This window comes from Filicampus tigris, chromosome 8 (assembly GCF_054856515.1).
Source record: "Filicampus tigris isolate MCC_2025a chromosome 8, RoL_Ftig_1.0, whole genome shotgun sequence".
Lineage (NCBI taxonomy): Eukaryota > Metazoa > Chordata > Actinopteri > Syngnathiformes > Syngnathidae > Filicampus > Filicampus tigris.
This window is the reverse complement of record NC_141224.1, coordinates 11,930,186-12,341,984: the sequence shown is the minus strand read 5'-3', so window position 1 is coordinate 12,341,984 and position 411,799 is coordinate 11,930,186. Positions and strand designations below refer to the sequence as shown.

Genomic DNA, 411,799 nt, shown 5'->3' with positions numbered 1-411,799 from the left:
TATGGCATTTATCAGTTAAGAATGACAGCCATTTTGTGCAGTGGACTTCCATTTTCAGGACGCAACAGTATTTGGGCAAAGTGATATTTGTAAATATACTGTAATCCAACTCCAGACTTTTGTGAAGAGAAAGAAATGGAATATTCTTGATCTCAAACCAAATCGACCAGGCTTATCATATCCTGACAACAAAAGAGAGGCTTACAAGAGTCATTAACAAGCACCAAGTGAAGGCTGCTTCAGTGAAGGCCTGAAAATGAGTCTCCAGGGACCAGGTGACAATTTGATGATTTCCACTGATTCTGGACCTTCTTTGATGATAAAGGGTTTTGATTCAAGTGTTAAAACTTTTGTCAAAATAGTATTGTGTCTGAAAATGGAGGTAAGAAATCACTGAAATTCCTAAATGTCATCTGTGAAAGCTTATCAATTAAAGCGGAAATCAAACCAAACATATTTGTTCAAGAATATGTTCTATGCTAGCCCACCAGTTGAAACAAGGCATTCTGATAAATATTGCGTTTCTGGAATAAGAGTTAGTCCACTCGTTTTTAGCCATCTCTGGGGGCGGCCATTTTGTCACTTCTGTCGACTGAAAATGACATCACAGCTACCCACGGCTCAGGTAACGACCAATCATGGCTGACCTGTTTTCTGAAGCTGAGCCATGATTGGTCGTTATCTGAGCCCTGAGCAGTTGTGATGTCATTTTCAGTCGACAGAAGTGACAAAATGGTCGTCATTATTTTGAGACTTCACCATTTCATCCCCCAAAAAGCCGATATGTTCCACTTTTCTATTCATTGTGATCGGCAGAGCCTTACACTGTTAGAAATGCATATGGTAATGCAAATTGTCACGCTCTCACTACTCTTTCATAAATCAACTGCACACAGATAACGTATATGCAAACAGTGAAATGCTGTTTGTCAGGATGCTGACAGAGTGGACATTTTTGGCTAATGTTAGCATTTAATAAGTGTAATGGTAGCCCTTCATCTTAGCAACATGTTTCAGTAAGCAAGCTGATCGCGGACTGTTAAACAAATGCCAATGTGGACTTGTAAACTTGACAACATCCAACTGTATGATAATGAAAACTGTGTTAAGTATTTACTCTGTAAGTAGCTGCTGTTTCAGCCTCGACTGAAGAAAGGCAAAATGCAGGTCATAATGTCACTGAAAACATCAGACCATTTTTTTTTTAAAGGAGCATCCACCCATCCATTATCTGAACCGCTTAGCCTCACTAGCAGTTACCCATAATGACAAGGTGGACAACAAATTCAGACATGGCATAAACAAATTTTAGAATGGTATGAAATGAAGCAAACACATTTTAGGAGGCATTTTATTGTATTGGTATGTCTGCAAATGTTTGTGTGAAAATAAGACCACAGAGTTTTATTATTCTGCTACATTTTCATGATGACTGATTGATTCTGACAAGGACAACAGAGGCACTTCATAGTGACTACTATTATTGTCCAAATACTTTTGTACCTCACTGTATCCACTATGCAATACAAAATTGTGGCCGCGTAAGTGCATTAGAGTGCATGGAGTCCACATGTGCACCAAAGGATCAATACCTTTTGAATTACATCCCAGCAAATGTTGTGTTTTACAACATGATTAGCTCCTAAGCAGCCAGCGTCCATTAAGACATTAAACTTAAATGAATTGCACAAACACTCACAGGCTGGCGTACAAATTGATTTCAATTTGCAGCCTTTGAATATTAAATAAGAAAATAAATGGGTCGACTCATTCATTATGTGTAATGTTGGCAAAAAGTAGAGAGAGGATTTTTTTTTTCCCCAACCATGAGAATGTCGAGCTTATCATCATGGCAGATGATGATATGTATTCACATTAAGTAGAAATGTGATCACTTTCTGCTCTATTGACGAAAGCGCAGAGTCTGTGCGAAGAAACAAATTACACAATTAATCGGAGGTAATAGCTCAACGAAAGAAACGTTATATAAATTGAACAACGCCATGTGTGTAAATAGACTTTGCCAAGGCATCAGTGAGATTTAAATGTATTGTAAACAGTGGCACTGCCACCCACACAGACAACAACCTAAAACAGTAACTCAACCCTTTTGTTGGCAAAAAAAAAAAAAAAGAGTGCACATTGCTCCGAAATCATATAAAAATGGTCAGTGCTCAAATGTTTGAGGTGTAGGTAATGGAGGTCTCAAAAGCTTTCAGGCCCTAAATGACGGGACCACTTTAACACAACTACTTTGTGAGAATGAGAAGAGCATTCTGATGGATTGGTGGAACAAAGTCCTAGCAGGAAATGTGCAAAAGCAACTTTACGCCATTTCTGGATTTTACAAGAAAACAAGCACGATAGAGTTACACATTTGCATTCTCGTATGCTGTTGGAATAATACCATTGAAATAAGTTGAAAATGATATTAGCCCGTAGGAAATACGAGCATAAGCTGCAAATGCAACACCAGGGCAATAGAAAGGTTTTGTGAGTAATGTGATTTATGCAAAAGTATGCAAATGATTAGGAAACTGTTGTGTCAAAGTGCAAAATACATCCGAATTTGACCATGTCCTGAATGCTTGATTATTTTTGTTTTTAAATCATAAAATATTAACCAGCGGCCTACTCCAAGAGTAGCTACATTTGCCCTTTACAAAGAAAAGAATGCTCCGTAATTCGATACACTGTCAGAGATGTATACATTTAACAATGGAATGTGGTTGTAGTTGGCAGGGCTGTAAAACTGTAATATTGTGATGTTGTTCTATTGTTAAAATCCCTGTAGGATGAACTGGTTGGTTTCTAAACTATGTATCGTCAACTCTAAAAGAACTTGAGTGCCTTTGTTCGCATCAGTGGTTACGACGAGCAGTTAGCTAGCTAATTATGCCTAAACCCCCAAACTGCATCTTTCCTTCGGATAGGCCTCTTTGGAGCACCTCGCTGTCCGCCAGGAGTGTATGTGCACGTTGGGATGCGTAGGTATAAGCAAGCTGCTAGAAGCATCCTCCGTTTTTCCAGGTCATAGTCGTGGTATTTGATTGGCAGTTGACGGGTGAGCGGGGCGTGGTTCAAGCACATTCAGCAGACACACCCACAGCATTTGAGAACGGCGATAATCGCATGATTTTTCAGAAATTTTGAAGCCCCATTTTATATCGGCTACTTAATGAAATTTGCCAGGGTTTTGAACAACACTCTCTGCGGCGTGTCTAATTCACAAGACATTTATTTTCATTTTACATGTACTTTAAATAAGCTAAGCAAACTGTTAGAAGTATACTATGCACCATGACACCGACTATAAAACTAGATTATTTAATGCTGACAATGTCAATTAGAGTGAGAATTATTACTATTGTGATGACTATTTTTATGATCTGTAAATGTATTTGTTTTGCTGCAGCTTGTATTAGATCTCATTTGACTGTGCCTAATGTTGTGCGCCTTGTGGCAGTATAATAAAGAATGCATAGTAGTTAGTTACATCCATCCATCACTTTTCTCTCGTGCTTGCCCTGTTCGGGGTCACGGGGATCTTAAGCCTATCTCAGCTGACTTTGGATAGTCCTTCGCATCCTGTCCTTGTTGTCAGTCTATCACTTATAGTATAGACGCAAATGACTTTTCACACTCATGTTCGCACGTCACTTAGTGGTAACTGAGCCCACACTGGCTGAACCAAAGTCAAGCAAGTGCACCACTACTCATTAGTGACGCACTAATAGTAACAGTGTGAGCAAAAAGTTTGGCCAACATTTCTGCTTTAAAATCAATCGGCTGTCTTTGAAAAAGTAATGAGCTGTGGTGTCATAAGTGAAGAAAGCTCCTTTTTCTTTCACAGTATGTACGTAAACGCAATGGCCATTAATGGGGATGACTAGAGTTGGTAGAATGACTGTGCAGCAGCTAATGACAACATGAGCGACAGTAGCGCAGAGGTTGAACTAGTAAAACCAACATTCGTTTGAGGAATGTTTTACCTGTTAGTCCATTCTTTATTCACATCTTCAGTTATGTTGAGCATTCGTGGAAGTCATTCATCTTTACATCATCCTGTGTGAAGAAATACAGAAGAAGAGAAGGCACAAAGTGGGGTCCTAATCACTAAATTCATTATTTGGACATTTTGCTAATGTTCGGATCCAGCGTGACTCACAGGGGGTCAATGAAACAGAACGGTCACTTGCTAGGCCACAGATCTTTTATGTTCTCCAGTCTTGATGACAAAAATAAAGTATTACTTGTATTTTTGGGGTAAGTAAAACCTTACCAAATGCAGTAAGTATAATAAAACATGAATACATGTCCTCACTACATAAATAATCCATCGATGTGTGAATAAGGCTGTTGTCTGTCGATTGTTGGTGGTATTGGCTTGTCTGCTGAATGCAGTGAAACCACGCCCTGCTCAACTGTTGACTGTCGATCAAATACCACAACTGTTGATAGCAGTGTGTACATCCAGGATGGGCGACAAAATGATGGAGGGGGACACAATTTTTCATCAGTGCTACTGGGAGGCCTCCAAGGACCACATATTTCCTGACTAAATGTTTTGACACAAATTGACACAATACGTGCAATATGTGCTCTTTAATATAAGTAAAAACAAATCAACTCACACAAAATTGTAATACTGTATTATTCAAGTTCTATGTTTGTCCCGCATGTCATTCCAATTCTGGAAAAAATGATTAGGCTTGCCTACTCACGTTGCAGTATAGGGCAGGGCACCAAAACCGAAAAGCTAATTTACTTTAAACCGTCAAAACTATTGGACAAGCAATTTCTCAAAAAAACAAAAAAAACAAATGCATGCTTGCAATTTGCAAATGACAAATTATACAATAACACAATCTAATGTGTGAGTCATCCAGAAAGCATCAATTTGAAAATGTGTTTTATCATTTAGTGTCTTCTAGGTCATATATGAAGTCTTCTGGCAGCTTCTCATCAGGGATTCTGCTTAGCTGCTCGTCGTAGGAGCGCAGAGTCCACAGTTTATCCAGTTCATACACTTCTCTCACCTCTGGAAGCATGAAGTGAACAACTATATTGCCTGAAGCACACAAAAGACAGGGGAAATACACACCTACAAGTACAGCCCTCAAAATAACGTACGTTGCTTCAGAAAAATGTTATACATACCGAAGTCAATACACATCCAGTCGTCTGCAGCCTTTCCTTCAATCTTAACATGAGCATCGTGATCTTTCCTCAGGAATTTGTACTAAAGGACGTAGTAGTGATTGTTTAAAAAAAAAAAAAAAAAAAGACCTCTTCCTGCAGGTGTCAGAATTAAATTGAGAAATTGCAGGCCACTTACTACTTTAATGGCATAAAGTGCCATTGCGCGCAGGTGTCTCGGTGATACGCCGCTGACAAAGATGAAGTACTCTGTGTATTTGATGTGCTCAGGTACTTTAATCACACAGATGTCAGCTGCATTTTCCTGACGCAGGAGCGCCACAAGCACGTCGAGGTTGAACGTCTCAGCGGGCCCTGCATATTAAAACAGTCATGAAAACAAAACAGCTATTAACCAGCAAACCAAGAGACCTTTCACTTGATATGTGAGCTACAACTGCATGGTCAGAGACCAACAACATGTATTTCACCAGACACTTGCTGGGCATCTAATGCAAGTGAATGAAAGCATACTTGAGGTAGCTAAGTACTACATGATTAAATTAAGAGTATCTATGCGATCAAGTGGAGGAACGCAGATTTTCTTGTCTCGCAAGACATGAATAAATAAGTCATAATTTCATATCAAGTTAAATACCTTATTTACCGGCAAGTTACAACTTGTTACAAATACTGAAAAAAAAAAAGAAACATACTTACCGGTAAATTCAATGTAGGTTTTAGAGTTTTTTTTCTCAACTCCAATGTATTAATGGCACAATAATTTCAAAATGCGGTTTTGAGCTGTAACAATACTTCACTACAAAATTATGAAAGCAGAACTATGCGATTTGTGGAAATAGGAGAAACTCAGAAATTGACACCATCCAAATTGCAGCCACTTTAATGTGAATACTGTAATTACTTTTTCAAAGCTACTCCAATTTCACCAATCTTTGCCATGAAGGAAATTAACATAATTTAAAACGCCTAACGGGATCAAATTACACCCCTCGGTGGATATAATGAAATCAAATGGAAGGTTTTAACTCACTTTGGCTTGAGTGACGCTTGTCATTAGATTCGCCATCCATTTCGTGTGATTCATCCTGAATAACGTCAGTCCTCGTCAGTAAATGACTGCGGCCATTTTCCATTTCCGAAAAGCATCTTTTTGTGTAAAAGTGACATGACGATTGACGGTGCATGTGCCAGCATGAGGTTAAATATGTAGTCAAATGTCGAGGAATGAAGAGGCTACGACAAGGAATTTTAGCGACCAAGCAGAGTCTTGTGAAGACACGACTCTGTTCTAATATTCTACTTGTGCATACTAGTGGGTTAATGCACTTAAAAATATTCATTCTTTGAAATGTGCACAATACGACATTGACAACCTTCTGTCTATCAGATAAACAAGGAAGTAAATTACGTGCTTGGATTTTGATTGGTTCGCTAGTGCTCTTCGCTTGTTGTGATACAACGGGTATATGTACATATCGCCCCCTAGCGATTACAACCGAATTGCGCTGCTGGTATTTGCTCTAAGGAGCTGAATGGCACAATTCGCAAAGGCTGTTTGCTTTCCAAGAATGTTCACTTTATGTCCTGCTGTGACTCTTCCAGTCCGTCTATGGCAACCTGCGAATGGCATTGACACTCAGCTCAGTGGCCACTTCTCTCTTGAAAAAACAACCCTATTTGAAGCCTTGCAATGGCATGGTATGGTTGATCAATTGTTAGGTGTCATCTTGATTTTGTGATGTCAAAATGTGACCAGCATAATGAAGAGTGTTTAAATACTAATTCTAACTGAACCAGAAAACGTATTGGTCCATTCATGGATCAGACACCCATTGTGAGTTTTGCTGATGAGCTCCTTGTTAGAAAACAGAAGGTTATACAACCAACACAAGTACAAAACAACGAAAAATTAAGAAATGCATTCAAGTAGAGGTAGGGTCAAATTAAGTTCACCTCTCAAGGTTATAGAGCGTTTTAGGTTTATCCTGCAATTTCATCCGTAAGCTGAATATGACTAACTCTTTGTGTGTAGTGTAATTCATTCAAACAATCTGTTTGCTTTCACTTCTGAACAAAGTCTCAACATGCGGTGATGTTGAAAAGTAACAAGTAGAAACCAAATTTTCTGGTCATGCCGACTCATTGGGCTGTCACAGAAATTGTCTTTTAATGAGATATGAGAAAGAAGTCAATAGGAGAAGAGCAAAATGAATAGGCACTGTTGAACAGCAATTACTGTTTATTTCTGTAGGGAATTATTGTAATGAAATAAGTACCGTATACAAAAATCCAGCCTAAATGCATAACATTGAATACTTTAAGTATTCAGAAAAACCCATACTAACACCACCTGAGATATTTTACAGAGATTTCTAGTGCATCAGCATTACATCTCCAAATCAAAATACATTATGTAAACATAAGATTATTATGGCTATCCAGCAATGTACTTTCAGTACATTTTGTTCCCTTTCTCTGAAAATGGAATTGTTTGTATTAGTTCTAAGTTCTGACTTAAAGTCAAGAGTCCATTTTGACATTCAGTCTCAAGCCCACAGGAATATGGTCCGTCAGGCCAGCCAGCTGGGTTATAAAGGATACCTCTTCCACTTCCTAAAAGAAGAGGAGAAAATGTAGTTGTCATTTTACAAACAAACAAACGAGTGTGATCTGTGTCAACACGTCATACAAATGGCTCATTAATAGCGTTTACAAAGTATTTTGTTACTTCCACAGATTGGTGGGATTGGTCAAACAAGGAGAGAAGCGGAGAACGAGAAATGTTAAGTGCAGCCACATACGGTTTGGCAGTGCTTGGAAATGGACTTTTCTCGGAATAGAATATAATCAATCCTTCGCCCGATCCACGGCTGGTCAGTTTCGGGGTAAACCAATGGCGAGCCTGCGGTGGGAACGGGCGGGCAGATGTACCACTTTCTCAGCATGTCATTCTCCAACGTTCTGCATACACACGCACACAAAAATGTTTTCTTTGCCTCATTCTAGTTATGTTGATATTCAGAGGATCTATACATTACCTTTGTAGGTTTTCCGGAGTGTTTACAGCATTGTCATACAACGTTGGCTGCTCTAGCAGGGTTCCTGGAATGCAAAAATGACAATTTTCATCATTATATGTTCAAATGGGACCTCGTGTGTTTGTCCACACGTAACATGTACGCACCAATGACCCAGGGCTTCTCTTTCCCTGGCCCTGCTCTGCAAGGGTCTTTGTATTCCTCAAAGAGACCGTGATTCTGTTCCAAGGTGTCATCTAGACAAAGAGGAGAGCAGGTGGATATTAAAGTGGATGAATTGGGGGCAAATGGCAATTGCAGGAGAGAAAAACACACCCGGTGAGCAGTTGTCAAAGTTAAAATCTCCACAGAGCACATCAAAAACCACTTCCTCATCAGGCTGTCTGGTGACTGTTTGGAAATCGCCAATCCACTTGGTGACCATGTTCAGCTGCTCACAGCGGATCGCTCCTTCGCCTTGTTCAAAAAAGACATGTCATTCATGTTTGCTTTTCCATTACCTCAAGCTTAGTCTGAAAACGTCTCTTACCCTCTGGTGCATGAAGGTGGATACAGTTGAAATAACCAACCAGTTTCCTCTGCTTCGAATTTTTCCCGATCAAGACCTGAGATTATGACAAATAAGGAAACTATGATGCCCACGAAGTCATCATTCCGGAATTCAACCATACGTTTCATAAAAATATGCCTCTGAAACCATCGTCAAGCATGAGACCACAAACCTGAATTGCTCAGGGTGGAACGGTACGCCACAGATTAAGGTTTGGTTCAAATTGGGTAGGGTAAGGGGGAAAAAAAATGCTTATCTTTATTGCAAACAGCTACAGGTTTGATGACATTTAAAATGACACGTGACCTCAGCAGACAGGCATGTGGCTAGAACGCAACAATGTCTGCGTTATCAAAGTTAAGGGGTGTTGGTCAATACATGGAGTCCACAATCTCTTTACACATTAGTTAACTGCTGTTTGTTATTTATATTATTACGCAGTTGGTGACGAGTGTGCTTCCCCAAACAAGAGAATATACTTTACACAGTATGTTACATATTTATCATTTTTTTGTCTCTTGAAATGAAACAATTGTTTGTGAATAATAAAGCTTTGTTAGCATCAACTTATGGCGCCCTCCACTGATGTTTAGTTGAATTGCAACGAGATGTGAATTTATGGACACCCCTGAACAGTAGATTGATTTTTCCCGTTTTACTTAAACAGCAGCTAACTTCTTTTATACACTAGCATGACAGTTAAGATTGTGAAAACATGACTTACTGTTACTTAAATCATTGCCCACAGAGTAATAAAGATTTTGGGGATGAAGGCTGTTGGATTCTGAAATGAATAAATGCCCTGGAAAAGAAAATCTGAATAAGAAGAATCTGGAGGTCAATGAGCAAAAACAGTCGCCAGGTGTAACGATGTGAGACGCTGATAGTAATTTGTCATCAATTGTCCTGTTCAGTCACATTCGGCTACGTTGTCTGGTGTGCGGGGGGCCCTTACAGAGCCACTTTAACAATCAACAGAAAACAAGTACCTTAGCGGAAAGAAGGCCCTTGGCAGCGAGCGCGTCTTCACCTCTGCTGTTGGGAAAGCAGTGGTACTCGGCCTCCACGATAGGGAATCGGCTGGCCAAGAAGAGGCCGCTGTTGAAGAACTTAAAAGAGGAACAGCTGCACGGGGGTTGGCAGGCGTAGCCCCCAATGTCGTAGAGTATGTGTGCAAACAAAGGACTTAGCGCACGGGTGAGCTTCTGTGCAGCCCTCTTATCAAACACCTCCTCTAAACAGAGAATGTCGACATGGGCGGGGAACATGGTGGACACTTCCCACGGCACGTCGCCCGGTTGGCCGAGGCCCTGAGAGAGCAAAGCGCGGGGGGCGCTGCGCTGGCCCGTTCGGTCCTGCTGGTTGGAGTTCTGGTTCGAGTTGTGCTGGGTGGAAGCAGAGGGTTCTTTTGTATCCTCGGGTAGATAAACCACCTCGCTGCTGGAATTTGGGATCGCAGCCTGTCTGTCTGTAGCGCCATATGTAAAGGAGTTCGATGCGGGGAGTATACTGTTGGAGGGGCTTAGAGTACCGCAGCTGCTGGGAGAGTCGATAAATATACGGATATTGGGTCGGCCCACACCCTGAGCGATGCACTCGCCGATAGCAACAGCCCTTTGCTGGGTGTGTCCCAGGTTGTTGAAGCGAGCCAAACTGTCGGGCAAAAGACACAAGTTGGCCGAGGCAAAGACGAACGACGCTTTTCCCTCCAGCTCCAAGCCCCTGTGCGTCTCATTCTGGAGTGACGCCGACTCTCGGTGGTAGCAGAAGGGTCTGCGGCACGCCTGCAGCGGGGCCCACAACAGGAAGCCCAGCAAGGCTACGGGCGCGGTCACCACAAACAGAAGAAAGAAGGCGATGGAGCCGAAGAAGACCTTGAGGGGGTAGAGGTAGCAGGCATCCTGTCGTCCCCGTTCGAGGGTAGTCAACTTGCACACGGCGATGAGGCGGTCGAGAAACCAGAAACATGGCAGAATCAAAGCCCATCCCACCGCATGGGCGACTGCAGCGCACCGGTTGGGGAATGGGGACGTGTGCAGGGCCATAGCGCAGGGCCCTTCGCTAAAAACCCCAGCGGACCAAAATCGGGTGTCGCCTCATTTCTTCTCTCGACACTGGACACTAAAGCAAGGAGAAAGAAAGAAGCCACATGTTATGACACTGCATTACAATAGAATGTGGTTTTCCAAGATGAGCGAAGTAGCTTGAATAGTTCACTGGCCTTTTAGATAAAAACGGTGATACGATAACTGTCAGAGGAAGCCAAATGAAAAATGAGGTATTAATGAGCCTATAATCCACCTGCTGTGTTGCACAGCAGGAAACAAAACCTACACGCCTTTAGTATGAGAAAAGATCCCTCCAGTAGGGATATCCCAATCACATTTTGCACTCGAGTCCAAGTCCGAGTCACCTGAATCTGAGGAGCTGCGATACTGAGTCCCCATCTGATACCTCTGCAACGTATTAAAGTGGATGGCAAGTCAAACATTTTCATTAAAAGATGTTCTACGCGGCCCCACTAGTCTAAACATGGTATTATGATTAATATTGTATTTGCGGAATATTAATTAAGCAGCAAAGTCCACCTGTTTTGATCCATCTGAGGGTGCGGCCATTTTGCCACCTGTCAAGTGAAAAGTACATCACTGATGCTCAGTAAACGACCAATCACGGCTCACCTGTTTTCTGAGTTTGATCATGTGACGATTACAAGCTGACACCATCGCTTTGTCTGCAATTTCTACATGACTATTCAATTAAAAAAACAACAACAACAACAAAAAACTCACTCACATTAATGGATAATCTAGACTTGACTCGTGCATGTTTTTGGAATGTACCATGTAAGAGAGAACAAAGGAGACTACATGCAAGGGGGTTGAGATTCAAAACCAGAACCACAGAACTGTGAGGCAGTCTTGCTAACCACTAGGAGACCGTGCTGCCCAACAATATTTCATTGGTTGTTATTTTAATACAGTATCTATATGTATTTTGGAATGCAGGAGAAACCCCACAGAGGCAGGTGGTAAGAACAATGCGAATCCACATAGAGACAAGATTGAGCAGATTCGAACTCCGAAATTCAGAAGGGTGAGGCAGACGTACAAAGTACGAACAAACCACTCCCAAACGTGCAAGATAAGACAAAAAAAAGTAGGCACCATGAAACTAAACACACGAAATTAACATGCGTGTTTTGACGTTGCAATTTCCATGCGTCACTAAAAAACATGCCGGGAAAAGATAAAGTTTACGTTTACAGCACTCTAATGCAACCGTAATGGATTTAGCCTTTTCAAATGAGTCATCTGGACACAGGGCGGAACATTCAAACAACCAGGAAGTTGCATATTTACGGTCATTGATTCAAACTTAGCAAAATGAAATGATGAATGATTCAGCCTGTCTTAATGGTTTGCACTGTTTTGCATTCTCATTCTGCTTGATGGTTGACGTCTCAAACTTGCCGTGTGTGCTGGCTGTGCTCCCGGTGCAACTCACCGTTTCTTCCTTCTTCAGGTGTGGACTCGAGTCATCGTTCCTGTGTAGGTATGCTAAGCTAACAAGGGTTGTAAACACAATCAAAAGACGCGGGCACTGTCGTATACTGAACGTGACCGTGTGCTCAACCTTCCCGACACAGCCGACTTTGTCATCGTACGTCTACAATGTGCCAAGTAATGTAAAGGCGGCGTTGACTAGCCTCAGACGGCTAACTCAAGACATTCCTACCTTTTGGCAAGGAAACTGGGCGGACCGTCTCGACAGCACATGTTGTAGCAAAACTGTACAACATATTGGTGTAACTGTTCAAGTCAGGTATCCGCGTAATAATAAACTCCCCGTTTTAAAAAACACGAATGCCTGAATTACTGAAGTGAAGTGGTCCAAATTAAATGAACACTTACCACGTCCTCGGCCTCTCATTAGTTAAGGACCGAGCCGTTATGACGTCACACGGGTGGTTCAACCCGCGTCATGTGACCTCACCTGTGGCCACGTGACAAACATACCTGACCCAGGCACAGTCGACACTTGAGCAACGCAAAACCTCACTCACAAATAAGGTCTAATTTCTTCACTTAAGTTTCCGAGGAAGAGCACTGTAGTTAGTTAGCATAATACCATGTCAACAAAACACAATTTAGGCTTGATAAAATAACCCTTGTTAGTTATTAAATTCATTATAATGAACGAAACGATTTTAAATTAATCATTAAATGTTAAATGCATTTATTTATTTTTCAAATTTAAAAAAATAATAATTTACAATAAATTGAATGGATTTTTGTTTTAAAGGAATGTACTGTATTGACTCAATGTTTAACAAACGTTTTACGCCAGGTAGTACTGTACCACCACAAAAAAAAACTTGGTTCTCCAAGTACTGTGCCACCACAATGCCCAACATAAAAGGTAAATACAACTGCACTGTACTTAAAGAAAATACTGCAATTGATATGTAAAACTGTACTGCACAGAAAAAGTCTAAAATATATTTCCACTGTACATGAAAAGCAAAATGAATATTGCTTATTTAAAAAAAAAAGTAAAAAATGTACTGTACTGGATTTTAAAAAAAGTTTATAAACATTCTCTACTGTAGATAAAACCCTCATTGTAATCTGTACGATTGTATTTCATGTTTTAAATGTCAATTTTGTGTTTAATTTTGTGATTTTTTTCCACTTACCACTCAACGAGCCCACATAGAACTAGTAAGTCTTGTACCATACTTTGACAAACACTGCCAGATAAAACATCTGAGCGACTTTTTGTGGGCTGCGGGCCATACTTGGCCCACCGCTGCATTAATTGCTCATTTTGTAAAAGTTGTGTATTAATATGGCTTCAGAATTACTGTGTTTAAGCACAAACAAAGGCTGTGGGATGCAATATGGTTTTGTTTCACACTCGTCAATAAAAGTGTGGACAAATTGCAATAAGAAATGAGTTGTGGTCAAAGTACAAGCTGATATCTGAACCAACACCACAATTTAAACAAAGTTTTTTTAGGAACACTGGATTAGTTGGTTAGAAATTTTCACACAGTGAATAATATATTAGAATGGGAGGTCCATATCAAATTTGTGTTTGTAGTGATCATACTGGAATACTTGTGTTTGCACTCCATCTAATTTCTGATTTTTAAAGAAAATTAGAAACAATAAAACGACTAATGGGTTTGCAATTAATTCATGATGCATACACATCATTAGCCATTAGCATTGGTTTGCTTGAAGTGGGGTAATAGAGTTGAAACATTGTATTTGATAAGATATCACTTTTAAAGTGCATTCATAGTTTCTGGGTTTGCAATTAAACCATCAGGTTTTAAGTTTTAAGTGCACACGTTTGAAACACACATGCGAATATTAGTAAATGGTCCAATGTATAATACATTTCAATGGAACACATTTTTTAACAGACTATGATGTACTTAATAAAAGTTTAATGAGGCAAAATATTACAAACAACCAATCTAGATGTTCCGTCATAATAGTACCACCACAGAATAGCATTTTGAGTTTGGAAAAGGCCGGGTGAAGAAAAGACAATTTACCAGAGTACTTTGATCAGTGAAAGCAAACAAGTGGGAAAAAAAACTACAAGATCTCATTTCCATGCAAATCAGCAAAAACAGTATTCCGACATGATTTTCTCTCACTTTCTTGAGCTCAGCTGCTCCTGGCCCTTCCCAGAAAACCAAGAATGTAGATAAAGACGTTGATGATGTCCATATACAGGTTAAGTGCAGCAAAGACATATTCTTCAGGATGCAGGGACAGTTCCTTGTTGCCAAGCAGCAGCTGGGTGTCCACTGCCAAGAACTGTAACAAATGAAAGAAGTCTCTAAAGGCATCTACAGGGGGATGCAGAAATTGTCACATATATATTGTATATGTATTGTGCATTTTTTGTGTAAAAAGCTCATCTGCATTTTTGATTGGCTGTTATATCTGCGACATTGCAACGTCTTTTAACGGAGATTAAAATATTGAATCAAAGTGAATTTGTGTGGCCTAATATGTATAAATAACACTGACATTTTGGTATAAACTTGAGACTTTAGGGACATTGGTAATCAATATAATATCAAGAAAAAGAATACTGTCACAAACATCTGACATCCGCCACCCATCAGGATGCAAATATGTGTGTGTGTTTGCGCGAGGACTTACACAGGTGAAGAACAAGGCTCCCAGTCCAGCATAGAAAATGTGCAGGATTCTGTTACGCATGATGATGCACAGCAGGCTGAAGAGGATGAGGACAACCAAGCAGACGAACATCACACCATAACAGGAAGTGAAGTCATATTTGGTCTGTGCAGGGATGACAAGCATGACATTTAACTTCAACTGCTCCTTAAACGAGCAGTGCTGCAGGGAAGTGGCAGATATCAACCTGGAGAGAGAAGATGACCACTGTGAAGCAGACCACAGCTGTGATGCCCAACGCTATGACCACTGTGTCGGTTTCATGGAAGCTGGCAATCATTCCCACCATAAACGACATACTGAGGGTCAGGATGGACTGAAATTAAGAAAAAATACTTTTTAGGAGAACTTGGAACCTACAGACCATCTAGAACCATGAAACAGAAAAAAAATGCTTTTAAGCAAGATGAAACCTTTTATGAACCTTTTACACACAATTAATGCGACCTGTAAACTGTAAAACTAGGTCATTTGTTTCGTAATATTTTCGTAATCTTTGAGGGATAAAGTAAAAATAAACAACAGAAATAATGTTGTTGCACAGGTGTGTACACCCTCTTCTAATTGGGACGTTGCTGTGTTCAGAATTGACTAATCGCGTTCAACTCATGTCTCCCAAACCTCCCAATCCCATGTGGGGAAAAGTGTTATGGTCTGATGAAACCAATATTGAACCTTTTGGCCATAATTTAAAAAAGGACCCAAATGCAAACCCAAAATTACTCAGCACCATAACAACACTACTGTGTATACCTAACGTGGAGCATGGTTAGGGCACCATCATTTTTTGGGGCTGTCTCTTCAGCTGTAACTGGGTGGATGGAATTATGAACAGTTTCAAGTAGCAGTCAGTGTTAGCACAAAACCTTCAGGGTAGAAAGCAAATCAAAAAATATCAGGAAAAACCTTCAGGGTAGAAAGCAAATCAAAAAATATCAGGAAAAGCCTACTTAAACATCTGAAATTTACTTAGTGATAATCAGAGGCACATTAAATGGTGACAGGTGTCTGGGGACTCCCATTTAACACGGGTTTGAATGTGACTGATTAATTCTGAACACAGACACACAGAACACAGACATGGTTTTAAGAGGTTGTGCACACTTGTGCAACCACATTATTTCAGTTGTTTATTTTTACTTTCTCAATTGAGTTTTACAGGTTATAGGTTCCATTAAAAGTGGAAAAAGTTTGGAAAAGACTTAAAGTATCTTGGTGATCTTATTCTTTTTTTATATCACACTACCTTGGCATTTGAACAGGGGTGTGTAGACTTTTTATATCCACTGTACATAGCTTAACTGTCAGTGAAATAACTTTTCTTAAATCACTGTTACAACTAGATGTATGTAATGTACTGTCTGTACAGTATGTCAATATGACATTTAAAAGATGTATACAGTGTTACCCCCTAGTATGTTTGTTTTTGTTTTATTTAGTACAAAACATTTTTTAAGGGGACATCTAAAAAAAATGTTTTTACAATAATATATATACATAAAAATTTTTTCATCCATCTCATGAGGTGGACATTGCAACTTCCTGCTGACTGATAATGACATCATAGTTGCTCAGGGCTAAGGTACGGACCAATCACGAACGTGATCTTGCCAACGTCACATGCCCAAAATATAACAGGTGAACAGGATGGATGAAATAAGATTGCGGCATTCCGTCAAGTACACTAAAGCACAACCTTTACATAATTTTCATTCAAGAATCCAGATCAAACAAACAAAAAAAAAAACTCCTCCCAATAGTGTTCACCATTTACAACAAACCAGGACAATCAAAAATGGCTTACTAATGCAATCAGGTTCCATGGATGTTTCCTACGGAGGTTTCCAGAGCAGCTGATGGCGCACATGCACACAAAGAATGTGATGTAGGACACAATATAGGGCCAGAGGTTTTCCTGCGCAAACACCTTGATTTCATCCACAAAGGTGAAAAACATCACTAAGGAGAATGTCACCACCAGTTGAGCAGTTAGCAGCAAGAACACCTGCAGGGTGAAAGGAGCGAGTGGAGTTTTCTTTTTATTTTATTGTACACATTGAGACATTACACCATAAGACAAAGATAACGACAGTCAAGCACCCCCCCCCCAAAATCTGCCAATTTATGTGAATTTTTTTCTGCTGTCAAGTAAAACTAGAGGACAAAGTATTGTAAAACAGGGAAATAGTCTGCCTGTTATTCGTATCTTCAATGCTATTAGCGTCAAGGGGCCAAAAACGTCTGATTAATTTGTTATCTAAATTTTTTTCTGCCAAATATTGGAATCTAAAAAAAAAATCCAGTTGGCTCTTATGACTCATATAAATAGATGTGATATCAGTACATTTAGTTTGTATACATATTACTACACACATACAGTAAGTGGTGCCTTGTCTCAAAATACTTATACGGTATATAATAATCTTTGTTTCCTGATTATTTTGACATTACACTTCAAGTGAGTCCAACTGAGTTTACTACCATCATTTTGTGCATTTTTTTGCTGGAAAGAAGTTAAAAAAAAAAATAAATAAAAATGTCTGAACATATGCCCTTGCTCACAAAAGGTTGGGAAACACTGCATTAGCCCACCGTGATGCCCATAGTGTGTCTATTCATTAATCATTTTAATAATTTCTTGTTTGGCCGGAATATTTTCCCACATGGTCTTTTTCACCGTAGTAGACTGCCCCCTACCTTCCGAATGAAAGCTCTTCTTAAGGTTTTGTTATCCAATCCATAACCGAAGTCGTGGTTATCATCAAATGGTGGCGGGTCCTCCACAATGTAGTTAGTATCACCTGTAGTGTCAAACCCCAACCATAAGGGACAACAAATACATGAACGTACTTTATTTGGAAGTACGGGGGGGCTTTACACTGTTACTTACCGCAAATGTCGTCGTGAAAGCCGTATGCAGGTGGACAATAATGCGAGGATGCTTTGTTGCTCATACTGAAGGCTCCAGGTACACCAGGCCCCAAAGCAGCAGCCGGAGGTAGAGGGAGACCCCCGGGAGAGTCCACAAACATGTTCTGGCCTGACGCGGACGCGAACGACGTCTGCTGCGGTGGGGGTTGCTCGTCCAGTAGAGTGTATGCAGTTTTATCCGTGGCCATTTCCGGCTGCAACCGATAGAAGACGTCCTTTGTGTTTAGTAATTACAATAGTATATGCGGACGGTCGAGACAAACACCATCAACAACAGTGGAGTGACGTCACTATCACGTGATTCGCTCATTTCCGGGTGTCGTAATTATTAATGAATCATTCATTCATTTTCAGAAACTTTCCAACGTTTTATTTTTACTCCTTACATTTGAAAACAGAGAGGAGCTAGTTACAAAAGCAAGTAGCCATAATAAAATGTAATGAGTAGTATAATGTATCATTGTAGTAAAAATGTTGCTGCTGTTGAGTGCACTTCTGGAGCACGCACAGGCACCACCTAACTACATGTATCGGTGAAAGGGAAAAAAAACCAAATGTAGTTGCAATGTTATTGTCTTTGACCCAGGAAGCTGAGGCACCTTATGTGGGGGATGAGGGGATGGGAGCGGAGGTGGTGGAGTAGGAAGATGTTTTAGTGACAACGACAATTTGAACTAAAAGTCATCATGTTAGCGAAAATCACTCGTTGTAAGCTGCCCGAAATGTGTGTACAGTATATCAAATGACCCAGTTAAATGTTATGTAAACACTAATACAGGTACCAAACGTCAAGTGAAGAGAAAACATAAAACTTCGGTCTTAAAAGGTCCTACATGGGCGTGGTTGAACACGTCAAATTAATGATAAGACTATAAATAGCCTCCTACTGCAGTAAAACAACTCATACTTCCTCATTGGACACATTTTATTTTGCTTCATACAAAATATTGACATGCATTCGTAGCCTGTTAGCAAAAATACACAGAATAAGTACCATTTTGTTGGTAGTTTTCCCTTTATTTGACATACAAACATCCAACTATACTTTTTTTTTTTTTACAAAATATCTATGTATTGTAAAATGCAAGGTAAAAGACATTTGCACTTCACATTCATTGACAGACGACAGCAAACGGTTCAAGTTCATAAGCTTCCTTATCAAAGTGGTCAAGTAGATGTATAAAACGGGCAACATTTAAGAGTCTACAAGACATTACAAATCTACAGAAGTTATTGCTTATGTTCCACTCATATTTTGTTCTTTATACAAATTGTAGCACTGTTTTAAACATCCACGGCATGCTCTTGATGAACGTTGCAGTGGACCTAACTAAACACCAAACACAAAAAATGGTTTATTGTACGCTTTCATAATAAATACATAAATAGCATAATTTAAAAGGCACATTAGGAAACAAAATGAAAGATTCACATTCAATTTTTTTTTTGCTGAGCTTGCTTAATGTGCAATTGATGAGTGAGGAAGGTTAGTGCTTTTTTTTCCCAGCTTCAGTATTTAGCTAATCCGCTATGGAAAACACATGTACACTACTCACAAAGTTATAAGCATAATGGGCTTTTTGGTGAAATTTCAGGATGAACCTAAAGTGCACAACAACTTTCACAGGTGAACTCAATTCAACCTTCTCTAATATTTGGAATGCACACATCCAACATTTCAATTTTGCAGTACTTTTTGCATAACGCGCTGTTCTCTAACAAGAAGCTGAATGGCAAAATTCACAACGGGTGATTGAGCCATGACAATTTCCAAAGATATCCACTTCAGTGCCTTCCTTTAACTCTTCCAGTTTGTGACTCATTTGCAACTTAACACTGACAAGCTAAGCTCATTGCCTGACAATGGCAAGGTACTTTTGATCAATTATTAGGTGTCATCTTGGTATGATGGCAGGAAATGTATTGGTCAAATGAAGTTGCACAAAGGTTTAGGCACGGTCAAATTAAGGTGCCATGTCAATGTTATAGTGCATTTCAGGATTACCTTGAAATTTCAACTGCGAGCCCAATATCCCTAACTTTTTGGTTAGTATACATACTTAAGGGGAAACTAGACGGAGCTGTCTGCATAGATTCAGCTGATACAAATCCTGAAAAATGCACCATGAGCGACTCACTCATATTCATACACGTTTTGGTATTTAAAGTAGTGGGGAAGACACTTGATCATAAGACATGAATGCGCTTGGGAACACTTACAGAATATATACAAAAAAAATCAGTAATGAGGTTGAGTTAGTCTGCTTTTGTTAACATTCAATCTTTTTGCTGATGTATAAATATTAAATAATGAAAAAATACTGATCTAATTTGAATAAAATACAGCATTTGTTTGCACATCCTGTCATTTTCTTCACTTTTCAAGTTAAAAGCTTGTGCGGACAACCCTCATCGTACAGTAACTTAACCCCGGTTGCACGGGGTGGTGACCTCTCAACCGCGCCATTTTCTTTTCACTGCATGCGATCCGTCTGCAGCTGCTGAGGCTGGTACTGGCTGAAGGCGGCGGCTGCCGCCGCGGCCCCCGGGGTGGCTGCGGAGGCGAGCGGCTGCTGGACCGTGTAGCCGTAGCCGGCTGTGGTCATGTAGCCCGTCGGGGCCGGGGAGGCCGCGTATGGATACTGCTCATAGGCGGCGGCAGCTGCTGCGGCAGCGGTGGCAGCTGCAGCTGAGTACTGAGCATAAGCGGCTCCAGTGTAGTCAAGGTATGGCGAGGTGGCGGCGGCGGCGGCAGCTGTTGCCGTGGCAGTTGTGGGTTGTACATGAGGGATCACCATACTGGGCTGGACAAAGGCCTGAGGGTAGACATAGTGAGCCGGGATCCTGTAGGACACAAACACACGCTGGTGTCAAAGGTAAGCCGCAGCGGGTAATCCTGCAGGCGCCACAAATACGTCAATCCAGTCCTCAGAACACAGCAAATCCATTCATTAACAACTTGGGGGAAAAAAAACCCTACCTAGATAAGGAAAGTTAAAAAAGCAGCAAAAACCACAAGCGCAATAAAAGCACCTGAATCTTAAATGTCAACCCAGCGCCGCACCCCACAACCTGGCGACAAAATGCGAGCCGACCGCACGACACCACAACGTCAAAAAAGGAAGTGGGCATCAATGTGCCCACACTGTCACACCAACAGCACACATACAGGCATGCCCACACATGTTAGGTCCTTAAACACAAACAAAAACAATGAACTGCAAACAAGTCCACTTCACTGCTACGGAAACTGAAAAATGGAGGGGCGAGGCTATCTTCTGGAGAGATGGAACAGTTTTATGGATTGAGCTGGATACAGTGGAACCCTGAAGGTCCCCTGCTAGTGGTGCAACGGATCATCTTTGACCCATGATCCGTATGTCATGCGCCACGGTTCGGCAAGCACATGGTCCGCGGATTGGTTGGTGGAAAAAAAAAAAAAAAAAAAAAAATCAATTGTATTTCAATTGCTCACGTGAAGGCGCCATGTTCAATCCACATTCACTATAGTCAAACACAGCAGTAGTCATGTATAGCGGGTTTGATCCATTGCACCCGTATCCCCTGCTATGTCGTGGTCCATCCTTTACACCTCCTCTATATCAGATTTAAAAGTACTTAGAAACATTAACATTATGAACATTTCAGACATACAAAGACTTCACGTGTTAAAGTATTTTTTTGGTGTAATTAAGAGTAAGAACAGGCAGAGAAAGTATGCTGTTTATACGCGTTGCTCTGCCCTGCGAGTACCAGTCCCACCCAAGAAAGGAGAAAATAGAACACCATTTTTTCATAGTTTAAAGGTAAAATCAATCCAAACATATTTTTTTCAAGAATATGTTCCCAGCAGGCCCACTAGTTGAAACACGGCATTCTGATTAATTTTGCGTTTGTGGAATATGAGTTAAGCAGCAAAATCCATCCCTTTTTAGCCATCTCAGGGGGCAGCCATTTTGTCACTTCTGTCGACTGGAAATGACATCACAACTGCTCAGGGGTCAGGTAAGGACTAATCGCGGCTCAGCTTCAGAAAACAAATCAGCCGTGATGTCATTTTCAGTCGACAGAAGTGACAAAATGGCCGCCACCAGAGAGTGCTAAAAACATGTGGATTTACTCTTATTCCACAAACGCAATATTTATCCAAATGCCTTGTTTCAACTATTAGGCTTGCATAGAACATATTCTTGAAAAAAATATGTTTGGGTTGACTTCCCCCCCTTTAAACCTGATTACTGTATACCCTCCTACACTTTCAAAACCTTAAAATGTACTAATACAAACTTTTTGGACACATTTTAAACATTCAAACACGCACACAAAAGAATTTTCAAGCATGAAATGTATTGAAAATATGTAATAATGGAATAAAAACTAAAAGCATTGGTTTTATAAATAAAATCTTAAAAGACCCCTCTAAAATGATATAATCACACCCAAACTTACAGTATTTCAGCTTTTTTAAACCTACTAAATGTATTTCAACACAACAGCAAAATCAAGGATATAGCGCAAGTACTAAAGGTGAACCAGGATATAGCGGAGGATTACTGGTGATGTAAAACAAAATCATCCACACCCCCACAGTATGGTAGATCTCAAGCACTGTAAATCGTACGTCACCATTAACGATGGTGTGTGAAGGACTTCGGAGGAGTGTCTGTTCGGCGAGTCTCTTTACGTTATGACCGAACAGCTGACTTGGCAGTTTTCATTCCTGTCTTTTCTTTTATTATTGATGCTGACCAGAAGAAAAACTTGCACCACTTTGGCCACTACGATCTGATTCTAATTCTAATGTTACATGTCATGCTATCACTAGTCAACTTCTGTGGCGGCATCATAAAAATGATGGGATGGGCGGTTGGAAGCCAAAGAAAAGCTTGCTTGCCTTACTTCGAATGTTGCTCACTGAGCTGAAGTGTCGCAAGATTAGACGACGTATGACATCACGTATGGTGAAGGTTCTATTTGTTTTTGGTCCACTAAAAAGCGTATCTTCCTGAAAACTGATAACTTGTGTGTGGTTCCACTGTACTCCACTGATACCAGTAGAAGGGGACCAAGATGACATTTGGCTTTACTAGAAGGTTTTTGACACACACAAAATATATTGAAGAGCAGGTGTGAAGAGGTTATATCTGTCCCTCTTCTTGACATACAAGAACCCCCACACACACAAGCGTACACATGCCAACTTGATTGACAAGGGAGGCTGGAGGCAAGGCTATTTTTGCCGCCCTTGTCATGTCCAAAGGACGTGCTGATCTCTTTCAGTAACACATGGCAGGGCACTCGTCAACTGGAGCGACTCATCTACGCCACTCTGATCTCGTGGCTAGTGCAAAATATCAGATTCGCAAATAATCGTCTAGCTCTTCTTAGTATCGATAAAAAAACGTCAAATGTAGATGGTTTCAAAATTGGCGGTTATTCAAAAGGAATTAATGGCCATTGATTTATTTGCTATGTATGTGCTAACAACAAACTTGATCTTAGGTAACCTCAACCGCACCCCTCACCCCCAGCAGAGGCTGTCATATAGCCAATAAACACAATTTGGATCTTTTTTTTTTCTTTCATTTCACAAAGTTGATTATGTGAAAGGGACCCCGAGCATTCATTGTCAAAGGCCAGAAAGTATCATTTGTCTGTTTTCTGGAATGCAGCATAAGCCCAAGCGCAAAACCAAAAACGTAATCATTTTATATGATTGTGATTGTAGTTTAGTTATTGTATCTGTAATGACATTTTTAATTTTTTTTTTACATATTTTCATATCATCGCTGTCCTGTGAAAAACAACTTAACAAGTATGTCCGATTTTGGAAATTTTTAAAACGTTCACATAAATGCGACGTGTAACACGGAAAATTTTAAAAGATGAAAAAAAAAAGGACATAAGTGTTTTTCAAGGGTAGCAACGATGTTTACACAGTAGTTAGTTTTGTTGCCAGACATACTGATTGAAATAATTCTTGTGTGTTTTCTACATATGGATTGATATATATTAGAGTATCACGCAATTCCTGTATTGTCAGACTACTGTTGATGTGAAAATAATTTTTTTTAGGGTGGTAATCAGATTGCATTGAGTGTTACTTTGTGATTACCACCTTTACCAGAAACTATTTTACGTAAACATTTCAACTTTTTTCACCTTACTTTCTCCTGACCTGGCCTATCCGTCCCTTTTAAAAATGGCATGTGGCCCTTGACCACAAACTTTTTTTAATAAGAGAGCTTTTAAGGAGGAGCTGGTCCTTGCTTTGATCCATTTTTTGCAGTTCTTCCAATGGAGGGCTAAATAAAGGTGCTTTGTAAGTCACCAGGACACATGGGTAATCTGCAGCATGGGACCAAAAGGCTTCCACCTGTTGTCCACAGCTGAGCGGCGATGCCTGTGCCATGCATTATTAACAGCGCTGCTCTATTTTCCATCCGAATTTGAGAGGCCACAGAGATCATTGTAGCAGACAGCTGCTGCCTGTGAGGCACGCTCGGATCTCGTGTCTGCAGCCCGGAACATTTGTCTGTTGACCTGCAGAGGTCTACAGTTGCTGCAGTTATTTTCTGCTCAGTATTGTAGGTGTACAACTGAACTCAAAAGCAGTGGGTTAATTGAAAGGAAACAAAACTCCCACATGCAGGCCAAGTGTTTGTTTTGTTGCAGGGAATCCAATTGTGAGCTCTTATCAAAATCCTTTTTTGTCCATTCACAACAAAACATGATCATCTTAAGGTTAACGAAAAAAACTGAAGGGAGGCAGAATGAACAGCAGGCTACAGCACAAAGAATTAAAGAGTCAACACCCCATTGCAGAGTTACACCGTCCTAGCAAAACTCACTCAAATCGTGAACGAAAATGAACTCCCCAGCCCCAAACAGTTGTAGAAATGAGCACACAAGTTAAGCTGAACACCACATCATACTGAAAACAAGGCACACACCAATCTATGTGCTATGAAAACCAAAAAGAACATCAAAAAAAAAAAAAAAAGACACCCATGCATCTAGTCACCATTTCAGCTCGTTTGTGTATGTTTACAGGTAACACTTTAGCGCTCTGCCCAATAGTAGACTCAGTTATTCCTCAAACCATCATCTGCTATTTTAACCGTTACCGAGCCTGTCAGATCAGAGAGAGACACAGACAACATGAAGTCAATCCGGCAGTTGGCTAAGGAAAAGGAGGGGGGGGGGAGGGGGTCGGGGGACACATGTTCAATTCCGTCACAGTCAACGCTGAGAGGAGCACTCATCATCGCTCACATGTCCTCATTCAGCGGGGTTTAAACAGGTGATAGACACAATAAAAATGTCATGATAAAGTGACTGTCCTGTTTTTTAGGGGGACAGATTGTGCAACATACCCATAAGGCCTTTGGATGAATGCTGGGTGGATCTGAGGCATACCAAATGCAAAGCCTAGAAAAGACACAGCAAGTTAAAAAAAAAAGGAGAAAAAAAAAGATCAATCTGAGATCTGAGGTCAGTCTATAAACACTAACAACAAATTGCCAGACAGTTAGGAAAGCAGGGGATTTTCTCTTTGGGAGATCTGTAACAACATTCTACAGCAGAGTGGACATTGAATTTCACCTTGAGGGGCAATGAGTAGAAAATACAACATACACTCCTCTTGAAAAGTGGTTTCTATGAAAACACACCGTTGCAGATAAACACTACAGTTCAAACGTTTTGGGGTCTTTATTTATAAAGAAAAACAGATCTTAAATTTTACCATATTAACAATGCCTAGACAGCGACTCCGTTTATTTATATAACAATTATTTTTACTGGGGGGTTAAAATGCTTTTTAAAAAAAACAACCAAAAAACACAAGGACATTTTTAAGTGACCCAAAACTTTTGAACAGCTGTGTATTAGTAAATTGATTTTTATATTGTCATTTTACAAACTGTAAACACAAAACTGTATTCAGCTCTTTATACACAGGAGGACAACAGTTCTAGTTTACAGGCTGAATGTTATGTTGGTGTACATTGTAATTTTCTTTGTTGACTTTCCCTACAACTTTAGGACAAAATTGTCAAGTGTGAGATCCTCGGGGGTGCAAGCAAATACAAATGAGGATCCGAATAAATAAATATTCCTCCTGGAGTGATCAATGAGCACCTCTCACCTGGCTGTATGACCCGAGGCTTAGCTCCTAGGTAGGCCAGGTTAACATTGGCCTTCCTGCCATCTATAATGGGGTTTGGATCCTTGCAGGCTCGGTCAGCAGAGGCTCGGTCTGCCATGGTCACCTGTAGGAAGACAAAAATGATACTTGATAAAGCAACAACATGCATTTTTTATAACTAAAGCTTAAATTAGTGTTTCCCAAACTTAGGGATGGGTCTTTGGGTCTTTTTGATGCATGTTTATTCGACACTGTACTTCATTACATTTTCGAGGTATCTATACTTGCGTTTTATTTTTCTCATGACTGTAGTTACTTCCGACTCCTTAAAAAATATATATGTAGGATGTAAGTAGAAAAAATATATATGTAAGTAGAATGAAATCAGGTCAACCACGGTTGACATATTGATAATTGAGCTCTTGGCAACCTGACTTGAACCAGGGAGCAAGATATTCCCCATCCAAAGACTCATTTAAGATTTTTTGTGACTTGTGCCTGCTTAAACACCGGCTTCTGGCATTTAAAAGCCATCTGATCTCAAAAAATATATTAGGGAGTGTTTTTTTTGTGTGCTTGTTATCATTAGTTAATTTAGCTTCTTACAAGGTTACACTTAGAGGGTAGCTATGAAAACTATTGTGCGTGTTTTTTTACAGTTGTGCCGAGATAACATACATTGACAGTGCTATATTTTGACCAATTTAATTTTTTTGCAAATAAATGCGCTAAAGGACAATAATTATATTTGTAATTTGGGAGTTATCCTGTCAGTAGTTTAAAGAATTTTAAACCTGTTCATTTTACTCATCCTATTAATAGCAAAATCAGACGAAATTGATTATCAGTGGTCTCAATATTTTCCAACGCTGTAGTTGACAATAAAAAATACTGATAGCCTGTACATTTTTTCCTTACCTTTACTGAAAAAAAATTTAATACACAAGTATCTGCAAGTACTGTACAGTGTGAATAATTTTGCCACCTCTGCTTTTAAGCACGGTGCTCCCATTAACTTGACACATGTCAACATGTCACATTTTCATACTGGCAGCAAATCAGCCGGTTGCACGTGCTCCAGGAACGTTACAGAACGCCAACTTTTTCCGTTTTTTTTTTTGAGTGAACACTTACAAATCCATAACCTCTGGACTTCCCCGTCTGGCGGTCTGTGATAACCACAGCCTCTTCGATGTCCCCGAACACCTCGAAGTACTTCCTAAGACTCGAGTCGGTGGTGTGGTAGGGGAGACCTCCCACGAAGATCTTGGTGAAAGTGGTGTCTTTCTGGGCCGAATGCATATTTTATGTAGTTAATTGATTTAGATGAGTTAAAAATAAAACGGGGGGAGGAAAGCACTGGGCAGCTAAGACAAACGTCTGGATAGAGGGAGAGTTCGTGAGTGTGTGGAGTGTGGCTCAGACAGGACAAGTCCCCCGGTCGCTAGCGAGGGGGAGGGAGAGGAGGAGGAGGAAAAGGACACCTGTTAGTTTGTTGCCCACTTGTCAGAGTGTGTGACACGTATGTAACTTAAGTGGCGACCATCTCGCTAGAACTGCCCCACAGCAGGACAAAGTGCGAAAACGTGTCCAAAAAAATGAATGTAAAATGTGCTGATGTTGTTTATTACATTGTGGGATTTTTAGGAGTTGAAGTGAGGTGGTACTTGTACGCTGAGCGCCCCCTGTTGGCTGGAGGAGGTCAGACGCAGGTTTCCCCTCTGGATAGGAGCAAAACAAGTGTACGTGTGCGTGTGTTCGTGTGGTTGGGGGTGACGTCGACACAACTTCGTACGTTCTCTTACTTTAAATTACAGGTAGTACAGACGTACGTACGATTTATGAAGTTTATTAGAGTCAGCTACAGAGGATACACACAGCCATGTTGTCCATCAGGCAATAAACCTGCACACAGTAGGCAAGAACGCCATGTAAGTCTAAATTCAAATGTTAGTAACATGATCCCCAAGTGATATAGTGAAATGGCTCACTTATTCTAAAATGAAGAAATAAACATATAAAAAAAGAAAGGGATACACAAAATACAAGCCCAAATATAAGGCTGAGCGAGAATTGGCTTTGTTAGATATTATGTGGGATGATGGAAATTAATTGAAAATGTATGTTCCACTTTTTTTTTCTATATACTGCATCTCTTATCTTTTAAGTTACATTCATCGTCATTTTTTGGGGGGGTGGGTGAAATTTGAATTTTCTATTAATTTTGATCTGATAGAAATTATTGATGATTGAAAGCTAATCAAATAAACACTGCTTCTGTGTCAATCAAATCCACCCTGCTCTTGTTTTGGATGTTGCAGTGATGAGCAGTCAGGGCCAACACCAACACTATGGAGAAACTGTCCTACATTTACAATCTAAAGTCAAGTATCCACGAGAGATAATTGTATTAGTTTATTCCCCAAAGCCTTTTCTCTTCATTTCGTAGTGTATCTTTTGTCTGCATTCCTTCCAGTAGTGTAATATATGTGGAACTTTAATTTGTATATAATTTTTTGGTCCAATCAGATTTTAGTCTCGTATTTTAGTCTCTTTGCGCGGTTATGTCAATATAATCTGCCCAGGGCCTTCAGAATCAGTACTTCTGGCTGATGTAACTTAAACTATATTAGCAATGGGACTGTTTCAAAATCGTCCTCACAAGTCCAGTGAGCCGGCCCTTGATGACATCAGCATTTCTTGATCAGCAAATGACATGTACTGTATTTAATAATCAAGATCTCTGGTGAGTCTAATGTTTAATTTAACTGTTTCATGTTTTGGTCATCGTGGCACAGCTCTGCATTATATTGCATTTTTTGCATAGTATTGCAATGTGAGAGTTATGGCATCAAAAACTGAATTAGTTTTATTAGTTGGGTGAGTCACTCCTGAAGGCCCAGGTCCAAAATGTACGACCCACTGCTGCTGGCCGAAATATCAGGTGGAACCGCAGTGTATGAGACGTATTTAAAAAACAGAATTAGTACCTATATAACTAGAGCAATAACAGTATGATACGGTAAATTAATAACCATCCCAAAGCCAATCAAATATGGGCATAGTTCATATTTTTCCTCTCAGCTTTTACTTTTGGATGTCATTAGTGGAAGTGTACCTAATGTGGTCAATGAGTGCAATCACAGCACCCACCCACGCACGCACATGGGAATGTAACATCCTCTGTGCCAAACTCATTCCTCATATATACTGTGAACAACTGTCACACATTGGCTACCGTGTATACACACACTCAACTTGTTCTCATTTAATATATAGTATGGTCTCACTTTTTAAATTTAGATTGTGTTGATAAATTAACATGAATGCATCAAGTTACAAAGACTTTATTCTTTTTTTTAAAGAAGTGTTATACGTATATGCAAAACTGAAGCATTCTGTCCTCACTTTAACATTTCTTATAATGCCATGTTGTGCATATTATTGTCCTGTACAATAGACTGCAATGCACTGCATCCTTTTTAAATCAGGTTGATATGATGCATTGTTTTATGTATGAAGTAGACTATACATAAATTTGCCCTTCCCTACTTAAGAATTTGAAATAGTTTGGAATTACAGAACAAATGGCTCGGATAATGGATGGATGGATGGATGGGATTTAAACTTTCGACATTTTTATAATGTTAGGGTTTAAGGTTTTAAGGTGAAATGGGTTTATCAAATAATTTTGGCAATACATTAAAAAAATGCCCAATTTATTTAGATCTATTGTTAGACTACTTCCACTGTTTCATGTGAATGCCATTTTTAAACCTGCAGCCAAAACTCCAGTGAAGGGATTCAACTTCAATAATAGCCAAATTTAGATTTATACAGGCTACAAATACCAGCTGTATCATGTTTTATACGTGTAATGTGTGTCTCTGTGTTAGTGCATGAGGACATATGGAAAGGTCACACAGGCAAAAGCACAGGTGTGCACACTAAAAAGGCACCACTGCTGTCACAGTGTCATAGCACACTGCAGGGACACCCAAATAGAATAGTCATTGTTAATGTTAGGCACCACACCTGTGCTTTCCCTATATGACAACTTAAATTATGTCTTGTTTAAAAAAAAAAAATCACCACACATGACCTGTGTGCCCTCTGTGGCAATAGTTGCGCTTTTGTACAAATGTATTCACTGTTATGCTTGTTTGCACAGCGTGACGTTTAAAAGTAAGGTTTGGATTGTGCCTTGTTTAGATGCTAGCTTGAGAGAAAATACACAGCAACATGCGAAAGAACAAAACAGACCTTTCAACAAGACAGGTAAGAAAATAGAAAAATATAAATGTAGCTTTTTAAGTTAGAATTTTCATTAATGGGAAAATGCAGGCAGTCAAGATGGCGCTGCAATGCAGTACAAAAAGTGTCACATTATTCATCATCACTGTCACTGTTTCATGAAAAGCGCGCTTTTATCTAAAAAGTGTTTATTAAATTGATACATTGTTTTGTTTATGTTTGGTATTTAAAACATATTTGGAGGTGCATGCTGTTCATTGGACAGAGACATAAGCAAATGTTACTTTTAAAGTTTTAAATTTCAGCAAAACAAAAATGTGCAGGGAAGATGGAGTTACTGTCCAATTGTCTAATAATAACAGCGTGCATCAACAAATATTGGTACTTTTTATCTAACAAAACAAAACAAAAACAAAAAAACTATTTGTTCACAAATTATTTTATGTTTCATATTAAAAAACAATTTGGAGGTACAGTACATGCTTTTCATTTGACAGCGACTATATGAATCTGAAATACTAATGCTCAAAAGCACAAATGTTAGTCAATTCAACAGAAAAGTCAACACAGTGGTTTGATTGTAAATGTTCTATTCTAGAACATTCTTGTACCAATTAAAACACTTTTAGCGATACATCATAAATACAAATCTGTACATTATAATAGCGTAAATACTATTGGGAAAAAGAACAACTTGTATTTACATCCCCGCAAAGGAGAGCAGCTGAAGGGAAAGATCGTCGATTTACAACTTGAACATATACATTATATATAGATGCATCACAACTTTCTTGTCTGCAGTTCGCCACGTTCATACAGAACATCCTTTCTGTAATGTGACACCGTTTATCACACTGTTATTCGATCCTAAATAGGACATAATGCATTATTGAGTACCTGCTAATAATGTGGTATTATGTATCAGTCAGTCAGCATATACATTTCACATGGACACACAAGTAAAAAAAAAAAAAAAAAAAGTAATAAAATGCACATCAGTCGAGCCAATTGGGCGTCATCATAATAGACACACATTGTCACAGGTACACACACTTTTTTTTAAGGTTAGGTGTCCACCTTTATGGAGGCAGGGACATAAGGCATCGTATCCAAATTCTGGATAAAGCCTATAAAATCCACATATCCAAGTGCTGAACAGAGTCGATAAAGTCTTCATACAGAGGAGACAGCATCCGGCTTAAGCGTCCTCTCAGTTGAAAGTGTGAGAACTCGCACGCTCAGTTCGGTAGGGAAGACCGTCCTGACCGCCTCTGAGGATCCTTTCCAGTGCAAGCGTTCAAACAGCACGATTCTCATGCTGGATGGGGATTGTTCGATCCACAGTGTTACAGTACTTCAACAGGATAATTCAAGAGTCACAAAGTGAAGGCAATGCAGGTTTTCTTGTTGATCTTGAGGATATGTGGAATTAATCCGTATATAGAGTCATGGCACTAAACTTTACACATATACACACAAATATACTGTATATTCTGTGTTCTTCTAAATACAGTATTGTTAGAAAACATGACATAGAACTTGGTATGGAAAATACGGGTTATTTCTTAAGATGGAAACTTTCCAGGGGAAATAAGTGGAATTCATAGGAAGGAATACAGAATTTAAATGCCGTTGGATAAAACCATAGTCTAGGTTAAAAAAAAAAAAAAAAAGGCAATTTTTTTACAGTTAGATGAAAAAGTAAAAAAAAAAGGTTAGAAAAATTTACATTAATTTACCTGTATACCTACTTCAGAATGTTCACTTTTATGCTTGTTAATTAAGACAAAATTTCCAGTTAACTGCCATTAGTTCTCATAAAATATTTCCAAAATTCCTTAGTTGAAGTTCCCATGGAAAGTTTCCACACTTTTGCAACGGAACTAACAGCAGATATGAAATTCTTTGGTTGCCCCTGACAACACATCAATGAAAATATCAAGGCCTATTATTGACAGTAGTACATTCTTAATCTTCATATCCCAGATTAATCATCATATGATCTTCAGGGGATTATGACAACATACAAAAATATGCTTTCTTAAGAAAATTGAAGTGGCTAATATTTCCATATGGACTCCCAGTTATGCATTTCCCCTTAAAAATAGACCCATATGGAAAAATATGTGCATAATGAGCATGTGCATATTCAGTGATTAGCTTCAAGAACAAGTAAAAGCCAAAAAAAAGTCCACATCAGAATCTTGGCCAAAAAAGTCAAGCAGTGGCCCAGTCTGTGTCTTTGTCTTATCTGAAGAGAGTGGTTGGTTCTGTGTCCATGGAGGGCGGACCTCTGGTCAGACGAGACGGCTTCACGAACACGCCGTGGCCTGGAGGACATCGGAAGTACACTCTACCCTGGACTGTACCATTGTGCTTACCTGAATGAGGGTACAAAATATTGAGCAATATTAAAAACATTGAAACGTCATAACTGTCTTAACTCAGTAATCCAAATGAAGATTTTATTTACAATATATGGCCAAACGTATGAGGACAAACTTCTTAATCAGGCATAACCTAATCTGATTAATTTCCCCATAATCTTTATTCTGAAGATAACTGTTCAGTTAACCTAACATGGACGTTTTTGGTACATGAGAGGAAGCCGGAGTAAACCCACACAAGCAAAATTATTATAATTGTATGACTTTAATTACATATAATATTGAAATTATTCAGAGATATTTTTCTTATTAAAAAGCACTTTTAAAAAATGTTTTTGGGAAGCAGAAACAGATTCATGGCATTTCTTCTAAAGGGGAAAGATGATTTTAAAAGTGTGTGTTTTGAGTAACTAGCGTGGTCGAAGAATGAATTAAACTTTTAGCTCAAGGCACCCCTGCCCTTGTAGTCAAAACAAACAGCTCCCTCTAGTGGATAAAATCTTCATATATGTAAATCGATGAAACTATTGTGCAGTATTTCCTTAGTTACATTTCCAATGAACTCACCCACTGCCAGGTCCAGTTTGACACCAACCCAAATGCCTTTGGCGAACTCCACCCCTCCAACGTAGTGGACCATTCCTCGCCTCTTCCCCACCCACACCAGCTCCCCGGGCGCCATCCAATCGGGGAGCTGGGCGACTGGGGTGCTCTCATCCCCGCTGGAGTCACCCGAGGGCTCCGTGCTGCTGGCGTTGGGGCTGGGACAGGGGCTCCCGAGGGGCACGTCTCCCTGCGCTGGCTCGCGGATGGGAGGGTCTCCTCCTCTGAGAGGCGGGGCTTTGGACAGGGCTCTAACAGCGGACGGTGACGTAGAGGTGATAACTGAGTTTGGAGATGGGGCGATGGTGCAAATTACAGTGTCAGTCGAAACAGAATATTTGTGTAAAGCGGCCGAAGCGTTGTCGGAATTGTTCATCATACAAGTAACAACAGAAGAGTCACACGTTTCTGTCTTGTTAGTCGTCTTCAGTGGCGTGGCGATCTCAACACCGCCTTGCTTCCATCCCTCTGTAAAATCATCATCCAAATCCTTTTCTGCAATAGTGTCATCCGCCCCTTTGAAGTCAGTGAACTCCTGACTGCAACTGAGATTGCAGTTTTGAGGCAGAGGAAACGTTCTCTGCTTTCCACAAGGAACGCTGACAGGTAAAGAAGTAGTGGGGGTGAGCAGCTGCTGGTCTTCACTTCCAGCGGGAACACCTTTAATTTGTGTGTAACCCCTCCCGGCATGACAACCGAGGGCGTCTGGGGAATCTCTGGAGGTGCAGCTGAGATGATCAGAACTCTCACTGGAACTGAAAGGCAGGTCGGACAGCGTGGCGTTGGAAGCGCTGTGGGAAAAGTAACCGCTGGTGCAGCTACTTGTGGTGGGGCTACGAGACACCTCCTTCGGCTCCTTCAAATCGGCGCGGCTCTCCAAGGCGGCGTTGTAGGTGTCAAAGTTTGCAAAGTTCTCCGGGATGTATGCCTGGAAGTCGCCGCCGTGGTCCTGAAGGACTTGGTCCAGATTGAGAGACATGTCCACTGCAGTCTCCTCCTCATCAGACTCCTGCTGTTCAACACCAGCAGACATTAGCTGTGTGAAGCAAACCTCCCCTTTTATTACAACACTACTCCAACAGTTAATGAGGGCAGAATGCGATCATGCAACATGAAAGTTGATGGCTTGTGTCTGTTGCGGTGATATTGCACATTTTTCTTCACGTTCAAAATTGCATGATATATTTCTCCCTCGGCTGCATTGACACTGTATGGTCTGATTTTTTTTCTTCTCTCAGATGTGGGTCAGTTTGGATTGGGGTTTGAAAATTAATTGAATACAAATTGACCTCACAATGTGGGAGAAATCAATATTCAAATCGCCAAGGCTGCAATCTGGGGATCTATTTATTTATATATTTATATAGCATATGTTGTTTCATGAAAATTTAGATGATTTATGTTTATGCCACACTTGCTTGGTAGAATTGTGTGAAGTTGTCATAGTGAACGCTTAAAAGACTGAAAGGCAGTGTTTAGGAAGTTAACAACTAATTGAAGCATATAAAAAAAACAACTTTTCTTTCATATTAATTAGTGGTTCATTGCCTTGCTTGTGTTTGTTAAAAGATACACAGGAACAGGACCTTGAAAAAAATAATTGCTTATCAAATCACAATTCCCCGCCCCCCCAGCCCAAAAAATTTGCAATTAGATTATTTTGCTAAATCTTTGGATATCATCCGAAATGCATGAAATTGGTTATCCTCATGTTGTAATCAGGCCTCAATCATTAACGGTAAATGTCAGATCTCAATCTGTCAGTGTGATTGCTGTGGAAACAGACAGATTGGATGGATCCGGTCGTACGTCATCAATGACGCAAACGTGGAATTGCTAGTGGAGTGGTTTGAAGAGCTGACACTGAAAATGGATGAATGAATGAATGGATACACTCACACAAATATCCATGCTAAATCAAATCTACTCCATATTGTCCATTAAATAAGGAAGAGGATCGCTGTTGTCTGTATAGTAGTTGTAATCGTAGTAATGTCTGTGTTGGATTGTAAAAAAATTAAAATAATACAAACACAGTTATTTTGCATTATTTTGTAGATCCCTTGGGAAGATGTAAATACACATCCATTTATTTTCTATATCACTTGTCCTACTTAGGGCTGCGGGTCAGCTGGAGCCTATGCCAGCTGACTTTGGAAGAGGGGCGTTGAACACCCTAGACTGGTCGCCAACCACAAGGCATGAAATAAACGGGAGAAGAAAAAAAAAATCAGAAGCCGGCTCTAATTCGGAATTGGGTACAACCTGTTCATGTTTCCCCAGATTCCAATTGATCATTGATGAGGTAATCAACACTTTTTTTCTTTGCGTACTCTTGAAATTGAATCACACAAATAGTTTTCAGCTTTTGGAATACAACGGGAGTTGGTTCGATTCCTCCCTCATTGAAGTGTAAGCCTTTCAAAGCAATCTGATGGCTCTTGCCGTACCGTGACCGTGTGACTTTTCCTTCCAATAAGAGCGGCGTGTGTAGCACTTACAGCACCGTGTGGCAGTGTGTGGCTGAGCTGTCTGCAGGTGGGGGTGGAGGTGGGGGTGGAAGGCTTGCAGTGGCCCTCGCTGCCTGCCCTAGGTCTGCGCCAGGGGCAGGGAGGGGGGAGCAGTGCAGGGCTGTCCACACATGAGCGCATGCTCTGCGGATGGGTCAGAACAACAGCACAGACTTCACGCACATACACATAGACAAACACATTGCATGCATGCCAGCATGCATGGAGCTGGGCAAGGTCAGTTACATAGTTAGTGGCATGCATTTCAATAAACGGCTTGCAGTGTAGCTAGCTATGATGGTTGGAATATAGATATGTGATTATTCAAAAAGTGTGGGCAACCGACATGTAGTTTTAATGTGGTCGCAGTCAAGCTGTTGGAAAATTATAGAAAACCTGAGTGTTTTGCATTGGGCACAAGGGGCTAAAAAAATGCTGATGAAGTGCAGTGTCATTAATGCATGCACAACCTTTGAGGAATGTCTGTTGATATGAGTGACACAAACATTCATGCACGGCGTGAGGATCACATTCAATGGGCATCTAATATGATGAACTCATTCGCTCTTGCCTCTTGTTCCAGCAGTGGGCGGGCCTCCAGGACTTTCTTCACCTTGTTCTCCTCCTTGACAGGCAGCAGAGACTTGAGGAACTTGGATGGCTGAGGGGATAGAAGCTTGAAGGGACTGGAGTTAAAGAATGTAGGACTCTCTGGAACGGACCCTGTGCAGAGACGGGAGGTGACATAGTGTTGAGCGCAGTATAATAATAAGTGCAAAACAGATTATTTAGCCCATTTGAATTTGAGGTGAGAGACGTACAATCTGGTTGCCAGCGACTCGCAGGGCACATATAGACAACTATTCATACTCACATCTGCACTTGTGGACAATTAACATCTTCACTCAAAGAGGGAAATCAACCCAAACATATTTTTTTCAAGAATATGTTCTCAGCAGGCCCACTAGTTGAAAGACGGCATTCTGATCAATATTGCGTTTGTGGAATATGAGTTAAGCAGCAAAAAACTTTTGTCAAAATAGTATTGTGTCTGAAAATGGAGGTAAGAAATCACTGAAATTCCTAAATGTCATCTGTGAAAGCTTATCAATTAAAGCGGAAATCAAACCAAACATATTTTTTCAAGAATATGTTCTATGCTAGCCCACCAGTTGAAACAAGGCATTCTGATAAATATTGCGTTTCTGGAATAAGAGTTAGTCCACTCGTTTTTAGATATCTCTGGGGGCGGCCATTTTGTCACTTCTGTCGACTGAAAATGACATCATAACTGCTCAGGGCTCAGGTAACGACCAATCACAGCTCGCCTGTTTTCTAAAGCTGAGCCGTGATTGGTCGTTACCTGAGCCCTGAGCAGGTGTGATGTCATTTTCAGTCCACAGAAGTGACAAAATGGCCACACCCTGAGATGGCTAAAAACATGTGGATTATCTCATATTCCGCAAACGCAATATTTATCAAAATGCTTTGTTACAAATAGTGGGCCTGCATAGAACATATTCTTGAAAAAAATAGTTTGGGTTGACTTCCCCTTTAACCTAACATGAATGTTTTGGGAATGTTTACAACATGCAAACAAGAAATAGCTATCACATTGTCAAATTCTCTCATGGTGATTACCTGGCCCTTCCTTGTTTTTCACTGGTGTGCTGCAGAGCGAAATATCCTGAGGATTGCAGCTGTCGACATGATCACAGTGGTCCTAGAAACCAATATATAGATCAAATTAGCTCAGAAAATTAGCCCCCCCCCCAAAAAAAAAGCGAGAACGACTCCACAGCTTTGTACTCTGTTTACATCCACTGCCACTCATGCATTTTATTTCCCGAGAGCGGTACGTGGCCATTTTAAACAAAGCGCATTCTCAGACTACAGCTATAAAACATGTGATCAACACAGTGTTAAAGCATACCTCACATACTTTGCGGTCTTCATCCTCACAGCCAGTCAGGTCTGTTTTACTGCAGGAAGACTGGAGAGCAGGAAAATTTTTTATCCACAAGTCAACACTATTATTTCCATGTGATCCACATTGCGTGAAAGAGTGAGAGTAATGTGCTCATTACATGCTGTACATTTGGTGTGCTGAGGCTTCTTCTGAGATGTCTTCCCTTAGTGGTCAGTGCCTCCTTCACTGTCACAGCCTGTGGAAAAATATATATTTATACTTTGAGCTGAATGTTGGAGACTTTGAACTGGGGTAAGAGGGGTAGTTCTCCACCATATCCAGCCATCCGGTTTGGGTCTGGCTGTGTTCTGCTTGTTGAATTGGGCAAGTGGTTTAAATAATGGATGGGGGGGGGATATACAATAGTCACAATATCGGCATATCATGATATCGCGATGTTAAAATTGCCACAATATATCGTCTCGCATGTCATGACATTTATAGCAGCAAATCTGTTTAAAAGCCCAAGTTGTCTTCCATTTGTGCAGTTCCAGCACCCTCTGGTGGTGAGTTTATTAGTGCAGTTTAATTTGATCCCACCTAGTCCCACGCTAATCGCCAATTGGAGCGCATGACTGGTCAAGCCTATTTCTTTGTGAATGCTGTTATGTACATAAACTGAAATATTGTGATGTTGTTTTTTAATATGAGCTTCTTTTTTACAGTATCGTGAGCTAGCTTTTTATATCTCGCCACCCCCCGCAATATCGTGATAAGTATCATATCGCGAGGTTCATAACGTGATATCATATCGTGATACCGTGGCATCCCTAAAATGCAGTTTATATGATTTCATTGTATTATTTTCATTACATCATTATAACTGAGATATTGTGCTAATTATTATGAAATACATTGTATTTGTCCGAATGCATCAGAATGAATGAGAAAAGATTTCAACCATCACTGGTTTAGCTGGTAATTAGCTGGCTCTACTGTACCTGTCGCAGCCTCTCCAAGCTGAGGATATTCTCCACTTGCAGGACTCCTCGAGTGTATTTCTCAATGTAGGTTTCTCCATCCTGAGTCTCCTCGCTGTCCGCACGAGCAGCCATGAGGGCCAACGTCTCTCTCTCCTCTGGCTCCTCTGAGGCCTGACATGGCAAAGTGAGAAAAAGGGGTTCATTTCAAAAGACTTTCAGTGCAATTATTAGAATACATAGAGAATATGTTGCACCTTTGGTATGTTGGAAACAATCTCATAGGTCACACCACAGGAGTAAAGCATATTCTTAAGCGACATTCTCCTTTTGAGACTCTGCGTGAAACTCTGCACAAGAAGAGTTAAATTAGGTCAGCCAATTGAATGGTGTAGCCCGCAATAAATCGTCATAACGTCATTTCTCGCTCACCAACCTGCTTGTTGTAGATGTTGACGGCGACCCTCTTGCGGAGCACCAGTTCCATTGAGGCAGGGTGACTAAGCTGTACTGTGGTTTTGAGGATCAGGTAGATACGTTCGTGAGGAGACGTGACTCGATTGAGATGTACGGAATCATGGATGGATGAGTCCCAGGAGCACACCGCTGACACCTGAAAAAAAGAAAAACGCATGAAATGTGTTTTAAAAATTCAAAGGTGCACATGGGATCTGTAAAAGTAGATGCACGCTGCCCCCATAAAGTTAGCTGCACAGTTCTATGTTTGAACACAGGAGGGCAGTAAATGCAAATTAGTGACTCACCTCCTCCTCGCTGTGCTTGATGATGGGGAGATAGAAGAACTGGCTTCCATGCTCCTTGGGTAGGATAGAGTTAACGCCTGCAGCATGTGGGCCCGTCAGCTGCTCATTCACTGTCAGATTATCAGCTGGTGGAACAAAACACATCTATATTAAGATTCTAAAATATACACTCATTAAGTATATCTGCACAGTCTAACCAGAGATAATACAAGAGCTGAATGAAAAATGGTCTTCACAAAGACACTAATGCTCAGTTCCTCATACTTATTTCCCATTGAACCAGACCCATCTATGCAGTGCTAATCACTCATTCATCCATCAACTAGTCAGATTTAGTCAACTTTTAAATTAACCAAGGATCAATGTGTTATATTATCTCTATTAGCTTGTGTTTGTTTCACAAGTTATGTTAATGTGGTGGCTCCTGATTGTAACTTCATTTCAAGAATGTGATTGACTCACCATTCAAATCAAGGAAGAGGACTGGGGTATGAGCTTCCATTCCGGCAGGCGCGTTCCTACAGGCAGAAATTTGAAGCCAAAGCAACAAATGAAATGAATCGGCCACAAATACGGTAGAACAAACTACGGATTGTATACCAGTCAGCAGGAGCTCCAGGGATGCCACTTCCAGGTGCGGGTACGAGCACAGCGTTTCTCTCCTCGGTCAGGCCGACCCATTGTTCAACCAGGCGGGCTTCACGCTCAACGTCTTCCTCTGACTTCTCTGGATGGATGGAGAGAGAAGGAGAAACTCACCATCACAAACTATGAGACCAAAAGCAAGAGAGTGCAGAGTGTGTCAAAAACATGCAGTAGTCCTTTGGTCTGCAATGCTCTCCTTCCACTAGTTGCATTTCGAAAAAGCAACTTTCCATTTGGGTACCCACTGATGTGGTGCTTAAAGGCCTGATTTGACCAAGTACTGAGGTTTGGTTGAGTTCTGTACAAAAAGTACCATACGGTTTTGCTTGTGGGGTGGAGCTAGACGTGATCGCTGCTTGGTCACTCAATTGTCACTTCTGTGTCACAATGGAATGAAGGAGTGAAAGGAGAAGAAAACAAAAAGCAGCATTTCAAAAATACCAGGAATTTAGATAGAAAGTTGCGTTTAGGCTGCTATGTGGCCCAAGTCGGGGTTTTTTTTTTCAGAAAACCCCCCAAAATCTGATTAGATTCTATTTATTAAACATTTCATTTCAGTGGTAGAAATGAATGACTTGTTTAACTAAGGATGTAGCTGGTTTTAGCAGAGATGGCCACTGGCCAGCATACTGAGGAGAGGGGAAAAAAATTGTTTTTGTCAAAATATGACTTAGGTAATCATTTTAAGAGACTGACGAAATGCAAGCATGATCAGGATTTACAGCTCCAAACTGTACTGTGGCCAACTAAAATGTAAGACAATGGAGGGAAGAAACACAAAAAAACCTTTTTACAAACAAACAACACTTGTTTTGTTCTAGGTAAAAGCCACAACTAATGCTGGATGTCTCCAGTTTTTGGCTTTTTACTGTGTTGTGCTCCTCTTTTTTCTTGAATTTATTGTTATATTACACTATGCTGCGCTCACACTATTTATGTAGCTTTCTCACGGGTCTCCCCACTTTTAGAGGTGGGAAGGTTAAGCGGGGACATTGGGGAAGTTGAGGGTTCAAAACCAGCTTCAGACAATCGAAGTACCAGGGGAAAAAGGCATTCTGTAGGGAAGCAAGGCACCAACTTGCAATTACTAAAAAGTACAACATGTTAGTTTAACTCCTCCCTGTGGTGGAAACCCAAATCATGTGCTCAGTCTTGTATAAAGCACCTGAAAGTAAGGCTTGAGTTGAAGTTGCGTAACAAGGAATAACTTGAAGTGAAGGCCACCTTGTAGAATATTACTCGAGTAAATGTCAATTTGATTTTTTTGTTGAATTTTACTGTTATTTATCTCGTTTACAACAGAAAATTGATGGCTGGATAATTTACTTCAGTGGTGCACAGTAGTAAAGATTTGTGTGGTGGCTAACGAGTGAAGTGCAGTGACATGCGCCAATATTACGATTTCCTGATTTACCGCCCCCCTACAGGATTCCCTGCCTGAGCCACTTCAGGCATGACTAAGTTCCGCATTGTGCAGTGCGGTTCAGGCATTAAGTCAACAAATGCGTCTGATTTTATTTTGTAATAACGAGTGATGAAGATTATTAGGGGAAATGTATCAGAGTGGAAGTATACATTTTATTTTGAGAAATGTAGTAGAGTAAAAGTGAAAGTTGCCAGAAATATGAAAATAAAACAAAGTACAGATATGTGAACACTATTAAAGTGGGGATCAACCCAAACATATTTTTTCCCAGAATATGTTCTATGCAGGTCCACTAGTCGAAACACGGCATTCTGATTAATATTGCGTTCGTGGAATATGAGAAATCCATCCGTTTGTAAGGGGCGGCCATTTTGTCAATTCTGTTGCTTGAAGATGACATAGAAGTTGCTCAGGGCTCAGATAACGACCAATCATGGCTCAGCTTCAGAATACAGGTGAGCTGTGATTGGTCGTTATCTGATCCCTGAGCAACTTCGATGTCATCTTCAGTCGACAGAAGTGACAAAATGGCCGCCCCCTGAGATGGCTTAAAGTGGGGGCATTTTGCTTCTTAAATTATATTCCACAAACGCAATATTAGTCAGAAGGCCGTACTTCAACTGGGCCTGCATAGAACATATTTTGGAAAAAATATGTTTGGGCTGCCTTCAAGAACAGTAACAAAGTAATTGTACTGTTACATCACAGGATTGAATGTGGTTTACCTTTTCAAACCATACTGTGACAAAGTGTTCTTAACTGTCCTACTGAGTAAAAAAGGTGGCTTTTTTTTTATGCGGTTTTCGACTCACCGTGCTTGTTTATAATCTTCTTGATTTGTTCATCGAGGTACTCCCGTCGTTTGATTAAGGCCTCAGACCATCGTTCTCTTACACAGCTGAGATCTTCCTCCTAGAAGCAGACAGCAACCACAATCAATGCACGTTGGGCTTTGTGAAGGAGGCTGCATGTAGCTAAGGGTTGCCATATGAGGACAAAGATGCACCTGATGGTGGCCATATATGCTCTTTTAGACCCCCATTGTTAATACTGTATCTCATACAGGCCAAAAGACAATGCTGGAAAAGAGCTCCCACACCAAAGATTTGCGTCTAGCTAAAAATGATTAAGGTCAGATTAAAAAAAACAAAAAAAAAACACTATACAACCCTTTTCTCACACTGATTCACGCACACACACTCACACACATGCAGCAGCCACTCAGAATGCCACCTGAGCACCTTGTGGCAAATTCTCCATTACAAACTTGAGAGAATGCAAAAAAAAAACCCAACTCAAAACCGAAGCACATCACACCTCTGACATCAGTGCTCATCCCCCATGCAAAGTAGTGTCCGCCATGCAACACAAGCGTTTAGATAGCGTGTATTGTTCTTGCAACTCTTCAGTAATGGCAAGCAAATAGTAGCATTAGTGTGCATATCGACTGGCCATGTCAGCGTCGGGTGGAGCTGTGTTTGGCTGCCAAAGAATGGTCGTTATGATATGTTATTACAGCGTTGTGTGTGTTTGGTTTAATAAAGCAACGGTGTTGGTTTTTTCTTTTTTAGTCGGGAGAGGCACAGCCCTCGTCCTCCTCCCTCTTAGGCCCTCAAGCAAGGGGCCCTGTCACAAACACGTGATCCTTCATGCTGCGGGGTAAGTTACAGCAGGATGAGGGTACCTGATAACTATCCATATCGTCTTGCACCTCTCTCTGGCAGGAGAGAAGACACTCTGTCAGATGTGTGCTTAGGTATGTGTGTGCGTGGGTGTGTGTGTGTGTGTGTGTGTGTGTATAGAGGGGGGCAGCTGACAGCTCAAAACAATTTATAGCTCATGCAAATTTCCTTACAAAAATACATTTATTCAAGTGTACTGCACTGCTTGCATATTTATTTTCAACTATTATTAGAAATTGTATTAGCTCACCCATTAAAAATTAAATAATCAGAAAACTTTTTTTCAAATTCTAGGTAAGTATATTTGCTTCTCGTGCCAAGTATACAAACATTCAAGTATATCTGGCCTATGCTTGTCAGGATTATACTTGATTTGTATCAATAGATTAATCATACGTACAAAAACAATCTTTTTAGCATGCTGTTTTTAACTGGTCAGATTTAGGATACATATTGGAAATATCAGCACCTTAACCTAAAAATGACAGCAGAATCACAGTCTGTTAAGGTCTCAACTTTACAAACTCAGTTTACAATGTAAAAACTAACAAATACCAAACTAAAGCTTAACTTGTGGCACTCCTTGTTCGAGTTTATAGAGAGTTTGTGTCTCTTTGTTCAAACCAAAGCTTTCAAGGGAATTTCTCTCTCACCGAAACAAATGAACTGCCCTCAATACTCAAGTTTGGTTAGCAGCTTAGCATATGAACTGAAATGTTTCTTTTGAATACAAAATTGATATCCTACTTTGCCAGCATCTCAGTGTCATATGCGTGTCCAGTAAAAATATGTCTCACAGACCTGATAGGTGTCGAGGGGTCTCTGCAATTTGGAGGAGCGCAGCGTCACACAGCCGATAGAGACAGACAGCATCGCCTCCACCAGCAGAGGCAGAGTGCCTGACTTTTGGACCGGCTTCACGCTGACATGCAGCCTCCTAGAGTGGCCCTGCTTGGACAGATCAACCTCAGTGTGGTGCTTCTGGCACTTACTTTTTAAATGTGTTCTTTTTTTTTTACATAATTACATGAGTCACAATGTTTTCTGTTTTTCTCCGACCTGCCGCAGTTGGAAAACCCCTCCCGTGCTGATGTCTTTTCCAGGCTGCAGCTCCACAGCGGCATATTCTCCCTGTTCATTGAGCTCCTGGATGGAGACCCACAGCTCGATCCTGCGAGACACCTCGCTCCACCTTCATGGAACATGCACCAAAGTTAGAGACGCGTACAAATTCTTCCATGTTTATCCATCGGCGTTAACTCATCTTGTACGTACCTGTCTCGGAGTGTCTGAGTCTTGGCTTCCAGCGCGTCTAACTCCCACGGAGAGCGTCCATTCCCAGCACAGCAATGGCCCCATACCTCTATTGCCAACGCGCCATCTGATATGAACTCCAGAAAGTCATCTGTAACATGTACAACATAGTCCTGCAAAAAAAAAAAAAAAAAAACAAGACCGAGGCTTTAGTTGATTTCATAAACAGCGCTTGTGTCACTATAGCACACTTGGAGACCTCTGCCAAAGCTTAAAATGGCTATAAGCCGAAGTGGAGGTAAAAAGCAGCAAGCAGGTCATTCTCACCTTGCAGTGGTCAAACTGGACAGTGAACTGTGCATCTGGGCTCCGAGGGGAAGGTCTGTCCGGGCTCACCATTGGGGGGGCCACTGTGGGTTCACCATGTTCCCAAAAGGTGTACTGACAGAAGACAAAGTTGGACAGGTTGAGGGGCAGCCCCGTCGCCTCCCTGATGCGAACCTGTAATGTCACAATAGTATGCATGAAGCCAACACACTGGAGAACAGTGGTACCTTGATTCACAAGTTGAAGTTTACTGTCAAACTAAACATCAAACAAAGAGAACTATACTTTGTGTATTCAAATCAATCACAAAACTTTGCCTTTAGGTCTGTTAGCTTAATGCTAACCCACAATGTAAAACGCCATCGACAGGCTAATAAATGGCATCACCACTGTATATTAAATAAATTTACATTTAAATGAATTAAAGTCCATTAATGTGTTTCAGCCGATCCAAAAGCATCATTTTTGACACCTATTATTGCAATTAATTTTTATTTATTTTCTTTCAAAGAACAAAACAAACAAAACAACAAACTACTGCATAGTTATTATGTGCAATACTCACAGCCTGTTAGTTAATATTTATTATTAAGTTTTAACCAGGTATAAAAAACCCCCAATGAGATTAAAAATAATAAGAAAAGAAAATGTAAAAGTAATAAACGGGTTTTATTTTGTGTAATTACTGCATCTTTATAAGAACTGTACTTTTTTTTCCGAATTAAGCAGCAGTGTATCTGAACCTCATTCGTAACTGAATGCTTGACTCGCAGAAAATGATCGACCATACTAAAGGCCCTGATACACCAAACCGACCTCGGAGGTCGTTAAGCGTCTTTAAGCGGCGTCTGATTGGTGTAGTGGCCACCGTCGTAGTGTTGTAACCTGTCTGTAAGCGTCTTGGGAGCGTTTAGCTAGCAAATCAGCACGCGGAGCACCAACGTGAAGTGACAAAGCACGCCTCCGCTGCCTTAATCTTCTTACAAGTACAAGAGTGAGGGTTGACAATGTAAGTATTTCACAATACCGTGTCAAGAACGTGATGGTTTTCTTCGTGTGGGAGTTCATCGTGAGCGAAGAATATAGCTGAATGCATTGTTTACGTTTTTATAATCCGCCCCCGGCCAACAGCTTTCCGGTTGGAGTTTTCTAACCATGAGAAATGGTGACTACCGCCGCCGATGGTATGGTAGGGTATTACATCTTCTGCATGCGCAGAAGGTACTTTAATGGTCAGCGTCGCTGTCTGTTTGCAAGCGTGACGTGCCGACAGCCGGCCGGACGCCACAGGGGGTAAGCGTCTGTCACTGTTGGTGAACGTCGTTTTGGTGCATCAGGGCCTTAAGGCTTATAACTCGTAAATTAGGTCACTCGTAAGTTGTGACACTATAGAAGTCATGCGGCTGGTTCTCAAAAGATGTGGCTTTTACCCTGATAATGAGCCTCTTGGCCATGTGGACAATTTCTCCGTTGGTGTCCAAGACTTCGTAGCAGCTACTCTCACTGGAATTTTCGGAGGAGTCGTCTCCACCGCAAAGGCGTTCGGGCGCGTAACCGCTGACCCGCATCAGCTCCACGTGCAGCCTTCCTGCTAACTGTGCACACAAAAACACAAACAAATATCCAGTGTAAAAACAAAAAAAAAAACATCAAGTGGATGTTATTCTTGTTTATTAGGCTATTAATGCTGCTGTACTACCTCCCCCTGTTGGCTGATGATGGGAACGGCATATTGCAGTTTGACATCATGGAAAAGGCACTCCAGAAAAATGTTAGCCACTCCTATTAGGTTGTGGTTCTCTTGTGCGTCGTAAAATGGGTCGCAGTGTTTGCCATTTGCCTTGCTGTACTGTAAATACACACACAAAAAAAACACAATTTCATGAACAAAACTTGTTTTTTTTACTCTCCTGCTTTCAGTCTTCTGCTTCTTACCACTTCCTCTGAGCCTTCCCTCCAGTCCCTGTAGTGGTCTCTCATGTCCACCAGCTTGTTCTCCAGCTTCTCAATGGTCCACACCTGAGTTCCCCTCCCCTTCCTGCGCACCTGGATGGCTGGCTCACTCACTATGGCTCCACGCTGAATGAAAACAAAACACCTTAGATAGGCCTGAGCACGTGAAAGAGAGTGATTGATTGGCGGCGGTTCAATTGACTGACCTTGCGGTTCGCACTAAGGTTGGCTGCAGGAATTTGAAGTGTGACCTGATAGTCAGTCAGTTTGCTCATCTCCTCTGCCAAAAAGTTGGCCTCTCGCACCAGGGTGTTGGCTTTTAGAACCTGTTCCCTGAGCCGAGAAAGACTCTGTCGGAAAAGTTCATCCCTGACGCACACAAACAGACGAAGACGAAACATCATTTACTCAAGAAGAAACAAGGAAGGGATTAACTCTGTGTATGTTTTCTTAGCATAATAAAGCTTCATCCAATGTTGCACTCCAAAAGTAAAGGAACTTTTTGTTTTCATTTTCAGGGCACCCTGAAATGGCGGTCCAAGTACAAATGCAGTACAACTCAAATCATTTCTTACTATTGAGTTACAATTCCCATCTTTTTACTGTAACTTATAAAATCAATTATAATGATAAAGGACCATAAAAGAATGCTCATCATTACATGTTAAGTACTAAAATGACACCCAGACATCAAAAAAGCGGGAAGTCAACACCAAATTATTATTTGCAATAATATGTTCTATGCGCCATCACGAGTCTAAACATGGCAGTCAGTCGACAGAAAGTAACAAAATAGCCGCCCCCTGAGATGGCTAGAAATGTTTGGCTTTTGCTGCTTAACTCATATTCCACAAACGCATTATAAATGGGAGTGCCTGTTTCAAATAGTGGGGTTGCATAGAACATTTCTTGTAAAGAAAATGTTTGGGTTGACATCCCCTTTAAAGTCAGTGGTGCATCAATATGCACAGATTTTGCTCTTTGGAAGACGAAAACATCTGATTTCTGTGCTGAGATGGAGAAAATTGACAGTGACATTACTCACTGAGATGCAATAAAACACTATTGTAACTACTGTAACTGTCTTTTTGGTACTATTGTATCAGAAACCATTTAACACAACTCTCTGTGTATGAAAACTGTTGTGTGGACTGGCAGCGCGACCTCTATAAGAGATCTTATCCACAATAGCTGACCAACAATAATGAGCCAAAAAAAAACTAAAACAAAACAAAAACTCAAAAGAGAATCAAAACGAGTCAGTGGTGAAGTGTGCAGGATTGGAATTTTCCCTTGGTGCACAAGGAGGCTTTGCGACTGAATCCAGGACACATGCAGTAGAATGCTGCTTGTGGCAATGTTTCATTTCATGGTTTGACCTGACCAGAACCTTGAATGTGACCCAGAGCTTCACTTCACTGAAGCCTTTCCAGTGGCAACTTTTAAGAGGCGGTTATCTTCACTTCATGAGGACAGCCGTAATTTTGCATTACTCACTACCCTAAACACTGTGTTGCAGTATCTCACGCTTTAAGATGGGATGGAACCTCGAATTATGGGATAAGAGCATGGGAAAAACTAGCTGAGCGGTAATGGACTGTCCTACTTAGAAATGCAATATATAGTACTCTGTATTAAATAACAAGTCATGAAAAGACAGATATTATACAAACTATTGTACTAGCTCATGTAGTATATCTTGTATGTTTGTGTACGACCAACCGTTCTTCTGTCCACAGTTGCAGCTTGCCGTGCGCTGTGTGCGTCTGGAACGTGAGGCGGTCACTGCTGCTGCGGTGGTGCTGTTGTGTTTTCTCGGGAGAAAGTTGTTGCCGAAGAGATTCCAGCTCCCGCTCGTACATCATCCTTTGCTCCTCCAGAGCCGTGCGCTTCTCTTCCAGGTACTGCTTCTCCAGAACCTGGACCACATTTTGCATGGGGTCTAGAAAACCACATGCAGGTGCGTTAAAATGCAATGCACGAGTGTTGTTTACAACTTACAAAATAAGATAAAGAAATATATTTGAAGAACTAAAATCAATTGTTGTTGCTGTCATTTGAAAAGTGGTATTATTGCATTATGCAGTGGATATATAAAGTGTAATTTTTTTCAAGAATATGTTCCCAGCAGGCACACTGGTTGAAACATTCTGATTAATTTACCGTTTGTGGATTGTAAATTACCAGCTAAATGACCTCATTTTTAGCCATCTCTGGGGGCGGCCATTTTGTCTTCTGTCGACTGAAAATGACATCACAACTGCTCACGATGACCAATCACAGCTGACCTGTTTTCTGAATCTGAGCCGTGATTGGTCGTTGTGAGCAGTTGTGATGTCATTTTCAGTCAACAGAAGTGACAAAATGGCCGCCCCCAGCGATGGCTAAAAACGAGTGGATTAACACTTATTCCACAAATGCAATATTTATCAGAATGCCCTGTTTCAACTAGTGGGCTTGCATAGAACATATTATTGGAAAAAAATGTTTGCGTTGACTTTCATTTTAATAAGCTAGGTTGTTATGATATTAAAAAAAATGAGACCAAGACCAAACATTTGCAAACTTTCTCCACAATTAAAGTGACCAGTAACCTGTACAATTCAATTGATTTTTTAAAAATCTTTTTGAAAGGGGGAGTAAAAATGACTGAGAAAATGTGATTGCGCAATTGTTATGCCCTCTTATAAATGGGGTGTGGCTGTGTTCAGAATAAAACAATCACATTCAAACTCAAACACTGGGAGTCAGCCCACATAGACAGCAGCTGAAAAAAAGGTGTTGTTTTATGATGGACAGTGTTGTGTTTGAACCAAATACAGGTTATGGAGCAAAGAATTAGGGCCAAAAAGATCTACCTTGATTTCACTGTAACTAACAAAATCTTTTAAATGCAACTTTTTCACCTTAATTCCAAAAGGAATGTATGATGCAAACACAACACTTCTGATCAAATACAGAAGAGCATGGCATCAGTAAAGCATAGTGGTAGTAGCCTCATTGGGGCTTTTTTTTGTTCATTGAGTATGGAAGAATGAAAGAATAATGAACAGTTTGAAACAGTAGTCAGTGTTAGCAGCACTTAAAGCCCCCAGGCTTCTGCTAGAAAGCAATCATGTCAAGAAAATCGTACCAGAACATCTGAAATTAATTTGGGGTTAATCAGGGGCACTTTTAAATAGTGGTAGATGTGTGCTGACTCCCATTTAACATAAGTTTGAATGTGATTAATTCTGAGCCAAGCCAAATCCCAGTGCGCACATTGCGCAACTACATTATTTCAGTTATTTATTTTGACTTCCGTTCTTAAAAAGCTTTAAAAAAAAACAATCACTAGAGTCAGGGCATAGGTCATATTACTGCTTGAAGTAGTTTTGAAACGATTTATCTCTGTTATCACAAAAACCTGGCAAATGAATAAGGGTGTATAGACTATTTATACCCACTGTAGATTAGACGGTACTTTGTGAAAAACAGAATTTGTTACTCATTTCTCCAGCATTCATATTCAATTAAGAGTGATGAATTAATACAATCATGAATGTGTTTTAAATGTGAAGTCAACATGTCGCGCGATAATCCTTTACGGTGAATTTGTTTAATTGTGTTCCTGCCAAATCGCCCTGTCAATTTCTCTGTTTTGTTGCCAAGGAAATAACATATGTATACAAATGCATAACACTCTGGCTGTAGTCTATAGACACAACATGAATTATCTGCTACAACAGTTAGCCAGACAGTATTTGAGTGAAATTTAATGGCCCTTCGTATTCTGGGCTAGCAAAAATGTGCTCCACAAATTCCACCTTGATCAGAGTTGATCACCACAGCTTTTAAATGTATGGCTGCAAATAACTTTAATGAAATATTAATGACTAAAATGTTAAATGAAATTGAGTCATTACAATGTTAGGCTGTTTTAGGGTAATATCTTTGTATCTTTTCTAAGTGGCAGAAGAGGCCACTTTCCCAAGTTGGAAAGAAGGCAACAACTAATCTAAGCAATTCTGTCGATTTACGTTACGTTTTGTGGCCATTGTTTTTTGTTAGTTTTTTTTATTTTATTTTTTTTACACATGGTGGTTAACTATAACTCTAAAAGTTAAACTAGCAAACCTTTAATTGGGTGGCTACAAATCACAGTCAAGATAACACAGAGGACCCAAAGTTGGCGCATGCCTGATGAGAAATACTTTACAGGCATTAAAAAAATGCTATGATATGGTGGGAGTAAATAGAAAAAATGAAGAGTCTCAGGCATGGAATTTTTGGCCTCTATTTGTTGGCTACAGAAATGTACTGTAGCCTGAGAGCTGAAACAGAATTGTCCTAATTACCATTGTTTCCCAGAGTCTTCATTATGACCTCCATTTGGGCAAACTCATAGCTGTAGTCCTGCTCAGACGATGCCTCACTGGCGGTTTCCACATCCGCCTCCACAAAGCTGTCCCGAGGAGAAGCCCTCTCCAGCTCCTTCAAACGGTCCCGCCGCTTTCGTTTTGGCAAATTGATCCTGTGACAGATTTTATTTTTAGCTTCCCAACTCATCATATTAGGTTTGAAGTCAAAGTGTGGCGCACCTAAAAAAGTGGTTGTTGCCCCATAAGATGCGGTCCCCGTGCCAGAGATGAACCAAAGAATCGATCATTGTTCCATTCACACAGGTCCTGCAGAGAAAATGTCAAGTAGGATTATTATCTGCATCCTTTCAGGAGACAAACTAACGGAGGTTGAACAATTCATTTGCCGTTGGAGGGGAAACATGCTTGATATCAAAGCAGAGAATTCCTCGACAATGAGCTCATGTGAAGCGTCAACAGACAAAGTAGTAGTAGTTTTACTGCAGCTCACCGGGCGTTCCCTATGGGCATCAAGGTGACATCACCATCGGGGCACAGTTCCAGTATAGAGTGCAGGGGCTGGATACCAATCCCAAACAGCTGGATGTCCTGAGAAGTGTCAGCACCGACATGCGTGCGCTCCTACACACAGGTGGAAGACATATTAAGGAAACGATAACAGCAGGCCCGAAAGGAATTATGTCCATCTCCCCCATGTTTGGCCTAATTTGTCGTGACAAAATGAGAAAACAAGACGGTGCCTGCAAGAATAAAACTGGGGCAACATCAGGCCAAAGTAAAAGAAGAAAAAGGAAACGAGCGGCGCTCTCACTGCGCGAGTGGGCGTTGTTTGACAAACATCTTCTTTTTCAAAGGACGTCCAAGCCTGTACAAACTACCGCATTTCACATTAGCGTGGTCATTCCACATTGAAATGGCAGGCCCGGCCTCCAGAACCCAGACAAAGGCCTGTTGTTCTGTACGCTGCGCAGGGCGCTTCCTCACACGCCTACAGGTCTGTCTTGCGAGTTGCTTTCATCTTTCTGAGCCACACAGGATCATTGAAATATCTGGGTTGTTTAAAATACTCAAATCACATTGAAAATAAGACTCCCTGGCTTATGAGGTGTTTCTGACTTTGGCAGCTGCTATTGGAAAAAAAATATTTTGCCTTCACTCAAGAACTTAACTAGCCAACATTTTCAACTGAACACATAAAATAGAATGCATGAAAAATAAACACCTAAACCCAGTATGTGAAGCAGATAAGTGAAAGTAATTGTAGACAAAATCTTTGTTAATTTCTAAGATATATCTATCTTCAGAAGTGCCATTTTAAGGTATGTTAAATTCATCCATCTATTTTCTATTTTCAACCAACCGGGTTGCAGAGTCAGAGCCAATTCTAGATGATTTTGGGCACGACGTGGTGTACTGTAGACCCTGGGCTGATGGCCAGCCAATCACAGGACAAATATGGACTACCAAGCATTCACTGTACACTCACATACACATCCACAGGCAATTCAGACTTCAATTAACCTAAAAAAAACATGTTCTTTTGAATTGGAAGGAAGCCAAAGTACCCGGAGAAAAATCACACAATCAAAAGGAAAACATGCAAATTACGCAGGCAGGCCTGAATCGAGATTCAAAATCTCAAACCTTAGAGCTGTGAGGCACACGAGCTCCACCACTTGTGCTGCCGACATGTTAAAGCTTTTCACCTTAAAGATGAGGTCAACCCAAACATATTTTTTTCCAGAATATGTTCTATGTAGGCCCACTAGTTGAGACAAGGCATTCAGATTAATATTGCGTTTGTGGAATACGAGTTAAGCAGCAAAATCAACCCACTTTTAGCCATCTCAGGGGGGCGGACATTTTGTCACTTCTGTCGACTAAAAATGACATCACAGACTAGGGCTCAGACCAATCATGGCTCAGCTTTAGAAATTAGGTGAGCTGTGATTGGTGGTTACCAAATTAGCACTTAGACACTGTGATGTCATTTTCAATTGACAGAAGTGACAAAATGGCCGTCCCGGGTAAGGATTAACCCTTATTCCACACACGCAATATTTATTAGAATGCCTTGTTTCAACTAGTGGGCCTGCATAGAACATATTTTTGAAAAAAATATGTTTCGGTTGACTTCCCCTTTAAATGAAAGCTTCTAACACATTCCACCCGAGTTACTCAGGTCTTATAAAAACAAGGAAGGAAGGAAGGAAGGAAACTCCAACTAGAAATCAGACCGCCAACAAACACTTAAGGTGCTTCTGACTTTCAATGATGCAATGGATGATGATGGATGATCAAAACAAGCCTCTGCTTTCCAGCATTTAACACGTCCTCTCCTCTGAATTTCACAAGAATATTCCAGTTTGGACACCTTGCATGTGACCAATGGAAAGCAAATCACACAGGTTAGCCAAGTTTACAGGTGTAACTGTGTGTTTTTTACACATACAAATCGATCTGCTAGCACCTTTGCGGTGACATTACTCAGTTGACCTGACCACCTGAAACCTCTATCAGTAAAATGAGTACCTTTAGATAGTAAACGAGCAGCTCATTTAAGGCAGGATCCGCATTCAGATTGACCAGGAAACACTTGTCTTCGCCTACTTTAATCCCGGATGTTTCCAGAGAGATGCCCATGCTCTCTAGTTGCTTTTGGCGCTCCTGTAAAAACAGTATGACTTCCCTGTGAGCACAGTGGGATTATTTAATGAATATTATATGTCATATACATATATATATACACACCGTGGCAATCTCCTCAGTTTTCCTTAGCTTCTCCTCCCAAGTGACGGTCATTTCCATGATGAGTTTCTCTGATTCATGCAGCTTCTCCTTCAGCTCGGGAGCCTTCAAGGACTTGACAGCAGATCCGGATCACGTCAGGGCAAAGTGTTCCAGGCAAGCTTCTGTCGGGTACAAAATCTCACCTCAGCCTGAGACAGTTGAACCTTAAGCTTCTCCACCTCCTCTCGAAGCTCTCGGATGATGCGGGCGTTGGGGTCTTCGTTCACGACCGCGTGGTTGACGATCCTCTTGGCTCGATCGGCGTAGCGCAGAGTGGAAAGAGTTTCTTCGTAGTTGTCTGCCGCTGGACTCACTGTGGCTATCATAGCCGTCTTACTGTTCCCACCAAGGTTGTCCTGAAGAGAAAGAGTGTCAAAATGACAACATCTAACATCAAAGGCAGCTTTACGTGGGGTACAAACCTTGAGCAACCAGGTGAGGACTGAGTCTCTGTAAGGCACAAATTTGGCCTTCCCCTTTCCTGCAGACTGATCAGCCAGTGCAGAAATCACACAACCTAAAGTGGTCAGGGACCTACAACCACACGCGAAGTTCCACTTAAAGCCACAAGTTCACCAATCAAGAGATTTCAAACAACCACCACAATATTAAATATGTTACTAATATTTAAAGCGGAGGTCAACTCAAACATATTTTTTTCAAGAGTATGTTCTATGCAGGCCCACTAGTGGAAACAAGGCATCCTGCGTTTGTGGAATATGAGTTAAGAAGCAAAATACACCCATTTTAACCATCTCAGGGGGCGGCCATTTTGTCACTTCTGTCGACTGATAATGACATCACAGCTGCTCAGGGCTCATGTAACGACCAATCACAGCTCACCTGTTTCCTGAAGCTGAGCCATGATTGGTTGTTATATGAGCCCTGAGCAACTCTGATGTCATTTTCAGTCGACAGAAGAGACAAAATGGCCGCCCCCTGAAATGACTAGATTTTGCTGCTTAATTTATATTCCACAAACGTAATATTCATCAGAATGCCTTGTTTCAACTAGTGGGCCTGCATAGAACATATTCTTGAAAAAAATATGTTTGGGTTGACTTCATTCTTTAATCAAAAGTGGTCCTTTCTGTCTTGTTGAGTCAGAATTTGTGAAAAAGTTCTCTATAGTTCTAGTGACATTTGTACTGTGCAGTTGTACCTAATGATGTGTCCAATGCCCGTGTTATCTTTTAATCTCAGAATATACTCACTTGTTGATGTTGCTTCCTTCTTTTAGTCGCTCCCCAGCAGCTCCCGTCTTGGAGACCCGTTCGCTTCCCGCCAGGTCAACCAGACTCATCTTGCTCACCTTCTCCCCAGAATTCTGGTAATGAACCCAGTCAATTGTAAGGTCAATACATTCGCGAATCACTTTGTGTCCTCATGACAGAGTCAAAAAGACCCACCCCAGATTGTAGATCGTATAGTGTTTGTGTGACAATAATACTGAAGACGGCGTGAGATCGGCTGCTCTCCTCATTCATGTTGGTAGCTGCCACAGTGCGAGATTTGTTCCCCTCCGACATGAGCACCTCAATGTCCTAAAGTCAAGAAATAAAAACAACAGATGCAAATGGTAAATGGGCTGCACTTATGAATTCAAATGTATTATATCATATTTATTTGCTTCATCAGTAAATATTGTTTATTTTCATTTTTTTAATCAAATGAATTTAACTTAATTTATCAGTTACTTCACAGGAATAAATTAAGCATCTATCTATCTGTCTATCGGATGATTATGTTGACATATGACACCAACCCCAGAGGACAAATGTCTTTACTGTTCATACCAGAGGCGTTAATCATTTGAAACTCATAGGGTTGAGCTGCTGTATGTTATAAATTGTGCACCCTAGTTGCTGGTTATTGGAGCAATACTGGCAACATTGGTACATTTCATAAGTTTTACAGTTGAAATGCTTAGAGCAGATTTCAGTGGATTTCGGAAAAATGTGCAAGCAGATCCTTTTAAGAACAATAAAAGGCAGCCAATGTTCACATGCAGTTTAGCTGGGTCACGACAGGCAGCGAGACCGAGCTCTGGGAAATCCACTGCATTAATACCAGGCAAACATAGCGTACAGAAATAGGGTGGAGATGTTTAAACTTAATTAAGGAAAGCCCCGCCAATGCTTGGCATACAATCCACCCAAAACCACGCGAGTGCATTCCACACACACATAATATGTGTCATTAGGAGCTCATGAAGATTAAAACCAGATTGTTAAAATCAGTGCTATTTGGCTGCAACGACTAGTGTTTGACGCTAGAAATGATTTCTTTGCATTTGTGAAATTTGAGTGAATTTTATTCAGTAATTCAATGGAAAGTCAGAGAAGCCAAAGGACAAAGGTGAAATACCTCATACCTCAAAGTTGGTCACGGCCAGCTGAGACAAACCATCCACGTACGGACCCAGGACTTTGTGTTCACGAACCTTCAGAGACTGTCGGCTCCTTAAAAGAAGGCCAAGAAAAGGTCTAGTGAGTGAAAGAAGTGTGAATGCCTCTCATGGCACCAAACACATTTCATTTTCTCATTCTCTCATTAGTCTAAACATGGCCTTCTGACTAATATTGCGTTTGTGGAATATGAACTAAGCAGCAAAATCCAGCTGTTTTTAGCCATCTCAGGGGGCGGCCATTTTGTCACTTGCTGTCGACTGAAAATGGCATCACAGTTACTCAGGGCTCTGCTAATGACCAATCATGGCTCAACTTTCAAAAACTGTGATGTCATTTTCAGTCAACCGAAAGTGACAAAATGGCCGCCCCCTGAGATGGCTAAAAACAGCTGGATTTTGCTGCTTAGTTCATATTCCACAAATGCAATATTAATCAGAATGCCATGTTTGGACTAATGAAGGTGCATAGAACATATTATTGCAAAGAATTTTTGGGGGTTGAGTTCTACTTTAAATCCTTGTATGGTGTGTTTGCCCACCCATCAAGTGCAAAATTACACAACCAAATACATTTTTTGTACCCAGCATATTTCTGAAAACGTGTCTATGAGTGAGGCCTTCTGAATTGTGCAAAAGTTGTGACGTGAGAAGGAGTTGGGGTATGTGTTGTGCTTGGCGCCGTGACCGCTGCATGGGCCACATACACGGAGCAGCACACAAATTAACAAAGTGTAATTAGTCAACTTGGTGATGAAGTATTGCCTCCATGAGTGAAAATACAATCCATTATACGACCTTATGTGCGCTTCGCAGTTCACACACATTTTAAAAAAACTATTTCTCAACAAGTGGCCAGCCCATAGCTCCACGCCTAGTCCTCATCATAACAGAAGCCATTTGCCTCTTGGCATACCATCAGCACATTGTATATTTAGATAAAACCGTACCAGAGAGCACACCTGGGAATTGTTTTAAATGTTGTCTTAAAATCAACACCAAGTGCTGAAGGAGGAAAGGAGGAAAGTTCCATCCAGATTCAGGATCTCATCTGGATCCAATAAAATAACATCACGCATAACAACAATAAAATGTATATATTGATATGATGAGATATGACAAGAGATGTAAGTGTCTGAAAATTCAGTATATATGGGATTTTAAATGTTGAAATTGTTGCCAGATGCACAGTCTGCAGCAGATCCGGAGGAAACATGATTTAACACTTACCACCTGATATTAAAAACACATTTCTCTCTTAACTGACAAGATTCGGCCGATATAAATGTTTTCTTCCGTCGTTGAAAGAATCATCATTTTAAACGTAAATTGACATGTCAAAAACTGTAGGCAGGAAATTGCGCACACAAGCACACACACACACACACACACATTGAACAGAAACCTTGTGAAGGATAGAGTTAAAAACAGGAATAGTTTCGAGGTCAAAATGTTTTTCATCTTAGTGCAGTTCTTCACTTGTTTCTAATTTAGTTCGTTTTTGGGATCATAGTATTAAGTTAAAGCTAGCTATTGCCCAATGAAGATTGCTTTTGGCTCTTTGAAACTATAAACAATAGTTCTGTTTGCCAATACACTAGATTAGGTTGAAATAAAGATTTCCCCACTGGACATTAGTACAGTACATTCTTCCCCCAGGAGTGCCTCGTTTTTCAGTTTATAATTATAATCTCATCAGTACAGTGGCTTGTATGAAATATCTCTTTTTAAAAAATATGTGTATAATCCCTTAAGGCTGCCTGCTAGTTGTTGAGGAGAAATCCAATAGCTTAGTAAGAGTCACCCTATCCAACTCAGTAGATCTACATCTACTCAGGTTAACAGTTACCAGGTTTCCTCTTTCCATTCTAGTAACCTACCACCAGCTACAGGCGTTTTTTTTTTGTTGTTCTTTTTTTTTAAAAAAACAGCTAAAGTGAGTCAGCTTTGGCCGAATTCTCTAGTGATGCACTTCCACTACATTTTCAACAGCTATTCCATCTGCAGTCCAGTTGTTGGGGAGGATCTTAGGCAACGCACAATACAATGTTTATATTCTTTGCAAAGCCTCATGTGTTTGGAATGATGATGGAGCTTATTTTACCCTTCTAAGACCAAAAATGTATATTTTTCTATGCATTTTGGCTTAGTGTCTACACGTAAACAGAATTTCAGGTATATGAAAACAAACTTTTTGGGTAATAGTGAAGACGCCTCTTTCAATGTATGTAGATGGAAGAACACATTTTTACTGGCTTAGTTGTCTCACAAATGTACAAACAGAGTTTGTAAATGAATTTAATCGTTGAAGCTATTGCTACATTGTGGGCTACAATTAATATTTAGGTCTGATATTCAGGAAACACATCCGCACATGGGAGATCTCTTTTTTGATATGCATTTTTTTTATCGAGCTGTTTCTATATACTTTCTGCAGCCTTCTGATTGGCTGACCTTATAATTAGGGTTATTGCACCAAATGTTGTTTTGGTGTGGCAGTTGTGAGCCTGCCATTGTGTTTTCTTGTGGACATTTTTTTTTCTAAATGCCAATGGAGTGGCTCTGTAATGGATATTTATGCATTTTGAAATATGTTCTCAAGGGCATAAACTAGTTGAGACAGACTCAGCAGCACTCTATTCTGCCTCAAATTCTTCAACACAATCATGAACCATCAGAATTCGCAGCAGTTAATTAATCGATTATTCTGCCAATTTATCGCCGATTCATCCGAGTGGGAATGAATAGTATTGGAAACCGAAGTCATTTTAAAAAGTGGATACGGTGCCGCAAAGTATTAACAAAGTAATAACTAGCTCAACTTCCATCATCCATCACTTATATTTTTCTTTTGTCTTATTTGAGGTGCCGTGGAAAACACCTGCTCTTGCTATGATCTCCGATTTCAAAAAGGACAATGCCACTCAAACGCCATCATTCAAACTTAGGGAAAATCAATTTATCCATCCTGAATGGAGACACATTTGTGAGACAAGTCACAACAATGGCAGCAGCCTGAAGACCCGCAGTGTAAACAGTAAACCAATCAACTGTGGGAAGTGGCCGAGGCTTCCTATTTGGCTCTGTTGCAGCCCTGAGTCAGGCAGAGCCACGGACAGCCAAAGTGGGAGCACCCAGCGAGGTCACCGCTCACGCTGGAGTCGGAATGAATCAGGAAAAATGACACACCACAGTTAGCGCAAGCAGCTTTGTGTGTGTGTGTGTGTGTGTGTGTGTCACTGCAAGTCCAAAGCATGAGCTCATTGGCTTCACCGAGCAAATTCAGGTCACTTGTGTGTTTACTACGAGAGAAAAGCACAGGACCACCCATCAAACTCACCCTTTGGGATCCAGTAGGTCGCGGACCTTCTCGTTGTAGATTTCCATGTAAGACACTTCCACTTTAAAAGTATGGCCCTCGTTGGTCTCTTGGTTGACCCTCTCGAACAACGAGCAGCACAGTCGAGGGATCAAACCTGGCTGCTCCCCGTTCCCCATCATGGAAAATGACTTGCCAGAACCTACGAAGATAACAGAATTACTTTGAAATTGTTTTCATCTGATATGAAGTTAGTACTGAGAGATATGAGGATAAAAGGAAATATCAGATTTTTTTCGAGAAGAAGTCAGATTTTGCATTTCCCCCCCCCCAAAGCATATGACAATTTCAAAACAAGGTTTGCTTTCTGTTTCTTCCACTAAAGCGACTAGCTTTATTTCTCGTGATACAAAATGAGCTTTGAAACTAGTTTTTTTCCCGCAACAATTTTTGGGGGGGATAATCATAGAAATAATAATAGAAATATTTGTTTTTCTTATGATAAGAAAATAACTGCTCGGTCTTGGAAAAATGCCCCAGTTGTCAAAACATGTTTGGTATTCAAACACGATGCTTATTCAGTTAACATGCCTATTTGTTTCTTGTTGTGTATCTAAAATTTTAAAGTTTATAATAAATAAAACATTACCGGTACCAAGAAAAAAATTGGACGCCAAACTTTATGGCTCACTGAGATACTACAAATTTTTCAGCTCTCTGAAACTCTTTTCTCTCAGGTTGTTGTACAAGTTAAAAAAAATGGCCACCTTGGCAATATATATTTTTCCTGAAGCACACCTCAGGTCAAAAGTTTCCAACATGTCAATAAATACACATAACATGTAAACAACATAAAAATGGGCACTGCATCTCTGTTCAGTGTGAGTGACTCTGTGAAAACCCAGGAAAATAAGCTCAAATTTAGCAATAAAATCAATTAATTGCCCGGCCACACTTTAAGGTGAAAATTCCAATGGTTCTTGTCTAGTTCCCCCAAACAATTTGTTAAAGAAACCATAATGGAAGTACAATTACTACATACATATATATTTATATATTTTCTATAGCACTTATACTCATTAAGGCCATGTAGTTAATTCCAAAACCCTGAACTGGTCCTTAGTTGTACATGTATTAACAAAATAACCAATCACACTCACATTCACATCTACGGACAAGTTTTTAATAAGCCCGCATGTTTTTGTTATGGGGAAAACCATCCAAAACCCACACAAGCACGGGAAGAACATGCAAATTCCACACAGGAGTGGAGTGAGTCTGAGGCGCAAACCACTACTCCTTCATGCAGCTAAACTTAATATAATTCTTTATAGTTATACAAATCTTTATAATTCCACCATTTCAGAATTACCTGTTTGTCCATAGGCAAATATGCAGGCATTATATCCCTGGAATGCATTTTCAAGTATTCCCTCTCCTAGGCACTTGAACACCATCTCTTGACCTTTTAGACAAAGAATCAGTTACTATGGAGATTAGGGTAAACAGATAATCATTGTGTCGAACACATGCTTTAGTTTGCATCGCTAAGTCAGTGCGGCAAACGAGAATTGACAACAAGAAATATAAACAGAAATATAGTGACCAATTGCTGCCTGGTCATGTTGAAAGTATTTGGCTGTGCCGTACAGTCTCTTGTGTCGTGCTACTTCTAAATAGAACAGCTGTTTAATAAGCTAAATAAAGCCTTGGCTCTGCGGCTTCAGGCGGTGCCCTGAGCGGTCAGATTGTCTTCTCCATGTATTACATCTCCATCACAAAACAGAGTGGCAAGCAACACGCCTAATTATGAAAATTTGCATTCTGCTTGCACAAATAAACCAATTTTCTTGTGTGATTACAATCATTACATCATTGGAAATGTTGCATAAAGCATTCATCAGCGATATGAATAGTAGCTAAAGATATCTGATTAAATATGCGAAAGCGCATGAATAATAACACCGGAAGAATAATACACGAGCAAACGTGTAAATGTAAACACTTTTACATTGTTCCCTCTGATACGGAGGTTGTCTTCATCGTGGGTGAGGCATTTAATTCGTTGCAAATCTGGATAAAGACATAGCTATTTTCACTTCTCTTAAAATTGCAAGAATTTTTTGATTAACTCCTTTTAACAGGCAATGGACAATTTAGGAAAATACACACTTTTAAAATGATTATTATATATATATATATATATATATATATATATATATATATATATATATATATATATATATATATATATATATATATATGTATAATAGTTTAATTGTTATTATCATTAACCTTGGCAGGGAGAAATAACATGCTCATATACTATAATGTGGAACTTAGGGTGATTGCCTGTTCATATTTAAGTTTGCGCATTCAGTCAGAGCATTTGAGTTGTATGATCCAAAGCACTTCTTCACTGGAGCAAAAGCAGCCAAATTCCTCATGTTTGAAGCTCCTAGGGAGGACTGAAGACTTATCACGTCTGACTCACCGGCATATTTGGGAACGTTGGACTCATCCATGGACCAGAAACAGTGGTCAAAGGCGAACACCTGCAGGGAAGACAGCAAAGGGATCGTCAACACACTTTCCACACCCGTCCGAGCATGTACAGTCCAACACAACCTGATCCTGCTTCCTCAAAAGGCACAGAATCGGGCTTATTGTGCCTTGTCATGCAAGTAAATCAGCAGGATACAGCATGTCTGCAAGAGTAAGATGCAGACTAACTGAGGGTATTGTTAAGTAAGTAAGTAATGCTCATTAAGAAAGTCTGTACAAATCCGCTGTTAGCGGTTTTGTCATAGTGGCTGCGGCTAAATGAATTCATAAATCAGGGTCAGCGCTCCCCCAAGAAATTCCAGCACTCAGTGACCCTTGTCTCCAAGGAAACGGGGCCGGAGCGCTTCCCGGCGGTGCATGCTGGCTCACAGCCCTCAGTGCAGGGTTTCAACACAGAATTGAGTAGAAGAGACCCCTTGCTTTGTATCCTAGAGGCACCTGCATGAGCTCTGGACCAGTGACACAGAGAGATGCTCTCTGAGGGAAAAAAAAAGGGAGTCTCTTTTAGCACATGCCTCACAAGGAAAACAGTGCCTGTTACTGTATACAGTATTTCTGTTTATAAGCATGTTTACCTAATTTAACTTTACTCAATTTAAACATCCCTAAAGACAATTGTGTCAACTTAACTTGCTTTTATTTTAGAAATTGTTCTTAAAATTGTTCTTTTAGAAGGTATTATTTATCTTTGTAGTTAGTTTTTTTTTTGCATGTAACAAAAAAAGCAACAATGTGTTGATTTCATCGTATTATTTATGAAATCTCTACCGGCTCGGTCGGGCCAGCATCTGTAAAGTACATGGTGGCCCGACACAGTGCCATACTGGCCCAGGGCCATCGGGCCACCATTAATGTCGGACCCTGTACAACCACTATAATAAACTCTGGTCTCTTTCAGTGACAGTGAAAAGTGATCATTTTCGTCTTTGTAAGTAAAGAATCTTTCATACAGCTCTTGTATTGCATTTGATTGTATACCTAATATTATGACTGATTGGTGCAAACATAATAATAAGAATAAACTAAATAAAAGGACTGTAATAAAACTTTTCAATAAAAAGATTCAATTAGACAGAACTAAGCACACTATAATCTAATATCCCTGTGAATTTCCAGTATAGTTTTACTATAAAACAATACAGTACACTTGTTTTACAGATTGACTATCAAACACAGTTGACACAACATTCAAATAGCTAGTCGATGTCTTAATAAAATCAAATAAAAAGATTGTGCCGCTGTGCAAGCACACAATACGGACGCTACTGTTTGAAATCTCAGCATTGTTGAAAATTGCTGCCAAAGCATAATCGTTACGCAACTCCTTACTAATCATGATAGGGGTTATTGGCTGGGAAGCTTCTGCTTTTGCACAGTCAGCATGAGAAGCTTAGACAGCAGTGAATGCTTTGAAAACAAAACCTCTTCTTGTGACTTCAGTCAAGTGATTGTTGCCTTTGAAAAGAACAAAAAGTGCCATCATTCTCAATTAGAGCTGCTTTGCTAGCTATGGCCGAGCAGTCTCCTCTGGACTGTCTTGCGCCACCAGTCTGAGTGAGTGTGTTGTGATGACATAAAAAAAAATAAAAATCTTGATTGGACAACAGACCCTTTTCAAGTCTCACCCAGGGGTTAACTTCACTTCCGCTACATGTTTTTGCAATTGCAATCTGACGTAATCAAAGTGGCACAGTGTGTGGTGAAATACAGTTCAGCCCAACTCTCACAACTGAGAGATCCTACAATAACATTTCAATCGGGAGTAAAGTCAGACAAACGCAGACTGAAGAAATTAAACAGAGCAAGAAAACCACCCGCTGACGGTTTGGAAGATGCTAACCAAGGCAGAAGAGCTAGCAGACAGTCTTGCTAACTAGCCGAATGCTAACCATTTCTTCTCTTGTCCATTTGACAACAAAATTAATATGATGCAACTCTGTAAAAGTAATTCCACTGAATAACTGTTCTATCTGAAAATATTAACCTTGGCTGTTCATAGATGACGGTGCTTAGGCTAGTAATGGTCTCATCATGGAGATCCATATTCTGCCTTGGTTTGACTGGATCTAAAAACAAGCAAAAAAATTGCTGTTTGCTTTGGAGAATGGGCCATAACAGTTTGATAAGCATTTTAGTTTGGCTAAAATCCTGCTTGGCTAAAGTCCGTGTGCATCAGTATTATCGGTGTGCCGGGTGTTACCAGGTGTTGCTCAAGACTTCAGACCATAGTCGTAAAACACAGGGGAGCTCTGTCTGCTACTCCAGTCAGAAGTCAGGGATACCTGGGTTTCTGGACTAATTGCCCATTTTCCTCCTCTGCAAGGATGAGTGGAAACAGACCATAGCTGTGGTTTAATTTGATTCATAACATATCCAGTGATAGGCTTGTCAACTGATGTTTTTGCTCACAGTTATCATACCATCAGAATCTGATACCCGATTATGCCTAATTACAAGTAATTAGCATATAGAATAATGATGTCGATGTTGACTTCTAGCGATAAAAACTTTATAATGGACTACAACCTGTGTTTTGAAATGCTATGAGTGAAGTTAGCAGACGCGTGCTGGTCTAGCGACAGGGTAAATTCAGGTTACAGGCCCAAGAGAGTCAGACTCCCAGGACCCCGTCAACGAGTGTACTCGACACAAAAGATGGTCCCCAGTGCATGAACTATCCCCGAGCCGGTCACCAGTGTGTCGTCAAGGGGAAGAGGTGGGGGTGCGCTCGCAACAATGCAGCTTTGAATGTGCGCACACACACTGGCCCAGTGTCCACGCTCATCCTGCTCTTGTTGTAGAGCCTTTGTGGGTGCTCAGCACATCTTAGAGCGCTGACACATTCACACGGACATCTATCCAGCTCCTGCTGACCAACCCAAAGACTAAAACGCCCTCAATCACTGCCATTGTGCACAGAGATGTGCAGGATGCTTCTCACATCTTCAAGGAAACCATCTTCGGCATCCGCGACTGCAAGATTTTCAAATGCTTACACTAAAATGGTCTGTTGATTGCTCGTGGTCTTTATGAACAACACAGACAGTTGAGACGGAGGGTACATACCTTAGATTGCTTCCTGCTGAATGGCGTTGCAATTCATCATACAGAGGATTCCAAGGTGGGGAACCAGCGGAAGAGAGACAAAAAGAGCAGTTAGGAATTCTGAGATTTAATGAGAAAATGCTAAACACTAGTTAAATATTGTTGGATTTCTCCCTGAAGCACACATGTACATGTACATGTATACACTGAATTACACTTTCTTTTTAGTCTACTTGTAAGCAGCATTTCCTGGTGCTGGCCACTGCTATGATAGGGTTCATGATTGGGCCAGTGGAGCGCAAGTAAGGGAAGAGATTTAGCATTCAATGTCCCACTGACTGTTGAGTAAATAGATCTTCTGCCTGTGGACTTAACAAAGAGGCCAGGTTGGGGCTAGCTGCACTCAGCATTCCCAGATGCCGGAAACAATGACAAAAGGTTTGTGCAGTATACACAGCCTCAAGTTATGTAGGATTACACACTCTTAACTGGAGAGGGAATTCCCCAAAGCTGAAAAACAGGCCCAAATGTCCACCACAACCATATATACAAGTATTCTGCAGCATGAGGAAATTAATCAAAATAACTCTATTCAGACAACAGGCCATTAAAGCTACATTAAGTATAACAGCTTCCACTCTTTTGGGACACATTCGACAAGATTGCAAGAGTAATTCTGTGGGAATTTTGTGTCCATTCATCCAGAGGAACATTTGTGTGGTAAGATGTCACTGATGGCAGGACCTCTTCTGATCACAATCTCCGTTCTAGTTCATCTTAGATGCACTTTTTTTTTTTTTTAACGAGGATAAGGTCAGGGCTGTACAGTTCTTCCAAACGTCCAAATACATTGTACATGTTTGCTGAAAAGACTTAAAACTACGTAGCACTCAATTGCGGGTATAAAATGTTTAAGTGTTTTTCACCATTTGGGTTTTGCTAATTTTTTTGGGTGTGGCTGAAACGGGGCACCAGTCAAGAACTCGGCCCCCGGCATGACTCACTCTTCCCCCTATTTAAGAACTTCAGTGTCTTATTCGCCGCAGTGATTATCTGGCAAACTGCAATGTGCATTTAACTGGTTAACTATTCCTACACCCCAAAAATGCATGATCCTTTCAGGATGGTATGCTGGTGTGGCTACTTTAGAGCGCCTCGTTATCACCGTTGTAGTGGTATTTGATTGTCAGTTGAGCGGGCCGTAGTTTCAGTACATTCAGAGTACACGCCCACAATGTTTGAGAGTGATGAAAATGGCTTGATTTTTTACAAGTTTGAAGCCCCATTTCGTGTATACTTGATTTTTCTTTTAATCATTCCAATTTGGCAAGGTTGTTAACAACCCTCTTCTCTGTGGCATGTGAAATTTACAAGAATTTACCAGATTTGTACTTTACAGGGTCCTGTAAAGTGACTGATTTATATGGATATGGCGTAGAAGTGTGTCTCAATACTTCTGTCACTTTACTTTTACATTTGCAGTTCAGTCCTACACTGATCATTAGATCCCTCCAGCAAGTGTCTAGTCTAGTGGCATAAAGGTTGTGGCAGAGGAGGTTTTGACCTTCACACAGTAACTAATACATACTTTATTAGCCCGGCTGCTTCAACAATACTGGAAACACTACACCTGAGGGGCACTCAGATCTCTGGGAAGCATCACTAACATTTTAGACACTAGAAAACACTGCCACATAAAAAACTATGCCACCATACTTTTTTTTTTATAGCTAGATAGTTTAAATTGCAATGTTAGATGGCTAGCTAGGTAGATAGCTAGTTAGGCCTCCAAAATATTCAAATTCTTTGATTCAAAATGTCATTGACTATTTTTTTGGGCAATGTTAAAGAGGGAATCAACCCAAACATATTTTTTTCAAGAATATGTTCCCAGCAGGGCCACTAGTTGAAACGCGGCATATGAGTTAAGCAGCAAAATCCACACGTTTTTAGCCATCTCAGGGGGCGGCCATTTTGTCATTTCTGTCGACTGAAAATTACATCACAACTACTCAGGGCTCAGGTAACAACGAATCACGGCTCAGCTTCAGAAAACAGGTCAGCAGTGATTGGTCGTTACCTGAGCCCTGGGTAGTTGTGATGTCATTTTCAGTCGACAGAAGTGACAGAATGGCCGCCCGCCCCCAGAGATGGCTAAAAACGAGTGGATTAACTCTTATTCCACAAACGCAATATTTATCAGAATGCTTTCTTTCAACTAGTGGGCTTACATAGAACATATTCTTGAAAAAAAATATGTTTGGGTTGACTTCCACACAAGTACAGTGGTACCATTTAATACACACAATGTGGACAAAAGTGTAAAAAAAAAAAAAAGACGTGCCCTATGCTCTGCACACAAGAAATCTCCATGGTAGACAATGCCAGTAAACAAACCCACAGCGATGAGAAACTAACACAGATCCAGTAGCGGTACAGATATACAGTATGACCAGAGATGGAGCGACATGTGCTACAATGTACAGTGTAACTCCCCGCAATGATTCCCTGGCTCGCTTTTGTCCGTACAGTACACACAGCCACGTACATCTGGTATGTCGGGAATGCCGAGCTAGACAATGGAGAGAATTGTATCCAAATGGCTATATATAGATCTTGATATTGTAATTACTTCCTCACACAACACAAATGCAGACTTCATTCATGACTTGTACGTTTTATGTGACGTTGTTCTTCCCAACTGCCTATATCACTTTAATAGCACCCAACAGAATCCAGCACGAGAGGCAGGCACCAGTACTCCCACTCAGCCTCCCGATATAATCTTTTAATCTCACCAGAAATCTGCCTGCTTCTTAACAATGTCATACCTTCATGCTAAAAATCCATTTTCAATGTGTAATGGTTTCACTTATTGAATAATACAACTTTTATAAGGACTTTCTGCATGTAAATTAAACCATGTGATCATTTTTATTACTCTTAAAAATAGTGCAAATGCAGCAACACCCCGACTGATTTTAATTTGGCATGAAATCCGTCAGCCTAAATGCTAAGTGAAGTGTATTCACGGCGTTCCAGTGCCAGCCGTGGCGACTCGGTCACAAAGCTCGGATGGTGCAACCAGCCTGAAGGCAATTTGATGAAAATTTTGCATGTATGACATGTTGAGGTTGGAGGGCTTATGTTGCGGTTCAGCACACACGGGCCAAAGCTGCTGGTTTTGTTCATTGTGCATCGTGCGCAGTGTGTCGCCATGGCCGTACGCTGGCTCCCAGCCTCACAGTCATTCGATGATAGGACATCCGGAAAATATAGCAACACAGCCGAAAGACAAATGCAGTTATGATTCACCCATCACCCAAGCCCCAAAGCTCATTTGTCAAGGTGATCTTACTGGCCATATCTTTAGATCTCAAGTAGAAAATACCTCTCTTGAGACTGAGATTTAAAATTTCTTTCACCAAGCACCAGTGTGCACGGTTGGTTGAGGTCTTTCTGTAGCATCCAGTTTCATATACTGTATGCTCCCCAAAGGGAAGTTATGAAGGGTGGGAGAGCCAGCAGCAGAATTCCCCCTCCCCGTGCATATGGAACAGGATTAAGGCCACTGGGTCATTATGTTGTCAAAAAATGTCCTCTTCTAACCCAGCAGGAAACTAACACACAAGATTACAGTATGTATCATCAAGCAACACCGCATCTAGCGTACAATAGGAAAAAGGGCCTGTTCATGTAGAACAACTGTTCCAAAATAGCAAATCATGGTCAAAGACAAGCACAATATACTGTATCTCACTGACCATTTTCCAGTTGTTTATGGTACTGTATATGTAATAATGTATTGATGTATCCATCAATCCATTTTTTTATAGCACATGTCCACTTTAGGGACACAGGTGAGCTGAAGGCTATCCTGGCTGACTGAGAAAAAGTTGGGGTATATATACCCTGCACTAGTGACAAGCCAGTCACACAAACATTTGTACCTTAATATAGTCTTTACTTAACGAAACGTACTTGTATTCTTTTGAAATGTGGGAGGGAGCCAGTTTACACTGAGAAATTCTAAGCATGGGGGAAACACTCCACACACACACACAATACCAAAACTTCACTTTTGGGACATTTCCGGCCGAAAGACTCCTGAAACAAGCTCGGGAGGGGTAAGGTTAGACTTGAAAGAAAAAGGGGGATAGGGGAGGTGGGTGATTAGCATCAGGCTATAGTAGCTTCCCACGGTGCACCTTGGTCGGCCACACATGACGGACCACTGAACTGAGTGGATTGGGATGACTTCTGGTCAGCATGTAAAAGCATAGCAATAACATTTGAAACATATTCAAACTCAAAACACTGATGCTGAACATATCAGCACACCACAGTGATGGCGAGTGGAGCTATCTCCTCATCTTTGGTTATTTTGACCAAACCTATAACACAACTCCAGGTTTCACGCATTTAAAATGAGGGTTAGGTGGCGTCCCAGTAGCTTGACCCCACTCCTACCCATTGACATCTGAAACTTGTTATGCCATCTGACCTGTCCACCGGAAATTGTTAATGTAATGCCAAGGGAAGAGTTCATTGTTTTAAAAAAGTTATAAAATACATTTTCCATACAAATGATTATTTCAATAGCCTTTATCTGACTGTTATTGTACATGTATTAGGTAGTTGTGGCTGAATGTTATTTTCTTTCCCAAAACCTATGTTGAAAATAGAGTGCCTACACCCACATGAGCAGATGTGTTAGCTCCAAATTTGCAAATGAAGTAATTTCAGATTAACAGTTTAACAGTCTGGTGACATAATCCTGCTGCTCAAATGGACCACGTACAGTCACAGACACAGAAACAGCATCACACACACATACACACACACACCCCGGGGATTCAAATTCCGCCTGATTGCTAAAACTCGAGCCCTCCAAACCATTTAACCTCAATTTAACCACACATAAGACTCTTTCCCCTGCTCGCCTGTCAACATGTTTCAGACAATTACAATTCATACAAGTTTCAGAGCCAAACACAACGTTGGGATCCCTCGCCCTCTGTGTGTATCAGTTTTGGGTTACAGCACACTGCGCTCCTCCGGAGTGCAGGCTAACATTTCAAATATTCCCCTAGTATGTTTAGAATGAATCAAGCCGGTTGCCCCCACCCACTCGAAGCAAGAGGTCACCCTGCTGCAGACACACAGGAAAACACTGAGCCGTCTTGTGAGGGTTTGTGCAAGAATATTCCATGAAGTAGACAAATACTGTCTTGGGCTACCATTTAATTTTAGCGTCAACATATTGACCATATTTAAGTATAAGGCCACTCAGTACACACCTCAGCTATGACCCCCCCTTGGGCAGCATTCATTTATTCAGTATGACACTGGCATTCAAATAGGAGTTCAGAGGTTCCAAAGAGAATTTTTTCCATCCCATTTTGTGTAGAAAAACAGTAAGATGTTTTAAAAGTAACAATGACTCAATTAACAGATAATTCACTGCATAGTCAATCAGGCTTTAGAAAGCTACTTCCTGGTACGTGGAGGGTCATCAACAGATAGGGCTGAACTGTTCCATTGGAAAGAAATACCTTTATCCCCACCTGTATCCCAACATATTTTTTTATGTAATCCTTCAAACTGTCCTACTACTTACTAAGTATGAATAACTTCTGGCAAAAGGGTCACCATCAAAAACAAAAGGCTAAATTTTTGCATAATACTGTAGTCTTGCCATGGCCATTGGGATGTCCAAATGTCCTTGACTGACTATGAGGAAAATTAATGATCAGGTAATGGTGGGGCAACATGGCTCAGGAGGTAAGACGGTCAACTCCCAGTTCTGAGCCACTGTGACCATGTCAAAGTGTCGTCGAGCAAGATACTGAACTCAAAGTTGCTCTTGATGCTGTGTCATCAGTAGGTGAATGAAGACAGTATTAAAGTGCTTTGAGTGTACTAGTCTAGGGTGTAACCCGCCTAGGCATGGGTCGATTACCGGTTTGGCGGTTTACCGTGGTTTTAAAAAGCCAAGTTTTCCATAACCGCTAATGTCAGGTAATGAGCTCTTCTCTTCTTTTTTGAAGGGGCAGCCAAGCAGGGCACAATATGACTGGCTGTTTGCAGAGTTGAGTAAATGAGATGCCTCAGAACTTAGCCGCCTCAAGTTAACTATTTTCTCCTTCTCGGCAAGCAGTTACACACTGAGGAGGAAACACGGATGCTTTTCTGCTCTATGCATTGTCCTTAAAAAAAAAAAAAAAATGGTGCCAGCCCCAAGGACAACATGAGAAGCCCACTGGTCTGATCTAAAAATGCTGTCGCTCACCAGTGATGGGACACTGTGACATACTAAAGTGAATTAAAACAGAAGAAGGATGCTAACATTTATTTATTCATTTAAACTTAACATGGTACACGCTTCTGTACTAAATATTCTATATAGTTTAAAAACAAAATTGATTGTGTTCAGTGGGGGTAAAAATGCTGTTTTTATTTTCCCAAATATTTCAAAAAAGGTCATTTTCAAGCTGTAATTTCAATGAATGAGAATCTAATATGGGTGCATTCTTAACCCGGCGTAAGTCAACTGGCCTAGGCTCCAGCTCACCCGTGACCCTAATGAGGCCAAGAAGTATAGCAGATGGATGGATGGATGAATGTTCTGAAAACGTGTTTCCGTGCCAGTGTCACGTCTGACTAACGCTGCCTGGACTTGACTGTAGCGTAACACCTTTAGACACCCAGCTGACTGCACTCCATTTTGCCACAATTGCTTCAAGATGCAATCAATCAACACTCAATTCTAAGCGATAAACTGAATTTTTAAAGGGAAGTCAAGCCAAAGTTTTTTTTTTTTCAAGAATATGTTCCCAGCAGGCCCACTAGTTGAAACACGGCATTCTGATTAATTTTGCGTATGTGGAATATGAGTTAAGCAGCAAAATGCACTCGTTTTTAGCCATCTCTGGCGGCGGCCATTTTGACTTCTGTCGACTGAAAATGACATCACAACTGCTCACAACGACCAATCGCGGCTGACCTGTTTTCTGAATCTGAGCCGTGATTGGTCGTTGTGAGCAGTAGTGATGTCATTTTCAGTTGATGGAAGACAAAATGGCTGCACCCAGAGATAGCTAAAAACGAGTGGATTAACACTTATTCCACAAACGCAATATTTATCAGAACGCCTTGTTTCAACTAGTGGGCTTGCATAGAACATATTCTTAAAAAAAACATGTTTGCATTGACTTTGTCTTTAACAATCAATTAATTGATGCCTTCATTATATAACCCTAACCTTACGCTGTACTTCTCAAGTGCCTTCTCAGCAAGCATAAAACGTAGTAGCGGGCCGATGATTACGAACACCTTGAACTATGAATTGTGTAGGAATTATGTAACGGCACCATTTTTGCACTTAAAGGAAACCGTGCGTAAATAATGTTTGACATGTTCAACGATTTGGGTGGCTGTGAAATATTTCTCATATGGTCATCACCCGAACTCCTCTGTGTCTCGGCAACGGTTGTTGCTCAGCAACCGCCCCGCAAACACAGAGCCAAGACAAACGACCGGCCCTTGTGAGTCAAAGTTCCGACATGAAAGCCAAGCTCAGACTGTCAAAAACAGCCTTAATGAGGAGCAATGCGCCGGATGCTCCTGTACGCGGCGGCTGTTGGGGAATTTTCCTGCGCACATGCCAAGAGCACAACAGATGACTGCAGTGACAAGGTGGGTCTGCGGGCCATGCATGCTGAATGATGCACCGCCCCAGAAGCATTAAATCTGTTTCACAGGCAGCGCTTCAAAGGGAAGCCAAGTTCATCATTCTATTTATTTCGATGCGACTCTCTCCCGCAAGGGAAATCAAGTGACATTTACTACTGGGACACACCTCTTTTGACCCTTACCACTTGCGGATGTCACATGTTTGAATAGGTTTGGGGTGTGGCCCCTACGGAGAAGAGGTCACAAAAGCAACAGGATGGCCGAGAAACACACATCACAAACGTCACTGAAGACGTTATTGATGTCAAATTGATCCACTCGCCGCTAAAGACTGGAAGCTCACTCCGTTCATTTGAGAGAAAACCAAAATTGCTGTGTGAATTCCTAAAAACAAAGAGAGCAAATTCTTAGTTCTCACTGCAAGAGAAACCACATCTGAGGCTGATGAGCCACAGACGCAACGAAAATGGACAATGCCATCATTTCTCCATTCTGAGCAGAAAGATGAAAACAATGGGCCAGCCTCTAAACGAACAGCTCTTCTGCGATAAGGACTATAGTCAATTGATGTGAATAGCATGTTTGATAGAATGTATTATTATGGCAGGAAGATCTCAGAACATCTTACTACATGGAAATGTTGATTAGCGACACAGGCTGAATAATAAAAAGACAAAGGGAACATTCCTGAGGGTAGTCACCGGACAAGGCAGCATTGTCATTTTGGAAAAGTGTGCTAGACAGCTGCTCATATGATCATTATGGTTATTAAAAAGACGAGGAAGTTTAAAGTAGTTAGAATTAAACAGCTTTAAGGTTACTAGCCTTTAACTTTTTAAAAGTACTTAAGTGCTTCAAGATACAGTAGTTAGCCTAAAGCTATTTAAACGTAGCTAGACTTAAAGTGCTAAGTCAAATTGTTTAAAAGGTAGCACCATTGGCATTTGACATGGAAATTGTTATTAAAAAACCAATGTCTGCATTTTCATTGCAACCAACACTGATAATTAAATCAGCATAAAAGTTGGTGCATTGTATTCACTACTAAGAAAGTACAGAATGATAGGTTTTTGCGGGTTAATGACCATGCTGCTTTGGAAGGAAATTGCTGTCAATTTATGATTTATGTTTGTAACTCTTGACACTTTATTAAAAACAATGGTGAACACCACTTTCACAAGTGTATTCTTTCTGAAAATTTCCCCACTGTGGGATCAATAAAGGCCTTCTTATCTTATCTTTCTGCATGAACTAAATCAAATAAATCATTTAGCAACTGCTATTGGTAGTAACTTGTTAGATAGTTGCCTTAATGCAGTCGAACACAGCCACCGCATCATGAACGTATACAAATAGTTGGGTTTCCATATCAATCAATCAAAACTTTTTTATAGAGCGTTTTTCATACAGAAATTGTAGCATGCAAAGTGCTTTGTAGATACGATTCAATCTTTATGGCTTTATAGGGGTAATGTTTAAATTAGCCAATGGTAGCTTTTGAGGGTAAGGGTGAACATCTTTGGGGAAAAAAATTCCCCTCAAAACCAAGTGATTTCAACCAGAGAGTTAAAAGTGGATATTAAATAGAGCGCTGTAATTCTTTATCCCTTGTGTATTTTGACAAAGTCATCAGAGACCTTTTATCAAGACACCTGGGAATGGTTTACAGTGAAAACAATGCATGTCTACTTTAAGACTTAAAAGTTTTACCTGTCAAGCTAACTAACAACTCACATGCCACATAGACATCTGCTCTCTGGTATCATTATTAATGAAGGGAATACACACAAGTTTGATCATATCTTCCCCTCCAAAGGCATTTGTAGGTCTTGACGGCTTGGTATTCTGTTATGTTGGCAGGCATGTCGGAACATGACAGATTGTAATACGGGCCCCCCCCCCCCTCTCGAGGGGGTATTTCCTTGTCATGATGCCCCTCCACTCATCTCCATCGCAGACAGCAGCCTCAGGTGTTTCTCTGCCTCTCCACCCCAACTAAACCATTGTGTCCACAGAACACAAAACTTGCATTCCCATGTCAAAATGTGCTGTGTGTGCGCCAGCATAACGTGCAGATGAAACCTGACAAAGACGATTAGGAACTATGGTAATTTGACCTGCCGCCCTGGAGTCCCTTCACAAGCTGCATGGCATTGGCCGGCAGCTTAGGGATCACGAGTGCTGCTGTAATGCTTGTGAAGTGCAAAGAATGAAGTTCAACCATCAAAGTTAATCCCTCATATGCCTCCAAATTCTCAGCCGACGCACATATTTGCTTATGCTGTGTGGTCTGTCTGTGGAAAACATCATTTCAAATTTTTGACGCGTCGTGAGATCATCTGCATTCCGAACCGAATTCGACTTCCATATTTTTAGAAACACAAGTATCGGTACAACGTCTCTCTCACTGTTCCCACGAGACAGGAAAAATTCCCATGACTATGTCCCCTGCAGCCATATATGGCACTTTAATGTCCACTAAATCTGAGACGTCTCCAGCACACAGCAACAGGTGTCCTCAAAACATGGCTGCAAAATGACAAAAAAAAAAGCCTCTCTCGCAGCTCCACCACCAGCGAGAGAGTAAAATTATATGCTTTCACAAAACCACTGTAGTCTAAACACAAGGAGCCAAATCACCAGCAGCAAGTACTGTGTGTCAAGTCATAATATATGCAAGCGTGGCCGGACAACGCAATTTAAGATGATTTGTCACATTGAACATCAGATCTAAAGCTATTAAGGTCGCATTCCAAAATTGATAAAAATCACAAGAAATCGGACTAACTCTGACCTCAAACCATCCAGTTATTGCCACCAAAAACATGTTGCTAGTGCTAAGTTAGCTGTTGATGTTTGCTGACTGTTGTGATCTTGAGCTGGTGATTGTTGTGTGAAATTTGTAAAAAGTGTCTGTTGGACATCTTGGATGGCTGGCAGGAACTTCCATTTGGGCTACTACTACTTGTGACGCTACTACTACAAAATGAAGATGAGCATAGAAAAAATATTGAAACAATTTTCACTCAGTAGGGATACAACAAATGTAGACAAATATAATGTAACAGTGAACTACTGTACATTACTCTTGAGTGTTGCTCACAGCTGATCACCATAATCAACCTTGAATTGAAAACGTAGACTTTCATCATCATTTCATTTTTTGCCATGTAACTAAAGGTTTTATAAAGAGATAGGCATTCCGTCAGCCTGACGGAGCGGCCTGTCAGTCCGTCACTGATGGCCGCCTGTTTTGCAGACGATTGGGGCACCTTTTTAAAATGACGGACTGATGAATGACGGACGGGTATCCTGGCCGCTGACAGATGACGAATGACGGACCAGCAAAATTTTGTAAAATGCCTACCTATGGTTTTATGACAGTTTGCGCTTATCATATTCATGGTCACGGGGAGCTAGGGCCAAACCCAGCTGATTTTGGAAGAAAAGCCGACTAAAGCCTGGACTGGTCGCCAGTCAATCACAGGGCACACAGAGACCAACCATTTATACTCACATCAGTGGGAACTGGACTTAAGCTGTCTGCGCTGAAGTCAGGTTCAACTACTAATAAACTGCCAGGGACCCGATTATTTCTATTTCCGTTATTTCCCATGTGGAAAATTCCACTACATTGCACCAATGGTCAATCAAGACGACTGTCTAACTCTAATAATTTATGACACCTACAATGACACATTAAATTTTGAGTAATCAAGCAAGTAAAGAAGCATTATCATGATGTCCCACTTTGTTTGCTTACATACAATCTGAGAGTGATCCATAAAATTTTAGAGCTTCCATTCCTGACATTAAGTGCCCGTCCTCTGCTCCAGTGTGAAGCAGTGTGTTACCCGGCACCCTTGGCTCAAATTAGCTCAGCAGCAAAACCCTGAGACATTTATCGGCTAGGTTCAAATGCGTCACGATTGTAATGCTGAGCTGATGTGGTATTGGAAACTTAACATCAATGAGACAACATATCGAGTTGTACGTAAATGGGAGTCACATATCACTTCCTTAGCAACTTTTCAAACTGCATTTCATGTTCCAATTGCAATGCACAATTGACAAGTTGTTACAACTTGGTTTGGTGGCATATTAGCAAGGTCAGGGTTACCCAAACTGTCAGCCAGGACCCAAAATGCAAGTCCATCTTTATCAGGTCACCCGTTGTCAATGAGGAAAATGATCTATTTATTTTTATTAATATTTTACTCATATTTGTTGTAGTAAAAATAAGTCACACTATTGATGGAATTACAGAAACAGGCTTGACTCAAAAATACAACCATGTTAAAGTTTGAACCAATTTGTACATCAAGCAAACTCCACATTGGAAAGCCAAGATTCGAACCCAGAACCAAAGAACTGCAGGCAGGTGTGCTAAATACTATAGAGCACCATTCTGTCCTTATGTCATGCAATACAGAACACCATACAGTAAATGCGTATGTTATGTTATTGCATACTGCACAACAACAAGCTGTGCGAAAGTTATTTATTTGTGCACTTGCACTTGGGGTCAGACGTTTACATAACACCCCCGGAGCCCCACGGGTGCTCCAAATATTTGGTGACACTCTAACCAAGCACAGTAATCCAAACTATACAACTAAAACAATTTGCAGAATGGGCCACCACAATTCAAACAAAATTGAATTGGAATGATGCCATCATGCTTCTGCATAGAAACAGCCGTAAGGAATAGTTGTTTTTGTTTTTACCTGTTGTCTCCTTTTGCATTGGAGGGTGGCGCGTGCAGAACCGTCTGGTTGTCCTCCATATCCACCACGCATTTTGTATTCAGCTCAATTTCTGCACCAAGACGTTTGTTTTGCAAAACAAAGCAGACGGCGGGGTGTGAAAATGCGACTTCATTTGATTCCGTTAAACCTCCACAAGAAGTGGCGCTCTTTGAAAGCGATGGGATGGAAAGTTCGTGGATTTAACAACACACACACAACACGCATTAAAAGACTTACCTCTTCGGTTCATGGGCCGAACTCTCACTGCAACTTTTACCTTTGTATCCGACATTTTTGTCCACTTTTCGCCTGTCTGCTCTCAGCGGGGGAAAGTCTCCGGCCAACAAGTCCGGATTTGTACCGAGTCAAAAGGCGACAGGCTGTGACTTAAATCGCCCCTAAAGCGTCCGCGCGACAAAAAGAAACGTCAGGCAAGCGTCCATGGTTGTCCTTTATATCCAGCGGGCTTTGGTTTTTAGCTGCAAATCCAGAGCTCGACTCCACTTCCAGACAGCATCCCCACCGCCATCTTCCTCCACGGACCGTCCGGGAGCTCGACTGCTCTGCTCTGCTCTCCTCTGGCAGGCTGTGGAGGCTGCACCAAAGCACCGAAAGAAGAGGGCCAAACCATTTTTGCACTGCGCACCAAACGGACGACCTGCGTAACATCAAGCCCACCATTGGTGGGGAAACAGACAAGCAGACATTTGATGGAGAACGGATATTAACACGCAGCTGTGCACTTTCATTTTCAAACAATAAATGCGTTTTACTCACCAGCCACAACATTAGGTACAGTTACAACAAACTACGGACCGTGGGCTGTTTGTGGGCCTGCTGTCCATCTTTAGTGGCCCGCAGCATATAGTGAAAACAACATTTTACACAATGCATAATACTATTAGGTGAAAAAATGGTCGGGGCCTAGTCTGAAAAGTGGAGGTCTGTGAGACTGTGACACCTCCATCCACTATGGATGCAACTACAACTGACAACTACAATGAATAATAAATTGATTTTCTAAAAAGCTTTAGTAGATATGTAAAGATGCAAGAAACTATTTATAAATAAAACAGTGACAAAAATTGCCTTCTGCGGTGGGGGGAGGAAAAAAAAATCACTGGACACAGCTAAAACATTTTGGATGATGACAATCTTAATTTAGGACAGATTAATTTTACTTAAATAGATTCTAATAGTGAAAAAAAATCTAGGTTGACCTTGTTTGACGTTAGAGGTCCCTTTGCGATGTTTTGAGTAGTCCCACTCCATTGACAAACTGTGCAAAAGACACAGTGTAATGCTATATTTACTGAGGGTGGGACAAAATATAGATACTGTCACGTATCATTACACTATCTCTTCTCAACCTAAACCAACATCAAATATTGATAATGCTACCGTGTGTGTGACGCAACTCCATGTCACCAAACTGAAACAAACAGGAGAAACTGTTTCATTAAGTCATGTGTTTTAACAAGCATCTCCTTTTATTAAATGTCCACCGAACATACATGGTGCATCCCAATAAATAAATAAATGGTTACAAGTCAAAATGTCAAAGACATATTGTACTGACTCATTAAGACACATACAAAATACATTTGAGAACAGCAATTCCTACCTGATTTCTAAATTAAGAATTAAATTATTTCTAGCGTCAAATCTGCAAATTCCTTTAGAGGGTGATTTGTTTTTCATTTGGTGTAAGCTATATTCGTCATAATTATTAAAAATAAATGAATAAATAAATCTACTATTTCAATCTGTGTGTCATCCAATTCAGGAGTGCTGGCTGATGTAACTTAAATCTCAATGGAACTGTTTCTTTGACCAATCAGATTTCAAATTCATCCGCACAGGCCAGGAGGGCGAGCCCTTAATGACCGCAGTATTCTTCCGTCCTCTGATTGGTCAGCTAGAGCAAACTTTTTACAGACAATTTCAATGAGGGAAAAATCTGTGTAGTGATCGTCACAAATTGATGCATGGGAGTAAGATGTATTTTATTAAAATAGTTTGTTTTTGTCATGCTATTAGATAAATATTGATTCTGAACTGCTTCAGATGATGTACGGGGCACAGTTGCATTTGTATATTTTTTTCTGTTTTTATTATTGTATTGATGGTTTATGGTATTAATAAGAGGTGGAAAGTCCCCTACATCTATCTATCTATCTATCTATCTATCTAGCAAGCTATCGAGCTAGCTAGCTAGGTTGTCTGTCAAGCTAGCCTACTATCTATCTATCTATCTATCTATCTATCAAGCCTACTATCTAGCTAGCTAGCTAGCCTACTACCTATCTGGCTTTTTATCCGACTATCTATCCATCTATGGAAGAATAACATAAGATTGCAATTTAACAACACAATCCAGCTTCTCAAGAGTAGATCTTGACTGTGTGGTCTCCACCGTCCACAACGATGAGAGCGTTGTTAAGTGGCACCAGTCCAACAGGTCTAATGAGGTGCTCTGCCACAAGAGGAGTGAGTACAGCGCCGCTTTGCACACCCCCAAAAGTCCAAATCATCCCTTGAAGTGAGTCGACCACAAGCACGTGTCCGTTTCTGTCAAATGTGACAGCAGACATGTTTATCGTGACTGAGGCCTTCAGGCTCAGACTTAAATTGTCTGTCTGATAGAGGATGTGGAAGTCTGGAGTGAACACTGTCAGTCGGGAGTAACTTTGCTTCCTTGCGGAGTGAATGTCCTCAGTCACATGCTCCATCACCGCCGTGTGACCGCTAATCATGCAGCAGGCCACGGCTTTGGGATTCTCCAGGTGTGAAGCCACCACTCCCTCCTCCAGTGTGACACCATGTTTATAGTCCACCTTAATGCGGGACAGGGTTCCCGCCTGCACGTCGGACACCAGGATGCGCCCGCCGCTGTCCGTATCCACCCCCCATGGCACGGAGAAGCCGGCTTTGACCGAGATCACGTGGTTTCCCCTGGACGTGAACACCTTGACGGCTTTATCTCCCGCGTCGGTCACCACCACGTGACCGCAGGACGTCACCGCCACATCCACTGGGTAACAAACCTCCTCGTCGGCGTGTCCCCTTTGCCCAAAAGCATGCCGCTTCTTTCCCTGACGGGTGAACACCATCACCCTCTTCTCACCGTCATGGACCACAAACACAGTCCCCGAGGACTGCATCACGGCCAATCCAGAAGGATTGATAAGCGTCCCCCAGCCGCCAAAAGTCAAACACAGGTGTAAGGCTTTGGCACTCACACCTGAGGCCTCTCCTTCATGTTGTTTCTCCATGCAAGGAGAAGCTTGACTGGACAAGAGCAGCTCCTGCAGGTCACAAAGAGGCTGGCAGTGAGAGGTAGCGTCAACAGGGCACAGCTGTCGACAGAAGGGGCACTCCAGCTTCCTCAGTAGAGGGTGGGACAAGGCCCCCACACATTCCACACACAGGACGTGACCGCACGACAGGTTCTGTGGCCTGCGCTCGGCCCGCTGAGCGTTGAACTTCTCGAAGCAGACTTTACACTCAAGCAAGTTGACCCGGATCTCTCGCAACGTGCCCTCGGGTATCGGAAGGCCGCCACGCCTCGGGCAGCTGTGCTCCATGGCTGCAGACTGATGTTCCTTACCCTTCACTTGAGGTGCATGGAAGATAAAAACTGGTTAAGGTGCTTCTCATTGAGCAGAGGAGAAAAGAAACGGAGAGATATGAGAAGAGCATTGCAACGTTGTTGTGCTGTGCGGTGTGCAGTAGGCCCAAGTCACGTGACGAAAGGCTACATCTTGGTATTCTCTGCTGCCCTCTTCTGGAAACAAACTACATCACATGCTGCTGGGGAGCTTTTATAATAGGGCAGGGTGGGCAAACTTTTTTATTCACGTTAGATTTTTGAAACAAATGCGCCAGATCATTTGGAGATGAGGTTAAAAAACTGTTAAAATAAAGAAATATTTTTAAACATCATCCGACCATCCATTCCCAATACACATTTTCCTCATTAGGGTCATAGGTGAGTCAGCTGACTTCGTGCAAGAGGCAGGATATACCCTGGTCTAGTCAACAACCAATCAACTTTTTTTTTTTTAAGATAATTCACTAAGAATTGTTTGAATATATTAAAAAAAAAAAAAAAAAAAAACAGAATTGCAACAAACATTACGGGGCTCTTCGTGATGATATAAAATCTCGGTGGGTCTAATTAAGGTAGTGACCACGTGACTTTGGGTAAAAGTTTTCCCACCACTATTTTACATCAATCAAATACTGTGGCCTCCCTGTAGAGCACAAAACATGATTTGCGCTTGAAGTTACAGGCATTTTCATGAGTTGACACGCTACATGGCTAGTTAGATACTTACCACGCCTCTCAGGAGACTCCAAATTCCAACGTCTCCGTGTGAATCAACTTCACAGTCCCACAAGAGTTTGCCCTTCGCCGCAAAGTCACATTTCCTTGCAATGCAGTCGTGACGCCAATAGACATGAGGAAGCTATTTTAGTTTCATGATGTGCAGTGAAATTGGATCTCAACAAGTTAGTACAGTACTCGAGTCAGCCAATGTCATTCTTCTTTGCTGAAGCAGGGCACCCCTCAGAGGTCATCCAAGGTCATTTGTGAAGTCCTTTTGTCAAGAACACAACCTACTATTGTGACATTTATCTATTGTGAAGTATTTTTGCATGGTGGATAAGTGTTAGCACGTCCACCTCACAGTTCTGAGGTTCAGAGTTCAACTCTCAGCTGCGGCCTTCCTGTGTGGAGTTGTGTGTTCTCTACATGCTTGTGAGGATTTCTTTTGGTACTCGAGCTTCCTCCGAAATTCCCAAAACATTCATGTTAGAGTAGTTGAAGACTGTAAATTGTCCACTGGTGACTGTGACACGGTTATTATAGTTAACGAAATAATTCAAATTAAAATTGAAAAAAAACAAAAACAAAACATGAAATAAAATGAAAATGCTTAAAAAAAACTGATTACGGTTACCCTAATTATATAAAAGAGGCTCCTTGTTTTCATCTTTGTCAATTATTATACATGAGCTTTCTGAGTTTATTTTAAATGTTTACTTTGGTATTACCGAACGTCTGTACAGAAGGTAGGTTAATTGTGTTTTGATAATTAAAAATAACTGAATTGAAAAAGCTGAATTCTAAACAAAATACAAACTAATTAAAAATCCAAAACTAATTTATAACCCTGGACTGTTGAGTGTGATTGGTTGTCTAAAACAGCGTTTACCAGCCTTTGAACCAATGCAAACATTTTACATTAAAAAAAAATCATGGCTAGTGACAAAATGTATTTACTTTATACCATTATGCCTAATTTTCTGGACTAACAAGTCAAAAGGTGGCCACTACGACTGTGCCTGAGAAATGATTGTCTCTAGTTGTTTTTCCTCAGACGTGGTAGTTTCTTGGCTTGAGACGAGTCCAGAGCGATGGATGACATTTTGCAGATTTTACTCTGACAAAATGAACAATTAGGATATATTTTTATTGTAGACTCTCGCTTTAAATAATGATTGATACACAACTTTATACCTTCGGTCATATACCTTATATGCTAGTATGTCATAATAAGGACTGGCGGCATAGAAAATGGATGGGTGAGTTATTTAGGCCGGAAGCAAAGAATGAGTCTTTAAGAACATGTAAAACATTTTAATGTGGTTCAGTATTATTTCACAGTGATATAGAACGGCACAAGTAATTTCCCATGTAAGTGTTTTGGCAAATTACGTATACATCCTGGATAAATCATGTACCATAGACAGGAACCTTTGTCTCATACCAGTTGCTGGTCTCAAAAATCTTGATTTGTCAGGAATTTTTAATTAGAGGTGCATCATCACTTGATTATCACGTCATTCCAAAAAAAAAAGTAAGTACAGGCGTCAAAAGTACAAATGCAACAAGTGTAAAAGCGCAATCTGCATCACGGCTGCGTGGAAGGGCTTTATAAAAACAACTGCTGTATTCTTCTCGGATCACCTTTGTTGACACACAAACGTCAAGACAAATGTGCTTGTATACTTTGACAAAACTGCAAGACTATGATAATAAAAGTGAACTTGACATGAAAATGCTAGTACAAACATGAGAAAGCAAAACTTGGTGGCAAATTAAGTTCTGAACGATCCAATTTTGACGTGATATTGCACACGGGTCACGTACTGCATGAGCTGATACCGATGGCACGAAGTCCAAATTAGTCTAAATACACACTTGAAAGAACTGAGACAAAAGGAACACGCAGGCAGGCACAGAAGGTGAATTTGAACATTAAAAAAACTGTGGAAAAAAATATGCTGCCATCATGGAGTGTTGCTTAAATGTGTGTAACATTATAACCATGCACATGCAACAAGCTCATCAGCAATCCTGTACTCTGGTGAACAATTCAAACATTTGCCTTTCATCACCATCACGGTAAAACAAAAAAAAAAATTAGCAGCCATTAATAAACAAGGTGTACAAACTAACAACAAATCCCAAGATACTCAAACATTATAAATATTCAGTTCTTCAGCGCAAACCTTCTGGAAAGTGCGTTAGACGTGTGCTTAGTTTTGTTCCAGGTCAAAAACGCTATTGTGTTGAAGCCCCGCCCACATTCAAGTTATGGTCACCAAACGGTGTCAACGTACATTTTTAAACCGACAACAGATAATGCATTATTAAAGAAAAATTATTTTTTTTGAACATTTCTGTGCCCTAAACACAGAGGTCCAAATGATTATGACCAATCCTACACGGTGGCTTTAATTCTAGTGAAATGTCTGGAGCAGTAATCAATGATATAGTGCGTCATAGCAGTTATGTCTGTAAATTATCAACCACACAGATCATGCAGTTAAAACTAAAGTTGGCAGTTATTTATTACCATCTCTCTTTTTGACGCACACACCTACTGTGTATTTACACAAACACACACCTGTCAGCAGTGGTAAAGGAGCTTTTATGAGCATTACACGCTATGGGTGCGCCGTTCGAAACACACTGCATGGACCAGTAGTCTGTGCTGGAGGTCGGGGGGGGGGGGCGGCGGCTCCTAAACTCATCCGATAACTTAATGCCCCCATTAGAACCTTTTTTTGGGTGAGTTTAGGAACCTTTTCCTGTGATCCCTACTGGCTCTCCAGGCCATTGGCGGAGTTGAGCTTTCCCGAGCCCTTTCTTCTCAGTCTGATTTTTGGGCAGTCGCCTCCCGCGTCAGTCTCTGCCGGAATAAACAAAGCTCTCACCATGAATGCTATAAGACTGAAGACGATAAATGCAAAAGCATGCAGTTTAAGGACAAACTTGGGAGGAGTCTTTTTCAAGTTGAGTGAAGCCCCGCTTCGCGGCACCATTGGATTTTTTTCACAATATAATTTAGAGTAACACGCCTTCAGTGTAGTGGCATCTTGTGCTGCAACATGGCTGTGAGTACTGTTGTATGATCTGTTTGTAAGTGTTGCTGCTCGGTGTGTATACGGTACAGCAGTTGTTTGAAGGCTTATAATTACCTTCACATTTATGTGAATTTTCTATGTTGTTTCACATTACGTTAACATCAAGGAAGTGGATTTAAAATGAATGAAATAACTGGTTTGGTTCAACATGTTGTTGTTTAAATATACAATTAATGTAAAATTCTCATTTGATTTATGTGTCGGTTTTACGGTAAACATCAGCCTGGAGCGACAAATAGCCCGAAGCAAGCCTGTCTTGCCTCTCAATTGCTGCGAGAGCAAGAAAGTCTTCTTTTAATTCCTTCAAAGTGACATTATATGGCTCCCATTTCTTTACAGCGAGAGAGATGGAGCAGCAGGCACTTTGGAATACTTTTCAAAGTGTTTTAATAAGTTTATGTGTGTTTTCATCAATTTAAATGTGTTCAACTGGGAAATCAAGTAAAAAAAAAAAAAAAATCTTTACAATAATGTTCCATGCACCCTTACTAGTCTAAACACAGAAATCTGATGAATAATTGCGTTTTTGGAATTAACCCTGCGAAATCCCCCCATTTTTAGTCACTGTGATGTCATTTTCAGTGCACAGCAAGTAGCAAAATGGCTGCCCCGAGATGGATAAAAATGGGGGGGTTTTGCTTAAGACGCCGCAAGATGGTACCAAAGCCCTCACTAATAGGAAAGTAGTAATTGGTGTCATGGGAGAATGTTGATGTGATGGATGTTGACTGCGAGAATACCATCTTTGTATTCTGGAAAGGAGCTCAGTTTAGCCTGAGTTGTTACAGACAGTCATTGACGCATATTTATTTACACAAGCACTTTACTTTTTTTTTTTTTTAATCAAATATCTGTAGCCCATTTCGTTTAAAGGATATATTGTAAGGTGATTTTGAAATTATATTTAAATATTTAGGGGAAAATTTGTGGTTCACTATATTTACAGTTTAAACTACTAACATGGGCATTTATAAACATGGTGTCAATTACTTAATTGTTTGTGGTATTTGCTGCAGGGCTCCATCCCTATCCCCCTTGAATAGTGGTGGTTAACTCTGCATAAAACAATTCATTGTACCTTTAAGCTCTTCTGGCACATCGTCAGCAAACTCTGTGTAATTGCCATCCTCGCACTCAGACAAGCTCTGCGGGACGAGACACACACGGCACACACAATGTCACAAAACATTTGCTCTTCAACCGCTTGTTTAGCATACCAAAAGATCATCTCTGCAGCTTAATTGTCCCAGGGGTCACTTTGCACTACATTGCATTTCTTAATCATTCAGACATTGGAAGATGTTATTTGCCACAACATTTGTTATTCAGTCACTGGTGTTATAGATTGCGACACGGCGACTTTTTTAAGTAATTAGTTAAGATTAGCCTACGACTGGCTAGCAACCAATCCAGGGTGTACTTCACCTCTTGCACAATGTCAGCTAGGGTATGCTCCAGCTCACCCGTGAGGATAAGTGGTACACAAAATGGATGAATTCGTTTTTTTGGGGGGGGGCGTCAGTAACAACACTGGATACATTGACTCAACATATAGAAGACCAAGAAAATGACAAATAACAACAGCAAATAGTGAAAGCTCCTGTATTTCTTTTCTTTTCTTTTTGGGGGCTGATGATAAATTTACACAGCCAAACATAGGGTGGGGAATATTCAACAGCGATGTGTACTCTATGGCCGCACAATTACTGAATACAAGTGTGAGCACGAGGAATTCGCCCCATCCTGGCCCCTTGATTCACGGTGACCACACAATTTATTTACTCATCAAGCTTTTGTTGTACTGAAGATGTGAAATCAGGACAAAAGAATGTAAGTAATTGCAAGCGTGACTGCACTCATGTATATGTTTAAAACCAAAATGCTGTTATTGTTGTTTTTCCACCTTTTCGGGCCCCTCAACTCAATGGGGAAATAATGAAATGAAATCTACAATGTCACTTTCATGTAAAAAAAAAATTTTTTTTTTTTATATACCGGCACATCTTTGTATTTCTCCTGAGCACCATTATGTCTTTTACAATGAGGCTTTTACAAAAACTAACAAACCAAAATAAAGCATACCTTTTCTCTTGGACCATAGTTCTCCGCGCACGACACCATTCCAAACAAACAAAGGAATGTAATGAAGGCCTAAAACAGAAAAGAGGGAGAAGAAAATAAGTCATGAACAAGACACTTTACTTTCAAAGGGTGAAAAATGATTTCTAATGTCACAACACATCAAAGAAATAATATGGGAACGGTTGCTTGATGCGTGCTTTGACGTGATGGCATGACATACATTTCTTTTCTGACCATTATAGACGAAAAGGGACTACGCTGAAAGTCAAACAACAAGTTAATTATTTGAACATTTTTACTCAACCCCTCTATTTGGGCTGATGAAAGTAATAAATTCAAATTGCTCATTCCGCGCACATTAGTGAGAATGCATGCATTCCAGCATTCACACAAGAACAGGTTTTGCCACAACAAAATTAAACGAAGGCTACGCAGCGATGGTCACTGGATACTGTCAGCAGTAGACCGCGCTAGTTTATTTACTGTTGACACACAAAACAAAAGAGTGCTGTGGATGCTGATCTTACCAGACACAGCAGCCAGAGGATCACATACAGGATCTGGGTTTTGGAGAACAAGTCCTGCCCGAATTTGATGCACGCCAGCGCCTCTAGAAAGGCTATGGCCCTGGGCGAGGTGAGAGGAACAAAACAGACACAACGCGTCAAACCCCCAACTGCCTGCAGTTGATTTTTAACATACACAAAAAGCAGTGTGCCGTTTTACGGACCAGAATATTTGTGAGATTCGTGTATATAGATAATAATGTGGGTAAACGGGCTTGCGGCTCTGTTTATAAATCATGCTGGATCAATTCATCATGGTTAACATCACTACATTTTGAAGCCTCAAAAAGCCTGCAGCAGATCTTGATGACATTTCGCATTTATTTCAATGTATGAAAGGATCTTTGTGGCGGGAGGCTCACTTACCCAAACACCCAACACTGGGTGCCAACTCTCTTACATTGGGTGTCGGTGAGGTAGGCGTAATACTGCCTGAAGCAAACGCAAAAACAAAATATCAGGTTAGAGGGAAGGATTGGATATACGGTCGCTGTCATGTGAAAAAAACACTTATCTCCATTTTTTTTTTTTGCATTTTCATATTTTTACATGAATCGTGTTTCCGCATTAAAGTGAAAATTGAAAAAGTTGCCAAAATTGGTGATAAGTGTTTTTCACAGGACAGCGACGATATGTTAGTCATCATACCATTTAAAAAAAATTATTCAGTCTTCGGGTACTCATGGATACAGAATATCGATACGTCTAGTACTTTCAATATACTGTATGAAGTTTCATTGAACACGATTACAAAAAAAATTGTGAACAAATATCTTTCTTTCAGACGCATATGCCGATTCGCCAAAGTGCCAAACTGCCGCAGTGACAGAGTAAATATTGCAGAGCAGGATTTACTTAATGTATTTTTGCCCCCCAAAAATATCGACCGGTGGGTATCGGCAGCCTCCGTAAAGATCCGATACCTTAAAATAAGGCCAGTATCAGCCCGATACGATACCTGGTATCGGTACTCGCCCATCCCAAATAGTAACGATGCAAATGTATTCCCCTATCGACAGAATAATATTTCACCTGACTGTTGGCGCTGTGATGATGCCAATGAACAGGATCCGACACCAGCTGAGGGCGTGGCTTGCCGGAAAGACAAAGATGTGCTTGAGGAAAAACGTGTTTAACTCGGTCAGCTGGGAAGCAGACAATAAATGATTGTTAATACAATGGCAAGCTGCAAAGTGGCCATACTTTCAAAGCTGAGTCATTATTTCACAATCAATCCCGAGTCGTTATTTACAATCACCGATTACCGACCATTACGTCGCAGCGCTCATCAGGTGTGCTGCGGGAAAGGTTATGTCAGCGACAGGCAGAATGAAATGCCCTTCCACTAGATGGCAAAAGGTACAATCAACCACCTGTGAATCCACCTGTTGCCATTCATACAACAGACTACGGTAAGTCACGGCTTTCTTTGACTATATCAGCTTTCTGTTCAAGGAAAACACGGCCAAATTTCACACCAAGTGCATCTGTGAATACATTGACACAAATTCATTATTTCAGATGTACTTTTTCTAACTTTTTTGGGGGGTGAGTTTTATTTCTAAAGTAACATATTTGTACTTATGGTTATTTGAGAGGCCGTTGGCTTCATTTATTAACTGTACTTGTTCATTTAAATGACAGTGACTCTACTCTATACGCTTCACTTTTCGAGCACAACTGTTGCTGTGAAAGCTTGACATACAACAAGGCATTTTTGACTGAGCGTTAGATAAGAGAACAAAATAACATCTTTAGCAGGACAAACAATCAGACCAGATTACTGACTTGGGCTTGCCCAAAACATTCAGATTCCTGTTGTGTATTAGGATGTCTGTTTAAATTCTCTTTTACATCAAATGTGGCGATAAAACCTGCTATCTTACCATTTTCACTATTCATGCTGATATATTATGCAATAAAATACACTACATGGTAGAAATACCATAAATAATACTGTAATAAATTATAATGTCATGTTTTTTTTTACGTGTCATACCTTTGTATGACAGAAGCTATCATTATTAAAAGATTTACACAGTAAATGTGATCATTTTTGCCGACTAGCACATTTTCCATGGTTGGCTAGATACATACACATTTTAGTATCATATGAATATAAGACTGAGAAAAGAGAAGATCCTTTATAATGTATAATAGTTTACCCGTCTTCACTTGCTGTTGGCAACAAAGCCAACGAAACACACAAATATTATGCTATTGCGATGGCGGAACTGAGCAGAATGTTCCAAAACAGAGCTAGCTCCTCTCATGATTCCCACCCAAACATAATGAGAGTGAAGGCCTGCTGCCGCGCTATTCTCTTATTCGGCCTGGAGCCTGCGTGAGTGAAGCAGCTCAACTGTCCCCATGCTGGGCCGAGCGCAATCGCTCCCTCCCTGATCCATTCCTCAAGACTGGTAATTACTTTGTGGAGCCTCCAGAGCGAGGCGAGCTGTGCGGTCAAGTGCATGATGATATTGTTTCACGAGCGTGCAGAATAAAAGAGAACCCGCAGCGTGTTGCCATGACAGACAAACGCTAAAGAGAAGGCAGCCTTGGGCGTGACGCTGAGCAACAGCACTCAAAATCGCACCCTCCTTTATTAATTGCGCCAGAGTAATCCAGCCCGGCTTTGCCTCTTTATGGGATTAGCTGTTAATGCGCAGACAGCGGGACACCCGTGCATTAAATGGATCCGAGTGAGGCGGGTTTTAGATTTCATCCACGGAGGCGGCAATTAGATTAGCCCCGATTTAGTACGCCGAACACACAGGATGATCCCCGACTAGCCGCCGTTGAGACGTCGAGAAGGGGCCTGACCCACCTGCCAGATGATCATAAAGAGATAGACGCCCATCACTCGCTGCAGGGAAGACTTCGGATCCAGCCAGCGCACGTAGGTCCAGCTCGCTGGCGTGAACTGTAAAACCGCGCGCTTGATCTTCCCCGTGGTGGTGTGGATGTCCCTGGTGGGGGACAAAGATTACTGTAAGTAAGTGTTGAGTAAGGTAATCAATAATTAGAGATAGATCGATATGCTTTTTTTCAGGGCCGGTGCCGATTATTAGCAGTCAAGGAGGCCGATAACCGATATTTCGAGACGATATTCATTTTCAGTGAAAAGGAAAATATTGGCATCAAAATCTAAAGAAAAACTTACTCTTAACTTTTTTTGTAACGCCTTTTAAGCATGTTTATTGAACAATGTTTCAGGTTTGCATGATGGTGATTTAAAAAAAAAAATCATTATTGCAAGAAATTTTTGATAATATACATCTCTGTTATAAAATTCTAACAAAAAGTTGAGGGAGTACCCAGGATTGTCAGCAATCAGGAATGTTAAACTTTCACATATCTTTGTCTTGATTTCCACAGTTTTAAATTGATTTATTATCGGCCAGCAGAGTTTTAAAAAAGGACGATGCCGATATTCCTCAAAAAGCCAAATATCGGTGCCGATAATCGAACCGGCCGATAATTGGTCTATCCCTATTAATAATACTAGGCCCCCAACACACTTGTTCTGATCTTTCCAGTCCATGAAATAAGCATGTCAAATAAGTAAAATTTTGTTGTTATTTGGTTATTTTGCAAATAAAACAACGTTCCTTTTTAAACGCCGTACGTGTAAATATTTATCCACCCCTGGTCTAGTCACATTTGTGCCTTAAGAGGAATGACCCGATTTACAAGTTTTTCAAGATGCCAGCTATCATTCAGCCAATTATTTGGGCTTTGACTTGTGACTAAAAACTTGATAGTGCTGTGCGGTGGTAGTGAAATCAACTCGCATCCCAACAAGAAACATTTTGGCAGAAGAATCCTTAAAAAAAGAGGCTTCCAGATGTTTAATGCCACTCCCAGTTGAAGTTTACTGTCAAAGTAAACATCAAACAAGGACAACTACACGCTGTGTATTTCAAACAACCGCATTGCTTTGCTTTAGATAAGTCAGTTTTACTTGATGCTAACAATGTCAAATGCAATAGACAGGCTAACAAACAGCACAGCATCATATAGTTATAATCTACAAACAAGGGATATTTGAACACAAGCGGTGGACCAACAGGACTAACATTACTGCCCTCAGGTGGTCGTGAACAGAGCAGAAGGAGCAGCACGATGTCCACTGAACCGAAGCAAAAAACGTGGCAGAGTTTTATTCTTTGCCTTCTATTTGATTGTGTCATTTCGATGGTTTTATGAAGCACAATAGTATAAAATAGTATAGTATAGTATATTTAAAAAAAACTTTTTTTTTTTGGCTGGGGCTGATCAATGGCTTCTCCATTCATTTCAAAAAGGAACAATGGTTTGAGATTTGAGAGTGTGATGAGTTACGCGAGTGGTGATGGAACATATTAGCAACCTTGTATCTTATGCCACCACTGTACTTCGGACAAAACAAAAAAGCTACAAATGTGCCTGTTGCTTCTGTTGAAGCAGAAGGACACGGAATATAAAAGTTTGGAAAACAACACCATTCAGGTCAATTCTAACTTCCAGGACATACTTGATACTGGCCCAGTGGTACGTCCTCATCTCCAGAAAGCGGCATACCGTCATGCCCATCCAGATACCACCACCGTTACACAAAAGGATGTCCAGAATCACCTGGTCCCACCAGCACTCGGCAAAGTTGGGCAGCAGATGCATGAAGAAGAGCTGAAGGAAACACACACCAGACTCAACCTCACAGATGCAAAACCTGTGTAGAATATGAGACTACGCAGTACCTCCGTGAGCTCCCAAGTAATACTGATGGTCCAGCAGAGGCCATAGCTTCGGATCAGGAGGGCCTTCATTCCCCAACCCCAGAAATGGCTGAATGCAAAGATGTCAAAATGGCTGAGAATTCTCTCCCAGGTGATGACATGGCAGTTGACTGCGTATTCCTAAAAAGGCAGCAGCACACACACCCTCAGCGACTACTCACACATAGGGTAGAATTAACTCAGCCATTCCAGTGAAACCTCCAAAGTGGAACAGAATTCGATCTGTGACACTGGTTGACTTCACAGTCGTTCTAATTTCAAAAACGCATGAAAAATGAAAGCAAATAAAAATGAAGACAAAAAAAAAACGTTCCCCTGCATGTGTCCTGCGATTGATCTTTGCGGCATTCAAATTTAGAGGTTCTGCTGTTTTGTTATTACTACCCTACAATCCTCACCATTATGTCTGCCTCTCTCTTGGCGTAGCGCAGGTTCGGATCAAGCCAGTACATTAAATGTTTAACCTGCTGCCAGTTCAGGAAGATGATGAAAACCAGGAAGAGGAAGTACAGCACACTCAAACCTGAACAACAAAGGTGTATAAGATAACAGAGGAAGAGGGACTGCAAAAAAAAAAAAAAAAAAAAAAAAAAAAAAAACTGCTTTCATTCTTTCATTACTACTCACCGAAGACTATTCTCCATATCGCTGGATGTGGTCGAGTGAATGGACCTGCAGAGAAAGAATCATGTCACTGTGTTCACACATGCAGTTGACTAAACCATTGATTCTATTGGATACTTCAAGTGTCTGAAAAGTGTGTTTATAACTCCTCTTCCTCACGCTGTTGGAGACTCACAGCAAATAAAATGAATGAAAATAGTTTTGTCTATCAATAGCTGTAACGCCTTGTCGCAGCCACATAGTAAAGTTTTCGTGCGAGTATTTTCTTTTTTTTTTATTGCATCACCGATGGAGCTTTGAAATAAGAGTATGTGAAGATTTTGTAACAGTCGTTGCTTTTGGTCAAGTATTACAACAAAATAAGCTATAATACGATCTTGTACAAGCAGTGTTAGACAACTCAAGATCGTAGTTTCAATGGTAGTTTTACCTAAAAAGTAGTGATTTGGGAGATTCGAGGACTCCGCCTGGCAGCGACAATATCTAACGTCGTTATTTCAGTATAAAGTACTGTATATACCTTTTGTGACATATTTGTTTGGTGGTGTGCTGTGAGATTTTTCGACTATAAAATATGTGCCTTGGAATAAACACTGAACAAAACAAGATCTTTCATATGAACCTCACCGTTGGGAAATGCCAAAACGCTGATAACAAGGAAGAAAGAGATCACCAGAATCAAACCAACCCAGAGATTGCTGTCAGGATTTCCATCATCTCTGTTAAAAATAAAAAAAAAATAAAAAAATCACTAAATTTGTTCAACCTGCAGTTAAGACAGACGGTGTCAAGGCCTATTATGTACGCTACGAAGGTTTCTGAAGCATTTAGTGTGCATTATTCCATATTTTTGAAATGTCATATTTATTATACATAAATGTTTTAGTCTCATAAGGTTGTGCTAAGCACTAAAATAAAAGCTAATTTACCATGATTTAATATGATATGAAAGACAGTTTACTTATTGACTTCAATTAGAGTAGTTCAGTGATTCTCAACCAGTGTGCAGTGGCACATTAGAGTGCCGTGAGAGATCATCGGGTGTGCCGCGGGAAATGATCTAATGTCAATTATTATGACAAAAATATACATATTTCGTAATTAAAAAGTGTTTCATTTATTTATGTCAACCATTTATAGTAACAGGCAAAAACAATGAAATGTTGTTCCACTACATGACAGAAGGTACATAATGACCCCGTACAGCCACTTTCTGCGAATAGTTTTGTTAAGTGGTGTGCTGTGAGATTTTTTCCGATGTGAAATATATGCCTTGGCTCATTAAAGCTTGAAAAACACTGGAGTAGTTTGACTTGCAGCCTTGTAAGCACTTGCAACTTCACAAAATTCTACCAAAGGAGTGTAGAGCAAATTTATGTCAGTAAACCTTAAATCAGATTACAACAATTATGCGGAAGATCAGTGGCTTTATCACTTCAACTTTTCAAGCTTCAATGAAACAATGGTATGTATACATGTGGACTACACTGCTATTTAAATTATAAAAATAATTACATGATCAAATTAATAAACTTATATATACAGTGGATCAGCGCATACTTGGGAGTTCAGTACCCACCGATTCACCTAGTGACTGACTTAAAAAAACAAAACATTTTAAAGATGTTTTTTTAATCTTTTTTGGAGGGGGGGGACATATATTCTAGGTTTATCATCGGTATCCCCCAATGCATTTCAATGGCCGTCAATTTTTTATTTGAATATACAATGTGTTGGGACAGGAGGATTGTGCTCAGTGAGAGAAATATTCAAGTCCACATTGATTTTTCCAGGCCCACCCAATAGCCATGTTCTGACTCCGCCACTGTAATCTCTATCCCTGACTACTACTGTATCTAAAAAATAAAGACTACCAACCATCCTAAATGAAGCAGTTGGTTATTTGTTGTTTTGTTTTATTGCAGCCTTTGTGATTCAAAAATTGCACTGTGCTACATTGCAATGTCGATTTTAATTGGAATAATTGTTCTGCCTTAGTAAAACCCCACAAAACTATCACTATATAATGCAAATTTCCGCAAACGACAAGTACATAGAGTAAGTCCCACACAAAAAAATCGAGATGTGGCGGGCGGGGCCGCGTTAGCGCGGGGGAACACTGTACTGTTGTGGATGGTAGTTGCTAATGGACGCACAAGACTGACACGGCATCCTTTCATTTCCGCTAAACGTAACGTTTAGTGGTTTTCAAAGCTGGTTTACACGGGCCGCCGTGTAACACGTCGCCCGGATGGCAAGCATTTCGTGGACTTCGTTTGAGAGAATGTGAAGTGTAAACTGGATCCGTGACTCGGTCGGAGCATCACAGTCACTGTTAGCCACCTGCTAGCTCCCCGAGCTAACCTTTTTCCAGCTCGCTTACCTCGCGAAGGCGAAGTACATCAGACAGAGTACCGTGCACGTTAGCAACGTGATGGTGTGCGGCCGGTAGAAGAACTCAATGGTTATGTCCTCGACTTGCTGCTCGTTTATCATTCGGAAATGCATCCTGTAGTTCACGTCATCCTTACTCAGGGTATGGGACCCTCGGCTGTACAATGACGGCATAGCAGAGCAGCGGTGGGCGCTAGCCCCCTCACCCAAACGGCACCAGTGGCGGCTAACCAGCCATACGAACGCAAACGTAATGGGAGGAATAAATCCACATTACTACCGTAATAGACAGCGTACGAATGTCAAGTTTGACGTCTTAGAAAGAAAACGCCAAGGAGAAAAATTAAAACAGAAGGCGAGTGATGAGTTGTGATTGGCGCAAACGTAGCAGGGTGTGTCCCCAAGAAGCGGAAGAGCTCATTCGCTGTCCTCTGTCATGTGCTGGAACGGTAGTTTTGATCGTGGCCTCGAAATATAACTCACAGAAACATTACACACTACGTCTCCCGTCTAATAATCATAACGTGTGTGTGTGGCGGGGGTGTGCGCGTGTGTGCGCGTGTGTGTGTGTGTGCGTGTGTGTGTGTGGGAGGGGGAGTGTGGATAATAACACTTGAATGTGCAATTGAGTTTCACTGAAAGCACCCACATTCTGTTCAAGGGGAACCGCCTTGAACTTTGTTTGTGTTTGTCACTCTCTAGTGGTCGTTTATTGCTTTGCACGATAAACAAAACCAAAGTGGACCAATGTATGGCCCGCTAGCCACATTCGGCCCGATCCGTTCAACAATCTTGCCTACTAAGCATTTATGTCCTCTCAACAGTCTTGTAATATTTGTTGCATTAATTATTTTCTCAACTGAATGTGGTAGTTAAAATGTATGAATTCATTTTGTATTGGTTTATCTAGTTTGAAACCCTAGCTGGAAACCCTAACCCTAGTTTGAAACCCTAACCCTAGTTTGAAACCCTAGCTGGAAACCCTAACCCTAGTTTGAAACCCTAACTGAAAACCCTAGCTGGAAACCCTAACCCTAGTTTGAAACCCTAGCTGGAAACCCTAACCATAGTTTGAAACCCTAGCCCTAGTTTGAAACCCTAACCCTAGTTTGAAACCCTAGCTGGAAACCCTAACCCTAGTTTGAAACCCTAGCTGGAAACCCTAACCATAGTTTGAAACCCTATATGGAAACCCTAACCCTAGTTTGAAACCCTAGCTGGAAACCCTAACCCTAGTTTGAAACCCTAACCCTAGTTTGAAACCCTAGCTGGAAACCCTAACCCTAGTTTGAAACCCTAGCTGGAAACCCTAACCCTAGTTTGAAACCCTAACTGAAAACCCTAGCTGGAAACCCTAACCCTAGTTTGAAACCCTAACTGAAAACCCTAGCTGGAAACCCTAATCCTAGTTTGAAACCCAAACTGAAAACCCTAGCTGGAAACCCTAACCCTAGTTTGAAACCCTAACTGAAAACCCTAGCTGGAAACCCTAACCATAGTTTGAAACCCTATCCCTAGTTTGAAACCCTAACTGAAAACCCTAGCTGGAAACCCTAACCCTAGTTTGAAACCCTAACTGAAAACCCTAGCTGGAAACCCTAATCCTAGTTTGAAACCCTAACTGAAAACCCTAGCTGGAAACCCTAACCTTAGTTTGAAACCCAAACCCTAGTTTGAAACCCTAAACCTAGTTTGAAACCCTAGCTGGAACCCCTAACCCTAGTTTGAAACCCTAGCTGGAAACCCTAACCCTAGTTTGAAACCCTAACTGAAAACCCTAGCTGGAAACCCTAACCCTAGTTTGAAACCCTAACTGAAAACCCTAGCTGGAAACCCTAATCCTAGTTTGAAACCCTAACTGAAAACCCTAGCTGGAAACCCTAACCCTAGTTTGAAACCCAAACCCTAGTTTGAAACCCTAAACCTAGTTTGAAACCCTAGCTGGAACCCCTAACCCTAGTTTGAAACCCTAACCCTAGTTTGAAACCCTAGCTGGAAACCCTAACCCTAGTTTGAAACCCTAGCTGGAAACCCTAACCCTAGTTTGAAACCCTAACTGAAAACCCTAGCTGGAAACCCTAACCCTAGTTTGAAACCCTAGCTGCAAACCCTAACCCTAGTTTGAAACCCTAGCTGGAAACCCTAACCCTAGTTTGAAACCCTAACTGAAAACCCTAGCTGGAAACCCTAACCCTAGTTTGAAACCCTAACTGAAAACCCTAGCTGGAAACCCTAACCCTAGTTTGAAACCCTAACTGAAAACCCTAGCTGGAAACCCTAACCCTAGTTTGAAACCCTAACTGAAAACCCTAGCTGGAAGCCCTAACCCTAGTTTGAAACCCTATATGGAAACCCAAACCCTATTTTGAAACCCTAACTGAAAACCCTAGCTGGAAACCCTAACCCTAGTTTGAAACCCTAGCTGGAAACCCTAACCCTAGTTTGAAACCCTAACTGAAAACCCTAGCTGGAAACCCTAACCCTAGTTTGAAACCCTAACTGGAAACCCTAACCCTAGTTTGAAACCCTAACCCTAGTTTGAAACCCTAGCTGGAAACCCAAACTCTAGTTTGAAACCCTATATGGAAACCCTAACTGAAAACCCTAGCTGGAAACCCTAACCCTAGTTTGAAACCCTAACTGAAAGCCCTAGCTGGAAACCCTAACCCTAGTTTGAAACCCTAGCTGGAACCCCTAACCCTAGTTTGAAACCCTAGCTGGAAACCCTAACCCTAGTTTGAAACCCTAGCTGGAAACCCCAACCCTAGTTTGAAACCCTAACCCTAGTTTGAAACCCTAGCTGGAACCCCTAACCCTAGTTTGAAACCCTAACTGAAAACCCTAGCTGGAAACCCTAACCCTAGTTTGAAACCCTAGCTGGAAACCCTAACCCTAGTTTGAAACCCTAACTGAAAACCCTAGCTGGAAACCCTAACCCTAGTTTGAAACCCTAACTGAAAACCCTAGCTGGAAACCCTAACCCTAGTTTGAAGCCCTAGCTGGAAACCCTAACCCTAGTTTGAAACCCTAGCTGGAAACCCCAACCCTAGTTTGAAACCCTAACCCTAGTTTGAAACCCTAGCTGGAAACCCTAACCCTAGTTTGAAACCCTAACTGAAAACCTTAACTGTAAACCCTAGCTGGAAACCCTAACCCTAGTTTGAAACCCTAACTGAAAACCCTAGCTGGAAGCCCTAACCCTAGTTTGAAACCCTAACTGAAAACCCTAGCTGGAAACCCTAACCCTAGTTTGAAACCCTAACTGAAAACCCTAGCTGGAAACCCTAACCCTAGTTTGAAACCCTAACTGAAAACCCTAGCTGGAAGCCCTAACCCTAGTTTGAAACCCTAACTGAAAACCCTAGCTGGAAACCCTAACCCTAGTTTGAAACCCTAGCTGGAAACCCTTGCTGGAAACCCTAACCCTAGTTTGAAACCCTAACTGAAAACCCTAGCTGGAAACCCTAACCCTAGTTTGAAACCCTAACTGAAAACCCTAGCTGGAAACCCTAACCCTAGTTTGAAACCCTAACTGAAAACCCTAGCTGGAAGCCCTAACCCTAGTTTGAAACCCTAGCTGGAAACCCTAACCCTAGTTTGAAACCCTAACTGAAAACCCTAGCTGGAAACCCTAACCCTAGTTTGAAACCCTAACTGAAAACCCTAGCTGGAAACCCTAACCCTAGTTTGAAACCCTAACTGAAAACCCTAGCTGGAAACCCTAGCTGGAAACCCTAACCCTAGTTTGAAACCCTAACTGAAAACCCTAGCTGGAAGCCCTAACCCTAGTTTGAAACCCTAACTGAAAACCCTAGCTGGAAACCCTAACCCTAGTTTGAAACCCTAACTGAAAACCCTAGCTGGAAGCCCTAACCCTAGTTTGAAACCCTAACTGAAAACCCTAGCTGGAAACCCTAACCCTAGTTTGAAACCCTAACTGAAAACCCTAGCTGGAAGCCCTAACCCTAGTTTGAAACCCTAACTGAAAACCCTAGCTGGAAACCCTAACCCTAGTTTGAAACCCTAACTGAAAACCCTAGCTGGAAACCCTAACCCTAGTTTGAAACCCTAACTGAAAACCCTAGCTGGAAACCCTAACCCTAGTTTGAAACCCTAGCTGGAAACCCTAACCCTAGTTTGAAACCCTAGCTGGAAACCCCAACCCTAGTTTGAAACCCTAACCCTAGTTTGAAACCCTAGCTGGAAGCCCTAACCCTAGTTTGAAACCCTAACTGAAAACCCTAGCTGGAAACCCTAACCCTAGTTTGAAACCCTAACTGAAAACCCTAGCTGGAAGCCCTAACCCTAGTTTGAAACCCTAACTGAAAACCCTAGCTGGAAACCCTAACCCTAGTTTGAAACCCTAACTGAAAACCCTAGCTGGAAGCCCTAACCCTAGTTTGAAACCCTAACTGAAAACCCTAGCTGGAAACCCTAACCCTAGTTTGAAACCCTAACTGAAAACCCTAGCTGGAAACCCTAACCCTAGTTTGAAACCCTAACTGAAAACCCTAGCTGGAAACCCTAACCCTAGTTTGAAACCCTAGCTGGAAACCCTAACCCTAGTTTGAAACCCTAGCTGGAAACCCCAACCCTAGTTTGAAACCCTAACCCTAGTTTGAAACCCTAGCTGGAAGCCCTAACCCTAGTTTGAAACCCTAACTGAAAACCCTAGCTGGAAACCCTAACCCTAGTTTGAAACCCTAACTGAAAACCCTAGCTGGAAACCCTAACCCTAGTTTGAAACCCTAACTGAAAACCCTAGCTGGAAGCCCTAACCCTAGTTTGAAACCCTAGCTGGAAACCCTAACCCTAGTTTGAAACCCTAACTGAAAACCCTAGCTGGAAACCCTAACCCTAGTTTGAAACCCTAACTGTAAACCCTAGCTGGAAACCCTAACCCTAGTTTGAAACCCTAACTGAAAACCCTAGCTGGAAGCCCTAACCCTAGTTTGAAACCCTAACTGAAAACCCTAGCTGGAAACCCTAACCCTAGTTTGAAACCCTAACTGAAAACCCTAGCTGGAAACCCTAACCCTAGTTTGAAACCCTAACTGAAAACCCTAGCTGGAAGCCCTAACCCTAGTTTGAAACCCTAACTGAAAACCCTAGCTGGAAACCCTAACCCTAGTTTGAAACCCTAGCTGGAAACCCTTGCTGGAAACCCTAACCCTAGTTTGAAACCCTAACTGAAAACCCTAGCTGGAAACCCTAACCCTAGTTTGAAACCCTAACTGAAAACCCTAGCTGGAAACCCTAACCCTAGTTTGAAACCCTAGCTGGAAACCCTAGCTGGAAGCCCTAACCCTAGTTTGAAACCCTAACTGAAAACCCTAGCTGGAAACCCTAACCCTAGTTTGAAACCCTAACTGAAAACCCTAGCTGGAAGCCCTAACCCTAGTTTGAAACCCTAACTGAAAACCCTAGCTGGAAACCCTAACCCTAGTTTGAAACCCTAACTGAAAACCCTAGCTGGAAACCCTAACCCTAGTTTGAAACCCTAACTGAAAACCCTAGCTGGAAGCCCTAACCCTAGTTTGAAACCCTAACTGAAAACCCTAGCTGGAAACCCTAACCCTAGTTTGAAACCCTAGCTGGAAACCCTTGCTGGAAACCCTAACCCTAGTTTGAAACCCTAACTGAAAACCCTAGCTGGAAACCCTAACCCTAGTTTGAAACCCTAACTGAAAACCCTAGCTGGAAACCCTAACCCTAGTTTGAAACCCTAACTGAAAACCCTAGCTGGAAGCCCTAACCCTAGTTTGAAACCCTAGCTGGAAACCCTAACCCTAGTTTGAAACCCTAACTGAAAACCCTAGCTGGAAGCCCTAACCCTAGTTTGAAACCCTAACTGAAAACCCTAGCTGGAAACCCTAACCCTAGTTTGAAACCCTAGCTGGAAACCCTTGCTGGAAACCCTAACCCTAGTTTGAAACCCTAACTGAAAACCCTAGCTGGAAACCCTAACCCTAGTTTGAAACCCTAACTGAAAACCCTAGCTGGAAACCCTAACCCTAGTTTGAAACCCTAACTGAAAACCCTAGCTGGAAGCCCTAACCCTAGTTTGAAACCCTAACTGAAAACCCTAGCTGGAAACCCTAACCCTAGTTTGAAACCCTAACTGAAAACCCTAGCTGGAAACCCTAACCCTAGTTTGAAACCCTAACTGAAAACCCTAGCTGGAAACCCTAACCCTAGTTTGAAACCCTAGCTGGAAACCCTAACCCTAGTTTGAAACCCTAGCTGGAAACCCCAACCCTAGTTTGAAACCCTAACCCTAGTTTGAAACCCTAGCTGGAAGCCCTAACCCTAGTTTGAAACCCTAACTGAAAACCCTAGCTGGAAACCCTAACCCTAGTTTGAAACCCTAACTGAAAACCCTAGCTGGAAACCCTAACCCTAGTTTGAAACCCTAACTGAAAACCCTAGCTGGAAGCCCTAACCCTAGTTTGAAACCCTAGCTGGAAACCCTAACCCTAGTTTGAAACCCTAACTGAAAACCCTAGCTGGAAACCCTAACCCTAGTTTGAAACCCTAACTGAAAACCCTAGCTGGAAACCCTAACCCTAGTTTGAAACCCTAACTGAAAACCCTAGCTGGAAACCCTAGCTGGAAACCCTAACCCTAGTTTGAAACCCTAACTGAAAACCCTAGCTGGAAGCCCTAACCCTAGTTTGAAACCCTAACTGAAAACCCTAGCTGGAAACCCTAACCCTAGTTTGAAACCCTAGCTGGAAACCCTAACCCTAGTTTGAAACCCTAACTGAAAACCCTAACTGAAAACCCTAGCTGGAAACCCTAACCCTAGTTTGAAACCCTAACTGAAAACCCTAGCTGGAAGCCCTAACCCTAGTTTGAAACCCTAGCTGGAAACCCTAACCCTAGTTTGAAACCCTAACTGAAAACCCTCGCTGGAAACCCTAACCCTAGTTTGAAACCCTAACTGAAAACCCTAGCTGGAAACCCTAACCCTAGTTTGAAACCCTAGCTGGAAACCCTAGCTGGAAACCCTAGCTGGAAACCCTAACCCTAGTTTGAAACCCTAACTGAAAACCCTAGCTGGAAGCCCTAACCCTAGTTTGAAACCCTAACTGAAACCCCTAGCTGGAAACCCTAACCCTAGTTTGAAACCCTAGCTGGAAACCCTAACCCTAGTTTGAAACCCTAGCTGGAAACCCCAACCCTAGTTTGAAACCCTAACCCTAGTTTGAAACCCTAGCTGGAAGCCCTAACCCTAGTTTGAAACCCTAACTGAAAACCCTAGCTGGAAACCCTAACCCTAGTTTGAAACCCTAACTGAAAACCCTAGCTGGAAACCCTAACCCTAGTTTGAAACCCTAACTGAAAACACTAGCTGGAAGCCCTAATCCTAGTTTGAAACCCTAACTGAAAACCCTAGCTGGAAACCCTAACCCTAGTTTGAAACCCTAACCCTAGTTTGAAACCCTAGCTGGAAACCCTAACCCTAGTTTGAAACCCTAACTGAAAACCCTAGCTGGAAACCCTAACCCTAGTTTGAAACCCTAACTGAAAACCCTAGCTGGAAGCCCTAACCCTAGTTTGAAAACCTAGCTGGAAACCCTAACCCTAGTTTGAAACCCTAACTGAAAACCCTAGCTGGAAACCCTAACCCTAGTTTGAAACCCTAACCCTAGTTTGAAACCCTAGCTGGAAACCCTAACCCTAGTTTGAAACCCTAACTGAAAACCCTAGCTGGAAACCCTAACCCTAGTTTGAAACCCTAACTGAAAACCCTAGCTGGAAGCCCTAACCCTAGTTTGAAAACCTAGCTGGAAACCCTAACCCTAGTTTGAAACCCTAACTGAAAACCCTAGCTGGAAACCCTAACCCTAGTTTGAAACCCTAACTGAAAACCCTAGCTGGAAACCCTAACCCTAGTTTGAAACCCTAACTGAAAACCCTAGCTGGAAGCCCTAACCCTAGTTTGAAACCCTAACTGAAAACCCTAGCTGGAAACCCTAACCCTAGTTTGAAACCCTAGCTGGAAACCCTTGCTGGAAACCCTAACCCTAGTTTGAAACCCTAACTGAAAACCCTAGCTGGAAACCCTAACCCTAGTTTGAAACCCTAACTGAAAACCCTAGCTGGAAACCCTAACCCTAGTTTGAAACCCTAACTGAAAACCCTAGCTGGAAGCCCTAACCCTAGTTTGAAACCCTAGCTGGAAACCCTAACCCTAGTTTGAAACCCTAACTGAAAACCCTAGCTGGAAACCCTAACCCTAGTTTGAAACCCTAACTGAAAACCCTAGCTGGAAACCCTAACCCTAGTTTGAAACCCTAACTGAAAACCCTAGCTGGAAACCCTAACCCTAGTTTGAAACCCTAACTGAAAACCCTAGCTGGAAGCCCTAACCCTAGTTTGAAACCCTAGCTGGAAACCCTAACCCTAGTTTGAAACCCTAACTGAAAACCCTAGCTGGAAGCCCTAACCCTAGTTTGAAACCCTAACTGAAAACCCTAGCTGGAAACCCTAACCCTAGTTTGAAACCCTAACTGAAAACCCTAGCTGGAAGCCCTAACCCTAGTTTGAAACCCTAACTGAAAACCCTAGCTGGAAACCCTAACCCTAGTTTGAAACCCTAGCTGGAAACCCTAACCCTAGTTTGAAACCCTAGCTGGAAACCCCAACCCTAGTTTGAAACCCTAACCCTAGTTTAAAACCCTAGCTGGAAACCCTAACCCTAGTTTGAAACCCTAACTGAAAACCCTAACCCTAGTTTGAAACCCTAGCTGGAAACCCCAACCCTAGTTTGAAACCCTAACCCTAGTTTGAAACCCTAGCTGGAAACCCTAACCCTAGTTTGAAACCCTAACTGAAAACCCTAGCTGGAAGCCCTAACCCTAGTTTGAAACCCTAACTGAAAACCCTAGTTGGAAACCCTAACCCTAGTTTGAAACCCTAGCTGGAAACCCTAACCCTAGTTTGAAACCCTAGCTGGAAACCCCAACCCTAGTTTGAAACCCTAACCCTAGTTTAAAACCCTAGCTGGAAACCCTAACCCTAGTTTGAAACCCTAACTGAAAACCCTAACTGAAAACCCTAGCTGGAAACCCTAACCCTAGTTTGAAACCCTAACCCTAGTTTAAAACCCTAGCTGGAAACCCTAACCCTAGTTTGAAACCCTAACTGAAAACCCTAACTGAAAACCCTAGCTGGAAACCCTAACCCTAGTTTGAAACCCTAACTGAAAACCCTAGCTGGAAGCCCTAACCCTAGTTTGAAACCCTAGCTGGAAACCCTAACCCTAGTTTGAAACCCTAACTGAAAACCCTATCTGGAAACCCTAACCCTAGTTTGAAACCCTAACTGAAAACCCTAGCTGGAAACCCTAACCCTAGTTTGAAACCCTAACTGAAAACCCTAGCTGGAAACCCTAGCTGGAAACCCTAACCCTAGTTTGAAACCCTAACTGAAAACCCTAGCTGGAAGCCCTAACCCTAGTTTGAAACCCTAACTGAAAACCCTAGCTGGAAACCCTAACCCTAGTTTGAAACCCTAGCTGGAAACCCTAACCCTAGTTTGAAACCCTAGCTGGAAACCCCAACCCTAGTTTGAAACCCTAACCCTAGTTTGAAACCCTAGCTGGAAACCCTAACCCTAGTTTGAAACCCTAACTGAAAACCCTAACTGAAAACCCTAGCTGGAAACCCTAACCCTAGTTTGAAACCCTAACTGAAAACCCTAGCTGGAAGCCCTAACCCTAGTTTGAAACCCTAGCTGGAAACCCTAACCCTAGTTTGAAACCCTAACTGAAAACCCTAGCTGGAAACCCTAACCCTAGTTTGAAACCCTAACTGAAAACCCTAGCTGGAAACCCTAACCCTAGTTTGAAACCCTAACTGAAAACCCTAGCTGGAAACCCTAGCTGGAAACCCTAACCCTAGTTTGAAACCCTAACTGAAAACCCTAGCTGGAAACCCTAACCCTAGTTTGAAACCCTAACTGAAAACCCTAGCTGGAAGCCCTAACCCTAGTTGGAAACCCTAACTGAAAACCCTAGCTGGAAACCCTAACCCTAGTTTGAAACCTTAGCTGGAAACCCTAACCCTAGTTTGAAACCCTAGCTGGAAACCCCAACCCTAGTTTGAAACCCTAACCCTAGTTTGAAACCCTAGCTGGAAACCCTAACCCTAGTTTGAAACCCTAACTGAAAACCCTAACTGAAAACCCTAGCTGGAAACCCTAACCCTAGTTTGAAACCCTAACTGAAAACCCTAGCTGGAAGCCCTAACCCTAGTTTGAAACCCTAGCTGGAAACCCTAACCCTAGTTTGAAACCCTAACTGAAAACCCTAGCTGGAAACCCTAACCCTAGTTTGAAACCCTAACTGAAAACCCTAGCTGGAAACCCTAACCCTAGTTTGAAACCCTAACTGAAAACCCTAGCTGGAAACCCTAGCTGGAAACCCTAACCCTAGTTTGAAACCCTAACTGAAAACCCTAGCTGGAAGCCCTAACCCTAGTTTGAAACCCTAACTGAAAACCCTAGCTGGAAACCCTAACCCTAGTTTGAAACCCTAACTGAAAACCCTAGCTGGAAGCCCTAACCCTAGTTTGAAACCCTAACTGAAAACCCTAGCTGGAAACCCTAACCCTAGTTTGAAACCCTAACTGAAAACCCTAGCTGGAAGCCCTAACCCTAGTTTGAAACCCTAGCTGGAAACCCTAACCCTAGTTTGAAACCCTAACTGAAAACCCTAGCTGGAAACCCTAACCCTAGTTTGAAACCCTAACTGAAAACCCTAGCTGGAAACCCTAGCTGGAAACCCTAACCCTAGTTTGAAACCCTAACTGAAAACTCTAGCTGGAAGCCCTAACCCTAGTTTGAAACCCTAACTGAAAACCCTAGCTGGAAACCCTAACCCTAGTTTGAAACCCTAACTGAAAACCCTAGCTGGAAACCCTAACCCTAGTTTGAAACCCTAACTGAAAACCCTAGCTGGAAACCCTAACCCTAGTTTGAAACCCTAGCTGGAAACCCTAACCCTAGTTTGAAACCCTAACTGAAAACCCTAACTGAAAACCCTAGCTGGAAACCCTAACCCTAGTTTGAAACCCTAACTGAAAACCCTAGCTGGAAGCCCTAACCCTAGTTTGAAACCCTAGCTGGAAACCCTAACCCTAGTTTGAAACCCTAACTGAAAACCCTAGCTGGAAACCCTAACCCTAGTTTGAAACCCTAACTGAAAACCCTAGCTGGAAGCCCTAACCCTAGTTTGAAACCCTAACTGAAAACCCTAGCTGGAAACCCTAACCCTAGTTTGAAACCCTAGCTGGAAACCCTTGCAGGAAACCCTAACCCTAGTTTGAAACCCTAACTGAAAACCCTACCTGGAAACCCTAACCCTAGTTTGAAACCCTAACTGAAAACCCTAGCTGGAAGCCCTAACCCTAGTTTGAAACCCTAACTGAAAACCCTAGCTGGAAACCCTAACCCTAGTTTGAAACCCTAACTGAAAACCCTAGCTGGAAGCCCTAACCCTAGTTTGAAACCCTAACTGAAAACCCTAGCTGGAAACCCTAACCCTAGTTTGAAACCCTAGCTGGAAACCCTTGCTGGAAACCCTAACCCTAGTTTGAAACCCTAACCCTAGTTTGAAACCCTAGCTGGAAACCCTAACCCTAGTTTGAAACCCTAACTGAAAACCCTAGCTGGAAACCCTAACCCTAGTTTGAAACCCTAACTGAAAACCCTAGCTGGAAACCCTAACCCTAGTTATAAACCCTAACTGAAAACCCTAGCTGGAAACCCTAACCCTAGTTTGAAACCCTAACTGAAAACCCTAGCTGGAAGCCCTAACCCTAGTTTGAAACCCTAACTGAAAACCCTAGCTGGAAACCCTAACCCTAGTTTGAAACCCTAACTGAAAACCCTAGCTGGAAGCCCTAACCCTAGTTTGAAACCCTAGCTGGAAACCCTAACCCTAGTTTGAAACCCTAACTGAAAACCCTACCTGGAAACCCTAACCCTAGTTTGAAACCATAACTGAAAACCCTAGCTGGAAACCCTAACCCTAGTTTGAAACCCTAACTGAAAACCCTAGCTGGAAACCCTAGCTGGAAACCCTAACCCTAGTTTGAAACCCTAACTGAAAACCCTAGCTGGAAGCCCTAACCCTAGTTTGAAACCCTAACTGAAAACCCTAGCTGGAAACCCTAAACCTAGTTTGAAACCCTAACTGAAAACCCTAGCTGGAAACCCTAACCCTAGTTTGAAACCCTAACTGAAAACCCTAGCTGGAAGCCCTAATCCTAGTTTGAAACCCTAACTGAAAACCCTAGCTGGAAACCCTAACCCTAGTTTGAAACCCTAACCCTAGTTTGAAACCCTAGCTGGAAACCCTAACCCTAGTTTGAAACCCTAACTGAAAACCCTAGCTGGAAACCCTAACCCTAGTTTGAAACCCTAACTGAAAACCCTAGCTGGAAGCCCTAACCCTAGTTTGAAAACCTAGCTGGAAACCCTAACCCTAGTTTGAAACCCTAACTGAAAACCCTAGCTGGAAACCCTAACCCTAGTTTGAAACCCTAACTGAAAACCCTAGCTGGAAACCCTAACCCTAGTTTGAAACCCTAACTGAAAACCCTAGCTGGAAGCCCTAACCCTAGTTTGAAACCCTAACTGAAAACCCTAGCTGGAAACCCTAACCCTAGTTTGAAACCCTAGCTGGAAACCCTTGCTGGAAACCCTAACCCTAGTTTGAAACCCTAACTGAAAACCCTAGCTGGAAACCCTAACCCTAGTTTGAAACCCTAACTGAAAACCCTAGCTGGAAACCCTAACCCTAGTTTGAAACCCTAACTGAAAACCCTAGCTGGAAGCCCTAACCCTAGTTTGAAACCCTAGCTGGAAACCCTAACCCTAGTTTGAAACCCTAACTGGAAACCCTAACCCTAGTTTGAAACCCTAGCTGGAAACCCCAACCCTAGTTTGAAACCCTAACCCTAGTTTGAAACCCTAGCTGGAAGCCCTAACCCTAGTTTGAAACCCTAGCTGAAAACCCTAGCTGGAAACCCTAACCCTAGTTTGAAACCCTAACTGAAAACCCTAGCTGGAAACCCTAACCCTAGTTTGAAACCCTAACTGAAAACACTAGCTGGAAGCCCTAATCCTAGTTTGAACCCTAACTGAAAACCCTAGCTGGAAACCCTAACCCTAGTTTGAAACCCTAACCCTAGTTTGAAACCCTAGCTGGAAACTTTAACCCTAGTTTGAAACCCTAACTGAAAACCCTAGCTGGAAACCCTAACCCTAGTTTGAAACCCTAACTGAAAACCCTAGCTGGAAGCCCTAACCCTAGTTTGAAAACCTAGCTGGAAACCCTAACCCTAGTTTGAAACCCTAACTGAAAACCCTAGCTGGAAACCCTAACCCTAGTTTGAAACCCTAACTGAAAACCCTAGCTGGAAACCCTAACCCTAGTTTGAAACCCTAACTGAAAACCCTAGCTGGAAGCCCTAACCCTAGTTTGAAACCCTAACTGAAAACCCTAGCTGGAAACCCTAACCCTAGTTTGAAACCCTAGCTGGAAACCCTTGCTGGAAACCCTAACCCTAGTTTGAAACCCTAACCCTAGTTTGAAACCCTAGCTGGAAACCCTAACCCTAGTTTGAAACCCTAACTGAAAACCCTAGCTGGAAACCCTAACCCTAGTTTGAAACCCTAACTGAAAACCCTAGCTGGAAGCCCTAACCCTAGTTTGAAAACCTAGCTGGAAACCCTAACCCTAGTTTGAAACCCTAACTGAAAACCCTAGCTGGAAACCCTAACCCTAGTTTGAAACCCTAACTGAAAACCCTAGCTGGAAACCCTAACCCTAGTTTGAAACCCTAACTGAAAACCCTAGCTGGAAGCCCTAACCCTAGTTTGAAACCCTAACTGAAAACCCTAGCTGGAAACCCTAACCCTAGTTTGAAACCCTAGCTGGAAACCCTTGCTGGAAACCCTAACCCTAGTTTGAAACCCTAACTGAAAACCCTAGCTGGAAACCCTAACCCTAGTTTGAAACCCTAACTGAAAACCCTAGCTGGAAACCCTAACCCTAGTTTGAAACCCTAACTGAAAATCCTAGCTGGAAACCCTAACCCTAGTTTGAAACCCTAACTGAAAACCCTAGCTGGAAGCCCTAACCCTAGTTTGAAAACCTAGCTGGAAACCCTAACCCTAGTTTGAAACCCTAACTGAAAACCCTAGCTGGAAACCCTAACCCTAGTTTGAAACCCTAACTGAAAACCCTAGCTGGAAACCCTAACCCTAGTTATAAACCCTAACTGAAAACCCTAGCTGGAAACCCTAACCCTAGTTTGAAACCCTAACTGAAAACCCTAGCTGGAAGCCCTAACCCTAGTTTTAAACCCTAGCTGGAAACCCTAACCCTAGTTTGAAACCCTAACTGAAAACCCTAGCTGGAAGCCCTAACCCTAGTTTGAAACCCTAACTGAAAACCCTAGCTGGAAACCCTAACCCTAGTTTGAAACCCTAACTGAAAACCCTAGCTGGAAGCCCTAACCCTAGTTTGAAACCCTAACTGAAAACCCTAGCTGGAAACCCTAACCCTAGTTTGAAACCCTAGCTGGAAACCCTAACCATAGTTTGAAACCCTAGCTGGAAACCCCAACCCTAGTTTGAAACCCTAACCCTAGTTTAAAACCCTAGCTGGAAACCCTAACCCTAGTTTGAAACCCTAACTGAAAACCCTAACTGAAAACCCTAGCTGGAAACCCTAACCCTAGTTTGAAACCCTAACTGAAAACCCTAGCTGGAAACCCTAACCCTAGTTTGAAACCCTAGCTGGAAACCCTAACCCTAGTTTGAAACCCTAGCTGGAAACCCCAACCCTAGTTTGAAACCCTAACCCTAGTTTAAAACCCTAGCTGGAAACCCTAACCCTAGTTTGAAACCCTAACTGAAAACCCTAACTGAAAACCCTAGCTGGAAACCCTAACCCTAGTTTGAAACCCTAACTGAAAACCCTAGCTGGAAGCCCTAACCCTAGTTTGAAACCCTAGCTGGAAACCCTAACCCTAGTTTGAAACCCTAACTGAAAACCCTAGCTGGAAACCCTAACCCTAGTTTGAAACCCTAACTGAAAACCCTAGCTGGAAACCCTAGCTGGAAACCCTAACCCTAGTTTGAAACCCTAACTGAAAACCCTAGCTGGAAGCCCTAACCCTAGTTCGAAACCCTAACTGAAAACCCTAGCTGGAAACCCTAACCCTAGTTTGAAACCCTAACTGAAAACCCTAGCTGGAAGCCCTAACCCTAGTTTGAAACCCTAACTGAAAACCCTAGCTGGAAACCCTAACCCTAGTTTGAAACCCTAACTGAAAACCCTAGCTGGAAACCCTAACCCTAGTTTGAAACCCTAACTGAAAACCCTAGCTGGAAACCCTAACCCTAGTTTGAAACCCTAACTGAAAACCCTAGCTGGAAACCCTAACCCTAGTTTGAAACCCTAACTGAAAACCCTAGCTGGAAACCCTAACCCTAGTTTGAAACCCTAACTGAAAACCCTAGCTGGAAACCCTAACCCTAGTTTGATACCCTAGCTGGAAACCCTAATCCTAGTTTGAAACCCTAGCTGGAAACCCTAACCCTAGTTTGAAACCCTAACCCTAGTTTGAAACCCTAGCTGGAAGCCCTAACCCTAGTTTGAAACCCTAACTGAAAACCCTAGCTGGAAACCCTAACCCTAGTTTGAAACCCTAACTGAAAACCCTAGCTGGAAACCCTAACCCTAGTTTGAAACCCTAACTGAAAACCCTAGCTGGAAGCCCTAACCCTAGTTTGAAACCCTAACTGAAAACCCTAGCTGGAAACCCTAACCCTAGTTTGAAACCCTAACTGAAAACCCTAGCTGGAAACCCTAACCCTAGTTTGAAACCCTAACTGAAAACCCTAGCTGGAAGCCCTAACCCTAGTTTGAAACCCTAACTGAAATCCTTAGCTGGAAACCCTAACCCTAGTTTGAAACCCTAACTGAAAACCCTAGCTGGAAACCCTAACCCTAGTTTGAAACCCTAACTGAAAACCCTAGCTGGAAGCCCTAACCCTAGTTTGAAACCCTAACTGAAAACCCTAGCTGGAAACCCTAACCCTAGTTTGAAACCCTAGCTGGAAACCCTAACCCTAGTTTGAAACCCTAACTGAAAACCCTAGCTGGAAACCCTAACCCTAGTTTGAAACCCTAACTGAAAACCCTAGCTGGAAGCCCTAACCCTAGTTTGAAACCCTAACTGAAAACCCTAGCTGGAAACCCTAACCCTAGTTTGAAACCCTAGCTGGAAACCCTAACCCTAGTTTGAAACCCTAACTGAAAAACCTAGCTGGAAACCCTAACCCTAGTTTGAAACCCTAACTGAAAACCCTAATTTGAAACCCAAACCCTAGTTTGAAACCCTAGCTGGAAACCCTAACCCTAGTTTGAAACCCTAGCTGGAAACCCTAAACCTAGTTTGAAACCCTAACCCTAGTTTGAAACCCTAGCTGGAAACCCTAACCCTAGTTTGAAACCCTAGCTGGAAACCTTAACCCTAGTTTGAAACCCTAACCCTAGTTTGAAACCCTAGCTGGAAACCCTAACCCTAGTTTGAAACCCTAGCTGGAAACCCTAGCTGGAAACCCTAACCCTAGTTTGAAACCCTAACTGAAAACCCTAGCTGGAAACCCTAACCCTAGTTTGATACCCTAGCTGGAAACCCTAATCCTAGTTTGAAACCCTAGCTGGAAACCCCAACCCTAGTTTGAAACCCTAACCCTAGTTTGAAACCCTAGCTGGAAGCCCTAACCCTAGTTTGAAACCCTAACTGAAAACCCTAGCTGGAAACCCTAACCCTAGTTTGAAACCCTAACTGAAAACCCTAGCTGGAAACCCTAACCCTAGTTTGAAACCCTAACTGAAAACCCTAGCTGGAAGCCCTAACCCTAGTTTGAAACCCTAACTGAAAACCCTAGCTGGAAACCCTAACCCTAGTTTGAAACCCTAACTGAAAACCCTAGCTGGAAACCCTAACCCTAGTTTGAAACCCTAACTGAAAACCCTAGCTGGAAGCCCTAACCCTAGTTTGAAACCCTAACTGAAATCCTTAGCTGGAAACCCTAACCCTAGTTTGAAACCCTAACTGAAAACCCTAGCTGGAAACCCTAACCCTAGTTTGAAACCCTAACTGAAAACCCTAGCTGGAAGCCCTAACCCTAGTTTGAAACCCTAACTGAAAACCCTAGCTGGAAACCCTAACCCTAGTTTGAAACCCTAGCTGGAAACCCTAACCCTAGTTTGAAACCCTAACTGAAAACCCTAGCTGGAAACCCTAACCCTAGTTTGAAACCCTAACTGAAAACCCTAGCTGGAAGCCCTAACCCTAGTTTGAAACCCTAACTGAAAACCCTAGCTGGAAACCCTAACCCTAGTTTGAAACCCTAGCTGGAAACCCTAACCCTAGTTTGAAACCCTAACTGAAAAACCTAGCTGGAAACCCTAACCCTAGTTTGAAACCCTAACTGAAAACCCTAATTTGAAACCCAAACCCTAGTTTGAAACCCTAGCTGGAAACCCTAACCCTAGTTTGAAACCCCAGCTGGAAACCCTAAACCTAGTTTGAAACCCTAACCCTAGTTTGAAACCCTAGCTGGAAACCCTAACCCTAGTTTGAAACCCTAGCTGGAAACCCTAACCCTAGTTTGAAACCCTAACCCTAGTTTGAAACCCTAGCTGGAAACCCTAACCCTAGTTTGAAACCCTAGCTGGAAACCCTAGCTGGAAACCCTAACCCTAGTTTGAAACCCTAGCTGGAAACCCTAACCCTAGTTTGAAACCCTAACTGAAAACCCTAACAAAAAACCCTAGCTGGAAACCCTAACCCTAGTTTGAAACCCTAACTGAAAACCCTAGCTGGAAGCCCTAACCCTAGTTTGAAACCCTAGCTGGAAACCCTAACCCTAGTTTGAAACCCTAACCCTAGTTTGAAACCCTAGCTGGAAACCCTAACCCTAGTTTGAAACCCTAACTGAAAACCCTAGCTGGAAGCCCTAACCCTAGTTTGAAACCCTAACTGAAAACCCTAGCTGGAAACCCTAACCCTAGTTTGAAACCCTAGCTGGAAACCCTAACCCTAGTTTGAAACCCTAACTGAAAACCCTAGCTGGAAACCCTAACCCTAGTTTGAAACCCTAACTGAAAACCCTAGCTGGAAGCCCTAACCCTAGTTTGAAACCCTAGCTGGAAACCCTAACCGTAGTTTGAAACCCTAACTGAAAACCCTAGCTGGAAACCCTAACCCTAGTTTGAAACCCTGACTGAAAACCCTAGCTGGAAACCCTAACCCTAGTTTGAAACCCTAACTGAAAACCCTAGCTGGAAGCCCTAACCCTAGTTTGAAACCCTAACTGAAAACCCTAGCTGGAAACCCTAACCCTAGTTTGAAACCCTAGCTGGAAACCCTTGCTGGAAACCCTAACCCTAGTTTGAAACCCTAACTGAAAACCCTAGCTGGAAACCCTAACCCTAGTTTGAAACCCTAACTGAAAACCCTAGCTGGAAACCCTAACCCTAGTTTGAAACCCTAACTGAAAACCCTAGCTGGAAGCCCTAACCCTAGTTTGAAACCCTAGCTGGAAACCCTAACCCTAGTTTGAAACCCTAACTGAAAACCCTAGCTGGAAACCCTAACCCTAGTTTGAAACCCTAACTGAAAACTCTAGCTGGAAACCCTAACCCTAGTTTGACACCCTAACTGAAAACCCTAACTGGAAACCCTAACCCTAGTTTGAAACCCTAGCTGGAAACCCCAACCCTAGTTTGAAACACTAACCCTAGTTTGAAACCCTAGCTGGAAACCCTAACCCTAGTTTGAAACCCTAACTGAAAACCCTAACTGAAAACCCTAGCTGAAAACCCTAACCCTAGTTTGAAACCCTAACTGAAAACCCTAGCTGGAAGCCCTAACCCTAGTTTGAAACCCTAACTGAAAACCCTAGCTGGAAACCCTAACCCTAGTTTGAAACCCTAAGTGAAAACCCTAGCTGGAAGCCCTAACCCTAGTTTGAAACCCTAGCTGGAAACCCTAACCCTAGTTTGAAACCCTAACTGAAAACCCTAGCTGGAAGCCCTAACCCTAGTTTGAAACCCTAACTGAAAACCCTAGCTGGAAACCCTAACCCTAGTTTGAAACCCTAACTGAAAACCCTAGCTGGAAACCCTAACCCTAGTTTGAAACCCTAACTGAAAACCCTAGCTGGAAACCCTAACCCTAGTTTGAAACCCTAACTGAAAACCCTAGCTGGAAGCCCTAACCCTAGTTTGAAACCCTAACTGAAAACCCTAGCTGGAAACCCTAACCCTAGTTTGAAACCCTAGCTGGAAACCCTAACCCTAGTTTGAAACCCTAGCTGGAAGCCCCAACCCTAGTTTGAAACCCTAACCCTAGTTTGAAACCCTAGCTGAAAACCCTAACCCTAGTTTGAAACCCTAACTGAAAACCCTAGCTGGAAACCCTAGCTGGAAACCCTAACCCTAGTTTGAAACCCTAACTGAAAACCCTAGCTGAAAACCCTAACCCTAGTTTGAAACCCTAACTGAAAACCCTAGCTGGAAACCCTAACCCTAGTTTGAAACCCTAACTGAAAACCCTAGCTGGAAACCCTAACCCTAGTTTGAAACCCTAACTGAAAACCCTAGCTGGAAGCCCTAACCCTAGTTTGAAACCCTAGCTGGAAACCCTAACCCTAGTTTGAAACCCTAACTGAAAACCCTAGCTGGAAACCCTAACCCTAGTTTGAAACCCTAACTGAAAACCCTAGCTGGAAACCCTAACCCTAGTATGAAACCCTAACTGAAAACCCTAGCTGGAAACCCAAACCCTAGTTTGAAACCCTAACTGAAAACCCTAGCTGGAAACCCTAACCCTAGTTTGAAACCCTAACTGAAAACCCTAGCTGGAAGCCCTAACCCTTGTTTGAAACCCTAGCTGGAAACCCTAACCCTAGTTTGAAACCCTATATGGAAACCCTAACCCTAGTTTGAAACCATAACTGAAAACCCTAGCTCGAAACCCTAACCCTGGTTTGAAACCCTAACTGAAAACCCTAATTTGAAACCCTAACCCTAGTTTGAAACCCTAACTGAAAACCCTAGCTGGAAACCCTAACCCTAGTTTGAAACCCTAACTGAAAACCCTAGCTGGAAGCCCTAACCCTGGTTTGAAACCCTAACTGAAAACCCTAGCTGGAAACCCTAACCCTAGTTTGAAACCCTAGCTGGAAACCCTAACCCTAGTTTGAAACCCTAACTGAAAACCCTAGCTGGAAACCCTAACCCTAGTTTGAAACCCTAACTGAAAACCCTAGCTGGAAGCCCTAACCCTAGTTTGAAACCCTAGCTGGAAACCCTAACCCTAGTTTGAAACCCTAACTGAAAACCCTAGCTGGAAACCCTAGCTGGAAACCCTAACCCTAGTTTGAAACCCTAACTGAAAACCCTAGCTGGAAGCCCTAACCCTAGTTTGAAACCCTAACTGAAAACCCTAGCTGGAAACCCTAACCCTAGTTTGAAACCCTAACTGAAAACCCTAGCTGGAAGCCCTAACCCTAGTTTGAAACCCTAACTGAAAACCCTAGCTGGAAACCCTAACCCTAGTTTGTAACCCTAGCTGGAAACCCTAACCCTAGTTTGAAACCCTAGCTGGAAACCCCAACCCTAGTTTGAAACCCTAACCCTAGTTTGAAACCCTAGCTGGAAACCCTAACCCTAGTTTGAAACCATAACTGAAAACCCTAACTGAAAACCCTAGCTGAAAACCCTAACCCTAGTTTGAAACCCTAACTGAAAACCCTAGCTGGAAGCCCTAACCCTAGTTTGAAACCCTAACTGAAAACCCTAGCTGGAAACCCTAACCCTAGTTTGAAACCCTAACTGAAAACCCTAGCTGGAAGCCCTAACCCTAGTTTGAAACCCTAACTGAAAACCCTAGCTGGAAGCCCTAACCCTAGTTTGAAACCCTAGCTGGAAACCCTAACCCTAGTTTGTAAACCTAACTGAAAACCCTATCTGGAAGCCCTAACCCTAGTTTGAAACCCTAACTGAAAACCCTAGCTGGAAACCCTAACCCTAGTTTGAAACCCTAACTGAAAACCCTAGCTGGAAGCCCTAACCCTAGTTTGAAACCCTAGCTGGAAACCCTAACCCTAGTTTGAAACCCTAACTGAAAACCCTAGCTGGAAACCCTAACCCTAGTTTGAAACCCTAACTGAAAACCCTAGCTGGAAACCCTAACCCTAGTTTGAAACCCTAACTGAAAAGCCTAGCTGGAAACCCTAACCCTAGTTTGAAACCCTAACTGAAAACCCTAGCTGGAAACCCTAACCCTAGTTTGAAACCCTAACTGAAAACCCTAGCTGGAAGCCCTAACCCTAGTTTGAAACCCTAGCTGGAAACCCTAACCCTAGTTTGAAACCCTAACTGAAAACCCTAGCTGGAAACCCTAACCCTAGTTTGAAACCCTAACTGAAAACCCTAGCTGGAAACCCTAACCCTAGTTTGAAGCCCTAACTGAAAACCCTAGCTGGAAACCCTAACCCTAGTTTGAAACCCTAACTGAAAACCCTAGCTGGAAGCCCTAACCCTAGTTTGAAACCCTAACTGAAAACCCTAGCTGGAAACCCTAACCCTGGTTTGAAACCCTAGCTGGAAACCCTATATGGAAACCCTAACCCTAGTTTGAAACCCTAACTGAAAACCCTAGCTGGAAACCCTAACCCTAGTTTGAAACCCTAACTGAAAACCCTAGCTGGAAACCCTAACCCTAGTTTGAAACCCTAACTGAAAACCCTAGCTGGAAGCCCTAACCCTAGTTTGAAACCCTAGCTGGAAACCCTAACCCTAGTTTGAAACCCTAACTGAAAACCCTAGCTGGAAACCCTAACCCTAGTTTGGAACCCTAACTGAAAACCCTAGCTGGAAACCCTAACCCTAGTTTGAAACCCTAACTGAAAACCCTAGCTGGAAACCCTAACCCTAGTTTGAAACCCTAACTGAAAACCCTAGCTGGAAGCCCTAACCCTAGTTTGAAACCCTAGCTGGAAACCCTAACCCTAGTTTGAAACCCTAACTGAAAACCCTAGCTGGAAACCCTAACCCTAGTTTGAAACCCTAACTGAAAACCCTAGCTGGAAGCCCTAACCCTAGTTTGAAACCCTAACTGAAAACCCTAGCTGGAAACCCTAACCCTAGTTTGAAACCCTAACTGAAAACCCTAGCTGGAAACCCTAACCCTAGTTTGGAACCCTAACTGAAAACCCTAGCTGGAAACCCTAACCCTAGTTTGAAACCCTAACTGAAAACCCTAGCTGGAAACCCTAACCCTAGTTTGAAACCCTAACTGAAAACCCTAGCTGGAAGCCCTAACCCTAGTTTGAAACCCTAGCTGGAAACCCTAACCCTAGTTTGAAACCCTAACTGAAAACCCTAGCTGGAAACCCTAACCCTAGTTTGAAACCCTAACTGAAAACCCTAGCTGGAAGCCCTAACCCTAGTTTGAAACCCTAGCTGGAAACCCTAACCCTAGTTTGAAACCCTAACTGAAAACCCTAGCTGGAAACCCTAACCCTAGTTTGAAACCCTAACTGAAAACCCTAGCTGGAAACCCTAACCCTAGTTTGAAGCCCTAACTGAAAACCCTAGCTGGAAGCCCTAACCCTAGTTTGAAACCCTAGCTGGAAACCCTAACCCTAGTTTGAAACCCTAACTGAAAACCCTAGCTGGAAACCCTAACCCTAGTTTGAAACCCTAACTGAAAACCCTAGCTGGAAACCCTAACCCTAGTTTGAAACCCTAACTGAAAACCCTAGCTGGAAACCCTAACCCTAGTTTGAAGCCCTAACTGAAAACCCTAGCTGGAAACCCTAACCCTAGTTTGAAACCCTAACTGAAAACCCTAGCTGGAAACCCTAACCCTAGTTTGAAACCCTAACTGAAAACCCTAGCTGGAAACCCTAACCCTATTTTGAGACCCTAACTGAAAACCCTAACCCTAGTTTGAAACCCTAACTGAAAACCCTAGCTGGAAACCCTAACCCTAGTTTGAAGCCCTAACTGAAAACCCTAGCTGGAAGCCCTAACCCTAGTTTGAAACCCTAGCTGGAAACCCTAACCCTAGTTTGAAACCCTAACTGAAAACCCTAGCTGGAAGCCCTAACCCTAGTTTGAAACCCTAACTGAAAACCCTAGCTGGAAACCCTAACCCTAGTTTGAAACCCTAACTGAAAACCCTAGCTGGAAACCCTAACCCTAGTTTGAAACCCTAACTGAAAACCCTAGCTGGAAACCCTAACCCTAGTTTGAAACCCTAGCTGGAAACCCTAACCCTAGTTTGAAACCCTAACTGAAAACCCTAGCTGGAAACCCTAACCCTAGTTTGAAACCCTAACTGAAAACCCTAGCTGGAAGCCCTAACCCTAGTTTGAAACCCTAGCTGGAAACCCTAACCCTAGTTTGAAACCCTAACTGAAAACCCTAGCTGGAAACCCTAACCCTAGTTTGAAACCCTAACTGAAAACCCTAGCTGGAAACCCTAACCCTAGTTTGGAACCCTAACTGAAAACCCTAGCTGGAAACCCTAACCCTAGTTTGAAACCCTAACTGAAAACCCTAGCTGGAAACCCTAACCCTAGTTTGAAACCCTAACTGAAAACCCTAGCTGGAAACCCTAACCCTAGTTTGAAACCCTAACTGAAAACCCTAGCTGGAAACCCTAACCCTAGTTTGAAGCCCTAACTGAAAACCCTAGCTGGAAACCCTAACCCTAGTTTGAAACCCTAACTGAAAACCCTAGCTGGAAACCCTAACCCTAGTTTGAAACCCTAACTGAAAACCCTAGCTGGAAACCCTAACCCTATTTTGAGACCCTAACTGAAAACCCTAACCCTAGTTTGAAACCCTAACTGAAAACCCTAGCTGGAAACCCTAACCCTAGTTTGAAGCCCTAACTGAAAACCCTAGCTGGAAGCCCTAACCCTAGTTTGAAACCCTAGCTGGAAACCCTAACCCTAGTTTGAAACCCTAACTGAAAACCCTAGCTGGAAGCCCTAACCCTAGTTTGAAACCCTAACTGAAAACCCTAGCTGGAAACCCTAACCCTAGTTTGAAACCCTAACTGAAAACCCTAGCTGGAAACCCTAACCCTAGTTTGAAACCCTAACTGAAAACCCTAGCTGGAAACCCTAACCCTAGTTTGAAACCCTAGCTGGAAACCCTAACCCTAGTTTGAAACCCTAACTGAAAACCCTAGCTGGAAACCCTAACCCTAGTTTGAAACCCTAACTGAAAACCCTAGCTGGAAGCCCTAACCCTAGTTTGAAACCCTAGCTGGAAACCCTAACCCTAGTTTGAAACCCTAACTGAAAACCCTAGCTGGAAACCCTAACCCTAGTTTGAAACCCTAACTGAAAACCCTAGCTGGAAACCCTAACCCTAGTTTGGAACCCTAACTGAAAACCCTAGCTGGAAACCCTAACCCTAGTTTGAAACCCTAACTGAAAACCCTAACTGAAAACCCTAGCTGGAAACCCTAACCCTAGTTTGAAACCCTAACTGAAAACCCTACCTGGAAGCCCTAACCCTAGTTTGAAACCCTAGCTGGAAACCCTAACCCTAGTTTGAAACCCTAACCCTAGTTTGAAACCCTAGCTGGAAACCCTAACCCTAGTTTGAAACCCTAGCTGGAAACCCTAGCTGGAAACCCTAACCCTAGTTTGAAACCCTAGCAGGAAACCCTAACCCTAGTTTGAAACCCTAACTGAAAACCCTAACTGAAAACCCTAGCTGGAAGCCCTAACCCTAGTTTGAAACCCTAACTGAAAACCCTAGCTGGAAGCCCTAACCCTAGTTTGAAACCCTAGCTGGAAACCCTAACCCTAGTTTGAAACCCTAACCCTAGTTTGAAACCCTAGCTGGAAACCCTAACCCTAGTTTGAAACCCTAGCTGGAAACCCTAACCCTAGTTTGAAACCCTAGCTGGAAGCCCTAACCCTAGTTTGAAACCCTATATGGAAACCCTAACCCTAGTTTGAAACCCTAACTGAAAACCCTATATGGAAACCCTAACCCTATTTTGAAACCCCAACTGAAAACCCTAACTGGAAACCCTAGCTGGAAACCCTAACCCTAGTTTGAAACCCTAACTGAAAACCCTAGCTGGAAGCCCTAACCCTAGTTTGAAACCCTAGCTGGAAACCCTAACCCTAGTTTGAAACCCTAACTGAAAACCCTAGCTGGAAACCCTAACCCTAGTTTGAAACCCTAACTGAAAACCCTAGCTGGAAACCCTAACCCTAGTTTGGAACCCTAACTGAAAACCCTAGCTGGAAACCCTAACCCTAGTTTGAAACCCTAACTGAAAACCCTAACTGAAAACCCTAGCTGGAAACCCTAACCCTAGTTTGAAACCCTAACTGAAAACCCTAGCTGGAAGCCCTAACCCTAGTTTGAAACCCTAACTGAAAACCCTAGCTGGAAACCCTAACCCTAGTTTGAAACCCTAGCTGGAAACCCTATATGGAAACCCTAACCCTAGTTTGAAACCCTAACTGAAAACCCTAGCTGGAAACCCTAACCCTAGTTTGAAACCCTAACTGAAAACCCTAGCTGGAAGCCCTAACCCTAGTTTGAAACCCTAGCTGGAAACCCTAACCCTAGTTTGAAACCCTAACTGAAAACCCTAGCTGGAAACCCTAACCCTAGTTTGAAGCCCTAACTGAAAACCCTAGCTGGAAACCCTAACCCTAGTTTGAAACCCTAACTGAAAACCCTAGCTGGAAGCCCTAACCCTAGTTTGAAACCCTAACTGAAAACCCTAGCTGGAAACCCTAACCCTAGTTTGAAACCCTAACTGAAAACCCTAGCTGGAAACCCTAACCCTAGTTTGAAACCCTAGCTGGAAACCCTAACCCTATTTTGAAACCCTAACTGAAAACCCTAGCTGGAAACCCTAACCCTAGTTTGAAACCCTAACTGAAAACCCTAGCTGGAAGCCCTAACCCTAGTTTGAAACCCTAGCTGGAAACCCTAACCCTAGTTTGAAACCCTAACTGAAAACCCTAGCTCGAAACCCTAACCCTAGTTTGAAACCCTAACTGAAAACCCTAGCTGGAAACCCTAACCCTAGTTTGGAACCCTAACTGAAAACCCTAGCTGGAAACCCTAACCCTAGTTTGAAACCCTAACTGAAAACCCTAACTGAAAACCCTAGCTGGAAACCCTAACCCTAGTTTGAAACCCTAACTGAAAACCCTACCTGGAAGCCCTAACCCTAGTTTGAAACCCTAGCTGGAAACCCTAACCCTAGTTTGAAACCCTAACCCTAGTTTGAAACCCTAGCTGGAAACCCTAACCCTAGTTTGAAACCCTAGCTGGAAACCCTAGCTGGAAACCCTAACCCTAGTTTGAAACCCTAGCTGGAAACCCTAACCCTAGTTTGAAACCCTAACTGAAAACCCTAACTGAAAACCCTAGCTGGAAGCCCTAACCCTAGTTTGAAACCCTAACTGAAAACCCTAGCTGGAAGCCCTAACCCTAGTTTGAAACCCTAGCTGGAAACCCTAACCCTAGTTTGAAACCCTAACCCTAGTTTGAAACCCTAGCTGGAAACCCTAACCCTAGTTTGAAACCCTAGCTGGAAACCCTAACCCTAGTTTGAAACCCTAGCTGGAAGCCCTAACCCTAGTTTGAAACCCTATATGGAAACCCTAACCCTAGTTTGAAACCCTAACTGAAAACCCTATATGGAAACCCTAACCCTATTTTGAAACCCCAACTGAAAACCCTAGCTGGAAACCCTAACCCTAGTTTGAAACCCAAACCCTAGTTTGAAACCCTAACTGAAAACCCTAGCTGGAAACCCTAACCCTAGTTTGAAACCCTAGCTGGAAACCCCAACCCTAGTTTGAAACCCTAACCCTAGTTTGAAACCCAAACCCTAGTTTGAAACCCTAGCTGGAAACCCAAACCCTAGTTTGAAACCCTAACTGAAAACCCTAGCTGGAAACCGTAACCCTAGTTTGAAACCCTAGCTGGAAACCCCAACCCTAGTTTGAAACCCTAACCCTAGTTTGAAACCCTAGCTGGAAACCCTAACCCTAGTTTGAAACCCTAACTGAAAACCCTAACTGAAAACCCTAGCTGGAAACCCTAACCCTAGTTTGAAACCCTAACTGAAAACCCTAGCTGGAAGCCCTAACCCTAGTTTGAAACCCTAACTGAAAACCCTAGCTGGAAACCCTAACCCTAGTTTGAAACCCTAACTGAAAACCCTAGCTGGAAACCCTAACCCTAGTTTGAAACCCTAACTGAAAACCCTAGCTGGAAGCCCTAACCCTAGTTTGAAACCCTAGCTGGAAACCCTAACCCTAGTTTGAAACCCTATATGGAAACCCTAACCCTAGTTTGAAACCCTAACTGAAAACCCTAGCTGGAAACCCTAACCCTAGTTTGAAACCCTAACTGAAAACCCTAGCTGGAAGCCCTAACCCTAGTTTGAAACCCTAGCTGGAAACCCTAACCCTAGTTTGAAACCCTAACTGAAAACCCTAGCTGGAAACCCTAACCCTAGTTTGAAACCCTAACTGAAAACCCTAGCTGGAAACCCTAACCCTAGTTTGAAGCCCTAACTGAAAACCCTAGCTGGAAACCCTAACCCTAGTTTGAAACCCTAACTGAAAACCCTAGCTGGAAACCCTAACCCTAGTTTGAAACCCTAACTGAAAACCCTAGCTGGAAGCCCTAACCCTAGTTTGAAACCCTAACTGAAAACCCTAGCTGGAAACCCTAACCCTAGTTTGAAACCCTAGCTGGAAACCCTATATGGAAACCCTAACCCTAGTTTGAAACCCTAACTGAAAACCCTAGCTGGAAACCCTAACCCTAGTTTGAAACCCTAACTGAAAACCCTAGCTGGAAACCCTAACCCTAGTTTGAAACCCTAACTGAAAACCCTAGCTGGAAGCCCTAACCCTAGTTTGAAACCCTAGCTGGAAACCCTAACCCTAGTTTGAAACCCTAACTGAAAACCCTAGCTGGAAACCCTAACCCTAGTTTGGAACCCTAACTGAAAACCCTAGCTGGAAACCCTAACCCTAGTTTGAAACCCTAACTGAAAACCCTAGCTGGAAACCCTAACCCTAGTTTGAAACCCTAACTGAAAACCCTAGCTGGAAGCCCTAACCCTAGTTTGAAACCCTAGCTGGAAACCCTAACCCTAGTTTGAAACCCTAACTGAAAACCCTAGCTGGAAACCCTAACCCTAGTTTGAAACCCTAACTGAAAACCCTAGCTGGAAACCCTAACCCTAGTTTGAAGCCCTAACTGAAAACCCTAGCTGGAAACCCTAACCCTAATTTGAAACCCTAACTGAAAACCCTAGCTGGAAGCCCTAACCCTAGTTTGAAACCCTAACTGAAAACCCTAGCTGGAAACCCTAACCCTAGTTTGAAACCCTAACTGAAAACCCTAGCTGGAAACCCTAACCCTAGTTTGAAACCCTAACTGAAAACCCTAGCTGGAAGCCCTAACCCTAGTTTGAAACCCTAACTGAAAACCCTAGCTGGAAACCCTAACCCTAGTTTGAAACCCTAGCTGGAAACCCTAACCCTAGTTTGAAACCCTAACTGAAAACCCTAGCTGGAAACCCTAACCCTAGTTTGAAACCCTAACTGAAAACCCTAGCTGGAAGCCCTAACCCTAGTTTGAAACCCTAGCTGGAAACCCTAACCGTAGTTTGAAACCCTAACTGAAAACCCTAGCTGGAAACCCTAACCCTAGTTTGAAACCCTCACTGAAAACCCTAGCTGGAAACCCTAACCCTAGTTTGAAACCCTAACTGAAAACCCTAGCTGGAAGCCCTAACCCTAGTTTGAAACCCTAACTGAAAACCCTAGCTGGAAACCCTAACCCTAGTTTGAAACCCTAGCTGGAAACCCTAACCCTAGTTTGAAACCCTAACTGAAAACCCTAGCTGGAAACCCTAACCCTAGTTTGAAACCCTAACTGAAAACCCTAGCTGGAAACCCTAACCCTAGTTTGAAACCCTAACTGAAAACCCTAGCTGGAAGCCCTAACCCTAGTTTGAAACCCTAACTGAAAACCTTAGCTGGAAGCCCTAACCCTAGTTTGAAACCCTAGCTGGAAACCCTAGCTGGAAACCCTAACCCTAGTTTGAAACCCTAACTGAAAACCCTAACTGAAAACCCTAACCCTAGTTTGAAACCCTAGCTGGAAACCCTAACCCTAGTTTGTAACCCTAACTGAAAACCCTAGCTGGAAACCCTAACCATAGTTTGAAACCCTAACTGAAAACCCTAGCTGGAAGCCCTAACCCTAGTTTGAAACCCTAGCTGGAAACCCTAACCCTAGTTTGAAACCCTAACTGAAAACCCTAGCTGGAAACCCTAACCCTAGTTTGAAACCCTAACTGAAAACCCTAGCTGGAAGCCCTAACCCTAGTTTGAAACCCTAACTGAAAACCCTAGCTGGAAACCCTAGCTGGAAACCCTAACCCTAGTTTGAAACCCTAACTGAAAACCCTAGCTGGAAGCCCTAACCCTAGTTTGAAACCCTAACTGAAAACCCTAGCTGGAAACCCTAGCTGGAAACCCTAACCCTAGTTTGAAACCCTAACTGAAAACCCTAGCTGGAAGCCCTAACCCTAGTTTGAAACCCTAACTGAAAACCCTAGCTGGAAACCCTAACCCTAGTTTGTAACCCTAGCTGGAAACCCTAACCCTAGTTTGAAACCCTAGCTGGAAACCCCAACCCTAGTTTGAAACCCTAACCCTAGTTTGAAACCCTAGCTGGAAACCCTAACCCTAGTTTGAAACCCTAACTGAAAACCCTAACTGAAAACCCTAGCTGAAAACCCTAACCCTAGTTTGAAACCCTAACTGAAAACCCTAGCTGGAAGCCCTAACCCTAGTTTGAAACCCTAACTGAAAACCCTAGCTGGAAACCCTAACCCTAGTTTGAAACCCTAACTGAAAACCCTAGCTGGAAGCCCTAACAATAGTTTGAAACCCTAACTGAAAACCCTAGCTGGAAGCCCTAACCCTAGTTTGAACCCCTAGCTGGAAACCCTAACCCTAGTTTGAAACCCTAACTGAAAACCCTATCTGGAAGCCCTAACCCTAGTTTGAAACCCTAACTGAAAACCCTAGCTGGAAACCCTAACCCTAGTTTGAAACCCTAACTGAAAACCCTTGCTGGAAGCCCTAACCCTAGTTTGAAACCCTAGCTGGAAACCCTAACCCTAGTTTGAAACCCTAACTGAAAACCCTAGCTGGAAACCCTAACCCTAGTTTGAAACCCTAACTGAAAACCCTAGCTGGAAACCCTAACCCTAGTTTGAAACCCTAACTGAAAACCCTAGCTGGAAACCCTAACCCTAGTTTGAAACCCTAACTGAAAACCCTAGCTGGAAACCCTAACCCTAGTTTGAAACCCTAACTGAAAACCCTAGCTGGAAGCCCTAACCCTAGTTTGAAACCCTAGCTGGAAACCCTAACCCTAGTTTGAAACCCTAACTGAAAACCCTAGCTGGAAACCCTAACCCTAGTTTGAAACCCTAACTGAAAACCCTAGCTGGAAACCCTAACCCTAGTTTGAAGCCCTAACTGAAAACCCTAGCTGGAAACCCTAACCCTAGTTTTAAACCCTAACTGAAAACCCTAGCTGGAAGCCCTAACCCTAGTTTGAAACCCTAGCTGGAAACCCTAACCCTAGTTTGAAAACCTAACTGATAACCCTAGCTGGAAACCCAAACCCTAGTTTGAAACCCTAACTGAAAACCCTAGCTGGAAACCCTAACCCTAGTTTGAAACCCTAGCTGGAAACCCTAACCCTAGTTTGAAACCCTAGCTGGAAACCCCAACCCTTGTTTGAAACCCTAACCCTAGTTTGAAACCCTAGCTGGAAACCCTAACCCTAGTTTGAAACCCTAACTGAAAACCCTAACTGAAAACCCTAGCTGGAAACCCTAACCCTAGTTTGAAACCCTAACTGAAAACCCTAGCTGGAAGCCCTAACCCTAGTTTGAAACCCTAGCTGGAAACCCTAACCCTGGTTTGAAACCCTAACTGAAAACCCTAATTTGAAACCCTAACCCTAGTTTGAAACCCTAACTGAAAACCCTAGCTGGAAACCCTAACCCTAGTTTGAAACCCTAGCTGGAAGCCCTAACCCTAGTTTGAAACCCTAGCTGGAAACCCTAACCCTAGTTTGAAACCCTAACTGAAAACCCTAGCTGGAAACCCTAACCCTAGTTTGAAACCCTAACTGAAAACCCTAGCTGGAAACCCTAACCCTAGTTTGAAACCCTAACTGAAAACCCTAGCTGGAAGCCCTAACCCTAGTTTGAAACCCTAACTGAAAACCCTAGCTGGAAACCCTAACCCTAGTTTGAAACCCTAGCTGGAAACCCTAACCCTAGTTTGAAACCCTAACTGAAAACCCTAGCTGGAAACCCTAACCCTAGTTTGAAACCCTAACTGAAAACCCTAGCTGGAAGCCCTAACCCTAGTTTGAAACCCTAGCTGGAAACCCTAACCGTAGTTTGAAACCCTAACTGAAAACCCTAGCTGGAAGCCCTAACCCTAGTTTGAAACCCTAACTGAAAACCCTAGCTGGAAACCCTAACCCTAGTTTGAAACCCTAGCTGGAAACCCTAACCCTAGTTTGAAACCCTAACTGAAAACTCTAGCTGGAAACCCTAACCCTAGTTTGACACCCTAACTGAAAACCCTAGCTGGAAACCCTAACCCTAGTTTGAAACCCTAGCTGGAAACCCCAACCCTAGTTTGAAACCCTAACCCTAGTTTGAAACCCTAGCTGGAAACCCTAACCCTAGTTTGAAACCCTAACTGAAAACCCTAACTGAAAACCCTAGCTGAAAACCCTAACCCTAGTTTGAAACCCTAACTGAAAACCCTAGCTGGAAGCCCTAACCCTAGTTTGAAACCCTAACTGAAAACCCTAGCTGGAAACCCTAACCCTAGTTTGAAACCATAAGTGAAAACCCTAGCTGGAAGCCCTAACCCTAGTTTGAAACCCTAGCTGGAAACCCTAACCCTAGTTTGAAACCCTAACTGAAAACCCTAGCTGGAAACCCTAACCCTAGTTTGAAACCCTAACTGAAAACCCTAGCTGGAAACCCTAACCCTAGTTTGAAACCCTAGCTGGAAACCCTAACCCTAGTTTGTAACCCTAACTGAAAACCCTAGCTGGAAACCCTAACCATAGTTTGAAACCCTAACTGAAAACCCTAGCTGGAAGCCCTAACCCTAGTTTGAAACCCTAACTGAAAACCCTAGCTGGAAACCCTAACCCTAGTTTGAAACCCTAACTGAAAACCCTAGCTGGAAGCCCTAACCCTAGTTTGAAACCCTAACTGAAAACCCTAGCTGGAAACCCTAACCCTAGTTTGAAACCCTAGCTGGAAACCCTAACCCTAGTTTGAAACCCTAGCTGGAAGCCCCAACCCTAGTTTGAAACCCTAACCCTAGTTTGAAACCCTAGCTGGAAACCCTAACCCTAGTTTGAAACCCTAACTGAAAACCCTAACTGAAAACCCTAGCTGAAAACCCTAACCCTAGTTTGAAACCCTAACTGAAAACCCTAGCTGGAAGCCCTAACCCTAGTTTGAAACCCTAACTGAAAACCCTAGCTGGAAACCCTAACCCTAGTTTGAAACCCTAACTGAAAACCCTAGCTGGAAGCCCTAACCCTAGTTTGAAACCCTAGCTGGAAACCCTAACCCTAGTTTGAAATCCTAACTGAAAACCCTAGCTGGAAACCCTAACCCTAGTTTGAAACCCTAACTGAAAACCCTAGCTGGAAACCCTAACCCTAGTTTGAAACCCTAACTGAAAACCCTAGCTGGAAGCCCTAACCCTAGTTTGAAACCCTAACTGAAAACCCTAGCTGGAAACCCTAACCCTAGTTTGAAACCCTAGCTGGAAACCCTAACCCTAGTTTGAAACCCTAACTGAAAACCCTAGCTGGAAACCCTAACCCTAGTTTGAAACCCTAACTGAAAACCCTAGCTGGAAACCCTAACCCTAGTTTGAAACCCTAACTGAAAACCCTAGCTGGAAGCCCTAACCCTAGTTTGAAACCCTAACTGAAAACCCTAGCTGGAAGCCCTAACCCTAGTTTGAAACCCTAGCTGGAAACCCTAGCTGGAAACCCTAACCCTAGTTTGAAACCCTAACTGAAAACCCTAACTGAAAACCCTAACCCTAGTTTGAAACCCTAGCTGGAAACCCTAACCCTAGTTTGTAACCCTAACTGAAAACCCTAGCTGGAAACCCTAACCATAGTTTGAAACCCTAACTGAAAACCCTAGCTGGAAGCCCTAACCCTAGTTTGAAACCCTAGCTGGAAACCCTAACCCTAGTTTGAAACCCTAACTGAAAACCCTAGCTGGAAACCCTAACCCTAGTTTGAAACCCTAACTAAAAACCCTAGCTGGAAGCCCTAACCCTAGTTTGAAACCCTAGCTGGAAACCCTAACCCTAGTTTGAAACCCTAACTGAAAACCCTAGCTGGAAACCCTAACCCTAGTTTGAAACCCTAACTGAAAACCCTAGCTGGAAGCCCTAACCCTAGTTTGAAACCCTAACTGAAAACCCTAGCTGGAAACCCTAACCCTAGTTTGAAACCCTAACTGAAAACCCTAGCTGGAAGCCCTAACCCTAGTTTGAAACCCTAGCTTGAAACCCTAACCCTAGTTTGAAACCCTAACTGAAAACCCTAGCTGGAAACCCTAGCTGGAAACCCTAACCCTAGTTTGAAACCCTAACTGAAAACCCTTGCTGGAAGCCCTAACCCTAGTTTGAAACCCTAGCTGGAAACCCTAACCCTAGTTTGAAACCCTAACTGAAAACCCTAGCTGGAAACCCTAACCCTAGTTTGAAACCCTAACTGACAACCCTAGCTGGAAACCCTAACCCTAGTTTGAAACCCTAACTGAAAACCCTAGCTGGAAACCCTAACCCTAGTTTGAAACCCTAACTGAAAACCCTAGCTGGAAACCCTAACCCTAGTTTGAAACCCTAACTGAAAACCCTAGCTGGAAGCCCTAACCCTAGTTTGAAAACCTAGCTGGAAACCCTAACCCTAGTTTGAAACCCTAACTGAAAACCCTAGCTGGAAACCCTAACCCTAGTTTGAAACCCTAACTGAAAACCCTAGCTGGAAACCCTAACACTAGTTTGAAGCCCTAACTGAAAACCCTAGCTGGAAACCCTAACCCTAGTTTTAAACCCTAACTGAAAACCCTAGCTGGAAGCCCTAACCCTAGTTTGAAACCCTAACTGAAAACCCTAGCTGGAAACCCTAACCCTAGTTTGAAACCCTAGCTGGAAACCCTATATGGAAACCCTAACCCTAGTTTGAAACCCTAACTGAAAACCCTAGCTGGAAACCCTAACCCTAGTTTGAAACCCTAACTGAAAACCCTAGCTGGAAACCCTAACCCTAGTTTGAAACCCTAACTGAAAACCCTAGCTGGAAGCCCTAACCCTAGTTTGAAACCCTAGCTGGAAACCCTAACCCTAGTTTGAAAACCTAACTGAAAACCCTAGCTGGAAACCCAAACCCTAGTTTGAAACCCTAACTGAAAACCCTAGCTGGAAACCCTAACCCTAGTTTGAAACCCTAGCTGGAAACCCTAACCCTAGTTTGAAACCCTAGCTGGAAACCCCAACCCTGGTTTGAAACCCTAACCCTAGTTTGAAACCCTAGCTGGAAACCCTAACCCTAGTTTGAAACCCTAACTGAAAACCCTAACTGAAAACCCTAGCTGGAAACCCTAACCCTAGTTTGAAACCCTAACTGAAAACCCTAGCTGGAAGCCCTAACCCTAGTTTGAAACCCTAGCTGGAAACCCTAACCCTAGTTTGAAACCCTAACTGAAAACCCTAGCTGGAAACCCTAACCCTAGTTTGAAACCCTAACTGAAAACCCTAGCTGGAAACCCTAACCCTAGTTTGAAACCCTAACTGAAAACCCTAGCTGGAAACCCTAACCCTAGTTTGAAACCCTAACTGAAAACCCTAGCTGGAAGCCCTAACCCTAGTTTGAAACCCTAGCTGGAAACCCTAACCCTAGTTTGAAACCCTAACTGAAAACCCTAGCTGGAAGCCCTAACCCTAGTTTGAAACCCTAGCTGGAAACCCTAACCCTAGTTTGAAACCCTAACTGAAAACCCTAGCTGGAAGCCCTAACCCTAGTTTGAAACCCTAACTGAAAACCCTAGCTGGAAACCCTAACCCTAGTTTGAAACCCTAGCTGGAAACCCTAACCCTGGTTTGAAACCCTAACTGAAAACCCTAATTTGAAACCCTAACCCTAGTTTGAAACCCTAACTGAAAACCCTAGCTGGAAACCCTAACCCTAGTTTGAAACCCTAGCTGGAAGCCCTAACCCTATTTTGAAACCCTAGCTGGAAACCCTAACCCTAGTTTGAAACCCTAACTGAAAACCCTAGCTGGAAACCCTAACCCTAGTTTGAAACCCTAACTGAAAACCCTAGCTGGAAACCCTAACCCTAGTTTAAAACCCTAACTGAAAACCCTAGCTGGAAGCCCTAACCCTAGTTTGAAACCCTAACTGAAAACCCTAGCTGGAAACCCTAACCCTAGTTTGAAACCGTAGCTGGAAACCCTAACCCTAGTTTGAAACCCTAACTGAAAACCCTAGCTGGAAACCCTAACCCTAGTTTGAAACCCTAACTGAAAACCCTAGCTGGAAGCCCTAACCCTAGTTTGAAACCCTAGCTGGAAACCCTAACCGTAGTTTGAAACCCTAACTGAAAACCCTAGCTGGAAACCCTAACCCTAGTTTGAAACCCTAACTGAAAACCCTAGCTGGAAACCCTAACCCTAGTTTGAAACCCTAACTGAAAACCCTAGCTGGAAGCCCTAACCCTAGTTTGAAACCCTAGCTGGAAACCCTAACCCTAGTTTGAAACCCTAACTGAAAACCCTAGCTGGAAACCCTAACCCTAGTTTGAAACCCTAACTGAAAACTCTAGCTGGAAACCCTAACCCTAGTTTGACACCCTAACTGAAAACCCTAGCTGGAAACCTAACCCTAGTTTGAAACCCTAACTGAAAACCCTAACTGAAAACCCTAGCTGAAAACCCTAACCCTAGTTTGAAACCCTAACTGAAAACCCTAGCTGGAAGCCCTAACCCTAGTTTGAAACCCTAACTGAAAACCCTAGCTGGAAACCCTAACCCTAGTTTGAAACCCTAAGTGAAAACCCTAGCTGGAAGCCCTAACCCTAGTTTGAAACCCTAGCTGGAAACCCTAACCCTAGTTTGAAACCCTAACTGAAAACCCTAGCTGGAAACCCTAACCCTAGTTTGAAACCCTAACTGAAAACCCTAGCTGGAAACCCTAACCCTAGTTTGAAACCCTAACTGAAAACCCTAGCTGGAAACCCTAACCCTAGTTTGAAACCCTAACTGAAAACCCTAGCTGGAAACCCTAACCCTAGTTTGAAACCCTAACTGAAAACCCTAGCTGGAAGCCCTAACCCTAGTTTGAAACCCTAACTGAAAACCCTAGCTGGAAACCCTAACCCTAGTTTGAAACCCTAGCTGGAAACCCTAACCCTAGTTTGAAACCCTAGCTGGAATCCCTAACCCTAGTTTGAAACCCTAACTGAAAACCCTAACTGAAAACCCTAGCTGAAAACCCTAACCCTAGTTTGAAACCCTAACTGAAAACCCTAGCTGGAAGCCCTAACCCTAGTTTGAAACCCTAACTGAAAACCCTAGCTGGAAACCCTAACCCTAGTTTGAAACCCTAACTGAAAACCCTAGCTGGAAGCCCTAACCCTAGTTTGAAACCCTAGCTGGAAACCCTAACCCTAGTTTGAAACCCTAACTGAAAACCCTAGCTGGAAACCCAAACCCTAGTTTGAAACCCTAACTGAAAACCCTAGCTGGAAACCCTAACCCTAGTTTGAAACCCTAACTGAAAACCCTAGCTGGAAACCCAAACCCTAGTTTGAAACCCTAACTGAAAACCCTAGCTGGAAACCCTAACCCTAGTTTGAAACCCTAGCTGGAAACCCTAACCCTAGTTTGAAACCCTAGCTGGAAACCCCAACCCTAGTTTGAAACCCTAACCCTAGTTTGAAACCCTAGCTGGAAGCCCTAACCCTAGTTTGAAACCCTAGCTGGAAACCCTAACCCTAGTTTGAAACCCTAACTGAAAACCCTAGCTGGAAACCCTAACCCTAGTTTGAAACCCTAACTGAAAACCCTAGCTGGAAACCCTAACCCTAGTTTGAAACCCTAACTGAAAACCCTAGCTGGAAGCCCTAACCCTAGTTTGAAACCCTAACTGAAAACCCTAGCTGGAAGCCCTAACCCTAGTTTGAAACCCTAGCTGGAAACCCTAGCTGGAAACCCTAACCCTAGTTTGAAACCCTAACTGAAAACCCTAACTGAAAACCCTAACCCTAGTTTGAAACCCTAGCTGGAAACCCTAACCCTAGTTTGTAACCCTAACTGAAAACCCTAGCTGGAAACCCTAACCATAGTTTGAAACCCTAACTGAAAACCCTAGCTGGAAGCCCTAACCCTAGTTTGAAACCCTAGCTGGAAACCCTAACCCTAGTTTGAAACCCTATATGGAAACCCTAACCCTAGTTTGAAACCATAACTGAAAACCCTAGCTCGAAACCCTAACCCTGGTTTGAAACCCTAACTGAAAACCCTAATTTGAAACCCTAACCCTAGTTTGAAACCCTAACTGAAAACCCTAGCTGGAAACCCTAACCCTAGTTTGAAACCCTAACTGAAAACCCTAGCTGGAAGCCCTAACCCTAGTTTGAAACCCTAGCTGGAAACCCTAACCCTAGTTTGAAACCCTAACTGAAAACCCTAGCTGGAAACCCTAACCCTAGTTTGAAACCCTAACTGAAAACCCTAGCTGGAAGCCCTAACCCTAGTTTGAAACCCTAACTGAAAACCCTAGCTGGAAACCCTAACCCTAGTTTGAAACCCTAACTGAAAACCCTAGCTGGAAACCCTAACCCTAGTTTGAAATCCTAGCTTGAAACCCTAACCCTAGTTTGAAACCCTAACTGAAAACCCTAGCTGGAAACCCTAACCCTAGTTTGAAACCCTAACTGAAAACCCTAGCTGGAAACCCTAACCCTAGTTTGAAACCCTAACTGAAAACCCTAGCTGGAAACCCTAACCCTAGTTTGAAACCCTAACTGAAAACCCTAGCTGGAAACCCTAACCCTAGTTTGAAACCCTAACTGAAAACCCTAGCTGGAAACCCTAGCTGGAAACCCTAACCCTAGTTTGAAACCCTAACTGAAAACCCTAGCTGGAAACCCTAACCCTAGTTTGAAACCCTAACTGAAAACCCTAGCTGGAAGCCCTAACCCTAGTTTGAAACCCTAACTGAAAACCCTAGCTGGAAACCCTAACCCTAGTTTGAAACCCTAACTGAAAACCCTAGCTGGAAACCCTAGCTGGAAACCCTAACCCTAGTTTGAAACCCTAACTGAAAACCCTAGCTGGAAGCCCTAACCCTAGTTTGAAACCCTAACTGAAAACCCTAGCTGGAAACCCTAACCCTAGTTTGTAACCCTAGCTGGAAACCCTAACCCTAGTTTGAAACCCTAGCTGGAAACCCCAACCCTAGTTTGAAACCCTAACCCTAGTTTGAAACCCTAGCTGGAAACCCTAACCCTAGTTTGAAACCCTAACTGAAAACCCTAACTGAAAACCCTAGCTGAAAACCCTAACCCTAGTTTGAAACCCTAACTGAAAACCCTAGCTGGAAGCCCTAACCCTAGTTTGAAACCCTAACTGAAAACCCTAGCTGGAAACCCTAACCCTAGTTTGAAACCCTAACTGAAAACCCTAGCTGGAAGCCCTAACCCTAGTTTGAAACCCTAACTGAAAACCCTAGCTGGAAGCCCTAACCCTAGTTTGAAACCCTAGCTGGAAACCCTAACCCTAGTTTGAAACCCTAACTGAAAACCCTATCTGGAAGCCCTAACCCTAGTTTGAAACCCTAACTGAAAACCCTAGCTGGAAACCCTAACCCTAGTTTGAAACCCTAACTGAAAACCCTTGCTGGAAGCCCTAACCCTAGTTTGAAACCCTAGCTGGAAACCCTAACCCTAGTTTGAAACCCTAACTGAAAACCCTAGCTGGAAACCCTAACCCTAGTTTGAAACCCTAACTGAAAACCCTAGCTGGAAACCCTAACCCTAGTTTGAAACCCTAACTGAAAACCCTAGCTGGAAACCCTAACCCTAGTTTGAAACCCTAACTGAAAACCCTAGCTGGAAACCCTAACCCTAGTTTGAAACCCTAACTGAAAACCCTAGCTGGAAGCCCTAACCCTAGTTTGAAACCCTAGCTGGAAACCCTAACCCTAGTTTGAAACCCTAACTGAAAACCCTAGCTGGAAACCCTAACCCTAGTTTGAAACCCTAACTGAAAACCCTAGCTGGAAACCCTAACCCTAGTTTGAAACCCTAACTGAAAACCCTAGCTGGAAACCCTAACCCTAGTTTGAAGCCCTAACTGAAAACCCTAGCTGGAAACCCTAACCCTAGTTTGAAACCCTAACTGAAAACCCTAGCTGGAAACCCTAACCCTAGTTTGAAACCCTAGTTTGAAACCCTAGCTGGAAACCCTAACCCTAGTTTGAAACCCTAACTGAAAACCCTAGCTGGAAACCCTAACCCTAGTTTGGAACCCTAACTGAAAACCCTAGCTGGAAACCCTAACCCTAGTTTGAAACCCTAACTGAAAACCCTAACTGAAAACCCTAGCTGGAAACCCTAACCCTAGTTTGAAACCCTAACTGAAAACCCTACCTGGAAGCCCTAACCCTAGTTTGAAACCCTAGCTGGAAACCCTAACCCTAGTTTGAAACCCTAACCCTAGTTTGAAACCCTAGCTGGAAACCCTAACCCTAGTTTGAAACCCTAACCCTAGTTTGAAACCCTAGCTGGAAACCCAAACCCTAGTTTGAAACCCTATATGGAAACCCTAACCCTATTTTGAAACCCTAACTGAAAACCCTTGCTGGAAACCCTAACCCTAGTTTGAAACCCAAACCCTAGTTAGAAACCCTAGCTGGAAACCCAAACCCTAGTTTGAAACCCTAACTGAAAACCCTAGCTGGAAACCCTAACCCTAGTTTGAAACCCTAGCTGGAAACCCTAACCCTAGTTTGAAACCCTAGCTGGAAACCCCAACCCTAGTTTGAAACCCTAACCCTAGTTTGAAACCCTAGCTGGAAACCCTAACCCTAGTTTGAAACCCTAACTGAAAACCCTAGCTGGAAACCCTAACCCTAGTTTGAAACCCTAACTGAAAACCCTAACTGAAAACCCTAGCTGGAAACCCTAACCCTAGTTTGAAACCCTAACTGAAAACCCTAGCTGGAAGCCCTAACCCTAGTTTGAAACCCTAGCTGGAAACCCTAACCCTAGTTTGAAACCCTAACCCTAGTTTGAAACCCTAGCTGGAAACCCTAACCCTAGTTTGAAACCCTAACCCTAGTTTGAAACCCTAGCTGGAAACCCAAACCCTAGTTTGAAACCCTATATGGAAACCCTAGCTGGAAACCCTAACCCTAGTTTGAAACCCTAACTGAAAACCCTAGCTGGAAACCCTAACCCTAGTTTGAAACCCTAGCTGGAAACCCTAACCCTAGTTTGAAACCCTAACTGAAAACCCTAACTGAAAACCCTAGCTGGAAACCCTAACCCTAGTTTGAAACCCTAACTGAAAACCCTAGCTGGAAACCCTAATCCTAGTTTGAAACCCTAACTGAAAACCCTAGCTGGAAACCCTAACCCTAGTTTTAAACCCTAACTGAAAACCCTAGCTGGAAGCCCTAACCCTAGTTTGAAACCCTAGCTGGAAACCCTAACCCTAGTTTGAAACCCTATATGGAAACCCTAACCCTAGTTTGAAACCCTAACTGAAAACCCTAGCTGGAAACCCTAACCCTAGTTTGAAACCCTAACTGAAAACCCTAATTTGAAACCCAAACCCTAGTTTGAAACCCTAACTGAAAACCCTAGCTGGAAACCCTAACCCTAGTTTGAAACCCTAGCTGGAAACCCTAACCCTAGTTTGAAACCCTAACTGAAAACCCTAACTGAAAACCCTAGCTGGAAACCCTAACCCTAGTTTGAAACCCTAACTGAAAACCCTAGCTGGAAGCCCTAACCCTAGTTTGAAACCCTAGCTGGAAACCCTAACCCTAGTTTGAAACCGTATATGGAAACCCTAACCCTAGTTTGAAACCCTAACTGAAAACCCTAGCTGGAAACCCTAACCCTAGTTTGAAACCCTAACTGAAAACCCTAGCTGGAAACCCTAACCCTAGTTTGAAACCCTAACTGAAAACCCTAGCTGGAAGCCCTAACCCTAGTTTGAAACCCTAACTGAAAACCCTAGCTGGAAACCCTAACCCTAGTTTGAAACCCTAGCTGGAAACCCTAGCTGGAAACCCTAGCTGGAAACCCTAACCCTAGTTTGAAACCCTAACTGAAAACCCTAGCTGGAAACCCTAACCCTAGTTTGAAACCCTAACTGAAAACCCTAGCTGGAAACCCTAACCCTAGTTTGAAACCCTAACTGAAAACCCTAGCTGGAAGCCCTAACCCTAGTTTGAAACCCTAGCTGGAAACCCTAACCCTAGTTTGAAACCCTAACTGAAAACCCTAGCTGGAAACCCTAACCCTAGTTTGAAACCCTAACTGAAAACCCTAGCTGGAAACCCTAACCCTAGTTTGAAACCCTAACTGAAAACCCTAGCTGGAAGCCCTAACCCTAGTTTGAAACCCTAGCTGAAAATCCTAGCTGGAAACCCTAACCCTAGTTTGAAACCCTAACTGAAAACCCTAGCTGGAAACCCTAACCCTAGTTTGAAACCCTAACTGAAAACCCTAGCTGGAAGCCCTAACCCTAGTTTGAAACCCTAGCTGGAAACCCTAACCCTAGTTTGAAACCCTAACTGAAAACCCTAGCTGGAAACCCTAACCCTAGTTTGAAACCCTAACTGAAAACCCTAGCTGGAAACCCTAACCCTAGTTTGAAACCCTAACTGAAAACCCCAACTGAAAACCCTAGCTGGAAGCCCTAACCCTAGTTTGAAACCTTAGCTGGAAACCCTAACCCTAGTTTGAAACCCTAACCCTAGTTTGAAACCCTAGCTGGAAACCCAAACCCTAGTTTGAAACCCTATATGGAAACCCTAACCCTATTTTGAAACCCTAACTGAAAACCCTAGCTGGAAACCCTAACCCTAGTTTGAAACCCAAACCCTATTTTGAAACCCTAGCTGGAAACCCAAACCCTAGTTTGAAACCCTAACTGAAAACCCTAGCTGGAAACCCTAACCCTAGTTTGAAACCCTAGCTGGAAACCCTAACCCTAGTTTGAAACCCTAGCTGGAAACCCCAACCCTAGTTTGAAACCCTAACCCTAGTTTGAAACCCTAGCTGGAAACCCTAACCCTAGTTTGAAACCCTAACTGAAAACCCTAACTGAAAACCCTAGCTGGAAACCCTAACCCTAGTTTGAAACCCTAACTGAAAACCCTAGCTGGAAACCCTAACCCTAGTTTGAAACCCTAACTGAAAACCCTAACTGAAAACCCTAGCTGGAAACCCTAACCCTAGTTTGAAACCCTAGCTGGAAACCCTAACCCTAGTTTGAAACCCTAACTGAAAACCCTAGCTGGAAACCCTAACCCTAGTTTGAAACCCTAACCCTAGTTTGAAACCTTAACCCTAGTTTGAAACCCTAACTGAAAACCCTAGCTGGAAGCCCTAACCCTAGTTTGAAACCCTAGCTGGAAACCCTAACCCTAGTTTGAAACCCTAACTGAAAACCCTAGCTGGAAACCCTAACCCTAGTTTGAAACCCTAACTGAAAACCCTAGCTGGAAGCCCTAACCCTAGTTTGAAACCCTAACTGAAAACCCTAGCTGGAAACCCTAACCCTAGTTTGAAACCCTTGCTGGAAACCCTAACCCTAGTTTGAAACCCTAACTGAAAACCCTAACTGAAAACCCTAGCTGGAAACCCTAACCCTAGTTTGGAACCCTAGCTGGAAACCCTAACCCTAGTTTGAAACCCTAACTGAAAACCCTAGCTGGAAACCCTAACCCTAGTTTGAAACCCTAACCCTAGTTTGAAACCCTAACTGAAAACCCTAGCTGGAAACCCTAACCCTAGTTTGAAACCCTAACTGAAAACCCTAGCTGGAAGCCCTAACCCTTGTTTGAAACCCTAGCTGGAAACCCTAACCCTAGTTTGAAACCCTAACTGAAAACCCTAGCTGGAAACCCTAACCCTAGTTTGAAACCCTAACTGAAAACCCTAGCTGGAAACCCTAACCCTAGTTTGAAACCCTAACTGAAAACCCTAACTGAAAACCCTAGCTGGAAACCCTAACCCTAGTTTGAAACCCTAACTGAAAACCCTAGCTGGAAACCCTAACCCTAGTTTGAAACCCTAGCTGGAAACCCTAACCCTAGTTTGAAACCCTAGCTGGAAACCCTAACCCTAGTTTGAAACCCTAACTGAAAACCCTAACTGAAAACCCTAGCTGGAAACCCTAACCCTAGTTTGAAACCCTAACTGAAAACCCTAGCTGGAAACCCTAACCCTAGTTTGAAACCCTAACTGAAAACCCTAGCTGGAAACCCTAACCCTAGTTTGAAACCCTAACTGAAAACCCTAGCTGGAAGCCCTAACCCTAGTTTGAAACCCTAGCTGGAAACCCTAACCCTAGTTTGAAACCCTAACTGAAAACCTTAGCTGGAAACCCTAACCCTAGTTTGAAACCCAAACCCTAGTTTGAAACCCTAGCTGGAACCCCAAACCCTAGTTTGAAACCCTAGCTGGAAACCCTAACCCTAGTTTGAAACCCTAACCCTAGTTTGAAACCCTAACCCTAGTTTGAAACCCTAGCTGGAAACCCAAACCCTAGTTTGAAACCCTAACCCTAGTTTGAAACCCTAGCTGGAAACCCTAACCCTAGTTTGAAACCCTAGCTGGAAACCCTAACCCTAGTTTGAAACCCTAGCTGGAAACCCAAACCCTAGTTTGAAACCCTAGCTGGAAACCCTAACCCTAGTTTGAAACCCTAGCTGGAAACCCTAACCCTAGTTTGAAACCCTAACTGAAAACCCTAGCTGGAAACCCTAACCCTAGTTTGAAACCCTAGCTGGAAACCAAAACCCTAGTTTGAAACCCTAACCCTAGTTTGAAACCCTAGCTGGAACCCCTAACCCTAGTTTGAAACCCTAACCCTAGTTTGAAACCCTAGCTGGAAACCCTAACCCTAGTTTGAAACCCCAACCCTAGTTTGAAACCCTAGCTGGAAACCCTAACCCTAGTTTGAAACCCTAACTGAAAACCCTAGCTGGAAACCCTAACCCTAGTTTGAAACCCTAGCTGGAAACCCTAACCCTAGTTTGAAACCCTAGCTATCTTATATAGTTGAAATATTTGTTTGATAAAAAAAAGAATAAATACAATTAAAAAAAAAACACGTTTAACATTTTAAAGGAAAAAATTCAAGTGTAAAATTTTCTTTACAATAATGTGTTGACATTTTATCGAGAACCCCCCGTGTCGTGAGAATCCAGTGCGATTCACATAGAATGGGAGTCAACTTTAACTTTCATCACGGGATTGGGACAGTACAAGATAAAAAGTTCATGGGAACAGATGGGAGCGGGATTTTTTTATAATTTTTTTCAAACGAAATAGTGACAGTCCAGAAGGAGAAAGGCAATGACAAACTGTTCATACATTAGTAAAATGCAACTTTAGTTGCTTGTTTTCCTTTTTTATTTATGTATGTATGTATTTTTACATAGCTGACTTCCAAAATGGGAGTGGTATGGGAGTGGAAGTTATTCTGAACGGCAGCAGGACAGGCAGCAAAATCCACCTGTTTTTATCCATTTCAGGGTGTGCTGTCGACTGAAAATGACATGCAGTGCTTAAGGGCTCAGGTAACGACCGTCAAGGCTCGCCTGAGTTCTGTGTTTGGTCATCTGACATCCGCAAGCTGAGCCCTTAGGCACTGTGATGTCATTTTGAGTCGTCTGCATGTGTCAATACAAGGCAAAATGGCTGCCACCTGAGATGGATAAAAAAAACTGGTGGATTTTTTTGCTTAGCATAGAACATGTTCTTGTAAGAATTTTTTTTACTTGACCTCCCTTTAATATGTATTTAATTCAACTATACTAAAACTAAACTCGACTATTTCTCATCTTTATTTATAAGGAATACAACAAATGGGTTTTAAGGCTGAGTTGCTGCATTTTTAAAGTGGATGACACACCCAAAGATTAATTGGGACACGGCGTCAATCAGAGCAGAGGCTGCTAATTTGAGGAATGTGTAATGACATATAAATGAATAAAAAGCCAAACCAATTGCTTCTAAATTTGTACAGTACAAGGCAATGCTGGATTCTGTAACAACCATCAACATCATACATTTTTTAAAATTTTGAGTGATGAGACTGAATGTAAAATACTTACATTCATATACAGTACATACAAACAATAAGTGCACGAAGACAAAACAACATTTCACGTTATTAAACGACAAAATATGAATAAATGGTGTCATATACACTTATTTGTTGTAGGTAAACAGCATTGATGTGCTAATAATATTACTCAAAAGCAGTCAGTTGATCATGGTGTGGGTTGTTTAGTTGCGACAGCCTGTTAGTCCTCCTGTCTCAACTGAACAATGGGCTGCAGGGGAAAGTGCTCACCATTAGTTTGACTGGTTTGGAGGTGAAGTGTGTCAAATGGAAGGAAACATTACCAGTATGTTGAAATGTTGTCTGCACACCGCTTTACTCTGCCAGTAGATCAGAAATAAAGCAATCAAGCTTTCCACCACCAACAGGCTCGCAGCCATTGCCATGATTCCTGTTTGCATCTGTAGGAAAGAGATGAATCTCATTTTTCAGCCTTCCAGCCAGAATGAAAAATACTGAACTCACCTTGAGCTCGTGTGAAGTGACCGCCTGAAATAAGTGGTGGTCGAGCAGCAAGAGACAAAGTAACACAACAGACTCTAGGAAGCTGACGACGTTCAAACAGAACGACACCTTGGTCTGGCAAGTGCAACAAAAAATACTCAAATCCAGAGGGAAAAAAAAACATCTTTGCCAGTTAAAGCACATTTTTAACAGATTTAAAGACAGACCATTTTACCCAGAATCTACTTACCACACACATGTTTGGGACACGTCCTGCTGCATAGGTCAGCAGTCCACAGAGCACAAACTGACATTGGTAAAACATATAAACCAAGTAAAAGAATCACAAATTAGCATACATCATTTCAAACATAAATCAATCAGGGATTAGACTGAAAGAGTGTTTACCAGAACACTGAGAATGTGAAAGTATCTCTGATAGGTCATCAGACAAAGGCTGACAAGTGACACTCCAGCAAGACATTGTGCTGCCTACATATTTAAGAGAAGAAACATTAGCATCTTTTTACAGCAATGATTTCCAACTAAAGAATCAACATCCATTTATAGCAATGATTCCCAACCGCTGTGCTGTGCCCTGGAGAAATTATCCCATTTCACTGAATTGGTCAGGAAATTATCATTTATTTCCTACAAATAGCAGCGCGAACAAAGTTGTTTGTTGTCAGCCCCCCTCAGAGTGCTCGCCGATGGCCGCAAGGTCACCGGGCGTTAGTATGGAGTGAAACCTTTTTTTTTTTTTCAGGGGTACAAGGCCGTTGCTAGAATTGTGGCCAGCCACAGTGCACTATGACGCCGCCACGGCAGGACGACAGCTTGTGAACCGAGCCATTCCCCAGCTGCTTTTCAATGTACAATACAACAAACTTAGATTTAAAAAAAAAAATAAAAATCTTCCGAAAATCCCGATGGCCACCACGCCTCTGAAAACTATCTATAGTCCGTGTTTGTCCATCTAAATGCCAGTGAATCCTCTAAATTTGTATGTACACGTAAGCAGACGTCAACAGCTACCACAGGAATTAAACTGCAGGTTCGGATCATTACTTGATTTATTCGACACTTAATTTTTTTTTTTTAATTAATCTCCAAAGTTAATGCTTTAACTTTGAGAGCCCATACTCACACACACATATATACATAAAGTATATATATGTACATATAATGCATATTATGTATATTTTATATATATATATATATATATATATATATATATATATATATTTTTTTAATTATATATATTTTATTATATACATATATGATATATATACCCACATATCTATACACACACAAATACACAAACGTACACACTTACTCCGAGAGGTTTTGGGAATCCATTGTAAGCAAAAACCTTGAAAGCGTCTAGGAACACACAATGAATTTCTCGGGGCATCGCATGGCTGCGTCCTTCGCCGTCCTTCCCGATGGCAATATTGATGATCATGGAGTCGTCACACACAAACGTCCTCCTCATTGTCCTCCTGGAACACGAAAGATCGGCAAGCAACGTACTGGATATACCTCACCTGATGTTCATCCAAAGAGTTTAGCAAGGAAATGATGATGATGACTTTCACTCACTTGTAAAAGTAATACAGCTAGCTGAAACCTTTAAAATGGACACAAAAATAAACTTGATATTTAACTCCACCTCATGTTTTGAAGCGCGTACATACCATAAGACGCAGGCTTTAAAGTCACGGAGGATGATCTTGCAGCCAAGTGTCAAGTGAGGAAGTGACAAGTGTGACCTTCTTTTTTGCCACGTTTTCTCGCAAAGTATTCTACTTAAAAAGGCGGTTGTTGGAGAGACAAGCACATTGTGACACGGTAAGTGACAATCACACTTTAACAGCTTGCTTTCATTCAATCACATTCAGCCTATTGCTCAAATCTTTAAACTCTATGCTTCTTATTAAATGATGCATTAGTCATTTTAAGATGAAAAATTGAATTAGATTAAGTTGACTGTACACGTCACTGTACTGTATGTAATGCAGTTATTATGGGATATTAAAATACTACAACCTCAAAGTCTGTGCAATAAAGAATATGAAATGTCACTTCTAATCATTTTCTTGTCGATATTCAATTGCATTTTGTGAACTTAAGGTCCATGTATCTAAAGAAAGCCAATATTACATGGTAATTGAGTGTAGAGACTTTTACATTACATGTACTGTAGATAACAGATAGCATGTAAAAATTCATTTACAACAATAAACAATATTGGGTAATATATTATCAAATATATCAAGCACTAGTAGTGGTACAAAATCACAAGGAAAACAAAATGAAATGTAATTATTATGTGTACGTTACATGTGCATATAAAATGCAATTCATTTACACTTTGTGTTAAACAATATAATGCAACATACTAGCAAATGTACAATATCAAGTACATATCGTACATAACCATGCAGAAGGAAATTAAAAGTAAGATATCGAAACACAGATGTGTAACCAGTTGCCAAGAAAATATCAGTTAAACTCTTGATTTAAACAACAACAACAAAAAAGTTACTCGATCTCCTTTTTGGAGTACTTCATTTTTTTTTCTTTTGGGAAATTTTAGTTAGTGTTTGCTGAGTAGCAGACATGTTACTGCACATGTACACTGCAGAAAAGTTTTATTGTATTTACTCAATTTTATTTCGTCAAGTGGTTGCACAAAATAAAATCAATCCGATAAATTTTTAAGTTCTTGTATCGCCTACTTTAAAAATGTATCTGATCCAGATGATTTTATTTTTAAACCACTTGACGAAATACAATTCAACAAAAACGTTTTTCAGTGTAAAAGTGATCATTTGAAAGTGTAAGCACTTGCAGAGATATAATATTGCATTATTTTCTTTAAGGGAAGTAGGCGTGATATCCCCCAAATATTTATTTATTAAAAAAGGCAATAAGGTTCATTTAAAACTCAAAACAATGCTGTAAAAATCAAAGTAACAAAGAAACACATGACTGGGACAGCAACAACAAACTGGCATAGACTGAACAAAAGCAGGGAACTAAATGCAACGAAATTGACGAGACAACGTGGCACAACAGGATGGGATACGAGTGGCAGGAGGGAGATGATTGGTTGACACAAGGAACAGGGCTGACGAGAACAGGTGGTGACGGAAACCTAACGAGCAGTCAAGACATGAAGGTTGAATACAGGAAACACAATAGAACATGATCAAACAAACAAAGTCAACAAAATCACCGACCATGGCAGTTGTAATTGTATGAATTATGTATTTTTTTTTTACCATTATGTGAAGAGAATTCTGCTTTGTAATATTATCATTACATTGTGTAAATGTCATAGTTAATTGCAATTGAAATACTGCTGACCTTATTTATTATTAGCGAAACTGTGCCTTTAATTGTACAGCAGAACCATCTTCATACTGAGCAATTATTTTGACTTAGGTCTCAGTAAATATATTTTGGACAACTTTTTGAACATTATAATTAACACAAAACAAATGAAAACATTGATACGTTCACATTTAAGAATATATTTTGATCTTGTACTTGCAGGCGAGTGCAGCATGGCTTGTTCCGATGTTAAAATGGAGATCCAAGAAGATGAACAAGGCCTGTGCAAGGACGTTGAGCAATTGCCGAGGGTGGTACGATACCAAGCCACAAAGGTGGCAGAGGATGACCAGCTGCAGACTAAGACTGCTGTGTTCGGTGTAAGGACGACAATCACGTACAACAACATGCTTGAGGAATGTGACTGGATGTGTTTCCAACACACGGAGCTCTGCTAGTCAAATTGTCATGGAGGTGTTTTAGTACCAGTCCAGGATTTTAATATTTGGGGATTTTTTTCAGTATATTTAGTTTTTAATTTCGTTTTGACTTTTTTTTTTTTTAATTCAGTTTGTTCTAATTGATTTTTAGACATGGTTCGTTAGAGTTCATTAGTTTTTATTCTTTGGAAAATGCATAATTTTTTAAAAATTAGTTTTACTTTTAATACCGGTAATATATATGATGTATTTGTCAAGAGCAAGTTAAAAAAAAAAAGTCTCAATAAGTGTTGTGTAGTAAAGTAACAAAAATTAGCAAATGACTATTCGACCATCTTTTTTCGGTATGGCCGTACAGTAATACCAAAATAAATACATACATATAAAACTAACAGTGAAAGCTCATGTTTGAAATTAATTGACAAAGACAAAAACAGAGGACGTGTTCCCCTTAATTTTTGTTTTAGTTAGCTTTCTACAAGTAAAATAAAATTTCAGTTAGTTATTGGTTTTTTATCATTTTATCATTGTCATTTTAATTTCATCAGTGAAAAAATATGATAGTAAGGGCAATCACAGCCACCTGTTATTTTTATTTCCCAAGGAGAAACCAAGGACACATTTATTTGGGGTGCGGCATTCGTTTTGTTCATTTGAAGTGAACGATCAAACGGTGATTTATTGGAGCACAGCATTTAATAGATGAAAATGTTTTAAAACCTCGCCCTTGAGGAATCTGTGTGAATGTTCTATATAAAAGCAATTCTATATGGTTGATACAGAGAAAGATACTGTAGATAGAAGTTTTGCGGTGTGTTGTTAAAGGATGTCCAGCCTGTTTCAAAGTCAGCAACAGGAAACTCCGTTAGGTTCTTGTGGTCTTCCTCTTAAATGGTAAAAAAAAAAAAAAAGAAAAGAAAAAATAGGGTTGCATGCATTATAGACTGACCTACTTTTATCGCAACAAAAATGAGTGTATAAAAATCCTTTTTTTTTTTTTTTTAAATAAATGTAGTAATGTTATTATTAATTGAATGAATGACATGTTTGCCTTAACTTTTATTCTTTACTATTTGGGTACGCACTCAATTTTACATTGAATTTATTACACATATTTTGAATGATGTAATATACATATATAATTTTATTGATTTATTATAGAATATTTTGAATCAATATTTAACATAGATTGACATGAACCAATCAATGTAGTTCCTTCAGGTTATCAGCGGACTACCCAGTGTTGGAATTGGTTTTACGATGGCTGTAAGCCTGAGGATGAATGAGTCGCTAGTCACGCTCTTCAGAGTTGCTCACGGGACCGGGATGCTTGTAAGAAGACTATTTATTATTATTTCTGTAATCATATTTTTTTCACAATCATTTGAAAGTCTCCTGCTTTTCAGTTCATGATTGCAGGAGCTGTTTCCAGCATGCTGATGCGATATCCAGTATTAATAGATGTAAGTAAGCCTGTTTGTACTGCATGCTCAGCATTTCATTAAAATAACGGCTCTGTTTATTTCAGGTGTCCCATGTGATCAACAGAGCCTGTCTCGTTTTTGCGTTAGTTGCCGCTGGTTTGATAACCAATGACCTGATGCAACGGACTCAAGGAAGAATTTTTTGGATGGTGAGAGAGATTCTGAAAAAACAAAAAACAAATAAGAAATGAAATGATTTACGCCCCTCTTCCCCCATCCCCCAAATGTCTTTGTAGGTGGAGGTGATGGAACTTTGCATTTTGGGATTTCAGTTTTTGCTCAGTGTAATTCTCTGCGTAAGGATCTCCAAAGTGAAATGTGGCACGTTGAATAATTAAACCAATTTGCAAATAAATATTTGGATTTTGAGGACTGCTTGGTGGCATTTTTTTTTCTGATCTCAACCTTTAGGGAAGTTTGAAAAAATAGTTGCAGTAAATGTGTGCCGTTAAAGGAAAATGACACCCCCTACCACACACCCACACAGCTTTGTGAAATGCTATGTTGTGGTTGCTCACTGTGTATCTGTCGGTGTCGGACAAAATTACAGACTATTTGCACCATCTCTTAACTAAAAAGTGGTAAATCACAAATACAAACAATCTTTTCATACAAACTTTTTTTAATCATCTGTACAAGTCTCACAAGGCCGGACAGCAAACAAAAGTAATAACCTGCATTTTTTTTTCTGCATTGGTCTGCCAGTTACTTGTAAATTGCACAACAAAAATAATAACAATAACAACAACAAAAAACATCTACAATATAAACAGAGATGCATACTGTTAAGGAAATGTTACAAACCATATGAGTACCATCATGGAAGTGTTTATTTTTTATCTGACTCTCCAATTAATTTCAATTGAATGTTGTGTCACATCGTTGGAATTTTGCTCTTCGTCAGGACTTCACAGCTGCAAAGAAAAAAGAAAAAAAAGAACAGTGTTCAGGAAAAAAAAAAAACATCTATATGTACTTATTTAACCAGAGTCTATATAAAATAACTACACCTTTGTTCAAATGCAGTGTTTTGGGGATAGAAAAAAATAACGCCAAGATAAATCATTTCAAAAACCTTTGAAATGATCTATTTTTACCCTTGTAAGAACCTAGCATTTGAACGGGGGTGTGCAGACTTATGCTATCCACTGAACCTTCAAAAAGGAAATGACTGCGTGCGTTCAAGAGCATGCATGTGTTCACACACAGAAATCATTCCAAAATGACAACACTGGAGGGAGAAATGGCAGGCAAGTCAAACACCGGATTGGAGCAAAGCTTTCAAACCCACACGACCATGCATGATTTTCACACGCACTGTACAGTATTAGTAACAAGGCCATGTGTTGTCGTCACGGTTGTTCAACAGGCTGTTAACACGACCACAATGGATACGCCGAATACTTACTGAGCTAAGCTTAAAGTCACACCACTGTCGACAGGCCTACGGCTATATGAGAAGTCTGGCTCTGGCAAAAACAAGACGGCAAAAAGTGGAGTCTTTAAACTGAGCTACTACTTACCGCTTGTTCTTAAGGTCTCTCAATAGAGATTTTTCCACATTGATCGTACTAAAAGTCCAATTTAAGACACTAAATAAGGCAAGGGACCATATTTGGCAACTCAAACAGTCAAAATGTATGCCGAATAAATGTTATGATCATCTTCTTAATACATTACATTCTCCATACAATATACTGTAATTGAAATGCAATAGTCACATTTAATAGGGCTGCACTCATTTTATGGGGTTAAAATGTTGTTAAGGACTTTTTGCCCTTGTTTGTACAATAAGGCAATTACAAAAATGACAATGCGATGCAATGGGGTGCGAGTGAAAGTTTAGTCGGACTCGCCGAAGGACGGACGTTTAAAATTAGAGGCGGCCTATGGACAGGATTTTCCCCGGAAAAATAAGGCAGACGGATGACGAACAATGGACGTTCAATTTTTAGTAAAATGCCCAAATCTCCGTGTATATATTGTATATTCTATACTCTGTTATGTGTGGTGAATCTACCTTTGATCTGAGTTTCCCTTTTTCATAGCTCCCTCTGGTGGGACGAGTAAGAATAACTGACTAAAATGTTCCAACTGTGCATGTTATAGTGACTTAAACATTTTTTGAATACAATACAGTACATTTGCTAAGCATAGTTCGGATGTATTTAACTTTTAAGTACAATATAGATGCGTTTAATCATTTAGATGTGCTTGTTTTCTGACTTTTGTTTAGGTAGGATTACTAACTTATGTTTTAATTCATCATTAGTAGTACAGTAGGTGGATTTCCCCCCGTATATATTTAGGGCAGTGTTAATGTTCAAACAGTGCATAATTTTACAGTGGCGTACAATAATATTCCATACACCTTTTAGCAGAGCCGGGCATCGTCCCTCCGTCCCCGAGATCCCCTCCTGCATATTTAATCGACCCGGCCCGTCCTTCGTCCGCGACAGCCAATGAGCGTCAAGAATGTAATTTTCACGTCACACGCAGGCGCCGCCAAATAAATAATAAATATCAAACAAAAACAACTGACAAACAATATAAAACAATATGAGGCACACGTCATTGGGTCGGCGCAGTTTGGCTGTCTACGACCGACTGGAACCACATGGGTCGATTAAATACGCAGGACAGGAACTCGGGGACGGAGGGACGATGTCCAGCTTTACCTTTTATGAATAAAGCCTCTGTCTAGTTTTTGACAAACACTTAGGCTACTTACTAAGCTACCTTATTTTAACTGTCACGAGAGTGGCACTGACAGGGCTAAATATTCTTTTAGGTGGTGCTTTGTTTAAAAAAAACAAAAAAACAAGGACATAGAGCAAAGACTCACTGCTGTGATGAACTTGTTGCCCTGCGGTTGGAGGTCTTCACTTGTGGAGAAGAGGGAGGAAGCCTGCATGGAGGAAGGCGGCACGGAGGAGCACAGGAAGGAGGAGGATTCCTCGTTGTTGTTGTTGTTGTTGTTGTATGAGTCCAGGAGCCCGTCGGGGGGTCCGGGTAAGGTGAGGGTGCTCAGGCCGGTCACGCTGTCATTGGAAGTGCACTGGGACGACGTTTCGGAACTCTCCGTTACTGGCACACAACACACAACAGCATTTATTCCTAATGACAAATACAGTAGTGTGAGTCATCATTTGTACCGTCGAGACAAGTAAAGGCAGTGTGTTGTGGTTTTGTCATTTGGCATTGTGTAACATTGTGTTGTAAATATCATACTTCTAATGGTGGAAGCATTTTTGGAAGCAAAAAGAGTATATACTAATAAATGTCTCTGGTTGGGGCTTGGTTCCCAAAAAAAGTGTTGATTTTGTTAAGCTTGATTTCTTTTCTTTTATTTAGTTCTGTAAAAAAATCGGGAATCGGCGTCGTGAATTTTCAATTCAGAAAATTAGTCAAGAAAAAAAATAAAATAAAATCCCAACTCACGCATGGAGGGCTGGCTCCCAGAGTCGTGCTCCAGCTCGTCTTCCTCGATGCAGTCGTAAGGCCACTGGGTGAAGGAGGGAACGCTGGCCAGCGGGTAAAGGTGAGCGTGCGGGTGCGAGGGCGAAGAGTACAGGTGGAGGTTGAGCGATCCCAGCAGGGAAGAGGATGACTGGCTGCTGGAGGACGACGTGCTGCTGTTGGAGATGGTGGAATGCGGTCTCTTGATGGAAGCCGAGTATTCGTATGAGGGCACCGCTATGGAGGCCCTTGTCCTACATCCTGTTGGCAACATGGAAACAAAAAAAAAAACGTGTGAGATTCCAGGAGAGACCAGAACAACACTGATTTACAAAATCGCAAGGGCTGCTATTGGGGAAAAACAAAAAGCTCAGCTTTGTTTTGGTACCTCGTTAGGTAGGCTTTCATATCTGATGTGACTTATTGTAATACAGACTTGCTTGAGTTTGTTAAAAACAATACATGGGAAGAGGACCTTGTAAAAATAATCACTTACTAAATAATAATCACAATACTGAGGGAAAAAAAAAAATTAAAATTAGATTATTTTTCAAAATTGTTCGGCGCTAGCATAACGGGCAAATAAAAAGAAATGGGGGGCGGGACTAAAGGGGAAGAAAAAGAAGTCTCACCAGACCCCTTCATGATATAGTCGATGGCTCGGTCATTGATGGCTGCATCACTGGGCTTAATGTCCATGAACGGCTTGCTTCCAATGCCCATTGACACCATTTCTTGCATGCGTAACTCTGCAAACCAAAATACACAAAGGGAGCCCTAAATAAAAATGTTAAACAATCGCAATCAATGGCTGCATCTCAAGAGAGAAACACACCCCTGTTTCGTAACGCCTGCCTCCACAAGATCTTCCCTATAATGGAAGTCCATACTGCCTTGATCTCCACAGAGCTTGCTTGTAGAATGAACGTGTCTTGAGACTTCCTTCGCCGGAACCAAATCTCAAAGCGCAGACCGCTATTGCCAACATTTTCAGTCATACCTATCTCTGCTGTCTATCAAAAAATACCCACAAAAAAACAGCGTGTTAAGCAACCTAAAAATTACTGATAGCTCAGCTGACACTGACCAAAAAAAATCTTACTTTGTAGGATTGTTTGTAGATGTAAATGTCATATCCTCCTTCTATCTTTTTGGTCTTGCTGAAGAGAATGAGGTCTTCAAACAAGAAGACGTGGCGGAGGTACTTCCTGCGTCCACACCAGACGATGAACTCATCTTGGCAGCGAAGTTGACCCTGTTCCTTTAGGTTCACCTAGACAGGAAAAACTTCAGGTCACATGCGTCACACACAACAATGGAAGTTCTGGTGGGATGCTGACTTCACTCTACAGTATACAAAAGAAGATGACATCAAGTTCAAAAATACACTATGGATAAGAGCGTTGGGACACGAGCTTCCTTTGAAGCGGAAGTCAACCCAAATATATATTTTTTTCAAGAATATGTTCCCAACAGGCCCACTAGTTGAAACATGGCATTCTGATTAATTTTGCGTTTGTGGAATGTAAGTTAATCAGCAAAATGCACTCGTTTTTAGCCATCTCTTGGGGCGGCCATTTTGTCTTCTGTCGACTGAAAATGACATCACAACTGCTCACAACGACCAATCACGCCTCAGATTCAGAAAACGGGTCAGCCGTGATTTGTCGTTGTGAGCAGTTGTGATGTCATTTTCAGTCGACAGAAGACAAAATGGCCGCCCCCAGAGATGGCTAAAAACAAGTACATTTTGCTGCTTTTACACGTTTTGTATTTATTCAAAACACACAATTTATAAAAATCCACTAGCTTCATGCTAACACACAATGCAAAACACCATAGCTGGGATAATAAAAACTAGCATAAATAATGCGGTCGTTACAACCCTTTTAGCGATAGATATTTAAATAAAAACGATGCTGCATGTCGACTGATACAGGCATATATTCTTTATCCTTCGTAAAAAATGACAAATAATACTGCAGCTTACTGAGTCTATTCTATTGTTTTTTAAAGGCGTAAGATTGCTTTATGTTTTGAGTATGATCACAGAACTAGTTAAACTTGCAAGTCAAGTCACCACATTACAATTTAGACACAACTAAGCCCAACCCATGACTGATGCCTCAAATGATTACGAGTGTTGTCTCAATAATTGTGTCAATTCAGTGTACACTTTCTGCTTACATCACAGCCTCGAATGGCGTCCATCGCCAGCAGGTCGTTGCCATGGCGGAGCTGAAACTTGACCATCTCCTCGGCGGTGCGAAGGTCGCTCAGCTCTTGCGCTTGTGACTGGCCGCACTCCTTGATGAGGTCCTTCAGCAGCAGGGCATATTTACTCATCCTCTGGATGGGCTTCAGCAGGTAGGATGCCAGGTCCATCTTGTCCCCCAGATCTAGCTGCTTATTCTGGGATGTGAGAGGGCAGTTAAGTTAGTTTCAGCCACTGATGTGTATGTGTGCCATTGCCACGTTCTCCTGGTCAAGACACATCGGTTGATTGTTTGTAAACAACCTCAAATTCAAAGCAGGTTCTTAATGACTATATTTTGCCTTTTTTCCAGTTGAGATATGTAAGGTTTCTACACACCTGTCACAAGAAATAAGACATGTGTTATTAGAACAGCCAAAAATAAACTGTTTAATCTAAAGGTGCGCCGCAATAAATTTGAATTTTGTGTAAAACTTAATTTATTTCGCATAGTTCTGTTCAAATAGTGAATGTTGTATGTTATAATATTTATTATACAGACTATACAAATATTTCATAATTTCATTAAAAATAAATTGATGATTATATAAGAAACATTTTTTTTTACAGAAATTAGGTAATTAGAAAAGTATTTTCCTGTACTAAATGAATCTGTGCCACCTATACAAGAAAAACCTTTCCTGAATATTTCAATTTATTGAGATGTACCTATCTTAAATACATTTTGGGTGATTTTGTATTGTAAAGGTGTATTCATATTGAGCAACAAGCTTATAACAATACATAAGTCATTTTTCACATCATTTTATGTTGTACCATGGTGGATCAGTGCTGACCTTTTCACCCAGTGAAGAATGTTACCAGAGTTTCCAGACGCACCTTAAAGAATTCGTTCCCATGGCTGCTGAGCAGGGAGTCGGACCGGGGCTTATTCTTGCTGTACAGGGCATACATTCCAAACTGATCCTCCTGCACACACACACACACACACACACACACAATTAACAAGTTAGAACTCTCCAGAAAGTAAACTGGCATGTCAGCATGCTCTCCTAAACACTGTGTAAGTGATTTAAACCATATGAGCTGTATGTTATTAACAGCAAGGCTAAACTATGTGCAGTCCACACACTGCAACCGATGGCATACACATTTGGAAAAAAAATGTTGGTACCCCTCTGTTACTGAAAAAAACAAAAAAAACAAAAAACACAGCGGTCACAGAAATAACTTTAATCTGGCAAAAGCAATAATAAATACAAAAATAATGAAAACTAACTAATGAATAGTGGTGAATTATTACCCCCCCAAAAATGAACAGGCCAAGATAAAAATCATGGTACCCCTACAAAAGACGGGAAAAAAATGTGACCAAAACCATGTTCAACCAACGTGTGCCCTCTAATTGGCATCAGGTGCCTTCAAACTTGTAATCAGTCATTGTGCTGTTTTGTGACATGGTGTGTACCACACTAAACATGGACCAGAGAAAATGAAGAAGAGAGGTGTCTCAGGAAATTAGAATGAAAATTATAGACAAACATGTTAAAGTTAACGGCTAAAACATCGCCAAGCAGCTTGATGTTCCTGCGACTAAAGTTGCACATGTTATTATCAGCAATTTTGGACACATGTATACCCTGTCACATTGTTTTTACTATTTATACCAAATACCAATTATAAATTGAATAGAAAATTAGTGCATGTCATAATTTTCGATTCTGAATATAATGCTTGGAGCATGTAGTGTGACCTGGAAAAATAATATGTGCAATTCTGTTGATAGTTAAGAATTTGAATGTGTTGCATCTTACTACATAGAACACTAGTTTTCCTGGTGCCCCGTTAGAAAACGTCACTGGAGATAACAAAAGCATGACCCTGGAAACATTACATTTTAGTGTGTAACTACACGTCTAAAGGTCATGACTGTTGATGGAAGCTGAGAGCTTTTTGTAAGTTGTCAGTGCACCCCCTCGGGGCACGCCGACTTTGTCTGCACACACTCACATGTCGGAGAAAGCAGTTGCTGATGGACAGCGGGGAGTGGGCGCACGACTCCAGGTCCTTGAGGAAGTACTGGCTGTGAAAGTCCCACAGCTTCTCCACGTTCCCGAAAATAATGCTGCGTTTGCCGCGCAGGTCCTGGGGCAGATCGAGACGCTCCATCTCAGGGAAATAATGCTCAATGACGTAGCTGAGAGAGCGAACGTACTCCCTCTCTGTGGAGATCATCTCGTCCATGATGTGCTGCACTTTACTGGGAACAGAAAAACATCATGTTAAATACAGTATAGAGCACCGGGAGAACAATAGAACACATAAATACAATAAGCACACTCGCGCCACGGACTCATCAACATGAAATGTTCTTCTTCTTGCTATTCAGCACTAGACTGAGTAGATAATCAGTCTATTCAGGCTCCAGACTTACAGTATGCGCCCCTAAATTTTCTACTTGCCCCCCTGAATTTTCAGATTATGGGCCGCTGTGTTCCTAGCATAAAAATTAGACTGGAGCCCGGCAATCCGAAACATATGCTAAATATTTTTTTACCGCTCTAATCTTGCCTTGCGATTGACCGGTGGTCAGTCCAGGGTGGCCCAAAGTCATTTGGGACAGCTCATTCGTCAACCCTCGGGAACCTCTCTAACCTCTATAATTATTATTTATGTAGCTATGATCCCAATGCTTTTTACTGTACATAGCCAGCCTCAACAAAACGCGATAACTTTGTATGAAGGTTAGTTGCCTTTCTGAAAGTATTCTTACATTAACAATGCAAAGTGTCCTGACCTGCTGTGTTTCTTGCCATCTCCCTCATTGTGTCTGTTATGAATCCTGGAGGGCGTAGACATGCTGCGACTGCGTCCTAACACTGGGCTCATGACATCCGGTCTCTGCAGCTTCTTCTCAGCGGACACGTTGTTGGCCACCTCCAGACCCTTGATGTACACCCCCGTGTATCCGTGCACGTGGCTGGAGTCCGAATGGCCGCCGTCCCTTGGCGTCAGCTCGTGGCTCATGGTCTTCTTCATGATCTTCTTCATTGGCGACTTGCGGACTCGGGAAGCTGCAGAGAAGATGGGCTCCGAGTGGCATGAGATAGTGGAGTCGATAGTGCAGTCGCTGTCCGTGTCTTCAAACATCGATGGGCTCATCTTGCTGTCAGGCGGGAAAGTGAAGCGTGAGGAGGAGGCGATCGAACCGGAGGGGCTTTTGGAGAAAGGCTCATCGGAATGCGGCTTGGTGTCCTCGGCAGCCAGCGGCGTAGCGGTCCTGCTGGAGCAAGAAGAGCCTTCCGCTAGAAGCGCACATCCACTTGTCTCCGATACACTAATTTGGATGTCTGCAGGATTTAAAACGGCTGTGAGTTCGGAGGAAACGGAGTCTGAAGATGCCCTCGTGGCTCGGGCTAACGTGTCCTCCAGCTGCTGCTTGGTCTGCTGACATTTGTGCCACACTGCGTTCCACTGCTGCACTTGCTGAGGACATTCCAGGGAGAGCACCATATCATTCAGCGTGCTGAAGTTGTCCATGGAGAATTTGGAGGCCTCGGCGCAGTAATCCCGCAGGATCGGGACCGCGGCGGGTGAAAGCGCTTCACCTGAAGCGCTTTCATGACTGACGTAGGCCTGGCAGTGCTCCATCCATTGGTTTACCTGTGGATGTTTCAAAGAGAGTTTTTTTGCCATATATTAATCTGAATCTAGAGCCAGACTATCATAAAACAATGGGTAGCTCAATTTTGCATGGTCATACAGAATTAGACTGCTCAAGAGAGCTGGACTACAATGAATAGGTAAACAATAATATCACCACAGAAGCATCTAATCTGTGTTTATAAAGGAAGTCAAGCAGCAACTTTACATAGTGTCTGCCAAAATAAAAGAACTGCTATGCAATATCATTTTTTTTTTCACACTTACAGAGTCATAAAACTCGTAAAGGTTTCCCAGTATGTCCAAGTGTGCTTTCCTCTTCTCCACACTGCTCAGGATGGAGGCAAGATGTTGCTTGAATTCTGAGGAAACTGAGCCAGGAAGAGACTCTTTCACCATCTGCAGAGCATGTCTCTGCTGGTGCTGTCAACCAACAGAAGGACAACTGATTACGCTCCCAGATAATGCACATGACTTGGACAGAATTTGGGACACGCAGGGCCCTATTTTCACATCCATTTTAAGACAAGCGTAAAGCGCGGCCGAACTGTGTTTTCTTTCTTTTGTATTTTCGCAGATGTGCGCAATTAGAAACGGGCATTTGCGCCGTTGTGGGCGTGAACACAGCCGACTTGTTTCCCAGCAAATGGAAACGGACCACACATGTGCCTGGAGCAGCAGAATCTGTCTGCCTGCACCTCAATCAAATTCACCAAAATCATGTTACACCACCTGCGCCACAACTTAGACCTGCTTTCAGCAGGCACAAAATTGAATCTACTTTCAGCCACCAAATTGTCAGGTGCGCTGCGGGCCTGTTAAAGCAAACGCCCTTGGTCTGTCAGAACTTCCAGTGTGGGGCTGCCAAATTCGCCAAAACGCTAAAGTAGGCTTGCCCCTGCACAAAAATCAAGACAGTTTTTTTGCCTGAACGCATATGCGCTGTCTCCAAAAATAGAGCCCATAATGGTTGTCCAAATGAAGAATAAGAATGGATTCATTATAGAGGGGGAATCGACCTAAACACATTTTTTTTCAACAATATGTTCCCAGCAGGCCCACTGAAACACGGCATTCTGATTAATGTTGCGTTTGTGGAATATGAGTTAAGCAACAAAATCCACCACTTTTTAGCCATCTCAGGGGGCGGCCATTTTGTCACGTCTGTCGACTGAAAATGACATCACAACTGCTCGGGGCTCAGTTAACGACCAATCACGGCTCGGCTTCAGAAAACAGGTCAGCCTGAGCCCTGAGTAGTTGTGATGTCATTTTCAGTCGACAAAAGTGACAAAATGGCCACCCCCAGAGATGGCTAAAAACGAGTGGATTAACTCTTATTCCACAAACGCAATATTTATCAGAATGCCTTGTTTCAACTAGTGGGCTTGCATGGACCATATTCTTGAAAAAAAGATGTTTGAGTTGACTTCCCTTTAAGAGGTGTGCCTCAAATACATTCATGGCTGTCAAGATACTTACCACTGACTCTTCTAGAAATTGGTCCAAGCTCTCCTTCAGGTCTTTGATGTTGCTGACAGACAAAGGGAGTGATTCTAAAGGCGTTAGATGTTTATCTCCCTCTACATTGAACCACAGTTTGACCTGAAAAGAATGAATAAAATTGACCCGTTATCCCCATATCATGGTATAGAACAGGAGTCTTCGATCCTGTTCCTCGAGGGCCGATGTCCTGCCTGTTTTCCATCCCTCCCTGCTACAGATATTCACCAAAGGCCTGCAGAAGCTGGATAACGATCCTGATCATTTGAATCAGGTGTGTGTTGCAGCAGGGACAGATGGGAAACAGGTAGGACACCGGCCCTCGGGGAACAGGATTGAAGGCCCCTGGTACAGAGGAAAGAGCTACCAAAAGGGAAATACTGAAGGCTCACCTGTCTTGTCTGTTCCTCAAACCTGCGCACCTCCAGGAGACTTTCCAAGTCCTTCTGAGACTTGTTGGACAGAATGACAAGCTCATGGACCTCTTCGTCCACTTGGTTGTACAGTGCACTCAACACATCTACAGCATCCCTGAAGACAGGCAAAAATATTAAAGGCAAGGTCATTTTTGTATTAACAGGAAGTGAGAGGCCTCGTCTGCAGCATTACCTGTAGCTCTCGTTGTCGCAGGCCTCTTCCTTCCTGATGCGTGCGAGGGTAGTGCCTCCTTCCAGACGCAACCTATTTAGATGGGTGTCCTCCAGCACACACTTCATGAGATGCTTCCGCTGCTCCATCATCTGAGACACCTCCTAAACAAAAATGAGCATTTTTGAGCTGATTATTTGTTGTTGTTTTTTTTTTTTAAAAATATGACTATTTAGTTCAGTTCTACCTCAGATGTCTTCAGGTTGCCACTGTCGCTTAACGTGGCGATAGACTCCCGGAGAGAAGCGATGGCTTCGCTGCAGCTGCTGGCAAATGGTTCTATTTTCTGTAAGCATTAAAAAAAATAAAATAAAATAATAACATTTAGCAGGCTACTTCCTTGGGAGATGCCATGGTGATGCTTTTTCGGTTGGGCAACAGTTCATTGTGATTCAAATGGCAAACAGAAAAGATAAATCCATCTCATAAAAGTGATGAAGTGGCATATTGGTGTGTGTTTGTGTTTTTACATTGTTATGATTTGACATCAGGGCTGGCGGAAATCAACTTAACGTGATTAAAATGGTGAAAAGATCCAATAATTCCCGTTCATCCAGGTCATTTTATTTCTCAGGGCATTGAATCGATCCCAACCGGACTGTACTGGTTGTCTCAGAAGACGTTCGCCTCTCATCTGAGCAGGCTTGATAATTTGATGAAAAGGCTTAGTTAGGACAGCACAAGCCCCAGTTGGTGCGAAAAGAACCCTCGACTATTTACGCACACCTTGTCTTGAAACGCTGCTGAATAACCGTGTTAGTTGACAAACTCTTACTGATACACCACAAAGTTGGTTTCCGTCCATCCTTTGTCCTATTTACCCGTCTGAAGTGCATCCAGTGACTGTGGTCGTAATAGAAGGTGCCCTCCAGGTCGCGCGTGAGCTGATTCTGTTCAACGTGCTTCAGCAGGGCCTTCAATGATGACAATGTCTCAGTCTGCGGCAAGAAATACACAAATATATTGGTCGGTGCACACCTCTTGTCTTGATAATAAGCGTGAAGGGGGACAAGGAAGGCAATACCGGGAGTTACAGGAGATGAAGTAATCCGAAAAATGTTCGGAGAGCATTGAGAATAGGGATGTGCGTGGCAAGGACAACGGACAGGGAACAGCCACCACATGACTTATTCATGTGACAATAACTATATTTACTCACCTGTACGTTGACAATGTCTCTTTCAGGTTTGGCTGCTGCCTCCTTATCCACCAGGAAAAGAACTGAGTAAAGTGCATTTGGTACCAATGTCTGAAAAAACATGCCCATTTTCATGATTATGAATAAATAATAAATAATAAATAATTACAACTACCGGTACTCATAACGTCAAAAGGTGAAAGAATGAGACTATTTGCTGGAGTGCCCTTTAAATGCATTACATACGGCAGACCGGTGCTATTATTAAGTCCTTTTTTTTTTTTTTTTTTTTTTTTTTTTTACAATGTCTGCTTGGATTACCAGACAGAGCATCTCAGCATCAGTAAGCCAGACTCAAAACATAATCACATGGCTTCTGAAAGTCTTCTGAAACCAACTCACTCACTCACAGATGGTTAAAAACAGACATGTAAGCACAGGTTAGCCCCGAGGCCAGCCTTTTCTCAGAAGCAGCTCTTGGACGTGTAGTCATTACAACTTTAAGGTGTGTCTCTTCTGAAAACGTTGAACATTAGGTAAATGTATAGGGCATGCGATAGAATGTAAAAAGGAGTAATATGATTGGCATTGCTTGAACACGTGAGGTCAGAAAACATTCACGGCGTGTTGGAATTCAGGTCAGTGCACACTCACTGTCTGTGCTCACCTGAAATTCAGACAGCGATGACAAGAGAGCTGGAACAGGCTGCTGCCTCCTGCTGTCTATCACAACTGTCAGACCTTCATCACGTTTATCTTTCCTACAGTCGCAACAAACATAATCCGGTCATGTTGGCCACATATTTACATTGCTAAACTATCAGTGCCGTCAGTGAAATTGGCAACAATATTCACATGGCAGAAAAAGACATCATACAGATATGAAATTACATACAGTACAATACGAGTCTGAATGATACCAAGCACTGGTGGGGCTATGATTTTTTTTCTTTGCCGTACAAAAAAAAAAAAAAATTTTTTACAACCCCCCAAAATTCTTCAGAAAACCCTGATAAAAATGATTACATGTTCCTATGGGGGACGGGGAAAATGTAAAAAATTCCCAGACAAAAATCGGAAAATACCCAAAAGTCAATTATCTGGTCTGGCACCTGGGTGGTCCAAGCATATTCCAGAGGGCATGCACCTAACAGGTTGCCAGCAGTTGAGAGCCACTGCACTAAATGGCAGTAGCTGACTATGAAATACTGATTTAATGTACAGTTGAAATACTGATTTAATGTACAGTTTTTTTTTTGTAAAAGCATTTTTGCCTTTGAGCTGCAGATAATGGGCACTTGCAAAGAATAAAAGTTCTTGTTTGGTGAATAAAAATGAAAACAAATGGTGACTGTTCTCAACTTACCGCAGTGTGGAGTGGAAGTAGACCAGTAAATTACTGAGGTCATGCACCGTGCAACTTTCGCCCGCCCACACCTGAGCTCTGGTGCACACCTGCAGTACTGCCCTCCCACTGCGATCTCTGCTTCCTGGAAGACAAAAGACACCAGCAGCGTGAGAAAACACTACTTAGGAAAGACAACAACTACTTTTTCGCTACTGGTATTGTACAGTAGTGGTATAAAGATAAAAGGTGATTCTTTTCATACACATTTGTACATGCACAGTATTTGAGTGAAATGATGCCAAGGTGTTCCTGACCTGGCAAAATCACAGCGCCTGATGCGAGCAGTTCCTGATTGACTTCCGACATCCGTTTGGGGAGGGACAAATGACTATCGTTGGAGGAGCTCGATGACGACCCCAACCCAATGGCCGACCCGTGGGCGGTTTTGGGGCTGTTAGACTCCTCCTCTGCGAATCTGGACTTCCTGTCATCACCGGTGTCCTCCTGCTGCCCTGTAATAACAATACACCACCATTTCACAAGAGAGAAGCTTCCTTCCACCTCAGTGTGTTCTAATCATCATAGTAGATCAGACTGACTCGTACTGGAGAGCAGGTGTATCATCAGCATGACTCAAGAGTAATTTTGCCTTTATTAGAAACGTCAGCAACTTTGGTCCCCGGGGCCCAATTATAAGTCCGACTGACATTCTCTACTGGTTACGCAATTTCCACACTTGATCCGGAGTGTGGGTTTGTGAAAGTGCATCCGAGTAGGATTATTCATTGTGTATATCAATTAGCACTGATCTCCAATTACACTTCATTACAAAACGAGAAAGTTCTCACTATTACGTTTTGTATGACTCATTCCAAAACCTAAAAAAGAACAAGCATTTTCCCTTCTTCATGTAGTCGCAAAGTGAAACCAGAAACATGGGTGATGTCACTTCAACAAAAGCTTGACATTGCTTGTCTTATCCAAAACCATCCTTTATTGTTCTAAACCCCTGTTTTCATGACAGTATTGTAATAGGAAGAATAATGTTGTGCCACGTGTGACTATCAACTTTGCATAACTGACGTCATGTCAAATTAGTTAGGATTCGCGTTTCATAGACAGTGCATCCGCCCCTTTGTGCAAAAGCCGGCGGGTCCAGATTTGCCAATGTTTACCAATTTGGCAGACCGGTTTCCGCCAAGTTAGGCGGGCCCGCAGAAGGAGTGTCTTGGAGATGCGCCTGGCGGAGTGATAATTTGGTGTCAGAAAGTCGATTTTAACCTTATACCTGATCAGACCACGTTTAACACCGGTGCAGGGTAAACAGCTGGTCTAACGCGTCCATTTTTTTCATTCATAACAGCAGGCATTAAACCATCTGTATCACTGTATTATACTCTTTAAATCATCCCAGTTGTTGCTTTGATTCACCATGATCAATATCGGCTGCGATTACTCCCACAGTGACACAGCCCTGCCTCTCGCAGATCCACCAGTCTGATATACGGATAGTAATGCTCATGTACCCTTTAAAGGAGAAACCATCCAATTAGATGAGAGATGAGTTGACAACACCAACCCTAAAGTCATCTCAAGCTAATGAGACAATTTTCACATGTCTTTATGGCAGTTTGAAAACAAACCAAACTGCAAAAGTCCATGATTGCGTGTCTGACACAGTTGTGTTTTTCAGTAGTTGGAGGCCTCTTTTATAGCCCTACTCAGTTGTGTGGGAGTAAACCCAGCCAGCATAGCCTCTATTGTCTTCAAATAGTCAGTGCATTTCCTGTGCCACTGTGTGAGCAGGCCTGTGTTTGCCGCATGTTTCCTAAATTGCTTTGTTTTCCCAGGAAGTGACAAACGTCGAGTAAAGCCTCTGGAGTATTGTGAAAATCTGCTTTTTGTGTCCCCTGCTGGAAAAATTGCGCTGCCGAGGCTAAATCTGCATCGGTCCGTGGGGATGGGACCTTCTGCTCAATCGTAAAGGAAAATATCTGTTCGTTGAAATCTTCTGCTGAACTTTCTTGACTCTTTTGGTTTGGCTCTTTATTCTGCTTGATGGCTGATTGGTTCACAAAAGATACTTTTGTACACGAGGCAACTCGTGTGTGATCTGAGCATCCCCATACTTGAAAGCACCGTAGGGCCACCTCTGGAGTCCTTCTGCTTGGTTTACGGAATCTTTTGTTGTTTTTTTTAAACAGTGTTGTTCGGAAACCTGCTCTGCAACAGCTGAAATGCAATCCCCTCTGAGGTCATCTTGGGAATGCAATGGAGATCTGATATTTAATTACTTCTTCTAATGTATTGTGATTTGTGTGAGTGCTGGTGCTGGTGGGCTGATCTGATAATACCTAGATCAATGTTTTAATTCCATTGAAATCTATTAAAAATAATTCAATTTAAAGAGGTAATCAACCCAAACATAATTTTTTTCAGGAATATGTTCTATGCATGCCCTGCGACTGGCTGGCGACCAGTTCGGGGTGTAGTCTGCCTTCGCCCATTGATGGCTGGGATAGGCTCCAGCAACTCCCCGCGACCCTGTATAGGATAAGCGGTTTGGAAGATGACATGACATGACATGACATGTTCTATGCAAGCCCGCTAGTTGAAACAAAGCATTCTGATAAATATTGCCTTTGTGGAATAAGAGTTAATCCACCCCATTTTGTCATTTCCGTCGACTGAAAATGACATCACAACTACTCAGGGCTCAGGTAACGGCCAATCACGGCTCAGCTTCAGAAAACACGCCCCAGAGATGGCTAAATAAGATTAACTCTTATTCCACAAACGCAATATTTATCAGAATGCCTTGTTTCAACTAGTGGGCTTGCATAGAACATATTCTTAAAAAATATATTTGGGTTGACTTCTACTTTAAGGAAACATGTTTTAATTGCTATCCCTTTAACAAAAACCAGGAAATGATTTAAGATTAGCAGTGCAGAAAATGCAAAAACATAAATCATTCAGGATTCAGTTACTGGTTTGGTCCGTTGGAAAATAAGCAAAAATGTTGGTCAATGTTTTCCATAGTAAATGTTTTATCTTGATTCATTCATTCCTTTCATTGAGTGTTACATAAATCGGGAATAATTACAGTTGAGAAGCTGAAATATCAGAGGATTTTGGCAATTTCAAGATTAATTGATTCTCAAAAATAATTATCGATTAATTTGATAATGGATTAGTTGCCGATTAATCGTTGCACATCTACAATACTATTAATCATTTATTGGGCAACTTACTAACATTAAAATTATAAAAGGAAGTAAATTAAAATAACTTAATTTTAATTTTATTCTCAATTTTATTCTAATGACAGTATTACAATAATGATATCTTAGCAACATGATTGAAAAAAACATACACTTCTCAAAGTGAGCACTTATGAACACCCTTTTGAGTCACCAAATAAACAACATATACCAACAAAAGCTAAGTTCATATTCCAGCCCCATGAGAAATACTTTCTGCGTAACAAAAAAAAAAAGAAAAGCACCGTAGACGTCACCCTCACGTTACTTGTTACCTCAGTTACCCAGCATGAAACAACACAAAACAAAACAGACGCTGTTTGCACACACTGATATGACTTCACCTCAATTTCCAGGGTAGGTCCAAACCTGCACCCTATATGCGCTTGCACCCCCCACCCAAAGGTGCCAAAGAACACAGCAAGTCACCTCTGAAAAGCAATCTGTCAGCAGTGACGGCGTTAATGTTGCACAGTTGCGAGCCGTCTCACCCCTGCTGAGCTGTTGTAGCTAGTCCCGCTGCAGGCTATCATCACAAAACCTGCCCACATTAGCCTGTTACGTTTTCAAGCCTCAAATATTGTTTTCACACCCTCAGGTTGGGTTATTTGTGAAAAGATGAGCCATGGAACATCGCTGTGAATCATACACTGAACATATTTCAAAATCACTATTGTTTTTGATGAAAATAAACTTGTGGGATACTATCCAGATTTACGGTAATATTGGTATATTGGTGCTAACGCTCATGGTGTGTTTGCTGTGGTCACTCTGATAGGCAAAATAAAGATCATTTATAATGATGCTTTGAATACTGTGAAGTGTCCATCTTGAATGTTTATAAACAACCAGTACAATCATGATAAAGTGTGCTATGATACCGGTGAACAGTGGCACATACCTGGTCCTTCTTTGCTGCTCCTCCTTTCACAACCGGGAAGAGTAGCCTCCACCTCCAACTTCCCAAAGCGAAGAACATAGCCATTCATCAGCTTTTTGGGGGAAATGCTAGCCGAGCCCCCAGAAGAAGACCTCTCCCGGTGAGCTTTACCCTGGCCAGCCTTGTTAGTCCTCTCCAATGACTTTGTACGGCGTTCCGCCCGTCTCTCCGCACTCCGCAGCCCCTTCTGTAGATAATGCAGAGGTGTGCTGGGCCTGGAATCGTCACCGCTTAGCCAGCCTCGACTCCCCAACCTGCGGGATAAGTGTTCTCGAGAAGAAGTGCGAATGTCCGGGCTGCTGCCCGGCGTCACGGAGCCCTCTCTTAGGCCGCCGTGCTCGGGACTTTCTTCCAGGATGGACTCGGTGCTGGAGCCGAGGCTCATGGGGTTCTGCAGGGCTTCCATGTAGGATTTCCTGAAAAGTCTTCTGCTTTCAAAAGCCACAGAGTCTCTTGGGTGACGTCGACGAGGGCTCGGATTGCTGAGGTCCGTACTAAAAGAGAGCATCTTCGATGCCGGTCCCCTTTCTCTCCCACCAGCGTCCTCCCCTCTGTGCTCTGTCCCACGCTCTTCAGTGGGGCTGATCTTAATGATGGGAGTTGTTATGTCTACTCTACTCATGCTGTGGCTTTCGCTGCTGGTGTCCGTGCGGTTTCTGTTGGGTGAAGTGCGCTCCGAAAAAGTGGAGTCGGCTCCCTGGGAATGGAGGGACTCCCTGGAGCTGCGATGGCTGCCCAGGGTGCCCGTGGATCCGCTAGTACTGCAGGCGCTGAGTTGGCCGCGGAAGCCGACCCTGCTGCAATGCGCTTGCATGATGGCTTCCGCCGTGCTGCTGACAAACAGAGGGCTGACCACGTTCTTCCACGGGGTCCTGTACACAGATTTACCGGTTGTGAGCAGGCAGTTCTGTAGCGGGTGCAGGTTGCGTTCCGGTGTTACATTCTGCAGGAACTCAGCGGTGAAGACGCTGCCATACATGCTCTCCGCGATGGGGATCTCCACAATAGCCTGCCCGCTGGCCGACAAGCATTTTATCACGAGCTTGGCAGCCTTGCGGCCTAACGGTACAATTTGTAGGTAGAAGTCTCCTTGCTTTAGTCTCACTTTGTGCAAGGGCGACAGCTGCAAGACCACTTTGTCGTGAATGCAGAGAGGCCAGCCTTCATTATAGAGCAGCAGTCCTCGGAACCTTACCTGGGAGAGGAGAGCGGTACAGTTAACACTCGCCCCAGGGGAACATTTTGCATGTGAAGACAGCTTGCGATGCGACTTGCATCAGTGTCTGAAAAATCGTCACCATTGTTACAACATATATTTAACTTCAACTACGCACATGATGAATCACTCACGGTGATCATTTGTCTTAAGGGAAAGACCTGTCTGATCAGGCCTGGTTTCGAAACAACCAAAACACAAATCTTTGTTGTGACCGAATATGAAAAAAAAAATGTCTCTGAGAGACTTTGATTGCAAGCAGAAAGGCTTGGGAGAGGATCCTCTCAAGTTGCCCACAATACAAAGACTCCCGTGTAAAACAGGTTGTTCTCGGGGCCTTGGCTTCAGTGAAACTATCATCCTATGGCTAATCAGGAGATGAATTGAGTGGAATAATGTTTCATTGCTTTGGACGTGCAAGCAGCACCCACAAAGGCTGGATTGGAGAATATTAAGTTTCATGGATGGACCGTTTCTCAGCTCTTCTGCATCCTAGTGTTTCATGATCTCTTCCCTTCCCTTGCAGCCACGATAGTCAACAGCAACATTCTCAACAATGTTGCTTTGCATTTATTAGTCTTTCTCAACACCCCAGCCATGCGACTTCCGAGTTAAGTATTCCTCTAAGTTGAACATGCTAAAAAAAGGGGGGGGCATCATGACCAGGCATCATGACCAGAGCTGGGCAGTCCGTCCCTGGGCCGGACCGGTCCGACCCTCCGGCCCGGCCGGATGCCCATTTTTGGGGCAGAGGGGTGGGGCGTGACAAATTAAAAAAAATGGCTGGACTAAGCAATGCCGGAAGTGGATTTTAGTCCGGCCCACTAATCGGCCCTCATGCCAAATTTTATCTCAGCCGACTCAGTGAAAGGCTTCTTTTTAGGGTTTTTTCAAAACAAATTGTGTCCGGGAGGAAAATCAAGCTGCGCGCAGCACTCAAGTATGACACTGGCACATCATGCACTTCCCTACTTCCGGAAATACGCCGTAGCAAACCTGCTGTGTAGTGGTTTGCTGGTATGCTTTTATTTTGAAGGCAGGGAAGTGTGAAGGAGGGCGGGGTGGAAAATAAGTAACTTGTTGCTTGCAGACTTGTCGTCTGTTCGACCCAAATAATTATACAATATGACAAAACCATCATCATGGCTCGCAACGGAAGTAAGTACACACAGCTGGGTTGTTGTGTCTTTCACAACTTAATAACTTGGAGAAGTCTCGCAGCTCAGCTTCTTTTTATTGCGTAAACGGCAGGTGTAGGTGGGAATGGGGCGGGGGCCGACAATGGTTATTAATTTGGCCATGGGGTCGCGGCCGGAAGGGTACCCAGGTCAAGGGTGGAGAGTCGCGGCCGGACAGGCAAAAAAGGGTCAAATGCCCAGCTCTGATCATGACTAAGATGAAAACGTAGCGTCCATTCACAAAAATTAAACACTCACGCAAGTTTCTTGTTGGATGATCTGAAGAATCCTCTTAGCAGGAAGCAAGAAGTCGATGAAGCAGCGGAGGCCGTCTCCGCGGTACTGTCTTTCCACCACACTGAAAAGCTGCCAAAGGACGGTGGAGGCGGTAGCGCTGAAGGGCCGGTACAGGGCCGACAAGGTGCTTTGGATACAGCTGTCCAGAGATTCGGCGTCCTGTGAGAAACACCGAAATGTTGCGTCAGGTGTTTGACAAAGTTGCAGTTCGGTTCACTTTGGTTTTGTGCTTTTATTTTAAAGAGGAGGTCAACCCAAAAATGTTCTTTACAATAATATGTTCTATGCAGCCTCACTAGTCTAAACGTGATATTCTGATTAATATTGTATTTGTTGAATACGAATTAAGTAGCATAGCCCACCTGTTTCCGTCCATCTCAGGAGGCAGCCATTTTGTCACTTGCTGTCGACTAAAAATGACATCACAGTTGCTCAGGGCTTAGGTAACAACCAATCACGGCTCGAGCTACAGAAAACAGGTGAGCCGTGAGTGGTTTTTACCTGAACGCTGAGCAACTGTGATGTCATTTTCAGTCAACAGCAACAGACAAAATGTCTGCCCCCTAAGAAGGATAAAACGGGTGGATATTGCTTCTTAACTCATATTCCACAAAGGCAATTGTAACCAGAATGCCGCGTTTAGATGACTGCGGGTGCATACACCATATTATCGTCAATAACATTTTGGGACTGATTTCCTTCTTTAAAGATTTTAAAGATAATTAAATGAACTAATTTACACGATATCCATTTTTTGCTCTCCACAGCAGGGATACAAATTATATGAGTTGCTCAAGGCCAACAGAAAATTATCACTTCCATTCAGAAACGTTTACCATGTTGCATTATTTGGCAGATTACACTGGTATTCTGTCACACGGTCATACCGTCTACACACATTGCAGTAAAACCACAAGACAGATAAGTGTCCACCATCGTAGAACATAATGTGACAAGCTGACCTGAACTCTTGTAGATATGACTATTCAAGCAAGCGAAGACTTCTCATAAAATGTATACTATTTCACAATGAAACTGGATCCGAAAGAAATAATGTTTACATTTTTGTACCAGATTGATTGAGAGCTGAACATGAATGACCGCTATTATGACTGCAGATAAATAAGCTTATTTACAGACTGAACATGATCCCATGTATTCAGGAAGTTGTATCGTGATAGGAAACATGAGCCAGGGATGGTCTTTCCATCAGACAGAAGGGAAACACCTGGACCAAGTGACGTCACTGTGAGCGGACACAAAGAGCACAACTGGAAAGTCCGCCCAGTGCGATGTGACCTTTCAATTTTTTTCATTATCTGACCTATACATGATCTGACAGGTTAGTAAATACATTTGAACATTAGCAGAGCACATGTCCGACGCGGCGCATGGAGAGACTGATCTGAAGTGGCAGTCATGTTCACGACTCAGGCATGGCTGCCGTTTCAGGAGGGAGTCAAGGCCAAACATCCTTCTGCTATCTGTCCTTCCCGAACGGAACACAACAGCGGACGAGACATCTGCCTCGAGCGATAACCGCGCAGATAGACCGAAAAAGCCAGGGAAAGTCCCACCATTTGGCAGCTGTGTACAATGTCGATGAACATTTTGGTACTTTGACTTGGTCACATTTGCATGACAATGTGAACTCAATCAAAGCATCCCATGTGCTCCAGTGGTTTAAGTCAGACAGCGCCGTGTTTCACCCTTTGTGGGACCGTTGATCTAAGCAGCTCAGTGCTGTTTATTAGAGGAGATTGAGTACAGTTCACTGCGTTGGTACACATGCCACGACTTGGCTACAAGGCCCTCATTGTGATCGCCGCCTCCCTAAGTGGTGTGTGCAGTACAGTGTTGGTCTCCAGAAACAAAGCGCCCACCTCCATTAGTAGTCAGACAGCACTTAACGGGACCGAAATGTCTCTAGGCTTTAGTCAGTTGAAGAACAACGTGGTGTTTTATGAGGAGTATGCAAACAATGGGAGGAAAGCCTTCGTGACACAGTGAAGACGGGTCAGTAGGTTTCCTTTTTTAGGTTCCCAAGGTAGGAAAAAAGTGCAAGTAGCGACTTGAGGTTTTCAAGCTAGCGCATGTGAGAACAATCCAAGTCCTGTGTTAAAGAGCGACTGTAGCCATTGCCAACAAAGGTCACCCAGCATAACAATATTAACCACACGTGCACAACAGAATGACATCAGTTCTGATTGACAGTCAGCCACAACGAAACGAAAACAACAAAAATGTTGAAATATATTATTGTCTTAGTAGTTTGCAGTGGTGTGCGCCCAAGGAGTCGTCAATTGAAGAGTACAGAACTAGCATCAAATTTAAAACGACACTACTTGAATTTATTTTAACATTGGTGAACAGATTGACCTTGGCAGAGGTCAGTTCTCTTGATAGAAGTCTCGCACTAGATCGCCGACCGTGCGGGTGTAACTAATGTTGTGGCAGGTGAGCGCATGTGCATGTCTCAGCAGAATGAAGGAGCTCAGCTGAGCGCAGAGGAATGCAGAGGTTGTCTTGCTTTAGACCATCGGCCATGACATACAAACAGTGAGGGAAGTCCCGCCCTTTCATGATTCCAGGTCTCATTGGTAAATTGCTGCCTGTGTGATGGAGGTGAATGGTGGTAATTAGTGGCCTCTGGATCCAGGTGTGATTCTTGCGTCTGCCGCATCAGCAAAACAGCTGTTACCGCGGTGCTATAGAAAGAAATCCAAGGATTTACTATGTCACGCAACACAGCGTTTTCTTTCGAACATCAAATTTGCCTTCATCCAATAGTTTTTAAGTTGGGAAGAATATTTGAATAAAGAGATTTTACACAAAGGCTGCATCGCAGAGAAAGGTGGAGTGAGAGTGATCGAGAGGTGCTCACCAACTCATTTAATGGGTCACGGGCACAAAAGGCTGCCTACCAGGCGTCCAGTGGAGCATGAAGCCACCAGGGGGGTGTAACTGGAGAGCCTCCGGCTACCGACAGTCTCGCAGGCAGCAGGATGACGCCAAAAGGCCGCAGGTTGCCCGGACCTGCCAGCCCATTTAAAAGACCTGAACTCTCAGCATTGATGATGTTTTTTGGGGGTTTTTGGGGAACTGGTACAAATCAATGGTGAGTGTTGTTGTTGAGGTGTGTAACCTTTGCTTGAGAGCAATATGCAGCTGATGCTTACCACATATACTGCATGCTACATGAGTACAGTGCAAAAGGCTGTGCTAACATTGGAATTGCTTTTAGTTTCACCTACTTGAAAGTGAATTCATCTTTATACTGTATGTGTGTTACAGCCAAAGATGAGAGGACAACAGTGTTTTGCTAGAGTAAAAACAAGACTCTTTAATAAGGGCTATCACTTCATGATAAATGTTGAATTTTCTTTACAAGAAAATGTTCTATGCAGCCCCACTAGTCAAAACACAGCATTCTGATAACATTGTGTTTGTGGAATATGAGTTAAGCAGTAAAATCCACCTGTTTTTAGACATCTCAAGGGGCGGCCATTTTGTCACTTCTGTCGACTGAAAATGACATCACAGTTGCTCAGGGCTCAGCTAACGACCAATAAAGGCTCAGCTACAGAAAACAGGTGAGCCGTGATTGGCCGTTACCTGAGCCCTGAGCAACTGTGACGTCATTTTCAGTCGACAGCAAGTGGCAAAATGGCCGCCCCCTGAAATGGCTAAAAACAGGTGGATTTTGCTGCTTAATTCCTATTCCACAAATGCAATATTAATCAGAATGCCGTGTTTAGACTAGTGGAGGTGCATTGAACATATTATTGTAAAGAATTTTGAGGGGGTTGACTTCCGCACTGTTAGCTCAACATTTCAAGAAGCCTTGAGTGAAAAAACTGACCACCCAATTATTTACACACAACAGACACATTTAGGTCCAGAAATATTTGTACAATGACAGAGTTTCTATCCATCTATCTATCTATCTATCTATCTATCTATCTATCTATCTATCTATCTATCTATCTATCTATCTGTCGATTTTATATCCCACTAGAATGGATTTTAAAGACATGACTGAAGAGTGGACTTGGAGCATTAAAGTAAAAGTTTTTTCAAAAGTACAACAGTTCCCATTTAGCATAAATAAAATAATAACAACGACCCTGTTTTAGGTGTTCCACTACAGTAAATAAATGTCATCCAAGTTTCAAAAAGCTCATAACTGGGAACTTACATTTTAAGTATGACACCTACAATGCATTTAGGGAATCACAACTGTGCCGTGGTTCCTAGTAAGAGCTGCTTTAAAAACATTCTCACAATAGTTAAGAGAAAGACTTGATTTATGTTGTCGGCCGACTGATGTCTTTGTCTGACAGGATGTAAACAACACTTGCTGCAGGATATTGTTCTTGAGCAGCCCATGCTAACCTCTTTAACTCAATGCGTTGGTATTCCACGACATTCCTCAACACACACTTGCGCACGTTTCTTTGCATTAACGGTAAGAGTGAATACGAGTGATTCAATTGATCTGGGAAGTGAAGGCAGAGTGAAAGCAGATCAAGAAAAAAAAAATCGGTTGATTCCTGCGCAGGGCAAATATAGAACGGGAGCATACCAAAACAAGTCGGGAGTTGATCAAGGAAAGTTACTTATCAGTGAGGATAGAAAGTCGTGTACTTCACTGACCCCAGCAGTGATACGAAGCATGCACATTTTGTTTTCTATTGTTTGAGCATTATCACATGCGTCTTAAGACCAAGAGCATTTTAAAAGGGTTGTAGTAGTTCGGCCCACAAACCAAGTCGATTACCAAGAGCAGGAACCAAATTCACCCTCAAATTCAGGGGAGCCTAACTTTATCCAGTTGTTATTGTAATCCAATAGACTGAGGGACAATCAAATGTTCTTCTGAGTGAACACAGGGTGATTCTTTGCAGCAAGATAGCTGCAAATACTGTACATGTACGCTCATGTACACTACCCCGTACAAATTGTGGCACAAAATACAGGCAATCAAAAATGTCTACAGAAACAGCGTATGTTTTTTTCATTCTCTAATTGCAAACAAACAAATGTGGACAAACACGCTTTTCATTGGACAGCTAAAATATGCAACATCAGCGACCACATTGTTCCTCGAATTGTTTGTTGCAAATACAAACAGACAGCTGCTATGCTTTAGGGCTAAAGAATCTGTGAACAGCGACAGAAGTATGCACAATAACGCATGTGGAACAACTCCAAAAGCTCGATACCCAGTTCACGCCAGAACAAGTCACCAAGTGTCAAAGCACATGTCAAGCCCATACCTTAATACTCAGGTAGTTGTCACAACTCCTCGACTTGGCTCTGGAGTGCATTTTGCCCAGTGACAGCATTTAGGCACCTGATCAAAATCCCAGCCAGCCTTTTGACGCCAAAATAAGTCGTATCAAATCCAAGCTGTACAATCAGCCCTGCGCTGCCCTCTCACCGGGTCCATTTCCAGCTCTTGTGCTTTGCGGCAGCTGGAGCTGAATAAACTCCTGCCGGGGTGTGAGAGAGGCAGTGCATTGGAGTCCCCGTCACTGTCACACGCCCTCCCCCTATGCAGAATACTACCCCCCCCCCTCGCTCTGCCTCTCTATAGCCTCAGCTGGATAAATGCATTCTGCTGCAACTCATCATTCGAAACATACACACACACACACGCACACACACACTACCTGGTAGTGTCCCAAACTCTCCACCCAGCAGGGGTCGGACTCTGACTAACTCTTCGGTGGCCCACTGACCCCTTGCACCCCTACCTCCACAAGCAGCTCCCAACACCCCTCCTGGCCACAATGGGCCCTCTTTTGTCTCCACAATACAAATGGACTAGGGTTTCAGCTTATTCTGCTGCTTTTCAAAGGGGGAAAAAGAAAGGAAGACATCAGCACAGGATTGGTGGTTCAGGTCACTCACGACAATAGCATTCCCCTTCAATTTTGTCAGGGGAAAACCCAATACTTTAACTCGCTATTACAAGCCCGTGACATATGAGGGGACATACTTCTGCTGAGGGAGATAAATATGACATCTTTGAAGCAGAATGAACTTGGAAGATAAATTAGCCGCAACGGTGGGTGAAAGGTGCAACAATTTGTTCGAGAATTCGGTATGTGTGACTGACAAAATACTCAGCTCTCCTTTTGCATAAGTTGTCTGCAGTCAAATTAATTCAGCAATCCCTTCAATATCTGATATCAACTCTACAAAATGTATCTGCTCCAATTCTCATGATGTAACACGGGACTCTGAAAATTGCAGTGCTCTGCATAAAATGGCCCAAATTCCTGAATGGTTAAATGCCGTGTCTTTGAGAGCTCTTCTAAAATTAAATCTGAAAATTTGCAACTTGATTATATCTGTGTTAAAGAGAAGTCAACAATTTTTCCCCCATGTTTAAAGATGGCATTCTGATTAATATTGCGTTTATGGAACATGAGTTAAGCATTAAAATCCACCCGTTTTTGTCTGTCTCAGGGGGCGGCCATTTTGCCACTCGTTGACATCACAATTGCTCAGGGCTCAGGTAACGACCAATCATGGCTCAGCTTCAGAAAGCAGGTGATTGGTCATTACCTGAGCCCTGAGTAACTGTGATGTCACTTTCAGTCGACAGAAAGTGTGGCTAAAAACGGGTGGATTTTTCTGCTTAACTCATATTCCACAAACACAATTGTTATCAGAAGGGTGTGTTTAGACCAGGGGTGTCAAACTCATTTTTGTCACGGGCCACATCATAGTTATGGAGTCCCTCGGAGGGCCGTTACGATTGTGAACCCGTATAAATGCGCGATTGCCTTACCATATAGACACAACAAATGGATGGATAACCATTTGTGAAATTAGAAGCCAGGATTTGAAAGGAGGAATTGGTAACAAATGCTTGCAATATCTCATATGTTGTGTTAACCGTGAAGACTATTTCAAAGGAACATGTCAAATCAACACATGATTTGCCTTCGCGGGCCACATAAAATGATTTTGGGGGCCGGACATGGCCCCCGGGGCCTTGAGTTTGATAGCTGTGGTTTAGACTAATGAAGGTGCATACAATATCTTATTAATATTTTTGACTTCCCCTTTAGATATTACAAAAACTCTGACATTTTCCAAATACTTGAGGACTTCACTGTACACACACTCAGTAAGCAAAGCAGTTTAGATGCCTTGTAAAAAAAAAAAAAAAAAAAATCACATTAAGCCATGTTGCTTAGACAAAGAAGGTAGTGAGAAAAGGTAATCAAATTGATTTATATTTAGAGAGAGGCCCTGCCTCCTGCAGGGCCTTGTTAAAGCAAGACACACAATAAGTTAGACGACGACACACTGTCTCCTGCTGTGGTAACGCAGCACACATTGCATCACACTTTAAACTTTAAACTTCCATAGTAGGAAGGTATAAATAACTATTGTTATAGTGCATTTAGTCTCGTGTAAATGGTTGCTGTATAATCTACTGGATAAACAGAAGCAAACATACCTCACATACACATTCTACAAATACACACTCCTCCTCTGACAGAGTCAACCTGTAATTTGTGCTAGCCGGGCCATTTGCAGTGGCTACACTGTCAGCAAGGGCGGGCTTTTCTACTTTCATCCCCACTCGTTTTCTCTTTCGCCTTCTTTTTAATCCTCACTTATCTAATTACGTTGGAATTGCTGCACATGAGCAGCAAAAAAAAAAAAAAAAAAAAAAAAAGGAGGGAGGGGTTCAAGTGGAAGTCAGCATGCATTCTCGGTTTGGGCCTGAGCGAGAGATGCAATCGTGTCACGTCAAGGATGCCCTCTATGGTTGTGTTTAATCCCAATGTATAATTTGGTGCGAGCAAGCGAAAGTGCAGGCGTGTCTGCATGGTCTCATGGTGAGAAGTTATGTTTGTGACATTATGAAGCAGCTAGTCTGGAACAAGAAACAGAAAGTTGTCGGAGTGAGTGCAGTCGTTACTTTAATACTGGTGAATGTGATATTTATCAAGATTATATATTCCATATGCGGATTGGGAATTTTAGCAATTCAGATTCAATTATCTGTAATGGTTATTGAGCCAATTCCTTCTCAATTATCACTGGGTGAGGGAATGAAATACTATAAATGATGTGATGTCATTATCATTATATGACATCACAACTTGGCACTTTACCCTTTTTTGCCAGTCCGTCCTGCGTCCGTGAACTGGGTACCCTTCCGTCCTCGTCCCTCCGTCTTTATTCATAAAAATAATGGTCCTCCGACCCGTCAGTCCTCGTCCTTTTAAAGCGCTTCCGTCGATCAGACCCAACGAGAACATACGGTGGTCTTGCTTTCTAAAAGAACCCAACACAACACGTTCAACACGTACTTGAACCGGTTAGGGACGAATAGAGGGACGGACAAATCCCCCCTTCTGTCCATGCTTAGGCCGTCCTTTTTCAAAAACTTCTCATCCTCCGTCTGTCCACAAAATGAACCATTCGTCTGAACCATTGGGACGGAATGCCCAGCTCTGTACAGTGGTACATCTACCTACGAACGTCTCTAAATACGAAATTTTCAAGTTACGAAACGCCTCAACAGGAAAATATTGCCTCTTGTTACGAAAGAAATTTCAAGATATGAAAGGTAAAAATACAGTATGGGCTGCCACTCGCAGCTCCGGAGTTTCCTGAACGCAACATACTCATAGCTGCTCTGCCATTGGCTAGACTAGCATCTTCCTGGCATCCCATTGGCTAAGAGGGACCTCTACCGTATGTGTCTATGTGTGCAGATAGACAGGTAGATAGATAGATATGTGATAGATATGTCTATGCAGCGTCCTCGTCATTCGCCCCTTGGGCCATGAGGTGTTCCGATAGTTTGACGTGAATTAGAAACGAGGAAAAGAAAAAAAGGAGAAAATCTGTTTTTTTTGTCCATACAAACGAAGCAAGAGTTAATAGAAAAGTATGAAAAGGGGATGCGTTTGGTTGACCCCCGCCAAAGAATATGACAGTCCCCACGTTATTAAATCAGTTCTTTACAAAACGCCAGGCAAAAAACACTTCTGAGAGAGAACATGAACCAAAGAGGGCAAAAAGCGATGAGGACAGCAATTAAAAGGTAAACGACCATCATTTGTTTGTTTTTACATTATGCACAAGTCTCATTTATTGTGCAATAATCTAATTGTAACATGTATTTGTTACATGTTTTGATACATTTTTATGATTTATAAAACATTTATGTCTGAATATTGGGGGGGCTTGGAACGTATTAGGGCATTTATATGCAAAACAAAATTTTCTACTTAAGAAATTTCTTCCAGAACCAATTCATTTCATAAGTTGAGGTACCACTGTATAACATTACATGAAAGTGATGAAGTATTCCCCACCTTTAATGGAATTAAAGCTTTGCAAGTGAAAACCTTCTCTCTCTCATTCCCAAAAGCTAAACTCTCTTCATTCTAATACACAGTAAGTTATATGCAAACATGGACATACAAGTATTTTTGGATGTCTCCTGCGTGACTTTTGTCTCCCATGTGTCCACCAGACAGTCGACAACTTTAGCGTCTCAGGACTTAAAGCTGCATTTAAATTCAGGAAGATTTATCACTCCCAAAATAAAGGTTTCTGTAGGCTGTGGCACTGGACACCGTAATTACCAATATGTTTAGATTCAAAGACGTCGGTCACTTGAAGATCGGCTCTCTGTTAATATTGTTTGCGCAACGACAGAAATGAAACTTTTCCTGTTGTTTTTCCGCGCAGAGCCTCAAGATTTAAAAATAGCCACGTTTACGCAGGCTTCTGGTAAGGATTATTTATGTGATGTGAAGAAACGATATGCCCGTCTCTTGGGTGGCATGTCATCTGATAAAACTATCATGGGAACATATTGGCCAGATGTGACAAGAGCAGCAGCTTTCATCGTTTTTTTCATGCTCACATCTTACCCGACAAACACAAATTGATTGAACAAAGTAGCTTTTGGGGTTACAAATGTTGCTCCTGCTTTGCGTGTGAACACGCTCCCACATACTGTAATTGTATCCCGCTGTCATTCGAACGGCAAAAAGGTTCATTTCAGCTACACGGTTGCCTCAGTCAGTGTGATACGGCGCACTTCTACATCACTGCTAAGTACAATTATTATCTTTGTAAATGCAGACATTTCATTGAATCACTCTAGACAATTCAATGCAGTGCCGTGAGAATGAAATGGGGAGTTTGAAAATAAGAGCGTGAAATGAGTCACGAGTGGAACGTTTAGAATGAAGTTAAGGCAAATGCCCTCTTCGCTGTAAACGGGGTAGGTGGTCATTTGCAATTACGCGTACACATACGCACACCAAACTGTGGAATGTGACACTTTGGTCCTATCTCACTTCGAACCGACCTCATAGTGGCACGCAGGCCACCCATCAACAGTAGCCATGAAAACATCATCTTCTCTTAGCGCTCACTCCAGCACCCGCTTTTTTAAAACTCAAAACTCGCATCACACGCAAAACCACCTGGTGAAAGCACTTGAGGTACACACATTCCAAGTTACCGAGCCACTTTTTTTTTTAACCAAGAAGTAAAAATGAATAGAACCGCGTGAGACAGTTTTGTTCTATACTATCTATCTCTATTATCGATGCATCTCTACTTACAGGTCACATTTTTTGGAGGCTCTGACAGCATCGTTCATCGCTGCCTTCCATCCAGCCGTTTCATCTCATATCCCATCACCGTTGCAGACGTACTCGCTTGAAGATCCCATGCGAACTGTTCCTCCTCTGTCCCGAGCCACGGTGTCACCACACAAATGCAAACAGCTACGCAAACACACGCACACCCGTTCGGCTCCGGCGCACATGTGAGGATACTTTGAATCAAATTTGGGGTCTCTCGCGGAAATGATTGGGACGCAGCTGTTGCGTGAGCCACCCCGAGATCGTGCCACCTGTCACAGAAGCGACCCCCCCCCCCCCTCGTCACATAATGTACCTTAACCCCCCGCAGTGTGGACGTCTCACTCCAACACAAAAGCCTGTGTTTTCTCTGAGCGCGCGAGCACAGGTGGCCAGGTCGAGTTACAGAGGCGGCTCCCACACTCTTCAAAGTGCAAGCTTGGGCTGACAGAGTTCATATGCAGTTTACATAGTGCAGTGTGACTAGGGAGTTCCTAATTAACTATTCAACACAGAGTGTTCACACTTTAAAAATCACTTCAATAGCAATAGTTTCGCTCGTCCTTGCACAGACTTGCCTGAATGCCCCTGCTTGAATTAACAAGAATTTAGGATCAACCCCGACCAAAAAAAAAAAAAAAAAAAAAAGGAACTGACTTACTGCTGCTTATCCCATAAGGCCTGCTGTGAAGTATTGCTTTGATCCACAGTTTGCAAAACCAGTGCCACAAAATCTGTAAACAATGACTCATGTGACATGTCATTATATAATGCAGAAAGGTCAGGAATGGTTGACCATTTTTGGTATACGACGTAAAATCACGTACAATTCAAAGACTCCACCGGCTTCTATGCTGATTTTTCCCTATTACCGATTATACGGGCAGAATGTAACCAAATCAGCAGTCAAGGAAGTCACAGTTTTGAGGATAAAGCACTCACCTCCGGCCGCAGTGCAGTTCTGCACTCTCAGTGTTAGACTCTCTGGGCTGCGCGGGGCTGACAGCTGCCGAACCGGTGGAGAAGACCTGCCCCCGAGTCCTGCAGCAACCTGACGTGTTCCATCAAAGACACTGCCGAGAATGGCCTGAAAACAATCGCAAAATGAAAGCAAGGCCAGACAGAAGGAAAAAAGTTCTCCCAGCCCCCTCGCCAGCACCACATCCCCCCCCCCCTCCACCCCCTCCAGGCATCCCAATTCCTCGTTGGGGCGTAACCCAGGCGTTTTATCTGCGCCCATCTCCTCCTGTGTGTACACTGTGATTGGAGGCCAGAGAGGTGCAGCTCAACTGGGCTGCCATGTCAACACGCTTAACACCAAACTATATTCCATGTAGGGCAATGCAGTAGCCTTGTGCAAATATGAGAGATTCCATCATCCCTATGACTTTGCCATTCACAGGTGCCATATTGAAATCTGCTGAGAAAATAAAGGACAAATGTGGCAATAAATGAACAAAAAAGTTTGCAAATGAACCTCACAAACGCAGAAGCTGACAAGAGCGCAGTCCTTTTGAAAGTAGCAGACGTCCTGCACTGTCATATGGATTACTAGAGCTACTCAGCGAACACCTCCAGGTGTGCATTCCACACCGGTAAGGAAAGGTGGGAGCCACTCCTGAATCAATACAAATTGCTGACTTCTCTCCCTCCGTGTGAGGACACTTGCATACCTGAGCTGAGGTAAAGACTGCAGGAGCAGGGTTAAGTGCCACTTGCTTCAATTCACCGCAGTGTGGTTCGGATCAATCGATCAATGTGCTCTATGAGGGATGGAAATAGCTGAGTCGGCAAATGTAAATAGGGTGACATCATAACAATGCTTGTCAACACAAAACAGGAAAGTTTTACTGTTGATCAGTAAAAAAGAAAAAAAAACAATGTGCAAACCGGAAACATTGTTCAATAAACATGCTTAAAGAGGTTTCAACAAAGTTAAGAGTACATTTTTCTTCAGATTTTGATGCCAATATTTTCATTTTTACTGAAAATGAAAATCGGCTCCAAATATCGATTATCGGCCTCCTTGACTACTAATAATCGTATCGGTATTGGCCCTGAAAAAAGCATATCGGTCTATCTCCATCAAGAACGTCATTTTTTTCTTTTGATTCTTGTCATCCCATTACAATGGAACACACAAATGACAAATCTCTCCACCCTACACCAGCGTAGTCTACCATGACAACTGAGACCGGTGCGAAATGAGTAATATAACGAATTGATCCAACCTGTACCTATTTGGTTGAAACAAGGCTTTTAGGGTTATGTGTAGCCGACAACTTAAAAACAAAGGAAATGTTTTTCCTATGCAATTTTTAAAATTTTTTTCGTACACATGAAAGTGCCAAAAGGAAAAAGCTCGGACAGGCTTGCACAAAATGACTGCTCTATGCACGCCAGGCCAGTAGTTGGGTATCTCATGAAATGCACGCACAACACGTGTACACTTTTCTACAGAAGTATTTTAAGGACAAGCACTTGTACAACACCGTATTTTTCGGACAGTAAGTCACAACTTTTTTCATAGTTTGCCTGGTCCTGAGACGTGGACTCAGATGCAACTCGTAAATCGTATTTTTCGGGCTATAAGCCGCACCTTTATATAAGCCGCACCCACACTATTTTTAAAAAAATAATGAAAAAAAAAAAACCCCACATATAAGCCGCACCTTTAGATGTTGAAAAATTAGATATTTACTGCATATACAGAACGATTTTGAACTGTAAATATACAGATTATTTCCTAACAGTGCCTTTTAACACGGCAGCAACTTTGCTGAATAAAACGGAACGGAACCAAGAGAAAATAAAGTACTTATCTTCATTTCACTGCCCGCTGCCACTCCACTTTGTCAGCTAACGTCCACCTTTTATTGCTCTACTTCCGCATACCACCTAATTCATAACCTAGTGCATAGCGCCCTCGCCTGTGGAACTCCTCCACTTGCAGTCACATTCTGTTAATGGCAATTGTATTGTAATTCCGGTTGGAGCGCCCCTAGCGGTGGAAGAAAAATCCACAGAAGAGCCGCACCTTTATATAAGTCGCGTGGTTCAAAACATAGGAAAAAAGTAGCAGCATATAGACTGGAAAGCACGGAATATTAAAATTAGAGCTCGTACTGGTACCCAAAGTCACTGTTCCCTAATCGTGTTGACGGCAGCGAACATGTTCCAGTTGGATTCGAAACTTCTGCTTCAAACTACGGACGCTTTACTTTTTAGTTTAAAATGGCTAACCTGAACTAAAATCATGTGTCGCAAAGGTAGAAGCTTGGTGGGTTACTGCACCTTTTCGTCCTGTTACTAGTAAAACTTTGTTGTGGTGGAAGCTGTATGCTAAATTAACGATACTTGTATGTCACATATCAGTTACCGTGACGACTCCTTCTTCCATTTCTTCTTCGACTTTCTTTTGGCGGTTGGCAAATACGTTTGGTGCATTTATGCCACCTTCTTTAGGATGCTAAAGAGGTGGCCAACGGTGGATTTTGGGTGCCGGTCCGAGCTTTACTGGTCTTGGTCTCGGTTTCTGTCACATAAATTCCCACAAAAAATGCATTTTATACTCCAAAGCAACTATTGTTTTCATCTTCATTATGCATTTTTTGACTGGTGCGACATATACTCCACAACGACTTATAAGCCCAAAAATTTGCCACAAAATTATCATTTATTAATTACAAATATCTTTGTTCTTCTACCTAATTCAGTGAATTTTAGTGGCAGGTGGACCAATTAAATGCTCCTCTGTTAGATGGCAGAAGGCCCAGTACAATAAACCTGTGTAGACACCTGTTGCCATTCACACAATAGAATAAGTCATGGTTTCCTGTGGTTATATCAGATCAGTGTGTTCAATTAAACAGGCCCATATCTTGCAATGAGAAACTAAATGTGTGAGTACATTCAGATGACATATTTCTTTATCCATACCTTTTGTGACATTATAGTTCGGTTGTGTTCTGTCAATTTTTTTTTTTTTGTAAAATGGGTTCCTTGGCGCAATAAAGGTTGGGAAAAATTGGTTTTAGTTGTGATATTCCCATGTGTCCAGACTGCTGTGTGTACACTAGTCCGAAATGTAGAAAAGAAATAATATAATATATAAAGAAATAATATATATTTTTTTTTTTTTACTTGCTTACTGATAGTATTTTCAAATGTTTGCATTTTCAGACTTTAAAATGCCTTTGTCACTTAAAAGCTGCCAAAGCAAGACCCTTTCTATCGATTTTCACTTCCGAGCTACGTCATCTAAACGCCCCCATTTCCCTCTGTTGGCCAAATCTCAAGCAAAACCACCCAGCCAGCAGTAAAAACTGCACCTCGCACAGCTCTGTAAAGTTTGCAGGAGGCGGAGTGCCACGCAACAGCCGCGAATGGTAAAATGAGGGGAGGAAGAGATAGAAGGCTCATCTTTGGTCTGGACCGTACACCTGGTCCACTCTGGGTCTTTAATCTTGGTGAGGAGGGAGCAGAAATTAGAGGCTCGGCTCCCACATCCCTCATGCTGGACCGAGTTACCACGCTGGCGTTTAAACATTCACCACACATGAATCACTGGCAGGCTCAAGTCAAGGCACTGTGATACAAGAAGAGTGCTTACAAATTCCAACAGTGTAATAAAAGGAGCTTGGAATGGTTTAGTGTTTTTTTGTTTTTTTTTTTGCCTCTCACACCTGCTGTACTCATCTTGAATCAAAGTTTATTAATCTAACATATGAGAATATATTCTGTCATGGGCATTTTTGTTGTTGTTTGGATTTGTATTTGGTTTCAGCTCATGTTGCGTCTCGTTTATATCTTGTCCTGCTCGTTAGGTCTTGTGTTTCCACCTGTGCGTGTCATCCAATCAGCTCCCTCAGTCACAAGTGTCCCGTCCAGGTGTTTCTCGTTGTCTTGTCGGTTTTCTCCCTGGTTTCTTTTTGTCTTTGTTGGTTCATTGTGTTTGCTGTGCCAGTCACGTTTCGTTGATTCGTGTTGGCTCACTTTAGTGTTTTTTGTGTCTCATTTTTGGACTTTGGTCAATTTAGTACTTTTTAATGCCATGTGTCTTTCTTGCCCTTCTTTTATAAGTAAGTTTTTGTGAGCGCTCCTCCCTTGCCTCTGGGTCCAAACTTCCCCACGTGACTTCCAAAATGTAACGCTATTTCATTACAAATGATACCTTTATACGGGCACATGTCGTATAGGAGGTCGGGGGTAGACCAGAAAGAAAGGGGGGGGGGGGGCTGGAGGGATTCAGGAGGGAGAATGATAGGGAGGGCGAGGTGTTTCCTGTTTCCATTGCTCTAATTATACCACTCCCATGGGGCCACGGCCCATCACTTAGAGGAAATTTGTCATTGAGGATCTTCTCAATCCCAAAATGTCAGTTATGCGCACGTCCATCAATGATACATAAGGCACAACACACGCAAAAGGCCCGATATTGAATATTCAGCATGAGGTGATGTCGCCGATTTGTTAAGATCAGATGCAAACTCCCAACATCAACATCTACTATGTGGATCATCCTTAGGAACAAAAATGCTTCTCAATGCAGTTATCCGAGCCAGAAATGCACTGCAAACACGTGACGCATCGTGTACACGGTCATCATATCGCTGCAATTGAGAGGGCCTGTTTTTGTTTAAAGTAACCTTGTGCCACATCTGTTTTTGAGTCGTCACAATAATAATGGCATCCTGTTTGAAGATGCTAACAAGATAAATCGGCGAAATGATGTATGATGTGGCGGTTGATTGATGTTGAGGGCACAGACAAAGCGAGCACGGCTTGAAGCGCCTGTATCACGAAAACATTTTAAAAATAGAAAAACTATTTAGAAACTGCTGGAAGTATATTTTTTTTAGAGTAGAACAAGGATACTGCCCTCCTCTGGTAACAAACTCGCACAGCAAATATTGGCCCCCATGTGAACTGGCTGACCTTCTAGTCATATTCATGGATAACCACTTCCTGCTAAATTTGCCTGGATTTTGTCATTAAAATTGTACTGAAAAATTATTCAAAAAATGCTAAGCAACAAGAAATGGCAAACTTACAACTGACAAAAAAATACATCAAATTTACTTAGCGGTCCTGTCCTTATGTCTTCTCGCACGTTTTCTGTATGTCAGAGTATTATAAATACCTTTTTTTTTTTTAAACGGTGAATGATAACATGAATAAAACACATAATATTTAATCACTGTAAGATTCTCAATTTGAAATCCACTTTTTAGTATGCAGAACAGTTGCTGAGAGAAGAGGTTGGGGGTTGCTCGACTGAAAAGAAAGATGGAGAGAGAGAAGCCTGAAGTGGGGGGAAAGAATCAACTAAGCAGCCTTCATCCAGCAGCTCTCATTGCTTAGCAACCTCTACACCGCACTCACACTGTGTTACAGCGGTACTTGCTTACAATTATCACAATTACACCTACAACACCTGCTTTTCTAATACAAATTTGCAGGATGCAAACATGTCTGATGGCTTTTGCACCTCTGAGTAATCATTCTTTTGCACATGAATGCAGATGCATGCTTGACAATAAACATTTGATAATGTGGAGAAAAAAAGTATATCAGAGGTCACCTGCTACAGGAAGTAAATAAATCTGAGTTAACTGAGTTTTTTTTTTTTTTTTTAATTAATCTCCATAGTTAACGCTTCAAATTTGACAGCCTTAATAAGATATATATGTTTGTTTTCTTACATGTTTTTTCATAGAGTGATTGAAAGTGGGCCAGCCACCATTATTTCCTTATGGGAAATTTTTAAATTCACAAAAATATTGCACATTAAAAGATTGTTTGTTTTTTGTTTTATTCCAGAATTTTAACTCATATTCTTTAGGGCTGCAACTAACAATTATTTCACTAGTCGATTAATCCGTCAATTATTTTGTCCATTAATCGATGAATCGGATTTCAAAAACATGTTTTAATTTCCACGCTTTATTAAAAAACAGAACATTATTTCATATTGACAATGCAGAAAATGCGCAAACATAAATGAATTACAATTCACTTAATAGTTTGATCCTTAATATGTCAGAAAATAGGAAAAAATGTTGATCGATGTTTTCCAAATTAAACAAGGTCTTTAAAAATGTATAAATGATCCAAACTCAATTAATTTGATAATCGATTAGTTGCCGATTAATCAATTAATCATGGCACCTCTAACCAACATATATATATATTATTGTAATATACATAATATTAAACAGAGACTCAGCAACCTTAGTGAGGATAAGCGGTACAGAAAATGGATGGATGGGATGCTTTTGAAATAATTTGCATTTCAATAATCCCACAAGGGAATTTTTTGTTATCAGTTTCACTAATTAGTTATACTTTGCCCTGTTCTTACAATTCTATTAACTCTTTAATTTGTGGTTGTAAAATTGGTTCAATGCTGCGACAAAAAAGGTTTAATAATAAAGAAATAATAGATATTTGACCCCTTTCATCAACAGAGCAAACTCTTTCCAACTTATTGAACCGGTCCCAAATTAGAGCAGCGCAAACACTCTTCCTCTTTTGTTTTGCACTTGAGAGTCAGAATTAGGGAACCATTTTCCCTCCACATTCAAGCGGGGACGCTCAGCTCGGGGCTTAATCAAGTGGAAATGGGAATAGGGGGTTGGAGGGGGCGTCAGGATTGCGGGGTGCAGGGTAGAATAGCGCAATTGTTCACATAAAGGCCTCATGTAGAGCTCACTTTGAAGTTTCAGTTGGGGAGGGCGGGCAGCGTGTATGCAGTGGGGGGCGGTTGGGTGGCGGGGGGCTTCTGTGCTGGGATTTTTACAGTAGCAATACACCATTACTGCTTTTATGCATGGTGGGACACTGCAGGGATGCGAGAATGAGCCTAAGTGTGGCTCGTACTTTTGTGCTGAAAACAGAATAGCATGTAAACAACAGAGGCACAATATCCCATTATTAGGCTGGTAATATTTCCCAATATTGTTCCCTCACATGGACACCCAACAGCATTAACAGTCAAGGGAGATTCCCCTCCATTTGTCCCAGTCCCATACAAGTAGACAGGCTCCCACTGATCTATTATGTTGCAAAGCCTTTCTCATGCATGTCTTGAATGCTCAGAGGATAATCACGTTTCCCTGAGACAGGCTAAGCTGCGCTAAATAAGCCGCACATTGAGGGAGGGAAAAAAGTTGTGCGGGATACAACTATAATGCTGGAAATGTTGCATTGCTGACAAACGTAGAAGAAAGAATCAAGACATTCCACTGGAATATGATGAGTCAATTTTAAGATGTATTCTTACCTCTGTTCTTCCTGTTACAGCAGGTGTATTTCAATGATGCTGTATCCAGTCTCCAAATAGAAACTCACAGAAGACATTTCCACGAGTTGCAGCTTTACACATCTTGGCGGAACTTCTTCAGCAAACAACGGTGAAAAAGCTCTGTTAAAAATAAACAGCAAAACTCAGACTAAACTGCAATGCACACTTGTTGCTTGGTGGTGGATGTCAGAGTTGAGAGCAGCAGGTCCTCTGGGGGTGCACAAAGTGGATATTTGCATTAGATGGACCCTCCCCTCGCCTTTCATAGCTGCCATTGTTTGCCCCAGCCAGGGCTCGGATTCAGTCCTTCACTAAATCCCTCACCACTGGAGCAGGGAATGGTGATTTTTTTTTTTCTCTCTCTCTTGAGCTGCCGGCAATTAACAAAAGACACGTTGATACAATGCCCAACTAGACACCATGCTGCATTAAAAAAATAAAATGACATAGGAGAGAAAAAACAATTATGTAACATTCTTTTTTATGATGTATTAATGAGTATTATTTTTCCTTTTCTGGTGTTTGCACACTTTTGACCATGAGGTGAGTGGCCTATTAAAATAAAATAGTGAAATTTTACAGTAAAAATCCAAATGTATAAAATATACCCCTAAATCATTGTATATGTCACTTACATCACACACTGGATTTGCTGCTCAGCGTTTTTGTTCAAACAAAACAAAATGATACAACTGTGACTATGGGTCGAACAAAATAACGAGTGCCTTTGCTGCCATCTAGTGGTTGAAAGTTATTACTACAAAAATATAATTCGGCTGCAAAATTAGCAACAGTGCAATGACAATATCATATTGAATAAATAAACGCCAGTGGTTCTATCACGCTTTCTGCTGTAACTCAATCCGTTTCTGTTTCTTATTGGCGTTTATATCCTTAAAAAAAAAAATTAGGAACCAACAGTCAAGATACCAAATTAGCATTAACGGCGGCTATCAGCTAGTAAGAAGCTAGCTAATTAGCAGTATAGCGCTATCGTTCACAGATACAAGCGTAATATCACGATGAATCTGTTGATAGCGACTACATGTGAGAATTATTTTTCTTTAAAATTATAATTCTGGATTGTCTGAACAGATAACAGTAGACTTAGAACAGTCTAAGACAAACCACAAAACTAAATCCGTAAAGGAATGCTCACGCTTGATTTCAGACTTGAGTCACCACTGTAGCGGAATGGTCAAACGTTCTCTATTTCGATTTAGTTTACTTGTTAAAAAAAAGAGTTAACTTGTAATTGTAAAATGTCACAGGGTATTTTTTAGGTTGGCATGATGTCAAAACTTCCATTAACACTAAAAGAAGTGCCTTTCAGAAGCACATATCACTGTGTATAATTTTAAGAAAATTTTAATGAACTCCATTCGTTCATTTTTTTTACACCGACCAGTGGCTGGTCAAACCGAGGTGCCAGTTTGTAGCTTGGGGTCTGCAAAATAATTGCAAAGCAATTGTCATACTTTATTAAAGTAAATAAAAAAATACTCCTCCTTTGCTTTGGGTTAAAAAGTGTATTATCACATACATGACATCCGTGCATGAATCTTTTTTTTCCGTTTTTTTAAGAACATACGACGTATGTACGTAAAAGAGCAACTACCTTTTTTCCCGAGATCAGTGTATCTTTTGAGAATGTAGTCCTATTCTGTCAAATCCAAAGATTTGTTTTCCAGAATAGAAGGCGAATTAATACGTAAGAATAGTTCTCACGTTCACAAAATATTACTACACTTGTTAAATTTTGACCGAAGGTCATAGTTGTTTTTTTCTATTTAAAAAAAGAAAAAAAAACTATACATTTGTTACTGTGTATTTACTTTTCTTTTGAAAATAGCAAACTTTTACATTCCAATGGGTCACACAAATTGGTAGAGCTGGTTAACACGCTAGGCTAGGAGGTGTTGCTATGACTACAATGAAAAATAGGTTCATAGATGTCTTTCGGTCTGGACTCTCATCAAATAGGTGAAATTTCGAGAAGACAGGACCAAATGTGGTCAAGTTACTACAGTTGTTGTCACTGCGAATCATCAGTGCCGTGCCCAAAGTCACAATATTAGGTATAAAGCATGACCATGTTGAGGCTTTTGTAACAAAATTTCAGGTTGATTTGATCAGCCTGCTTGGTGCAGTACATTAAAATGTAAAAGATGACATGAATAGCTTAGGGGCCAAAAAAACCTGAGAGGGAACAGAAGCAGAATCTACGCTACCTGCATGGAAGCCAGGCAAGTGAACCACTATATGATCGATGACTAACATGAACTCCATAATGTTTATTATAATATATAAAAGACAAAATACACATATGCATAATTATATTCATGATGACATATGCATATACAATATCATAATTATACAGTAAAATGTGTTTATATTTATATATTTATATATATATTTTTTTTATACAGTACATATAGCAAGATATTTTTTGCATAAAAACTGGCAGTGGTGATTTCGTAACCCCCCCCCCCCCCCCCCCATATTTCAACTCCAAATCCCCCTCAGTCCACAGACGAAGAGGCCTCTGTGAAAAAGCAGCACCTTTTACACCTGAGATCCATGTTTTTTTTTTTGTTTGTTTGTTTTGTTTTGTTTTTGGAGATGTCTCCCACATGTCATTTTGCTTCCAGGAACGGCAACCATCAACAAACAGCATCAGGAGGGGACAAAAGGTGCCAAAGTTCTCCTGGTTTTTGACTTTTTGGTGTGTGTGCGTGCGCGCTGCCGTGACTGAAAATAGGTTCAGCAGTCCCAGCAAAGACGTTTAAAAAAAAAAAAAGTTAGCTGTGCCACACTGCATTTTAGGTGACAAGAACTTTCGAAAACCTTCAGGTCCACTATAGCTGGGGCATCACAATAGAAAAATACATGTGAGCATATTGTCTGTATAGCTTGCACGAGGCGAATACGAAGATCCTCGACTGGGAGTGGTGCTTGGTCCTGGACACTAGATGTGAGCGGAGGTGGTCATGTCTGGTGGTAATGGTGGTAGTGGTGGTGGTGGTGGTGTTCATGGTGATGGTGGTGCTCGTGGCGCTGCACTACAGGAACCACAAAGCCCGGGCTCCCGGGCGGGCCGGACATCTGCTCTCTCTCCTGGCCCGGCAACACCGAGGGCAGGGTGGGCGGCCCCTGGGGGTGAGGCTGCGGGGAAAGAGGCGTTTTGTTCGGGGAAAGCGCCTCACGGGCTTTGGCTCTGACACGTTTGCTGTGACTGTACTGTAGCGGGTGCTGATGGTGGCCGGATGCTTGGATATGGTGTGGTAAGTGGTAGACATCCTGACCTCCGTGGGTGGCTGTGCCGCCGCCATGCAGCATGCTTTGCATGGGAGGGTGGTAGCCGTGACATTTAGTGGATTTGCCCCCACCGCCGCCGTTACTTCCTCCTTTGTTGGTTCCCTTGGGAGATTTCACGAACTGTGCTCCTTTCCCCCGAAACTCTGCGGGGTTGTAACTGTCGCCGATGACCTGCGAGCGCCGCTGGTGAAGGAGCTGCGCTTCTGGCTCGTGGGAGCGAGAGCGGCTCTGGCTCTGGGAGCTCCGACCGTGACTCTCCTGGGGAGGGCTCGTTCCTGAAAGACATGTCAGAGCTTCAGGGGGCAAGATCGTTTTTCACCGCCGCTTAAACACAATGCATCATTGTGCTCATGCTGACAATAAAGCATTCAAGCATGTGTCAAAAAATGTATTGTGCGAATGCTGAAAGACAAGCATTGAATTCAGAATCGTATTTTCATTACCACTGCCAAGTTCAAAAGAGAAAGACAAGAAGTTCTATATTTTGATTGCTGAGTTTTGGTTGGTAGGATTACACAAAAACTATAATACCAGAGACGGACAAAATCAGAGACCATTTCATTAAAGTAGAAGTCAACCCAAAAATGTTCTTTAGAATATGTTCTATGCGCCTCCAATAGTGTAAACCTGGTTTTCTGATTGATGTTGTTTTTGCGGAATATAATTTAAGCAGCAAAATCCACTCCTTTTTAGCGATCTCAGGGGACAGCCATTTTGTCACTAGTGTCGACTGAAAATGACATCACAACTGCTCAGTGCTCAGGTAATGACCAGTCATGGCTCACCTGTTTTTTTTTAACCTAATCCATGATTGGTAGTTACCTGAGCCCTGAGCAACAGTGTCATGTCATTTTCAGTTGACAGCAAGTGGCAAAATGGCCGCCCCCTGAGATGGATTGACTTCTCTTTAATAGCAGTTCTACAGTGTTTAAACAAAACCCGATGCAATGATCAGGAGGAAGAAAGTCTTGATATTCTATGCAGCTAAAATTGAGGCTTCATTAAAGAACCAGCATCTTTGTGAAGTCTGTCAACATCTACAATACTGTATGTTTTTGTTAGTTGTCGGAATTTTGATCAATCTTTTATTACTTTACTCTTTAGGTTGAAAAAAAAAAACTAATCAGTGATATGCGGGGGGAACACTACAATGCAGCGAGCATGTCGAGTTCATCTTACCGTGGTCAAAAGTATGCTTGTGATGTAGCTTACCTTCAAATCTGGAAGTGTAGTTCTCTATGCCAGCCAAATCCAGGTAGTGATTCCTCCTCTCGGTGTTCTCGTCCACACAGTAGTGCTGGCCTTCCGTGGCTGGGGCCTCACTGCTTTGCCCTCTGCTGCTTCAAATACAAATTGCATTGCAGGAAGTGAATAAGAGCACGTGAAATGTGACTTTTGTATTTATCTGCTGACCGACCTGATGTAGGCAGACATGCGCTTGTCAGCTGAACGACCCTCCTCTTGGTGACAGCGATCTGAAAAAGGAAAGTGAAACAGGTCGGAACAAATCACATGAAAGTGAAAAAGGAGTCAGATGTGGAGCAAAACAACAATTCCGCCATTTTCTATATCGCTAATCCCGTTCATGGTCACGGGGAGCTAGCGCATAACATATATAGAAACAGACATCTAGGGCTGCAACTAATGATTATTTTGAGAATTGTTTAGCTGTCAGTTACTTTGTTGGTTATTTGATCGATCGGATAAAAAAACATGTTTTGATTTCCACCCCTTTAGTTAAAAATAAAACATTATTTCAAATTGACAGGGTAGAAAATGCACAAATATTGATTATGATTCAGTTACTGGTTCCAACTAGTAGGCCTGCATAGAACATAGTCTTAAAAAATATATGTCTAGGTTGACTTCCCTCTTGAAATTTTTTATTAAACTAGGTCTTTTAAACGACTATAAAAAAAAACCTATTGATTAATTTGATAATCAATTAGTTGTTGATTAATCAATTAATTGTGGCACCTCTACAGACAACCAATCACGCTCACACTTTCACACCGTAACTGAGTGGGAACTGTACCCATATTATTTGCACCAAAGTCAGTCAAGTGAAGTAGTACACCATTAGTGACTCCAAAACAACAAACAATAAGTAAGAATTCATACAATTTTATGCTCAGAGGCTTTGACAAGATACTATCAGTGTTAGAAATATTTCTCTGACCTGATTCTTTTTTGTGGCATTTAGGCTCCGGAGTGACAGTCAGCTTGACACGCAGCGTCTTGCTTTTATTATGGCAGGAGTGATTGACCGAGGCGTCCACTACGTCATAGATGGTGTGCATCAGGCTGGACATATCCTACAATAACAAGAAAAATACACACTTTGGCTCATGGTCCAAAATTGGTCAGAGTGAAAAATCCAGTAAATAACCACAAGTTGTCTTAAGCTGTTAACTGACTTGAAAACACACACCTCCTTTGTCACTTTGCCACTGTTGTCAAAGTCGTAAAGTGTGAATATCCACTCCTGGCGGTTGTCATCCTCCACAGAAACATCACACTCCAAATCCTGTACATACATCGGATTATGATGAATTACTTCTTAATATTAAGGAGCATACACACTGTTTGTGCTCATTGTTTTTCATTCTGCTGCCAGAGATTTATTTATAATTTATCATTTTATAATAATGCACTACATGCCACAAGGGGGCAGCAAAATTTCTACAACTAAAGGGGGAAAGCCACTGCCCTCAGCATGGTTAGCACACTTTCAACAAGTTTTGTATTGATTTTACCTTGGTGGCTTACAGAAAAAGATTCAACACACTTTTCCCAAATTAAATCTGGCTTGACAATTACAGAAGTGCATTCCAAAACCACATTTGTGTTTCCATTCTTGCATGGGACAAAGAAAACGATTCATGCAGCGCAGCAAGCTATGACCTCGTTTATCAATTTGCCATCATGAAAATTAGCGGTTAGCACGGTAGAGTAGTGGTGAGCACGTCTGCCACTCAGTTGTGGGTTCGGGGTTTCGATTTTGGGTCCGTGCCTGTGTGGGTTTTCTCTGATTTCCTCCCACATTCCAAAAACATTCATTGATTGAAGACTCTAGTTTATCCGTAGGTGTGAATGTGAGTGTGACTGGTTGTTTTTCTATATGTGACTTCTGATTGTCTGGTGACCAGCCCAAAGTGTACCCCGCCTCTTGTCCACAATAAGCTGAGATAGATCCAAGGTCTCATGAGTGCTATAGAAGATGGACGGAGGGGGAAAAATGTGAACAACGTCTTTCTTCAGCTACCAACTTGTGATAGTAGCTTGGCTTTAATAATAGAAAAAAAAAACCCATGAAAACATCTGGTTTACTGTAGGCCTGGTGGAGGAGCTGTGTGAAAAAGGCAGCATACATTTATGAGCGATGGGACTAAGGAGAAGCAGCCCTTTATGGCTCTATAATGTCTCTTTAGCACATGCGGTCAGGACTGATCACTAAAGCATTTTAAACATGGAAGCCAATCCTACATTGTGATTTGTTCTGGAGCAGCACTGTACAGACAGATGTCCAGGCACCCACAAGTCATTCCACTCTTCCTGTAAATAGTTTTAACTGGAGGAACACAGAAGTGGGGCTAAAAAAAAAAAACGCTGCAGTATTAGCCCATGTTGGTTTGATCTGAACCTTCTTCCCCTTGCCTTCCTATTGCTTTTCTCCTAATAAAATAATGACAATAAGATATACTACTGTCACAGTGTAGACTTACATCCAGACTGATTCGTTTCTTCCCGCTTGCTTTCATTTCTCGCTCCCCGTCGTCCGCGTGAATGTATTGAAGATAGTTCTCGCAGCCCTCCGCCTTCTCAGGAGGGAGAGCCACTGTCATAAGAGACACAGTTAGGAGACACACAATTACACACCTTTTTTTTTCTTTTTTTTTTTAACTCATTCAGTGCCAAGGAATTTATTTATATATTTTTAAATATTTTTCAAATGTTAGGGTAAAAGAAGGTCTGAAAATGTCTGGCACTGACTTAATGGAAGAAAGTAAAGGTTGCCAGAAAACACTGAAAATCAATTCATCCTGATCTCTACCTGATGTTCTTTTTCCAATATAGATCGCTTGCTAAAAGGCTGTACTTTTCACAACTCAAATACTAGTTAACATTTAATTTCAGTTGTGAAATGATTTGAATGAATCATGAATTATCCGTCCATCCCTTTTCTGTAGCGTCTTTATTAGTGTCATGGGTGTGCTGGAAGCTATCCCAGCAGATTTTGGGTGAGAGCAGAAATATGCTCATCACCAGCTCTACTCATTCTCATTCACACCATTTGAAGTTTTAGAGACTTTCGAGACTTCAGTGTACCTAACAAGTTTTTGGGGAATGTGGACGGGAGCCATAGTACTCGAAAAGCCGTAGTACTCGAAAAAAACCCGCACAGGCACGGGGAGAAAATGCAGAGATTCTAAACCTTGATCTCTTGACTGCAAGGCAGACATGCTGTCTAGTAGCTAACCGTGCTGACATATTATATTATATACTGTTGATCCACCACATTGCTCATCATTACACAGATTGCTCCTCTGATATTGTTCATTCAGTTCTCCTTGAAGTATGACTTACATTTCAAAAACATGAATATACAACATTATTCTCCTTAAAACTTTGAATTTTTTTTCTCAAAATGTGACTTTTTTTCTTTTGTAAAAATACACAACTCAATTATCGTAATATGACGATAATCTTGAAAATGACTCTCTTTCACCTATTCAACTTTATTGTTGTTATTTTACTACTTTAATACTAATTAAAATAATGCTAATAATTGTATCTCAAAAACATAGATTCGCTTCTTGAAAATATACAATTTTATTTTCATAATATTATGACTTATGGTGTATTTTTTGCCTTTATAGCATGGTCCGAATACCCCTACAATAGTACCCTGGAATTGTGAATTTTTTTTTTCATCAGATTTTATCAGCGAGACCTTTCCAACTTACCCTCAAGGGGGCAGTGTTGATCTGCGAGGTGTCCTGCTTTCATATGCCCATTTGGAAACTCCTGAGAGGAGAAGAGGAAGATCAGAGACGTAAGTAAATCTAGAGTTCAGACCTCAGACACAGAGAAAATAAACATTTCAGGCAAAAACATTTCCTCGTCAGATGTGTGGAGTGAAAAAAAAAAAAAACGGCCTACACGGACGGTGCTACGGTGCGGCCAAACTTTGAAACATGTGCACCACACTGATTGTGTTTCACTGTCTAGGATACAAGCAAGCGCAGCCAAGCATTTAAGATTCTTCCCAAGTCTTCAAACGGACCCTTGCATACATAAAAAAAAAAAAAAAAAAAAGATGAATATGAAACTGCAATTCATCTTGTGAGCGCTCGCTTGGCCAAGTTTGCTTCTCACAGGAAGTTCTCAGCGAGGAGAGTTTGATGAAAGAGGCTAAAAGTTAAAGGAAGTTTGGTTACATTGCCCATTCAAGGCTCTGAGCAATGCGTGTATTTATTTTGAACGGGGAACAATAGCCAGATGGACATTTCGTTATTCTGTCACTTCAATTAAGCGCAAAACAAAGTGGTGCAAGGGGCACAGCCGAGGAGTGCTGTCATATGGGAATAATCCACTTCCTACACAAAACAGAACTGCTCCACATGTGTTAATACACACAAGCACACACACTTTAATCACGCCAGGATTGTGGAAACAATGACAATTAAGTGCAGCACAAGCCTTAAACCGCAAGAATTCAAACAACAAATGATTCATCTTATTTACGTCATGTTCGCTCCTCTGAGCTGCCCCGCACTTTGAAATCAAATCTGCAGCTTGACTCAAGGAGGCCCACTGCAAGGAGGCAAATAAAAACCAGATAGATGCTCGAAAAACAAAAGAACTGCATGTACTGCATGCGATTTTCAACATCTGCATACGTTTAGGTGATCGCCCCCCGCCCGCCCGCACCCCACTACCACCACCACCACCCCTCCTCACATCTCCCTCCCTCCCCTTCCTCTCTTTCTCGGAGTAATGACAGCAGCAGGGCCTGCGGTTCTATTTAACAATCTCAGAGAGCGTGATTACTCCCCACTTCACAGGACGAGTCCTCCAGCTTCTAATCTAGCCCTGACCTTCACCACTGATGGGGGGGGGGGGGGGGGGGGGCGGCGGGGGGTTGCAGCGGAGCAATCTCGTTTCAGGGTCAAGGTTTGAACCGCCGCTGCAAATTGGCCACACGAGACTTTTGGGGAGAAAACGGCAAAAGATTGGGAATGAAGCCTTGGGGGATTGAGGGGGAAGGTAGAAGAGGGGCGAGAGAGAGAGGCAGGAAGTAAGGGAATAATAAAGACAGCGAAGGCATAAAGTAGGATAGGGATGATAAGAGGAACAAAGATGGGAGAGGACCAGATACCACAAGAGGATGTGGTTTGCCGAACAAGAGACAGATAGGGACTATCTACTGCTTAATGGGACCTCTGCCTAAGAACTGGAGGAGGTTTTTTTTTTTTTTTTCTCCACAGCCTGTAAGTCTTTTGTGTGATGTTGAGATGACTGGTGCTGCTCCCTCAGCCCCAAACAAGTCTTTAATCACCACACACTGTACACATCCTTCAAATTAAATAGTGAGTAAAAGGCACAGCAAACACATCTTGTCCCTCAGGGGCCGTTTTACACGACATCCTTTTCAGGCCTTGAAACGCAAAGGTTTGAAAATAGGTATAAAAGTACAGTTCTTGTGCAAAGTGTGCATTTAATACACTGTTAGAATGTCCAGCAGAGTTACTCACTTAATTATAAACAATTATAAAACCACATATAACTGACAAATGGGATTCAAAAGAAAGTTGGTGGGCATGTGTGCAGTATTTCATTGCAAAGTGACAGTTATATTACAGCATTTTGAGTTATTTTTGCAGGTCTGTGTATAGAGATTGTAGACTGTAAATGAAACACGCACCATTTCCAATTCCCGAATGACCCGAGTAGGAAAAGCCGTTAGAGTGCAAGCGAGTGGTGTTTTCTTAACAATTGCATACTGCAGCATTTTCAGCTCCGTGTTAATTTGTTACTATCTGGTGAAACTTATTTCAACTGTTTCTACTCTGTCTAGTGTACAACGCGGTTGTGATAAATATTGTTGTAGTGTGTGTAACGGGTCTTGAGCAAAATTTACATCAATTTACTACCCTGCTACAGTATGAAGAAAAGGTGCATTACGTACATGGCGTCCAATTAGAAAAAATCCACACAAACTGCAGGGGATTCTCAACATAATGGTGAAAAAAAATGGCGTCACGCTGCAAAAAGAAAAACTCTGGTAGCAGTCCTTTAAGGTCCCCCCGACGCCCCCCCTCAGGGCTTCAGCTCTATTCCACATTTTTAGAATTGCGTATTGTGTATTCTACCGATTAGTCCATCAATTAACTGAGAAATTGGATAAAAACTGAATTTTGCGTTATCAAACACAATAACATGCATGTGAGGTGCTAGTAATATGTTGTCCACTTGGAATTGCCATCCTGAAGTTCTACTGTAGTATCTGTGACTGAGTTTGTTTGGCTTTAAAAGGCGGGATCTGGCCTGGTGGGTGACGTGGGTGTCGGCAAATGAGTGTAGGGGTAGCTAGCTGTTAACTGGCTCACTCGTTAGCATGTCTATGTGTTGAGTGACTGCGTTAGTTGTGGCCATCGCCATCAACAGTGGCATTACAATATGTTCTAACTAGCGATGGTGGGCTACTGCATATTAAATTAGCTAACATCGGTACGTTACCTTCTGTTGGCGATTGTGGATGTACTGGTGTGGTATGCATTGCACTTTATCTTCCTTGTTAAGTGTGAAATGATATTGACTTTGGACATTTTCTTATACGGACTCTGTCCTCCTGGCTTGCTGCCATCGCACCAATTTATTCCTTGGAGTGGTGTGTGACTGCTGTAACATTACCCAAAGTGGAAAAATGCAAAGCTTCAAAGCAGATTTTGCATCAACCTTTTTTGTAATCGAATTGTTTGAGTTTATCAATGAATCATTGCGGCCCTATAAGAAAACTCTTTCTTGCGAATATTTACACTAATTATGACTTCATAACCGTGTTAGCATAGGTTAGCGATAGGCTACGGTGCATTTCAACTTATGTACAAATCACTGCCGACTTCTGAACAGAACTCCTTCCCAAACCACAACCCACTGTATGCCAAAAAGGGTGTGAAGTTGAAATTGGTGCACATGCATTTAATGTTATTTTAAAACGGTGACAACGTAAACAAATTGCCTGGCATTGATATTAAAGTGTTTCCCTGCATATTTGCGATCTGCTACTTGTGAATTCACCTGAAAAATGTATCTACAGGTATTTTGCGCTTGGGCCAAAGCCCTGTCTACTGTAAAAGTAGTGCTTGAACGCCACCTTTTAGCATTTTGGTGCCAAGGATTTATGTTGAATTGAATGAGGAGCTTCTTCTTGACAGGACTGTTGTGTTTTTATAGTGACATTAGTGGCATCATGTCATTGCAGTTTTAGTCCTTTTTACAGGTCCGTCTGCACAAGGATAATTTGAACAATGCCTTAACATTAAAAAAAAAGTTTCCGTTTTTACTATATCATTGTTGTGTAAATGAAAGCCCTAACGAAGGGTGGTGCGAGAGGGAAAGTGAGTTGTTCTGCACCTCTAAACAACATCAAAGAGTTGTCTCATGCCCTTGATAGAGGGGATTGTCATGAAACAAACAATAAAGCCAACGTGCTCCAATTAAAATCGAGGTTCGAGGAGATGTAACGTCTCGCTGATTGAGGCGGAACACATGGCTTCGCTGAGGACTGCTCCCCAGCACCTCCTCATTACATCCGCCGAGGGAGCTAATGAGAGAGCAGACCGTGTCTGACCGCAGTCTGCAGTTTAACATCTCAACACATGGCATCTCCATCTCCATCGCCCACGGTGTTGGCCTCCAAATCTGCCAGCCACATGTGTAATTAACCGCCTTCTGGCATCTCGCCGCTGCCATTCTTTCTCTATCAGATCACAAGATGCTCGGCGGGGCCGGGCAAACAAGTCTGGGGCTTTCTTGTTTTCCACCTGGAAGCTTTGATCCATGCATATTTTTGAGTAAGGCCAAGACAGATGACAAGCAGCATGTGCGCCAATGACGAGGAGAAATCAACGCACTGACAGGACCAACGTAAGCAAGTGCCTTCCGGGCGCTGTGGCGTAAGCGAGAGCCCGAGCAGCGTGCGATGTTTGTTTCGCGCTTACTGCGGCACCTCCGCCAAGCTTCCCTACAGCTTCAGCTTCGACTGGCAGACTTGAATATGGGTTAAGGTAACCTGGGGGGGGAGCTTTCAAAGCTCCCTACCAGGTGACATCAGGCATCGCCACTCTCTGCCGGCGTCCCACCCATCCTCCCGCTGGAAAACAGTATACATCTTTGTTCTCTATCCGGCTTAAAACACACACACATAGTCTTACTTCAAAACGTAAGATGTGCACGACACGTTTTGAAAATCTTCACAGACAAAAAAAAAAAACGGTCGATGCTAGCACAAAAGAGTGTCTAAACAGTTCCCCTGGCCTTAGGGTATGAATTACAACAGCGTGTATGTGTATCCAAGTCCAAACATACTGTACGCTGGAGAAAATAAAAAAACATTATATCTTCAAGAGCCTTCCTCATATTTTCCAGTCAATGCGGCTTTCTGAAATTGTGCAATTAGGATCCACACAACTTGTACAGTGCAGATCTTCTTCCCTTGTCCAAACAAGATCGCAGCCATTTCCTCAAAAGTGTCTAAGGTGACAAATACTCTTAGTCACCTGACACTTTGAGGAAGGCGCCAAGGGAAATCCTTGAAGCCCTTCCGCCGACTATTAATTGTGTGTGATTGGAGGGAGGCTAACAGCTAACGGAAACATGGCTCCAGTGGTGTCAGTGTAACGAAAGGAACACCGCTTTGTAAACATTCGGTGTAGCCGTCACCGCACGATGAAACTGGAGAGCGCGGGAGGCCAATGAGGAATAAAAGACCTCCATTCCAGGAGAAACCAACCTGGCCTTGACTCAAAACCAGATGTAAGTGTTTAAATTGAAGAGAGCCAGTGGAGGGGAAGATGAAGGGGGGGTGGAAGAATTGAGAGGGGTTGCAAAACGCTCTTGCAAGACAGTAAAAGAACAATGAATGGATGGCTGACATGCGGGGCCTCTTTCTCGGCGGTTCACCGAGGCCTCAGCCTAGAGCCCGAGTCAGGGTAATTACGGTGGTGAGCCAACACAGCCCACTGGCCTCAGCTAGTATTGAATGGCAATAGCGCTGAACCGCTAAGCTCAAACGCAATCCATTCCCGGATGCTTGTTTAGTTTTCAAGGATATTTTTTCTCATTGGAAATTGTACTTAAAGCAGCACTGGGCAAGAAATCGACCTTAATAAATTGTTTTCACAACTCTCTTGATGAAACATTGACCTACAAGTACAGTAGTGGAGCAGGACTTCATGCCCTAAGGGGGTCTGTATCGTTTTTACTGGCACAAAGCAACTTTGAGGAGGGTGGGATATACCCCCGGCACACAAAAAAATACAAATGTCCTGAATTGCTTTACGGCATACTCACTTCCTCCTTTCGCTATAAGGACGGCTCAGGATTTCACGACACTACGCACTGGCACACATCGGAAATTTGGTTTATTTTTTTCAAAACACTTCCGCTTTTGTCCACATGGCGCCGGCATAATCAACAAAAACTGACATATGACAGTGTTGATTTAACTTCCATACAAGTCTTAAAATAAGTTAATCACGAATGAGAATCTAATCGGTTCTTTTGAGAACTGTTTCCCTGTAATCCGATTTCTAGGAATCGGTTGTTTGCTCGCCCGACGATTCCGCTCATCATTTCTTCTTACGTCACAAATGAGTGATGTCACATGCAAGACGTGTAATGTGGTTCTGAATTTTTTCCAACATGGCACTTTAATTTGGTCAAAGGAGATGAATATTTCCAACAAGCAGAAAGTAGGAACATCATTTGTATTATCATATCATATAATGATGACTACTGACATCAATGATATATCATTTGTATTACTTCATTCCCCCTCACCCAATGAAAATCAATAAGAAAACAAAATGGCAAAATTATAAGCAAATGCCATTCCTATTTATTGCTAGTAATAATACCACATAAAAAATAAAGCCCTCAGTTCTTACCTTTAATGGCGAGGTACACTTCGGTTCTGTCTGACATCATACATGACAGCACTCTGAGCTTTGTTAAGTTCCGTGGGCATTAAACTTCACAGATTCCACCGCATTAAAATAAAAAGGAACGCATGGCCAGTGTGTGTCAGCCCCCTTTGAAGTGTCAGTCAACATGTACTGTACCATTGTCGGGTCAGTTATGGAATTTGAAACATACGGGTATTTAATGGGGAATTTTATCAATGCATCAGTTTGCCGTGACATGTCTTTCCCCGAATGGCACTGAGACGAGAACAGAACACCGTGCTGTCATCTGGACAAGCTCCATGTGGCCGAGATATGACTCTCACAGGCCAACGGGACTCTGTTTGAGGTCAAACAGGAGGCAGAACCTCTCCCTTGGCAGGACATGAATCACAGGGGGTGAAGCCTCATCGGTCCTTGTATAACAACAGCTGCGAGGGGGGGGGGGGGGGCGTGGGTTTGGGCGGGGGGAGCTTTTGATGAGAATGCTTAGCCATTGACATAAGCGCACCTAAACCACTAAAAGTCACCTGCTCCTCTACAATTGAGAGATCTTCTAATACCGCCGCCGCCCCTCCCTTTCCCGAAACTGATTATCCTCTCACTTTGATTTGACCTGCTGGACGGCATAAACAAAGATTATCACCGCTAGCTGGCCACTGGGCATCTGTCAACGATGCTGTAATCAGCTCTGCTTCATTAAAGCCAGCGTTGATAGCAACGTGATGTAATGGAGGACCTTTTCTCAGCTGTCACACAGGCGGCGGACGCTGCCGCTGCTCGGAAACCGCGCATCTCATTCCCCCTGAGCCGTGTTGGGTGTGAAATAGCAGATCACTATGTTATGTATTCGATTAACAAAAGGAAAATAGTTGCAGTTAAATTTAGCTGATATGTCCTCACTGCGACACGTGGGGTATGTCACTTAAGAGTCGTGTAGTACCGCAATGGTAGCAGATTTTTATACAGTATTGTCTTTGTAATATGTTACAGGCACTCAAATATTTAGTGGTGGATTGCATCTCAAGTGGAGTTAAATGGGTCAATTCAAAAGACACAATAAGTCTACAGTATTGCAGAAAATCCGATTCATTTGTGAGCAAAAATTCCAGAGAGTGTGAAAACTTGGATTAGGCCATTTTCAAATTTAGGACAATGGTATCCCTCAACATTTTACAGAACATATATATGTATACAAATATTCATATATCGTCGATGTCATGTGAAAAAACATTATGTCAATTTTGTGAATTTTCTTATTTTTACGTGAATGTTGTTTAGGCGTTACAGACATCACATTAATGTGAAAAGGATTTTTTTCCTCCAAAATTTGCATTAAGCGTTTTTCACAGGACAGCGACGATATACATATATAGTTATTTATTTTTTCCCAAACCCCCAAAATTCTTCAAAAAACACTGGCACTGGTAGACGTTCACTCTCCGTTTTCTATGAAAATGGGGGCAGGGGGGGACAATTCTGGAAAAACAACTACAACAAAATGTTTTTTAATATTTAAAAATAATGGGGGTGAAAAATGGAAAGATAAAAATAAAAAAAACTCAAGTATGTGACTCCGCGGGTACTGAACCACGTGGGAGTCGACTGGAATACAAATGTCAAACATTACATTCCATATATTTGGCCTGGGCTCTTTACCCCCATTGATTTAAATTACACATTACACAGCCGGCTGCATGTGCAATTATTTTTCTTCTTTAATGATGGACACACGGCTAATGCAGCACATTTACACTATATTTAACGGTCTATACAGTGACTTCAGTTGATTTGTGCTGTCTGTGCAGATGTGGGTGTGTTTATGTCACCGTATGAAATTTCATTGAAATTCAATGATCTCCCAATGACGGGGTGCATCCGATCTGTGCGTTTAGGCTTCACCCTACCCCCCTGTTCAACCAACCCCAGACCGTTTCCCCATCATAATTTCAATTCTTTGCTCAATTTGAGCGCAAATTTACTGTCTTTCTCTTCAAATAAGAAGACCTTTTATAGGTTGTGTGTGAAAATATTAAAAGAGCATGACATAAAAAAGGTTTAGCCTATGCCGTTCTCTGTCTATACATTCCTCTGTAGTACTTTTGATAAACGTGTTGTACAAGTCCACTAATCAAACAATGGTTTCAAACGTTTTCCGGAAGAATGTACAAAGAAACCATAGGGAAGGCACACAGGACACCCTTTGAGCAGACACACCTCGTGAAAGAAGGAGACGGCAGGCAACAAACAGGACAGCCACTTGGCCTCAAACAGGATGTGCCTCTGTTTGTGGCCTGCATGTGAAATTCTGTAAGCTCCCGCGCAGGCCCCTGGCTCTTAAGCCCAGCCAATGGGGAGCGCATCCAGGCCGATAAAGCTGAACAGATTTGTTCCACATTCCACAGGCCCTTTAAACAACACAGAAGACCTCAGACTGCCAGGTTGAGGCTGAGCTGGCATGGACACAAATCCCACGAGGGCCCGGAGGGACTCCGCCTCTTATAAAAGTCATGCGGAGACTCTCTTGTCTCGTTTTGAAGGGTTTAGTGGAAACTGCTCTTCAATCAACTTGTCAGCCACTCACAGTCAAAAGGTAAGGATTTGATGCACATTCCAGGGCTTTGAGGGTGAGACAGCTTGGAAAACAATCCTCAAAACGAGCAATCGCACCAAGAAGCACAGTTGGGAACTCTGATCTCTGAAACCCTGATATAAGGATGCTAAATAGTGTGATGACATCATAACAGCGCGACGCAGCATAACCAACTGCAAAGAATGACTTTTAAAGGGCAAAACAAAAACAAAAGATGTTCTTTCTGTACAATTCCCAGTGTAGCATGCAAATGACAATTCTATGGCGACCTACCGACTCTAGTATCTTTAGTACCAATCTATAGTACCCCAATATGGTTGAGATGAGTGAAAAAAAAAACAGATACTGTATAAGAGGTACAGATCAGTTGTGTTGTGACGTTTGACAATGAAAATGCAACTTATAATGTGGGGTGTCAAACTGAAACATGACTAAAAAAAATTCTCCATCTACAGCAGCGGGCCGCATCGGTGTCCCTCGGAGGGCCGTTATGACTGTGAACCTTATAAATGTATGATCGCCTTATATGATCAAGAGGGAGGGATAAAAAAAAAAAAGAAAGAACCCATTTTAGGGGTGAATGTAAGAGCACATATACACAACAAATTGATGGATAGCTAGTTTTGAAATTAGAAGCCAATAAGTAAGTGTTTGTTCGATTATTGTTCAATATATTTTGAAGGGGAAGAGTGGTAACAAATAACACATTGCAGTATCTCAGTGTTGTTAAAAGTGAAAACAAGTTGCAAGAAACATGAAGCTGACACACATGATTTGCCTTCGCGGGCCACATAAAATGAGGTTGCGGGCCTGATCTGGCCCCCGGGCCTTGAGTTTGACACCTGTGATCTGCAGGATGGTAGCACCTTAACATATGGCGCTGTTTTTGCTTTTTAAATTTTATATGTCATGCAGATTGCAGCCGATTTGTGCACCCTGGACAGGTCGCCAGCTAATCCCAGGGCACATACAGACAAACAACCGTTCACACTCACGGGCAATTCAGAGTGTTCAGTGAACCTAACATGCATGTTTTTGGAATGTGGGAGGAAGCCAGAGTGCACGCAGAAAACCCACGCAAGCACAGGGAGAACATGCAATCACCACAAAAGGAATTCCGGAGTAGAGATTCTAACCCCCAACCTCAGAACTAACCGCTACCGCGCTTCCCAGAGCTGTGATTCCATTGCAAAACGAATGTGCATAAATGATCTTATATTCTTTTACGCTGCTTTCCTTCGTCTTTTGAGCTCATTGCCATCCATACAGCCAAGAAGACATGCGTGGCATGTCTTATTTTTCCATTACGATAGATCCTTATAAACTCTCCCTGGAAACAAGTGAAAGGTGTGATATGGTGATGAAAAACAATCCCATGTTGGCCTACATGGCCGTGTCTGCTGGATAGCTTCAATTTTATTTGAGTTATAACGTTTTATAGTGACTGAATGACCGAATTACTTTTGTTGTATGACACTGTCGTTGAAAGAGAAACTGGATCTACATACGTACTTATTTTTAAAAAAGCACATTAGACAGTACTGTAAAGTGACCACTGGGTGTTATAAATGCCCCACCCAAAAAGTTTACAATTGCCAATAGTATTTTCTGATTACTATTGTGTTTGTGGAAAATGAATTAAGCAGCAAAATCCAACTGTTTTTAGCCACCACAGGGGGCGGCCATTTTGCTACTTTCTGTCGACTGAAAATGACATCACAGTTGCTCAGGGCTCAGGTAACAACCAACCACGGCTCACCTGTTTTCTGAGCTGAGCCGTGATTGGTCGCTATCTGAGCCCTGAGCAACTTCGGTGTCATCTTCAGTCGACAGAAGAGACAAAATGGCTGCCCCCTGAGCTAGCTAAAAACGAGTGGATTTTGCAGTTGAATTCATATTCCACAAATGCAATATTAATCACAATACCATGTTTAGACTGGTGGGGACACATAGAAAATATTGTAAACACATTTTTTTTTACTTGGAGCTCATTCCATCTTGCGTAGGTATACCTAATGAGATGGACAAAAAGGAGTGGATTTTACCACTAAAGTAATTTTCCACGACCACAATATCAATCAGAATGCCGTGTTTAGACTAGTGGAGCTATATAGGAAAAAATATTGTAAAGAAAAAAAAAAAACTAAATATAGCTCAAACTATGATACCAAAACATTTTTATAGCATTTCAACATTAATATTCAAAATATGATGATTTTGTTTAGAAAAAAGGCGCCGGAAGTGTAAGGATGCTGGTGCAAATATCGTCTTCACATCAAGTAAAAATTGCAGATTACTACTTTCCTATTAGCTATCACTTTGGTGGCATCTTCTACAAAAAGCACAAATATACGGCATAGGTTGTGAACGGGCGAGTTTTTCATCAAATCGATGCGGTTAGGTTCCACAGAGAGAAAAGCGAATGGGGAACCACAAGTAGGTGGGGGGGTTCATTGTATTGTAGTTTTCACCGCATTGAAGCGGTTGGTGTGCCACAAAATGTTTTCATATAAAAACACTGCATCTGAGGGACGCTCAGAGCGCTGTGTCTGTCAGCGGGAGTAACCAAGGATTTGTAAGCACCCTCATCAGCCTCTGCTACGTTTCAACACAATCACTCTCACCCGTAAGGACACTTGTGGTAGTACGTGTCAGGTTCCCAGCTGTCTGTCCAGCATGGAGATGTCAGTTGTAATTGCTCTCACCTGCGAGATAAGCGCCGGCACCACTGTTCTCCCCGCTTGTTTTGTTAAGCTGCGTGGGATTCCAGTCTCGGCTTTGAAACGCAGGACCAGCACTTCACAGGGGTGAGGCTCTGCGGTTTGGGGGGCAGCTGGGGCCACGGACGTTACAGTGCTCCTGCGGGTGACTGAGAAATGTAAACAAACCACGTCGGGAAGGACAGCTGCATGCAGAAGAGCGGCAACGGCGCACACACTCGAGGGATGCGTGTCCATGTAATCCACAATGACTTTTTTTGGCTGCGGCAGTCCCGCTGTTAACGGCTTGCGGGCTGCTGGATAAGCTTCCCGCTGGGTTTCCGGAACATGCCTTCCAGCGGGATAAGAGCGGCTTCACGGTCAGGACCGCAGCGCTACAGTCCACTTGTCACCGCTCCCAACGGGTAAGTTACAAAGAGAGGTGCAGATCCAAATGACCGCCGATGATGAGAGGCGCTCATGCAGCCGTGACCAATCAGCGAGTAATGTAGCATGAACACTCCACACTTGCATCTGGGAGGTACACTGGGCAAACGGACACGGTCGGATGTCCTGGAGCTTGGTGCCATGACCACGTTCGGCCGTCCGAAAAAACACAAGGCTCGGGTTGCAAGAAATAACCAAAGTGGACAACCAAAGTGAACTGAAAGTAACTGAAGAACAACAACTAATAATGTCCATTTGTAGCTTATCCCAGACCTCAACCTTACCGTTTCTAGAGAACGGGCTCTCGAATCGCTTCCCCAACTGTCCAGTACGGAGCCCCAGCTACTTCATAGCCACAAATTAGTATTTTGCTCATGTGCTATATTTACATTGTGGCCACAGTCTAAAAAAACAAATCTCCCATGTCATATCTGGGACAACGTACTCTTGAATGAATCCTGCCTACAATGTTTTGGGCAAAAATCGAATCAACTCACAAAACACAAAAAGCTCCGGCACCTGTTATGTCTCTCGTCTAACTTGGACTTGTTGAGTAACTCTCTGACTGTCAGCGACTACTGCCAGTTTAGGGAAGACCACAAGAATTCTTGACCCGGCAAGAACAGGCTTGATTCCAAGCTGCGAAGTTCCTCACAAGGCTGGAAGTAGACAAGGGGTCATATCAGGGTTAACGCCAAATGTGTTCTTGATGATTCGCCGGCGCAGGACGTAGAGGAGAGTCCGCCATGTTCATATGATGTGAAGGAATGCTTTAATTTTAAACATGACAATCTCCAAATGTCCCCAGACTGTAATTGTTTAGTGTTTCAAGGCATTCTCCCATGAATACAAGGCAGTGTTTCCTAACGTTCAGTGAGCCAAGGCAAATACTTTGCATTAGAAAAATCACACATCTCACCATCGAACAGAAATATACAAACAAAAGTACTTACTTAGGGCGAAATGTGGACTACTCCAAGCTAGGGCTGCTCGATTATGAAAAAAATATGAATTAAATATGTTTATTTTGGTAATAACTGAAATCAGGATTAGTCAAACGATCATTTATTTTTTGGTACAAAACAAAAACAAACAAAAAATTGTTTAAAAAATACAACAACAACAAAATTTATAAAATTTGAAAATTTAAAGAAGGCGCAAATGTATAAATTCAAGTATGATTTCCTTGTGTAAGCAAACAGTGTTTTGGATATAAATGGGTATTAATCATCTTTTTTTTTTTACGATTATGCCAATTTGTAATCGTGGAGTGTAATAATCGTAATTGAAATTCGATTAATTGCACAGCACTACTCTAAGCTACTACTACTCTGCTGTGTGAAAGAGAACAGGTGGATACACAAATTAATTGTATCTTCTGCCATCTAGTGGAAGAGGGAGTATTTGTTCTGACAGCCACTATACGTCGCTGGCATTGATCAACAAAGATAGATGTGTAATTAATAAATGATTTTACGTGGCACACCTGTCGATCTCTCACGAGCTTTTGTGGCACAGTGCTTGGGAATCACTGATACGGACACATGAGACGAAAAAAAGAAAAGTAGTGTGTATGTCAATTACTGATGCAACAAAGTCATGCAGCTCAACCAAATTCCTGATGAATTATTCTCAAAGGGAATTACTGGTGAGGGTGCGGGGGCGATGAGAGCACATGAGGATAAAAGTCTTTGAACTGGCAAGCCCATGTACAAAGTGCGAGTCTACATTTGAAACGTTTCACTTTTCACCAATTTTGTGTGCCTCTGCTGGCCGTGTGTGCACTTTTGTGACCTGACAGGCAAGCTGTGTGTGCACCAAACACGCTTCCCCAGTGTGAAATTCAGGAACGTAATTCATCCATGGCAAAAGCGGAGATGAAAAGGCAATGGTGCAGAGGGCAGCTCAGCGCGGCTCCGCCTCCTTCTCAGCTTTTGCAGCAGAGCGCACGGGGAGCTGCTGCTTTTCAAAGCCTCAATTATTGCAAACCAAGTCGACGCGGCTGTGCTTTGGATTGGCTAGCCAGTTTTGCTGGCCTTTTCTTATCTTATCTCTGATGCTCAATCCACAAAACCGACCGAGTCTGGTTGTGCAGAAAGTCTGGAGGCAGTCCACTTAAAAGCACAAAGTGAGACACTTTAAGTGTTGATAAAAGCTCTTGAAAGCCTGGAAAAGAAGCAGGAGGTGGTGATGTGCGAGAGGGGCTTAAAAGCTATGAGATAATCAGGTAGTACCATGATGGAGGAATCCTCAAAGCTAAGCACGTGACACTGGGGGGGGGGGAAGTTCAGATATTCTGATACACTGGCATTCTTGAAATGATAGGATCAGCCGAGCCCCCATCAACATGCAAAAGTAGGTGCTGGTTATAGGGAATAAAGAAAGCCCTTACTAAGACTACGTTCGCGGATAGTTTTGCCATAAACCTTCGCAACAGAGTTACGCAAGATGCTTCTAGAATCATTATTACTGGTTACACGTCATCTGAAGAGAAGGCGTCCAACATGTTAACTATCCCAGCTGACTTTGGATGAGAGGCGGGATGCAACCAGGACTGCTCGCCAGCCAATCACAGGCGATGTACAGTAGAGACAATCACTCATGTCGACATCTACGAACAGTTTCGATTCTTCTGAACCTGAATCGAATCTAAGGGCGGCCGCTTACCGCGTGGTGGTTCCGAATCCGACTAGGAGCTGACCATCACAAAAAAGTGACAGTTGGCCCCTCACTCCCACGGATTTATATTTGAACGGACTATCGAACTACCTCATTGGTGAAGCCAGAAGGGCGGCCATCTTACGTTGCCACTGTTACTGACAACTTGTGTTATTTATTCAATGAAAACACTTGTCATAAGTACGTTTTTTTACGTCAGGATCACTCAAAGAGCCTCTCAAAGAGTGAATGTCACTGTTTGCATTGACTATTCAATGTATATCATCTCTGTATCCTGAATTGTGACTTACACAGGACTCCACACTGGAAGGCTGGAGCTGACATTCAAACCCAGAAGCTCTCAACTCTAACGCAGACGTGCTAACAATGAAACCATCCGGTTGGCTTCCAGAAGACTACTTTTACCCAAATAATTGTAGGTAATTATTTCTATTCAGCATTTGCCCCCAAAAGCACGAATGACTGACATGTACAGTAGCCCTTCTAATAATTGGCCAAACAGTGCCTGAAAAGCCTGTCAATGTTAAAGTCAGACTATGCATGAAATGGAATTTATAGGGTACACTTACACAGTTACATTCAGACACCAATCAGTTGTTTTTTATTCCTACATGGAAAATGACTGTGTAAACAATACAGTTAAAATAAATCATTTTCAGTGAGGATGGCCTCCATGGCAAAAGCATTTTAACGCATATATCACAAGACTGTAAAAGGTACAACAGGACCGGCGTTTTATAAGTAATATTTTCCTTGAGGAATGCGTTACTGTTGTTTTTCACAAGTTATACAGTTTCTTTCTTTCTTATTTTTTGGAAGATTGCACTTTCTTTGTGGAGCAGCTCCTGTGAAGCAACTGGTGTCTGTGAAGGAATCTCAGTGAGGGGGCCAGGCAATCCTTTATGGAGAAATGTTTATTTGAAATGAGCCTTTAGGTAAACACGTTACACGGCGCACAGGCCTAGGTCAGCTTTTGAAGTGGACGGGCCTCAGGAAAGAAATGGGTGGGGGGAAGAAAAGAAGGCCGCCTTCAGAGGAAATGAGAACAGAGACTTCATTCAGCGCCGTTTCATCATCTCCATTTACATGCACTAGCAGAACACAGAGGTTTTTTTTTTTGCTATTTTAATGTATTACACTACTTTCTTCTGAAAGTTATTCTTTCCCAAATTCAAATCCCTTGCATGGGGCAAAAACAAAACCACTTCCTCTTAAGGTCGAGTATTGAGGGTTTGGATGACGGGAACCGGTTTGTGTAACAAAAGCAAGTTTGCCGTCTTCCCCCCCCCCCCACCCGACCGCCTCAAACACCCCCATTGGGAGAGACTCAATGTGATGTGCAGAAAGCCGGCCAGGTCTGCACTGTCTGCATCGCCCGTTTCCGCGCTTTGAAGCCGCTCGAGTGTTTCGACAGCTAACCACTTTCAGATGGGACTGTGGCATTTTATGAGCTGAGTAAAAGCGATACCTACACATGTGTAAGCTTGAGGTCCCAGAGAGGGGGGGGGGGGTCGGCTCCGAGTAGAGAGGTGGATAACTAACTCCTCCGGGGTTTCAAATGTGGGGACCTTTCATCAGTCTTACGGCATCAAAAATGAAAATAGAGGGCATGATGATGGATGTCGGTGTTAAAGGCTCACAATGAGAAAACAATGTCAGTAGCACTGTGCACGCTCCACTTGTCGTTTTAATTAATTTTTTTTTTTTTTTTGGGTTAAGTTGACAGGAAGTCGAGGGTTTTGTGGCGTGTGTGGTTTCATTCTTCATGCCGCCAACCTAGCAGGGTGTCAGCTTCAGGAATGTGGAGCAAAGATGAAGTTTCGAAGCATTCGGGGGACTGTCTGAGTTTTTTTCTTCTTTTTTTTTTTTTTTTTTTTTTTTAGAGAGGAAGAATAACAAAGTAAGTGGTTGTAACCTTCCAAAGGGACCAACTTGGATGCACATTGCATCACAATGTGAAGAGTTACATGACAAGCTGAAAATAAAAGTAATTGCAGACACTAAATACTGCTGTTATGGCACCGCAATTTCGGCTCTTGACAAGCAACAAAAAAAAATGTCGGATCCAAGATTCATGACTAACAATGTATGGTGTTGTTTTAGTGTTTAGTCCTCCTCCCCCCAGCCCCCCACAAGAATCCGTTGTGAAATATACTATATGTCAGGTCGCAGTCTGACCTCTGTGGAGACAATCTCAAGTTTCCACCACACTCATTCGTAGATTTTTTTTTTTTTATCCAATAAAGGGGTCGCAAGTCCTTCTAAAAATAAATAAGAAGCCTCCGTTTACAAATATTTAAACAGACAACATGTGGGAATGTTCCAAGCGGCCTTAGTCGTCAGTGAGCTCATCGCATGCACAGACATCACTGAAGATGGCGTGTGAGCAATTAGAAATGCCCATAAAAACATCTCCATCACCCATTAGTGAAAAAAAGAATATTCCCCTGGCTGATCCAAGGATTGCGAAATGAAGTCCACTTGGAAAAGAGCAGCAACTTTCTAAGGAAGGGGAGGGGGGACAGGGGTTTATGTGGAAACATACCTTACACACTAAAATGTAATAACCTTTGAGTCTCCCGGTGTTTTACTTGGCCGGGAGACGCAACAAGATCAAACACAGACTTGGATTCAGACACTTTTGCCAAAAATGTCAGCATTAAGCACCGGGCTCCAGCTTCAGGTATTTTCTTTCCTCCGGCAGCAAGCAAGAGCAGAGAGACAAACCGGCGTTAACCCTCGACGGGGCTGCCCCAGCATCCCGTCCCCTGCCCCGCCGCCACACAAAGCATGCTGGGAAAATGAGGGCTACCTGCTGCCGTCGACGTCCAGTCCAAACAGTCACACAGTATAGACACCATATGGTCCGAATATGTGTTCAGGATGAAACTCCCACACAAAGTGAGGACTATAAAGGCATGCTTGGATGAGTTTGGTGTGGAAGAACATGCAAACCCTGACCCCAACCCCATCAAACATATCTATAATAGAGATTTCCAACCTCTCAAACACCCTTTCAGGATAAAATTGTGCTTTCAACCACAAAAGCATGACCAAGAGACCGTCAGGTTTGTAAAGGAAACCATCCGATTACACTTAATTGGTCAGAAAATGATCATTTATTTACTACGAACTGTGTTCCGTTCATCTAGCTTTACCAGCAACCTATATTGGCAGTCAGAACGATTAACTCTTCCAGATCCTTCCCAGGACAATTAAGCTCATCTCCCACCTGTTGCTCGTTAAAGATACTCGGCACGGCGCTGGTTTTTAATGTCACCTGCATGGCGTGTCCCATCTCAAACTGTAGACGACTCCTCTTCTGCTGAAATGTTCCCTGCACACGTGCCATATGTTTTGTTTTAATGCTGCCATAAAAGTGAAACATTAATAAATAGGTATATTTTCAGCTCTAATGCGTTGCTCCAAGCTAAACTAGTTAAAGCGAAAGTCAACCCAAACATATTTTTTTCAAGAATATGTTCCCAGCAGGCCCACTATAGTTGAAATACGGCATTCTGATTCATTTTGCGTTAGTGGAATATAAGTTAAGAAGCAAAATGCACTCATTTTTAGCCATCTCTGCGGGCGGCCATTTTGTCTTCTGTCGACTGAAAATGACATCACAAGACAGAAGACAAAATGGCCGCCCCAAGAGATGGCTAAAAATGAGTGCATTTTGTTGCTTATCTTGTATTCCACAAAGGCAAAATTAATCAGAATGTCATGTTTCAACAAGTGGCTGGGAACATATTCTTGAAAAAAATATGTTTGGGTTGACTTTCGCTTTAAGTACTACCAATGAAGCCACACATGTAATAACAATATGCAATTAATAGTCTTCCTTCAAAGGGTTGTAACACCACTAAATAGGTGATACATGCTACTCGGTAGCTCAGTTATGGTGTTTCTCACGATGTGTTAGCATTTGCAATTAGCTAGTGGACTTGAAAATGCTAATGCTATGTGGTTGTTTTAAATACACAACATGTAATTCTCTCGCTTTAGTTTGACAGTCAACTGAGACTGTCAATAAACAGCTTGAAGCCTTTTTTGAAGAATTGTTCACTAATTCTATGTGCCAAACTATTGCTTGTTGTCAACCGAGTTGAGGCACGGCCACCATATAGCACTCGTATCTGAAGTTTGCACTTGCAAGTCAAAGCGACAATTTTACTGAACGACGGCTCCTATCTCGAAAAACTGATACGTAGGTCACTCGTGTCTCATGACACCACTCACTGTGAAGTGCAGAATACCCCCGGCAATGTGTAGCCTACATTTAAGTGAACAAAAAATTATTTCAGCTGAGCTGTTGTCTGTGTTTGCCCAAACTTGCGCCAACAAAAGCTCAACGTCAAACCTGAGAAAGCACATTGCGTTAAGTGGTAGATAATTCTATTGTGGTTTACTTGTTTTGGCTGTGCATATGATAACAGTTTTATGGTCATAGAGTATGTAGCCAAACTGTCAAATGTGCATCTTTTGGAGTACATGCTGTAGACTCTCTACCACACAGACCCATATACCAACTATTCTTGTAGTACAATTTTGGCCCTATAAAACACAGCTAACAAGAAGCTTCTTCATTCAGTCATTTTGGTGAATAAAGAAAATATTCCTTCTGCTAGACAATATCAATATATTGTTGTTTAAATACCTACCTGTAGGTCACAGAATATTCCACTATCCTGGTGTGGTGATGACTCTATTTTGAAGAAGGGCTACAATACTTCATTTCTTCGATTTATAGCTTCTTTAGGTGTCCCAACTTCATATAGTGTATGATCAAATGCTGACATTGTGCCATTCTGCGCCGTGAAGCTACACATGGATGCTTTCTAAAGTCCGGAAGCTGCAAACGGCGTAAACACCATGAAAAGAAGCGACAAGACGCGAGTGACTTCAAAGCGCCACTGACGGCACAGAGAGAAGGCGACAACTTCATTCCGTGAAGATAACAGTTCTGATAATAATGAAAGCGTGCCTCTTGTCTAAAAATATTCCCTTTGAGCTGTCTGAGAACTTGACGCTGATGAGATTCTTTTATGCTTTTCGCAAGGCACATCAATTTTTGTATTAGTATATATAGTACTATATATGCTGAGGAATGCTTTTTATTTACAGTATTTGTTTGTATGGCCACATAATGTCTGTGGGAAACTTACATACACTCTAAAACCAGTTGGGTAAAAAACAACCCAATTTTGATCAAAAAAAGGGACGAACCACTGATTGGGTCAATTTGACCCAACTTTTTTCAGAGTACCAAAATTCCATTTCGACTACAGATTCAAGACATGGATTTGTGAATAAATTGTAAATTAACAGCCAGAAATTCACAAGTGAAAATGAGTTGCTTTAATTAGAGATGGGCACCTGACAAAATGTCCCTTATCAGCAACCAATCAATGGATTAACAATGAATCCAATGATTAAATGTTGTTCTTCATGGAAACTAAAACCTATTTTTTTAAGAATACTGTACATTTTACTGTATATGCCAGGACTTGTCAAAACACGGTACTCTCATTAATATTGCAATCATGGGATATCCGTTAAACAGAATAATTCATCAATGTCTGGTGCTGCGATGTTCAACAAAATGGTCATCAGCCGAGGACTGGAAGTACCGTTGCGCTTTCCCTGCTCTAAGCCTGGTTGGTTAGAAAATGGACTATGACTATCGGCATCAACGGTAAATTTGCAAATTCATTTTTGCCTATAAAAATGCCTTTGGACAGTAGTCCGCCGGATGTCACAAGCCTACCAGGAACTCGCCACTCACAGCTAGCTGCTAGCCACTAGCCGCTAATGCCGGCGAGAGGTGCCCTATTACACAATTTATTGTGCATATCGAATTAGCAAGTGAACATGATTGTTGCGTTGACATTGGTAGCAACAGTATATGATGTGAATTTAAGATGGGATACCAACTTCAACAACTGTTGCGAGTCAGCCGAGCCACGCGTCTGCCATTAGCTAGCTAGATAAGTGATCAGAAACGATGTGCATCTTGTCGTTGTTGAATATTTACCAGCGCTGTCTGGTTTTGTTGGTGAATAAAACAGGCAGCAAGTGCTGTTACGCGACACATTCTCACAAATTTGCATTGTCATGCCTGTATGTTTTTGCAAAATAAAGTATTATAGAGTGCTACTTTTCCTTACAACAATACACATTTTTATTGTGTTTTTTTTGTTGTTTTTGGAGAAGGCTTGAAGGGATTGATGCCTTTCACCGCAGCTGTTCCCAATGTAAACATTGCACATTAGAGTGATGTGATGTGTGCTAAGCGCAAAGTTTCAGGATCGGCATAAAACAAAAACAAAACATTTTTTTCCATCAAACTCTACTTGTATTGGGGCCAAGTGGGGGCTGTGACCAAATTGATCCAACATATAGACCTGCACTGACTGGACTGAAACAGTATAACCTTGTGATTTCTCTACCAAACAAGTCAAACGGACATGTTAAGGATTGTTCGGCCTTGGCGGAGGTCATTGCTCTACTTAGAGCTATTCTAAGTGTCAGAGCACGATGTTTCTGTCTTCCGGAGTGTTACAATGGAGCTGTGTTGAAAGTATTCCAAAATACCCTCATGGACATGTAATGCTCCAGCACTGGCTCTTTCCATGGGTGAGACTCGCCCTCTGACTCAGAGGCGTCGCGGTGACGCTTATGTGAACGCCAGCGACATGAAAGAGCGGCTAAATAAGCAACTCGTGCTGGCGATGAGTGCGTAAGCCGCCTTGGTGATGTTTACACTGACGGCGAGGTTTGTATTCGGCAAATGGTAATCAGCTTTGAAAAAGTTAAACAGACGCAGAAGTGTGAAGTGATGCGCATATTGGTGGACTATGAAGGAAAGGGAAGGTGAGATGAAAAGACACGTTTGTCTCAAGAGGTTCAGTGAATTTCAGCTCAACACAGAATGGTTTGCACTGATTTGGGTTGGATTGGGTGAGTAGGCGGGATTACAATAACCAAATTAGTGCAACAAGCAGATGAATTCAACTTTGCCAAGTCTGTCTTTAAATGAAAAGTCATACTTTTCCACTCAAGTCCAGAAGATCATGCCAAGAATCAAACTGAGACCCTTTCGACTGCAAGGAACTGCTCACCACCAGGAATGCATTGATAATTTATGTCTGTAAAAATGTTTGCATAATAACACACCGATACCACTTTATCAGCCAAAGGAACGACAAACTCCACTGAGTGGCGCGGGAAGCCGCTGTCCCGTGAATTGAAGTGGCGGGCCGTTCGGCAAGCACCAAATACTTGTTTTTTTCTTCACAACGCATCATCCTATTTTCAAATCTTTGTACTCAGGTTGAAGTGGCCATTCCAACCATACTCATCATTTTGAGAGACTGTCATTTTTGGGAAATCTTGTCACATTGCTAGTTCAAGTTTATCCTGCTAATCAGAGGTGCAATGATTCATTGACAGCTAATCAATTATCAAATTAATCTATAATTACTTTTGAGAATTGATTAATCATTTAGAAACCCTGTTAAACTTAAATTTGTCCAAATCCTCAGAATTTCAGCCTCTCAACAGTAAATTCTCTCAGATTTGTGTATTCCCCAATCAAATCAGACTGATTATGTTTGTGTTTGTTCAAAATGAGGCACACGCAACCATTTGCAACATCTGCTTTCACGGGAAACGATAATCGTCAATTTTCTGACGTATGTTGCGGACAAAACCGTAACTGAATCATAATTAATTCACGTGTATATTTTATGCATTGCCGATTTGAAATAATGCCATTTTTTAATACATGGATGGAAATTAAAACATGTTTTCTTAATCCGATCAAATCGACAAATGATCAATTATTAAAATACCTGTTAGTTGTAGCCCTACTTCTTATCGATCATCTAACAAACTAAAAACAACAAATCAATCAACAGATCTACCCTTGTATCTCAGGTTTCACAATTCACAGAAGCAATAATGGAGGATGTCATCCAACAAGCCTCATTTGAGAAAATAAGCATTCCACCAATCAACGGGTGGCAAGTGTGTCGAGCTCCACCCCCTCTGCGGTTGGTACCACAGCAGAGGCGTGCCAAAAAGTGGTTTATTTTAGCACCATTGAGAGTTTGTGACAATGGGTTAAACTTACATATAGATCTCAGCTGAACTAAAGTGAACCGAACCGGTGGTGAAGAGAGCGTCTTGGTCCCAAAGTCAGGCAGATGTTGCCCCCCCCCACCTCTCCCCCGATAACTCTAAAACCCCTCAAATATCTCCCCAAAGAAGAAAAAAAACACCCTTAAATCCCTCCTCCTCCTCTTTTCCTCTTCCACGGCAACCTTCCACCCCCTTCCCACCACAACCCCTCTCCCCGCTCCAGGATTTTTCAGTACAAACCAGGAACAGATGTCTGCCGGGGCTGTGCTGAAAGACCCCGCTGTTCTGGATGCCAGCCACATGCTTTTCATTCAGAGATGAAGGCTCACAGCTCGCCTTCTTGTGAAGCCATTTTCGGGGGGGAAAAAAGAGAAGGGGTGGAAAAAAAACAGACCCTCCAAATGCCTTCAAGACTATTTAAAAAGAGCTACATATACCAGCGCACCTTTATGTCGCCTCTCTGCCATTTTCGCATCTCAGGTGGCGCTTTTTAGTTGTTGGTGTTTAGTCGCTCCAAATCAAGAGCAAAGCAGAGTACAAAGTCATAACACCTTGCTGATGAGAATATTTCTTGCATCCAGATGGGCAGGAGCAACATCTCTCGAATGATATTGTATTGATTACAACTTCAGATGAGGTGCTGACAAGGCAACAGCGACGGACTGATGGGAAACTTTTAATGATCTCAAAATATGTTCTATTTGTGCTTTCTTATAATACCTTTAAAACCAGCTGGGTGTTTTGCTTTTTCTTGGGCTTTTTGTGGCTTTTCATAGACAAATTTCAATAATAGAAAATTAAAAAAAATCCAATGAGGCTTTAAAAATCAAGCCATCGTCTTTGCTATCAAACGTTTAGCCATGGGCTAAATGTGCTAAAACCACACCCTCCGCTCAACTATCAACTATCAATAAAATACAACTTCTATGACTTGAAAAAAATATGCTACTTCATCGAGCAAATTTCGCATGCCTACACATCGCTGCATGTTTCAGCATCCGCTCAACTACATCACTGGGAGTTGTTTTAGCCACGCCCAAAATAAAAATCAGGAACGCCTTAATATTCGCAACGCTTATTTCTACACTTGCGTGACAGTTAGAAATGACAATATATTACCTAAATCCTTGCGTGTACATCGAGTATAGGTCTGATGGCAACTGTATTGAGGAAATTATTTCATATGGAAAAACATTGCTAAGAAATTTAAACAGCAGCATTTCAGATCAGGTTTCCACCATAAAGAATAGTAAAGGGGCTTAAAAAAATACATATTAATGCTGCTTTAAATCAGACTTTTGCCACTTAAATTTATGCCACTGAGCATTTACAATATGATCTCAACTGAACCCCTTTTTACTCCAAATGTAGTCATATTAATCTTTTTAAAGTGGAACACTGATTTTTTTCTTTTTTTTGTCATGGAATTTCAAGTGTTGACACAGTGGCTCCCCACAAGCAAGTCTGTGGCAAGACTTGAGACAAAAGGCGGTGCTGAAAGGCCAAATTAGCCTGTCATTATTGGGACATCCCATCGAAACAGGTTTGAAGCACTTTGCTTGTGCGCGACAGAGTTTGGACCTTGTTGATGTTTCCAGAGGTGAAACGCACAGTGAACCCTCACAGGGCTCTCGTGAACTCATGAACGCACTTCTCCAGACCGGGTTAGGAATTTTTAAGCATTCAGTAAGGGCAGACTTGCTGATTTTTGGTAACTAAAATACACGCATTGGTCTCACTTGAAGTGAAGGTGTTTCAGGCATGACCATGCTGCTGTCCACTTCTGCACTCGAAGTGGGATTACACGCCGACGGCAAGCAGCCAGCCGCCGACTGGAGTCGTGCTTTGCAGAAAAATCAATATTTAAACAAGTTTGATCTGCTGTTATTTCTTCCTAAAGCAAAGCCTCGGCAGATTGCCGGGTCAAAATTAAAGCTTTATCAAGAAGCTTTTCTAAGGTTTACACAGACTCGTGTTGGGCACAGGCCATGTTTGCGCTCCTTTTCCCGGCAGTACATCATCCCCTGCCCCCCGCCAGACCTACTCCCCAAGAGGCAGGGGGATTGAGGGGTGAGGGTTTGGAGGTTCCACTGATATCAGAGCTCTTTTATAACTCTCAGCACTGCGCTTTGAAGTCGCAGCCAGAGAGCTCAGGAATCCTACTCCCCCGCTTGACAATTGGGGAGGAAGGGGTGGGTGGGATGGTCGCAGCTAAAGAGCATGTTTGGCCAATCTGCTCGCCTCTATGAAGTCACAAGTTGTGCTATTTGTCCCCGCAGCTCATTAGGCAGGCCACTGCTAAGACAAAACCACTACGTGAGGGCCAAATGTTGAGACACTCTGCATACTAAAGATGAAACTTTTCCTTCCTTCAGTTGTTTCATCAAAATCTTCAAATTTGCAGCCTGCACTTACTCCACTTTTGATGCCGAGTCATGATAATCACATGAAACTCTAGATGTCCAATTTAAGACCAGTGTGTGTTCCATACATAAAAACACCACATGAGCCCTTTTTTTTCACAGTGGAACTTCTACAGTCGAATATCAGAGAGAGCATTTCATTCCAAATATGCCTCATGAGACTTTTCTTTGGCGTTTCGTTGTGCATTTTCCAGAAGAGGAGCTGCACACAACAGGTGTGAAGAGTGACTAAAAATATGTCAGAACCTATGTGAAGATAGCAAACTCATATTCAAAGCAGTTAATCATGTCCCAATACTTTTGTCCAGAGTCATGCATGTCGTCACTTGCTAGCAAAGTTCAAGTGATTGTTTCTACTTTTTACTATTAACTATTTACTATTGATTATAAAGAAGAAATCTACGCAAAATTGCTGCCTCAAAGTTTTAAAGTGATCATTTTTCCACACAGTCTAATATTACTGCAGACTTTCACACCACTTCGTGTAAAAATAAGATGGCAATGGCGGCGAGCCAGGAGGAAAGAGTATGTAAAAGTCAAAGTATTTGGGTATCGTTTCCCAGTTTAAAGAAAGGAGGAAAAGTGAAACGTGTCAATTGCAAAGAACTAACTACTTTACCACAACACATCTACGATCACCAACACGAGATATCCATGTTAGCTAATTTAATTTAGCCTACCACCGCTAGTTTTGTATTGTAAGGCCCCCACAAGTTCAAAGATAGAAACAACTACTGGGGCACTTTCAATCGATTTATTGAACAAACAAAAACTAAATAAAGAAGTAATAAGCTCATTCCACCACAAGCTGCTATGACCACAACTGATGCCCAAGCAATCAACAGTGCGCAATTTGGCTAACAGCCAGCTGCTTAACCTGAGCTCACAACACATAAGCGCTATTTTGCTGAGTCGCACATCACTCACTAGACTCTAGTGACTAGAGTCAGGCCGCACCTTTTAAAGCCACAAAATCTCAAAATCACATATATTATAGTTTGGAACGCGGGCATGGTTACCCCAAGTATAGACACCATTTTACATGCAGTACAAAAAACTTGACAAAAAACTCTAATATTACTGCTCCTTATGTTTGCTTTGAATTGAAACTAAAGCCACAGACGTCTAATCTAATAATTACATTCCAAAACACGACACCGTCAGATCCTGGTACAGACTTTAAAATTGAAAATATGTGGCATCGGATTTGCTGTGCTACAGTAGATAAAATTCTCACTGAGCAGCACTGGGACGTTAAAACACCCCCGAGGACTTCTTTACATCAATAAACTCCATCCGTAGCCTCATTTCAAACATGAATGTAACGTATGGGCAGGCAGACCCATTTTTCCTCTGCCATACCATATATTTCAGTCTGTATTTCATAGACAACACAATCATGTGAGAGTCTTTTTGATATGTCCCCCACCCCCCGAAAAAACTCGCCTTTTTGCCAGATCCAGGCGACAGCTGACATGCATAAAGATGGAAAAGGGGCTGAATATGCAGATGTGGTTGCAAGGAGGGAATGAAAACGCATGGAAAAAGGATAATTCTTAGTTTAACACTCACACTATAGTACATGTGGTCACATATATATGATGACAGACTCAGCTATGTTTTCTCACTTGTTCCTATTAAAGTTTATGTGTAATATGGATAGCTATTTAGTTTTGGGCGTAATGCAAGTGACTAATGATAGCAAATAAATCAGAGCCGTGAGCGTGATCGAGGTGCGGGTGGGAAGCACCTACTAATACAAGCCGTGTACCTTTGGTGGTTTCCCCCCAGGGCGAGTGTGAACTCCAGCGCCCCCGTTAATTTGCAACCAGGGGGCGGATAATAACCTGATTTAATCTTTAACTCTTGCACTGTTACAACCAGCCACCTCACCTACTGTACTTGCCCTATACATAAAACGTCACACAAATTGTTGCCATCTCTAAGGGAATTGAAGTGTTGTCATATGATGCTGCTGATTAGGAGCTACTCTATAAAATGGGAGGCATTGAAGAAGAGAGGCCAAAGTTATGATGCCAGCAGCCACAAGAGCAAACTTTACACACCTCACTTGGAAGACGCTACCTTTCCATCCACTATGTACAGTATGTGTGGCGTCCTATCCGGTGATGGTGGGGGCTGAGGGGTGCTATAATCGCAGCACTGTTGTGTCGGGAGCCGGACGTGTCAGAAAGAACAACAAGACACTTTGCGCGGGTCTTCGCGCATGCTCGTCAATACACTTTGCCTCCTCCTTAAAAGTCAAGAAGTGCTGATCTCCTCTTACAGGGTGTGTGAGGGTGAGAGGGTGTTACAGCTCCGAGCAGACAACTTTGAAGTGCCTGACACACTCATCCCATCAGCAAACACACACACACGCGATCAGTCGCGCACCCACACATGCACGCTCACGCACGCAGCTGCCATTCCTTAAAGCAGCATTTCCCAAATGTTCAGTTTTAGACCCAAAATAGACAAACGTTTTCATATACACGCCTTCATATTGACAAGCTAATAAAATAACATAGAGCACAGGGATTTACAACAAACAAACATGAATCAAAAATCTTTTTCCAAGGAATGTTGTGTCTTTTACTTTAGTACCTTTTACTCTAAGGATGGACTACCCAATAGAAACATAACCGGCCACCCAATTTAGACATCGACCCTAAATTTGGGAAAACCTGACAGATGGATAGATGGATATATGGATAGATGGATACATGGATAGATGGATAGATGGATAGATGGATAGATGGATAAAATGCAGTGATAAAATGCAATAGATCGATAAAATGCAGTGATAAAATAAAATGCAGTGTTTGGGGGCATTTGGATAGAGAGATAAAATGCAGTGTTTGGGGGCATTTAGATAGATAGATAAAATGCAGTGATAAAATGCAGTGTTTGGGGGCATTTAGATATATGGATAAAATGCAGTCTTTGGGGGCATTTATAGAATAAATATCAAACCAGATTTACCTGTGTGTATCTTGTTAAATATTTATAAGGAGTATTAATAAAGTGGGAAAGGTAAAGTATGTAAAGTTCATGTTTGCATGGAAAGACTATTTATTTCACGTTGTGAATTAAATGCACCCAGCGTGTATGAGACTACTGTACTACTACTACTGTACTTGCCCCTTTCATGGTGGGTAGAAGTGAAAATGCCTTACGTTATATGACCATTAAGACTGATGTGTAAGTTAAACATCCACTATACCTGCATGTTCTTCATCTTGTGATCCAGCCCTCCATAGCGCTCGGATTCGTCCATGCTCCTTCGGAGGAAAGCGTTCACAACAAAACTGTCCCCTGACACATAAAAAGAAAGGAGAAAAAAAGAAACAATGAGCATAAAGAAGATCATCACTGCAAAATAGTCTTCATGCACTTGTCCATTAGACTAACCTTCTGGGTTCTCTCTGCGCTTGCACGCTTTGGATCATGCAAAACAGACATCGTTTTTAGGTCATGTTTTTAAAGCTTCATGTTGAAATTATGCACCATTAAAACGTGTCTTACCGTGTTTCGATTGTAGTTTTCCCATTCTCTTCCAGCGTCTGTGGATCAATTAAACGGTAGCGAGTAAATCCGAAGTGCCTCAGCTCAGCGTGGTCACATTGTGCTGCGGCCGAACTCCAACTTTATCCAAAGTCCGACAATTAAATGTCTCATTCGTGGAGGAAGTACCGAGCGTCCACTAATAACACGGCGAAATCGTCCAAAGTGATGGTGGGAGAGCTTTTAGCGGTACGTCTCTACTCTCATCTCACCTCGGTCCGACTGGAAGTGCTGCGGCTGGGAAGTGGAACAAGCCCACCAGACATGCTTGGTGCGTGTCAAGTTGAACGTCACAACAGCTACGTGCATCCGGTTAAGTCTTTTAAAAACAAAAGCATTCAGTGGCGGACGCCAAATGGGCGCCGGAAATGTTGTAGCAAAATAATACAGATGGAGTTAGAACAAAACTTGTTTAATAAGAGCATGAATTCGCTTGAATGCATTTCCATATATTTAGGCCGCGTGAGTCAAATTTTACACACACGGGATGGGGGGAAATGGCATAAAATCCATCCATCCAGTAATTCTCAAACACTGTGCCAATTTCACTTCGTCCGAAATGTTTATTAATTTACTATAAATTGCGTTATTCATCTATCGTGATTCGAACTCAGAACGTCAGTGATGTAGACGTGCAAATCACAACTTCACCGCACTGCTCTGGCATATAATGCAGTATAACTACAAAAACTATGCGGGGGAACCCCCTATTCTAGAAGAACATTAATCCACTCATTCATTCGTTCACCAGTGGTAGTGAATTGCCGTATTACATATTAATTGTTCAAATAATTTAGCTAGAATAAAATAAGTTTTGTACACATTGGTTGTTGGGATAAATCATACTTTGAAAGGTATTTACTCAACTTCCGGTATATTTTAGTATTACTATCCAACAACTCCTCACGAACGCACGAACGAAAGTCATCAAAAGGTGACAAAAACACGCGACAAAATTACATAATTTCAAACTTTTTTTTCTCCATTAATCCGACATATAACATGTACAACTCAATTAAAAAAACAAATTAAATAGACAAATGAGACAATTATGTGGTTACACTTGTGCGCACAGCACACCCCCTTATAACTGGGAAAAGTAGAGTGTTGTTCAGCATTATCCAGTCACATTAAAACTCATTTTAAATGAGAGTCAGCAATGCTGACTCAGCACACACCTGCCACTATTTAAAGTGGGCTTTCATTGACATTTTTATAGTCACATCCTGCAGCCCAAGCCATGGTCTGCAAAGAGTTTCCACAGAATCAGAGGGATCTCATTAATCAAAGGTATCAGTCAGGAGAAGAGCACAAAAGAATTTCCAAGGGATTTCATATACCATGGAACGCAGTGAAGACAGTCATCATCAAGTGGAGAAAAAAAGACAGAACAGCGAGGCTGCCATGAGCAGCAACGTTAAACGAAATGCAGGAATTTATGGCAAGTACTGTCTGTTTAGTACGGCTGACACCAATCTCCCATCTTTCTCACATCTGGGCTACCGGCTAGTGTGGCCAGACCGAAGCTGTTAATTACCAATAAAAAACATCCAAGCTCGTGAAGCGTGGTGGCGGCGGAGTCATGCTTTTGGGCTGTTTTTCTTCAGCTGAAAAGTGGGGCTTTAGTCAAGGTAAAATTAATTGTAAACAGTTCCAAATAGCAGTCAGTGTTAGCACAAAACATTCAGGATTTAGCTGGAAAGAAAAAAAAGTCAGGAAAAACCTACTAGAACATCTGAACTTTATTTGGGGTTAATCAAACCAAACGGTGGCAGCTCCCAGTTCTCATGAGAATCTGGTTGGTTAATTCTAAAACACAGCTATGTCCCCTTTTAAGGGGATGTGCATACCACATTAGTGCTTTTTATTTTTTTTCCAGTTGAGTCGCACAGGTTATAGGTCACACTAATGGTGGAAATAGTTTTAAAATTATTTTACCCTGGTCTCATTTTTTTCAATAGATGGCATTTGAACAGGGGTGTGTAGACGTTTTATAGTCTGTCCACTGTATGTTCGTATTCATGATTTGTATTTATTAATGTCTTTTTCTCACTGTTATGCACTACATTAAATGGTCATTTAAACTGTAGAATTTGCACAACAAAACGGGCCTAAGATTAAATCCGATTTTTTTTTTCCCGCCCTGCGATCGATTTTTCTGCGCTAAAACAATTTTTGAGTTTAAGGAGCGTGCAGCACATGTGCTAAAGATAAACTGCTGTTTGTAGAAGAGAACCTGGAAGAACTCGCTGTACTTTGAACGTTCTTCACTTCAAAAGCTGCTCCACACTTTTATGGTTTGTTTCTGTTGGCGGGTGTTAAAATAGAGTCTGGCTGCAGAACACACGCGCCCTAATGTTATGACTATGTAAGGGCCATCGCTTTTTTTTCCCTCCCAACTCTGAACTCATTAATGTGTATTTTGTACACACCACACTCCTGCAGAGTATATTCCAAAGGAGTGGACATGGGTTGCAGGTGGTCCTCAGTGAAAAACATTTCTAGGTTACAAACACCAATAAACTAGTTTGCTCAGTCATGTGAGAATACATCATAGTCACGCGGCACAAGTAGGTGAACTACGAAATGCTATTTAAGTTCGGGATTTGCCAACTTTTTGGTTCCCGGGACCCCTTAGAGCAGGGGTGGGCAATTCCATCCCTGTATCCTGCATGTTTTATATGTCACCGTGGTGCAACACACCTGATTCAAATGATCAGGATCATTATCCAGTTTCCGCAGACCTTGCTGATTATATGACCATTTGAATCAGGTGTGTTGCAGCATGGACAGATGGAAATAGGCAGGATACCGGCTCTCAAGGGCCAGTTTTGGCCACCCCTGCCTTTGAGGGTAGCAGAGTTAACTCGTAGTCAAGAGGCCTCTCTGATGTATGCCCGGGATCGCTGCACCCTCAAATTATTTCTTTTGTTTGATATTTAAACATAAATATTCAGTTGGAACTTAACTAAATAAATAAAAAATACATTCAATATTTATCCATCTTAGCTAGCTGATGTGCACTGCTTTCACTAACAACATGGCTGCTTAAAAAAAAAAGGGAGAGCTTACAAGACTTTTGCTAACTTTGCAATTTGTTCGCAATATTTAACGGCATTTGTGACTGCTGAAGCACTGTCCTCCCGCCCACCAACTAAAAAAAACAGCGGCTAGTGTGTTTGACTTTCACAAAAAAAAAAAAATGACAATAGAGGAATATTTTTCATAGTATAGACATGTTAAAAACTATTGATCCGAGTTATGTACTTCCAAGCTGCAAATACTTTGCTGAGGGTGCCTTGCATCAACTATACGACTCTTTGAGGAAATAGTGTGGGACAGCTAGAAATGCTGCATGTTTTTTTGTTATTTTTCAAATGATACGAACTGTCATTTATTTTTACCGCAGTTTGAGAACCACTGATTTAAGTGTTTCCGCCCACTGTCTCATGAGTCATGACATTATGAGCCATGGACTGATGCGTGTCCTTCCTTTATTATTGTAACAGTGCAGCTCAATGTGCAGCCCCATTCCACTTCCCGTGCGTGAGAAAGTTACTGGATGGTGTCAATGGAAGCTCTCAAACAGAGGACCTTCACATCTTCACACGTGCTGCTGCTGCTCGGATGAGCGTAGGCATTTGCATATCTCATTGATGTCAGCCTTCACTCATCCTGCCTCGCCTAATTATTGCCTTCGCTTCACGTAGCCTGCCTCACAGGATGCAGGCTGCATCCTCCTCGCGTGCCTCTCTTCCCTCCGCTACATCAGACACTTTCCTTAAAGGGATCACAAAAATGCGGGAAAATGTCAGAATGCAAGGGGAGAGCAGCCTGGGAACGGAAGTAGGAAATTTGGATAAAATGTCAGAACCTATCAGAGATGTATCACGCACTTCAATGTCCAATATTTACACAATACCAACTAAAGCAAAGTACACACATACCGAGGGCCAACTTTGAGCATTCCCCGCCGATCAAAGTCAACTAAGGCCTGATTGGCCGATGTCTCTAAAAGATTATCCGGACCGATTATCCTGTGGTGTGTTAAGAATGATTTTTCGGACAATCGTAAATATTAAAACCTGTTTACAATCACAAATCAAGTTTAGCCAAGCCTTGGACTCCATGATTTTGGCATGAAACAGAACAATAGTCATTGGTTGTTTTGAGTGTTTATGTCGCATCTGTTCAGATATTTACAATAATAGGCATGACACAGAGAAGCGTGTAGTTAACAGATAAGCTAATGGTTAGCCTAGCTTCTTCTACTAGCATTTTCAGCACCACAAAAGTCATTTGAAAGTGCGTATCAAAGCGGGAATTTTTCAAAACAATACCATCACCGTTCCCATCTTTACGCAAAATACTGGCGTCTGTATTCGCAAGTACGTCAATTAAAAACAACGATACCACACTGCAGGCATTTTGGTTCGTGACACTCACTTGGGATTACTGTTCAAAGTGATTTTTTACAGGTCCAAGTGGTGCGACTCTGCTGTTCTTCGTTAACTTTCAACCTAAGACTCGTTTTCAGATGTTTGTATTTATGGGCTCCAAAAACACTGTCGTCATGCATACGAACACAACAACACATTTTTACCTGTATTCAGTTAAAAACTGTTGTGTAATCTGTTTTAGTATCCAAAACAAAACGAGTGGTGCTTTCCATTGTTTTTAACATGTACATTCCCGCCGGCATGCCTTATAATGTGTGTAAATGAATCACTATTGGCACATGCACTGGTATTCCATTGCTTTGAGCGACTTACCTGAAACATCAGACTGTTTGTTTTGTTTGGGTTTCTCAGTCATTGGAATAGTGAGTTTTTTTTTTTTTTTTTTTTTTAAGTTCGAAACAATAACGAGGCATTTGACTTATCTTCCTCCTCTCACTTGATTACCCTTTGACAGCTACTTTCAGAAGATCGAAATTATGTTTTTATTTACTGAAGCCATTCCAGTAGTATTTCTCCATCTCCTCCGCTTTTCTCACTAAAAAAAGCATGTGTCCTTGTGTCATGAGGGACTTTTGAGCGTGGATGGGAATTCAATCCAAGATTTCCTTCTAAAACCCAGCTTTGAGATGTATCTATGATTAGAGTACAAAACCCTGTTTGATCCTAATGACAGATTTAGGATTGCAAAGCACTGTGTCAATTGTTTTTAGTGTGGCAACCCGGGCAAAGTTGTTATAAGGCGACACTGGTGCGATTGTGTGGGGATTAAAGATGAACTTTCCTTTTACATTCCGCAGAAACCTTTGAAGTTGAGCGAAGAAAAAAAAAAAAAAAAAGCTGTTGGCCAACAAACAAAGGGGCCCATTGTCTGCACTCTGCAGCTGACATGCAAAGAAGCCGAGTATTCACAGAATGTGAGACATGCTCCTATGAACAATGCCACCACTGATCTCTTCATATAAACACTGCTTATGACTGATACGTATCAGGAGCCCTGTGACAGTTGTGCGTCAGGTCAAGGAGGCAGCCAGCGCCAGACAAGCCCGGAATGCCACTCAGGGTCACACTGTCTGAACTCAATCCGACAACTTGCACGAGCAAGTCTGGAAAAGTCCCTGATGCAAGGCAAACTTGGCAATTTTCAACAGTGCTTCATTAGATCAACCCCTAATCAGTAACAACCAGAATCCAATAGGAATCATTTCAAAAGGAGCTGAGAATACTTGCAAACAGTATCAGGGCGCCACCTGGTGACAAAAATATTTCACTGCCGCTGTTGTGCACAAAAACAACGTTTATTTCATTTATGTACAACAGCTTTGAAACGGTGCAAATATTTTTTTTGACATAAAAATAGATCAAATTTGCTTTTTAAAAAGTAACACAAATTAATTTATTTAAACTATCTTTTTGGGGGATGAGACAGTTTGGATTATCTTAAATTGTTGCTCAGGTCGGCATATGACTATATCCATAAATTGGGGGATCTATAAAAAAAATAAAAAAAATTACCCACATGTAGTCAAAATCGCAGTTGTAAGCTTGCATCGGAAAAACAGTTTAGGTGCCAACATACACGTTTCAAAATTATGAACTGCAGCAGCGTAAGATGTCATGTGGCACAAGAAGGCACACTGCTGTACTGATTTTGATTTATGGCTTTTGTACGTTTTTCATACAAATATTGACTTTACTACTATGGTAGCAATAGACAACAACAAGTTCCGACTCTTGGTATCAAGCATCTTAAACACTTCTATCTGGAAGAGTAACGGTTTGAGCTGTAGCACCAACAAACATACAGACAGCATTTCTTCCAACAATAACTTTCTGTGGTTGAAACAATTTGTGTACAGAATCATTCAGCACTAAATTACCTGATGATGCTTCATAAATAAACAACTGAAGCTTGTGGGCTATAAATGTGTCAGACACCGTTTACTAGGTTAGCTTTTTCCTCCTTCTGCTTATCCACTGCCTGGTCCATGGCCTTAAGAAACCTTCCCAGAGTTACTCTGGGTGTCTGTGAAGAAAACGGCAGGATTAAGAAGCAACACAACTCTTATTTGTATCGTTTCTTTTCGGTTTCAATCCAACGCTTACCTTCACAAAGAGTGCATGAGCTAGAAACGGTAATTTCCTCAGTGTTCTTCCACTCAGACCTTTGCTTTTTCTGGAAAGACCCAAACAAAATGTTGCCCAAAAAAAAAAAAAGACCACGGCTAGCTGCTGATGCATCATGGGAAAGTGTACTCACAGGGCGATGTTCCTCAGGGTCAGACTGTGTTCAGATACGTCGCTCTTCGCAAAGCCCATGGTCTCCAGCTCAAAGATGGTGAAGAGGGGCTGCCGCGGGTAAATGATTTGACACTGCACACATCGGGGGAATCATTATCATCACACACTTTCACATGCTTACTTTCATTTAGGAGTGATTCCTCTTGCCTTCATAAGCTCCTCCAGGCAGGAAAGAAAGATGTTGTAGATGCCCTTCTCAGACGGAGGTCCGATGTACTGCTTGATGTCCGCTCTGTCTACAAAGGCCAAGTCGATCTTTTCGGTCACATTGGAGGTAGTCAGGATCACCACGTTGGAATGTCTAAAATAAGAACCTGAGAGTTAACAACATACAGAACAAAATGGTTGCGGTGGTGGAGAGAGAGAGAAAAAAAAAAAAAAAAGAACACAAAAACTGTGAAATGGTGGGTAAATTTTTCCAACTGTTTAATTTGGTCCAGCTGAGTGAGGACAGCGTTGACCACGCGGATGGCGTCAGATGGTTCCGTTCCCGCCTGGCAGGCGTTCCTTGCTGCTGTCAGGCTCTCCACCTACCATCAGCGACACAAGACAAACAGCCACTTTGGATTTTCCAGAAAAATACAGTCTACCGTGACTTGTATATACTGTATAAAAAGGGTTATCTTTTTTTTTTTTATTCACAGTAAGATGATTAAGTACTGTACACCAAGTCCATTAGGATTTATTTTTAACAGGAGTCAGTTCACTTTCATAGTGGACAGTGGTTAGCATGTCTGCCACACATCCCAGAATTCCTAGATTTGAATCTTGGCTCATGCCATCCTTTGTGGAGTTTTTATGTTCTCCCAGCGTTTGCGCGTGTTTTCTCCAAACAGTCCAGCTTCCTCCTACATTCCCAAAACATTAATTGCAGATTCACTGTAGACGACCTTGTCTATAGGTGTGAATAGATCTTTGTGTGTATGTGCCATGACCTCCAAAGTCTAATGCAAAAGATTGGCTGAAATGCAAAATACTCAAATGAAGATCAAAAAGTCATTTCTTGGCCAATGGTTGGTGAATACCTTCTCCCGCTAAGAGTTCTAACAAACCAACGGGAATGGGTACAAAAATAGATAGTAGAAACCTACCAAAATAAAAACATCTTAATTCGCTAAAACTCAAAGGAAAAAGCGAAACACATATTGAGTTAATCATCCGATGTTGGCTAAATTAGTCTACTGAGGCGGGCTGATGGCTCACATGATTCTTTAGGCATATTTTACAGAAATCTTTAGTCAAACTTTAACTTTTAAACCTTAAGTCATCTAATTTCACGGAGTAACAATGTAAAAAAAAAAAAAATGAATTTGAAACAAAGCCAATTGAGTCATCCTCAAATGACCATAAATCCTTTGATGAGGACTTTCAAGCTCGAAACTGCAATTAGCATTTCCAAGCAAAAACAAACCATGTTTAAATTGCTTGATATTTTCACCAATCTACACTTGTAATTAAACTCATAAATCAGCGTGAAAACATTTTATACACTTCATGTTGTTGTTCCCAACTTTTGACAGCGAGCGACAGATTTGTGTTTTGTTTACCTCGTCAATGAGAACAAACACAAGAGCATTTTTGTCATCAATAAGCTGCTGAATCTTCTGAAACATCTTTGTGACCAGTTTGCCGCTCTGCAACAAAGAAATGGGGTCAGCAACCAACGAGGGTCCATTCCACAGAAACCTAAAAAGAGCTCATTTACCTCAGAGAACCACTTTGAGAACAAGCTGTGGCTGTTTATCTCGATAAACTGTCCATACGTGTACCTGCATGGAGAGGGCAGGAATAAAAACAGCAGGTGCGTTTCAAGCAGTATTAATTAAATGAAGGCCTTCTCACCGACTTGACAGCCTGATTGACAGCTTCTGGGCAAGAGCTTTGCACAAGGATGTTTTCCCGGTGCCTGGGGGCCCTGGATGTATGAACACAGAGAAGTCTTGGCATCTGCGATACAACAAATTGTGATGATTGGAGTATTGTTCTTGAAATTGTTACCGTGGAGCAGCACAACACGATTCCATGAAATCAGGTTGCTGTCGACGTTTTTGTCCGAGAAGTAAATTGTTGTTGTGACATAATCCAGTAGCTGGAGGAGAACCAGAGTAATTTGAAGTTTAGCACTTTGCTCTCGCGTGAATTTCCATGTAATGATGGCATAATAACTCCAGTGTGTTCACAGACTAGTGAGTTGACATCTGATTTCATTGGCAAACCAGATTACTTAATTGATTGAGGAAAACACATGTGGTTTACCTGAGTTTTGACCTCACTGTCATACACCAGACTCTCCCAAATACCGTGGAAATCAGCTGCAAGGAAATAATGAGAACATTACGATTAAAATGCATAGTTGGAAGCATTGAATATGGCTTCAAAGTTTGTAGTTCTAAAAAGTCAACCCAGGTAATCTCATAATTTTCCGCAGAGAATCGTGAAATCAAAACACGTGACTATTGTACTACCCTTTTCCATTGCTTGTAAAAGTTGTTTTGTATAAATTTTAACATGAAAGGATTGGTGGAGTCATTCAGGCAATATTCCACCTTTAGGGGCAGGACGGCGCTTGTGTGTTTGAGGGAATTCCAAAAAAGCTGCGACAGGAGTCAGAACACTCCACTTCTTCACATAATATACTCGTTTCATATGGTGCGCCCCCTGGTGTTCAGAACTGAGACACTACACAACTGAAATGGCTTGGCTTCCAGACTGTAAAGAACATGCATTTGAATATTAAAATGTGAGTCATGACAAGTTGTTATAAGTGTTATAATTGAGTAAAGCATACACTATGTTAAATTCAAGTTTGTGTTTTGTGCTTCTGAACAATATTTGATTCAAATTAACATATTTTCAACACAATTGCGACAAATAATGGCATTCTTAAGTATCTGTATTGGTGAGTACTTTTACTTGTCCCAAAAACAGGGTAATCAAACATCCTTACAATAATGCATTCATATACATTCAACAGACTGTAACTATTGGATGTATACAACTGCCATTAAGGATATGTCCCAATGGGCAACATTTTAATCTTTTATTTTCCTTTTTCAGATTTTAGATTTTAATCCCTCCACAATAGTGTGTTTTGTTTGGAAAAATAATTCACACTCACATTTCACATGTAGATCATACTACTGCAAAGAAAGAAATTTGCCTTGAGTTAACCCTTAACCATGCGTTTACACCCTGGTGAGTAGCTGACTACTGGTACTGGTTAAGAAAGTGCTGCAGAGCCCGGATTTTAAATGAATATCGCAAGCATATTTGATTAATTGCATCTATCTGTCTTTCAGCCCATCTATCCATCTCATACGATACACATCTAATTACAGTATTTGATCGCGGAATGCCATGTTGCTGATTGAAAGCGCACACAGTTGCAGCAAACCACTTCAGTAGGTTCTGTGTAAAAGATTACTCTTGTAATTACTATAATATTGTAGCATCCAATTCCGTGAAGATTATACTTTATGGCTACGTAATAGCAGTCATTTTACACTTGTAAACTGCCTTGTTTTCATTTTGCCTCTGTCCAAATGGAAATATAAATACACCGTATTAAGGTGAGCTATTAAACTGTTCTCTCCTGTATGTCCTACATCACCTGCTGGAAGCAACCAGTGATTAGCCGCTGAGAGCTCCTCATCCTCCTCCAAACTGAGTGTGCTAGGCCCATCCTCATTTAGTGTGAAGATATGGAAGGAAACCTTGCAGCTTGTCAAATCGACGGGCTGAACGTGGAGAAGCGTGAATGACAAAAGATCAACATAAATAACCACTAATAACCACCAAGCTCAAATAAACTACAGTACCTGTGATGGAATCTCCTCCCGATCAACTATAGCCACAGATTCCACATGAGTGTGCAGGAAGCCTTCATCAAACTCTGTCCATTTGTAGTTTCCAAACACCATGCTGTGACGACTTAGCAGACCCTGGACATGGATCCTCACGTCTGAGAGTTTAGCTGTGCTACAGGGGATTTAAACGGTGAACACTGAATTAATTATAGCAAATATAAACGTGTGGGCTCCACTTTTGGAAAAACAGGCAACTTGTACTGGTGAACGGGGGAAATGAACGATGAATATATTTAACCTAATTTATAACCCACCTTTGGGACTTAACGTGGACCTCTAAATCGATCGTTTTGGGGCATTTCGTATCCATATCGTCACTTGCCATTCCTGGTGACAGAAAAACATTATGAAAAAAAAAACCTCTCAGATTTCCCGATTACTCTTTTGATCCAATGTAACAAATGAAAAATTTAATAGAAAACATTCTCAACTTTCCAAACTCCTACGAGTTTGTCAAATGGTAGATTCCGGTTGCCGCTACAGTACAGTGGCTAGCTAGGTAAGTTACAACGACAGCCAAGTGTTGTTGTCGCTATGAAGCAAAACATAACCACACTTAATGTTAAAATGATACATACCAAGATGTACTTTCAAAGAAGCGACACTGACGCTTTATTGAGAAGACAGTCCGGTGATGTTCAAGGGCTCGAATTCAGCGCGCTACTTTTTAAACCGGAAATACTAAACGCGTTCGTAAGTCGTCATTTCCGCTTACCGATGTGTAAATGCTAACGCCAATGCTAACGAATACGTCTGCTACACAGCCTGAATAAACGTACGTTTTGAGTGTAAATATTGCGAAATGGGGAAGAAACACAAGAAACACAAACCGGAGTGGAGGACAGTTGATGGTAATTGAATGCATTTGAAGTATTATGCTATTTAACGATTGTTACTCTGTTGTTATTGTTGTTGCTATCTTTGTGCTAGATTCATGTGCTAGCAATGGCCGCAAATCTAGTTTGTTTTCACTCAGATGTTTATTGAGGCTTTTAACAGAACAAACTACTGCGCCTATTTTGTATGAATATGAACATGCTGTAGTCTGCCCATCATCATTTAGGTTATTACAAACTCATGGTTCATTTTCTCAACCTTAAGAAAAGCAATACAAATCTCAGAGGAACTAAAGAGCTGTGGAAGTGACTGTGGAACTATTGTACCAACCATTTTCAAATTACAAACTCCAAACTTTTCTCCTCCAATGTGAGCCAGACTATTAACCAGCACAAAGAGATCGTGCAGTGTTTGCTTAGTTCAGTGGGCGAGAAGAGGCGAGAGTTAAATATGGTATGACCACTCGCCGCTGCTTCCTCATGACAGCGTGCCTGCTCACAACACCCTGAACTCCTGACAGTTACAGGTAGAAAAAAAAAACCGAATAATTTTCAGGTCTGAAGATGTGGCAGGGATTCTGGGAAATGTGTTAGACTCCAGGAGAATTAATAAGAAGGGAAACAATTGTACTGGTAGTTTGGATTTTAAATATGTTTTGTTACACCAGTCTGGGAACTATCAATCACTATACAACTTATGACATTGTCTTTCAAATGTTGTTGCGTCTTGTGGATTGTCCCTTCTAAGGCAGCCACAGCAAGTAGCTTGTATGATTTGTTTGGCACAGTTTACATATAAAATAGCATGAAATGAAAAAATAATCACATTCGACAGACTGTTCTGAGAAGATTCCAATTTCCATGAAAAGGCATAAATGCTTTCACGTAATATTTCAAGATTAAGCATTATAAAATGCTCAGCAAGTGAAAGTTTCTTCCCAATTGTATCTTCTACTCTTCAATATCTACACTGTCATTTTTTTCAGACTATGAGGACAAGGCATTGGAGAAGCCGCTGAAACTTGTGCTCAAAGTCGGGGGTAGTGAAGTGACAGAACTCTCGGGTTCAGGCCATGACTCCAGCTACTATGACGACAGATCAGACCATGAGCGCCACAAAGAGAAAAAAAAGAAGAAAAAGAAAAAGTCTGAAAAGGACAAGGACAAATATTTGGACGATGAAGACAGAAAACGACGGAAGGTCAGTTTGATGAGATGACGCCTACATTTCAGTGTCAAATAGAAACATTTTTTGGTTTAAATAGTATCTTGTCAATCATCTGACAGGAGGAAAAGAGGAAGAAAAGAGAGCGAGAGCAGAATGAAACTGAGGCAGCACCCGCCACTGCGATCAACACTGGCGTGCCCGTCGAACCTTTCACGATATCAAAAACTATAAGTATCAAAATAGAGGTGAGGAATGCTAATTTAAGCCTATAAAGGTGACACGTCTCCTCTGAATTCCTGTTTTGAACGTGATATTCACAAAAATGATGTTATCGATCAGCCAGAAGAGAAGAAAAGGAAGAAGGAGAAGTTTGAGAGTGAGCCTGAATTTGAGGAATTTCACCCCAGTGTGAAGGTAGAAGTAGAGCACCAAGGAGAAAGGCCCGTGCGAGCATGTCGGACACAGCATGGCAAGGACCAACTTATGTTGTTGCCATTATCAAGATCAAAATGCGTCACGATATTGCTACATTTTCATTGTTTCCTCCAATACAGAGAGTGAGTCCACTCCTCGGCAGCTATTACTTGAGCACTTCCTGCGCCAGCTGCAGAGGTGAGTGCAACGAAGGAATTGCCTATTTTTGCGCTAAGTCTGTGGCGTAAACGCGGAAGTTCAAAAGTGTAGCCAATGTCAATCAAAAACTGGTCTCAGCAAGACTGCTCTAACGTTTGCGTCTTGTCCTCACAGAAAAGATGCCCATGGTTTCTTTGCCTTCCCGGTAACTGATGCGATTGCTCCCAATTACTCAATGATCATCAAGCATCCGATGGACTTCAGCACCATGAAAGACAAGATTACAAACAATGAGTACAACACAGTGACAGAATTCAAGGTGAGATAAGGCTTCACACAAGAGCCACTGGTCAAAATTGTCACGCAAATTGGAATGAAGTTTGACTTCTGCCTGTCTGAATCCGATGTGTTGTTTAGGCGGACTTTAAGCTGATGTGTGACAACGCTATGGTTTACAACCGCCCGGAGACGGTCTACTATAAGGCAGCCAAGAAACTTCTCCATACCGGGTTTAAGATGATGAGCAAGGTAGTGAGCTTCATGGTATAGTCTTCGTCAACCGACTTGGACAAAAGTATTGACACACACCTTTCAACTAATCAACAAGTGATCCCTTAGTACTCTCCTTGAATCTTGATTCTTCAACATACAAGACATTTTGGACAATTCTACCTTATTTCCTCACCCAAAACTCTTGGGACAATCTAGAACAGAGATTCAAGAATTTTATTATCGTACCAGTAGACATTGAAATTTCACACCTGGCCCATTAATTTCCAAAAAGAGACCCATGTGTGAAATCAAAAAGAATAGAATTAAAAAATAACAGTGTGATCCTATTGTGTAAATATTCCTTAACATAACAGGCGTTCGTCAAATAGAAACCAACAATTTAAACTAAAACAGAAACTTTAACCAAGCATAGTGGAGCATACTAAAACAGAAAATCTGACTGAAAAGAAATGACTAAACATGGCAGGTGAATGGAAATTTAACATGACAAGGCTAAGTAGCCTAATACACAAATCCCAGTTCAGCACTACTAAAAAGAATCAGGTATGTGTGCAAAAATGCAAATGGGGAGTAGTCTTGATTGAACATACTACTTTGATATTGCAGCTAGCCGGATCCTCAAGGAACTAAACGGCAAAATTCACAACACGTGCTGGTGGATCCATGAAAATTTCCTCGGATTTTTATGTCTTTCTGTTACTCCTTCCGACGTCTCTGTAGCAACCTTCCACTTCCCTCTGGGAACAGCCTGTTGAAGCCTCGCAATAGCGAGGCACTGTTGAGCAACGTTCGATGTCTCGGTCCGAGGATGACAGAACGTGAACAGCGTGATGACGAGGACTGTTTATACCAATTGTAATGAAACCAGGAAATGTACTGCATCAAACAACTGTTGTGAATTTGCCATTCAGCTCCTAGTTAGAACAGCGAGTTGTACATAAAGTACTGAAACACTGAACGGTTGGATGTGCATTTTAGATCATCCTGAAATTTCATCCGCAAAGGTTTTTTGGAGTAGTGGACGGTATGTACTATACATGAAAATGTCTATTTCAGATGGATATGGATGTGACGTTCAATGTTTCCAATTTTTGTCGTCAGGATCGCCTGTTGGTTTTGAAGCGCAGCATGTCTTTCATGCAGGACATGGCAGCCATTTTGGGAGACGAAGAACTTGCAGCTGATATACCTCCAACGGAGATCATTCCTATGCCAGTGGAATCAGCCAAAAAGTTAAAGAAACAACCCGTGAAAGACATGAAGTAAGTTACTTTTTTTTTTTTTTTTTCAAATTTTACATGTCTGATGGAGGAGGAATCAAATTCTGTAAACCAACAAACTTCTTTGATTTCAGCTACCTGTTTGAGCCAGAGGGAAATGCCTGCAGCCTGACTGACAGCACAGCAGAGGAACACGTTCTAGCCCTGGTGGAACATTCGGCTGATGAAGCCCGAGACCGCATCAACAGATACATGCCGAACTCTAAGGTGTTGTACTTTCCATGATCAATATGTGTGATCATGTTTCCAGTGTATCAGCGCTGTTTACACTGATATGGTGTGCTCATTGCTTTTAGATAGGCTACTTGCAGAAAGAATCTGAGACTTCTCTTGTGTACACTGTTGTCAATCAGCTCGATCCCGATGCAGAAGGTTTGACACCATTGCATGTTTTCTACCTCCAAATTCTTGTTATACAGCGTGATACCAAAAAGTTGACAATTTGAATCATGAATATCGGAATTACGACCGTATGTGCACGTTCTAGGCAAACATTATTGGCTTATGTTAAAAAAATAAAATATTTATTTAAAAAATCCAACAACAAATTCAAACGGCTAGTGCTTTTATGGAACAACACACATTTTTGTTTTCCCCTCATTTTTCAATCTTTTTTTTTTGCCACATCAAAATCTCCAGTTGGTGTATTTGTATTGAATTTCCTTGAAAATCCATTTCACACTTGTTTGACTATGTTAGCACAGATTTCAAACATACAAAACGCCTTTTCATTGCTAGTGAATAAAAGAAAAAGATAAAATTTTAACATTATGTTAGTATGAAATGATTTTTTGTAACACTGAATTTTCACAATTTGTTGAATTGAGGAAAATAATACCCCCACTTGTTTTCACGTTTGCAGAAGAGGAGACCCACAAAGTGGACTTGAGCTCACTGTCAAATAAGCTTCTTCCTGGATTAACAACGCTGGGCTTCAAAGACGACAGGAGACACAAAGGTTCATATTTAAATGCTCACTCTTGAATTTCTTTACAGCTGGGAAATCCTGTCCTTGCTTTTTTCAGTGACTTTCCTGAGTAGCGCGTACAACATTCAGAGCCTTCAAAAGAACTCAGTCTTTCCAGACCTGCTACCTGATGAGTCGGACTTGCTGTGCTCGGCGTATGGAGATGAAACGGGGGTACAATGTGCTCTGAGGTAGAGATGGCGAGTCTTCACTATTGGAGAATATTGACGTTTAGTGATAAAAGTGTCACCAATTTCAGTTTGTGTACTATTTCCCCCTTCCCCACTCCAAGCATACTGGACTTTGTGAAGGGCTGCGGAAATGTCACCAAGCATTGGGTCGATGGACTTCTGGATAAGATGACAGGAGGCGATCACACAAAAGCTGCCAATCAGATCCGGCTGGTATGTGGCTCGCTACAGTGTTACATCGAAATCGTTACATGTGCCTCAATTGTGACCCCTGATGCTTATTTCTCAGAAGAGGAACATGATGCTGAAACCTGACGAAACCAAGGCAGGCCTCTGTGACATGCAGGTGGGCTGCACGTGCGCTGCGTTTAAGTTCAACTACATCCATGCTTTGACTCAAGCTCTTGTTTTTATGTTGAGATGGTGGATGGCGCTGGTCTTGGAGAGAGCAGTTCAGTCTTGGACTTCATGTCACTGAAGAACTACCCAGACATGTCTCTTGATATATCCATGCTCAACACATTAGGTATATTGTCCACAATTTCAGCCGAAGCTTTTACTGTTGCTCTTTTTATCCAGCTCATGTAAATGTAGTGAGTCATTTTCAGTCAACATAAATGACAAAATGGCCGTCGCGTTTAGACAGGTCTTTGGCGGCATTTTGTGGCATCCCAGGGCGTTTTAGAAAGAGCACAAAAATATGTGAATAGATGAGTTTTTCAGCAAATAGCAGAGGATAGGTTCCACAGAATAAAACGCCAATAGGTAAATTAATGAACATTGAAACGCAAATTTGCAGGCAGTTACAGCACCATGTAAAGGAAGGGCAACACACACAATTATATAACAGTCACTGGATGCTGTATGGACAGAAACAATCCTAAAAGTCTGAAGTCATTCTCATCTGCAACACTATGGTACAACAGTGTGATCAGATTTGTCTAATATTTGATCAGAATAGCACTTCTTAGTTCATTTCCCACCCCCATTCATATGCCAGGTAAAAGTGTGAAGAAGGAGCCAGGAAACGAAGAGGGCCAGCAGCACTTTGATGACGCTGACAAGCTTCTGCAGGAGTTTCAGGAGACTCAAGTGGACAGAGTGGGCTCCAGGCCCTCCTCCAACCTGTCGTCCCTCTCCAACGCCTCCGAGAGGGATCAACATCACTTGGGTAGATATCTAATTTTAAGTCTTGACAATGCAATCAATTTATTATCACGACTCTTCACTAAACGGTTTTGTTTGATCAATAGGGAGCCCGTCACAGTCCGAAATGGTTCACGATCCCTATGAGTTTCTGCAGTCTCCGGAGTCAGAGAGCCCTGCCAATAATTGACCACACTATTCGCTCTTCACCCGCATCGACACCTGTCACTGTGACGTTGGACTGATCCAGTACTATGGCGACGACACAAGCCTGTGACCTCTTTGAAACAATGAATGTTACTTGTACAGACTGTTTTTTGTTTATTTGTATGTTTTTTTTATTAGTGCAACAGTAAAAATAAATGCTTGCACTTGTATTTATACATATGTGTAGTTTCATATGGTGTCTCCTAATCGTTATTATAAATGTAGGAAAATTCAACAGGCAAAACACAAAGGGAACGTGAGATCCGGGTAAAAAGGCTTTATTTTGGAAAGTAGACATCCATATATCATTCAAAAGGTAAACCTGAGTTGAACTTATTACTAACAGCTTTGTTGAACAACTACACAGGATCATAAACAATTCAAGAATCCCCTATGGTATGGTCTGAAATCATGCATTTCTCGTTTAATGTTTTTTATTGGTGTACTGTAGTTGTTTTTTTAAAGTATTGCACTGCATCATACTGAGAGTTTCTTTCTTTTTCTTTCTAGTTTCTTTCTATTAGTTAAATGAAAAGAGTCGAAATATTAGAAACATCTCTCAGTAAAATGCAATTCACCACCCCTGCGAACTACAGCCACAATAGCAAATGTTAAGAAAAACCTTTGACTCCGTTAATCAAAATGGATCATTATTGCCTTGATTAAAACAGTTTTTGTAGTGAGTACAATAAATTCTGTACTGTATATCACTATTAATACAGAGTAAAAGTTTCAAATTGGATTATTAAATTATTTCAGATTAGAGGTAGAATTTATATTACAGTGTTACATTTTATTCATTTATTTAAAAAAAAAAATTCAATGGTTTTACATAATATACCGGCATATACATATATATATATATATAGAGAGAGAGCAATTTTGTTGGCAAAAGGGGTTTGTACAAAGTATTAACATCATGGTTGCTAAAAGTGGCATATGATTTGATGTAAAATAATAATTATTTTTTAATGTGAAATAAGATAAAGAACTCACCTTAACCAGGGGTGTCAATAATTATGGTAATTATGGAGGTATTTACATAGTTCTGTATATCACTGTACTGTACTTGTAATACATAATTATTTCTATTAATTTCTAGTTTAACATTTTTTTTAATGAAAGTTTTGTCATTTGAAGTGTTGTGCTGTACAGTACATTACAGTGGAATACAGTATATTGCCGGCTGAATCGATAGTTGTGTCTCGTATTTGGGTGGCCTCGTTTAATTAAAAATTAAATACAGTATAGGAAACTTGAATTATCTCAAGTGTGTTGCAGTTATCCACCCCTGCAAACTACAACCTCAATAATGAACATATTAATCAATATCACTCGGACAGTGTCAATCAAAATGGATCATGATTACTTTCGTTAAATCCGATTTGTGGGAGAGTGCGTAACAATTGTGGCCAGTGATTGTGTAAAGGACATGAACGCAACACGAGCAGGTCGGCGACATGGGTGGAGTGCGCATGCGTACGTAGCAGTTGCCATGGCGTCGCCGAGCAAACTGTTTCTTCAACTTAAAAGTCAAGCAACATCTTCGCTTACGCTGAGACGACGGCGTCAGCAGAGGCGCTTTTATCTAACCTGTCTTCGCGTTCCTCATGTTGCCTTAGTTAGTGGCGCCATGTAAGGTGACGTGAGGTTTGGCAAAGTAAAAAATGAATCACTCACTGGGAATCGCTGTTTGCATTGTTTTGATCTCAAATCGATGACTCGGAGGTTATGAACGCTGCAACCAAAGTAAGTCATTCTCAATGAATTTGAATTGCTAAAAATTCACCCGCATGACTTTTCTGCGTAATCTTGGGTGTAAAGTTAATTTGTATGTATTCAAGGCAAACTCGCAACGTGTTTTCTTTGTCATTTAATGCTTCAAAAGTGGTGATCAAACAGTCTATTTAGGTCACTGCGTCGTAAAATGCATGGTAACACTCAATTATTGGTTCAAACACGCGCACACGCACATAAAAAAAACCTTGTGTCAGCATGAGGGGCCCTGAGCAAAACATGTGAGTCAGATGACCCAAAAAAGGGATGTTGCTTGTGTGAGAAATGTTTTTTTTTCTTACTTTATTTTTCTTTTCTTTTTTTAAACTCCATTACCATTACTGACTTTTAGACTCTCACCTATTTGTCTTTTGCAGGAGAAAAATGATTCCTGGTTATGTAAAAGAGAATAGGCAAGGCAATTCTGTGCATGTACAACACATTTCACATAAGCAATTTTTTTTTTTTTAAAGTTCGGTAAAATAATAATATGACACACAAAATTAAATCTTTATAAAGTTTCGAATATTACATCATTTTAGATTAGATTATAAAAGTTAGATTATTATTATTACTTTTCTTATTATTTTCTTTGTTCTTTTCATCTTAATATAAGATTATATATGTATATATACTGTATCTATTGTGTGAAAAATTATATACAAGAATAAATTATATATAAGAAATCAATACTAAAAACAGACCACGTCATGAAGCTTCAATTACTGTACAGGTATTATTTTATTATTACATAAATCATATTGCATTATATTTTTTGATGAATTTGAATGATATGCAAATTAACATATTCAGTGTTTTAAAATATTATGCTACAATTACCATTATTCAAAATAGTAAATTGAATTTGTAAAATTAGGCATTTTAAAAGTTAAGATCAGAATATTTCTATATATTGCACTGTACCTCAATTCCTCCCCCCCCCCCCAAAAAAAATTCAACAGCTCAATAAGGTTTAGTTTTTGCTTGAATGTGTGTCAATTATTTAACTTGAAGGCAATTTTGTGTTTTGTTGAATTTATCTGAGTTTCTAAAGCAAATGTTACTTTCAAGGTCCCAGTCATGTCATTCGGTCCCTCAATCACTCAAGTGAGGAGATCTGGACCTCAGTATTGTATCTAACGTTGTCTAGATGAACGTCCTCAGTGGGAAGCTGAGACGCACGGCCCCCATGCATGGCAGCAGCCGAAACGAGCTGGTCTCATCCAAGACCCCGCGGGTGAACGGTTGGACGTGGCCCCCTCAGGTCTTCCAAGTCATTGCCTGGCTGTTGTACAACTACCTCGCCGTGGTGGCCTTTGGCATGTTCATCCCTCTCCTACCTCTGCCTTGGAACCACGTTCTCTACACCGTATCCTTAACCCTCTCATCAGACGCTCAGCTGGCCCTCAGTTGGCGAGCCAGCTCACAAATTAGCGTTCACAGCCAAACAAGTTTTTTCTTGTGTGGGCGTTTTCTATGAGCTTCTGTTACAACCATGAATATCTCCTTGTGTTCGACTCAATGAAAACTAAACGGGGTAGAAACAGTGCTGTGTTTGTCTTATCGGAGCACTTTTCCTTAACCCTAGCGGCATCCAGTTTACAGGTTTGGCCTTTCTTGTGCACTTGCTCAGCCATGTTGCCGCGGTCACCATAGATCCAGCAGATGCTAGCGTGAGGGCCAAGAAAACGTACACCGGCCCGATGCCGCTTTTTGACCGCACAGTGCAGCTGCATGTCATCCAGGACTTGCACTGTTACTTGTGCGAAGTAAAGGTGTATGTATGCTAGCCTTTCACTACATTTTTAAGTTATACGTGTGATTTATGGCATGTCCTCTGCACTGCTCTGCTCTGCTAGCTACAGTGTGTGTAGTAATGGTTAAATGATAATAAAGCTAATCTAAATGGTTTTATTGCCTACAACAAGTTATTTGATAAAAGAAGTCGTCTTTATCATGTATATTCTATTTTCATAATCATACTGAAAATTTTGAATGTGTCCCTGAAATTGCTGTCCCTCTAAGAACTTGATACAATTAATATGAATCTTCAGTGGAGTCTCAGAGGCAACTTGACCTGACGTAATTATGACTGTTAAAGCCAGTAAGGCATCATGTTGATCAATAACAAACATCATCAAAATAAATGACAAAGTAAAAGCAACATTGCATGTTGGCAGACTGGCTTTCAACCTACTGCCTCGATTTATGAAATGCGCTGCCTAGTTGTACTCTCATTTCATGTAATTAACCTCTTGAGGTAAATATGGTAGATTTTAACTAATGAGTTTTATTCGAGCCCCTTATTCTAAAGTGTTTAATGTTCCTTTTCCTCAGTGGGCCCAAAGTGAAACACTGTAGCATTTGCAACAAGTGTGTGTCAGATTTTGATCACCACTGCAAATGGCTGAACAACTGTGTGGGTGGTAGAAACTACAGGTAAGATACTGTAATTTGGGCAGTGATATTTATTAATACAATTAGGTATTAAACATGAGTTCACCTGTGTTGCTTTCAGGTACTTCTTTGCAGCCGTGACCTCTGCAGCTGTCGGTGCGGGCCTGCTTGTCGCTGTCATCTTGTTTATATTCATCCAACACTATCTTGATCCAAACGTTCTACGGACCAACCCGCAATTCCACAGTGAGTCATCACACTATTGGATAGAGGACACAAATGGATTATTTGTTATGATAATTTATTCATTCAAACGTGTGTGTGTGTGTGCGTGTGCGTGCGTCCACCTTTCTGCAGGTTTGCTGGCAAACGACACCTGGCTGGTGTTTTTACCATCAGCCCCCATAAAGACTAGTTCAGCCGGTCTCCTCATAGTGGCCTTTGTTACTGCCATGCTGAGTCTGACGTGCCTACTGCTTCTGTGGCACCTGCTCTGTTTCCATTTCTACCTCTGTAAGTCACACACCCCTTTAAAACAGCGGTACCAATGATACGTACATCCCCAGTCGAAAGCTCTTGTGAATTTGTCTTGTGATAACATAACCTAAGAGAAAGTCTTTCTGTTGGACGCCCCTGATAAAGAACACACACTCCAAACCATAGCCAGTAGCATACTAAAGGTTATTGTAGGAAAATGTTAACTACTTTATTATTGGATTTAGGATGAGATGCCCCTGCTTACCTGTCAAACATTTTTCTAAGCAATTACATTCTGAAACTTGAAAAAGTTTTTTTTGGTGAACATGTTTTTGTGCTCGGTCGAAGTAGGGTTTTGTTGGTTGTGGTGCTCATCCGTTGCAAATGAGTGGGTGGCAGCTCACTAAAAGTAGTGTGTCCTCCCCTATTATCCAAACAAGCAGATGCTACTTTATTAGCACTAGCTCAAGGTGTTTTGAGATTACACTTTGAAAAGGGATTATATCACGAAAATTTAAATATACTGTATGTCGCAGAGTGAAAGTAATTGGATTTTTTTTTTCACTTTTCAACATATTTGATAATGTGTATGTTTTTGCCTTCACTTAAAATAGCTTTTTGTTGCTAAACAAGCTAGCTAGCGACGTGCCTGTCAGGCTCCAAACCAGTAAGGGGCAGCATATTAAAAGGTCTGTCTGTCCGCTCGCATTTAAAAAATACACGCTAATTTCCTTAGTATTAGCTCATGTTAAAGGTGCTTTTATGCCAATGGTTTTAAACCACAGTATTCTAACATTTTAAATATGTCACAGAGCGAAATTTTCATGGCAAAAACGGCTAGCTGGTGACGCGCTTGTCACACTCCAAATCAGTAGAGGATGGTGTACTTAAAAGTTGCTGTGTCCATGCCTACTATATAAAACAAGTAAATGCTCACTTGCTAACTTCGCTAATGGTTAGAGGTACTAATGCTGCATTCCAGGAAAGTGGGAAGTTGGATTTATCCCATTCGGATTGTACCAGTTGCGACCTCAAAGCGTTTTAGGTGAATGGAAACTGAAATGTAAAATGTCTGACTCTGATAAATTGTTTCTTGTTTTGGTTAATCAAAGTACATTTTGACTTTGAGCAAACCATCGTCCTCCATAATGTGCTTTATTTATTCAAATAAGGGAATATCTTACTTTCATTTGACCAAATAAATTCATGCTGGGAGATAGCGCAATATCTTCTCGCAATCAGTACAAATCAAGTTACGAAGGTATGTCGAATAACTAAATTAGTGTAATAATAACTAAAGATAGACAATTATGTTTTTAGTCTTGTAAACTGTTTTGCCATTCACGGTCTCTCTCCATGGGGTTCGGCATTGTCGAGTGATGTCAGGGTACTTTTTTTTTTCGGACGTAGGAAAACTCAGACTTTCTACCTTCCTGGAATGCAGCATTACATTAGAAGATTCAATCATGAGTTAAAAAGTTAAATATGTCACAAAAGGAAATTAATATTTAAAAAAATGTCACATTTGAAGAGTTGAATGTTTTTGTACGCACTTGGAAGAAGATCATTGTTGCTAAACAAGCTAGCTAATGTGGTGTGCATTCCACTCCAAATCAGTAGGGGGCAGTCACCTCTAGTATAAAACAAGTAAATTTTTATCTTGAGTAGAAAAGATTAAAACTTCCCTGCCATTGATTTTAAATACATTTCAATATTGTATGTCATTGAACGGACTGAATATTATATTTTCCAACATATCTTAATGTTTTAGTACTGAAAGGTTTTTAGGTTATTACTATTTTTATTAGGTTCATATCAACCTCCGATTATACATAACATACTACAACTTGGAAGGCAACCAAAATCATGGATCATTGTTTTTGAAGGTTCCACTGTACACTACTACAATTACTTATTGTTGTCCCTTTTTATCGTGCAGGTGGTATTAACAACACAATACATAGCGTGCTCATTTTTTATCTTTTTTTTAGGTAAAAAGATCAGCCATTGCCTATTTGATATCTATTACTCTTTCCTAATGGGTATTGTTGCAGTGTGTAAAGGACTAAGCACGTATGAATACATAAAGCTGCAGCGTCAAAAAGAAGCCAAAAGCGGAGACACTGAAGTGGGAAATTCACATGACCTGCAATTAAAAAACAAGGTTTCACAGGTGACAGTTCCTGCTCGGCCCCTCTCTATTATCCTTACTTCTATGTTGTCTTTTAACGCATGTTTCTATGCTAAAGAATCCACTGAGCGCTATGGATTGTGAGCCCACCCATATTCATGGTGCAAGGTAACATCAAGTCACTACTGGTCCTGTTGTGCCAATACAAACTGTGCCAAGGATCTCTGAATGGGCTGTTTGTTTCAACAGTACCTGCAAGCCCGATGATAAAGGACCACTTTCCCACCGACTGTCAGAGCCCGTCTACACTGAGGTAAAAAAATATACTTAGATTACAATTGCCGTAAAGTTCATACTTTTTCACAAGCTTTCACCCTTGCAGCCTAAACAAAGTGGTGAGGTGTATTTTCAGATTTTTCGCGTCACTTACTCGGCTATTCTTAGCGTCTCTTTAACTCACAGAAATCGGATTTACTGTTCTTAAATTTTCCAATGAGCTCCTTGTTGATGTGTTTACTGTTGACATTTTTTAAATCTTTAACATTAAAGAATTTTGATCGTCATTCAAATCTGCTCTGTAGAAGTGCACATCAACATCACGCTGAAAACATAACATTCCTTTTGTTGTGCATATTTTGTTGTGACACTTACAGTATCTTCGCCTCTGTGTACTTTGTGCTGTTTCCTATTCTTTACTTTTGCTACTGTAAAGTATTTTCAATACAGCAACATTGCTATCATCATTAGCCGAACATAACATATCGTCGCTGTCCTGTGAAAAACACTTATCTCCAATTTTGGAAACTTTTTTAAATGTTCACTTTAATGCAATGTCTGTAATGCGGAAACATGAGTCATGTAAAAATAAGAAAATGAAAAAAAAATTGAGATATGTGTTTTTCACACGACAGCGACGATATACTGTTTTAATGCTAGTATACTATAGGAAATGCCATAGACAGGCTAATAGAAATTAGTATCACTATTGCAATTAAACCATCAAACAACTGTTACTTTGGCATCAGGGGCATAGTTCAAAATTTTTTTGTGGGGTAACCAGAATGACACAACACCTCACTAAGGAGTGGTCATACATGCTTGTGCACATCATTCGCATTCTTGTAACCCCCTCTGTAACAGAGTAATCATTGTTGATCATACCATACACAATCAGGGTTTTATGAAATAAAATGCACACATATACAGAACCTTACACAACACACTCATAATACAAGCAGGAAAAAGTCTAAATAAAAAAGCAATGTTTTGCTGAGCTTTTAGATTTTGAAATCAAATCAATCATAAGTTTGTTCTTTAAATATGCAGCGACTCAAAATGAATTGTTGCAGAATAACAAAATGTCTGAGAATACTGCATTCCTGTGAAAATGGCAGAAACGTCAGAGGTATCAAAATCTAGATGTGAGTGGTGGCCAGAGAGTGAGAGTTATGTCGCCATGGCCACCACATAGCTCCGCCACTGTTCAGCACGGACAAGACACAAACAAATAGAACATATAACAAGCGTAGAGTATATTTTCTCTGCTTTTTGGAAAAAAATACAACTGGGCTGAGGGTGCGCACCAGAGAGGGGGAGTACGGTAATATGTGCAGATTATAAACCAGTGCGATTTATGCGAGAAGAATTCCGATTTTTTTTATTTGTATTTAGGGAATGTGGCTACCGGTGTGCTCAGTGGACCGAATTCTACTGTACCTACCATGTACTCTTCGACAATCTGTTTTTGTTTTGATTTAGATGGAAAACACCAAGAAACCATCCGAAAAGGCAAACAGCATCCATCATGAAACACAGAATTCTGCAGAGAAAGAACGTAAGTATTTGTCATCCATCAGCGTGGGTTTGTGTTCCTGTCTAGATTTTTTTCCACATCATGGGTAGCTGGTCCTTCTACAATAGTCCCTTAAGACTTTCTCACACGTAAACATTGCACGGTTATTCAGATGTTTTATTTCTGTCGTTTTATGCCAGATTTCCATTTATACTATGTTGTCACACTGTCAGTGTCATCATGAATAATTGTGTCTTTTCACATTCAACATTTCAAAAAAGGAGAACGAGATATGAGCACCTCCAGAAGCTGGAAGGCTGATACCGGTGATGACTTGCAGAGTGAAAGCATCAAATCAGTGGAGAGCGTTCCAGAGGTGCAGGATCCCCTTGGAAGCTTAGTGAGGACTCCGGATGACACGTAACAGTCGGCAGTGCTTTGGGATTATCTGTTACGCTGAGGGACACCTTGTTAAAATGAGTTACCATGGAGCCATTGGTGTCAATGAGGACATCCTCAATATGATACCGCCACTTTGATACCAGTCATGAAGCCTTTACGAAGAAGACACTCTTTTTTCGTTATGAATTTAACTTCACTTTTTTTTTCTATGTTGAATTATGTCAACTAGTTTTTAATGTTATGGACTTGTATGGTGGTCCATCTTCGATGTTGGCGTGTGTGCCATTAATCTTAGTCAAGTAGATGTTTTTGGCATCTGGGGAGCTTTTATTTATTTTCCAAACGAAACCTGTTCCAAGTACAGGGTAGTAACGCTTAAATCATGTAATTTTATCTGCCGGCTAAAGCAACAACCTTGTATGGTCAAATAGATCCATGTGTTGAGAAGAAGGGTGGAGCACATTCTAGTGGGAGAAGAAGATTGAACATCACTTTTTTGTTTGATGATTAGTTAATTGTGTTGGCATCATTTAATTTCATAGTAAAGAATTAAGAGCAATCATTTTCGATATCCCTTACTTGCTCGTGCGCCTGCTTAAAGTAAAATTCTTTGGCTGACCTCATTTGGGGGGCCCTGCAGCATACTGAATGCGAGCCCCCAGGCTTCAGTCAGCATATATTAATTAACAAGTGGCTGTACATAGCAAATGTGACACAAAATGGCTGGGGAAAAATGCTTAAAATTGAGTTCATTAGCCAGAAAACTTAAAAAGATACATGGCTTAGGATCTGACTTTTGATTGTCAAGCAGATGGTGAGACCAACGTTGGCCTTAGCATTTTAAGATGTGAGGAATACTCTGGAACCTTCGCTAACAACCAAAGCTAAACTTAGCTCCACCCCAGCATACAAAGATCTCAGAGCAGTGGAGATGGATTACTTCAAGATACCGTTGAAACCAATGTCTAATTAAAAACAACAACAGGAATACTGTTGGTGAATTCCGAATGGCCAACTGCAAAAAGGTAAGGGTTCACTGTAATCATTTGTGCATAGACTAAATGAAGCAGTTCCTCAAATCTGATTCTCGAATCAGATTCTTGAATCAGCCCCTTCCTGTGAGGAGTTTCCCTGTGCTTGTCCATTGGCCACATTTGTGAACGGTTGCTTGTCAGAATAATCAAGTAAAATTGATGTCTGTTTCATGCACGGCTGACGATGTTTCTCGATCGACCTCATATGCCATTTGTCTTCTCAAACCTTTTGTTAGGGGTTTATGTTACGATGGAGCTGCAAGGGCTACAAGGTTATATAATGTCCATCCGAGTTCAGCCATTAGGGTCATCACACTGCTTGTGTAACAGCCTTTAAGGAGAATCCGGTTCAGAAGTCAGCCTGTGTGCTCCATCTTCCACAAGGATCTTTAAATAGCTAATTGTCTCTCCACCTTCACCAGATGACAAAAAACAAAACAAACAAAAAAACACACCTCACCAAACCACGGTGTATTCAACTGATGATAAATGTTTGCGAATTAAGCAGCCAATCATTGTGCGTCTGTGGGGGAACAAAACAAGTTGCTTATGTGACTCGGAGTGCTTGTTAGTCAACGCTTACGCACAGCACCGCGGCCGAGCGAGAGGACAGGAGCGAGTCGCGGGGCTAGGGCAGCCAATCAGCGGGCTGCTCTCTCTCCAGCATCCCGGGGGGGAGAACCGAGCCATCATCGCTAGACTGGAGCGCGGCAGCCGACAGGAGAGGAGAGACGGACGGAGGTGCGCCTTTTAACTATGATTTTTAACTGACAAGGAGGTGGAGGATTACGTCACCAGGTGATTGTATTTATTTATTCGTGTCTTTTTAAAATTGCTCGCGCATGTTGAAATAATTTTAAAAGTAGCAGTCGGCTGTTTGCTTATATCAACGCATTCGATTCTAAAAGGTGCGCTTCTTTGCATTCCTTTGCGTCAACGCTCCCTCATATGAGCCATGATTTTTAAACAGTCCGGATGCAGCTACTTGAGCTTCTTAGTGCAATTATCTGAACATTTTTCGAGCACATTTGGGATACGTCTATGTGAATGTGGCATTTGCGGCTTTATGTAACACTTGTCTCAGGCAACAGCTGCAGCCGCAGCCATGTCTGTGTAACATCAACAACACGAGTGTCTTCGGCTGTGTTTATCTTCCAAACGCACCCGTAGGGGCGTGCTGATTGGTCACCGAGAGTGACTGACACATCGGCTGGCCTATGGCTGCAGCACTTCATGCCTAGCTTATGTGTAGGCCAGTTACATAATTATGCACGCAAGACAGGATGCATGGCCCCATTAATCAGCTTCCTGACACCCTGGATTGCAAAATAGCATGCACATCCATGCATGCATTGAGCATTAAATATGATGACAAAATTCTATTTATTAAGCAGCACGGTGGACTAGTTAACACATCTGCCTCACAGTTAAGTGGTTCCGGGTTTGACTCTTGGCCTTCCTGTGTGTAGTTTGCATTTTCTCACTCTGCTTGTCTCCGTATTCTTCCCACGTTCCAAAAACAGTAGAAAAACAGTAGAACAAACTAAAGGCCTGCAGGCCAAATCAAGCCTATCAATGTCATTTTAAGTGGCTTGCCACATTTTATTTGACTTATGATCAGACCTAGCAATAGGAATGCAAATGAAAGGGCCAATCAAGTAATATGATTAATAGAACAAAGGTAAGAGACAAGAAATGTAACTCACACTCTAGCGACACGCCTCCGTAAACAAACACAGGCACACCTGGTTCTTTACAATTTAGATGGAACAAAAGAAATAACAAATGCCATTATTTGTATTTTATAATATAATATAATACCAACTGTTCAAATTGTGACTGTTGCATGTGTATACATCCTTCTTTTCCAAAGAAAAACACAACATTGATGTTGCTTTTTTTTTTTTTTTTTTTTTTTTTTTTTTAAGACAACATTTAGGCCAGAGATGGGCAATTTAAATGCTGGAGGGGGCCACAATTTTTCATCACTTCTACTGGGGGGGCCACATAGGACCACACATTTCCTTACCAGATGTATGACAAAAATGCAATTTTAAATATGGACAAAATACGTGCACATGTGCAAAATATGTGCCATTTTATGTTTGATTTCAATGCATGTATAAAATATCCACTTTCCAAACCCAACAACAAAGGGTCTGAAGCAAACAACAAAATAACCACATACTGTGATTTTTTTTTTCCAGTGCATAGGGCACTCTGTCATAAAAATAATCATTAAATGACAGAACAAAAGTCCTGAACAAGAAACCAACATTATTAAGTGCAAGAACTCATTGTAATTTTTTTTCATAAACACCAACTCACTCAAAACTGTAATATTATTGAGGTACTATGTTTGTCCTGCATGTCTTTCCAAATCCGTAAAAAATTATTAGGCCCACTTATGTTGTGTTTTTCGGCAATATTTGACCTAAGGTAAGTGCAACCACGACATGTCTGCCATCTAGTGGTGATTGTTGATATTACAACTTAAGACTACAGTTGACCCCTGCATATTCACAGTCCGGCATTTGGGTTTTTGGCCCTTTTTTGCCCCCCGTCCAATATTTTTTTACATGTTGGATTTTCCCATTTTTCCTGTGATTATGTTCCCCATTTTTTTTAATTTTAATTTTAAATACACTGAATGTTTGACAGCATTTTTTAAAAATAATTTTTTGGGGTTGCGAAAAAAAAAGTTTTGAAAATTAATCGAGGGGGCCACTTAGAGTGTGGTTGCGAGCCTCCAGTTGCCCATTCCTGGTTTAGGCTGTTAATGTTTCATGAAATCCATTCCTGCTTAAAGAAAATATAAGACATTTGTTTGCATATTGTTCTCTTACTTTACCCAATATGAACCATACCGTGAACTTAAAACAAAGATACTCATACCAAACTGTGAAATTTGGTTTACCCTTATGCACAGAATGATTAATCATTTGTGGTTTCCTTGCCATAACAGGCCCCAAGCCCGACCATAATTACTACATGGCCCACGATGAAACCAAGTTTGACATTCCTGAACTAAAGTGACCTTAGGTGTGAGCATGAGAATGAATAGTTGCTTGTCTACATATGTTCTGCGATTGGCTAACAACCAGTCAAGTGTGTACACCGCTGGGATAAGCCCCACTACACACACGAATGCGGACAAGCACTATAGAGAATGGATGGATGGATATCTATTACAGAAACACTTTTGTGCCACGAGGGCAGATATGGTGACGTGTTCTCCCTATAGGTTGAATCAGACATGCATGGGAGGAACACAGTCATCGGCCCAGATTTCACCAAGCTAAGAGCCTTTTGGCTGATGTCGCAAACACTTTGCCTTACTGTAAAAAATATTATTCACTGGGGAAAGAAATGGGTCAAAATCAGGTCAGTAAGTGTCATTCTTCACCAAGGGTTCATAAATAGGTCACTGTAGTACAGTGGAAGCTCTGAGGTTGAACACAATTCTTTTTTTATACTCACAGTCACACCTATGGACAATTTAGAGTCTTCAGGTAACCTACCATGCATTTTTTAAATGTGGGAGGAAACCGGAGCACCTAAATCCCACAAGATTTGCCCTCATAACCTCTTGACTGTGAAGCAGACGTGCTTAGCAGTTCTTCACCGAGTTGCCAGCGTGAAAAAAAAAGTATGTTAATGGTAAAATGTCAAGTTCTCCAGTTTCACTTTGCTATACAGTGATGAACACGAATAAGATGACAAATCAACTCTCAACAGACATAATTTCCCTATTTAAAATCTGTAACTGTGTAAGTGTCAAAAGGAACAATAAATGTAAACATAATGCAAAGATGCACTCACCCTCAATATTGATGACGAGCGAAGAATAAACAGGTAGAGGGAGGTGTCACATAGACCCATCAGCTGGCTTGACAGTGTACATTCTTCTTCTTTGATTATTATTGTTGATGACTTGGCAATGTTGCACTGAGCAGCCAGGACAGAGATGCGGATGCTCCATTTCCGACATCATTATAAATTCAATCTCTGGTTCTGAACATGCAAATCTGTAAGTGCCTAACTGCGAATGTGCAGGGGTCGACTGTTGTTTTAAGTTGTATTATCACCAATCACCACTAGATGGCAGACATGTTTTAGTTGTGCTTAGGCTGGGTCTTATACTGCCTTATACTACAATGTGATTGGGCCAAATATTTTTGGGCAGATTTGGAATGACAGAATAAACAGAGTACCTCAATAATATAAAAAAAACAGAGTGAGTTTATTTTTGTGAACAAAAAAAATAATCAAAATGAGTTATCGACACTTAATGTTGGTTTCGTGTGCAGCAGTTTGGTGCCATCATTTAATAGTATTTTTTTTTGCACGAGAGCCCTTTGCACAGGAAAAACAGTTACAGTATGTGGTTGATTTTGTTGTTGTTTCAAAACCTTTGAATTGAGTTGGGATAGTGGATCATTTATACATACATTGAAAAATGTATTATCAAAAATGAAATACATTTGGAGCACTTGAACGTATGCATACATTTTGTCAATATTTTAAGCGGGAATTTAATCATACATCTGGTTACGGAGTATGTGGTCCTATGCGACCCCCCAGAAGCACTTACGAAAAATTCTGGTGGCCTCCAGCATTTAAGTCGCCCATCCCTGCTGTGGCCTAAGAATTATTACTTGGCCTTCCCTCTTGCCCTCTATGGCGTCATGCTTTCTTCGCACAGTCTCTATTGGGCTCACTGCCGCTGCCAACAATAACCGCTGTGACTGGCTCTAAGCATCTTGTTACTCTACAGCTCAGTGCACGCCAACGTCTGTGATTCAGAGCAGTTGCGGGGAGGCGAGGACTGATGGAGAGTGTATGGTAGTGTGGTGACCACAGGTCTGTGTTGCGCTGTGACGGTATCATTTTGATGTTTCTTTTAAGAAGGCGAAGGGACAGTGACGAAAACCAAATACACTCAGTATGTCCTCAGACTGATTCCAGTGTCATTAGGTAGTACACTCTTGAAGCGTTGTTGATGTCATATTAAAAATGATTGCATTAGTGGTCTATCTCTGAACCTTTGATTGTAGATCTATCAATCATACTATTGCTTATAGACTCCTTCTCAGTACACTCACATCGACAGCCTTTTTGTTTAGGGCTGAATAAGTTTGAAAAGTAATCCCCCTAATCAATCTTACTTACATAAAAAAAACAAAAACAAAAAAAACATCTGATATCAACCAGCATCCCGGAATGGATTGTGTGTGGTGAATGTGGGCGGGGTTTGACTGTAAGGGCGATGATCACTACTTCATGGTTGACTGGTCCCAATCGGCAGCCTCCTCCTGGCAAGGATCAAGATACGACACAGACGGAGTTCAATGCGATGCGCTGACGTGATGTCGTGTAGCCTAAACACCCCCTCCCCGCCGTCAACGATGTCATCAATTTATATGTCACACCATCTGCCAAACAAGCAGAATTTTTTGGCAGCTCGCACCTTGCGCGTCGTCTACCGGCTGAGCTCCTCTCCTGAGCATGAATAGAATGTTTCCAGCCGTGATGGCGTATTGTCGCTTTGAATAGATGCAGTCAAAATTGGGTCAACTTATGGTTGGCGCACTCATGTGTGCAGCATGTTGCCAGAAGGCGAGTGGATGTAAGCATGCTGTCATACGCTCACGGTTTCTCTCTGGAGAGCTGCCCTCAACTTAGCTTAGGGTGGTTGAAAAATAACACAATGATGCTTATGTTCATATTAAAGCTACAGCAATCACAACGTTGCGTTAACATCTGAACTGTCATTAGAATATTTTTACTACTAAGTTCTCTTTATTGGGCAGCATATGGTACGAGGGGGCGTGTTTGTTGTCTTCTTGACTTGGACACTTGAGACTACAGACTATAAATCGGAGGAGAATGGAGAAAAGAGTGCTTTGTTCCACTACCGTTTTGCCGCAGCTCCATTGAAATGCAATGACTCGTCACTCAAAGTTAATAATAATGCAAGAGTGGGAATGCTTACCCACCTTGTAATACGTAGGTTAGGTTTTACGTCAGTTGTATTAAAATGGTTACGCAAGAGACTATATATAAAGTGTTTGACTATTTGTTGTTAGCGTGAATAGCAATTGACACCATTTATCAACTATTCTTTAGTTCCATTCTATATAAAATATGATACCTTTCAGGCATCTTTACACAGAGCACATGTGAACATTTGTGGGGTTAAAAGTAGTTATTATGATGAGGATTTTCTTTTTCAATTTGTGTTAAATCACTACACATTTTTGATTAGCTAATCATTGATAATTTAGTCAACTTTGGTGACATGTTAATCTTTGGAATGGTTACTCTAAATGAGCATTGTGATCAAACTAAGACTTGAAAGTCACAATTTTGATATTGTAAATATAATCCAAATTTAAGAAATATAAAAATAAAACATATTGTACAAAAAAATGCTGCCCAAAAAAACACCCTAGTTTTATTTTTTCATCTTTCGTCTGAAAAGCATCTCCAAAACAGTCGCGTTAATTTGTGATGTTGGTACCAAATTGTATCGTTCTTTTGACTTTTACTACAAACCAACAGAATAAAGAATTTACTTTCATTTAATTAAGTTCAATGTTTCTTTGATGGCAGGGCTCTTTAAAATTTGCCTCGGAAAAGCAAAGAAGCTATTTATTAAAAAAAAAAAAAAAAAAAAAAGGGCTTAAATAGCCTACAAATTCTTTGGAAATTGAGGCTCAAAACATGTCAGTGTGGACAGTGTTGCTATCCAGTCATCAAAACACACTCGCTCTATTAGCTGTGAAAATCATATACAAATGTACTGTTAAGCACCAATTCGAAAGTTAGAAAATGGAATGATGAGGGAGGTTAACATAAGTGGTAAAATAAAGAATAGGATGTTCTGTCGACTCAACTCTGGTGCTGGCCTGAGTCCTCGATGACAAAGTGCCTTGCGTCAATAGTGTGAGTCTACGATGTCGCCATGTGTGTGTGAATAAATGTGCAAGGGTCGCACAGAGAGGGCCCTCGAATTAGACAAAGGCCTCCTAGTCTTTGCCTCCCTCAAAGCCACATTATTCACACATTTATAATATCTTCTTTTATGCTGTGTCACTCTTAGCTTTTGTACTCATTAATGTCCCTGCAAGTTCTCATAAGTGTCGATTGTCCATAGGCTGCTGACGGAGACAATAGACTTAAGACTACATGTTGTCTTGTTGGGTAGGTGGGGATGGGGTCACTCAAGAGCTTCATGAGTCATGTGAACAAAAGCGGTTCTCGCTTGAAGCGGGCGCGTTAGTTTGTTCGACTCAGCATTTTGCACAGTATCTACTGGTAGCTGCTCTCGGTGTCTTATTTGCCAGAGCGACACACACTCTTTAAGGATGCCGTGTTAATTATGGGAACAGCTCAAAGGTGAGCATACAGGACCGCTGGATTGAGTTTGGAACGGATGGCATTTTACTGTATTTCATTTCTAGGTACAGTATATCATTTTTCAGCTTTTTACGTTACGGATTTTAAGCAATGTTAGTTTTTCAAATGGGAGGTGAGGTCGAGGTGATGTGCTGCTACTCTCAGTGTGTAGAGACATTTTGTGAATATTTGGAGTCAGTCTGTCATGTTCAATTTTCCTCAGGGTTTCTTCTTCACTATTTTTCTATACCTTATTGCGTGAATGCTAAGATGTTTTGACACAGCAACTAGGCGCATGTCTTGGTGGTATCTATGGACTGATACAGCATGTTGTGGTGTACTGGCATGTACTAAACAGCTATTCTCACTGTTCAAACAAGTAGTCCTTTTATGGTCAATGATGTTATTATCAGCTACATAAAATTAGTTTATACCCCCCCCCCCCCCGTCTCCTCCTCCCATAATGATTTTAAGAAATATCACAACCCAGTATGTGACTATTTTGGTCACAACGCACTGTGAGTTGGTATTTTTGGGTTGGACCATCCCATTAGTTGACACTAGACTGCTATGAGTCATGCTGTTTCTTCACTCTTTCCAATATGAGCTGTAGAGCAACCTTTGCAAGAATAGCACACACACACACACACACACACACAAAATCTACTCGATAGATGGATGCACGATAGCTGGATTGATACTTTATTCATCCCAGGAGGGAAATTAAATGAATTTTATTACTGGAAACACCATCAAAGACATACTGTTACTGTCTTCCTCTCTGTTGCATTCACGTGTGGGCACATCATCTCACAGTATCCACCTCCATTCTCATCTTTTCCACAGCACAAAGAGAAAGCACAAGTCAGCTCATCCAACCACTGCACAGAGGGAAGCTAATTCCTGCACAAGCATGGCAGACCAGAAGTAAGTTTGAGAAGCTATGAACACATAAGAGGTCATGTCAGTCTATGCTTGTAATACACATGTACTCCACCACATTTGTCTCTGTTTGTAAAATGCCACCACGAGACCACAACAAATAAATCCCATTCACTGTGCTCGTGAATTTGGGAGAATCAAATCCTGCTTGCAACACTTCACTGACAGGGACAAGTAACACATTAGCCAAAAGCTTTTTTTTTTTTTTTTTTTTTTTTTTTTTTTTTTTTTTTTTTTTTTTTTGTCTTCAGAAGAGGTTGTCTGCTAGCCTTCCAGAACAGGTTTAGACCACTTGGACCCTCTCCAGGCTGATTTTTCCTGGGGTACTTGCACAAAGAAAATCATGTGTTGTAATGTGTAGTGCCTGTCTTCCAAGATGTTGTCTACCTTTTGGATTGCACAGGGAAAAAAAAAACTCCAGTCACTGCATGAATCACAGATCAATCTTATCTAGTTTCTACATCTTTTACACCATCGTAATTGTCAACCAACAATCTTTTTTTTCTTCTTTTTCTCAGAGACAGACTAGAAGACTTTAAAGTCCAGACAGTCAAGAACATCAACATCAGCTCGGCCCAACTCCGGCCGCACAGTGAACACTCGAGAGACCGCGCCTCCAAAAGGCTCTCCACCGACTCAAATGGGACCAGCGAAGGAGGTGTGGGCTCATCCACCCCGGTGGAGTTGACAGCCTTAGAGGAATCCTTCCGGCGATTCGCCATTCACGGCGACACGCGCGCTACCGGCAAAGACATGCACGGGAAGAACTGGTCCAAGCTCTGCAAGGACTGCTGCGTGATCGACGGCAAGACTATCACCCTCACCGACGTCGACATCGTCTTCTCCAAAGTCAAGTAAGAAAGCAGACTTCTTCTTCCATAAACATAACTCGGGTTGTTCGGTAACACTTATTTTCAGACCGATACCAGCACCAGGAGAACTTTTTTTTTGCCTTAAAACGGAAATCAACCCAAACATATTTTTTCAAGAATATGTTCCCAGCAGGCCCACTAGTTGAAACACGGCATTCTGATTAAGATTGCGTTTGTGGAATATGAGTTATATTAAACCCCTTTTTAGCCATCTCAGGGGGCGGCCATTTTGTCACTTCTGTCGACTGAAAATTACATCTCAACTACTCAGGGATTAGGTGCCGACCAATCACGGCTCAGCTTCAGAAAATAGGTCAGCCGTGATTGGTCGTTACCTAAGCCCTGAGTTGTTGTGATGTCATTTTCAGTCGACAGAAGTGACGAAATGGCCGCCCCCAGAGATGGCTAAAAAGGGGTGGATTAACTCTTATTCCACAAACGCAATCTTATTCAGAATGTCGTGTTTCAACTAGTGGGCCTGCTGGGAACATATTCTTGAAAAAATATTTTTGGGTTGATTCCCGCTTTATGTATCGGCGACTGGTATCGGCAGCCTACAATAAACCCGAAACCTTAAAAAAAATGACTGTTACCGAACCGATACTGTTACCTGGTATCGGTACTCGCCCATCCCTAAACATCACAAATTATTCCAAGTCACATCAAAAACAGTTGATCAAGACTGATATATTTGGGGAAATTGTGTTCACCACAGATGTGCCATGACAGGACTGCTTCTATATTACTAATGCAGAAGCAGCGATGACTTAAGACTTAGTCACCGAACTCTCACGCATGCCCCAAAGTCCAATGAAGTGGCACAAACATTGCTCGGGTTTTAATTACAGGAACATTTCGATGTGATAAAACATGCAGCAGTGTTTTGTAGCAAAACTGATCCATGGTTTGGTTTACAAGTGTAAACGCAAAGAAAAGAGATCTGTTTTGTTGGGTTTTGAACAGGCAACTAAGCCAAGCTGCTATCCAAAACCAGAACAAAAGATCTGGGTGGATGGCTCCTCCTGTACCTCCCCAGGCCAGATTGGTTCATCCTTTGCTGCTTGATTTAAGTGCACTAGACTCTAATAATAAACTGTGACCTCAATTGCACTAAAGAGGGAAATGTTTTATTTACCAACCAAACAAAGTGTGCTAGATAGTTGGACGTATCACAACTTGTTCCTGCAAATATGTACCGTGTAATCAAACGGTAGTAACCAAGATGAATGATATGAATTAGGAAACAGTAGCCTGTGTTTGGATGTAACTCATCATCATGTGTTGCTGCAGGAGTGGAAAAGGCCGTGAAATAGGAAATCTCACGCTGATTTAGTTGATTTTGTGCTTACACGGCCAGACTTGGGTTAATTGTCACGGTTCCCATGGCAATCCGGACTATAATAGGCAGTTTGCGGAATTCGGGATTTGTGGCATGAACAGTGGGCAATGACCTTCGCAGTTAAATTGTATATTATGTGTGCTTATTACTGCAAAAACCCAAAAGTTGTGTTTTAAACTTGGGATGGACTGATTATCGGCCGAGCCGATATTCAGTATTTTGACAAATATCGGTATCTGCCTTTTTAAAAAATCTGATGGCTGATAATAAACCAATTTAAAACAGTGTTTTGTTTTTTTTTTGTCAACATTAGCTAACTTAACATCGTTTACATACTCAGTTCGCATTAGCAAAGCTGTGTGGAAAAATATCCAAAGTTGCTAGTTTGGCGAATGCCACAAAAACATGACAACAGATTTGTGTCTATCAGCCTTGAGGTCAGTAGCGTAGCATCTGTGTCAAGTGTAGCGGCGTCCAGACTGGGGGCTGGCGTTCATGTACTGACTCGCTCGAAGGCATGACTGAGCAGTGGAGGGCATTTCCCTTTAATCAGCGTCAAGGCTCTTTGCATGCACATGTACGTGAAATTAATGAGCGCTGGCTATAAACGCCGTGTGGCTGAGTGATTTCCTGAGGTTTCGAGTGTTGAGAGCATGGAGCCTCAACATAAACTATGACTGCCGTAGAAATCTAGAGTAGGCTAATTAATTACTAGCATGGTTTTACGATGGCTTTATTTTCCATGCCTTGTTTCTCTATCAGTGAACATTATTGGAAGCTGTGGATTAAACACATTCTTCCGTCTGCGTTCTTATGGTTCGTGGTCCAGCAAGCAGATGGTTCAAGTATGTAAATTAAACAGGTCAGCTGCAGTTTTCCAAGGTGAAATAATGTTCCATTGCCTGTCCAGCCTTTATTCTTCTTCATTGTAACCTCCTTAAATGCTGATTTGCTGTTTATTTACAAAGCTGAACTATTTGGATATTTGAGGACTCCAGTAAGCCTGTATGACTCCATCTGATGGGGACACATATTTGTCTTCCCCCCCCCCCCCCCCCCTCTACAGAAACGGCAGTGGAAGTTCAGCTTCCCGTCTGACATTAGACAGCATGGGAATGATTCCGAGCACGGAGCGCCCAAATATTCAGCACTGATGGACTGCCTAAACAGAACAGGTCAATGGGGGGAGAAGAAATAATGATAAACCTTAACACCCCTGTTTACTGGGGCTTGTTGCTATGACGGCAGGTTGCCCTGGGAGACGGCGGGGCTTCGTATGCTGTTGTTTGGTTGATCTATCTCCACAGCGATGAATGTTTGTGTTTGTTACTATGTGGAAGTGAAAGGGGCACATGGCCAACCAGATGAGTGAAGCACTTCTCAGATGGAGCATGAGTGAGAAAGATCTGACTTATTGCCAGCTGTTACAAGCTGACCTTATAAATGTCAATGCATTTGGTTCCGCATGAAGTAGCCTATTCCAAGGAAAAGTGTCTTTCATCACAAACGGCGCATGAATGCTGAGAGTTGCTGATGTTGAGCCAAAATTCCAAACTAAGGAATATAAAACCAATCAATTTATTACAACATATCATCGCAATCTCATTAAACCATGCAAATATTCCCACTATACAGGCTGAGAGCAGCATAGGGATGAAATTGGAGTAATCTGGTTATATTATTTGAAAGTTTATAAACACATCCCATTATCCCGATTGGATGTGATATCATCTGCAGTGATACCATAAAAGGACATATCCTTTGTAGTCTAAGCGCAATATTGTTACTTACTGTGCATTAACCACTTTGACCATAATACAGCAAACCCCACAGTGCGCTTTTCATGAATTCACCTATTCTGTGAAATGCATCCTCAGCTATTCACTGAAAAGCTCGCCTATTTGCAGAATCTTGCCATATTTTGGGGCTCTTTACGTAATACCCTAAAATGGCACAAGATGGCGTCAAAGCTCAGGCTAATATGAAAGTAGTACTTGGTTTCAAGGAAGTATACTGAACTCTTTGTATGTTGAGGGTGAGCTAAGTTTAGTCTGGGTTGTTATCAGAAGTTACAGAGCATCTTCACTGCATGTGTATGTTTTTTGCCCTGCTGAGTGGCTATTAAAAAGTGCAAGCTAATAAACACTGGATATCCCATTATTACGGGTTGCAGGCATACACTACACTTCTGGTGCATTTTTTCAAAATCAAATAATCTGAAAGACATTTATTTTTAAGGATAATATTGTAAGATGAGTTTTAAATTATATTTTGAGGTGTTTAAACTATTAATATAGATATAATTTATTCATTGTTTTTCACTTTTTGCAGCATGGCTCGGATCAAATATTATAGCATTCCCCAGTTGTCACACAAAAGCAAAGGAGATGACATCGGAATAATTCAATTGGATACTCGGTGAGATGTCTTTGCAGGAAAAGTCCAGTTGTTTTCACCCAGTTGAAACGGAAGTCAACCCAAACATATTTTTTTCAAGAATATATTCCCAGCAGGCCCATGAGTTGAAACGCGGCATTCTGATTAATTTTGCGTTTGTGGAACATAAGTTAAGCAGCAAAATGCAGTCATTTTTAGCCATCTCTGGGGGCGGCCATTTTGTCTTCTGTCGACTGAAAATGACATCACAACTGCTCACAACGACCAATCACGGCTGACCTGTTTTCTGAATCTGAGCTGTGATTGGTCATTGCGAACAGTTGTGATGTCATTTTCAGTCGACAGAAAACAAAATGGCCACCCCCAGAGATGGCTAAAAAGGAGTAGATTAACACTTATTCCACAAACGCAATACTTATCAGAATGCCCTGTTTCAACTAGTGTGCTTGCATAGAACATGTTTGCGTTGACTTTTAAGTGTCTGACTTGGAAAAGTCAAAGTTGGAATCAGGTAAGCGATTGTTAATTGCTGTCTCTCAGAGTCCAGAGATCAAAAGTAGTAATAAAGAAGAACAGTGTAAACCTGACCAAAATAGACGAACTGAGAGGAAAGATCCCTAAAGTGAGAAGACCATTTCCATGTCATCTGCTGTCACCAAGCAATAACACAGCGCTTTGAAAATACATTGACTGTTTCTTGAGGAGCGGATATTTTAGAGTTCCCTGTGCTTTCCTGTAACAAATCACTTTTCTATTTCAGGAAGAAATCCTGTCGCACCATCACATATGATGAATTCAAGATTGCGCTAGGAGAGCTTGCCAGGAAGAAGTACAAAGAGAAGACTGGAGAGGAGGCCGAGGCTGAGGTATTCAAGCTGATTGAGGGAAAGGCGCCTGTGATCTCCGGGGTCACGGTAAGAGTTCTTGTAAAACCCAAATCCTCAAGCTGACTTTCGGGGGGAGAACTTTAATATCCTGCAAACTCCCTCGCAGAGAGCCGTAGCTTCCCCGACAGTCAACCGACTGACAGACACCACCAAGTTCACGGGGTCGCACAAGGAGCGCTTTGACGACACGGGACGCGGGAAGGGTAAGGCGGGACGAGTAGACCTGGTCGACACTTCGGGATACGTCTCAGGGTACAAGCATCGAGGGTCCTACGAAAAGAAGGTCACCAAACCCCCAACGGCCAAACCCATGTGAGGTCTTGATATAAACACGGATCCACGGCTAGGATCACTTGCTTTGAAAAGAGTACTCCAAAAAAAAAAAAAAAAAAAAAATTACAAACAAAACATAAAAGCTTGTCATATATTTTCCCACCCAGTTATTTTGTGTGTGTATGTGCTTGCAGAGAGAGTTGCTCTCTTTGTGAAAGTGTGAGAACTGGAAAACTGTTTACATCTATTTTTACAAAGTCTTCACCAGCTGGTACATTCCTGTCTAATAGTGAGTTACTGCCAAGAGAACGCCAATGATGATGATGATGATGAAGTTTTGTTGTTTTGATCGGGCCTTAGAATATCAAGCACAATGAACAATGAAAGCCAACAAATACGACAAAAAAAGGGTACAAGGGTTTTTATGTCATAACAATGCACTTTTTTTGCAAAAAAAAAAATACTTTCTACGCCCACTTTAGGATTTTAATTGGCACAGTGTTCCAGATAATTGGCACACATATTTGTACATGTATATTTAATATTCTGACTTGTGTCTCTTGCTTGTCTACCATCCCCAATTACCAACTGTCGATAAACCCTGCTGTTCATATTCTTCGTTTTACAAGATCATTTTATTAATAAGCCTTCAGCTCAGCCATTTTGTGTCTCCCAAATGTATAGAATGGGATGCCTCCATTTTCCCTCCTATCTCCATTAACACTATTTTACATTTCATTTAAAAAAAAAATAAAAAAAAAGTTGACAAATTCTTTATCTGTGAATTCAGCAGGCGTAAGCGAAGTTGTGCAAGATTGTATTTTTAACATTTGACATTGGCTATTATCCACCCCCCATCCATGCACAGTACCTCTAATATATTTGTGGTTCGATTGTGTATAATCTACTAACTGTAGCCACTTGTTTGATTTCCGACACTGGCTTAATATTCCTTTCTGTGTTTCTGTACCTTGTGCATGTTATTATGTATATTACATTTGATTGAGAAGCACAGAAATGATAGGAGGACTTTGTTGTATTTGATCTACTGTGCCTGCTGTAAGGACAGACTACTGGACAGTTGTTTTCTTGCTTGAAAATCTTAAGTAACGAAAAGTGATGATGATTAAGATGATGAAGAAACGGTGTTATTGCTTGAAATCTATAGAATACGTACATGTGCAAAGTTGGCTGCCATCAAATGCTGTTTTATTTGCTATCCAGAGAACCTTTAACGTGTGGTACTGTCATCCGAGGAACAAATTTAACTGAAGTTAAGCAGGGAATGCCGGTTATATCCTTAAATACTGTCTGATGTAAAAGGGAAAAAAAAAATCCAAACAGTATACTTTTGTAGAACATTTTTAACATAGTGACAGTGTTCGTTGTCACACTTGCCTGCAGTCGCGGCCGCAAAACTATAGCAGCTGTCTGTGTAATTATTTTGTCCGCTGCAGTTGCTCGAGTAAGCTCCCTGTGCTTTATGCCAAATACTGTGCACCTTTAATGTGGAGGAACAAAATGTGTGTAGTTTTTTTTTTTTTTTTTTTAATTCATAACATTTTAATGTGCCGTTGTGTTCCCGGTGCATGCAGTGGATCTTTGTACTTGTTTAGGTCTCTCTATTGTGTGTTCATGATTTGTAATGCATTATTGAAAATTAAAAAAAGCACACCAAACACCGCCGCAGTGAAACTGAAAGTGTCATGTTACGGCTTGTTTGGGCCTATGAAACGAAAAAAATAAATTGTGTGGCATCTTTTCTGAGTTGGTCTATCCTGCTGCGTGCCTGATACCTCAAGTCAGAGGTATAGGAAAAAAAAGAAAAAAACTGAACCAGTTGTCCCAAACATTTCCTCTTGGAAATCATTTGTTAAAATAACAGCACTCTCACACACTTATCCACAAGCGTCCTTTAAGAAATTATCTTTCTCGGTTAACTTCAAATAAACTGCCTTCAATAGAGTTTTTAAATAATACAGAGCTCAACGATTCTAGGATCTCAATATAAACATATTGGAGGGGAAACTAAAGCAAAACTAGAACTCTGGCTGGCACTCAAACAGCGCATGCAGTTTTAAAAGTGATGCTTCATCCCTGTGAATCACCTTAAAGTGGAAGTCAACGCAAATATTTTTTTTCAAGAATATGTTCTATGCAAGCTCACTAGTTGAAACAAAGTATTCTGATAAATATTGCGTTTGTGGAATAAGAATTAATCCACCCGTTTTTAGCCATCTCTGGGTGCAGCCATTTTGTCGCCTAAAAATGACATCACAACTACCCAGGCCTTGGGAAACGACCAATCATGGCTCAGCTTTAGAAAACAGGCGAGCAGTGATTGGTCGTTACCGGAGCCCTGGGTAGTTGTGATGTCATTTTTAGGCGACATAAATGACAAAATGGCTGCACCCAGAGATGGCTAAAAACGGGTGGATTTTGATGCTTAACTCATATACCACAAACGGAATATTAATCAGAATGCCGTCTTTCAACTAGTGGTCCTGCTGGGACGATATTCTTGAAAAAAAATATGTTTGGGTTGATTTCCCACTTTAATCACATTCCTGCATGCTTCCAGTTAGACCTGTAGTGAGAGACAAAACAAAACACACAAACAAAAGTGAGTATGTTTGAAGTCACATCATTTTATCACCAAAGCTAAGATGGCGGAGGATACCTGAGGATGCTCATTGCCGTTCGGAGCCTCCTTCACCTTTCTCTTCAGCTCCTCCACCGTTCTCTGGGCCTCTATTCATGCAAATATGACATGATAGGTTTTTTTTTGGCAAAACATGACTTGAATTAAATATGAATTGGCCTTGCCAAGTTGCCAGTCACCTGTACTGTGACAAGTGGGCGGGTGCTCCGTCATATACTGGCGATACATGCGTTCTGACGTGATCAGCTCTTTTCGGACGGCGACGTTCTCCTCCAAGGCAACCCTCAGCTGCATGTTGAGCTCTCCCTGCATTAGTTGGGACAAATACTCGTCTGACTCAGAAGACGACACTCACTTGCGTGTTGGTTTGCACAAGGGTGTTCGATTCCTAGAAACTTTCCATGGGAAGTTTAGCACTGCAGTTATGGGAAATATTCTTAATATTTGGCCACGTTCTATTCATTTTTATTTGTTTATTTGTGAATATTAATTATTATTAATAAACTTAGTGGTGGCCTTTTTCTATTGAAATGTAAGTTGTAGCGATCATGGAGGTATAATACGGTTTATGATGATGTAGGTATAGTCCACCTGGAACAAGAGGAATAAATTAGAAATTGCTATAAAGTCTGTCCAGCACATTTGCTTTCTTGTATTATAGCTATGTTAAATTTAGAATAAAGTAATCTAACACTACAATGTTAGTCGGGTAATTTCATCAAAACATGATTACCTAGTTGTAATCTGTGGGTTCAAAGATTTTCGAAATGATCTGCCATGTGAACAGTGCAAACTGTATTCAGGGGGTGTGGCCTCAGAAGCCCCGGACTAAGTGGCATGCTGTGTATGCAAAGTGCGTGGAAATTCAGATGCAATTTACATTCAATCTGCCTGTTCCAATCTAGATGTTATTATATGTTTTTCAAAAGTTCTGTGTTATATAATTGCCATACATTCCCATGAAAGGTTTTCAGCAATGTAAACTCTCATTTTGCAACCCCATTTTTGTGTCATCACCAGATCAGTGGTGAATTTGTTCACAGCAGCTTTGTGTTCTTTTTCTTGTGCGGTCGCAAAAAGACACAACGCATCCACTTCCTCTTTTAAGGTGTTGACCTCAGCATCCTGACTAGAGATATGGTTTTCCATCATAGAGAGGACCTGGACAATCTGAGCTGGATCCAGAAAAGAGGGAGAACGTGGATTTTTTTATTTTTTCAATCTCGCTTTCCTGCAATTAGACACAATCCCCAAAGCGAACTCACTCAGGAAGTTGGTGTTAAGCTGCAGAGTTCTCTCTCCCACCCAGTGTTTGTCCATGAGGTCGAGCAGCTCCCCCAAGGGCTTCCTGTAACTACCCTGGAAGGAGTATTCAGATTATCTGATAGCACATGAATGTGGCACCAAACAGTAACAGAAAATCCTCACAGTAATATCGCCGACTTTGTACCTGCTGCTTGTTTTCTGCTTGTGGCGACATGCCGGCACCTTCGGTCAGCCATGAAGGATACAAACCGGGGTTGGAGCCAGAATGATGGGAATTGGAAGATTAGTGGTCTTGAGCTCAAAAATGTAACAACACAACATTTACAACTACTACTTCCAGGTTTTGGGTCAAAATGAAATTGGATTTCAGTTACTTGTAAGATGGGAAGAGATGATAGCACTTTGGACAAAGTATTATCTGGAATGATAAACACTGATTCATTTGCCTTCAAAATATGCAGAGATAATTGTTAATTTATTTTTGTATTTACTTTGGTGGTTATAATCCAGCAAGGGGAAATATAAACGGTACACTACTGTTTTTTTTGGTTTATTTATTTTTTTGGGCAGAAATGCAAGGACATGTCAGAGTAAAGGTTCTGCGATCCGATGGCTCTGTGCCTTGCTCAATAGAGTTCGTAGTCAGAAAGCAGACCACCATCTCTCCGACAACTAGCTGCCTTTTTTTGTCCGCTATTACCAATTTGGAAGTGTGATGTTAATACTGGACTGACTTAACTCCCCAAATAAACAACTGAATACGTTCTAAAAATGGCCCTCTGCTGCCACCTAGTGCTGGAATCATATAGCTAAAATCAACAGAAATGCAATTGAGTGTGTACAGTATTTTTGTTACATAGATTCTGTTTAGACTTTCAGAAAAAGAAGTACATAAAGAAACAATTTTCAGATTGTGCGTCCTCCTTGATATTGGCATGAGAAACTCATGCTGCAAAGAAAACGGGTGGCAGCTGAAAAGTACAATCACCTGGAACTAAACAGTTGTGTGAGACCATTTAATTTCTCTTAGAAAGATATTAAACATAGCTGCATGATTTTAAAAAGAGGAAGGAAGAAAAAAAAACAAGAAAACAATGTCACACCTGTCTGCTGATGAGATGACTTTAATTCTTCATTTGGGTAACTGTGGCTTCTGTAATTGGCGCCGGTGCGGTTCAACTCAACATCATCAGTGTCATTCAACAGGGAGAGCTTCATGCTGAGGCGGTCCAGTATGGCCTGTCGGTTATCACGGCTTCTGAAAATCATGAGCGAGACAACTAAGATGGATGTGGAGCAAATAAGATTGCGCTGTTGGGAGTTTTGGGGCCCCTTGAAAAAAAAGATCACTTTTGGCCCCGACACTTCATTGTTGTAAATTGAAAACATGATTTTTGAGGTTTCCTGTCAGTCATGGGTCCTTAGAATCTCTAGCACTGTTTTTCCTCTTACTGCACCCCACAGCTTTCGTCCTGGCTGTTGAGTATAACAGGCCAAAAGTAATAATGCAATAAGTCTGCAATAATAAAAGAACGGAAGTACACCAGCTGTAACTCATTCACTGCCAAAGACACATCTTTTCACTGTCCAGACATTCAATGCCAGGAACTTATTTTTATTTTTTTTTCAAAATTTTTCAAACATTAGGGTAAAAGGGGGTCCGAAAATGTCTGGCAGTGAATGAGTTCATGTTCCACCACAAACAGCACTAATTGTGTTTGCCCTTTAAAATTGCCTTCTACCTTTTCTGGGAATACTGCTTCTTGGCAGACTTGCGCTCAGCGTCTTCGACTGGACATCCATCTGAAAGCAAAGAAGTGCATTCTATACTAGAAACTGATCTGGTATTAGCAGCCTGTCTGCTAATTCAACTAACTCTTGAGCAGTCTGGCTGACACCTTACCTAACTTGCGCAGGCTGGCCATGACATGCAGCACAAAAAGTCGGTAGTGCGGCTCAGTCTTGCCCAGAGGATTGAGTCTCAGATCAAGTTCCCTCAAAACTGGCAACTCAAAGAGGACCTTTACCTCTTCCAGGGAAGGTATGCAGTTATAGTATAGATTTAGGATCTGTAAATGTTTCAAATGTTGTAGACCCTAAGGAGGTATATCAAAGTACATTGAACACATTAAAGACAGTAATTGAAGGCCTTAAAAACAACAGCACTACACTCAGGCATACCTCAACAGAGACTAATGAATTATGTGAAAGATTCAGAGATTTCAGACGCTCAAAGTTGGCCAATCCATTTCCCAGGTATCCGATTTTCTGCTTGTATGTACCAGGGAGACTCAGGGAGCGAACATCTCCTGTTCAGAATATATAGGATTTTTTTTCTCCCCACAGTAACTACAATTTAACTTTGTTAAGCCACAAATAGCAGGGACAAGACAACATTTTGCATAGACTGACTTTGAAATCTACTTTACTCATGAATGTGTATCGTTATGGTAAGTATGAAGTTACCGAGGCGTTGGTGACTTAATCCCAATTTGTTCATTATCCATTCTTCAGTTAAAGCCATCAAAGTTATCGGCGCCATTCTTTTTTTCTCGAAAACTGGTCAAACGAGAGTTTTATTTTCTGATACGGTGATAATAATAATAAAAAACGATAATGTATGTGTTTGTATTGCCAAACTACGGATAAAAAAATGTTTTAGCATCTGAGACTACTGGAGGAAGTGATCAAAGTCAAGTTGTAAATGGAGTTCGACGGACGTCCGTCCACAATTTTAGTCAAAACTGGCAACACATAAACACTGAAATATTGTTTAGATGACCCGAAAGATAGCAGATAAAATATTTATTTCTTTTTAACTCCCGGTTATCCAAAATGATGCAGCTGATGTGCGAGTTTCCGAGTAACATTGAACGCATTAAATATGCGCCTGCGCATTGTTGCCGTCTGGGCGTGTCACGTGCCCAAACAAACGTGCCACTGTTTAGCAAAGTTCGTCTTGTGACAAGATTATATAGAATGTTACCCGATTTTATGCTATATTATTGTTGTAGCTAATTCTAAACACATGTCCCATTTCTTAAGATAACTAATAATCGTTTTTTTGGACAAAATGGCGTGGATATTAGTCAATCTAATTTTGTTTTCCTCAGCCCTTTTCTCCTCATATAAACTCTTTAAGGTAGGTAGCCCAGTGGAATATATTATGTGTTAAGTATGACCAAGTTAATTGTTAATGCCTATGACATAAATTATTGTGGATGCAATATTTTCACTCTCATTTCTGTTGCTTCTGTAGGACCACAGAGCTCCCTCAGTTGGCTTCTTCCTGGTTGGGCTCTCTGCAGGACTTGCTGTTTTGCCTTCCTCAAGCATATTCCTCACCTCACTCCAGCAAGATGCAGAATGCGCCGGAGAGGTTCTGGCTCCAGTGCTGCTTGCCTTCCACTTCCTTTGGCTCAGTGAAGACCGCAACACAGCATGTATTCTCCTGTGTGGCTCCTGCCTGCTGCTGGGGCTATGTGACAAGTTCTCTGCAGATACACTCACTGTCCTTACTTGCTGCATGGGCCTGGCATCTTTGTCCTGTTGCCTCATGGTCTGTCTGTTTGCAGGAAACCCAATAGGGGCCCTGATCAGCGTAACAGTCTGCCTGCCAGTACTTTTGGCACCTACTTTTGGATCACACACGTTTGCTTCGCTCGGCTCTCAGGCCACCAATGAGGGAACCATGAAGTGGCTTTTGAAAGGCTCCATGTCCATAGGCTGTTTGGCCTCAAAACATTCCCTGGACACATTTCTGTCGGATGTGACTGATCAATATCACTTAAATATGTAGAGAGTTGTTCATGCACACATGTCTGTTGGCATTGTGTATTCAATAATGCTCGCAAAGACTTTCTGGAGTGGTTCTAGTTTAATGGGTTTAGAGGGGAATACATGGTGGCTTAATATACTCAACAAAACCGTAAAACCTCTGAAGTCAAACATAATCGTGTCATTCCCTTGTTTGTTCCATTTTTCCCCCATAGGAAATAACAGAAATTGGCAGCACAATGCTGAGCAGTTAGCATGTTTCTACTACAGTTGCTGCAAAAGACATACTGCGCTTTGTTTGGTTTAAAAATCCATTTGAAGACACATTTCTATTCTCTGGCTTTCGATCCGACCCGAAACTGACAAATTTTCGGCCGTTTTCCGGTGTCTATTGTATATAGTGTTTTGTGTTAAACTTATTGATTTCACTTGTTGTATTATGGCCATTTTGTTGTTGTATGTAAAGTATAGATAGAATTGTATGTATAAAGTCTTATCTGCTTAACTTGAATAATGCTCAGGGTTAATCCACATCTGTTGTTCATCTGCCACCTCATTAAATTAATCTTCATATATTTATCTGTGTACTTGTATTTCATTTACTTTATACCCTGTGTATAAATAATGTTTGTTATCCATTCACTGATTTTGTCATTTGAGTGATTTATTGTGCCTGATATACTGTATGTTTAGATTTAATAAAATACTTTTGAAATTGGTTTAGCAGTATTTTAGCAAGGTTATGATAGCAAATATAGCAGGTTGTTTGTGAGCTAAAAGAGCTAATCATTTTAGCATTGAGAATGAAATCATCATCTGTCAAGCCTCCATGGCAGCTGAGGCTCTGCACTGAGCATGCTCGCTGCAGCTGCAGCCTGTAAATGGGCCAAGAGTGCAGAGGAGGAGGAGAAAGAGGAGGAGAAAGCAGTCAGATGGGCTGTACAGCGTTGGATGCTGTTGCTGGCATGAGAAAAGGAGCTGCATGGCACTACATGGATGAAGTGTGAAAGGAGAATACAAATGACGGCAATGTCGAATTATTGCCACCAAGGAGAAGACGCTACATGCTGAGGTAAAAAAAGATGGAGTGTTTTGCATGATGGAATGTGGCCACTGTTCAAATTTTTACCAGGGCGAGAAATGTCCTCTGCTGCGTGTTTTGATCTCAATTCACAGGAACTGTTGCACAGCGTGGAGATGTACGCCTTCTACTCCCTTTTAGTCTATATCTTCTACACTGTCTTCAAGAAGGAGGAGGAGGAGGAGGAAGCCTTGGAGGCATCATGTGGAGCCTCCGCAGACGTACGTCTCGCCACATCATATTCAGCCTCGGGGGTCCCTTTGTCAAATAATAGCATTTTGCGGGAGTTCTGTGCATGAGTCATAGCAAAAAACTGACAGTTAAAATGGGGTCTCTTTCTTGGCCATAAACCGCCATTGCACGCAGCTCTAGTTGCAATGTGTAAATGTTGGAATCATTACCACCTGACCCTCATTTATCTTGCTGTGCTCAGGAGCCAAGACCTGTTTCCATGGAAACAGGGAGAAGAGGGAATGATGGCCACACCCCCAAAATGAGAAAGGAGGCATGTGCAAGGCTTAGTGACTCAAGTAAGTGTTGAAAATAAATAGCGATGGATGGGAATGCATTGTGATGTTTACTCTCTGTTATTGTGATTTGTGGTCATCCAGGCAGTAGCAGTGACAGTGACGACATGTCTCTGAGCGATGAAGATGAACAAAATGGCACTGACATCCCCGCTTGCACTCCTCTGGCAGCATTTCTATCCTTTAAGCAGGAGTCTGACAAGAGGAGGAACTCACAGGGGCAACTGGAGACAGCAGGAAAGGTGACGTCTTGACACAAATGAGCACATTTCCCACAAACGGAGCTGCAGCAAATACAGTCAACTTGTTCTCAGTTGGGAGAGTCTCCCTTGATGGCCGTCATGTCCCACCTGCTGAGCTTCCTGGAGCAGTACTCCCACTTCCAGCAGCTGCAGCAGCAGGCCGAGCAGTACCGCGTCCAGCTCAAGAGGCACCGCGTGCAGCACCGCCGACAGATGAAAGCGCTGCGGGCCTCCTACCGCCAGCGCCTGAAGGACAAGAAGAGCCTCATTTGTAACCTGGAGGAAGCTGTCAGCCAGCAGCTGAGCCCGCAGAGTGACGGTGAGCGAAAGGGTCCAGCGTGAGAGGGAGGAGGGGAAGAGGATGGCGCGTAATTGGACATTTACATTGACATGGGTCTGGGAGCCATTCAGTGCATTGCTTTGGCATCGAAAGAAGAACAACACTGAATACTTATTGGAAAACGAGCTGCTGAGGTTCATTTAGAACTATAAATTCTCCTACATTCTAAAAACAGTTGGGTTAAAAATAACACAATTGTGGGTCAAAAATGGACCGATACACAAATTGGGTCAAATTGACCCATTTCCTTGCATTGTTTTGTACAAAACAGCCCATTTTTGGGTGTTGTTTTGTACAAAACTACTGTTTTCTGAAAAAAAAACCCCAAGAAAGTTGGGTCAAACTAAGCCAAGTTGTGGATCGGTCCATTTTTGACCCAAAATTGTGTTATTTTTAACCCGACTGTTTTTAGAGTGTAAAGTCACCTGGGATAGGCTCAAGCTCCCCCGTGACCCTAATGAGGACAAATGCCTTAGAAAATGGATGGATGGAGAGCAAAACCTGCTCAATGTACTTTGGGTCATAGACAACCTATTGGTCATGTACAAAGTAACAGAGACTAGACTGTAGCATGTGAGTGCATATCAACATGGAACAGATGGCTCTTTGACCCGGGAGCAGAAGAGCAGAATTAATTCTAAGCTCTGTGGTCGTGCGCGTATTTACAGTACATTCACATGTGCATGATTCTGGAAGTGATACCACCGAAGGGGCTAAAGTGCATGACGGCCATCTCATGAATATTGACGATTATAGGTCACAGGACGAGTCTGCGTCATTCCTCGTTGAGATTCTTCGGTGAAGTCGCAAGCGGTTTGAAGGTGTTTATGAATAATATCTGAGCGTTTCATTCCCTGCAAATGCATTTACACGGCTGGCGCATGCAAGTTGGCACGTGTACTCGTGTCGGACTAAAAATAGCTGCGGCGGCTGGTGTCCTTGTGTTGTGAAGCTTTGTTTTTGTTTATAATGCGACATGCACTGCCTTAGGAAATGTGCCTGTGCCTTCATACAAACATACATTCTGCGTTGAATTGTCCCTTTCTGTTTATCCTGTAAATCTCTGCTATATTGCTCATTCTTTTTTCAGCTCCAGCAAACAAGGCTCCTATTTTGATATTCTTATATTATTACTCAATAACATTAGCAAGGCCTGCATTGAAGATCAGAGGTGACAGAGCTTGTCTGGCCAATCCCGGTGGTGTGGTTATTAAGATGCTGCAGGGCATGTTTCTTCTATATGGACACGGTTGTTGCTGCTTTTGTGCTTGAATGAGGCTACACGTGAGAAAATTGGCTACCCTGGAGAGTCCAAAGGCAGCAGCAGCAGCAATAATGTTAGCATCACTGCCTCACTACATGGAGGCTTTAAGTGCATCCTTAATGTTCATGAATATTACACGTCTTCAAGTATCAAAATAAACTGCGGAGATTGGTTTCATAGTCCTGCTCAGAGGGTAAAGGACCATACAGTTACTGTGGTATTAATATTGGTGTTTGTTTTTAATAAATCCCCATCCATTTTCTGTAGGACTTGTCCTCTTTAGACTCACAGGTCAACTGGAGACTATCCGAGTTTTCTTTAGTTGAGAGGCAGGATACATCTTGGTCACCAGGCAATTGCAGTCACCCCATTTGGTTAAGGGTTGATGAAAATTCATCTTTCACAAAGCAGGTCGTAGGCAAATTAAAGGGTTACTATTTCTGGTTGACCTAATATGAATATGGGTAAAATGTGACAGAATATAATCAGAGCCCATTCCACTGCTATTAAAGAGACGAATTATGTACTTCCAGGCGAGAGCGGCAGTGTTGCCGGGTCTCAAATTGGAGTTCACAGCCTGGTGGAGTCTCTTTACGGCCTGCAGGGGGAACGTAGCAAGCTCAGAGGAGAACTGCGACTTTTGCGCTCACAGCTTGAACAGAAGGACCGAGACAGACACTCACGTGTACTGGCCTTTCAGCAGCAGGTAGGTACAGACAGTAGACCGTCACATAAGATCTAATTGTGCCTAAATTCCTCCAAAAATAGATCTATTTTTCTTGCACAGATCGATGATCTTAAAAGTGGAATTGAAGAACGCGAGGAGGAACTGTGCAGGCTCAAAACTGCCACTGTAAGTGTTTAATTGCAGCCACAGTAAATGAAACTAGCATCCTGCAGCAAACCCGAAAGCAACACTAGCCTAATACAAACAGTCATGGGCGTTTTCAGTCCATTTTGGGGGTTGCTCATGCGCCCTTAAATTGAATTTCAGCACCCCTAAAATTGAAGAGATTATGTGGGGTTTTTTTTCTTTAATGTATGTCCTGTTTAGCACTCTTTAGCTAGCGAAGTGTGCTAACATAATAGTACTTTGTTCAAACAATATTTTAACAACAAAATTACAGCAACGTCTTTTTGACATTATTGTTTGGTGGTGTGTCGTGAAAATGTTCGAATGCAAACTTACATTACACTTGCACATAGTCCTGCCCTCGAGAGCCCCTATCAGCCTGTTTTAGATGTCTCCCTCCTCCAACATACCTGATTCAAATGATTGTTATCATGCTTCTGCGAAGCTTGCTGATGAGTTGATCATTTGAATCAAGTGTGTTGGAGGAGGGAGACATCTAAAATAGACTTTATAGGGGCTCTCGAGGATCGGACTTGGGCACCACTGGTTTACTAGTTTATGCGCCATCGCTTAATAAAGATGGGGAAACACTGCAACAAAACAAGTGTCATTGTTCCATGGGTTTTGGAGCTCTGACCTCAACCAGGGGCGGAGCCATGGGTGGGCCTGGGTGTGCACAGGCCCACCCAGATTGACAGACACCCAGTGAGATTCATGAAAAAATATATACTTTTACATTTTTAGTAAATTATCATAACTTTTTTTTTGAATTTGTGTTTTGTTGTGTTTTTTATTACATTGAATATTAAGAATGACAATTATGGTTGTCTCAGGAAGATCTGAACTTCATATTATTTAGTTTGCCATTTTATTTTAATATACAATGTGTCAGGACAGGAGGATTGTGCTCGGTGAGAGAAATTTTCAGCCCCACCCTGATTTTCCCAGGCCCACCCACTAGCCACGTTCTGGCTCCGCCCCTGACCTCAACCCATTTGGGATGAGCTCAGAGAGAATGGGCTGATGTCCCCTAGATGAAATTGCTGTCCCGGCTGTCCCTATACTTTTGTCCAAGATGCTTTATTTCCTCAGGGCGCCACAGATTCAGAAAAGCGTGTATTGTGTCTTTCGGCGGAGAACGAGACCCTCAAGCAGAGCCTCACAGTCACCCAAGGCCTCTTGCAGCAGCTGACCACCATCCCCTCACAGTCCAGCAGCATGCTCATCAAGGTAAGACGCGCCGTGACTCCCATTTATTTTACTGCCGCATTTTTTAAAGGTAACTGCCATCGTCTTACTTAGGAAAATGAGAATCTGCGAAGCCGGGTGCAGCAGCTGGAGGCTTCCCTGCAGCAGCGCGCTGAGCAGCTGTCGCAGCTGGAGCAGCAGAGCGAACGGAGCGAGTGGAGGAGAGGGGAGGAGCTGAGAAGGCGAGAGGACAGAGTGAGGGAGCTTCAGCTGGAGTTGGACAGAGAGCGGGGCAAGGAGCCTGTGGTTAAGGTAAAGAAATGGTTTGGGGATCTTTCATGTGGACTTGGATACTTTACAGGTGGAGTTTTGTTCTACACATTATTGTTTCTTCTAGTACGTCACCCAGACTGTCGAGGTGGAGTCGCCGGCCACCATGAAGCAGCTGACCAAAGCCAGGCAGAGGAATGAGCTGCTGTCCGAGAAGTTGTCCAACCAGAATGAGCGCTGCAAACAGCTGGAGGAGCAAATCCGGAAATCGGATGAATACAGCTGTAATCTGCAGCACAAGGTACAGAGCACATCTTCATTGCTGTATTGCCCACCAAAGAGGTGCCGCGTGGCATTATAAAACAAAAGAAATTATATTTCATTAAAATCAAACAAATAATTATGTTGACTTGTGGCGGCACGGTGGTCGACTGGTTAGCACATCCGCCTCACAGTTCAGAGGTCGTGGGTTCGATCCCGGCCCCGGCCTCCCTGTGTGGAGTTTGCATGTTCTCCCCGTGCCCGCGTGGGTTTTCTCCAGGTACTCCGGTTTCCTCCCACATTCTAAAAACATGCATGGTAAGTTGATTGGACACTCTAAATTGCCCCTAGGTGTGATTATGAGTGCGGTTGTTTGTTTGTCTCTGTGTGCCCTGCGATTGGCTGGCAACCAATTCAGGGTGTCCCCCGCCTACTGCCCAAAAGCAGCTGGAATAGTGTGTTATCAGCTTCCAGTTGATAACATTTAGTGTTATAGTAACACTCTATTGCGAACAGTGTGCTTTTGTAGCAAAGTAACAGGCGAGTGCACGACAGGTGATTGACACAAGTCACAGCTTCTTTCTCTGATTGGTTGTTTTTCCAAGAGTGGGGCGGTTTCTTGAAAATCAAATTGGAGGCATTAGACTAGAGACAGCGGATTTTTTCACAGATAATACTGTACCTACTACTGTCAGGTCATAATGACAGTTTTATCAAATGTAACAAAAATGTAACACCAATGTTTTGTTTTTTTGTAAATTGCAAACTCCCGGTGGACATATCCGTGCCCCTTTTCGTAGATTGCAGCCTACGAGCGGGAGATCGGACAGCTGAGAGAGGAGCTGTTGAAGGAGATTGGCCACTTGGAGGAGAGGAAGGAGGAGGCAGTGAAGGCGGCTGCAAACTGCTCGGCAGAACACTTTCAGGACCTGCAGCACCAGTTCTTCGGTCAGTTAGTCTTCTCACTCGTCGTCTTCTCATGTCAGTCTATTATGCTTAATTCAAACACAATTTTTTTTCTCGACAGGTTTACAGAAGCGTCTGACTGCCCTCCCCCCGACTCTGCGCTGCATGAAAACAGACTACGCCAGCCTGCGGAGTCAAGTTCGGAACTTCTCTGAGTTTTACGGCGCGGCAATAAAGGAGGCAAAGAAGCAGGTAACTAACCAGCCTTGCATTACTTAATTATTTATAATTATATTATTATTAATTATAATTATAATACATATTATATATATATTATATATTATAATTATTATGACTTATTTATGACCTAAATTATTTAAGATAAAATTCCCTTTAAGTGTACATATTGATTCTAAACTGCACCAAATCATGTTCAATTTGCATGCTGTGGTCTTGCATTTTTTAGTATTGAAATTGTGACATGATAGTGTTGGTATTAAGAAGTGGATCAAGTTGTGTATATCCCCACTGAAGGTTCAGATACCAAATACACACACACCAATGCTTAATATCACCAACAATACATCGTAGACACACAAAAATAATGTCATGTCATCATCATTTTTATTTGGCAGGTTTCAGCAGCAATCTCTGAGATGTCAGAGGCCAACAAAGACCTTCTGGAGAAATACAGAAAGGAAGTTGCACTGCGCAGGAAGTTGCATGAGCAGCTGGTTGAACTAAAAGGTATACACTAATAATGCCAAGTAAAATCTTTTTTCTCAGTCCTACTTGGTACAAATATCGTCATGTTGTTAAGCACTCCTGCGTGTGCTCCATCGCCTAGGCAACATCCGCGTCCTGTGCCGCGTAAAACCTGTGCTGAAAGAGGACCAACACGAGGAGGGCCAATCCGTGGTGGTTACCACAGACCCCGACAACGAGTCCTCTCTGAGCGTGCTGAGTAAAGGGAAGGGTCGCACTTTTGAGCTGGACAAGGTGTTCCATCCTCAGGCTGCACAGGAAGAGGTGACGCAGTTCAACAACACAGAGAAGGAAAAAAAAAGCATCTGCCAAGCTGTAATGTAACTTGCATTTTGCCGCCTTTCAGGTATTTCGAGAGATTGAGCCGCTTGTGACCTCATGCATCGATGGCTACCACGTTTGCATATTTGCATATGGACAGACTGGTTCTGGGAAAACATACACAATGGAGGTAATCATGCTGTGTGTCCTTGTTCAAAATGATTAATGCGATGAATGCGGCTAATTTGAATAACAAATTATGCAAATATGTTAAAAAAAAATACTACGGCAATATGAACGTAGCATTCAATCAAGTTTGTGTTTGTTTTGCTATTTAGGGCAGCGTGGAGAATCCCGGCATCAACCAGAGAGCCCTGAAACATCTCTTTAGTGAAATAGAGGAGCGGAAGGACATGTGGTCGTATACCGTCACTGTCAGCTCAGTGGAGATTTACAACGAGGTGCTAAGGTACAGATACATCCCAGACCAAGCACGATGATGGGATTACGACTGTCGGTTAACAACATATTTTGACTCTCAGAGATCTATTGAGTAAGGATGGAGAGAAACTGGACATCAAAATCAACCCGGACGGAACAGGGCAGCTGCACGTGCCGGGCCTCAGGGTCATTGAGGTTAAGAGCTTTCAGCACATCAAGAAGGTGACAGATATTTTTTACTGTTAGCAGGAGTGTCAAGCTCATTTTTGGTATGGCCCTCAACTTAGTTTTGGTTTCCACTAGAGGGCTGTTATGACCGTGAAAAAAAAAAAAAAAGTAAAATCACCTCATAAATAAGTATTATTAGATCTATACAATTGTCCCTCTTGCTATTTAGGGGCCAAGCTGCATGGTGGCCACCATACATTCAGACTGAGAATCTATCTAAATAAGCGTTGATACTATTGAGCTGCAAAGAGACGACGTATTAACAATCTTCAGTGAACTCTCTGAAAGTGTATTACTTTCACACCTTCGCACTCAATCAAACATGGCCAAGAAGTATTTGCTAATCATACCATGTACAGTCATGAAATAAAATGCGCACATTTACCAACTTTGCCCAACACACTCATAATACAAGCAGGAAGAGATCTTAGTAAAAAGTAACATTTAGAATTGTGAAGAATTAAAAGATTGTTGTGTTATTGCGCTTCTTATGTATGATTTGAATGAATGAGCTTGTCGATAGGCAATATGCAAAATATCTTTGTTTATCACTCTGGTTAGCTGCTAGCTGACAGCTGAATCGTTGCATGAGATAGACTATGAGAAAAAGGCATTATCTAGAAAATTAAGATCCGCAACATGTTTGTTTTTTTTTACTTAGATTTGTTCCTGCTTGTATTGTGAGTGTGTTGGGAAAGGTTGTTCTTGGTGTGCATTTTATTTCATGAAATCCTGACTGCGGATGGTATAGTAAACAATGACTTTTCTGCCATGGGGTGCCGTGTAGCAAAGGCAGACCTGACAACTCAGTTGTGAGGTGCCACCCATCATTGAGTCATTATGAGTAAAAAATGCCTTACTCTGCCCCATGTTACTTTATATATACTTTTAAAAATAAAATGAATTTGGAATCAGACGTCATGAGAAATAGTGTGAAAAATATTGAAGAAGGGATTTACAAGAACTCCACTCATTAAGAAATAAGTAATCTCACTTAGTTTTTGTGGGCAACATAAAATGATGTGAAGCCTTGAGTTTAACGCCTACATTATAGAGTTTAAAAATATTCCGTTTGTTTGTGTCCAGATTTTAGCCATGGCCCGTAGGAACAGAATCACATTTGGAACACAAATGAATCAGCACAGCTCTCGCTCTCACGCTCTGCTCTGCATCACCGTTCAGGGCACCGACCTCGCTACCGGCTCCAAAACCACCGGTCAGTTGCTCAGGCATTAATATTTCAAAATCTTTGTGGAAATACCAACTGTATATTTAATACGATTTGGCATTTTTTCTAATAGCGACAGATGACATTTTTAAGGTAATTGCAGCATGGCTGACATTTTCTTTTTCTTGCCCTCAGGCAAGTTGAACCTGGTTGACCTGGCGGGATCAGAGAGGGTATGGAAGTCTGGTGCAGAGGGCGAAAGGCTGAAGGAGGCCCAGAATATAAACCGCTCCCTGTTGGCCCTCGGGGACGTCATTCAGGCCCTGAGAGCACGACAGACGCACATCCCGTTCAGGAACTCTCGCCTTACGTACTTGTTGCAGGACTCTCTGGGTAAAGGCAGCAAAACGGCCATGGTGGTGCAGGTAGGACTACAACTGATTTAAAATTCATTAATACACGATGAATGATTGTGTATTAGTGTCCTACATGGCTAGCGACCAGTTAAGGGTGTACCCTGCCTCACATCCAAAGGTCACCTGAGACTAGAGCTGAACAAATAATCAATTTTAAAACGACATCGCAATGTAGTAGTATGCAATCCACATGTTTACACATTGTACCATGAACCATGAAAGTGATAACAGATTTGTTTGCATTTTTTTTGTTGTTATCTAATTTATGACTGACTGGACTTATGTTTATGCCACACTTGTTTGGTAGAATTTTGTGAACTTGTTATAGTGAACGTTTAAAAGTCTGCAAGTAAAAGTGTAAGTAGGTTAACAACTGTAATTGAAGTAGATTAACTGTGTTTCATCAAAGTGGAAGTCAACGCAAAATTTTTTTTTTTCAAAAATATGTTCTATGCAAGCACACTAGTTGAAACAGGGCATTCTGATAAATATTGCATTTGTGGAATAAGTGTTAATCCACTTGTGTTTAGCCATCTCCGGGGGCGGCCATTTTGTCTTCTGTCGACTGAAAATGACATCACAACTGCTCACAACGACCAATCACGCCTCAGATTTAGAAAATAGGTCAGCCGTGATTGGTTGTTGTGAGCAGTTGGGATGTCATCTTGCAGTCGACAGAAGACAAAATGGCCGCCCCCTGAGATGGCAAAAAACGAGTGCCTTTTGCTGCTTAACTTGCATTCCACAAACGCAAAATTAATCAGAATGCCGTGTTTCAATTAGTGGACCTGCTGGGAACATATTCTTGAAAGAAATTGGGTTGACTTCTGCTTTAAGTCATGGTTCATTTGCCATTTTTTTTAAAGCCTAACCTATAAACAGAGGTGTCAAATCCACGTCCAGGTAGTATTCGCTCTCTAGACCTGAATTTGACACCTCTGCCTATAAGACCAAAACATTTAAGTATAATAAATATATTTTTTATTGTAATACAGATTAGTTTGTGAAAAATACATGGGAAGAGGGCTTTGAAATAATACTCACATATTAATCACAATCACATAAAGAGGGGGGAAATTTTATTTTTCAAAATTCATCCCTACTTGTGACTTTAATGGGGACAAGCGCCACATAAAACGGATGATTGAATTGTTGGAATATGTTGACATTGTAATGGTACGTGCAAGGTCAACAAAGGTCATAGGTGGGTTCTTCAAATTGTATACATTCATAGCTTAATACTAGAGTTGCAAAGGGGTGGAATTTCATTTCAGATGTAGAATTCAATTATCTGTTTAATGGAGAATGTAGCTGATTTCAGCAGAGGTGGCCAGCATCCTGAGATGTTTGAGGCAAAAAATTTTTTTTTATCACTTTGACTTAAGCCATGGGTGACAATATGTGTCGAGTTCATGACCCTAATTTTGCCTTCTTTCCAAAGGTGTCTTCTCTGGAAAGCAACGTAGGCGAGACACTCTGCTCTCTGAAGTTTGCCCAGCGAGTGTGCAAGGTGGAGCTCGGCCCTGCAGCCAGGAAGATCGAATCTGGCGGCGGGCAGTGTGACTGAACCAGCGACTTCCCGTAGCCACGCGAACACGGTTCTTCTCATTGTTACCTTACAATAGCAACCGACAGCTATCCTGTTCAAGGGCTAACTAAATCTGTCCAAGTCAGACATTATTGACAGACAGACAAGTGAGCACCCTTCGCCGTCATCGAGCACATGCAGGAATATTTATACCTTCACTCTGAGTGCCAACGCATTGTCTGCCTCCACCACGTACAATTCTATGCTTCCTTGAGCCATTCTTGTCTCACTTCCCTTTAGGAGAAATACAATATTCAGGATCTTCTCATCGATCATCAGCATGTAGAGTAGCAGCAGCAGCAGCAGCATTTGGTTTACGACTCCCACAAACACAACACGTCATCTTGTGATGTTTTGATGGATATTTTTCCAATGTAGTAGTCAAACATGTTACGTAATGACACTAAATTCACATATATACAGTACTGTAGTTTATGTGCGATCTGATGGGAGTGACTGAATGCTTTGCTTCTCTTTAGAGCCTTATAATCTCGCCGTTTAACAAGGGCAATGGCAGTCAAGTGTGCAGGTGGCCTTGTATTGTAGTGAGTAGTGCAATATGCGCCCGAGGAGAAGGTTTGGGCCTATGTGGACGATAAATGCACTTTATGGTTAAAGAATAGGACGCTGTTATTTCAGACCAGGCTGCCGAGGTGCTGGCAATAGATCACTAGTGACTGTCATACCAAAATAAAATGTTTCCGTTGTCTTTTCATCAATGTTCCAGTGCATCACCCTTTGATTCAAATTCAAATTTGATTCACTTGTAGCAAACAGTCAGTGTCATGCTCCATAGTGGTCACTTATTAATTAGAGAGTGATAGTTTTCCTAATAATTATGATGTATTTAAAAAGTGCGTGGATGCCGAATGACCCAATAAAACAGGGATTTGAAAAACACAAGTTGTAATTTACTTTATTTAAAACATAACCATTCAACAGAAAATATGAAAGGTTTATTAGCCTGGTTGTTTACAATGCAACCACATTTACAGATTGTACCATTGGATAGGCATGATACAAAAAACAACACAAGGCAAGGCTGGACAAAGTTTCCAGCACGCACCTGTGATAAAATATTCTCAGAATTGGACGCCTGCCCTGCTATCCACATTTCCAGTGAGGCTTTTCTCATATCTCCAAATCAGTCTGAGTCTTCCTGTTCTGCTTGTACCGCTCCCACCACACCGGCCAACTCCTCCTCACTGCCTCGCAAACGATCACCTGGACACCAAACCCAATAAATATGAATATTTCAGAAGATATTGAACAAAAAGAGGGCCAACAATAATACTAACGAATGAGTTCCGCGATGGCCCTCTGTGTTCTCCTTGACAGCTTCTCCAGCTTCTTGGCCACATCTCGCTTGAGATCCCTAGATCCAAAACCACACTGTCAGTCAGAAAGAACCTTCAAGTCACACCAAAGTGAAAATAACAACAATGTTCTTCTTACCAGTCTGGTTTCCTCGGGGCTAGGTTAGCCAAATCCTGGGAAAACCACATTTAACACCGTATTAAAAAAACATTTTTGCTTCAGCAATAAAATCAGGAATGAAGAAAAGAAAACGCACCACTTCTTCAATGATGGGCTCTGGATTGGCTGCCTTTAACTGGTCTTTGACTTTATCCTCCACTGGAAACAGAAAAAAAAAAAAAAATCTCTCTTAAAGAAGAAGTCACCCCAAAGATATTTTTCGAAGAATATGTTCTATGCAGGCCCACTAATTGAAACACAGCATTCTGATTAATATTGTGTTTATGGGATAAGAGCCATGTCTGGGGGCCGTTATGTCACTTCTGTCGACTGAAAATGACATCACACACCCTCAGGGCCACAGTATGAATGTACTTTATTTGAGAAAAATCAAGATTCCGCACCTGATGCTGGTTTGGCTTTGGGGACCTGCCTCTCCTTTAGCTCATCATCCTCTGGAGTGTAGTTCCTCAGCTTCAGCTCCCTGTGCAGAAACAGAAATGTGAGACAAGCTTTCACCCAGTGACTGACTGCAGCAGTGATTGAGATTGAAATATAAATCTGGGGTCAATAGGCAAAGTTAAACTAGCGCACACAACGTGTAGCCTCCATGCTTCCACTAGGGGGTAGTGTGGGCCTTAGGTGAAAGTGACTTAAAAAATTTTTTTTTAAAAAGACTATCTGCATCCCTGTATGGCCGCCTGTTGATTGACTGGAGGCTTGGGGATAAAGTCACCCTTTTTCCCCTCCCTGTGAACCCGTCTAGTTAACGCATCCCACCTGCTCCCAGGCACAGACAACGACCGGCCGAGGAATGCCGTCCTTGACATTCTAATTACTTTCATCATGTCCCTTCATAGAGGAATTCTTGGCAGACTCAGCTCGACGACCACACAGGGTCCGGGAGCTATGAAGGTAAACCGCCGTCTGGCCATGTGTGGAACAAGAAGAGAGTTCTCTGAGCGAGCTAGAGAGGGCACGAAGCTGACACATTCATCACCCCCCCGGCCTCCGCCTCTTTGCAGCCAACAGACAGACGCGTGCCTTGTATGGATATAGGCAGGGATGCTGGTCATGTTCGCCACTTTTACTTTTCTCCTTGCATCTTAAGTCTCTGATGAAGAAGCAATGTGAGTGAAACCATCTATTTCACCAACATGCATGAAATATCATCAAAATTTATTTAGAAACAACACAAATATGGAGGGAAAGTGTGCGTCAAAAGTTGTCCAAAAACATCCTTAGTCAGCATCTAAAGCAGCAGTGTCAAACTAATTCCCTTTTCCCCATTGAAATGACTGGAAATGCCATTTAATCTATTACAGCCACCCCAAAAAAGAAAAACAAAATCTCTAGGGTTTTGTATTGTTTGTTAGAGTTCAGCTAAATTGATTGATTATTAGGCAACGCTATGTGGTTGCTGTAAATTCACGGCTTATAATTGTCTTTGTTTTATGTTTCGTTTGACAGCACACTATGACTGGGAGAGGCAAGAAACAGCTTGAAGCCTCTTTTTGGAACTATTGTTCACGATCTGCCAAACTGCCGCTTGTTGCGAAGTGAGTTCACTGCCACATACAGCGCTTGAATCAGAATATTGGGGCCATGACAGCCTATATCGTGACAATTTCCAAGCAGGTCATTCATATTTTAAATGTATTCAATTTCAAGTCAAATGCCTTTGAAAATACTGTACCGCCAACCAGATGAAAATAATATTGTTCAATTTATGTGAATATGGGGTTTTATGCATGAAATGATATGCATTTGTAAAAAGTGACGAAAAATGGCAATTTTGGTATAGATTTTCTGACGAAATGAAGAGAACAACTCAATTTTGCATGAAGTAGAAACATAAGTTAACTCAGCTTTTTGCAGCCATCTTTGTCCAGGTTGCTCATTTGACATTGTCTCCGATTAGATAAGACGAACAAAATGGAAGCTGACCAGGAATCTTGGGATGGATTGTGTACAGCCTTCGAAGTGCCACTTGAACAAATATTGGTCCAAAGTCTGACCTTTACAGCGCCCGTTAAACAAAACAGTCACAAGGTCGGTAACATGTTTGAAGAATTAACTTCAAGGCAGGATTAATATCCACACCAAATACTAACTGTCTAAATGTTTATTCGAGGACAAAAAGAAAGACTGCCCTCCTTGGAGAAGTGACAGTTCTTGTCGTCTGCTTGCTGAAGGCTTGCCAGTGCGTTTGCACATTGTTTCTATCTACATCTACTGAAACTTACACATTTGTAGCGTGTGGCATGAAAGAAAATTAAATAAAAATGACATCAATCCATCTGGCTATTCCTGGAATTGACTCAGCAGCACAACCATTAACCTTTAAAGCGGAGGTCAACCCAAACATATTTTTTTCAAGAATATGTTCCCAGCAGGCCTACTAGTTGAAACACGGCAGTCTGATTAATTTTCCGTTTGTGGAATATCAGTTAAGCAGCAGAATGCCCTCGTTTTTAGCCATGACTGGAGGCGGCCATTTTGTCTTCTGTCGACTGAAAATGACATCACAACTGCTCACAACAACCAATCACGGCTGACCTGTTTCCTGAATCTGAGCCGTGATTGGTCGTTGTGAGCAGTTGTGATGTCATTTTCAGTCGACAGAAGACAAAATGGCCGCCCCCAGAGATGGCTGAAAACGAGTGGATTAACACTTATTCCACAAACGCAATATTTATCAGAATGCCCTGTTTCAACTAGTGGGCTTGCATAGAACATAGTCTTGGGAAAAAAAATGTTTGCGTTGACTTCCCTTTTAAGTCTGTTTTTTTTTTATCTTCTACAACAAACGTGTTGACTATGTGCCCCTTTAAAACCCAAGTTTGGCAAAGTGACCCCTCATTAACTTTTAAACGATACATTACACACTCGGTCAAAAATGGGTGTCTTGAATTGCATATAATTCATATCATACAATTCAATCATATAAGGCTGTGTAATTGCAAATACAGAGGCACTCCCTTGGTGTCATCATCTGGTAGTCATTAAAAATAAACAATGGAAAAGGTCTTGCAGGACAGGAAAGATGGCTACTCGTGCATACCTTACGACAGGAAGCTGCAGGATATTTGAGCAGCTAATAACACAAGGATGTGATAGTAGCCAGAGTAAACAGAGTTCAATGTGTCACCAATAAATGGTGTTGAGATGAGTTGCAGATAAATGTTGTGGCGTTCCTTCAGATCCGTTTCACTTCCGTGCAGCGCAGCCAAGAAACAAATAATTGGTCAAGACTTTCACAGACAAACAAATTTAAACGCCGAACTAACTTGTGTCTCGTCTCCGGTGTTTCCTCTTCCACTGAAGCTTTTTTATGCTCTGGCTCACCATCTTCCTGCTCTCGCCCCTGTTGGAAGAAAACAACATTTTAAGGTACACTAAAACATGAGCATAATAAAAAAAAATTGATGCCATTTTAAGGTAATAATTAGGGATGGGAAAGTACCAACACGAGGTATCAGTATCGGGCCAATAGTAGCCTTACTTGAGGGTAGTAACAAGTACTCGTGAATGCTGTCGATAACAGTCACCGACATCAGTAACTCTTGTGGTCGTTCTACTATGAGGAAGTGGAACGTTTTTCCAAGTGAATTGCATCAATGTCAGTCCTCTCATCTTAAGCGCCCATTAAGATGCAATTTTTGTAAGTATTATGCATGTTTATATTAATGCTAGGAGTGCATTATTACTGTGTTGCTACCAAATCGTACACATTTATTTGCAGGATGAGTATTCTGCTTTAAGGTATTTCTTGAAAAGTCTGTCACTGGTTTAATATGGTTTAAGCTTTATGTTTCAAAAAGTACTAGTGGTATTGGTTACTTGGTATTGGTGAGTACTTTAGAGTTGAGTAATCGTTTTGGTAAAGTTCTGAAAAAAAAAAAGTGGTATCGAACATCCCTCGTAATAACGATAAAACTATTAAGGTGTATTAGGGCCACACTGAAAAGAAAAAAGAGAGATTCAGCAGGGGTGACCAATATGGGGCCCGCGGGTACCAGGTGGACCCTTGAGTAGCCCGTGGGACTATTCGAAAAATACATTACCAGTGGTGGGACATTGTGATTTCCAAGGAATGCTGTAGAAGTGTTCATTCAGACATTTGTAGAAAGAGATTCATCGACACAAAGTATATATTAGGGGCTCACCACAAAAAGAGCCAACAAAGCTAACAAGGTGAACCTCGTTTGTCGCAGCATTGCAATCGATTGCAATCACAAGTTGCGACAAAGTAAACAAATAACAAGGTTGCACAAATCCTGGAAAAAGAATAACTGTAACAAAGGATATCAAATCCCACCCAATGTGCATTTTCCTGAAGACGCTTCCTGTCCACATGCTACAACAATTCATAGCTCTGACTCATTCTCAAAGGGGAGTACAAAAGGAAAGCAAGGAATGTCAACAGTGCTCCATCAAACGTGGCTTACCAAGTCAGTTTGCTTCCATATTGGCCTCCTTAGGCAGCTAATTTCTACAGTGAACGAGCTTCACTACTACAAAACAGTGACGACAGCAGGATTGGGGATGCCCTAGGGGTGTGACGGTACGCTACATCACATATCGGTTCGGTTTGTTTTTTTGGAAACTTCGGTTTGGTATATTTTCGGTACAAAAAACAGATTTAAAAAAAAAAACCAAACAAACAAAAAAAACGTTTATTTTGAAAAGATGACAAGTAAATGGTACATTTTGTTGAAAAAATAAATAAAAGCGAACCATTCGGGTGATATTCAAAGATATTAGACCAGAATAAAAAATACACTAACAATAAAGATCTCTTAATTTTGTAAATTATTAAGACAATGAAATCTTAAAATACTCAGCAGCAACAGCCTATGACAATGACACATCTAAGTATTCACGTTAAAGACAAGTTGTCATTACACTTTACACATGACACTTTTTGTGATGGAAAAAAAAATACATACAATAACAGTTACAATTATTGCTAAATATATTAAAACTCTTTTTATAATGAAAAAAGTGCAGTAACTTTAAAAAGTCTTTATAAAATTGTATACACTTTTTAGGCATTGAAATCTTTGAATGTTGAACATAACCGTGATCAGCAAAGAAGCAGTGTTTTTTTTTTTTAAGCAAAGAAGCAGTGTGCGCTCGTCCCAGCCTAAATCTATGTAGCTCTGCTCACTTACACGTTTCCTCATTCTCATATAAATCAGCCACGGAGAGGTTAATCCTTTTGATATGTTGAAGTGGGCATTAGTAGGGATGTCCACATAAATTTTGGTGCCAATTGATCGCAGTTTTTTGGACGTTATAAGCAATGAAAGTACAATGATTTCCAATGGAGGGTTTGGAATCAGTTCCTCCGGTGACTCCGACCAAACATGGATAGAACGGTTGGCGGCGCGGCCATTGTCGTCATTATCAAGGGGTGTTATTCATGGAGTTACTTATTTCCAAATTTATTGATAAAATAGAAAATGACAACTCTTTTCATTTTCCCAATCAAAAAATATATAAAATGAACTTGTTAGTGAAAACATGGCCACCATCCCTATAATACAATAACTGTGGCCTTTTTTTTCCCCATTCACCGAAATTGACTGTACAGTAAATAATATTTTTTTCTGAAAGTGACAGTTAGGCCCTGGTATGGCTTGATTTCGATTTCCATTGTAAATACATCCATTTTCTATAGCACATGCCCTCTTTAGGGTAACTGATTATCTGGACTTTGGTAGAGACACAATATGCACCCTGGATTGGTCGCCTACCAATCTAAGGGCACATATAGACAAACAACCATTCACACCCACATTCACAACTGTAGACAATTTACAGTCTTCAATTAACCTAACATTGAACACTGAGCATATCACAAGAAGGCTGAAGTTGAGATTTGAACCCAAAATCTCAGAAGTGTGACGCGCTAACCAATAGGTCACCATGCTGCCCCATGGCAAAAAAAAAAAAAAAAAAAAAAGAGCAATTCAGAGGTCAAATAGCGAACAGACTATGTTTGAACGTTTATGTTGGTTGGGGTTTGGTTGATTAATACACATATATGTAGAAGGTTAAAAAAGGAAAAAAATGTTAATTCCCCATTGTTGCTCAAAAAAGGTAAAACATCTATAACTCACTGAAACTAAAAGAGTCTCCATTGAAACACTTCATGATGCTTTTTGATCTCTGGGACAAATAGGAAGATGATTAGTGCTGTAGTAACTGGGAAGTGTAAATTGAGGTCAAAAATAAGGTGCAGTTCTGCTTTGTTACCTGCTAATCCGCTTTAAAACTTCCTCTTTGTTTTTCAAACGTCTTTCCGAAACTGATACAATGCAGCAGTAACGCTACTAGTTGAGTCGATGACGTCACAGTTAGCATCAACGCTAAGTCTTAAATCAACGGCGAAACCAATGTAGAATACAAAATTGCAGCTAATTCACAGCGAGTTTCATGTTTTTATATACATATTAGCCTTGTACATTATTCGATGCGACAAAAAAGTCCAGGATTAGGTTTATGACAGGTTAGCAGTCGTACACTGGATAGCTACAGGCTAACATGGCTACACATGAATTTTAACAAAACATTGACTATTTCTGAACACTAAATTTGTATCTGCCCGACTTGTATCTGTACTTACTTGGAGTTGTTTATCCCTCAATGCTTTCAATCTCTCTTTTCGCTTCAGGGCTTGTTCTTGTAGAGAGCCGATATTTTTTTCCATGTTTAGCTGCTACACGCCACTCGGTAGCTCTAGAATCCATTACAAAACCTACGTAGGTTGGTGTAATCAACTGACGAGCAATCGATTGCATTGGCCTGCTCTGGTTGGAGTCCTTTTTGTTTTGTAATAACACAAATACTGTCCAAATTATTTCATTTACCGGTGTCTGAATGGATAGATAGATAGATAGATAGATAGATAGATAGATAGATAGATAGATAGATAGATAGATAGATAGATAGATAGATAGATAGATAGATAGATAGATAGATAGATAGATTAGTGCAACATAAAAAAATATGTTGCATACTGTGTGGGGGTGAGGCAGGATAGATCATGTTGAATCTATACTATACTAGAGCTGGGCACTTTACCCTTTTTCCGTCCTCCGTCCGCGAACTGGGTACCCCTCCGTCCTCGTCCTTATTCATAACAATTAGCATCCTCTGATCCCGTCCGTCCTCGTCCTTTTAAAGTGCTTCCGTCCTTACATTCCGTCATCGTGTAGATGAGTAATAATAATAATAGTCAAGATTTATACAGCAAGGAACCCAAGGACGCATAACACAGTCTCATGCAGCTCATTAAAATCTGTGTGTGTGTGTGGGGGGGGGGGGGGGGGGGGGCTCTGTGTGTGTTAGGAGTCATGTTACAAAATGTATGCTTTGGTGAACAGAGGGTGCTTAAGGAACTGCATTTATGCTGTTGGACTTGTTGACTGCTTTAATTGATTCAACTCTTAGCATACCATAATGTAAACAAGAGCCACATATAGGACAGAGAGGCGCTTTCCCACCGTCAGGAATGTAGGCCATCAGCAAAGAAGGAAATACAGCTGATCCAGTTCTTCACCAGTTCGCAGTACAGGTAATAGTGTGTAATCACTCAAACCTAGATGGGGTTAAAGTTAAAGATGGCAAACACTGTAATATATTTCCAAATTTAGTTGTTGTTGATAACAGTTCCCTGTTATCTGTTCAATTATTTATCAATGTAGCACCTGTTTCCTGATTTATTTATTAGCCCCCAAAGTAACAACAATATGCTGCGTTCTCAGCATTAAATGTGCAAGCTGCAAGCTTCTTCAGCAAAACGAGTTTATTATTAATTTATTTAATTAATTAAAGTGGGTCGCCAGTGATCATAAAAATGCTTAAGCTGTCTGACAAGTCCTGCATTGTATTATATTGATATCTATACTGGACCAAACACAGTGAAAAAAAAAAAAAGTACTGTGCCCACTCAATCTTTTGGCGTGCATGGCGGTGAAGGTCACAACAGTGGCATCAGGTCTCTTTGAGGGAGTGGTCTCAACCACTGACAGTGTAAAGTGGACAGGCTGATAATAAAGACCATCTCTGTCCTGGTGCGTCCACCTCGACTAATTGCAGATTGTGCGGGAAATGAGAATAAAACCACAGTTATCCAGTCTATGACTCCCACCATCAAAACAATCAGCAGCTCTTTATGTGAAGCAGAGGTACCACATGTCCTTCCTTCCCGCTCCCTGAAATTCAGATGGATTAATATTTCTCACTTTTTATTATTACTATTGCAGTACGGATGTGCCTTCACTAAGCCATTATAGTATATTTTATTTGATCCACTATGTAGGCTACTATATGTGCTTGTCAACATGTTTTTTTACTACTTAAATTTCATTTGTAAAGATGTAGCGTCATTGTATCCCCTTTTCTTTTATCCAATATGCAGCCACCCGAATCGCTTGAAAAGCACAAGTGTACCTCAATAAATATTGTGAAAGCGTCCATTTCATTTGTAAATTCAATTCAAAAAGTGAAACATAGATTAAGAAATAGGAACATATTCAGGTTATAAAATACTGGAAAATACTGTTCAGAGGGAAAATATACACATCAATCAGATTTGATCACATTTTATTTGTGTAGATTTCTATACTTTTTTGGGCCATCAAATGAATTGCACTTACTGGAGTAGAGTGTTTTAGGCACTCTTTCTACTTATGGTGTTCTGCTGTGAGTCATTCTCCCTGCATGATGTAGTAAATAATAATGAGGTGACTAATAAAGTCTTATTGTGTGTGTGTGTGTGTCTATGTGCGTGCGTGCGTTTGTGTATGTGTGTGTGTGCATGCACACGTCTGTATGTGAACAACTGTGGGGTGTAACGAAATAAAACTACTTCATTACAGTACTTTCAAGAGGGAACTCAACCTAAACATATTTTTTCAAGAATATGTTCTATGCAAGCCCACTAGTTGGAACGAGGCGTTCTGATAAATATTGCGTTTGTGGAATAAGAGTTAATCCACACGTTTTTAGCCATCTCTGGGGGCAGCCATTTTGTTACTTCTGTCGGCTGAAAATGGCATCACAACTGCTCAGGGCTCAGGTAATGACCAATCACGGCTGACCTGTTTTCTGAAGCTGAGCCGTGATTGGTCGTTACCTGAGCCCTGAGTAGTTGTGATGTCATTTTTAGTCATTTCACCCGTTTTTAGCCATCTCAGGGGGCGGCCATTTAATCTTCTGTCGACTGAAAATGACATCACAACCGCTCACAACGACCAATCACGGCTCAGATTCAGGAAACAGGTCAGCCGTGATTGGTCATTGTGAGCGGTTGTGATTGATTTTCAGTCGACAGAAGACAAATGGCCGCCCCCTGAGATGGCTAAAAACGGGTGAATTTTGCTGCTTAACACGTATTCCACAAACGCAATATTAATCAGAATCAACTACTGGGCCTGCTGGGAACATATTCTTGAAAAAAGTATGTTGGGGTTGATTTCCACTTTAAGTACAGCAACAACAGTTTGGCAGATAGAATTAGAGAACAATTCTTCAAAAAAAAAGACTTCTTCACTCCCTGTTGAGTTTTACTGTCAAAGTCAAAAAAACATTTTATTTATAATGTTTGTTTGTATATGTGCTCCCAATAGTGTAAACATGATATTTTATGCATCTTGGCGAGTTGCCATTTTGTCTTGTATCTTGTACCTGCTATCGACTGAAATTGACGTCAGAATGCCCAAGAGCTCGCCCTGCGAAGGTCACGTGCCCAACCTCAGGACACATGTGAGCCATAAAAGTCGTCCAAAAATAATCAAGGAAAAGCACCGATACCTGAAAATTTTACTTCAGTACAGTTACGAAGTATTTGTACTTCGTTACTTCCCAGTTCCCACAACTGCTGTTGTGTACTTGTGAGTGACCGCAGGATCTTTTCCTCTCGCTTCCTTGGGATCAGTCTCTCTCGCTCTCTCTCGCACTCTCTCTCTCTCTCTCTCTCTCTCTCTCTCTCGCACCCCCCCCCCCCCACTCGGAAGCAGCCACAGTGCGAGGCGCTCGCTTCTCATGGGTGTTCCTTTCCACGCATTATTTCCACGCAATTTCTCCTCCTAGTTCGACATTAATGTCACCGTGACCACGTTCTTCCACGCCGCCTGTTTGAGAAGAACTCGTGAGAAGTTTTTATTGCGACCCGCCCGCCGGCCTGAAGCACTTTGACGCAGATTAATGAATTGAGGGCGAATGTGGCAGGAATGGTTGACGGCAGGAGCGCACCGCGTCCTGCTCCCGTGTGTTGGAAACAACTTGAAGCAGCTGCGGCCTCGTTGTTGACCATGTTGGTCTCTCCTTGGAGTTTTTAATTAAACGCAAACGGGAGTTAATGAGCAACCAGGAGCTTGGAGGAACGATGGCATCGAAGGAGAAGCTGTACGAGCTGTGGATGTTGTACTACACTAAGGTGAGGACGTTACACCTGACGGGGACACCTGTTGTTGTCGTTGTTGTTGCTGCACTTGCATGCTTGCTTACATTTAGTTAAAGAAAACGTGAAAAACACGTTAGTTTTGCTCCTCAGGTGCGCTCTGACTCGTGTTTGTGTCATAGACGGTTATAAGCGGAAGTAGTAACTCCTCTGTTTGCACGTTAGCTTCCCCATTTATAATCTCCATACATGGCATCAGTTGACTGTTTTGGTGAAACGCTGAAGCAGTTGAACGCAGTACTCAAGTAGGATTCTGTTATCAGGTTGACCCAGTGTGTTGTTTCGTCTTGAACCTGACCTGCAACGCAGGTGTAATCCCTAACCGGCTACTTCCTTCTTTTTGTAGCCACGCCCCCTAATGTCACGTGTCTGTAGGTTAAGGTATCCAAATAGTGAATGTTTTATTACACAGGTAAATAAATACGTCAAGTAAAGTCAGTTGATTAGGTACACAATACAGTATATACGCCATCGTGTAATCTTTACAAGCTTGATACTGTAAATCTGTGTGGATGAACACTGACAGAAGTAATAATTTAACAATATGTTAATGTTTCAGGTAGTAGGGTGGACTAGTGGTTAGTACTTCTGCCTCACAGTTTTGGGATTTGAATCTCTGCTACAACTATCTTGTGTGTAATTTGCATGTTCACCCCATGGTTGCGTGGGTTTTCTCCGAGAACTGTATTCTGGCTTCCTCCCACATTCCAAAAACATGCAATGTTCAGTGAAGCCTCTAAATCAGCAATTCTCGAACTTTTTACACCAAGTACCACCTCAAAAACTGCTTAGCGCTTCAAGTATCATCATCTCCGACACTGTAATACAGTAGTGCAGAAGGTCTAAGTCAGAGGTGTCCAATCTGTAGCCTTTGGGCCATTTGCGGCCCCAACTTGATTTTTCAAAAAAAAGTACTTTTCCACCCCAAAATCCTCACAAATCATACACTATTTTCCATATCACTTTTAACAGAAAGCTGTAATGTAGTAGTTAAAAAAATAACAATAATATGCATATAAACAATATACTGTAGATAAGATAAGATAAGAATGCCTTTATTGATCCCACAGTGGGGAAATTTTCATTGTTACAGTAGCAAAGATATAGGTCACACAGATTATAATTGTTCGATGGATTTTTGTTTTGTGTGTGTTGCACCCACAGGCCCTGTTTGATTTTTATTACCCTTTCAGCTTGTTCATGGCCGTTTTGGTCCCCCAACCGCCATGGTTTGTATTATTCAGGATATTTCTAAATGCTTTTATTGTCTAACGTGTTAAACATCAGTTCTCATTATTGGTGAAGGATATATTTTATCTCATCAAATTTGAGTTTATTTGTACAATGCGCAGGTGGTGAAAAACTTTGTAAATGACATTTGTACATTTTCTGAGTACATCCTTTTTTTCTTATATTGCTAATAAAACAGGATTTCTACAGCCAGCAGAGGGAGATTCCACTTTTCAATTAAAATCAAATTTTTCTCCACAGTCAGCAGAGGCTATCCCTACTTACTTTTTAAAATCAAATCATTTATTTGCTCCACTAGAGTGCAGTAAGCCATTAAGCACCTCTTTCGGAAACAAAACATTATATGAAATCGATCCCTTGTCCAAAAACACAAAGCACTTAAAGTGGTGAGTCTCGAATGAAACCCATTTTACCCCAATTTACATCAATGCACTACAGTGATCCCTCATTCATCGCGGTTAATGGGGGGGACAGAACCTGCCGCGATAAGTGAAACCCGCAAAGTAGAGTCGGACTTATGATTATGATTATTATTTTGTATGATATTTATTGTACAGTTTCATTTTGGGGGATTTGCACCTCTGTTACGCTGTTGCGAACCCCAACATGGTTCCCGCACTTCTAAATACTTGTTAAACAATCAATTTACTCTAAAAATGCTAAATGAAGAATATAAATACCAAGCTTGCCGGCTGTGATCAGAATTTAGCTTCGACCGACCGCGGCAGCTGACGAGCACGACGGAACGTTCGCTAAAAACTACGTTAAAGTTTTAATTTTTATCATAAAATTGACTCACCTTAACTAGAATGCCATAGTGTAATTTATCCAATCTTGCAGTTTAAAACGCTTGTCGCCGTCGCTGGTCGGCCGGGTGCGCGCTGAATCTGCGCTCACGAATTATAAACACAGCAGTTGTACTGTACTATCTGATTTTTACAAAACTTTATTAGAGCAAACACGTAATTACAAATATGGAGTAGAAAGTATCCGGCTTGACTCTGACTAAATCAACGGCACATTTGAATAGTGGACGAGACTAAGCGAGAGGCTGCGATGACGCGCACCGAGTCAGCTCACGTACAGTACAGTGTGTGGAAAAATTAAATCCACTTGTGCTCTCGTTGGTCGATCTCGCACTGGGAACCAGTCACCGCCTTTTATGAGTGCCTGCGGGTATGTACAAAGTCTCCGAGTCAACTCATATCTTTGAAACAATGCGTCTTTCTGCAATATAGCTCCCGATATGGCTGTGTTGTTTCATTTTTAATTTAAGAATGCTTCTGAAAAATCCGCAATGCACTGAAGGCGCGAAAGTTGAAGCGCAAAGTAGCGAGAGATCACTGTATACCATACCATACTTTGAGACTCACTGCTCTAAACGGTCCCCATAAATAGGCGTGAGTGTGATTGTGAATTTGTTGTTTGTCTATATGTGCCCTGCGATTGGCTAGCAACCAGTCTCAAGTGTACCCCACCTCTTGCCCAATGTCAGCTGAGAGAGGCTGCAGCTCCCCCACGACAATTAATTAGGACGCGCACTATAGAAAATGGAGTGATGGATGATTGTGGTCTGAGTTTACAGAAGTCTAGAACTGCACCACATCACAATGTCATAATGTTTCTCTTATTTGTTACATAAGACAGATAATATATGAGCAACGGCTCTCGCAATGATGCCACCAAACTACATCTGAAATAATAATCCTTGTTTAATTTCTCCCCAGGTTGCCTTCTTGGCATCTGGAAATGAAACATTTAGCGATAACCAACAGATTTTAGAATTTCATATAATTATGAATGTATACATTATGTTTGTTACGAGCCAAATTAAAAAAGTTGTGAAAAATGTACAGTATCTGTGTGGATTGTCATCACTGTCCAGTCCATTCTTTAATCTGACCTATTGAGCATTTACACATCATCAAGGTGTTTGTAATTTTTGTTGCATTAATTTAGCATTCCCCCCCTGTAATTGGTTAATTAAAATGTATTCTGTAACAATTACTTCTAATCTAATTTTGAAGAAATGCTTTGTTGTGAATAATGAAATACAAAATATTAGTAAAATAAACATGATTATAGTACCTTGTTTGTTTGTATGTTTTTTTTAAATGATAATCAAATTATTTATAAATAATAAATGAGCATGAATGATTCTTATTATTACTACTACTATTCAAATGAATTAATTTACACTTTTTTGTAATTAGACATTTTAAGTTTTATATTTTGGTAATGTACGGTCATCTATGAATGACCCGGTCCATCTGTCCACTTCAAAATTGTAATGTAGCCCTTGAGAACAAAAAGTTGGCCTACCCCTGATCCGAAATGATCTTGTAATGGACATAATTCAAAACGTTGTGTGTAGAAACGTGAGCTGATATTCAATGTCAACTCTTTACAGACAAACTTAGCTCGGATAATATGCTTTACGTGTACACCACATTCATTTATGCATTCCACATGCATAGGTGCTTACAACAGGAAGCAATTAGATCCAAAACTGGAACTGTTGAAATGAGTTGACACTTTTGTGACATGTGTGTGTGTGTGTGTGTGTGTGTGCGTGCGTGCTAGCCGACAGCGACAGCTACATTTGTAAAGCCGAATTAAGATATCTCTTGTATCTCAGTATATATTGTGGTTGAGGTCGAGTTTATGCCTGGCAAATATGTAATGCCGTCTAAACTGATAAATTAGCCTATCTGGTCACGTTAAAGTTCCAGTAGGATAAAGTTAAGCAAACAATACACATGATGAATATGATGAATATGTGTCAATTCTCCAACGTACCTGTATGCTGTTTTTATTTTTGTTTACCAATTCAAGATTGGTTGCCGATTGTGAGTATGACTTCAGGGTGTTGAAATGTTTCTTTGTGATGGCGATGAAAGTATGACTATTTTGCATTCATGACATGTCTTTTCTTGATGGGGAACGACAAATTGGCTGTGGATGGTGTTACTATTTAATATGTTGGCAATCTGCTTCAGTGCCTGAGGACAGAGGAAAACAAGATGAGACTTTTTGCCCAGTTATGATTAAGTGGGGCAGCGGCTCCTCTTGTCTTATCGCAGCAGCTCTATCTGAAGTGTTGCTCACTCGACAAGGACGATTTCTCGTCATACGCAAGGACATTTTTTTGGGGTTGCCAACCTCTGTGAAGTTTTGATTGAATTTAAGAGCAGACTTGATCTCTGCCTGTCATGTCCGTCAACGTTTGAAGCGGCGCTCAAGTGGAATATGCCAAGATTCAAGGAACATTTTCCTTATGTAGCATTTACTATCAAAGTGGTCATTGTGGTCAATTTGGACCGATCCCACCAAAAGGGCGTGACCTTCTGCTTTTGGATTATTTGCATGTGCGCTTTCAAAAGTGTATATTGTTTCTTAATGTGGTTCTTGATCTTTTATTTTCCCACAGATTTTAGAACGAGGAAAAAAAATACCTTACTTAGTTATTACCACTACATTTGATGGATATCAGCCACTATTATAACAAGTTGAAGAAGAAAACAGTCAACTCTTTGCAATAAACATCTTTACATCCTATAAACCAGGCATGCACACATACACATACGGCACTTGCACATACACACCTATTAGGTAAAGGACACAAAGAGTTTTCCCGATTATTCGTGATTCATTACTCACAGATTCACCTGTTTGCTGTTTTGTGCCCAAGGCAAAGTGCTGTGTAATATACGGTACTGTAAAAGTATTTCTTTGGTACCATCTTGAGGTATCTTTGTTATAATGAAGTATGTCAATGTGAATTGAGGAGCTTCCTGTAGGGCTTTGCCATCTTGAGGCATCTAAGGTCATTACTAACCTCTTTGGAGGAGTGTCAGTTAATCTCCGATTTTCACTATTCGTGACTATCTATGTGCCTCCACCAGTCTAAACACCGTATTTTGATTAATATCGTGTTTGTGGTATGACTTAAGCAGAAAAATCCACCCGTTCGTATACAAATCAGGGGGTGGCCATTTTTCATTGTACAGCCAATTTCTGTTAACGGAAAATGACATCATAGTGTCTCAGGGCTCAGTTAACACGGCTGACCTGTTTTCTCGGTTTGGTCATGTGACATTCGCAAGCTGAGCTGTGATGTCATTTTCAGTCGACAGCAAATTGTGGTTTATTTATAAGAATGAAACGTCACACAAAGAGAAAGTGATTTTGAGGCAGCTCTACATTCCGTTGTCATTGTAACACGGGAGTAACAATTCTCCGTCGACTAATTAACAGAGTAGACAGACACCCGGGTGTCTGGCTCCACCTTTACACAAGCATTTGCTTAACCTCTCACATAGGCTTCAAATAAACACCTTACGCTTTGCAATTGAGTAAAAAAAAATGCCTATATTTATGCAGATTTGAGGAAACTACATCTATCTACGAAGTTGTGCAATTTTGCAATTTTTTTTGTTGCCCTTCTTAGTGTCGGTTTAGTGATGCTTTCTTCATGTGCACGGTAGGCCCCCATGTTCTCCCTGAGCGGAATTTGCATGTGTGCGATTGTGCGAATGAAGCTGGAGTTTCAATCGGGCCTGGGTTTTAATCTCTGCAGCCTTGCATGATCAAATGGAACGTAATTGTGAGGTGAAAGGCAGCAAAGCCACTTGAGAGAACAATCATGCTCTTAACGACTTTCAGTGTGTCATTGTGTGTTCTTGTCCCGTGTATGTGTGTCTGAACATATGCTGCTCCAAAGCCACAATTTCATTTTTTTTCAAAAGACAACTTCTGACTCAGGCAAATGAGCATAGATGGGCTGAGTTCCATTCAAAGACTTTTTGTTTGAAAGTAAACACGACTTTTGACCTGGAACCCTGTTTTAGATACAACAAACACACCCAGACAGATCGCAACAGATCTCACTGTTGTTTCCCCTAATCCTTCAAGTCAAACTGGTCAGAATGAAAAGAAAAGACAGCATTCTTAATCCAAACAAGTGATTCAAACACCCATTGCCTTCATCCTGTATATTTTCTGTCAGAAGAAAAGTCACACTGTCTCGCGTGTGATGAAGGAACTCGGCTTCCTCTGATTTTGCAACACATCGCACATGCCTGGAAAGTCTTTTGAAGATCAACTTCAGTTCACAGATGATGTAAAAAATGGATATACTATATTGCATCATCTTAATAATAAATCCGCAGTTCTGTTTTGCATTATTTTTATTATAATATGCCATTGTCAACCTCACATACTTGAGCACCCGTGTGTGACTTGCAATACAAGTTTGTCATCTGACCTTTCCAATCCCAAATTCTGTTTTCAAAGTTCATGGATGTTTAGCAGAGACACAGTTGGCTAAGTCGGCTACCATAATAGATGCATCAACCAAAATGAAAATGATCGGCTGCTTGGATATGATGCGCACGCTGAAGGAAGGCACATGAATGTGTTTTGCCTGCATCCGCAATGTATTGTACACTTTTAACAACATGTTTGCTGCCTAGCCTGGCAAACAAGTTCTGTTATTTGCAATTTTTTTGAACTTGTGTGTGGAGTCAAATTTTGTGCTATTTTATTATCTACATATTTATTATGTAATGACTTTCTCCAGTTTGGCTTCTGGGGTCAAACTGTCGCCATCATATTCTTATCAACTGTACTGGCAAGTATCATTTTTAAAAAATCTGAAATACTGTTGGTATCACAATGTAAAATCCCTAACCTTTTTTATGCCACGGACCGGTTCTTAAAATTCCATCCCCTTCGCGGCTCAGGGGGGCGAGGGTTGGTTCACAAGTGCAATAATAAACGCAAATCCACAGGGTTTTTTTTCCCCACCGATATTGAAGGACTTTTTAGCCATAGCTATGCGGTTAGCCACCAAGTTTGACTCTCTCAAGGCACTTACGTTCTTACATTCGTTGATGAATCAGTTTTGAAGTCTGCATTGACATATTGTGAATTTTACTAGCGTGTGCATTTAATATTACATTACACGACAGAGACAACTTGACATGCATAGATGGATGTAACGGAAAGAATCTGCTCAATTTTCAATCTAAAATAGTTTTCAGCCTTGTATATTAAATTAACATTGATAAATAAATAAATAAAATATATTTTTTTTCTTTCATCAGTACGGCCCGGTCCAACGTGGCTCGAGGCCTGGTGGTGGGGACTTCTGCTTTAAACAGTGGTGTGCGCACAACTGTTGACAGACAATATAACACTGATTAGCATAGAGAGTATTTAAGACGTTATTGTGAATCTCTCTTGAGTAGACAAGACATGCCCGGTTACAATATGATTGGATGCTGCAAAAGAGCGAGGGCTGCCTAGTGAGTTTTCATAATAACGCCTCAATGAACAGAATATCCGCCCGAGGAAATAGATGATAAGCAGATTAATTTTCAAGCAATATTCTAATTGATTTTTTTGTTTTGTTTTCATGTATTGTTCTGCGTGCACACAAAGGTCAATTTACTGACCTTCCACACACTCTTTCCAAACGGAAATGAAGTAATCAAAACATCTTTCCAGTGGCTGTGTGACATTCTGAACTTAATAATAAGGTTTCAGCCTGAGAAATAGCGGGTAATTATCTGGTGATTATTGGCCTAAGTGGTTGCAAGGGACTAATTAAAGTGACCAACATGACATCCTGGCTCTGTTTAGCTGAGAACCCTCCTCCAACATTCGTAATGATGGTGATAGTGTTGAGGGAACAGTTATATTTGCACCACACAGACAGATATTTCTTGTATATTGTTGTATATTGTTTTTGTTTTATATTGGATAGACCAATGATTCCCGACCAGAAGTGCCTCGGGAAATTGCCCAATTTCATTTTATTTATATAAATGTATTATTTATTATTATTATTTATTTATTTATAACAAATATATTATACTATTTATTAATTACAAATATATCTTTGTTCATCTATCTATGCCATCGATGTATAGTGACAGGCAGAACAAATTACACTATATGGTAGAAGGTACAATATGGTTCAGTATGTGTTCAATTAAACAGGCACAAATTTCACACTGAATACTTTAATATTTTATACTCTAGCATTCGTACTTTTTGTGACACTTTTGTTTGGTGGCGTGCCGTGACATTTGTCTGATATGAAATGGGTGCATTGGCTCGATAAAGTTTGGGAAACACTGGATCCGAAAAACAAGCGCAGCTCACATGACAGTTGCGGTTTCTGTACTCTTTACCAGCACGAGGGCCAACAAGCAGGACAATCAAAGTGCTCTTTGCTGCCACTAAAGCAGGGAGACGGAGCCAAGCTGAATGTCAAGCAGCAGCTGCAGACAGAGCAGATACATGTCTGGAGTTGACACATCTCATTGGACATGCAAGACTTGCAGTGTTAGTGGTTTTTATGTAGCCCTTTTATGCCCACACATCACATGGACAGTTGCTGTGGCAAATATTAGGAGAGTTGTGTTGCTGCCTTGGTTTCATATTTAAAGGGGAAGTCAAGCCAAACATATTTTTTTAAGAATATGTTCTCTGCAGGCCCACTAGTTGAAACAAAGCATTCTGATTAATATTGTGTTTGTGGAATATAAGTTAAGCAACAAAATCAACCCGTTTTTAGCCAGTCGGCCATTTTGTCACTTTGTCAACTGAAAATGACATCACACACCCGCAGGGCTCAGATAACGACCAATCATAGCTCAGCTTCAGAAAACAGGTGAGCCGTCATTGGTCATTATCTGAGCCCTGAGGGTCTGCGATGTCATTTTCAGTCGACAGAAGTGACAAAATGGCCGCCAATTGAGATGGCAAAAAAATTGGAGATTTTGCTACTTAACTCCTATTTCATATTAATTGTATTACCTTGTTTCAACTAGTGGGCCTGTATAAAACATATTCTTGAAAAAAATATATATGTTTGGGTTGACTTCTGCAAAGTATTTCCCCTGCTTTTGCTTCTTATCAGCAAACATTTCCTTTTTGTAATCAGATTTTTGAATTTGGTAGAAATGTAACACTGTCAGCTAAATGAACTGATGAACGCTAGAGCAGAGTTCATCATCTATTTTGCAGGACGACTGCAAAATATGATCTGCAAATTGGATGATTTACTTACGCCAAGTTCCAAAAAAAGTTTATGGTTTGAGTTTCTGAACATTATTTGATTAACTTAAAACAAAGTTTCATCACAATTGCAAGATATAAATGCGTTATCAAATATCTGCATTTGGTATCAGGAGCACTCAAATGTAAGTACTAGTACCCATACAGATATTATCCAAACTTGCATTATTATTATGACATTATTATTATCACTTGAAACAGCTGAATCTGCATGTTAATGTAAGTCACTTCTGAAAAACATGCATTAGTGAAGCCTGTTTTTGAATGTATGCTCATGCAAGTGTTAAATTGAATTAGCATGAATACACTCCCACTGTAGTTTTTGTGATGCCGGATTTTTTTTTTGTTTTTTTTTTGCTCACAACGCGCAGAAGAGGAAGAGTCTCGTCGTGTACGAAGGAAACAAGTTTGAGTTGAAGTGGCATGTCATTTCCTGGTTGATCGCTTGATGTTGGGACACGAGCAACAAGCTAGTTAGGGTGCTTTCTGTGGAGAAATGAGCTGCCCAGCTGCGGACAGGCATCGGCGCAGCTGAGACTGGGTCGCAGGATTCTGGCTTGCCATGCTCAGACTCGTACAATGAAAGATGGACTGGCTCATAAGTCCACTCCAGCTGGTAATGTAAACTTCAGCGGAACGCAATCAGTAGAAAAGACATGGCTGCAGTGTTTACTGTATTATTCATGCATAACTTAACTGTGGAATCGTGCCATATATTTTTACAGTCACATTGCAAGGACGTTTGGTGTCAGAATGCTGAACGTGTCACAACTCTAAAAGTGTGCTTGTCAATTTAAGGGAAGCTCCAGAGTGACTGTCATGCCATACTTTGTTGACAATATTTTGGTACTGTGAGCCTGTCAGAAAGAAGTCATGTCTGCCCTCATGCCGCCTGTTCAAGAGATGCTTCCTCGCTATAACAAGTTTTATACTCCGATAATCCCAATCTGCTGTTTATTGTCTCATAGAGAACGTCAAGACATCAAGGAATGTTTCTGCATGTCTTGTGTCACTATTTTGATACCTTCCGCTTGGTTCTTATTGGACTGTCAAGGTCTTTTTTGCAAGTAATAATTAAGAAGTCTGTTGAAAGGTTTGACCCACAATTGTGACCTATAAGACATTGTGTTCTTGAGATGGATGTGGAGTGAAGAATGTGGTGTGAGGGTTGAAGACAGGAAGGATGTGGTTCACAAAAATTTATTAAAGCAATTTTCGCTATATAAATAAGTTGTTTTATACATTTAAATAGCAACATATATCTTAAAATAACAGATTCAAGTCATTTGGAGGGTTCACACAGGCTTGTAATAAGGAGGAGAGTGTTTCTGGGAGCCACAGAGCTCTGCTATAATGTAATATTGGTGGACCAGCCAGGACACCTCTTGCGTAAACAGTGCATAACATAAACAGTGCAGTGTCGTGTTGGCCTCACTCTAAAATAATCGGACGTTTTTCATAACCTTGTATTATAACGCTGCCGAGTTATGTTCGTGTTACCCCTATCATTGTTTCTCTGCCATTGACTTAAATAAATGTTATGTTATGTACTGGAGAAGTTGTTTCCACATTGCTGTGAATTATTGTACATCTTTAAAAAAAAAAAAAAAAAGACTAATTGTGTGCTGTACCTTGTTTGATTGAGCATGTTAGTTGTCCAAAAAGATGGCTCATGCTTTTCCTTGCTTTGAGTTAAATCTCTTTGCAACATCCTGTTACAAAAATCAGGTTATAAGGAGACGCAGTGCGCCACTGTGCGTTGCAGATTTTAAAAAACAATAATGGGGATGGACTTTGTATGCACTTTAATTGTGCTACAATTTCATGACACGGCCAGTTTAATTACCGGTAGTTGACATCACTGTTCTCATATGCTTCACATGTGCATATTAGTAATTCTGCTCTGGGGATCAATGAAGGACTGATTTGACTTACGGTATTTGTGTGTATCTTGGCAGTGTCCACAAATGTAAACCCTTTAAAAGCACTAATTTAAATGCTTCAAATTAAAAAAATTATAGCTTATCTATATGTTCTACTTTGTTGTACTAGTGATGTAAAAATAAGTTCTTATATTGATATGTCACTACATTACACCTCTGGCCAAAACGCCCATTTCTAGCTTCCCCCGTCTACGAAAATGGCAAAAGAAAGAAAACTCCACCCATGCACGCAGTTCAGAACATTTTCATATAGCTCATGTTGTTGGTTTTATTAGATTGCGCAAATACTCACTAGTTTGTACTTTGAGGCATTGACTTCTTACGTTTGCATTCTCCCCCTCCCGTTCTAGAAAGATGTGGGCTATCTGCAGCAGTGGCTCGAGGCATTTGTGTCGTCCTTTGAAAGGCTCATAGATGCGCACTCGCTGGAGCCTCGGAGGTAAGAAGTTCCAAATTTCTTTGTTCCAAGTTTTATCTTTGTTGTATCCACCATTCCCCAAAGCAGAATAAGCTTTGGCTTTTTGTACGGATAGCGTTTTGACGTGTTTATTTTCCACTTAAACACTGCCTCTCCAGGCTGGAGGAGTGCACCTCCGAGGTGCCCCTGCTCCCCAGGGAGGTCCTGGTGTTCCTCAGCACACAGCTTTGGCAAAGTGCGCCGCACCTCTCAGACAGCCATGACCACAGCAGCGACATCCCCCACCCGCTCCTCCTCATCAAGTTCTTCATCATTGTCTGCAGGTTAGCCTACTACTCAATGGTGGGCTTGCCTTTTCAGCAAAAGCATGACATAAAGCATACTACTTTGTAGATATGGGCGTCATGATGAAAAGTAACCACACAAGTATTGTTTAAACATTCTGCAAGTTGCGAGACGCTAATAGAGGAACAAAAATCATCGATAAATAAAAATGAGTCTGAATTCAATCATTCTAAAGAATTTACAGCAAGTACCACCATAATGCCCAACATTGAAATACAGTAGCATAGGAGGTCTTAAGTGTTCATGAAAAAAAATATTGCAAGTCAGTGTAACATTAAGCACAGTTTGAGCATTAAAACCGCACCTACATATTGAAAAACTGTACCAAAAAGTTAAATAAAACTGAACTGTACTTGTGGAATGATTCTTTCGCGTACCACAAGAGTGAGCCCGAGTACCACACTTTAAAAATCGCTGATCTAATTCATTATTGATTTAAAGGAAGCTAGCAAATTACAGTTATTTTGTTTCTCCTGACATTGCGACATGAATTGTGCAAAGAGGCCGCAAGCCTTCGCCAGGAAGTTCTCCCTTTCATTCTGCATGTATACTGTCCTCTTTACCATAGATGGCCATCTTGCCGAGGTTCACTTTCCTAATACTGCATTTCTCTCAACTTCTAGAAACATGGAGAACATCGACCCAGAGAAGACCCCCGGTTTTATTTTTGAATCGATAAAGCTTTTGAATTTTTGTCTGCACCAGGTATGGCGTTTATCAACTAAACATGAAACTGTCAATGGTTGGTTTCTGAAAAAGGCACTGAGTGTGAGCTTGAGAATTTTCAATCAGTGAATAATCACAAAATCTATGTGCCCTTGTCACTCAAAAATATGCAACTACCCACACAAAATGTAATTAGGCTGTGACCACTAAGGTAGGTGTGTTTGTATTCTTTATGTTCATCAGATAAAGAATGGAGAAGGGGAGCAGTCCACCTTGCATTCTGTCATGTATTACGGGCTGGTGCTGTGGGAGAGTGTCTTTGACCCTTACCAGACGTGGAGGAGACGGCTGGCAGGGTGAGTGTGTGTACAGAATGTACTGTATGTATAAGTCTGAGGGTGGAATTTATTGACACAAAACTCCACCAAGTTCACCATATTATACTTTTAACATTTTACTCAACCTTGTCTGAGTGCCTCTTGACGTCACGCCTCAGTAGAGCGCTATTTTGTTGGCATGAGTAGGAGGGCCTGACTTGTGTGTATGATGCAGGGAGGAGGTGAGCTCGCTGGAGAGGAACAAGTACAAATTCTCTCCATTGCCACTGCCAGAGGAGCTGACCGCTCTCTTCCACGGTGAGAAGCTCACCCATTGGCCTCGTCTCTGATCTTCGTCACACTCGAAGAGATCATGTAAACCTGTTCTGTACATACAGTACTGTAAACAATTGCATTATTTATGGCCATTCCTTTTTTACTGAAAGAGGAAACATACGTTTTTTTAAGAATATGTTCTATGCAGGCCCACTAGTTGAAGAAAAGGCCTTATGATATGAAATATGAGTTAAAAGGAAGTCAACGCATATTTTTTTTTTTCAAGAATATGTTCTATGCAAGCCCACTAGTTGAAACAGGGAATTCTGATAAATATAGCGTTTGTGGAATAAGTGTTAATCCACTTGTTTTTAGCCATCTCTGTGGGTGGCCATTTTGTCTTCTGTCGACTGAAAATGACATCACAACTGCTAACAACAAACTATCACGGCTCAGATTCAGAAAACAGGTCACCTGTGATTGGTGGTTTTGAGCAGTTGTGATGTCATTTTCAGTCGACAGAGGACAAAATGGCCGCCCCCAAAGAAGGCTAAAAACAAGTGCATTTTGCTGCTTAACTTATATTCCACAAACGCAAAATTAATCAGAATGCCGTGTTTCAACTAGTGGGCCTGTTGGGAACACATTCTTGAAAAAAATATGTTTGGGTTGACTTCTGCTTCAAGCAGTAAAATCCACCCATTTTTAGCCATCTCTGGGGGCGGCCATTTTGTCACTTCTGTCAACTGACAATGACATCACACATCCTCAGGGCTCAGATAACAACCAATCGCGGCTCTCCTGTTTTCTGAAGCTGAGCTATGATTGGTCATTACCTGAGCCTTGAGGTTGTGCGATGTCATTTTCAGTCGACAGAAGTGACAAAATGGCCGCCCCCAGGGATGGCTAAAAAACAGTGGATTTTGTTGATTAACTCATATTCCACAAACACAATATTAATCAGAATGCTGTGTTTCAACTTGTGGGCCTGCAGACAGCATATTCTTTAAAAAATATGTGTTTGACTTCCGCTTTAACTTTTAAAATGTATTGGCTCCAACCTGGATCCCTGAGTCACCCTAGCCCTTACATAACACGATTTACAAAGGCGAAATTAGGTGCTATGCTAATACAATCATTCCATGATATCCACTCAATAACCACATTGTTTAATGTAATGTGGTCCAATACAAGTGCTATGTAAAAAAAGTCTCGCGGTAAAAAGCTAACAATGCTTAGTTTTATTTGGGAATGCCAGAGAGCTATTAATATCCTCAGCCTCCGAGTTAATTTGTTAATGCATTTATCTTCATGACAGGCTTCAGCAATATGTGGGAGATGGGTACAGTATATCATTCGGTACTTATTCAAATTAGGACTGTGCGGCCTTGGCAAAGGTCAACATTTTGCATTTGTTATTGTGCTTGTCGTTTGCAACCGTGTCAAACGGCAAAGCATCATAGTGAGAGCAACTTTGCTGCTTTCACCTAAATAGGTTCACCAAATTTTAGATGTACCCCTACATGCAATTTAGTGCAGTTCTACATCATTGCAAATTACAATAGTAAACAAATTAGTAAACTCGCTCAGTTCTCAACATTATTACGTTTTTAAAGATAGAATTTTCATAGCTTGAATTGGATCATAAGTGCCAAAACATGCAGGTTCTGAGTCCGTTTTATTAAGTTGCTGAGTAAAATGTTGCAAGCTATTTTATTGATTGCCCCTTAGGAATACATTTTCACAGTAAAAGGTTTTATATTTATGTTTGTTGCAGTGAGTCTGGTTTGCTCTTTTTTTAGTCCAGTCTGGATGGAGTTTATTTCTTGTCTCCATTTGACTTACATACTGCATAATTTCAAATTTACAGAAAGTCTGCAGGACAGTGAGAAGATCCCAGAGCTTCTCACACTCAGACTGGTTCATCTCCAGGGAGCTGTCATTAGTGGGAGCAAGGTTGTTGCCATATTTTCTGTATCCTCATAATCAGAGATTATTATTGTCTGGGAATGTGATTACCGTGAGATCATCTTGTATTATGTATCTTTCCAGAAAAATGGTCTGCTTGCTGTCACCTCTCGCTCTGTGGAGGACCTCTTCTCCGTGCTGCAAGCTTGGTGTTGCCGGGCCTCCCATCAGCTAAAAGACACATCCCTCCCTCGGCTGACCTTGCAGTGCCTGACCGCAATGATCCACCTGCTGCATTTTAGCAGCCCCTCAGAGCGGCAAGTCAACATCAAGACCATACTGCAGAGTTTCTTCCAGCTCCTTAACTGGAACCGTCCGCTGAACAGCGAACAGCAAGACAGGCAGAGCTCTGAGGAGTGCCTGATCTCGCTCCAGAGCCTGATGCTGAGTAAGATGAATCCACATTTGGGGGGGCGTTGGGGGAGTCACATGACCGACGTGACAATGAAGCTCATGTTACGCCGTGCTCTTTTTTGTAGCCGCAGTACCTGAGATCCTGCAGTGTTCCGATCGGCCCGCCCTCCAGGCTGTTTTCCTGAACAACAATTGCTTTGAGCACATCCTCAGACTCATACAGAACAGCAAGGTTTGCCGCTGGGCCTTTTCAAATGTGCCCGTCAGCTTTTGATTCATGTCTAGTCTGCACAGATTCCCTCATTTATTTTCCTCATATTCCTCAAATGCATTTCCTCATTTGTGTGCTTGATTGATGTCTGATTTCCCTCAGCAGTGTGTGTCCCTTATATATTTTTTAAAACCTACAGTACTTCACGTTTATGTTTGCATTTTTGAATTGTACTGTGTGTATGTCCTGTAGCTCTTTCAGAGCAACAGGCTTAGGCCGAAGAGTGAGTGTGACCTCACTACAAGTTTACTCACAGAGGTCAAAGTGGACCAGGTACTGCCCCCAAATAGACCTTTGGTGTTGATATTGATCTGTCAGCAGGAAACTCAGCCTTCTCCTCGCGTGTTCGCAGCTATCAGTTTTCTAAACAGGAAACTTTAGACAGGAAGGCAGGCTTATGAAGCAGGTAGCATGATATGATAAATGTCGCTCGGGGTGAGACAGTGACCTTATCTTTACACATACGTCCTGAGAACAAATTTTCACTTTAATACGGTACGGTGAAAATGAAGAAACGTCTGTTACAGATGCACATTTCCAAGCAGCAAAAAGTGATTATAATGTGGAATTTGAAAAACTGGTAGAGTGCTGACAGAAAACGTATCACTGACATTATTCAAAATTAGTGGGCATTTTGTTCTGACATCTTGCGCAATGATCCTCGATAGCTTGGATGTTACCAGCAGTGAACTGAAAAAGATCATTCACTGATTGCAACATTGATCATGATTACCTCATCCAGCTTTCACAGTATATCCACCCATCCGTTTTTCATAGTGCTTGTCCTCATTTGGGTCTCCCTGACTTTGATTAGTGGAACTCCCCCCCAGTCAGTTGTCCTATAGACAAACAATCATTGTCACCCACATTCACACTGCTAGAGTGGTAGACAATTTAAATTCTTCACTTAACTTACCATACATGTTCTTGGAATGGAAGGAAGCAAGAGATGAACTGCTCTACTGTTTGTCGTATGTGTTAAACTTCTCCACCATGCTACCCCGGTTTATACTGTATATTTTCCTTTGGAATAAATAGAAAGCACTATAAATTGATTGGTCGAAGACTGGCTTAGAACTACGTCGCGCAAGGGGCACGTAATTGCAGATCCGACCTCTTAAACTAAGCCACTCAAAACAATGCTTTGCTTTGACAAAATGAAATCAGCTTTAGCTAGATTTGTGTGAAAAAAACAAAACAAGAAACCTCTATGTGATGCAACTTTTAATGAAGAGAGAGAGACAGCTCATATGTATGATACAGTAAGTCGTGTTCCTAGTTCAAGGCTGAATTCCCTGTTGATTACACTGGACTACTTTTTACATGGTGCATGAGATGGTGGTTGGTGCATGACTCCTACTACTTCCTTGGCTGCTGGTTTGGTGGGACCAACATAAACAAAAGACCTCTTTAGTGTCTTGGGATTGGCTGCCGCCTGTCTTAATTGTCTCTCTTTCTTTGCCCTGGTTTGCTTCACATAATCCTGGTGTGGACAAGTAACTGTTCTCCTTTCCTCCCACTTCTAGTTCAGTCCCATTCTTTCTTTCATGGTGAACCTTGCGCCTTTTGACTTGTTGCACCAGCATGATGAAGCTCATTTCCCTCCGTTGATGTAGGTGCTGGAGCGAGGCTCGGACAGCATCACTGTGCATGCTTTAGGCGTCCTCACGGCCATCATGAGCAACTCACCCACTGCCAAGGTAAAGACGTCATCATGTGATCACTTTTGGGCCCGACTGTACATCATTAATCTTTCAAGTGTGATACTTTTATGCGTCAGCCAGTCATAACATTACGACCACTTGTGTAATCCAATTAAAATCCAGTAAGAATTTAATCATTTTGTGCGTAACACTTCCAGAGAGGTATTATTTAATTTAATTTAATGTTGCTTAATGTGGTTGTAATTTGGAGTACTGTTTAACTGCATGTTGTCTCTAATGTACTACCTCATTTAGCTACGCAAGAATAGTATTAGAAACATCTCAGGCTCTCAGGATAACAATGTACACCAATGCATAAATGCGGTACTTTAGCTGCTATGCTGTATGTGTATGTGTGCATTAGGGCTGAACAATTAATCAAATTCAAATCGACATGCAATTTGGGTTGGCTTTATTTTTGACATATATATATATATATATATATATATATATATATATATATATATATATATATATATATATATATATATATATATATAAGAAGCGCAGTCTACAGGTGCAAATATTGTTTCACACAAAATACTAAAAAGTAGTCGTATTGAATACTTAAAATGTGAATGTGTTAAGTTAACTCTAATTTAAGCGGATAAATTCTTTCATATGCACTCATAGTTGCTTTTTTTTTTTTTTACGTACGTAAACCTAACCCATGAGACCAAAACATTTAAGTATAATAAATCTACTAATTTAGTGTAATATAGATTCCTTTGGGCAGTAGGCACCCTGAATTGGTTGCCAGCCAATCGCAGGGCACACAGAGACAAACATCTGCACTCACAATCACATCTAGGGGCAATTTAGAGTGTCCAATCATCTTACCATGCATTTTTTTTGGAATGTGGGAGGAAACCGGAGTTCCTGGAGAAAACCCACGCAGGTACGGGGAGAACATGCAAACTCCACACAGGGAGGCCGGAGCCGGGATCGAACCCACGACCTCTGAACTGTGAGGCGGACGTGCTAACCAGTTGACCACCGTGCCGCCATGCAAATTACATTATAGTTCAAAATCTTTCAGACCTAATATATTCACACAGTTTATATTACTATAATGTCTCCACTGGAATAGTCAGAGCTTCTGAGGGAGGCTGTCCATGTCGGAAACCTCATTGTACTCCAATTGGCCTGATGGAAGTGTGCCAATTTTGCATTCTCCGTGGAGTCGCTTTCGACTCACTATTTCTGTCTCGTCCCACAGGAGATTTTCAAGGAGAGGATCGGCTACTCCCAGCTTTTTGACGTGCTCAAGAGTCAAGGTCAGCCCACCAAAAGGCTGCTGCAGGAGCTGATGAACATGGTGAAAATCATTTTACTCTCATTATCCGCTCATTGCCGACAGAGAGCATTTATTTCTCACAAATGACCTTTTTAAATGGCGTCATGTCGCCACATCCCGATCTCATCCTCATTATGAGCCACTTCTGTGTTTGTTCCTTTCCAGGCAGTGGAGGGGGAGTATGCCCACGCACATCACTTAGGCATTAGTAACGACCAACCTCTGCTGTTGCTCCTGCAATGGCTTCCTGAGTTGCACGGCCATAGGGAGCTTCAGCTGCTGGTGGCACAGTGGCTGGCTACTGTATGCGGTGGCTCCCTATCTTGTCGGACTGTAGCAGTGGAGGCGGGCATGGTGGGAGCCCTCCTGCAGGTGCTCTCACAGCCGCAGCATTTGGACAGGCAGTGTGCAGATGCCATGCTGGGGCTCCTGCAGGACCTGGGCTCCCTTTGCCTGAAGCCTGAGGAGCTGAGGAGCCTCCTCAAACTGCTCAGGTTGGATCAGGGTAACGGCGCGCATCCATTCTGCACTCGCATCATCCAAGTGCTCTCGGCAATGGCGGCGCGAGAAGGTCGCGACAGCGCCTTGCAGTACTTTGATCTCACACCCCCTATGGCGGGTATCATGGTGCCCACAGTCCAGCGATGGTCGGGCAGCAGCTTTGCCTTTCATGCTTGGCTCCGCCTCAATATGGACTTCCCCCATTCCCCTCCGTTAGACTTCAACAAACCTACCGCCAACTTGGTCACAGCAAGTCAACATGACATGGGAAAAGGACCTCGCAGGAAGCAGCTGTACAGGTAGAAGGGCAGGGCCGGCGTGAAGAATGACTTTTGTGTCGCAGCTTACTGTATGTTTTGGTTTGTAAAGCTCTTTGTCTTCCATGAAGTTTCTTCACAGCTAGTGGAACAGGACTGGAAGCTTTTTTCACAATGGAGGGCGTGCTGGTCGTGGCTGTTTGTACTAAGAAGGATTACATGGCCGTCGCATTGCCAGAACTCCCACTAGCTGACTCACGCTGGGTGAGTGCATTGAGGACCTAGCCTCTCCCAAATATGAACGCTTTGCATCAAGGAAAATATCACACAGCATTTTTTTCAAGACCCTATGGTCTGGATTTTTTACCTTAAAGCGGAAGTCAACGCAAACATTTTTTTTAAGAATATCTTCTCTTCAAGCCCACTAGTTGAAACATGGCATTCTGATTAATATTGCATTTGTCGTATAAGTGTTGATGCACACGTTTTTAGCCATCTCTGGGGGGCGATCATTTAATCTTCTGTCGACTGAAAATGACATCACAACCCCTCACAACGACCAATCACGGCTCGGATTCAGAAAACAGGTCAGCCGTGATTGGTCATTGTGAGCAGTTGTGATGTGATTTTCAGTCGACAGAAGACAAAATGGCCGCCCCAGAGATGGCTAAAAACAAGTGCATTTTGCTGCTTAATTTATATTCCACAAACGCAAAATTAATGAGAATGCCGTGTTTCAACTAGTGGGCCTGCTGGGAACATATTCTTGAAAAAATTATGTTTGGGTTGACTTCCGGTTTAAAGTAGAGTTAGTTAATGCACAGTTAATCGATAATTAATGGTCAATTTTTACCCATAGTTGATCAAGAAAATTTTGTTAAATGCACATCTCTATCCTTTAAGCACAATTGTTAAAGATAAGCACTGAAATAAACCTGGTGAATTCGCACGGAATTCAGTCTTGTGGTTGTTCATATTTACTTTCCGTTCTCAATGACAAACTCTTTCTCAGCACCTTTATATCCAGTACATACTGAAATAATATAAATACTTTCTTATTTGCTATATTTTCAGCATTCAGTAGCCATAGTCCACATTCAGGGCCGTCGTCCTTTTGGTCAGAACCTGGTCAACATCTTCATCGATGGAGAGTTGTCCAAAACAGCTCAGATTCGCTTTCCATCCTTGAGTGAGGTAAATTACATTTATTTCTTTAGTTGTTACCTACTTACAGAGTTGAAATAATGATGGTATTACCTCATACAAAAACGTCTATTTTTATTTGTTTTTCTTGAAGCCTTTTACTTCCTGCTGCATCGGCTCTGCAGGAAACCGAACCACTACCACCACAACCTCGCCTAATCTACACACATCCTTGTCCTCTGGCCAGTCCCCGGAATTTGCCTTTCCCACCAACGCCCACTCTCTAATCCGCTCCCAGTCCTTTCCAGCCAACTTTGCAGGGGGCCGCTGTGGCCCTCTGAATGACTCCATGGTACAAACCATCCCAGCGGGGCTGCAGGACACCGAGTGGGGAACACCCTCTTCTCTGGATGGACTCCTGGGCACTGCCTTCATTTGCCATGAGCCACTGCAGCAGAGCCAAACAAAAGCGCTGTACGCTGCAGGTAAACTAAACAAACACTGCTTTAATACAAAATGGCAGTTGGACACCTACATGTGTGAAATGTAACACTGCTGTCTATCGCAGGCCCAAATCACGTGCCCTTATTCAAAGCGGATGGAGAGTTATCTGATCTTAATGGCAAGCTTGTGCTCTACTATACTCCCCAGGTAAACAACTGAGAAGTTGTGAAGTGTTAAAATCAGCAAGTACATTTTATAATTGATATGATTGCATTTGCTCATGTGTATGCTTCAGGCATTCAAGAGTCAAATATGTTTGGATTTGTCTCCCAATCATCAATACGATGGCCGGCTAACAGGACACAGAGTCATCAACTGGGATATTAAGGTTAGTTTTATTGAAGTTATGTAAATATATTCAACTCAATTGCTGTGAATGTATACATAGATCCTTTCTGCTTTGACGCGTTCTATCCCTGTGCAGAATAGATATAGGTCTGTGTCTTGATGTGTTTCCCCTGCAGGATGCCCTCAATGTGGTTGGGGGTATAGGGGTTCTGCTGCCACTCCTTGAGCAAGTTTGCGACGAAGAGCAGGTGTACACCGGCGCTCAGGAGAGCTCAGAACTGATCGGACCAGAATTGACATCATCACGAGGCCCGGCCGCAATGCTGTTGCCGCTCAAGTCTTCAGGTCACATTTGCTTTCATTGATTGCAGAAGTGGTATTAGACTGTTGTATGTTAACTGTTGGCATGTACTCTTGAAAATGATTGCATACATAAATGAAAGCTGGATTATTGTACTGTATTTTCTTGAGGTGCCCCAAAATGAAGCTCTCTTGTGCATAGGTTTGATATATTTATTTATATGTCAAAAATATCCATTGAGAAAATCAAAGGAAAATTCATAAACAGTAGAAAAGTTCATGAAACAAATGTTTGACCCCCCCCCCCCCAATCAAAACAAAAACAAAAAATAAAAGGATCAGAATCGAGGAACCGGAATTGGAATCGCGCAAATTCAAACAATGTCCAACCCTACTTGTGAGACCAAAACATTCATGTATAATGAATCTAATAGTTTATTGTAATACAGATTCTTTTTTTCCTTGTGTTTGTTTAAAAAAATACATGGGAAGCGAGCCTTGAAAAAAATAATTGCATATTAAATTGCAATTGCAATACCCAGAGGAAAAAAATGAAAATTAGATTATTGTTCAAAATCTTTCAGACCTAATATATTCACAGTTTATACATTTTCACATTCCTTGGAGGATGAAAATTTTAGGTACGGAATGATTTTCTTTAACTTGACTAAACGACTGTCACACATGAGTGTGAAAATTAATGTTTAACATTCACAACATTTGAGGAAGACTTGAAACTCAACCCAGTGCTCCTCCTCTGTCAAAATTCTAGTCAAGTCAAGTTGATTTGTATAGCCCTTAATCACAAAAGAAACCAAAATTTCAAAAGTTATCACAATGTGGCTTTAATAACTGCCTCTGTAAAATAATGTCTATAATCCTTTTTGGTTACATCGAGATTGTCAGTAAGTTTCTGTTGGTTTGTTTTTTTTCCTCCAGAAGCGAGACTGGAGAGGAACAGCCTGGCTGCCTTCTTGCTGATGCTGAAGAACATGATCCGTCGTCACCCCGTCAATCAGGAAGGCCTGCTGCAGTGCCACGGGCCCAGCATCATCGGAGCCATGCTCAGCAAAGTAAAATGGCCTAATTCTTCTCGCTTTGAGCTACTTATGAAGTGCATTTTTTTTTTTCAGTCTAACGATGGATGTGATTTCATAGTATCTTTTGGTTTTTCTTTTTCTTTCATGAATTTGGCATATGATTCGTACTGACTTGAGTTAATGTCAAGTAAATGTCAATGTTATGGAATGTGCATGACGAATCCCGATGGACAGAAACGTACACATTTCTCCTCTCCGCAGGTTCCAGGCACGATGATGGACATGAATGTTTTGATTGCGTGTCGGCTGCTACTCGATCAGGTTCTCAATGATGGGAATGGTCCGCTTCTGCAGCAGTTCTACCAGCACCTGCTTTTTGATTTCCGTATATGGACGAGAAGCCATTTTGCCGTTTGTCACGGTGAGGCATGATCGATGCACCCAACGCTTTCTGTCAAAGGTGTTTTTGATGCTTCCAAATGAAAATGCGTCAATGCACACAGAGGCTGGGTTAGGGAGAAAATGTAGGAAGCTGAGGCTTTCACACTTGATATGTTCTGTTTTGTGAATTCATTTATTTCTTTACTACAAGTTGGTTTCTCAATGTCATACTGAGCAAATGTCTTTTTTTTTTTTTCCAAGATCACGTCCAGTACATCTCGTCTGTGATACACAAAGGGAAACAGCGCATGAAGAGGAAATATGGAGTTCAGTACATTCTGGATACCATTCGCACTTACTACAGGTGAATTTTGATCTGCTTCCGAGGGACTGAAGAACACCAAATATGCCATTTAATACGGTTCCTTCATGCCTCCTGCGCAGCACGGAGAAAGATGGCAGCTGCCTCTGCGATGAGAAGCAGATGATTCAGACGTCCCTGTTTGCGTTGCTGAAAGACTTCCTCAGGTCTCCGACTGCTGAGGAGCTCCACAGCGTCCTCGCTTACATTCTGAGTGCGGGAGATGAGCAGCAGGTACTGATCACCTGTCGTTTTTGCTGCTTTTTTTAGCGTTTTGGAAACGTTTCACAGTCGGCAAAATAATCCATGTCCACATTGACATGCATGATGGATTCCAGAGAAATATTTGCCGATGACATAATTTCCACCCAGAGGTGGGGCAGGGACCATGAAAGAATTGATTTCATTTTGGTGCATATCTAAATAAAAGTGCAGTCAGGATTGCTTTTTTGTGTTTTTTTGTGGCTGCAAGGGCAGCTTTGGTCCTAGGTTTGATTTGATTATACATTTTTTTAAAATAATAATTTCATGATTGCACATACAATGCATAACAAGAGTTTTGTTTGTGTGTTTGTTAGTGAGTAGATTCTGATGCCTGCAGCGGTAGCAGTATTTTTTTCCAGTGATATGGGGTAAATACTTTCAGGGTCAATGAATGAATCCTAATGACACAATTCTGGATTATGCAGTAGGTGGACATGGTGTTGATCGAAATTGGCATTGTTCAGTGCTCTTCTGTGTGCCGTTCTTGTTTAGCACTCTTTGGGACGCTTGTCCATCCTTAATTCACACTGACACGTCTTTATTGCACATCTTTGTTCAGGTGGTGAAGGCCTTGGATGTGCTTTATGAGCTTTTGCGCAGCAGCCCTCCTCGTGAACAGGTGCAGGCTGTGCTGCTGGAGTGGGGAGTGGAACAACTCTATAGTCTTCTTCTCAACCCAAGCTTTGGGGACCGGGCCAGAGAGATGGTCTTCAGGGTCAGAGTATTTTCTTTTCCTTTCTTTCTTTCTTTCTTTCTTTCTTTCTTTCTTTCTTTCTTTCTTTCTTTCTTTCTTTCTTTCTTTCTTTCTTTCTTTCTTTCTTTCCATCTCTTCTTGCATTCTCTCTGTAACACAATCGCCATCACCGCTATCCGTCATTCAAATCATACTCAAACATTGTGTCTGCAGGTTTTGTACAAAATCCTGAAGAGCGAGCGTGTGTCAGAGCGCAACAAGCAGCGCCTCAAACTTAAGGACTTTGGCTATCTCGGCCTGGTGTTTTTCCTTGAAGACCTTCCCGTGACCATGACGACTGTGCGATGTCTGTACGAGCAGGTCCTTGCGACAGGTATTTCAATTAAAACAAGTGGGGCCTTTATAATGGTAAATGGGAAGTATAAGACATTCGCCCCGGTCACTTGGATGGACAACAAATGACAACAATCAATTCAAAACTACAAACAATGATCAAAGTCTTCCCATTTTTGGTAGTCCTTTTTTTCCTTCCTAGTTCCTATTTTTCCCAAATCATGGCTGGTTAAAATATTTGTAATTAGAACTACAATACCAGTCAAAGGTTTGCACAAGGTTTCTTAAACAATAGCATGTGAGCGTGTGACTTCTTGGTAATTCCGTAGGTGAATTTAGTTGAAATCATGGGTGAATTTGATATGGTCATTTCATTTTTAATCCAAGTAATCATTCACAATGTCACGTTATAACATTGATCTTTAAGTACGGACACGTTTCCAACTACCGAGTGTGCTGCCTCTCCTCAGACTCAAGCCCGAACTTCAGAGACCTCCTGGCTGTGGTGTGTCTGTCCCACCGAGCTGACCTGGCGGTCCGCCTGGATATTTGTCGCAAGGTCAGTCTGATCTCCCGCTACTCCAATGTTATCTTAATCAGAACAATTTCCCACTACTGGGACAAATGAGCTTCATATCGCTTGTGCTTCTGCAAACAGCTCTTTCACCTCATCTACCTCAGCGAGGATTACGTGAAGCAGCTCGCCAAACAGCCCAGCTGGCAGGATGTTCTCACCAAACTTTATGTGAAGGAGTCCTACGAATCCTTCGCTGCCAGCATCTCCGGATCCACTGAGCCAAACTTCCGGCCTCCTTTGCGTAGAGACCCGAGTCTCCTCATAGAGGATGCCCGCACCGGTATCTTCCTGAACTACGGCACCTCGCAGGAGGACGACGACGACGAGGAAGAGGAGGACGGCGTCCAACGAGATATCTCGGAGGGATATTCGGATTTATCCCAATCGCCGCCCAGCGGAGTGGGCGGCCGGCTGAAGACTTTCAAATCCTTCGATTCTACAGACCAAGAGAGTCACTCGTCCTCCCTCTCCAATTCCATGGTGGGCGATATTGCCTCGTCTCGCCTCGACGAGGAAGGGAGAGATTACCAGCCCTTCTCCCCGTATGGAACGTCGCCACCTTTTGATTTGGAACTCTGCAGCATGGGCGAGATTGTCACCCCGGCAGGTAGCCTGACAAACACACCATCCCCTCTGGAGTACAGCAAACCATTTCCACCGCTCAGACCCAGGAAAAGCTCCAGTCTATCCAATGTTTTGGACCACGCCAGCTACGGGACAGACCCTCCCACTGCAGATACCATCTCCAACACGTCCAACCCGCAGGTTTGGATAACGGCGGTCATATCTTGAGCTTTATCGCAGAAAGCTGCCTGGTGTTTTCTGTGAGGCTTCATGTCAGAGTGTTGGTTGACTTTCAGCAGACCCCAGAAGAGGAGCTGTGCAACCTGCTCACCAATATCATCTTCTCGGTGCTTTGGAGCGGCAGTGGGGCGGACGGGCCCGAGGATGTGGTCTGGAGAGAGAGGGGCCAGGTGTTTTCTGTTCTCACTAAACTGGGGTCCTCATGCCAACTGGTCCGCCCGCCCGATGACATCAAACGGAGGTTAGCTTCTCTCACTGGACGTTAAATTATTTCCCACCAAGAGGATGCATTTCTTTCAATCACAAGTCACAGATTTATTTGGGTTGTTTCGTATTTGTAACAGCACTTGAGATTGTAAAACCAACCAAAATCGGGATTGCTTTCCTCAATTTTGCGGTTCCTTTTTTTTTTTTTTTCTTCAATGTAATTCGAAAGATAATTCAATTCAGTTCGGTTGAAAGTTTTAGCTGAATGTAGTACTAGATATGATTGCAGGATATTTTGTTGTCATCTACCATGCATTTGTACTTTTCGAACTGATTGAATGTCATTTATTTATAAGGCCACCAAATCGTAATTTATCCACAAGCACTTTTCAGGTTTAAACAGTGTACGCCTCTTTAAACCTTGCACTAGTAGATTTGTGGGGTGGCCAGCCGCCTTGACCAAATTGCCTGGATTTAGAGTGATGCCACTTTTATGCTGCATTCCTGGTAATTTGGCGGTACAATGGGAATTTTTTTTTCGCTTGTCCCTTTCAGACATACGTCACAGCGTTTTCACACAGCCTTTGCAGCTCCGCAAATATAAGATACTGTAATTAGATGTGTGGTGACCATTGATTTACGCACGTGAACTGAGTCTGTAGACATTGCCAGCGTTCTGCCACTGTTATGTTTTACATGATCGATTTTCACCTCGTACGTTTTATGACATTACGCGGTGCTGTGTCACTGTGTGCAACAAACAGTCTGCTGGAGATGATGCTGGAATCATCTTTATCCGACCTGAGGGACGCCCAGGGAGCGTTCCTGCCTTTTTGTCCCAGCCTGGTGCGGCTCCTCAGGTTGCTGCAGGACTTCCTGTTTGCCGAGGGGACCGACAATCATACGCTATGGAGCGAAAAGGTACAGACAACCTTTGCCTGGCACATCATTTGTATTTTCTTTCTCATACTCCGTCCAAATGCTTCAAACTTGATGCCACTCACATGGCATTATTGATTTTATATGCCGTTCTTAGACAGTATCATGCTGGGTTGGTGACTTAGTATCTATTCAAGCATCCCTCAAATACGGCAATTGAGACAACTGGGCTGCACCAGAATATTTTTGAAATTGCAGTCAGGAGAAGTTGTAATGAGTGTCTTCGGGTTTGGAATGAGGTCTACGCTTTTACTGCGAGTCCTTTGTTGACAGTCGCTGTATCACAGATCTTTGAGGGGGTGGTGAACCTACTGGACAAGTTGCAGGCCTGGCACAGCACCCCTGGCAGCCCCGGCAGCACAGAACTGAAGGAGATGTCCCAGATCGGCCTACGCATCATCACCGGCTATATCCAACAGCAGCAGTCACAGGTCGGTTTCCCTTTTATCTCCTGCAATATTTAACTAACGTGAAGGGTTCACACAGATAGAGGCAGATTACAAATACCAGACCTTGTATGGGTTTCATTTCAAAGACATTTGAGTCATTCCTCTTGTGGTGAGTGTTTTGTATGAAAGGGCAGCTCCTCTCTGAGTTATGGCTGCTGCTGCCGTTGATGTAGCAACGTGGGACTGAGCGATTGGTCATAAGTGAAGCAACCACAAGGCTTCCCATCACATGACTTGTTGGTTGAAATACTCATCTGCAGAGTAGAGCAACTCCCACAAAGCCGTTTCTCAAAATAAATCTAAGTAATTGCGCTAGTTTAATTTGTGTGATGTTTCATTTAAAATAAATCTGTGTGATTTAACTGCATTGATTATATATTCTTAAGATCTGGTTTTTTTTCCCTCCCCGCGATAAGCTAAAGCTAAACAATGACTCATGTACTCCATATGTGTTATCCTCCTGATAGTATATCTGAAACATTGCAGATTAGAGTTCACATAAAACATTCGACTACGTATTAAAATAAGGATTTGAATAAGTTGAATAAACACAGAAAGAATTTTTGTTGACACTTTTAAACTCCCCCAAAAAACTAAAAAAAAACAGTCAAATTTGTGGGTGGAGTTTAAAGTGGTGTGCTGCACCATACTCAGAATATTTTTGTTACCTTAAGTAACAACTATTTAATGTAAATGTATGTGTGAGTTAGTAAATTATATTTAGATAGCATGTATCACTGACTCACAATTTGCTGCACATGATTAAAATACAGACTCCCAAACAATATACAGTCATGTCATGTCATCTTCTAAACCGCTTATCCTATATAGGGTCGCGGGGAGTTGCTGGAGCCTATCCCAGCCGTCAATGGGCGAAGGCAGACTACACCCCGAACTGGTCGCCAGCCAGTCGCAGGGCACACATAGACACTGTCACTGAGCGGGAATCGATCCCACGCTGCCCGCACACAACTCAGGCGTGTGTACCACTACACTATCAGCGGACACAATATACAGTTAAACAAGAAAAAAAAAATGAACCATAAACGAACTGCTTTTTAAAAATGTCTACAGAGGGATTTCTATAAATCATATCACATCATCGACTTCAATTGATGCCAATTAAAAAGTCCTCTTGCCTACTCAGGTGTGTGTGATGGCCTTTGTGAAGCTGCACAGCCTGCTGCAGACTGTGTTGTGTCTCAGCTGGGAGGAGGTCTGCTTCCTTCTGGGCCGCATCGGCTCCCCCTTGTGGCCAGACAAAGAAGAGACGGACATCAACAACGCCGAGCATGCGGAGATGTTCTCCCAGGTGGTCCCGGTGGTGCGAGCCCTCCTTGACCAGCACGCAGACCCAGTTACGGTCCAGCAGCTGCTCCCTAGTCTGCCCATCACCAATGGCAGCACCACGTTTGCCCAGGACCTGAAGGCCTACTGCCACACGCTTGAGTGGCAGAGCTTTTACCAACAGCAGGTCAGCAGCTGTTATTGTTTACTTGTAAAAAAACAAACAGTTACGATAATGGCATTTTGACCATATGCGATCAAACTTGCCCGCTCTTTCCAAAACAATGTTATGACAACTTTATTAACACACGACAATTATACTGTATTTCAAGCAAATGTCAGTTTTTGTTTAATAGAGACGTCTGAGATATTTTATATATAACAAACAGAAACACTGAAGCTGAACAGAACTTTATATTTCTTTTTGTTTATAACCTGGAAATTTGTTTTTAGTGCGACTAGTCTGATTTCATTGCTCATGTTCTCGTTGTCCAATGAAATGAAATCTCACCTTTAAAGTGGAAGTCAGCTCAAAAATGTTCTTTACAATAATATGTTCTATGCAGCCCCACTAGTCTAATCTTGATATTCTAATTCATTTTGTATTTGTGGATTACGAATTAAGCAGTAAAATCCACCAGATTTTCAGGCGGCGGCCATTTTGTCATTCGCTGTCGAGTGAAAACGACATCACAGTTGCTCAGGGCTCAGCTTCTGGGTGCACATTCAACATATTATTGTAAAGAAAATTTTGGGGTTGACTTCCACTTTAAGGACTTGGACTTTGGCACTGGAGGGTTTCTGCTGGAATCCCGGGGCTACTAAATGTTAGCGAGCTGATAGTCTGCTTCCTGACTATTGTTGATGTGCCCTTATGCAAGACACCGTCCCCTAAACTTAGCTCAAGAGGTGAAGCAATATTTGTGTACCCCTTCCGTCTGCAATCTAGAAAGTATGTCTCTGTATAGGGCGCAACACCGAACAATACGATATTCGCCATCATTGAGTATAATAAATACAAAATAAATAAAAACGTATCCCCGCATTTAATTTTTTTGCCCTTTCTAGCCATAACAGAAAAAAATGTTTTGTTATTCAGTAGGATTGTTCGATCAATGCAGTGGTAATGATGTCCAATAAAAGAATTGTTTCCAATAATTCAGTCTTTTCTCCAGGAAGCCTACCGTAAAAAAAAATTAAACAATTTTTAAATCTGCTAATGTTTATATCCGCAGGTTCAGCCCACAATGGAGCAGTATGAGCTGGACACGTTTGGGCGGAGTCATGACATCATGTCCAATTTCTGGAATTCCTGTTTCGATGACCTCATGAGTACGGCCTTCAAACGAGACAAAGACAGATCGGACAGCAAAGCAAAGTTTCAGGTGGCAGCAACGTGCAGGGCTCCCATCGGTAGCCGCAACATTTGACCTTCTTCACTTACCCGACAATGTGTGTGGCAACAGGAATTGATCGTTGACCCCTACCTGAAGCGTGTCCGAAGTGAGAACGGGCGTTATGTCAGCTGGCAGAAGCAGAGCTCCAACCAGCAGGGGGTGGTGTGGCAACACTGGAAGGCTCTGCGAAGGCTGTTGACCAGCGAGAGAGCAGTGTGGGCCAAAAAGTAGGACTTCCTCTTAACCAGTGTTATTTTGATTCACTTTACCCAAACATGCTTTACATTCCTTCTAAAAGTGTGCTTTGCCACTTTCCTCTGGAATCTGTTTGTGCCTCACAGCACTCTCCGAGTTACTTTTTGCAACCTGGCCTTCAACTTTATTCCTCTCTCGCTGCCCTCTTTGTTATTTTCGGAGACAAGCACATTTTTCGATATGTTCTGCAGAAATCAGCCTCAGGTCAAGTGGATCCTGTCCAGTGCCGAGACGTATTCAAAGATGCGCCTCAAACTTGTTCCCAACCACCATTATGATTCCCACACAGAGGCCAGTGCCCAGAGGGACAACATGGGTGCGTCACACAATGGACCAAATGCGTTTTGACTGGTTTTTTAAAATTCAAAATACAATGATGTCATTATTTTTCCAGGAGTGGACAGTCCACGTTCCGAGCCTCTCCCTTTGGCTGTAGCCAAAGAAGCCAAAGTGAGTGATATGGAGGACGACCAGTTAGGAGAAGAGGATCTTGTTATTTTAGATAACAAGTGAGTCACCGACCAAATGTGCACTTCCCATTAAGCCCTTGATAAGAAGTGCAAATGTACTTATCTTACAATAGGCTGAAAAACAGTCTATCCAATTCAAATATGACGTTCTTACTCTTTAGCGTGGAAGCCGAAGATGAGAGCCAAAAAGAAAAGCTGGTTTTATCCGAAGACTGTGAACTCATCACCATCGTAGCCAAGGTTCCCGGCCGCCTGGAGGTTACCACGCACCACCTTTATTTCTACGATGGCAGCATTGAGAAAGAGGAAACGGAGGAGGGTGAGGAATGTACACTTGATGCACTGTAAGCCTGTTTTGAAAATGTTGCCATTATGAAGGTCATAAAGCTCAATTTTGACTGACATTGTCAGAGAGGTAAAATGCAACCTTGGATTTTGAGAATAATCCATTCTAAAAAGTCGGACTGAAACTGTTTGAACACTGAAGTGATGTTTTAAAGAATGTAAATCCAATTACTCCTTCTCGAACGAAAAACAATTGCTCTTTGTTTTTTTGTTGTTTTCTATGGTTTTGGTTAAAAAATAACAAAAACAAAAACCTTAAGAAATGCTTCCCATGAAGTATGGCATAGCATTCTGTAGGTTTATTATTGTGATTGTAGTTTGTAGCGATGTATAACTACAAACCTCTTTTTTTTTTCAAATATTGACTCTATTTAGCTAAATGTAACTACTGCCATTATCACACAATGCAACAACACTACTATACTATAAAACTACAGCAGGGGACATATTGTTTGCAAAAGCTGAGAACTGCTTCCCGAATGTTGCGCACTGCATTTTTATTGGATGCTATTAGATGTGGCAAGTGTATATTATGTTGTGCCCATGTGCGAATGTACTTATCTTAGTCTAAGCTAAGCGTCTGCATGAATATTGTCCATCCCTGTAGGAATTGGCTTCGATTTCAAGCGACCTCTCTCTCAGCTCCGAGAGGTCCATTTGAGGCGCTATAACCTGCGTCGTTCTGCACTGGAGCTCTTCTTCATTGACCAGGCTCACTACTTCATCAACTTCAAGAAGAAGGTGATGTAGAGTTGACGCCATTTCAACTTCTGTCCAATTGAAAATCTCCTAACAGAATCTTCATCTTTTCTCTTCTTAGTTGCGTAATAAAGTGTATTCAAGGATTCTGGGACTGCGACCCCCCAATCTTTTTTACTTTGGATCCCGATCACCTCAAGAGCTTCTGAAGGCATCAGGCCTCACACAGGTGTTTGAAGCTCATTTTATTCTCTCTTGTGGGGTTATTATTTGTTAAATAGCTTGTATCATGCTGATATGTTTCTCATGTATTGCGCAGAAATGGGTCTGGAGGGAAATATCTAATTTTGAATATCTGATGCAACTCAACACCATCGCCGGGCGTACTTACAATGACCTATCGCAATATCCTGTGGTAAGACCACACATGAGGCGAGAGATAGCAGAGGCAGTGCACACACACACACATACGCACACACAGCACAAATGACGACCATGTTGTCTTTGGTCAGTTCCCCTGGATACTCTGCGACTACACCTCCGCTGTTCTGGATCTGGAAGACCCATCCGTTTTCCGAGACTTGTCCAAACCTGTCGGTGTGGTCAACCCTCGCCATGCACAGGCAGTCAAGGAGAAGTAAGTTGGTTTTTAAGGTCTTTTTGTGACCAACAACAGCTTATGTAACCAAAAAGAATGATATTTAACATTATGGGGCAGCACTTGCTCATCTGCAAGGACTTGCTCTTTGGAACAAGAAGCTTCTGTTTCAAATAAAAAAAGTAAAATAGCAGCTACTGGTAGTTGTTTGAGAGATGCTTATCAGCTTTCTGATGAGGTGTCTTTAAAGTGGAAGTCAACCCAAACATATTTTTTTCAAGAATATGTGCTATGTAGTCCCACTAGTTGAAACAAGGCATTCTGATTAATATGAAATATGGGTTAAGCAGCAAAATCCACTCGTTTTTAGCCATCTCAGGGGGCGGCCATTTTGTCACTTCTGTCGACTGAAAATGACATCACAGACCCTCAGGGCTCAGATAACGACCAATCATAGCTCAGCTTCAGAAAACAGGTGTCAGCTTCAGAAAACAGGTGAACGACCAATCATAGCTCAGCTTCAGAAAACAGGTGAGCTATGATTGGTCGTTATCTGAGCCCTGAGGGTTTGTGATGTCATTTTCAGTTGACGGAAGTGAAAAATGGCTGCCACCTGAGATGGCTAAAAACCGGTGGATTTTGCTGCTCAACTCACATGTTCTTAAAAAAAATATGTTTGGGTTGACTGCCGCTTTAAGCAAGGCACCAAACCCCACCCATAACCCTAGATTTGCAGTTGAATTCCTGCTAGTGTGTGATCTGGTTCTCTCCGCCGGATGCAATATGAAATATACATGAACTGAGTGTAAGTTGAATTCCCCTTTGAGAGATTACAATCAGCATATAATGATAATGATACTCGTACTCAAAATAGTGTCACAGTAAATCTAATCTAGAAATACACCAAAGGACAATAAGTGCATAAAATGGTAGTGATAAATAGACGCTGAGGCGTTTTTATGTCATATCAGCGACACAATATATGTGACACTAACTGTTCTGCTGAAATTATTATGCAATTTAACAGTGTTAAAAACTCTTGCAGTTACCTGTCGCAATGCCGCACATAAAAATGAAAGTATAAAAACCTGAGTGAGATTGTAAATAACTAGCAACGCGCACCATTTGAGCACTGGAAGTCCTTTCTCTGTTGCTTTCCACCAGGTACGAAAGCTTTGAGGACCCGACGGGCACCATCGACAAATTCCACTACGGCACACACTACTCCAACGCAGCAGGAGTCATGCACTATATGATCCGCATGGAGCCGTTTACCACGCTGCACATCCAGCTGCAGAGCGGCAGGTGGGAATGACATCGGGGTGCACCGAGTCACGGCAGGCAGGTCACTAGCTTGCTCTAATCCTAAACCGACACACGGTCATCTCCGTTTAGGTTCGACTGTGCAGACCGACAGTTCCACTCGGTGGCAGCGGCCTGGCAAGCGCGCATAGAAAGCCCGGCCGATGTAAAAGAGCTCATCCCGGAGTTCTTCTACTTCCCGGAAATCCTGCAGAACATGAATGGTGCGTTTCCCATCGATGTGTACACGCCTCATTGACTCGACGCAAGGCATCTGAATACATCAGAATATCGTGGAAGATGTGTTTGTTTAGTCCAGTAGTTCAGATCAAAAAGTGAAACTCAAATACTGTAGATTCACCACACACAGAGTGAAAGGTTTCACAATTTCATTTTTTTGTTAATTTTTTTTTTTTTAATTTCACCATGACGAGAAATTCGAGTCGAGTGATTTTGAATAGAGAAATTGGGTTAGAAATTGGCCTTATGAAAAGTATTTTATATGAGGAACTCTTTGAATAGAAACACTGTAATCATTTAGCTTTTCTATGATTATGGTAATTTAATAAGATGAACTTAGTGCATTAATCAAGACTCAAATCATCACCTTCATGTTCCTTTATGGGTGCTGTACTGGCCTCACAGAACCTTTCTGCTAACCAGCTAGTACAGTGAAAAGGGAACGCCGTTTTATGAACTTAAGCGTCAGACACAACTCAACTTGCTTGGTGTGTTGACCGTACTAGTGTGCAGGAAGCTCTTGTTCATAAAACGGCATTCAATTTTCACTGTACTAGCCGGTTAGCAGAAAGCTTCTGTGAGGCCAATACAGGTCCGGTGGCATTTGTTCAAGTGGATGATGGAGCTCGCTAAAGTAGTCACCCGTTTAGCACTAATCCAGAAATAACACTGACACATCTGGGTGGAAATAGGGCATATTGTTTGAGGAAATGCACTATTTGTCTCGCAAAGCGCTCTTTGATCCTGGCGTCTTTGTCGCAGGCTTCGACCTGGGATCCTTGCAGATATCTCAGGATCCAGTGGAGGACGTTCTGCTGCCCCGCTGGGCCACGTCGAAGGAAGACTTCATCAGAAAGCACAGGAAAGCTCTGGTGAGATGTTAGTGCGGGATGCTTCCCCCCCCCCCCCCCACCCCCCAGCTCATTCAAAACAACTCTTCAAATTGACATCAGTTTTATTTGACTTTAGGAAAGTGAGCATGTGTCGTGTCATCTGCACGAGTGGATCGACCTGATCTTCGGATACAAGCAGAGAGGCGAAGAGGCGGTGAAAGCCCTCAACGTCTTCTACTACTGCACCTATGAAGGTACGGCGATATTTTTTGTCATCAGTAAGAAAAAAATAAAGATGATCATTTCACGGGCTGTTGCACAGGTGCTGTAGATCTGGACGCCATTGCCGATGAGACGGAGCGCAAGGCACTTGAAGGCATCATTAGCAACTTTGGACAAACGCCCTGCCAACTGCTGAAGGTGCGACTTTTAAATGAGCTCATAACTTCTACCTTCACATTTTTGACTATGAATAGTATTGTACTCATATTCTCCCTGAAAAGCTGCAGTCACATTTTCATCTGCAAACAGGAGCCTCACCCTCCGCGCATGTCAACCGCAAATGCTTCAAGGCGGCAGTCCCGTCTGGACTCGGTGCCCGTTAACATCTTTGATCACCTCGATAAGCTACGCTCATTTGTGGAGGTAAGAGCGAGACATTGGCCGGTGACTTGAATTGAAGAATTGATTGTAGCAGGAACGAACAATTGGGCCGAGCAATTCATTGAATTCAAATCAACAGTGCAGTGTAGTAGAATGCAATTTTCAAATTGCAAACAACTCTGCCTCCGTTCAATCGGTCGGTAGGCTTTAGTTTTATACAGTATATATGTATGTCTATTTGATCATTTTCATTCATTTATATAGTGTCTAGTTAAGATCAAAATCAACCCAAACATATTTTTTTCAAGAATATGTTCCCAGCAGGCCCACTAGTTGAAACACGGCATTCTGATTAATATTGCGTTTGTGGAATATAAGTTAAGCAGCAAAATTCACCTCTTTTTAGCCATCGCAGGGTGCGGCCATTTTGTCACTTCTGTCGACTGAAAATGACATCACAACTGCTCAGGGCTCAGGTAACGCTCAGCTTCAGAAAACAGTTCAGCCGTGATTGGTCGCCTCATATTCCACAAACGCAATATTTATCTGAATGCCTTGTTTCAATTAGTGGGCTTGCATAGAACATATTATTGGAAACAAAACATGTTTGGGTTGACTTCCACTTTAAAAAGTGCAGTCCACATGTTTACATATAACTGTTTTATTGAAAGATGAAAAGTTAAACTGATAAAGCCACAGATTTGTTGGCATTACCGTATTGTTGTAGCAAACTGATTTATTTTTGCCCCACACTTTTTTGATCATAGTGAACGCTTAACAGACTCCAAGTCAAAGTGTTTTGTAAGTTAATATAGTAACTCTAATTGAAATAGATAAGTAAACTGTCTTTTGTATTAATTCATGGTTCATTTGCCTTTATTTTAGTGTAAGCCTAACTTATAAGACCAAAACATTTAGGTAAAATAAATCTGGTATTGTTTATCGTAATACAGATTAATTTTTGCTTGCATGGGAAGGGCACCTTGAAAAAAATAATCGCATATTAGATCGCAATCACAATATTGAAGGGGAAAAAAAAACTGCAGTTAGTTATTTTTCAAAATCGTTCAGCCCTAAACAGAAAGCACAATTACGGTACTGTAATGTAGGCTTGACTGCTGTAGATACGCATTTGAAAGAACACAGAAAAATTCTGGTGGAACTAAAACAAACAACAAATACATGAGATGAGAAAGGCCTTTCTAAATTGCTGACTGGCTGCTTTCTCTTGTTCATATGCTCAATTCTTCAATAACAATAAATTGGCTGCAGCAATAGGCTGTTACTTTATTGTGCTGCAGTTGTGTTGGGTATTTGAATATGAACACGTTCAGACTTTGCTTCCCTCATGTCCCCCCTTTTTCAGACGTTTATTTACTTGTTAAGATGATTATTGGAATATAATTTTTCTTGTGACAAATTAGCCTAATTGTGGGACAAACAATATTTTTTTTGTATAGATAAATGTTTTCATATTAGCATGACCTTTACTGTTTTGTGTACTCCAGGTTGTGAGTGATGGCATCCCCCTAGTCCAGGCGGTCGTACCAAAGAACCAGAATCGGTCCTCCATCATCCATGGCTCGGATATACTGGTACGGTTTTGCTTGCCACCTTCGCCATGGAGACAGCTAGCTAGGCGAAAAGATAAAACCACAACTTTCATTTTTTTAATCAGCCTCCTTTTCTCTTTCCAGGTGACAGTGAGCTCCAGTGGCTTGATTGGAACACACAGCTGGCTGCCATATGACAAGAACATCGCCAACTACTTCACCTTCACCAAGGACCCAACCATGACTAATCCCAAGTGATTACAATTTTTTTTATACTTATACTGTTATGTAATAATTGGGACAGAGATAAGAAAAAAATACCCAGATATTTTGTCACGTCACCTCAGCAGACTGTCAAATCATGTTAGACTATTATTACACATCACACATCATCAATAACATAGCATAAAGTAAATAATCTAATCTTCATCTTTACTACATTTTAAGATCGTCAACAAGATAGAAAACATCTGTGTGCTGTTTCCCTGTGAGGAAACATCTGGGATGTTTCAGAGCCTGTCCTTTTAAATCGACCTTGAACATGAATATCAAATGCACATTCCCCAAAAATTCAAACAATGTGGTTTGGAGCCATTTGGAAATGTCATTTTCCTGGAGTGACGGGTTTTAATGCACTCATAATAATCACTTTCAGGCTGCAGCTCACATACACGCTGTCGGTTGATTTTCAGGACACAACGTTTCCTAGGCGGACCTTTCGCACCCGGTGTGGAGATCAGCGCTCAGGTTCTGGTGGTGTCGAATGATGGACGTCTGCTGTTTAGTGGAGGACACTGGGACAGCAGTCTGCGGGTTACCCAGCTGGGAAAAGGCAAGCTGGTGGGCAGGATCTGCCGGCACATTGGTAAGCTCAAACGTAGACACGCACTCAGTGGACGCTTTATTAGGCACACCTGCACAAGTACTGTATTGACAAATGGAATAAAACAGGATTTAATTAACAGTGGAGATGTGTTGAAGGTAACCATTCAGCAGTGTGATGAATTTCTGTGTTTCCCCAAAGATGTTGTGACGTGCTTGGCTCTAGATCTGTGTGGCATCTACCTCATCTCTGGCTCAAGGGACACATCATGTATAGTGTGGCAAGTTCTACAGCAGGTAGAAAAAAAAAACATGTTGGTACATCCAAAGGAGATAAGGATCCGGTGAAATTCACCAAGCATTCTTTTTCCATTTTAGGGCGGCTTCTCCAGCACGCTGTCTCCTCGGCCCGTTCAGGTGCTGTGCGGACACGACCAGGAGGTTACCTGTGTGGCCATCAGCACTGAACTGGACATGGCTGTCTCAGGCTCCAAGGTCTTAAATAGTTGCTACAAAACTGACACATTTATATGTGCAATACTATACATGCAATACAGTATGACTTACTTACTTAGATTCTGTACCAACAAATATGGAATTTTATTTGTAATTCTCACTGAATAAAACAATGCAATAATGAGGCATATGTGGCCAATTTGTTCCTGTACTGTTAACCACGATTTGCACATTTTAATACTTTAATGGGAACTTACAAAGACATGAAGGTGGTAGCGAACTTGGTCGGTAAGTACAATAGGTGGGTGAGATGCTAAATAGGTAGGCCGGTATGTGATAGATAGGTGGTTGGTAAGTAGATTGTAAATAGGTAGTTAGCTAGCTAAAATGTTAAGTAGCTAGGTAGGTGATAAGTGGGTAGAAGTGGTTGTTAGGGAGAATGTAATTTGCTTAGGTAAGTCATTAGGTCAGTTGGTACGTAGGAAGGTATGTAGGTGGTTGGTAGATAGATGATAGGTTGGTAGGTAATAGGTAAATAAGTGGTTAGTGGGTAGGTACTGTAGGTAGGCAGATTGGTTGGTGGTTGATATAAGGTAATTGGGTAGACAGGTTGGCACAGGTGGTGAGGTAGGTAGGTGATAAGTAGGTAACTAGTTAGCTAGGCTGGTAAGTAGCTAGGTACAGTAAGTGATAGGTAGGGAGGTGATAAATACAAAGTAGGTAGGTAGATGGAAATTAGCTAGGTAGGTGGTTGGTAGCTAGGTGATAGGGAAATAAGTGGTTGGTGGGTTGATCGGTGGGTAGGTTGTAAGTAGGTGATAAACTAGGTGATAGGTGGTTGATCGGTGACCAAAAATATTTGTGTATGTGATTTTTCAAACTATAAATAACATGCTATACTCTCCTGATTGTTGACTTGTAGGACGGGACCGTGATTGTGCACACAGTCAGACGAGGCCAGTACCTGAGGACCTTGAGGCCTCCAGGTGAGCCCTCCTACATCTCTAAGCTGCAAGTGGGCATGGAGGGCCACGTGGTGGTGCAGACCTCCAGGGGTGAGCCATCCAATACTTCAAAGGTACGTGAACACAGTAGGCAGACGATGACTTTATGTTTACAGTTGGCTACTTTTCTAAAATGGCGCTCATTCGTTACAGGGGAAGGACGCCATCCATGTTTACTCGGTCAATGGCTGCCTGTTGTCGTCCTTCAACGTGGATGAGCAAGTGTGCGCTCTCCACCTGGTTTCTGAATACATCATGCTGGGCACCATGCAGGGCAGACTTCACATCCGCCACCTGTGCAGGTAGATTCCACGAGACCTCTGAACTACAAAGATTCAGAAATCATGACTGTGACATCAGCAAGACGGGCTTGGACACGGTTTGACTACCCTGATTCCAGAAAGCTGGAAGTTTAGTTGGGGAATTTATGAACTAATCAGAGTTGGCTTTCCATTGGAATTAATGAGACTTGTTCACCCCGTCACTCTGACATCTTGCCTTACCCTCATATGTGTTTTTTGGCTTTCTGTCTTGACTAATACATACAGCACAATATGTATGTCAGCGTGAAAACATGTTTTCCCCTTGGTGATTATAAAATAGTATTGTATATTTGAAAATTAAACTGGTTTAGAATTGTAATCAACATGAATTATGAATAGACTAAATGAATAAACATACTGTACTTCCCTATGATTGAAAGAAAACTCCCTCAGTCCTTTTAGGTCGTAATCGATTCCACCTGAATTCTCCATGTCTGCTTTGCCAATTTGATGATTGATTTATTGGCAAAAAAAAAAACCCGACAACATTTACGTTTGTTCCTTTGGATGATTCTGCAACTTTGCAGTTTTTTCCACATCAAGTTTCATATACTTTTCCACATATGGAAATTTTTACTGTTATTGCAATTCCCACTGCACACCCCTAACGCAGGTACTGGAAAGTTGCCCACTTCTCTGGTGTTCCATTAAAGGTGTGTTGGATGTGGCCACTGTATAATGTGCGACCTGTGACTAAAGAGGCCTTCGTTTGATTCCCTTAAGGAAGAAATATTTCCTGATCCAAAGCATACCACATCATCTGTTTCTATCTGTTCTTATCAGCCAATAAGGAAAAGAACAGCTCCTGATCCAGAGCATATCACATCATCAAATATTGTCTATTTGACATTTGTTGAAAACCCTAAAGATGTTTTTACTTGGTTTAATAATGATCAAGATAAATTCCCTATATACGTTGAACCCCACATATTCGAGGTTTGGCATTCTCAAATGTGTCTTTTTTGGGAATTTATCTTCCATTATTCGCTGAAATTAGGTAAATTACCTAATCCTTGTTTTTACCTAAACCCCTTTTGTGCTTCGACTGAAGCCAAGTCTTGTATAAAAATATTGTTTTCGTGTCAAGCAACTTTGTTGAATTGAGAGTTGAGCTTCATTTAGTCAGGCCAAAGCTTGTCTCATGGAGAAAAAAAAATTCTTTTTGGGTGGGTGTCAATTACTTGCCACATTATTTATCTATCTATCTATCTATCTATCAATCTATCTATCTATCTATCTATCTATCTATCTATCTATCTATCTATCTTGCTAGCTATCGATCTAGCTATCTATCTATCTAGCTAGCTAGCTAGCTAACTATCTAGATTTTAGATAGCTATCTAGCTATTCTATCCATATATCTAGCTATCTATCTAGTCTATCTATACCTACATCTACATCATGTCATGGCTTTTAGAAAGACTTATAATAGATTGATTTTTTTTTTTTTTTTTTTTTTTTTACAGCCTGAATGCCGCTGTCCCACCCTTGGCCTTGAAAGTCCCAGTGAGGAGCGTGTTTGTCACCAAAGAGAGCAGCCACATCCTGGTGGGCCTGGAAGACGGGAAGTTGATAGTAGTGGGGGCGGGAAAGCCGGAGGAGGTGAGAACCAGGACATGAAGTACATGTGGGAGCTGTGAAGGGGGTTCGGCTCGGTTACGCATATGCAAAGTGAATGAGAAAAATGAGCTTTTGTTCATATGATAATGATGTGCCGCTGTCTGTGTCTGCTTGTAAGCCACCGGTGTCAAACTACAAATTTGGCCCGCCGCATCATTTTATGATGTTGGGAATATATGAATACAAATTCCTGGGCGAAATATTAGAATTTAGGCTCCAATTGTACGCCATTGCTTCTGGTAGTGTTCAGGCCAGACTAACAATGTCCTCTGGTGTCAGGTTCGCTCAGGACAATTCTCCCGCCGCCTGTGGGGATCCACCCGCCGCATCTCTCTGGTGTCCGCAGGCGAGACCGAATACAACCCGGCCACCGAGAGCGCCGGCAAATGAGAGCGACTCTGACGACGAGCGCTCGCGGGGATTCTCTACACCCACACACTTATTATGGCTTTCTTTTCACAAGCCTGGGAACTTCTGAGACCAACGGAACACTCAGCACTTTTTTTGTTTGTTTTTGTTTTCTAATCCGGGAAGAGTTTTATATTTGATTATGGACTACTGTCTGTTTTTAATCAGCATCATTCCAAAGAGTGGCCTTGTTTTGAAGAGGCAGAAGAGCTTGGCGTTTGAGCTTGAAAACTGCTGTCAGACTGTACAAACATTTCAGGAAGGAGACACACACACACGCAAACACACACATGTACACACCACTTTTTTTTTCCAGTTACTGTGCCAATGCTTCTTAAAACTCCTGCAAACTTGAAAACGGTTTGAGAACTGCTTAATGCAATACTGGTGAATACCACCCGATGTCCACCACGGTGCCCTAGCAAGTAACCCTGCTGTCTTTAAAACTGTAATGCTGTTACATTTAAAGCACAAAAGTGCTTTAATGGTCAAGTTTGTAATGTACATTCACTTTATGTCGCTAATGTTGTTGATTGATGTCGTCTTGCACATTGTGGCTCATGTGAAAGATCCATTTTTTCTCAAGCCCATATGCACTACTCACAAAAAGGTGACATTTCAGGAGGACTTCAATTGACCTTTCAACTTTGGAATTCACATCTCCAACTGTTTAGTGTTGCTTTTTCTTACTTTTTGCACAACTTGTCAGTGAGCTGAACGGCAGAATTCACGACAGGCGTTTGATCCATGAGTGGGCCAATGCATTTTGTGGTTCCATTTGAATCGGTAGCCTTCATCATGCTTGTTCACATTTTGACATCAAGACCACAGCGACAACTAAAAAAAAAAAAAAAAGAAAGTGTGAGAGGACCATATGCCTTTCCACTAACAAAATGTATTCTATGTAATTTATAACCTCATAATATTTTGTTTTAGTGCGAGGTTAAGAAAGCAGACCTTGTTCCTTACGCTCTGATGTTGTGTTATGGTGACACAAAGCAAGTTGTCTGTGGTTGGTGAGCAAAGTGGCATGAGCACGGAACAGTTGGATGTGTATATTCAAAAGTAGGGGACGGGCGAGCATCTGTATCGGGCCAATACTGGCCTTATTTGAAGGTATCGAGGCCTCATGGAAACTGCCGATATCGGCCACCAATACTTAAGTCTAAAAAGAAAATCTGACATCAGATAAGTCCTCTTCGACAGTAGTTGGTGCTATACTGCAGCCGTTTGACACATTGGCGAATCATAAACTGCGTCGGAAAGAAAAATCACTTTTTTTTTTTTTTTTATTAAAGTGGAAGGCAACGCAAAAATTTCTGTACAATAATATGTTTTATGCGCCTTAACTAGTCTAAACATGGCATTGTCCTTAATTTAGCGTTTGTTGAATATGAGTTAAGCAGCAAAATCCACCTGTTTTTAGCCATCTCAGGGGGGTGGCCATTTCGCCACTTTCTGTCGACTAAAAACGTCATCACAGTTGCTCAGGGCTCGAATAGCGACCAATCACGCCTCAACTGTTTTCCGAAGTTGGGCCATTATTTGGTCGTTACCTGAGACCTGAGCAACTGTGATGTCATTTTCAGTCGACAAGTGACAAAATGGCCGCCCCTCGAGATGGATAAAAACAGGCGGATTTTACTGTTTTTAACTCGCACAAATGCAATATTAATCAGGATGCCTTGATTAGACTAGTGGGGCGGCATAGAAAAATTTCTCGTGAAGAAAATTATTGGATTGATTTTCACTTTAAATTAAATTACATATCAAAAGTACTAGAGGTATCAATACTTAGTATCCGTCGTCAAAACGTGAATACCTGGTATCGGTCTGAAAAAAAGTGATATCGAACATCCCCATTCAAAAGTATAGAGAAGGTCAAATGACGTTTACAGAAGTTTGAACGTCGCTAAATTTTGGTGTGTAGCGTTCTGTACATTCAACCCAAAATGTGCCTTTTTAGCCAGCGTCTTAACGTGTAAACAGTGATTGCAATCATATGTCCGAGCTCGCCGTCTGCCTCTGGCGTTAACACACACGCATGACTCACATGTGCAGAAGATGGTTTTAATGATGTGAAGTCAAGTGTTGGCTGCTATTTCGCTGTTTAGAAAACATCTGAAACCCGAATGAGAGCATCAGAGGAATTCTTTTGCTGCGGTTGGAACATGGTAGTTGTTATGCAGCGTCATGACAAACCAGCCAACCGTTTGGGTCAATGTGGGAAAAACAGAAAACAGTCGATCAGCATTTGGACGAGCTCGTCAAATCCAGCAAGTTTATACTTGTTCAGTCTTTCCAAAAAAAAAAAAAAAAAAAAACAACAACAGCAGCAGATTTGTTGTATGTAAAAAAAAAATCAATTTGCATTTTAAATATTGCGCTCCAAATGTTATGAATGTAACACTTCACCTTGCTATGCATTCATGCTCAACGTTTCCGCTTGGTTGATTGTAAATACGCACTGTATATAAACGTCTCTGGTGTTGTGTGATTTTAACTTAATGCTTTGGACCAGCACTGCCTGAACCTGATTTCTATTATTCATCCTTTGTATTGTGTTTTTTGTGACTGCTGAAAATACATTTTACTGTACTTTACTAGGACTCCAACTGACTTTTTCTTATGCGTGATTTTAATTACATCTCCAGTGAAACGTCTGGAAGCTGGCAAGTTAACCAAATACCAAAATATTCTTCTGAAGTTGCACAAACTCACAGATCCCGTGCCACCGTTCAGCAGGTATTGAAGGATTAACTTGGTTTGTCTTTTTTATGTGTCATTTTTCGGTGAAACAATCAGTATAAAAGAAGAATGTCCATTTTAAGTTGATGCATAGTCATAGCAGTAAAAGCCTAGGACTGTCCTGATAATTATTGTCCTGCATCAACATATGTGCGGTCAATTAAAATGCTGAGGTAGAGCTTTATTTAATTTTATTTTATTTTATTGAAAATGGTTAACTTCTTTTTACTCTTGTGTGGCAATTAGGAATGTTAAAAAAAACTGGATGACGACTCATGCCTTTTGTCATTTGCCATTACAGACTGAGCATTTTATAGTTTTGACTAGTAACTAGTGCCACTACTAGTTCCCTAGTTAATAGTGCCACTTTTCTTTTCCCAGATCAATACCAGTACGAGTTCACAACTCTTGAGTACTCACTGACACCATGCAACCGATACCACTAGAACATTTAATACATAAAATTTCTCTTAATCCAATTACAGATCATTTTAAAGAAAGATTTTTCATACGTTTTTCACAATGAAACACAACTCATTCTGATTTAAGATTAATTTTTAATAAATGAACAAATGTGTCAAATAAAACCCCCCGAGTTTTAATCTTTGAAATGTTGGCATTAACCACTTATAATGCACTCTAAGCATTAATATAAACTTTATAAACATACACATTTTTACAGAAATTTGAGAGGACTGACATGGCTGCAGTTAACTTAGAATAGCCGGCTACACTTTGACCTTTAATTAAATCGTATTCAACCTTAGAGACTCCACTGTACAAGTCTGAATCGAAAAGCCTAATATGGCCTGCAAAGCCAGTTTTGAGCCCATTTCCCGCCCCTCTTTCCTTATCAGTGAAGACCAAGACGATGACTCTGGTGTGAAGCGAGGAAGCGGCCGAACAGATCCTCCTCTGGCCAAATCCGGGCCTTGCGTGCGTCTGTGATGTTGGTCACGAGTGAGTAACATCACATTTTACTTCAGGAGGACACTTTGATCCCCTGGTGGGCCGAACATCCTGTCGGCCTCCCCGTAAACACCTCCCGGGTACAATTGAGTGGAGATGTGGAGGGAGGGTGTGTGTGTGTGTGTGTGTGTGTGTGATAAAACCAACTCCCCCCCCCCCCCCCCCCCCCCAGTCAAATACAGACCACAAAACAGTGAAAAGCGGGAAGTGAAGCAGGAGGGTGAAGGGGGCTACGGTCGTTCTGATGTGGCCTTTGACAATGGTGGGAGGGGTCGACACCTTGCACTGACTTACCGGCATCGTCTCTGAGTTCTCAGCCCCCCCCCCCCACCCAAACCCCCCCCCCCACCACCCTCCAATAACCCCTCCAGACGCGAGGGCACGCCGAGGGGGTACGTGCTGTGAAATGCTCAATTGTGGTGCTGTTCAAGTCCTGCAAACAACCACAATCCAGATTGTGCCTCCGTCTACGACCCCGACCCCCCCCCCCAAAAACCACCCTCGCTTGTCTACCTCCACTGTCTCTCACGGTACTGAGCAAGGATTTATTCTTTTTGCCAAACTTTTAGTTACACGGAAGCTTTTAATTTGCCTAACGTTCTCAAATGCATTTGCTAACACATGATTTTAATTGATTGTAACTCTTTCTGCAAAGAAAATGTGCAAATTTCAATGGGTGATTTAAAAAATAAATCAACAACATATCCAATTTGAAATAGCATGGACAAAAAAATAAAGAAATACACAGATTATTATCAGTTGCGCAATAAAATAAAATAATTGAGTGGTTACAGGGAAACATACCAGACACAATAAAACAGAAAAGAAGATGTCACATACGGCACAAAAATGTGCAGCCCGATATTAAAGTACCAAACATATACATTCCTAAATATAGAATTTCTAAATTCCTAAAGTCATATGATAAAATGATTTTTTTACGCTGATGGCCCTTGTAAAGTAACACAATTAACATACATAGTCCTGGAATAAGAAAGAAAAGATTCTGTGCAACAGTCCCAAAATAAAATAAACATAATAAAATGCAATTAAAGAGACATTTTTTTCCAATATTTTGGCAATCATTTTCTCTGTTTATTTTGTTGTCGTTTTGAACAAGGATTTTCAATGCTTGAAAAAGGCTTTAAAAACAAACAACAAGTTACTGTAGGTTAGGTAGTACTTCAGGGTAGGCGTGTCAAAATATTTTTTGTTGCATGACACGTTGTAGTTATGGTTTCCCTCAGAGGGACATTATATGTTGGGAAACCTTACAAATGTTTAATCGCTTCCTCATATTATTACATATACACAACAGAGGGATAATTAGTTTTGAAATCTGAAGTCAAGGATAATAGTTTGCTCAACTATTGTTCAAGTTACTGTAAAAAGGGATTTGGAAGCAAAAAATGTTTGCAATATCTCACAGTTTTTCATGATATATGACAAATACAAATTTTGGTATCAACAATCATGGAAGTGGACACGCTTGATTTGCTTTTGCGGGCCACAGAAAGTGATGTTCCGGGCCAGATCTGGCCCCTGCGCCTTGAATTTGATATCTGTGCTTTAGGGTATACTTTAGGCAATTATTCCAGTTATTAAACAAATATTTTAAAGTATGTTACAAAGACCAAGGTTGTAAAAGACATTATTTCTGAAAAGCAAATTGTTCACCTAATAGTATAACTGCCTGAGTCATTTTTTAGCGTTTTGGAAAACACAACAAAGTTGCTTCAATTCAACTTTTGTGAATGAATGACCTCAATAACTGACATTAAGAAAAAAAAACAAAATTTTTAGTAATTGCATTTGTATTTTTTTATTGCGATTGTGACAACTTCAAATTTAAAAATTACTTTTAGGGTAAAAATAGCGAGAGAACATTGGGCTCAAAGTATTTAAAAAAAAATCGACCACAATGTGTGCAAAGTGATGAACGTGGGCTCCCTCTAGTGGTACACAAAAGAATCACTGAACTGTGCATTATGTTAAATTATGTGGCTAACTTATTGAAATACATTTTAGTTGAATCACTTTATTTTTTTAAAATTATTTTTCTTTTGTTTCAGCACAATGTTAATGGTCACAGGTGCTTTCAACAATAGCAACTTTTTAGCAATGAAACCTCGACCCCAGGAGTCACCAAACTTTTTGAAACTGAGTGCTACTTCTTGAGTACTGATTAATACAAATGGCTACCAGTTTGATACACACTCCTGAATTTTTTTTTTTTTTTTCAAATGTCTAATTAATGCCATACAATCATGTGAAGACGTAATCACATCAATGATTCCTCACAATTATTGGGAAAATATGCAACATTTTATTTCTATAAATCTCTGCCAGTGTTCACGTTTTCAAATGATCACTTCGACAACATTCTGAGAAACTGTCCAATCACAGGTGAAGTATTTTAGAACATGTGGTCCTTGGGGGCAACCTGGTTTTTAATGAACACTAAGGCCTACTACACTACTGTATTTTATTTATATAGGGACTTGGAGAGTATTCTTTGGAACGGTACTTGGTGTGAAAAGTTTGACAACCAGCGTGTTAGAAACTAAAGTGAACAGTTCTGGATATTTGTGCAGTACATTCTCAATGAGCGGTTCGAATAATGGATGGACGGATAATAAAAGTCTTTCAAAAAGTTTTGTATTGCATGTAATGTGATTTCTGAAGCATCTGAGACACTTTTCAATTTGTTTTGGAGCATAATTGGACATGAGGCCAATTTCACAGGCTCTTGCATGCACAAGGGGCCAAAAAGAGAACTTTGTGTGACTCCCAAAATATAGCTGGCACTTTATCAGAGCCCGCAAAATCCTCTCCTGGCCTCTGGCTTTGAAGTGCAAGTAGTATTGTGTCTGAGGGCTCTCCCCATTTGTTTGTCTCTGATGTCTGAGGCCCCCTGCCATGCATTTCACTTCACTTTACAAGGTGTGCCATTGAGTTGCCCGCGTTGGTTTGTAATCTTTTCAATTGCGGAGATCAAACATGGACGTCTTCCGGAGGGGGATGCCGTTTGATTCGCGTGCTCCTCTTTTGTCGCTGATAACAAGTGATCACAGGTCGGCGTGACTATCCCGAAGCTTTAATGACGCTTAATCCCACACCACAGTTCACTTTTACAACAAGTACCCATGTGTGACACAACCCATAAAGTAACAAATATTTATATTTTTAAATCGCCTTTAGTCTACTGGTGACTACAGTACTTCAATTCCAGCTGATGATTTGTGATAACAACGCATGATGTACCGTATTTGTTTATATGGGCCATTCTACTGAATTGGTTCAAATTCAGAGTTGGAAAATGTGTGAAATATATGTATAATGTATATAATGTATTTTATTTCAGAAAAACATTTATTGTATTCATGTTGCATCATATCTAAGGGGCACAAATATAGTAAAAGTACAGTCAATTTTCAAATGGTATTTTCTGGCTTTTCCCTAATATCTTGCCTGTCCCTAAAATGTGTCACTACCGAAACACACAATTACAGAAGAATAAAAGTAATTCTACTAGCCGATTCATATTTTTTTCCATTCCCCCCGCTACAGAGTATTTTTTTTTATAAATTAATATATATGGTTTTGACATCAAAACCAATCAAAATGAATTTTTAACAGAATTTAATATGACGTTTTCCAAAATAAATCAAACTTTATATGCTATTTTCCATTGTAAAATGTAGAAAGTTGATCATATTGACTTCAAAAGTCATCATTAATTAAAACAAACATACTCTTAAACAATCATTATCAAAAATTGCTGGTTGATTATTCAATACTTTTTATTTTTATTAAAACATCATTTTTTTCGGTAGTGACTGCAACATTTCAGTAGTGACCATATTGTTGCTGCTGTTGCAGTAATACTTTGTGTGAGGGTAGCATTGTAATCACTTAATTACTTTTGCTATATTTCAACTTTTAACGTGTATTATAACTAATGAAACATTATTTTTTTTCCATTTTCTACTGCTTTGTGCTGTACTCAGGGTCGTAGGGGGTTGGAGTTGATCGCAGCTGACTTAGGGCAAAAGCAGGGTACACGCTGGACCGCTCACCTGTCCATCACAGGGCTCATGATCATTAAAAAACTGTGGTTTCACCTTCCGAATGAAAATTTAATTGAAATGACAAAAATTTTTGTAACATACATTTCCCTGTATGTATGTTCCCTCTCTCTCTGTTTTTTGAGAGACATCCGGCGGTCTTGTCTTTTCCTCCATGCTCTTCTGACTTTCCTTTGCTCTCTGCTGGATAATTCATTGGTAGACTTCAGCTTTCCTTCTTCCTTCTTTCCTTTATTAAATATTCTTTGGATTTCACTGGGTCATTCTGACCCTTCGCCTGTACTCTGTCTCTGCCAGGCTTTTAAATTAAGATAAAATGTGTAATAGAATATTGTTAAAATCAGAGAGACCTATGTATGACATATGTATTTATCTATTATATTATTTAAAACTTTATTCAAAAATAAACATCATATTGTCACTACCGAAACCATTATGTCACAACCGAAACCTTTCTGTATGTTTCGGTAGCGACGGGTTCGGGTTTATTTTTCCCTTCAAATTTGGATAAAATATGGAATATAATATTGTTAAAATCAGAAAGATCTATGTATGACATAAGTATCTATGTATTGTATTATTTAAAACTTACTTTATTCAAAAATAAACATCATATTGTCACTACTGAAACCATTATGTCACTACCGAAACGTTTCGGTAGTGACCGTTTTCGGTAGTGACGTTTTATGATAGTTGTTGACGATACTCAACAATGCTAGGCACAACGTGGCTACCACAGACGGTTTTGAGCATGCATACAGAGATAGAAAACAGTACATTTAGCATTAAAATCAAAAGTGCTCATTTTATTGCCGAAATGAGGTGTTCGGTAGTGACGGTCCTTAAAACCACATGCTGATTTTCAGACTTCGGAGGGCACGTAACTTAATAATGCTGCCAACTAATTACTCGCCAGGTGCCCAGTGGTGATCATGAAGGTAATGTTTCTTACTGGTGAAAATTCTGGGGATGTGGCTAAAACCAAGCCCTGCCTACAGACAAATACTCTTTGCGTTTCGGTAGTGACATGAAAAGTTGGGGCAGGTTTTTTTACATAAAAACTTCTAATTTGAAAAAAATCTACAAAATAAATGTAAATCTTTCACCATACATTTAAAAGCAATCAAAATGTTCTGTGAAAGGAACGTATTTTTTAAATTGGCAAAAATCTTCTACAATTTTTTTTCATGAATTGAAATTTAGGAGTTAGACATTGGGACAGCCACCTCCCAATAGGAAGTGACATATAAAAGATTACTTTTTATACATTCAGTTTAATAGTATCTCAATGCCTCGTGGTAAAATAGATCATAACAAGATATTACAAAATATGCAAGGTCTGAACACTTCATTGTTTTTTTTAATTTGATTTTCATTGTGTGACAGCAATTTCAACCAATTCCGTAGAATGGCTCATATACAGTATTTATGAGGGCTTGTACCAAATATAAAATAGATACTTTGACAATTGGTGTGGTATGCCTTGGATCATGAATTGTTCCTTTTATATAAATACATATTATGAATAGGTAATGTACCTTTATTTATTGTCATGTCATGTCATGTCATGTCATCTTCCAAACCGCTTATCCTATATAGGGTCGCGGGGAGTTGCTGGAGCCTATCCCAGCCGTCAATGGGCAAAGGCAGACTACACCCCGAACTGGTCGCCAGCCAGTCGCAGGGCACACATAGACACTGTCACTGAGCGGGAATCGATCCCACGCTGCCCGCACACAACTCAGGCGTGTGTACCACTACACTATCAGCGGACCACCTTTATTTATTGTCATTATCATTATCATCATTAGCTTTGACAAATGATGTGGTATGCTTTGAATCATAGGCTATTCCTTTTATATGAATTGAGAATTTGAGTATTTATATGATTTAAATTAATCATATAAATAGGTCATCAATTATTATTACTATTATCTTTGAAAAACAAAAAAAAACGATGAAAGACTGTAGCAGGCGAGCGGAAAGACAGACCACGCCCCTGCAAGGATGCAGCCAATCGGGAGTCCCGTATGCGGTCGGAGGGCATGAGAGGAGGAAAATGTTTAAGCGGAGCTCGCAGCAGCTTTTCTCGCCTGTGCTGTGGAGCAACAGCAAAGAACGCTCACACACAAACACGGCTGCCACATCCTGCGATCTGAAACAAAAGAAACTTTGTGCCAATCGCCTGAAAACGGACGGTGCGCAGAAATGACCGAGGGACTTTAAACGCATCACTGTCTGTCTGAAAAGACAAGACGCGAGTTTTGTTGGACTATGAGCGAATTATTGGGCTTTCCCAAGCACAACGTACGTGGGGTTTTTTTCTTGACAAGTTTACGTCCTTTTTGACAGATTTTTGGATGAGATTCTGCTGGTTCTGACTTTTTTTCCCCCCTCCATCGTTCATCATACGAAAAGTCCAAAAGGATGGCACCACTTTTCATCTGCGGGGTTATTCTACTCAAAGTAAGCAAAAAGTCATTACAATAGTCATTGACAGCAATACTTTGTTTTTTTCCCTCTATCTTAAACAGCTAATTAAACATTTTTGTTATAATGTTGATAGTTGGTAATAATACAGCAAAAATAAGTAACTCAAAGTTTAATTCAAATTGTTTTTTTTTTTTTACATGAAGTGACAAAACCCGCCACTGTTAACTGCATGGTATTTAAAGTTTCTCAGTCCTTTGTGGCACACTTCCTGCAAGCACACACACGCACACGCACCACACGCGCCTGCTGGGGACTTTTCATACTGGAAAACTTTTTCTCTCTCGCTCTCATTTTTGCATGGGTTAAATGTATTCATCTGTGAAAAACAAGAACGCCACATGACACTTTATTTTCCAGCCTCAGCCATGATAATTGCTAGCAGCTAAAATATAGCAGCTTGTAAATTCGTTATACTCATTAAAGTCACAAGAATGATTTATAACGGATAAGTGACGTTGTCACGTGCCATCATGTGTTACTATTGTTATGGAATCAATTATAGTGTATAACTGAGGCCTACAGTCACAGACATCTGCCATCTAAAAGCGCCTGGGGCTTGTTGTCTTGTCTGGATATGCTCCGCAGTGAAAACACTTTAATCACATCAAAGCGATATATGTATATGGTTGATATATAATTATGGGAACAATTGTTTTAAGAACAGGGTGTATTGCCTTCTTAGGGGCAACTTTTTGTTTGGAAAGATTTTTACTGGAAATGACTGTTGTGTGCCTGTCAGGCCAGTAGTTGGCGATGCCACTTTGTAAAGCAGCATATGCGAATGCTCGCAAACTAGTATTTTTAATATATCAAAACCAGCTTTATTTACAGACTCAGGGACAAACAGTCTACATTACTGAAAAAACAAAACAAAACACACAACATGGCAAAGCTAAAAAAAAAAATACATACATCTTGTTCATTTAAAATTTACCCCTTCATCTCAAGGGGTATATCCAGACAAAAAAATACATTTTAAATGCTTATTATTATCACTTATGTGGGAATTCAGTTGGAACTCGTATCATGTTTTACAACGTTTTACACCAAGTAGGCTACCTCCTCAAATAATTGTTAGCAAGTATATTTAATATTCTTGCAAGTCATAAACACTTCAAACATCAACACTACGGAAAATGAAAAAAGTAGTGAACTAATGATTCCATTAAAATGTATTGCTTATAAAAGTTAAATACAATGTTACACCGAAGTAAATATTTGTAAGCAAACAGTTCTACATGAAAATATATTGATCTTAGAAGATAAATGCAAGTGAACCGTACATTCAAAAAATCGAAATTATAATCCAAAAATTAAAGCCACATAACATGACATAATGCCGTTTGATTTAAAAAAAAAATATATTATTGTTATTATTATTAATAATTATTTATTTGTATGTGTGTGTAAGTGTAAAATTTAGTTGACTAATATTTTGATTTCATTATTAACAATAAATCAACATTCAATGAAATAATTACTTTAAATAGATAGGATAAATACATTTAAATGAATTAAACACAGCTAAATGAATGCAAAAATTTGTCAATAATATAAATGGTCATTGTGCCACCGGATTGCAGAATGGGGCATACATCCATATTTCGCCCCCAGGCCATACTTTGCCCACCCTGCATTAGACCATAAAGAGGATACAAGGAGTAACTTTCAAATCTCTCTCCCTTTACACTGCAGAAGCACTGTGGTCATGTAAACAAACTTCCAAACCATTTTCAATTACAAACAAGGTGTTGTAAACATACCGCGCTTATGACGGAGACCTCTTCTTGTTACTTTGGGCATCTCGCTGTGAAAATGTGGCCTCACTCTCAGCATCGCTGGGGTCTGGATATCCGGAGTAGTGCAATTATCCTTATTTTCTCCCACATTGTGGCCCGTATAAAGTGTGCAGGGGGGTATGGTTAGTTAGTTAGGTTAGTGTGTTATCACAGCATTTTCATTAAGCAGAATTCCTCACGAGGGGTGGGGAGGGATTGTAAATTTCAAGCACTTAACCACTCTTTCATGCAAGATGATGAGTTGTTCTGTTTGATTGACTTTATTTGTTCCTCGTGCTCCCTTGTATAAACTAATGACAGTAATCAGCATGAAGGGGGGCTCGGCAACTTTACACCCCCCAACCTTAAAACCCCTTCCCAAGCCTAGACATGCTTTCCGTGCTGAAAGAGGGCCTGTCTTGTGGCCGCGGCGTGATGGTGGAGTTCACAGGTCAGTGTGCTCACGTGAAGGCAAGTGTGAGTGCATCCTTTTGTGTGTTTATTTTCACGCAGATTAAATTAACTCCAGAGGCCGTCACATGTGCTTAAAAAGAAAGCTTTGACTCACTTCAAAGCACACAGAAAATGTTTCAGTAAGCTTGGATGAAGTCTGCGTGTGAGCATGTGTGTGTGTGTGTGTTGACTGAGCGACTCCGGCAGCCGTGCAGTAGAGAGCCCCCACATTGTAGGCCCCGCTCCTCGGTGGTCCGTCTATTCCCAGTGGGGACTCCCTTCAAATTGCAACTTTTTCATAAGCTAATGGAAAAAAAAGCAACCGCGGCCCCGATTCGCTTCTTTTTCAAATCTGACTCTGTCGCCCTAAAGGCAGCAGATAAGCGTCAGTGTGCTTGAGTGCGTGCACAGCCACTTAAAGCCTCCTTGAAATGTGCACACAAAGTCACAGCGGGACATTTAATAGCTGTTCAGCGCTTGATTTGGATCTTTTTTAGGAAAGGATTGTCAACTTGGAGGGATGGAAAAACTCATTTCTCTTGAAGGTACACACAAAGGTCCAACACAATCCATTCGCCGTGAAAAAGGATTTATGATGGCGGCAGTTAACCTCTGGAACTGATTCATTATAAATATGAACAAATTGGTGGTTGGCCTTCCAGAACGGACAGAGTGTGACGTTGGAGGCGGGAGGATTTTAAAGGGTTTTAATTTCTTCAGGCGTAGGATTCTGCGATAAAAATGGAAAAATAAATAATAAGGCGCAAAAAAAAAGGAATTTGACAAATGAAGAGGGTGTTGCCTGACTGATGACTGATGATTCATGATTTCCGGGCATGATGTAATGTACATATTCATCACTTCACAATAAGTTCCAAGTGGCAGATAGTGAAAAAAATCCTCAAGAAAAAGACTGAACTCTCATTGTGAATTTTACTGTCAAACTAAACATAATACAAAGATAATGACACGTTTGAAGCAACCACATAACTTTGGCTTTAAGTCTGCTAGCTTAATGCGAAGACATATTGGGAAACACCATAGATGGGCTAACAAACAGCATCCGTGTGGCAGTGTTACAAAGCTTCAAGCAACTTGAACACAAACAATGCAGCAACACATGTAGACAGTCAATATAACAATAGAGTAATGTATAGTACATTTTACGGAAATTGCTGAATTTTTTATCTGCTATATAATTACAAAATATTACAGAATAAAATATTGTAAAACAGTCCAAAGTTCTGCCTACAATTTATATCTTTATTGTCATATGTGAATTTGCAATTGACTCTGTATTCAATGCAGGGAGTAAAGAGGAGTCGGGGGGGGGGGGGGGCGTGGGGGCATCCACAGCACTACTAAGACTCCCCCATCAATGAAAAAAAATTAAATGGGCACCAAAATGTCTTTTGCCGGACGCATGTCAACATGAACTCTGTAAGATGCTGTAGTTGTTTTTCACAGAAGATAAAGAACATACGCCTGTGAATATTCAAAATATTCTTCATGTGGTTGCTTTTCCGTTTGTGTTCAAATATCTGTTGCTTAAAGAGGAAGTCAACCCAAACATAATTTTTTCAAGAATATGTTCTACGCAACCACTAGTTGAAACAAGGCATTCTGATAATTGCGTTTGTGGAATAAAAATTAATCCACAAGTTCTGTCAGTTCTGTCGACTGAAAATGACATCACGACTGCTCAGTGGTCAGGTAACAACCAATCACGGCTGACCTGTTTTCTGAAGCTGAGCCGTGATCGTTACGTTGGCCCTGAGCAGTTGTGATGTCATTTTCAGTCCACAGAAGTGACAAAATGGCCGCCCCCTGAGATGGCTAAAAAGGGGTGGATTTTGCTGCTTAACTTATATTCCACAAACACAATATTAATCAGAATGCCGTGTTTCAATTAGTGAGCCTGCTGGGAACATATTCTTGAAAAAAATGTGTTTGGGTTGATTTCCACTTTAAAATGGTTAATGCTAGCAATTCAAGACAAAACAAAATCTGCTCACGATCACTATTCTGATTGAATATGAAGTAAAGTACATAAAACAGCACAATTGGCTTGGTCTACACCTAAAGAACTACTAGTGAAATAAAAAAGTCCCCCCCGCCCCAATTCAAACTTGTCATAATAACAAAACACCAAACATCTGCATTGCATTTTTAATTCTGCCCAACTTGAAATTGCCCATAATGTGTCGTCTGCACATTAACAAGTGTTCTGCTTATCCCATGGTTGGAAAATCCTGCTGGTAAACATTAGCCGTGATTCCATTCATAAAGTGGATAATGGCTTAGTCACCAGTCTGCCGCACAGATGAGTGCTTCCACTGTGGATGGACGCCTGATTTCATTGTGCACTCGCATGGGCACCGCCAGGCCTTTTTGGCAACTCCGGCCTGATTCTGGCTTTCAGGCCGGCCCAAACTCACTTAGGCGATATAAAACGTTGTCAGACGCCGCCATCTCCAAATATTGATCAAAGTCAAAATTGAAGAGGATTTCATTCGGTTTTCTGTGCTCCAAACGCGGTCCCGGTCCGGCAAATCCAAACATCTTACTGCTTTGTGCCGGATGCCGCCGCCCACACGCCCTAATACGTCTGATCTGGTTTTTGTGGCTGGCCGGTGCTCAGATATCATCAGGCAGGCTCCTCTGTAAGGCCCGCACTCAGCCCGGCTGTTGTTTTTGGATCCAGGCAAACCCCCAATTCTGAACGTTTTCCTCAGTCATATCAGCTTGGAGCCTTTTGGGATCACAGCGTGTACTTGAAAAAGGGGCTTTCGGTTGGAGGTGTTGCAAGTTCACGCACGTTGTTTGGCGGGTCTTCAGACTTCAGAAACAAAGAAAGACGTCAGCGGGTTGTTTGGCTGTTACTTTTCTCCCTTTAGGTTAGTTGTTAGACATCTGTTTGCTCTCGTCAGACCCCCTCCGGGGCACGGCGGGCCAATCTGCCTTTAAATGTGTGCATGTTTAAGATGCCTGCAGAAGGGGAGTAGTGAAATAGTGAGTCTCATCCACACACCTGCAGGGCTCTTGGGGACTTCAAAGGTCTCGCTCTCCCCCAGACAGACACTCGCATGCTGGGCAGCCGCTTGCAACCGACACCCTCGCCCCAGGCCGGTCGTGTCCCCTTGATATGCCTCCCCCACCGCCCACGCCTTTCTCCGGAGAAACCACACAAAGTCCAGCCATTGTCATTCGTTCGCCGTGAGCCGGAGGTGTCGAAGCTCTTCTTCCTTCCTCCTTTTCCCTCGCTCCCCCTCTTATTCTTCGCAGTGCTCCAAAGCCATCTGATTAAAGCCAGCCTCTGCTGTCAGGCGCCAAACCCAACTGCACAATCTGTTAGGAATGTCTGATCTATCCCTCATGTCATAACTCACGCTGGGCTTCTCCATTACCCACTTGTAGATAAGGGCTCCGAGCACTTTAATGGGGCCAAACTGTGGCAGATGGAAAGATTAAAAGGGGGGTTGGGGGGGGATGGGAAAGACCCCATTTCAGTCACCCACTGCCCAGTCTTTTTTTTTTTTTTTTTTTATTGCTCATGGGTGTGTCATTTCCCACATGTGGTGCAAGGCCAAAAAAAAGAGCATATGAAGATAAAAAATGATGACCAAACAAAAATGGGTCTTCATTAAGATTAAACCGTAATTTCTAAGACCACATGCCAGTTATCATTGATTTCTATTGATATACTTTTTAATAGGGATGGACAAGTACCGATATCAGCTATCGGGACTGAGACCATACCGGCCTTATTATAAGGTATCGGGTACTCGTTAAGGATGCCAGTTTCAGCCACTGATACTTAAAGCGGAGGTCAACCCAGACATTTTTTGTTCAAGAATATGTTCCCAGCGGGCCCACTAGTTGCAACACGGCATTCTGATTGATTTTGCGTTTGTGGAATATAAGTTAAGCAGCAAAATGCACTCGTATTTAGCCATCTCCGGAGGCGGCCATTTTGTCTTATTGCGACTGAAAATGACATCACAACTGCTCACAACAGTTAGCTCAGATTCAGAAAACAGGTCAATTGGTCGTTTCAGCAGTTGTGATGTCATTTTCAGTCGCAATAAGACAAAATGGCCGCCCCCAGAGATGGCTAAACACGAGTGCATTTTGCTGATCAATAAATCAATTCAATTAATCAATCAAATACAATCAATCAATAAATTCTCTTACTTTAAATTTCACAAAGGTCTTGCAATTAGATTTGAAATTGTTAAACTGACACTTTGTTGTACTTGTTAAATGTAAAAGAGTGAGGCTACACCATAACCTCCTTGAAACCACTAATCATTCATTTTTTCTTCAGGTTATCTTTGGTGATGCTTGCACCAGCGGACAGTTCGCCGAATCCGGCGAGTGTTGCAGTGTGTGTCCCGCGGGCTTTGGAGTGGCGGTGGAGTGTGGAAAAGAAGATACCAAATGCACACCATGCCCACAGGGTAACCAATTATATTCTAGTGTTACCCCACTAATACAGTAGAACTGTCGAATTGCTGACTTTGTCTGTGCAAGAGGCACATGTCAGACTAACGCTGTCGGTGTCATCTTCCCCCCAGGAACTTTCTCTTCCTCTGAAGACCTCGGCCATTGCCTCCCATGTTCGCAGTGCCCGTACGGCGTCCCCACATTGGCTGCGTGCTCCGCCATTGAAGACACACAATGCGAATGCGACAGCGGCTTCTTCTACTTCCGAGCATATGGCCTGTGCGCGCCTTGCTCCAAATGCAAGCGTGGCGAGGGGGCGGTGCAGGAGTGTGGTCCCAAAGGGGACACGCAGTGCCGGCTCTGTGGCCCAGGAACCTTCTCTGAAGAGCATGCTAACACCAAACCGTGCCAGAGCTGCACCCAGTGCACGGACAGTGAGGTGGAGATTCGGGCCTGCATGGCCAACTCGGACACACTCTGCATGGGTGAGTTGTGATGAAAATGTAGACGGAGGGACTAGAAGGCAGCACACTTTGAAGAAAAACTGAAAGCGTGTTTACACCACAATGACCTTAGAGAAAAAGCAAGCGCTACACTTCCGTCCCCCATGTAGCTGCAGAAATACGATAATTGGACATTATGGCAAACCAGAGAGAAAGTAATTTACCATTTAGTTAAACATAGAGGTAAAACATGCCAGGCTTTTTTTCATTTGTTTCCATTGTAAATATGAATGGGCAACTATGGGCAGAAACTAAACATCAACTATTAGCAATCTATCAATTGATTTTCCAAATGTTTTTAAAAAAATATATATTTTAAATTTGATTGGAGAATTTCTCTTAATGCTGTTACATTGTAAACAGACTGCTATCTATCTATATCTATCTATCTATCTATCTATCTATCTATTTATCTATCTATCTATCTATCTATCTATCTATCTATCTATCTATCTATCTATCTATCTATCTATCTATCTATCTATCTATCTATCCATCTATCTATCTATCTATCTATCTATCTATCTATCTATCTATCCATCCATCCATCCATCCAACCATCCATCCATCCATCCATCCATCCATCCATCCATCCATCCATCCATCTAGCTAGCTAGCCATCTAGCCACCTGTTTACCTAGCATGCTATCTAGCCAGTTATCTAGCTAGCTAGCTAGCGAGCTAGCTTTTCGTCTAGCTACCTCATTAGTGTGCCGTAGCAAACAATACAATTTCAATTCATTTGTCCAAAATGTTTTTTTTTTACTCTGGGCTGTGGTCCCCTATTGTTACCAACATGTGTGTCCTCCATTTTCACAGATGACCGTTTTCAATAGGAAATAGTAATGATGTGTTTTTCGAAAACTTCCACTTGGAAAACAGTTTTCACATGTACGTTCCAGAGCGCTGATGTCGTTTGAAGGAGTGGCCAAAATGACAGTTTCGATCATTCGAAACAAGTGTCACATAAATGGCCTCTGAGAGATAAAAAGAATCTGAAAGTAGTGGGAGGGCTTCAGAGGAAAAACATGGACATGTGGTCAACATCTGAATCCACACCTCACCAGAACTGCAGAACTTCCCAACCAGGAAGCAGCACTAGAATCAAAGAGCACTATAGTTAAGCTCTTGGAGGTTAACTGCTCCAAGGGCCAAATTGGAGACGAGCCCAGTGGCTCGTCTCCTGGTTTCCAAATTACTACACTGGCCGGCTCTGTGGGAGTAAGGTCATCAGGTACACGTGTCGTGACTCTTTGACCTACGAGGGGTCACCAAAGTAGCTGTTGCTGTTTGAGCTTAAAATAGTCAAACCACAGGAGGGAGACAGAGGCTGCGAAAAAGGGGGAATGGAAGCTTTTAAACCTCAGAGGAGCTCAACGCCTGATAAAATCAGTCAGTGGCGGGTTGTGCATTCGGTACCTGGGCCTTAAGTAGAGACTTAACAGATTACCCTGTATAGTTCAGAATCAATACCATACTTGTCCAATAACTTGAGAAAACATAAAACATTTAAATAAAATACATCTTACTCACCATGGATGCTAATTGTTAAATTTAGTCATGTATACAGATTGCTCCAGATGAGTTTTGCCTTTTGAAATTTGCCTGTAATTAGTTTTACTCTGACTAACCAATCAGAAGACATAAAGTTGGTGACGTCGTTGGGAGCCAGTGCAGTGCTCCAGTGAGGACGAATTTGAAACAGCCCGACTGTTAACATCTTGACATAGTGACCCAACTTACGAGACAATAATACTCAAAAGCATACATTCTTTATCCTTTATGAAAAAAATGACTAATATTACAGCAGCTTACTGAATCACGCAGTTGTGAAATTCTTCTTTACGTATTATGTGCATCTGTATTATACTGCCTCCTGGTGGCCAAGGCACACACACCAGAAGGAGGTCATTAATGAGCATCGAAGCAAGAATCGTGATACACAAAGTGTTTAATTCTTCTAGTTTTATTCCATTATGTCTTCAAGTTTTATTTCATTATGTTATTACGATATTATTTTTCATAAAGTAAAATACTACAGTACTGCAGCATGCAATTTTTTGTATCGAAGCAAGTTACAAATATTTTTCAAGTTGTTTTTTGAGGGGCTGAAATGGATGTATTTTCAGTCATTTTACTGGAGAAAGATGCGTTGTGTTTTTTTTTTTTTTTTTCAGTTTTAAGCGTAGTCACGGAAATAATTAAACTCATTTGTCAAGGTGTGATGTATACTTGTAGTTATATCAGCCAGCACTATTCTGACATATTATAATTTAGGTTGGAATGTAGGCCAATGCTTCAGATTGTGTTTAGGCCAGCAGAGAAGGCCTCTATCGACACATTTCACAAGTCTTTATCTGCCGATGCAATATTTGCACTTCTCTCGCTAGATAAAAAGCTGCACATTCTCTCTGATGGGTCCCGCGATGCTCCGAGTAGGTCCGGTGTGGAGGACGTGACACCAGGCGGAGAAAGTTTTGCCCCGGGAACCCCCAAGTTCACTCCGCAGGGTGAGAAAGGCAGCAACAACATCCTGATCTACGTGTCCGTGCTGGCCGCGGTGGTCCTGGGCCTGCTCGTCTACGTGGCTTACAAGTGGTAAGTCCTCCTCAGTGACGGGCCCGTGTCCTTATATGGGCATACGAAGGATTCTAGAGAACCGGATAGTTTTCCTGACATTGTTTTCTCTGCTTGTCGCAGCTGGAGATCGTGTAAACAGAAGAAGGCCCTGTCCAAGGCGCGCGCGGCCGAGTTGGGAGCGTCTCCAGAGGGAGAGAAGCTGCAAAGTGACAGCGGAGTTTTTCTTGACTCGCAGAGCCTGCAAGACAATCAGCCTTGCAAAGGTGTGGTAAGCCACCAACAAGTACACAATTATAGTGAGGGTTGTTCAAAACAACTTTTTTTTTTTAAGCATAAGTCCAACTTTTACCCGCTAAAAATGCTTGGGAAAAACTTGTAACAGCCTGTTTACAATACTGAAACACTGTGATGTCATGACAGACTTTCAAAATGTCTGTATTTATTAAAATAAACTTGAATGCAATGCCAAACAATCAGAATTTACCCGTATATATATATATATATATATATATATATATATATATATATATATATATATATATATATATATATATATATATATATATATATATATAAGCAAACATGACGCAACAGCAATTAGCTGTTATGTTGCATGCAAATGAAATAAGATGCCAACAGAACTGAAGTTAGCCCCAAGTGTAAACACCTTTAAATGAGTATTCCCAAAATCATGTCCTTGCACTGTATATTCTTTTAGTAATTAGAGTAAACTACTTTTAATTTCTGTTTTGCTTTTAAATGTCTTTCAATGTGTTTTAAATGCCTTGCCTAAACTGTTAGCAATAAAAGTGAATACACCCCTAATTGAAACTGTCAAAATTAGGTTTAAAAAATGTCAAAACATTGCTGTGTTGTGGCCACAATAAATCATGTCTGGGTCTGCAGGCTCCAGTGGAACAAATTAGAGTCATTCGAGTAAGCTCTTCATGTCTCATCTACCCCCTCCACCCCCCACAGGTACAAAGAGGGACAGCAAGCAGGACACCCGCCTGTATATCAACCTGGCGCCCCACAGACAGGAAGAGGTGGAGCGCCTCCTGCAGGAAGGAGCAGGCCGCGGCTGGCGGCAGCTGGGCCAGGCACTGGGCTACGAAACCGAACAGCTGGACCTGTTTGGGCGCGGCGAGGCCCCCGCGCACACGCTGCTCTCCAACTGGGCTCTGAAAGAAGGCTCCACTCTGGGACTGCTGTGCACGGCGCTGGCTCGCATCGAGAGGCCCGACGTGGTCTCGGCTCTCAATTGCCCCGCGCAGGGCGTCTCGGTAGTGTGACGCAGTGCCCGCCCCCGACCAACACACACACAGGCCCGCTTGCACCACTACGACTATGGAGCATTCCAGTGGTTGTTTGGTCATCATGAAAACTTAGGAGTCTTTCTAATCAACAGAAAAAAAAGTATTATATCCACAAAGTGTCATTTTACTTAAAGCGGAAGTCAACCCAAACATATATTTTTCAAGAATATGTTCTTTGTAGGTCCACTAGTTGAAACACAGCATTCTGATTAATATGGCGTTTGTGGAATGTGACTTAAGCAACAAAATCCACCCGTTTTTAGCCATCTATGGGGGTGGCCATTTTGTCACTTCTGTTGACTGAAAATGACATCACACACCCTCAGGGCTCAGATAACGACCAATCGTAGCTCAGCTTCAGAAAACGGGTGAGCCATGATGACCAATCATAGCTCAGCTTCAGAAAACAGGTGAGCCCTGAGGTTCTGTGATGTCATTTTCAGTCGACAGAAGTGACAAAATGGCCGCCCCTTGAGACGGCTAAAAATGGCTGGATTGTGCTGCTTAACTCATATTTCCTATTAATCAGAATGGCTTTTTCAACTATTGGGACTGCATAGCGCATATTCTTGAAAAAATATGTTTGGGAAGGATCTCCACAAGTGCCTTCATCAGCATAATACTAATAAATCAGTCCAGTAGTCTATGAGCTATTTTCTTTCGTTATCACCTATAATAACATCCACAGGCCACACAGTGTATCTATCTACAATCGGTACTGTCAATGTGGACTATTCATTCATTTGTAATATTCTAGAAAGTGTGCATTTTTTCCCATTCCACGTCTAAGTCCAACACAGGAGGCCATTTTTAAGTCATACATGCCCACGAAGAGATTCATAGTTTTTGATTAGAATGTCTCACAAAGGAGTCTTGAGAGAACATGTGACAATAGTTAAGACTGAAAACTAGATTGCATGCATAAAGGAGATCATTGTTGACATAAAACACTTAAAATGTCCTTATCGATGTGTGTGACATGTTTTATTGTTTTGTTCCTTGTTGGTATTTCTTCAAAAAGAGCAAACATCGAGAATGAGGCAGTTTAATGGATGATAGTAACGCTACTTTGAGCTCTTCCTCGCTTTGATTGTAAATATCCTAAAAGTTTCTCGCGGTAGCACGCAGCGAGGTTCACATGAGAACTGACGAAAGGGATTACATTACGAATGAACATCTTCACTTTTTGCTTTCTGTATTTATTTTACTAACATTTCAAGTTTGAATCCTCCCGCCCTACTCTTAAGACATTTGTGTGTGCAACACTATGTGATGTCCTCAGATGGTTTAGTTCATTTTTCTAATGCCGGTCATGTATGGTGTTTTGGTTTTTTTTTTTTTTTTTTTGCTGTTTTTTTGTTTTTTATACATATATATATATATATTTCATCTTACTGTGCCTTTTGTTTTGTGTCATTCAATGAATAAATAATTTGTAATAAAACAGAATAATTTTGTTTTATTGATCTAGCTCTCGCTTAATCTACGTTTTATGAATTTGATCATTTCTTTCCTTTGTTGCATGAGCTCTTGTAAAGATGTGCAGTTTTCCAATGTACAAGTACTATAAATATACCTGCCGATGATTCAACTGGCCCAGTAAATCTGAATCACGTAGTTTTAATTGCAGGCTTCACGGATAGCCTTTCGAGCTTCTTGGCGCCTCTGCTAAATATTTCAGTGTTCGTTCTTTGTCATTTGGACAGCCTCTTCTCCTTCATTTGCTCTGCTGACCTTCCTGGAAATGGGAAAGTGATTGTCGAATTGGCCTGCAGTCTGCAATTCTGAACTCTCTGTCACTTACACCGACTTGCTGGATTACACCGTGAGGAGGGGTCGGTTGGTCTAAATCCAAACGTATTTGAACCGCGCTGCCCCATATTAAGGGATTTAAGTGCATCAGAACATTTCCTATCCAAATAGCCTTCGGGGAAGTAATAATGCCGTCATGAAAATAGAGTGGAGCAAAGTTTCTTCTCACAGCTCCAATCTGTTAATGATCTTTTTCCTTTCTCTTCTAATGTGGCTGCATATGACCTCAGGCAGCGTCACACACCGTTAGTTACACACACTCAATACGGCCTAACGGCAACGTCTGAACGTTGTCGCTTCACTCACTCATATTCTTTAGAGAGCCTTCAAAAGCTTCTTTTGCACAGTGATCCATTGATCCACCGTTCCCTTTCACGCAGAACAAAGCAAAGGCAGGATATTGCCACAACTGTGTGCACTTAAACGCAGCAATCCTGTCCAACATATTTTCAACGCTGGCACTGACCTTACCTCGTTGAGTCCTGTAATATTTGGTGCATTCATTCGGCCATTTATTCGTGAAATTGGTTGATTCAATTTCAGTCATTCATACCTATAGATGTCACCTGTGCATTTGAGGGGTGGCGGTCACTGCAAATAACCGGTACCTGGCCAATTTGTACGTTGTGAAAACGTCCCCTTGAATGCAAAGGTTTTGCACACTCCTGTCAGTTTTTTTTTACACTGCCTATTGAAGCTGATACTTTTTCCCCTAATGAACCCGTCACACCAAACGCTGATGTCACATCACACGTACATGACATGTCACTTAGAAAGCGTAGCTAAAGCGATATCACTCTTCAAAGGGTCTGTGTAAAAAGCCCAGGAGGATAAAAAAGCTGAAACTACTACATGCGGCTTTGTCTACCACCTGAATTAGTTTTTTACTCCACAAGGTAAAGTCACAGCGAAGGTGTACAAAAGAAACGGTTTATTATCTTTTAAAATGTTTGTACACTCGGTATGACAATGTGCTTGCACAATACTTACAGTCGAGTAGGGTGAAAATTACTTTGTACATAAAAAAAAAAAAGAAAAAAAGTTGTTCCCCCCCCCCCCCCCCCCCCTGCGCTGACATGAGCCGGCAAGGTGAGAAGTTTTGATGTAAGGGTCGAGCTGGTCACTTGTGGCTCCTGCATACACATTTGGTAATAATATAACATATTTACACTTGAGAACCATGAAATGATAGTCATTTTACAAAGTTTCTTGTTAATTTAAACATTCCCAAAACTACTATTTAATATCAACAAGTAATGCAATAGGCTGCGATGGTTTGAGAGACATAAGGGGGGGGGGCAAATGAATAAAAAGGCTGAGTTCCTTATGTCGACATTAATTAAAAACTAAAGTGGATAAGTTAAAACAGCAATGCTACACTCTTCTGCATGAGTCCAGTTAGAAGAGGAAGTGGGAGAGGACGAGGAGGGGGCGTGGCACATCAAACATAGCAATCAAACCGTGCTCCCGATGTTGTAACTGACGGAACGGATAAAAAGACAATTCATGACAAAATATGGATGACCAGCAAACACTGTGGACCTGGAGTGGACAGAAGCTCGGAAGCGGCTCTCAAAAGTCCTGCAGGCGTTTCGACGAGTGGAAGCTTGGACCTCCGCAGTTAAAAGCAGCACCAGAAAATGAAGCGGACTGTTCATTGATCCATTTTCAACAGTGGAAAGTGTCAAAGAAACAAAGTTGGCTTGTACTTCACTCACAGCCGTTTAAAACCACAAAACAAATGAACTAAAACTCAGTTCACCGAGAGTGTACGTAGCACCCGCCTGTCTCCGGGACCTCTTACAGGGTTCAACGTAGCGTCATAAATAAAGCGTGATCGTAGGTCACGGGTGGAAAAAGGCAAACGTGTGCGCTCAGTAGACCTCCGTGTCCTCCTTGGGTCTGTAGACGGCGCCGAATCGCTGCATGTACTTTTTGATGTACTCCTTGGTCTTGTGCTTGACGTTCTCGTTGCAGTCCAGGTCCTCGGGGTTGGTGCACGCCTTCAGCTCCTTGTTCATGACGCCGTGGGTTAGCTGGCAGGGAAAAGGTCAATGGGAGATGACAGTTACAGTGTAGGGTTGGGCGATTGTGAATTTGATTTATTAATTAAAGTGTATTGCTCAGGAAGATTACAAAAAAATAAATAAATAGTGACAATTTGAAATCACCCCATCATGCTTCCTTCAGTGACTCGGGGGGAGATGCTCATGAATTTTTTTTCGTCTGCATGTGGGAATACATTTTTGTGACCAGGATGGCTCTTTTTCCTGTTGGACTTCGGCCTTTTTGCAGCTCAAATGAAAATATTTTACATAAGCTCAAGAGTCTTGATTAACCCAATAAGGCGTTTCTACCACCAGAGCCTGGAGCGTTGATGCGTTATTTTATTTTTATTTTTTTTAAAGGGCTTAGGAAGCCAATTTGTTAAGCATGTTAAATGTTACCTTTCTTGCCAGGTGTTTGAAGTCTTCCGTGTTGCTTATGCGTCCGTGTTTACAGTCTGGCTTCCGATAAGGATTTAAACAGTGCACAATAAACTGGGACATCTGAGTAACAAACACACACACACACTTGTTAAAAAGTGATATGATACTACACATCCAACAAAGTTGAGCGAGTAGGGGCCGATGCCTACCTCTTTGCGGAATGTCTCTTTACTTTTTTTAGCCAATTCACTGGAAGTGTCTGCTTCAGCTGTTTTGGTTGAGAACTAAAAAAAAAAAAAAAAAAAAAATTAATATTCTATATCTTTTCATGGTTGTGAGATGGTTTCATGTAACGGCCTTTAAAGGTGTCATTTGAGATTCCATCAGGCATTTTCCCAGCTGCGCTAAAAGATGTTATGATCGCAGATGAGGTTAAAAAGTAGCACTGTAGTGGCCATCTAGCGTTAAAAATCGAGAGAGAGCACAACTGTGCCATCATCAAACATGGCAGCTGGCTTCCCGAAAAGCAGCCATGGAGGTCAGCCGGGGCATCAAACAGCACCTGACACAAAGCGTGGACATCCTGGCGGGATGTCCAATCGCCGTGACCACCACACAGAAGACGAGAACAGCTGAGGCGCCAAGTGCCATGATTACAAAACAGCATGCGCACGCACAGTGCAAGGACATAGTCTAGTAGTTTATAATAAGACGAGCATGTGTCACAGCTTCAAGTGCTGTGAAATGAAATCTGCGTGACCTTGTTGCGCTTCTTCACGTAAACATGCATCTCAGTTGCGTTTCGCCCCTGAGAGAAGCCAGAGACAAAAAGGGGACATTTAAGAGAGTGCCACAAAAGAAAAAAAAAAGAAACCTCAAATAAATGACTTCTGGCTTGTCCAGATGATTTCAATTATCCTTAATGCGGATACAAGTGAAGAAGGGGAAACAAATGAGGCGGTGGAAGACAAGAGCAAATCTCATCCTCACTTTATGGCCCTGACCCCAGGGGACATTCAGATAAGTGACGGGATAAGGTTTAGAGACCGTCTGTGTCTTTGAGAGACAACTACACGAGGAGGAGCTCATTTAAGCGCCTGGAAATGGTGTTGTGATGACGTTTGTTCCCCTCCATAAAACACAGCTGAAAGTAATCGCCAGTGCACCATCTTAAACGGCCCCAAAGAACAAACACTATAATCATGATTCGCATCCAACCTCAAACCTTCTGGGAAACGAATGAAAAAGCAAAGAGGAAGCATCCCCAACAAAGAAGATTTATGCACACAATTAAGATTACACTTTCTAAATTTTTTGTTTAAAAATTTGACAGTAAGCTCCCATGTGTCATTTAAAAACTCACCTTGGAGGGATTTTCATCATAAGTGGGAGTGCCCAGGTCCATCTCAGAGTCATGGTCCAGATTGGTGTCGCTACTCCCGTCCCAGGTTGGAGGATCCCACTGAGTTTGCCTGGAAATAAATAAATATATATATACATATATATAATATATATATAATATACATATATATATATAATATATATATATATAATATACATATATATATATAATATATATATGTATAATATAATATATATAATATATATATAAATATATATAATATAATATATATATAAATACATATATATAAAATATATATAAAATATATATATATATACACAATATGTATATAATATATATATACACAATATGTATATATATACATATATATATATACATATATATACATATACATATATATATATATACATATACATATATATACATATATATATACATATATATATATATATACATATATATATATATACATATATATATATATACATATATATATATATACATATATATATATATATATATATATATATATATATACACATATATATGTAAAAACAATGGCGCCTCGAAATATATATAGAGTCCCAATGGATAGACATCACTCCTCACCTTGTCGCAATATGGTAATAGTAGATCTTTCCTTCAGGGTCCCGCGCCACTTTCCAGTTAGGAGGTAGAACGATTGTTTTGGGTTTCGGAGGAGAGGGAGGAGGCAGATCTATCACATTGTTGGGTACGATCATTTCCTGGAGGAAAGAAACAGTAGTCCAATTTACCACCTGTAATAGCTGCTTAGCCTGCCATGGAAAATGAGAATCATCAAATAATCAGCATCCAAGAAATACTACGCATAACCATTGTGGTTTAAAGTCTTCCGTGACTAAACACAACTCCTTGTAGTGTTAAGATGTGTAGATGTACACCACCCCCTGGTGACTAAATGCAGCATGCGGCAAAGTGGAGATATTTGCTCAAATTATTTTAGGCAATGTGACCCCTTTTAACTGTCAATGCCCTTGACAGTGTCTCAGAAAAAATATAGAAGGGTACATCCAAAACAAGTACTTGTTGTCAAACATATGTGCAAAAACAAGGCTTTTGTTCTTCACGTTTCAGCTGTAATAAAAAAATTGGAGACATGCTTTTCATTGCAGAGTAACGGCAGATGTTTGGAAATTAAGAAAATAATAATGCCAGGGTATTTTAACCCCCCTTCCAAACACTCATGGTAACTTTACGACAAAAACAACATATAAAATATGAAAAAGAAAAAAAAGTCAAAATAGAGCAGTCTAAAAAAATTGTTTTCAGACAGGATTTTGTACAGTGTATAGTGAATTAAGGTTACCTGCTGGACAGTTTGGGAGGTAACGATGGTGGTGACTGTGCCTCCCTGCTGCACCACCACGCCCTGCTGATGGCCAGGATACACCGTCTGGCCGTGCAAGTAGCTGGCTGAGGGGTCAGAGTACGCCTGCAAAAAGCACATGACAAATAGAATAAGAAAACTACCAGTGGGACTCCATTGAAATAATAATTCTAATTCATTCAAGGCTTTGTAAATAATGATTCATTCCATTGTAAATTTGTAATGACATTTGACCCCATAAGTTCTTTTTTAATCTAAACACTTTAATCAAAAAAATAGATACACAATTTTCACAACAGTCTTGTGGTTTGAAGGTTTAAAACTGAAGTGCTTCATTGATAAGCAATTGCTTAGCTGTTGTTTGTGTACTTTTGCTGTTGTTGTAGTGGCATTTTAAGATGAACATTTTCATGGCTGATTTTAACTTCCTATGAAAACTAGGCACACGCCTTTTATTTTGGTGAACATACAGGCTTCTTAAAACATAATATTCTTGCTCTAAATTTGCTTTTGGCGCTGCATTTCGCTCTGGAGTACGTGCCCTCCCTTCAGCTCTGACGGAAAAGACGCAGTGGGAGCACCAGTAAGTGATGTCTGTCACCTGGTGGTGAATTTTTTTTTTTTTCAACTCAAAACTGATCAAGTACATTAGAGTCTAATTTTCCAAATCCAATTAAGGGCCACTCCAATTGTGGGCACCAGCCGCATGCGGGTGCACCATTTCCTAATGAATGCCTTATTTAATAGCAGCTTCAGAATTCTTGCACCCATTGACCTTGTCAGCAATTTCTGCTTGAATTTCTTTGCGGGATGTCAAAACAGCCTCCCAGAATTGCTGTTTGGATGTGAACTGCCTCCCACCCTCAAAGATCTTTTCCTACTGCCTCCCACCTTCATAGACCTTTTGCTTGAGGATGCTTCAAACTAAGGTTCTAAAAAGGATTCAGGTCAGGGGAGCATGGGGGCCACACACGCGATTTTTTTCTCCTTTTATGGCCATAGCAGCCCATGATGCAGAGGCGCCAACCAGCTTTCTCCTCATGATTCCGACACAAAACATGACTCTGTTAACTCATTGCAATGTTGCAGCCTTGTTGAGAGCACGGCACCCATCATTGAACAAGCTCATGCTGCAAGGTGCAGCTGGGCATCATTGGCTGCTATGAGCATTAAATGAGAAACTCAAGGTGCGGCAAACATCCTCCTCTGATCTCAACCCTGTTGAGAAGCTTTGGCACATCCTCAACAAAAGAGCTTTGAGGGTGGCAGGCAGTTCCTCCGAACAGCAGCTCTGGGAGGATACGCTGATATCCTGCAAATAAATTCAAGGGTAGAAGAATTGTGACGCTTGTATTACATAAGGGGTCCCATGTTAAAATATACCTAGACCTGTGAAGATGTTTTTGATTTAAATAACTTTGATTTCAGTTAATATGAATGAACAAATGCTGCAAATTCAACAAAAGAATATTTTCAGTTCTTTACTACCTGTCTCCATTGTGTGTGTAATAATTTGGAAGAGAACATTTATTTATTTATTTCTTTTTTACAAAATAAAATAGTTATCATTTGAAGGTTTGTTCAAAATCATTCAAATTACACTTGTGACCGTGACGGTCGATGACTTGAAAAGATGCCGAGTGTCATTTGCATGACCTATTTAGGAAAATGCTGCATATTTTTCTGGGCTTAAGCAAGCCAGCACTGATTTGAGCTGGCTTGCTTTCCTTTCCAGTCGAGATCCTATCCAAGTACAGTGCTACCTTGATTTACAAGTTGAACTTGTTGTGACTTTACCACTGTACTAACCAGCTGCTAAAATCCCCAAATTAGATGCTATCAAGTGTTCTTAGAGGAGTAAGGTCATCCCAGTCCTAAATACACACATGGCGTAGTGGATGAAACGGTACCGGATTCGGTACCTATGCACTAGGATGACTAGCCCACCTGTATGACTGGTGTGTTGGTTTGCGGGTATGCGGTGGGGATGCTGTAGATGGTTTGGCACGGCTGGCCTTGGTAGTAGATGGCCGTTTGCGTGGCGCCCTGCGCCGGGGCTGTGGCGTACTGCTGCGCTGGCTGCGTCTGCACGGTCACTGCCTGCTGGGTGGCGGGGTCCCACAGAGTGGCGTAGCCCTGCTGGCCCTGGACCTGGGGCGCCGTCTGGGCGGGCACCGAGAGGACAGACACGCTCGAGTCCTGGGCTGGGACAGCGGGCTGCGCATACTGCTGGGTGTCTGCAGGCGTGAGGTTGGCGGTGGTGATGTGCTGAGAGATATTAGAAACAGGAGTGGCTTGTGAAGTGGATGACGGCGAGGGAAGCCCAAGCTCTGAGACAAGTCTTTGGGGAGCAGTCTGTTCATAGGTCATGGTGGGGTCAGCTGTAGGGGTGGGTAGTAGTACTTTGCCTGCGTTGGGGTTGGTGGGATCCACAAATGTATGGAGGGGGTATCCGGGTGGGTAGGTGATGAAGCCAGAAGTGGAGGCATAGGCCAAGGCAGGGTCATAGGCCATAGTTTGGAGCTGCTGCTGCTGCTGCTGCTGCTGCTGCTGCTGCTGCTGCTGTTGTTGTTGCTGTTGCTGTTGCTGCTGCTGAAGCTGCTGTTGCTGTTTCTGCGCTTCGCGCTGAGCAACCTCCTGCTCAAACAGCTTCCTGCGTTCCTCTGTAGACAGCTTGTTGCGCTCCTTGCCGCTTACACCCCTCGGTGTCTTTGACGGGTCGAACCTGAAATGAGCCACACAACAAAACAACACTGCTCGACGTCCTAGAGAACACAAAGGTCAGACGCCCCCGATGGCGGGAATTCTTACCGTTCCTCGGTGCGCCGGCTGCTCCGCTCATAGGACGAGGGTGGGGATGTGGACCGTCGCCTCCGTCTCTCAGAGCTGCGTGGAGTTTTGTCTCGATCACGCTCCCTGTCCCGGTCTCTCTCTCTCTCCCGATCCCTGTCTCGCTCCCTGTCCCTTTCCCAATCCCGGTCATGGTCTCTGTCTCTGTCTCTGTCGCGATCCTTTTCACGCTCCCTTTCACGCTCTCGACTACCAGAGGTGTTGCGTGGAGTCAAAGTTGTGTCGCGATCTCGACTGCGATCTGTTTTGAGACAATGCGCTTGGTACAAATCACACTTCACAAATAATTTTGAAAGTGACTGAAGAGTTGTAAATTCACTCACCATTGGCTTCCTTTTCTACCTGACTCTTCTTTGGTATTCTGTACACCTCCTGAAAGACAAGCAGAGAATTTGATGTCGGACTCATGAGTACGTATAATCCAAATTTGACTGTTGGGCCTTTGGTCTTGTCCCAACAGGGGTGGCCACAGTGCATCATTGTAACATTTGTTTGGCACAATTTTTTCCCCGGATGCCCTTCCTGACACAGCCCACCATTTTTTATCCAGGCTTGGTTGGGAATTAGGGCACTGACCGGATATTGAACCCGCACCCTCTGTATGAAAGAGAGCAACATGTACCGCAACACTACCAGTTTATAATCCAAAGAGATTACCGACACACAACATTTTTCAACACATTTGTCTGCCTTTCAGTTCAACTCGGAATTTACCTTGAGATCCTTCCAGCTTTCCAACAGCCTGGCTGCCATGCTGCTAATATCCAAAGCACTGACTTGGGGCTCTTGACTCCGCTCACTCTCCACATCGGAAACCCCTTCCTCTTCATCCTGAGAGGGCGTTTCGATGGCTGGTGGATCTGAAGGTGTTGGTGTGTCTTCAGTGGGCATACTGACCTCTGGGGTGTCAGAGCTTGGGGGAGCAACAGGGGCAGGTTCATCCAGTTGGGCCTCTGGGACAATAGGAGGATTTTCAGCCTCCGGTGTTTCTGTCTTGGGTACTACCTGCTCGACAGGCTGTTCAGTTAAAGCCTGAGGAATATCTATTTGAACTGACTCAATCTCTGGGTTCTGTATCTCAACCGTCGGCTGGTCACCTTCCACCTCAGTCATTTCTATTGGTACATGTATATTCTGCTCTTCTCCGCTAGGTTTCTCAGACACCTCAAGTTCCTTCTTTGGTTCATCATTCATGTCCAATTTTACCTCACAGGGCTTCTCCTCCAACTCAATTTGGTCTTTTACCTCTTCAACATGAACTAATTCCTGACCGTCTGAAGCCATTTCTGTCTCTTCCTGTTTCTGCACTTTGACGTCCTTCTCTTCCGGGGTTTCTTTCACTGGATTAGCAGCTTCATTGACCGCGTCTACCTTATGTTGTTTGTCATCAGGCAGTGCACTCGGAGCAGATTCTTCTTCTTCCTCATCATCTTCCTCCTCTTCCTCCTCCTTGCCATCAGATGCTTTGCTGGCATCTGAGAGCGCACTGTCCAGACTGTTTTCACTGATGATTTTAAGGCGGCGGTCCACAGCAGGTTTGGAGGTGTCCCTGTCAGATTCTGGTCCCAATTTGGAAGAAGAACCATCGGGGGTGTTGAGGGGCGTCTGAGCGCGAGAAGTGTTCTCACTGGAGTAACCGTCCATCTCAGTGGGCTGCGGGAGTGTTTTTGTTTGGGCCCATCGCTGAATGAAGGTCAGGACTTTACTCTCTTCCAGCATATTCTTAGTGGAGATGGGTAGCACTGCCAAGGTCTTCATAATCTGGATACAAATGGATTGTACATTTATATATCCACAAAAATATTACCTTACAAATGAATTTATGGCAAGGCTGAAATGATCTCACCTCTGATTGTAGTTTGATGTTGTTGGCACAGTTGCCTTTGGCTTCAGAAATCTCAACCATGAAGATCCAAAGCAAAGACAAGCCGTGATGATCTAAGAACTGCTTCAAACATGATGGATTCTGAGTGTCCTGCATGGCACAAACACATGATTATGTAAATACATTTGCACCTTACATATGAACATTGCTATAATGCTAATTTACGTGTATGAGCTTGAGACAGGTGAGTTTCTGCTCCATGTTTTCCACGCGGACCATGAGCCTGCACAGTGACACCACTTGTTTGCCATCATAGAGCCCTTCGCCATTCTCTAGTAACGCCTCCAATTCCTCATCAACCTAAAGAACACGCGACATAAGAGATGGTAAGTGTAAAGTCTATTCTACTTGTGCAAATTACATCAAACAATGTCTTCAATGTCTACAACACATGAATCATAAAACCAACACACAAACCAAAAGCATTACAAAGAAGCTATTTTGAACAGCTTCCAGAAGTTAAGTGAACTGACTGTGGTGAGAGCATTCTTTCGAGCGCGGTCTTTCTTCATCTTCCCTCCAGCCGCACGGACACTGACTCTGTTCTCCCCACCCAGGAAGCCTCTGCAGCTGGGAGCTCCACAGAAGCACTTCTGGGCTTCTTTCCTAAAGCAGAGGAAAATTAAAGCATTAGTTATGTACTGAAATATTCTGGTAGGATTTCACACATGAATAAATTAAAAGAAATACCCGTATCTCTGAAACTGGTAGTCAAATGTCAGTTCAGTTCCTGCGCTGACTGCCTTGGTGGTGAAGAACCCGACTCTAAGCTGGCCATTGACTGTCCACTGAAATGAGATTAAAAAAAAAAAATCAAGAGTCAGCGAATGAGCAGGTTAACTGAACAGTATTATTAAACTACTTCCTTCGGCTGTTGTACCTTTTGGGTCTCACAGTTGGGCTCGCAGCTATGATTCATAAACCGAGAGCAATTACCCTTCAGTGTTGCATCGATGATCTGTGGAGACACAATGCAAAGTCAAGCATTTCTGATTCATTTAATTGAATTGTATCATAAATTTGCGTGCACGACATTTCCCCCTTATTTGACTTACCTCATTATTCTTTAGAGCCATGAAATAGTAGTGGATGTTCTTGTTGCGTGCATATTCTTTTACTCTTGATTTGAACTCTTTGTGGTCCAACACTTCCCCACAGTATTCTAGCACAAAGGTATTTCTGTGATAGAATCAAAACACAGGTATGTAAAGATCACCCTGACATTCCCCAGTGCAGACGACATTGATATCCCTGCAGATTAGATCCTTACGAAGGCAGGTCCTTTGCTGCACGTAGACCCCAGCCCTTGTCTTCGGTCAGGATCACTTCAAAGTCTGCATGCTGCTTCATTTGAAAGCGTCGATTTGAGCAATAATGTCCATTCAGACACCGTGACGAGCTGTGGAAAAACATCATTGTCTTATATATTATCTGTAGAGCTTTCTCGAACAACGCATATGATTTCTGGGTATATCTTAACTCACCATTCAATCATCAACAGCCGATTTAAACAGTCATCCCCGCACGCCAACATTCCCCTTAGACGGTCCTGTTTAGGCAGCAGTGGGCACTCACACTGCATCCTCTTGATATCGCGATGGGATTTGCTCTTCTTTCTACAAACATTCAAAAACTTTCAAAGTCTGAAACTACCTGATCATTTGAATTTGTTCACAAAATCTTACCGCTCAGTTAGGTACAGATTCTCGTCAATCAGGTCAAAATACGGGGGCATCTTCTTTGTCTTGGCAAACTCTTTCCATCGATTGGAGTCTTGAAAGTGCTGCAGAGTGAGTGATGGACGCACGACCTCGACTTTGACTTGAGTTTCTTTAAGCTCCTCAGTTTCTCCTTGACGCTCCTTCTTGGCAGTAGGTCCAGCTTCAGCCTCATTGTCCGAATCGGACTCGATCTCTGGCCGTCTTTTCTTGGGAGGACCCCTGCTTCTGTGGATCTTGAAGCTGTCCTCCCTCGGTGGGTCAGGCACAGCAGGGCACTTGCTGTTGCTGCTTATTTCGTGACCTTGTACAAAACCTGACAACCCCAGTGGTTCGCTGTGGTCGACGGTCGCTTTGCTTTGATTGGATGGTTTAGCCCGGCAATAATCGTCATGGTCATTAGTGAGAGAGTCTGGGTGGATTTCACTTGCCAGATCCTGACAAACATGGAGGTAGGGAGTTTTGCTTATCTGCTTGTCTGAGGTTTGGTGGTTCCAAGAGACATTGTAGTGTCCATGGTGCTGTGCGCTAGGAAAGGTTTCTGAAAGTTTAGATTGTGGTAACAATGGTCCATGGCTGCTGTCTGGCTGTTGATATGTGCTACTGGGCTGTTCTGGCTGTGACAAAGTCCAGCTTGGCTTGAATCCACCGTTGTCATTGACGCTGTCAACATTGGCAGGATGTTGGTAGTGTGCGAGAATCAGTTCACCGCTGTTAACAAAATGCTGGCATTGCAGTTGGTCGTAATGTCCGGAACCTTCAAGGCTGTGCGTGAAATTAGTCATACCTTGGTGGACATTGGTAGGACAAGTCACATAAGGGTGTGAAACACCAGCAGAGCTGGATCCCTCTGAGTGACTCGTGCTGTCAATCATATTACTCTGAGATAGGGGCAGAGCACCAGTGTGGTACGAAACACCCTCTTCTAGTCTTTGTTGAGAGTTGACTTGATATTGGACTTCATGACTATTCACATTGGTTACTTCATTAGTAACGTGGGATTCTGAGATAACTGCACTGCACGAAGAAGGCCCGGTGTCATGTGATTCACTTGTTATGGTAGAATTCTTTGGCACAACTACTACTGAGTGCAGTCGTTTTATTGCCTCATCGCAATCAGAGTCATACTCAGAATTGTCACTATCACTGGCCTCGCTCTGTCCACCTCCGACTTCCTGACTGGCTAATGTATTATTTGATTCATTCTTGTGGGCGTTATCTTCAGATTTCTCTTTAACATTACCATTCCAGCTCTCCATCTGTGCAGCATTGTTGACCTGTGTTGCATCACTGCTGCACAGAGGCCGGTCTAAGTTGGTTTTCTGAGTATGGTCAATGCCAATGATACTCTGTGAAGACTGCCCTTGGTCATAACTATCTGCCTGCTTTGGCCTTTCCAACTCCTGCTCAGGTATGGAATGTCTTTCAGATTCATGCGTGCTCTGTGTCATTTCTATCTGACTTTGATTTTTGGAAAACTCTATTTTTTTCACAAAGACCATCACTTTCGGTTTTTCAGCACAATGAGTCTGCTGTGACTCTTCACTCTCTGGGCCATTCTGCCCAACAATATCCCACCGGGTCTTTTTAGTAGGACTGCTCTGTTTTGCATTGTCTATGCTTTGTTTAAGAGTAATCAGATTCTCAGTTTCACATAATTGCAGTGGTGGATTTGTTTGAGCTTGCTCTGTGGCAATCGCAATATTACATACCTCTTCTGTCAGTTTACAGCTCTGAGCATCAGGTGTGGCAGGTATATCAATTGTATTGGGTATGGGAGTTGAACTTTGAGAAGAGTCGACATCTTTCATGTCCATGCTGCGCACTATAACATCACTACTATTAAATAAACCTTCAGAAGCTGCATTTGAAATCACATGGGGTATATTTTGAGGAGTAAGATTATCCTTGAAATTGTTTACCTTTTGAAGTGTAGTGGCATTTACATGCAGGATGCTCTCGTTTGAGTTTACAGACGGTGCTATTTCTTTCTCCACTTCGTGACTTGATCTTGGTCCCTCTAATCTGTTACAATGTGTCTCTGTCAACTCACTATCCTGGTGGCCATCTTGACTACTCTTTTGAATACAATTTACACCTTTTTCTTCCTTTTCACCTAGCAAACATGATTTTATGGGAGATTCATGTTTTGGTTTGTCATTGGGACTATGAAATATTTCTTCTGATTGTCTATCACGTTCATCGGTTTCCTCTGAAGATCTGGAGCAGGCGCTCCGTTTCGGGTCGAGCCGATTAATTTTCTCTTCTTTACATGTCTCCTGTAAAACTGAGGCTGCCTGGGAATTTTTCCTTTGATCAGACTCCGTGTCATTAGAGCTGCTTTTCAGGCGATTTTCATGTTCACGTTTTTCACCATCCGCATGCGTATTACGTTGAGTGGAAGCGTTGGATTTTTTGTTGATGTCTAATGAATGATTGGTGCTAATTTTAGAATGCTTTGCATCCACACCTGGAGAGCATTTGCGCTGGGGGTCAGTGTCTGACAGTCGCTTTGAAGTAGTCCTTTCTGATATCGAAGATGAGGTTTGACTTCTTTTAGATAACTCTGAAGAATGTGGCAAATCTATCGATTTAGAAGCTTTGTCGGATTTTGAGTAGGACGAGGACTTTGAATAGGTGGATGATCTACTGGAGTCACTTGTCCTTGTCCTCGTCTTGCGATGGTCATCTTCAGAGTCCGAACTGTCCCGAGTTCTATCGTTGCGAGAACGGGATCGTCGTCTGTCTCTTCGTGGAGAACTCCGATATGATCTACGATCGGAATCATGATAATAAGACCTTTCTGAGCGGGACCCTCTCTCACCCCTCGATCTCTCAGATCTTGGGTGAGATGAACTGGTACGAGAGCCTCTTGATTTAGACCTGGATCTGGACCTTGATCTGGATCTTCTACGATCTTTGTCTGATCGCAGTGACCGCGACGATGTGTACCTAGAATCACGGTCCGATTTTGTATAACTAGATGACCTCTCATGATTTTCAGATCGCTTTGATGAGCTTTTTTCCTTATCTTCCCCTCGTGACCGAGGGGAAGACCTTTTTATTACTGCTTTGCTCCCGCTTTCCAAATTTGTTTTACTTTTGGAGTCAACTGATTTTCGCCTGGAAGATATCGGGACTGGGTCTTCGGTCTCTGTTCGTCTGTCAGTTTGTGACCTGGTTTTCCTTTTGTATACATTTGTATCCTGGTCATTACTGGAATTCTCCTCCTCTTTTGGTGAGGATGCAGCAGGTTTCTGGAGACTTGATACTGTCCGGCTCTCAGATGAGTGACGGTGAGAATCCTCAGAAGGGCAGACACTTACAGGGTTCTGATGCTGCAAAGTTGGGAACTTGGTTTCACTGTTACTTGCCGGTTTCTGCAAAACCAGCAAATTAGAGGTGGGTGTCTCATCCCGAAGGACAGATGTTAGTTTTTCTCTAGTCACAGACACACTGAGAATTTGCTTCTTGAAATGCATCTTTGCCAAGTCAATTTTCAGTTTAGCAGCAAAGTTTGGAACTTGGGAAGATGTCTGTTCCGTTGAAATTGGCACTGTATGAGTCTGCTTCTGTTCATTTTTACTGTCAGAAGCCCTTCCTTTGTCGATTGTGGGCTGTGATGAGGCAGTGTGAGATTCAGTGTCAGACTTTTCGGGGCTGGAAGGGATAACGAAAATGCTGTGCAGTGGCTTCTTGGTCTGCGAGAAGCTGAAGGACACTTTCTGACGACTCTGATCCTCTAGGTTGACCTTCATCTTGGTCCCTTTAGGCAGGAGATGGTTGGACAGCATGACTCTAGGAGATAGACTTTTGATGAGAGCTGCCTTTGAAAGGCCCTCCACCTTTACCTTAAGTCAAAAGAAAGACAGAAGCTATAACTGGTTGAAGCAATTGTTCATAATAGACAATAAAATGTTGCAGTAATGAGAATACTGTGATGAGAATTTGTTTTAAGGTTTGCTCGTCTGACACGGTGATTCTCAACTGGTGGGTTGGGACCCTTCCCACTAGAGTTGTCAAAATCAACCAAAAACGAATCGATTATCTAATTAATCAAAAACTATTTAAATTATCAAGTAATCATCCAAAACCTCTGATTTCAGCTTCTCAACACTAATTATTCTGATTTCTGTAGCTCTTCATGAGAGCAGACTAATTAGCTTTTGTATTAAACCAAATCAAGACATTTGCAAACAACCTGCTTTTACTATGGAAAACAAAAACCGAACCAGTAACTGAGATGATTTCAAAAAGGCTGGTGAGTACGTCGATCACTCTTGTGTGACATTACTTTAGTTGTTGTTGACTTGCTGTTATCATTAAACAACACCAAATAAACAACAACGATTGGTTTATAAAAAGCACTTGGGGTGGATGGTCAGATTACTCAATTCATCTATTTGATAATTGATTCTAAAAATACTCGATAGAGACAGCTATTATTGTATGTTCCCAGGTAGAACATACAATAATGGGTAAGCATTGTTCTAGCCACTAACTACTTTGTAAACAAAACAGTGCAGTTCAGTCTTTGGCAGGGTGAAGTCATCGCTAGCAATATGCTTTTGGTGGTCTGTCAAAACACATTTGAAACTGCATTTAAAAATCTAACATACTGTACATGTATATTCAAAGGCTTAAAGAGAAAGCCAAGGCCAAAAAATGCATCTCAACTTTACAGCCATAGTAAAATGTGGGTACAGCAGTTGAGAACGACTTGTCTAACACATTCACAATCATCAAATGTACTTACCGAGGCACCACTTCCTTCGTCTCTGAGATATATGGGAACAGCATGGAGACATAAAACAGAGAAGATCCCTTTATTAGTTTTGGGCTGCAACATTATTTGAAAAATAAAGACAAAATTATTGAATAACAGACATCGTTGGCCAATCTACTACACTTCTACTACAGAGGCAGAACTCATCGTTCCGTAGTAGACTTTGTGACCTCCTGGATGAGTCGTTATTGTGTTCTTGAGTAATTTTTGTAGGCCGCCTGTGCACCATGTTTTCTTCATTTGGGGAGAAAGGCTCTCACCGTGATCCGCTGGAGTCTTAAAGCTATAAGATTGGCTTTGTAAGCATTTTCAGACTGAAAGATGTCAATTACTTTATTCCTCATCTCATTTTTGAATGTCATTGGCTCGGCCATTTTGTTGCAGCTTTTTAAGACATTTTGTCAGAAAGGTTCTATTTAGGTGATTTCTTGATTGAAAAGTCTGGAGTTAAGTGAAGTGGTAAGTCGAAATGAACTCAACTTTTCCACAAAATGTGATTACAAGTTTAGAATCTAAACATGATGCCTTTGTACTAACACAAGTTCACTCTCTTGCTCAACAATAATGGCAGCAGCCAGTGGTGGGCACGTCAATTCGTCAGTCATCATGCCGTCATTATTTCAGTCCGGCCCAGTCCTTCCGAGTTGTCGGCGAAAGCCAATTGATGTGGAGTGCGTACTTGAGGGTATGACGCCACACGCAGGCGCCACAGAAGAAGGTATGCAGCGAGGGACGGACTGGGCCTACGTGGGCCGGCCTGAATTAATGACAGCATGCTGACTGGCGGATTGACGTGCCCACCACTAGCAGAAGCCTGCTCAATACTTAATGTGCATACTACGAGGATAGTGGAGAGTCCAAGGGTGCGTGGAATGTGTATTACTATGTGGGTATACCCATAGAAGCATATAAAGATGAATAACTGAAAGTATAACAGTTGCTGCAAATATGGCTCGGATAAATCCAAAAACCCATTGGTATTATCTGTTGAGATTTGACAGTATAAAAGACTTTGTATAACCCAACCTTGAACAACATTGCTAACAACTGACAAATTAGCAAACAGAGGTCTGTGTTCAACATTTAAAAAGAGTGCAATTCATTACCTTACCTTTCTTTAATTCTCATTTGGCTGATTAAAGTGCATGAGTGCTGTCCTTGGTGCAAGCTTAATAAGTGTGCTTGGTATCTGGGTCATTTGATCCTTTAGGATTTTTTTCCCCAATCGCCAATGCAGCATTCAAGAACAAATTTGCAAGAAAGCAGCTACAAGAAAAAGCCTATACTCACACTATTCTAAGGCTAAACTTACACAACCCAGACACTGACCCGACTTACCCTTACTGACAACACTATATACATTAATCGCTTAGGGATATAAATCATTTGGCACCAACTTACAGCAATCTTAACAGGATGACATTTAGTATTTACTTGCTCTTACAAAGTCTTGCTGCTCACATTGAACAGGCTAAAGCCTAGTCAGTTAGTCCGATCACTACTTGTACGGGGAGCACACCATGATCTGTAACTGAATTGTTGTGCGCGGTTTAACTTGGCTTGTGCAAGTTCAAGCTTCTTTAGCAAACTTACCTTAACATAGCTTGCTCTAAAGCCTACAAAGCTAAATGGTTCTAAAGTCTACATAGCTAAATGGGAATTCCCAGAGAAATCGATGGAATAATCGATTCTAAAAAGATTAGTTTGTGACAGCCCTAGTTACTAATTGCACTGCTGCTGAAAAACACATCATAATAGTCCAAAAAATGAAAAAGTCCAATTTGATCGTAATGGTAAATGGTAATAGCACTTACATAGAGCTTCAGCTATAATATACCATATGTTTTCAACCTACAGATAGGTTTTCCTATGAAATAACTTATTTTAACCTCCAGCGCCATACACTGGCCAATGGCAGAACCCAGGGTGTTTTTTTCAATTTCTGTAAAATTTTGAATCCATCCATGTTCTGTCGCACCAGCTAGCTAGTGCTAAGCTAACCGTCTCTCCAGATCAACGTCCAAGTTTGCAAGCTCTCTCCGTGCTAGCATGGCGTCAGAGGCCAACAATGACGCAACAACGAAGGTGTTGATACACTGCCTAAATGGGCTTTATTGGATGATTACTCAAGAGTTTAATATAATGCTATAATGCTAGTCGGCTAAACATTCCCATACATGCACAAACACTTCCAGGTGTTGAGTCTTGAAGAACACACTGTGCACGCCATATACTTGAATATGTTAGATACGTTGCCATCAAAACATTGCTCTCTGGCGACAATATGCTATGAAAGTATGTCTCGAATGGGAAAATTTTGAATCGGCGTTCTTTTTCAATGGACAATTCGATACTCATTTCGAGTCACAACCAATCCATGTACAGCCCTACCACATACAAATCGACAATCCTCCAACAGTTTTGGGGAAATATATGCCTATTCTTTGCTTTCCCTTTTCTCTAAGTGATTTAAAATGGACCGTCAACCTTCTTGATATCACACATGGCGCCTTTTACGCAACACTTATTTCAAAAGAACAAGAAGCCTCGTCAAGGTGTGTAATTATGCACCAGAAGTTACTTGAAGTAACCAGATGCAATCAAAGCAGTTAAACTCCAGTACCACCATAAATTTTGTCAAGGTTATCGAACGTATAGAGTACAATTTATTGCTTTTATTATTTTACGACAAACGGTGGTTAGGTTTTTGACAATAATGTCAACGTGAGGCACATATGAGACGTGATATTTTACGTTGCACATACTACAGCATTGACTACTTTCATTTTACAATTGTATGACAGTTAAGGTGATATTCAAATGTTTCTGAAAACATTGGCTGTACGTTTAATAAATGCCTTAAATGGTGACAGTTTGACGTCACGTTGAGTTTATTCTTTCTTTGCAAGCATTTCAAAGGGAAAATAAAAACCTCTCCAAATCAGAGGTCAACAAGTATCCAAGAACAGATTCGACTGGATCCACTGTACAGTCATTAAAAGGGGGTTTGCTGAATGCCTGAAATTATAAGCCTAATTATACACTGGTATAAGTAACCAACAGATCTCAACAAAATTGAAAACGTCTAACATATTTTACACTGGGCGATTCACTAATTCTCTCCATCAACACTTTCCAATCATAAAAATTGAGTTAATATAATACCGAATGATGGTAATCACTCCTCTGGAAGATTTGCAGAGACTTCATTTTGCCATGAGGGGCTTTGTGGTGGCTCAATTAAAAGAAAGGCCACTGTAGATCATAATACCTTGAGGTGATCTTAAGCAAAATTGTCAAAATGTACACCTATTTGTGTGTTTATACTTCTTACAAGAATCAAAATTGAATCGTGAGATTCTTAACAATGACCTGCCCTATTCACGTCCACATTTTTCATCTTCATCTAAACACTCCATACACAGTGAATTCTGTGTTGTCTGCCTTCTAATACCTGATTTCTGACTTGAGCAGAGTGTCCATTGAGAAACTCGTCTAGGATTAGTGGGCCTGCGGACGTTGCTTGGCCAAGAATAATCCAAATCAGAGAAACGAACCCTCCAAAGTGACGCCACACCTGGCAAAAAGAAAGATAGGTTTGCAATGAACTGTGGTGTGTGTCCATGATAGCTAACAATAAGTCCAACAAGCTTTTTTGCCTTATCAAACAGAGGCACTTAATTGAATAGCGTTAGCGTATGCATGTAGGGAGAGCACATGCTGTTGGCCGTTGGCTTGTCTGACTTCCACTGAAGCCTTCTCCTTCTCTCAAGATGGTTATCAGTTACTGCAAAGAGCAAAGCAGTTGCACACTTTCATGCATATGTTGTTGCCACTCTATTATGTTTTGTTTTATTCAGTGTGACTGAGGCTTTGCATCACAACAAAAAATGAATAATTAAAAAAACAGGTTTGTCCAAAACTGAATCAGAAAGATGGGGGGAAAAAAAGGGACAACTTTGTACAGCAGTCGGTAAACCTAAGCAACTGCCTCTAGAATGTAAAATGCAATGTTGCATAAACGTTGCTATTACCATACAAAAATAATATACTGTAAATAAACAGTGGCTGCTTATAAGCATTTTCAACGAGCAAGGCGGCTCAACATGGCCTGTGCGGGAAGCCTTGGTGCAGCCCAACATGGCCTTTTAAAAGCCAGTTCCTGTCCATTTTCAAAGCGAGTGTATTGCATACAACAAGGCAATTCAATCATTTCCACTTGATGCCACTGTAAAAATTGTAGTTCATACACGAAGGGCGATTATAATTAACGGACAACCAGGCGCATTATTATAATAGCAGTTACGTTTTGATGATCATTTACACAAAAATGTCCATACCAATGAAGCTAACTTGGGTAAGCTAACATTAGCAGCGATATGGTTAATTCGCTTGTTTTGGTTCAAATATGCCCAACAAGCTTTACATGTAATGCTTGGAAAGGCGATGTATATGACCATTTCGCCTGCACGTGTTTGTCTTGGCCGAAGAAGGGAACAATCGATTGTCTTTCTGTGCCCAGAAGGCTAATCTTGGTCAAGCATTAGCGGCTAACTAGGTTAAATGTAACTAGTAGCGTGGAGGCTAACGGCACCGTTTACAACTATTGTGCTTCATCTGGTTTGATTTTAAAAACGCTATTTGGTGAATAGTTTGCAGACTTTTGTTAAGACGGTGTTTGGATAGTCGTATGCCCTCGTTTCATTAAACGTCCATCCGGCATCACCAGCATGCTAGCAGGGGGGAGGTTTTGTCTTAGCTTACTTGTGTGTATGGTTCGCTTGAATCCATACAACGTAAGTAAACAGATGTATCTTTTATGGGATACTCACTTTAGAAAGTGTTTAAGGTCAAGAGACTCTTCCATCTTCGAAATTCCCAAGGCTGTGTCCTTCGCCGAACATCAAGCCCCAATGCGTGCCGACGTCAAATCCGTCCGGGGTTGTCGGAGGTGATGGTCGGCTCTGCTGCTGAGTGGCTCGCTGCGCCTCAGTCAATGTTGTGCTACCCAACTAGCATTAGCTCACACTTAGCAGAACACTTGAGAGCACGGTACGAGTAGTACCAATCCACAGTAATTGTGTACTGTGTCCACAACGATAACAAGACTCCGCGATATGTCTCGACCTATCCGGCGCTTCGGCCCACTTGAAACAAACGAGACAAGACGAGGAACATGTCTCCGTTTACATTTTCCTCTGCGGCATTCGGTGTGTCTTGTTGCAGCGACGTCATATGATGCACGGACACAGCTGGCCTGGCCTGGTCTGGCTTGGCGTCAACACTGAACAGTAAAACGCTCAACACACATGTCCCCGGTTCAACAATGTGGGTCGGACACATCAAATACGTGCAAAGAATACGACAAAACGAAATCAGTATATTGTGTGTTTTGAGCACTTTTATTCTGATAGTGGAAATGGTTGTCATCAGAGGTGGCAAAAGTACTCATAAAGTCCGGAAAAAAAACCGTTTCTACTGATTCGACTTGCTACAGTAGCAAGTGAGTAGCTGTTGGTAAGTAAAAAAGTACACACTCAGAAGTACACTGAATGCACTTAAGCACAACAGTATATTAAAAAAAAGAAGAGAATTCTAAAAGGTGTCAATTTCCCATTGGGATTAAATAAACCACGAATTTAAAAAAAAAATATAAGATTGGCTCTTAGTAGAGTTAAGATTGAAGAAAATCCAATCAATTATACTGTTTTTCAAAATGTTTACACCAAGTGTTCTACCAGCTCACAAAATAATTACCACCACGATTACATCATTAAAATACTGTACAGTAGGGGACGGTGGGATAAGTAGTACCAATTTTTAGTGCCTTTAGTGCCTTTTATACAAGGGGATCACAGGAATGCCTCCAACTAATATATGTACATATATGTTGTGCATCCCAAGGAGCAATCACGTTGGATTTTAAATAAACTGTTTGAGAAATATAGCTTTGGGAAAAAAATGGTTTTGTGGCACAACTTGGCCCGAGTGCGGCCGTAAAGTATGCTATTAGTCAGATATCACTGGGGTAAATTGTGCTGTGGATAACTGATGTAAACAAGATCATTTTAATCTCACAAACGATGATGCTACATAAAAGCAAGACAAATTCAATACAAAAGTACTTGTTAAATGTTATTCTAAAGTTTTATCATCAAAAGCCAATTTGCTTCAACAAGGCATAACACCACATGAACACATGGTGAGAACAAAATGAGTATTACAAAATGAGCACCTAACTGCATCTGAATATCTTAACCGACTCGGCCTACTACTGGACATTCCACTTGTCAATGCTGCAGGGGAATGTGAATTTGTGGTCCCTTCTAGCTGTAGGGGAGAATGGGGTAATTTGTGTCAAGGGGCAAGTAGTAGTGCCACCCCTGTTATTTAGAAAACCATAGAAGAAGTTGGTTATGTGACCACATATCTTTGAAGAGGCATCCATTTCGCTCATCCTGCAAATTTGAAAACAGTTCACACATGTTTGAGTGGTTTAGTAAGCTACATCATGAGTCTATACAGTTAAAGTATTTGTGGATTTTGAAATGTAAACATTTTTATGAGTACCTTTGTCATAAAATGTGATCTAATTCAAGGGTATTGATAAATATAATGTGTCTAAGATAATAACAGTTCGGAAAAGATTAGAAGAATATTTCACCCCTAAAACAACTCATAGTCTTTTGTAACTCAGGTAATGCACCGGTCCAGAGTTAACAAAACAATTTACAAATGGAAACACATTAGGACTGTCGATTCTCTACTAAGAAGTGGGCGACCTGCCAAAATGAAAAATTAAGAGCACAATGAAGACTCATCAGTGAAGTAAATAAACAACCTCAAATAGCAGCCAAATATTTGAAAGCATCATTATACAAACTAACATCTCTGCTAAGTAACACAATAAATCAGCATAGCATACATTTACTCTAAAAGCGCCATCTGGTTTATTTATTTTTGGTTTCAGATGTGTAAATATAATGTAATTCTATAAAAATAACTTAAAATGTACAAATACAAATGTCAAGGAAATAGATGATAATAATGTAATGGAACAGAGTTCCCCAAAGCACAGTGGGAAAAAAGGCTTAATGCAACTAATGTAAAGTTGATTAATTAGGGCTTAAGACTAGGTAAAAATGCAACAAGTTTAACTTTCTGTGTTACTACTGTACTTTGTTGTTTATCAAAACTCTTGCGTGCCTTGAGTATGTAAATGATAAATATTGTTGGCACGGCTGTTGTATGGCGTATACTGTTGTGGATATGTTTTTTAAGATACTCACACCCTTTTAAAGTAAAAGCCCTGTGTAAACAAACGCAAAAGATACCTTTGAAGGTGTCCTGAAAAGACTAACGATACTGGATGCATGCATGCTGTGCCTCGCGGCCAGCGGGTGGCGCCTTGTACACTTGTTTGGAGTTGGTGTTTTTTTTCTTCTGGCCGAAGAAGACGGGCAACTGCTGCTGCGAAGGAACAGGCGAATTGAAGCTGTGCTAAACATTGTTAGCATTGTTCCGAATACTTGCACAAGAGTCGTCTTGTCGCTTGTGTAAGTTGTGTTGTTGGTCAATGTGGGTATTTCATTGTCATATTGAACGCATTGCTTGGATCTGGAGGAATTACTGCGAGAGGCCTCGGTGGGCTTGTAGCTAACGTTTGTTAGCATTTAGCTAATTCGTTTTGTCGGACAATCAAGCAACAATTCAGCGTTGGGCTCGCTCATGTGATGTCTTCGACATATGGGATGGATGGATGGGTATTGGCTAAAGCACATTGCTTTCTGGTTGTGTGTCGTTTGATCGTTGGTGGGTGGTCACAGTGGGTCACGTTTGTAATGGCGGAAAAGGACTGGTGGAATTGACGTCAACTTGGCTTGCAGTAACTTACAGGGTGAGACTGGTTCAAAGCGTGGTTGTGGGGTTTTATTAAAGGTCCGTTAAGGAAAGCTAGTCGTTTGCCCCAGATTGTTGTTCAAAGCTCATAATTTATATTACCGGTATATACTATCCTTTTGTCCTTGAATACAATTGCGTGGTGTCTCAGTGATGTGTATCTGCAGTGTTTCCCAACCTTTGGAGTAAAGGTATGTATTCTACAAAATGTAAAAAAAAAAACCACATAGTGAGTCTCAATTTACTCACACAGTGTATGAAATCTGGGCGTTTTGGAGAAAGGCACACTGAGTGCGGTCTTAAAGCGAGAGTCAAGTCCAAATTGTTCTTTTACTAAAATAAGCGGCACCACTCGTTTAAACGTGGTATTCTGATTAATGTTGCGTTTATGCAATCTGATTTAAGCAACAAAATACACCCGATTTAATAAATTCAGTGGGCGGCCATTTTGCCATGTGCTATCGACTTGGAATTGACATTGCAATTGCCTGGGGGCTCAGGTAACAAACAATCACGTTAAGTTTGGTAATATGGCGTTCACAAGCTGAGCCGTGATTGGTCATTATCTGAGTAACTGTGATATCTATTTCAGTCGACAACAAGTGCAAAATGGCTGCCCCTGAGATAGATAAAAATGGGCGGTCATGCTACTTAATTCATGTTCCGTAAACGCAATATTAATCAGAATACTGTGTTTACACTAGTGGAGCTACCGAGAACATATTTTTGTCATGAACATTTTTGACATGACTTCCAATTTAAAGTGAAACTGGAAAATATCCTGCACACGTCTGAAAAATTTATCAAATTGAATTCCACAACGCAATGTTGTGGAAAGCAATTTTCAAATGAAAAAGGCTGCAAATCCACCCCCTAAAAAACGAACTTTAATTTTAGTCAGTAGGCTTATATTTTTTTCAATCTATTTTTTATATGTGTAGTGTGTAGTTAAGATTAGTGCATAAGAAGTGCAGTCCACACGTTACATATTGCATCATGAAACATGAACATTTGAAGTGATAAAGCCACAGGTTTGGTTGCGTTATTGTTATGATCTGATTAATGATTTGACACCACACTTGTGTGGTAGAATTTTGTGAAGTTGTAGTTGTAAACGCTTAAAAGACTGCAAATCAAAGCATTTGATAAGTTCAAAATTCTAATTGAATTAGAGAAACTGTCTTATTACATTTTTTTTATTTAGCTTTATTTTAGCATTAGCCTAACCTATAAGACCAAACCATTCATGCATAATTAAATGAATCTGATGTTAATAGTAATTCAGATTAATTTATTGGTTGTGTGTGTTAAAAATACATGGGAAGAGGACCTTGGAATAAAAGAATTTAAGAATATTTTTCAAAATTGAGCCCTAATCCTACAACGCACCTAATGATCTCTTGTGGCACATAGTGGTTGGGATTCACTCATACGAAGCATAATTACTTATTGGTCTGTATTGCTTGGTACTGTATTACAATTGTTGAAGAATTCCGTATGTAGTGTATCACTGGTTGTCCCAAGTGAAGGATGGACACATTCTACTGTGACCTTTAATACCCTCTTTTGTGCGTGACTATGTTGGTGAACAAAAGGGAGGGTACCTGCGGTGCTTAATTGTGATCGGTCACGACTGGAATTTAATTTTGTAGTGTAGGACTCAACTGTTGATAATGGGATGGAATGCAGTTTTGTCATTTGGTGTGTAGTTTGTTTTAAAATCTAAAGTATTTGCAAGTAGGCAAGTATTGGAAAATATATACAAAGCTGTAAATACGTTTTGTGTGAATTGGATTTGCAGGACTGAAGTTGTTTATCTGTGTTGATTAAAACGCTCTTAAATTGGGCTCGAAGTGGTGAACTTTTTGGGATGGTTTTCCAATTGTGCTTTTCACGTCGGAATGAATGATGGAGAAATGTTGGTTTCTCGAAAGACAGCTGTTGTAGACTCTGGAAAAAAATGTCGGTAGTGCGATGGACAGCTTCTGGGTGGGTCTTCATTCTTGGTTTGATAAAGGTTTGTACCAGTGATGGTTATGACTGACATCTCTGTGGATGGGAGGATTTTGGGGAAATGGTTGCTTTTTTAAGGCTGTTTCTAAGGACTTGAATTTTATTGAGGTTTCTTCACCAAACAGGTTATTGCGAAAATTCTGTTTAGAAGTTACATATTTGGGCATAGCAATGGTGTGATTGTTAGAAATGTTGATTAGTTTCTCAGCCTGTTAATGTAAATTGTGCCATAGGCAATGGTGAGAATTTATTGGTTTATGTTGTGTATATTTTTGACTTTCAGTGGTGCTTTGAGATACGAGTGACCCTGGTGCACCCGTCACACATTGCCAAATAGCTTTCTCAGGCTATGGCTGTAACACAAAAATATATTCATGCCGTTTCCATTCATTTCAATGAGGAAAAGATGACTTTGAGTTATCAGTGATTTGAGTTACAAGCATGGTTATGGAATGAATTAAACTCGTGAGTAGAGGTGCATTAATTAATAGAAAAATGAATACAGCTATATATTTTTGAGACATTGTTTAATTTTAAATTGCCCAAATCTTCAGCATTCGGCCTCTCAACTGTAAATATTCCCCGATTTCTCTCACCCTCCATTTTAGCAGACTGATTGTCTTTGGTTTGAGTGGAAATGAGACATCTGGAAATCAATTATCAAAATTTTTACCCATTTCCTCATATGTTCTGGAATAAACCAGTAACATAATCCTAACCAATTTATCTTTATGCGTTTTCTGATCTGTCAATTTCAATTGTCAGTTTGTTTGTTTTTTAATAAGAGTTAAAGTGTTGCATGGCACAAAATGGAGTCAAAAGTGGGCAGCGGCATTGATGTAACCAAGGATCTTTGCCTGAATCAAATCTTTTTTCACATTATTTTTTTTGTTTGTTTTTTTACATGCTGGGCATTTTTGTTAGGTGATCTGTGCAGTTTGGCACGTTGGTTGGAACAATATTTCAATAGTTTCTTTGTGAATGAAGGTGCTTAAAAAAAAAGGATCGATACTTGGGAGCTAATCTTGTGATGGTCAGTTGTCCACTGCAGTACTCTAGTTTTGTTGTGCTTAGTGTCGCCATATTGAGCTTTGTGCTTCAATCCTTTTTTTTTGTCTTAAATGAAGTTGCTTATCAGGTTATGTGGCGAGTGACATTTTGGAATGGCGGTGAGTGTAGAGCTCAGAAGCTCTGATGGGAATAATGTTATTCTATACCCTTCTGTCTGCAGGTGCTGTTGTTTCTGCTTCAGTATGGCAGTCGTCATCCGTTTACAGGGATTGAGGATCACTGCTGGTTCTCAGGATATTCGCAAATTCTTCACTGGACTCAAAATTCCAGACGGTGGTGTACACATAATTGGAGGCGAGCAGGAGGAAGCTTTCATTATTTTTGCTTCTGATGAAGATGCGAGAAGAGCCATGACGCGCTCCGGTGGGCAAATTAGGGGGGGGTCCGTGACTTTGCTGCTCAGTAGCAAAGCGGAGATGCAGAGTGTATTTGAGCAAAGTGCCATCAATGCGGAGAAGGAGCAAAAGAGAAGTGTTGAAGACAACACAAGGCACAACCGAAGATCTGTGGAAACCGACACCAACAAGAGGTTGGCAAGTAGAGCAGACATCAGTCCTCCACCACGCCAAAAGAGACCCTCAAACTCAAAGGAAGACTCCCCGTGTGTTTTTCTCAAAGGACTGCCATTCAGTGTGTCCGAAAGAGAGATTTCAGAATTTTTCAATGGTTTACGTATCGTTGACATTGTCCTGTTGAAAAACGCATCCGGAAAAAACAACGGGATGGGTCTCGTGAGATTTTCAAGTGTTGCAGAAGTATCGGAAGCCTTGAAGAGGGATAGGGGATACATCGGTTATCGGTATGTGGAGATTTGTCCGACGTCAGAATACGACTGGCGTCGCTCAACTGAAAGGCAAGCCGTGAGGGCAAACTCAGGAGGCGACCAGTTTGACAGACGTGGATCGCCTTCACATGGTCAAAAGAATTTCCAACACCATATGAGGTCGCAGTCACCTCTAGGCCAGAGGGGGTCCTCGTCCAGTGAGGAGTACTGTGTTATGGTGGAAAATCTCTCCTTTGCAGTGGAAATCGAGGACATAAAAAGACTTTTTCACCACGCGCGACTCGATGATGACCAGATCCTGTTCATAAATTTTGACGACCGCAAAAGTAGGTCTGCATTTGTGCTCTTCAAGACTCTGCGAGAGTACCGCGAGGCAACAGAGCAGGAGACGAAACCCTTTTTCAATCGATTGATTCATATCCGGCCAATCTCAAGAGAAAAAATGATAGCCATCATGGATTCTCAGAAAATGGATGTCGGGCCTTCTGGAAACTCCCGAAGGAGTAACGAGAGGGCTCCGTTCAACCCCATGGATCACTCTGACCCTGAGAAGTGCGTGCTTGTGCAAAATCTGCCATTGGACGTGCGTAAAGTGGAGGTCATGGACTTCTTCTTTGGGATGAATCTCTCGGAAGATGACGTGCACTTGCTGCGTGACAACACAGGTGTGGGGACTGGCAGGGCTTTGGTTCTCTTCCATTCCGAGTCAACAGCCATGAGGGCCCTCTCTCTCGACGGACAAAGGTTTCTTGGCTCAAAGCTTGCTCTCAAATACATTACACGTGCTCAGATGCGGGAGTTGATCGCCGGGCCACAACGAAGATTCACCGAGTACCAGGGGGCTGGCGACAGCGAGTACTCTGACTTCAGGGGCCCTCATCCTGGGAATATGTCAATGAACACGGGGCCTCAAAGCCACGGAGGCTATAGGTCTTATGGCGACTCTGACAGAGACAACGGTGCTCGTAGCAGTGGTGGTCCACCGAGGCAGAATTTTACCGAGCCCACGTGTGTAAAGCTAATTAATTTACCATTCCAAATAAAAGTAGAAGAAATCTATGATTTTTGCCACGGATATCGTATTATCCCGGGATCCATCTCATTGCAGTACGACAGGAGTGGAGCATTTAAAGGTACCGCAACGGTGGTATTTGAGACTCGGCAGGAAGCAGTTATAGCAGTGGAGGAACTCAATGGGAGGCCAATAGGTGCTCGAAAGATTCAACTACTGTTAGGTTGAAGGTGACTCTGGGATTTGAACACCTCAAATGTGACACTCAGTTTGAGGGAAATTGTATTTTTTGGGTGGTGGGCGGGTGAGTTTTGTCATTTACTGATGTAATTTTTTTTCCCCCCTTTGTTTTATTTTTTGGTAATTAGTAAAGGCTGTTTATTGTTCATTTGAACAGAGCTTTAGACATTGATGTGCATTTGCAATTACATTTTTATCTTACACAACATTTGACTGCATCCAGGGGAAGTCCTTATATGCTTTTAACTGTATGTGCTTGATACAGTTCATCTAGCGCTGTACGGTTATAAAAAAATACAGTGCTTTTCATTCATATGTTCTCCCCTGACTTTTTAAAAAAATAAATTTTTGTAAACATGCAAACTTTTGAGTGTCCTTTGCCTGGAGTTCCCGAAAACCCACACAGGCACGGGGAAGAACATGAAAACTCCACACAAGGAGGCCGTAGCCGGGATCGAACCCACGACCTCTGAACTGTGAGGCGGACGTGCTAACCAGTCCCCACTGTGCCACCCCTCACCCAACTAATAATTTGAAATTTGATTTTTTTGCGGGTGTTGAATTCTGAATTAAGACAGAAGCTTGAATTACATCAAATACACATTAGCTATTTTGATATATAGAGCAAATCTTGAGTTGACACTTGTTTTACTCTGAAATCTTACTCGCTTTTATTTTGATATTGTACCGGATTTGACGGGATTTATTTTACTAGCTTTATGACTTGGGAAGTGACGAGACTGTCTACTAAACACGCGGAGGAGCGACTGAAATCCAACTGCAGGTGAATTATGACATTCATATTCATAAAGTGTAAGTACAGAAATAAGTTAATGTGTCCCCGCGACAAAGACATCTGATAAAGGTTTTACACATGCATTTTATTCAAAAAAATTGCTCCAAACTATTTGAAGTGCAAAGCAACACCATCAATTAAGCCAAACTTTGTAGTTGTACGGTAATCGTTAAAAATGTGACAAATATTGCGAAAACACGTTCGTAAGTAAACACTTAACTTTTGAAAGCTTAAGCTAGTCTTCGTCCGTGGAAACGCACTTTGCACAAGAACAGTCGCTTTTATAAAGGCTGTCAACACGTGAAAATCCGTTGACATCTTGCACATTTCATGGTACCTCTAAACGCAAAAGAGTAAACTATAGTAGAAAAGCGCCCTACAAAAAATGTTGCATCCCATTTAACGTGGCGACCGAGTTGCTAACGTGGCTGCTAAGAACAATTTCACCCTGCGTAAATTAGAATTGTGAGGTCAACTTTTTGATAAAATTATTTCTGGTACGTTTAAGCATCGTTGAACAATTCTCGATGATTGTAATTAACTCACACTAGCAAGCTGAAATCGTGAAATAGACCGAAAACTGACTAAACGTACATTTTGTTTGGTAACACTTTACCAAATGTACAGCACTTTGTATGCAACGATGCCTGTTTTTCAAGTTGAATTGAAAGTCAAGCGTTAGCATCGATCGCGGCTGCATGTGCAAATACATTAGTCCAAGAAAAAACCACTAAACATGGTAGGCATCCGTTAAACTTATACAATAAGCAATAATAACGTAGTGTCATTTCAAAATACAAATATCAATAGGCTTGCCCGATTGGTATCAATATGAACACGTGTTTAAAAGTCTACATTGTTTAAAAAACGTCGATCTTTTTGTGCAGCATGGAGGCTCTTCTCAACACTAATATCACCTCACGGGTAGAGAACCTTGTTAGCTTCACAATCAATATTTCATATCAAACTACTCCCACATAAATGTCTACTACCATGACTGCAAATTAGATTTTTCAATGTGCACCCACAGAAAGTGAATCATCAAATTCATGCCAGAAGTATCAATAAATGAGAGATGAGCCCAGCTTAATTAAATCAAACTATTCTCGTTCACAATAATGCATCCAGAGAAGAGTCCACTCGTCAATATTCTGCTAATATTCTGGCGTTGACAAATGGACAAAAAGCATAACTTTCTTTGCATTATGGCATTCATCTTGTCTCCTTTTTAAAATGGGGTTGAATATATATTTTTTTGCAGTTTTTTTCTTTGTAAAGGGAAACTTATCTTACCTACTGCAACTGTCAACAAGGCAAGATAATTTTCTCTTTAACATGGATAAAAAACCATTATCTGGAAAAAAAAACAACTTGTATAAACCCAAGCTTACTTTTCAAAGGGTGGGTACTCATTAATGTTGAGTACTATTTGAAGTCCTCGCGATTTTCTGGTGACTCACCTATGGTTTACCCGGCCTTTTGCCCAAAGTCATTTGGGATCGGCCCCAGATCACAGCAATCTGCGGATATGGATATATGAATGTGTTTATGAATCTAATAATAGATAATGGTGTGCAATAGATGCAACTAAACCCCTCTTTAGAACATACCACATGCACAACGGTACTGAGAAATGCCAGATAAACTATTTTTGAACAAGTGTAAAAGCAAATTTGAACCTCACTGACATCAGAATGGAGATAACGAGGCGACGAACTCTCCAGAAGCACCTGGAGCCTGCAAGACCCCTGCGCCGCCGCCTCCCTGTTGACATTGGTAGTAAAACTGGTAATACACACATCAGTCAAGGACTTGGGGCGCGTGTATTTTTTCATGTTGAGTTCATCACCCACTCCTTCTAATGTATATTCTATTTGTTCGTTTAGAACCCACAGTCAATGCTGCTTCGTGTCCACAGGCATTGATTGACATTGTGGATGAAAAGGTAAGAAATGATCAGGAGAGGGTAATCCACTGCAACGCGGTCGACCTAAGATTTGTTCGCCTATAAATAATAATAATAATAAAACAAGAAATAACCCATTCCAACTTTAAACTTCACATTATAAGACTATTAACAGTATAGGCATTGTGAAAATGTCTGTGCACTGACACTCTCCATCCAACCTGATGGAGCTTGAAAGGTGCTGCAAAGAGGAACGGACAAATCTGCCCAAAAAAATGTGTGCCAAACTTGTAGCATCATATTCAAAAAGACTTGAGACTTTCTACTTGATGTGCTTGTTAATGCACTGAAAAATTCACTCATGCGGTTTTGTTTTAATGAGTTTTTTTTTTATACAAACGAGGCAGTATGGATGGAATTGTTTTTCCACACGGAGAGGGGGAAATATTTGGTTTTTAAAAAGCCCAGCTGCGTGTACTGCAGACAAGGCATGACACAGCAGGCCTATCCACTATTCAGTATATATTTGTGTTTACAATAATACTGAATTTAATTTCAAATCTACCTGTGGCTGGAAAGCAAAGTGTGGAGAGTCTCTGGCGCTAATGGGGCAAAAATCGCTAATTGCCAACAGCATTCAAAATATCCACACACTCTCCTATAATTGCCCCTTTTTCCTCTCTTCAATCCACTTCTTCTCTGCAATCCACTTCCACCTCGACAACCAAGCCATGTTTTTGTGATTCAGTTATAAATATGCCTTTGCATATTTTTCAAGTGACAAATTCTTGACAGCTTACTTTTTTACATTTTAGTTTTGAGGTTTAGATTTAATGAAACATGGTTGAATAATCTTATGTATTTCGCAGACAAATATTACAGTTGAGCAATTCCTCAAGCTCGTCAACCTCCAAGACCAGAAAAAAGGTAACAGCTATAATATTTGGGGCAGCCTCGTCTTAAAAGGGCTAGACGTTTTTTGTTGTTGTTGTTGTTTTTTTTGTTATTACTTTCCAATATGTCTTTACAGAGAGACTGTCCTACTCTCGAGATTTTTTAATTGGTCTTGCGAGTTGTCCTGCAGCCAAGAAGAGGCCGGAGTTTTTACCAGACCACCCCATAGTCTTACCGAATGCAGTAAGCCCACGTGACAAAATTGTCACTTATAACCATGCTGTCTGGATACAATATGTGTTTGTTGATATTGTGTCAACAGAGAAATCCCAGTTTCTTGAGGGACAATTGAAACCAGCTGGAATAATGGAAAAAAGGAAGAATTGTGAGTTTTTTGGTCACGTTCTTCAATGTTCTAGTAGGCTTTTATGGCATTATTTAAAAAAAAAAAATTCCTAGCAGAATCTTGAAGGTTTTGTGCTAACGCCGACTGATGTTTTTAAGTGTGCAAACTTTGATCGTGGTTCGATCTTTGAGTTCACTGTTGAAAGCAACAACAGTAGTTGTTGTTCACGTTTGAAATAATTTCAATCAGTCAATCTGCACTAATGGATTGTGTTGAAAACAGTGATACAGTTTTCTTCCTTGAAGACAAATCACAAATACAAGGGTAATTCCAGACTATTTTTAATTTTCAGAAGCATTAGGTGCTATATAAAGAAATAGATTTGTCGTCGATTTGAAAACTAAGCACCATCATCTCAAAATTTTTGAGAGAGGGCAGAGATTGGACTGCAAGTTTTATTTTATTTCCCACATACAGTATAATCCAACTGCAAGATTAAATGTATGAAGACGCTATCCATCCATCAATCTCATGTTTTGGCCAAATGTTATTAGGTTACAACTTCAGTCTCTAAATACCAGTGCAAATCTCAAAATATCATCAGCATCTCTCAGTGTTTTGTAATAATGGCAATATAAGTGACAATAACAAAAGTATAGGGACCGGTTTGAAAGGGGTATAAACGTTTGTGAGTCATCTTTGTGAAAGTAATTGAAATGTAATTAGCAAGTCATTACAAAAGTTTCATTTGGTGAATGTACCTCTGTTGTAAACCCCCCCACCCCGACAACCTTTTAATTACTCTGCTCGCTAATGAAAGGTCGTGTAATTTATCAAAAAGCAAAAAATAAAAAATAAAATAAAAATCCTCAGATAGCTCTTTTGACGATGGTAGGAATTTAAATACAAACATACAAACTGTACTCTGAGCTACTCTACGATTCCCATATAAGACATTTAAAAAAAAACGTGCCCCTTTCTATTCTGCATTTGACACTTTTAATGGGCACATTTTTGCAAAAAGCAATACTCAAAATCCATTCTGATCCTCAAAATTGTGGTAGTATAATTTAGACCGTACTTAGATAATTTAAAAGGATTTAGATAAATTGAGAGGTGATGTCCCGCTAATACACCTTGTAAAAGAACTGTTAACTGACCTCCGCTTAGCTGATTGTTTCTATGCCTTATTGTGTTTATATTTGACCTTGGCAATCTATTCATCCATTTTCACTACCATTTGTCCTGATCAGGGTCACGGAGTGCTGGAGCCTATCCCGGACTATTTTCGGCGAAAGTTCAACTACACCCTGGACTGGTTGCCAGTCACGGCACATAATAGAGACAGAAAACCATATACATCATCACTGAGTGGGAACTGAATCCACACACTCACGCAGTTAGTTGCATGTTCCACCATGTACCATGAGTGATGTACTTTAGTTGTAATTTCTCATAGTTTACATACCCTATTATTTATTTTCTTTCCAACAAAGAATGTTCCTTTGCGTCTCATTGTATTATTGTATATTTGTTATATTATTGTCACTCTGTGTTCTGTTAGAATGTTCAATAAAACATTTGTGATATTTGTGTCGTAGACTGTAGATGGATGCCTACAAATATGGGTGATATATATATACACGAAAGCCAAGATCAGTCGTCACCAAAATGTATGTGCATATGTGCACATCTGTGCTCATGCCCACTTCAACCTCTGAACATATTAGAATAAAATTCAAAATTCTTACTCACTAAAAATAACGTATTTGTTTATCTTATGCTGGTGATTTATAGTGACAGGAAGAACAATTCAATGCTCTTCTACTGGCAGAAGTTTCCACCTGTTTTCAGATTACACTGAGAAGTACATTTGTCAATAAGATGCGCTAAAAAATATATATTAGGCACATTTTATCTGGTAATGTGTAATTTTTGTTTGGTGATGTTCCGTGAGATTTTTCTAATGTGAATGTAATGTGTACTGTATGTATACAGTATCTTGGCTTGATAAAAGTTGAAATCGTCTTGGGATGATGAAACTCTAAAGAAGCAAAAATGAAAGAAGTTAACAAAATTGACATGCTCAGAAAAGTTGACGAACGGCTATCATCAAAGCTTTAAGCTTTGAGGATTCAGACTAAAGTGAGCAAATAAAACTAGCCTGATCGACGCCTGACGAAGTGACTCGCCGCAAAACTTCAGGTAGTGTCTATGTTGTGATATCCATTAACTATAAATGATATCTACTACGTGACCACAAAAAAATCCCGTAATTGGTTTTGCCTAGCCGGTCTATTACGGTTAATTGTTGACTGTAAACATGAGGGCAGCCACTTTGAAAGTAGGTCAGGTCAGGGGTTGCGAATATTCTCCAACTTTCCGAGTTGACCATCAGGGGTCACGGTGCATTCAAGTGAACTCGTTTAGTTAGGTAAAGTTAGCACCAGATTGGCACATTCGGAGTTGTCCGTTCAATAACTCCGAAATGCAACGTCATTGTAACGCAAAGGATGGCTCAATAACTTCACGAGTGTACATAATTGGGCCCCCAAAATCACATCACACATTGATGGGGACTACTTGCTTCTACTACAACTCCTATTTTGTGAAAATAGTATTTAATGTAATTTTCATTAATTATGTACACCCATGAAGTTATTGAGCAGTAATAACACCCCAAAATTTAAAAAAATTATGAAAAGTACATGAAATTGTTTTTTCACAAAATGAGAGTTGTAGTATAAGCAGGAAGTCCCCATCGATGATTAACACTCATGAAGTTATTGAGTATTGATACAAACTCTCCTTTTAAAATCTGTTCTTTGGGGTGGGGGGTACACAAAATGAGGGTTGTACTGTAACCAGCTGATGATCTTTTATGTGAGTAATTAAAGAAGAAACACGACAATGAATAATGACGTTTTATATTTGAAATAGTTTGTTTTCTTGTCGGCGATTGCTATTTGTTGACGGTCCCTGGGCACTGTCACCTCGTCAGCCCTTCATAGGGAACAATTGTATATTTCTCGCTTCGATGACAATCAGTTGTGCTAAAAATCAACTCATACCAGCTTGTGGCTCGTTGGCTACATAACTGTGGTTAGACAGAAGCAGTGTTTGTGTTTTAATAATTCTGCGTTATTTCGTTATTGGACCGACAACTTTGAATGTGCCAATCTGATGTTACCTTTACCTAACTACCCCGTTTTGAATGGGCAAAAGCAAAAATCGCATCAGGCGACGGCTTAAAAATGTATTTTTATCATTTCAGTATCTCTTGCTGCTCACAGCTCTGAAAGGGCTCGACGTTCTAGGCGATTCATATTATATTTTAAATAATTGTTTTGTTTTGATTTGGGTAATTTAGCTCATTTAGCCCGACACAGAGGATGGACTCAAAGAACAAGGAAGCGAGCAGGTAAGCCCTTTCCAGTCAAAACTTTATTTTATCGAATCACATATTTGTCTTCCAATGTTGTGTTTAGCACATCTGCCCACAGTTCTTAGGTTTAGAGGTTAAAATCTTGACCTTTTCATCCTGTACTCGACAAGTACTCCACATTTCAAAAAATAAGGCAAAACGAAACATTTTTGACAAATCTAAAGTAACAAATAAACCCACTCTAATTTAACTGAAAAAATATCCAAACAAAAACAAACTACTTTATTTAAAAAAAAAAAAAAAACGATTAACCGTAAACTCTTGCCCAATTGGGAAAGGCTCCAGCTCACCTGTAATCCTAATAAGTACTAGTTGCTCAGAGACATATATGGATAAATGCATATCTTTAAAAGTCATGTAATAGACCTGTTCCACTGGTTATGTAGTTATATAATCAGAAAATAGTGCAAATTTGTCAGGGAGTAACTAATTGTTCCCTAATTCCCACCTTCAAGTCCTGTAATTGTACACAATCCTTACCTCCGTGGACTGAAAGATGACATCTTGTACCACTTCGGTCTGGGAACAGGAACCCACAACCTTCCTGCTCTGTTTGGGGATGTCAGAGTAAGAAATCTTTCAATATTTTTTTTAAAAAAAGGGCACATTTGACTCATACTTTCTGTTTGTTTTTTCTCCAGTTTGTGTGTGTTGGGGGCAGTACTTGGCGAATGAAAGAATTCATTGAGTACATCGCTGCAGAGCTTGGAATGCAAGACCCCAAATCAGACTACCCCAATATTTGTGCTGGAACAGACCGCTATGCCATGTACAAAGTTGGTCCTGTACTCTCTGTTAGTGTAAGTAGAACCAACTACAGTATTATATTCAAAAGTTGAATCTTGTGAAAAGTGTTTTAATATGATTTGCTGTATTTTGCAGCATGGAATTGGAATCCCGTCCATATCAATAATGTTGCATGAACTAATAAAGCTCCTCCATCATGCACGTTGCACAGATGTTACAATCATACGCATTGGAACATCAGGTGGTATAGGTAAGCTTGTCATTAATACAGTATTTGTCTTGTTAACAGTACAGCACATTTTTGTACATACAGCATAGGCTTTTTTTTAAATTGACAACCCATTGCCAGGACTTCATCTAATTGCCACAAGAGGGAGCGCTTACACTTTAAATATGTCAACAGTAGCACAGTCGTTAGGCGAGGCCTGGCCAGTGTCAGCTGCAGCGCTGGCAAGCTGTACCGATACTGTACAGTATACTGTATACACTGTGCTTTCCAATAGTACTTTACTATATTTATCATTTCAAATGTAACTGTGGCTAGAAAGCAAAGCGCAGAGAGTCTCTGTTGCTGAAATGTTCGACCACATTCAGTAATTAGATGATCAATCATTGTCAGTAAACTCTCCCATAAAAATCAACACGCTCGCTTTTATTGTCATTTTATTTATTGTCATGTTTAGTCACTGTGGGTTTCTCTTACTTTCCTGACAATCACACCATGTTTGTCTGGTTCAGTAAAAAATAATACAGTACTTCTGTATAAAACTTCTGCTTGTGGCTGGTGTGTTTCGAGGGCAGCTTGGAAGAAACGTGCATTGCTTCTTCTAGAACTTACATTGGAGTAGCCATTAGTTGATTTTTAGCAAACTTCATTAACAAACTTGATTTTGCCACATCTTGCTGCTTAAGTTTTATGTATTTCACTATAGTAATTTGAACAACTCATTTGGTTTCAAGGGCTTGAGCCTGGTACTGTTGTTGTTACCAAACAGCCTGTGGACGCCAGATTCGTGCCCAGATTTGAGCAGCTGATCTTGGGGGAGTCGGTCGTCCGCGACACCAACCTGGACTACAGCCTGGCCAAGGAGCTGCTTCAGTGCAGCAAAGAGCTGGGCCAGTTCAACACGGTGATGGGCAACACCATGTGCACACTGGATTTCTATGAAGGTCTGCCACACTCATTGTCTGGTTTTGTATTGATTGTGTGTAAATTGCGGACAAAATTGTTGGTATCGCTCTGTTAATGAAAGAAAACCCCACAGTTGTCACATAAAAAAATAGAATATGACAAAAGTAATGATAAACGAAAAGTTAATGAAAATTAACCAGTGAAAATTAGACACTGCATTTCAAATGTGTTTGAACATAATTATTAAAAAAAAAAAAAAAATGGACAAAAATGCCAACATAATTATTTGACCACGGGGGCACGTTCAACCAAGGTGTGTCCTCTAATTAGCATCACAGGCATCTTCAAACTTGTCATCTGTCAGTCGGCCTATTTAAAGGGTGTCAAGTAGTCACTGTGCTGTTTGGTGACATGGTGTGTACCGCACTGAACATGGACCAGGGGAAGCAACGGAGAGAGTTGTCTCCGAAGATTAGAAAGAAAATTATATAGACAAGCACGTTACGGTAAAGGCTATAAGACCATCTCCAAGCAGCTTGAGGTTCCTGTGACTGCGGTTGCACATTTTATTCAGAAATACAAGATCCATGGACTGTAGCCAATCCCCCTGGATGTGATAACTGTGGCTTTTTTTTCTTAACAGAGTGGTACCAACAATTTCGTCCGTGTGTGTATGCACTATAAGAAGCATTTTGTGGTGTTGCGTAGGTCAAGGCCGTTTAGACGGGGCATTCTGCTTGTACACGGAGAAGGACAAGCACAAATACTTGACAAAAGCTAGAGAAGCAGGAGTCTGCAATATCGAAATGGAGTCGACTGTTTTTGCTGCCATGTGCAAATTGAGCGGCCTGCGAGGTGAGAAACGACATCAGCAACATTTCACGGGCGACGTCTATTTTAATGTATCCTTCAGACATTTTTTTGTTTGGTAACATGAAAGCGGCCGTGGTTTGCACTACGTTAGTGGACCGTCTGAAGGGAGACCAGCTGACCAGCTCTCATGACGTCCTCCACAGCTACCAGCAGAGGCCTCAGATCCTCGTGGGATACTACATTAAGAAGCAGCTCAAGGCACTGAAAGCACTTCAGACATGACCACTTTTTTTGACCACGCGTTTATGACTCCATTTTGCAATCTTATCTGTGAATTGGGACGTCTCAACTTGAAAGATAAATGCAGATTTTACTTGATGAAATTATTTTTGTGCTGGTTGTTTTCCATTTAAGAGAAGCAACACTTTTTCTCAGTAGGCTATTGTTATACAGCGCCTTATTTTTAGTTTACTGTAATATAGCATTTTAATAAATCATATGCCTATATTCTCTGTAGTTAAGCAAAAAAAGCGAATGTAGCATCCTGTATTATAGAGAATGAAACTCACCAGCCGCACCATTAAGTACACTAATACGATCAATTCAATAAGAACTGCTGTTTAAAGAGATTGTACTTCTCTGTAGCCAAATAAGTAACCTAATAATGCATTTCTACACCACTGCAATTTAAGTATTAATGTTATAAAACAATACATTTCATTATCAACTAAAAGCAATGCAGAACTTATTTGTGGTAGCAACACATAAGTACAAGCCCGTGACTATACAATCAGGTCCATAAATATTAGGACATCCCTGGTGATATTCTGCCAGCCCTCCACTGCAACTATCTTCAGTCCCTGCTTGTTCTTGAAGCAGTTTCCAAATCAGTTTTGCCTTGAGCAAGTGAAATGCATGCTCAATCGGCTTCATGTCAGGTGATTGATTTGGCCATTGCATAACATTCCATTTCTTTGCCTTGAACTCTTTGCTTGCTTTTGCAGCATGTGCTGGGCCATTGTCCATCTGCTCTACGAAGCGCCGTCCAATGAGTTCTGAAGCATTTGGATGAATATGTGCAGATGATATATTGCATAACTCATCTGTTTTCCGGAGCTGAGCCATGATTTGTTGTTATCTCAGCCCTGAGCAACTATTGTCATTTTCAGTCGACAGAAGTGACAAAATGGCCGCTCCCTGAGATGGCTAAAAACGGGTGGATTTTGCTGCTTGAAGAGGAAATCAACCCAAGCACATTTTTTTCAAGAATATGTTCCCAGCAGGCCCACTAGTTGAAACACGTCATTCTGATTAATATTGCGTTTGTGGAATGAGTTAAGCAGCTAAATCCACCCCTTTTTAGCCATCTCAGGCTAGATTTTGTCACTTCTGTTGATTGAAAATGACATCACAACTGCTCAGGGCTCAGGCAACGACTAATCACGGCTCAGGTCCAGAAAACAGGTAACTGGTCGTTACCTGAGCCCTGAGCAGTTGTCATTTTCAGTCAACTGAAGTGACAAAATGGCCGCCCCAGAAATGGCAAAAAAATTGCTGCTTAACTCTTATTCCACAAATGCAATATTTATCAGACTGCCTTGTCGCAACTAGTGGATTTGCATAGAACATATTCTTGAAAAAAAATATGTTTGGGTTGACTTCCACTCTAACTCATATTCCATAAATGCAATATTAGTTAGAAGGCCTTGTTTTGATTAGTGGACCTGCATACAGCATATTCCTAAAAAAAAATAAATGTTAAGGTTATGTTTGGGTTGACTTCCTCTCTTAAAAAGTGGGAGGCACATATCGCTGACGTCACCCAAAACCATCTAAGACCATATTTGGTCTGTGATATTTTATCAGAAAATGTTGAAAATGGTTTGCTCTCATTGACGATGCAATGTAAATGGATGAAAAAACATTCAATTTTTGGGGATTCTTTTAGAGATGCAAGGTCTACGCCCGACTATTTGACGTAGTTCCCCTCGGCTACTTTGTGCAAGTGTACTGCGAATGTTATGGCCAAAAACGTTTGGCTTTTCTTTTTCTATTTAATTATCCTTAGGAATCTATTGACACATATGTGATCATTTCTTTGTGGATGGTCGCCTTTAGCTACTGTATAGGTTCAATGGGTGCATCCTGTGCACTATGCGTGTGCGTGTGCGTGCGCGTGCGCGCGTGCGTCAGAGGACATGCGCCCGCCTAATCGCAGCCACCCGATCCGCCCCTGCCCACTGCCGCTGACTCACAGTGCCTTGGTTGAGCACTCTCGTCGTTCACCTGAACGCAGCACAGCAGCATAGAAGCAGCAGACACACATCCTCTCCGCACAAACCCCCGCAGCCATGGCCAAAACAGCGACCGGTAAGCCTTTTCTCTCTCCATTACGTTTAAAGAGGAAAAAAAAAAACCGCTGAATTGTTTGGTGATTCATGCTTCTTTATTTCGTTGGATCTCTAATGGGCCCGGCGTGTGTGTCGTCTACCGGCCGATGATTCGGCGTAATGTAACAAATAATCACCACTTTGGAATCATATGAAAAAGATGCGTGAACATAGACGGTGATATTTAAACATGTGAAGGATTTTTATTCTTGACTATGGCGGTGATATTGCATGATATCAGCTCCGTAGTCGTGCAACGCAAGCATGAACCAATTAGCCATTGTATACGCCCGTGTAGATTAAATGTGTAATTATGCATTTGTCACCGTTTAATTTTCGTCTAAGATGTTCACAATAGTGCATTTAGCAAGTGTTTCACTGAGCTACCCGCGCTTCATCACTCCATCGGCCCCAATATGCAGCATAATGCAGACGGACCCCACCCAAGATGCTGATGCTGAACCACCATTGAGGCCTGAGAGGGCGTCATCACTTTTCCACTGCTAGGCTACCATCTTGAACACTTTCAACTTTTTTTAAATATATACTCTCCAATACCCATCATTATGTTAACTTTTGAAAGGAAATGACTCCCTTTAATAACGCCTGTGTAATGATGCACCATCCTTTGTTACGCATACGTGTGTTGTTTTCATAGTTGAACATGTAGCAGCAATGTTCAACTGCTCGGAAGGACTGACTTGAACATGAATCGTCGTTATTTAGCTTTTTTTTTTTTTTTTTTTTTTTTTATACTTCAGATCAGGTTTTGCTTTTGTTTAATCGAATGGACACCTGCACAATAGAAAGATGGCCTATCTTACAGCTATAACCACTTCCGTTTTAAGAGATACACATCTAACAGTTAATTAGTGTGGGTGTGTGACTGTTCTAATTTTCAATTTTTACATTAGGTTATTTACCTTGATAAATGAATACCTGGCTGTCAATCAAAACTAAGCATTATTATCGATTCTTTTTTTTTTTAATCCACTTGTGGTCATAATGTGGTCATATTTCCAGCAGTCAGGTGGGTTAAGTGACTTGCTTAAGGAGCAATAGGCAACAACACAATACGTGGGATGGTCGCCCCAAAGGGGTCTTTTGTGTCACATCCTGTTTCCTTTTATAATTAGTTGGCTGACTCCATTAAAATGCTCTAAACATCATCGGCAATCTTTTTGCCGATCAGGGGCCATTCAGTCCCCCCCCCCCCCCGCCCCACAATTCTCCAGAGGGCCTTACTATATTACTGGAAAACATGATGTAGCAATCAAAGAATGTGTATTAGTATTATGAGCATATGTGGGCGAGCCGGATGAAATACTCTCCTGGGCCATATAGGTTCCCTACCCTTGCTCTATCTAACTTAAATAACACTGGTCAACAGCCAATTTTAATCAGCGATAGGTGTATGTGTCTCTAAATGTAGATTTGATGCCATTTTTCATTTCCAAACCGCTTATCCTATACAGGGTCGCGGGGAGTTGCTGGAGCCTATCCCAGCCGTCAACGGGCGAAGGCAGACTACACCCCGGACTGGTCGCCAGCCAGTCGCAGGGCACACATAGACACTGTCACTGAGCGGGAATCGATCCCACGCTGCCCGCACACAACTCGGGCGTGTGTACAACTACACTATCAGCGGACAGATTTGATGCTGATTTTAAAAATGTGTTTACTTTTTTCTTAACACATCAGGTTTTTGAGATGATTTAATTTTTGGTTTTTAAGTATGACCCATAAAAACCTGCACAAGACAATTTTTTTTTCTGAAAGAAATTCCACCTGTTGCTGAACCTAACCCTTGATTTATTAATATTTCTAAATATATTACTTCATTGCATATTATATGATTGTTATCTTATTGTAATGTACTTGGGAAAAAAACAAGGGCAGATTCGGAATCAGTACCAAAAAAAAATCTAAAGTGTACTTGCATCTCTGATTAAAAAAATTAGTCAAAGTAAGTTGATCAATGTATTTTGAATGTAAACATAGTGCATTCTAGTTGCCTGTAAGTAAGGAAGTAAATCTTTGGCATGCTTCAGGACAGGTGCAACATGCAAACTAGCTGGATTAAAAAAAAGAAAATTACGTAGATGCCATAGGTTAGGGAAGCCAGCCAGCCCTGCAGTGAGAACTGCACTTGTGTTTAGCAACCTCATCACATACTGTACAACCTTCCAAAAGCAGCAGGTGAAGACAGACTGGCCTATCAGATTATAGTGCACACGACGCAGGAACTGAAATTACTTAACTCACACGGTCAGCTTCCTTATCACTCCACTGCTCGACTGCAAGCGGATATAATGGGATCCAATACAAGAGATGTGGAGAAAATTGCCTTCATTGTGTTTTGATTGACACTGTCAGAGAGATATTGAACAATATATTTAGACTCTATTGGAAGCCATCCATCAATTTTCTAGCATCTTCAGGGTCACGTTAACCAATCATGGTTTTGTTGTCTACGCCCTGGACTAGTTGCTAGTCAGGGCACACATAGGGACAATTTCACAGGTCGACACAAAATTTGGTGGACACGCCTATCTGAAGAGGACACACGAAAAATCTCCCATACCCGGAATTGAACAGGAAGTAGGCTATTTTAGTTTGTAGCAGCCATTTTGGACACTCATGCAAATGATCTCCGGTATCACATACGTTATGGCGTTTCACAAAGTTTATTGCGTCAATATATATTGACTACATATTTTTGGTTAGAAAAATCTCACAGGACACTATCCAACAAAAGTATATAGTGGTACACAAGAATCATTGAATTAAATGAAATGAAGTATTTTATGTGTGAAAGGCATTTACAATTTTTCTCTGTTTTGGTACATTTCTCAGATCAGAATTGAATTTCTCAAATCTTACTTGATCAATTTTCATATCATTGTCAGTTGCGCACAGCAAACAGCAGTTTCTCATTTCTTTGAACAAGTTGCAAATGCTTTGAACGTCCATGAAAATGATTATGTCCAATTCTCTGCAGGTTCCAACTTTTATCAATCGAATATATCATGTTGATCAAAATCTATAACAATGGGTTTCTTTTTAATTGTCACACACCCGACAACATTTTGGCATTAGCTCATCGTAGAAGTGTTTACATGCAAAATGGTTGAACAAGTGTCATATGTCAAGCATATTTCTGTACATTTCCATTAGACTTTTTTTTTCCAAGTAATCAACCAGTTTCCTACAATAGCATTTTTGTGATGTGGATGAGAATTTGTGGCAAGGAAGTAGCATGAAAGACACTGCAATTCCTACAGTATAGTTGCATGTACAATTTTCCCAAACAAGATTGTCAGATTGTCTCATGTTCACATTTCTTCTTTTTTTTAATTTGATTTTTTCTTTGTGCTATGCTGTGCTGCACAAGACTATCATTTACATTTACAGGTCGTTCTGATGGCAGTGATAAGTTCAGTCAGTGACACAAATATTTACTTTTGAGAAAAGTACTAAGGATTTGTAAATATACTATACATATACTTGCAGAAATTGAATCTTAATGAACAAATGAGAGGATTTCCATGGAACCATCTTACTCAGAAAAGCGCTTTCTCAGCCATTGGTATCGGCCGTCGCCGTGAGTATCGATATCGTAAAATAAGCCTGGTATCGGCCCGATACCAATACCTGGTATTTGCACTCGCCCATCCCTACTTGTGAGTGCCTGGCTTTCCATTATGCTCCCATATTAAAGCCAAACGCTTGCTTAACAATCTACGTAAAAGAATAATAACATGCAATGAATTATTAACAAGCCTCTTACGGATTTTTACTGTACGCTTTGTGGGATCATGACATTGTTGTTTTACTGTAATGATGACTCACCTGGATGATGTGTTGATGTTCTTCCTGCAGCATACAAGGAGAAGATGAAGGAACTCTCCGTCCTCTCGCTCATCTGCTCCTGCTTTTACCCGGAAGCACGCAACAAGGTCCTGAATGAGTTAGGAGGTAAGGGACTCATTTTCAAGAGACACGCACCCACCCACTCCCTTCTTATAATGACAAAGCCATTGTGATTGGCAGCAGACATTGAGGTGAAGCCGATAAACAAGCGAGCCTCCGGGCAGGCGTTTGAGGTGATTCTCAAGCCCCTGTCTCCAGTATCAGATGTAGTCCACAACCTGGCTTCTCCCCCAAAGAGGGACATCTCCTTGGACGACATTGAGAAGAAACTGGAGGCTGCCGAAGAGCGAAGAAAGGTGACATTTTCGACGTTCCGGGAGACACGTCATTTTGAGTCGCCATCGACGAATGACTCGTTAATTTTCGATTATTTTTAGTACCAAGAAACACAGGTACTGAGGGCTTTGGCCGAAAAGCGAGAGCACGAGAGGGACGTGCTGTTCAAGGCCTTGGAGGAGAACAACAACTTCAGCAAGATGGCCGAGGAGAAGCTCCAAATTAAGATGGAGCAGATCAAGGAGAACCGCGACGCCCATCTGGCAGCCATGCTGGAGCGTCTACAGGAGAAGGTGAGATGCACTACTCGTCTTTGGCAGTGTATCCTAAAATGTCACCGCAGGGTGTTTTTATAATCTGGGAACTAACTACATAGGCTCTGTAGCACCATCTGGTTGCCGCATGCTGTAGTGATGACTAAGCTGTTGTGATGCTGTTTCATAGGAGAGACACGCAGCGTTGGTGCGCAGAAACAAAGAGATGAGGGAAGTGATGACAGCGTGAACGCCGCACAAAAGTCCAGACTTCCATCGTCCTTCACTCCATCCATCCATCCATCCATCCATCCATCCATTCCCCCTTCCTCACCCTGCTCCGACCCTCTCCCAAACAGACATGCAAACGTGGAGCGCCCAACATTTGGAGGACCTCACCACAACATCACAACACTCAGCAATCTTTCAGTCAATTCAGTATTACGGATGAAGACAAACATCAGTGTCACTCATCTTTGAGAGCTGCAAGGATTTATTGATTTCAGAGAGGGATCTGTCTTATTTGTAAATATTAGTTTTGTCTATCTCGTATCTATCTATCTATCTATCTGTCTATCTGTCTATCTATCTATCTAACTATCTATCTATCTATCTATCTATCTATCTATTTATCTATCCATCTATCTATCTATCTATCTATCTATCTATCTATATCTAGTTAGCTAGTTAGTGAGCTAGCTAGCTAGCTATTGAGATCTGTGTACTGCACCGTACAATGTTTTTTTTTGTTGGATGCCACCACTCTTTTCTTGTGAATTGTGAGTTGGATGTAGACTGACGTTTGCAATGTATTCCCGATGATGATGATGTTTTTGTGTCTTTGTGAAGAATGTAGGGTGTAAGGTGTACCTGAGGTAATAGCGTAGACAAAGCAGACAAAACAAACACAAGCCACCTGTATCTTCCTCACGCACGCTTGGAATGTATAATACAAAATGTCCATTTGCAATGAGCCCGATGGTTAATTGGTGCTTTATTATGATTAAGAATGTCTTTACACACACAAAAAAAGGCGGCAACTGTTTCTATACATGCAGATTCAAGGTCACTTCCCTTATTGAGTCTTTCACCAGAGTCGACTGACATATCGGTACCGTGCATCTTTACTCTAGAATATTCTCTGACTGTAATATTGATTACGTGAACAAAAAAAGGTGTGTTTGCTTGCTTGGCTGCGAGAGAATGGGAGCGCAACATGAGGCGTGGTTGGCCTTGAATTTAGGATGCGGGATGCTATAGTATACATTCAGCACACCGAACTAGTAGTCTCTTTTTAATATACAGCACCGCTGATATCTGCCTGCGACTTCTGCTGCTTGTGTTTTTCCTCCCTGTCCTTCATGAATTTCTCTGTGAAAGCTTTGCTTAATAAAGATTTGGGGTTCCGTGAACATGGCATGCACCATCTCATGAGTTTCTGTGCTAAGAGACAGGAGAGTGTCAACTGCCGAATAAAAGAACAAATATGATCCTCAGAATGACTTTCTGTGGTAGAGTGATTTATGCTCAACTATATATTATCATATTTTCAACCTTTTTGTATCCGTGGTCCCCCTATACGGGAAACATTTTTTCAACGGCCTTCTCATAATCACAACGCAAATTGTATATAACTGTAATGTGCACTCCTAAAGAGGAATACTAACATTTTTTTTAAACCTTCCAACCTAAACATACCTACAGTATTTTTTCATTTGAAGTGCTTGGCTTTGTCACCACTTGATGTATTTATATCTTATTCAGTTAGGAATTCTGTGAGACAAGTGATTCACAAGTAATGCGACAAGTAATTCATTGCAGTAAGCCACCAGCAGGAGGCACTAAAGGATTTATCTTGACTAAATGAACTATGATGGTGCCTCCACTTCCCAAATGAGGGCAAAAGGTCAGTTTGACAAATGACGAGACATCATGACATTAAAACGAAAAAGGAAAGCCCAATTTGATGATAGAGAGGGTTTCTGAAGTGGAGAATGAGCAGGGTCTGCCCTTTATTTGACAATTTCCCAGGCAGATACTCTCTTAATACAATGCAACCAATTTGTAACACAAGTGGAACTATATTTGGAAAGTTTGTAATTGGGTGGCAGCATGTTGAGATGCTGTTTTGCACGCCTGCCTCACAGTTCTGAGGATTGGGGTTTGAATCTTGGCTCCCGGTAGTCCGGCTTCCTCCCATATTCTAAAAACAAGCAGGTTCACTGAAGACTAAATTGTCCGTAAGTGTGAGTGTAAGTGTGAATGGCGTACAGTATACAGTCCCTGCCAAAAGTACCGGAACGGAAAAGTTGATTCCTTTGTTTTTGTTGGATACTGAAGACCTGTTTTCTCAGTTTGGTCATGTGACATTCACAAGTTGAGCCCCGATTGGTCGTTACCTGAGCCCTGAGCAACTGTGATGTCATTTTCAATCAAGAGCAAGTGGCAAAATGGCCGCCCCCCCCGTGAGATGGATAAAAAACAGGTGGATTTTGCTGCTTAATTGGTATTCCACAAATACAATATTAACCAGAATACCATGTTTGACTCACGGTATTGCGTTGAACATATTGTACGGAACATTTTTGACTTGATTTCAGCTTTAAGTTTATCCTATAAAAGCTTGCGCGATATAGATTTTACTATGTGTTGTAATTTATAGCTATGACATGTCAGAAAAAAATTCCACCTGTTGCTGAACCTAACCCATAGTTCATTAATATTACTAAATATATTTCTTTATTACATCTTATATGATGATGCTGAAGACAACCTGATGCGCTAGGGAAAAAAACGAGGGCAGATTTGAAATCGGTGCAGAAAAAACCAGTGTTGACCAGTGTAATTGTCTACGTGTTAAAGAGGAAGTCCCCCTTAACATATTTTTTTCAAGAATCTGTTATATGCCGAACCACTAGTTAAAACAAGGCATTCCGATAAATATTGCGTTTGTGAAATAATAGTTAATCCTCCCGTTTTTAGCCATCCCAGGGGCGGCCATTTTGTCACTTCTGTTCATTGAAAATGACATCACAGTTGCTCAGGGCTCAGGTAATGACCAATCACAACTCACATGTTTTCTGAAGCTGAGCCATGATTGGTCGTTATCTGAGCCCTGAGCATCTGTGATGTCATTTTCAGGCGACAGAAGTGACAAAATGGCCACCCCCTGAGATGGCTAAAAACGGGTGGATTTTGCTGCTTAACTCATATTCAACAAATGCAATATTAATGAGAATGC

The 411,799-nt window shown here is 41.5% G+C and overlaps 25 protein-coding genes and 1 long non-coding RNA gene across 71 annotated transcripts; 12 read left to right on the top strand and 14 right to left on the bottom strand.

The window, feature by feature from the left end:
* Nucleotides 1-4,590: 4,590 nt before the first annotated feature.
* On the bottom strand, nucleotides 4,591-6,585 carry malsu1 (mitochondrial assembly of ribosomal large subunit 1). Its single transcript, XM_086037848.1, has 4 exons — nucleotides 6,194-6,585; nucleotides 5,339-5,514; nucleotides 5,161-5,242; nucleotides 4,591-5,071 (listed from the first exon to the last, which is right to left on the bottom strand). Exons 1-4 carry the CDS (start codon nucleotides 6,501-6,503, stop codon nucleotides 4,917-4,919), a joined length of 723 nt encoding a protein of 240 aa, XP_085893974.1. The 5' UTR covers nucleotides 6,504-6,585; the 3' UTR covers nucleotides 4,591-4,916.
* A 799-nt stretch (nucleotides 6,586-7,384) lies between these two features.
* Nucleotides 7,385-12,780, bottom strand: smpd5 (sphingomyelin phosphodiesterase 5). 6 transcript variants are annotated; one of them, XM_086037847.1, is made up of 9 exons: nucleotides 12,490-12,657; nucleotides 12,225-12,316; nucleotides 9,741-10,872; nucleotides 8,731-8,806; nucleotides 8,517-8,657; nucleotides 8,348-8,437; nucleotides 8,202-8,265; nucleotides 7,965-8,124; nucleotides 7,385-7,776 (listed from the first exon to the last, which is right to left on the bottom strand). In XM_086037847.1, the coding sequence occupies exons 3-9, from the start codon at nucleotides 10,794-10,796 to the stop codon at nucleotides 7,684-7,686; spliced, it is 1,680 nt and encodes a 559-aa protein (XP_085893973.1). In that variant the 5' UTR covers nucleotides 10,797-10,872; nucleotides 12,225-12,316; nucleotides 12,490-12,657; the 3' UTR covers nucleotides 7,385-7,683. The 6 variants fall into 6 exon arrangements, with proteins under 6 accessions (XP_085893973.1, XP_085893970.1, XP_085893969.1 ...); XM_086037844.1 differs by lacking the exons at nucleotides 12,225-12,316; nucleotides 12,490-12,657 and adding an exon at nucleotides 12,666-12,780; XM_086037843.1 differs by having other exon boundaries at nucleotides 12,225-12,658.
* Nucleotides 12,781-14,192: 1,412 nt separating this feature from the next.
* On the bottom strand, nucleotides 14,193-18,200 carry grinab (glutamate receptor, ionotropic, N-methyl D-aspartate-associated protein 1b (glutamate binding)). The gene is made up of 6 exons (XM_086037935.1): nucleotides 17,869-18,200; nucleotides 17,676-17,779; nucleotides 16,783-16,983; nucleotides 15,166-15,294; nucleotides 14,940-15,083; nucleotides 14,193-14,588 (listed from the first exon to the last, which is right to left on the bottom strand). Exons 1-6 carry the CDS (start codon nucleotides 18,095-18,097, stop codon nucleotides 14,436-14,438), a joined length of 960 nt encoding a protein of 319 aa, XP_085894061.1. The 5' UTR covers nucleotides 18,098-18,200; the 3' UTR covers nucleotides 14,193-14,435.
* Nucleotides 18,201-20,160: 1,960 nt separating this feature from the next.
* On the bottom strand, nucleotides 20,161-27,754 carry rbm24b (RNA binding motif protein 24b). Of its 2 annotated transcripts, XM_086037874.1 has the most exons (5): nucleotides 27,690-27,754; nucleotides 27,193-27,502; nucleotides 26,059-26,182; nucleotides 25,286-25,340; nucleotides 20,161-20,753 (listed from the first exon to the last, which is right to left on the bottom strand). In XM_086037874.1, exons 2-5 carry the CDS (start codon nucleotides 27,358-27,360, stop codon nucleotides 20,384-20,386), a joined length of 717 nt encoding a protein of 238 aa, XP_085894000.1. In that variant the 5' UTR covers nucleotides 27,361-27,502; nucleotides 27,690-27,754; the 3' UTR covers nucleotides 20,161-20,383. The 2 variants fall into 2 exon arrangements, with proteins under 2 accessions (XP_085894000.1, XP_085893999.1); XM_086037873.1 differs by having other exon boundaries at nucleotides 27,193-27,743.
* Nucleotides 27,755-30,733: 2,979 nt separating this feature from the next.
* kif13a (kinesin family member 13A) lies at nucleotides 30,734-78,340 on the bottom strand. Of its 6 annotated transcripts, none has more exons than XM_086038021.1 (40): nucleotides 77,920-78,340; nucleotides 77,662-77,752; nucleotides 65,261-65,276; nucleotides 62,124-62,184; nucleotides 61,002-61,094; nucleotides 59,651-59,831; nucleotides 56,278-56,365; nucleotides 55,313-55,447; nucleotides 55,118-55,230; nucleotides 54,326-54,437; nucleotides 54,047-54,259; nucleotides 53,865-53,975; nucleotides 53,646-53,780; nucleotides 51,604-51,734; nucleotides 51,333-51,419; nucleotides 51,090-51,265; nucleotides 48,475-48,694; nucleotides 46,959-47,121; nucleotides 46,735-46,878; nucleotides 46,499-46,648; nucleotides 46,230-46,394; nucleotides 44,800-44,973; nucleotides 44,494-44,645; nucleotides 44,278-44,410; nucleotides 44,020-44,166; nucleotides 43,221-43,253; nucleotides 42,349-42,448; nucleotides 40,066-40,192; nucleotides 39,928-39,983; nucleotides 39,466-39,590; nucleotides 39,138-39,314; nucleotides 38,959-39,051; nucleotides 38,723-38,875; nucleotides 37,900-37,977; nucleotides 37,746-37,805; nucleotides 37,454-37,535; nucleotides 36,384-36,535; nucleotides 35,804-35,956; nucleotides 33,267-34,314; nucleotides 30,734-32,693 (listed from the first exon to the last, which is right to left on the bottom strand). In XM_086038021.1, the coding sequence occupies exons 1-40, from the start codon at nucleotides 77,972-77,974 to the stop codon at nucleotides 32,560-32,562; spliced, it is 5,817 nt and encodes a 1,938-aa protein (XP_085894147.1). In that variant the 5' UTR covers nucleotides 77,975-78,340; the 3' UTR covers nucleotides 30,734-32,559. The 6 variants fall into 6 exon arrangements, with proteins under 6 accessions (XP_085894147.1, XP_085894148.1, XP_085894150.1 ...); XM_086038022.1 differs by having other exon boundaries at nucleotides 33,267-34,311; XM_086038024.1 differs by having other exon boundaries at nucleotides 37,909-37,977.
* Nucleotides 78,341-79,146: 806 nt separating this feature from the next.
* Nucleotides 79,147-81,465, bottom strand: LOC147143731 (E3 ubiquitin-protein ligase NHLRC1-like). The gene is made up of 2 exons (XM_086038302.1): nucleotides 79,986-81,465; nucleotides 79,147-79,892 (listed from the first exon to the last, which is right to left on the bottom strand). The coding sequence occupies exon 1, from the start codon at nucleotides 81,267-81,269 to the stop codon at nucleotides 80,067-80,069; it is 1,203 nt and encodes a 400-aa protein (XP_085894428.1). The 5' UTR covers nucleotides 81,270-81,465; the 3' UTR covers nucleotides 79,147-79,892; nucleotides 79,986-80,066.
* A 1,849-nt stretch (nucleotides 81,466-83,314) lies between these two features.
* ptdss1a (phosphatidylserine synthase 1a) lies at nucleotides 83,315-96,071 on the bottom strand. The gene is made up of 13 exons (XM_086037825.1): nucleotides 95,556-96,071; nucleotides 93,800-93,891; nucleotides 93,176-93,220; nucleotides 92,947-93,071; nucleotides 92,510-92,668; nucleotides 92,287-92,438; nucleotides 90,598-90,739; nucleotides 88,803-88,915; nucleotides 88,137-88,202; nucleotides 87,732-87,831; nucleotides 87,205-87,273; nucleotides 86,201-86,267; nucleotides 83,315-84,887 (listed from the first exon to the last, which is right to left on the bottom strand). Exons 1-13 carry the CDS (start codon nucleotides 95,738-95,740, stop codon nucleotides 84,796-84,798), a joined length of 1,407 nt encoding a protein of 468 aa, XP_085893951.1. The 5' UTR covers nucleotides 95,741-96,071; the 3' UTR covers nucleotides 83,315-84,795.
* On the top strand, nucleotides 88,825-147,284 carry LOC147143728 (uncharacterized). Of its 4 annotated transcripts, none has more exons than XM_086037829.1 (6): nucleotides 88,825-89,182; nucleotides 145,214-145,371; nucleotides 146,644-146,763; nucleotides 146,838-146,894; nucleotides 146,960-147,064; nucleotides 147,152-147,284. In XM_086037829.1, the coding sequence occupies exons 2-6, from the start codon at nucleotides 145,225-145,227 to the stop codon at nucleotides 147,251-147,253; spliced, it is 531 nt and encodes a 176-aa protein (XP_085893955.1). In that variant the 5' UTR covers nucleotides 88,825-89,182; nucleotides 145,214-145,224; the 3' UTR covers nucleotides 147,254-147,284. The 4 variants fall into 4 exon arrangements, with proteins under 4 accessions (XP_085893955.1, XP_085893956.1, XP_085893954.1 ...); XM_086037830.1 differs by lacking the exon at nucleotides 88,825-89,182 and adding an exon at nucleotides 143,019-143,503; XM_086037828.1 differs by lacking the exon at nucleotides 88,825-89,182 and having other exon boundaries at nucleotides 144,287-145,371; nucleotides 146,653-146,763.
* On the bottom strand, nucleotides 140,374-143,423 carry LOC147143729 (uncharacterized). The gene is made up of 8 exons (XM_086037831.1): nucleotides 143,350-143,423; nucleotides 143,255-143,282; nucleotides 142,989-143,154; nucleotides 142,061-142,144; nucleotides 141,903-141,959; nucleotides 141,674-141,787; nucleotides 141,493-141,609; nucleotides 140,374-141,419 (listed from the first exon to the last, which is right to left on the bottom strand). Exons 3-8 carry the CDS (start codon nucleotides 143,145-143,147, stop codon nucleotides 141,390-141,392), a joined length of 561 nt encoding a protein of 186 aa, XP_085893957.1. The 5' UTR covers nucleotides 143,148-143,154; nucleotides 143,255-143,282; nucleotides 143,350-143,423; the 3' UTR covers nucleotides 140,374-141,389.
* Nucleotides 147,285-147,525: 241 nt separating the features above from the next.
* On the bottom strand, nucleotides 147,526-188,422 carry plekhg4b (pleckstrin homology domain containing, family G (with RhoGef domain) member 4B). 7 transcript variants are annotated; one of them, XM_086038925.1, is made up of 28 exons: nucleotides 187,367-187,837; nucleotides 186,711-186,851; nucleotides 180,100-180,189; nucleotides 179,369-179,513; nucleotides 167,745-167,942; nucleotides 166,198-166,287; nucleotides 165,054-165,964; nucleotides 161,204-161,401; nucleotides 160,908-161,031; nucleotides 160,209-160,302; nucleotides 159,563-159,652; nucleotides 159,225-159,341; nucleotides 158,591-158,689; nucleotides 158,365-158,507; nucleotides 158,148-158,286; nucleotides 157,735-157,857; nucleotides 156,520-156,675; nucleotides 155,387-156,252; nucleotides 154,600-154,849; nucleotides 153,469-153,558; nucleotides 152,562-152,786; nucleotides 151,477-151,647; nucleotides 151,210-151,387; nucleotides 151,007-151,123; nucleotides 150,357-150,635; nucleotides 149,761-150,002; nucleotides 148,324-148,384; nucleotides 147,526-147,829 (listed from the first exon to the last, which is right to left on the bottom strand). In XM_086038925.1, exons 6-27 carry the CDS (start codon nucleotides 166,257-166,259, stop codon nucleotides 148,340-148,342), a joined length of 4,719 nt encoding a protein of 1,572 aa, XP_085895051.1. In that variant the 5' UTR covers nucleotides 166,260-166,287; nucleotides 167,745-167,942; nucleotides 179,369-179,513; nucleotides 180,100-180,189; nucleotides 186,711-186,851; nucleotides 187,367-187,837; the 3' UTR covers nucleotides 147,526-147,829; nucleotides 148,324-148,339. The 7 variants fall into 7 exon arrangements, with proteins under 7 accessions (XP_085895051.1, XP_085895050.1, XP_085895049.1 ...); XM_086038924.1 differs by lacking the exons at nucleotides 180,100-180,189; nucleotides 187,367-187,837 and adding an exon at nucleotides 188,350-188,422; XM_086038923.1 differs by lacking the exons at nucleotides 180,100-180,189; nucleotides 187,367-187,837 and adding an exon at nucleotides 187,891-188,098.
* Nucleotides 188,423-189,248: 826 nt separating this feature from the next.
* Nucleotides 189,249-224,071, bottom strand: nkd2b (NKD inhibitor of WNT signaling pathway 2b). Of its 2 annotated transcripts, none has more exons than XM_086038105.1 (10): nucleotides 223,750-224,071; nucleotides 223,636-223,662; nucleotides 223,448-223,539; nucleotides 195,017-195,077; nucleotides 193,775-193,887; nucleotides 192,481-192,576; nucleotides 192,229-192,364; nucleotides 191,467-191,524; nucleotides 191,262-191,389; nucleotides 189,249-190,324 (listed from the first exon to the last, which is right to left on the bottom strand). In XM_086038105.1, the coding sequence occupies exons 1-10, from the start codon at nucleotides 223,772-223,774 to the stop codon at nucleotides 189,720-189,722; spliced, it is 1,341 nt and encodes a 446-aa protein (XP_085894231.1). In that variant the 5' UTR covers nucleotides 223,775-224,071; the 3' UTR covers nucleotides 189,249-189,719. The 2 variants fall into 2 exon arrangements, with proteins under 2 accessions (XP_085894231.1, XP_085894232.1); XM_086038106.1 differs by having other exon boundaries at nucleotides 191,262-191,386.
* A 5,453-nt stretch (nucleotides 224,072-229,524) lies between these two features.
* On the bottom strand, nucleotides 229,525-235,153 carry trip13 (thyroid hormone receptor interactor 13). 3 transcript variants are annotated; one of them, XR_015087870.1, is made up of 15 exons: nucleotides 234,991-235,153; nucleotides 234,667-234,739; nucleotides 234,365-234,524; nucleotides 234,157-234,283; nucleotides 232,803-232,858; nucleotides 232,545-232,635; nucleotides 232,389-232,461; nucleotides 232,252-232,315; nucleotides 232,094-232,180; nucleotides 230,970-231,076; nucleotides 230,694-230,847; nucleotides 230,506-230,618; nucleotides 230,352-230,421; nucleotides 230,126-230,271; nucleotides 229,525-229,735 (listed from the first exon to the last, which is right to left on the bottom strand). XR_015087870.1 is itself a non-coding variant. In XM_086038441.1 (14 exons), the coding sequence occupies exons 2-14, from the start codon at nucleotides 234,735-234,737 to the stop codon at nucleotides 230,176-230,178; spliced, it is 1,269 nt and encodes a 422-aa protein (XP_085894567.1). In that variant the 5' UTR covers nucleotides 234,738-234,739; nucleotides 234,991-235,153; the 3' UTR covers nucleotides 229,525-230,175. The 3 variants fall into 3 exon arrangements, 2 of the variants coding, with proteins under 2 accessions (XP_085894567.1, XP_085894568.1); XM_086038441.1 differs by having other exon boundaries at nucleotides 229,525-230,271; XM_086038442.1 differs by lacking the exon at nucleotides 234,991-235,153 and adding an exon at nucleotides 234,845-234,981 and having other exon boundaries at nucleotides 229,525-230,271; nucleotides 234,667-234,741.
* On the top strand, nucleotides 235,095-241,469 carry brd9 (bromodomain containing 9). 2 transcript variants are annotated; one of them, XM_086038436.1, is made up of 17 exons: nucleotides 235,095-235,263; nucleotides 236,235-236,449; nucleotides 236,536-236,661; nucleotides 236,756-236,885; nucleotides 236,971-237,028; nucleotides 237,164-237,308; nucleotides 237,407-237,517; nucleotides 238,646-238,764; nucleotides 238,857-238,989; nucleotides 239,079-239,154; nucleotides 239,645-239,740; nucleotides 239,808-239,940; nucleotides 240,042-240,153; nucleotides 240,230-240,286; nucleotides 240,361-240,466; nucleotides 240,941-241,111; nucleotides 241,194-241,469. In XM_086038436.1, exons 1-17 carry the CDS (start codon nucleotides 235,215-235,217, stop codon nucleotides 241,274-241,276), a joined length of 1,920 nt encoding a protein of 639 aa, XP_085894562.1. In that variant the 5' UTR covers nucleotides 235,095-235,214; the 3' UTR covers nucleotides 241,277-241,469. The 2 variants fall into 2 exon arrangements, with proteins under 2 accessions (XP_085894562.1, XP_085894560.1); XM_086038434.1 differs by having other exon boundaries at nucleotides 238,604-238,764.
* A 1,328-nt stretch (nucleotides 241,470-242,797) lies between these two features.
* On the top strand, nucleotides 242,798-251,262 carry zdhhc11 (zDHHC palmitoyltransferase 11). Of its 4 annotated transcripts, none has more exons than XM_086038439.1 (11): nucleotides 242,798-243,042; nucleotides 244,220-244,438; nucleotides 244,668-244,846; nucleotides 245,407-245,508; nucleotides 245,588-245,712; nucleotides 245,824-245,979; nucleotides 247,935-248,116; nucleotides 248,193-248,242; nucleotides 248,324-248,387; nucleotides 249,833-249,908; nucleotides 250,148-251,260. In XM_086038439.1, the coding sequence occupies exons 1-11, from the start codon at nucleotides 243,025-243,027 to the stop codon at nucleotides 250,288-250,290; spliced, it is 1,314 nt and encodes a 437-aa protein (XP_085894565.1). In that variant the 5' UTR covers nucleotides 242,798-243,024; the 3' UTR covers nucleotides 250,291-251,260. The 4 variants fall into 4 exon arrangements, with proteins under 4 accessions (XP_085894565.1, XP_085894566.1, XP_085894564.1 ...); XM_086038440.1 differs by having other exon boundaries at nucleotides 247,998-248,116; nucleotides 250,148-251,259; XM_086038438.1 differs by having other exon boundaries at nucleotides 245,588-245,979; nucleotides 247,998-248,107; nucleotides 250,148-251,262.
* A 631-nt stretch (nucleotides 251,263-251,893) lies between these two features.
* tppp (tubulin polymerization promoting protein) lies at nucleotides 251,894-267,175 on the top strand. 4 transcript variants are annotated; one of them, XM_086038881.1, is made up of 5 exons: nucleotides 251,894-252,100; nucleotides 259,550-259,630; nucleotides 260,164-260,499; nucleotides 265,014-265,167; nucleotides 265,247-267,175. In XM_086038881.1, the coding sequence occupies exons 2-5, from the start codon at nucleotides 259,617-259,619 to the stop codon at nucleotides 265,454-265,456; spliced, it is 714 nt and encodes a 237-aa protein (XP_085895007.1). In that variant the 5' UTR covers nucleotides 251,894-252,100; nucleotides 259,550-259,616; the 3' UTR covers nucleotides 265,457-267,175. The 4 variants fall into 4 exon arrangements, with proteins under 4 accessions (XP_085895007.1, XP_085895009.1, XP_085895006.1 ...); XM_086038883.1 differs by having other exon boundaries at nucleotides 251,902-252,043; XM_086038880.1 differs by lacking the exon at nucleotides 251,894-252,100 and adding an exon at nucleotides 258,558-258,703.
* A 682-nt stretch (nucleotides 267,176-267,857) lies between these two features.
* Nucleotides 267,858-272,242, bottom strand: cep72 (centrosomal protein 72). 4 transcript variants are annotated; one of them, XM_086038029.1, is made up of 11 exons: nucleotides 271,808-272,242; nucleotides 271,523-271,650; nucleotides 271,245-271,437; nucleotides 271,084-271,144; nucleotides 270,445-270,599; nucleotides 269,526-269,563; nucleotides 269,341-269,434; nucleotides 269,093-269,250; nucleotides 268,255-268,381; nucleotides 268,094-268,164; nucleotides 267,858-268,000 (listed from the first exon to the last, which is right to left on the bottom strand). In XM_086038029.1, the coding sequence occupies exons 1-11, from the start codon at nucleotides 271,881-271,883 to the stop codon at nucleotides 267,995-267,997; spliced, it is 1,107 nt and encodes a 368-aa protein (XP_085894155.1). In that variant the 5' UTR covers nucleotides 271,884-272,242; the 3' UTR covers nucleotides 267,858-267,994. The 4 variants fall into 4 exon arrangements, with proteins under 4 accessions (XP_085894155.1, XP_085894157.1, XP_085894156.1 ...); XM_086038031.1 differs by having other exon boundaries at nucleotides 268,261-268,381; XM_086038030.1 differs by having other exon boundaries at nucleotides 270,445-270,596.
* A 1,805-nt stretch (nucleotides 272,243-274,047) lies between these two features.
* Nucleotides 274,048-285,632, top strand: LOC147143720 (kinesin-like protein KIFC3). The gene is made up of 20 exons (XM_086038485.1): nucleotides 274,048-274,190; nucleotides 274,295-274,420; nucleotides 274,633-274,729; nucleotides 274,811-274,968; nucleotides 275,041-275,287; nucleotides 277,106-277,278; nucleotides 277,360-277,425; nucleotides 278,518-278,655; nucleotides 278,728-278,925; nucleotides 279,011-279,184; nucleotides 279,945-280,092; nucleotides 280,172-280,302; nucleotides 280,686-280,797; nucleotides 280,898-281,079; nucleotides 281,162-281,266; nucleotides 281,415-281,545; nucleotides 281,619-281,739; nucleotides 282,832-282,961; nucleotides 283,109-283,338; nucleotides 284,771-285,632. The coding sequence occupies exons 2-20, from the start codon at nucleotides 274,316-274,318 to the stop codon at nucleotides 284,894-284,896; spliced, it is 2,772 nt and encodes a 923-aa protein (XP_085894611.1). The 5' UTR covers nucleotides 274,048-274,190; nucleotides 274,295-274,315; the 3' UTR covers nucleotides 284,897-285,632.
* A 174-nt stretch (nucleotides 285,633-285,806) lies between these two features.
* Nucleotides 285,807-293,187, bottom strand: ccdc12 (coiled-coil domain containing 12). The gene is made up of 7 exons (XM_086038486.1): nucleotides 293,028-293,187; nucleotides 289,684-289,760; nucleotides 286,798-286,877; nucleotides 286,491-286,552; nucleotides 286,373-286,407; nucleotides 286,216-286,292; nucleotides 285,807-286,141 (listed from the first exon to the last, which is right to left on the bottom strand). Exons 1-7 carry the CDS (start codon nucleotides 293,109-293,111, stop codon nucleotides 286,062-286,064), a joined length of 495 nt encoding a protein of 164 aa, XP_085894612.1. The 5' UTR covers nucleotides 293,112-293,187; the 3' UTR covers nucleotides 285,807-286,061.
* On the top strand, nucleotides 286,516-288,537 carry LOC147143719 (uncharacterized). Its single transcript, XR_015087880.1, has 3 exons — nucleotides 286,516-287,523; nucleotides 287,864-287,952; nucleotides 288,315-288,537. It is a non-coding gene; the product is annotated as an uncharacterized LOC147143719 (long non-coding RNA).
* A 3,239-nt stretch (nucleotides 293,188-296,426) lies between the features above and the next one.
* nbeal2 (neurobeachin-like 2) lies at nucleotides 296,427-341,624 on the top strand. 4 transcript variants are annotated; one of them, XM_086038001.1, is made up of 55 exons: nucleotides 296,427-296,843; nucleotides 308,500-308,588; nucleotides 308,726-308,890; nucleotides 309,536-309,617; nucleotides 309,822-309,934; nucleotides 310,131-310,213; nucleotides 312,042-312,127; nucleotides 312,224-312,527; nucleotides 312,619-312,725; nucleotides 312,957-313,037; nucleotides 314,381-314,464; nucleotides 315,687-315,785; nucleotides 315,930-316,564; nucleotides 316,654-316,786; nucleotides 317,597-317,716; nucleotides 317,820-318,150; nucleotides 318,234-318,316; nucleotides 318,405-318,497; nucleotides 318,634-318,802; nucleotides 319,697-319,830; nucleotides 320,059-320,218; nucleotides 320,440-320,542; nucleotides 320,623-320,773; nucleotides 321,363-321,518; nucleotides 321,711-321,870; nucleotides 322,301-322,389; nucleotides 322,489-323,172; nucleotides 323,271-323,452; nucleotides 324,183-324,339; nucleotides 324,645-324,788; nucleotides 325,954-326,280; nucleotides 327,329-327,478; nucleotides 327,560-327,717; nucleotides 327,937-328,061; nucleotides 328,140-328,254; nucleotides 328,377-328,534; nucleotides 329,168-329,301; nucleotides 329,381-329,488; nucleotides 329,579-329,674; nucleotides 329,772-329,896; nucleotides 331,022-331,162; nucleotides 331,253-331,383; nucleotides 332,162-332,271; nucleotides 332,369-332,486; nucleotides 332,555-332,652; nucleotides 332,764-332,877; nucleotides 334,344-334,430; nucleotides 334,533-334,642; nucleotides 335,081-335,253; nucleotides 335,413-335,507; nucleotides 335,589-335,705; nucleotides 336,589-336,744; nucleotides 336,824-336,972; nucleotides 338,460-338,595; nucleotides 338,893-341,624. In XM_086038001.1, the coding sequence occupies exons 1-55, from the start codon at nucleotides 296,766-296,768 to the stop codon at nucleotides 339,001-339,003; spliced, it is 8,397 nt and encodes a 2,798-aa protein (XP_085894127.1). In that variant the 5' UTR covers nucleotides 296,427-296,765; the 3' UTR covers nucleotides 339,004-341,624. The 4 variants fall into 4 exon arrangements, with proteins under 4 accessions (XP_085894127.1, XP_085894126.1, XP_085894130.1 ...); XM_086038000.1 differs by having other exon boundaries at nucleotides 323,268-323,452; XM_086038002.1 differs by lacking the exon at nucleotides 296,427-296,843 and adding an exon at nucleotides 306,667-306,822 and having other exon boundaries at nucleotides 323,268-323,452.
* Nucleotides 341,625-348,901: 7,277 nt separating this feature from the next.
* Nucleotides 348,902-361,833, top strand: nradd (neurotrophin receptor associated death domain). Its single transcript, XM_086039368.1, has 6 exons — nucleotides 348,902-349,292; nucleotides 355,878-356,010; nucleotides 356,128-356,481; nucleotides 358,890-359,097; nucleotides 359,200-359,342; nucleotides 360,058-361,833. Exons 1-6 carry the CDS (start codon nucleotides 349,254-349,256, stop codon nucleotides 360,369-360,371), a joined length of 1,191 nt encoding a protein of 396 aa, XP_085895494.1. The 5' UTR covers nucleotides 348,902-349,253; the 3' UTR covers nucleotides 360,372-361,833.
* A 1,290-nt stretch (nucleotides 361,834-363,123) lies between these two features.
* On the bottom strand, nucleotides 363,124-383,934 carry setd2 (SET domain containing 2, histone lysine methyltransferase). Of its 3 annotated transcripts, none has more exons than XM_086038299.1 (22): nucleotides 383,440-383,934; nucleotides 382,062-382,184; nucleotides 378,578-378,599; nucleotides 373,789-377,672; nucleotides 373,588-373,719; nucleotides 373,374-373,502; nucleotides 373,159-373,282; nucleotides 372,984-373,061; nucleotides 372,794-372,891; nucleotides 372,577-372,709; nucleotides 372,269-372,403; nucleotides 372,065-372,193; nucleotides 370,933-371,979; nucleotides 370,542-370,590; nucleotides 370,180-370,459; nucleotides 369,316-370,093; nucleotides 367,348-367,473; nucleotides 366,609-366,745; nucleotides 366,000-366,108; nucleotides 364,846-364,920; nucleotides 364,655-364,756; nucleotides 363,124-364,243 (listed from the first exon to the last, which is right to left on the bottom strand). In XM_086038299.1, the coding sequence occupies exons 2-22, from the start codon at nucleotides 382,088-382,090 to the stop codon at nucleotides 364,082-364,084; spliced, it is 7,758 nt and encodes a 2,585-aa protein (XP_085894425.1). In that variant the 5' UTR covers nucleotides 382,091-382,184; nucleotides 383,440-383,934; the 3' UTR covers nucleotides 363,124-364,081. The 3 variants fall into 3 exon arrangements, with proteins under 3 accessions (XP_085894425.1, XP_085894426.1, XP_085894424.1); XM_086038300.1 differs by lacking the exon at nucleotides 382,062-382,184 and having other exon boundaries at nucleotides 369,316-369,636; nucleotides 369,772-370,093; XM_086038298.1 differs by lacking the exon at nucleotides 382,062-382,184.
* Nucleotides 383,935-386,010: 2,076 nt separating this feature from the next.
* rbm12bb (RNA binding motif protein 12Bb) lies at nucleotides 386,011-391,989 on the top strand. Of its 3 annotated transcripts, none has more exons than XM_086039131.1 (2): nucleotides 386,011-386,163; nucleotides 389,751-391,989. In XM_086039131.1, the coding sequence occupies exon 2, from the start codon at nucleotides 389,773-389,775 to the stop codon at nucleotides 391,612-391,614; it is 1,842 nt and encodes a 613-aa protein (XP_085895257.1). In that variant the 5' UTR covers nucleotides 386,011-386,163; nucleotides 389,751-389,772; the 3' UTR covers nucleotides 391,615-391,989. The 3 variants fall into 3 exon arrangements, with proteins under 3 accessions (XP_085895257.1, XP_085895258.1, XP_085895259.1); XM_086039132.1 differs by lacking the exon at nucleotides 386,011-386,163 and adding an exon at nucleotides 386,183-386,504; XM_086039133.1 differs by lacking the exon at nucleotides 386,011-386,163 and adding an exon at nucleotides 386,515-386,697.
* Nucleotides 391,990-392,311: 322 nt separating this feature from the next.
* On the top strand, nucleotides 392,312-397,157 carry gra (granulito). Of its 2 annotated transcripts, none has more exons than XM_086038272.1 (7): nucleotides 392,312-392,410; nucleotides 394,116-394,210; nucleotides 394,309-394,367; nucleotides 395,198-395,255; nucleotides 395,359-395,465; nucleotides 395,545-395,607; nucleotides 396,822-397,157. In XM_086038272.1, the coding sequence occupies exons 1-6, from the start codon at nucleotides 392,346-392,348 to the stop codon at nucleotides 395,572-395,574; spliced, it is 414 nt and encodes a 137-aa protein (XP_085894398.1). In that variant the 5' UTR covers nucleotides 392,312-392,345; the 3' UTR covers nucleotides 395,575-395,607; nucleotides 396,822-397,157. The 2 variants fall into 2 exon arrangements, with proteins under 2 accessions (XP_085894398.1, XP_085894400.1); XM_086038274.1 differs by having other exon boundaries at nucleotides 392,361-392,439.
* Nucleotides 397,158-397,639: 482 nt separating this feature from the next.
* Nucleotides 397,640-402,452, top strand: upp1 (uridine phosphorylase 1). 4 transcript variants are annotated; one of them, XM_086038169.1, is made up of 8 exons: nucleotides 397,640-397,773; nucleotides 398,939-398,989; nucleotides 399,469-399,580; nucleotides 399,655-399,813; nucleotides 399,896-400,010; nucleotides 400,721-400,930; nucleotides 401,601-401,747; nucleotides 401,806-402,451. In XM_086038169.1, the coding sequence occupies exons 2-8, from the start codon at nucleotides 398,961-398,963 to the stop codon at nucleotides 401,985-401,987; spliced, it is 954 nt and encodes a 317-aa protein (XP_085894295.1). In that variant the 5' UTR covers nucleotides 397,640-397,773; nucleotides 398,939-398,960; the 3' UTR covers nucleotides 401,988-402,451. The 4 variants fall into 4 exon arrangements, with proteins under 4 accessions (XP_085894295.1, XP_085894298.1, XP_085894297.1 ...); XM_086038172.1 differs by having other exon boundaries at nucleotides 401,857-402,449; XM_086038171.1 differs by having other exon boundaries at nucleotides 401,833-402,435.
* Nucleotides 402,453-403,910: 1,458 nt separating this feature from the next.
* stmn2a (stathmin 2a) lies at nucleotides 403,911-409,975 on the top strand. Of its 2 annotated transcripts, none has more exons than XM_086038759.1 (5): nucleotides 403,911-404,075; nucleotides 407,978-408,073; nucleotides 408,152-408,324; nucleotides 408,406-408,597; nucleotides 408,749-409,975. In XM_086038759.1, exons 1-5 carry the CDS (start codon nucleotides 404,057-404,059, stop codon nucleotides 408,806-408,808), a joined length of 540 nt encoding a protein of 179 aa, XP_085894885.1. In that variant the 5' UTR covers nucleotides 403,911-404,056; the 3' UTR covers nucleotides 408,809-409,975. The 2 variants fall into 2 exon arrangements, with proteins under 2 accessions (XP_085894885.1, XP_085894884.1); XM_086038758.1 differs by having other exon boundaries at nucleotides 408,149-408,324.
* Nucleotides 409,976-411,799: the final 1,824 nt, after the last annotated feature.

Coding starts and splice junctions, on each gene's coding strand:
- trip13 (XM_086038441.1), bottom strand. CDS start 234,737: ATGGCAAGTGACGATATGGATACGAAATGCCCCAAAACGATCGATTTA. Junction 232,316..232,388: donor TCAATCAGGCTGTCAAGTCG/GTGAGAAGGCCT, acceptor CTCTCCATGCAG/GTACACGTATGGACAGTTTA. Junction 231,077..232,093: donor TGTTTGTTCTCATTGACGAG/GTAAACAAAACA, acceptor CGCTGATGGTAG/GTGGAGAGCCTGACAGCAGC.
- LOC147143720 (XM_086038485.1), top strand. CDS start 274,316: ATGTACGCCTTCTACTCCCTTTTAGTCTATATCTTCTACACTGTCTTC. Junction 278,656..278,727: donor CCAGCAGCATGCTCATCAAG/GTAAGACGCGCC, acceptor CGTCTTACTTAG/GAAAATGAGAATCTGCGAAG. Junction 281,267..281,414: donor GGAAAACATACACAATGGAG/GTAATCATGCTG, acceptor TTTGCTATTTAG/GGCAGCGTGGAGAATCCCGG.
- LOC147143731 (XM_086038302.1), bottom strand. CDS start 81,269: ATGGAGCACAGCTGCCCGAGGCGTGGCGGCCTTCCGATACCCGAGGGC.
- ccdc12 (XM_086038486.1), bottom strand. CDS start 293,111: ATGGAAAAAAATATCGGCTCTCTACAAGAACAAGCCCTGAAGCGAAAA. Junction 289,761..293,027: donor TGAGGGATAAACAACTCCAA/GTAAGTACAGAT, acceptor TTCTTCCAACAG/GGGCGAGAGCAGGAAGATGG. Junction 286,553..286,797: donor CAAAGCCAAACCAGCATCAG/GTGCGGAATCTT, acceptor TTCTGTTTCCAG/TGGAGGATAAAGTCAAAGAC.
- rbm24b (XM_086037874.1), bottom strand. CDS start 27,360: ATGCATTCGGCCCAGAAAGACACCACTTTCACCAAGATCTTCGTGGGA. Junction 26,183..27,192: donor AGTCCAGAGGTTATGGATTT/GTAAGTGTTCAC, acceptor GTCTTCCTACAG/GTGACCATGGCAGACCGAGC. Junction 25,341..26,058: donor GCCTCGGGTCATACAGCCAG/GTGAGAGGTGCT, acceptor TGTCTTTTCTAG/GCTTTGCATTTGGTATGCCT.
- tppp (XM_086038880.1), top strand. Junction 259,631..260,163: donor ACAAGCATGGCAGACCAGAA/GTAAGTTTGAGA, acceptor TCTTTTTCTCAG/AGACAGACTAGAAGACTTTA. Junction 265,168..265,246: donor CTGTGATCTCCGGGGTCACG/GTAAGAGTTCTT, acceptor ACTCCCTCGCAG/AGAGCCGTAGCTTCCCCGAC.
- zdhhc11 (XM_086038437.1), top strand. Junction 244,439..244,667: donor GGAACCACGTTCTCTACACC/GTATCCTTAACC, acceptor AGCGGCATCCAG/TTTACAGGTTTGGCCTTTCT. Junction 244,847..245,406: donor TACTTGTGCGAAGTAAAGGT/GTATGTATGCTA, acceptor CCTTTTCCTCAG/TGGGCCCAAAGTGAAACACT.
- brd9 (XM_086038434.1), top strand. CDS start 235,215: ATGGGGAAGAAACACAAGAAACACAAACCGGAGTGGAGGACAGTTGAT. Junction 238,990..239,078: donor GATACATGCCGAACTCTAAG/GTGTTGTACTTT, acceptor CATTGCTTTTAG/ATAGGCTACTTGCAGAAAGA. Junction 239,941..240,041: donor GGGGTACAATGTGCTCTGAG/GTAGAGATGGCG, acceptor CCCCACTCCAAG/CATACTGGACTTTGTGAAGG.
- nradd (XM_086039368.1), top strand. CDS start 349,254: ATGGCACCACTTTTCATCTGCGGGGTTATTCTACTCAAA. Junction 349,293..355,877: donor GCGGGGTTATTCTACTCAAA/GTAAGCAAAAAG, acceptor TTTTTTCTTCAG/GTTATCTTTGGTGATGCTTG. Junction 356,011..356,127: donor ATGCACACCATGCCCACAGG/GTAACCAATTAT, acceptor TCTTCCCCCCAG/GAACTTTCTCTTCCTCTGAA.
- nbeal2 (XM_086038000.1), top strand. CDS start 296,766: ATGAGCAACCAGGAGCTTGGAGGAACGATGGCATCGAAGGAGAAGCTG. Junction 318,151..318,233: donor AAAAGCGCTGTACGCTGCAG/GTAAACTAAACA, acceptor TGTCTATCGCAG/GCCCAAATCACGTGCCCTTA. Junction 319,831..320,058: donor TCGGAGCCATGCTCAGCAAA/GTAAAATGGCCT, acceptor TCCTCTCCGCAG/GTTCCAGGCACGATGATGGA.
- upp1 (XM_086038170.1), top strand. CDS start 398,961: ATGGACTCAAAGAACAAGGAAGCGAGCAG. Junction 399,581..399,654: donor CTCTGTTTGGGGATGTCAGA/GTAAGAAATCTT, acceptor TTTTTTCTCCAG/TTTGTGTGTGTTGGGGGCAG. Junction 401,748..401,805: donor CAAATTGAGCGGCCTGCGAG/GTGAGAAACGAC, acceptor TGTATCCTTCAG/ACATTTTTTTGTTTGGTAAC.
- malsu1 (XM_086037848.1), bottom strand. CDS start 6,503: ATGAATATTTTTAAGTGCATTAACCCACTAGTATGCACAAGTAGAATA. Junction 5,515..6,193: donor CAAGCGTCACTCAAGCCAAA/GTGAGTTAAAAC, acceptor TTTAATATGCAG/GGCCCGCTGAGACGTTCAAC. Junction 5,243..5,338: donor CACTTTATGCCATTAAAGTA/GTAAGTGGCCTG, acceptor TACGTCCTTTAG/TACAAATTCCTGAGGAAAGA.
- gra (XM_086038272.1), top strand. CDS start 392,346: ATGACTTGGGAAGTGACGAGACTGTCTACTAAACACGCGGAGGAGCGA. Junction 394,211..394,308: donor TGACATTGGTAGTAAAACTG/GTAATACACACA, acceptor TTGTTCGTTTAG/AACCCACAGTCAATGCTGCT. Junction 395,256..395,358: donor CCTCCAAGACCAGAAAAAAG/GTAACAGCTATA, acceptor ATGTCTTTACAG/AGAGACTGTCCTACTCTCGA.
- rbm12bb (XM_086039131.1), top strand. CDS start 389,773: ATGGCAGTCGTCATCCGTTTACAGGGATTGAGGATCACTGCTGGTTCT.
- smpd5 (XM_086037844.1), bottom strand. CDS start 10,796: ATGGCCCTGCACACGTCCCCATTCCCCAACCGGTGCGCTGCAGTCGCC. Junction 8,807..9,740: donor AGGGCCTTCTTTCCGCTAAG/GTACTTGTTTTC, acceptor TCATAATCTCAG/GTCTTGATCGGGAAAAATTC. Junction 8,266..8,347: donor AGAGAAGCCCTGGGTCATTG/GTGCGTACATGT, acceptor TTTGCATTCCAG/GAACCCTGCTAGAGCAGCCA.
- kif13a (XM_086038021.1), bottom strand. CDS start 77,974: ATGTCGGATACAAAGGTAAAAGTTGCAGTGAGAGTTCGGCCCATGAAC. Junction 54,438..55,117: donor GAAGGAAGCAACATCAACAA/GTGAGTATATTC, acceptor GTGTGGTTGTAG/GTCCCTGACCACTTTAGGTT. Junction 39,315..39,465: donor TCAAGCACAGCGAGGAGGAG/GTGAGTCACTAA, acceptor TCTTTTTTTCAG/GTGTCAGCGGTGTGCTCCTG.
- LOC147143728 (XM_086037827.1), top strand. CDS start 145,159: ATGAAAACATTGATACGTTCACATTTAAGAATATATTTTGATCTTGTA. Junction 146,764..146,837: donor CTCACGGGACCGGGATGCTT/GTAAGAAGACTA, acceptor CCTGCTTTTCAG/TTCATGATTGCAGGAGCTGT. Junction 146,895..146,959: donor GATATCCAGTATTAATAGAT/GTAAGTAAGCCT, acceptor TGTTTATTTCAG/GTGTCCCATGTGATCAACAG.
- ptdss1a (XM_086037825.1), bottom strand. CDS start 95,740: ATGCCGTCATTGTACAGCCGAGGGTCCCATACCCTGAGTAAGGATGAC. Junction 93,221..93,799: donor CGTTTTGGCATTTCCCAACG/GTGAGGTTCATA, acceptor CTTTCTCTGCAG/GTCCATTCACTCGACCACAT. Junction 88,203..88,802: donor ATCACAGCGCCAACAGTCAG/GTGAAATATTAT, acceptor CGTTTGCTTCAG/GCAGTATTACGCCTACCTCA.
- cep72 (XM_086038029.1), bottom strand. CDS start 271,883: ATGGCGCCGATAACTTTGATGGCTTTAACTGAAGAATGGATAATGAAC. Junction 270,600..271,083: donor AAGCAGTATTCCCAGAAAAG/GTAGAAGGCAAT, acceptor CATGATTTTCAG/AAGCCGTGATAACCGACAGG. Junction 269,435..269,525: donor AAGCAGAAAACAAGCAGCAG/GTACAAAGTCGG, acceptor TACTCCTTCCAG/GGTAGTTACAGGAAGCCCTT.
- setd2 (XM_086038298.1), bottom strand. CDS start 383,474: ATGGAAGAGTCTCTTGACCTTAAACACTTTCTAAA. Junction 370,094..370,179: donor AGCCGGCGCACCGAGGAACG/GTAAGAATTCCC, acceptor GGCTCATTTCAG/GTTCGACCCGTCAAAGACAC. Junction 364,757..364,845: donor AAGAGACATTCCGCAAAGAG/GTAGGCATCGGC, acceptor TTTGTTACTCAG/ATGTCCCAGTTTATTGTGCA.
- grinab (XM_086037935.1), bottom strand. CDS start 18,097: ATGGCCACGGATAAAACTGCATACACTCTACTGGACGAGCAACCCCCA. Junction 17,780..17,868: donor CTTTCACGACGACATTTGCG/GTAAGTAACAGT, acceptor TTGACACTACAG/GTGATACTAACTACATTGTG. Junction 16,984..17,675: donor GAAGAGCTTTCATTCGGAAG/GTAGGGGGCAGT, acceptor TTCACCCTGCAG/GTGTTCTTGCTGCTAACTGC.
- nkd2b (XM_086038105.1), bottom strand. CDS start 223,774: ATGGGAAAACTACAATCGAAACACG. Junction 195,078..223,447: donor ACAAGATGAAGAACATGCAG/GTATAGTGGATG, acceptor TTCTCCTCTCAG/GAGTTTCCAAATGGGCATAT. Junction 192,577..193,774: donor AGAAACGAATCAGTCTGGAT/GTAAGTCTACAC, acceptor ATGTATGTACAG/GATTTGGAGTGTGATGTTTC.
- LOC147143729 (XM_086037831.1), bottom strand. CDS start 143,147: ATGAGGAGGACGTTTGTGTGTGACGACTCCATGATCATCAATATTGCC. Junction 141,788..141,902: donor GTGTCCCAAACATGTGTGTG/GTAAGTAGATTC, acceptor TGCACTTGCCAG/ACCAAGGTGTCGTTCTGTTT. Junction 141,610..141,673: donor TCACTTCACACGAGCTCAAG/GTGAGTTCAGTA, acceptor TCTTTCCTACAG/ATGCAAACAGGAATCATGGC.
- stmn2a (XM_086038758.1), top strand. Junction 408,325..408,405: donor CTGCCGAAGAGCGAAGAAAG/GTGACATTTTCG, acceptor GATTATTTTTAG/TACCAAGAAACACAGGTACT. Junction 408,598..408,748: donor TGGAGCGTCTACAGGAGAAG/GTGAGATGCACT, acceptor GCTGTTTCATAG/GAGAGACACGCAGCGTTGGT.
- plekhg4b (XM_086038919.1), bottom strand. CDS start 173,131: ATGCTGTCACTGGGCAAAATGCACTCCAGAGCCAAGTCGAGGAGTTGT. Junction 158,287..158,364: donor TGCGACAACGAGAGCTACAG/GTAATGCTGCAG, acceptor GCCTGTCTTCAG/GGATGCTGTAGATGTGTTGA. Junction 151,124..151,209: donor GCAGGCGTTACGAAACAGGG/GTGTGTTTCTCT, acceptor TTTGGTTTGCAG/AGTTACGCATGCAAGAAATG.